General features: G+C 42.6%; 2 protein-coding genes across 6 annotated transcripts; one reads left to right on the top strand and one right to left on the bottom strand.

The window, feature by feature from the left end:
* Positions 1-18,311: 18,311 nt before the first annotated feature.
* Positions 18,312-317,827, top strand: LIMCH1 (LIM and calponin homology domains 1). 5 transcript variants are annotated; one of them, XM_087827676.1, is made up of 35 exons: positions 18,312-18,468; positions 134,004-134,074; positions 156,681-156,750; positions 218,146-218,252; positions 222,856-222,886; positions 225,283-225,393; positions 232,099-232,294; positions 237,373-237,625; positions 238,680-238,943; positions 246,385-246,687; positions 249,145-249,387; positions 249,930-250,259; positions 251,565-251,683; positions 251,793-251,904; positions 252,348-252,608; positions 256,776-256,811; positions 261,538-261,664; positions 262,992-263,149; positions 263,358-263,766; positions 267,547-267,765; positions 282,891-282,978; positions 283,984-284,147; positions 287,723-287,828; positions 291,560-291,634; positions 292,330-292,370; positions 296,410-296,493; positions 299,273-299,365; positions 300,276-300,380; positions 301,511-301,638; positions 303,168-303,289; positions 303,558-303,681; positions 305,439-305,525; positions 307,062-307,170; positions 309,971-310,073; positions 314,978-317,827. In XM_087827676.1, exons 1-35 carry the CDS (start codon positions 18,373-18,375, stop codon positions 315,001-315,003), a joined length of 4,971 nt encoding a protein of 1,656 aa, XP_087683802.1. In that variant the 5' UTR covers positions 18,312-18,372; the 3' UTR covers positions 315,004-317,827. The 5 variants fall into 5 exon arrangements, with proteins under 5 accessions (XP_087683802.1, XP_016062239.2, XP_087683799.1 ...); XM_016206753.2 differs by lacking the exons at positions 238,680-238,943; positions 246,385-246,687; positions 249,145-249,387; ... (4 more) ...; positions 291,560-291,634; positions 305,439-305,525 and having other exon boundaries at positions 18,320-18,468; positions 296,413-296,493; XM_087827673.1 differs by lacking the exons at positions 18,312-18,468; positions 134,004-134,074; positions 156,681-156,750; ... (7 more) ...; positions 291,560-291,634; positions 305,439-305,525 and adding an exon at positions 168,859-168,939 and having other exon boundaries at positions 296,413-296,493.
* A 37,191-nt stretch (positions 317,828-355,018) lies between these two features.
* Positions 355,019-357,782, bottom strand: PHOX2B (paired like homeobox 2B). The gene is made up of 3 exons (XM_016207645.2): positions 357,542-357,782; positions 356,507-356,694; positions 355,019-355,534 (listed from the first exon to the last, which is right to left on the bottom strand). The coding sequence occupies exons 1-3, from the start codon at positions 357,780-357,782 to the stop codon at positions 355,019-355,021; spliced, it is 945 nt and encodes a 314-aa protein (XP_016063131.2).
* Positions 357,783-484,604: the final 126,822 nt, after the last annotated feature.

The following is a 484,604-nucleotide window of genomic DNA, read 5'->3' as shown; positions in this document are numbered from 1 at the left end:
TGTGTTACTCATCAAAGAGTATGGAAGGTTAGGCTAAATTCAGTGTAACTTGCCTGGGTGAGGGGGCTATTCAAATGTAGAAAGTGGCTCCCAACATGCTGACTGAGATAGAGAACTCTCAGAGGGACATAGGAGTTTCCAAATCAAGAAATGGAACCTTGGGTTAGAATCCAGAAGAGGCTGCCATCAATGTATTAAAATGAAGAGGCCAAGCCAAAAAGATGTGTTGAAAGGATGGCCAAGGGGAACTGAAAGGAGGAAGTAAGAGAAGCAGAAGGTTTAGGACTTAAGTCCTTAACTACTATGGACAAAAAAGGGGCTCTACAGAAAGTAACTTCATAGGGTGATCTGATCATAAATTCCTAACTGGGCAGGACATGGTGGGTAGTCACGCCCCTGGCATACAACTTCCTTAGTAAAAGGTTTATCTTTGCCTTAAGCTAGCCCTGTTCATTGTTTCTGTGCATCTAGATTAACACACTTTTGAAATGCCTCTTTTCAGACCCCTGAAGAGAAACCACCCTCCAGAGAGCACATAATCTTGGTAACTCTCCTATAATCCACCTCCCTTCCCCAGCTTTCTTTCATTTTCATGTAATTACCCTACTGTTCCCTCCTTAATTCAAAATCATAAAAGAAGCTGAAAGCTGTCATTCTGGGGCGTATTTGAGACCTTGTTTCCCAGCAATGGTTGTCAGTTTTGGCTCAAATGAACTCTTATAAAAATTTTCGGTAGGTCTGGATGTTTTTTAAGTTGACAATACTGAGTAATGACTCTATGCATGACCCAGTCTATTTGGCTGGAAGTGTTATATGACAGAGTTAGGCTTAAGAGGACGTATAGGCCATAATTAAGGGGAATTAAGGATATTTGGGGCCCATCGATAGATTCTGGGCTTTATGTCATGAAGGGCAACCACACTGTTCCTTAAAACATCATTAGTCTCCACTCTCCAAAATAAAATATTGGGCTGAATGAGTTGCCTTCTGGTTTGGCTCAGTGGTCCCAGCATTCTAATGCCTTACATTTATTTTAATATGATTTTATTTTAGTATTAATTTGTCCAGAATGAGAACTATGACTGAAAATCTTTGTCTCATATGATACAAGCGGGGACAAGGAATTCTGTGTTTGCTCAATGCTCTATGCCAAACAGGATGCACTTTAGTCATCAGGGTTTTTTGCAAAGTGCTATTCCTTTAGTAGGAGTGGAATTAAGCACAGAATGTCAAATTCCATATGACTGCGGTCTTGGCATTGGAGTTATAGTCCTGGCATGAGGAGCCATTTCCTGGTACAGGAACCTAGAGGAACTGCTCTCCTGTTATATTGCAATGGTCCAGTTGGACTGTCTTCTCTTCCAGAGGGTCCATAGAAGCAGGTTAGCTCACGTGTGGGGAAACCCCACCCAAGCTTTTTGGACCAATAGGCAGAATTTCCCATGGCAGAAAGGGTGTCCTCAAAGGAGGAGCAGAGCATGCACTGGAAGTGTCCAAGAGAGGGTCAAACACAGTGCTATGAGCACCCTCACATACCGGGGGCAGCACCAAGGGCATGTGGTTTGGAATCAAGCCAGAATCTACTCAGGGTCTCTGAAATAAGCCTAAATTGCATACCTGAGGATGTCTTACTGGGGAGCCATTCGTGAATTCATTTCCTCCTTCAATTACATTTTTTAAAACACATTTTTACCCATGTTCCAATTGCTTATAGGATTTAGCCCTGGAACTTTGAAGAAGTCAGGGTATTTTAGATGTTAAACCCATGTGCTGAGAAAGATAAGGTGTTCTAGAATTATAGTTCTGCTAACACTGTCACAAGAGAAGATGGTTGTTTCTGCAAAAGAAAATGTTTTTATTTTATCTTGATTTTGATAGAATGGATTAATTATTGATATAAAAATTGGAGAAATGGGTGAGATTTTGATGTAAGAGACCTTGGACTTGTGTTATTTGTTCTAATATTTCTTTATTTGGCTACTGATCAAATCTTTGAGCTGGAAAAACAAAGTTGCTAAGGGTTGGAATTGTCGCAATTGCGTTTTTACTTTTATATGTTGACACTGTTTGATTAAAGCAGTTGCACATTCAGTTTATTTTCTTAAAGTTTGTTAGAGAAGCCACCAAAGCTCTGTAGATTTGTAAATAAATTCTATCTAACTGTACATAACCTGGGTTACATTCTTGGGTGAATCATATCAACACTGGCAGAACGTTTAAATAAACATTCTGGAGAAGGTCAGACAGAGGTTAAACAGTTTACTCTCCCCTTCATACCAAGTTCCTTAGGCACTTGAATTCCCCCTTAAAATTTCTATTTTACTCCACAAAAATTTCAAGAACAAAAAATTTCATGATCATTCTTAGTAAAAACTATTAATATTCCTTGATATAAAAACATGTCAATCTTTTACTCATCACTTAATATAAACAGATTCTTTGAAAAAAATCACTGCTCCCCAATGATAAATATAAAAAATGGTTGCTGAAGAGATTTTTCTCACTATAACACCAACAGTTTTAACTTTTAACACAGTTTATGGGTGGAGTGGGCATTGGAGTAAGAATGATAGAAATGAGTTAGAACATTGGAATTCCTTTCTGTTTCTAGTGAGGCCCAGCAGCCCTCACTTCTTTCTGTAATACACTTTATTTCTTTGAATACAAGGGTTGACACATGACTAAAGTTGGACCTTGTCTTCTTGGCCCCTGTGATTGGTCCGGGATAGGCACGTGGTCCAAGCTGGACTGATCGTAGTCCCTCTTTGGAATTTTTCAGCATGGAGTTGAAAGTAAATACTTTTTTTCCTCTCTGATCAGGGAGCTAATGGGATGTAGTCCATCATCATAGGCCACACGATTCCTCATTGCATGGGGAATGAACTTTGGGAGTATGAGAGAAGGAGAGCAACAGGCAAATTAAAAAGCAAAGAGAAACAGATATGGATACAGTCAGGAGAATTATGAAAAGTAGAGGACACTGGAGTTACTGAAGTCCAGATTGTTTCTTGGTAGTAGTGTTAGGAATGGCAGGACACTCTTGTGTTGATTACTTGGATGCTATTGAAGAAGCTCACCCATTAAATCACTCAGTGTATTCTTTGCAAGGGAATAGATTCTCTATTCTTCCTGTTTCCTTCTGGAGAGAGATCCCTACCTTCACATTCTTGGCCTCTCTTGACACATCTTACTCCTCCCCATGGCAAGAGAATTAATTGCCTGGAAGAGCTGGTAGTGTGGCAGAAGAAACTGGGCATGTTCAACTAACCCCCTGTCTCTTTCCTCTCTTTAGGGATCTGCCTGCCACCAAAGAGTCTGTGTTCTGGCTGGTTTAATGACAGGCATGTTGAAGTACTTGGGGGAAGGAAAAAATAAGAGGGCTTCATGGATAGATAGGAGATGGATGCATAATTATAGAATAAAACAGGGATAGTAAAATGTTAATATAGAATTTAGGCAGTGAGAATATGGGCGTTAGTTGTAAAATTCAATTCTAATGTATGTTTGAAATATTTTATAATAAAATGTTGGGAGAAAACAGTATGCATTGTGATGGTCTAACTTGACACAAGCATTTGATATAAGTTGGGAAGCAGACAGAGATACAGTCCTTAAAAGGGGCCCAGTATCAGATTTTGAGTTTAGCAGATCACATTGGAAGTACAACCAAGTGTAAGTCTAGCTGTACAGATTCAAAAAGTAACCAAACAGGTTGTACTAGTGATTGTCTAGGAGCGATTCTTCCTCACCTGTGAAAGCTGTTGCTCTGTTCACTGGCAGAAATTTTGAAATGCTACTCTCCTTACCAGAAGGCAAAGCAATGGAAACTGGATATTTCAGTAGTTGATGGGAGGTGGAGGGGTAGGGTAGGGGCAAGGCATTTTGTAACTTGATTGAGATAATGCTTGTGAAATGCTTAACCTGATGCCTCAATAAGTTCTCAATAAATGTTAGCTATGGTTATAATTAGCTCCTTATCTAAAAAGAAAATCAGATATAAATTGAATTGTGTCTCCCCCAAAAGATACTTCCAAATCTTAATCCCAGTCCCTGTGAATTTGGAAATAGGTGCTTTGCAGATGTAATTAAGTTAAAGATCTCTTGGTGGGAGCATGCAGAGTTTAAGGTGGGTCCTAAATACAATGACAGATGTCTATAAAAGAGAAAGAAGAGGGACGTCTGAAACAGGGAGATACAGGGGCGAGAAGGTCACGTGAAACTGGAGGCAGAGATTGGAGCTCTGCGGCCCGAACCAAGGAGCGCCGAGAGCCCCTGAAAGGAAGAGGCAAGAGAGCGCCCTGCCCTAGGCCCTCAGAGGGAGCGTGGCTCTCCTGACGCCTTGAGTTTGGACTTCTGGCTTCCAGAATTGTGAAAGAATAAATTTTTGTAGTTTTAAGGCCCCACATTCCTGGCGATTTGTTACAGCAGCCCTAGGACACCATTACAAGTAAAACCAAGAAAAAAGATGTGACAGCCTTATGTGGCTTGTTCCGACTGAATAGGGTAGGTCGGGCTGGGAGGTCTGCGGAGCCGAGGAGGATCGCCTGCAGGAGGCGTCGAGGCTCAAGTGCTTCTGTTCCCGGAGGAGGCTCCCGGATGGGGAGCGGGTTCTGCTTTACAAATGATTACCTTGTTTTGGGGAGTCCGTGGGGTTGGCGGTGGGATGGCTCGGAATAAAAGTAGGAGACCCAGTAGAATAGATAATAATTGTGGTATGTTGGATGGCGCAGGTAATTGTCACCTTCAAGACATGCTGCTCTATATTTTGTTCTCTAGGCAACATAGGCAAAGGAAAATAAATGATCTGTGTTTAAGCCATGTACATGAGATTGAAAGTGTTAAGATGTTGGCTCTCATATTAATTCTCAAGGTCTCTCCGTGCCTGCTGAGAGAAATGACTCAGTCACTTTTGCAGTTGTGTTGTTTACTGGAATGTTGAAAAATGCCTTTGTGATGTCTCAGGCAGAACAAATGCCGGTCTTTGAGCTTATGATCTGAACCCTAAGCACCTCTCCACTCCTCACCCGTCTCATTCATCCATGGTCATGCTACATTTCAGCCATCCTCAACTACTTTCTTCTTTTTCTTTTAACAAAGTTAAGAAAATAGCAACACAAGTAATCCATGTCCATGGCAATAGGTAGAAAATCCAGAGAATCAATGCAAACAAAATTTAAATTATTCATAATCATGTCAATCAAAGATTGTCATTGTTAGTACTTTGGTGAATTTCCTTACAGAATTTTTCTATGCAAGTATGTAGTTACAAGAATTTATTTATAATATGCACACTATTTGGAAACCTGCCTTTCTCCCCTTTAACTATGTATTACAAGCATTGGATATGCTAGTAAGCATTGAATTACTTCAATGATTTCTAATGACTATATATTATTCCATTTTAATAGTTTATCACAATTTCTTTAATGAACCCCTTGCTGTTGGATATGTTGTGGCAATTATTCACTATGGTAAACAACACCAAAATGAATGTGTTTATACATTTAGTGCATGTCCAGTGATTTCCTTAGAATTGGTACATGCCCTCAGGAATATTTATGTTGGTTTACTCTCCCACCAACAGGATCTGTGGAGGCCTATTTCCCACAATCTCAAAAACTGGTAATTATCAACCTATTTAATGATCGTCAATCTGTTAGGCAAAATAAATGGAGTTTTATTTTGCTCTCTTTTTTTTAATTCTCACCTGAGGATATTTTTTCCATTGCTTTTCAGAGAGAGTGGGGAAGGGGGGAAGAGACAGAGGGGGAGAGAGGAAGAAAAACATCAATGTGGGAGACACATAGATTGGTTGTCCCCCCACCACGTGCCCTGACCAGGGACAAGGATCGAGCCTGCAACCGAGGCACATGCCCTTGGCCGGAATCGAACCCAGGACCCTTCAGTCCATGGGCCAACACTCTAACCACTGAGCCAAACTGGCTAGGGCAATGGAATTTCGTTATAATTTATGATTATTATTATTTATTTCTAAAAGATGATATGACACTTGTTCCACAATTTGGGTGAACAAAAGACACTATTTCTTTATTTTTCTGTACTCAACCTGTTTTGTCAGTCTCTGAATCTCCATTCCACTGGGGAGATGCAAACTTAATCTCAGTTCCACACACTTTTCCCTGGGATCATAGCCAAATTCCAGGGGATCAAGGCACTGGGTGTGAGTATGGTGTGAATATTGCAGGGATCCCTCTGACTGGCGATATCAGTTTTTCCACACTTAGTACTACTCAAATGAGATGGCCACCTATCCATTTGGCCCTTGGTCCTCTCTCTCTGCAGGATAAGGGACAAAAAGACATCAAGATGTCCCTTGTTCCTATCCAGGTGGAGCTTTCAGTTATGACGGCAGATTCTGCCACTTCTGAGGCCCCCTTTGGGACCCGGGGGTCATTCTGCTGTCCTGTGACAGGCTGACACCTGAGAGAGACTGTGAGGCATCAGAGGCTCCATCTGCCTGGTCACCCACCACTTCCCCAAGGCAGTCAGTATGGACCACTGAGCTGTTGAAACACAAGGAAGGAAGGGCAATGGGAGAAAGGAAATATCCATTTAAAAACATCTGCTAATATTCCAGAGTATTATCCTACTGCATTACTGGCCAACTGCACAAAGCTTTCTGTGAAATGCCTGTTCTTATTCTTTGCTCATGCCAACTACTTTCAATTTTCCCAAAGCACTGTACTCTCTGCTTCCACAGGCCTGATGCATACGTTTCTCCTGGCTCACTCCTTCAGTTCCATGTATCATCACAGCTCTTTCTATTTCCCTCTCAAATAACTCACACTCTGCTATATGTCACTGCATATTTATTTGTTTGTGGTTGTTGTAGGCAATAAAGCTGCTAAAACAATTATCCTTCTCATTGAAATTCTATATTCCTTGAAGGCCAGCGCTGTCATAGACTCCTCCCACTCCATCCTGAATATACTATAGTACTGGTTTAGAAATATAGAAATAATTTAAACTCTTGGTGAATATCCTTAACTAAAATGATGATAAATAAGCAGTAGTAGTTTAATGTATAGGCTCTAGAATGAGAAATAATTGGATGAAGCTGAAGTTTATTATTTACTGACTATGACTTTGGGTGAGTTACTGATCCTTCTAAGTCTCAGTTTTCTCATCTATAAAATGGGAAGCACAGCATGATAGTGACTGGACATGGAGTTGCTTTAAATACTGTGCCTGCCACTTAGTAAGCAGACAAGAAATTCTGGTGGTTATTATTAACAAACATTCTTCGATGGGAAACAGAAAAGCTGACATGCTTACAGTCTTCTACTTTGCTGATACTTGATGGACAGTTTTGCAAATTACTTAAATCAAGTAACTTATGCTGGAGAATAAATGTTAAAGAAGCAAACAAGTGATTATACATTTTGCTCTCCTATGTGTAGGCTGGTAAAAATTCTGTATTCTGTGAGCTGATACATGACTGAGGTATCGAGTGTATGTTTTACTCTTTAGGAAGTTGGCAACCCCTGAATTGAAGGCAGGAATTGTGAATGTAAGTGTCCCAGAGGCCAAGCAGCTACTGCTAATGAATGAAGCAGGCCAATGGGACCGGGTCAGGAGTGGCAGGGATTGTGGTGCATGGGAGCCACTCCCCTCCCAGGGGGCCTCTGCTACCGAGCTTTCGCTTTGACAATGCAGGATTGGAGATCCAGCCATCTCTTCCAAGTTTTCAAGAGAAGCTGGAAATCTAGAAGGTTTTTTTTGTTTTGTTTTTTTCCCTCATGGAGCTTTCTAATTTGTAAACATTGGCAACTAATTCAACCATTGTTTTAAAACACTGCTCAGGCCCAAAACCGTGTCTACAGGTCAGGGCTGATTCACAGGTCACCAGCTTGTGACTTTCGATTCAAGATATCATTAGCAGTTTTAAGAAGCACGTAGAAATGTGGTCAATTTCAGACTTTAAAGGGATGAAGAAACGTCACACAAACTGTCCAGTGTAGTGTGGTTAATTTTTTTTAAAAAAAGCTTGCGGAGTATACTTTAACTCCTTTCATTCTTCAGTAAACACAGCATTGAGGTTCAGTTGGATCTGTTTTCCATCTTGGCCTCCTGTGGAAACAATCCAGGGAGTTCCTAAGTAAATCTCACTCTCCTAACAGGCCCCTGCATGGTATTCGCTGGAGAAAGCCCTGTAGCTCAACAGGCAGATGGCAGTAAGAAATGAACTTGCACTTCAGCAAGGCTGAGGTTTCCATGGGAACAGAGGAAGCAGCCATACCTCCTGGCATTCGAACTGAATAGGAAACAGGCTTCCTATAGGCATAGTTCTAGAAATGACCACACTGCTCCACCACTCTCCCCAGATATATTTCATTTTCCCTCCCAAAGTGCTTTAATTTTAGTTAGTAACAGGAAATAAATGACACTCAGGTACATGCTTAAATAGGTTAAAGTGTATGTATCAGAAACTAGAAGGGATTAGTATCTAATTGTTGAAATTTGAAAATCATTAATAAGCTTTAGTGGTCTCCATCACAAAAATTATTTTCTTTATTGAGTGAGCCCATGAAATGCAGAATTTATTGCTTTAATCTTCTTTTGTTATAAAGAATAGTCATTTGAGTAAATTTGTTTTTTTTCTGTCAATATGTACCTTTTCAAGGAATAAAATATATCATTATTACGGATTTTGTCTGAACTTCCAGGCACGCAACATGTGAGGGATGAGCAACTCTGGAGAGGACTATGCTTTTCTGAGTTAATGATTGAAGAGAATTCATCTCACTACTGTCTCTCATCCAGAGGCAGATTAACCAGGAAGCTAAGCTTCATGTCCTCTTACTCTCATTGGCCTCTTCCAAGGTCCTGGGCTAGCCTTCAGAATGTTTACATGGTCATATATTTTTGTAATGTTTGTAAAAGATATTTTAACTGCACTGCTTAAGACTGCTGTCTCTTTCCAATCAGATGTCCCCCATCACAATTCCCTCCTATTGAGTGGTGACAAATGGCTGCAGGTATCTTTGGGGTCTGGGTAGAGGGGATATGTTAAGTATAGATTTAATGGGATATATTTATATATTTCTGTGGGTCACAGTTTTGTGAATGTATGTTACTGCCAGTTGTCCTGTCATAGGAATAAGTTCTAGCAATATTCCTGCTGTCCGCTATGTCAGTTCACTCAGCACCATGGCATGGAGGTGCTGGGTCAGAGACTGGACTGAGACATGACCGTGGCCTCCGGCACCTGGCATCCTGGGGCATGGGTGTGCTGGAATAACAGGATTGAAGTGGAGCTAGGAGCTCGTCCGTGGAACATTCTTTCCATCACCAGACGTGTAAAATTATAAATGGAGAATTTGGTTCTCAATGAGTTCTAGTCAAATTGGAAGTTCTAGCCTATCAGAAATAGTCTTGATATTGCAGTGTATATAATTATAAATGCACTGTGTAATTTTTATGGGAATTCTGTGATGCAGAATTTCTCAAAATTCCTATGATTAATTTTCCAGCTGAGCTAACATGAAATACTGATGACAAACATAACATAAAACTCAATACATAATGACCACAGGAATGTCGATGACAAAATGGGTAATGAGAACTGTCAGTTCAAAGAGTATTTAAAAAGGTTATTATTATAGTAACTGAATTATAAGAAACTTGAAAGGTCTGAAATCTTTCAACTCATCTAAAAAAACTTAATAGAGGTTTTCTGAAATTTGATAACAATCCTAAAACTTGATATCACATTATCAGCAATGAACTGTGCAGCTGAAAGAAACTTTTGAACTATCAATAACAAAAATCAAGATTTTAATATTGTCATGTGCTAGCAACTCTTACCATTGCTAGTGATAAAATATTCCTCTCCCACAAAAACTTCTGTTGGTCAAAGTTCAAAACAATGACTAATGTTACTCTGAGTTTTGATGAACACGATATATGTATAAGGTTTAAATTAGTTCATTTGTATTACTTACCACTTAATAAGTGTTGAATTCCACCTGGGACTTATGTTTAATAAACTCGTTTTTTTGGGAGTAAGTTCATAAGGTTCAGAACCATTTTAGTTTCTGTCAAGCACAGGTGTGCCTTTAACCCCTGTGATAATATAGACTCTGCATTTAAATAGTAGCTTCTAAATAAACAATAGATAGCACAGTGACTGTAAAAATGAAGAAACAGAACTTGAATTACTTCAATGCTGTTACTCTTAGTGCAAATCAACCTCTGAACTTTGCAGAGTTTACTTTTTGGAAGCAATTTTTCATGTCCTTTCCCCCATTTTAAAGAATTCATTAATGTAACTAAAAATATTAATCCATTATTTGTGTCCTTTTATACTGTAATTGATATGGTGATTTTTATTATTTTATCTTTCCTGAGTACATACAGTCTAATTAAGGAACATTTTAGTGAAAAAAAAAGTCAATTTATCATGCTATAGACCATACTGAATAATCTCTTGCGTCTCTCAATAGAAAATGATACAAAATATTGTCATCTGAAGAGGTAATCAAAGAGAATGCAATCCCCAAAAAGGTAGGAAAAAGCATTATAAAGATGTATCAGGCACTTAATTAACAAAAATAATTTTGTTATTTTTCTGAATTTTGTAAAGGTTATGGTGTTTGACAACTTGTTAAAATTTGTAATTTGTTTTCTTTTATCATTCTAAGTAAATATTCATTTTCAAACCCAATTTTGTATTTGTAATTTGTAAAAGCTTCAGGCCTAGTAAAACCCAGATCTCCTCTTGTTCTCATTTCTCCTATAATGGCAGTCAGTTTTTTTAAAAGGTAGAATTTACAGACAGTAAAATGCGGAAATCTTTAATGTATAGCTCATTGAATATTTCTATAACTGTATAACCACCAGCCATGAAGATGCAAATTATTTCCATAACTCCATAAAAAAAATTAAAATTTCCAATATACTCATTTTTAAGAGATTAATATATCTTCAAAACAAGAATATTTTGTGAAGAAAAAGCAATACTCAAAAGAACACAAACTTTTAGTGATAAAAGCATAGTTGCTAAAATAAAAAATTCAATAGAAAGATTAGAAAATAAGGGAAAGGAAGTTACTCAGAACACTGAACAGAAAGACAGGTGGAAAATATGAGAGAAAAGATGAGACATTGAGGACTGCCAATAGGAACAAGTCCAACAAATAGGAGTCCTAGAAGAAAGAAAGTGGAAGGGAGGAAACTCTGAAAGGAATGAGAATTTTTAGAGTTGAAGAATGACATGACTCTTCAGATTGTAGGGAGCTACTCAGTACCCAGAAAATCAATAGTTTAGAAGTGTTATCTCAGTATAATTTTTACATGCATTTCTCTTAGGAAATCTCTTTAAAATTTTGTAAAACAAATGTGATTAAAAATAAATATGTTAGAAGTGAATTTGAGCTGCACAATAGATTGGCTCAAACTATTTGCTCTAGATTACATTTGGCCATTGCCATTCATTTATTCATCCATCCCACACTTACTTGGTGATAAGCCATGGCAGTGCCAGTCTCTAAGAAAAGGACTGATTTCTACTATACATCCAACCACAGTACAGTATTTTAGAGATATAAAGAAACAACTATCTCAGTATTTTTCATTGTCATTAAATAATGTATTTAAAAAATAAATATAATACTTTATCCGGAGTCATTATGCTTTCTGAATCCATTGATTTATATATTTTATTAATTCTAAACAATTCTAGCTATTATCCTTTGAAATATTGCTTCTCCTCATTTTCTCCATTCTTTTCTTTCATAATTCCTAGGAATTGGTTTTGTGGGACATTCATATTCTCTTAACCCCTCTTTAATATTTTTTCCCTATTACTTTATTTTATATTATTTCCAAAGATCTATCTTCCAGTTCACAAATTCTCTCTTCACATGTGTCTAACCTGTGCTGTAAACCATCCATTAAGTTTTAAATTTATGACGACACTTTTCAAGTTGTTCTTTGCATACTCTTTCATATCTATGTTCTTTATTGTATTTTGTTATTTTCTTCTGTTCTTATTCACTATCTGATGATGTCTTTAATCTTTTAAAAAATTATTTTATAACCCTTATCTGATAGCTCTGTTAAATGAATTTCTGGGGAGCCTAATATGGCTCTTTGTTGTGTCTCTTGGATTTTTTTAGTTTGTATGGTTTTTGCATGCATTTTGTACCTTTGAATTGTGAGGTACAATTGATTTTCTGGATCCTGAGTAATTTATCTTCAGCACGGTTTGTTTGCGGGAGTCCTGTGAGGCTTGGATAGAGGGATGTCTTCCAAAGGGATTTGGCATTTGCTTCTTCTAGGTGCCCTAGAGGTCTTAGGCCAAACTTTAAGTTAATTTCTTAGCCTACGGGGGCCCTGAGTCATGTGTATGTTGTCTATAAAGAAAATTGGGATTTTATTTACACATTCTCAAGGGAAGTTCACCTATACCTTCTGTCCCCCGACCTGTAGCTGAGGTCAAGGCAAGGAAGCTTCCTTCTTGTCCTTATTATCTTCTGTAGTGGTGGTGGGATAGTTTTTGCTTCATTCTTTCTCTGTGGGAGTAGCTTGTGTGTGTGTGTGTGTGTGTGTGTGGTGTGTGGTGTGGTGTGTGTGTGTGTGGTGTGTATGTGTGTGTGTATGTGTGTGGTGTGGTGTGTGTGTATGTGTGTGGTGTGGTGTGTGTGTGGTGTGGTGTGTATGTGTGTGTGTATGTGTGTGGTGTGGTGTGTGTGTGTGTGGGTGTGTGTGTGTGAGATGTGTGGCTGCTCAGTTTCAGTTCTCCACATGTCACAGGCTCAGGGCCATGACTTCTGGTACTAAAACCCTAGCTCTAAGTTTCTGAGTCTAGCAGCCACTGTCCATTACGTCTCTCCACAGCATAGTCAAGGGTCAATTCACAAGCTTACCGCTCTAGTTTTGTTTCCTCTCCATTTTGTCTCCTGAGGAATTTCAGTTAATTTCTTTTGAACTCAGCTATGCAAGTGAAAAATAGTTTTCATACGTTGGGTGGCATTTATAGTTTTGTAGCAGGAAAGTTATTCAGTCTGTCACACTCTGAGAAATTAAAATTGCTATTCACATTATTTTTAAATGGCTTTAAAAATCAAAGTAATGCTGAATTCAAAGAAATTTTCAAAACCCCTCTTAAACATTCTTATACCTACTTTGTTATGTTAAGAGTCACAATGTTATGGGAACAAAAAAGAGGTGACTAATTTTGACTTGGTTGCTAAGGAAGTCACCAGAAAGTGACATTTCAGTCAGACTTTGGAGGATGAGAGATTTAGTACATTTATCTACCACCAACCATAAGTCTTCAAAGTATTACACACAATAAAATTTAAAGTTAGTCTTTGTCCAATTGATTTACCTCATTTTATATATTAATAGAGATAGATATTTTAATGCACAATGTCATCAAAGTTATTTATAATGACTGATTTCTAAGTGTCAGGCACTTAGAAAAAACAGGCACTTTATCAATAAAATTGAGATGCAGAGAGGTTAAATAACATTTTCACTCATAAAACATAATGAGTGACAGGGCTGGATTCAAACTTAAGTATGGCAACCATGAAATGAGCTCATCAGGGAGCTTAACCGACCAAAGGCCCCAAAGTCCATTGCCATGTTTCCACTGAGTTGCACTTTCCTGGCACTCCCAGCCAGTTACTAAATATAGCAGGGATACTAAGGCAGGGCCCTTCTTGTCAGACCCAGGACTCCTCTGGTGGCCTATGCTCATGAACTTCCCAGTGGCCTTATTGAAACTTCCTTGGACTGAAGGGCAGCCTCCAAATGCTTCTACCTGACCTTTCTTCCCTCTCTTCACTACAGGTCAGACTTGCACCGTATTCTGACTGCTTTCGTAGCGTATTCTGGTTCCATCTGCATTTTCTCTTACAGTCATTTCCTAATGGAATCCCTGCATCTTTAAAATTCCATCTTTCTCAGAAGACCCAGACTATCACACTAAGTTTGCCTGGCCTCAAAACCCATGCTTTTACAAAAAAAATAACTAAAAATGGATTAAATATCTAAATGTAAGAGTGACCAACTATAGAACTGTTAGAAGAAAACACAGGCATAAATCTTCATGACATTGGATTAGGCAATACTGTCTTAGATATGACACCGAAAGCATAAGCAACAAAATGTATACATTAGACTTCATCAAAATTAAAAACTTTTGTGCTTCAGCCCTGGCCAAGTAGTTCAGTTGGTTGGAGCGCTGTCCCAATATGCCAAGGTTGAGGGTTCAATCTCCGGTCAGGGCACATACAAGAATCAACCAATGAATGCATAAATAAGTGGAACAACAAATCTCTCTCAATCAATAAATAAAATATTTTTAAAAGAAAAACTTTTGTGCTTTAAAGGATAGCATCAAGAAAGTGAAGAGTCAACACACAGAATGGGAGAAAATACTTGCAAATCATATATATCTGATAAGGGACTCCTATCTAGAGTACAAAAAGAAGTTTTATAATTCAATAAGAAGAAGAGAAATGACTCAATTAAAAATGGACAAAGGATCTGAATAGACATTTCTCCCAAGATGTACAAATAACCAATATGCACATGAAAAAATGCTCAATATCATTAGTCCTCAGGGAAATACAAACTGAAATCACAATGAGATGCCACTAGGGTAGCTTTAGTCAAAAAGTCAGACAATAACAAGTGTTAGCAAGGATGTGAAGGAATTGGAACACTTACATTACTGCCGTGGGAATGTAAAATCGTGTAGCCACTTTGAAAAACTTTCTGGTAGTTTATCAAACAGTTAAACACAGAATTATCATATGACCCAGCAATTTTATTTCTTGGCATACTCCCAAGAGAAATGAAAACATACGTCCACACAAAAACATGTACATGAGTGTTTATGGCAATGCTATTCACAATAACCAAAAAGTTGAAACAACCCGTGTCTATCAACTGGTGAATGAATATACAAAATGTGGTATATCCATACAATGGCATATTATTTGTCCATATAAAGGAATGAAGTACTGATACATGCTGCAACATGGGTGGAAACATTATGATACATGAGAATCCACACACAAAGGCCTAATATTGTCTGATTCCACCTATATGAAATGCTCAGAATAGGCAAATTTATGGAGATAGAAAGTAGATTAGTGGTTGCCAGGGCTCAGGGGAATGGGAGGTTTGGGGGATGACTACTAGAAGGTATGGGATTTCTTTTTGGAGAGATGAAAATATTCCAAATTAAATGTGTTGGCGGTGCATAATTCTGGAAATATACTAAAAACACTGAATTGTACACTTTAAATGAGTAGATTGCATGGTATGTGAATAATATCTCAATAAATCTATTACAAAAAAATCCATGCTCTTTGAATACACTGTATCTCCCAGTTGGCATTTATCATAGAGTACCTTGTTTTACAGTTAATTTTTCCAGTCAAAATGTTGCTCCCTAAATAGTGATCATCTTTGAATTGTGGGATTTCTTCTGGATGTTTTCTTCATTGTATCTTTCAGATTTTCTCCAATGGACATATATTACATTTGTATTTGAAAACTACATTGTATAGAAATGAAAATATCATTTCACAAACAAAATTATTACCTCCTAAAGGGAAAAGTCTGTGTCCCTTTCTGTATTCTTCTGATGGTAGTACATTCTCTTACACATAGTAGGTGCTTAACAATGATATGTAAAATATATTGATAATGGCATTAGGGTTGAATTCTCTTATGGTTGTAAGTTTTTGGGTCTTTGGTAACCTACATGAATTTGTTATTGGTAATAGAGTTCAGAAAAAGCAGAGGTTACTTTGTGATTATAAACCTTAAAAGACATAAGTATTTTCACTGAAAGAAAAAAAAAATGTTTTGGTTTGAATGCCAACTTCAATAGCACATATTTTAAAGATATTGTGGATTTAATTTTAATACTCATTTTCAAATGGATTCAGACATGTCATTTAGGTCACCTCGCTTCCCCTCCTTGTATTTGCTCCACACAATGGAGCCTGACCTGTGATAGTGTGGCATCTTGTGCTAGTATGCTGGAGTCGTTTTGTGAATTACTTTGCCATGTTTATCCTTGAAGGTGCGGTCATCTTCTGACTATATTTTATTAGCCCCTTTCTTCCACTTGCCTTCCTTAGCCTTCTTTCTAACTTCTCCCCCGTCCCATCTTTTTTGGAAGGCAGGGCAGAAGGGATGTTCATCTGGCCTATACTGGACACTATTTGCCAGGCCCACCTCTCACTCTTTCCAATTTAGAAATACTGTTTCCTCTTCACAATGATGCTGAAATGTTGCCATTTCAACCTCATCTGAGATGAAGAAACTGAGGCACAAACTGTAAGTGGCAGAGTCGGGACTGGGGCTGGCAAGGCAGCTTGATGTGAGGTTAAGAGCAGATCTGGCGCCAGGTTGTCTGGGCTTGAATCTGGACGTCACTGCTCACCAGCTGCATGACACCCCTCTTCGTCCCCCGGTTTCCTCACGGGGATGATAACAGCCTACCTTACAGGGTTGGAATACGGAATGAGTTAGTCAGTTATTTGTAATACACTTAGAACAGTGCCTGGCACTAGGCAAGTGCCATATAAGTGTTTTAAAAGTAAATAAATTGAAGGCTGTCTGACTCCAAAGCTGGTAATGGTGGAATTTCAGGTCTGCTTTTTGTTCCATCCCCCTATTAAAGCAGCAGAATTGGGCAAAGGCTAAACTTGGATTCTGAACGGGGAACAGAGACTTAGCTGCTGAGGCACCCCTGGACTTGCTGTCCCACCCATCTTGCCAGCAGCCATTCTAAAATGTGCATCCACTGGCTCTAAGTTAGCTCAGAGTACTGAGCTATTACATACCCAGCACTGAGCTCACGGGTGGATGCCCACGCAACAAATCCTCACTGTGGTCGGGCATAACCGCCCACCCCGCAGCCTTCCAGGGAGCCTGGCCTGCCTCTCCCATGCTGGTATTCCCACCTGTTCTTTCCTCTCCAAGCTCCAGTCTTTGGGGTCTTTGATCCCCACCAAGCTCGTTCCTACCCGAAGTCCTTTGCACCCATCTGGCAATGTTTCCCTAGATTGTAGTCTGGTTAACATCTCTCCCATTTATTTCACCTCATCATATCATCTTGTCAGAAAAACTTCCCTGGTCATCAGTTGGGCTCTCATGCAAAAGAGAAGGCAGCTGAGAAGAATTTATTAAGAGACCATTAGGAGAAGTGGGCAGGTGGGGAAACCAGAATGGGAGGGGGAAGCCTTTACCATCGCCAGGCCCGGGGACGTGGGGTGTGACAAGAGGAGACAGGAAACCTTCAGAGGCCCCAAACAGAGCTGTATGCAGCCTTCAGCTGAATGGCACCGTGAATCCCCTGACTTTTGCAGTAAGGGGGGGCATAAATGCCCCACTTCCCTCCCCTCCACCCCCTGCTCTCTCTCCTTCCTGCCTTCCTCCCATTGAAGGAACCGGGACACACTGGTGAGCCTCCCAGGTGGAGGTCATGAGGTTAGCCAACCCTCTCTTCCCAGGTCCCCCTCTGTCTTACTATGTATCACTCTCCACAGTGACCTTTTCTTTTACACGTTGTCTGCCCCCCACCCCCAATTCCCTCTATGATGTAATTATTTTGAAGGCTGGGACTTCCAGTTGTGTCCTTTCTTTTTTCATCTCTGGGTCCTCAGCAACTACACCAGGACACAAATACATATGGGAGGAATGAATGAACGGGCTGGGACGCAGGTAGCCCGCCTGGGCAGAAAAAGGCTGATCAGGGTCTTTCTCACAAAAGGTCAGGTGACCGAACGCTCCCGGGGCCGGGGCAGAGGGCTGCCCTCTGGTCCCCACTTCTGCAGAAGGAGCCACAGCAGGTGCGGCGCGCCCACTGCCCGCGCCCTCCCGCCCGGCTCCGCAGCGCGGGCTCCTGGGGAGCCGTGCGCCCCGCTCCCGCGTCTCCCAGGTGCGGCCCGTCCAGCTCCTCGCCCCTCGGGGCCCAGTGCCTCTCCCGGTCCCGCTGTGGGCAGGGAGGGAGACACCCGGCGCTCCCTCTCGGTTATTTTTAGTCGGTAGCTGACACCCCCTCCCCCCCAGCACCCCCGGCGGGGGCGGAGCGGCCGGGGAAGGTGGGGAGCGGAGGGGCCTCCAGGCGCCTCCGCGCTCGCTCCCGACTCGCGGCGCGGCCGAGCCGGGCGGCGCAGGGAGCAGCTGCCGCGGTGTCCTCCAGCCGCGAGGCCGCTCCCCGCGGGGACCTGCGCCGGGGCGGGGCGGGCAGGGGAGGGGAGAGCGCGCGGGGAGCGCGCCGGCGGGAAGGGGCGGGGAGCGCGCTCCTGCGGCGGCTACGGAGGCTGCCGACCTCGTCCCGGCGGCCGGCGCTCGAGCGGACGCGGGGCTTCGCAAATGGCTTGTCCCGCTCTCGGTCTGGAAGCTCTTCAGCCCTTGCAGCCCGAGCCGCCCCCCGAGCCTGCTTTCTCCGAGGCGCAGAAGTGGATCGAGGTAGGTGCTCGCGGCTGGTGGGTGGCCTCGCAGGGGCTCCGGGAGCCACGGACCCCCACTCGCAGGGACGGCAGGTCCAGCCTGCCCCCTCCACCCCCCCGCCCCGCGCGCTTTCTTTGCCAGCTGCTTCGGGCCGCCCGCCGGGGCCTCGGGCGAGCTGCGGTTCCCCTGGCGCTTTGGCACCGGAGTCTCGGGCGAGGGGGAGCTCGAATGGGGGACACTGCAGTCTAGCTGTGCGCGCGGGGGGCAGGAAGCGGTTCCTGCGCCTCCATCCCTCCTGCCCGCCAGCCGCGCAAATCTCGGCTCCTGCCGCTTCCAGGCGCCGCCAGTGGAAGCGCAATGAGAGCAGAAGCGCCGCAAAGGCGCAGAAAGCGCGAGCCCCCGAGTCCTCGCGGGAGCCGCGTTTCGGGGGTCCTTCCCCGGCCCGACCTTCCGCCTTTTTGCCCCCCTCCCTGCCTTTCCGGAGCGGAGTTGGCAGTGTCTGCACGGAAGCGCATACGCCGGAGCCTCTGGCTGGGTTGCTGGCACCGGGTCAGGTGTGAGCCTGGCACAGGGCAGTGGGCCGGGGAACCTGCAGGACCCGCCGGCGAGCGCGCCATCCGCATAGACGGTGCCCAGCCCTTGGCAGCCCGCACCCAGCCCCGAGGGGGCGGGCTCCCAGGCGCCGGTGCCCGGCCCCGTGGGCACATTTCGCGTCTTCAGTGACTCGGTGGCAGGCCAGGGAAATCACTGAAGCTCTCGGCTCGGTCCAGGAAGCGCTCGCTGGTTGATGCTGACTCTCGATGTCTATCTGTCGGTGCAGCTCGGTGGCCCTGCGCTCCCGGGACGGCGTGTCCGGTGGGGAGGGGGTAAAGGTGACCCCCAGGGATCCGTGCAATGAGCCTGTTTCTCTGGTCAGCCTTTCTCGAGGCTTAGCAGAAAGCGAATTTGACCCTCTTTTCCTCAGGGACAGGCAACCTTCCTTGGCTGGTAGTTCAAAGGAAGAAATGTACCGCTAAGTCATGACCCAGCCACGGTGAAGCCTGTTAGTGCTCAGACTGTTACTTAGCGACACCCCCCTGTGGCACCGCAGATCTCAAGATGCTGCTGGGGTAACAGAGCTGCCATGGTACAGATTTAAACCTGCTGACCTGCCTGCGGATACCACGCTCACTTAATGCTGCTCGAGTGCTCCACCTAAGGCCTGTGCCTTACAGGGTTAACCTGCTTCATGCAAGCAAGAGTGTTAGGCGGAGTTTAGAAACATCTATTTAAAAATAGGGTTAAATAAGCAGAAGAATAAATCCCGGGCTGTATTGCTAAAAGCCCCAATCACGTCCCTCATAATTTGATAGCTCATGACCAGATGAGAAAAAGACCTTGGCTTTTTATTTTTGATATGTGGCTGGAACAGCTTGGGGTGTGACAGGTGCTCTGTGTGTGCTACATACTTGGGCTCACAGAACACACAGGAGACATTTGTAGTCCCTGGCTTAGTTAAGAGTTGAACTGTATTTTTCATGTTCTTGAACTTCATTCTCAGGAGATATTTAGGATGTGGATGGTGGTGAGGGGAGGGTTTCAGAGCAGAGCAATCTTGCAATTCTTGAAGGCAGGTGGTTTATTCCCAGTTTTCTTAATTGTGAGTGACTGACCCAATCTGCTTTAAAAAATGTATAGTGGTCTAAGTTACATACAGGAAGGTGCACAAATCTTAAGTGCACACGTCTGTAAGTTCTGACATGTCTATATTACTCTAGCCCCCACCTAGATCAAGATCTAAAACATCTCCTTCAGCCCAGAAGATCACAGTCTATTTTTAAGTGGTGGTATATTTCAAGCTAAATATTATATTATGCAGTATAGAATATCAGCTTTTGTCCTGGTTCTGTGGTTAAAAAAAAAGAGAAGGGCTTCCTTAATAAAGTAGAGTCCCCTCAGGCCCTAGACACAGTTTGGCATTTTTCTTGATACTTTACGGTTGGAGAATGTGAAGACCGCATGGGGCGTGTGTGGCTTTAGGAAAGGGGCCGGGGCACTCTGCTCTGCGTGTGCATTATTGAAGCGGCCTATCTCCTTTCCATTGAGGAGTTCGGTTTCAGGGAAAGGAATAGCTTCCCCTCCCAGGGTGTATAAAAAGGTATTTGCTCATGGGAGAGATAGAGACCCCCCCCTCCCCGAGGTTCCTCTTGAAATGTAAATGCTGTGTCTGCAAACCAGGGGAACCCAGGAGCCGTAACAGATGGTTCTGCGGGCAGTTGCCGGGTGAACAAAGATTCCTGGGCTAATATAGCAATAATGTCGTACTTAGTGCGAGCTGCATTCCCGGGGGGATCGTTATCTCGAGACAATTGCATCTCCTTTAGGGGCCCCATTGTCTTCGGCAACATCCTCATTGGCAGGGCTTTGTTTTTCACTTCTGTTCAGTCGGTGATTAAATTTCCCACAGGCTTTTTTTCTCTTTTTCTTTTGAGTACTCAAGAATTTCACCATTTCAGAAAAATGTTCCCTTGGGTGCAGCAGGTTAATAAACAAACCTTGCCACTTGTCTCTCCTCCCCAGTCCTTAGTCTTCCTCGAGTAAAGGAACAAGGTCTGGGAGACAGCTTGTTAGTGAGGAATTTCTGGGCCTGCAGCCTTGGCTATTTGAGGACTGTGTTACTGGGCAGGAAATGGTGGCCTGGGAACCTTGCTTGCACCTCACTGCCGCCCCCCCCCCCCAGCTTCTGCCTTAGCCGGCAAAGGTGAAAGCCCTAATGGAGGTCACAGACCATGTGGGAACAGTTCAGTAACACTTCCACTGCCTTTTTAGAGCTGTAGGAGCAGGCTGCGTGTCTTAATGTGGGTTTGGGGAGACTCCTAAAGCAAACGGCAAACTTCAAGCATTAACTCTGACTACCAGCAGGCAGGGGCCTGACTTCCTTCCACATTCCTTTTCTAGAAGACCTTCCTGAGCACAGGGGCAGTGAGTACAGCACAGTGGTTAGGAGGTCAGACTTTGGGACTGGGCAGCCTGGGCTTGAATGCTGGGTCTATTGCCTTCTAGCTGTGTGACCTTGGGTAGGCTGTGTTTCCTCTCCTTTTAGTTCTAAATATTTTCCCGGAAAACTAGCTCTAGTTGTTAACAACAGAAATAACAAAGAGATAGTGTTGAAAGCACCTGTTAAAACAGGAGTACTAATAATAGCTTACCTACCTCATAGGAGTGACATGAGGAATAAATAAATTAATACTATATTTAAAATTCTTGAATAGTACCTAATACTCAGGGAGTCCTGTATAAGTAATGATTAGTATTATTATTATCAGTAATGTTACTACTGCTCTTAGTCTTTCTACGGCCATTTTTATTACTAGTACTACTAGCATCACCACTACTCGCATTGCTATGACTATTACTGCTATTGTTAATAATCAGAACTGATTTTGAAAGAAAAATTTCAGAACCCTAAGTTTCTAGTGTAAAAAACATAATTCAATTACCTACTGATTTCATTCTATTATCTTTACCGTGTTAACTCTGGATATGTGGACTAGAAGTTAATAGATGCTACATGTTACTCTAATGTGCATTAAAAGAAAATTAGGGATCAAAAGAAAACATGTGATATCTACTGATAAAATGGTCCTGGTAGTCCATTAAGGCTTAGAAAATGGTGCCTCCATAGTATGTTGAATATTTAAGTTTAATGCATCACCTTTGTTAACAAACTTCAAGCAGAATGCTCTCTGCCTCTTCTCTTGCAGATGATTCAGTATTAAATCATTAGCCACGGAGTGGCTGTCTGAATATTCATCTCAAATGTAGCAGTGTTTTGTTCACTGAAATCTCAACTCCTGCAGGGAAAAGAATAATTCTCCCATTTATTTTCCTTTCTCCTTCCTCCCTGCCTTTCATTCTTCCCTTTTTTCTTTTTCTTTTTCCCTGATGGTTTTTACTGAGTTACAGGGGTTTGTGAGCAGGTAGATGATTCTAATTTTCGTGCCCCCCCCAATATTCATTTCTAATCTGTAGTTCTCTGTGACGCCAAACACTTGGAAACAGATGTCCCTTCAACTTGGTCTCAGTTGTGATTGGGAACAGGTTGCCAAGTCTTTAGGGAGGGGTTGGAAATTTCAGCCCAACTCAGTCTTAGTTCTCAACTTGAGACGTTTCTGGACTCCTTTAACTTTAATCACAGCATTCTTGTGGGGCTTGGTGATGGATGTAATCTTATTTGTGACCTAATCCATATTTCACATGAGTGGGAATGAGTTGCAGGTCATCATTGCGGGTCAATTTCCCTGCCCACATAGAATTGTTTTCTTATTCAACTGGGACCTGATTTTGAAGATTAAAAACACCAACGGTACCTTAGCTCTCCAAGACGAAAAAACGTTGTGTGTTTGGCAGTAGGGAGAATTTATGAGATGCCTTTGGGAGAATCTAGTATTTAGTGGCCAGCAACATATGACATTTGCGATGTAATGATGAGTGAACATATGCCATAAGTTATGCAGTCATTCCAATTCTCCATCTCTGTAGGAACTTGATGACTCACATTTTATACAATAGAAATGTAGCTTTGCATATGGTTCTCCAGGTCTGCATGGAGAGCCGAGGGAGAGGAAGAAAAACTATTTTTCTGGCTTGATCAAGAAAGGAGTAGGGGTCTGAATAGATATGCAAAGTAGAGCAGGCAGCGTCTTTCTCACAATGACATTTAAATAGTCTGGCTTGTTTGTATACAAGAGCTGCTGTGACACAATGCTGTCACGTGGTGGGAGAACAGTGAGGTCCCACAGATTTGGGGAAAGGGGAAGTGGAAGGGGAGGTGGAGCTGGCACTTTCTGCTCCACCATCTCCCTGGAAACAGAGTTTGCATCAAGTGAGGTCCAAATGGCCAGACTGAGCTCTGGCCACCAGGAAGGGGTAGGGTGGGACATGTGTTCCCAGCAACTGTATCTCTCAGCCCCCTGCTCTTTGCTGATGGATGACAATGGAGCAATGATGCAGACATCTGGCTCTGACTCCATGGGTGGCAGTCAGTGTGGGGTGGGACCAGGCAGCTCCTGGAAACTGGCCTGGCAGCTACTCTTTTTGCTTTGGACCATTCTGAAACTTAAAAGTGTCATAGTTAGGGGTAACACGATAATGATAATGATGGTAATGAAGTGAATGATCATGGATAAAAGCTAATATGTATTTTTAAAAATTCAATTTATTGAGGTGACATTGGTTAGTAAGATTATATAGGTTTCAAGTGAAAAAGCTGATATACATCTATATCTATGAATACCTATATATCTATATCTATGAATATGTATGACATATATCTACGAATACATAGACTTTTTAGTCAGGCACTGGGCTAAAAAGTCTATGTGTTCATTAATCCTATATAAACAAGTACTAGTATTTATCCCTATCTACAGATGAGAAAATTGAGGTTCTGAGCAGTTGTCTTGCTCAAAGTCACACATAAGTGGCAGAGCTAGGACTTTAATTCAAAGCCTCCTTTCTTAACTTCTACAAATATATGTATCCAGATATTCAAAATTTATAGTTGAGGAAATTGGGCCTTTTAGGAGTTAGGAGACTGTCCAGTCTAGGGTCATCTAGTCAGACAGTACTTGTTAGAGTTGGGATTTGAACCCAGGCAGGCTTTGCAGTCCTGTTATATGATCCCTGAGATTGCTTCCCACCTTAAGGACTAAGCTGAGCTTTCAGATCCTGTCACTGTGCAGAGGCCTGCCCCCCCCCCCCCCAATATGTGGAGGCAGGATGTGGATTTCCCATAGTTTATCTCTTTCAGCTGCAGGACAGAGGGGCTCTCCTCACTTGGACAGACCACCTCAGTGTTGCATTGGGTGGGGAGCAGGAAACCAAGGAGGTGGTGCCACCCAGGCCCTCAGGGAAGAGGAATCAAGCCGCCCAGCTTTGGGTGCTGCCTTCCAACCTCACATTGCTCAGACAGAACTGGGCATTGGGTTGTCTGTAGCTCAGGGTTGCTAGAATCTGGTGTCTGTCTCCCGTTGTTATTGCCACAGCCCTCAATCACTCCACTGAAGTTTTATTAGGGCAAATGTCCAGTAGGTAAGTAATTTGTTTTTAATTTTTATTTAAGTTTGCAGATTCATTAGCGTATTATTTCTTTAGAGGACATATATTCCAGAATATCTTATGTTTATGGTATTAGGGACCATGGCTCTCTTGTATATAGAGTCTTATCTCCAAAGCCTGTTTCTCCTGGGCATGAATAAATGCGGAGTCCATGTGTGCTTTCCTAACGGAGGAGGTGCAATATTCTATATTTTACATTCCCCAGAGTGTCTGAGTAAAGACCTAGTACCTGTGTGGTCCCTTTTGTTCTGCAAACATGGGAGTGAAGGGATATCTCTTCTTGGTGCTGATGAGTTTAAGCGTTGTTGGCACATCTGTCGGAGGCCTTTACCACAGTTCTGTCACCTTTACCTGAGAGTTCTCCCATCTGGACAAGATCTCACCTGGGAACAGTTCTGTTGTTGAGTTCAGCCAAGAGGCAGGTTCTTTCAGGAGAGGAGATTGGCAGCGTCTCCCGCAGGTCTCCAGGTCCCATCCTGGAGAACCGAAGGGGCTGAACAAAGCAGCTCTGTGACTTCTGGGAATCTTGGCTTGTCGTCGGCATCCCTGTCACCTACATTCCAGCCTAACCCTAATCATTTTGGCCTTCACTCTCATGATTGAGGACTGACTCGCTTAACACTGGTTGATTTTTGGCTAAACTACTCTCATTGGAACTAGATTTTCTTTTTAAGCCCAGTTCACTGTTCTGTGACTTAGAAAACTGTACAATACAATTTTATAATATTTCCCCTCATTTGTTCCTCAGGATGTGTTTCTCTCTCTGTGTGTATGTGTGTGTGTGTGTGTTCACATTTAAAGCAAAAGAAAGGTATCAGATATAATCTTTTTTGGGCGGGAGTTTAGGGTGGGAAAAAGGATGACTTCAGTGTGACTACATGAGAGGAAAAGATAACAGTGTTGTTTTTGAGTGATTTGGAAATAGAAAAATAGCCTAAACTAGAAGGATACTAAATAAAGTGGGGGGGGGGGGGGGAAGTAGCTCTTTAAAAATAAAAAGAACAACAGAATGACAAAAGGACTTCTGCCTGGACACAAGGAGATGTTGCATCTCTCTCTGCAAGGAAGAATGATGTCCTGGAGTTCATTTCTGCGGTGGTAAAACTCCATGTTTCTCGTATTGAAAACGCTTCTAGAGAGACGTCCTTGTGCAGCCAGTGCTGATGGGATGGCCATCAGATCTCAGGGAATTATCTTTGGCATAAGGGGGAAAATTGAGGTGACATTGTCATATAACATGTACCTGAAGAATATCTTGGCAGACACCTTTTCCACTAAACTTACACTGTCAGCAAAACTGTATCCTTCTGTCTTTCCTGGGACCTTACGAGTTAAATATCGGTTAGGTTGGGAAAGCTCCATGTGTCCCGGGCTCTGCATTCTGCCTGGGATGTTTCTCTGGTGCAGCCACTGGACAATGCAGCTGGCCTCCTGGTCAACCTTAACAGTTAGGCCTCTACCCCACCCATCTGTCCCTAAATAGCCCATTAGGAGGCCATGTAAGAATAGACCTGCACTTTTTTTTTTTTTTTAGATAAAGGTCAAGGGCAGAAGGGCTTGTGGCTTTTTTATTTCCATTATTAAAAAAATTCTCAGCTTCATATTTTACCAAGTGGGTGCACCAAGTGAGGAATTAAAGTTACATTTATTGTGATGAGTACACAGTTCTCTTTTTCTCCCCAAGAGATATTAAAAAAAAAAGATATTCGAGCAAGTATTTTATTTTAATGGAGGCTAGGATAGCCTTAATCAAGTGGTTTAAAATATGAAAATTATTATGTGGAATGCTTGGCTATCACTCATTTGTTAGCTCAGGTCTGTGTAAACACTAAAAATAAGCATTAGTGGTGCAAATAAGCATCAATATGTGAAAGTGTTTTAAACAAATTTAAAAATTCATTTCCTGAAAAGTGTTTACTCTGCTCCAGCAGTGTGCCAGGCATGGTCCTAAGAACCAGGGTTAGATGGTGAACAAAATAAACATAGTGCCTGCCCACCTGAAACACACAATGTAGTGGGGGGGGGGCAGAGAGCTTAAATGATAAATGCATAGTTACAAATTGGGATTAAGTGCTGTGAAGACAAAAATGGGGGGCGGGGGTTAAGAGAAAATATTTTAGGCAGGCAGGGACTCAGAGTGAAAATAATATTTAAGCTAGGACCCTTGAAGGGTGCTGAGCAGGGGAATAAGTTTGATGTTCGTTTATTGAGGTAAGGGCTTTTGTGTGCTTGCAATACATACTTTTATTGTGATTATGTTTTGAAAAAAAGTAGAAACACTCTTGAAATTCTCCAGGTGTGTTGAAGGTGTATGTGTGGGAGGGCAGGGGGCAGGGAAGGGAGCTGAGTCAGAAGATTCTAGAATATTCTTGCAGGTCACTCAGAATAGGGTTTGTATGATGATCCACCGCACCTCTTAGGACCAAGGGCCAGATAAATAACAAACTCTTCTAGGAGAAATGGCAGAGAGGATTTGGGATTCATATTTGAGCCTGGAATACCTGGGGTTGGAATTCTTATACAAAATAAGGGCTGTAGTGGCTGTACTCCATTCGGAGGTAAGAAGGGGCTATGTGAAACCTGCCTGCTTTTTCAGTGAGGCAGTAGAGCAGTTTCACGTGAGACTTTGGGTGGGACCCAAAGATGTCCTTTGATTGGGGAATTTGCCCCCAGATTCCTCTAAAAGAAGGGGCTTTATAAATTAATAAAGTCACATGCCATTTGGAAGCCCCATAAGTTATAACTTCTGGAGATCTGTGATTTAGGTTTCTTTCAACACTCAGATCTATCATTTCTAGACTCCACCGCCTCATGGTGCAACGTGGCTGCTGAAGATTCAATGTTGTATCACCTTTTCAGGAAGCAGGATGGAGGAATGGAACATGAAGAGTGCATCCTTCCCTTATAAGATGCCTTCTAGAAAATTCTAACAACACTTCAGCTTCCGTTTTTTTGCTCAGAAATTCAGTAACATGGCCACTCCTGAATGCAGGGGAGGCTGCAATGTCCCCAGGTCATAGTCTGGGTTCTGTTCCTCAGGAGTCAGGATGTCAAGGTAGGGACACCCTGGAGTGCCCCTTCTCTACTTCTCCAGGGACAGATTTTTTTCAAGACAGAGTCTAAATACGCCTCTGAGGTGGGTTCCCTGCTTCCCAGCTAGGCCCATTAATCCTTCCTGCTATGTGCACACCTGCCATTTCATATTAACCTCAGAAAAGTTGTCATATTTCAGTGTGATGAATGTATGGTGTGTAGAATCTACCTGTTTTGATAAACCCCAGAGCTCCTGTGGCGAAGGACTGGGTCTTAGGCATCATCCCACCTCTCCTTGGTTTATGCCCTCTGCTGCCTGTTAGGGCCCCATACCACATCACCCACTGCCCGAGAGATGCCTCAGCGAGCCTGTGCCCAGCTATAATTGCCTGATTGGCACTTGGACTCTGCTGTGGCAGAGAAAATAGACTGTTGCTGCCCTCACAGGAAGCAAAGCAGTTTTGTTTTTTTTAAAGACTGATTAAAAAAGCAGTTTATCCTGTAGTTGCCTGGAGACAGTCAGTGATTGGACACTTGGAAAGTGATTCTACTGTTGGCTCTTAGTTAGGTGGTATCAGTTGAAGGAATTATTTAGGAGGCCAACCCTCCTCTCAGGTTGGCTTGGTGTAGGGATCACTGCACTTGGAGTTCCTGTTTGCAGGGCTGATTGGAGAGCAAACACCTCTGTGTTTTAAATAAACATGCCCCAGCATTTGCCCTGGGACTCTCACCTTCTCTTTCTCTCCTCAGAGCAGTCAGGAAGCCTCCGCTTTCTCACCTGCTGTAGGAGTTCAGTAATTCCATTTCTTAATATGAGCGAAAGGTCAGAGTACTTCTAATTACAGGATATCCAAAAAGAAAAAACACTGAAGAGTTTTTATTATAGTGGCTTCCTACGTGAGTTCTTAGTAGGTCTTTTTAAAAGGACAGTACCCCACCAAAACTAATGACTAGTAGCTGGTATTGATAAATGATCATGGCTATGACCATTAACTGTCATGGCCCAATGGAAACACTGAGAAACAGCATCCTCTCTGCCTTTCTCATGGAAAATTAAAAAAGGAGCTTCTGGAGCTGAATGTTGTCATCAACCAACAGATGTGGTTGCCCCCTGTTTCCTCAGGAACTTTGCAAGATGTCACAAAGGAGAGGTGGTGACAAGTGGAAGCCTGACTCATCATATTGCAAGAGTTGACAGAATGTGATAATGTAAAGCAATAAAGTGGCTAGTGCAGTGCCAAATAAAAATAATATTAGTTAACATACACTTTTAGAGTACTTTTCATGTGTCTTTGCTGATCTAGGTGCTTGTTTGAGTTAATGACATGATTATATATAAATATATATAATGTATATGTATATACACACACACATACATAATGAGATGACATGTATGTATATCATGCCATGATATATCTATATATCTATATCTATATATCTGTATTTATCTATCACCTGGTACAGTGCCTGGCACATAAGGTGCTTTTCAGATAAGCACTATTTTATGCCCATTTTACAGATGAGAAAACTGGAACACAGAAATGTCCACTGATTTGCCTGAAGTTACATAGCCAGTAAGTGGCAGGGCTGGGATTTGAACCCAGGCAGTTTCGTTCCAGCGTTTGAACTTGGGCTGGTGACTGCTATGCTCTAGAAAGAAAAAGCAAAACTTCTAGAAATATCATGATCCCAACCTAACTGTCTAACCAAGCAGATGCACTACCCCCTTTGTCTCCCTCCTCTTTCCCTTAACAGCTGTTTATTGAGCACCTTTTTTGTGCATGGTACTGTTGGTTGCTAGGAATCAGTTCACCTCTAGGGCTCCTGAACACATGCTCTGAAACTAGAGCCCTTTCAATGTTTTTAGAAAGATGAATTTTGGCAGCGTGGTTAGGACTGTGATGAAAAACCCTTATAGGAGGATGACCATTGCCAATGTGTGGGACTATTTTTACTCCCTTTCTCTTCACCAGGCTCTTTCCCCTTGCTTGAGACCTGGCTCCCCCTCTCTGTTCCAATAGTCCTGACACCGAGATTAAGAACGGAAATTATTAGTCACAGGAAGAAGGAAAGCGTATAGTTAGTGTGTCTCCCTGCCAGGCGTTGTGATAGGTGCTCTGTATTTGCCATCTATTTCGTCCTTGTGTAACAGTCATCTGCTGCCCACTGCTCCAGGTTAAGGTTTTCTTCTTTGCCTGTTCCAGTAAGTTCCACTCATGTTAAGACTGGCAGTCAGGCTGGTCAGGATTCCCATCTGATGTGGCTCCCAGGACCTCAAACGGTGCCCTTCACGCTGGTTCTTCTCTTGCCTTTCCCATGGGGTACCTCCTGGCTGCAGCTCCCCTCTCCCCTGGCATGGGCCCCTGGTATTCTGAGCAGATACAGTTGGCTGTGCTCTAATTTATTTTTTCTGTGGTGCGAATTACCACCTGTGCAATTAGAAAATAGGGAATGATGCTGTGTAAGGCACAAGTTGCAATGGTTCTGGTGGGATTTTTTTAGTACCTCACTTCATAAAGTATATAAAGTCTAATTACCATGTTGTACACCTCAAACTAATATACTATTGTTATGTGAACTATAATTGAAAATATATATTTTGCATCACCAAATAGCAGTAGTTGAAAGCAAAGTAGGCTGGTACAAGTGAACCAGGGAGGCAACCATTCCTTGTTCTTGCTCTGAGCTCCATTTGGCTTTGTGCTTACTGCCAGGTTTAATTATCCCAGATCTTCCTGTGTTTTTTCTTTTCTCCGTAATGCAGCAGCCTCAGGCTTTCCCTGCATGGTTTTCATCCTGCCCCCTTTCCGCTGTCCCACCTTTGTGGTGAAAGTCCCATATTTATTCTGTAATAGAAAAGAGAAAAGATATTTTTATCTGTGCTGGCAATTTTCAGTTTTCTTATTGTTTTTGTTAGTGCTCTGGTTACAACCTTCAATGGGATTTGAGCATTCTGTCCCTGCTCTGTATTTTCCATAAGCCCTGTTATTTTTTAGTGTGTGATTTTGCAAAATATGAGGTTTTTGGTTATTTGTTTTATTTCGGGACATTATTCATTCCTTTTCAGGAATGTGCATGTTGTTTTATAGTAAATATAGGTGGATATTCCTGTTTTCTGCAGTCTTACTATGTCTCACTCACTCGCTCATACACACAGATGCATCGTGATGCATAAAACAACAGCTTGAAGATCCCCGACCCTTGGAGTCTGGGTTATTGGATCATAAGGAAACCTTTGTAGTAACTTCACATTTCCTATCTCCTGTCAGAAGACCTTGGACAATATCTTCAGAAGAAGCTTCTCCTGCCTTAGGAGAGGTGGTGCAATGTTGTAGTTTTTTCCCTGGGGCATTTGTTTTGGGGGGGTTTTGTGCCTTGGTACTACTTAAAGCGGCAGTCTTCTCCCAAAGAAAGCTACAGTTATTTGTTGTGGGCGAGGGAACTGAGACCTGATGGTACGTGGTTTGCCCGAGGATCAGTGATTTCTAGCCTGTTGCTACGCGTGGCCTTCTTGTACCAGGCTGTCTCAGTTTGGGACTTCATTCATTCATTCATCGTGTACTTACTGAGCACGTGCTAGGAACTCCGTGGAACATGAGGCTAATGTGGCTCCCAGCCTGTTGGGGTTACATTCCACCAAAAAGCACAGGCCCTGGACACAGAATCCTGTGTCACGCCTGCTCAGAAAGGGAGGAGCAGCTCGTGTGGACAATGGAGGGGCTGCAGGCAGGCCTCTCTGAGAAAGCGCTGTTGCAGCGAGACCCAAAGGATGAGCAGGAACTGGCCAAACAAAAAGGGGCAGGAAATCATCCAGGCGGAGGCTGCTGGCTGTGTAAAGGCTCTAAAGAAAGAGTCAGAGGAGCCCAGGAAGGGGGGGCTTTGGGAGTCAGGGAGAGGGAGGCTGAGGGCTGCTCAGTCCTGATGCAGAAGGTAGGGTCCCCGTGCTTCCTGGCCCGAGTCCGGGGCCATGGCTGGCTCCCTCTCGGAGGACAGTGATAAGATTTCCTCTAAACTCCCTTAAATTACCGAAAAACGTGACAAAAATTTATGGGGGTTTATAGCTTGGCTGGCGCTGTTCTAAACGTTCAGCTTAACCATCCTGTGAGCTAGGTACAAACTCGTATTATTCCCATTTGCAGGGAGAGAAGTAAATGGCCAAAGTCGCATAGTCATTAGATGGAGGCAGCCTGGCTCCTTGGCGCTGTAACCACCGTGCTGTGGGCGTGGTGCAGGCTCTTCAGGGGCGTCCTTGAAGGGTATTGGTGAGGAGGAGCACTAGCGAAGAGCTGGAGGATGGGTTGGTGCTAACCTAAGGATGCTGGAAATCAATGTTGGTTTTTGACATGTTTTCAGTGTTTATAAGGAAACCCCCCAAATGAATCTCTTAACCCAATGTACTGCTTGATAGTTGCTCCCACCTGGAAAGGAGAGATCTTCTCCAAAGGAGGCTCCAGGCGTCTCTTCAACCCCACATTCTAATGCATGTGGGGACTTGGGTTCCCAGGGGGCCTCATGGACCCTTGGGTTGTTCTGACAAGATAAGCCACTGATTTCTAGCTTCCATTGATTTGTAAATTGTATGATGTGTTAAAATTTTTATTTATTTATTTGGTTTTAGGTGACACTGTGTTTAATAATTTTTTTATTCAAAAATATGTTTTGTTTTAGTAATTGATGATTTAAACCAATAGAAATCCAACTCAAACTGGCTTTAGGGAAAAAAAAGATGGCTTATTGGCTCAGTGATGGTCTGAAGGTAAATCCCCCTTCAGACAAGGCTGACTCAGCAGCTTAGTGATTTCAGTTAAGGACCTGGATTTTCTCAGCCTTTCAACATGTGCTGTGATTATGTGGCTTTTTGCCATCTTTATGTTGTGTATCCACACCTGCCCTATCCCACCCCACAAAGTCCAGGCTTTTCCCCTTGATGGCCGCCTGGGCAGGAGCAATTTTGGTCTTTATATTCTCTTTACATTCTTTGGGTGGAGAAAGGGGACTCGTCTCTCATTCGTCGTGATCCATGGGAGAATAGAGAAGTTGATTAGCTTAAGCCAGTTAGGGTCCGCCGTAGTCCATCCCTAACAAAGGTACTTGCTGCTATCCACCAGAGAATCGGATAATTCCCTAAAGGCAAATCTGGGGGAAGTGGATGCTGAGGAGGCCACCAACATATGTTACCAATTTTTAATTAAAATGAGATAATATAAGAACTATAGAGAGAAGTGAGGAAGTAATTAAAATAGAAACTCAGAACAGTGGGTAGTTCTTGGAGTTGATCATGGAATTATAATCTGATATTGGTCAAAAAGGCATTAATAGATTGTTTTATTTTTGTTATTATAAGACTAGAAAAGAGTCAGTTTTAGAGATATTATTGAATGTCAAGCATCCAACCCTGTACCTAATTGGTTCTACTGGTTTTGGTGGTTCTATTGATTTCTAGGTATGAAAATGTGATTGAATCAATCAGATTGACTTTGAAGTGTTAATTTTAAAATAGTGTAACTTACACAACTCAGTAGCAAAAAAAAATCAATCTGATTAAAGAATGGGCAGAGGAACTGAATAGACACTTTTCCAAAGAAGACAGAGATAGCCAACAGATACATGAAAAGGTGCACAGCACCACTGATCATCATGGAAATGCGAATCCAAAGCACAGTGAGACAATGACCTCACACTGTTAGAATGACCGTCATGAAAAAGACGAGACACGTGCTGGTGAGGGTGTGGAGAAAAGGGAACCCTTGTGCATTGTTGGTGGGAATGTAAATTGGTGCAGCCACTGTGAAAAACAGTATGGAAGTTCCTCAAAAAATTAAAATAGAGCTACCATATGATCCAGCAGTCTCACTTCTGGGTATTTATCCAAAGAAAGGAAGACAGGACTCAAAAAAATACCTGCACTCCCATGTTCATTGCAGCTATTCCCAATAGCCAAGGCGTGGAAACAGGCTAAGTGTCTGTCAGCGGATGAGTTGATAAAGAAGATGTGATATGTATGTATATACACACACACACACATGCACACAAACACATGTATGTATAATGGAATAATATTCAACCATGAGAAGGAAGGAAATTCTGCCATTTGCAACAACATGGACTCTGGGCATTATGCCAAATGAAATAAGCCAGACAAAGGAAGACAAATACTTCATGGTATCACTTATATGCTAAATCTAAAAAAAAAAGTCAAACTTATAGAAAAAGAGTAGAAAAGTGGCTGCCTGTTGCCGGGGTGGGGGGAAATAGGGAGAAGTTGGTAAGAGGATATAAACTTTCAGCCCTCTGCTTCACAATAAAAGAAAAAAAAATAAAAGAAGAGAGGTGATGGATGGATGTGTTAATGAACTAGGTGGAAGGAACCCTTTCACAGTGTATGCATATATCTAATTATCACAGTGTATACCTTAAATATCTTACATTTTGTCAGTTATACTCAAAAAAGCTGGAAAAATTATAAAAAGGTCCATCTGGGTATTTCAACTCTCTTCCCAATATATGGACCTTTTTACTGAATTATAAAATAGCAGCTCTTAAAAAATGTTAGAAATGAAAGTGTCCGGTACCAGCATCTGATTCGTTTTCCCCACTGAATTTCATTTTCCTCAGGTAAGGATGCATTTTTGGAGCCTGAAGCCTAGAAATAGGAAACCGAGCAGTTGGTGTTGGCTGGGCACTGGGGCCGGGGAATGCTGGGCCCCGCGCCTGCAGGCGCCCAGGCATGCGGCCCGTCTAAAAGGGGACGCGGCGGCTGTCGCCCGCTGATCCTCTGGTTGAGTGACCCAGATTGGCACAGCGCAGCTGGGTCCTGGGCAGAGCCTGTCCGGGAAAGAGGAAGGTAAAAATAAAATTGGTTGAGTAGCTTAGATGGAGTCAGGATACTTAAAAACTCCCTGATTGGTTACTTTTTTTTTTTTTAAGGGGATGGTGGTGGTTAGAATGATGGTTTCTTAGATTTGGTTAAATAGTTTCCTGTAGCAGAGCAAAACAAAGCTCTGGGATGCTTTTTCTATATGTAGAAATTATATTGTTTGAGTTTTTAGGATATTTTGCCCTTGATATGAGTTTCTTAGTTCTCTCATTATTCATAGGTTAAGTCTTTAATAAACATTTTCCCAAAGGCATCTCTTTTATGGATTTAATCTCTGAAATAAGACAGTTTCTTTCTCTCTTCAACCATTAATAGAATGAAATGAGCTTGTCATTATAGTTCTTTTGTAAAGTATACTTTGTTATCTCAAAACAAAACAAAACTAACAGTGTCTAAGTATGATGTCAATTTATCCAACAAGAATACTTTTTCAATCCTGCCATTTTGGAGGATTTTAACATTTATATTTTAAGAGTGTGGATTTGCCAATTTTGAAACTTTGGTCTGTATTAATGGGAGCTTTGAGATTTTATTTTTGGTACTTACCAAGAGTCAGTCAGTCTTCCTTCCTTCCTTTCTTTTTTTTTATTTTTTTATTGGCACAAATGCAGATTCTATGTCACATTTTCCTCACTGATAGCTTTGAACTATGTGAGATTCCCCCCCCCCCCGAATGCTTTGTGGCTTGTAATGTAAGCATCTTTCTGTGATCTGTAGACCGAAAATCAAATCCCCAAGTGGCCTTTGTCTTGCAATAGCAGTTAAAAAGAATAGTAAATATTTATATTTTAAATACATGCAATATGAGTATGACCTATTTGTAAAATAATCTTAAAATAGCTAGGGGAGACATATTTCTGAAAAACAAACATTTTTTTCTTCGGCAATGTTTATATCATCACACTAGTTCTGATAAGAATTCTAAGAATTTTCTTACATTTTTATTTATTAAGTTACTCATTTACAAAAATCTAAGAGACTGCTAATGACTGTGGGTTTCTTTTGAGGGTGATGGACATATTTTAGAATTAGGTAGTGACGATGATACTAGTGATGCTACTAAAAATCTGAATTATATATTTTAGAAGGATGAATTGTGGTATGTGAATTCTGTCTTAACAACAACAAAAATCTGTTAACAGCTCTTAATGTTCTGAGAACGGTGAGAATGTTACACTGTTCTTAGTCCTGAAGACATCTAAACAAACACATGACATTAAAACTTTTGGTATATATTAGTCAGGTCTTAGTACAATAGTTCAGTATAACAAACCACTCCCAAGAATGCAGTGGCAGATAACAGTAGTATTTTTTCCCCCTTGCTCATGGATTCAAGGGTTAACTAGAGTGGTTCTGCTTCAAGCTCTGGATTGGATGCAGTTGGCTCAAGGCTGTGGGTTGGGTTCAGGTCTACTTCATGTATCTTTGTTCTCCTTGGATTAGAAGCTACCTGGAGATGTTGCCTTCATGGCAAATGAATGACAGGTGCACCAGAGCCCAGCCAAATCATGCAACAGATTTCAAATCTCCACTTGCCTCACATCTATCACATTCCACTGCCAAAGCAAGTAATGTGGCCAAGTCCAAAGTCAGTGGGACAAGGAAAGACATTCTGCTTATAGTTTTCGAACAATACCCCAGTCTGTCACAAAGTGTTAGGAAACAAGTCTGTGCAGAGTTCCTGGGAGCCACAAAGGAAGACATGAACATTTCTCCTTGGGTAGGGATCAGCATCTTTGAGGAGGTGGACATTGGGTTGAGTCTTGAAAAGTGAGCAAGTATTGTCAGTTGAATGAGGAAGGTAAGTGTGAGGAGAGGTGTGAGCACGGGCTGGAGAAGGCCTTCTGTATGTTGAGAGCAGTTTGCGCAGAGGCATGGAAATTTGTAGGAACAGGGTCCATTTAGGAAGCAGCCTGGCTGGAGCATAGCATTTGGAGAGGGCTGCTGGGAGAAAAGACTCTGGGCCACATCAGTGAAGACCTTGTGCCTTAGGGTTTGGTGCCATACCTGAAAGGGCTGGGATCCAGAGTCAGACAGTTTGATTCAAACTTGACTCTGCCATTTAGTAACTCTGTGACCATGGGGAACTTACTTAGCCTCTCTGAGGCTTAGTTAAGTATCTATAAAATGGTAAGGGTATTTTCACTATCTCATGAATTGTGTTTAGGATTAAAAAGTTAATACCCATCACTTAGTATAGCCCACCCTCAAGCAGAGGAGAATTAGGCTTCATTTTTCAAAGGGAAGTTCATCAAAGAGTTTGTGAATATAATTTAAAACCACCATAAGTGGCTACAGAATCAACATGTGCTTTTAGGTATAACTGCTCTTATACCATGTTTATATATATAAGGGATTCAATAGTAGATATTCTGATATACAATCATTTGCCTTAATCCAGTCTATTTGTATAAATGGTATATTTAAGATGTTCTCTCTAATGTAGTTTCCAAAAGGGATCTACTTTTTTAACTTATAAGATTGTAAACAAAAATAAACAATATAGGATTAAAGAGCCTCCAAAAGCTCACTGGATACAGATAATCCCTGGTAATATGTACCATTTATATCTAAACCCATCTTGCTCAAAATTTTGCTCAATTCTGGAGCCTTTTGTTCAAGCAAAATCTTACAGAGATTTGGGATTTTTCTCAAATTTTATTTTTTAAACTAGGCATTCAGTAATAATTACTGCCTCCCTGCTAGTGGAGAGTCCCAGCCCTGCAGTTCTCAGCTCTGGCTGCACACTAGAATCACTGGGAGCTTTTGATTGAAAATGATCTGGATCAGGGCCTGGGCATTGTTATTGCATAAAAGTTTCCCCCAAGTGGTTCCAGTGTGAGGCCAGGGTGGAGAGCCCAGCAGATGACAAAACAAGTGAGTAAGTTGCACACAGCAATATTAGCAGATGTAAAATTCAAAACTTATTTTAATGATTATTTCCTGTGGGTGTGTGCGAAGGGATGTGCATCCAGGGAATATAGTTATATTTTCTGCCAAAAACATCATTCCTAGTTTAAATGATAGAATAAATGATCAGTATTTCGTGGTGGAGTCTGAAGACCAGTATGAAATTCCAGATACCTGAGCAAATTTGACAACAGTTTCTTTAGGAGAATCTTCCTATTTTCTGCATAGAAACACAGATATCCCAGGTATAAGCTCACATCATAGCTACTATCCTTTTCATGAATGCCTTCATTTATTCAATAAATAGTTCTTGAACACCTATGATGTGCCAGCTACTGTGCCAGGCACTGGATGCTCAAGGAAGACTCAAGCAGTGACTCTACATCCAGTGTGGGTGATCATCAGGCACACAAATAAGGGTGTAGGTACCAAAATGTTAAGAACTGTTATTAAAACTGCACAGAACCAACCAGCTCCTATAGCCCAGTTACAGGGGTGCCAGCCACAGTAGTCAGTTCAGTACATACTGGCTGGCTATCTACCCTGAGCATAGGGAACACAAAGTATAATATTATAAATGCCAAAAGAGAAAAGTCAAGGAGAGGGAGCAGAGAGGCAGGAGCACTTCTCTAATTACTAATTCATGTTTCCCTCACAGATGAAACAGAATTAGTATGTTCGATTGCACCAGTTCTCCATCCTGTCTTGTATATTCATCCTTTGTCTAGTGACCGCAGTTCTTACTAATGAGGTGGAGTCTGTTTCCCCAGTGCTTGGATTTGGGGAGGCCTTGCAACTGGCTTTGGCCAATAGAAAGTGGCAGAAGTGGTGGTGTGCCAGTTCGAAGCTCAAACTGTGAAATGTCTGCCATCACTATGACAAGGTGACCAAGACAGCCTGCTGGAGCATAAGAGGCCACGGACTGAGCCAAATTGTCCCAATTGTCCCTAACTAGGCCATCCTAGATCAACCAGCAGCCAGCCAACACCTATAGCAGAGTTTCTCAACAGTGGCACTGTTGACATTTGGAGCTAGATAATTCTTTCTTGTGGAGGGATGTACATTTTAGGATGTTTAGCATCATCCCTGGCTACTACTCAATGCCAATAGCACCCCCCACCCCCCTTTCAGCTGTGACAACCAAAAATGTCTGCAGACATTGCCAAATATCTCCTGGGGGACAAAACTGCCCCTGAATGAGAACTGCTGTTCTCAACTGATGATTGTATCCATCCAAGATCAGCAGAACTACCCAGCTGCTGACCCCAGGGGCATGAGCAATAAATGCCTATCGTTGTTTGCCACTGGCATTTGTGGTTGTTTGCTATGTAGCATTATTGTGGAACAGACAGGGAATGCAATGAGTAAAAACATGGAAACATGAAAATGAGAGGTGGAACTGGCGAGCAGTCCAGTGTGGTGGAAATGTGAAGAGCCGATTCGTGGGCAGAATGGGGGTTGGTGTGAGGTACAGACAAATTGGAAAGGTAGATTGGGGGCTGGGTCCATGGAAACTTGAGGTGCTTTGGTATGAACTGTGGCCATGGCTGTTCAATGGCAGAGGAGAGCCATAGGAGGTTTTACGTATGTGTTTACTATTTATTTATAGCAGTGGGAACAGTTATGTGTCTGCACTTTAGGCAGCAGTAGGGAAGGGGAATTGGAGGCAGAGGAAAGGGTTTTGCAGTAGTCAGCTGACTGGTGCAGAAGGCCTGAAGTAGAGTGACCGTAGGTTTGTAAAAGGGGGATGGCTGCTGGAGACATTGGGTGGGAAACTGATACAGCTCAGTAACCTGCACATCGCTGCCTTTGCGCATGTGGTTCCCTCTGTGTGGCGCCTCCCCTCTCCTCTGGGGATCCTCTGCTCAGCCTTCAGTATTCAGCTTCACACTCAGGGAAGTCTCCTGGGTGAAGTCTTCCACGTCACGTAAAGATAAAACTTATATCGCTCTTACCACTGGTTTCCCCCTATAGGACTGTGTTAATCTTTCACCACCAAATTTTCCATCTTGTGTATTTTAACTACTCAGTTGTAAGTCTGTCTCTTCTTTATTATCAACTGCTAGTTCACCTAGTAAGCTCTTGCTTTGTATTTGGCTTGGTGGTGGTGCTTGAGGTACAACTGTGAATTCGAGAGGTATGTTTTCTTAAGCTTTTGGTCTAGCGGAGTAGCATGTAGATAAACAGGCAGTGACAGGACGTGCTGTGCTGAGAGAGGTAAAGAAGGGTGTGGGGACATTGAGGAGGGACACAATCGGGAATGGAGGGTGCCTTCCCCTGGGAGGAAGAAACTGGCAAAGAGGTAAAATAGGATATGGGAGGAGTTAAAGCCAGGGAACTGTGGGGTGTGGGGTGCAGGGTTGAGAGGAAACACAGCGCATTTGCAAGACAGAAGGAAATTCAGCAAAGCTTGATCATGAAGGGCCTTGTAAATTATGATCAGAACTGTTTTGGGAAAAATCATTCTGATTGATTTTTAATCATGGCTGCACATTGGACTCACCTGTGGAGCTTTTAATAATGCAGATACCTGTGTCTTACTCCAGACCTACTGGATCACCATGACCAGACTGTGTGGCCCATATGTGAATATGTGTATGTGTATGTGTATGTGTATGTGTATGTGTATGTGTATGTGTATGTGTATGTGTATATATTTGAAGCTTCATGGGTAATTCCAGTGTATGGCCAGGGTTGAGAACTGTAGGCTTACAGTGGAGAGGAAGGGCTGGAGGGAAGGGGCAAGATTGGTGTCAGGGAAACCAGGGAGCAATCTGGTTTGTGAGCAATCTAGATGGGTGATAGTAGTGGTCTAAACTAGAGTAGTTCAACTGGGATTGGAGAAAACGTGTAGACTAAGATATTTACACTTAGAATCACTAGACTTTAAGGTTGATTGGTTGTAGGGGATGGATGAGTGTGATTCAGGGATGACTCCCAGGTTTTTGGCTTGACCACTGCGTGGTAGGTAGTGCCCTTCACGGATGGAGGAAATGCCAGAAGAGGAGAAGGTTTCGTGAGGAAGGTGAGGCTTTTCGTTTCGGTTTCAGATACTCAATGGACCTTTCACATAGAATCATCCACTAGGTAACTGGAGAGGACTGAGTTAAGGTTAATATAAAATGTTTAGCCTGGCTGCTTGGACACATAGTAATGGCATTTGCAGCAAAGCAGGAAGAACAGCTTGAGTTTGGGGTTGCGTTTTAGACGTAGAAGGGAGAGAAGGTACAGGCGGGGTTTGGATATGTTGAGTTTGATGCTCTTTTTTGGATCATTCTATAAGTAGAGTATTACCTTCAAAATCCATTCTAAATACAACCAAGGATTACTCACAGTAACCAAAACTAGAGTTTCCCCTCAACTTCATAAGCCTGAGAATGTGATGGAACTTTATTTAAGAAGAATCAGAAATCTAGGAACTTGAGAAAAAAGCAATAAAACCTTCTTTCTGGGTATAAGTGAACTAGAACTGATGGAAGGGGGAATACATCCTCTTTGGCTGAACAAGTTGGACAACCTTTGTTGTAGTATCTTCAAGTGGCACAGTTGATTTGTCAGTGTATTTAACTTCTCTTTCCTCCTGAATTTGGGAAACTTCAGTTGTGCTCTGCACCAGTGGTAATTGTGTCTGGCTCTGTTCCACTTGGGCGAGCTCTGCTTCCTTAATGAGTGCACTTCCTTCATCTGTTAGTGATAAGCAGGCAAGTGAAGAATTCTTATCTGCATATATGGGTTGAACATCTGTTTCTGTTCCACTGTGTTTCAGTTTAGACTTCTTTGCTAAGAAATTGATGCAAACAAGTAAGCCCCGTGTACCTAAAGCCATTTTGGATTGAGAGTGTTTGGTATCTTGAACCCCTTCTGTGGATGAAAATTGTAATTCAGGATTCTTTTCCTGATATTTTGAGTGATGAAGAAATTATTGTCATGGGGCAAACTTTCTAAAAATGTAATTTCGTGGATGATGACCACCAAGCTTATCCTGTGGGTGTTAGGAGTGCTGTAACACATTTTTGTTCTACACGTAAGAAATATTCCAGAAAAGAGAAGAAAAATTTACCCAAACTCGTTAGAACGCCCTTATTTGATTTTCGGGAAGGAAAATTCTAAAACTGAGGTATAAGAGAGCAATGCCGACGACTGTGGAGCTGGCTTCCAGGAAGAGAGCTCAGAATGTGTGGATCTCATTTCCCTGTCCTCATGAGTAAGACCTATAAAAAGGTCCAGCAAAGAGCCCGACGGTTTTTCTTTGTAATGCCACGTTTTGGAGCCACCTGCAAGCATCTGGGTCAGGGATGAATAGAGAGCTGCATAGGTTGGAGGGGGAAGGTCCTTAAGGTGCCATGGAACAATTTTTAGCATCTTGAACAACACTGAGATAGTGCTACTGGGGTGAGTTTGATCAGCGTGATTTTGAGAAGGGGAGATAAATGTCAAAAAAGAAATAATTGTAGTCGATGAATTGACGCATTGATCAGTAAGAACTAAAATACAGAATGATGCCGAAGCACCACTTTTGTAGAAAGACTGGTAGGGAAGCCAGTTGTCAATATAACATCTGGTTGCAACACCAAGTTGGTGATCCAGAGCTCAGTGTCTGGCCTCCAGTAAAGGCTGCTACACTGGAACTGTGTCGCCCCTCTGGAGAAGCTCCCCCAGCCCTGCAGGACATCAGCAGAGGAGGGATGAGGTGCTCAGGCGGGGAGCCGACTCACCAGGTCAGAGTTCCAGATTCACCATTAGTCGTGGGGAGAGCTTGGGAAGGGAAATGGATGTGATAATAGAACTTATCAGAGGGTTGTTTTGAGGAATAAATGAGTTGGTATATAAAAAGCATCATGAGAAATGTCTGAAACATAGTAAGCACCCATTATTAGCTCTGATTCTTCAAGAATCTCTGAGTAATGCTTTTCTGGCTGTGACTTTTTCTGAATTGGATATGTTTACAAAATGGCCAGCCAAGCAATTTCTTTTTGTTGTTGTTGTTTTTTAGCAATTGCTTTTTGAGGAATTAAAATGGGATTAATATAAATGGAGAAGGGAGATACTGAAATCCAGTTTTAATTGTGTGGCATCCTGTGGAACGCTGGGACATCATTGACACAGAACATTCTGGCCTTAAGCATTTGGGAAAAGTGTGGCTATTTGCAAAGATGTATCAAAGGGACAGCCTGGATCACCATCAGGCCAGGGTGGGGCCTCTGGTGTGCAGCACATTTAGGGTGAGTTTTTGGTGTGCACTGTAGGAAATGAATTGCGTACCTTTTTTTAAAAGCTAAAATGGTTATTATTGCTTTGTGCTGTTGTGGACGCTGCAGATTTTGGTCCAAAGGAAACTTTTGGATGATCTGGGCTCTTCTTTTCCTCTGATTCTGTTTAGTGATGAAGAATTGGTTCTCAGAAGGTGCAAAAAGAATAAAGCAGTATTTTACTTCTGAGACATAAATTGCTATCCATGATAATAAATACATAAATAAATACTCATGCATATTGTATTCTTTTAAAAAAGTTAAACAAAAGTTATTTTTATTTGTCTTATTACAAATAGATGGAGATGTAGAAAATCAGAAACTACAGATAAGTACAAAGAAGAAAAAATGTTGATAATTCTTTTCACATGGAAACCTACTTACCTAACCATTTTCTAGGTATACATACATACATATTTTTATTTAAAAGTGGTTCATATAATTTCTAATTTAAAGTGTATTGTAAACACATTTCCTTCACAACGTATATACATCTACAATATAATTGAGCAATTCATAAAAAAATAAAAAGAGACCAATAAAAATTTATTTAATTATTACTTTGTTATCAAAATGTGGATTGTTTCCAATATTTACAAACATCTTATTAAATAACCAGGACTGGCCACTTTGCCTGCCATGCACAACAGTGAAGCTCCTTCCACTTACAGGGTTATTTATTTAACAGCAAAAGAAGCAGCTGCCCTTTGCATGTGTACCTCCCCGGGACCGTTTCTTGAGGAAGGCGTGGTCCATTCTGCATTTGAGGGAAAATCCGTATCAGCCTTGTGAGGAGGTATATTAGTATTCAGTGAGGACCTGAGTGATGGACAAAGTGAAGATAATTACCTTGGAAATCTACTCTAGGCAACTATTTTACGACTTTTGCCAACTAAAACTTGATGCTGTTTCTTAAAAACTTAACTGTAGTCCCAGCACTTCTACTCCTAGGTATCTATAGAGTAGAATAGAAAACAGATATTCACACAGGAACTTGTCATACATGTTCATAGCAGCATTATTCCTAATAGCCCCAGAGGGGAAACAGCCCAAGTTCCTCTGAATTGGAAAGTGGATAAGCAAAGGTGAAGTATCTCTGGAATGGAGTCTGTACTATTTAGAAATAAAGAGTGAACTACAGGTACATGCTACAACATGGATGAACCTCAAAAACATGCTAAGTGAAAAAAACACACAGAAGCAAAAGACTATACATTGTATTATGCCTTTTATATGCAGTGTCCAGCAAGGCAGATCTATAGAGACAGAAAATACATCACTGGTTGTCTGGGCTGGAGTTGGGGGTGGAGATTAACTGCAGTTGGGCATGTGGCAGCTTTTTGGGGTGATGCACATGTTCTAAAACTGGCTTGTGGTGATGGTAGCACAACTCTATAAATGTCCTAAAAATTACTGAATTAGGTATTTATAATGGGTGAATTTTATAGTATGTAAATCATACATCCATAAAGATGTTAAAAAAAACCTGATGCTTAATACTTGATTATCAATACTTTAAAAAGGAAACTGATAAAACATTTCAGTGGAAGTTCCCAGCCTGTATGCTCATCAGGATCTTTGGGGAAATTTTCAAAAAGAGTCCTGGGTCCACTCCCCGACCTGGTTTCAAGGATTCTCCTAGGTGGTTGTCATGGCAGCTGGGCTGGAAGCCACTGCTCTGTGCCTTTCGGTCCTGAACTGTTAAAAAAATACAAGATATGCAGAGTCAGTAGGTACTGTTTTCACCTTCCCTTCTGATCTGTGTTACATAGATGTCCAACCCCATGCTTAGACTCGTTGCAGCCTTTCTTTTCAGACCTAGAGTAGATGTGGTGCATCTTTACTTTCACCGTAAGGAATTGACTCACCTCAGAAGTGTCAACATCATGGGGTTATTGATTGATTGATTGATTGATTGATTGATTTTATTTACACTGGAAAAAAAGAAAAGTAACAGCCACAGAGCAAACATTCCTGTTCCCCCTAAATCCTGGGTGTCGTCTTTCTGTGACCCTTCTAGCAACTTGTTACCCTGTGCCTCTCACTCCACTACTTTCCGGAGCTTGGGTGACCCCACGTATTCCTGCTCCCCCAGCCGCTTTCAGAGATGGAAGGCCCCTCAGGCCGGGAACCTCTCTGCCTCCTGGAATGCTGAGGAATACAGCTTTTCACTTTGTTGACAAATTGTTGCTTGTTCCTTATGTCTGTGTGTGTCCTACCTAGTTTGACTCAGGCCATCCAAGAGCCCCAGAGGGCCTGTGATGTGTAGGTGTCTTTCATGTCACGGTGTGTGATGTCACCATGCCATGGGGTATCAGATGGTATCAAGGTGCCCATACTTTGGAGTCTTGCTAGGGTTGCCAGATTTAGCAAACAAAAATACAAGGTGCCCAGTTATATCTGAATTTTGAATATAAGGAATTTTTTCAGTTTTCATATCCACATGTCCCTTTATCTGAAATTCAAATCTAACTCTGTGTCCTGTATTTTATGGGGCAACCCTAAAATTCCCATCAGACCTGGCTTCACTCGGCTTCTCCACTTGGCTAGTTAGGAATTCAGTGGGTTACTTGACATTTCTAAACCTTGGTTTCTTTGTCTGAAAATTAGGGAAAATATTAGCTTTAAAGGTGGGCTCCCCTCCTTTTCAATGGACTCTAAGCTCATGGGGGATAGTGTGGTTAGCCCTAGGTGCTGAGTTTAGAACTTCTGTTTATATTTTATTGCCTGGAACTTAATCAGATGGCCACAACTAGCTCCCAGGGTGGCTTGGATATGGTCTTTATTCTGGGCAACCCTGTGCCGAAGCTACAAATTAAGGATTCTGTCATGGGAAGAACTTGGAGACGATCAACAGTCTTGGCCACACACTATGTTTTCTCTCTGCAGTACTGTTAAATAAATGCTATCAATTACACACAATTAATAGGACACAGGGTATTACCCAGTTGCAACAATCAAGAAATTGTTTGGCTCATTGCCAAGGATACAGAATGGGGGATTATTCTAGGATTCAACTCACTGTTTTATCCCGCTGTATCGGGAAACTATTTTAATCCTTAAATGCTCTACTCTCTCCATTTGTGCGGCCACATTATGTCAAAAAGAAAAAAAAATCTATGTTGGTTTAGTCCACAGAAATAATCATATTATATGGCTGAATATTGACCTTGATTTTGGCATGTCACCCACATTTGGTAGAGCCCTCATTTTCTCCGGTGCCTGAGTGCATGCAGGTGGAGGTGCATTTTGCAGGCATTGGGTTCTAAAGTCAGCCCATGAAACAGCCACTATATGTAGCTAGAAGTACTCTTGCCCTGGCCAGCGTTTCTCAGTGGTTAGGGCATCGGCCCACGAAGCGAAGGGTCTCGGGTTCGATTCCCAGTCGAGGGCAGGTTGTAGGTTGGATCCCTGGCCCTGGTTGGGGCGTGTGGGGAAGGTGCGTGTGTCTCTCTCACATCCACGTTTCTCTCTCTCTCTCTTCCCTTCCTTGCATTCCACTTTCTCTAAAAAGCAATGGAAAAAATATCCTCAGGTGAGGTTAACAACAACAACAAAAAGAAGTGCTCCTGCGTGGGGGCTGACATAGTGGCTCATTTCCAACCCACAGGATATTGAAGGGGAAAAACAGCTTTGCAGTGGGGGAGCCCGGCAGCACCACCTTTACCAACTTTTCAAGGTTAATGTCACCAATGATGATAATAATAAATAATGAATAATTATCATCATTAGTAATAATAACAGCTGACCTTATATGCCCTCTGACACGATGCAATGAGAAGGCCGCTTCATCTCCATGTTATGTGTCTCCAAAATCCATACCCCAGATGAAGCATGAGACAGACCCACATTGAGGGGCATTCTACAAAATACCGGACCAAGTACTTTTCAAAAGTGTCAAGATCATCACTGTGACGAGAAGTCGTCACTGACTGAAGGAGACTGAGGAAATTGATGAATAAACACATTAAGGAAATTAGTGGAAAAACTAGCAAGTATTACCTCTTTAGTTAAAGTACTGTACCGATGTTAATTTCTTAGTTTTGATAAATGCACCACAGTTAGATAACATATTACCATTAGGGAAAACATATGGAACTCTTTTTTGTAACTCGTCTTAAATCTAAAGTCATTTCTTTAAATGTTTTTTTTTTTTAAAGTACATCTGAAGCTCTGTTGAGAATGTCTCGTGAATGAGAACCATGTGCTACCTTGAAAGAAGATTTGCATGTCTGTTTTTTTCCAGTATTAGAGCAGATTGCTGTCTTATCAATAGCTAGGTGACATGTTTTTGTGTGTGTTTTTCCTGGTACCGAAGACAAAGCAGTAAACAAAACAGTAAAACAATAACTCTGCCCTCATAGAGCTTACATTCTAGTAAGGGGAGATGACAAATAAGAGAAATAAGCAAAATGTATAGTGCTCTATGTTAAATAGTTTTAAGTGCTATGGGGGAAAATAAAGCAGAGAAGGAAGAAATAAAGTGTTGGAGGGTTGATAAAGTTTAGATCGAATGCTCAAAGGAGACCTCAGTGAGAAGGTGACTTTAATGTGAAGACATAAAATGAGGAAATGAGCCAGGTAGACCATATAGATATTTTGGGGAAAAGCCTCCCAGACAGAGCAAATAACGTGTGCAAAGGTCCTGAGGTATCATGTTTGGTGTATTTGAAGAACAGCAAGGAATGCTGTTTGCTTGTTTCAGCCTCAGAGCAATTACTTTTCGTTTGGGGTCATGTAGAAAAAAGTGCATATTTTTAACTCCTGGACTCACACTCAGCTTGGTGAGATGCTGTACTGTGAAATGCGTGTGGGAACTCCGCTTGATTGCGGGGCAGTCTTCTTCCAGTCTCATCCAGGGCCATGTGCTTATGCAGGAAAATGGCCATGCTATTCAGGATGTTCTTCTCTCTTGCATTTTTGGTCAGGCACATATGGTTTATGATGAATTTGTTCAAGGCAAGTTGGATGTGACGACATAGTACATTCATAATCGAGATGTCGAGTGCTGCCAGAAAAGGATGCCTTTCCCTTCGACGGCTGCTGGCCTGCTCTGGCTTTCCCTGCTCTGGCCCACCCCCCTGCCTGCTGTGACGGGGTGGCCCGCAGCAGTGAGCTCTGTCCCGATCCCCTTTGGTAGAGGATGGGAGTGTGGCAGCTGCTGCGGGTAGTGAGTTATGAGGATTCTGCTCTGCTTTCCATGACTGTCGCTCTCGCTGGCAATAAAGCGCACGTTAGTAGAGCCTGTGCGTCTGTTGCAAGTGGTTTCGGTGTGCACTTTGATAAAGGATTCCTTCTATTATAGGTCCTAGAAGGCAGCCTCTTTAAACATGCCTGGTGAGAAGGACTGGGCCGGCTACACAAACACGCTTTAGTTCCCTACTCATATCTGGCCAGTTACTCCTATGAGGAGGCTGAATGGCTGCGGACTCTGCTGGAAATGAAAATGAGAGTTTCTTCCATGGAAGAGAGAACCATTGTTTCATGTGGAGCTTTACTGCCTTATAATAAATACCGCGGTTCTAAAACCATATAATGGAAAGGAAAACCACTTTTATCTTGACCTTGTCAACCTATAAAAATGGGTCCCCTTTCTTAGTCATCTAGACTCGTATTGTGAATACCAGCTGTGAAACTGGAAAGACCTAAAGATGCTTGTACAAAAAGAAATAACTTCTTTTTTATTCAGAATGTGCTTTTATCATCTGGCTCAGACTTTTTCATTTTTAGGAGATGTATAAAATGGAACTCTATCAATTGGATTATCTCAGCCAGTATTTTTACTGTGTCATTAGGAAAAATAACAACGGCTGTGGAGTAACATAAAATGTCCTCGAGTCTGAAATATATGAGCTTAAATAGAAACTTTATATCTGAGGGCAGCTTTTCCTCTTTGCTTTTGGGACTGAATTCTTTGTCTATGTAAACTTAGTTCATGTCGCTTTAACACAACTACATAAAGAATTTTCCTCCTATTTCCGAAGTGCACTACGCCAAAGCGGTCCTGTTTTATGTATTATTGACAGGTCGTGATTGAGTCCTGTGAGCACAGCCAGGAGAGGATCGTTGGGTCCCTTGTTGTGGTACGTTAAGGAATGAACACTTTCAGTAGGACCCTGATTGTGGCATGTTGATAGGATCAGAAGTGAGATTCTTGGGTTACACTTAAACCCTCCCAGTGAAAAGGACTTTTTATAATGCTACGAAATGAGAGTGAAATATTCATTGGCTTGGAACCTGTTAAATTCTTAAATTTCATATAGGAGGTACAGAATAAAGACCTATTGTGGACTGAACCTAATCTGAAAATCTCTAGTATACTCCCTGCAAGCTGGAAAAGCTGTGCAGCTGTGCCCTGCGTCTTGGTATTTAAAATCTTTGAATTTCCTGTGATGGGTACTGGAAGCGAAAATGCCAAGGAAATTACTGCTCTTCTTGATCTGCAACTGTAGGGGCTTCTGTGACCTTTAATTCAAGATCTTCTATTATGAGTCACCTTCATGTTGCCCTGGAAATCACATGTGTCGGAGAGCTCCTAAATAGCATTCTCTTGGTTCTGTAATTGGGAGGTATTTTGGGTAGGGCAGAGGATTCAGAGAGCATCTTTGTGGGTGCAGGAATCTGAATGCTTGGAGACCAGGGAGCAGGTTAGGGCATTGAGAGGTAGTGTTCTGAGCAAGGCCACTGCCTGGATCCATGTCAGAAAAGAAACTGAGGACCCAGCATGAGTTCCGCTTAAAATCTGAGTAGACTGAGCCATGAAACCTGACTTAACAGCCTTGCTTCCTTCTCTGGACAAAAGGACAAGACATACGGCTGGATGTCTGAGAAACCGAATTGCAAATGCGTTTCAACACAGTGTTAGAGAGCTGTCAGTGTCAGACAAGGAGTAACAGGAATGCATTCTTTAATTTAGTACCTTTGCCTTTCTAAACTAGTTCCTCATAAAAAAAATAGAGAGAAGGGGAAGAGAAAAAGTTTGCCTATGTTATATGATTGTTGGGCATCAAGTTATTTAAGAAAATAATTTGATTTGACTCCTTGTAGCTTATCTTGGAGAATAATTTGATATACTAGTTTAGACTTGTAAAGTGGATTTTCTTTGTCAGCTGGATTAGTAGAAGTGAATATACACAGTGGCGGTATAATTATTCTTACTTTTCACTTCAAGAAAGAAAGGAAAATATGCTATTCTATTAAAGTGCTTCTTGGTGGCTAGTCTCAATTTCCCTGCTCCTAAGTCTGGGTATACTTTTCTAAAAATCTTGAGTATTCCCCCCCTCCCCCCGTCACAGTTCCATCTTATTCCCATCCATCCAGCAAGCATTTATTGAGCACCTATTATGTGTCAGGAACTTTTCCAGCTCCTGAGGATCCCTGTATTTAGGGAACTTATATTGTAGAGGGTGATGACAGAGTTTGGGGGGAGAGAGAAATGTGTCAGAGATAAGTGTTATGGAGAGAAAGAAAACAAGGCAGTCAGGATAGTGGATATTTAGGATGGGATTATGCTCTCTATTTAAGGTGGTCTCACTGGGAAGGTGACTTCTGAGACCTGAAAGGAACCAGGGAGGAAGCCATAGCTACACCTGGGAAAAGAGCTCCACTGGTAAAGGAAGCCAGAGCGGAGGGAGTGGAGGAAGCAGTAATAGGAGACCCTTCAGAGACATCATGGGCCCAGATCTGTAGGATCTCACAGGCCAAGGGAAGATTTGGGGTTTTTTTTCCTGTGAGAGGTGTATCTTAATTGGCACATCTTTTGCCCAATATCTCTCACCTCCTTTCTATACCATCCCTAGTTGTTTCGCCATCTAGATTTGTCAAGTTTTCAAAACAAAACAAAACAAAACAAAATCAACCTGAAGAACATGTGTTCAATGCAAACAGTTGAAATCTAGGTATCTATTTCTGTTCAAACACTCTTCTTTATATGTGTCCTTGGCTGGGGAAAGCAACACTTGCTACTGACCTATTTAAATACGCTGAGCTTGTGCCCTTGCCAGTTCGACAAAATGTACTTAGCCCTCTGCGGGGACAGAAGGTTGACGTATTGTTTGTTTCATGATTGAATTGTGTATTTTCTCGGTTGTGTGTCTGGCTTCAGTGTTCACCTACATCAGGACATTTTTAGAAAGCAAGCTCTGGGAAGACAGTATGTTTTTGGTAAAATGGTTATTGTGGTTAACTCCCTGACATCCAGTTCACCATCATGGTCACTGCGGTTGACTCCCTCATGTCCAGTGCCTGTGCTCCTTAGGGAATGGGCTGGAGACTCAGTCATGGTCATGGCCAAAATTGGAGGGACTTCTCTGAAGGGTTTCCTTGCCTCTAAGAAAGACAAAAAGGTTTCCCTTCTTACTCTGCTCATTGCAGTGCCTGTATGTGATGCCTGGAGCCACTGGAGCCATCTCGCTACCAGCCAGAGAAAGCAGTCAGTCCTTCCTGAGCCATGGAATCATCTGACTCTGGAGCCCACCCATTGTGGCCTTCTTATGATGAGAGGGATAATATATTCTTATTGTATGAAGCAGGATTGTTTACTTGTTTGTTTCATACCTGAAAGCATCCTAAGGGGTAAAGGTTTGTTAATTTCCTTCCTGGAGCCCTTCTTAGAACACGTTTATGTGGATTTACACTTAGTGGTTTCCAGTCATACTCAGCTTCCCGGACTGAGATAATCTTCAAGTTACTGAGATAATTTAGAAGGTTAAGATGGAAACACGGTTAATGGTATCTGGAGTTTTGTATACATGAAAGAGGTGTGATAACTTTGTGTGTTTCCAGAGCTGAAAGGACCCTTTAGGCAATACTAATTTATTCTAATGGTCATTACTTTGCTCTCCAACAACACCAGAACTGACAATAGTAAAAAAGAAGGGTAAATTTTAAGATACAGACCCATGCCCCTATGCCAGATTCACTGGGAACTCTTCTTGCATAAACCCAGATACTTTAAGAACTTAAAAAAAAAATCATCCAACAACTTAAGATTCATCCCTTTGTCCTATTCATTTACTAAGAGTAGTCATGAGCACAGGTGACACTGGCAGATGGAGACATCAATATACAAGGGCTTTAATGCGGCAGGAACTGAAGTCTCATTAATGTCTGTACTTTTCCATCGTCCAACCAAGTTTGGTGGATTAACAACATTGCTGCTTTACTTATTTTGAACCAGTATTTTTGGTGTTTTGTCCTAACTCACATATCTCTCTTAGTAGTTATAAAGGCTTGGACTGGAACCTGGCTTCTCAAAAGGGGAGCGAGCAGGTAAAATGAAAAAGTTTGGCCGAGACCCTGGGAAAATGCGAACAGAGTGTCTTTTCTGCATCAGAACTGAAATCTGAGAGGTTCAGAGGTTCTGCACAAGGTAGCTTTGTGCATATTTCTCGGATTGCTGAGTCTGGAGTGCGCTACCTGACAGGCCTCTGATAATCAATCCCAGAGGACACACTGTTCTTTTTCAGAATGTTCTAGGGAAGGGTGGACAGAAGTGTGAAGTAAGTATTCCCTTGCCAAGCGCCCCATCCCAAGTGTGGCCTTGCCGCGGGATCCTGACAGACTTAAATCACTCGCCCCTCTTGTCCCCTCACCCGAGGGTAACAGCAAGCAAACAGCACCAAATGTGTCGCAGGAAGATGGTTCCTTTCTTATTTTGGCAAAATCTAGGAACGGCTTGAGCTGTATGGTGTCCAGAACATAAAAGGAGAATTCTCTGGAAAGATTTCAGCTAATGAACATTCACAGGGTGCTCATTGCTCTGCTACCGTGTGATATTACTTAAGCTCTGCAGAGATAGATTAAAATTTGCCTTTTGTCTCCTCCCTCGCCTGCTGAAAGTTAAAGGGGAAAGCAGAAGCATGAGGTGTTGTTCTAAAGTAAGAAGGTGGATTTCCATGGGAGGCTTAGTACAACTCAGTCTCATTACTTTGTCTCATTGTTTGTTCCGCAAACCACGCTGTTTTACACATTGCAGACTTCTTTCTTTCTTTCTCTGCTTGTTTCTTGTATTAAAGACTGCTCAGTGGGACAAATAAGAGGAAAAAAACCTCATAAAATAGAGAGGATGAAAGGGGTAGGGGAAAATGGATGGATTCAGGAGGAGAAGAAGCACCGTGATTTACCTGAAGGACGCTGAGAAGTGTGGAGACGAAAGAAGAGGAGATGTGTTAGTTAAAATCAATAAATGATGGATAGAAGCAAGACTCCCTAAAACAAGATCTTCATGTAGTTGGTCAAATATGCCAAATCCTAGGCATACCTTTTAAGAAAAGAGGTAATTTTAATAAAAATGTTGGCTAATGGTAAATGAATGCTTATGATGTATGTGCCCACACTGGTGGGAAGCAAGACTTCATGTATATTAGTCAGCTAGTTTTACTCTTAATTATCCTATGAGGTAGGTCTGATTTTCATTTCCATTTTTTTGAGGAGAAAATGGAAGATCAGAGAGATTAACTTTCCTAAAGCCTCAGTTGATAAGTAATAAAACCAAGGTTTAGACCAAGGCTGAGCCACTAATGGCTACTCTATACTGCCTTCAAAAACTTGAGAAAGTAGAACAAAATATACAACTGAAGTCATTTGATGTGTTTTTTCTTTAATAAAAACAGTAGCGGTAGAAACTATAATAGCGCTTCAATGTTTAAAAGGTCTTTGGAAGTCAATTTATGGGAGAGAAAGCGCAAGTCCAGAGCGAGTGTCTGAAAGTTCTTTAACTGGTCATGTGATACATTGGAAGGATTTCTACCCTTGTAGTTCAACTTTCCAGAAAGGGTAAAATGCATATTGTACCCTATTTCCCCCCAGCTTGTTTATGATGGATGTCATGGTAGATACCTATTTTATTTATTTATTTTTTATTATTATTTTTCAAATATATATTGATTTCAGAGAGAGGAAAGGAGAGGGAGAGAGGGAGAGAGAGAGATAGAAACATCAATGATGAGAGAGTCATTGATCGAGCCCGCAACCCGGGCATGTGCCCTGACCGGGAATTGAAGCCCGATCGCCTGGATCCCAGGTCAACGCGCAACCGCTGAGCCACGCCCGGCTGGGTGATACCTGTTTTAAATTGGACCCTGTCATCAGTAATGTTTGAAAAATTACATGTTCTTGGCAATTTGTACTGAATGCAAAGCTGGGATGTAGGACGTTTTTTCTACCTTGTGCTATCTTTCTTATTATGTGCTGTGTGAGAAGAACAGAGTGCTAATATGGTTTATTTAGGAAGTGTAGAATACAGACAGTAATTAAAATTATTATTATGCTACGATGCCAAAGGCTCTAGAACATAGTTTCAACATTACTTGGTGTTTTGTAGCTAGATTGTAAAATAAGACACCAATATAAAACAAATTGTGGTACGGAAAATTGATCACAGAATGTCAATTCTGGGACATATTTTTGGTGAGAATGTGAGAAATTAGACACAAATCATACTTGACATCTTGAAATTTGCAACAGAAATCTCAAAGCGAAATATATTGAAGATGTTCTTTAAGTAAAAAATGGTTTTTGTTTTATTAAAAAAAGACATACCCAAATGTTGAAATGAAATGAGTAGGAATTAGAGAAGGGTGAAATATTTTACACTGATGATTTTACATATATATCATGACCTAAATATTTTCCAAGTCCAAAAAAGAAATAAACCTAGTGAATCAGATCTAGGAAAATGGACTGAATGCTGTAAAAATGCCTCAACTGCTTTTTAGACATTTTATTACTGAATTTTCTCCTGGAGTGAGGGTGGGAGATGGAATTTCCTACTTGATTTATAACATGAAATTTAAGATGTAAAGAACTGTGCTGCTTTTTCTATTTTAAAGGACCCACCAGAGTTTTCTGGTTGGATCCTCTCCAGTAGTAACCCTGTAATTACCACCTAGCTCCTGCATTGATTGTATATGTTTTTCAATCCAATACATTTCAGTTGACTTACTTGTATGATGAATTCCCATGGCACTCTTTGTTCGTGTCATTAATTCCATGCCTTGGCAGCTGAGAAGAAAAGTTAGACTTGTGATGAATTCTGTTGGATGAAATGATGGAATGGTGGGAAGCTCCTTTCCTTTCTTTCTCCTCCCCTCCCCTCCCCTCCCCTCCCCTCCCCTCCCCTCCCCTCCCCTCCCCTCCCCTCCCCTCCCCTCCCCTCCCCTCCCCTCCCCTCCCCTCCCCTCCCCTCCCCTCCCCTCCCCTCCCCTCCCCTCCCCTCCCCTCCCCTCCCCTCCCCTCCCCTCCCCTCCCCTCCCCTCCCCTCCCCTCCTGAACACTTTACTTTAAAGGAATATCATAAAAATAAATTGACTTCAAATATTTGGGATTTAATGTGTGAGATTTAAGGAATGTTTGATATGGGTATGGGTACAGGGGAAATGGGAATGGGCTTCAGGTATTGAAGAGTGTACGCCTGATCTGGGATGGGCTAGGTTGTGCTTCAGTAACAAATAGCCCCAAGATCTCAGTGGTTGGCGCAATGGAAGTTTCTTCTCACGCGTGCTCTATATCCAATGTGGTTGGTGTCCTGACTGCCAGAGGCGTCCTCTGTGATACCCCCTTCCACGGTCACCCTGACAGTGGGCAGGGAAAGCCACTTTCTGCCAGTACGTGATTCACTGCTGACGCCTCATTGCAGAGGGGCCAGGAAAGAGCCGCCTTACCACGTGTGTGAACAGGACAGCGAGACACCAGCGACAGGGAGCACTGCTCCCGCCTCCCCCGGGACGGAGCAGCATCAGTGACGGTCAGGATGGATGCGGTGGCCGCCACTCCAGGCTGCTGCTGCCCCTCTCAGAGAATCTTCTTTGTAAAGAACGGTGAAGAGAATCTGATAAACCAATATTGTGTACGGAGGCAGTGGTCGAGTGAGCGGGCCCCGGTTGTGTTTTCTGTTCATTCTTTTCTCCATCCCTTTGTTCTTTTGATCCCTTTGGTAAATATTTATTGAGCTATCATATATCGAGTCCCGAATGTCAGCCTTGATTTATTTATTTTCTTGATTTTCATTTTACTTGTATGATCTTTAGTGTTTGTTTCTTTAACACATTTTTTACTGTCCTGTCAATCTCGTGCATGTGTGTTTATTTGGAGCCTATTATTTTTTATCTTTCTTGGGGTATGAATCTGCTCTGTTCTCTTTACCAGGTTATCCAGATGTGCTCTTACTAAATATCTGAAAACCTGGAAGTCAGCACAGCGTGATGGTTGTATCTTTTCCTCAATATTTCTATGAAGCGGTTTCACTTTAAAAAAAACCCAACTATCCTAGCTCATTAACATTTGAATTAACCTCTTAAAATTTTACCCATGTACATTAGGCTACTCTTTCCCTTGCCGGTTTAGTTGTGAAGTCACATGACTCTCTCACACGGCATTCAGGTGCCTCCCAAAGCCTCTGAAACACGAGTCAAGCTGTTCTAAGGGAGGTTGTATCATTTAGACAGCGAAATGTGGCGTGGGCCTCGGGCGCAACTGAAAAGAATTCGTGGGCCGCAGTCGCTGTCCCCTCCATTTCACTGTGCGGCCGGCCTTGGGACTTGCCACGCGGTCCTCCAGTGTCATCTCAGCAGAGCCTGGTGAGCGCAGAAGTGTGTGACTCCCCTTTGCGGCCTCGCACCCCCAAGCCTCACGTGGCCCTGTGGGCATAGTAGCTGTTCAATAAAAGCTCGCGAAGTGGACTTGATGTCTGTCGTCTATAGTGGCTGAATGTTTGAAGTGATACAGTGCTCAGAGTCACCCCGCAATCATTTGACACAGAAAGCGGCTGTGGAGCTAAGCCTGAGGAGACCTGAAACGAGAGGCTGCGTGGAAGGTTCGAGGTGTGGGGTGTTCTGGCCTGTTCAGATGGTCTTGACTTCGTATCAAGGGAGCAATTTGTTTTACTTCGCCTATAAGTGAATGTTTCTGAAATTAAAAAAAGAAAGAAAGAGCTTTCTGACATAATGAAGCCTCCATCAATCACTTGTACTTTCTTAGTAACTTTAGCATCTTCCTTTCAGGAGGGTGGTTGAAGCGAAATCTTCTGGGACCAAATCCAGTGTCTCTGCCTTGAAGAAACATAATTAACTGACATTTTAAAAGCTGCTTTATAGCCTGTTCTGAGTCTGGGCAAAGAATATGACTTGATTTATAGTTTATGTAACGTCTACTTTCAGAATTTGGGTGTGTGCTATGGTAGCTTCTTTAGTTGATGACTTTCATTTTTATTGGGTAAATAATCTGGAACTGCTGTGTGATGCTCTCGGAAGCTTGACTTTTATTTCGCTGCACTTGCACTGAACACAAGATATGTCACAGTGAATGGAAAGGTTAAGCTTACGTGCACAAAGAGAAGGTACTGGGGATGGCAGCTACCAGTAACTGATCTCCCTTTTACTCAAGGGGTTGGCTGTTCCTGAGAAAAAATTATTGAAATGTCAAGGATTTTGTTTTGTGACTTAGATTCTCTGAAGCCTCGCCCTCACAGAGTCCAGCAGCGGATTACAGTGTAACACGCTAAAGACACAGACACGATTTTTGTCATAAAAACGTATTGCAACAATATACTAGATAATCATACCTTCCTTTGGTGTGTTTGGTGATAATCATTCAGGTGAACTGAGGCAGCATGTATATTTGTTATAAAAGATCCTGACAAGGTTATGATTTTGTTTCAATGAAAAGATTCTCCTGAAGTTTCCATGCTTCAGGAGATAGGATTAAGAGTTGCTGACATTTGTTCACAAGTCACGGGCGTTCGTCGCATGTGAGAGTGTGGGCATGCGTGCCGGTGCTGGTGGCTGCCTAAGGTGTCCTTAGGGTCTCGTTTATCAGTTCAAGTCAACGCGCCTTGTGGCTTTAGGATCCTTCAGCGGAGCCCAGCCCCACTTTCATAACAGGCCCCTCCGGCTTTCTAATAAAGAGGCTTTCTGTTGGTCCTTGTGTTGGCGCTTAGGACTTAAGTGACCGGAAGAAGTGCCTTGGTGAGTCGGGGTTCCACACTGGGTGCTTCCCGTGGTCCACACCAGGAGTCCTGGAGGGGGTGGCCAGTGTGCGTAGGTGAGTGTTGTCAGTGTTGTCCTTCGGCCTGTTGTGCCCTCTGAGGAAGGTGCCAGGCTAAGAAAAGCAAAACAAGACAAAACCCAGCAGCTCTGGTCTAACTTGAATATTTGAGTATTTAAACCCATTAGCCAATTGCAGCTACTTTCCCAGGTTCTTGTGATTCAAACTTCAGGCTACTAGTGTTTTTTTGTTGTTGTTGTTAATTGTCACCCGAGGGTATTTTTTCCATTGATTTCTAGAGGGAGTGGAAGGGAGGGCGGGAGGGGAGGAGAGACAGAGAGAGAGAGAGACATGGATGTGAGAGAGACACACTGTCGGTTGCCCTCCCGCACATGCACGTGCCCCGACCAGGGACAGGGATCGAACCTGCACCCCAGGTGCGTGCCCTTGACCAGGAACCGAACCCACAACCCTTAGGTGCACAGGCAGACGCTCTACCACTGAGTCACACTGGCCAGGGCCGGCTGCCAGTATTTTGAATATTTCACTTTGTCACTCAACAGACTGCTACGTGTGTGTTGCTGGGCTTAGTTTTTGTGGGTGTCATTAAGAAACGTTCCTGGAAACAGTGCAGACAGGGAGTGTTTATAAAGTTATTGGCCTGGCTTCATTTCACACCTTCCCTAGCTCAGCGTCTTCTCTGTACCTGGTGCTCAAAATGCCAGGTTGACTGGATGAGGAATGAGTCCCCAGCAGATTTATTAATAGAAGGCAATGAAGCGAACAAGGGGCAGGTGGCCGGGGTAGGGGGACGAGCCTGGGAGTGCTGGAAGGAGTTAAGGAAAGAAAAGGCTCTCTGGGCTCGTGAGGTCAGTGAAGGTTGAACAGAGATGGCCGGCTTGCAGAAAGAAGCGTATCTGATTTTCTTGAAGCTGTCGTTCTGTGAAATTGTCAGAACAGAAAAGCTGTGGAAAGGATAGGATTTTGCTGTGAGGCAGAATTGTCCACGCTCTGTCACTTATTGGTGATAATCTTGAGCTGGCCACGTGGTATCTTTGGGCCTTTGGAACAAGTTTAGTAATTGAGGTAAGATTATATTTTGCTCAGCGTTATCTTGAGAAGTAATAATGTATGTGAAAGTGGTCAACAACGTGTGTGTATTTATATGTATATGCGTGTGTGTGTGTGTGTATTTAAAATTTCATTTTATAATGTATCAAATGCTGCTTGGGGCTTGATACAGTGTCTCAGCACTTTTTAAGTATCAACTAATTTTATTCTCATAGCAACATATTAGGTTGGTCGTGTTTTTCTTGCTTTTCATAGGAGGAAACTCAGTCATTGGTCAGAAATAATAACATGCCCATAGTCCTCCAGCTAGTGAGCAGTGGAGCTGAGCTGTGAACCCGGGCAGTGTCAGAGGTGCTCCAGATGCTTACAGCACAAGACCTTTCATTTGCGGTCCCACCATGTACATCAGTGCTGGTGAGACACTGTAGTGAAAATGCTGTAGTCACTGAGTCACTTTTATGTTAGTCAAAGCTGCCGTTTATCCCCCTACCCCCCTTTCAGAAAATACTTAGAGCAATTTCATGGGTTAAATTGTTAGAATTTACTGGTTATATTACTATCTAGGTCACTTGGCTTGTTAGCCTCAGTTTCTTCAAAGTAAAATAGAAATATGTCACAGCAGATAGCAGAATGCATATGAAAACGGTAAAGTGGAAGACATCATGCAAGTGAAGGGCACTACCTCAGTATTTGATAGCCTGGCTGTGATCAAATGCACCATTATTTCCCTAGTGACGGCATACAAAGAATAATTACACTGGCTAATGCTTGTTAAACATCTATGATGTCCTTAAGCACCTGTGATAATTTAAATTTACTTCCGAGTCTCATCTTACACAGGGATTTGGTTTTAAACTTAAAGTCAGTATATATGGTGAAAAATGTATATAGTAAAAATTATCCTTAAAATACCTTAATATCCACCCTTCCTCAGTTGACTCCAGGGTCTCCTTTGCTTTTGTTCCCTGCTGCATCCCAGGTCCTAAAAGAGTGATCCGTACACATTTGTTGACTGAATTAACAGTCAATTTGCACTGAAGGGCTAATTGTATATGTATAAAAAAATGTGACTCCTTTTAATGGTGGCATCCTACTCAATGCAGGAAAGGCTCATCCTAAGAAACCCTCACCGGAACTCCCTTTATGGAATCTGTATTGTTGGATTTCTCTAATTTAATGTAAATATAGCACAACTCCACTGTGCATATTTTTGTGCTTACAACAAGCTTCACAACATTAATACAATTCCATTTCAGAAATAAGGAAACTGAGACACACAAGAGTCAAGAAATTTGTCCAAATTCTCACAGCCAGAGCCTCCCTGCTGGCCTTTAAAATATGCACATTCTCTTGATCAAAACGTTGGGTTTTCCAGTCTTCCTCCTGCAGCCAACTGCATTGTGTCTCTTTGCCCTGAGCAAAAGTAGGGAGTAACTGAGCAGTAGAACTGAGGCGGGGTTGTTTCTCGTTTGATTCTGTGGGATCAGAGGGAGTAGTCAAATCAGGTATTGCTTCTGCCTGAAATCACATCTTCATTTCATGTAGCCCTTCCTTAAACATCTGCGATGGTTTGAACTTTGGGGAGTTCAATTGGACTGTTACTGAGGGTAAGCTTCCAAGATGGGACAATTATTGGCCCCAACAACTATTGCCTTGGAATCTTCTAGTACTTAAATTAGTCCTGATGTTTTTGATAAATTCCAAGGGCGATCAACAATTTGGTTTTGGAATTAAGGCACTTTTGCTGCAGGAACCAACGACCCAGGATAATTTGTTGGCATCTGTATTCTGATTAAAAGTGTTTTATAACATTTCCTAGTCCTGGCTTGGTCAGCACATGGGTTGTGTGCAGGTCATCGTGGGAGAGTGTGCTCGCTTCATTTTGAGGACTTTTTATTACATAAGCTTGAAAACTCCCTTTCAAATGCTATGATATGACTTCTTACTCCCAAAGTGATGGCAGGACTTGGCTTGTTGTTTTCATGCCAAATTAAAAAATTTTTTGTTTGTAAGCAGTTGTATTTGACTCATTACTACACATAAGCACCTGATGTCAGTGGCTTGAATTTTGAGTCAGCTCGTTAGGAAATATTCAGCAAACAGCATTCCTTGGGGCTCCTCGGGGCGTGGAGTATCAAGAGGATTAATACAACCAGTAGACTATTTCCATTATGACATTTCAAATTTGAATGATAAACCATTTAGGTGAGTCAGAAAATGTATCCAGTGATAACTAGTGATAGCTTGATACTGGGTAAATATCAGCTGATTTGATTAATCTTTTAAAAATCTGGCCATATTTGCTCTCATTAAAAAGCTATCATTTATAACAAAATGGGGAAGGGTGATGATTTGACAGCTGTAAGCTGGTCAGATCCTTATTCAGAAATTGTGTTGAAATTAAGCCATGGGCGGTTTCTATAAATGATGTCACGATACAGTAACACTGTATTAATCTTTTAGAAGTCCATTCTTGGCTCTTTTACTCCAATAACGTTGCCAGATTTTGCAGCTGCAGTATAATTTGAAACAATGTGAAAACTGCCCTGTTTACCGAGCAGAAGGGCTAATGATAAATTAGTTTTCAGGTTACAAGTTGATTGAGTTGAGTAATAGCCAACTTCTTCACTCTTCTCTGATCCTTTTCATTAAAGCTTTTCCCCAATGCAGTCATTCTGATTTAAATTCTTTAAAAGTGAAAGAGAAAAAAAAAAATCCTAAAAGTTACTTCTTTATCCCTTATCTGATCAGAGTAGCTGAGAAGCAGTATTGTATTAGGAATTCCTGAAAATGGGGTCAGAAAAGGGCTTCATATCTTATGCTACCCAAATCCTTTCATGTAAACTGGGGGAAAAAACCATCAGATTCTGAATGAAATCACAGGGGAAAAAAAAAAGTCAAGGCTGATTTTAGCGGATTAGTTGAGATGAGTGCCTTTTCAGTGTATTGTCTTCCAGAAACAAGGGAGGCGGGGATTCAAGGCCCGGCTGGCACCTGCACCCCTTCCCGGGAGGCTTATGACTCCTGGGGCCTCAAGACTGCATCTCACACAGCACTTGGTCCTGCTCTCGGCTTGGTTAGTGCAGCCTTCACACCCTTCAGCGTAGTTTCCTTGGGCTCAGTGAAGATTTGCGCACATCTCAGTTTCCTTCTCTCCCCCTGGGGCCTTCCCCAGAAAAATCTGCCCCCAAACCACTTTACATCTGGACCTGGGTGTGATAGCGCTGCCTGGGTGCACTTCAGTAAAACCCGGTGGGAAACAGGACTCCTTGTAGTCCCTGCAAAGCAGCACCCCCCCCCCCCTCCAGTTGTCCCTGCAGCAGTCTCCTCCCTAGGGAGGGAGTAGGTAAGAAGCATTTGGGCCCCAGACATTTTGGGGTTGAGTCATGCGCTTCTATTTCTGCTATATAGTGGGTTCATTAGCCCGTCTTCTGGCATTAGTCAGCTCATGCCTGGGTTAGTGATTAGTTCTGATTTTTTTCTATACTTGCTGCAAAACTCAAAAGATTTACTATCACCTTTCTGTTGACTCAGAGACACTTAACACCCCCCCACACACAAAAACTGCTATTGATTTTTCTCTGCTCTGTAGGAACCTTCTTATAGCCAAGTCCCTTAACCTGTTTTGTGCTCCAGACTCCTTTGATTGTCTGGTGAAGTCTGTGGACCCTCTCTGAGAATAATGTTTTAAATGTATCACATAAGATATATAGTGTTACCAAGAAAGCCAATTATGTTGGAATAAGTTGTGAAAATATTAAATGTAGGATATAGTAATTATGTATTTCTTTTTTTAAAACACACTAATTAAATGACAAGATTTAGGGGTGGGTCTAAGAACTGCCATAATTTTAAAGCATTGGTGGCAGTAAAAGACGCTTTTGATATCTACAGTTGTAATGGGCCAAAAAAATCTCTGATTTCTTTTGGTGACAAAGTCAGTCTGCTAATACTACTGTGGTTTATTAACTGGAAAAAATGTTGGATTTCAGTTAGATTTAGTGAAATAAAATGTAATTTTTTTTTTCAAGTTATGGTCATCCTCAGTGTGATCCACAGACTCTTGCCTGTCTGTGTGTGATGCCCACCCGCCCTTTTGCTGTGACTGACTTCCCTGGACCGCAGCCCCTGGCTTGGGACGATGCTATCCCCTTGCCCTCCCATCTGTTTTCCAGGTCCTTGTTCCTCCCTGGCCTAACCCTGCCCTGGCCCTGGGGTCAGACAAATTAACCCCATTCTTTAGTCTTACCTATTGTGTTTGTAGATGTTTATACAGCCCAAGAAATTTTTTTTTTTTTTGCCACTTTTAGGTTATTTTCCCCCCTCTTCTGTTAGACTCTATTTAAGACTCCTAGTCTTCTCAAACTCAACCATTGAGTAATAGCCTACATTTGTAAAGCATTTTTACAGTGTGTACAGTGTGTATTTTCTCCTAGGTGTCTCACTTGGTCTTAAAAGGGAAGAAAGATATACGTTATTATCTCATCCATCATCCACCCATCCAGTACTTATTGAGAGTCAGCTATGTGCCGTGTATGGATATAGGCACCTGGACATGGTGGAGAATTGCTATGTGACTACAGCATAGAGACCTGGTCTAACCTTTGGGATCAAGGAGGGCCAGAGGCTGAGAGATTTAAAATAAGATCTGTGTGATCTGGTGAAGCAGGGTTGGGGGAGGAAATGGAGGGAATGTTCCAGATAGAATAAACAGCAGGTACTTTCCTACAAGTTAAATGACTTGTCAAAGCCATATAGTCTGGAACCTGGGGGTCCCATCTCTCCCATCCCAGCGTTATGAATGACATTATCCTCTCTATTGTTCCACTTCTGTTGCCGATTTCAGTTCATAGCTACATGGCATTAGCCAATCTGATATGTATGTTTCTTATCTTTTCCTTTCAAGTTGGATATTCATTGAGAAGATTTTTATGTATGTGCATTTAAAAAAAACCACTCAGTTAAAATTTTCTGAATTCAATTGGCACCCAGGGAAGATTTAACAATACATAATAATTATAATGATGATAATATAAAATGGTAATGGTTAACATTTACTGAGTCTTCCCTATGTACCAGGCCCTCTTCTATATATTTCATACATGTTCACTCACTTAATCCCCAGAACACTCCTCTGAGTACTGAAGTACACAAGGGTTGAGTCGCTTGAGCTTACAGATGTATCTAGGACATGGTCAGGCTGGGATTTGAACCCAGGTAGCCTGGTTTCAGAGCCAATTTTTTTTAATGACTAAGTTTTTATACTTGGGATCATAGGGAGATAAGAACTTGCATAGAGCCCAGCCGGGTATGGCTCAGCGGTTGAGCGTCGACCTAGGATCCAGGTGATCAGGGTTCGATTCCAGGTCAAGGCATATGCCCAGGTTGCGGGCTCGATCCCCAGCAGGGGACATGCAGGAGGCAGCCGATCATTGACTCTCTCATCATTGATGTTTCTGTCTCTCTCTCTCCCTCTCCTTTCCTCTCTCTGAAATCAATAAAAATATATATAAAAAAAAAGAAAAAAAAAAAGAACTTGCACAGAACCCTTTGCTTGCGTGGCACTCTAACTCATTATGGTCAAAATTGTCATCAAAACTTATAAGCCAGAAATTATGATGTTGCTGTTTTGCATTTGCTCAGTGAGTTGCCTTGAAAGTTTAAGAGACCTTCAAACCTCACTTCTTCCTGTCCCCGTGGTTTGGCCACAATGCGATGCGTTGCCAGGTTGACACGTTCCCCACCCCCCCCGCACCGCCTGCCGGTGAGCTCGGCTCCCAGAGAAAAGAGGGCAGCACTTGAAGATAAAATCAAACAAACAAACAAACAAACAAACTGAAAAACAGGTTGCAGGGAATATGTCTTTTCAAAAACCAACTCTATTAGCAGAGGCTATTAGCTATATCCAATTTAAATTCTTTTTTTAAAAAAAGTTTTCTTCTACCTTGAGGCTTTGGTGCACAGCCACCTCACAGTACACATGGGAGTCGGTGCAGTCGAGCAGCGATTTATTAGGTACGAACTGAAGATTTCATCTGGAGCCTAGTTTTCCTCCTGTCCCATGGAGCCAAATATTTTTAATTGTGTCCAAGAGAGGTCCAGCTGAAAATTAGAGGATGTTAATAAATGAAATATAATCACGTACTGAAGATACCCAACAGCTGCTGTTCTAGGTGCCGAAGTGCCTGTCTCAGCCTGTATTTTCCCTTCACTTTTCAGGTTTGAAGACTTTTAGATAATTCCAGGATTTATAGAGGTTACTTAAGGATACTAAGCGATTTGAGGTTTTATAGTCATAGGAGGAAATAGAGGTAAAATGGGAAAATCTACAGTATTAATATGTAGGGCAGTATTTAAAAAAAGAATGATAATTGGGTCAGTTCTATATGTATGCATGTGTATGAGAAAGACACACACGTTGGAAGAGGGAAGACTTTTTTGTGTAATAGTCTAATCCTGTCACGGACTAGAATAGTGCTCTGTGGATGGAGGAATGGGCCTTAGAGAGGTTAAATGAGTTGACCAAGGGGGTTGGGAGGAGTGAGGGCAGAGCCAGGATTGAAGCGCATCCTTCTGGCTTCAAGTGCACTTGGCCTTTGCCTTCTGGTCAGATGGCAAGAAGGTTCTACTGTGTCACAGAGAAAATGGAAAGAGAAGGTATTCATCTTGGGGGCCAATGTGGTGTAGTTGACTCTGGATTAGAAAGAAAAATTCAGTACGACACTGGGATTACCAGCTTTGTAACCTAAATTACTGGACCTGGGGCCTTAAGCTTGGAGCTCTTCATATCCAACTGGAAAAAGTCTTTTGAGGATGAGCTTACCTACCACCTCTGAGATGAACTAAGATCATGTACGTGATAGTTTGGGTGCTTGATCCATGTGAAATTCCCTTCTCCTTCCTTTACACACCGATCTATAAGTCGTCTAAATCTTTCCCGATGACACTTGTTTTCTGATGAGTCCTCCTTGTCTTACAAACCTTATAAAGAACCATTTTATTTTATGTAGCATCGGCACGTAGACTTAAGTAAAAACCAACCAAACAAAAAAACAACTCAGAGCGTCTGCATGTTATAAGGTGACTTCCAAGAGGATATTATTATCTGGCCAAGTGGTTGGCTGTCGTGTGGAGTCACAAAGATGCTCTCTGCAGTTTAACTTTTAAGAAAACATGAAGGATATAATGTAAACACCAGGAGAAATGACGAGAGTTAATGTCTTACACCACTTGTGCTTGTGGCTGTGAACATTTATGCAGCATGGTTGTGATTTGTGGTGTGAGTGGTTAATGTCCAGATCAGTTCCACACAGTGGAAAGCTGACCTCACATAGGATGAGGGAAAATGGGTTAAAAGAAAAAAAAGACTAGCAGAGGTTGCTGTGGTTTATGAAAAGGAAGTGTTTGGGGGAGGAGATTGATGACTGAGGATTAATAGACCAGCGAGAGCTGGTGCGGGGTTGTGATGAAGACCTTGAGGGCAAGGGGTAGGGGGCCATGCCCCCCTCCTTCTTGGTAGAGTGGGAAATATCATTAGAGGGCAATAAATACATTTAGTTTAAACTTCAGGTCTTTATGTTTATATGAGGCAAGATTAGATTACAGATTTATTATAACTCCTTCCCAAAATATCTGGGAGAAAATAAAAAACTGAACAATCCTCTATAATTCATATTAACAGGATTGGGGGGGGGGCAGGAAGAGGGTGTGTGTGGATAATATAGAACAATGAATAATATAAAAACCCCGATGGCTGACAGACTCCCACAGTATCTTCTCCTCTATCTCCTGCCTGACCTTGGCTGACAACCCTGGGCGCAGCTGGGTCCTCAGCGTGAGGAAAGGAGATGGGAGGAAGAGACAGCTCACATACTACTGACAGTGGATGATCCTAAATTTTCAGAAAACATTACTCCAACCCCCAGCATCCTCTTTTCCTATCAACTTCCCACACTCAGTGGAATAGACTTATAAGCCTCTAATGCCTGACTTGATCCTCACTGTAATGATTAGAGTCAGATGTTTAGACACACTAGGCTAATGTGCTTTGACTTGGCCGCAGCCGAGACTATAAATCCATATGACAGATACTGGTCGGTTGCCATTTTTGTTATGAACATAAATTATGTGGGACCTGGAACCCGATGCAAAATTATTCATTATGTTGCTGTGTCAACTAATCATCACGGAAGCCTTTGTCTGATGTTGGTCTTGATTGTCCAATTTCAGGAGTATGAAATGCAATAAAGGGTGCCAAGTTCAAATTCAGGTGTCACCCAGCCATGATGATAAGGTTTTTATAAATGTGGGCTTTGAAGGAACTTTAAGTTTATAAGTGGTTCTCAATATATAAAGAACAACCCTGTTCAATGCTTTTAAAGAGTGTTGTTTACTTATTGCACTCACAGTATTCAAAAAAAGAAAATGTCATTGATAAAATGGAACATGAACATAATAGAGTGATCAGGAACATGGGATTTGGAATGAAACCTTAGTCTGAGTCTTGGTCCTGCCACTTATTAGTTGTTTATCTCTCTCAACCTCATTTTCCCCATATATGTAGTTGAGATAGCATAATACCTGACTCAGAAATGTTGTGACAATTAATCGAAATGATGCATATAAAGGCTTTAGCCTAGCATATAGTGAGTGCTCAAGAAATGCTAGCTGCAGGTAATAATGCTGATAAACATAAATAATAAAGCTGCCACTGTTAACATCATGAATTTATAGTACCTTCCTGAAAATACAGAGGGATTAATGTCTTTTATTGTTATTGATGTTGTAGACCATATTTGTTTCTGTCCTTTCGTGCTCTTAAAGCAGTGTGGAGAACGTCAGTTTTGTGGCTTGAAGGTTTATTATTGGGAGGTGACCTGATACTGATTTTTTTTAAAAAACATCCAGTTAATGTGATATGTTCTTTAAGTTTTCCATCTTCTCCTTGTCCCATTCCCTCCTTGAAGAGAAATTTGGTGGCAATAATCTGCACATGATTTTTTATTTTTTCCTGGCATAAATGATCTAAATTCTTTGCGCTTATGAAATAGCATGCCGTAGGAGGAAAAAGAACAGGACTAGAAGTCAGAGGTCTGAAACCCACCCTTGCCCATGCATCTGTCTGCAGCTTTGGAGGACAGATTTTGGAAACATCACCCGCTCTCTGGTGCTTCTGTGACTCCCGTTAGTCCTCGGTCCCTTTGTCTCCACGTCCAGTATTGCCATTTGTGTACATGCCTGCTGTTATGCTTGGAGCACCATATGGTTACTTAAAAAAATTAGTAGCTGCCTGCCCACGAAACTGTGAGTTCTTGGAGGGTATTGGATGAATCTTTACATTCCCAGGGCCCAGCCTAGAGCCTGGCGCTGGACACTGGCCTAGTAAAGATTTGCTGAACGATTGCATAAGCAAATCAAGGCGTGACCTCAGGCTTACTTGCTGGGTGGTCTTGAGCAATTCGCTCCCTTTTTTTTAAACCCACAATTTCCTTGTCTCTCAAATGAGAGTTACACCTGATCTGTCTCCTACAAATCACTGATGTGAGCTCAAATGCACAAGTGTTTTCTGTGAATTTCAAAATGTTGGACAAGAGAAGATAATAAAAAATTCTAGTCATCATACTGAAACCTAGACTATAATCTTCGCTGTGGTGTGGTTTGTAATAGTGAGAACTGGGCACAACCGAAACTCCTATCACTGGGGCATTTCCTAAATACGATGCTACATGTACACACAACATAACGCTGGGCAGCTGATGGTGCTGTTCATTGAATTCTTTCTTGGGTGCCAGGCCCTGTTCTAAGGCTTTAACAAACACTGTCTCGTTGAATCCTTGCATTCCTATCAAATCTGGAGGCCATTATTTTCAATTTACAGATGAGTAGAACTATGTGACTAGCAGAGAAAGGGGTGCTGAACATTTTGGACATGAATAAAAAGCAAGTTGGAGAGCAGTGTGTAGAGTGTCGTATACATTTATTAAGCAGAGAAGAAACAGCCTCGATGGGTGATCCACCAAAGAACCATCAGTGCTTGTTGCTGGCGGCTACATTATGGAGGAGCTTCTGCTCTTTCTAGGTACTTTTCTATTCAGTTTGAAAAAACGTTTTTACATGCATATATATCTTTTTTTTTAAAAAAATATATCTTTATTGATTTCAGAGAGAGGAAGGGAGAGGGAGAGGGAGAGAGAAAGACAGAAACATCAATGATGAGAGAGTCATTGATTGAGCCCGCAACCCGGGCATGTGCCCTGACCGGGAATCGAACCCGGATCGCCTGGATCCTAGGTCGACGCTCAACTGCTGAGCCACGCCCGGCTGGGCCATGCATGTATATCTTATAGTTAATAAAACAAAGCAATAAATGATAGTTCTAAACAAAAAGAACTTCTGTTTTCTTATTCATAACCGAAGATACCCAAGATTTCTTCTCTTTTTCTCTTGCTCTTCCTACCATTTCCCTTGTTTCCTGGATCTCAGCAGTTCACGTGCTCTTGACTTTCATCTTCCTTATTTGTGAGGGAGAATGAAGTTTAAGCTAGTAAATAAGAGTGAGAAACCTCAGTGGCTGGGAAAGGATCACAGCTTTCGAGCCAGAAAATGCTTCTTTCCATTAGGGAGCAAACTAAAAAAATATTCAAAACTTTAATACACCAAACGGCGCGATCCTAGATTACATGGAAGTCGTAAAACTTAATTAAATCTGCCTTCCTCATTCAGCAGGTCTGAGAAGGCCCTCAGCCTGGGTGAGCCTCTTTGAGCAGCTGGCGAAGTCCTCTGGTCGCCCACATGCATGTGTAGACTGTAATAAAGTCCAGGTTTGCTTCGGGAGTTCGTCAGTACGTGTTTATGTGCCAGTGATGTCACTGGGCTTCCAAGAGCCACACCGAGGCAGTGGGGCTGGGGCTCCTGCTGTCTGGTGGGCGAGCCTTCTAGGCACAGCCCCTGCACCTCGTTGTCCATGGGATTCCAACTCTCATTGTTGCCTCTGTTACCCCAGAACTTTCTCACACTCACTGGCCCAGATGTTTGCTGGATTCCAGGGCCAGTGTGTGTGGTCAGGCAGCCAGATTCCAGTTTTAAATTGCTGCTTAGGACCATGAAACTCTGTAACTTAGGCTTTTAAAGGGCTGACAGAATATGCCTCTGTGTGTGTGTGTGTGTTGGGAAAGGGACAGTAATGAAGATCAGTCAACAAGCAATTTCCAACTAGAGAACAAACATGTATTTTGATTTATAGAGATTTTGAGTGTTAGCAGTGACAAAACAAAGGTATTCGAAATGCCGAAGGGCCCTGGAATTTTAAGTTATCCCCATTTACAAAGGATTGCACTAATAGTCTTTTCAGAAAGATATGGTGCTTATTTCACCGCTGAATTTCCAGTTACTTTACAACTCTCTTCAGTAATGTCTCAGAATTTGACATCGTTTCTAAGTCGCCAAGTTTTTTCTAATGCCTAGAATAAGCCTTTCTCCTAAAATTTATGGAGGCATCTGCATTCACTCCCTCGCTCCCTCTCACACTTAAGTGCCTATTCTTTGATTGGTATTGTCATTGGCATTGAGGCTACAGCCTTGAACCGATGGACAAGTTCTCTTGCTCTTAGAAGCTGACATTCTACTAGAGACAATAAATAAATTAATAAGCATTTAGAAATATTAAGTGCTATGAATAAAACTGAACAAGGTAATATGATAGAGGACGTCTGGAAAGTGGGATGGGGAGAGTATTTGCTGTTCATATTGGGTGGTCTGGGCAAGCTTCTCTGTGGAGCTGACCTTCCAGGAGACCTGAGGATGAGAAATTATGGGAGAGACTGTTGGTCAGACCTGGGGGCCTCCGCTTTCCCGGGTGTAAATGGTGGCATGTGGGCAGGATGGTGATACCTACCTCACAGGTTGGTTGGGATGAACTGAGGTTAACAAACAGGTATTACCAGCATAGTGCTTTGGCACATAATAGCCTTGAATTATAACAACAATTGGGCTTTAAAAAATACCCCCCACCCTACCACTTTGCATGTCTGTTAGCTGAAATAGTCACCATGTCATCTGTATAAAAATCTGTTGGCAGAAGGGCCAGAATAAAAGGCCTTCTAAAGCCATGCTTTGAATTTAGGGTGAGGGCCAAGCAAGGTGAAGCCAGAATCTGGCCTGGCCTCTAGGGGTTACCAGAGGGGTTAATTGTGTTCCATTACTTGACAACTTTATTTCAAAAGTTGGCTAGAATTTAGTTATTTGATAGATGAGTTGGACATAGGACTTCACTGTATGGACCACACCTTGGGTTTACTTCACTCGATTTCTCCTCCCCAAGGAGGTGAATTGCAGGAGGCCCTGAAGGCAGGGCCAGCACGCTAGCCTCAGGAGGCTCCTGAGCTGTGCTCAGACCCTGGCAGACCCTCCACTGCAATTCCGAGTTCTGCAGAGCAGAGCACAGGAGATGGCTTTGGCTTGGGAAGACTTGATGGCAGGTGTTACCTTGTGGCTGCCAAGTGCTAGATGATAGAGATTCCTCATTGCAAGAATGCTGGAGAGAGCACATTTCTTCAGCAATTGGTCATGGGCCAGTTTGAATTTATTTTTACTAGTTCATCATTTTTGTAGACTTTATTTCAAAAGCTGCATTCAAGTTTACTGAACTAATACAATAATAACTAGTTCTCACATTGTTTCAGCATGTCCACCTCGACCTGGATCTTTGAGCCTTACAGCAACCCTGGGAGTGGTATGCCCAGATGGTGTGGTGGATATCGGGAGGGCTGTTGATGCTGTGATGCTAGAATCCCGGGGACTGAATCTGGGTTCTGACACTGGCGGCGAGACCCTGGTTGACTTGTGTAACTGCCCTGGGACTTGGTTCCTCACTGTAGAGTGCGGATCATAGTGCTCACCTCTGTGGAGTGCTATGATGACCAAGTTAATGTCTTTAAGCCTCCCAGACATTGCTGGGGTGTGAACCAAGGCTTTATGTGGGGAGACGGAGAGTCCGGAGGCCCCTGGCTGGGTTGAGTGAGCAGATGTGCAGGGCTGGGACCCAGCGCGAATCTCTTGATTCTAAGCCTAGTATTCTTCTTATTTTTTTCTTGTGTCAAACAGTTATTGGTTATGCTTTTAAAACACAAACTCGGAAGGTAATATAGTAAGGTATTCAAGATTATAGTAATAAAATAGCACACTTAGCGGTAGTAGTGCTGTTACCTTCTCTTTACACACGGGGAGACTGAGGTACACAGTCGTCATTTTGAAGTGACTCCCAACGGTACTTTGGGATCCTTACTATGCACCCGCCTTTTCATATCTTGTTCCTAGTTTTATAATGAGTGTGAAAAACATAAGACTGAAAATGATATTTCCAAAATTACAATCAAAAGAACTTTTCTGTGAGGCAAAACTGTAAAAGAATACAATTTAAAAGACGAACTAGAAATATATACACCATATGCGCATTTTCCCTTCTAAAGCGAGGGTCCAGGCTTTCCTCAGGATGCTGTCGTTCCTCAAACATTTCTACAACTTCCCTTTGGAAAGGACCTGAACAAGCAGCGTTACCTTATTTTAAATAAAATTTTAAGGTTTGTATTAAATTTTTTAAATAAAAATTTACTTGAAGACACATTTAGTAAAAAAAAAAAAAAAAATACACAAAAAATGGAGAAAATCACTCGGTGGTGTGTTTTTTTTTTCAGAAGCAGAAAGTGGCTTCAAAAGTAAAACAAGATAATGGGTGTTAAATCAAGTTGGGGTAGAAAGCTGAAGGTGCGGGGAGGAGGGTTGGGACTGGTGGTGAGTCCCTCCTGCGCCCACTTGGATAGATGAGCCCCGCAGGCTGGCACCCATGGGGTGCTCGGTAAGCGCCGTCAGAAACGCCCTGTGATATGAAGAGGTGACGAAGGACCAGCGAATGATCAACTGGCCTGAAGCCATAACTTCTTTCCCAGGGCCGTCACCTAAGGGAAAGGCCTCAGCCATCAACAGATTGCCATTTGCATTCCAGGAAGTCTGGGGGAGAGAGTTTTGGTGGGATGTGCACCAGCATGATCAAGAGGCTGTTAAAATGAATTTTGCAAAAGAGCAAAGCGTGATTTGCTTTGCATCCAAGTCTCTTGTCTGGGGCTAAGAATGAATCCTCAAGAGAGCACTAGCGGAGTGGGGCAGAAGCGTCTGTTGGGGGAGAGAGAGAGGAATGGGTGAGTGGTGGCCTCTAGAGGATTTCCCAAAAGAGGGAGTAAGTTGAGTTAGCCAAGGGGGTTGTCCTGAGAGTGCCCTCAGTCCAACTTGATGTAATTACCAGATTAGCTTCAGGTGGACACAGAGAGACAGGAAGACGGGAAGTGTCTGGAGTTACAAATTGGGGACAAAGGTCAGGCACATCCCTGTTTCAATACAAACCTACACAAAGCCACCCACTTTCATTAGCCATTCAGGACTGAAAGCTGTCACTTAATTCACCTGAGCCAGGACACTGGACCTACCAGATGTCTTGGAATGTAATTGTACTGTCTCCTAGAACTTTTATATTAGACAAAAGTCAGATGTTTGTTTTATAGCTGACTTAACTTTGGATTTCCAGTTGTAGCTGACACTGATTAACTTTCACGACAACTTATTTTGTTTATATCTTTAAAATTGGGCCCAAGGCAGTAATTTTTTGCAAACATCAACTATGTGAATGCATGGTCGTGTGCAGGAAATTTCAGCATCAGGAGGTGATTTAACTTGGTCTGAGATGAGAGTAAGTTGCTGTTTCAAGGTTGACATCATCATGAAGAATACAAGCCAGGAAAATGTTACACAAACATCTAAATTGAAAAGCCCCTTCCAGTACCTGTTCTAGTTGAGGAAGAGAGTTCTCGCATCCAGAAAAAACATTATGAGCATCATTCTTTTTTGTTTAGACCGCAGCCTTAGCTGGGAAGTGGGCAGGAAAAAGAACTGCTCTGTGACCTTGATTTACTACTCCATCTCTCTAAGCTTGAATTTCCTCATATCTAAAACAAGGTTAATAATAATATCTATTTTATTGGATTTTTGTGAGAATTAAATAAAACCTGGACAGCACCCGGCATATGTGTACAGTGAATATATTTTTAAAAAGTTATGTGAAGTGCTGTACTCACAGTCCAGTGAGGTAAGTGACAGTCATCTGTTTTCCTCTGGGGAGGTGACAAATCAGAGTTCAAGTCCTGGTCTTGTGGCCACATGCTTATGTAACAGCAGGGCTGAGATTCACACCAAATGCCTTATGACTGCAGAAGTTTATATCTTCCCACTGCACTTATTTTTTCTGATTATTAACCTATGTGTGGTATCACTCAGCAAATAGTCATTTCAGTTTCCATTGGCTTTGATTGAATACCATGCTCTGGGGCCACTGTTAGCTTGTTAGCTGACGAAGCTTACACAAGACCTTTCACCTTTCTCTTTTTCAGTTTCCTCATCTGTAAAATGGGAGTGAGACTGGTATCTATACATGGGATTGTGTGAGCCTTAAATAGTAAGAATATGTAAAGTGCTTACCACCATGCCTGGCACATAGTATATGCTAAAGAAATGCTGGTTATTATCAGTTTTATTCTTAGCACTGTTGTCAGTATTGGTTTAGTGTTGGCTTGTGGACTCTGTTTTTGGTTTCAGCTTCTAGTAGTAAATTTATTTGATTTCTGCTTTGGTGGGGGAATCGATCCCCTCCTTTTCTGCTCTCAGCCACCAGAATTGCAAAGTGAGTGTTTGTTAAGAGCAGGCCAACATACTAGCTTATGTCATATAGGATATGTGCACTGTATTAACTTTTTAAAGTCTAGAACATCCTGAAAGACGAAACATATCTGGCCCCAAGGGTTTCAGACAAGGCTCTGTGGTCCCGTACCTAGTGAGATTACTTTAAATAACCAATAAGAATCTTTGAAGCAGGACTCAGAATATTTTTTGAGACACAATTGTTAGATTAAGTACAAAACAAAAATAATGGTTGAGCAATGAGTCATAAAGTTTACTAAGACACCATATTTCACTTTTACTCAAGTTCTTTAATTTATTCAGCCAACATTTTTTAAAGGCCCCATTATGTGCCAGACACAGTGTTGGATACACAGGTCCAGAGTTCCTGCTTTCTTCAAGCTACAGCCTGGGAATGAGTGAGTGAGTGTGTGTGTGTGTGTGTGTGCAAGTCTTATAAACAGATACATTTCAATATATACTGGTGGCTGCTGTAATCACCCCAAGCTAGAAGTCATAGTTGAAGGCTGAGACTTGAGAAGTTAAGTTTTAAGCTGAAATTAAGGTGTAGGGTGCAGAGGAGAGAAGATGCAGGTGGGTTGGGGACAAACTGTCAAGTAGCATAGTGACATTCCAGGGTGGCAGGACAAGTCAGTGGCTTATTCCTTCCCTATGAGTGATGTTGTGAGTCTCAGAATAATTAGGGTATATTCTGTCAACAGTCCTGTTCTCTTTCCTTCCCTCTCTCTCTCCCCTCTCCCTTTCCTTCATGCCTTTCCCTTCCTATGAACGTGGCACTCTGTTAATTTAGGCAACTGTAGTGATATTTATTCCTGATCTTGTTTTACACGTAAGGCAAACATAAAATTGAGGCCTTTTAGAAATAAACACACCAATACCTAGCCCAGTTTCAGGCGCATAGTGCTTTAAAAATGTTGGTTCAGTGAAAGAACCTAGTAAGAGTAAAAACTGTTTCATCCATTCTTATTGGCAGCTTAAAGTAAGCTCACCATGTATAGATCCATGGACACTTATCTGAAACTCGGAGTGAAGTATGTTTCATATTTCATAATTTTCCAGGTTTTAAGAAGTTAATCCAGTGCATATAACATATTATGTAACATCTCCAGTAGCTGCACCCTATATTCAACACATTAATATTTTTTTCTAATGAAACTTATGAATGTTTACATTGAATAAATGAAGACAATTACATGGCTTCAAAAAAGTTTAGGTCTAGTGTTGTTACTAATTGAGTTTTTGCCAAACTCCATACTTTTGGTTTTTAGAGCCTTGGGGGTTCTGGAATTGTGGGTAAGGGATTGGGGACCACAGTAGCTCTTTGCAGCTACTTCCTGCTTGTGCTGCTGCTAGCTGTTGCCCAGCTTGCCTTTAAAAAATTGGATTCCTCTGGGTCACACAGAGTGGCTATCGATATAATTTGTCTTCTGTTTCCTGCAGGAAATCTGTATTTCTTTTATGCTCCACCATCAAAGAGAAAACCAGAGGAAAATCTGTCTTTGGTCATCTCTGGGTGTCTGTGTTAGATCCTGATTAACTCTGTCTTGAATTATAAAAATAGTCTTCTTGGCCACCAAGTTTCTCAGTCACTCTCCTGGTTCCTCTCTTATCAGTGCTCGAAGAATATGACATTGTTCGTTGCTTTTAACAACCTGGCTTTGGCCTGGCATAAATGTTTTCTTAAATTGAGAAGAGCATATCTGTTTTTCTTCTGAATATTTAAAAAGATTTTGAACATGGAACAGATTGGAAAGAGTAATTTACTTGTTTTAATACAGCGAGATAAGGACTTCTAATGGCTCCATGTTTGTAAAGGGTTGTGATCTCATGAATGGTTCCAGCTTCATCTGTTTCTGCCTCATTTCTGCTCTCACTTTTCAATACTCTCAGGGGATCTCTTTCCTACTACCTCATCTCTATTTCTGTTACCTACTACTTTTTAACCAGTTATATTGACTTTCAGTTATTTTTTCGTACAGACCTGGTGTCTGAGGGCATTGGCTTGGACAGTCAGTTGCCAGTCTCTAAAAACAGTTGCCTAAGGCCCTGGTCAAGTAGCTCAGTTGGTTAAAGTGTCGTCCCAATACACCAAGGCTGCAGGTTCAACCCCCAGTAAGGGCGCATACAAGAATCAACCAATGAATGCATAACTAAGTAGAACAAGAAATCGATTAATCAATCTCTCTCTCTCTCTCTCTCTCTCTCTCTCTCTCTCTCTCTCTCTCTCTCTCTCCCTCTCTCTCCCCTCTCATTTCCTCTCTCTCTCAAATCAGTTAAGAAAACCAGTTGCCTAACAAACATATTGCCTCTTACTTGCTTTTCATCTCAGAGGCTTTTCTGGGATTCTGCACACATAGGCAGACACTTCTAATTTCATGGCTGTTTCAGAGAACTGCTCAGAGAGAAAGAGGCATCCAGTTCACATTGGGTGAATCAGTGAATGAGTGATCACTGGTACCTCCTGATTCCATTGGATCATCAGAGAAAGTGCCCAGACCAAAATTACTTACAGCCGAGCATTTCCTGGACAGCTGGGAGAGGGACATGCTTTGAAACTGATGGCTTGCGATAATTTGAATTTTTGGAGAGCTTCCATTGCTCCTCTTGCTCCTTTCCTCTTCCCACCATGAACTGTCCAGGGTCTTCCTGGACACACTATTCATTTCTTCTGACTCAAAGGAAGGCCATACCATGTGTGTTACAAGTACCACATGAAGTCTGTCTTCAAAGTAGAGCTTCCTTTGCCAAGCTCACAAATGATGGATTTTGTTTTCCTTCTGCCCGAGGGTCAAGAGAGTGGGCACTTTTGTATTTATCAGTCCACATGGTCATTTCCTCCTTCCTACCCCAGGGCCCTCTCCCTGTCTTATGCAAGAAATCAGTTGGTCTGGTGCAGTGACCTCCACTGGGTCAGACACAATTCTGGAAGCCTTTGTGCGCTCATTTCCTTAAATAAGTGGAAGGTAAAATGTTTGAAAGTAGGGCAGCTGTGGGGCTGTTCCAAAACATCAGTGTTGGTTGTTTGTTTTTCTGGATTTTAACAAAGCAGCTTTTGCCAGAAGACCTTTGCACTCCTGCTCACACAACGCCACCCCCTACCCCCACCAAATGACAAGAATACATAACAAAAATAAAACAGAAGCCAGACTTAAGGTTATCTTACCCAAGCAGGACTCCTTCCTTTAGACTGTACAAACAAATGAGTTCCCCCGTTAAGCTTCAATCAATCATTCTTGATGAATTCTGTGCACATTTCGCTTTATCTTTAACTCATACCACATTGTCCAGTCCTTGGGGCTTAGGTCTGTTTCCTCACCTCCTTTACCCACCAAATGGTGGGTCCACTTGGAAAAAAAGAATAGTGTACTAGGTTTTTTTTGTGTGTGCTCTCTCCATGTGTTCAGCAATTAGGAAAGAAAAAGTTCTCCAAAATTTGTGCTAGGGAATGCTATAGGCAGTTTTCCTTGGGTGGTCTTACATATGTTCTTTCTTTCCCCTTTCAAGCATTTGGATCTATTTCCTTTTTTGACCTCTCCTGAAAAAGCTGGGTGCACAGCCCATGCTTCTTGTCTGCTTTCTAAGCTGCACATGAAGGGGCCTTGTTGTTTGATATCTCTCTACTTGGGAAGGAAGAAATTGATGTGCTTATGACACTAGCAGCAATGTAAATAACAGGTGCAAATACTCCAGATGAGATCCAGCAAAGGGAGAGTGCTTAAGTGGCTGTGCTGAATTCTTTCTGCCTAACTTGATAGCATATTTTTGATATTATAATCCATCTGTGCTTTAAATGTTCCTATTCTACAAAGCAGCATTTTTTCTTCTAGTGCTCTGACTCCTGCGTTACTTGGATATAAATTACTGTGTTTAGTCAGTGGGTACTCATGTCTGAGGAATAAACCTGTTATTCTGTATGAAGATACACAGACTGTTCTGTACGGATTTTAGTGTCTTTGAGAGGTGTTGCTGATAACAGTGCCATTTGGAAGCAAATTCAAACAAATATTCAACTTGGTTGTATTAATGTTTGTTTCAGGCTGTGGTAAGCACAGTGTTCTCAGATTTGAACCTGTAAAGAATTAAAAAAGAAGGACAATGAATTCAATGGGAATGGTCATTCCACCTATAATCTTCAAGTTTTCCTTTCTTGGTATCTCTTCATTTAAGTTTCATTCCTTTTTTTTTTTTTTTTAATCAGTCAGGCTGTGCTAGACTATGGTGTTGTAACAAACAGCACTCAAATCTCAGTTGCATAAAAGAAGAAGTTTTCATTATTGTTTATGTTACATATCCATGTAGATCTCACTTGGGGATACAGGTTGATGGAGTCTTTTCCATCCAAATGTTGGCAGTTACCATGATGAAGGGAAGGATATACAATAAATTATGTATCACATTGTGTAGGATTTGGCTTAGAAGTAGTATTACTTCACTCACATATCGTTGGCTAGTAAACAAGGGAATGCCAGGGCAAGTCGAATGGCCATGCCTAACTTCAAGTGGGCAGGAAAGCGTAACCTTTTTATGCCCTTGGAGGGGGGAGAATCAGAAATTTTTGGTGAACAGCATTAAGCGCCTACCACACACTTTACATAAGCCAGATACTGTAATGAAAGCTAGGGACACAAACATGAATGGAATATGAACTAGTTCTAGAGAAATTACATTTTTTGAGAAACAACTTTATATAAAAATTTAAAAAACATAATGATGAAGCTAAAATGGCTTTAAAATGATTTCTGTGTTGAGATTCGGAATGTCTTCTTTACCATCCCATTTCTTCAGTTTTTTATATTTTCCAAATATTACAAATAGCTATGAAATAATCTTCAAAACTTATAATCTGGTTAAGAAAAATTGGTTTTATTTAATTTTATACCATTTGGGGTCCTCCTTTGAGTCATTATGAAACACACAGCTTTTGTATTTTCACCATGCTTCAGCAGTCTCAAAGTTAAATGTGCCCAAGTTGAATAACTTCTTTATTACATGCTGGCTGAAAACGCAGACAAAATTCCATTGAAAGCCAGTTGGTTTTTAATTTTTTTTCTATGTGTCCTTCAGTGCTGAAATTGGAAATAAACCAGCATTATGGCTTCAGAACTCAAAGTGTAGCAATTCTGCACAATACACAAGCAAATCTGTCATTTAAAATATCAGACATCTGTCTGAGGTTGGTGCTGACCTTCTAAACTGCAACTCAGTGTCCAGACCGTTATTGCTCCATCCTTGTCAGAGGCATTTTCAGCGCTGGGTTCACAGCCCCATGCTTCTTGTCTGCTTCCCAGTGGGTAATGGGTTGTTTCCTAGAGTCTAGACATGCCATGAAAAATGATTGTGTAATCCATTTCCTGTCCATCTCTGCAAAATTCAGAGGAAGGTCTCAAAGCTTGGAGACAGATCTCCTCCTCGCTGGTAGAAAGAGCAGACGTTCGGGCTCTATAGACACCAGTTGGAATCTTGGCCGGCCTCTCGCTACCTGTAGAACCTTGGGCAAGTGGCTTAATCTCCAAGTCTCAGTTTCCTTCTCAGTAAAATGGGCAATAAGAACTGTTTCAAAGCGTAGTTGTGAGAGTCAAGAATATGGTTTCTATAAAATGCCAACAATGTCTGACATGTAATAAGCACCCAGTAAATATTCCCTGTTGGCACAGGGTTTATTGGTTTTCAAAGGATTTCATCCCATTTTATCTCATGGGAATAAATGAAGGAGGTAAAAGGCATGTACCTGAATTGGTTTTCCATTAACTTGCCAAAAAAAAAGGCTTGGAATTCTCTTGGACTCACAGTCACAGTTGACTTAGCAAAGATCTTACTTAATTATGATGTGTGTCTGTTTTCTTTGTTCCCATTTCTCTTCACTCATCTTGTTAGATTCCATGTAGACTGAGCCCCTTTAACTACCTTTTTTTTTTAAAAGATTTTAAAATTGATTTTTAGGAAATATATTTATTTTTAGTGATTTCAGAGAGAAGAAGGGAGAGGGAGAGAGAGAGAGAAACATCAATGATGAGAGAGTCATTGATCGGCTGCCTCCTGCACGCCCCTGATTGGGGATCGAGCCTGCAACCCGGGCATGTGCCCTGACTGGGAATCAAACTGCGATCTCCTGGATCATAGGTTGATGCTCAACTGCTGAGCTATGCCTGCCGGGCTTAAAATTGATTTTTAGAGAGAGAGGAAGGAAGAGGGAGAGAGAGAAACATCGATCGGCTGTCTCCTGCACGCCCCTCATGGGGGATTAAACTGCAACCCAGGTATGTGCCCTGACTGGGAATCGAACCCACAGCCTTTCAGTGCACAGGATGATGCCCCACCAGCTGAGCCACACCGGCCAGGGCTAACTACCTTTCTTAAAGTACGAATCTTTTCCTCATGCTCTTTTGAGTTTTGAGTGATTAGTGAGCAATGATTGAGGGCTGAGGGAATTGGTGCAAATACTACAGGAAAAGAAAACAGAAACTTTAATAGTTTTAATAATAATAGCCAACACAAATTGAATCTGTGCCTGGCTTGTAATTAAAGTTTCCTTTTTTTTATATGAAATCATAGTTTTAATGCTCCCACAACCCTGTAAGGTAGCTGTGAGTATTCTTTGTATATTACAGATGAAGAAATTTTGTCTAGAAAGTTAAGCAATTCACCCTAGGCAACATACTTAGTAAGTGCTAACAAGCATTGTTTCTGGAATTTGAATCCAGGATGATTTAACTTCTAAACAGCTTGTTTTCCCTCACTGAGCTCTATTGTACAGAGAAGTGTGAGTTCAAAACAGGGCGGTTATATTTCTGGCTGACTGGAATGCGAGTGAACCCTTCTTGAGGAGATGGATTGTGGCAACTAAAGTAACAGGGTACACTGTTCCCTTTTTGTATAGTGGAAGCTTGCTTGTCTGGGGGACTTGGAAGTGCTGCTCTTGATCCCTGACTGGAGTTTTCAGACCTGGAAGCCTGTCCTCTCTGTACACAGCTTCAGATTTTGTGTACGTATGGGCCCCTCCTGTTCAGCATCCACTGGAAGGGTTGGTAAAGAGAAGACGGTAAAAATGGAAACTAGAAGAACAAACGGGCTGCACTGTCCTGTCTGGATGACACCCTCTTTGGTCTCACCCCTGACAACTCTCTAAGCAAGTTGGTCCAGTAACTTGCACAGTGTTTGTGCACAGAAGGCTTTGCTGTCAGTTTTCCATTGAAAACATTTTCTAAGGTAAATGTTAAGAACTAGGTGACGACTGTCAGTCAAAACTTTTACTTTGAATGATGAGGCTGACTTGGCTGGACATCATTCCTAAGTGACAGTGGTCTTTCATGACTTAAAACCTGGTTGCTAAACTGCAAGACATTTGGCAGATCTTAACAGGATTGAGGTCTTATTATAATTCTTGTTTTTTAAGTAGGCAGTGGAGGCTGGGGCATCGTTTTCTAATCTACTTTCATGGTCCTTTTGATCAACCCCAAATAAAACAGAACCAGACAGCATCTCTCAAAGGGTTAATGTCCTGGAATCTCACACTTAACAATTGGCATTATGTTTCTGCATTCCTGAGGAATTTTCTCACTGATGTCAAAAGACTGGTCTGTTATGCAAGACAGTGGTCCAGTGACTTTGCATATCACATTCTCTTAATCAGGAGGGAAAACCCTGCAATGCTAATTGGGGAAGGAAAAAAATAGTGTAAGTGGTTCTTTGGCTACAGATAAATTAAAGGAGTACATTTAGCTAAAAAATTAAAGCAATGAAGCTCTTGTAAATGAGCAAGCATTCTGTTGAAATGACTGCTTACCATGTTTTGTCATTTTGTGTGTCTCATTACTGTGTCACTGTTAATCACATTTTATAGGAAACACTTTAATATATTTATGTAGTTTGTTTTTCTATTTTTCTGACTGCTTTAGTTACCTATTACTGGGTAAGAAACCACTAAAAACTTCTTGGCTTAAAATAACAATTTATTCTTTGTTGAGATTCTCTGAGTTGATTCTGAGCTGGTTATTTCTGTCCCACGTGGTGTTGGCAGGTCACTGTATTCAGTTGGTGTGAAGGCTGGGCTGGGAGGTCCAAGAAGTCTTCTCCCACAGGCCTGGTGCCTCAGTGCTTCTTGTCATGGACTCTCTACCTGACTAGTTGAGGGCTCCCATATAGCATAGTCTCTCCAAGTAGCTGAATTTCCTCAGGTAGCTGGCTTCCAAGAGAGAGAAAGCCGAAGCTGCCAGTCCCCTTAAGGGTAAGCATGCAAATCCCAGAACATTATCCCCACCATATCCTGTTGGCCAAAGGAAGTTACAGAGTCAAGTCTGGATTCAAGGGGAGGGATGGAGAGGCACGTGCCTAGAGGGAAGGAAGGGATTGATGGCCCAATACAGACAGGTAGAGAGGAGTACCGAGGGTAGAATGCCTTGTCTTGGCGATGGAGATGCCAAAAGCAGAGGCATGTTTTGACCCACTTTCTGTTTAGGCTTCTGGGTGGCGAATGCTACATGGAGCCACTTCATGCCAATTGGGAAAGGGTGCCCAGCAACATCAGAAGACAGAATGGTAAGTTCAGGTGGAGAGAGGCCTCAGGTGCACTCACAGTTTTCTTTCAGCTCCTATATGGTGACAGAAGGAGCCAGAAGTTCTTGAATTCCTTCAAGGGAGGACTCAGAAGGTAGCTGAGTTGAGAGACAGTGGCTTTAGGCCAGGAACTGGGTGGAGCATGAGACCTAGAGCTTGCAGTTGCTGCTAGAGGCAGGCCAGGGGCAACCCAAGATCTTGGCCACCAGCTGTGGGTGTCGGCAGCAGGTGCCCGTGGAAATATCCAGGGCTGGAGATCTAGCCAGTCTCATTTCCATAGTCCCAGCCAGGCAGCAGCCCAGACCAGCCACTCTGCTGCAGAGGGCAGCCAGGACCTCGAGGACACCATTTGGTTTGTGTTCTCCATCTCCCATGTCACCATAACGATGGAGACATCACCCTTCTCTGTGTGCACCTAGTTATTATCTTGGAGACAAGCAGGCAGAGAATGAGAAATCCAAGCAACTGATCATGCAGCCTAAAAAGACTGCACCTAAAGGAAGCATTTATCTATTGTGTTGGACTAAATATTTGCCAGATTTACCTACAGTTAGGTCTCCCTCCTTCTGGTAGTCTGAATAGTGGGTCCCCAAATATGTTCATGTCCTAATCCTCGGAACCTTTGAGTATGTTATTTCATGTGGCCAGAGAGACTTTGCAGATGTGACTAAGTTAAGAATCTTGAGTTGGGGAGATTATCCTGGATCATCCGAGTGGGCCCAGTGTCATCCCAGGGTCCTTGTGAGAGAGAGAGAGAACACCAGAGGCAGAAAAAGGAGGAACGATGACAGAACTGGAGGCTGGAGGGGTACACTTTGGAGATGGAGAAAGGGGCACGAGCTAAGCAAGGCACGTGGCCTCTAAAAGCGGCAAAAGGCCAGGGAAGTTCCTGTGAAGCCTGGAGAAAGGATGCCTCCCTGCCGACCCCTGGATATTAAACTTCTGACCTTCAGACCAGCAAGAGAATAAATGTGTGTTGTTGTAAACCCATAAACTTAAAGGTGGTAACTTGTTCTAGCAGCAATAGGAAACTGATTCACCCCTCCCACCCTCAGACAGAATCACTTAGAAACATTGAAACTGCAATTTCTTTGTTCATGGGAGTGCCAAATAAAGCTAGAGTTAGCTTTACTCTTTCGCCCCATTTATTCTTCTAGTAAGATATTATTTCTGTTTGATAAATAGGAACATTGAGGGATAGGGAGTGAAGTTTAGTAAACTTGTCCAGACTGAGTGGTGAATGATTAAACCAGGATTATAATTAATTTCTTTTGGAGCCACAGAAAAGCTCTCTGATTGCGCAAGAGCATGGTCATGTATCAAAATAGATCAAGTAGAATATATTAAATAGAAATCTGTATACACAGTAAGCTTTCAGCGTCTCCAAATCCTGTCTTAAAAGTCCTATATTATAGCAACTTACTGACATGATGCCTCCTAGAAAGAATATGAAAACAGTTGCCACTGCCCGACTAAATGATCCATCCACTCATCCTTACGTTTGAAGACTGACTGACTCCTTAAGAAATAACCAGTTTACCATGTGTACTCTACTCTTAATGGTGTAGGCAGTCTTCAGTTCACTTACAGATTTGTATAAGTTCAGTTGTTCTAATTTCCCTTGGTGAGAAAGGTCATAGAGCCAAAAGAAAATTTCTTTAAACTTTGTTTTTCTAGTAAAAAATACATTCTGAGTTCTAAGTTAGAAATCCTTGCTTCATCTTTGGAGGTGACATTGGTGGCGGTGGTTCAAGCTCTTTGTTTCCTCACCTCAATCTGGGTACCTGGACACCAGGCTTTAGGATTTTCCAGCTGTGTGGCGCCATGGCACAGCTGCCTGAGTGAGGGCATCCCTCCCGTTCTTTTCTCGAGCTCTTCTGACTGAGGAAAGGTGGGCAGTTGCCCCCGCTGGTGGATTGAGACTGTGGGCTCACGCAGGGCCTGCTCGTGGGTCTGGGCCATACAGAAATCCATACGTTTGGGGATAGCTCATGTTAAGAATAATCTTTGTGAGCCAGTTAATACTGCAAGAGATTTTTTCCTAACATGGTCATTGTGCTATTTGCAGCACGAGTTCCAACAAAACAGCTTTTCCATTTTATCATCGGGATTATGGAGGCAGCATGTAAAGTAATTAAAACGATGGCGCCAGGGCAATCTGTGTGCGAGGTGCTGTCGGAGCTGGAAGTGGAATTCAGGCATTTCTGCAGTTCTGGGCATAAGCTTGGGTCATACTCGAGGCACTTTAATATGTGTCTCGGTGCTTTGCTTGGGAGGACGGGAAACAGATTTGGTCAGTGTCCAGGTAGATATTGGAAGTGTGGAGCTGGTAGGGAAAAAAATCCATTAAGGAGATATAAAGGGGAAAATTAGGGTCAAAACAACATGGTTTCTGTCTGGTCTTCGACATTTCCTACCTGAAAAGTGAATTCTTGAATCTGAAAATGAAATCCATGTGCAGGGTCCCCGAGGTAACCTGTCAAATACCGTCGTGGGGTTCGTAGCCCTTTATGCCCTTTGTTTTTTCTGAATGTGAGCCTGACTCAAAAAATCTTCTCTTAAGGAGGATTTCCAGAAGGGCTACGGTAGCTGTGAGCATGCTTTAAAATAAAAGCAAATCCATTTCTCATTTAAAAGCAAAAACCAAAAAATCCCTATTTTGTGTCCATGAAAAATATCTTTGCATGTCTAGACAGTAGTGCTGATCAGTTGCCTTTTGCACGGAAGCGATACAGAAAAAGTATTATTCTCCCCAGAAACCTGGTAAGGTCCTGTGTGACCCCAGCGACCTCTCGCTCAGTAGTGTAACAGGAGCCAGAAGTGTGCACAGAGCCTGGGCTTGATGACTGACGTTAGAAACCAATCCTGGCCTTAGGGAACTTTCCTAAGCCTCAATCTGTAGGACAATTAGCAAGAGTCCTTGAGAGGCGGCTTAATTGTCCTACTGATTGAGGGTGAAGAAATTTCAGAACCGGTGTGAGTAGTGTAAGGGATGTATTAGGTTTTCATCCTGATGACATAATAGAATGAAAACCCTGTAATGTCATTACCTTAAATAAAGGAAGGAAGAATTAAAGCTTAATTTTACAGGCAAAAATTGCATAGAAGGGTCAAAAGGGAACATTTATTTGCTATCTGCTTTCACCAGATACTGTGCTTGGGGTATTATTGGGCTTCACAATAATGAGGAAAGGTTTTTGTTTTGCAGTTGCAAAGTGGCCAGAATGGCCTTTTGCATGCGAGTTAGAAGTTATGTGTTTCCCTTTATTTTCCACATAAGTTATATTTTTTCCACTTGTTCTCCTGCACATTCTCTGCAATGTTTATGGCTCTCAGTCACTAAAGCCATCCCGGAAAGCTGTTTTTAGGTCTTCAGCTGTTGTTGGACGGAGTCGAGAGATTTTTGCTTTCACAACGGCCCAGAGTGAATTGTCACATGTGGTTAAGTCTGAACCGCGCAGTGCCCACAGGATTATCATACCCACATCCAGTTCGTTGTGTATGGAGCCTGTTGCCAAAATGTTTTCTACCTGGGGTATGAGAATGCTGGATGCTCACTGTATTATTGTAGGATGGGATAGCCAATGTGCAGAACAGCTATCGGTTTGTTCACACAGCTGTGGAACAACCCACATCTGAAGCATACTCAAGTGTGGGATTGACCCTTGTACTGGACATATTGAAACTATTGCCCATTTCAGGACATGGGGAGGAAGTGGCTCGGTTTACAGAGACACTGCCTCCTACATCCAGATCTGCTCAGACCCAAGGACCGAGGTTCTGATTGTTTAAGTAACTTGCTCAGGTCACATAATCAGGTGAGTGGGAGAGGGAGAGGACTCGTCTTTGGATCTGTTTGACTCCAGTGCCTGTGCTCTTTAGTGCAGGGCTTTTCAAACTTCTGTGATGAAGGATGAATTTTTTGTGTTGTTTTTAAAATTTCAATCCATTGTAATGCTCCACACGTTGCACTACACACTGTGATCCTGGCTGCCCACAATTAGTACACAGCTTGCATTACCCGCAACTCACCCAGCACCTAAACACACGGGTCCACCGATCGCGTGCTTGGATGCGGCAGCACCGCCACATTGCTGGGCGCGTTTCGACACGCTTACTCCCAGTTCCTGTGACTTAGATGGCGTGGGCTGGAAACGATCCATTCGCCGATCACACTCTCGGTAGCACTGCTTTGGTGTGAGGGCGAGGGGGGCATGGCAGGGAAAAGCCAGGCTGACTAAAGTGAAGCATCGGGAGGAGAGCCGAGGGTGGAAGAGGGACCCTTCCCTGGCAGGTGGCATGGGTTCCTCCCGCAGGTCAGGCCCGCTCAGCAGACACAGGTAACTGCTCTCAGGTCAGACAGGAACACGTGGCAGCCTCTGCAGGAGAAGCACCAAGTGACCTCTAATACCCAGGCCAGAATTTAAGAGTGGGGGAAGGTGGGGCCGTCCAGAAGGGGAAGGCGTCAAAACACTCTTTCTTGCAGCAGTTGCTCGCAGAGTCCCAGAGCAGTTGTTCAGCGCAAGTATGGAGCGTCTCCCGTACGGTAGGCACCGTGGTAGGTGCTTCAGGATTCAGGTAGCATTTCCATATGTGTAGTTCACTGCTGCTGGAAGGAGGGAGGAAGTAAGAAGACACAAAAGGGGACATCTGTAATACTTTCAACAATAAAGATCGATTTTAAAATATATAATTAAGTAAACTTCAGTATTAATTTTATTATTAACTGGTCCTCTATAAATAACAGTTTTAAGAGAATGTTTAATGCTTAATTATATCCTTCGTAGGCGATTGAAATGGTATTTGTAGTGGTGATTTTATTTTTTTAAGGGTATTAATCAGGAAACTAACATTTAATTAGAACAATGTTTCTATGGGGGGAAAAATCACATTTTGCTGAATTATTTTCAACTTCAACACTTTCCTTAAGAATAAAACCTGTCAGATAGATGTGTGAAAACTGCCTGTACTTTACAGAATAATTTATGTGTGCCAGTACTGGTTAATGACGCAGTATGGTGCTATTTGGATTTCTTTGGCCCAAGATGTTATAAGCAATCTTCTAATATTTAGCATCTACGAAATAAAAAATATCACTGTCTGTCTTTGGTAATATGGGCAGATCTAATTATGTGGTGACTAAGGCCAAAAAAAATTAATGAAGTTCTTAAAAGCCTTTATAGTGATTCTGAGTATGAAGTCGTAGAGTAGTCAGTTGGTCCTAAGTCTTTGACTCTCGCTGTTCAGTCCTGTCTCAAGGTTAGGAGGTCTGTTTTGCTCGATTGCTCCATGTGTATATGTTAATAACTTCACTCCCTCTTCCCACCATTCTTTGCCTTGGAAAGTCAAGGATGACCTGGATTGCTAGGGATTCTTGATTCCGACGATCTCTTGAATTGAAATTAATTTACTAGGAGAAAATATGGAAATGCATATCTGAATTATTATAGAAATCAATGAAAATGAAATTTGTTTCTGTTTTAATGAAAAATGAAACTCGAACTTCTTTATGAATCAAATCTATTAATAATATCTTAAGTAAAGACCTAATTAACGTATATATATTTTAAAATACTGGTATTTGTTTGGATTCCTTGGCTCAGTTCTCTCTCTTGCTCTCTCTGTTTTTGAGAGAGAACTCAAAAACTTCGGGTGTCTGTGTCTCCAATCTGTTACTTCTTTTCACTTTGATAAAGGCATCATTGTGCCTTGGTTTTCATACGAGGGAAAATGAAGGTGGGGGTGGAATTTGTATTAAATATTTGGAAATTTTCTTCCTCCCCACCTCCAACATCTAAAATATGCATGGGATTTGGAAAACAAATTAGAAATAGGATCTTTCACAGATATTTAAAAAATGCATTTCTAAATGTTAAGAATTCTTATTTTTGAATAGTGCTATTTTATTTAGGGGCTTTAGTTGCTAAGTTGTATGTAATAAACTCTAGTTTTCTTTTCCTTGGGTTTTATTTTGACTTCCCCCAAAACGAGCAACCTTTTATGAAAAAGTTAGTACTAAATATCCACTTTGCTAATGTAAACTCACTTGCTAGTATAAACTAATAAGACTATAAGCTAAAAATCCATTAATTTTACATTTTTTGAGGGACCTCTGGTAAGGAAGTAGAAAGTAATTGGAATCAGAAGTAGTTTTGCTTTGTTGTCTCTCTGTCCTTAAACTCTTGGATTAGTGGGAACGTAGAAACCGTACATGAAACAAGAGAGGCAATTCCTTCTCAAAGATACTAATTTCAAAATAAAAGAGGACAGGTAGGTCGGAAACAGAACCCCAGACGGCATTTTGCAAAAGACACGAGTTTGGCCATTTAAGGTCAGTGACTATTTTTGCTCACTCTAATGCGCATGCTTAGCCTGTTCCCCAGCACATACATGGCTCTCAATATATATTTGGGGAGTGAATGAGTAAAGGAAGAAACTGGGTAGATACCTGACCAATTAACTGACTTCAGTGATAGTTGGGAACTTCACTTGTGTGGGTCACCATTGTGGGTTGAACTCACCTTTATTTTCCAAACAGACTTTCTCTGTACTCATTTGGTTGACTGTGTTGATGAGGGACCAGACTCTCAAACACCCAGAAGTCCAAATATAGCTTCTCGAAGAAGCACTCATATTATAGTGATGCAGTATGGAAATAATAACGGATTGAGTTTTAATCATTTAAACGGCACATGTCTCCTGTCCCTCCTTCCTCTTATTATAGCACATGTAATTACGTTATTAGACATCAGTAGTTTCACCAGGATAAACAATAATTGCTGGAAAACTACGGTTTTGAATGTGAAGAAAGGAATTGTTAAATAAATGAAAGGGGAAAACACAAATGTGTGGCGTTTGGTGATCCTTTTTGTGTAACTGTTTGCTTAGCAATTCAGGAAGTGACTTAAATTTTGCCTGCCAATGTTTGATGCTAGATTTTTATCAAAGGAAGGGTCATATCGTTTTTCATGTGTGTTTAGTTAGAGATTTGTTTAAATGGAAACATAAGCTAGCAAGCAGCCGTCTCACTTTTGAGGGACGAGTTCTCATAAAAGCTTTGGATGTCTTTTTCTTTATGCTCTGGAGAGTACATCAAATGTGACCAACACCATGAGTTCAGACCACCTGTGAGACTCCAAATTGCATTTCCTGACTCTATGTCCAATTAAATAACAACATTTGATTATAGTATTTAAAGCAAATCAAGGAGTATGCGGATGAATTGGTGGATAAACACATTTAATAGTAGTATGGACCTTGCTCATGTTGCAAATGGATTATTACCCAGTGAAACCACGCTGCTTTCATGTTGTAAAGCTTTCCAGATTTCAGGAAGCCCAGGGCAGCTGGATTTTTCGAAACCTCATATGTGATCCAAAAGCATCATTTCCTAGGAGAAATGAAGATTTGTTAATATACAGAAAGTAATGTGCTTAAAGCATTTGTAAGCAATGGCTAAACTCTTTTCTGAAAACATCAGAAATACACCTGGTAGAGGAAAGCTCTCCTGCCAGATAAAATCAAATGTTTTTTATTAACCAAGGGAGTAGTTTGGATGAGAAAGACTCACGGAGCAGGTGCTGCTGGGCTTCTGATTCCAGTATGCAAAGGATGTGAGGAGATTTGTCTGACCTCAAGGGTTGAGAACTATTAATATAAGCAATTCAGCAATTTCCTTCTACGTTGCTTGCTTTGTCTTGAAGGATGGGCCTACGGAAGACTCATTGACTTAAGGAAATGCAAGCTGACTGGACCTACTAAAAGCGTGGCTAATAGAACAGGCTGTATCTGCCAGAGAAAACCCTGTAATCAGAGACCATGCAGATATTTCTATCTAGATAGCAATTGTCAGGGGGCCTGACAGGAGCTGAGATGTGTGCGGGAGATGGCTTAGACACTGAAGAGCTCTTTCAGTGTGTGCAAGCCTGAATTGTCCCCAAAATTTAGACATGACACTCATTTACTTTGACTTTAAGTTCTGACAGATTTTCTTTGTACAAAATTGTATTTGAGCTCTGGCTGCGTGGCTGAATTGGTTAGAGTGTCGTCCCGTACACGAAAAGGCTGTGGGTTCAGTTCTGGTCAGGGCACATACCTAGGTTGTAGTTTCGATCCCTGGTCAGGCTACATATAGGAGGCAACCAATTGATGTTTCTCTTTCCCTCTCTCTCTCCCCCTTCCTCTCTCTTTCGAATCAATAAAAAACCATATCCTCGGTGAGAATTAAAAAAAGAAAAGAAAATTGTATTCTATTCCTAAAGAGCCACTGGGTTACTTTTCAAAATCATGTATATATGATTTTGTTCTCTCTCTCTCTCTGTCCCTGTCTCTTGTTTAGGGCATAGAATTAGTTTATTTTTGGAGTTTCACCGAGAAGTGGTAAGGATGACATACAATTATAGTTTTGGGGGAAATCTATATTAATGCATGGGCTTGACGGTCAAGGTACGTCACTGGTCCTGGAAATATTTGGTTGGTGTCTGTGCAGTTCATAGCTTGTGCTTGTGCTCTCTTCATTGCCCAACACAATGTGTCTTTGCCTGGCAATCTCTGCCTCTCATTAGGGCAGTCAACATCTCCCAGCAGCCCTTCCCTCCTCAAGTAACCCTGGGAACAGAGGAGCTAACATAGCCATAAACCCTCGCCAAGTACAACATGAGGTTCCATCTGCCCTAGGGAGGGGCATCTCTAGAAACCTCACTGCCCTCAATCCGGCCATCAGAACAATGGGATTTTCAGTCTTGCTCAACATTGGGCATTTGAGTATCTCTTAGGATAATCTTCCCTTCCCGGGTGGTTAGGGATATCATCCTCATAAAAGAAATCTTCTTGTGGACTATATTTGCCTAAATCTGCCCATCCACAATCTCTGATGTGATGACCAGACCACCAGACTGAGGTTTAAGTGCTGGGTGGTTTATTGGTGATGTCGCCAACTTCTGGCTCAGAGGGCCTTGCTCAATAACCACTGTGTGTGTCTGTAAGTACAGATTAAGAGAATATTCTCCATTTTTCCATTCTATTAACTTGTAAGAAGCATAGTTGGACCTCAGGCGTCTGATTGATGATCAGTTGGTTGCCCGTCAAAGGTGGACTCATCCTGTTCTGTGTTCCCCAACACAGTTTAGGTAGAAAATGACAGCAATCTTTTGACATGAGAGCCCCTGCAAGGCAACCATAAAGCAGGAAAGATTGAAGGCACCTCTGGAATTTTTGTCCTTCAGTTTTTTGGCAACAAAAATTGCAATTGAAGTACTCTTAATATTTTTTAGAAAAACAGAAGTGGGTTGTTATGATTAGTTCCTTCGATTAGATATTCAAGGAAAGCATAAAAATATGTGAAGGTTTCCTTATCTGTTTGTCCTCTGAGCTGTATCTTTCCACAATACTTTTCAAGTGAAATTTATTTAGCTTAAAAATGGAAATTAATCTTGTACCAATGGCCCGAGATTCGAATCTCTGTGCTTTCTGGAGATGGGTAGTGGCTGACCTTTATATCTCGCTTTATTATCTGTTGGTCTTGGCAGTACCTTTCTCTTCCAGGACACATTCCCGGAATGGTTTGGTGAAACAAATGCAACCTTTGGAGGACTTTGGCTCTTTGTGGCTGAGATAAATATATATCAACTAAGAGTGGGTTTTATTTCCCTGAATGAATGAATTCCTAGAGAATTGCAATTGTGGAAAAGAATTAAAGGTTCAAGAATAACAGAATGAAGCTTCCCTAAAGTATTATGGTTTGAAGCCTCACGACGTTGAGTAATTGTTCTAAAATGGGTCTTTCTTTTCCAAGGGTTTGAGGATGGCTGCCATTACAAACTGAAGATGAGGGGAACGATTCTAAGCTGCCGGTTCAATTGGAACATAGCAGGCAACAATGTCTCCATTCTGTCCATCATTACTTGTTTGAAGCACAGATGGCACCTGTGAGATTTGGGCGGCATGGGGTGGGTGGTGCAGCCAGGGTATAGAGGATTTAGATCGGCATTCCTATTCCTGTTGCACTTTTGAAACTCGTGAGTCTGTCAATGCCCCATACAAGTGTATGTTCAAGTAGATGGAAGACTAGATCCTTAATCGATAGGGAAGGGAAGATTATATGAAGAGATTTACAAATACAGATACTTAGTGGAGCCGTATGTTTTAGGAGTCCCTATTTAGAGAACAGCATGGGAAGAGCTGGAAAGAAGTGAGTTTTGAATGCTGATTGCTTTATTTTCATACTAGCTAGTGAGTTAATGCGCCACACATTCTCTAACCTTTCCGGAATGGTGAACAAATGGAGAGATGTGCTGAGTAAGTACTGGAAGACAATGCGGGCCCTGAGGCAATTAGCTGGGATTTAAAGGCATAAACCATGCGTTTATGATTAAACCAGTAAAAGCCTGTATATAAATCTGATCGGTAACACTTTATATAAAGACAAGTGATAAAATCCCTAATGTTTTCCTTGATCTTTCATAGTTTCTATAAAAATGCAAAGTGACTTCAGAAATTGAATTAGCCTTAGAGGAAAAGGAAGAATGACTTTAGGATGTGTGTACGTGTGTCTGAGTTAAAGATTCTGATGCGGATCAGTGTAATGGAAACATCAGAGACCAATTTGAACGTTAAGTGAATTCACTGCATTACAAGAGGAGCAAGTATTGTGAGAGAAGGTAACAGGGTCTTTGTACCTTGGGCTTAGGTACTGATTTCTGCTTCTTTAACGGGATTACCATTCATGTCTGTGTCTGGAAATAAGTAAGATGATTCTTGGGCAGCAAAATCTGTTTTTATTATTATTGCAGTGATGTCAATCCAAACTAGATGGTTATGATTCATAGAATCTTCAAGGAAAACCAAATATTCTTTTTTAATAAAGTAATGGAGTTGGGATTTGCACATCTGTTCTTAAAAATCTGTTTTTCATAATATGGAACATATGTTAATCACTACAGCTTTTATTAAATGGAGGGAAAATTCTTGTCCAGTGGATTAATTCTAGATCCTGGGAATGTGGAAAAGTGGAGAGGAACCTATTGAGACAAATGCCTGTTTCTCTCACCTCTTATCCATAGAGCAGTGATTTTCAAACTGCTGGTGGTGACCCTTTTGTGATGATAAAATGAAGTAGGTTGTGACTAGCATTTAACAAAATGAAATGGAATAGAACATATCAGGGTATGCTAAATACAGTACAAGGCAAGTACTGTTCTGTGAACTCGGAATCAGTGCTGTGTGCGTGTGTACTCACAGGTGTATTCAGTCATGATGGAAGATGTATTTTCCCCTGTATTCTAGAGCTTCAGTTTGGGAGGCTGCTTTAGGTGTGGCTAGACCAGAAAATCCCACTCCTGCTTGGAGAGGCCAGGCTGACTGGTCCAGGCTTGGGTCATGTCTGATTCAGAGGACTTGCAGACTCATTCTGAAGCTACCTTCTACCTGCACACTCAGTTGCCGTGCTTGTCAGTTCCCCCGCAGATGAAGAAATTCTCCCATTTGTCACAATGCTCCTTGCTGTTCCCTGCTCTCTCCTTGGCCTGCACTCACCCAGGAACTAGATGCAATGTTTGAAATGTATAAAGAAGCAAGATTAATTAATTTTTAAAAGATGTTTTTATTACTAGCTTTACTGAGAAATGATTCATATACCATACCATGCAATTCACCCATTTAAAGTATGCCAATCATGTTTTATTAGTATATTCACTAAATTTTAGAGTTGTGTAAGCACCACCCCCTTCAATTTTAGAACATTTTCATCACTCTGAGAGGAAATCCCATCCCCATTAGCCATTGTCTCTATCCTATATTTCTTGGGTTGCTAGTGCTGCCTCCACAGAAACCTTCAGGGAAAACACTGATTTCTACATTTAGGCTAACACAGTCTCCAAACTTTTAAAATCACTTACCTATTCAGTAAAAATGTTTTCGAGTATGCACTCCCAATATATGTATAAAGAAGTACATTTATAAATCCTATATGTCACTATTGTAATATATTATCAAACACACACTAATGAGTTGGACATGAAATAGAGAAGCTGAGCCCCCCCCCCCCCCGGGTCATCTGGTATACCCCACCCCGTTTCAATGCCCTCTGTGTAGCATACAGTTTGGTTAGACTCAGCTGACGGCTTAGCCTCTTTTTCTGCCCCCTAGCATCCTCTAACCTCTTCTCATAAACTCCAGGCCGCTTCCCTAGATGCTGAGTTTCTTTGCATGATGCTAAAGTAATATCTTAGCTGTTCCCTGTACCTTGGGTGCTCTTTCTCCTTTTGCCCCTTTGGAGAACTCTTTCTAATTCATAAAAGAATTTGCCCAGTTTACCTCCTTTACTGGTCTAAAAAGTTAGATGTCTCTGCCTCTACCTTCCCTAACAGCCTGTGTATCTTTATTACTCAATACATTTATCTGTGTCCCATGCTAGACTACAAGATTATAATTGTAGATTGCTTACTTTCCCTACTATTCTAAACAGTGCTGTGAAGAATATCTTTCCTTGTACATCAATCTTATGATAGAGTCCTAGAATGTTGATGTCATTTTTTGTCATAGTTTAAAAAAATCCAGAAAAATAAGTTGGGATTAGATTGTGGGATGATTTGACTATGAGACTGGAACAACTCCAAGCATCAGAGCTTGCTTATTGGGATATTGATGATACTAGTTTTCTAGGGCTGCTGTTACAACATACGACAATGGAACAACAGGAATTGATTGTCTCACAGTTCTGAAGACGTCCAAAATCAGGGCATTGTCCTGGTTGGTTCCATCTGTTCTAGGCCTCTCTCTTTAGCTGTTTTCATGGCATTCTTCTGTATGAGTGTCTGTGTCCAAATTTCCCCCTTCCAAAAGGACACCAGTCACATTGGATTAGGATCCCACCCTCCTCCAGTTTACTTCAACTTAACTAATTACATTTGTAATAAACTTAGTTACAAAAATGGTCACATTTTGAGGTTCTAGGGATTAGGACTTCAGTGTATGACTTTTTGGGGTCACAATTCAATTCACACCATCAATGATGGATAAAAAATTGAATTTGTATTTTATTTAGGGAGATTTGATATGTTTATAATGTTGAATTTTTCTAATCAGAAATAAGATGTTTTTCTTCTTATTTAAGACCTATTTATACCTATTTTTTCAAATTTTATAGATTTATTAGATTTGGGCACTTAGAAAATTATAATATTTGGAAAATAACGTCAGAATAGGAATCTTGGATAAACTGTTTTAGAGAAATTAGGAAGGTATGAGAATGGAGTGGGGTACCTGGGATATAGTTGGCATTCCTTAAATGTCTGTGGGGTAAATTTGTTTAATGACTAGAGGCACAAAATGTACTTTTGCAGTGTAAAAGTTGTAACCGATATTGCTGTATGATTTGGGAGTACTTACATATTTAAATTAGTCTAAAATTGTTCTTTTTCGAGAAAAACTGAGTTTTAAATATGGCAGTTCACTTTGTGTATATACCTTATCATAGAGGAAGTATAGAAACTGAAATACTATTATAAGAAAAGAGTTTGCATAAAATAAACTCATTACTACAAAAGTGTCCTTTCCCTCTTATTATAGTCCTCAGGAATATAGATGATTGAAAATTATTTACATTAAATAGAAAAAAATAAGAAACACCCTCAAAGGGGTAATTCATTTAAAACATTTATTTTATGGTCTAAAGAAAACTTAGAGTCCATCCCCTGCATTTCCAACTCCTAGGCGATTTTCCTTCTCCTGGGTCCTCCCCTCCTTAGTTGAGTGCTGCTGGTTCAGGAATATTTGAGGATTGCCTGTGTGTCAACACTCAACATTTCATCTCAAATCCTATAGATGAAAGCTGGAATATTTTAAGTTTTGAAAGCATGAGAAGCCTTTGCAATTGACAGATCTGCGGTTCCTAGTTTCAAAGAGTTGCCTTGATGTTCAGTCTTATTACAGTGCTCAGTTAAAACGTCTCCCTTCAGGGTAGCACTCCATATCCAGTTATTGGAAGCCTCTGCTGGCTTAAGGCCTGTTTGTGAAGGGACCCCTCACTTGCCACTTGCTTCCTCATTAGCCATAGGACATGCTTCCTGGATGAACTTCTTTCTTCTCAGAATCAAACCACCCAGCCCCTCCTAACTTGGTGCTTCCTCTAGGCTCAAGCTCTAATCCTCAGAAGGTCCCCCACCCCACCCTCTGCCCCCCCCAAGAAAGAACTGAAGGAAAGGGAAAAGTGTGCTTTTGCTACTATGGCAACCACTGCCTGCCAGGTCTTAGGTCCCTTTTGAAGTTGTTCCCTAGTTGTGAGGGTGAATTTGTATAGTTAGCGAATAGCTGGGCTAAATGCATGTAGTTGTGCCAACCCTCATTTGAGGGCTAGGCCTTGCTTCTCTGTTCAGAACCCTTTGTCAGAGCTGTTTGGTGCATGGATTTCTCCACTGCAGATACCTCAACTGTTTCCCCTGCCAGTGGCTTCTAGAGCATTTCATTGTCTCTAGACCTACAAGTCCCTCTGTGTGAGGTGGTGCATCAACTTGCTATGTGCTCTCAGTTTGAAAATATCTTTTGGCAGACTTGGGGGATGACGAATTGGCTGTAAATCTAAAATAGGGTGGTATCTTCAAAAGTGCAGACTTAATACACGATAGCTCACTTTGGGCCATTGAGAAAGTGAAATTCTTTACTCCTCCTAACAGTGGCTGACCTCCAAACAGCTCTCAGGGACTGCTTTAATTTCTACCATTTGTATGGGTGAAGATGTCCAGAAGATCGTGGGAAAGTGAAGAACTGTGTGCAGACAATGGAGACGAGCACACGAATAGCTTCTAATGACATGACTAGGAATTTGAGGTCACTTCTTTGGGGGGATTATTGAAGCAAGAATACTGGAGACTTTGAGCTCACGTGATTTCTGAATCCTTTTCATAACTTTTATACCAAGTAGACGTCTCACTCCACTATAAATACCTTCAGGGTCTGGAAAGTCCCTCTTTCTTAGGACATCTCATTTCATCGTTAGCCGTCTTCTACTTAGACATCTCTTTCTCATTGAGGCTGCCTTTCTGAGGTCTGTCATTGTGTTTGTTTATTTCTGGGGTTTCCAATCATTAAATTCCCCGGGCAGTAGGCAAACATTCACATTTGTTCTTGTGCAGCTGGAAGAGACAGTAGAAAGGAATGATGTGGGCAAGCAGTGCCATGGAGGCAGGCATCTAAGCAATGCGCAGATGAAAGATTGACTTGTCAACTCACTTAACAGACTTTTGAGGACTTGATAATTTGTGGGGCATAGAGCTGGATGCTGGGGACTTAGAGGTAATTGGTATTGCCCTAGTTTCAGGAGCTTCCAGTCTGTCCAGGGAAGGAAGTACATACAATACAGGGTGGGGCAAAAGTAGGGTTATAGTTGTTCATATGGAAAATAATACAATAATTAATAAATAATTATACAAGAATAAACTCTGTTTCATGTACTCACAACTGTAAACCTACTTTTGTCCCACCCCGTGGATATTTGAAGCCCACTTTATACCCCTCCCTCAGTCTATCTTCTTTCCATATTTAGAAGCCACCACTAGCTTAATTTTGTTTTTTATCATTCCCGTGCATGCTTTTATATTTTTACCATATATATATCCATAAACTATGTATAATGTTGTTTTGTATTTTTTTTGAACTTTATGGGAATAGTAACACATTGATCATATCATTCTGTAACTTCTTTTGCCTTTGAGATTTATCCATGTAATTCTAATTCATACATTTTGCTGCTGAGTTTTATTGTATGAAAATTTCATTATTTATGCATGGCATCTGTTAAATACTGAGGATTTTTCAATTTTTTCCTGTAGCAAACCTTGATGGATTGAAGAGCTTTGCATGCATCCCTGTGCAAGAGTTTCTCTAGGTCTATTTATGTGCTTGCCGAGTCATATGATCTGTGTTATCTTCAGCCTTTCTAGATTTTGATCAGTTAGTTGCTCTTCAAAGTGCTTATGCCAACTTACTCTTCTACAGTGTTGCATTTGAGCTTCAGTTCCCTACATGCTCACTAACACTGGGTGATGTCGTCTTTTTTGGTACTTGTATGTTTCATGATTTTATCCGCCCTGCTGTGCAGACCTTGCCTTCAAGGGCTGGGTTAGAATCTCTGTATGGTAAACGGAGTGAACAAATTAAACAGCCAAGTGCTTCTCTTTGTTCACTATTTTATTTGATGAAACTAAAATTTAATTTCTATTTTATCAGTTGGTAAAGTAGTTGATTAAAGACTTCCATTCTGAAAAAAAATTATGTTTGCTAAATGGAAATTAATAAAGATGGAGCTTTTTCAAAGGGGTGGGTGGTCAAGAGAGAGAGAGAATGTGCATCTGGGAGCAAAACAGCCGCATATTTGGGAGTAGGTGTGGCCAGCTCTTCAGCCTGTGCCAAGGATGCCACATCCCTCCTGGTTTGTTTGCCCACGTAGGCTCTGGAGAAATCTATAGCATCCACACAGCCCTCTGAGCGTGTGTCTCAAGGTGGTGTCTCTAGTGGTGGTGAACATTTCACAGCTACTTCTCAAAGATAAGGCAGAGATGTGAGCTATGCAAGGCACGTCGACATTCACAGCAGGCTGTTGTCTAGAGAGCACTTGTGAACCTGATCTGATTATTAGGCTATTTTCACACATGGTAGGTGTGTTTTAAGGGCAGTTTCATGCTCATGTGTGAAAATGAGAGATGGAAATCCTGACCCTCTCTGGGTCTGCATCAGATGTTTTGCTAGCACGGAAATGTGTTCCTTAGGGTTTTACAGCTGTGTGTGTGCACGTGCATGAGTGTGTATGCATGCACACGTGTGTGGTCAAATTTAATGCAAACCTGCTTCTTTGACTGGTTAGTTGGGGTTATTGCCATGAATATTATAGATATAGCCCTAAAATGTATTGTACTTCTCTGTGGGTTTGACTGCTGTAAATATTTATGTGTAGTTTCCTTTTTAGAGTACAGTTTTCCCAGATTAGCAGGAAAACAATAGCTGACTATTCTGAAAGATGAAGAAAGGGGAGGCTGCTATCAATTATCGTGTTTAAGAGTATGGCTTTAGATAAAAGGATGACTTGTTATTTAATGGATCATACAATATTGTGAGCAAATTTGGGTTGACCACATCTGGGTGTGTTCCCTTTGACCCTATAAAAAGAGGGGTGAGCCAGGAGTGATGAGGTTGGAGCCGGTCCATGGGGTGGGTTGCACAGAGCAGAGAGGCGCTGCTGGGATTGGTCCTTACCGCTGAGCATGGGTATTTGGGGAGGACACTGCTTTAGTCCAGCTGTGTGCAAGGTCACAGCACATGATCTTTAGTTGTTTCTTCAAATCAGCTTCTAAGAATGTGGCTTATACTCTCAGCTATTTCCAGGTGGTCGGCATCATTTATTCAGTTGTTTGTTTAGATTTATTTTATACAATGCCCAGAGTGATTTTTTAAAAACAGCAATACTGTAAACATGCTGATGAGGACTTTTGCGTTTGGTTGCTGTGACTCAGCACACAGATACATTTAATGCTCTGAGCTTCATGAATTACTGCTATGGTTAGTCTCTGATGTCAAGAGTTTTGTTAATCATTTTGACTACATTTACCTGTTGCTAAGAATGAACTCTTTGGCTTCAGGCAGCAAATCCAATGGTAATACCATCTGATTTGACCCTAAAAATAGAAATTCCTTGTTCCTTTAGATTTACTAGTGTAATTATCCAGTTAGTGAGTTCATATTTTACTATTGCTTTATTTCTAATTTTATTTAGCTACTAGGTCAAAGACGCCGGCATGAGTTCTTATAATATCAGTGGAACAGCTAGACCAAGATCTTTTATTACAATAGCAATTTCGTCCATGAGAATATTTGGTCTATGGGAGCTTATAAAACTTATGACTCAATAGCAGCATGACCTTTATCAGCCATTATTTTGAAACATGGCTAGGTTTATATTTCTCACATAGCTTATTTTTAGCTTTTGTTTTAGGGTCCACATCATATGATTAAAATTTTTTTTTTCAATTACAGTTTACGTTCAATACTATTTTGTATTAGTTTCAGATGTACAATCATAGTAATTAGAAAGTAGTCCCCCTGATATTTCCAGTACCCACCTGGCACCATACACAATATTATTGACTATATTTCCTATGCTGTATTTTATATCCCCATGACTGTTTTGTAACTACCAATCTGTACTTCTCAATCTCTTTACCTTTTTCACTCAGTCCCCCAACACCCCTCCCCTCTGGCAACCATCAGTCTGTTCTCTGTATCTGTGAGTCTGTTTCTGTTTTGTTTGTTCATTTATACTGTTCTTTAGATGCCACATGTAAGTGAAATCATATGGTATTTGTCTTTCTCTGACTGACTTATTTCACTTAGCATAGTAACATCTAGGTCCATCCATGCTGTCACAAGATTTGTTCTTTTTATGGGCAAGTAATATTCCATTGTATATATGTATCACAGCTTTTTTATCCACTTGTCTGTTTATGGGCACCTGCGTTGTTTCCATAGCTTGGCTATTGCACACAATGCTGCAGTGAACATAAGGATGCATATATTCTTTTGAATTAGTGTTTTGGGTTTCTTTGTATATATACTCAGAAGTGGAATCGCTGGGTCACAAGGCAGTTCCATTTTTAATTAAAAAAAATTTTTCTTTTTTAATCCTCACCCGAGGATATTTTTTCCTATTGCTTTTCAGAGAGAGTGGAAGGGGGAGAGAGAGAGAGAGAGAGAAACATCGATGTGCAAGAGACTCATCGACTGGTTGCCTCCATCACGAGGTCCAGGGCCTGGAATCCAGTCTGCAACCCAGGTACGTGCCCTTACCTGGAATCAAACCCGAGATCCTTCCGTCTGTGGACAGATGCTCTAACCACTGAGCAAAGCCAGCTAGGGCCATTTTTAAATTTTTGAGGAACCTCTATACTGTTTTCCATAGTGGCTGCACCAACATATCATATCATTTTATTAACAGAGAAAACGAAGGATCCAATTGGATTCTCTGCTCTTGTAGTTTTCAGAAATCTGTACTACTTCTTAATGCATTTTCTTATTTCTCTTATGTTTATTTGATTTTTTTGGTGATGTTTTCTTCCCCAAAAGAACAACCCCAAATTCCCCAGGTACAGCAAGTAGTATGCCTTGTCTTAAGCAACTAATTAGACAAATAGCTTTAGTTAAAATTAGCTATTAGCTTTATTATCAGATTTTTGTAACTTTAAAACTATACTGAATGTCTTGGACCATTTTCTGTGACCAGTGTTGCGGTTTCAAGGGAGATAACCCGAGGTAGAAGCAGGTAGAAGATACTGCCTTTATCAGTTACCTATTGCTGCCTAACTCACCCTCTGCTCTAGTTACTATGACTGCTTAACAGATTACCCCAACACTTAGTGGCTGAAAACAATGACAGTTTCTTTCACTCACAAACCTGTGATTTGGTCAGAACTTGCAGAGACAGTTTGTGAGATAGCTTGTCTCTGTTCCATTCAGCATCCGCTGTATCAGCTGGGAGGCTGTGGGCTAGAATTGTCTGAAGTTCACTTGCTCACATGTCTCATAGTTGATGCTAGAGGTCAGCTGAGACCTTAGCTGGGGCTGTCACCATAGTACCTACATGTGGCTTCTCCATGTGGCCTGGGCTTCCTCACAGTATGGCGCTGGGTTTCAAGGGCAAGGGCAATATTCTTTACACTGTAAGAACGGGAGGCCAACCAGCACTCTATTACTGATGCTAAGACCATCAGAGCTAGAGCACACAAAGGTAAAGTACCACCTGGAAACTGGGCATAGCAAACCTGAAAGTCCAGGATTCATGCATTGGTTAGATATAAAGAAAATGCATGTGTGTTCTCTACAATAGGCATCATGCAACAAATCTGTTGCATTTATTGGACACATAGCTCTCAACTTATGGCCCAGGTAGTTAAGTAGCTCATGCCAAATTGTACAGATCTATTGAACACAGCCCTGAAATATTTCAACTTCTCAGTTGTCAATTAATTTTATCTTGCTTTCACAGTCTTACTGACATGATTCTTCTTATAATCAATTTGATTATCTTGTTTTATAAGTATAGATGATTTGTTTTCTGGAGGCTAGAATGAGACCTAGTGGGGGTTTATGGATCTGAAATATTTATTTCCATGACTTAGGGAAATTATGTGCATTTTAACCAGGTCCATCAGACCACTGGTTTGAGAGTTCATGTCGTATTAGTGAGAACTAACATTTATTGGGCACTTAGTATGTTCAGGCTCTGTTGTAAGCACTTGATATAAATATCTCATTTAATCCTCCCAGTAGTTCTATGAGGCAAATAGTTTTTTTTTTTTTTTCATTTTATTGGTGAGAAAACAGTGGCCCAGGTAGTTAAGTAGCTCATGCCAAATCATACAGATCCTAGGTGCCAGAGCTGGGTTAAAACATAGGCAGTGAGACAGTTTGACTTTAACATCCATGTCCCTAACATAGTGAAGGTCGAGAATTTGGACAAAGCCTAGGCTTTGACTTCCATTTCTTCCAAGAAACCACAGGATGCTGCGTCTTTGAAGAGTTATATCAATGAATTCAACAAATGTTTGTAAATCACCTAAGAGTGGTTTCTAAAAGTCACTCTTAGATGCTAATGGGAGATTTTAAAAAATCTTTAAAACACCATCTTTTCCCTTAAGGACTTTATAATTTAGTAAAGATATTAAAACAAGAACACAACTAGAATATAAGCCAAATAATGGATAAATGAATGAGAAATTATGCAACGGGAAATTCAGAGAAAGGCAAGAGGACTGTGTTTTGGAAACAGTGGGCAATTAACAAATATTTATGATGCTGAAATTAAATTAAGCTTCGAGAAGGTCTTGAGAAGCATCTGAGTGATAGAATAAGGGTGGGAAAACTAACCACAAATGTACTTATATAGTCAGTCTGGATATGGTCAGGAGAAAGTAAGGCCAAGACTGGAAATTATAGTAAAGCCAGATTGCTGAGAGTCCTTTTTGAAGATCAGGCTGAGGAAGTTGAACTTTCTCCTGAGACAATGGGCAGTAATCGACAGTTTCTGACTAGTGCACTAGAGTGGAAGGAGTTTTCATGAACTTGCATGAACTTTCAAGGCATGCTGAGTCACTTAGTTGCTGTTTAACTTGCATAAGTTGCTCTCTGAGCCTCATTATTCTCAGTTATAAAACAGGAATAAAAATACTGGCCTCATAATGTTTTATAAGGAACAATAAGCTATATGTAAAACTCCTAATGTAATGCTTAGCATGTGCAAGCGCTGAATAAATGATGCTTTTGATCATAAATGATGTACTTTTATATCACATACTATTTTGATGGGAAGATGATGATTATGGCTGGCGTCATGGTAGCAGTTTTCAGGATGAGTTAGAGTTATAGAGGAAACCCCAATTAGGGTGGAGTATCAGTTTTCAGTAAGGAAAACAAAAGCTGTATTAAGTATTTCAGTGGAGGGAATTTAATAGAGGGAATTGGTTACATGGATGCTTTAAGGGCTAAGAAGCCAAATGGGACAGTGAAGCCACCCAGAGATTAGCACTGGCAGGCAGCTGCCACTACTTTTAGAGCTGAAGGGGCATTGGGAGAAGATAGTGTAACCTGAGCCCAGAGATGAGGGCTGCCCTGTGGGGACTGACACTGTGGAGGGAGGGGCTGACCCGTGAGAGCTGGAGCTGTGGAAGGAGGTGGTCACTTCTGAAGGTGCCACCTGAGGTAAAGTTATGGAGGAAGGGATTCCCTGGCTTTTCCACTCCTTCTGCCCTGGTCTTCATCACAGCCTTTCACTGATTGAACTTACCTGGAAGGCAGTTATCAAGAAAGCCTGGGAGCTGGAAGTCCCCTGCAATATAAAGTCTATAGGGAGTGTGGGCAATAATAGGGAATGGATCTGAGAGCAAAAAAAAAGACTGGCACAAATGAAATTATAATTGGCTATCTCTGTGCTGTCCAATATGGTAGCCTCTGGCCATTTGTAGCTCTTTAAGTTAAAATTTAAAATCAGTTTCTCAGTTACACTGGCTGTATTTCAACTGCTCAGTAGTCACCAGAACAATTTCCATTGTCACAGGAAGTTCTGTGGGATGGGACTGGTCTATGTGCTATCGCAAAGGATGTATTAGGGTTGTGCAAATGGAAAGGTAGATTCAGACTTGAGAGACAACAAAGAACATGAACAGATTTTATAAAATTGGGAGTGGAGGGAGAATAAAGAGAAGACAGATACTGAAGTTTGTTTCTATGGCAAATGCACTGGGAGCAGTTTTAGAAACATAGGGAAACTGGGAGAAGAATCTGCTTTGGGAGGGGAGATGCTAAGCTTGTTTTGGGCCATGGTGATAACAGCAAAGCTAGATGTGTGAAGTGATCTAGGCACTTGTGTCTTTGGACCTGGTTTGAGATTGAGCTAGAAATATAAATTTGGAAGTTGCCCCCATAGAGGTGATAGTTGCACTTTTGGAAAGAGAGCCACCACTAAGGATTTGTGACTTTGTTTAAAGGTGCAGGTGCAGACAATACAGGTCATGTGGTCCATACCTTGGCAGATCAGAAGATGGTGATTCCACCTGGAATGTTTAATCGTGTAGCCCAGATGCATAGGAAGGTCATCGAAGCCAAAACAGAAGTGACATTAAGAAAATAGGGTGATTGGAGATCTTGATGGAAATGAAAAGTCAATCCAGTAGGTGTGAGGTAATGCCAAGTGTGAAAGGATAGCAGGGAGGCAGATGCTGCCATTAGAGACCTTCTGAGTTCAAGATCATACAGGAGATGCTGCAGGGTAGGGTGCAGATGAGGCTTGAGGTGAGGCAGATGTGGAATGGAGGAGCCTCTCACTTGCAAAAAAGAGATGTGAAGAATTAGGTCCCTTTAGAAGTTGAAATTGCTGTGGATTTGTCCATTAAAGAAATATTTTTGAGCATTTACTGTGTGTCCAGCACTGTGATAGGCTCTGGGCATAGCATATTAAAGATACAGCTCTACCACTTCAAGGGATGCATAGTCTAAACTAGATCAAGAATCTTCTGGGGGAGGGGAGGTCTTGTTTAAAATGTGGGTGCTCATCCCTAGAGAGCCTGAGAGATGTAGTGGTTGGAGGACAGAGGACATGGGGGGTGGGCTGAGACAGTAGACAGAGAGCCTAGGTGCAGCTGGTCCTGAGGGGAGGATTGTCACCAGCCTGTGCCTCTGCCACAAAGGCGCTTAAGAGGAGGTAGGAAAGAAACAGGAGGCAGGTTCTGGACACATGTGGAGGCAGGTTTTTGTTTCTGGAGGAGTTTATAGACTAGCCAGCCCTAAAATCCTGTGCATCATTTTTCTACCCATACCTTTGAGCTAATATGTAATAAAGTTAAATATTTCGGTCTACAGGATAGATGTAGGGAGACCTGATCATGGCATTCAAAAAATGAGATGGTTATCACTGTAGATTGATCGTGAGGTTGCAGCTGTGACTAGTGAGCTTCTTGCTGCTCGTGGAGTGGCTGCCGGCTTCAATGCCCTGGAAGCCCCGCATGGTCGGACCCCTCGCACCATCTACTCCAGCTCAACTGTCTTCAGAACCAGCGACCTGCTTCAGTCACCAGCGCTTCTGCCCAGCAGCCCTCATTTGTGTGCTGTTATAAGTGGCTGAGAAGGTGTGTCCTTTGGCTTTTCCTTTGTAGATAAGCCTTTTATTTCAGTATGTGTAGCTGACTGGTGTTTAGAGCCAAAGTGATAGGCATGGTGGCAAGGAAACGCCTGCTCACATGAACTTCTGCTGTCCTCAGTTCCCTTAGGACCTGTGTGGCAGGCACTGCACATTGGCCATTTGGAAATTGCTGGCTTTTTTGTTTGTTTTTCAAACAAACAAATCATGTCTGAGTGGCTCTCTTGTTCCTAATTCATTTCTGTTTGTTTAATGACCAAGATATAATAATCTGGTTTAACTTTAATTTTGTGGAAATAGTATTAGCAAACATTTATATGGTGGTTACCATATGCCAGGCTCTCTTCTAAACACTAGTACCTCCTGAGCACTGCGAATTCACTGAATCTTTACCAAAAAGAACCCATTATGAGCTAGACACTATAGTCACCTCCAATTTACAAATGAGGAAATGGAAACAAATATGAGTGTTAAAGTATAAAGCTAGAAAGTGGATGAGCAGGGTTTCAAACCCTGGCCGTCTGGCTCCAGAGAGATTTTTGCTTCATTTGATGTATAGTTCTGCTGTGAGTTGCACAATTTTTATTGCTTTTTGCTTAAGAAAAGATAAAAAGTGTAAAAGAAAGTTATAGATGGTTATTGGGAAGTCTAAAGTCTGTGGTCCCATTTCATTGCATTGGTCCCTAATCTCTGCCTCAAATCACAAGAGCAAGAAAGCACAGCCTGAGCCTACAGATATGCTCCCTTAGGCTGTGACAAACTTAGCACAAAATAATAGCAAGAGGAGGCAGACTTTACTGGGGTCGCTTTCGGGGCCGGTGCCTGATTTCTGTTAGATTCTTGAAAGCCTGGCAATGACTTAAGGCTGGGAGGCCCTGCACATAAGCTAGATTTTTTTTGAGGACTTAGAATTTTGAAAGCCACCAGCAAAACATGAGCCCAAGTGGCATTTCCCTCTCACATGCTGTCCCTTTGCTTTGCATGGAAATGATTACCTTAGTTTAAAACCATAAAGGAGAAAAGTCCTCAGACGTAAGGAAGATCCGAATGAAATGAACATGTGTGGACCATGGCTCTTCGGCGGGGCCTAGACCATGATTGATGGTTCTGCAGGACTGTCTAAATCAGTAGCATGTTTTTGGACTGCTTGCAGAAGACCAGCCTATTTAGCATTTTGGCCAGCATCGCTAAGGGGGTGCTGCTTCAGGTCCCTGCAATTCTCTTCGTATGATAAATAATTATAAAGGGAACTGTCAACTGGAGCATCTGGCTGATGGAAAGGCTGACTTGAAAGCATGCTGAACTTTGGGTGATGCAGCCCCAACATCTGGCGTGGGGACCCGATGGATTTGGGAGGGGGCAGTATGTTTGGCATCTGTGTAGTAGGTCCTAGAATGTTCTTTTCAAGTTGTTTGTGCTGGTCCCCATTGACTTGTATCCTGTAGGAACTAGAAAGGCAACTGTAAAAAGGATTAATTAGGTACCATTTCTCTAGGGGGAAAAATCTTTATTGGTAATTTACAGTTTGAGATGAGAGTTTTCATTGGTAACATAACTTCTAATGGCTTTGACTTCCTCCGTGAGTAGATTATAATCCAGGAGAGGGTTCAAAGAGAGAGAAAAGTTCTAACATCATAAAGGTAAAAAGATAGAAGAAGAGAGAAAAGGAATCCCACTGGAATCATGAGAGCATTTGGCATAGAAAAGCAGAAATAATTCAAACATAAACTGAAAAAATGCTTTGAATCACAGAAAAACATAAGTAAGTCATCAGTGTGTGCTGGATGCATCTTAAAATTTTGAACTTTTGTACATAACATAAACTAAAAAGAATACAAGTTTTATACCAGTGACCCAAAACCACAAAGTAATTTACTTTTATTAACATTAGAGTAAATACCAGTGTTTGCTGGCTTGTGGCTTGGATATGAAACATAACAGAGGAAAAAAGTGTGTTTGGCTTTTTCCCCTCAAAAAACTAATACAGCTGGCAAAGGCAACATTTTACCTCACTTGTAATTGCCCGGAAATTTAAAATAGGCCTTTTACTTTTTCAGAGTTTATATTGAAATTCCATCTTTATATGAAGTCAGTGAACATAGCACACACTGGTCTCTCCTGTGCAGTTGTGATTATGCGAGAGGCCAGCGTGGTTTTGAGCACCAACATGGCATAACTCAGTTCTCTTGGGAGGAGGCTGCTTGGAGGGGATCCAGGATCTTGAACCACCCGAAGACTGAACCAAATACTGAACCAGCTGAATGCCGTCTTCTGTGCTGCTGCAATCGTTTACCCCCTGGAAGGTCTCAAAGGGACTTATACGCACAGAGTACGAGTTGAGGAAAATTCATACTATTTTTTTTTTCCCCCTCTGAAGCTCTTTTCCAAAATCTCAGAGGCCCCCTGAAGAGCTTGGGCAGTTGACCCAATTGTCATCTGTTTAAGATGGAGACACAGTTGACTTCCTTCAGGCCACCTTTTTTATATAATAAAGCTGTATTTATGTTATCAGCTATAGCCTAGAGCAGAGACAGTATTACAGCTATCCCCACTGTTCGAAAGTTCTTGTTAGGCAGTTTTTATGAAGGACCTACATGCGTGCCCATTTTTGCTAACCAAAAAGAATTCCAAAGAGGATGTTTGCTTTTACCAAAAAAAAAAAAAAAAAAAAAGCAAAAATAGCATTCAGCATGTTTTGCGGTGAGCTGTTATAGAGCAGCAGTACCCTGAGCAGCAAGAGTGACCCCCCCCCCCCCCAAGCTCCTTCCCAGGAACTACACTCAGCATCTCCTCACCCTCAAGCCACCAGGCACTGTGTCTGTGCGCACCTGGGCTTTATCTTGGTTTATTTTGTGCACCCCTCAGCAGGATGTGTCCTAAGGTAATTGCTTCTTTGCTTTACACCATTTCAGTTATGAAAGGTTTCATTGGATCGCTCCACTTTTGGATAGTGAGAAGTAGAGTGGAATCTGTATCTGTTCTTAGGACTCAGACAGAGCAAGAGAAAACAAGAGAGGCTTCATTTTACCTTTGCCAGTAAGTGGTTGATAAATGTCTAGAATCTAGGTCCTGAGCATTTTGAATCGATAGAAATCTGCCATTATTGGTTAATTGTCGCATGGCTTCCAGTTAGGGATTTGCAACAGAAGCATCCCAGCGCTGTGACACACCCACTCCCCACGCCCGCTTCTCCCAGTCCTTTGTCTTCACAGTGGGACCTCCCTGAAGCACTAACCTGACCTGTTACCCTTTTCTCAACTCTGCCTAACGTGGGCCCGTGCTGCCCATGGGTCGCGGGCTCAGCCGATGTTCCTTCAGCTGCCCTGCAGGCCTTCGTGCTGGTCCTCGTTGGACCTGCGTCTCAGCCCAGGCGCTGGCTCTGCTCACCTTGCTCCCTGAGCTCCGGCAGGGTATTCTCCCCGACCTCACTCTTGCCGGGTCCCCCGCCGCCCCGGTGTGCACATGCCCTTTCCTCTTCTGGAAGGCCCGTCCCCCCCTCTTTCCGCCCTTGCCTCCTCATTTTTTCCATCTCGGCTCAGGAGCCGTTTTCTGGAGCAGACCAGGCCTCCTCGCCTGAGCTCTCTTAACGCCAGCGTTTTTCCTGCCCGGGCCTTGCAGCGCTGTCATTTCACATGCATGTAATGTAGCGGACTGCCTTCCCCCCGCACGCCCCTTCGCCGCATTTCCCACGTCCAGCGCCGCGTCTTTCTCACGGTGGGTGCGCACACAGACTCCTCGAACCCGTGGCCATGCTGCAGGGTAGCTGCCCTCCTGGGCACGGCGATCCGCCGCTTGCTCATGTCCACGCAGCCTTAGAGACCGACAGCGCCGGCGCCTCTCAGCTCTTCGTGTTTCCTGGGATCCCAGGCTACTGTTTGGTGCACATTTTGTATATTCAAACCCTCAAGCTTCCAGGCTTTTCTCTTGGACTGCTACCTTCGTGGCACCCAGGGCCAAGTAGGGCAGGCTGCTCCCACCTTAGAGGAGGGGATTCTCCAAGGGCGTTTCCCGCAGTCTTCCTCCTGCTCGGTCCCGTGCCTCCATTCTCCGCAGCCTCCCCAGCTCTCTTACCGGGCGCTGTCTCTTGTTTCTTCCCGGGACTTGGAACTGCAAGCCAGGCTCCTGGGGGTGCTTCCCGCCTGCCCCACCTTTGTCCCCATCTCAGGAATCGGCTTGATGGCTTTCTCAACTGGTGGTGCTCTTAGTAGCGGTTCCCAAGTTGCTGCCACCAGCACACCAGCAAGGTGCCAGATGTCCTTGGCCAAACGATCCTCTCGAAGGCTTGCCTTCCCTCAACGTCTGGACTCAAGGCCTTGAATTAGAAGCGCCTCCCGCCTGACGTGCCTTCCTCTTAAGGCTTCTGCATCCTGGGCGCTAACTCTGTTCTTCCCTGGCTCTGTGTCTGTGTTCCTCCATCGGCTCCCTCCCTTTTAAAGGAGGACACAGGTCACCACCCGGTTGTTAGGTCGCTTTGTTCTCACCTACACGCCACATGTGGTACTGGGTCAGCACGTTTTCCTCCCTTTTTATTTTCTTCCTCACAGTTTTTGCTATTGACCCTACCCCTCTCTGCATTTGAGACTCTCCTTCCAAAGCCCACGTGATAGTTTCCTCTCCATTTCCAGCATCTGAAGCTGTCTTTCCCTTTAGAGCAGAGATCAGCAAATTATGGCCCACTTCCTGGTTTTATAAATAAAGTTTTATTGGGACACAACCGTACCTATTCTTTTATGTTTGCCTAAGACTGAGTTGAGTAGTTGTGACAGAGATAGTATGGCTCACAAAATCTAAAAGATTTACTCTCCTGCCCCGTACATCAAACCTTTGCTAACCTGCTCTAAATCAGTGGTGTTCCACCCTGTTATACATCAGATTTACCTGGGAAGCTTAAAAAAAAAAAAAAAAAAGCACAAAGTCAAGGGCTAGGCCCTACCCTGGAACAATTACAGTCTCTGGCTGGGGTGGTATTTCCAGTGATTGTAGAGTGCAATCAGATTGAGAAGCACCGCTAATGGGCTTCCCTTTCTTCTCTCTTGATTACTTGATGAACTCTGCTTCCGGGGCCTCCCAAATTTATGATCCTTATCAAGGCTTAGAAACCGTTCAGTTGCTTAGCCTTAGCTAAGAGATAGAATGAACCCCATGCTGCACATCATATTGAAAGCCACCAACCAGCACACTGAAGGTCACTGCAATTCCCAGAGAGATAATTTATTCAGAGGCAAGCATTCAGTCTTCTTTTCTTTTTTGTCTTCTACATAGCTTAATGGTCTGTCACTATGCTCTTTTCCATGTAATTTTGGACTCTTTTGGCTGCTTCTTGTTTAGTTCTTGTGTCATTTTTTTTAGGTTGTTTGGTATATTTCTTCAGGATATGCCTTCTTTTACTATTAAATTCATCATCATCATTATTATTTTTAATTGTAGTAAAATACACAGCACAAAATTTACCATTTTATTTTCAATTTTATTTTATTTAAAAATATATCTTTATTGATTTCAGAGAGAGGAAAGGAGAGGGAGAGAGAGAAATAGAAACATCAATGATGAGAGAGTCATTGATCAAGCCCACAACCAGGGCATGTGCCCTGACCAGGAATCGAACCCTGATTGTCTGGATCCTAGGTTGACGCTCAACTGCTGAGCCATGCCTGGCCGGGCCAAAATTTACCATTTTAAGTGTACAGCTCTGTGGCATTAGGTACATTCACATTGATGTGCCAGCATCTCAGCCATCCATCTCCAGAACCCTTTTTATTTTGCAAGACTGAAACTCTGTCCCCATGAAACACTAACTCCCTATTGCCCTTTCCCTCAGCCCCTGGTAGCTACCATTCTACTTTCTGTCTCCATGAATTTGACTGTTCTAGGCATCTCACATGGGTGCAATCATACAACATTTATCCTTTTGTGACTGGCTTACTTCACTTAGCATTATGTCCTCAAAGTTCACCCATGTTGTAACACATGATAGGATTTCCTTCCTTTGTAAGGCTGAATAATATTCCACTGTATGTATATACCATGTTTTGTTTACCCACTTACATTTGGATGACACTTGGGTTGCTTCTGTCTTTTGGCTGCTGTGAATAATGCTGCTATGAACATGAATGTATAACTATCTCTTTAAGTCTATTAAATTCTTCTTTAACTTGATATAGCAGGCTCTGTCTATGGGGAATTTGGACCTGGCACATGGTCCTTATTCTCACACAGGAGTTGGAAGGGTCTGTAAGCATTTTACATCTTACAGCTCTACCAGAAAAACAGAATATCAACATCATGTTTATAGGTACCCCTGAACTCAGAGGCCAAATAACGTTTAGCAGTGTCCATCACCGGACAGTCAGAAGCATTGACACATGCTGGGCACCATTCCTACAAGGTCATAAGTCATTCTCCAAAGACAGTGCTTGCCTGGTGAGACCCAACATTTTGATAATCTCCATTCTTTTCATTTACTTTTCATGTGGTAAAAGTGTCAGCTTTTTAGGAGCCTGATAGTCCAAACTTAAAGGCCATAGCTTGCATGTTTGCTTTTATCTTTACAGGTCCACAATCATTTGGATACAATTACAAACCTTAAGAGCTAGGTGTAGTGGAAGTTGTTTTTAAAATTTTAGGTTTTTAAAATTTGGGGTGTTTTCCTTCCCCCTTCCTTCCTTCCTTCCTTCCTTCCTTCCTTCCTTCCTTCCTTCCTTCCTTCCTTCCTTCCTTCCTTCCTTCCTTCCTTCCTTCCTTCCTTCCTTCCTTCTCTCCCTCCTCCCTCCCTCCCTTCCTCCTTCCCTTCCTTTCTCCATTCCTTTCTTCGTTTGTAATTCATTTAGTAGCAAAACTCTGACCTGATTTGAAATGACTTCAGGCTATTAATTCTTTTTATTTGTCCCCTTTAATGTGACCTTTCAAATATTTTACCACAAAAATATTGTTTGATTACAGGGTACTTCCCTAGACCCCTTGGAGCTGTTACATAATAAACAGTTATACATACATTTTATTACCATTCTGAAGGCTAAGAAATTATAAATTCAAGAGTTTTGGGTAAGGCTTGTAGCCCTGCATTATAAGGTATCTGTTTTCCTCTCATTCAGATAAGATCAAAGTTGTCAACAACACTCCGCTAAGTTTTGGAGTTCTGTTTATGTTTATACACTGTCTGTTATTGGCCAGTGTAGCACGAAGGTAGCAGCTCAGATTTCTAACTCTGGGCTTTTGTCTGTTGGGAAAGTGCATGAAACTCATTTGTGAAGAGACTCTTTTTTTTAAGAAGCTACAAAGCTGTCACATTACCCTAGGAAACCCAGGCAGGGTGTTTATCTTAGTGATTTTCAAACCCTTCATCCCAAAACACTCAGCACAGCAGTTGTCATCATGGCTCCACGTAGATACAGTCAAATGGGCAGCTTTCACTATGACATTTGTAAGAATGTCACAGGGTCACCTTATGAATCCATTGGGCTGAAGACCATAAAACCTCTTAGGAGGTGGAAATTAGTAAGCTGTACCTCTTGGTAGTAGGACATTGATACTTTTAAATCCCCTTCCTCCCTGCAACAGCAATTGACATGAATCCAGCCTCATTTCACTGACTGACACCCATGCACTTCTGTTAATCTCACTTCTTCATCTGGGGAAATAGGATTCTTTATATGACTCTAGAATGGACAGGTGTGGTCACAACTCAAAAATGATACCATGCTGGTCTATTTTCTGCCTCCTCTAAGTCAGTATAGATTTCCCAAGTCTTTGAAGTGTTGTTTCTCTGGAATGTTCCACTCATCAATGACTCCCATGTACTTGTCAAAATGAGAGATGAAGGTGACTCTAAATGTGGGCTGCGGGCCATGCTTGCCGTTCTCGGCATATTTTCATAGTGTCCAAGGCATAGCTGGCTACCCATATTTCAGAAAAACTTTCCTTTTAGATTTAACAACCTTTTCCAGGATAATATCATTGCTAGTTTTGAAAAATTTGCAAAAATTCTCCTGGCTCTGAGTTTCTTTGGGCTTTCAGGTTTTGAGTTTCTGAAAGAAATTAGGCCCATCTTTACACACAAGTCCCGGGATTTTGTGCTCCCGGGTAACAACTGCAAAGCTGCAGAGGCTCTTGAAGGGGATGAGGGAGGAGTGGACCATCGAATGGCAGCCCACACTAGTCACCCCCCACTATCAGCCCCCTCCCCCTCGGCATCTTTTTCTTTCCTAAACCTCCAACATTCTCCTTTTCTGGTCCTCAATTGCTGACTTCCAAAATGCAACCTGAAGAGAACTGCTCATCTCCCTACCATGAAGCCTCGCATCTACCCTGCACCTGTACCCATTTTCTCTGCTGCCTTCCTTGACAGCAGATGATCTCTCTCTAAGGCCAGACCTCGCCCTTGTGATCTGCATCTCCTCATGTATTCAAAGATTTACTCTTTGTGCCCTCAGTGGCCATCCCTCTCTTTTCCACATCATTGACTTTGCTTTTTCCAGTCACTAGAATCTAGTGGGTCATTCTTTTAGCAAGTGTCCTTTTTAAACTACACATCCACCCCTTCCTACTGCTCTATATCTACTCATTCAAAGAGCTGACTATGCTTTCTTTCCTTTATCCACACCGGTGTGCTTGCAGCCTTACCATTCTATAGAAGTTACTCATGTCATGGTTACCTGCGTCCTTCATTGCCCAAGTCCAACAGGGGACAATTCACAGTTCTTATTTCATAGAACCTCTCAACATTCCTGGGCCATTAACCACTCCTTCCCTCTTCAGATATTTTTCTTCCTTGTTTCCTATCACATCATCGTATGACTGGCCTCCCAATTCATCAGCCTTTCCCTCTTATTCGTTGCTGGAGTCTCTTTTTCCTGACTTTGAATTGTTGGCTGGCCTGGGGTTCAGCCCTTAGACGTGTTATCCTGCACACTCCATAGGTGATTTTATCTTGTGGTCCACATCCAGATGTGTATCTTTAGCACTGTTCCTTGCTTTGAGCTCTAGTATATCTAACTGTTCCCCCAGGATATCACACAGTCGTCTCAGTCTAAGTAGCAACAAAATACAGCTCTTGATTTTTTTTCCCCCAAAAGTGCTTCTCTTCAAGTCTTCCCTGTCTTCATAGCTGTACTACCACGAGTCCTGTCGCTCAAGGTCGAAATGTACCCACATCCCCAACCCTTCTCACATTTGGTTAGTCTGTCAGCAAACCATTTAGCTTCTACCTCCAAAACAAACCTAGGATCTGACCCCTTCTTCCCCTCAGCTACCATCCTAGGCCAGGTTACCATCCACGTTATTGCCTTTCTCACTTAGACTTTGCAGTTGTGTCTTCAGTGGTCTTCCTGTCCCATCTTTCCCACCTGTTCCCCACCCCACCCCCCAGGTCAATTCTTTATACAATGGCCAGAATAATATTTTAAAATGTTAACCAAATCACATCCTTTCCGAGCTTGAAACTCTCTTTTCAGTGGCTTTGAACAGCACTGAGAGAATAAGTTCCAAAGTCCGGATTCTTGCCTGTAAAGCTATTAGCAGCTTCTCTGTTCTCATCTTGTCATCCTACCACTTTGTTGGCTCCATTTCAGCTATACTTGCCTTTTTCTTTACCAGACATTCCCTGCTGACGCCCACCTGTGGACCTTGAACTTGCATTTCTCTGTCTGAAATGCTTTCCCACAGAAATGAGCATCACTCACTGCCTTCTTCGTTCAGATCTGATTATGTGTCGCCTCCTTGGATAAGCCTTTTCAATCTAAAATATCTCAGGTAGCAATCTGTTCTTTCCCACTGTTTAACCCCTTGTTTTGCTCTATTTTCTTTATAATTCTCATTGCTATCTTATAGTACATGCTATATTGTTTATTATCTGTCTTGCCTACTAAATGGTGCCACAAATTCAGGGACCACATCTTTGGTGTCTAGAATTATCAGGCAGAGAATATGTGCTCTATAAATAATTGTTGAATGGATGAATCTACTTAGGGACACAGGAACAAAACATACAAATATTAATGATAATTCAAGGTAAATTACATTAACAATTTTCATGTGCCCTCATATACATAATCTCATTTAATCTCTACCTAAGATCAGTGCTATCATTTTCCCAATTTTACAGATAAGGAAAGAGCTACATAGCTAGTGGTGGACGTAGGATTTAAGTCCAGATCTTCTGTCTATTTCATGTATAAAAGACAGTAAGTGCTTTGGGAGTCAGAGAGAAATTTGGCTTACTAGGGGATATAGGAGCTAGTGGGTGCTTTGGGGAAACCTTAGAGTATTTGTATCTTGAGATTTGAACATGGGATTGGACATAAATGAAGAGTGAAGGCATTCCAGATATGGTAAGTGACATGAGCAATGCCAAGAGGCATGGATATATGTGGTGAATTCACACAAGGAGTAGACTAGCAGATTCCTTGATCAGCAGTCTGAGTTAGGGCTTGTGCTCAGCGCAGCAGGAAACATTTAAAATATTTGAATCAAGAGTGCCCTATGCAAAGGGGTATTCTGAAGATTGCCCAGCTTGGTCAGCAGTGCAAAGTGGAGCGAGGGGAGGAGATCAGAGGAAGCAGGAACAGGGCCTGGGCTGGAAGGATTTGCTCAGAAAGAAAGAGAGGCAGCTCTTGCTTAGAGGTAAAAAAAAAAAAAAAAAGGGTGCTGCGATTAGGGAAGATTCTGGTAGCTTCCAAGATTTTGGAGAGTGATCTTTTTTTGTATCTGAAAATGCCAAACTTTTCAAAGCAAGGTGTTCTTTCAAGAATATAGATAGAAGACTAATCAAGCCTGAGGGCTGGGGTTTTGAGTTGTTAGTACAAATCTTGCAAGGGTCATTATGTGAAAAATAATAGAAATTATAGAACAGCAACAGTTAGATCTTAACTCAGATTAAGAAACATGTTTTCAGCTCCTATCATAGTTAGATCTAACCTTTCAATAAGAAAATATTTTTTATTTATTTTTTGTTGTTTTTGAGGGTGTGCTATTCACATTGGGTGAGGTTAAACAACGAGGCATCGTGACTTCAGGCAAGGGGAAGCTTTATTTTAGAAGCTGACTCACTTTGAACTGGTTTTTAATAAATGTTCTAGGATGGTGGAAGTATCTGGGTGGAACAATGCTTAATATTTCAACGTGAGCACTTGAAAATCTATTTCTGCTTCTCAGTAATAGGATCTCTGAGGTTCCAGCATTATTTTCTAACTGGTTCCCTGCTTCTTGGAGGCTCCGCTATTGCAGGTCTATGGACTGGTGAGGATTTTGGTGTAATTGCTTTTGCACCTGGCATTTGATTGAAATTGTTTTGTGAATTACCTAGTCATATAGCTAAGAAATAGCTAGTGTTATCCTCTTAGAGGTTGCATATAATAGCCAAATGGCTTGATTCGACCCTGTCTATGGCTCAGAGCTTCTTAATTGTTAACATTCCTGACTGCTCTGTCCCTCAATTAAATTGCACATTTAAATCAAATGTGTGTATTGTGTCTATATTTCGAAGCAGCCTATGATCTATTATTATGACACTGACTGTGTCAATGTGTTCTTGGAGCTTCCTTTGGCTCTGTACACATCCCTCCTTTCTCACTGCTAATCAGAGCTCAACCTACTGGTTCTGAAGACCTCGTTAATATTCCACTCTCACTAGCCTTGTTTCACTGCTCTGAACATTACATACAAGTAAGTGCACTTGTAATGTTTCTTCCCTTAACTTTACTACAATGGGGTTTGTTTTTAAAATTTCTTTATAGTTTAAAATATTCTGCACAGAAAAGGCAAGTCTGTGGGCACAGTGAGCGCCATTGCTCCACTCTTTTTTCTCAAGAGACACAATAAAAAAGCTTTGTTGTTGTTTAAATATTAGCTCTTCTGATTTTTCAGTCGTGGCAGCTTATTAAAGTTATTGAAAGTACCAGGTGATCCAATATAGTAAAGGCCAAACAATATGTGTGAGGGCCTGTTAGTCCCCCCAGGCAGTGAGTTAAACAGCTCTGCAGAAAGCCAGTTTCCTGATGCATGTTCCACTCAACACTGACCCCACCCACCAGAGACTTTCTCAAAAAGAGGTCTTGCTTAGACACACTGGGAAACACTGGAGGACCTCAGTGCACAGGGGCATATTATTGACTCTGAGAAGCTCAAAGTTGGAAAAAAAAATACACCATATATTTTTAAAAACACATCATTCCCCAAACTTACTTGACCATGGAGCCTTTTCCCACATCACATCTCTTAGCCTCCTGTGGAACTAGGGTTCTATGGGACACTTTGGGAAGTGCTTCTGAATTTCCTTTCTTGGCTGGGCCAACGAGTAAATGTGAAGGGTAATCCCCATGAAATGGTAATTTAATCCCCTAAAGACATCATGGGAAGAACGAGTACTGTCTGCATTTTCACTCCTCCCAATGCCATCAAGTAGCTACTCAGTCAATTTTGGGTGCAAGTGACTCGCTGAAGGCCCCGCGGGACCGAGAGAGGGACCGAGAGAGGGAAGGGGAAGCGTGCGGCTATTTGCTCCCTGCTCTTTGAGAGGCTGGGCCCGCTCCTTTGTCTTTCCTCAGGTTTGTCATTGTGTGCAGGGGCATATCCCAGTCCCATCACCACCAACGTGTTGCATAATGGATGAGCCTGAAGAGGCTGAGGCGGCAGGTGTCCCAGCAGCTACAAAAAAGAAAGAACAGAGCTGTTGATTGTTGCCAACGGCGCTGGTGCTCCCCTCGCCCTTTGGCAAACAACAGCTCTCTGTGTCACTCGGCATAGTGGCAACTGGTTGGCTTTGCTGGTTCTGGGTGTTACCACCTCCTGGGCAGTGTGGTCGGCACTCTTGCTGGAGTGGTTTGTGTCCTTGTGCTGGAAGTGGGATGTGCTTTTCTCTTGTCCTTTAAAAGGTTGTTACAAGCCTGGTTAATTGCCTGCAAACTTATTTAGTTAAAAATCGTATCACCTCACATGAGAATGGACTGGGGACAATTATTAGCTCTGCAACATGTAATTCTTGGCTCTCCTGTAAGGGGAGGAGGAAGGAATATGTTTTCAAATTCAGGACTAGAGAGGGTACAAGCTTCCCAGAACCTGAGCATATCCCACAGCTAAGGAAATATTTACTTCGGGAGGGCAAAAGTAAAGTTCTTAGGTTTGGTTTTAAAAGCTTGAGAAAAGCCGATTCTTTAGATTATTGTTACTGCTCCAATTTTCAGGAATTTAGTAGAGACCTTTTGCTTCCCTAGCCAGGAAACTGGAAAAAGCTATCTGAAAGCATAACAGGTTTATATCATCATAGTAGCTCTGAGTAGCTCAAAGTTGGGAAAAAAAAGCCAAACCCACCATATTTTATTTTATTTTTTTAAACACAGCATTCCCCAAACTTACTTGACCATGGAGTATATTTCTGGAAGATGTTGACTGTTTTTGAATAAGAGTCTGTGAAAGTTTAGAAGCATTTAAATGTTTACATAGTTGTATGCTTTGTTTTCAGTGATTATTTGATAAATTCTCAGTGTCATGAATATGTAGAAATTGTAATACATTTGAAACACCACACTCAAGCTGTTAGCCTCATAATGTAAAAGTAAATCCTCTCTCAACATGGTCCAGAGGCTCTGCCATGCTAAGCAAAACAACATATAGTGAAATCCATGTTACCAGAGGCTAACTGATATACACAAGAGTTAAGGACCTAAAAGAGTTAAGTCATGAATGTTACAATGAAACGACATTGAATGACACGATGTTATTCGAGGACCTGATTTGTATGTGACATGGAATGAGTCCCCAGTGGTATTTTGGAGCCAACCCAGGTGGCTCAGGAGAGAAGCTCATCTCCTCCCGTCCTGTGTTTAGTGACATCAGGGTGAGCTTGAAATCGCCTGTGACAGGAGTTTTTACACCAGGGAGATTGGCAAGTGATACACGTCAGGGCTCCCCTCTCGCCTTCAGTGAGAACCAATGTTAAGCATTTAGCAGAGCCTTTGGTTCTAGGCAGCCTCTCAAGATGACTTGATTATAAGGGGTTTTAAAAATACAACCAAGGACCTATTAGAACATATTATGTGTTCTGTCAATAACACAGTTATCTTTTAAACATTTCCCCTTTTCTTCCTCTCCCCTATCTATTCATTAATAAAGTTTTTCAAGATGCTGTGTGGGCAGAAGGTCCGGTTGTTGGTTTTTTGTTTTTGGTTTAACATGGCTCTCACGTGTTAGGTTTATAAAGACCGGCCTTCCTGTTTTTTCTTTAATTTCTCTGTAGTCCAGGCTTACACTGTTCTTTGTAACACCCTGAAGACAGGACTCTTTCCTTGCCCATGTGCACCGTTTGTGCAGGAGGAGCTAAGGGGAGCAGAGTACAAGCCTGAGCAATGTTCACTCCAGTGGAAGCCCAGTGGAGCTGCTTCCTCAGTGGGGGTGCGGGGGGGCAGCCACCACGCTGCAGAGTCAGTGAGACCCCGCGTCCCAGTGCCCTGGGGTGACCACCCGCTGTCTTCATCACAAACCAGCCAAAGGAACAGATTTCCTGCCATAACACATTGCGTGTGAGTTTAAAGAACCAGAAGAAGACACGCAGGGAAATATTTTGTAGAAATGCCTGATGGCCTTAATGAGGCCTCTTGCCTTCCCTTCGTGCCCCTGTCACTCCCCGTTAGTGGATATTTGTTTTCCATTCCATGGAGGGTCACGTTGTGTGTGGGATTATTTTCATTTGGATCCTTTGGATATTTGTGATGATTTTTTCAGTACAGAGCTAAAAATCCAGTGACATCACAAAGACTGTTTTCCTCTCACCCCCATGGTATTGAGTGAACTGATCATAAATGTACAGACATTTTGACACATGTCTGGATTTGGGGGTTCATTTTTTATTCCACAGTTTAAGGAAAAGGCACGTTGAAGAGAGACAGCAGCCCAGCAGTAGGAAGTCAGATCTTTATTTACAATTCAACTGATACTGGGGGGGAAATCAGCAAGGGCATAGGCATATTGAGGCAACATAGCACACTGGCTAAGAACGTAGGTCAGGAGCCACACTGTCCAGCTTAGTCCTGGCTCTGCCACCTACTAACTGTATGAAATTGGGCAAATTACTTGATGGTCAGTATGTCAGTTTATGTGGCTAACAGGCATAATTGCAGTACTTACATCAGGGCCTCTGACAACACACTGAGCACCTCTGTGTAAAGGCCGAAAGACGCCCCAGGTGGGCTTCATGGGCACGGGCGCGGAGTGGCTCTGTGTGAGTTAGGAAAACAGGCCTCTTCCTGTCGGAGACTTTGCCTGGTTTCACACAGAGCTCCGGCTGGTGTTCAGCCACCGTTTGTCTCCTCAGCTGGGGGCCCTTGTCCACGGCACAATCTGTGTAACCAGCCACGGTAGCTGGACTGTCACACTGGGAGCTGAGAAGTATATGAGTCAATAAAGGTTCAATAAAAGGTGCTGTCCTCTTATCAGAGTTCAAGGTGAGAGGCAAGGGTGGGAGAGGGTCCAGAGTCTGTAGCTTTGTGCGGAGCTGTCCTAGACTTAGAGAGTGAAGCTCTTGGTTATTAGCAGAACTGTGACTAGAACCCAGTTATCTGGACTTTTGGCTTCTTACCAATCCTGACAAGGTGTCGCTAGACAATTCTGTGATTCAAACAAAAGAACCATTGAAGATGGGGGTGAGGGGCACTATGGCCATTCCCAATCCCAAGTGCCTGCCTAGAGCCATTTAAATGACAAACTCTCCAAAGACAATATGTCTTCTATGTTCCAAAGCCAAATAGTATATTGGTGCCCATGTCCAATATTCAAATGTTTGTTTTAAAATATACTAGGCAGTGGGTATGAATAGATCCCAGCCATTGTTTTAATAGTGGACCTTAGGAATATAATTATATGGAAGTGTATTTCTGTTATGTTGAATGAAAAAGTTTTTAAAGTGATGTTTTCTCACTACAAAGCGTTTTCTGAGTAAAACGAATGGAAATGGCTTTAGTTACTATTGAGAGGAAAAAAAGTGGGGTTGAGCCAATATGGAGGTTAACCTATATATTCCCAGCCTCCCCTTTAAAATCTTTTAAACTATAAAATATACCACAATTACAGAAAAACATATAAAACAAATATAGAGCTTAGTTTCTTATTTAAGGTGAACAATCTTGGAATCACTGTATCAAGAAGTAGATCCAACTCAAGAAGTCGAATTTGGCGACCTGGAAGCCCGTCCTGGGCCCCATCATGATTCCTTCCCTCCTTCTGAAAGGCACTCTCCTCATTTTATGTTGACCACTCCCCTTCATAATTGTGTTGCTGTTTAAAATGTGATCATCCTGTCTGTGTAATGACATTTCGCCATGATTTATTTTCTTTTGGTAATCTAATAACTTGTTTGGGTGAATTCTAGTAGTTTTCTAAGTTGACTTTGATGCCTTTTTAAATGCCAAGTACTGGCGAAATGACAACAGTTTTGTGGTTACTTTGGATTAACTCAGAATTATTCAGTTAAAAGAATATCAAATGGTGAAATCAATCAGTTCTTCCGACAGCTGTCACTGGACTCTGTGTACTTGGCAGAGCCTCTAGTTTTAGTTCTTTGCCCAAAATCAGGAAGCCAAGGGGCTTCACCCCTCCTTCCTTCCCATCCTCAGTGCTAACGTCATGCTGATCGATGGCTGGCAAGTGCCATTTCTGTGTAGTGGGGAGTTGAGAGAATGGGTTGAATATAAATGAAGTGGCCGATAGTGAACTGGTAAGTGACTGTCATCAATGAAAACACGTAGGAGCAAATGTTCCTAGAAATAAAAGAGGAGGAATTGGACAGGTGGACCTGAGTACTTTCCCTGGGCTGCTGAAAGACTTTCAGCCCTAACTCCAGATAACATTTTATTATGAATATTGTGAAACATTCAAAAGAAAGGAAGGAAGGAAAGAAGGAATTGAATATCCGTAAACCTACCACCTAGTTCCAATGAACATTTTCTATGTTTACTTCTTACACACACACACATTCACATACACCCCTAGTATTTTTCCAACCAGTTCAAAATAAATTACAGACATCAGACCCCTTTCCCTCTAAATACTTTGGTGTGCATCTCCAAGTTCAAGAACATTCTCCTGCATAACCATCAAGCCGTGCCATGGTCACTGCTTGTAATGTGGAGCCCTGATATTGTCAAATGACCAGTGTATGTATTCGGATTCTATAACTGTGCCCAAAGGGTCACCTGTAAAGGTTCTTTTAAGGAGATTTATAGGATTTTATTAAGGAGCACACAATGCAATTGGTTGTTATGTCTGTTATTTTAGAATAGCAGCCCTCCCCTTTTCATCACGACTTTGGCATTTTGAAGGCCAATTTTCTCATAAAATGTGTCCTATTCTGAATATGCACAATTACTTCCTCCTGGTCTCACTTCACCTGGACAATGTGTGGGAGGTTATCACGTCGGCTTCGCTGTGCAGTTTTGTACCCACCACTCCACAGCCCCAAGTCCATCAGTGCAGTGGCAAACCTGCCTCAACTATACTTTTTCTCTTGAGCAGTATTTCTTAGCAAAAATTGCAACCATGAAGCTTGGGGGAAAAGTAATCGACCTTCCAATCAGTGGTAAATGTTCTGGTAGATGTTTCCACTCATGATTTATAACCTTTAACAACCTCATAAAACAGGCTCCTACAACCATCTTTTAAACCAGGGAGCAGGCTCAGAGCAGTGAAGCCGTTTGTCCAGTATCACACAGCTCCTGAGGGTCAGACCCGAAATTTGGATCCAGATTTGCTTACCAAGGTTTTATATCTCACTGTGCTAAGGACTAGATGACAGTTACATACATAGATTTGCCCAATTTGGCCCAGAATGGAAGTGTTTATGGAGCTACATGATGCCCAGTAACAATAACACCATGGCTGATGCAGATCTCTGCTCCTTGAAGTGGAGAAAACACACACAGCCCAGAACTACTTCACTAGAGCTTTTTCTTTCTGGACTCTTCCTTCTCTTTGCTCTCAAATCAGTCGCTACCACTTTATGTTGTGTTACAGCTCACGCTGAGTCTTGTCTGACAGCCTTTGCAGCTTCTATTCGGTCCCTAAGTGAGGCAAGGAGAGTGCAGTTACTGCTAAACCCACTCACATGCTCCCACACTGACCCGTGTTCTGTGTCTAGAGCATACAATAGCTGGAGCAGAAGATTTAATGCTCCCAGAGTGCCTTTGAGCATTGCCTGTATTCTTAATTAGGTGTTTTTTTTTTAGCGGAGTCTGTCAATCTGTGGTTATAAACAGCGCCTTCTGGTTTTCTGATGAAACGATGAAAATATAAATGGATTCTGCAGATTGCTTTCTATTATCCTCGCTATTAAGCACTCAGAGCTAGTGCTGGAGAGGATCATGGTCTGATAATGTTGATTAAGTAATCTCAGGCCTGGACTTCTGTGCTGTTTCTTTGCCAAGCCAAACTGAATAGATAGATATAAGGAACTATTGTTGTTAAAGAGAACGTAGCAATATAAGTGCCACAAGAAGTGCCTTCCAAAGGCAGCATTGGGGGCAGTGAAGCCCTGGCGTAGGTGAAAGGGGACCTGGCTCTAGTCTTCCTTGCTGATAGCGAGCTGGATGATCTTGAGCAAGTCACTTAATTTGCAGGACATTATTTTTCTCATCTGTAAGATGAAGAGGCTGTGCATGTACTGGGACTTATTCTGGTGTCCTGAGAAGGACACGAGGTGGGCCTGTAGGAAGATTCCTGGTTGCTGTGTGAGAGACGGCTTGCGTGGGGCCAAGCGTGGAAGCAGGGAGACCACAAAGGTGACTGCTGCAGTTATCCAGCTGAGAAGTGACGGAGGCTTGCTTGGACCCGTGTGGTCACGTAGAGACAGAGGGAAAAAGGACAGATCTCAGATACATTTTTGAGGGAGGAGCTTTGTTCTTTTTGATGGTTTGAATGCATCTCTGTGTTATTGGGGATGGAGATGGTGGTGCCATTCATTGCTATGGAGAAGACCAGAGAGGTGGAACAGCTGGATGGATCAGGGGACAGACATCATGAATTTTGTTTTGATCTTAAGTGTGAAATATTTATTAGGTACCCAAGTGGAGATGTTGAATAAGAAATTGGATATTTGATTCTGGACTTCAGGGGAGAATGGTCAGATCCATATGGAAAAATGTGTGAGTTATCATATGCAAGATATTTAAAGGCAAGATATTTAGTTCATAAAAATGTATGAGTTATCATATAGGAGATATTGAAGGGTATGGGACCACCCAGGGAAGGGGAGTGTGTGGTTAGAAAGAGAACATAGGAAAGTGAAAAAAGGAACCATGTTTTACATTAGGAAATGAATGAGCCCTGAGTACCTGAGGCAGCAGAGAGAGGAGTATTTATTGAATGAGGTAGGAGGAAAGCCAGGAGTGTCTGGGGTGGGGAGGCCTGGGACAGGCAAGTGATTGAAAACAAGGGAGCGGTTGACTGTTCTGCTGCTGAGACCTTGATTCAGGTCAGAGGAGAAAATGTCTCTTCGGTCAGAGTGTATGGCGATTATTGGGAATTAGGAGAACCAGTAAAGCATGGTGTCATGAAATCAGGGAGGAAAGACATGCAGAGAGTATTGGAAAGAGGAATCCGGGATGAAATCTATGCCGACTCTAGCATTGTTGCCAGTATTGACAGTGCCAGTATTGAGCTCCTACTATGGGTCAGGTACTGTGGGAAGGGTTTGGCATATACTAGTTCATTTACTCTTCATGCAAACCTTTGGAGCAGATACAATTACCATTTTGTAAGTAGGGAAGCTGAGGGTTGGTAGAAATTCATTAATCTGTTCATGATTTAGCTTATCCTGGTAGGGCTGACAGTCAAAATCATGGGCCTCAACCTTAACCCTCTAAGAATTTTCAGTGAATTAAAAGAGGACAGCTTGTAGGTGGCTGAGCTAGGAGATAAGGGTAGTGGGTACAGGGTACTCACAGAGGGAGTTTGGGCTGTGAAAGGAAGGAGAAAACCAGTATGGTGGTTAAAGGGACTGGATTGAATTAGAGTTTTTAGGAAAAGGGACCTCGCTATGCTACCAGCAGAGAGATGAAGGATGCTGTGAACCGAGGGGTGAGGTTGAGATAAAGGCAGCACCTGGGGATGGGAAGGAATAGGGCCAGAACCTTGATAGAGGAAAGAGAAAGTATATTTTTCCTTTTGAGCTGGCATGAAAAGGTAGGTGTAGATATGGTATATAGAGCAGTGTGCGCAGTGCTGGGGGGCGGTCCTAATGGGAAGTTGGGCCAGATGGTCTCAATCCCACTGTGATCCCACCAGTGAAGTCATTGGCTATAATACATGGTGGGAAAGTCCAGGAGGAAATAATTTTGAGCACCAAGCAAAAGTCACTCTTTAGGAATAGGGAATTAGTGGAAAATGGGGAGAATGATTGGAAGAATTCCCCCTTCCCCCCATCTTCTAGGGGGTACCTCTTTTGTTTCGGGATCAAGTACAAGCCATAGTTCTGACATACAGGTTCTTTACCATCTGGGCCACGCCTATTTGGCACTTCATTTCCCACCCCCACCCCCTTCTCCCTCCCTGCCTGCCCCCTGTGCTCAGCTCTTAGAACTTTTCCTCTTTGCTCAAAGAAACCTTTGTCTAGGTCTTCGTGTCTGCCTGCAGTGCCCTACTTTATCTCTTTCCTTTGGGGAATCCCTTCTCATCCTTCAGAGCCAACTCAAATGTCAGCCCCTCAAAGGCTTTCCTTGACTGTTTTGGGCAGAGAGAGTTCGTTCCTTTGCTCAGATGCTGCGCAGAATCATGCTTAGGAGCATGCACTCTGCAGTCATACTACCTGGGCTCAAGTCCACGCTCTGCTATTTACTTGCTTTGTGTCCTTGCACAAGTTACTTAGCCTCTTCGTGTCTAGGTTTCCTTGACTTTAAAATGGAGATGATAATAATTGGACCACCTCATTGGGCTGTTATGAAGATTAAATGAATTAATATGTGGCAAGCATTTAGAACAGATAGGGCTATGGCAGTTGGTATATGAATGTGAACTATTATCATTCAACCATTTCTTTAGTCATGCAATTTGTGTTCATTGCTTCTTCCATGGTCCTGTAGATCTCTGTCCATATTTCTCTATTAACACCTACTGTATTGTAATGTTTTATCTTTCCCCCTGGATTTTGGATTCTTACTGAGTTGGCTCCAGATCTCCTTGTTATTTTGGTCTTACACCTACTACACTGCCTGGCATGAAATAGGATTCAATAGATGATTGATTGGTTGATTGCTCATTCTGACTCAGGCGAGTATGATTTATAATTGTTTACAAAGAGTTTCAATAGAATCTTGATTTGATATTTCTAGCAACCCCACGAAGGAGACAGAAATAGCAGTGAATTTATTCTCAATAAATGTGAAAAATAAGAGCAATTCTATTCTGCTTTATTTTACAATTCAGGTATAAAATATGTAAAAATGTTCTTCTTGGTAAGTAAATCAAATATGATCAGAAGATAAGTGGGCATAATGAACCCCAAACCTTTTCCAGTGACTTGAAGAAGTGTGATGTTCACTAAGTGTTTATAGGAGGACATCACGACCTTCTGAAAAGTGTACCTGTTTTTGTACAACAATTGAGAGAAAATATCCATGCCTTTCAAAAGTTAAGTAAAAAAGCTACAAACTTTGTTGTGTTTTTTAGTTGCTTGAATCCACAGTCCAGTATTTTGTCAGCCAATAGAATCTCTTCTTAACATCATTATAATAAAGTTTCCAAAATTTAGTTAAAATCTTCTCTAGTCATTCAGTTTATTAGTAGACCAGTGTATCCACCAGATTGCTTTAAAAAAAACAACAACTGAAGCTTAATGAAAACATTTCTGAAATAAAATTTGTTTAAATGGTAATGATCAGGCTGAGAGACTGATTGTTGGCAGTCTTTGCCTGTTTATGGCAATTACATAATAACAATGGTAATGAAGTAATTAAGGAAGCATAGCATTGTGCTATACAATGTGTTGCATTATAAACACATCATAAAAATGGTACCATAAGTTGTGTGGTTTTCCTTATTAGTCTCTGTTACTTCTTCATATTGCAGTTATTTGAATGGTTGAAAGCAGTGTCATTGACATGGACAAACTCAGAAACAATTGCCTTTTAGTTCTATGGGGAAGGAAATCAAATAGAGATGAGCTTCCTCAGTAATTACTTGCATAAAATACTGTGATGACACATCACAATGTCCTCTTGCTTCTGCTTTTGGTTTAATTGCTAAGGTACATGAGCTCTTTTATTTTCCTTCAAAGCATTAAGGTTTTGGTAAATCATCCATTCACTGAGTATTTTAATCAGACACTTACACATCCCTCCAACAATATTTTGATTAGTAATGGAAGTGAATTGACCCTAAACCATAAAGTGGGGGGGGGGGGGGGGGGCGGGATCTGATTTTGGGCTTTCCTGAAAGGCACACGGGGTATAGTTTGTAACATAATTGCCACCATAAGCACTTCTGAGGATCCTCTTGAGGGGAGATGTGTGCAGTTCATTATGCCCACCCTTAAAATCATGATGTTATCTCATAGTTGTCCATGTGCCCCAATCAGTTTTTTAGTGTTTTGTTGTTGTTTGGGTTTTGCTTGTTTGTTTTATGTTTAATACCTTTAGGGACTTTGGCTTTTGCTGTGAGTGAGATGGGAAGGCACTGGGGGTTTTGAGCGGAGTAGTGGCAAGATCTAGCTTTACAGGATCCCCCGCTGCCGTGTTGAGCATAGACAGAGGGAGGCGAGGGTGGAAGCAGGGAGGCTCTTATCTAGGTGTAAGGTGATGGAGCATGGTGCTAGAGTGGAGGCAGGGAGGAGGGGTTGGGTTCTGGCTAAATTCTGAAGGGCGAACCACAGTATTTGTTGGGTATGCTTGGGTGTGAAAGATCAGGGTCAAGTGTGACTAAGCTGAACAATTGCAAGGATGGAGTTGGAGGGATTAATTGATCAGATGGGTGAGGATCAGCCAGGTGTGGAGAGCAGAATCTAGGGGAATGTCAAAGTGCTCCTGGCATTTCATGCTGCTCTTCCTTGCTACCTCCGAGTGCTCCTGAACCTGGGCTCTCTCCCCACCCACCCCATGTCCCACGTCCCCATCTCAGGCTCTCTTTCAGAGCCCTACTAATCTTCCTATCCTGCTCTGTGTCCTTGGAGAGCGATCCCAAGGTGATGACTTGGCCAGGGTCTTATCTGAAAGGTTCCTGAGAGTCCTCAGTCAGTCAGGATCCAGGTGGGAAGGTTAGTGGGGAGTTTGGGTGGTCACTTTTCACTTCCCCTGCTCATGAACTTGGCTGATGGTGATTGATTCTTGGCAGCTATTTTGTTTTTTATAGTAATGGATTATACTGTCATGAAGGGAACAGTAATTAGCAGTCTTTATAGTTAAATGGACACTTGTGATATTGTAAACACATCATAAAGATGTTGCTGAGAGGGGTTGCTGAGAAAGGTCATCCAAAAATCCCAGTTCCAATGGAAGGCCCTCCCTTTCTAAATTGTGGCTGCTGCTTAGTTTAGTAAATTTAGTAAAATTTACTCCACATATGAATCACATGGGGATCTTTTTAAAATGCTGGTTCTGATTAAGTAGGTCTTGGAGAGGGTGGGAGGAATGAGAGTCTGTTTTTCAACATTAATTTTAGGTGAAGATGCTGCTGCCACTGGTCTTAGGACCAGACTTTTTAGTGGCATGGCCCTTGTTGAATGTCTGGAGTCTATTCAGCTATTTAACCTTCCTAACAAAGATCCAGAGGTGCCTCTATACTCAGTGACCTGGACTTGGAAGAATGGATGGCATTTGATCAGTGGAGAGCAGTGTGAATGTTGTTGGGACCTAATGGATGGACACAGGAAACGGGGAAGGAAGCAAAGGAGGGGGAACATAGGTGGGAATGAGCACCTTCCTCCAAATGTATGGTCCCTATTTCTGTCTCCAGAATTGGAAGTCTAGGAAATTGAGTTTAATCAAACTATATCTTGGAGGATTTTGATTAGCACGCTGACACTGGATTATTAAATCAACTGTACTTGAAATTTTTTAGTGGCTATGCATCACATGCAGGATGATTTTAAATAGTACACGGGCCTTTTAAGTGGTCTCTGGACCACCAATATTTTCTTATAATCTAAATAGTTATGTTACCTTGTATTTATGGTAAGAGTTTAGGCATCTGCTTTCTTTGCCTTTCTGCTTTCTCTCACAGTCTGTGAGCTTTCTGCATACAGTGGTCGTGTCTCTTTTGAGTTTCTATCTCTAAGCCCAGTTTATCATCATTGCTCAATAAATGGAGAGGGGCCTGGGTTACGTTAGCCAGAGATTCTGTAACAAATGTAGCTGAACTACCTTGGGTCGTCCATGTTAGCGCCATTTGCACTAAAACATAATACTTTTAACAAAAATATGAATACCTGGGGGAAAATGTTTTCAAAAGCTTCTAATCACTTCTCGGTGAATGGAGGTTAGTTTTATAGAAAATATGAGTGATGTTTTAAGAATACAATAGGACTAATAGATTCAGGAGAGAAAATGCTAAGGTGTTTCAAGTCTGTGTTTAAAATTTTAGCTTTTTAAAGGGCATCTTTCTTAGTTTCTTTGTTTTGGGGAAAAAAGCTAGATATTTGCAAACAGTAAAGAGCTACTTTTTAACCCCTTTTCTCACCTTCCCTCAAATAAGAATAAGAGGATATTAACAGAGGAATTTCCTTCCTTCTTTTTCCGGGCAGTGCGATGCATTGGCTTGGGACCTGTCTTCCTAGGCGGAGTGGTAAGGAGGGTGTTTTAGAATAGAACTGGAACTCTGGTTTACAGGAAGAGTTGGGGCCAGCTTAGTTTTCTTAGACTGCTCTTTAAAAAAGCAAACAAAACATCTGTTTCATTTTCCTGATGATTAAAGTAATATGTATTAATTGTAGAAAGTTTTAGGAAAATAGAGAAAATTCTTAAGAAGAAAATAAAAATGACATCTAACTCCCACCGTGAAGAGATAACGTGTGTGTGTGTGTGTGTGTGTGTGTGTGTGTGTGTGTGGCGCGGGGGGGGGGTAATGTCTTTGGTTTTGGAAGCAGGGTAATGTTGGCCAAATAGAATGAATTGTAGTCTTTCCTCTTCAGTTGTCTGGAGGAGTTTGTGTAGAATTGCATTATTTCTTCCTTAAATATTCGGTATAATTTGCCAGGCAAGCCTTCTGGGCCTGGCATTGTTGGAAGTGGGGTGGGAGAAAAGGTTATTTATTTCTTTGTTGAGTGAAATTTGATTGTTTGTATCAAGGAATTTTTCCCATTCATCTAAGTTGGTGAATTTATTGCCACAAATTTATTTATACTATTTCTCTGTTATCCTTTTAATGTCTGTAGATTCTTAAATGATGTCATCTCTGCCATTCGTGATGTGGATAATAGTTGTCTTTCTTTTTTGGTTAAAAAATCAAAGGTTATCAATTTTATTAGCCGAAGGTTTATCAACCTGGCTGAAGTTTATCATTTTATTGCTCTCAAAGAAATAGCTTTTGATACCATAGATTTTTCTCTATTGCTTTTTGATTTTCTATTTGATAGATTTCAACTCTGAAATAAAAGGATTTTTTTCCTTTTTCTGCTTAATTTGGGCTTAATTTGCTTAAGGCGGAAGCAGAATTCATAAATTCAAGATCTTCTTTTCTGACATAGATGTTTTGTGTTATACATTTCCCCAAATACTACTTTAGCATCTTTCCATACATTTTTATATTGCCATCTTCTTTCACTATAGAATGCATTCAAATTCCTTTTGATTCCTCTTTAATCAGTGGGTTGTTTAAAATTGTGTTATTTAGTTTAAAATGATTTGTGGATTATTCTACAGATATTCCCGTTGTTAATTTCTGACGTAATTCCATTGTGGTCAGTCAGAATACATACTTTCTTGTGAATTGAATTCTTTTAAGTTTGTGGAGACTTGTTTCCTAACCCAGAAATTGATTTATTTCAATAGATGTTCATTGTGAACTTAAGAAGAAAAATGTGTGTTCTGCTGTTGTAGATTGGAGCAGTCTGGAAATGTCAGTTAAGTCAACTTGGTTGATAGGGATGTTCAGCTCCTTTTTGTCCTTACTGATTTCTGTCTGCTTATTCTGTCCGTTTTCAAAGTGAGATATTAAATTTCTGACTCTAGTTGTGAATTTGTCTATTTCTCCTTGTAGGTCCATCTATTTTGACTTATGTATTTTGAAGTTTGTTGTTGTTTTTTTATTAGGTGCAAACATGTTTAGGATCGTTGTGTTTTCCTGATGAGCTATGAAATGAAATGACTTTCTCTGTCCCTGAATTATTCTTTGTTCTAAAAGTTCCTTTGGATGAAATTAATGTATGTACTCCAACTTTCTTTCGATTAATGCGAGCATGGTATGTCATATTCTATTCTTCTATTTTAACCTATTTCTATCTTTATATTTAAAGTTCATTTCTCATAAGCATCACATAATTGGAACCTGCTTTTTTCATCCAGTCTGACAGTATCTGTCTTCTAATTTGGGATATTTGGGCCGTTTATATTTAGTGCACTTATTGATATGGTTAAGTGTAAGTCTACAGTCCTGCAGTTTGCTTTCTACTTATTCCATCTGTTCCGTATTCCTTTTTCCTTTCCCCCCTTTTTTATTGTTAGAGTATTTTTATGATTTCTTTTGATCTCCTTTCTTGGCTTATTAACTATAACTTTTATTTTGCTCTTTTAGGGGTTGCTTCAGAGTTTATAGTATGCATATTTACATGGCATGTTGTAGATGATCCAAAAATACTGAGTGAACAAATGAACGCCCTAGTGCCTAAGCCAAAGGGCTGCTGAGAGCCAGAGGCATCAGGATTGGCCCCCAGTCCTGTGCTGTCACAGTTCATTTTTTCCCAGCTTTTATTTTCCTCTTTTACATCATATCATTATGGATATTAGCTTTAATCTTTCTGTCTTAATGTTAGTCTCTCAAGGTTAGGAGTCTGTGTCTTGCCCTCCTGCCCCCTTAACATTTTAACAAATAGATACTTTATTCTTAGGTGGTACTTTGTGGAGGCTTTTTTGAAAGTGTGTGGATTGGATCCTTGGGATGAAAGAAGCTGTGGCCTTGACTTACCTGGCCAAACCCCAAAAGTAACATCCTTATCAGGAAGAACAGATATTTTTAAAGGTGCAGTAGCTAGGAAAAAATATTTCAAAGAAATGGTCTAAATTTAAGATTAGCTGATCTAAGCAAAACTACACATGGCAAGGAAATTCAGACCTAACAGATTTTCCCCATTCTTAGAATGTCCCAGTTATTTCAAGGCTCATAAATATATATATATATAATCACTGTGCTTCCTGATTAAAAAAGAAAAACTTATGCGCTCTCTTTTTCTTTTTTTCTTTTACAGCAAGTAACTGGCAGGAGCTTCGGTGATAAAGACTTTCGGACAGGATTAGAAAACGGAATCCTTCTCTGCGAGTGAGTATAGCCTGTATCCAGGTGGTTTTTATTCAAGAAAAATTATTAGTGCTATTCAGTTGGTAGGTAAAACTTCCAGTGGCTTGTTTTGAATTTGATCAGTTTGAATCTAAAATTTAAAAAAAGTCACTGGGCTAAGCGGTAAATGTAAGTAGGTGAGGGAGCCAGTGTCAGTAGGTGGTGGTGGGCGCTGTGGCATTTTCAGACCAGATAAAGGAGTATCTGGTAGCTGCTTCTCAGCTCCCACCCACTTTCACAGTGAGAGAATTTGGGCCCAGGTAATTGGAAGGATGTGGACCGAATTGTGGTAAAAGTAGCAGCTTTTCTCCCCTTGATACAAAGGCAGCTGTGACCCGTGCAAACAGCGCTCCTGTTTACTCGCCACAGCTTGGAGCACACCGGGCAATGTTCCTCACTGGCCTGCTCCCCTGAACTGGTTTGAATATATTTGATTTGTGCTGTAGGCAAAATTCAAATATGCACAATAACTGCAGTGTTAATTTTCATTCTTTGGGACCTGGGCTTTGTCACAGGGTGCTGCTGTGAGGACGGATCCAAGAGCTTTCTGTGAAGTAGTTCTGGACACAAGAGAAGATAGAACCTTAGGATTTATAAGTGGATAGACATAGACTTCTAACCAAGATGTCAACATTTGAATTTACTGACTAGGTTCTGTCATTTCGGTACTGATTTTTGTTTTATTGAGATGAGATATATAGACATGCAGTGCACAGCTCCGAAATTCACAGCCCGATGAGTTTTGAAAGTGGTCTCCATGCATGTAACCTACACCCTGATCAAGAAAGAGAACAGAAAGTTCCCTCCTGTCCTATCCCAGTCAATCCCAACCACCTGTAGAAAAGCACTGTTCTGATTTCTATCAGCATAATATCTTCTTTATCTTATCTTGAACTTTATGTAAATGGAATCGCATAGAATGCACTGTAATATCAGCAACTTCAGAATATTGTTTGGGACCCACCCACCGTTGTAGCTAAAGAGCTTGGGTTTGGGAGTCTGAGAACTAGACACTCAGGTCCTTCCTTCACCCCTTAAGTGAGTTAACATCTTCTAGCCTCTTTTTCCCCCCGTATTAAAATTGTAATCAAAACTTTATTGCCTATGCCATAAACTTTTGTGTGAATTTCAACAGGATCGCGTGGATAGGGTGCCCTAAAAACTACATTTGTATACAAATGTTGATTACTATGCAGCACCTTTCAACACGTTTCATGTCAGCATCTTTTTTCCCCTGCTCCCCACTGCCCTTGTTCAAAGAGAAATTTCTATCCCCTGCTAGCTGTTTTCATGCCTTCTTTCCTGTGAAGTCTTCTCATACTTACGTCCCTCGCCAGATCTTTTTCTTCGATTAAATCTAAGTTGGAGCTCGTCTCACAGGTGCACTGTAATTGGTTTAGCATCTCACCAGGGACAAGCCCAGACCCCTTGTATTCTAGCACCTGCTTCTCCAATGATTCTGGGCTTAGCCTTCTCCTAGTGTTAATGCACTAGCCAGAATCTGATGTAATTTATGTCCATAGGGCTCCCTTAATCTGTTGAAGTGGGTCTTTGGTACCAATTTTTGTTTACCTAACATTTGCTCCAAAGATTCTTATAGGCATCCACCTCTCCACCCCATCCCCATGAATAAATCTTATCAGGGAGTAATATCCCCTGCCTGACTTTGGATTGAGCAGGCTCATCTGAAGGCAAGGCTCTGGACTTAAAGACATTGGCACACGCAGGATTTGTTTCTTACCTAGCTGCAGACATTGAGTTAGGGGATGGATTCTCTCACTTGTGCAGTGCCACTATCCATTGACCTTTTGCAAACACATTAATGAACATTAGGGCTGTATAGAGGTGGAGAGATAGGGTTTCAGTCCAGGCCATGGTTAGGAAATAGTATGGTTAGACAACACGGAGGCACAGATTATAGCGGGGGCCTCTTTAAATAAATAAAGGGCTTGGACTCTTGACAGCCTGGGGCTGAAACTGAGGGAACTGGCCATCTGACAGGATGTGGACAAGTACTGGCTAGGCAGGGTGAAACCCAAGATAAATGAGTTATTGTCTAAGTCCTCTAAGCATGGAGGATTTGAAGGAGCCTGAGGCCCACGGTCAAGTCCAGCAGACAGCCCTGGCACAGTTCGCTGAGGTGGGATGAACTGCGCTGGTAGCCCGAGGCAGGGAAGGCCAGTAGCGTGGTAGCATGTTGCCAGCCAGAGCCGTGGAGACAAAGCTGTCAGCAGCCAGAGAAACCAGATGAGAGCGAGTGCGAAAGTGCCCCGGAGCTGCAGGCACTGAGGCTGAGAACACTGGAAGATTCCTCTCTTCTTTTTGACCAGGGGCGGGGACATGGCTGGGTTTGCTCTGCATATTGGGCTGCTGCAGACTGTGATTAGCAGGTGTCTTTTCGAGACTTGTCTCCAGAGACCAATCTGGCCAGGAGGGGGACTTGCACTGTTCAGGTGTGGGCTTGGTTGATGGCAGGGGCCAAAAGGCAGGACGCTCAGCTTGGAGGGTCTCAGGAAAGTGAGAGTTTCCAGACAATGGATCCACACAGGTTTTAAACTCTCGTCTTTGGAGAATAGAATACACTTGAAACCTATGTAATTTTGTTAACCAATGTCATCCCAATAAATTCAATTAAAAAAAAAAAAGAATGCTTAAGGCCGTGCCACTTCCTAGAACCAGAGAGTTTCTTGGATGCTGGTGATTAAGGAACCACTACTCATGTAGCAACGTTTTAAAATACAGGACCCCAACTGAAATCTACGTGAATGGCGTCAATGAATTCTTCCTTTTGTTCAACAAGACTTTTCTCTTTATCTGAGTTGGATTGGCTCTAAATGTTGGTGGCAACTGTAGAGGGACACCGTGGTTTTTGTTCACTAAAAATTTTCTGAGCTTTTTATGAGTCTGGAAAAAATTCATAGTTCTCATAAAATTAAAGGGCATCTTCTGGGGCAGGGGCCTGGTTTTCTTCTTACCAGACTGGTTCTAAACTTAGCTGTGGCCTGTGAAGACTATTACCATACCCATTTTATAGAGGAAGTAGCTGAGGCACAGAAGATTACACAGTTGGCTAAGGTTATACAGATAAGAAAGATTTGAATGCAGAAGTCTGATTTCTTAGCTTTGCTGTTCCCCGCTGTCCTGTGTGTAGAGTTGGGTTTTAATGAGAGAATCAAACAAGAGGTTGGGGTGTGGGGGTGGAGCGGAGTTGGTGCCAGAAAAGCTAGAGTGTGGGGAGAAGGGCAGTACAGAGGATAACCACTGGGTCTCACTGGGTTGGTGGTCTTGGAAAATGGAAGCATCAAAGATCTGGTTGTCCTTCTTAAGATAAGAGGGCACGTCCTGTAAGAGTGAGGGCAGGAGAGGACAGGAGGCTGTGGTTAGTGCGGGGCATAGGTTTCAGTTTTCTTAGGTTGAACCGTCAAAACTAGATGGAGACGAATGAGAGTGATGGCCCCTCACTAAAAACGATGGCCACAGGAGAGAGAAAAGACTGGCACCTGCAGGCAGCACAGAAGATGGAAATTCACTAGCCTTCACATCACCCTGGGAGCTCTTACTTGGCCTGTGAAGGTCAATGCCCATGGCTTCACACATGCTCCCTCGTGTGTACAGTAATACTTATGCATAAATGTGTAGCTTACAGTAATAGCAAGTACAAAAGAGTGTATATGCCAAATGGAATTGTAGTGGATGTGTTTTTGCTGTAATCATCTCCCTCTTCCTCTGTTGCTTTTGCCAAGTGTGTGTAGTTGAAGTTAGGGAGGTTAATGCTCCAATGATGTGAGCCCTCCACTGAGCATTAAAGGTCTGGGGTCAAAATGTGACAAAGCTGCAAACCAGTGACGATTGTCAAGCTGTTAGAAATGTTAATTGGATAGTGATTATGTCCTCGGGGGCTTCAGGGTTCAAAAGGAAGGCTGCAGAACCATTTCCTAAGGAAGCCCTTCTCATAGAGTCGTACAGAGTCGCTGATGACGGTCCTCTAGGTCCTCTACTTCCTCGAACCCAGATCAGACTGTTTCAAAATAATTCCAGAAAGGGAAGTTTCTGACTTGTTTCCCTGGCTATGACTTTATTATTTAGATAGACCTCTATGGAGTTCCCATCTGGATCAGGTGTTGGCCGATCGTGACCCTTGGCCTGTTTTTGTACTGACCTTCCTTCTTGCAAAGAATGGCTTTTACGGTTTTAAAGGGTTGCAAATAAAACAAAACGAGTTTGTATGTGAATCATAGAACCTAAAATATTTACTATCAAACCCTTTATAGAAAATGTTTGTCAGCCCATAAGTACTATGGAATTAATTTTAGATGTAAATTGTTTATCCTCATAAAGTTAAGTAATTGAGTTTGGGCAGTACAAAAATGCTATTTGGGTAAATCAAATAACTTTTTACAAAAGGTTTCCTCAGGAGTTTATAATATTCCCCCCCTTCCACCCAGACTTTTGATTTTAGAATTTTCAAACATATAAAACATTGTAAGAGTAACGTAGGGATTACCATATGCCCTGCCACTAAATACAGTTATTGCACTTTTGCCATAATTGCTTTATATATGTTATATATATAACAAAAGCCAGTGCAAATCCTTTAATGGACAGCATAGTGAAAAGTGACTGAATTTAGGAACCTTAGGTTGAATCCTATGAAAATGTTATATTAGTAGACCAAATCAGTCAGAAAATGTGATTTCATATGGTTCAACCTAGTGGACAGTCCAAATCTTGGATTTGCCTCCTGTGTGTCCTTAGGCAAGTTACCTAATCTCCCTGAGCACCAGTTTCCTCATCTATAAAGATGGATGTAATTGTACCTAATTCATAGGGGTGTTCTGAGGATTAAATGAATTGGTAATGTGTATAAAACTCTGTTTAGTGCTTGGAACATAGCAGACACTTAAATGTTAACTTTTTCCCCTTTGTCTATGAAATGGGGAAATTACTGCCCCATCAGATCCCTGAGAGATTCCAGTGAGAGAAAACTATAAAGCGCTCAGCAGTGCCTGGCTCTTGGTTGACATTCTGGGTCACTAGCTGCTCTCATCATTCTTGTTGGAAATAGACCCAAAGTCAGTTATGAATATGACATAGTGATAGAACTCTATGTCACTGTGTGCCCATCAGCTCTCTCCCTAGGGCTGCCAACAAGCCACAGGATGAACGAACTGGGATTTTACTTTCTAGCTTCTCTTGCCTAGCCTGTGATCAAACACTGGGCAAGAAAGTTTGGGTCCCTTACAGACTCGTTCATCTGTATGTAATGAGCTTTGGCTGGCAGGGCTGGAGGCCTGGAGTGATTGTTTTGAAAACAGTAACCTTGACCTCTGTGGTGATGTCACTTCCTCCCGCTCCCTGCAGTCTGTTGTGGTTTCTTTCTTTGAGAAGCTGTTCCAGACCCTCCAGGCAGAGTTGCTGGGTTCCTGTCTGGCTTCTGAGCACCTCTACTGTCAGCACTTAACTTCACCTCTTTGTCTCACGTCTGCTTTCTGTACCAGATGGAAAACTTTCTGAAGACCCCTCTATTTCTCTTTGAATTTCCCTCGCTGGACACCGGTGGGACACATAATACATCCGTTACAAACACTTATTGCATGAGTCAAGAGCAATAGTGAGATTTCTCCCTAGGCTACCTAGTCATCAGTGACCTTAACTTTCTCCCAGTCTTAGCTGTCATCCTCAGTATTATCTTCCAACTCTGTCTCCTCTCCTCTCCTTCTTTCCTCCCTTCCCTCCCCTCTGTCACACACACACACACTTTTATGTAAAGAATGGGCCTGTCCCCGAAGGCACAGAGATTGAGGGCTGGAAGTATCTGCTTTCTTTATGTGTAAGATGCCCCGTGGCAGGGCCATCTTGGGAGCCCCAGAGGTGAACTGAGTGATTTGTTCTGCAGACACATTTTCATGGAGTGCAAAGTCTGAGTATGTTGGTCTGTAAATAAGTGACCAATAAAGAATGCCTTAGTGGATTTTTGTCTCGGTTCTTATGTTGCTGAAATGATTTTCTGAAGATTAGAAATTGGTTGGCAAACACTTGTTTACATCATCGCTGATGAATGAGCTTCTCAGAGGGAGGGCGCGTCTTGGACTCTTGTCCTGATTTCACATGAGACGTGGTGTGCCGCAGATACGGGCAAGTCTCAAGGATAGGCTGGCAGTTGATAGCGCAGCTTTGCAAGGAGACATTGTGTCATATGGAGGATTTGTTGGATATTGGCCATGTCCTGCACAGCCCCAGATTAGGCACCGAGGGGCGTAAAAAGGAAGTGCAAGCCTTGATCTCTGGTCTTCAAGAGTTTTGTAATGTGCTCAGGGATTGAACACACGCGTAAAGCAGTTGTTACGGTGTCAACCTGTGTATGAGTTAAAGCAGAAGTGACCGAGACTTAATAGCCAAGATTTAATAAGGTAAACAAGGGGAGATTTTTATAGTTTGGGAGGCAGTTATTGGGGAGATGTTACATCAAGTGAACTTTACATTAGAAGAGAATAGAATGAGGGAAAGAGAAGTGTTTCCTGCACAGGAACACAGGCAGGAGGGAAGGTCTGGGGCAAGTATGCTGTGTTTAGCATATGCATATACGATCTGCCTGACAGTGGGGAGGGTTTCTCTTCCTTCGATCAACAAACCCTTTTAAAAACCCACTTACAGGAGTGGTAGGTTGCTAAAATGACTAGTACACAGCAGCAAAATCATGCCACAGTGGTGCCCTGATCAGATCTGGAATCTAAAGCCTTACTCCATGTGGGCTGTAAACCTCAGACTCCTTTGTAGAAGTGACATTTAGGTGGAGACACGAATGAAGAGTAGAAATTACCCAGAGAAAGAGGGAAGAGAGATGGAAGCAGGGAGGAAGCACGTATGAGACTGAAAGAACAACACGTTTAAATCCCCAAGACAGAAAAAAGTGCTGTGTGTTGGAGGCACTGCAAGATTTGTTTGGTCAGAATGTAGAACATGGGAGACAGTGGTGTGAGATGAGGGTGGGCAGAGAGGAGGAACCAGCAGGGACAAGGCTGCTGCGGCACTGTAATCTGTTGCAGGGTTTGGGGGTTTGATCTCCAGAGCAGTGGGAATGAGAGGACTTTTGAAGAACTCAGAGGCACTTGGTAGGATATAGGGTAAAGATGAAAGAAAGACTAAAAACTGACCTCATCGTTTCAGTAGTTAATGACAAGCAAGGTGGGGCCCTTGATGAAAGCTGGAAAGGGTCCTCTATCTGTTGGGAAAGGTCATGGTTTCAGTTTGGGCAGGGTGACAGCCCACCCAGCTGTCACCTGTATTGAATAGCCCGGCAGAGGTCAGCTTGAGCAGGGCCTCAGAAAAGGCTGGCCTCACTGGCACGGGGGAGGCACTGGAGACCTTAATAGCCATCTCTGGGAGCTGCCAGTCAACTGATCATTGATTCAGCCTAATTGTTTTAGGTCTGGCTCTTGCTTAACAACAGGCTATTGTTAAGAGACCTTATCTAACATAAACTATACATGCAATATTTCCCTTCACTGTTGAAAAAGAAATGAGATTAGTCTGACCCAGTGGCTTATAGTTTGTCATTCAAATGAGACTCTTGAGAGTGAAAGGGAGTATTAACCAGCTGAGATGCTGGAACCCTGAATGAGATCTGGGACTGTCCTTGGCTAACTGGGATGTATGGGCACCACAGTTGTTGGCGACCCCTGGGGCGGGGGGGGAGGTGAGCAACCTGGATCCGGAAAGGAGATGAGTAGATGGAGACCCAAGGTGGTAGATCCCAGTGTGTCTAGAGCCCTTTGTTAAGAGCTCTCTCTCTAACCCAGATGCTCATTCAAATCTCAGCCAACTTGGGTCCTTTTGCCCTTACTGATTTTGGCCTTAGCAGCTGCTAAGAATTTGATAGGCCTTCTGTGTAGGATTCTCCCTTGTCTTTCTGCCAGATCACAATTGGCCTCCCTGACTTGGCCTGTCTCCAGCTCTTTGGCACCAAGACTCATTAAGCTTTTAAGTTCAAGCGAGGACATTTCAGCCCACTCTTTTTTTAGAGATCTCCAGTGAAAAGCTGCTTTTTGTTTGAAGATTGGCCTGGCTTAGGTGGGAACTTAGGCAAGCACTGACTATTCCTCGCAGCCTTCTGGTAGGAAAGATGAAAACAGATGTAGAAGATGGAAGGAGAATTGGTGGGACTCAGGATGAGCAGAATGGGCTCCCAGTGTTGCCTTTTTATTTTTTGAATTGTCACCAAATAAACAGCCCTTGGTTCCTATTCCAAAGAAGGACTCTTAGCACAGTGTATGTGGGGTTACTGTTTCCTTGAAACTGCTTTCGCATCAATTACAAGTGACTACACAAGACTCTTGTGTGCATTTGAGCATTGTGGATTTGAAACCGTCTCCAGCCCATCCATCTTTGCAAATACTTTATCTATTTAAAAGTATATACTTTTTGTTATAACTTCTTTCCTCTTAACACATAGTTTTACATGGCTTAGACCAAGCAGGGCAATTATAGAGTATGTTTTGATGCTTCCAAAAAATGTGTTTGAAATTTATGTTAGAATAATTATCATTCAGAAACCACTTCCCTCAACATGTGCAATAAAACCACTTCCTTCAAAATAGGTAATTTCCTTCCCCCATCAATCTGTGCCTTAATAAATATTAAACTTCTGCTCATTTAAATCACAGGCCTAATTTCTTTCCTCCTGCACAAATTTATTACACATCTGTTAGAATGACTGATTGACTTAAAAAAAATAAATAACGGGTTTAAATATGGACTGCCTGGGTGGTAGAGAAACGAGCCCATCCCATTGCTGGCCTGTGAAGTTAAAGGCAGGATTCGGACTCGAGTGCATTTAAGAGGGTTCGGTAGCTCCCTAATTGTATTTCCTTAATAAACCATTTTTTGATTGTGTCTACTGGGCTGTCAGGCTGGGTGGGCTGGCTTCCCACAATGAAGTGTGCAAAATTCCTGCCTCAGGTGTTCATTCTAAATTTTTCCTTTAGTTACCCACAGGACCTTTTCTTAAATATCCCATCAAGGACCCAGTTTATAAATGATTTCTTTTTCAGAAATAGACTTCCTTCTTTTTAAAAAAAAAAAAAATTATTATTTTTTAATCCTTTCCTGAGGGTTTTTTTCCATTGTTTTTTCAGAGAGAGTGAAAGGCGGGGGAGGGAGACAGACAGACAGACAGACATGGATGTGAGAGAGACACATCGATTGGTTGCCTCCTGCACGTGCCCCGCCCAGGGCAGGGGACGGAGCCTGCCACCGAGGTACATGCCCTTGGCCAGAATCAAACCTGGGACCCTTCAGTCCAAGGGCTGATGCTCTAACCACTGAGCCAGAGTGGCTAGGGTGAGACTTCCCTGTTTATATTAAGGGGAAGAAGAATGAGTGAATGAAAAGAAAAATAGAAAGTTGAGACTTTATGGCTGAGTGACTAGCTCTGTACATGCCTGTCCTTACTCTACTGGAGACTCTGCCACGAGGCTCACATTCCCAAACACGGCTTCATCATTCCCAGTGCCCCTTCCCACCAGGCAGGACCCGACTGAAGGCCCTTTGCCTAGAGCCTGGCATCGCTCAGTGTCTGGGAGCAGTGTTTCTGTCTGGCTTATCTGAGCCACCCCTTTGCACTAGCCACAGAGCATGATCACTGTTCCTGTGATTCTCTTGGTGTTGCCCCACTTTCGTGCTTTTGACTGCTTTTCATTCCAGCCATTTGGGTGCCCCCTTCCCTGCCCGTTCCCTCTTTCTGAATGCTAACCCCACGCATTGGGCACCTTTTCTTCCACTAAGGTGCCCTCTATCTGCAGCCTGAATTCAGTGCTTCCTTCCTCCTCTTAGTGCCTGTGGCAGTGACAACCTTAATTTCAATTACTCCCTCTTGTTTCTGATTTGAAAGTATTTTGGCTTTGTCTAGAGCAAGCGATTTGTCTCACACATGGCACTACTCACGAGGTTGTCTGTTTTAACTTTCTGTTAGATTATAAATTCCTTGACATAGTGACAGTGACTCATACATTTTTCCATGCCTAACGGTGCTTGCACATGGCAGGAATGTAGTAAATTGGGGAAGAATGGAAGAAGGAAGAACACTCCAAATTTAAAATTTTTGAAATTACTAACATGTTTATAACATGTGTATAATCAATCAATGTGTATTCAGACAATGCTATATTAATTCAAAATGGATCCTAGACCTAAAAATAAGAGCTAAAACTGTACAATTCTTAGACTAAAACACAGGAGTATATTTTTGTGACCTTGGATTGGACAATGGTTTCCCGCATATAACATCAGAAGTACAAACAACAGGAGAAAAAATAGATAAGTAGGACTATATAAAAGTTAAATGCTTGTGTCCTTATAACTCAATATTAAAAATGGAAACAATCCAATTGAAAATGGGAAAAGATATGTGAATAGGTGTTTCTGCAAAGAAGCCATAAAAATAGTCAATAAAAACAACATGAAAAGTTCTCAACTTCATTAGTCTTTAGAGAAATGCAAGTCAAAGCCACTGTGAGATACCACCTCACCCCCACTGGAAGGCCTGTCATGACAAAGGAAGACAGTATGTGTGGCCTGGATGTGGAGGGATCGGAACCTTCACACATCGCTGGTGGGCGTGTAAAGCGCTGTAACCACTTTGGTGAACAACTTGGCAATTCCTCAAAAGGTTAAACATTAAGTTACTGTGTGACGCAGCAGTTATGCTTCTAGGTACAGATTCAAGAGAAATGAAAACATTTGTCCAAACCAAAACTTGTACACAAATATTCACGACAGCATTATTCATTAACAGTCAGGTGATGGAAACAACCCGGCTGCCCATCCCTGGATGAATTGACAGATAAAATGTAGTATATTCAAACAATGCAATATTCTTTGGCCGCATAAAGAATTAACTACCAATACATGCTACAAAATGGATGAACCAAAGCTGTTATGCTAAGCGAAAGAGACCGGTCACAAAAGACCACATGTTATATGATCCCATTTATCTGAAATGCCCAGAATAGGCAAATCTATGGAGAGAGAAAGTAGATTTGGGTTGTTAATGGCTAGGGGTTGTGGAGGGGTAGGATGGGGAATTAAAGCTAATGGGTCTGGGGTTTCTTTCAGGGGGAAGAAAACGAAAATTAGTTTATAGCGAAGGCTGCATAATCCTGGGAGTGTACAAAGACAAATTGGATTCTAGTTTCAGTGGAGAACTCCATGTAAATTACTATATCTCAAGCTATTCATGCACACACACACACACACACACACGATATTTAAAATTTTGCTTCAAGATGTTTAATATGCCCCGTAGAAGACTCAATTCAAGTGTCATTTCGTGCATTTCTCGATGTGCTAGTATCACAGTGTACTCTGCTGCCAGATGTAAAGGAAATAACAAAACTAAAGCTAAAAATCAAAGGCACACTCATTAAAGTCAGGAAGCACGACATTAGATAAAGAAAGGCCACAGAATGGAGAAACGAGACTTTATTGCTTGAACACTGCAGCTCTCCTTTAGTTAAAACTCCTTTTCTACAAAAGATGAAAAGGCTCTGCCTTTAGTCTCATCCGTTCCCTGTCGGAGCTTCTGGCCTCAAGAACACGTTGCCCATGCCTCTGAATAAGACTGCATTTTGTATTTCAGCTGCACACCCGGTAAAGTAGAAGGATGTATGTCCCCCCAGCCCCCTTCTCTTTTGTGTGTCCTGTGGTACATCAAAGGGAAGAACCCAGAAACTTCACTGCCTCCTTTGGGGCCAACCAGTCCTTTAGAGAGGAACACAGTGACTCCATTAATTCCCACCCCCTCATCCTGCAGACCCTCAGGAACTTAATGAAATGACAGTAATTGGCAGGGAGGAACTGGAAACCTGTCAGGTGATCCTTCCCTGGTATGGTTACCTGAGCCCACCTTTGGTCTTGGTGCTGAGAAAATGGTTCAGATGTGACTCACAGTGACGACAATTACAAAATTGCCAGTGAACCAGAAGTCCATTGCAATTTCAAAACTGATGTTTTTGGCTTCCAAATACTTTGCAGTTGTTATTTGTTTCATTACCAATTTACTCACCAAAGACAGGCCCTTGCAGTAGAGCTGGGCTTACAGAGAAGACAGCCCCTTTGCCTGGTGGGGAACTTGGACAGTTTTGGTGATGTATGATAAACAGGGAAGCCAAAGAATGTTGGGACCTAGAGGTGGGAGATACACTCTCTACTAGGAAGTGGTTCAGAGAGAAGGTAATATTTAAGGTGGGTTTTGAAGGATGAGTAGAAGTTTGGTAGGCCACAAAGAGATGGGGAGAGGCTTGTGGGAAAGGCAAGTCACTCAGAGGGAGCAGCAAGCAAGTGAAAGTGCTCAGCAATCTGAAGGGGCTTTGCATGCTCAAGAAAGGAATTGTGGCCAGAGCCTAGGATGAAATGGGACAGACTGCAGGTGAAGGCTGGGTATCAGTTTGAGAAAGGTCAGCTTGAGAACGACCTTGAATAGCATGTTAAAAAGTTACAATAGCATCAAGCAAACAGTAGGCAGCTAGCATGGTCTTTATACACAAGAGCAATGGGATTAGGTTTACTTTTGAGGAAATGACATCTGTTGACAATGGAGACTTTTGATTACTTTCTGCTGTGCACCAAACACAAATATTTGAATAAAATGCCATGCCAAAGACAAGCAGAAATGCTTTTTACACTTGTCTTGCTATGCCCATCCTTAACTTACCACCTTACTGTGTATCCTTTGTTTCCAAAGTTCTTTTCCAAGTCACTCATTTAGATCTTGGAAGTTATTGCCCCATAGAACTCGTGTTCTTCACGAAGCCTTAGGTAATCCACACCACATCTGAGATCGCGTCAGTCCCACGGCAGAGCCCAGTCCCCTGAGGGGTGTGGGCTTAGCTCGGCACCTGGTGTGGGGTGTTTGATAACAATATGTGAAATTAATAGGAGATCAAGCCAGGCTTCTAACTAGCCACATTCAGTGCTGACCTCCCCTTTCTAGGATAGCAAAGGGCCTCTTAGCTCTTAGCCTTTCCCCATCGCCTGCAGGATGGCAAGTTAGGTAGGGAGACAGGAGCCTTGGCAAGAGGTAGAGGAAAACTAGACTTTGGCAGGGAAGCAGGACCAGAGGCAGCGTGGGCACAGCTGCAGTGCAGCCGAGATGTCCTTGGAGCTTCTTGCTCCCTTTGCTTTGTTGGCACCCTCCCTCCCTCCCTTCCTTCCTCCCCATCCCCAGTTTTAGGGACTACGCCCATGTGGCCCTGCCCTCCAACAGGCCTGACATCATCTCATACTCTCACTTCTGTCCTTTCATCTCTCCCAACTCCCAACCGAGCGTGAGCCACGGACAGGACACGTGGGAGGAGACGCGAGCCAATAGTTGACCCATCGACTCCCACCTGTGGGCAGAGCTGGGGTGAAACCTTCTGGGAGGGGAAGAGATGACAGTAATGTGCTCTATGCCAGGCCTGTGCCAAGCCTATTACATGCATATCTTGTACTCTTGTGCCATGATGCGTAGGTATTATTGTCCCCACTTTACAGAGGAGGACACTGAGGGGCATTGATGTTGAATACTTAAATAACTTGCCTAGCGAGTTGCCGAGTTGGATTTGAACCCAGGTCTTTCTGTGCCAGGAGGCTCTTATTACTCTTGGAATTTTATGGGTCCCAGTTCTGGAACGCTTAGCCCTGAGCACTTCTTGCTCAAGGAGTATCGGGGAGCAAGGGGCTGGCTGCTTACCCCACTCCAGTCTGGATACAGAAGCTCTCAGAGCCATGCCACAGCAATTTCTCTTTCCGAGTTATCTGTCCACCCTCCTGACAAGAAACGCAGCAATACCGTGCTTTAGCTGTGCAAAAGAAATACTAATTACAGTCATTTTTCCATAATTACCACATAGCACGACAATGATTACATGTATCATTGCCTGTGTCAGAGTAACTTTAGTCTTCGTTTTATTTGGTTATACTAAATTCTGTTCATGTATCGCCAGTTTTCACAGTTCGCTGATCATGTGTCATCTTAAACATGTAGCTTATAAAAGTGGGGAGGACCTTGAGTGGGAGGCAAAATGGGAAAGGCAGTTTGGGGGTGAAGGGGCTTGATTTCAGGTGGAGGCACTGGGAGGAGTCCTGTGGGAGTCACTGGAGGAGGGAGGCAGCCTGGCCAAAGCCACGGGTTAGGTGGGGTCGGTTTTCATGTGGTGGGCAAGTCCATTAAGATGACAGAGATGGGTGGCTGGAGATTAGTTATTGAACAGCAAAAAGTAAAACATGGGAAAGCCCTCTTCAAATGTAGAAGCCTCAGATATGTGCTGTGACAGGTTCCTTATCTAGATTATTTTATTGTTTTAGGTTTCTTCTAATCCAGAAACTCCATAATTTCCAGACAACAAGAATGGTCATGCAAAGATTGGCCTGTGAGACAGATTAGAAATGAACCAAAAAGGACTCCAAGATATCAGATAACTGCCATAGATTCTCTTCCATGCTTATAGATTATTTCATTAGTGTCAGGTTTTTTTTAGTATAAAGAACAGAAGTGATATGTAAGAAGGAAAATAGAAATGGGTCCATTTGCTTAGAATGTCCCAGATTTTCTCTCTTCTCCCTCCTGCTGCCTTCCCAGCCAGACCTAGGGAAAAAGCTGTGCCCAGGGGTTCAGTTTTGCATTTGGGGACAGGGATTTTCTGGACAAAGCCCTCCTGGAGAGCTATAATAATTAAGGTAATGCTGGGTGCCATGTCTCTCCTTATGCTCAGTGGTTTAATACAATGGAAATGTATTTCTCACTCTCGTGTAGCCCAACTTTGGCAGCAGGGAAGGGTGGAGATGACTCTGCTCCAGGCAGTAGTTCAGGGACCCCAGCTAATAGAGACTCCACCCTCAACACATGACTTCTAAGGTCTTCCTGGGCACCAGTGGGGAGGAGACTCAGAGAGCATGGAGAATTGCCTGGGAGAGACTTCAGGGGCAGGCCTGGGTGTGATATCTATTACTCTACCCACACTCCATTGACCAAAACTCAGTTGTACTCTACAGAAAAAATGCAAATAAGCCTGGGAAATGTAGCCTAGCTGTGTGCCCAGGAGGGAAAGGAGACAAGTTTGGTGAGCAGACTGCCGCAGAGCTGTACTGAATAATCTCAGCACTGCTGAGCCCTAGATAGGCCCAATTTCTCGGAATTTCTAGTCTGCAAAGGCCTTCTGAAGCTCTTCCGATCTTTTCTTTTGGTATGTTCAAGGCAAGTGGCTTAAACAGACCTATAATTCACACATTCTGGACAATGCAGAGCACCCCTCAAACATTTGGTGGATATTAAGATGGCAATTTGCGTTCCATCACTATTTTGTTCATATGAAACTCCCCTTTTGGTTCAGGTTTCACTTTTCCCCTTATTTTAGTCAATTTTTCTTGACTTCAGAAGGTTTATTAATGTTCCTGCTTTTGCCAAGGCAACTCTAAAAAGAAAACTTTAAAAATGACATCAGTAACAGGTTTATGGTCAAGGTTAAATTGATCTCATGCTTAGGTTAAAAAACAGTTGTCATGTGAGATTAAATGAAAGCATATAGACCCTTGTCTAGAACACCTAGTCAAACCCAGAAAGTGATCAAGGAAACCACATAGGAAAACAGGATTGAGCCAAATTAAAAGGGACACAAAGTAGGTAATTTTGTGATCGTAGTTGCCTGTTGCAGCTGTATAAACCAAGCTAAATGAGATGATGATGTAATCTTTTGTTGCAAAGAATAAAGTGATTTCCCGTGAGATTAAGCACGAATACCCCAACCTTGTGTTCAAGGTCCAGATAGTGTCTCTGCCCTCCCCTAAACTCTAGAATAATTATTAGACTTGAATTCCTGAATTGAGTGACTTGTAAAGTAAGCTAAATTTTGCAATCCTTTGAAAATTTTACCTTTAATGTTTATATTACACTCCAATAACAAATAAGCTGCTTATTGGTATAATGCTTAATGTCTGGATGGTCTCATAACCTGTCCTTTGTAGCAGTATTTGCAGTGTTGTGCCCCTTGAAAAGCTGGGAGAGTCCGTTTGAAACAGAACCACTTTGCTGGCCGGTGTGGCTCAGTGGTTGAGCACCGACCTAGGAACCAGGATGTCACTGTTCAATTCCACATGCCCGGGTTTCAGGCTGGATCCCCAGTAGGGGGCGTGCAGGAGGCAGCCCCTCAGTGACTCTCATCATTGATGTTTCTCTCTCTCCCCCTCCCTTTCTCTCTCTGAAATCAGTAAAAACATATTTTTTAAAAAAACAAACAAAACAGAACCACTTTTTCCCAAAGTAGGCATTTGAGATGGGGTTTTGTTAATTGCAAATAGAAACAAATTTCTTCAGTTTGTATTTTATAAGCATTAAAGAATGATTTCAAGGCTACCGCAATGTATTACACAGTTATCAAGTGCAGCCTGTGTTCTAATTAGAATATTGGCATCATTCTTGATGACTCAGCAGTTGTTTCAGGACTCTGATCGTTAATCTTTTGAGAACTGTATTCTGTGCTCTGTAGAATGTGTTCAGAGCACGTCTTTAGTTCACCTTCCTGACAACTCAAGATGGGTGTGCATTAGGTGCTATGACAGTGAGCCACACTGTGCACAGTTCTGGTCTTCCTGTGGGTTTTACCTATTGTGAGCATTTCCCAAGAGGGAGAGACCTGGGGTCTGCCCTGTCTTCCCTTGTGTCCCCCATGCCCAACTTTGGGCCAGAACATTATGCAAGCTCAATAAATATTTGTTGAGTACATGAAGGAAAATATGAGATAGCCTTCCTTGAAATAGGTGACCAGTATGTTTTAGACTTAGGATATAAGAGTTTAGTAGACACCATTTAATTTGTATCATATAAGAAACACATGTAGTTTTGCTTACCTTCAATGCCATTAACTTCTTTTGTAATCAGAGATTATCCAAGATCATAATTTTTTTTCCTGTTTTTAGATGTTTCTTACCAGACATATATTAGGCAAGCTACACTGTTTATTGACTTGATTCATTTATGTGAGATTTTTATCCAAAGGTGGCCAGAAAAAGAAAATAAATAAAACTTATTTTAGTCTTTGGCAGCTGGCCAATGGAAAAGTTGAAACTAAAATAACTTGCACTTACCTAGCAAAAAGGGACATACGCAGTATATTAAATGAGTGTGAATATGTAGTTTCCATTTACCGAGTGCCAGCAACACATTGTCCCGTTCGCTTCTCACCACAATCCTGGATGGAAGATGTGGTTTTTAAATTCCCATTTTATTAAAGGGAAAACTGTGACTCTGATCAAGCCACTTCCCAGTGTGGTAGCTCATAGTTAACATGTGTTGGATTTACCTGTAAACCTTGTCCACTTCCTCCAAATTCACTGCACCTTTCTCTTCATTAAGATGAGTATTAAAAGTTATTTGTGATGTTTTATTTATCTATACTTTCTGATACCCGTGATTTTTAATAAGCAAAAATTTCCTACACGAATACAGTTGTAAATTTATGTTTTACTTATTTTCATATTGTGGTGATTTAAAATTATAAATCAGAGTATCTCAGTCTCTGTCTTTAGAGTCTTAGGATGTACTTTTGAGTACAGCGTGTTTAGGAGATAATTAGACACCTTACCTGGGCCTGGATGTTGCTTGTACCTTGGCTCCCATGTCATCTGTCTCCTTCCACTCCAGTGCTCTGCGTGGCTACATTGGCCCTTGCATATTCCACGCCCACTCCTGCCTTCAGGCCTTTCTACTAACTGTTCAGATTGTCTGGAACTCTTATCTTCAGTCTCTCCTTGGCTAATACCTTTGTATCATTCCATTTTTTCCTCAAATGTCAGCTCCCAGAGTTGCCTTCTGACCACCCAATTAAAGTTCCACCCGCACGACCTGTTACAATGCTCGCCCTCCCAGTGCTTATGCGATCTGAAATTTCCTTCTCATTTATCTGCTCGTTGATTTTCTGTGTCTGCCACTGCTCTGCCTGTTTACCAAGATGAGAAGTTCCGAAGAGCAGGACCTTTGCATATCTTGCTCACTGTTGCTTCCCTGGGCCTAGAATCGTGTGTCACACACGGCAGGCACTTGATAAATAACTGCAGGATAAATACCAGAAAATAGTTCATCCTAACTAGCTCCCACATCAATTTTTTATTATCTTTATTTTTGTTTGTAGTTGTGGGTATATTTAATGCAAATGACATGTATTACTACAAATGTTTACTTTTTTGTTGTGTAGAATTATACTAATCTCCCAGAAATGTCTTTAGAGGAGTACAAAGATAATCTATTAATAGCTGGAGGGAGCAAACTACCTGTTCAGGCCTTCTAGCTATCGGTTTTGGGGAGCACAGACCACGGGTGGGAAGTTGGTGTGGGGTTCTGCTTAGTGGGGAGTGAATGACCATCCTCTGAAACACCTCATGTTGATGTTGTAGGTCAACTTGGATCTGATGTGTGTTACACTATCTTCCAGCAGACACCCTCTATTTTCTTTTCATTCCCACCTAGTGTTGATATTATCCCATTGTATTTAGACAGTTTTTGTTTGGGGTTTTGTTTTTTGTTGGGAGTGGTGGTGTATGTGTTGATTTGTGTTTTGATTACATACTAATGCTGGACTTTCTAAAGCTCCAAGTTATGGATTGAAATGACTGGCCTCAGACATGGAGACTGTCTCAGTGTGCTGCAGACTAGCTGGGCATGTCCCTGGGGAAGTCTTCACATCTGTTTGGGGCTTAGTCTTTTCTTTTACAAAAATGGTGAAATAAATACATGACCTGTCTCTATAGAAAAGACGGGGGACAACGCATCCCAGAAGATTCATAAATATAAAGTATCATCATTATCATTGCTTTAAAGCATGTCATCAATAAGTATTTATGGAAAATATTTATGTTTTAAGTTACACAGAGAAGCGATAGTGGTTTTTAATAAAATTGCAAATAAAGAGCCTTGGCTCTTACTCATAGCTATATTGTGAAACTTCTCATTTCACTCCTAATATACACAAAAAATGCCATCAGTTTAAGGAAAATACAAGATAAGCAGGTGCTTGGCATTTGTGCAGTGTGAATTCAGTTGTTGTGTACTGTAAACTGTGTATGAAACTGGGGCAATGTTTATATGAAAAACACACACCTGTCTTGATCTTGAACGTATTCCAGGTATTTAAGAGCACTTTGGCTCTTTATTTTTTAATTTGTAATTACAAATTTTGATAGATATCATAGATTTTTGTTGCTCTTTTAATTAAGGACTAGCATTATAGTTGTTGTTTTTTGTTTTTGTTTCTGTTTTTTTACAACTTCATGTCACAGGAAAGAATTCTCCCATATAAGTATAATTCTACAAAGAATGAATATAATGAAGTATTTAAGACTGTTTAAAATAAAAACATGTATAAAAGAGGACTTGGTGGAGCCATCATACTAACATTTTTAATACAGGTCTTAGACATAGATGATAAAAGAGTGCCTCTTTAAAAGGTGATTTTTAACTTACGATTTTTTTTTTTGGTAGGGTATTTGTTGTTTTTTCCTACTTTGGTTTAGCAAAAAGCTTGGGGATATCTGGTGGCAATGATATTTTATTTCATTAGAAAAATCTAAAATATTAGAGAAAGTGGTTGATCTCAAATGTTGTGAATTGAATTAGTATAAATGCACACACGTGTAGAGAAACATTTATAGAGAACTTAGTAACTACCAGGCTCTATGTTCACTTCTCACATCTTTTGTCACATTTAAGCCTCAGTGACATTCATGCAATTGGTACTATTATATTTTATGTTGCAGCTGAGGAAACTGAAGTTCATGGGCTTTCCTGAAGTAACAACCCTAATGAATGACCAGCAGGGTTTTGGATTCTGTTGGTTGGATTCCAGAGCCAATGCTTTCACCCTCCTGCCAGCTCCCTCAGTCTGTAGTCCACAGCTGTTAAGGTGGAGGGGGTCAGTGAGGGGATAAGAAGGGGGCATCTGTAATACTTTCAACAATAAAGATAAATTTTTAAAAAAGACATAAGTCCACATGTACTGATACAGCACAGTTTCCAAAACAGATTGTTCAACCTCCAAGACGTGTCATTAGGAGAAAGACAAGGTGTAGGACAGTGTGTATTACATTCTACATCTGTCTTTTTTTTTTTTTTTAAAGATTTTTAAATTGATTTTTAGAGAGAGAAGAAGGAAAACGGGGAAAGAGAAAGAAACACCAATGTGAGAGTAAAACATCTATTGGCTGCCTCTTGCAATTCCCCAACCCAGGATGGAGCCTGAAACCTGGGCATATGCCCCGACCGGGAATCGAACCGGTGACCTCTTAGTGCATGGGACAACGCTCAACCAACTGAGCCACACTGGCCAGGGCACTGCATTTGTCTTTTTTTAAAAAAATCATATGTATCTTTATACATTTTCTGTGGAAATTCTTTAAGGTTATCTTCTGGAGCCTTGTGGGACTAGGGTGACAGCAAGACTTAGGCTTTACCAAATACCCTTTTGATTCCTTTTAAATTACCAGTACTGGGCACAAATACTAGTTTAAAATCCAGTTTAAAATGACATTGTTAAGAACTAGTGAGAAAAATCATGTATCTTCACAATTCTCGCTATTTAAAAATTGCTTTGGAGACATCACATGTATGTGTGTATTTTAAACCCCAAGATGCGGGGCCTTACCCCTGTGTGGGAGCGTGCTGACCCACGAGGCTGGGTGCTGGCCTGACTGCACCGCTCCTCAGCTCTGGGGAGGCTGCTGTTTCATCCTCATCAGGCCCCAGGGTTCTTAGGCCTCAATTTTCTAAACTATAGAATGAGAGTGAGCAAGTTGCCTTCTAGCTTCTTATAAATATAAGTAAGTTATAACAATTCCAAAATAAGTTACAAAGAAGCACTTTTTAAAAAGATTAAATTCATGGTTAAAACTAAGTGAGTTCATGAAAAGACTTCCATTTTGGCTCTTGGTGGGCAAAAAGGCACGTGTCCCCTCTGGGTGTTCCTGTTGGTGGCAGCATGTTGGAATCACAGTGTGAAAGTTACCGAGAACAGGCAAAGCCCTTGGTGTAAAACAGAATGCCCTTCCTGTCCTAACCACTGTAGAGACATTTCTTAATAGAGTAATGCATAGTGGTGTCAAAGTCACATACAGGCTGCATTCAAGACTAACCATTGTAGTATTTCAAAGAATCTTTAATTATTGATTTGTAGAAATCTATCAAGCATAGGTTCTTCATAACTGACTGTAATCTTGGATTGCATGAATTATAGGCATACCTCATTTTATTGCGCTTCATTTTTATTCTGCACAGATGTTTAATATTTATAAATGTAAGGCAAGATCCTTTATCAGCAAAAAGATTTTGACTCACTTTGTTGCAGTACTCACTTTATGGCGCTGGTCTGGAACCAAACCTGCAATATCTCCAAGGTATGCCTGTATAATAGAGGTTGGCAAACTTTTTCTGTAAAGGGCCAAATAGTAAAAATCATATGCTTTGTGCACCATATGTTCTCTCTCGTAACGACTCAGCTTTGCACAAAAGCATCCGTAGACAATACGTAAATGAACAGGCATGGCTGTTTTCCAGTAAAGCTTTTTATCAAAATGGGCATTGGGCCAATTTGTCCCATGGGTTAAAGCTTGCTGACCCCTGAATTATAATAAATTCCTGCCCTGAGTTTCTCTTTGCACTGTTTCCTGAGATAAGTTGCCTGATTGCCTCTCCTTGATTCCTGAATGTGGGAATAAATGCTTCCATTCTACATCCCTTTACCTTCAGTATCCCTTTATGATAACCTGGCTTGCAAATGCTACATTCCACCACATCACCCTGATGCCAACACTATTTTAGTTTTACAAGTTGCCCTCCCTCCTTCCTTTCTTTTCACTCTGAATTGATATTTTCTGAAGACAAGTAGTTGTTTTTTTTCTCTTGCATTCCCCTTGTCGTATTACCATTTTTATGTGATTTCAAACTTTGCCCCAAAAATGTTTTGCTCACATATCTTTTGTACCTAGGGAATTGTGGTCAGCCTTGTTTAAGATCTTCAGGACATGATTGGTTAACCTCTTGCTAAACATATCTTCCCTTTCATAAAGGAAGCTCAACCACATTTAACAAGTGACTCCCCTCAAAGAGCAAGAGTGTCTGGAGATAGAATAAATTTTGGCAAATTATTTGGGAAGATAGATGTTGGTCTCTGAACTTGGCCTATCCCTGGAGAGATCCCTGCCTTAGCCAGGAGAATTGGGAACAAGCCTTGTCTATGTAGTAATGGCTGGCTTCAGTCCTAGGCAATTCCCTCCCAACCTCCATCCAGCTCCCATGTTTGTCCTTTCCCTTGAAGCATCTCCCAGCCTCCGTCCCTTCTTTTCTTGCAACATTTCCAAATTCCAGAACTTCACCTGCCACGGACAGCCTTGATGTTGGCAAAGCTCTTCACTCGTATGCACTGAGGCTCATAGATTATGAAGATTTACCACGTGCTTTAAATTCACTGCTTTTCCTATTCAGCAATTTAGCTGTAGCCCTGGATAAAGGTGATTTGTACGATCCATCTTGCTTTATGTCTCATTTGACATTCTGCCTTTTTCATGACAGGTTGCTGAATGCGATAAAGCCAGGACTTGTTAAAAAGATCAATAGATTGCCTACCCCCATTGCAGGATTGGTGAGTATCCAGAATTGAGATTTATTTTCCAATATTCCTTTGCTCTACCCTAAGGGTCATGACAGTGTCATTTATTACAGTTCTCTCCCGCAGTATATATTCTACTTGAATGAGAATGCATTGAAGCCATTAAACTAAGGGGTCACTTAAAACTGAAAGATTGCAGTTATGCCTAAATGTCATCTTAATCTTTGTTTGTATTTTTCCCATGAGTGATAAGGACCTTTATTTTTAAAGAGGTAAATTTGTTTTAGGTTGAGAGGTAGATAATTAGGTTGACCCCAGGGCAGGAAGGTGATTGCAATTATGGTTTCTTATTTCAGTTTTTCACTGCATGCCCCTGCAGTGGACAGGAGAAGAGGTAGAGAGGAGAATTTCATGATTAACAAGCAGGACTTTCATGATGAATTGCTGTTTTCAATCTTAAAAATCTACTTGTGTTTAAATGCCGCATTTGTGGCTCAAGTCTTCTAAAGATACAGTGGACACTAAGATGACCCTAACATCATCTGGAAGAATTGTTTAAGCAAAGCCCTTGCCCTTCTGAACCTACCCATCTAAAACAGATAAGTTCATGTGTTCACATATGGTCAGAAGCAGGATTTTTCCCCCTGCATTGACACGTTTCATAATTCCTGGCAACTAATTTTAATTATTTAATTGATGTTGCCTTTTGTGTAGAAAAGGTGGAAGATCAAGAAGACAAACACATCTTAGTTGTGGAAGGAACTTGGTACGTGTACATACACACACACGTGTGTGCACAAAAAGCTGAGAATGTATATGCCCTGGTAAATGACTCACTGACTGTTTCCATTGTGACCGCCTTCTGTGCGTGTGGTTTTGCAGAAAACAATTAGAAAAATGTCAAGAATTTAGGCAGGCTCCCACATAGACCTTACTGATTGTTATTGAAAAGTTTTATAGCCCTAGCGCAATGACTAATGAAAAAAAAAAAGGAACTCAATTGTGTTTGAGAACTGTAAGGGTCATGGTGGTAATAAGTACATGGTTTTAGCAAGTTGAATGAAATGGATTTTTTAATTGTATGAATTGCTATTTCTGTGAATGCATTTTATTTCCCATACTCGTTAGTAGTAAGTTAATAATTAGTCATTAAAAGTCCTGCCAATTTTGTTCATCAGAGTCATGTAACCAAGTAAGTTGATAGACAGATAGATAGATTAGATAGATAGCTAGATAGACAGATAGATGATAGATTTGGAAGGAATGAATCTGAAAATTTTATGAATAATCAATCTATATATGTATATTATATATTGCATATATTAATATATAATATGTAATTTTAAAACTTTTTATTAACTTCACATCTTACAAACATTAAGGCCATAGTCTTAATGATACTGACAAATTTCTGTTTGGCCCCAGGCATGTGGCATCTCCTGATGTTGGAGCTCCAGGATTTAAGGTCATAGGAGCAAAACTTGCAGGATGAAGTAAAAAAAAGGGGCCCTGGTAAAATCCATGTGAATAGAAGCAAGCTGCTCTGAGACCAGAAGCTAAGGAGAAAAGGGCTTTAAACCCTTAATTTAAAATGTGAATCAAAAATAATTCTAGTAAAACTTGAGGGTATGGGACATGTGCATTGACCTTTGTATCATTTCTTACTGTAGGTCAAATGTTGTTTTTTACATATGGCTTCTGTTTTGAAGCGGGCAGGCAATTTGATTCAAGATAACAAGGGGGCATCAGTTGCTTTCCTCCGTTTATAACCTTGACTTTTATTTCCCTTTCCTTCTTCATTTGAATTTCCTTCCCACTTTGTCCTTCCCGTCACTTTTCCTTTTCCTCGCCCTTTTCCAACTAACATGTCCCCACTTACTTTCATTTTCCATACCAATTTGTTATTGTGGTGTCGTGATTTATAATACGAGATATATATATTTGGCCTTTGTCCACTTCTGGCACAGAGCTCTTAAACCTCTTGAGTTTCCTAAGCAAGAAGAGCAATGGGAGCATCTTCGAATGATACTTGTTTTTTTGTCATTGGTTCCTGAAATTGCTTCAGTTTCATAAAGGTTGAAGGTGGGTCTTTTTATTCATAGCAAGCCCCATTCAGCCACACCTGAGTTTATGTTAATGTGGTGACTTTTGGAAATCCCACCTTCCCCCCAAGGATGAGGGCTGGTCGCCAGGGGAACCAGCCAGGTGATTAGAGAGTTGGAACTTTCGGCCCTACTCCACCCCCAACCTCCAGGAAGGAGAGAGATGATGGAGATTAAATTTAATCACCACTGGCCAATGATTTAATCAATCATGCTTATGTAATAAAGTCTCCATAAAAACCAGAAAGGATGGGGTCAGAGAGCTTGCAGGTTGCTGAGCCCATGGAGATTTAGGGAGAGTCGTGTGCCCAGAGAGCATGGAAGCTCCATGTCCTTTCCCACACATGTTGCTCTATATACTTTTTTATCTAGCTGTTCATCTGTGTCCTTTGTAATATCTTTTATAATAAACTGGTAAACATAAGTAAATGTTTCACTGTGAGCCACTCTAACAAATTAATTGAACCCAAGGAGGGGTTCATGGAAACCTCTGATTATAGTCAACTGCTCAGGAGCACAGGTGACAACCTGGACTTGTAGTTGGCATTTGGAGCAGGGGCAGTCTTGTGGGAATGAGCCCTTAACCTGTAGGATCTGATACTATCTCCAGGTAATTAGAGTAAAGAATCCTTACCTAGGTATAGTTAATTACTGCCCATTTACCGATACCCTGAATCTATAAATCTGGTCAAACTCTTTTCCTGTCTTCCAATTACCTTTAGGTCAACATTTCCAAAATCTAGTCCTGGCAAGAAACAGACTTACCACCCTTCTGCTCCCCATCTCTCATTCTGTTAATGTTCTTCTAGGGTTCTCTCTTCAAACCTGTTCCCTGTTCCCTTTCTACACTCATGTTCTTGTCTGTCTTCATGACTTCAACTCTTCAAAGCATTGACCCAAATCATTGTTTCTCACCAAGTTTTTTCTGAACTCCAGACCTCTTGTTCTGTTTATAGGGCAGCTCCATCTGAATGTCCTACCAGCATCTCACACTTAACATATTCAAATTAAATTTAAATGACACTCCTGCCCCCCTATTTCCCTATATCAGTAAAGGCATCATAGACATACAGTTGTCCTTGTTCCTCTATCAGAGATTTTTGACAACTTTTTCGAATCTGTCTACTGGTCCACTTTTCCTTGGCCACTAGACAAGGAGCAGGCCTTTCTCGTCTTTTGCCTGGTTTATTATAGTCAACTCACAGTCCCTCAAACATTCATTCTCATGTATGATGCCTTTTCTCACGATACTTCTTATGAATATAATACTGTCCCCCTGCTCTTCTTGACAAAATCTTACTTATTTATCAAGACCCAATGCAAAACCAACCACCTTCTTGATGAAACCTTTAGTGTTTAGCGTCTGTATATTCTGTTATTATACAATAGAGTTAGCATCTCCAGGTTTAGGAGAAAGTGACTTAATATAGGGTGTCGCCCAAAAATGTATACACATACTTTGAATAATTATAAAGGAAGTATTTATTAAAATACATTTTCAAAATTGAGCTATCAGCTGTTAAAGTGTGTATATCTTTTTTTGGGACACCCTGCGTATTAGAGAGATAAAAGATAGCCGTGCTGAATATGCTATCAGGGAGTAAGATTTTGAATAACTGTGGTTAACAGTTTGAAATAAAGGTGTGTACATGGTTTAGTATTCATGTTAAGACATTGTAGCTTTAAGCAGTAAATTTGCCATGAGCAAACTTGTCAGTGTCCTTAATGGGTACAGATGATGTCAGGTGTCCTAGTGATGCACAAGAGGTCACAGCATCACCTTGATAGAATATCTGCCAAAATATTTCCCCTAAATCCAACTTTGGTGGATCGGGACGACACGCTAACCAGCTGAGCTACCCGGCCAGAGTAGCTCTTATGGGACGTACCATAAACCAGCTGGCCTGCACTCCTGAACATGTCCATGTCATTAAAGATACCTCCCCATCCCCCAAAGTCTGGAAAATTGTGTCAGATGAAAGGTGACTACGGAGAGAAGGAGCTATGACAGCCAAATTCCATGTGTGATCCTTGATTGAGAAAGAGCAACTGTAATGGACATTATTGGGACAGTTGGGGAAATTTGAGTGTGGATCGAATATTAGATAATAGTATTCTCTCAGTGTTGAATTTTGTTCTTGTGATAAAGCATCTTGTCAAAAATAGTTGCATTCATAGGAGAATACTCTTGATGTTGGGAGGTACACAAGCTGGAGAATTTAGAGAGAAACTGTCACAGTATGTCCAACTAATCTTCAAATTGTTCAGCAAAAAGAAGTTTGTGCATATAGTGCATAATTTTATATACACATACACATGGACAGAGAGCGGGGGAGACAGGAGGAGAGAGAAAAGGAAGGAGGGAGAGAAAAGGGGAATGCAGTAAAATGTTGGATCTGAATAAAAAGTGTACAGTTGTCTTGACACTAATCTTGCAGCTTTTTGGTAGGCTTAAAAATTTATAATATAAAAAGTTGGGAGTTAAAAGATTAATTCTCTAAGCTCTGGCCGGGTAGCTCAGCTGGTTAGCGTGTCGTCCCGATCCACCAAAGTTGAATTGTTCTATACCCGGACAGGGCACATACAAGAAGCAACCAATGAAAGCGTAAATAAGTGGACAACAAATCTCTCAGTCTCTCTCTCTCTCCCTCTCCCTCCCCCTATCTCTTCATCTCTCTCAAATCAGTAATAAAAATTTTTAAAAGGTCATAAAAAACATTAATTCTCTTATTTTTCTGAGGGGGGGACTCAAACAAGCAGTACATTGGAAGGTAGCAGAGACCATCTTGGGTTAGAGAGATGCGGCCTCTTGTGTGAGTGTACTCTTCACAAGGCTTTCTCCTCCTGTATTTGGACTGTCAGGAAAGTGCAGACAGAGCTCCTCACAAGCACCTGCAGGCTCCCAGGTTGGTTTCTACTCTGTCAGGGGGTTGACAGGCCATTGCCCATCTATTGACCAAGAGTCCTCAGTAGCAGGGACCCTGGCAATCTAAGAAGCATCACCAGAGGGTTTTCCAGGCCCGGAACCCACGGCTGTGTGTCCTAATGGCCTGGTGTTGAGAAGAATCCATTAAGATGCCCCAGCTGCTTGACTTGAAGATAAATAGAAAAGTGTGTTTTCACATAGAAATCCCAAATTATAAACACGTGTAGATTTTACAAAGGCATGAATAGGTGTATTTTAGCCCCTGAGTTGAGCTGTGGTTACAAAGAATTCAGGGGTGAAGGTGTTAAAACAAAGTAGTTGAAAATCATTTCCTGGCAAGAATGCAGAGACCCTGGATCTGGGTCTGCATTTCTTCTGTAACGATTGCTGACATATGAAGCCGCGTGGTGACTGCCTGCAGATGCTTGCATTCTTTTTTAGGTGTTAGTGATACCGTTAGCTATTGCCAGAGAGAGGGACCTCAAATTTAGGTTTTGGCATACCAAAGGCTTTAAAAAATACTGCCCTTTAGTATTGCACAATCAAGCCACATCCTGAAACTCAATTTAATGGTCATCAGAGATCATGCTAAATTCTGTTTCATTCCAGAAACGTTAGACTTTGTGCAAGAAACACAAATGCCTGAAATCCTTGCTTACAATAGTTTTGAAATTAAGCCTTCTTTTGCCCACGTTTTAATTGTAATACCCATTGTATGTGTGCGTGTGTGTATGTTTGTATGCACACACGTGTAAAGTATAATTGGAAGTAGATGATGTTTGGGGATTCTGCCCTTGGGAGCTGAACCTTCCTAGAGCTGTCATTAAATATTTGCTTGATCTTGCATGTGAATCCATGAGCACGAAAGCAATCTGAGAAAAAGAGAATTTTACAGCTGAAAGGGCATCTTTGATATATTCATTTTACAGTTGAGGACATATGGGTTTGTAAGCAGGAATTATTTGCCCAAGATCACAGAAATTGTAAAAGCTGAGATGGCTCCAAAGCCCAGGCCACCCTTGTCCTTGGTTGTGTTACTGACGAGTGTTCCCAGTTAACAATGGAACACATGTAAATGACATTATTTTACCTCTTGTGAGAAAGTGGGGGAAACAGACTCACTTTTTTAGGTCATCACTTTTTTCTTCCTTTTGGCCAATCCCCTCAAAATACCTTTCCGAGCTCTACGGAGGCCTTTCCTCGCCTGGTGAATGCTGGAAATTTGACTCTAGCTGAGGTTCAGCGGGACAGAGCAGGAATGTATCTGGTAGAATTATCCTACTATTTAGTTATTCTATCCCACTCAAAAACTTCTTCTTTAGAAAAAGGGTATATTTTTCTTTAATCAAAAGATGAGATTTCAAATATTTGTGGAGATGAGCTTCCTGAAATGGATAAAAATGTAAGTTGTTATAAACTCTGCGGACTCGAGGAGGCTTTCAAAAGGCATCTGCTTTGTTTTATGAAACCAGTCCCAGCACAGCTGATGTCTCCCTGTCTGAGGCAGGTCGGAGGAGGGGAAGGGATGAAAAGGCAGAGATTTCCACATTATGAAAAGATAAAATATATTGTTTGGATAAAAGGTAAACTTAGGAAGCTGTTGAAAATGGAGTAGCAGGAGTGCAGCCTTTACACAAACTTTATCATTTTAGGATGGTGACAGCACAGTACATTTGAATCCCAGGTGTTTGGGGCGTCCCTGCTGAGAAGTGGCTTCATGCAGATCCCAACTGGAGATGAGCTCTCGTGTGTCTGCGCCCATCGTTACCAATGTCTTATGTTTTAGGTTTATGTTCTGCAACTTCCTTTAAAATTTCTAGAGCATTTACCTTCCCTTCAACGCTTTGTCTGGTAGGTTCTCTCAGAAAAAGCTGGTCCAAGGTTCTGTTCTCTGCTTCCGTTTCTCTTCTGGTTAAAGTTGCCGTTTTAGGCCAGGAGGGAGGCAGAGCAGGCGAAGTACAGACGGTCTCATGTCCGTTGTCTCCTCAGCTAACTCTATAGGGCTGCCCAGTGCATATGGGAAACAGTCCAAACACCTCAGGAATGCATTTCCTGCTCTCCCTGAGCTGAGGCTACGCTCTAGGTTTACCTCTCACTACATGTGTCACTCTCAGGAACTGGGACTGCAGTTCATTTAGGTCCTAAACTGTTCCGGTCATTATGACTTGGCCAGACAATGAACACACAGGTAAGAGTGTGTCGGTGGGTGAGGGCCCCTCTCCGCAGTGAGTCGGGCAGGGAGAAGGGGGATCCGATGGCCACTGTAGCGGGCGGCCGTCAGGTTGCTCCCTGAGGGGCTCACGCCAGACCAGTGCTGTTGGCCTGGGACACCATTCTGAGTGCTCGGGAAGACTCGGTAAGAGTTTTTTGTCCTTCCCACACATCCTGTGTTTATCATCTGCCTTCTGATTTTCTTATTTAGTGAGTGTATCAGTTATTGACTGCTGTGTAACAAATTACCCCAAAACTTAGTGGCTTAAACGAGCATTTATTATCTCATAGTTTCCATGGGTTGAAAATCTGGACATGACTTAGTTGTGTCCCTGATTCAGGGTCTCTCACAAGGCTGCAATCAAGGTATCAGCCAGCATCACTTCACGACTTGATTTGGGAAGGATCTGATTTTTAGTTCACTCATGTAAATATTGGCAGGATTCAGTTCCTTGTAGGATGCTGACCAAAGCTACCCTCAGGTCTTTGCCACGTGGGCCTGTTCACGTAGAACAGCTCCCAGTGTGGCAGCTTGCTTCATCGGAGTGCGTGAGAACAAAGAAGGTGGAAGTCACAGTCCTTTATAAGCTGATCTCAGAAGTGACATTTCATCACCTCTGCCATGTTCTATTAATTAGAAGCAAGTCACTAGGTCCAGCCCACACTTAACGGGTAGAGATCCCACAAAGACCTGAACAGGAGGAAGGAATCACTGAAAGCTATTCAGAAGCCGCCTACCACAGTGAATGAAATGGTTATGTTAATCTATTGAGAAATCAGGGTGTAGATTTCTTATTTTTCTGAAAATAAGTTCCTTATAGTTATAGGACTTTAAAGATAGCACAATTTTCTTTGGACCACCTCTCTTGCATGACACTAAGGTCTTGTTTCCCAGTTGTCTTCTGCACATATGCACTAAAATGAGATGGTATATGTTCTCTCTTGGTTTCCAAGTGAAAATCTACTTATGACTCAAGACACAGTTCCTGCCTGGGACACAATATACAAACAAGGTTTAGTAATGGTAGACTGTGAAATGTTAATGAAATATAATACGCAAAGAAGAAATTTCTATTTGAGATTCTAGCTTCAAGGGATATGATGAGAAAGGCTCTGAGCCACCAGAACCTGGGTCTTGTCTAGGAGTGCCTATTATTTGCATATGGTGGCAACTGGAGCCCCAGGGTCCCTGGGAGAAATCAATGCTATGGAAAGTGGAGCAGGAATAGTAAGTTGAGACCAGAAATGCCATCTGGGGGTGTTTGGACTCATTTTGTATGCAGTAAGAGCCACTGAAAACAAAGGCATCTTGTGTCCCAGATAACTCTGGTGGCCATATGGAAAGCAGATTGTGGGAAGGGACCAGCAAAAGTCAATTAGCAGACAAGTAGTCCAAATAAGAGATGATGAACACTTAAACCTTGGTATAAGCAGTGGAAATAGAGATGAAGAGACAGGATTTATGTTTCTCTTTTTTCACTGAATATAATATGCCATCAATTATAAGACAGCATTTTTAAAGTATAACTAATGAAACAATGTTGCCAATTAGGTCATGACACCAGCAATGTAAAGATGAATTTTTATTTCAGAGGTAAAAAAACCACAGTGCATTGTAGAATAATGAAATAGGATAAGTACTGTTAGGAAGATGACATCTACATTTTGGACTTGAGCAACTTAAAGGATAGTGATATCATTAATAGGAATCATGGGAGCAGGGGATGGGAAATGGGTTCCGAGAAAAGATGAATTCTCTTTTGGACATATTTAAGAGATATTCATGTACAGATGTCTGGCAGACAATTGAAATGTTGGTTTGGAACCTAAGAAAATGTTACAAAAAATGGGAGTAAATTAATGAATGGATTATTTTGAAGTTAAATCCTCATGCTTAAGTGTATATATGATGACAAATTATTTCTTTTTCTATAACCACAAGCTTTGAAGCTCCCCCACCCCAAATTATAGTCTTTATCTTTGGAGTATTTCATCTACATTGGCAGAGACATGGTGGTGGTGGGTAACCGGAATGGAAGGGGATTTTCTTGCAGTTCTGGAGGCTGGAAGTCTGAGATCAAGGTGCGGGCAAGTTTGGTTTCTTCTGAGGCAGCTTTCCTTGGCTTGCAGATGGCCGTTTTCTCTCTGTCTGCACGTGGCCTGCCCTCTGTGTGTGTGCCTGTGTCGTCGTAGTCTCTTCTTATAAGGATACTGATCAGTTGGATTAGGGCCCACTCTAATGACCCCATTTAACATAATTACCCCTTTAAATATCCTATCTCCAATTCTGAGTTACTGGGGGTTCTGACTTCAACATATTAGTTGTGGGGAGTGGGGGCGGGGGGAGGCACACAATTCAGTGGGTAAGCCAGCCAAGCACTTAAACTCCTATTCACATGTGTTATGAATGCCTAGACCTGCTAGCTGAGGTCTAATATCCTCTTCATGGACCACAAATTATTTTTCCAAGCTTGTTTCCATAATTATTGTGTGTCTCTGCAGAGGTGGGAGGTTATATATAGCAGTGCTGTAAATTTTTTTTCTAGCTTTTTCCCTTCCTGTCCCGTGGAGGGTGGGGGAGACATTCTTTGAAGAAAGAAATGACTTGTTCCCCCTTATCTTTCACTGAACAGCATTCAGCAGTTTGTGACATTACATCAGTTCCTCAGTTTTTTCCCCTCAGGAACAGGCCTTCAATTAGGAACTGGGAAGAGAAAAATATATAATAGCAGGAAATACATATTTCAGCCTAAGTCTTACGTCTTTCTTTTTCACAGTCATAGCTTACCTAAAGAAGAAATTTCTGGGAAATTAATTTTTAGTGTGTACTCCAACCCCAGAGTTGTAAGAAGTCTGTTGTTTGGCAACAGGAAAAAATTTCACCAAATGCCGGAAAGCATTTTGTGAAAGAGTAAGACCATGCTGGGAGGGACCAGCACCTCTCTTAAAACGTGCCATAATCGGAGCTGGTTTCTCTAGGAAATTTGTCTTGGCACGCATTTCAAAAGACTCGCCAAGCACCTCTCATAATTAGCTGCCTTCCTGCTCGGATCTTGGGGCTCCCCTCATCTCAGGGGATACAAAAGTGAGCTTTCCTCTCTGTCCTTCTCTCCATAATATAAAATTCTGTGTTTCTGAGTAACTTGTCTGGTATTTACTTTATCTTTTATAAAATTTAATTTTCTTCAGTTTAAAGTTTTGATTTGATTTAAATAATTTCCTTGTTAAAAAAAAAAAAAAGATTGATATAGTGTTATGAGACTAGTACTTCACCTCAGTGGTCTTCCTCCCCAAAACCCATCATGCTAGTCCAACCATGAGGAAAATATCAGGAAAACCCAAGTTATGTGGTACAAAGTACCTGACCAGTGCTCTTCAGAACTGTCAAGGTCATAAAAAAACGAGGAAAGTCTGAGAAACAAGGGAAGTCTGTATAACACCATATCTTGGATGGGGTTTCGGAACACAAAAAGCACATTAGGGAAAAACTGATGAAATCCCAATAAAACGTGGAGTTTGGTTAATAGTAGTATGCCAGTATTTGTTCATCAGTTGTGATAAATGTACCATGGTAATGTAAAATGCAGGGTGCAAGTTATACTAGAACTCCCTATACTATCTTTGCAATTTCCTCTAAATCTAAAAACTATTCTAAAATAAAAATTGTACTTAAAAAATAGAATGATTAAAGATAAAGACAAAATAGAGCTATCATGCCAGGAAACTATAAAATAGGTGAAGAAACAGAAGTTATTAATAAATATTAAATGTCAGCCTACCAGTTGATGTATTGGTATCAATAAATGGCAGGATACCAGTGAGTCTGTTGGCATATCAGTCTAATAAACTTTTATAAATGATGAATTGGTTGTAAACACTATGTTTTATAGCATTTGAAAATTCCAAATGGTAAATCCAGCCACCAGGTTTCTGCGCACATATTTCAGGATCCCTGTTTTTAGAATCTGCACAAAGAAATATTTCGTGTCCTTTAGGGAGGTTTAATAAAAAACAACAGGTGGGAAATGGGTTTTGCAGTAGCATGAACGGTCATAACCATAAATACTAGTACCTCAGAATTATACCGGCAGAGGATTGTAAACACATTAATCACCCACCGGCGCAGAGCTTCCATTCTCAGATGTCATCTCAATTTCAGGCACAAAGACTAACTGTCTCCACTTAAATTCAGAACACCGAAGGGGTACGATGATCTTCTGTTTTCATGAGGATTCATAGAGGGAGCTCACCAGTTTCCTCGTCCATAAAAAACGGTCGATAAACCTCATCTGAGTATCGTGGATTAAATGAGATAATGTATGTAAAATGCCTAATGTGGTGGATACTACCTCGTAGGTTTTTAACCAGTTGCGGATATTCTTGTTTATTTGTTCATGATTATTAGGGTGGTTTTAGAATTTCAGAACCAGAAACTATTTGGAGATCCATTTGTGAGACACCGTTGTTTTCCTAATGAGGAAACGGAGCCTCCGAAGGCAGTAACTTGCTCGGGGTCGTTTCGCTGCCCTGCGGCGCGTCGGGACTTGCGCTCCCCTCTCAGGCCCCACTGACCGTGCAGGGCGGTGCCCACCGTGCGCCCGCAGCTGTCCCGGGAACGGGAACTGCGCTCGCCCTCGGGGAGGCCTGTCGCCCTCCCTCCAGGATTCCCCGCCCCCGCCCCATAGGTGTGGCAGCCGCGCCGCGCCCCAGCGCCTTTCCTTCCCCGCAGCGGCCTCCGGGCAGCCGCCGGCTGGGGAGCGGGGCCAGCAGCGCCGCGGGGCTGGGCTGGGCAGGGCCGGGCTGGGCTGGGCCGGGTGGGCTGGGCCGGGCGGGCTGGGCCGGGCCGGGGCTGCTTCTGCTCCGACAGGAACGGGAACGTGAGGGACTGTCCCTCGCTGAGCCCGCGCCGCAGCCCGGGAGGTGCCCCGCCCACCTGCCGGTGCGGGACCGGGAGTGGAGCGCAGACGGTGCGGACGCGCGGCGGTGAGTAAATCCATCATGAGCAGGTCCACGTTCATAGGTGTCCATGAGGCAAGGAAGGAAGCTACTTAGATTTTTAACACTTGGTTTACAAAAATGTATACGCTCACGGCATGGCTCAAAGAAGCGCCACGTTACTTTCCTGCGGCTTCACCTGCCACCTGCTGCTTCTATTAGTCTCTTCTTTATTCCCTAAGGAAAGCATTGTTGGGGGGGGGGGCATGGAAGACACATAGACACATCAGTCAAAAGAAAGGATTTTCAAGAATTCTGAGAATTATTCCCGCAGCCCTCCGCTCCCCAGCAGTTCACGGCGTCATGGGGGGACCTGACTGCACACGTCCCGGGCACCGGTTCCCCTGAGCCCCTCGTCTGCTTCTGTTTCCACCGCCTCTGCTCCCTTAAAAAAAAATTTAAAAATCTCTATTTCTTAAAGTGAGGAGGGAAGGGATGGAGGAGGAAATTGGGGAGGGAGCGAGGAGGCGGGGGTCTGGGTTCAAGGGCTGCGCCTCCCAGCGAAGCCTGCTTGGCCTTGTCCTTGAGAGTCAGCGTTTGCCGCAGGCCCGGAGGGGATGGAGGTTACTTCTGGGCCATTCTGCAGGAGACGCCCGTCAGACCTGTCCACATGCTAAGGGCTTCACGGCGGTGGTTATCTAGGGGAAGGAAATTTTCCTCCCGTCAAATTTACGAGGCTGGGTTGCAAACCAAGTTGAAACGCAGCCTAGCGAATCCCCATGGCAAAGTGATTCATCTTCCTAGAGCTGGAAAATCTATTTTTATCACCTTTATGCAGCCAGCTCGCCAGCCTCATTCCCACTGAACGATTGCTATTTCCTTCACGGTGCTGCATAAACCCAGTGGCCCGGGAGCGTGAAACCTCCCTTCAGGTTGTCCCCGGCGTGGCTGATTCTGCGGCCCCCGGGGAAGGGGATTGTTCTGCACCCACCGGTGGCAGCTGCACAAAGTGAAGGTCAAGTCAAAGGAGGCTGCACCCTTCAGCAGCCTGCCTCTCACTGGGGGCTTCTGCCTGGGGGCACGTGCCACTCTGCCCTCCCGCCTTTTGTGTAAGGTGTAGAGGGCGACTGGGTGGCCGTAACTCCTGTAGCCTAGAAGACCTTCCCCAGGGCCAGAGGAAGGGGCAGGAACATACCAGTCTGTGTGGCTGGCCTTTAAACAGGGCACCTCCTCCATCTCCTAGAGCAGAGAGGGACTTGCAGACACCAGTGCATCCATTCCCTGGTCCCACTGGGGGCTCTGTCGGTGCCAGTTCAGGCCGCCCCTTGCTGGAGTCCGTGGACTGCTGAGAGGCGTGGCGACTGCCTCCTACAAGGAAACTGAAGGGATAACATAAGGAAGAGAGCCTGTTTTACTGACTTTCCCTGCCTGACAGATTCGGCATGCTTACTGTTTGGTAGATACGGCAGTGCCCACTAGGAAAGCAAAGGGAATGGTAAATATTTAGGAACAGTGTTCGCGACATCTCATGTGTAATAAGCACTGAATCAATACTTCGTTGAATGAGTGGCTAGGGTACCACTCCTCGTAGCCCCCAGTGAATCTGAACAGCTACCCTTCGGGAGGAAGTGTCCTGTGGGGGTTAGGAGCTGGCATTGTGGGTTCACATGGCCTCAGTTCAAGTCCTCTGTGTTCTTTGGGAAGTTACTCTATCATTTGAGGCTTCCGTCTCCTCATCTGTAAAATGGGACTAGTACAGTAACTACCTCACGTGGTTTTCATGGAGAGTAAGTTAGATAATACAGGTAAAGAGCCTGGAATTTTTCTTGTAATGTGGTTCAGGAGATGAAAAGGGGGGGAGGGGTTGGTTATTGGAATGAATTTGGGAACTTTTGAGATTTTTGACCCTGTCTTTCAGGCTTAATGATTCCAGTAATTTACAAACCTCCCTTTGTTCAGTGGAGAGAATAATTTGAGAATAAAAGAATAAGATGGCATTTAGGGGGGAAAGATTACTTCCAGTCTCTCAACAAATAGCCGTTGAGGCCCTCCTCCATGCCCGGCACTAAACTAAACATTGGGTATCTATGTTGAAACAAACAGTCATGGTCATAGCCTTAATGGACACCGCAGTCTAGACTGTTGAGCACTGTGAATTGTCTGGCTCAGTGAACCCAGCTGCTGGGTTCCTTTTTCTCTATTAAAAAGGTATGTTGAGTAGATCTAAAAGGATGGTGCTTTCAAACTCAGCTCCCAGCTGTGAATGAGGGGTGAGGAAGTAGGGAGGGAGTCGTGTGTGCCTAGAGTGGCGTACAAACTCTCCAGCAATACAAAGGCAGTGAAAGGTATGTAGACATGGGCATTGGGTTCACCCGTGAAACTGGGGGGGAATCTAAAACAGGAATGTATATAATCATCTCTGAAACATAAAGGAGCAGGGTCAGTACTAATGGAATGAGAGAACCAAAGCAGTTGTTATAAGAATATGATGTAAGAGCTATTAGACCCAAGAGCCCCCAAAGCCCAGCTTGGAGACTGTAGATTGAAGAAGGCTGGATTTTTTCTGATGTCCTGTTTTCAGCTCTGGGTACTGCTGTGGCAGGTGGACTTCTGTTGGGTCCTTTTCAGAGCCCACAGCTCACATGCCTTGGAGCTACACGGATGTATGTGAGCTTCTGATCTTCATCAGTTTTGCTGGTTTGTAGAACCTGCTGATGTTTTAATTCGGCGAATCCTTTTTGTCTTTGGAGAGTGACCTGTACCTGCCCTTTCCACCATTCCCTCACCTTTGCCAGATCTGTTTTTGAGGCGCAGTTCTGTCCTTCAGTGTCTTCTAGCCCAGGCCTTGTAAGTCCCCAGTGTGAATTTCAGAATGGAGTAATTAATAATTTTTATTCTACTCTTCATCCCAGTGGTTGGGTTGGTTCCTGGGGGCTCTGTTTTCTGTAAGCAGTCATTTCTTCCACAGCAGCCATCTGTGAAGAAACGGAGCTTACGAAATGACTGGGGCATGTTTTACATGGCTGCGCTCAGTTCCTTCTGTTTAATTCCCGTGTAAGCTTTGGCAGTGATTTGCACAAGCGTTTCTGTGGGTGGTGGTGGAGAATGACGTTGGTAAACAGCCCCATGGCTGTTGTTGGCCAGGCCCCTGCAAATACCATAAAGGATACAACTTGAAAAGTCACTGAGGTTTCCTTGCCCTGCCTAGAGCCGACCCCAGGACTGACATCTGAAAACCTGACCTCAGCCATATTGTGGTCCGAGCAGCGGCCTGGAGTTGGTCTGAGTCTGCTGGCTTCTGCTTGGCCACTCTCTGCCCAAGTGGTCTTCTGACTGCATCAGGTTTCCTCTCCTCTTATTACTTACGCATCCTGAGATTTTCACCCGAGCTCTGAATCTGCTGGAGTCTTATGATAGACTCTCATTTCATCTTCCTCATTTCTGTTTCAATTTTTTTCCACTCCCAGAATAACTAACCAGCCTTAGATGTTCTGAGTGTATTGATTTTTATCTGGGCTGCTGCTGCTGCATTTTGCTTTTAGGACTATGGACAAGCATAGGAAATTCTTGGAAAAGTGTATGTATAAAGTTGGCTTATTTTCCCTGTGTGTCTCTTCCTCCATTTCCATAAAACAAATATTTGTATCGCATGTCGATTGTCGCAGTTGTATCTGGAAATCCATCCCATTGCAGTACCTTGCGTTCTATTGTACTATGAGCAAACCTGCCCTAGATGTTGTCTTAAGTCAGAGGACTGTCTTAATCAGTCCAGGTATTAACAGTGAGAAAGAAAAACTTACTACAGTGTGCTTATATGAATGAACTCCAACTTATTAAAAATAAGCATTAAAAGGTTATACAATATTTATTCCTCACATTATTGCTAAAGAATCAATCTTTTTTTAAATGCTTTTTCAATTATTGCTTTTTCATGCTGGCAAAACTGATTACCAAATATAATGGTCAGGGAATCAGTTGGTTTTCAAGAAGTAATGAACTGGCCTATTTTTGGTACCATCAACATATTTTTTGATAAATAACATGTTGGTTCGATAAAAGGTAAAATTTGTGATTTTTGAGGGAGAAAATAACACCTGGAACTATGTCTAAGAACTGCAGCTGTTGGTTTTATTGGTGGATCCAGCATTGTCCCTAAGGCAACTAACTGTTGTTCTTCAAGGCACAGAATGTCTAACTCGGCTAAAGTTTTTACTATAAATATATATTTTATGTATTTTAATAGAAATATGTTAACCTATGTTTATAGGTTTAAATATAAAAACAAAATATATGGGATAGGTTTAAGTGTGGTATTTGGGACGTCTTTGAGTTACTGCATAAACAGTGTTTTGTCCTTAAAAGAACTTGTATTTAAGAAAGTTGGATTTTTCATGAAATTTACTTAAGACAGCAGGCCAGTTTTACTATATATGAAAATTATACTTCTGGTCCATTCTGTCCCAAATTGAAGCTTTCTTTTTTTTTTTTTGAGCACAGGCATCAAGGCTAGCATACTATCCACAGACTGAAATGCATCCTTGTGGTCATTCTGTGTGCATCGTGAGCACAGTTAATTGGGCAGCATATGAAGGAATATTGTCACAATTTTAATTTTCTGTCCAGGAATCAGTTCCTGGCAGGCCCCTGTGCCCCAGAGCAGTGCTCCACTCTGGGGTCCTGTCATCTCGGCTGGTTTTCTGATAAGAAAACAAAGGCATTTCTGTGTCATAATGTTTATTGAAAGCATGTGGTATGTATTTTGTGATAGGCTTTTATCACTTGCTGGAAAGATGTTGCTGTGTCGTAAGTGAATGATCACTCGCCTCATGGTTTCACAGACCCTAGTTAAATCTTTTTTTTTGCATGGGTGACAGAGTCAGGGGCCACCCCAACAGGACTGCTGTGGAAATACCCCCTCTCCAGATGTTTACTTCTATATTTTTATCTGAAATGCAACCTTTTCACCCATGGACATGTTTTCCTACAGCAAATAACACTGCGAACTCTTGGTCTTGTATCTTTGACTCCCCACCGGTGCCCCACCAGCCTCCTCAACTCAAACCCATGATTATGCTGGATGCTTTCTGTGTTATGTTTGGGCTTGGAATGGGCCAGCTGAAAGATAAACTGCTATTAAATAAATCTGTGACCCTTCTGAGAACAAATAGAGCTGTTGAAAGAGTTTAGGAACATAGTGACTCCTTCAAAGACTGTCAACATTCTTGAACCCTTTGACTAAAAGTTGAATTTTCTTCTCTGTGTGTGCGTGTATACTGAAACTTACAAAAAGGAACCTCAGTAGCAAGATATCTGAAGCCTTTTGTGTTCTTAACCTTGCAAAGTTTTCCTTGGCAGGACTTGAATAAAACTTAGCTGCTCCTGTTGAGGGGAGCAGTTGGGACCGAGAGACTGGGGTGGCAGGGGGAAGCCCACAGAGGAGAGAGGAGGCGCTGCTGGTTGCCAAGTGCTTACCTAGTTATTCCATTGCATTCACCCTGTTCCCCAAGGCCGAGCCTTTCTTTTCTTTTTGTCTTTTCTCATGTATCTCCACTGCTTTTGGCCTGGAACATTGGAGCCTACCCTGGACCACACACATCCCCTATGACCACCAGCTTCATCTCTGGACACTAGGTCAGTCCTACTGCCATTAGGATGGTTATGCTGTCTAGGGGACCTTGTTTACGTGTGCTGGGCCAGCTGGGTACGACTATGCCAGCTTTGCTGTTATGGGTTTAGTTAGCTTTGTGGGACTCTCCAACTTGCCTAAGTTGCCTCGTGGGTCCTTGACCAAACTCTAGTTCCCAGGTAGCAACTATGCAGTGATTTGAATTGGTTTCTTGTTTGCATCTTGAAAACAACTGCTCTGAACTAGCAAATGCCTACAGGGACTTTTATTATTACCACAGGACAGGTTATTTCACCCCTCCGTATACCCTCAGAGTTTCTGCCAATATAAGCCGACACAGATTGTGTTCACCATCCTGAATTGCAGTGTGATGCGAGTTGGAATGCTAAGACCAACTTAGAGATATTTTTAGCAAAATGGAATATTTTGATGCATATCTCTCACCTGAAATTTTTCCCAGATTTGCTATTTCTAGCTTCTTAGCAACTTCACAAAGGGGTATTGTATTTGAGTCGGAAGAGAAAAATATTTTTATTTCCTGCCCTTGATGTTTAGTGAAATTGATAAAAAGCATCAAGGCTCTTTGAGTTCTGGATCTCCCCCACACAAGAAATAAGACAAACATATTATGTAAGCAAGAATTCGAGTGGTTTCTTTTCTGTTTGTCAGTGTGAGGGGAGAATTACTATGGAAAGTGAGGGGCAATCATCAGCAGGAATGGAAGACAAAGAGCTTTGCTAAGAAAGTCCGAGCAGGAGTGATTGGGCAGCTCCCATGTCATCTGGTCTATGCTTAACATTGACCTTGACTAATGGCTTAGACTTTCCATCCCGAGACTAATTCAAAGGCTCCTTTACTCGTGTATATTCCTGAAAAGAAACTGTTGCGCCGTGAGTTGTAGGGCGTTGGGCTACACCGTGTTTTATGAGATGATGATAGTCTCTTATGGTTGATCAGAAAATAGTCATTTAGTGAGTCACAGGTTTGACTTGACAAAAAGTTAAGTAAGCACAGAGGTTATGTACTTAAGCAGTTGGAAGACAAAATAATACATTCAGTCAAGAATATCCATTTCATTTCATATTTATTTGGTATTTTAGTATTTCTGGCCATAGTTTAGATGGCTCAACTGCTGTGTTGGTAAAATTTGCCAACATGAAGTATTCACCATGAACTGAGTGCTTTACAAAAAATAAATGATTTTTTCCTGGCTCCCTATTTATTCATTCACCATGATTTCCCAGACTTTGTCAGCAGACTTCTGAGCAGACATTTGGTGACATATTGTTATCAGTGCATGGAAGACTGCCTTCTCTGTAGAGTAGAAAGAAGCCCTCGCCCAGCCCTGGGTTTTTTTTAAGTTAAAAAACAAAACCCTGGGAGATATTGTTTATGTTGTTCTATTACACTTGTCTGTCCATGAAATGAAATCAGTGTGTTGATTGTTTTTATTTCCCAGCTTTCTTCATTCTTAGTCTTCTTAACCCTCCTAATTCAGTGTGTGTGTTTTTAAACTCCCAAGTCTTTCACTGTCTTCTTGCCTGATTTACTGTTCCACTACCCTGGCATTCCAGGCCATGAAGGTATCGCTTTTCCTGTGACAGATTACGGCACTAAAATAGTAGTGAGCTTTAGTACAGTTGGAACAAAAATTGCTCTCCTGGGTCAGCCCCATTCTTCCTCTAGCTCAACTCCCTTTTCTGTTAGCTACAGAAATACCACGGGTTTCCTCTCCACCCATCTTAGGAATTCCTTAAGATCTCCCCTATATTTATATCTCACTGTCAGCTTGGGTCTTTACTACTGGAAGTGTCAAAAGATTAGCAAATGGCATTTTTCTTTGCACTTTCTCCTTCCTCTTATTCTCGGGGATATTAAGGACAGAGGCCCAGGTTCATCTCCTGCTTAGCCACTTCCCAGCTAGGTGACTTTGGGCCAGTTAATTAACCTTATGCTTTAGCTTTCTCATCTGTAGAATGAGAGTTAACTATCCTACTGACCTTATAAGATTGTTGTTATAAGGATTACCGAAGCTAATGCAGGTAAAGCAACTAGCATGTATACCTGGTTCGTGGTACGTGCTCAGAAAAAGGTAGTAGTGGTAATGGTGCTGATGCAGGTGGCAGTGTCACATCCTTCCTGAAACCTCTATTTCCTCATCTGTAAAATGGCATAATAATAGCGCCTGACTCATTGATTTGTGAGGAATAGAGATACATGGGTCAATTTAGTGTGTTATCTGGCATCTTATAAGCTCTCAGCAAATGGTGGAGACTCCTGCAATGACGTTGATTCAATGATGTTGATTCATTATACTTGTGTTTACTTTTACTCTTCTTTTTTTTAAGTATGTTTTTATTGATTTCAGAGAGAGGAAAGGAGAGGGAGAGAGAGAGATAGAAACATCAATGATGAGAGTCATTGATCGACTGCTTCTGCATGCCCCCGACTGGGGATCAAGCCCACAACCCAGGCTTGTGCCCTGACCGGGCATCGAACCGCGATCTCCTGGAGCCTAGGTCAATGCTCAGTCACTGAGCCACACCGGCCGGGCTGCATCTACTGTTTAAGGCTTCGGCTTTAAGTCATAACCCCATCCATGGGGCCCTGAACTAACCAAGTCACTGAGCAAGCCACGTGCTCTTTCTGTTTCTCTTCCTCATTGTAAGATATCCGTGTGGAGCTAAATGCTCTGAATAGTCTCTTCCTTTAAAGTATTTATAGCAGTGATCACCTCATCACTCAATTCAATTTTGAAAATGTACGTTAATGCAAAGTTCATCCAAAAGAATTTCTTTGCCCTCTACCGCTAAGGGCCTTACTAAATGAGTCTCTTAGCAAATGTTCCCTTATTTAAACAACCAGGTTGTTTTATTTATATGATTAATGATTCCATCACCTGGCCCTATTCAGAAGTGTAACTGATCAGTCTATAATTCCCCAAAGCCATTCTTATTTCTCGTAGTTATATTTTTTAATCTGTAAACCCTTGGCCGGTTTCACCAAACATTAAATCCTGATGCCTTCCAGATATATCCCATATCAAGGAAGAGCATTCAGTCTTGTCTCTTTGCCAGTGGCTGCTCTCACTTTGTTCTACCCCCCAAGTCCCCAACCAGTTGTTTCCCTTTGGAAAACAGAGATGAAAAACTGGTTTCCATTACAATCTCATCACCCTGAGGCAGGAAGGCTCAGAATGCAGCGTGGTTTCAGGCCAAGAACGGTGGACTAGGACTCCTAAGAGTTGCAGTTCCGGCTCTGTCCCTGAGCTTAGGGACTTTGGACAGGACACTTCCTGTTGCTTTGGTCCTCAGTTTTCCCCTCTGTCAAATGAAAGATAAGGCAGAATAAGTCCTAAGACCTTTCTACCTGTGAAGGTTTATGGTCCCTATTTCTTCCCATTTGCCCCATACCGTTAACATTAACTACCACTTATTTAGTCCCTACAATACGTCAGACATTATTCTAACAAGTTAACATTAGTGCTCATTGTATGCCAAGCATTTTACATCTGTTATTTACTCCCCACAGCAACCCAGTAGGTAGAAGCAACTAGTACCCTCCTTTTATAGATGGGGAAACAGAGACAGAGGTGTGTGCTCAAGGCTAATGATAGATCCAGCTGGAATTTGAAACCAGGAGTCTAAAGCCATCCCTTTTCTCTTAGTCATTTTATTATTCAGTATTCCCAAGCACTTAATTTTTTCTCTTTTTCTTCTTATAACAACACTAGGAAGGATATAATAGTACCCTAATTTTATAAATGAAGGAACTGAGCACAGGGAGATTAAACATTTGGCCAAAGTAACCCAGCTGGTGTGTGACAGCTGGAGTTTAAGCTCAAGCCTGGCTCTTCAGCCCACATTCCGTGGCCAGAGCAGATTTTGCGTTACTCTAATAGGCGTCTTTGTGATTAGTGAAAAGCTAAGTTGTGCTACATTTTTAAAAGAAGGATATTTTATTTTTTGGTTTTATTTTTTTTAAGCATGTAAGATAAAGGCTTTTAAGCATGTAAAAAAAAAATTTAGCATGTAATCTAGAAGCCAGATTTACTTGAAGATTCAGGTACAAATCACTTTGTAATCAACACATCTATTTACAAACAGATTCTTTTGGGTTAGTAAGATATTTCACTTTAATCTAGCTCCTGCCTGGTTTGTCTTAGATCCTGAACAATGCTATCTGAATTAATAAAGCTTCACCATGCATTCAAACTGCAAATGATGGTAGGCTTCACCTCCAACATCCTCAGTGCAGCTCTGATTACTTCTGTCCTCTATTCTTGACTCTGCTGTTTAAAATCGATTTCCTGTTTATAGAAAGATTAGAAAAAAATTTGATATAGAATCTAATTAGTTCATTTTTATTGTATGTCTGACATACATTAGGTGCTCAATTAATGCCTGTCGACTGAACCAATAAGGAAAAATAATTTAATATCTTTATCTCATTTTACTCTCCCAGGCAGTAAAAAAAATGAGTCTTCTGCTTTCTAAGTGACCTGGAGTAAATGGCTCAGGGCCATCCCATCTCACCACCTCTGGGTGCATCAGGTTGGAATCAGTCACACACCACTCGGCCTGAAATTCTAATTAAGAGTTGACAGGAAGTGGGCAAAAATTGTTACTTTGTTTTTTATTGTTTGTATAAATGTTAAGTGCCATGGCAACACAAAACTAATAACCAGATGAAGAACAGAAACACATGGGGAAGTGGAAGACAGTCTTGAAAGGAAAAAAAGGACATTTGAAAGAAATGCAGCATTTGGCTTATCTTGATATGAATGTATTGCCAACTTGGTTTTTCTGTTCCTGACGAAAATAAACATATCATTGGGGGGGGGGATTAGAGGGGACAAAAGCGTTAACCATGGAAAATATCAATATAACCAAAGGATAAATGTCTTATTTAATTTTCATAATTGGGGCACAGGCTTGACTCTGAGTTTCCTGGCAGCCACAGAAAAAAGAAAAACATGACTAATTATAAAGGTTTTTGCTTCCATGGGACATAGTTATATTCATATCTTTTGGGGAACAAGCCTATTTTTAACGTCTCCATTTAAAAGAAATTTCTTTTATAAGTCTCCATGTAGGAGGCTAATACACTGATTCCAAAAACTCCGAGTGTTCTATCATTCTACCTCCGTGATAGGAAGATGAATACAGTTCTGAAGTTATTGTCAGGTCAGTTGTATGGTTTCATAAGAATACAGATGGCCTGTGTGGGGCGTGGGGAGATACAGGAATATGTGTCTTTCATCCCTGTAGCGCTTTCTGCAGAGTTCATGAGTTCAATTGAGTTTTTATGAACATGGATATTTATAACAACGTTACCTTAATTGCCAAGCTCGTTGGAAGCTATGCAAAACTGCTTGATCCTTGAAATTTCCTGAAGGAGTTGCTTAGGACAAAGTAATCCTTTTAAGATCTGCTTTTCTTTATGCAGCCATATCATGAAATTAAAAGTTGCTCTTATCAAATCAAAATGCTCTCATGGAGCAATAGACGTGCTCGTTCATAAACAGCCGGGGTCAGCAAACTATGGCCTGTCAGCCAAAACCACCATATTGCCTTTTTGCATGGCCTGCAAGCTAAGAATGGTTTATACACCTTTAAATGGTTAAAAAAAAAATTAAAAGGTCAAGAGTATTTCATAATACATGAAATTGAGTGAAATTTTAATTTCAACCTCTATAGGTAAAGCTATAGTGGAATACTGCCATGTTCATTCATTTATATAATATCTCTGGCAACATATGGCCCGCAAAACCTTAACCTGGGTCCCCTTAAGAAAAAGTTTGCTGACTCCTGTTATAGTGGAGAGAGTCCTTTCTATGTGTTTGTGAGCTGTGTGAAGAGTGTGTAAATAAAAGAGCTGTTCTCTCTAAGGGGACTAATCTTTAAAACATGGCATCTGCTAAGCCTGCGTCAGGATCCACCCAAGAGGAAGAACGTTCCAGAAGGCTGGACTCATGAGCCCAAAACCCAATATATTTAAAAATCCCATCGCCTTGCTCTTGAAGCCTTTTTGTACCAGCCCTTGTTGTCTTGGAGTCAGTGCCTTTTCCTTGACCCTCGCTCCTAGGCTGCTTCTCACTAATCTTTAAAAATTATAACCATGAATATTTTAGAGTTTAGTACCACAAAATATTCTATTTACTTTATTCTACTTTCCCTAGACACTTAGCCTGTTCTTTATTACTTCCGTTCTTTTTCTCAGGAGCTTGGAAAATAGCTTTTCTAAATATTTTCTAAATATTTGGTTAGATTTATGTGGCTTTTAGACCCAGTTTCAACAATTTACCCTCTTGGGTTCAGGGACTGGGGTTCAGCCTTGCCATCTTCCATTCATTTTTGGTTTAACAAATATTTATTGAATGCCTACTGTATGCTAGATCCTGTACTATTACCTGAATGTGAAAACATGAAAAAAACAAGACAGATAAGGTCTCTGACCCAAGTGAGTTCTCAAGCTCTCTAATATAAACCAGGGCAGGCTCTATTCAGCAGCCTGGGCCTGGTAAAACTGTGATGGGGTGGTCAGCTTTGCTGGTTTCCAAGCTCAAATTCAGTCAAGCCTATTCATTAAATGGATGGCTCCAATCCTTATAAAGACCCAGTTTCCTAAGAGCCAAATTTTTCTTCTTGAGAGCCACTAAGAATTTAAGCAAACTCTCCTATTTTCATCTTCGAAGGAAACAGAACTATTTTGCTGCTGCTTATATGCAGTAAACCTTCCACAATTTCTCTGTATTAGTTATCTATTGTTGCAATTACACTATGCAGTAAACCATCACCGAACCTTAGGGGGAAAAGTAAGTTTTCATTGCTCATGCATCTGTGATCGTCAGCTTGGTGTGTCTGCTGAGGTTGACGGGGTCCTTTTGAATGTCAAGAGGGTGACCTGTCTGTCAGCCAAGGTGACCCTACTTCAGTGCTTCCTACTTGCCTTTCTTGCTCTAGCTGACTATCCCAGACATGTTCTCACTCCACCTGATTTCTTCCACTGTTACCTCTAAGACTTAGTTCCTTGGCTACTTAGTTCCTGAATTTTTCTTAAAATGTGTACCCAGACCTGAACAACTCTTTTCCAGATGTGGTGTGACCAGCTCAAAATGCAAGGAAACCATTATTTCTTAATCTCTGGACACATTGCATCTGTTAATTGTTAATTTCAGGCTCAGGTGGAATTAGCTTACTTAGCAAATTAATTGCACAGTGGCCCTGAACTCATGTCAGGCTTGAGAAAAACAAACTCCCTCAGATCTTTTTTCATATATATTGCTGCCAAGTCTCATTCATCCTGTTGATCATAATCTTTGTCTTTAATCTCTAGTCCTTGAACTGTGTCAGTTGGGTTTCGTAAAGGGTCTTTAAAATATGTATTGAATTAACTGACTTCATCCATTCATTCAAGACATATTTATTGTGTGCCTGGTAGGTGCCTGGCAATGTGTAGGGAACAAGGTATTGACATAGTCCTTGCTCTTGTGGAATCTGTGACTTAATTGCAACAGGGAAGGGTGGATGCTAAAGATTTAGCAGTCAGAATTAAAAGGCATCATCAGCTTTGTAACATCTTTTTTGCTAGGGATGCCTCTCCATTCTACTTGAGAACTGCTGTAGTTGATTAAAATTCCAGTCATTGCTACTTGATTGATATTTTGGTTAGATGTTGACACATCTGCTTGAACAAGGCATGAATAGTTAGCGGATGTGGAAACTGTTCACAAATTTCAAAAAAGCAGGTTTCTATTGAGCACTGTGGACTTGATGGACATCACACTGATGGCGATGTTGATTTAGCAAGAGTTTCCTACTGTTTCCATGGAAAGCTCAGACATCTTTCCCTGGTGCAGCTTGATGAGCGTAATGTGTGAAGGATTCCAGGCGAGGGTGCATGTTGTGAATACTTAAGCCTATCTCAGGAAAGCTTTCTGTTGTTGCTCGCATGGCCCAGCGGGCCTGTGCTAGAGTCAGTTAAATGCCCCCCTTGGGTCCTGGGTGCCCGGCCAGCAGTGCCCTCAGGCTTGCCTGACTCTAACCTGATAAGTGAGTACCATGCAGAACCATTACTCCTCTTTGACCCAACATTCAAATGCAAAACAAACCTAAGCAACATTCTTCTTTTGTTCATTTAACAAAAATTCTGAATCCACTAAGTGCTGGAAATGCATCAGTAGGCAAAACAGACAAAACTCCTGCCCACGAGGGGTTTATGTTCTAATGGGAAAACAGAAAACAACAGCAATAATAATAACAATAACAACAACTAATAAATAAGAAGATTATAGAGTATGTTAGGTGACCCTAAAATGTTGGGAGGAACGCTATTAGGTTGTCCTGTTAAATATATTGAGTGAATGGTCAGTGTAGGCCTCTTTGACAAAGTAATATTTGAACAAAGACGTGAAAGAAGTAAGAAGTTAATCATGTAATTATTGGGGAAAAAATCATAAGGTGCAGAGATAACAGCCAGTATTAAAATCCCTGGTTCCACTTTTTTTATAGTTAACTCTGCTCTCAGTAGCCAGTAATGTTAGCGACCACTTTTCCAGTGCCCATGATCTGCCCAGGCATTAGGTACTTTATATATATTGTTTGGAATCTACCCAGGAGGTAGCTTATATTATCAATCCCCATTTATATAGTTAAGGAAACTGAGACTCAGACAAATTAAGTCGAGTCCCGTATTTTAAGTATCAGCTGAGAGGGGATTAGAATCCATATGACTTTGAACTCTTAACTTCCTAAACCTGAGCTTTTCCCCTTTGCCATGTGATTTCCCTCATGTGTATAACCCTGGTGGGAACAGACTGGGGAATTACCCTTTGAGTCAAGCAATTTCGGGAGTTTCCTTGAAACCAAGAGATCAAGTTTCTAAGAGATAAAATTACATCACTCACATATTCTGCAAAATTCGCCTTAGGAGCCACTTTTTCCAGAAAACCGCCCTTGAATAAGGCAAAGTACTGCATTTGTTTTGATCACCAGCTAGGTTAATAGAGCTCTTTGTATAACCTATCTCCTATAAAGGCAGGCAGCCATCCTGTGGGGAATTCTGGTTAACGTTCATTAATGACTCTTGTTGGCATAGATCTCTGATTAGTGATTGCTTGACAGTCTGGACACGTAATAAACACAGAACTTCCTTGAGCTCCAAGGCTGCAGACTGTCTTGTCACGTGGGCTGTTGTAAAGTGGTTCTCATTTTTTCCGTAGCAACAACATGACGGAGGAGTTGCCTACATTTATAAGGACTAGGTGTTGAGTTGTCATCATGACCACCAATGTCATGAAAGCAAAGATAAATGTAAAATTATGTTCCAAGCCCTATAAAAAGGGGTGTACATGTGAATCCCATGGACTATTTAGTTTACTTTTAACACATTAAAAAAATACAGCTCCACTCTCTCATTCGTTTAGAATTTACAAGAGTCTGGGAGGGACGATTGGAAAACCCAGGTCTCTTTTTAAACGATATCCAAGGAAGTTTAAAGTGATGCCTTTCTTTCAATAAGTAGCCTTAAATCAAGCAAAGACAGTAAAATGTGTATATTTTTATAAAATTTACAGCTGCCCTGTGTGTATGTGCATGCAAAATGGTGTTGGAATCCTTAATAAGCTGTGATCTGCTGGGCAGAACCAGTACACTGCTAGTCACCAAGGTGCTAAAATACCGTTGGAAATTTCAAATAATGAGGAAGCCTTGATTTAGTGGAATTCTCTGCAGGCACTGCATGCTCGGAAGCGATGCTCAGCTAGGCCCCGCTGGGAGAAGGTGGAGTGGCAAATTGAAACCCCAAGAGGTACTTAACGACACTCTAGTGAAGGCGAGTGGGTCGGTGTGAGGCCCCTGTGGGGGCTCCAGTGGGGAGCTCAGGAGCTGGTAGGAATGCCGGAGAGCTGAACATGGCACAGCGCGGACCCGCTCCGGCTCCCCGCACGCCGAACTCAGCCTTCCCTCTTCCACTCAGCCTCTTCATTCCCACTCCCCCCTCCGCCCAGTGCCATCACCCATGGTGCCCACCCTGCTTGGAGGAGAGGCATCCCTGAGGGATCCTTGGGGGCCCCCCCTCCCCTCCACGCGGGCCGTGCCCTTGCCCCGCGCTCTGATTGCGCCCACTGTGCTTCATTTAGGGCAGATGTGTTTCGCTTCCCGTCCTTGACACCTTGCGCTCCGTGGAATTCAGGGGCTGTGTGCCCATCCCTTCAGCGTGGGCAGAGTCCTAGCTCGCCAGGGACTGAAGTGACGTTATACATGCTGCCAAGAGGCGGCTTCCTGCATGTAATCTCAGCTCAAGCCGCGCCCTTTCTTTCTTAAAATTACTGGCCTTTTGAATTTTAACACCCTTTTCAACAAATATGTCTTTACCATCTAAAATTATGATAAATATTTGACTTCCTAAATCAGAAATTTAAATTTGTCAGACACCCTTAGATTTTTTTTGGGTGGTGTTTCTGTACCACCCAAAAAAGCATCGTCTGTCTAGGTGAAGAAGAAATGTTTTGTCTAGTTTGCAGGCTAATTTTGCAGGGCAGGGGGAAGGTTATGACAGCATGTGCTGGAAAACAGGACTTTTAAATTATCTTTTGAATACAGTCCTCTAAGAATAGTAGATTTTTAAATAAAATACTTGCTATTATTGCCACTAAAACATAACAAAAATAAATTGTAAGTCCAACTTGAAGTCATCTTAGAGAAACACCTGCAGTTTCCTTCTTCTCTCAGATGTTCCTTGGAGGCTGTGCCTCTTCTTCCCCCAAACCTATCTTGATCCCACTTTCTTCCGGAATCTTCCTGAGCCAAGCTGCACTATGGTAGCCCATCCCGCCCACATTTCCCATCCCTCACGTCACCACCAGCTCCTTACCTCTAGTCTACAAACCTACTCAGCCCCTTCTTACTCTTTTTCTTTTTACCCTTACCCAAGGATTTTTTTTCCATTACTTTTTAAAGAGGGAGGGAGGGAGGGAGGGAGGGAGGGAGGCCTCCCGCATGAGCCTTGACGGGGGCAGGGATCGAACCTGCAACCCAGGTACATGCCCTTGACTGGGAATCGAACCCACAGCCCTTCGGTGCCTGGGCTGATGCCCTACCACTGAGCAACACGGGCCAGGATGGCCCCTTCTTGCTCTGAACCCCCTTTCCCTGAATCTGGCCGAGTCCTCCAGCTTCCATCTTCTCTATCTTCTTCAGAGACAATCTTGCTGCAAAAACATTCTCCGTTTACATCAGCGATTTCCCGGCGTGTCCTAAGGCCTTGATGCTTCACTGACTTCCACCCCACGTCTGCCTGCTCTCTGAGTCACTAGGGGTCACCAGCTAGCTACCTTCCACACGACTGATCCCACTGACCCGCCCCTGCTCGACCTTTCCCCGTGACGTGTACACTACAGCTCCTAGCTCTGCTTCTTTCCTTTATATGTGACCCCCCCCCAGGGCAGGCATTTCCTCAGGCCTATTCTTGGTTCCTGTTGCACCTCTCTCTGCCTCCTTTCCCTGGACAGCCCTGTTTCCTTCCTTCATTTCAGCCACTGTCTGCATGCTAGGACCCTAGGTCCACAAGCCGAGGACCCCCGAGTACGTGTGGGCAGTCACACCCTCTCTCCAGGGCTTGTCTCCATATTGCCTGTGCTCCTGACAGCACCTTGATTTCACTCTGTTGAAAATATAACTGCTCTCACAGCCGATCCTCCAACCACTTAGCTTGTCTCCCTCGATAACTTACTGCCCTTCAGGGCAGCACCGTCTTTCGGCCACTGCTGCTTGAAGGCCTTCCCAGCATCGCCCCCACATCCAGTCCCTCCACAGCCCTATAAAGCTGCCCAAGTCCTCTCTCCTCCGCCCCTTCCTCTCTGTTCCTCCTGGCCTTTGTCAAAGCTCTGTCACACAGTGGGCGTCCGGGGACTCTCCTGCCCCTTCAGCGCACCACTGAAAGACTTCAGATTCCTGTGCAAGGCGTTCAGGACCACAGGGGCCTGCGTGGAATTTACCTTCTGTGCTCCTCAGGCCACAGCCCTGTCGATGACACGAGCCCAGGCTCCTGAGGCATGGAGACGAGAGCAAACACCTTGCTCCTCTGCTCTCTCAGATCTAGTTGCCCTTCCCTGAGCTTCACCCCCATGGACTCTCTTCTCTCCTCTCTACTGTCTCTCCTGGGTCTGAGTTCAAAACCGTCCTGACTCTTCTCCACCCCAGGGTGTTTCAGGTTCCCGAGAAGACCACCGTGGCGAGCGGCATCTGTAGAAGTTGCCAGCCTTTCCCTGACCCTGTGTTGCTCAATCCAGCCAACGTAAGTGGGAAAGGAAAAGAACAGTCCTAACACATGTTTAAATCCTTCGTAAACTCTTCTCCCTCCCTGTCTCTCTGGTTTAGAAGCGCCCCCCTTCAGTTTGGTCCTGCTTCCTCGGCTATATTTTTCGCTTTCAGAACTGGATGGATTTCTCTGTAGGTGTTAGAAAAATCTAGATCCCAATTAGCTTTGCCACCGATTGCTTTGTAAATCTTGGGGAGTCAGGGTTTGCTTGTGAATGACAATGAAGAATTGTAAAGCTCCCTGAGCCTGGCAAGTCAGGGGCAGAATGCGGACGAGCTCATTAGGATGTATAGTCACTGCGCGTGTGCGTGTGGTTTCCAGAAGGCCGTAAGGAAATGCGGGCCTTTCAGATCTCGTTCGTGGATTTCCAGGGGAAGTGTGTGTGCTTTATGCTGTGCGGCAAACTAGACTGGAAAGTTCTCTAAATCTCTCTTAATCTGAAATTCATATTCTTGGGCATTAAAATAGGGAACAAGTGTCATGACAAAAGGGCAAGAAATGGATATTCTCCAAAAATTGCACTGACATTGACTAACTGAACTCCGACCAGGAATTTGATCGACGAGGGACCAAAGGCATAGCCGGATGGGAGAAGTACCCAGCAACTCTGTTCTCTTTGCCTCCTAATTACACAGTGAGGAAATGGAGGATGTCACAGGAGCATGCACATCAATACACATTTGCTTGCGAAGGTCTTTAAGAATCATCAGAAATTTCCCCAAAGGCCTCTAAAAAGCCTTCTCTCTGGAAATAATTTTGATTAGAAAACATTTTCTGTGTGTCTCATCTCTGATAGGCAGTGTCATTGCTGCTTGTGGGTTTGGGGTTTTCCTTTGCTCTGGCTTCTGTCGGGAGCCTCGGAGCAGCACTAACAAGCAGCCAGGGTGGTGTTTTCCAGGGGCTACGAGCAGAGGGCTGAGCCTGGGGCGCAGGAGAATTGCTCAGTCTCGCTTCCTGCGAATGAGAGGCCCTGAAACCTCCCCTGCACTTTGCATGGTAGTTAATCAAACACTTCCTCACTTTTTGGTCAGAACTTTCCAAAAACTCTTTGCTTCCCTTTAAAATATTTTTTTATCTTGCCACAGGTTGAATGATTGGGATTTATGGAAAGTTTTCTCCTTTTCGGTGCAGTGAGAGTGAGTCAGGCTTTCTGAGTTGTTATTTTAGCAGTTTTACTTTGTCCCCAGTTACATTCAAAGGAGTCAGAGAGAATGCCCATCAGCAAAGTTTTTATACAAAAAGGAAACAGAAGGGGGAAATGACAATAAATATGGCAGTAAGATAACAGTTTTGGTGAAATGCTTAAATAAAAAGGAAGTATTTTTTACCTATTATGAAATTAGCATGGGTCCAGTCATCCTGCCCTAAAAGAAATTTAGACTTCAAATAATTTTTGCAATCAAATATCAAAACCTCTAGCAAAATTTACTATGATTAGCCTAAGTATTGAGACTACTTAACTCCATTTCACTATAACCATGATTATTGGTGTGGAAGCATGTTAAATGGGAGAGTTCGGGCTAGAATCTGGAAATAAGTGTTGATCTCTTCTGTAGGGCTAAGCATTTGACAGGAATTACCTTCTTGTTAGATAGATATCTGAATCCTGTATCAGGGAGAAAATATCACTCTCTCTGGGCCACTGGGACTTTTTCTTGCTTTCCCTTTTACCAGGACTGATAGACGTTTGATAGAAAAGATCTGCACAATGACATGGCAGCGATATCACTGTACTAGTTTTATGAAAAAGTTTAATTTCTTGCCCTAAGCCAGTTTTGCTCAGTGGTTGGAGCATCAGCCCTCGGACTGAAGGGTCCCAGGTTTGATTGTAGCCAAGGGCATGTACCTTGGTTGGAGATACATGTGTCTCTCTCACATCGAGTTTTTCGCTCTCTCTTCTTTCACTCTCTCTGAAAGGCAATGGAAAAAATATCTTCTGGTGAGGATTTAAAAAAAAAAAAAAAATTAATTCCCTAATTGCCACATTTTTAACTAGATTAAATTGAACAACACCAGTTCTCATGAAGATGGATCTTTTTTCTCTCCAAATGGAAAACTGTAAAGGATTGTCTTGTAAACTTTGAACAGTGTGTTTAAGTTGGGAAGGTTCATCTCCCACCTTTGGTAGTTGAAGGTTCATAGCATGAACTATGGGCCATATAGACCTTGAATCAAATCTCAGTGCCATCACTGGTGACAGTGGGCGGGTCATGGAGCTCACCAACACTCCATGTCCTTGTCCTGTGAAGTTTAGTGGAAATCCATTCAAGGGATTCTTTTATGGATAAAAGATGATTTACATAAAGTGGCCAGTGCTGTGTGGGCCCACAGCAGGCGCTCAATGTCCTGACGTCTGGAGTATAGGTGGTCACAGCCCACAAATAGCTTGTAAAGTGAAGGGAGTACTTCCCAAATCAAGTCACCAGCCCAGATATTTGCAGATGGATTTTACTAGTTTTCCTACACAAAAGGGAAGAAGTCAATTACTCATAGTGATCGATGCCAAAAAGAGCGAATTTCTTTTCTCCGTTGCCCTGGATCGATATAGCGTACTGAGAAATTGTGGGAAACACAATAAGCCAGTGGCTTGAAAAGCAGCTATGCTTTGCAGAATAGAACCTCCCTCTCTCCCATCCTGCAAAAATGCATGAACATCGCACGGGAATGCCTTGCAGAGCAGCCCTCCACCTCCCTTCCCTACTAACCACCCACCTCCAAGTCAGGTTTAACACATAACAGCTTTCCTCATGCCATCCAGGTATCTTCAGATTTTATGACTTAAGTCCTAGGATATCTGTGTTAGAGGTGAAAACAAGAGACCATTACACTGTGCCTACTTCTTCATTCTTGTACCTACAATTGGAAACTTTTCTATGAGGGGCCTCCCGCCGATTCCCTCCAGATCCAGAGCGAACTGTGTTCATACTCTGCTTCACACACGATGGAATGGACTTGCCCCAGGCCCTTCGACCCTCAAACAATAGCTAACATAGTGAGTGCTCATTACAGAAAAAAAGCCCTTACACTTCATGTATTATTTCAGTTACTTCTCATGACAAGCCTATCAGGTATAGACTACATTATTATCCCCATTTTACACATGAGGACAGGAGCACAGAGAGCTGGGGTAACTTCCCCAGGATGGTAGAGCTAGACTGAGAACACAGGTGGCTGATTCCAGAGGCTTCTCTCAGCTGGTTGCTCTGTTGGCAGAACTGGGACTAGAACTCAGGTCAAAGCTATTTTCAACTTGCTGGTTCCCATGTAAGCCTTAGTGCCCAGGTTATTATAATGAAGAAAAAGGCCTGTATTTCTGCAATTCAGGAACACTTATTCAGAAAACATTGAGTACATATATGTTTAAGGACCTGTGCTAGGTTGGGGGGGGCAGGAGGGAGGAATCCAAAGAGAGTGAGGATCCCTGCTTTGTCCTCAAAGAAATTTCTCTCCCCCTGAAACGTCACAGTGACTTCAATGGAGTCAGCACGGCTGATGTCAGTTTTCATTCTAAGCCACTGAATGTTCAGGGAATCTGAATTATTACCCTTTGAGGCAGCATGGAGGAACCTGGAGAGCATTATGCTGAGTGAAATAAGCCAGTCAGAGAAAGACAAGTATCACATGATCTCACTCATATGTGGAATCTAATGAACAAAATAAACTGATGAACAAAATAGATCTAGAGACATAGAAGCATGGAACAGACTGACAAATCTCAGAGGGAAGGAGTGGGGTGGGGCCGGAAGAGATTAACAAAAAGACTTATATGCATATATGCATAACCCATGGACACAGACAATAGTGCCATGAAGGCCTGTGGGGGGACAGTGAGGGGTGGACAGGTCAATGGGGGGAAAGAGGGAATATCTACAATACTTTCAACAATAAAGATAAATTTAAAAAAACAAATATGAGAATACTATATAAAGAAAGAAATGTCCCCAGATAAGATCTTGAGTAGGTGGTGAAAGCGACTTGCCAGTGAGTGCCGAGTTGCCGGTGCCTAAAGCCTGTTGGCAACGATCTTGTTTTCGAGCCGCCACCATTCTGTCCAGAGCAAGGACCAGCCATCTGAGCCAAGATTTCCTGAGTTTCTGCAGTGCTGTTTGATGGCTCTTCATCACGGGTTGACATCTTGGGAAAGAAGGTTAGAAGTGACTTAACTCCCAGGAGGAACATAGTCATTCTGTAATTCCCCCCCCCCCCCCCCACGCTTGTATTTGTCTGGTGTCTTGTTTTAATTGTTCCAAACGGAGTCATGGTTTTCAGAATTTCACTTGCCTCATAGTAAAAAATATCACTTAGCTTTTATATTTTTTGCTAAAAAGGATTCCACGATGTTTTACAAGGCCCATATATCTGTTACCACTCGTGCGCTTGGAGTGGTAAACAGTTAGATCCGCAATCCCAGATACATGATGCTGAGAGGGGGAGAAGCGGGCGTCCTGGCGCTCACTCCTGGGGCGGGAGCTTGAGAGTCCGAGTGTCTCCACAGCTCTGCCTGTGCTGACTCTGCGCTAGAGTAGATGTGTCGCTGCTTTTCGTGTTCCCACACTCTCAGCACATCCCAGATGCAGATGACAGGAACAACAAGTGACCAGCATCTGGGGACATGTAAATTCTTGGGAATTTCTTACTTAATCCTATAGCTTATTATATACATACCCTTACCTCTGTTTCACAGATAAGTAACGCCACAAAATTAGTAAGACAGAGCAAGGGTTCAAACCAATATCTGTCTCACGCCATCCCTGAACTAACCGCTAAAGTAGGGATCCGTGGTGGAAAGGACACCAAGGGGGTGCCATTTAGATGTAAGCGATTGTGAGGCTTTGAGTGTAGGGAAAAGACTGAAGGGAGACATAAGGAAATAGCAAAATATTGAAGGACAGTTGTGTAGAAGAGCTGAGCTGAAGTAGGCGGTTTCATGGAGGTGGAATTGGGACCAATGGGGAGAAATCATCGGGAGTACCATGTTGATGCAATATAAGAAGTTTTCTGTCCAGCTAGGTGTGGCTCAGCGGCTGAGCATCGACCTAGGATCCTAGAGATTGAGGTTCGATTCCCGGTCAGGGCACATGCCCGGGTCACGGGCTCAGTCCCCAGTGGGGGGCTTGCAAGAGGCAGCCGATCAGTGACTCTCTCATCATTGATGCTCCTATCTCTCACTCTCCCTTCCTCTCCCTGAAGTCAATAAAGATATTAAAGGGGAAAAAAGAAAGAAAGAAACTATACTTCTAAAAAAAAAAAGAAGAGTTTCCTGTCGCAGAGTTATCCCACCTCGGGCTGCAGTGCATCCCAAATCCATCTCTTCCTCTTCACGGAAGCCTTTCAGCTTGGGCTGGACAGCTCCCTGGTGAGGCGCCAGCTGCTGTCAGTCCTGTACTTCTTTGGTTCTAGCCAGCAATGCTCATATAAGTGCCCCCAAAGTGTCATCAGAATAGCTGTACAACCTTCTACCTACTCAGAATTCTCTTTTTAAACCTGTTCTTTCTTTCACCAAGTTCAGGCAGCTACCAAAGTCCCTGCCAAATGGTCCATCATGGCCCAGGATAAGCCTGATGAGTGGGCAGGGAGGCAGGAGAGAGAATGCTGCGGGTAAAGGTGGGGCCTGCCTGGGCCTGGACCCTGGTTCAGCCACGTGCTGTGTGGTCATGGTGAAGTTACTGAACCTCTCTGTGCTTGGGTCTCCTCATATATTGTGCTGTAAATAAGATAATATTAAAATGGAGGTGTTCTCAAAAGTAATGAGTTAACACATTTAAAAGCTCTCAGAATAGTGCCTGGCAGGTTTTGGGTGCTCGGTGTTAATGTTCGCTTTATAAACGTGATGTGCTTTTGACTTGCTCTCAGTTGAGTAAGTAAAGCATCTGTTCAATAATAATCATGACAAGCTCAACAGTAGTTATAATAAGTTACAGTTATAAGCCAGAATTAAATTCCAGAGCCCACACTTTTAACTGTCTCCTCAGTGTTGGGTACTAAGTTTAGTGCTGTACCTAAATTATCTCACTGATTCTTCAGGAAAACCTGGTAGGTGTGTTTTATTGCATTTTACAGGAACCTGGGACTTGGAGAAGTTATGTAGTTTACCCAGTGTTACCAGTAAGTGGGAAAGACATGATTAGAACCCAGATCTTCCTATGTCTATCTTTGGGTGTATTTCTAAGCCTATGTAATAAGACTTAGCTCTGTTTAAAAACTTCATAATTAAATGGCACCAGAAATGATTACAAGTTTGTTTCACTTCATAGGTGATGTTCTTCAGATGTTGACATCTGACATCCACTTAATATAGGCAGTAAAATGGCATTTGAGAATAGTGGCCAACAGGATCTAGTATTTACAACTAAAAATGATAGTGAAATTACAGACTCAGCACAAAGCAAGCTTTCCTGTCGCTTGACAGTAAATCTTGAGATCTGAAAATAATGTTTAAAAAGATTATTAAGACCCAGCCTGGGGCCTGCTAAGGTTCCACACTGTTTGAGACACCAGAGTGACAAGACAAGAAGGATTTCACGGTGCCTTGGAATGGGGTGTCATGGAATTTGACCCATCCGAACACTGAGTTTGTGGATTCAAAACTGTGGTAACATAATGTTCTACTTTATTTTTGGATCTAAATTTCTTCAAACACCAAGGCTAGAAAAATACTCTAAAATGGATTATTTCTCCTGGCTTTCCTTCAGAAAGACTGAGTAAGGAAAATATGCTGCGAAAAAGGGCCAAAACGTTGATGAAATGTCTATGGATGTTATAAGACGTAACCAAATGTAAATTATCTTCTTGGTCAGAAAATAGAGCCAGGCTACAAGTCTAGGTGTTGGCCTTTCCTACGAATAGTAACAAATTGCTGAAAGAAGGTGCTTGACTTTGAAGCTGATTGCAAGGGTAAACATTTGAAAAGCATTTCCCCACATTCTAGGTCTCTGAGACATTTGTTTACTTCCCTACTCAGATTACCCTGCCTGTCTTTGCTCATTGGCAATCTCACTAAACTTCTCTTCTCTTTTTGTCTATTTGTGTTTTGTAGTTCCAGGTTTCCATCCTGGCTGCCTGTCCAGCTATGGGTGTAATGAAAATACACACTGAATGTAATAGAGTAATGTTCTGAGTAATTAAAAAAACAATTTTATGCTTCTTAACATTGAACGAGAAAAGGAATTATCCACCAGGGAAAAGAGAGAAGAACTGGCAATGTAAATGCCTGAGCCCAAACCAGCATAGGTATTGTTTCATCACTGGCGTTGTTCCTCATGACTCGCAAAGCCCTGTCACTTATTGGCCCACTTGAGAGATGCAGGAGTTAGGCCTATAAAGGTCAGAATGCTCACTTTCTTACTGATAAGAGCTAGGTCGGAGATCATGACTTTGGTCTGGCGAGTGTCGTTGCTACTGTTTTAGCCCTGATTGAGCAAGACTTACCCAGCCAGCCCCAGGGAGAACTTGCAATGCTGGCCTCCCCTGTAGGAGCTGTGCCTGTAAAACTCACGGTATGGAATAGGAGAGAAAGCACACTTCTCGCCAGCAGCTGCAGGAAGAAGCTTGGCTGAAAATACTCTTTTCTGTACTCGGCACTCAGATAACTTCTGAGCAGGGTGGCAGAAAAGTGCCTGGGAGCGTTACTCTAATGGAGCTCCCTCTGCCTGGAGATATGAAGCACAGGAATAAGAGTTCTGCCCTACAAGATAATTTATGAAATAAGATGCAGCTGAAATCTTAAGACTTTTTTAAAACCCTGGCTGAACACATTAACTACAGTACATTGTGCACGCTGAGGACTGTAATGAATATATCTCACATACCCAGGTTACTAGAGATGGGTTGTCAAGGTAGCAAAGTCCAGAGCCATATTCAACACTAGGGACAGTTTCAGAGAAAATGGTCCATAGCAAGGACTCCAGTAATGCCACTAAAAGCAGAGTCCCAGTTCTGGCTGTGCATCTAATTCACTATTGAAAAAGAACCTGTGGACTAGAGTGAAGTCTGTCCCTCCTCATCATCAGGAAAGGGTTTATACATACAAGTCCTACACTATTTAATCTGTTTGGCATGTCTCTCATTGTTATGACAGAATTTCTCTTTGATTAGGAGAGAAGGCTAAAGGCAGCCATCATCCCATCACGGTTGAGAGAGCAGTCGAGGGCCACACATTAGCAATACGTTTGCAGAATGGTGGCGTGGCGTCAGGCCCCGGGGTGCGATATCAGGCGTAGGTGTCACGGTGTGTCTCGGGAACACACAGCAGTACCTTGACAACACTCTCGGTGACCCAAGAAAGCAGTGGCAATGCTGCATCGTCTCGAACTCTGGACACTGGCGAGCCTGCTGGCGCTCACAGGCCTGTAGCCATTCATTCGATGACTTAACCAGTAGTCCTAAGGCGAAACTCTTACCTCGGCCATCCTGAGTGCAATTCTAGGAAATTGTACTCAAGCTCTTTGTCCCCCAAGAGCTTTACTAAATGATCTCAAAACCCATGGCCTCACCTCTGCTTAGTTGCTGTAGAGAGTCGACGGTTCCAACAGGAGCCGCTGAATCCGCAGTGTGAGGCTGCTTTGTTCCATCCGACCTCTTTCCTTAGGCGACAGGTTCTGCGTCGGTGCTGCAGTGGAGTAGCTACAGGCCCAGGTTTGCTTCCATTCGCGTGCTTACACTCGGGCAGAGGTGTTGATTCGGGAGACAGGCTGAATCATGATTTTGGACCTAAGTACCAAGGGGGGGGGGGTTGTCATTCGGCACCGTCAATCACAGCGGCCATTCTCCGGTCCTTTGGTGGCATAAAAATGTCCCGTAGGTAGTTCTGGACAGTCTAGGAGGATTCAAGAGTCATAAAGGTTTAAGCAGAGGTGAAAACTGAGGATGGGTGGCACGGCCCCTTAGAAGAATAGGCTGAGAGGGATAATCAGCCGTGGGGTGTGACTTGAGGAAACTGTCAATCAAGAATAGGGGAGAAAGTAACTGGGAGAAGATCGGGAGCAGGCAAAGAAATATTGGAAAGGGGAGCACTGGAGCATCAACTGTAAGGAAGCAGAATGTCTCATGGAGAAAAAGGAACGAACTGTCAAGTGAAGGTGGAGAGTTAGCCCGCCGTAAGAACTGGGAAGTCCCCCGGGATTGGCAAGTAGGGGAGGGCTGTCGATGAGGACACTTGTACCAGACGGTAGGGCTGGGGCCACGTTACGAAGGGGACCAAGGAGGGCGAGAGCGCAGGGAGCAAACGGGTGTTCACCCGAGGGAAGCACATGGTCCTTGGAGGACTTTTCTGTAAGGGGAGGGGAGGGGGCATTTTTTATCTTGTTTATAGGACAAGAAGAAGACAGGTGAGAAAAAGAAGATGAGATGGGGAGAGGGTGAAATCGGTCGAGCGAAGCCTCAGGGACAGGAACGGATGGCCTTGGCGAGGAGAGAGACCTACACTCTCGGGCCAGGGGAAAGGAGGTGAACACGGGTGCGTAAGCGAGGAGTGCAGTGTTGACCTGTTGCCCTTGAAGGCCTCAGCCTTCTCAGGGTGGCAGCAGGCAAAGACACCTGAAAGCAGGCGGCAGGAGCGCTGCAGAGAAGGCCCGGAGATGGACGGAAGTGGAGGTTGCATTAATTGCTCAGGGGGATGGCAAGGGACTGTGGACTCAGTGAGTCTCAGCTGTGTGGACCCCAGGAACTGCTATGGAGCCCACACGTTCCAGTGATCAGGGGGTTAGAAGTTTGTTGCGAGGTCCAAGAACTAGTGTATTTTGAGGGCAAGAGAGAGCTGGATGGACATGAGTCTTGACCATGGACTGTGGTGCCGGGCGTTCTGAGATCCAGTACAGATAACAACGGGGTTCACTGTGGGTCTCCAGAGTGGAGCAGGCCTTGCAGGAAGGAAGGCGAGTTAAATGGCTCTTATGTGGCTTGATGTCAAGGATGTTGAAAATCTGTATCACTTCAAAATTCAGCCCTACCCCAAGTAGGTATTTACAGGAGCCTGAATTTCTAGAGGGGCGCTTTACCCCTACCTTTATAGTGAACTAGAAGTAGAACTGAGACTGATAATATTTTAATCTATAATGATTTCTGCCTAAGCATGAATGAAGATGAAAGGAAGATGAAAGTTCTTAGAAATATTGACTGGTTGATGGAGGAGCGAGGAGGCTGTGACCGGGAGCTTGACTAGAGAGAAACTTCAGCTGCACAACTGAATTCAGTTCGTTGAACTTTTCCAATCGCAGCTCCATCCACAAATGTAACGTAATTAACAGCATGTTCACAGGTGCAAGGAAACAATCCTGCAAATGCCCACTCAAGTTATTATAAATTGTATAGAGATATAGAACAGTTTTGGGGTTTAGAATCACAAAGAAACAAATATTTGACAATTAACAATACATTGGATTTAAGTAGATTATCATTGGAGTTGGTTTTATAATACATCTCAATGCCCCAGACTGCATATTCCGTAACTTTTTATAACCCTGACATTTTACTTAAGGAAAGAAAAGATGAGACATCTTAATTCCTGTAGGAAAATTAAGAGTGGAGGTGAGTGATAGGATTTCTGGCAAAAGAAAGCAAGGTGTTAAGTAGCAAATTTTAAATGATCGTGGTTAGGAAAAATTACATGAAACAGATTCTTTGATAAGCAAGGAAGAGAAAACACAGACAGGAATCATGCAAGGTCAGACTGGAATTAGCATTTGTGAAGGTATAACCAGGATACGGCCACACGGATTTTGTGTTTTGATCTCAGTATCTTCATAGTTAGACAGGACTTGGGCTTAGAAGTGGAGAAGAATCCAGTTTGTGAATCTGTGGTTGGTTAAGGACTTTCCAGTTATGAGGCATCAGGACTGAGAAGACTGAAGAAGAGGCAGACAAGAAGGTCCACACAGCAGGAGGCAGGCGCCTCACAGGGGCTTTTGCCATTCAGTGACATCATGGAAATTCTTAGTTTAAAGGTTTTTATTCCCTCAGACCAAGATAAGGTTGTCTGTGGTAATGGAACAAATCCTACATCAGAGGCTATATAGATAAAGGAAATCTCTCAGTAACTTTAGCCAGTATGAGACTCTCAGATCTTCTCCAAACAAATGTATGACAGTCTGTCTCTCCTACCAAAAGGATGGCTTTGACTGTCACTATCACATTCTCTCTTCCTACACCAGAGGTGTTACCAGTAAGCAGTGAATTAGGCTGCAGAAGGCACGAGAGAAATAGTCCCTGGCTAATTGGCTTGGCTGTAACTGGAGAAGGCCCACGGCTAAGAAAGTCAACAATCAGTTTAAAAAATCATTTGGATAAAGATATACTATCTGTTATCTTTTTCTGGGTTTAACTGTACTATACCATCACTACATGAACATAGGTATCATAAATATATGAAGGGGAAAATAAAATCATGCCTAACCATCCGCTCAGAGACTCTTGGTATTCTGGGTTACAGTCTTCTGGTTTTTTCTTTGTACACATGTATGTTTATAAATGACATGGCTGAGGTTAACTCCACCTCAGTTTTTTACCTTCCGTTTACCCGTGTTCTTGATCGTGAGAATTTCCCTATGTGGTTAAGTATTCTTTGAAAACGCCATTTTGATGGCTGTATAATGTTTTCCTCTCATGGACATACAATAAATTATTTAAGTTCACTCCTTTCGTGGGCATTTGGGTTATCTCCAGTTTTTAAGCTATTAAAAATAAACTTTTGATGAACAGTAGTATACATAAATCTCTTTTTTCCTGGCCATTTTAAAAAATAAATTCCCATAGTAAAATTGCTGGATCAAAGAAAATTCACATTTTTAAAGTTTTTTGGAGACATATTTGCATGTCTCCCTCAAAAATATAATACACACTTTTCATGTATAAAATGTTATGAGTGCCAGAGGCAGGCTACTTAGTTATAAAGGCTAATAGCTATTAGGTCATTGGCTGTAGTAACTACTTAAAAATTTTGAGTGCTGGCCCTTTGCTATAAGCTCCCATCTAAAATATAATTAAGAAGATAAATCTCCCATATGCCATCTGTGAGAGAATTTGTGCCAAGTTATCTAAACAAATCCCTTTTTATAAAGCAAACCCAGGAGGCAGGGATTTCCAAGGATTTCACTGAACTAGTTTTATTCCTTAAGTACAGATCTTAAGTATAGTATCAGGTGGGAGCTGGCAGGGGTCATTGAGTTAAAATTTCAAAACAGCAAAATGTATTTAGGGTGTATGGGAGGATCCTCCTGGATTCACTAGTGCCTGCTAGGGTCTATCTTTAAATTGTAAATCCGAACCATCACTGGGAGACTAGTACAGGCCTCAAAGCTGCCTGCAGTCATCACTACTCTCGTTTTAATTGGTTGAATTTAAACTGTCAAGATTTCCGCTGTGGCTTGAGTTTTCTGTTTTGCTATTTGTTTGGGGCTTTATGGAAAGACGTCTGCGAGACTGTGAAAAGAGAGTGGAATGGGCAGGGCATCTGGGATTTGGTTTGAGCCCAGGTCTACTGCTTGCTGGCTGCATGACCATGCGGAAATCATTTCATCACTCTGAGCCTTAGATTTAATTTCCTTGTCTGAACCCACCTTGTAGGGGCTATTGGGAGAATGAAAAGAATGTCTTTGAAATACTTAGCTCAATGTTACTTCCAAGTTTCTTTATTCTACAGATGCACTCCCACTTGTGTGAAGTCACACACACACTACTTATTGTAGCATATTTTGAAGGAGCAAGATTGGAAACAGCCTAAATGTCCATTAGAAGACTAATATAATTATGTCAGGGCTAGTAGCTGTTGTTACTACTTTAGGTGTGAAGACACTGATTTTTAAAGGCATTGCAGCCGAGAAAGCGCAGTTTTGCCTGTTAGCTCTGTATTACGTCACCAGGTGTGGTTTTAATAGGTGCCTGTCTCACCCCGAATTCAACCATTCAGGAAGTATTTATTATGTGCTAGCATTATGCGGCAGTTTCACATACTCATTACAGGCTCAAAACATAAAAATTGTATTCATTTTGACATGTAGTCTTTTGGAAATAATTTTCAAATACCATTTCATCGTGTGGATGTGACATTCTTACAGAAGAACTCATAGAAATCCTCCCTCATAACATTTGAGAATACTCTGTCCTTGGTCTTGTAACTTCTTGGCATATGAATTTATATGATAAATATAAAGCTCGTATTAGGAATGTCTAGCGAGCAGTAGGAGACGTTTAAGGTGAAGGCCTGACTATATGAGATTATTAAAACATATTTTGGCAAGTGTGGGTCTCATTTTATAGGCGAATGAATCCATAGCTTTTCTCCTGGAGCTCGTATACATGAAGTGAAGAGAAATCTGTCTCAGGGGTAGTGGATATTAGCTTCTTGCAGCGTTGCAATGGCACAGACGCTCCAGCCTGCTGGCCTCACCAGAGATTCCCCTCCCGCTCGGGCTCCAGGTCCAGCAGCCGTAAGGGACGCTGTTGGTACAATAGCCGCCCTTAAGTAGTAAAACCGCCTTTTTGGAACTGTTCATTCTCTGCGAAGAAAAAAGGCAGGCTTCTGTCAGCCATTTGTTGTCACTTACGGACTTCAAATGAAAACTAACTTGCCCAGTTGGACAAAAAGAAGACTGTGTAAGATCCATCAAAGGAGGGCGAGAGACGCACAGTGACATTAATAAGCATTATATTTACAGAGAGCTTTTTAGTTCGCCCTCTGACTGCATAATCTACTCTCTTGCAATGTTTCTTGTGGGGTTGATGTTTGTTTTAGAAACTTCTCTATAGTCTAAATACGCTCAACTTTAATTATTTCCAGTCTCGGGTTTCTAGATGTGTTTATGATTAAGAATGTTTTAAACTTTCTAAATCTACATTTTTCACATTATTTTTAATTTTAAGAGTAACACTGTTTCATCTTATTATGAAATCAGTGCTTGCTTATTTCGGAAAAAAATGAAAATGCAACCTTTTTGGACGACAGTCTGGAAATATCTATCAAATAAAAACAACGTAGATATCCTTTGACTAAGCAATTTCACTTCTAAGTATTATATCCTACAGATGCACTCCCACTTTTGTGAAATGACACATACATACAGATTTTCATTGCAGCTATTTTTGCTCTAGCAAATGATTAGAAATAACCTAAGTTCCATCAAAGGGGAATAAGTTGTTAATAAGTTGTGGTCATTTATGGTTAGGGTGACTGTAAGTCCAGGTTTGTCTGAGACGGGCCTGGTTTATGCCTGGTGTTCCACTATAATTAGTAATATGATTCCCTTCCCTTTCAAAGTGCCTTGATTTAAACAGTAAATTAATTGTATGTCTATCCTAATTTTGGGCCACTCATCCCATGGAATATCATGTAGTCATAAATAAAGAAATGATGACATTCTTTATCTATTGATTAATAATAATTTTTTAAAAGCAAGGTGTACCTACTTTGGGTTAAAAAAAAAAAAAGTGGGAGAGGGTGTAGAATATGTCCGTAGATTTGTATACACACAAAATACTTCTGGAAAAATATACAGGACCCTGGAACTATTAGTTGCCTTGGAAATCTGGGTGACTGGCAGAAAGAAGTATGAGGGAAACTTCATGTAATAACTTTTTGTGTATTATTAAACCATGCAAATAAACCACCTATCCGAAACACCCAAAAGGATTTTAGAAAGGAAGGAAAATTTTATATCTACATAGAAAAAAATAATTTAAAAACTATACATCCTAATGCTAACAGTGCTTATTCTGAGTAGTTTAATTGCAAGTAATTTTTATAGTTATCTTTTAAAATATCTGTATAATTTGGACTTCAGGGTTAAACAGCATAGATCCTCGAAATCATTTTAATGCCTAACATAAGTGTATGCCAATAGGAGTACATGCCACAGTAGTTTTCAACATAAGTATATACACAGTTCTATTTAAGCAATCCTCTGTTGTTGAACATTTATGTTGTTTGTAGTTTTTCATGATAAATAATATTGCAATGGACATTCTTTCACAAAAATCTTTGTAATGATCATGTTTTTGTGTTTAGAACATACTTATAAAAGGTGAATTGCTGAATCCGAGAAATGCAAAATCCTAAGGCTTTTGTCTTTTGTTTCTAAATCACCCTACAAAAGGTACTATAGGACCGACTCACTCTCTCCAGCTGCATATGAGACCCCCAACTTCTTCATTCCTTCCCAACCCTGGCTCTTATTATTTGTATTCATCTCGACCTATCTGATGGTTCAACTGTATGCTGTTGTTTTCATTTGAATTTAAAATATTTTCGTAGGTTAAAATTTTCCCCACACATTCATTGGCCACTTGTATTTCTCGTGAATGAAAGTTAACAGAAGAAAAATAAACAGGTTTTTTTTAGTGGAACAAAGGCCTTAAAAGAATGCCCTGGGAGGGTGGACTTGTGCTCAATATTATTTTGTTTTTCCACTTGCCAAGGTAGTCAGATTAAAAGCTGCTTTTAGAAATAGCCAATCAAAATGGTCATGTGAGCCCACGGCCAGCTGCTGTGTGGCATCGCGCAGTGTCAGGCTGTGGACCACGTCCTGTGGACTGAAAGCCTTGCCCGGTCACAGAACTTGACCAGACATAATGACATCACCACTTCTGACTCTTACACAGTCGTATTGGCACAGGCAGGAGAGGTCTTGAAAGCTAATTGTAATTTGCTGAATTATTTCAGCTCACAATAGAATGCTGTGCCGTTAAACTTGGGGATCATTTGTGTTAGGATGGCTTTACCCTAATCTCCTTTCCCAGTGGCTCTGAGTCAGATGTCTCAACAGTCGCATGGTCCATCTGGTGTGCAGACGGTCACCCTTAATCCAGCAGTTATCTGCATCATGTATATAGGTCCAAACATCAAACAAATCAAACTCTTTTGATGTCCTTCTCAATCAGTCTTTAGTTTCAAAAATATTCTCTACAGTGCGAGTATAACAGCAAAATTGCTTTAAGACCCACTTCTCCTCCCCCCACCGCACACTCACCCCAGTGGTTTAAGGGAATTAAAACACTTGACTGCTTCAGAGGACATTTGGCCTGGAATGACTGCCTTTCTCCAGGATCCTCTCAGGCCTGTGTGACATACAAGAGTGTGTGTAACGTACATGCAGCGGTGTGTCCGTTTCTCCACGCTGTGTGGGCCAAGGTGCCCGGCAAGACCGCAGTCCCCACCTGAAGGCATTTCTGTTGGCGACCAGGGCTGCAGAGAGCTGCTGCTTAGGGGCAGCTCAGTATTCCAGCAGCTCCCTGGAACTTTCCCGAAGGCACTGTGTAGAAAGGGAGAGCACCTCAGGCTCAATTAATTTTCTCACTAGTAACACTGTGAGGCAGGTAAGAGCGATCTGCATTTTATAGGTCAGGTCACTGAGACCCAGGCCTATGAAGATTTTTAAATTCCAGATCTCATGCTTAATCTCACCATAGCATACGAGGTGTCCTGTAGAAAAATTGTTAAGTGAACGTATTTTGAGTCAGCTTTCAAAGATCATAATCAGTGGACACAAATAGACAGGTAAATGTCCATGGAACATGGAATGCCATTCCTCCTTCCCCCAGACCTCGAGCTTGACCACAAACAAAGCCTTCAAAGGCGCCGAGAGAGGGAGGGGATTGAACAGGGCACGCTGTAATTATGATACAATGGTGATGGAAAGAAAAAGCAGGAAAGCAATTTAAAAAACCTTACCCACTTGCAAATTATGAAACATGCTCATCGATAACCCTGGAATAAAAAAGGAAGCCAAAGAGGCAGTTAAAGTTATTGGGAAAGAAATAGTAAAAAGAACATTTTGTTACCAAAACTTCTAAGCACAGTAAAAGTTGTACTTAGAAGAATTGGCTTTTTTTCTTTATTAAAGAATAAAGAAAAATAGGGAGACGTATTATACAGTTTAAGAAATAAAGAGGAGCGAAATAAGCCTGAAAAATTAGTAAGAGGTAATTAATAAAGATAAAAGCTGAAATTAAAGGGATAGAAGAACGGATAAATAAATCCAAAAGCCCATTCTTTGGAAAGACCAATAAAACAAATAATGCCTCCTGCAAACCCAATTAAGTAAAAAAACAAGATTGCAAAAGAATACAAGACAAAGAAAAGGAAAAGAACTGACAAAACAAAAACTACAAAATAAATTAAAATCATTTTGAGATTTGTGTAAACAAACCTGTGGCAAGAGGCTTGAAAACCAATAGAAAAAGATAATTTCTTAGCAAAATATCAGTGATCAAAATTGACCCCTAAAGCATTGGAAACCCTGAAGATACCAGTTACCTTAATTACCTATAAAAAGGTAATTAACGAGTCACTGCTGGTTGCCAGAGGGAAGGGGGCAGGGGTAAAGGGGGTCCTAATGTATGGTGACGGGAGAAGATATGACCTTGGGCGGTGAGCACACAGTGAAATATACAGATCCTGTAACATATATAATATGAACATATAACAGAAATGGTTATATGTTCATATTAACCATTATCACCCCAATAAATTTAATTTAAAAAAATAATAAATAGTCACCACTGAAAAGGACTCCAGGACCAGATGGTTCAAGAGCAAACCTTAAAAGAACGGATAATAACAATGTTATTTGAACTCTTGCAAGTGAGTTAAGAAAAACTTACTGAAGACATGTGGTGCACTAGCTAGTCCCAAAGCTAATCCTGCATGAGAGCTCACGGTGTGAAGGGGAAGTTAAGTCGTAGGCTCTAAGCATAGTACAGAGCTGAGTGTGGATGTTGCTGCCACCAATTCGGGTGGCCCGGAGGCACGTGGGATTCATGGAAGGTAATATTAAGCTGTCTTTAGAATATCCTCAGAGGCTAGGTGAACTGGCATTTATTAACTCACCTAAATGTGATTCATAACCTATGGAGATTTTTGGTCTGAGCTAATGAGGTTTATGTCTTTATATGCTGTGTACATAAATTTATATACCAGGAGGCAAAGCTGTGAGATCGTAAAGCACAGGGTGCTCTGGGATCCAGCTGCCCAGATTTGATTTCTAGTCCGACAGTTTATTAGCTGTGTGCCCTTGAGGAAGCTACATTGCCCCCTGTACTTCACTTTCCCATCCAGAAAATAGGGGCAATAAAAGTGCCTCTCTAATAGGGCTTTTGCGAGGATTAAGCATATAAGTGCACATCAACTGCTGAGAAGAGAGTCTGGCACAAAGTAATACTGATGATGGTGAAGTTTATCATTTTCACCGTTGTCTTTATCATTATTTCTGAGAGATTCAGGAAAGACCATGGGCTCTGAGTCAGACCCGCATACCTCTTACCTTTGTCATGGACACACTGTGCAACCTTGGGGAGCTACTGAACTTATTTTTTTATTGTGGTAAAATACACATAACATAATATTTACCATTTGACCATATTTAAGTGTACAATTCAATAGCATTCAGTTAAATTTTCTTCAGATATTGTGCAAACAATACCACCATCCATGTCCAGAACTTCGTAGTCACCCCGAACCGAAACTCTATACCCATTAAACAATAATTTGATTGAACTTAGTTTAAACATCATTTTCCTTCACATCTGTTAAGGTAAGCACACTTAGAGCTAGGTTGCTAGAATTAAATGTGGTAGAGATTGCAAAGGCCCAAACACCTTATAGGGTCTCAGGACCTTTCATCCGTTGGTTCTACCCCCATGGATACACCTTCAAAACCCCGAGTGCTTTGCAGCCCCACTGGTGGCCCTGTACATTCCTGTGCTCACTCCCTTCTCTGGTGATTTTTTTCTCAGATATCTTGTTTTGAGAACATGAGCAGCATATGCAACGTGTTAACTCTTTTCAGATGCCAAGAATGTGCTAGGTGTTATTTGTGAGAGATAACTTGCCCATTAGATTTATTGTATAAATTAGGCAAAAACCCTAACTTGGAAAGAGGAAGCCAATATCCACGGAAAATTTATTATTTTGAATATACTTTTTTTTTAAAAAGTTCCTTGAAGATGAAATGTGGTTTCCACGTATACATGACCACGAAGTAGAGATTTCTAGAGTTATTGGAAGACAGTCTTTTCTCCACACCTTTTTTGAGTTACATAGAAAAAAATTGGAATAGTAAAGGCAGCCCCAACATGGGTTAAGAGCCTGATAAACTTGAAAGAATGAGACGAGTGGCGGTGATGTTTTTACCAGATTTCTCGTTTTTGCTCCGAATTCCTCCCCTGCATACCACTCCTTCCTTTTCACATACATTTTAATATCAGCAGAACATTTTCAGTGAACTTTTCTCCAGCCCCAAATTTTAAATACTAAAATTACTTCAGGCCCTGGTACATGTCGAGGAGGGCAAAGGTTGCTTTTGGTTTTCCCCTTTGTGGTATTTCCTTTCTTTCTGGCTTTTTCTCCCTCTCCGTGGAGAGGCTGTGACCTCTCCATATGATAGGGGTAATGGTGTTTAGATCTATCAATATGGCTCCTGCTTTGCACACTCATTTGCCCTCTAAAAGCCTGTTTCTTTTTCTAATGTCATCCACATGTCTGACCTGGACTGTGAAGCGCTTTGTTCCGGGGGTCACCCCTAACTAGTAAATCGGCGTCTTAACTTGCAGCCCCGTACAGCCACATGTGAGATGTATTCTTATTGCGAAGCCTGAGGGATGCAGAGATGAACCAGGCCCTGGCTGTGTGACTCTGGTCAGCCTCGTTTGCCCTGGGGGTTGGCGTTGCCAGCATAGGAACTGATCGGGGGTCTCGCCAGAGGTCGACAGCGTCGGGTTATGGGCACAACCTTCCGTGTGACAACTGTTTCACTCTTAACTTGTGCACGATGTGAAAGTACAAACCATGCTTTAGTAATTCATCTGCCTCAGCCTTTCTTAAACTATGTTTTGTGAGATGTTAGAAGGTGTGTGATGTAAAAAGGGCCTGAAGTCCAGATAGTTTAGGAAATGCTGAATTAAAATTAAAAGAGTTTCTTAGTAAGGAATCTCTCAGGACTGTTCGTCTCAGCATTATGAACGCCAAGTGGGGGGTATTTTATGCAGCATTTTCCAAATCGTATTTCATCCAGAACCCACTGGGATGTATACTCTGCAACAAGGATTACCAAACTAGTATAATGAAAAAGAGGTTTTATTATTGTGGTAAAATATACATGACATAAAAATTACTTTTTTAGCCACTTTCAGATGTACGATTCAGTGGCATTAAGTACATTAACGATGTTGTTGCAAGCATCACTGCTGTTCATTTTCAGAACTTTTTCATTATCCCAATTTAAGTTGACGATCTACTGGATATAAATGGTATCTCATTGTGGTTTGGGTTTGCACTTTGTTGTCGTTATTTGTTTAATTTCTAATTCCATTTGGACCGCTATGTGATCCTATCGTCATGAACTACACAGCTCAAACGTTCAGTATGGACAGCATCCAAAATGGTCTATACCCTGCTCAGCTGGATGATCACTGATCACACATTTGGGTGAGGTCAGAATGCCAAGTTGTTATAAAAGTTTCTAAATACTCATTTTCAATTCTGTATTTATCTCATCATGGACCAATACCAAGTCCACAGAGGTCCATGGACCACAGCATGACTACCACTGCTGGGAGGCCTGCTGAGGTCATACTTCGCATGTCAAATATATGGAGTTGTGTAATGAGGTATGAGAGATGGTGTAAGCAGTTTTATTCTAACATAACTGAAAGCTAGTTTTCATTCAATTCCCAAAATGCAATTAGTGAATTATGCTGGAAAACAATCTGGCAATATAACATAATAATGCTTATGTTGAGTTTTCGGGTTAGTCTGAGTAGTTTGGGGAATAGTTTGGTAATTTTTTGGAGGGATAGAGGCTTTGGAATCCAAACAGTTTTTCTGATAGGCTCGAATCCCAGTTCTTCTGGGATAGCATTGTGGTGCTGACCCTCAAGTGTGCTTGCATGTCAAGCCTTTGAGAGCAGAAGCAGCTGCTACATGGATGGTCATGAGTCTGGAATCCAGAAAGAGGTAAAAATCGAGATGCTGGAGCCTTTAGGTTTGGACACTCTACTTCCCTAAATGTCCCGATGGAAGACGAGCTCCAGCTGCTGTATTGGTGGGGGGCTGTGCTTGAAAAAGCTCCTCTAACAGTTAGTTGGGTAACATCTGCCTGCTTCATTCTGCGGTTGGTCCTCTTTGGCCTCAGTCCTGTTAACTGGGAAACTGAGGCAGCATTATTACAGCTTAGTGCACAGGCTCTTTCAGAAGAACTTCTCTAAAGGAAAACTAGATTTGACCAGTTGTAGGCAGAATGCTAACAATGGCGGTAGTAATTCTATATTCCACTCTCTAGGAACTTTCAGAGGAAAATCCACATCTGGTGCACTTTTGCGAGGATAGCCAGAGTTGTGCTTTTGCCTGCCCTGGGCCCCTTCCTAGGGAACCGCATTCTTACTCTTTTGGACACTGTCCCCCTCCCCCATTCCTCCCTCACATTGATTAGAATGATTCATGGTCTCTTTTACCCCATCCCATTAGTCACTGTGGGAGGGAACCTGACCCAAGGCAGGCCAGGGAGGGTCTTTCCTTTTCCTGGGATTTTTTTCGACCTGCAAGTGAAAAAGAGAATTAGTCCTCTCAGAGGTGACAGCCATGGGGCTGAACTGTGGGAAGCAGGGATCCATGTAGAGAAAACCTGTGTGCAGTGAAAGCAAAGAAGCCAAATGCAGAGTGAGCAGACAAGAGATGAAGCAGTTGCAGGTTCCAAATACACGAGGCCCTGGTTCTCAGTTCTTTCAAAGGGTCAGCTGCATCCCCACCCTCCGAGGCTAGGATGTGCTAAGCTCTGCAATCCAAAGTAGGCCTGTTTCCATCTGGGCTTCTCTCACTTGCAAATAAGAGTCCCAACTCTTACCATGACCCCTTCCTGTCCAAAGCACTTAGCACATTGCCTTTCATACAATAAGTATGCAATAAATATCCTTGAAAAAGTTAAGCCAGAGTTAATATAGCATAACCACTGGCTGTTTGATCTTCACTCTAATGCACAGTCACATTTTGCTCCCATTGCTGACAAAATGTTAACAGATTGTTTTCAAAGGCCTTAAAATATCCAACTTTAAATCTTGGGGGGAAAAAATTAGATACAGAATGTGGGATGGGGGAAGCGAAAGGATTTAACCCTTGGGGGCTAATGATATCTGTCTGTGGATGGGGAAGAAGGTGAAGGAATGGCGAGAGATTGGAGAAGGCAGAGGAGGCTTGTGAAAACCTGGGTGGGGACTAGGGAGGGACCAGGGATGCCCAGAAGGATTACCCAATGGATGCAAGGGTCCCACTGAGGTGGCAGCTCATAAATTTGTAGCAGCTCCAGACCTTATAACAGCACCATTATTTCCAGTAGCACCAGGAGCAGAGCATTGGGGATTTAGGGTTATCAGTAAATAATACTCTTCTCTTTCCCTCTCAGCTGAGACATAAACACAGGAGTCAGAGATCAAAATATCAGCTTTACTTCTCATGACACAAATAGGACAGCATGGGCTTAGAGCCGCAGCCAAGTGCATTTGCTAATCCTCGCTCCTGAATTAAACAAATTCATCCACCCATTCCTAGCACAGCTGGTCAACCACAGCCCCCGCCGCAGAGAGAAGCCTCTTACCACATGGCAGAGACGGGACACATGTGTCCTACAGACAGGCTGTCTTCCTCGAAGAGGAAACCCATAATGGCTGAGCCGAGCATGCCCACCCTTCTCCCCAAGCTGAAGCTACCTTGGGGAGGACCAGCGAGGGGCCAGGAGTGCTTCCCTCCCTAATAGAAAGACCGAGAAGCAGGGACGTTGAAGATGCGGGCAGTGACTAATTAAAGAGTCACGCTGGCCCGGACTTGATCATGAAGGAAATTAGGCAATGAGGGGAGAGGGTAGTGGTCTGCAGGAAAAAGGCAAAGGATGGGATGAAAGAGCAGGTGTTATGGGGGAGAAGTAATGGGCACCCTGAAGGAGAGGGACTAAGTCCAAAGAGTAGGGTGTTGGAGTTGAAGGCTCCACAGGGCAGGTCTGGGTGATGACTAGGGTTCTGAAATGGAGTGTGTAAGTAAAAACCGTTGGAACTGAGGGAGTCAGAGGACTAGAAGGCCAGCTATTGAACAGGTTGCCCACGGAGAATTTAAAGTCACCTAGAATGTTGTCTACATTAAGTGGTGACCCAGGTGCCAGAGTCCTCTGTGATTATGACATAAACAATGAGTAAGATGAAGGTTATTACAGTGAGCACCTGATGGCTCAAACCTCAAATGAAATGGGGATTGTTTGTGAGAGTGGTAAAGGGGCGAGGGAGCCTGGGGCAAGCAGGGCGCCTTACCTGCAGCTTTCCTGGAAGAAACAATCGATTGGCCAGCCTTCCTTGGGCCTGCCGTTCCTTATCATCTCTTTCCTGCTAAACATCCCCAAAGTGTCTCTCTGTGTTTTTTTCCCATCATTCTTAGTTTAACTGACTTTTTAGTTTACTGCAATCTGGTTTTTACCCTGTCATTCCACTGAAATTCTCCCAAAAGTCAGTAGCATCCTTCTAATCAGAAAGTCCATTCATTGATGTCCATTCCTAATAGGCATAAATATCACCATGGAGAACATGTGCCTCTTTCTATTCTGAGCACTTTACGTATAGTTCCATACTTAATTCCACACAACAGCCCTGTGACATTATCAGCATTCCCATTCTTAAAATCATTCATTCATTTATTCTATGCGTATTTATTGAATGTTTACTTATTGTACCAGAGAGCGTTCTAGATAATATCTAGGTTAAAAAAAAAAAAAAGGCAGTGCAGAGGCCCTGGCAGGTACCTACCTGGCTTGGTTAAGGACGCACGAGGAGTTGTGTGTGGCTGCAGGAGAGGGAGTGGTGGAGATGGGGTCAGAGAGGTAGTGGGCAGCGCACCCTAGAGAGCCTTGTAGGCCGTTCCAAGGACTTGCGCTTTTAGAAGAGAAATGAGGCAGAGACCAGGTGAGCAACTTGCCCCAGGTTTTTGAGCCAGTCAGTGGCAGAGCTGGAATCCTAGATGCGATGCTGTGTTTTCTGGCACTGGACACGCGGTGCTCCCCACACAGTGCTCTCACTTGGCCTCCCTGGCAGTCTTGCCTGGTTCTTCTCCTGCACTCGTTTGCTTCAGGCACAGGGGGCTCCCCATCCTCCAAGCGTCCTTACGTGTCAGTATTCTGGCTGGTCCTGTTTTAGTGTCTCTTGTTCTGCCTGAACTGTCCTGGCAATATGTTCCCCCCTCTGTCTGCTGTGTGCGCGTCCTGGTGCATTCCGAACTTACCATGCTGTTGGGGCTGCACCTCTGAGCTCCAGACCCAAATATAAGCTCCCAGTAAGCTATGGCTTTTGGATATGGAATGTTCCAAACTTATTATTTCCATTTCCCAAAAATCTCCCTTTCCTCCATTCCTGCGGATGGGTCCCCATGGCTCAAAACCCCAGCATCACCCCAAACGCCCCTTCTCATCCTCTGCTCCCAAATCCACTCCATGACCAGGCCCGCGAGGGTTGCGCACTCTCTGCTTTTGCTCTGGGTAAATGCCACATCTCCCCCTGAGCTCATGTGATAATCTCTCGGACAGACCCTCTCCTCCTCTTGGATCTCTCTGGCTAACACCCCACACACTCTCCTGAAATAACAGTCAGACCGGGGCTGCTCTTGTCCTCAGCTGGTCCTGATTCCCCACCGCCTGGAGAACAGTCCACATTCTTGGCAGGGTGCTCACAGCCCTCCTCAAGCTGGCCTTGGTCACTCTGTCCATCTCCCCAACCTTTCATTCCCCCTGTGCTCCGCCCCGCTTCTGCTCATTTCCCACCCATAAGAGTTTTTCTTCTCCTTCAAGCAGCCACCCCGCTGCCACCCTCTGGGCTAAACCTCCCCACAGCTCCTCCAGGGAGCCAGCCACTCCTGCCTCTCAGCCCAAGGCCTGGTATCCTCGTTAAGGGCCCCAAATGCACTGAGAGCCTGGCGAGTGCTGACTGTTACTGGGCGTCAGCCAAGCGTGGCTGGAACACATACAGGCTGGGAGAGCAACCGTGAACACTCGGCAGGTACAGGAAATCCCCAAATTCTATTAATTGTGGGGGAAGTTCCTGGAGATAGTTTGGTAATATATTCCTTCAGTTCTGAATTTCATAATTGCGTTTCTGTTAAAGGGAGTTTGTTTGCTTCAAATGTGGAAAACCTAACAAAAACCATGTTTAAAGAAAGCCTTATAGTTCAAACAGAAAAGTAACATGAAGGTTAGTTACTGATTTTCTAAAAAGATCTGGGTCTTCTCTGATATACTTGCAAATCTTTCTAAAGGATCCTAATTCTTATTAAGATTTTTTGAAGCAAATATTTATTATAGAAAATGAATTAAACTAATAAATTCACCAGATGTAATTAATCCCAGTTTACATTTTGATATTCCCACCTAGTCTTTACATTTATAGAAATTATATGGATGCTTTATATATATTGCATTTTAAATACCTGGTGGTATAGGCATCTGGATTCATTGGGAACTCAAATGAGTATTACCTTCATTTCCTGTGAAGTCCACATCCACCATCATGTTGACCTTTCCCTACTGGTTGTAAAGGAAATAAAACCAAAGAGGTCAGGCAGGAAGGGGGCCTCCTACTGTCTGTCTGGTTTCCCTAGAGAACCACTAAGTGCCAGTGCCTTCCTCAGAGCCAGAAAGCTATGTGCTCCACTGCAGTGGATCAGGAAAGAGAGAAACCCCTTGCCCGCTGGAAATGACAGCTGGGGAAAGGGAAAGCAGCAGGAGGTCCTTGCTTGCCTTCTGAAGACCAGAGGGAGAAAGGCCTGGGTGAGGCAGTGATGCGTCTTGGGTGGGGGGTTGCACTGGAATGAATTGCTAACCCACCCTTCTCCCCTCCCGCTCTTGTCCCTTCCTCCCTTGGTACTGCTATGGGCCAAGGAAGCCTTTCTTCTGGCCTCTGGAATCCTCCATCCAACTCCAGCCACAGCCAAAAGGGACGTGTGGTTGGCATTTCTGAATACAATTTCCCCGTGAAATGTTCGGCTCAGCGGTTAGGTTCCATAATGCAGTTATTACTCCCCTTCGGGGATGTTGTGGATTAAGTAGACTTTTCTGGCCTAAACTGGGAGCCACTATGTAAAGATGACTTCTCTGGGATAATTACAAATGATGACTTATAAGCAGCTACCTTACAAATGGACTTTTGGTACATAGCCTGTGCCTAAGTTTGAAGCTGCCTGTGGAAAGGCACCAAGTTGACAGCAGTTAGTAACAGTAACTAAACAACAACAGCAACTCTTTTTTTTCTTGCCATCTCACAGGTAACTGGCAAGGGCTTTAAATACACGCTGTGTCTGTTTGTCATGACTGGATAAACTATTCTTCATCACCTTCCATGGCCCTTTTTTGACCTGAGTGGACAAGAATATCATAATAATAACATCTCTATAATGAGAGTCCCAGACACTAGAACACTTTGTGTTCTTGCCATACATTTTCTGTAATTCTCATGTCCCTATTAAGTTGATGGCATCCCCCACCTTTCAGAGTAGAAATGTGAGGATCAGAAAGGTTAGGATCTATGACCAAGGTCACATAGCTAATAAATGGGTGAGGCTGGGATTCTAAATAGAGCGCTTCTGACCCCAAAGCTGTTATGCTGTGTCCCTCGATATATTTGTGGTTCTCTCTTTTCCATTGTCTAATTTGAAGTCAGACCTCTGTTTATATGTATCTTGAACAATTCCAGCTATTCGATGGATCATGAAAATTAATCTTGAAAATAAGATACTTTTTTAATAAGTCATTATTTTATCTATTAGACTGTCAGCTCCATGATGATAAGAATTTAGGATTTGTGTGTGTGTTTTTGTGTTTTTCTTTTCCATTCTTTGAGTACTTAGAACTTAGTGCTTACTTTGTTTTAAATATTTAATAAGTTCTTACTATCTGCTAAGGACACTGCTATGCTCTGGGGGTAAAGACCATCCTGGAGAGCAAAGTACAAGGACTTATTCAGAAAAGAGGTCCCGTGGAGGGTGGAAAGCACAGGCCTCAACCCTGGGCCCCTGGGGAATATTTTCATACACACAGCAGGCCCACAAATTAATGAAATGGGAAACCACAGGGCCAAGAACAAGAAGGAATTAGTGCATGGTAGTTACATAAACGGCAGTTTAAATCCATATATTCATATGAGTCTAGCACAAAATGGGCTCTGTTAGGAACTGTGTGTTACACATCTGTGTTGGACGGAGACTCACATTGCAGTCCTTTCCAGCTAGCCAGGAATGGTCACTTTCCATCAGTAGTTCTTGAACATTTACCTCAGTGACTTGGCAGTAGTTGTCTCTGAGGTGACCAAGTTTTCCCCCTGAATTGTATGAAATTGGTTTTGCCGGTGAAGTCATAATCCTGTGTGGTTGAATACATTTCTACAAATTTAAAAAACTTTTTTTCCAAAAAAATTTTTTGAAAATTTTCAAATATACAGAGAAGTCAAAAGAATGGCATGGTGAATGCCTGCATGCCCATTTACCTACGACGGGGCCTGTGGACTCCGGCTCCAGGCCCAGCGCAGCCTAATGCCCGTTTTTGTAAATAAAGTGTGGGACTACAAATCCTTCCACTTATTTATGTATTGTCTGCTACAAAACAGAGGTGAATCACAAAGCTGTATTTACTATCTGACCCTTACAAAAATGTTTGCCGATCTCTGACCTGGATTCACCAATTATGGATCTTTGGCCATGTTTGCTGTATCTCTTTCTCCATGACAGGCAGACATTCTCTCTTTCTCTCTCTCTCTCTCTTTCTCTCTCTCATATGAATACACACTAACACATTTTTGGCCCTGAAACATTTGAAATTATGTTATAGACATTATGATACTCATCCCTAGTAAGTTATATATTTGCTTAAAAATAAAGGCATTCTCCCTGGCTGGATAGTTCATTTGGTTAGAGTGTCATCCTGATACCACCAAGGTTGCTGGTTTGATCTATGGTCAGGGCACATACAAGAATCAAGCAATGAATGCACAGATAAGTGGAACCACAAATGATGTCTCTCTCTCTCCTCCCCCCTCTTTCTCTAAGATCAATCAATTAGTCAAGGCATTCTCTCCTATAACCACAATCTCATCATCATCACACCTAAGAAAATTAACATTCATTCAATAACATCATCCAACATATAGTCCATATTTAAATTGGACTTTCATAGCCTTATTTACATTTCCCTTTTGGATGAAGGCTCCAATCAAAGTTCATCAGTCATGTTTGGTCATCATGTGTATTTAATCTCCAGTTTTGCTTTTTCCTGACACTGACTTTTTTAAAGTCCTAAAGAACTTTTGAAGCTTACAAAATCATAATAGGTTTGTAATAATACTACATTAGTAAGAGCCAAATATAGTGCCTATTGTTGTAAATCAGTGTCTTCCACTTCTCCCCTGGAATGGAGATGCTCTTGTACTGCTTGGCTTCTGAATTTAAAACACTACTATGTGCATTTGACTTGGAATTTTAATGTGGAAAAATTGCAGTGTGAAGAGCAAGGCAGATGGGAATTTGCAAGTTGCATTTTATATAATTAACGGCACAGTGCTTCCTGCCTCTCTGGTGGCGGCCCCTGTTAGCTCTTGGCTGGAGGGTTCTTCCTTCTGGCTTTTCTCCTGACTGGGGTCTGGCTCCCCTCCAGCATCATTAGGTTGCAGCAAGAAGCTGGAAGGAGACCTGCAGCTATTTAAATCTCGCAGCCCAAATTGTTCAGCCTGGCTGGTAACACAATGCTTTTGTGTTTGCAGCCTGTGTGCTGAGTATACAGCATGGTGCTCAGACACCCATCTGGGCAGGTGGGTATCTGGGTGTGCATACAAAAGTGTGCCTCCTTGCCTTTCTTGAGAACCTGAGGTGCCCCAGTCATGTCCTTCCTATGGGACTACATGGTAGTTACAAGCCTGCTTCTCTTATTGTGGTCCCAGATGATTCCTAGAGAGTACCAGGACACATCCTTTGCTTTCCTCCAGGGAGGAAGTCCTTGGAGCTTACAGGCCAACCAGAAATATAGATGCATGCCCTGGAAAAAACTTACCTGAGCAGCTATAAATCTCTGGAAATGGGAGGGAACATAGAAAAACTCCAAGAAGAAATTCAATCAGTAACTGAAAGAGAGACTGGCCAGGCTATGGATGACTTCAGAATATGACCAGCTCATTGTCAGTCTACAAGAGGCCTTGTGAATGACACAGGTTTTGTGAATGGTGGCACATCTTGCCTGCTGAAAAAATCCAGGAACACAGGAAAGAGCACGTTCCCGGAAGGGCCATGGAGGGAAAGTGAGATTGTAGTATCTCCACATTGGTCTCCCTGTCTCCTTCTACCTCCCCATAGGCCTACCCCAACCATCTTCTTCTGCTGCAGATCTGGGCATTCAGACTATGGCCCCTCTGGGAATTCCACAGCCTGCCTTCCATGACCCTCAAGGCCCTCTGTGAGCAGCCCCTGACTCTAGCAGCATCTTCCTTTGGTGCTGACCTCAGATTTCATGCTTGAGTTCCTCATGTGTGCCGCATTATTTTGCATCTCCATCCTTTGCTAGTTGTATGACCTTGGGCAAGGTGCTTAATAAATAGTTCTGTGCCTCAGACTGCTCATTTGTCAATGAGGGTGAAAGTACCTACCTCCTAAAGTTGTGCAGGGGCTAAATGAGTTAATAGATGTAGAGCTCTTGAAAGAATGCTTAGCATATAAAAAGGGCTAAGTAATGTTAAATGCTAGCAGTTTATTGCTATTGCTCTTGTTGTTTTGAGCCTGAATGTATCATTTTTTTTATTGCCACATAGAAAATTACTATAAACTTAGCACCCATTTAAGTCAACACCCATTTATTATCTTAGTTTCTGCAGTCAGAAGTATGGACATGGCATGACTGAGTCCTTTGCTCAGGATCTCTCAGGGCTGAAATCACGGCATTGGCAGGGGCTGAGGTCCTGTCTGAGCTTCGTCCAAGCCTCTTCCAAATGCGATTGTTGACAGGATGCAGCTCCTTACAGCTTTAGAACTTACGGCCACCAGGACCTTCCTTTAAAAGCTCCCCTGATTAGGTCAGACTCAGTCGGATGGTCTTTCTTTTGATTAACTCAAAGCCAACTGGTTAATAACAGAATCACAGACCAGCTTTAAGAGGCAGAGACTTGGGCATGCCTGATAAAATGCCTCGCATTTGTGGTTCTGCTGGCACTCAAGGGGAGGGGGTCGTACAGGGCGTGTACACCGGGGGGTTCTTGGGGGTCATCTTAGAATCCTGCCCGCACACTGGATAACTGGGAAGGACGTTGCTTTCTGTTCACTTTGTTGAACTGCACCTGGGTGAATACATGATTGAGTAACCACTGCCATCATTTCAGACTGTTGTAGCCCCTTTCTTGGGGTGTTCCGATGGACCCACACTGATCTGGCTTCCTGCGCCAGCCTCTGTTTTTCCTCTCCTGTAATCCTCACCCCCTGATGGGGCCAGCCAGCTCCTCAGGAGTCTTTTAGGAAGAGACAGAGACTGGTAACTGTTGACCCTGCTGCAAATGCCCTGGAACACCAAAAGGATGGCCTGAAATTGCAGTCCCTTCCAAGGCCATTTGTTTATTTTTAATGGCTCCCCACAGATGAAGACTGGAACCCCCGGTTAATTGTCAATTGTGCCGCTACTCTGCCAGTTCAAAGTATATTTGTACCTGCTAGAGACAATTTTCACTTGGAGGGGATGGTCTTGGGCATGATTTCCAACAGCTTTCCTTGCTCACCTTTTTTTTTCCCTTCTCAATTAAGTCTAGATTTTTTCCCCATTTAATTCAGTTGATTGCTCACAAAAATGTGTTATCAGTGAAAACCCACTGATAAAGGATGTATTTTAGATGATCAATGAAGAAAAACTTGTTGAAGATGACACTTGGGTAGTAAAACCATTTTTTTTCTTCTTCACATATTTTGAACCAGATTCTAGGCAATAAGACACGGCCAAAACTTTATGATAGGGAATATCTGGTTTTGGAGTATAGTTCCTCCAGAAGATGCTAAGTTCCGTTTCTCAATGTCATTTTACTTGCAGTCTTACAAAAATGTGTTTAAGTAAAGGGAAAAAATGAATTGGCGTGGCTGTGGGTTTAGAAGTTTGAAGTGTCTGTTTACTCTAGCATATCCTAACAAAGCATACTTTTTTTTTACCCAACAATCCATGATTTAGGCCTGACTCTTGCTGCCTTAACGACTGACAACCCTCCAGTAATTTAGACTATTGAAGAGAAGGGGCTGGTTCATAAAGATAATATATAATAATACAGACTTGTATTTCTTTTCTTCCTCCCAGGACAATATCATCTTATTTTTGAGAGGGTGTAAAGAGCTCGGCCTTAAAGAATCTCAACTTTTTGACCCTAGTGACCTTCAGGATACATCCAACAGAGTAGCAGTCAAGTAAGTAACACAGGATTTATGTTTAAGGGAAATTCATTTATGGTTTGATTTGCAGTTTTGTGATGATGTCTTAAGGTTTAAGAGGCAGAGAATTGGGCATGCCTAATACAATAAAAATGCGAAAGTGAAAAATCAGGCTTTCAAAACAAGACACATTGACCTTCCCTCTGTGTATAGCTTTCATTCTGATTAGACAGAATTTTTTGAAATGTAAAAATTACTCCTGTAGAGTTAGGATGTTAAATAGAAGGAGAAAAATGTTAGGTGAAACTTAAAGGAGAGGGAGTCAAGGGAGAAATACACACAGAATCTGTGTGCATTAGACAAAAAGCTTTTATTGGCTCTATTTGGGCATTTGAATAGGGTCTTGGAAGACTGCAAACTTGGTAAACAGATCCGAACTCTGTTTATTATGCAAAGAGAGCAATAGATTATGGAGAAATCTCTCCTTCATTTACATTTGTAACTGTTTTCTCATCTGTGTCAGTGATCAAGTTCTTTGAAGATGGATCATTGGCCATTTGGTTATTGTTGACTGTATCTACTCAATGAGCCATGTTTGGGGCCAAGGAATTCTTGGGAAAGAATGTCAAAGTAAAAGAAAAGGCCATGTGCTTCTCTGTAAAGAAACAGATCATGACCAGAGTAATGAGAAAAAAGGTCCTTATGAGATGGTAGAGATAACTTTCCTATAGTTTAGAAGTCCTTTAGACTCTACAGATTTCATAAAAAACATTTTTCACTTTAGTCAAGGAATATTTGGCATGAATATATCTGAATAATAAGCTTAATTCCACGGGAAGAATCTGTGGATTGGCTAGACTTCCTTTGATTACTTTTGGGTTATTTTATTATAGAAGAAAAGAAGAGGAGAGAGAAGCCAAAATTCAGAGTTGTTAATTTTATACCATTTGACAGTATTGATTTTTTTTAAAGATGATGGGGGAAAATAATTGGGGAAAGAATGGAAACTACTGAATGAAATCCAGTTAGGAAATTATGTTGGATTTTATGATTTGTGACTGGAAATAAGGGGGAGTCAGCCATGATTGATTACATAAAAATCTCTTCTCTGTTGTTAATGTGTCATTCTTTAATATTTCTCATGGAAAAATATTGGTGAAGGGCAAAAATAACAGAATAAAAATTACGATATTTGAATATGGAAGCCACCGTAAACCTCATTTTAGTCATCATATGCTCCATTTGTTACTGTACCCAGCCTCTATAAATCATTGTTCATGGTAGGAAATTGTTTCAGGTTCTGCCTCATCTCACATTTGTAGCTTTACCTGGTGGCAAGTGACCAGAAATAATAGTAACTGTGTAACATCATAATAATTCATCACACACACATTGCTTGGAAGGTGGGAGAAAGTTCACTGTGACATATTTATTTTTTCTAGAGCTACTTTAAATTAATATGCTACTAAACCAGGAGAATTCTGAAATCGGTTTTGGAAATTCAGAATTTCTAGCACCTTTCTTGCTTATTTCAAAAACCTGGGCAACAGGAAGTTGGGGTCTCGGCCCTCCCTCTGCACCTTCCTAGGTCTGTAATCCTAGGCGAGCTCCCTCGTTTCAGTAGGGTTTTGTGTTTTCATCTATAAAGTGGAATTGGACAGAATGTTCTCTCGGGTATGAGTCCAGCTAAAATTCGCTCAGTGCAGATCTGAGAAGATGGTTCAACCAACTTCTGAAAAAAGAGACTTTCATTCAAAGGCACAGAAAGCCATTGAAGGGGAAGAAGTCACCTAGACCAGGGGCACCCAGACATGGTCACTGCTCAGTTACTGTCCCGTCTTGCCCTTCTCCTATTTTCTCTCTCCTTTTTCTTGAACTTTCTCTACACCTCTTTTCCCCATCTCCTTCCCTTCCCTACGCTTCCCTTTCCCTTATTCTTGGCTTTCTGTCTGCCTTCCCTTTTGCATTTCTGCGCTCATTTTCTCCCCTTTTTAGTTTTCCCTTCGCTTGACATTAATATTTTCTTTAGGCAACGCTTTTCCACCGTCTTCCCCCATGACACTATCATTTTTCATTCATTCATTCAACAAATATTTACTGAGCAGCTACTATGTGTCAGATACCTTCCAGTCATCAGACAGCTGGAATGGTCAGTGCCCCCTGTTTATGTGGAATTTACTCCCAGTGTCAACAAATGAGAAATAACTAAGTAAATAAATAGTAATTGCAGAAGGTGATGAGCGCCGAGAGGAAAAAAATAGATGATATGCTAGTCAAGAAAACCCTGTCTGAAGAGGCGGCGTTTCAGCTGAGGGCCCAGAAAAGCCCCGTAAGGCATGGAGTGCAGAGGAGCATGCAGAGAGGCCGGGGAAGGGAAGCCGCTGGTGTTTAAAAAGAAGGGCAGCCAGCCTGGGGAAGGGTGATGGGCGAGGATGAGTGTGGCGGGAGGGGCAGGCCACAAGCGGGTAGGATGCTGAACTTGGGATAATTATGGGGAAAACGTTCTAGCTCACTGTATGAATATTTAGAACATAAATATTTAGAACAATAATTTTATATTAAAATTATGCTATTAATTTATCAGCAGTACTTAGAAGATCGTTTCTAGTGTTAGTGAGGAACGGCTTTCTACTTAAAACTTTTCTGTACAGGGTGCTGGTTTAATTTGGCACTGTCCGGGAGGCGTTTGTACCAGACGTAGGTTTTATAGCTCTCGTAGATTCAAGTAAAACTGCTGTCTTTCTCTGCTTTTTGCTCTGAGAGCTGAGCAGGACGTTAGCAGAGAGGGAGAACACCCCCCTGACACCAATTAATAGCATCAGCAATAAGTTATAGGGGGTAAATCCCACAGAGGAAATTTTGATGCTTTTCTGAAATTGTTTTTTTAAAAACACTCTTTAGTTTAGTTTTCATTGTAGGTAATTTTTCTTACATTTTTTTTGAGAAGTAACTTGAGTAGACTAAAAAGAAAAGAAAAAAGGAAAAGCCTGCAAATGATTACTGCATGTGTAATTTAGTGAACTCTACCTGTAATGGATGCCAGACAACCTAGAGGGGGAATGAAGGCCCAGCCCAGAGGGCAGGCAGCGAGTATCGTTCCAGGGAATTGGAACAATTGGATGAAAACGAGGGGAGACTTTCCATTGCCCCTGAGGATTTCTCTGAAAAATTGGGGAAGCATTTTCACATAAACGATTGCTGTGGAAGTCATTCAACAGATATTTTGTGAGCTCCAACTATGTGCCAAGCATGATTTTTTTTTAGAACTGGGTCACAGTTTTAATCAATGAACTTTCATCGTCAATGCAGAAAAAGTCTTGTGTTCCCTGTTCTTGTCTTTCATAAAAATTTCAAAACTTTTATAGATTTTTTTTGTTTTCATCTGATTTTTTAGTGAAATTTTTAAAAATTCTGGCAAATATCTGACATATCATTTTTTCTGTTAAAAGGAGGAAACAGGAAAACATTCTCTTAATTGAATCCAAATTGGACCAATGCTTCTTTTAATCCAGGTCCCTATTGATGGGTTTAACTTAGTATATACTGCTCTTTTCTCTTTGCTCGAACTTCACCTGAGCTAAAATCGTGCACCTAGTCATGGATAGGTACTTTGGGTCAGAATATACGGCAATGAAGTATTTGGAGTCTAAACACTTGAAGGAGTTCTTGACTGGCTTACATGATAGTATTACATTCTCCCTCCCGTCCTGAAAAATGTAAGTGTTTCAACCTCACTTTCCCGACTTATGCCTTTGGACTTTGATGGTTCAAGTGTAAAATTTCGTTCGTACATTCACCGTCTCTCATATACCTTGCTAGAAAGAGTCCTAGGAAACTAGCATACGTGTCTCTGGTAGATTAATTAATGACTATAATAGAAATAAAAATGGTAGATTGGGGGGGAGGGGTCTCTTTAATTAAATAAGAGACCCTGGTGGGGGGAAACAAATAAACTGTATTTGTTTTCCCTACTCTTTATTGTTGACATGTTAAAGGAACTTTGGGATAATTTGGAGGAAATTGTTATATTTCACTGTATGAATACTAGAAAAAGTACCACCAACTAACTTATTTGTTTAGAGTTTGAGAATAAATATTTATGTATATTTAAGGATGCACGTGTGTATATTTAAACACAGTATGCATATTTTCTCCCTTGTAGCTAATTCCCAACACTAATGTATGTCCACAGCAGAAATGACAAATATTTGGGCATATCTTTTGCATATCTTTTCAGGCCTATTTAATGAAGGTTTTAGACCTTTGTTAGAAGTACTTGTATGAAAAAGATTTGAAAGTGCAGCCAGATTTCCATTTGACAGTGGTTTATAATCAAGGCAGAATTTTACTTGAACAGTTAAACTTTGAGAAATCAAATATAAACAGTCTTGGATTTCAATGGAATTCTTTATTTTCCAGATGTTAAATAGTATTCATCCTTTCATGATGCACTATGAAACTTCAAGCCTGCCTTATATTCTCTAAATAATTTCACCAAGTACCTGAAACAATAATCAGAGGACTTAAAAACATTGTTTTCCTGGTTTTATTGTATTCATTAATTTAAGAACGTCTTAGGAAAGATCACAGTGAAGAAACTGCTGTTCTGATCACATTTTCTTTTCTTTTCCTTAATCAGGAGCCTTGATTATAGTAGGAAGCTGAAAAATGTAAGTGTTTCAACCTCACTTTCCCGACTTATGCCTTTGGACTTTGATGGTTCAAGTGTAAAATTTCGTTCGTACATTCACCGTCTCTCATATACCTTGCTAGAAAGAGTCCTAGGAAACTAGCATACGTGTCTCTGGTAGATTAATTAATGACTATAATAGAAATAAAAATGGTAGATTGGGGGGGAGGGGTCTCTTTAATTAAATAAGTGCTCAGTCCAGACATAAACAAATGAAAGCCCTTGCTCTGTGATTCAGTTTCTTAAACACAAGACGATATCTCAGCACTGACGTTAGTTCCTTTCGTTGGTGGGCATATTTGGGATTATTAAATTAAGCAGTTGGACAAATGGTTTTAGGGAAAGATCAGCACAATATGAATAGGGTGACTGTAATGGGCCTGTACTTTTTTCCCCCCTATTAACCTTAGAGTTTTTATTAGTACTTCCCAAAATCAACGTTTTAGAGTTAGATCTTATTTTCAAAGTGTATTACTGCTCTTTTTTTTCTTCCATATTTTTTCTCTTTATCTTTTCCCATCACCATTTATGTCCCCATACCCCCCTCCACCGCCACACCCCCTACCCCACAATCACCACACTGTTGTCCACGTCCATGAGTTCTTTCTCTTTTTTCCCCATTTTTGCTCAATCCCTCCATCCACCCAGCCTTATTTTAAGGTTAAATCGAGGAATGTAAGAAATGGCCTTCTGCATATAAAATAGAAAAATTATCTGTGGCCCCCCCTTTTTATTTTCTAGGGTGCTATTATATTTGATTGCCAGTCTTATTCTTACCTTCTTTTTCTTCTTCTATAAAACTAGGGTGATATGCCATTTTCCATCAGACAATTTTAACCAAATCAGAGAACCTATCATCTAAAACCCAACACAGTTCTGTTTTCCATTCTCCTGTTACACCTCTCAGGGTAGCCTCATACTCTTAGCACATATTAGTTACTTTATGGTCCTAGTTGATGTTCTGATGTTTGGAATTGTCTGTTCTCTGGAAATTTGTTTGTAAGCAGTTAGTTAAGGAAAAAAAAAAAAAGACTTTCTGGAAGTTTTGAAGGATTCCTGAAGTAAATGTTTTCCACAGAGGTAGAAAACCAAGTAATATTGATGGTGCATAACTGTATTTTGGGCCTGTTGTCAGCTTAACCCATGCGCCCATAACATTGTCCAAAGCATTTTCTGGCCTAGCAAGTGGAGAGGGGTAGGTACGATAGGGACTTCCCAGCCTGGCTGAAGCAATAAGGCTGAAAGGGAAAATAAACCATAGTCTCAGCTTTTCCGTAAGCTTCAGATCCCAGTAACTCGGTGTTAAGGATTCATCTTCAGCCAACCCCTGCTGGGTTTTATGGGACCGTTGGTGTAAGAAGCATTTGTTCTTGTGGACAGTTTCTTTGAAAAGACAGAACAAAATAACTTAGGGCTGTAGCTGCAGACTACTGACTACTCAAACATTTTAAAACATTTGTAATCTCTATGACTGTTAAGATAGTTTAATTGGCAATAACCTTGTCCAGGCTAAATATTCTTCTTCTCAGATTAATAGGAGTCACCTGTACCCTAACACTAAGGGTCTGCACATTGTATTCTTCTTTACATTGTTATCTTCTGACTTTAGCTACACACGTTGTGTTGATCTTGTGCTGGAAACCACTAATGAACCTTTGTCACTTCTTTGGGATTTTTGCCATTGGTCTTAGCAGAACCTCTGTGCCCACAGGTAGAAAGTGTAGGCCTTTGAAAGCACCTCTCTCAAAAGGAATTGACAAGCTAGTCATTACTTGTCTAGGTAAAGACTCCAGAGTTTCTGAAAAAGTTTGCTTCTTAATTTTGAATATTTAAATATTTCATTATACAAAAATAATTTGAGAGGACTTATTTTTCCTTCTTGCTGTTGTATAGATGAGCTCTTCCTAAAACTGGAGTCTCATTTTAACTACTGAATCATGTTTGTGTTGACTGATACAGCATTAGGTTCTTATTAAAATGAGTTTACATTTGCCCGGCTCAGTGGTTGAGCATTGACCTATGATCCAAGAGATCGAGTTTCAATTCCCTGTTAGGGTGCATGCCTAGGTTTCGGGCTCAATCCCGGGTGGGGGGCTTGCAGATCCCCAGTGGGGGGAGGGGCATTGCAGGAGGCAGCCGATCAATGACTCTCTCATCATTGATGTTTCTCTCTCTCTCTCTCCCTCTCCCTTCCTCTCTCTGAAATCAATAAAGACATATTTTTTTAAAAATTAGTTTACATTTAATGGATACTTCATGGATGGTGGTTTTTGTAAATCAGTGGATTTCCTATTAGTGGAGCATTATTGATTCCTTAGTTTGAAAGTCATTCTTGAGAGAAAATTGTCCTGCTCTTTTGCATGGTTTTGTCCACAGGTATTAGTTACCATTTACTGGCTGGGAAAAGCGGCAAATAGCTGTGCATCCTATAGTGGAACGACGCTGAACTTGAAGGAGTTTGAAGGCTTGCTGGCTCAGATGAGAAAGGTAACTTGGCTTTTCTTCTTTATCCCCTGAGGTTTAGACAAGGTTTAGACAAAAGAAACCCATTTGTTTGTTTTTAAGATCATTACAGTTCTGCGTGGTGGAATTGAACAGGCCAACGATGTCATGCACTCAAGGAAACGATGGCTTGTCTCACCAATGATGTCCTTACCAGTGACATCTTTGCCTCGTGCATTCCACGCTCACCTGAACTTTCATACCCTTTGGAGAACGGGAGATCTGAGCTCATCCAACTTTAATTCCAAAAGAGCAAATTCAGTCTGTCAGTATATGGCTTTGTGTGCCAAAGAGCTCAGTGCTTGTTTTCTTGGGGGAATAATGCCTGAATTAAACAATACAACATTATACAAAAATGAAGACCTTTTTCTGCACTTTCGTCGTAAAGTTCATTTTGCTTACCCATCAGGGCCTTGGTGTGGGTGTGGTAGTGTCAGCCAGGTCCTTGCCTGGGCATCCATCCTGGACAGGCTCTGATAATTAGGCATGTTCTCTTCTAAGATGTGCCTTTTGTGGCCATTGTAGTTGAATGAGCTGGAAATTTGGAAAACATTTTTTACAACATTTAAAGCTTTATTTGTTTATTTGATTATGGGAAAGACCTGCGGTAAGAATTTGTCAAGGAAACAGTGGGACGATTTATGTGTGCCTGCCTCCGTGTTCCTTTTTTAGGTTCAGCAGTATAGATTAACTTATTCAGAGTGTTAGGATATAGTATTACCATGGAGAAGCCCCACCCAGCCAGCTTCAGGAATAGGTGAGGCTCATTTGTAATCAGGAGCATTCATGGGTTTGGGATAAGGCCTACATTGTGGCACAAGTCAATTAAGGCCTTGCCCTTCCTTTTTCTCCAAAATGTGAACTAACTGCACTAATGGGACCTCACTGAGAGACAGTCCATGCTGTAAAATTTTTTGTTTAATACTGAAAGCAAAAATTTGCTCCAACTTTCTAATAATTTAGTCTTCTTTCCTTGAATTAAAGCTAATAGCCCTCACAGTTCTTTTGCTTCACAGTTCATTTGCCTCAAGCCAGTCTGGCTCATGTATTTATAAATGGACAGTGCTTCAGATTGGTTGTAATACATATAAACAAAGTTTTAAAGCTAAATCCCTTTAAAAATAGGACAAACACACCTACTCCATTAAGTACAACGCATTGTTCTTAGTGTTTCTTAACTCTTATTTGTTCTTTAATTCTTTTATCTAACTCTGTGGTTAGAGAAAGTACAAATCCCATACAGACCCATTCTGGATTTGTGAAATCTGTACTTTTTTATATATTAAATTTGGATTTGAATAATGATAGATGGGTCATCTCTTTTAAACCACGTATTTAAATGCTGTGCCTCACAGGTCCCCTGCTGGATTCTCCTGGATTCTGATTTATTCTTGTTATTGGCATTTCTTACCACTAGTCCAGCTCCTCTTCAATCTGAGCAGCTATTGGTTTCTTCAACTTTCTTAGCTTGGCTTTCTGTTGAGACAGTTGGTTGTTTCAGCTACCTTGAAATGGTCCTTTACTGTGAACAGCTGTTGCCTTTTTCAATAAATATAGTAACGCCACAGGATGTAGGAAAGTAGTTAGCATCACTGGACAAAACATGACTTAACTAAAATGGCCAGCGGTGGTAGTCCCATATTTTTATAGTGAGAGTAACTGACCTGAACTTCACAGGTCTGTCCAATACCTGGAAATATTAGTTTATCTGGAATATATATTATTTCATTTTCTCAATTAGGATTGAGTTCAGCTGGGAAATGCAGAAAAGTCTAACAGTAGCTTCAATAAGGTAGAATTTTATTTCAAAGTCACATAAATGAGGTCTGGACACGAGCAGTCCAGGGCTGGCACGGGCCGGTGATCATTAGGGACTCAGGCTCCTTCAGTCTTTTTGCCCCGTCGCCCTCAACCCACGGCCCCGCACCTGCTGGTTAGACGTGGCTGTGCGAGCTTCAGCCGTCATGTCTAGATCTGAGTCCACGTCCGAAAGGAGGGAGGAGAAATGCCTGCTTCCTCCCTTTAAACACTCTTCTGGGAAGTCCCACACTACACCCCTGCCTACATTCTATTGACCTAATAAATTTGGTCACACATCCGTGCCAAGCTGTAAGGAAAGACTTGGAAAAAGTAGATTTTATTTTAGCTAAAAACTGCGGGTATTTTCATTGGAAAAGGAATGGAGAACAGATATTGAGGGACCACAGTCATCTCTTCTGCACATATACAGACTGAAATAAATTTGAATTTTTTTTCTTTCACAAAAAATACTAGCCAGAAATTTTTTATATTCTTCTTTTTATTGAGAGAAATGTGCATAAAAATTATTAACTATGGTGCAACTTGTTAAGTTCTGTAATACAAGTAGTATATATAGAGCCCTTAGCATAAGTGTCTGGCACATAGTAGGCACTCATAGTCAGTTGCTATTGATAGATATAAAAAAGGTCTCTGAAAGCATAGTGACAATGGCCTTTCACTGAGCCTGGGTATGTCAGAGAAAGTCTTCCAAAGGAGGGAGCACCTAAATTGAACAAAGGGGAGTTACTATGGGAACACTGAGATTGAAGGCAAGACCAGGGGGATGAGGTGACCTTTGGGATTTCAGAGACTGGAATTACAAAGTCAACAGTCTAGGTTCTTCTCTATGTCTTTCTCTCATCTCTTCCTCTCCTCACTCTCTCCTCCAATAGGCAGACATTTCCGCACTTCAGGGAACATGGCTACAGCATCCCCAGCATTACCTGTTTCTAGCTCCTTGTCCAGAAAGTCAGGGAATTCTTCCCCCTAGCCCCAGCTGTAAAATTCCTAGATGTGTACCCTGACCCAATGTGGGTTCTTTTTCTGAACTAGCCACTGTGACCAGGGGCAAGGGGTACCATGATTGGCCTAAGCCACCACTGTCCCAGGAGGTGGGGGGTGTTAACCAGATCAAGGGGATAAAGGGGGGGATGCAGTGCAGAAACCCAGACCTCTCTGCTCAACAGAGCAACCACCATCAACTTCTCTTCCCTTAACCTGCCTTATTTTCAGTGATACTTACCACCTGACTTTGTATTTACTTATCTCATTTCTGTTTATAGTTTGTCTTCCCAACTAGAACATCAGGCCCATGAGGATGGGGTATTTATCATTTTGCAGAATGTTGTGTCCCCAGCACTGGGACAGTGCCTGGACGTAGAAGATGCTCAGTAACTATCCATGGAATGAAAAGCTTCCCCAAACCAGAGTGTGTTGGGTGGAGATGGGTCATCAGGCTGGAAAAATAGAACCTGAAAATCCTCCAGAACAGGATTTTCCCACCTTATAAATCACAAAGGAAGCAGAAAATGTTGGGTGGTAAAACAGAGGCATTTGATGTTTCTCAGATACCATAAGCCAGCCATCTACCAACACTCGCTGGTTCTCATTATCTCTGACAAAAGGGACTAAGAAGAGGACAGATGAGTGGAATAATTCAAAAATGTCATGGAAGCTGGTTGTTCTCACCCCTTTGATTAACACACTTTTACTGGAACAACTAGCAATTAGCACAATGGACAGATTGGAGTCTTATCTTCCTTCCCTGGAGTGTTCACTGTAGAAGACAGAATGCTGCTGGGCTCCTAGGTGAAAAACTTAGAAGACATAACTAGACCCCAAGGAAGAATTTAAACAGTGCTAGTCTTTGTGTTGGTTTATGTCTTCTACTAGAGAGTAGCGTATCTCTAGGTGACTTGACGGAATCCAGTACAATTGACCATTCAGCTGATATCTGTACCTTTATTTCTGGCTGAAGAACCAGCTTTTTGCTTCACTCTAAGGTTCCATGGGACCAGCATGGCCAAGGATGGCCATAGTGGCCTGGTTTTCACCTTTCAAACTGGCCATGCCATTCAGCTCCCAGCTCTCAATTGATTGAGGGTTTATTCTTGGCTTTCTACGCAGTCATGAACAGAACATCCTTTCTGTTTTTCTTTCCCATAACTAGCTGTGAGAAAGAAGTTCCAAAAACCATGTTGACTTTTCCTTCCCTTCTCTGCTCCTATGGTTTGTAGAGTGGGGTGGGAAAAACATTTGGGCCTTTGGGAGAGCCTTTCTGATACTATTTTCTTGAAAATCCAATTTTGTGCCCCTACTCCAAGCAGTTTGTAAAATTTTGTCATTTTTAAGTGTAATGAGTGGCACAGCTTTCTGAGAATCTGCCCTCCCTATTGGGAAACCGGGCCAAAGCATCTAGATACAGGATATAAATGAAGGAGAGAGAGGAGTTTCAGTGTGTATGTAAGGTTGTGTTCTTAACTACATTTATAAATTTTGTGTGATTTATGTATTGCTATTTACATACACAGATGAATACATAGCAGTAATTATAACCAAAGCTAACCCTTCTGAGCACTTATCATAGGTCAGGCATTTTTCTGAATGCCTTGCATGTAGTAACACTTAACCTTCCCAGCAGTCTTATGAAATAGATGGTATTATTAGCTCCATTTTACAGATGAGAAAACTTGAGAGTGGGCAAGGTAGAATAACTTGGCTAAGATCATACAGCTAATAAGGTGTAGAGCTAGAATTTAAACCTAGTCAGTAGTCAAACTTCCAAGATATGCCGTTAACCTACTCTAAACTGCCCCAAACTGCCTGTCTCTTGCAGCGTTTATAGTTTGGGGACCTGGGCGTGAACAGCTTTAGTGAAGGGCATCGTCCAGGCTAGCGTCGTCCACAGAGTAAGGAGGCAGTGTCTAGTCATTGGAAGAGGTGATGATGCTGATGGCGGCAGCTGTAGCTACACCAGAGTTGATCAAGCGGTGTTAGGTTTTACCTTGGGATTTAAAGACAGAGGCCAGTGTTGGGGTCACAGCTTTGCTGCTTACTATGTGACCTCAGGTTATTCTCACTGATCTTACTTTTCTCTTCTGTAAAATGGGGGCAGTGCTAACCACATCACTGGAGGTGGGTGGGAAGAGTAAATAATATAATATATAAAAAGCATCAAGCATAGCCCCAGACATATAGTAAGTAGTCAATAAAAATTATATTCATTTTTAAGCATTTGTCTTATTCTCAGTGGGTAAATAATCCAAGATAATTGTTTGCCTTTCTGAAGAAATTAAATACAAAAACATATCCAATTTAGATTTATCCTGAAAAAGTTAGTCATGAGGTCTTCCTTTTCCAGGCCTGGCTTTTGTTCAAGTCCTGGTTCACTTCTGACCTACAAGTAAACTACCTTAATTTCCATAACTGGAATGTCTGCCTTCCCCGGAGAGCTGTGCGGGCTGTGCGCACCCAGGCCCCCGTGACCCCCTCTTCTTCAGGGGCGCTGGTCAGGCCCCGGTGTGGAGACTGTGCGATGCTCCTCTCATCCCTGCCCTCCTGTCTCCCATTGCCTTCTCTTCATGCAAAACCTGCGTGTGCCCTGTGAACTGCAGCCTCCGTCCCCTCCAAGGGCCTCCTGCTGGGGACTGTGTCAGGGTCTCTGATGGATAGAAGCAGCCGGAAAGGCACTTTCTACGAAGGCAACGCTGGCCCCGGCGGGCCTATGAGCCAGTACAGAGTTTCCAAAATCTCAGATATGGACAGTTCTTTTTTTCTTCCCATTGGGGATGTGGAGGGGACCTTCCCGAGCATCCCAGGAAACCCGGAGCGCGACATTCCAGTCTTTGCAGATGAGAATGTCATCCACAGCCCCGATCTGAAGCGACCGCCTGGGGGAAATGACATTGGGGTTTATCTTTGAGTGACCAGAGTTATTTTTGTTTTTGTCAGCCCGGACTATTGTAATTAATGCTGAGACACAGGCGGCAACAAGGCTTTTATTATAACGCGCGGGTGAGGATGGCTTTGCCTGACCTTCCTCCTGCTGGAGTTCCAGTGCCTTAGTATGTGCTGCTTGCGCTGAAAAGAATTTATAATCGCGGGCTGTCAAAGAGAGCCATTGTCCTCCCTGCTGCGAACACGTGGGGCAGCCCGAGTGCTCTCAGCTCCCCCCGCCAGGAGCTGGCCGCGAGCAGAGCGAGAGCAGGCCTGGATTCTTCTGAGGCATCAGGAAAAGCATTTTGCATATTTTTCATTGCCTTTTTTTTTTTTTTTTTAACTTTCTGCCTCAGAAAGACAGCTCCCTTTCAGAGCAGGAATTTCCCTTCAAGGTAGCAGGAGAGGGAAGCCCGCTGCTCCAGGATTTTACGGATCTGATTCTGTTGCAACAACAAATGCTGCGTGCATTTGCCAGATCGCATAAACAGGAGCAGTGACACCGCTAAACTCGGGGCTCCGTCCCAGGACAGACATGCGGTTATGGATTCGGAAAGGCGGGTCAAGGTTAAGGTTTTAGTTTTCTTTTTTGGTTTGCTTTCATCTCTCATTGTATTCTTGTGAATCCAAACTTGATGGTCTTTTATCCGTCCTTCCTTTGATTTTTTTTTTTGTAAACATTGTGGAGTAGGAGTTCCTGGGAATTTTTTTTTTTTGGGGGGGGGAGATTTTCTGACTAGGAAAGTTGCAGGAGGGAAGGGTTGAAATGAAATGTTAGCCTGTAGATGACAATCCATTTGATAACTGGTTGCCATAACCTATCCATACTGATGCTAGATGCAGGATTTTTTGGAGACCACCAGACTGGTTTTCTTGGGATTGAAGGCCCAACGTCTGTTGCTGTAATGTCTGTTGCTATAATGTCTGTCATTTTTAAATTTTATTTCTGGACAGGAGACTGATGATATTGAGAGTCCTAAGCGCAGCATCCGAGACAGCGGGTACATCGACTGCTGGGATTCCGAGCGCAGCGACTCCCTGTCTCCCCCTCGGCACGGCCGAGATGATTCCTTCGACAGCCTGGACTCCTTTGGCTCCCGTTCCCGGCAGACACCTTCGCCAGATGTAGTCCTCAGGGGAAGCAGCGATGGTAGGTTGGAGCCTTAATAAACTGCACGTCTTAGAATTAAACACAAACAAGGGCTGCCTTGTGGCCAGCAGAGGAACTGGCGCTGGGAAGGAGGAAGCTGGTAACTCGAAGCTGGGAGAAGAAAAGGCTGTTAATGCTGGTTTTTGTGGGCATTAGAATTTCGGTGGGCTCTGCCAGCAGCCTGTTTGAACATTGCCTCAGTGAGCATATCTTCTGTTGGAAAATGTGTGACATCATTCCTCCCTGGGTCGCAGTGAATCGAGACGCTGTGCAGACCATTAGCTCAGAAAGCGTGCCAAAGGCTTATGTCCTGCGGGCATGAGGAAGGGAAGTTGGAGTGAGTACCACACTGTGTCAGTGGAAACGGATCCCCTTCCAGCCCACTGCAAACACTGCCCACGCTGAAAAGAGCTCGGGCGCCTGGAATTCTGAAACTTTAATCGGCCCGGTGGGCAGTCTGTTTGAGGCGTATGATACCCAACCGTTGACGAGGCGATGCAGGTGGCCGTTAATGTAGAGGACACAACCCTGCCTGCCTGCCCTGAGGCTGGGTTTCATTTGAATCCTGTGGGTTTTATGTCACCTGTAAGGGATGATCATTTTTCTTTACAAAAATGGATGGTCATGCAACCTGATATCAACTTGATCCATACTTTCCAGAAGCTGTTTACCTTAGTATTTTGCACCTTTGAACTTTTTAGAAGGGGCGATGGGTTGGTTCTGCATGTGCAGACTTGCAGACAGACACTAAGGCTGGTGGGGAATTTTCTGTTTGTATTTTTTTTTAAATCTCTTGATGCTAATATTTTTAGGGACTTAAGCCTACTCTCCAAGATGAAAATTATCTTTTATAGCTAAAAGATTCCTTTCAGCTATAAAATTCTATGATACTAAAATATGTGGGTATTTAATGTGTCCAGGTTCTGAGTCAATTACCCAATGGCTGGTATCTCATTTAGTCCTAAGCACAGATTATGACATACATAGTATCTCACTCAGTCCCCCCACGGGGCTGTGAGATACTCCTTCTGATCCGTATTTTACAGATGAACCTTAGAGAGGTTAAGGAAGCCTCCTAACACTGGCGAGTGACAAAAATCACTGTCAGTAAGTAGTGGAACGTTAGCCTCAAGAACTGTGAGTCCAAATTTTATACTCTTAAGCTTAATTTACCCACACTTCTTTGTCCGCCTAGTAGATTTTTTAAATTCTAGAATGCCTGGACTAATGCTTTGTTCAGTACTTAAACTTCCCAACAAATAGATTAGCCTCGGGGCCACATAGTACGACTCCTAAAGAATTCTAAGGTGCATTGTGAGGTACTTGAAAAACATTTCTAAAATTTTATATGACCTCTTAAGTACCACCCACAGTTTTAGAAGTTATAGTACCAAGTGCATGATCCAGTTGAGCTTTCACATAACTAAAAGGTAGATGGACGTTTACAAAACCTATCTTAACCAAACTATTTTATCCATATTATTATGATTGTTTTAAGAAATTATTATTATTTTCCTCATCTTGGCTCTTTGTAACTGGTGATGTAGCCCCTTTATCCTGTCACCAGCTTCCAGGGGATCAGAGTGTATAACAAGCCACATCTTGAAGGGATTTGAGATGGTGGTTGCTCATATTGTAGTTGAGCAGAGGCACAATTTAGCCTGCGACGATTAAGATTGATAAGCTAGAGGTTCTTTATAAATGTTTTTTCCATCCAAAAACTAACATGAAATTGAGCTTCATAAGACGGCATCCATGAAAAAGCATCTTAAACACAGATTTCGCCAATCAGCCTGATACCTTCGGGCTTATGTTCTTGATTGTAAACTAATTAAGGCCTAACGAGGTTTTAAAAGAAAAGCAACACATTTTTATGTGCCTTTTAAAAAATTAGTATAATTTTATCCAAGTAGATGTTGTATTTCCTTAGAGTTTATGGCTTTTTTTTTTTTTTAATGATGCTAATCAAGAAGATTGCTTGTCCTAATAAACACTTTCAGATTTAGAAGAAAAAAATGTTTTTAAGTCTTGAAACTTTATTTCCTAGGATTCCTAATCAATTAGGGAAAGTCTAACTCTAAAATTCTCCAACTCCATATTGTGTCAGTATGAAGAGCTTTTGTTTTGTTATTATTGAGGCCCACTGACCCATTCAATAGGCACAATCAAGGCCACACTCCCTAGAGGTGCCATGATTCTATGGGTTGGACCAAGTAGAGTAGGGATGCTGTAGGTCCCCAGGGTCGGGTCAGCCAGCCTGTCTTGCTAGATAGGTGCCAGTTCCTCCCTCACCTTCACTGGCATTCCTTCTGAGGCCATTTAATGAGCTTCATTGAGGAGGAAATACAAAATTAAGAACATAATCTATAAATCTGATGCATTTTGTTGAATGATTCCTCTTATGGGAGAGAAATAAGGAATGAGAGAAATTACAGTGCTAAAAGAAGATTAAAAAGCAGAGGGTTAGGGGTGTGTATGGCAAAGATAAGCAGACAGAAAAAAGGGTCCAATTTGCTGTAAGGGAGAAAAATGTAGCCCCATAGAAAGGAAGGATCAGGCTTTGATTTAAACTTTTTTAATAAATAAAAAGGGTGATCTGTTAATGTGTTAAACAACCTATTTTAAGACTTTCACTCAGTATATTATAGATAATATGTACTTTCTAGATACTGTACATAAATGAGGTTTGTTGATTATAGGATTTTAGAATTGAGACAATTCTAATCCATTACTAAGCCTTTGTAGTTGATTGAAGAATCATTTTCTTTCATTCATTTATTTAACAAAGTGCAGGGCTCCCTCTAGTTAGATGCTTTAAGCAGAGGACATTTCCCAAGAGAAGTATGTCCCAAAGGAAGAAACTTTGGGCTGGGAGTCTGAAAAACAAAACTGAAGTCCCTACCTATTACTAACCAGCTATAGAGAGGGGGCTGTCTTGGCCTCTCTGAGCCTGTTTCCACCTTTATAAAATGGGGATAATATTAAATAGGAAAACAAATCTAAGAGTTTGGCAAGGTGTTTTTTTATAAAGCAACTCATAGGGCTCTACACATTTTATGATGACACTGAGACAGATATGCAGTACTTGATAAAGGACTCGGGGTCGGAGGGAGCTAAGTTACAAATGAAAAACTAGCAAGTAATGAAACGGTCAAAGCCTCAGAAGGAAGACTGAGAGCAAGTGCCATGAATAATTCATAAACCGAATATTTTATCTGCAACAATGAACAACTTGTTTATGGTCAATGCTTTTAACTTTACAGTCTTTTAAAAGCCATTAAATCACTTCATCTCCAGGGCAAATCATTTCATTCCTATTTTATAGAAAAGGACAGTCAAGTGTGTGAGAGGCAAGCCTAGGAGCCCACAGCTCACTATTGACAGATCCAGAACTGTTCGGATGTAAAGAGGAGCCAGCGTTTATTAAGCCCTCACTGTGGGCCAATAATTTTACATGTATCTGTTCCTCCTAACAGCCTTATGAAGTAGGTGGTGTTATTATCTTCAGTTTACAAATTGGGAAACTGAGGCTTAAAGTCATAAAGTAACAAATGCAGAGTCTCATAGCTACTGGGGGTCAGAGCTCAACATGAAGTGGAGCTGACTTAACTCCCTGTACATGGCCCTCTCTGCCCCTTCGTTTAAGGCTGTTTTCCCAAGTGTAAATAGGTTATCTTCTATTTGGAGTTGGATAGCCTCATAATGCTCTCATCGATTAAGAGTCTTCAACTAGCATTAAAATGGTGGTTATTTATAAAAAGTAGTGTTTGTTTTAATGACAGCTTCACTCTATGGATTTTAGAAATCCAGTGATCTGAGACTCAGGAAACAAGAATACAACATAATTAATTACCTGGGTCATTTTCCAACGAAAGACTCATGTTGGCAACATTGAATTCTTTTGGGTTGTCTGAAACACTCTTTAAGCCAAACCAGTTCATTTATTTATCAGACTATTTGAGGATGCCCACTGTGTACAAAGACACTATAATAAGTATTGTGAATGATATAAAGTCCTATTTGCAAAATGCAAGATAGAAAGTAAAATATACAAAAGAAAAGAGTAGGTTATCAGGCCCTAAGGTTCACAGAAAACATAAAAAGATTCCCTCCAGCAGTGGATACCAGGAAGGGCTCTGATATAGAGGAATGTGCATTTATTATAACTCAAACCATCTCCTGGAAGTCAAACCCTTGGTTATGATCCAAATCCACCACTTTTCTGAATTCCTGTTGTTCCTAAATATCTGTGCTCCTGGATTATAACTAATATTCTCCTGATGTTTCATGGGTTGGTTAAAGGAACCTCAAAGACAAAATGCTTGGTAATTTTTATTCGTCAGAATATCTAGTACAGTGTAAAGATGTGGAACAACAGGTGCTCAGTAAAGACTCCATTCGTTTATTTATTTTTTTCTTTTGAGAGCTGCAGAATCTGAGCAGACATATAGCACTATTGCAAACGTGTTGCTAATTGTAATTCTCAGATACAGTTAGGCTTACCTCTATTTTTTAAATTTGTATTGAATTTACTGGGGAGACATTGGTTAATAAAATTATATAGCTTTCAAGTGTACAGTTCTATAAAACATCATCTGTATATTGCATTGTGTGCCCACCACCCAAAGTCAAGTCTCCCTGCGTCACCGTTTATCCCTCCTGCACCCTCTTCTACCTCCCCCCACCCCCTTTCCCTCTGATAATCACCATACTGTTCTCTGTGTCTGTAAGTTTTGGGGGGGCGTTGCTTAATCCCTCCACCTTTTTCACCACCCCCTCGGCCCCGCCCCTCTGACAGCTGTCAGTCTGTTTTCTGTATCCGAGTTTGTTTCTTTACCTCCATTTTTTTTAATTTGAAGGGTATTTTTCCTGATGAAAGTTGAGAGCTTTGCCCAGAGTAGACTAATTTAGGCGGGTACTTTAGATTTGTCAAGTGAATGATTGAAGGAAGGAATCCTCGGATCCCGCAGAGGGAACCACATCCCTGACACCGCCCACCCGCCTGCCGTCGGGGGACGTGTCCCTAGCCCAGTGTCCCCTAGCCCAGCGCCCGTCTCAGCGCCCGTCTCTCTCCCCAGGGAGAGGGAGCGACTCCGAGTCCGACCTGCCGCATCGCAAGCTGCCGGACGTGAAGAAAGATGACATGTCTGCCCGGCGGACCTCTCACGGCGAGCCGAAATCAGCAGTGCCTTTCAACCAGTACCTCCCGAACAAGAGCAACCAGACGGCCTACGTCCCTGCCCCCCTGAGAAAGAAGAAGGCAGAGCGCGAGGAGTATCGGAAGAGCTGGAGCACCGCCACCTCCCCCCTGGGCGGGGACAGGCCCTTCAGGTAAGGCCGGGGCTGGACGTGAGCGCTGCGGGGCCTGCAGCTCCTGGGCACGCAGAAGCTCAAAGACCTGTTTCAGAACTTGAATGTCAGGTTACAGATGGAGGTGGGCAGGACAGATCTTTGGAGAGAGACTGTGATGATAAAGTATAAGTTTCATGAAAGTACCTAATTAGTGCCTGGCGCACAGTAGGTATTCAACAAGTACTGACCTGACAAGTAGATTTTTAAAAATTTATCCTGGTGACAATGTTGAGGACAGATCTGTCATCCATGTCCTTCTGTGGAGACTGCCTGACTCCTGCTCCGGTTAGATTAGGTACAGAAAGATTTATCTATATGCAAAAAGACATTTTTTCATTGAGATGCATGCTTATCTACATAAAAGCTAAGTGTGTAAGGGATGCATGGAACACACTTCAGAATCACATGTAGAAACTCCTATTTAATGGAAAAGACATTGGACTGCTCATCTCTTTAAAGAAACAAATGGTGTATTTCCTAATCTCTGATTATGTTTTTATTCTTTCATTTATTCAGCTAGTATTTATTGAGCATTTACTACATACTAGGTGCTGTCTTCTAGGCATTGGGAACCCAGTAGGACATAAGATAGAGCCCCTGCCTTCAAGAACCTTAGAGTCCACTAAAAGAAACTTGCAGCCCAGTCTAAAACTGTCAGCAAAGCCAACCTGATCATTGCATGGTTATTTCTAATAGTCTACCTTTATTATCTATGATTTTTTCATTGAGCGAGCATTTTATTAAAAGTTTTAATTATTGAACAAAGCATAAATTTTACCATTCGAGCAGAATGGATTTTTGCCTTTCAGTATCAATTTTGAAATAGCTCTTAATCAATGTTGAGATTATGATGCATTGGATTAATTAACAAATAACTACCTTTAATTTTTGTTACATTGCCAGGATCGTATTGCATGCTATGACTTTTCTTTTTTTTAAGTGTAAAGTAGCATCAGAGTGACCAGGAGGTGACATGTGGTCTGCTCCCAGACCAGTCTGTTAGTTTGGTAAACCCTGTTGTCCAACTCACTAGCTATCCTGAAACAATAGAGGAAGAGGGAAGCGAGTCGGGGTCCCCTTGTGAAGAGGACCCAGCTGGCCAAATGGATCCTGATGGGAAGCCTTCTGCTGGGGGGTTAGAATTACCCACTGGAGGCGGTAAGGAGCAGCCTCCTCCTGAGGGGGCTGCGGAGGCGCCAGCTCCCAAGTCTGAAGAAAGAGATGCTGAAATCCGAAAGCGCAGGAGGCTAGAGCAAGCTGGGATCAAGGTCCTGCCAGCAGCGCAGCGCTTCGCCAGGTTAGCTCGGCAGGCCGCGCTGGCCCGGCTGGCTCGGGGCGTGCCTGGGGTTGGAAGCCGGCTGGTGCGCTGCAGTTTCCACCTTGTTTTCCCACTTCTGCTGCTTAGTTGCATCGCTGTTCCCTAGTTGGAGCAGCTGTAAGTAGCTTATAGTTCTGCCCTCGGGCATGTCTCTGCTAACTAGTTGGCTCTTTCAAATGGAGGTGAAGAACGAGCTGCTTGCTGCCTGATTAAAACTTGTCCTATTGTGGTCAGTCCTGTGTGGGCTGCAGGACTTACCTGGCAATAGCATTTTATTTGTCAATGGTTTATGGCCTGTTGATTTTCACACTACTCCTAAATGGCTCTTATCTTACTTTACACATCACTAGAAAATAGTTCCTTTGAAACGGGGAGCACTCTCTTTAGAAAGGGTGGCTGGCTTACAAAAATCCACTTACTTCCTTTGTCCCAAGGGAGTAGTAAGAAAGACTGGGTTTATTTGATGCCTTTTCTAAAGCATGTTGATTCCGAAACAAAGAATGGAGTAATTACTTCTCTTAATTGTAACAAGGGCACTAGTATACAGTCCTCATGGCTTCATATTACATGTTAGATGGAGACTTTCGGCAGCCGAAGGCACAGAAAACTGTAGTTCTACAGTTTTACAAAGTGTTTTGAGAAGCTGGTGAATTTTTCTTATAAAATAACCACAAAGATCTAACAACTAATAGTGAGGCCAAAATTTATTTGACAAGTTGCAATTCGTAACAGTTTGACAATTGAAATTCCTCTGCCACTTGCCATTCCATTTATTTTTTATTTTATTTTATTTCTTTTTTGCCATTCCATTTAATCCTAAGAGACAGGTGACACCCATTTTCAGGAAGAGTAAACTGAGGATCAGTGATAACAAGTTACTTCCCAGTCTCAAAGCTGGTTACGGCTGACCTGGTGGGCAGATTCAGAGGTACTGACCACAGTATTCCGTCTGTGTCCCAAACATTTAATGCAACATTTTCCATTTCTCTATACAAGTCCCTGTGTGTCTACGTCTTAATTGCTGTGTCTACAACTTAATTGAAAGGTCCAGCAATGAATTGTATGGATTTCATTCTAGAGTAACTTTGTATTGATAAAAACCAAGGATATAGTCCTTCCCTGTCTATGATATTCCACAGGAAGTGTATCTACGCTAAACATGTATGTGCTTCTAGAAAACTCTAACATAAAATCATGCTTGTGTTAAAGGCAGCTCTCTGGGTTTCATTATAATGAAGAATAATGTCATAAAATCCTAAAAACAAAAACAAATTTTGGCTTAGAGACCTTGTCAGATACATGTTTTTTGAGCATCTACTTACTTGTATCAGAGAGCAGGCTAGATGCTGAGAATACAGAAATGAGCAGTATTCCCTTCCCATGCACCATTTTTCAGACTGTTCCTGTTTCTGTCTTCAAATCTTAATATCATTAACACATGCTTTCATTTTTGTAACATCTGTGAAGTCTTTAAGCTAAACTTTAGCCAAAGACACCATCATCTTAATTTTTTTCTGTTTTCTCATGTTTAAAAATTGCCATCCTCTTGGTTAAAAAAATCTCACCTTTAAAATTGGTTGTTCCATGATTACTGATATGGTTGACTATCATATTGTGTGTATTGGCCATTCAGGTTTCTTCTTCCATAAATTGTCCCGTATCCTTTGCCATTTTTTCCTTTTAAAAAATTTTTATTTTATTATGATAAGAACACTTAGCCTGAGATCTACCCTCTGAACAAATTTTTAACTGTACAATGCAGTACTGTTAACTATAAATACAATGCTGTACTCCAGATCTCTAGAATTTATTCTTCCCGCTTAACTAAAACTTTATGCCCATTAATTAGCAACTGCCCATCTCCCCCTCCACCAGCTCCTGGCACCCATCCTTCCATTGATTCTTTGCATTTGACTCTTAGGTACTTCTTATAAATGAAATTATGTAAAATTTTTTCTTCTGTGACTAGCTTGTTCATTTAGCATAATGTCCTCAGGGTTCATCCATGTTGTCACATGTTGCAGAATTTCCTTCTTTTTAAAGACTGAATAATATTTCATTATATGTGTACACCACATTTTCTTTATCCATTCATTCGTCAGTGGACCTTTAGATTGTTCCCACATCTTGGCTATTATGAATAGTGCTGCAATGAACACATGGGGATGCTAATATTTCTTTGGGATCCTCATTTCAATTCTTTCAGATAAATACCCAGAATTGGGATTGCTGGGTCATTGGTAGTTCTATTTTTATTTTTTATTTTTTGGAGAATCATCATATCATCTTTAGAGTATTCAAAAGAGCAAGGGGAGATAAGTGGGGAGCTACATTAAGCTCACTCAGCATGCCCAGGAGTCATTGTGATGCAGGGAAAGGAGAGTTTTGGCAAAAGCTGGAAATTCCATGAGTGTACTGGCCACTTCAGTAGTTGGGAGCTTTATTTTCTAATAAAACATTGAAATTTTTTATGACAACATGCATCTATGTGCAAACCTAGAATCATGGTTAATTTACAAATGTAATTCTTATTGGTGAATATTATATTTATGTGGTAATTTTTACTCCTGTCCACATTTCCTGTTATATGGCTTAATTTTTACATGTTTTGTCCAACTTAGCACTATTAAGTGGACATTTGCAGGTCAGTTAATATCATCACACCCTAAATCTTCTGCTTTAACACTTAGAATTGGGTTCAGGAAAATTATGCATATTCCCAGAGAATGTCCTCAATAGTAGTGTAACACAGCTGCTCCAAACACCCAGAATTCATTGCTTAGATAGATTTTCAGCTGCTAGCTCTCTCATAAAGGTTTTACACATACCATGCCACTAGCCTGACACGTCTGTGTCTTTGTCACTAGCTTTTTGCTACCCACAACAGAGCTAAAAGTCATTCTAAGTTTATCCACATTTGGGATCCTGCTTTTAATGTGGCAGAAAGTAGCTTAACTGGAATGAAATGTATATCATGTTAAAAAAAAAATGTGTATCATGAAGAAGAAAATAATTCTTGGTGTCTAGTAAATAAGAATATGAAATATTTAAATATGCTGATGTCTCTTAAAACATTTTGACCTTGGGTCTCCTGTCTTTGCCATCGGATGAATTCTGGCCACCACGTCTTCGAACCCAATAAGAGGCCCAGGATATTTCCTTCTCCCATTTCTTAGCTGGAGAGGCCTGTGCTTGTAGAGATGGGTGAGAGTGTGGAGGCTCGAGCAAGGGAAGGAGGCGTGGAGACGAAGAGCAGGCTCTGGTTTTCCTGGATGTCGTTCCTCCCAAGTATTCTCAAACACCTCCTTGTATTATGTTTAACACAATATATAGAAAGGAGGAAAGGTGGCTGGTATTCTGTTTTCATAGTTTAGAAGCCTAGGAGTCCCAAGCTTCCTGTCAAACAATATACGAGGAGGTATCTTAGCATCGAGGGACAGAAAGTAGGACTTCTCAGTAAATGTATGAAGTGAAATATTCATCTGAGTTGCTGTTGAAGTAAAAAGTATAGAAGTCAACTTTTCTTCTATTTTAGTTTATGATTCAGTTAGCTTAATTACCCCCCAAATATGAGACTCCGCCGAAGAAGCCAAGATTCCTGTTTTTAAGGGGGTAAAATAAGAACCAAGATTCACTTCCCCTGAATTAAAATACTGTGGAGATTTGAATTCTCCGACTTGGTGTTTCCCATTGGAGAAGTAAACTTTTTTTGAACTGAATTATAGGTTTCACGTGATGGTGCTTCGTTTCTAATTGTTTTCATATGTTTCAGCACTCAGTATTTTCTGCTAGTCTGTGGATCTTCTCAACCACATAGTAATTAATTACAGAGGGGGGGGAAACCTCTGAGGAACAATAGCCATTTTCGACGTTTTTAGAGGAAGAGCAGATGCAGCTGAGTGCCAGACATGCACTCCCCTACCCCCTCCCACCAGATGCCCGTGTCCTTGGCTTGCTAAGCAGACCCTGGGGTCAGGGGCCAGGCAGACACGTAATGCGCGTGAACTTTTGTGACTCTGGATGTTGCTGCCCTGCTTGGACTCTGGATGAAATAGGGATGTTTTTGGTGTTGCCCATGACATTCCCAGGAGGCCTAACAGGCTTTTCTGGAGAGCCCAGTTTCTTTGACTAGAACAACCCGACTGCCAATCTGAGCTGGTTGCTTGTGTGTTGCCAAGTAAAAGGGAGTGAAAGAAAATGCCAGCTCTTCCTTAGTTTAAAGCATTATCTCATTCACTTTGAAATATATAAGCCTTAGAAGCTTTGAGACAAGAGCTTTTTCTTCCCCATCACTGCTTCGAGCCCATAATCGCTGCTACAGTGATAGCCTTACTTGTTTTAGACGACGCTGGACAGGGTTGCCTGGCTGGAGGCAGGGCTTGGCATTTCTCGCTTCACCTTGGACAGTGTTCTTTCTAAGTGAAGCAGTGAGCTGTGCCCACAGGCCAACCCTTTCTCAAAGCAGCTCGTCTGTGAATGACTTAGAAAAAAATAAAAGTACCAAACCTCCCCATGAATACCAAGCCACACAGCTCTTTTAATGGGCTTCATTTACCAAAGTTCAGATACCTAGACAGAAATCTCAACATCCTTGTCTGCAAAGTGGGCATCAGGATCCCCATCTTGCGTTTTGTTGCCGTGACAGTTAGTGTATCTGGAAGGCACTAGCTGTTCAGAGCGTTGTCATTATTGAAAAATAAAGTAGATTGTACTGAAACTTCACAATAGACTGCCCCAAGGTCCTTCAGGGAAAAAGAAAAGCACTTTATAAAAAGTTATTTAAATATTTCGGTAACTGGACCAAATGAACATAGTCCTACACATATACCTGATACCTATGGCCAACGGTGCCAGCCCAGAGTTTGTGTTGTTATTTTTTTCTTTCTCTGAGCCTGCCTTGAAGCTCAGGATGTACAGGATTCAAGCAATTAGTGGAAAATCAGTCATTGTGACCAGTTTTTCAAGGGGGCAGGGAGTGGCTTTAATTGGCCAATGACACAGAAAACTTTCTTCACTGCCTTTTCTTAAGTCCACATATCTAAACTGAGATCACTTGGAGGGAGCCCTGCCATGCTGGGCATTTAGCCTAAAAAGAAACACCCCAGGGAATTTGTAGTCTGGCTGGGCTCACATGATGCAAAAGGCACCAGATTTTCTGGGCCTCAATTGGCATCACAAATTGGTGTGGCCATTTGCATAAATGCATAGGTTTTATTCCAAGCGATTCTGCCTGAGTTGGAGGAGATTGAAACCCAGGACCCCTGCTCAGAAAATAGAAAGAATGCTACTCTCGGTTTTCAGAGATTCAAGCTAGGGGCCTGCTCCCACACTGGAGCTGCAGTTGGATCAGCAGAGATGAGATAATGAGTGTCAAAGGGCTTTGTACACTGTAAAGTGCTGTGCAAGCATTGTGAGGTATGATTAGTTAGCATTCTGCTTTCATTCATCGTGGCTGAACATTGCTCTCTGTGACCAGCAGTGCAAATCCTAGCTCCATTCTAAGCGCAGCTCACAGGATCCTTTTATTTCATAACCAAAATACTTCCCCTTCTTCTATTCCCCTAGTAATGATAATGCCTTAATTTTTGCATGATGTTCTGCTTCGGCCCTGGTCCTTTGTTTAATGACTAGCACAGTGGTTGAGAACAGGACTTTTGGAGCCACGCTGCCTGGGTTTGCATTTTAACTTAAGCATTGATGCTTTGACCTGGGGCAAATTTCTTGACCTAATCTGAGTTTCACTCCATAAAATGGGGATGCTAATAACACTGATATTGCAGGGTTAGCATTAGGGTTTAATGAATTAACACTTAGAAAGAATTCTAGCACATAGTGTGCCCTCAATGCCTGTTAGCCGCCTTCTTGGTCTTCATCAACATGCTTTTTAAAGTAACGCCTTTCTGAAGAGATTAATTCCATAGCCTATCATTCCCCACTGGCCATCCTTTATGGCCATGGTCAACCAACACCTGTTGGTACTTGACAGACGCCTTGGCAAAGGAAGCAGGAAGGAGTGGCAGGCGCAACAGTGAGAGTCAGGTAAGCGACACAAAGGGCAGAGTTTCATATCTTACAAAATAAATTTATTCAAAGAGCAAAGCGCCACCAACCACCTCCAAACAATGATGGTCAGCAGTGAGAAGGAGTTTTCTGGGCACAACTAATGATGACTTGATTTTCTGCAAGTCGGGTGGAGTGAGAGCCTGCTGTGGTCTTAAGATGATGGCCTCCTTTGGAGCCGTGTGGGTGGAGCACCAGGCGGTGGGCCGGCCACCTGGTTGACCAGAGAACACAGCGTTTCGTTCCTCACTTTACTCTTAGCCAGGCTGAGTCCTCCTGTCTTTATTTCTGAGACAAGTTGTCCTTTTAGGATGAAGAATTTACTCCTAATCCTTTCTCAGAAATTGGATACAGAGTAGGTGAATTTCTTTAGAAGTCAAAATATTTTATTTATTTATAATCTTTATGAACATGGGATAATAAATGATTTTTAAAAAGTTTTAATGAGTATTAATACTTAGAAACAAGGCTGGTCTTATGAGTAGGGGGAGAGGAGTTTGTATGAATATCAGATAGACACAATCAACTGTATTCCTACCCCACCCACCTCCAACAAAAACAAAATAAAGTGAAAAAGTCCTTATATGCTATCATTAAACTACATTCCTCTAGGAATTTAAATTTTAGGGCCTTCAAGATCTTTTTGAAAGTGGAAATAGCCCAAAATAATAATGTTTAAGCCATTGTGTCAAAATGTCTTACTTGACGTCTAGCATTTGACCAGGAGCTGAGTGGTGGAGAGCATAGGGGTGGAAGTTGGAAGAAGGGGTTGCTGACGGGAGAGTGAAGGACAGAGAAGTTCTCTGTGCCTTGCGTCTGTCCTGTGCGTGGTCACAAACACTTCCAGATGTTTCAAGTTAGCTCAGCTCTGCAGAAAGACCTACCTTACACTTTGCAATCTGGTCCACATTCTAGGTGTGCTGTCACATCGCTGTATTCAATAGTTTTCCCCCAGACCCGTGTTTTGGTGGCTCAGGTTTTTCCATGTCACTCAAAAACAAATTGAATACCTATTGGGTCCATTACCAAGGTGCCAAAGAGAAATGAACAACAGCAAAAAGCTTCCTACTCTTTGGAACTTAAAAGAATTGAGCCATTTAGGATCCTGCTTTCTGATGCTGATGGGTCCCATAAATTAAATGAATTTTTAGTATTGCTAGTAGCTGGCTAGATTCAAGGTTTTAAAACCCACACTAACTGTGCTGCAACTCTGGGCTAAAACAGTAAACGGATGTCATCTGAACTAACGATATTGAGAAGACCTCTCACTAACAGCACAGCTGCCTGTCTGGAGACGCAGATTTTTTTAACATTTTTGGTCTGATCACATGTGGAGTTCTATTTAATTTTGCTCTATCAGTCAAAAGCAGTTAAGTGATGAGAAAGAAGCTGTTCCCGATATTATTCTTCGGAAAGAAAACCCTTTCCTGACCCACCGACATGGCAAAGATTCAGAGTCAAAACATGAAATTGCATGTCGACTGCCCGACCTTGAGAAAGATGACTTTGCTGCGAGAAGAGCCAGGAGGAACCAGACCAAGCCAGTGGTGCCACTGAACCAGCTCCTCTATGGGCCTTACCCCAAAAAAGAGACGGAGAAATCAGATAGCAGCAAACGACTCTCAAAGGGAGTCTCAGAAAAGAAAAGCCTAGAACATAAAAGGTGTGCACTCTGTGTGTGTGTGTGTGTCCACGCTCGTGTATACGTAAAAGTGATTTATATCATAGCCCCCGCCCTATTCCTCTCTTTCCTGCCCCAATTACATATAATTGGCAATGGTGGTTTATTCTGAAGTGGAACTCTAGATATCCAATCTGCCTGAATGCAGTGGCAGGGAGTGAAAAGACCACGCTCAAAATAGGGCTGAATTCACCAAATAAACTTTGATGTGCTGTATCTGGGCACATCACCGCCTGTAGGTGCTGGTGTCATAGATTAGCGTTATTGGCACAAATAGACATGTGCCATTGCTGTCAGGGAACAGCCACCTGTCAAGGCTGCTCCAGTCCATTCACAGGAGGCAGAAAACATAGATGTTCCTTAGCTATAATAAGCTCTTCTCCTATTAGCTCCTTTTGGATATTGGAAGGGAAAATAAATGAGGCTTGCTCTTTCTTTCCTCACACTAGCAAGATCACCTACAGATTTAATGACAGATATTTCTCATTAAAAGAAAAACTTCTCAAACATATACTTCTGTTGTTCATGGAAATTGTTTTTATTTTTTTTATTTTTTATTTTGAAATTGTTTTAAAATGAGTTTCATTTTCACAACTTTTTTCCCATCCGCTTAATTTGGGAAAGGAAACTTGTAGCAAAATTGGATTTGGCCAGTGATTTTTATCTTAAGAGGGATATGATTTCATTTAAGGAGTCAGGTTGCTAAACTTCATAGTGCAGAGTTGATTGATCTGTATTTTTTCCTTATATCAAATTCAGTTAGAGTTTTCATCGTTAGTATTTAACTGCCATATTTTTGCCTATCACTTAAGAGGTTTGTAAGTCTGTTGGACTAAGAATATAAATATCTCAACTATGTATTACACATAGTTGGACAGAGTCATTGAACTCAGTGGAGTGGTTAGTGTTTTTGGTTTTTTGGTTTGTTTTTGTTTTGTTTTAGGAAGTACCAGACACAAAACACCTGAAAGATCCCCGGATGTAGAACAGGTATTAGAGAACAGAAGGCCTGGCACGATTTTTTTATAGGACACAGTATAGCTTCAGGAGGCTCAGTCTTTGCGGTTCTTGTTGGCATGCCTTGTAACAAACCATTCTAGGAGGGCCTTGTGGGAGGGATCAGTTGTTGCCAGTGAAACAAAGACTTCTGGATAACCGACTAGCATCAAGGCTTATTGATGGGGATCAGCAACTTGAGTTAGGAAAAGGAGTAGCTTTTGTATCTCCCTTTTTTCCTTTCTCCTGCATGCAATTTTAATTCCTGATATTTCCAGCTTCATCTGTCTGTTGTCACCTGACTCTCTGTGTAGGGACACAGTTCTGGGTCTGGAACAGCCCATGATCTCTCTAGAGAGCATCAAAGAACTGATGGAAAAGAGAATGCTCCCTGGTGCCTCTTTGCTTTGCCCTTCCTTGATCCCCTTTTCCAAACAAAAAGTAAATAGAAAATTCTGTAGCCTTCCTATTTGCATAGGCTCTGCAAATGCACAGAGTCATCCAGGTGACAAAAGAATGCCTCTTGGTTTTCTGGCTTGGATGATGTATTTTGAAAATACAAATAACCCTACTTACGTATAATTTTTAGATTTCTGTCTCAATAAGCATATTTGGTTGGAAATTGACTTTTAATGTGATAGAATGTTTATGCAGATAGATGCTGCAGCTTTGGTTTAAATTACAACATAGTCAACGTTAGACATCTGATGTTCACTTCTTAGGAGAACAGTTGAAAATCTCAGTTTTAGCATCAGTGAAAGTAAACTGTTATTAACCCAAGAAAGAAATGGGTATTGACTCTAGATCGAGGAAAAGTGGATACACTCTATTTGTCCAAGTTTACGATAGCCAAACCTAACTAATGCCATCAGGAAGCAGAGACTGTGTTTGAACATGGAAACTTTCTGGTCGGGATTGACTTGAACGCACTTTCTGGTAGTTGTGGGTTTATGGTTGAGATGTTTTAGTATGTGAACAACATTCCAGCTATTTCCAAACTAATCCTAGAATTTGGATCATGCAGAGCTTATTACTAGCATTTTACTGGTGCAGTAAAAGACATTCCAAGAGGGCTCAGGGATTCAATCAGAAAACTTGAATTCATTACAGTAACTTGAATAGTGTGGGAATTGGGCATCGTTACTGACAAACCAAAATCTCATTACCAATCTTAATAGTCTTTTAGCAAGCCCTGGCTTCTCTTCCTAAACTTAACTAGAGACTGTCAGCTGGTGGAAAATTTTCCTTCTCGTTACAGTGTCAAAGGGTAACATGGGCAGAAGTAATCAAGGCCCCAGTTGACTCCATATTTACTGAGAAAGGGAGGGTGCTTCCATCATTTCATGCAGCCTCTGAATTTCCATGCTTGACAATCTGTTTGTCTGCTCCCCTTCTTTGAACTTTATTTTTCCGATGATGTGGGGGCCTGGATCAAACTGACAGAGACCAGGGCCAAACAGAAGAGGTGAAGTCAGTAGTGACCCCTGTGATGCGGGCTCAGGAGAGTGAACCTGTGGAAGAGGGACTCAGGAAGGTGCCGGATATTTACAAGGATGACCTGGCCCAGCGGAGAATTCAGGGCAGCCTGGCCCTTTACCGCGAGGCCCCGAGCTTTGTCAGCGTCTCCCACATAACAGAAGCCGACTTGGAGACGTGGGAGAGACTGAAAGTGTCAGGCAAGACGAGGTGTGTCGTGTTTACCTTGGTTTCCCTTGGCGGTGCTGTTATTTAACTTTGAAGGAATTGATTGCTTATCTTTTCATCATTTTTTTATTTTCATGGCTGAAAGTAATGAATGCCTTTCAAAACACAGTATACTCTGCATGAGTTGAAGTTTACTAATACAAAAAGTTATAAGCCACATGGATAGAAAACCTCTTTCATCCAACCAACTTATTCTGAGTGGTTATTTTGATAGGCTTGTTTGCTGTAAGGAATTTAAACTTAATTTTTAAATAATTTTAATATTTCATCATACCTAAGATTTTCTCATGTCATCATTTATGATGTTGGAAGTGATGTTTTGAAAGTGACAGATGCTTAAAACCCTATTTATGTAGACAAGACAGGAATCACTTCTTCATTTGATTGATGAATGGAAAAGCAATTCTGCTCTAGCCATAGAAGGATTTTTCATATATCTAGTACTTAAAAAAAAAACCCACACACCTCTTATTGACTTGTACTTGCTGTAGAAACCTTTGGAACTTGTTTCTGGTTCTGACTAGGGATGGAGATGTTGAGCACATCTGTGCCCCTGAGCCTTCACCAGAAATCAAAGCAGAAACTGCCCTGCGGGATGACTTTGCCAGCCGCAAAGCAAGGGCCTACGAGAAAGCTTCCGGCCCCAAGCAGAAGTTTGTGCACTTTGGACCAGTGACAGAGATAGATCAGCAGAAATGGAAGCGGCTCAGCATTGGCAGGGCTGGTCCAAGGGTGGATGTAAAAGAAGTCATCAGTCACAGCAGCAAGATTCAGTCGTGCTCTGTGCCCTCGGCCTCCGCGGCCACGTCCAGCCCAGAAGAGCACCAAATGCTCCATCCACAAAATGACTGCAGGTATTTTTCACCAAACACGTGCAAGGAGATCTGCATGGGAGTCACTGCTGCTTTTAAAGGCTTCGCTGAAGCACGTTCAAGAAACCTCCAGAGACGACATAGTTTCTACAGGCTTTTTTGCTGGTTAGCAGAAAAGTGATGTTAGTGTGTCACCCTGGGGGAAGCATGTGTGTGAAGTTAAATGGCAGGCGTTCATTTGGATTCTGTTGTCACCAGAATCATGGCCCAGGAATGTCAATAATCTTGGCAAAGGCCCCTTTTCCTTCAGCTGCATTAAGCACTATTTTATTAGTTAGAAATACTGAATGAACTAGATGGAATGTTTTAATGATATCCCTAGTGTTTCTTCTAAAGATGTATTGATAAAAATCAGGTTTACCTATAACCTCCTGCTTTGCTATCCCACAGAGGGAGGGAAAAATAGTTACCAGTCTCACAAATTCAAAATTTAGACATCTAAGTAGGCACAAAAAAGGTAAAGGTCTCCTCCCTCCCCTACTCAAAACCATTGTGTGATAAACCTTGAGTGAAAGACTCCTCTCTTGGGGGTTCCTAGGGGTCAGAAGCGTCCTTAGATGAGTTGCCATCCAGATTTGTGAGGATCCCCCGGGAAAAGTCCCTATAGGCCTGTTATCAGCTCTCGTCTTCACTGGAGGCCTTCCAGCTTTAGATTCCCAAGCCCTCTTGGGGGGATTCAGTTCTGTGAGCTAGTCTCTCTTCCATTAAGCAGGTAGAGGACATTGATAAGACTCTCATCTCTTGGGGAACCACATTCTACCTGCATAGGAAGGGCACAGTGAAGCTCTCCATGGCAGGAAGAAATGCTCAAGACATTCTCCTTGGTTCCTTGAAATCCAAAGGAATTAGTAGATGATCCATGACAGATAGGGGTTTCTTTGGTCCCATCCTGTGGGTGACACCATAGAGGAGAGCGGGCTTTAGGATGAAATAACCCTAGTACACCAGAAATACACAGTTGGGCATTCAGAAACTGATGGGGATCTGGGGTGGAAGAGTAGGAGTAAGGAATTAATAAGAAATGCATCTTTGAGTCCTTGACTACTGAGGGGGCCTTCACTCAGCCCCATGGTGGCAGTCATGCCAGCGTTCTTCGTCTTTTCTCAGCCCTTGCCGGGGTCCACCTTGCATTATCTCAGTTTGCATATGTCATCCTTACTAACTGGCTTCTGGAGTGAGAGCAGCTGAACGCTCGTAATCTTTCGGTCTCAACGACTTTCACTGTCTCCTCTCATAACCTCTTCCTCCTCTTCTCTCTTGACACCGATGCCACTTGATTGTCAGCAGAATAGTGAGTTCCGGCGTAGGTGACTGTTGCAAAAGGGTCTCGCAGCCAGCTCCCGTGCCCGAGTCCCAAGAGGAGCAGGTCAGCAGTTTGGGCGCGTGCCCAACGGGGACAGAGGAAGGTGAGGAGCAACATTGCCTCCCTCACTAGGAGGTGAGGGATGCCAGGTGGGGTCGAGGCCCCTGCTGTGAATTCTTTCCTAGTAGTAGAGCTGTCCTCTCTGGCTTTAGTTGCATCCAAACAGCTGTCACAGGATGGCAAACAAGAGAAAGAAGAAGCTGCTCAAAGAGATCCTGAGATGCCGCCAAGGGCCGAACGATGCGAGGACAGCGGCCAGCCACTGTGAGCGCCTTGCCTGCCTTCCGGGGTGTGCTGCCTCTGCTGCGTGTGGCTTTTGTGTTCCCAAAATGCAGCTTAGAGCCACGGGATGCACTTGGTGACTGATGTGATGTGGAGTGAAGTCGCTTAAAGGAATGTGCCCATCCCAGGGCCAGAGTTCCGCCTTCAGTGCCCCTCTGGGTAGGGGTTTTAGCCTTTGCATGTGGTTGGGCACTGGCCAGATTTCCTTCTCAGAAATTAAGAAAACCAGAAGGGAAAACCCCTTCCCCCGGGAGTCCCGGTTGCATGATGGACACCCATGGTATTAATACTCAGCTGCTGTACGTGCTGTGGCCTCTATGGACATTGGCTCCTTCTGTCTTGAGTTAACGCCAAGTGAGTGATGCTACTGAAAATATCTTTAGCAATAAGCAGACTTTGACTGGCTGGACTGAATGTTGTCCTAGTTCGTGGCCTCTAGCCTCTGAATGGGAGGCTTCGGGGAGAGAGGAGAGCCCAGAGAAGATGAGAGCTCCTGCCTGGAGCGGCAGTCAACTAAGAAACCAAAGAAAGTTGTATGATTCACAAAAAGACGACATGCTAGCCAGGAGAACTGGGATGTCTCTTAGGCACCCTGGATCCAACCCAAACCAGTTCCTTCCGGTTCCATTTGCAAAGCAACAGGATGTGGAAGAGTCTGCCAAGGGCCCACCAACAAAAGATAAGAGGTCAGAGGGTTATCCTGTGCCTTGTTTCTTGTGACTTTGTTTCTCCATTCTGAGCCTTGATACGTGCTTTGAATATGCTATTAATGCATCATGGTACATCAGTGCTACTCACCTGCTATTGCTTAAGGAAACAGAGTGATAAAAACTGGCCCAGCCTGCCAAGAATTTGTTTTCCTTTTTTTGCATGTAAGCAGGTATGGAAAGAATAGTTCAGTTGTGAATTTTTCTGTTAAGCTTTCTTTTTGACTCTCATCTATGGGCACCCTAAATGAAATGCTCTTTTGTTTCTTCCCAACTCACATAGGAGCCTTTGGGCAAAGGGGTTGAACTTCTTTCTAATCTACTTGATTTCACTCTGATTCTAGGAGGGTCTTCCAGTCCAAAGAAGATGTATACCACTTATAAAATTTGTGATTTAATTTAATTTCAATATTAGGAAACAGTGTTTTCTAGACGCGGGAGTTCTCTTCTGTGCCGAAACTTGATTTCAGATGAAGAGTAGGGAAATAATAGACCTGGCATTCATGGTCTGGTTTAAGATCATATATGTTGAAGCTTCTGTTGCTATTTAGCAGGAATACTATATCTGAGGACTGCCTGATCAATGTAAGGCAAAGGAGTGGGGGTGTTTAGCGTAATTGTAAGTTCCACTATGAAACAGGAAGTGATGATGTCCTGCTTCACAAAGGACCTTAATGGCAGTGGGACAGAGGGTGGCGTGGGGAGCAGGGAGAACCTTAAGTAATCCTAAAATTTTGAAATTAATATCTTAGCCATCTTTATCATCTGGATTTCATCTGGCTTACATTCTTCTGAATTGTAATGGTAATACTCTAGGACAGCCTTATTCTAACACTGGTTTCAGGGAGCAGGGGTAATGTCCATGCTGTACTTTATGGCTGTAGGGTGCTGTGTAGCCTTTTCAACGTGTGTCTGCTCCCTCTGGCTCACCTTCTGAGAATTCACAGGGAGGCTGAAGCGATGTTAGTTCCACGTCATAGACAGGATGCCTGGTGTAGAGAGAAGGTAAGTGAGTGGCGCTCACTTGGATGTTGAATAGTTAAGGCTGGTTAGGACTGGTCCACCACAGTCACTGGCTTTGTAGGTGCCCTGACATAGCTTGACCCTGGATCTGTGGACTACTGTAAAGCAAGTTAGAATGAAGAGAAGAAAGGGAAGGAGGCCTGCAGCTGCCTACATTCTGGATGCTTTCCCGTTTACTTACTACTCACACAACCTCTGCAAGTAAGAGCTTTCATGTGCATTCTGCAGTTAGGAACCTGAGGCCCAGGTCTGCACAGCTGGTAATTACAGACCCAAGATTTAACCCAGCTCTGTCTGAGTGGAAAGCCACTGTCCCACTGCAGCGCAGTGCCGACGCAGATTACTAGAGGAAACTGTGGATGTCTGATGAATTCCCTGTCACCTCTATCTGTCCCTCTATTTGTGACTCAGAAGGAGTCCTCTTTATGTTTGAACGGGACTGGATGGCTAGTGTGAATGTGAGGAGATACAGTTGGATTCACTGTGTGACACAATTATGTGTTTGAGCAACACAGACCTTGGGAATTCATTTTCCTTTTAACAGTATTTATTGAGTAATTATTGTCTGTAAGACACACTGTGCTGGGTGCTGGGGATAATCTTAGATGAGCAGCAAACCCATTTTTCCCTCACTGCAAATAAAGCTTGTGTTAGTTCACAATATGGAAATATATAGCCAGCTAATTATTAATTCTGGAGTGCATTATTAATTCTGAAAGTTACATAAATACAATCAAATAGGTGCACAGAATATTTCATTTATCTTTCTAAATATCCCAACCCTCACAATGAAACTTTATTAATTGCTTCTTTTTAGGACGCTTATGACCAACTATGATTTATCTGGCCAATTTTGTACCTCATAGCCTATTGATTCACCTGCTTTGCATTTTTTAAAATCTCTATTATTTTTTAACTTACCTTTACATTTTGATTGCCCATAGGACAGCTGGGAAAGCCATTTGAAGCCCAAGCTCTAATTATCTTCTGCTTAACAGCAAAGGCAGTTCTGTTTAAATCAATGCCCTCAAAAGCTGATAAATTAGCCTATGAGGAAATTCTTAAAATCTACAAGTGTATAGTAAAGGAAAAAAGTTAAGCTTATCTTCAGAGACTGTGCTACACTTTTCAATTTCCAGACCTATAGTCAGTAAATAATTATTGAGGGCCTAGTCTGGTCACTCTTCAGGGTACCCCAAAAGAAAAACCTGTGCCCTTATGGATCTTACATTTTAGTGCAAATGTACGTTTGTTGGCAGAGATGTTCGTGAAATGCTGTATTTTGTGTAGAAGCAATTTAAATTCAAATATATCCTACAGCGACCACATAGATTGAACCGCAGACAAAATATGCGAAAGAAGCCAACTCAAAAGAGTACATACTATGTGGGTCCATTCACATAGTACAAGACACTCAACAGTAATCTCCAGGTGGGCTCGGTTTGTAAAAAATCACTGAGGTGTATGTGTACGGTATGTGCACTTTTTGTATGTATGTTATACCCCCATCCAACATTAACAGAAACACTCAAGTAGAGACACAAAAATACATAACCAACTATTAATTGGTTATTTCTAGGTTAACCATCCATTAGGAATAAGTTCTTGGCGCTCCTTCGTAGATTATTTAGAAAACACTGTATTTGAATAATTCTATTCCAGTAGGCCTATTAATTAACTGGGAAGCATTTATCCAGTCTTCAGAATTAACGCTGCTTATTCATTCTCTCAGTGTTCAGAAACCCACTGGTCATCTGCTTCAATGTCACGGTGTTTTTGGGAAACTGAGTGTATTAGGTTAAATTTTAGCAACTTCTGACACTACCCCCTGGAGAAATGGAAAAAGAGTCTTACTGCCAGAAGAGAAACGTCCACAAGCCCTTTCCTTGTCTTGTTTTTGGCCGTGTCAACAGATACTTTGGGCTTTGCCCTGGTGTGGTTGCCTTCACTATGAATGAAAATAATTTTCAATGAATGGAGACTGTTCTGCATATGGGAGAGAGGGGTGTATGTGTGTGTGCACCCATGTCTTCTGGGGTGCTTTCTCTGAGATTAAAGGAAGAGATTTTAGAAATTACCCTTTTCCCTATAGTAAACTATTCTGAACTAAACACGGGATCAGGTAATTTTTGCTAAAAAACCCACAATTTAATTTATTGGGAACTGAAAAGCAGGATGTTTTTTCTTTACTCAATTCTTTATCCACCATCAGAATGCAGAAATGAACAGCCTTTTAGGGCATAAAAAAGAAGCTTCTCTTAAAATTCCCCTTTGCAGAGGGATTGGTGGGAGCCATTGGTGGGAGCTGCATTTTTTAAAATGTGCTTACAATATGCCCTTCTGAAGATCTAATTTTGCTTTCTAACTTGACCTTTTCCGTTGCTTTATCAGATACATTAAAACTTAAAGTGCCTATATCGCAGAGGGTACAGCTTTGTAGATCAAAATAATCAGAAGACTATCAAAGAGCATAAAAAACACTTTTGTGTTTCAAGTGATGGAATATCCAAGTCTGGTTTGTATTAAGGCTGCCCGTTTTCTAGGAATTGTGGTTTTTGTCAAATGCGCGCAGAAGGCACTGATTGGGGTTCTGCTTGGAGACCTGGTTTGCTTTCAGAAAACTGCAGAAACCTCTTTGATGTCATTTGTGCAAATGCATTAACACATTGGGGAAAGGGCCAGTAAGCGCGTGCTTCTATGTTGGGTGTCCATTACAGCCCATTCCGGCTGAGCACAAGGCATGAGCAGTTTAACTGTTTGTGAACAACCCTAATGCAGGTTTGGGTTTTTTAAAGCTGCCTCCTCTAAATGTCGTGGGTTGCACCTAAGCCTTTTCTGTGTTTATATTGAACAGATTCTTTTTGTGTGGGTAGCGTGAGGATCATTTTCATTTCTCCTCTGTATTTTAATACACATTTTGCATTCTTTAGACCTGTCCATATGCTCCTTTCATTTTCAGCAGTTAATGAACATTGTTAATTGTATAATGACACTTCTCTTCCAGTATGATCCGAAAAAAACAGGTTTGGCACACTTACATTTCATCGGCAGCTTTTCTTTCCAGCTTGGTTCCAGCGTTAACCTTATCTTGCCAACCCTCTAATTTTGTATTTGGTCTTATAGATACGGTCCGAGAACTGCTGTGTCTGATGACGCAGAGTAAGTTGTCTTGTAATCTTGGAATACATTAATTACTAGCCTAAACTGCATGCCTCCAGTACTTACCACTAATGGAAATGCAATTGGTGCAACAGTGAACTGAATAGCTAACTGACTCGCGCAGCCTCGAAAAGCACTTGAAGTTGGAATGCAGAACACATGTTCTGTGCAGGAGACATGAATGAAAAAGCAACTGAAGCATGATTCTAATATGCAGCTGCTGCTTGAAACTTAACATTTGCTTTTCATAGATGGGGCATGTTAAAGTTGTTCTTGTTACCGTTTGGATGTTGGTACCCCTTCTGAACCACGGAATTATTAAAGCAGGATTCTGCATTTCCATTTAAGTCTTGATGTGTTAGGATTTGGAGTTAGCGAGGAAGCAGTCGTTCTCATGGCCACATTTTTTTTTAACTAAGAAAATAAATTCTAAACCACTAATTATGGATTCAGGAGCCCAAGTTCCTCCCAGGTTGGAGTAATGTAAACTGTGGGATGCTTGACACCAACATGTTGGGATTTTGGTCAGGTTCCGTCACATAGCAAGGACTCAAAACTGAAAACAGGACTTGGGCTTCCCCTATTCTCAGAGATCTCAGAGATTCACTGGCCATCCCTTGCCTTGCCTCCAAATTTGAAAAGAATCCGCACTCTCCCACTTGTGACCGCATTAACTCTGTTTCACAAATGGATTCCCCATACACAGAGCATTCTGAAACCAATATCCAAGGCAAACGTTTTCTTAGTGAAGTACTAGCATCCTCAGATTGGAGTAACTTGGGTTCTAAGACACATGATTAATACCGAATTCCACCGTCAGTCGCCTGCTGAGCCTGATGTCGTTCCTCTGTGGGAGGCGTTTTGTGGGCTCGTGGAGTCTGGCTCCCACCACCATTCTTTCCCCCATCTTCCTGCTCTGAGCCATAGTTCCAGGTCCTACAGTGAGGAAACCAAATAATGGTGTAGGACACACACAACCATCATCTCCACCAGTGACAATGAGAGTCAGCCAAAATGCAGTTTTCAAATTGCGCTTTTTCCATGTTCCTGCTCAAGATGTCAGCTTACTTTGTTCTCTAAACCCTAAGCAGTCTGACTCCAGCACCAAGGATGTCAGTTCCCCACGTGCGATCTCTGATTGCTTTGCGGCCTGACATTCCCATCTCAGAACCAAAACCAAATCCACCCTGAGCTTGACTGACTGCATGGAGTTAAGTAGTCAATAAAACTAAGCCCTGGTTATAACTTTTTAAATCTGCAGTGGCAATATTTAACAGTCACTGAAAGGAGGATTACATAGGATTGATGGGCAAAACATGACTTTGATTGGGTTGAAAAATATTTTAATAGAATGGATTTATCCTTCATCAGTGCAAAGACAAGGTGCAATCTGCCTGAGATAGATCTCTGGGAAGTCCTAATCGGTGGAAGAAAAGAGGTCTATTACAGAGCTTTTGGATTTTTCCTGGACCTCAATATGAAAGCTCACCCACAGAAATTAATGATGTTTTAAAAGGGGTGGGGTTGGGCTTGGGGACTCCCTTTACTCCTCCACATTTACAAAAAGCAGCCTTATGGAATAAAGGTAAAAGGAGCTTCTTTTCCAGACATCTTATCTAGGAATATCAGAAGTACCAAATTTCTTTCTTGGAGTAGACACAATTGACACGAAACCGTGAGAGGAACAAAATGAAAAGCTGATATCGGGAGTTTATTTTTTAACTAGAAATTCGTACTATGTTTAGTTTGTTAACACACTATCTCCCTTTTTCAAAAATGTAAGGGCAATTATTGGCACAGGCTCTATTTATTCATAATTGACACATTCTTAAAATACAGCCCAATTAGAAAAAGATGTGCCCTAAGGAGAAGCAGGTCAGGGGCAGACCCACCACACAGGCAAACAGAAATTTCCGCTGCCAGGCCAGCCAGGAATGTTTCCGTGGGTTTAGTTTCACCTCCTTGCCCTTTTCCTCACTTCCCTGCCCCTCTTCCAACACCCTCCCCACCGGCAGAGCCTGTAGCTGCGAGAGCCACAGGCCATCTTACTCTGAATTCCCTTACCTTGGACTTGGCCCGCAAACCATTTCCAGGCTCCCCTTGAGGTCATTTAATCCTGGCCCTCAAAAATGCCAACCCACCACCAAGAGAGACTCCCAGGCTCCGCAGCCAGGGTCCCTTGTCCCAACAGCCCACGGGCATGGCTTATTGTGTTGAGAAGTACCAGTTTAGTGCAAGTTACATTAATATTCTGGAACCTGGGCTTCAGGATGCCCCACCCCATCCCTGGACATACACTTCTGCATTTTGGAGGCTGAGTCCAACCTCTGAACTAGGGAACATTTTCTGAATGGTGACTCAGCCTATTTTCTGTCTAGTATTTTCAATTCTCAACTTGCTTAGTTCCTTTTTTAAAAAAATGTTCCAAAGATATTGCTCAGAGTGTGTTGTTTCCTTTTTGGCCAGTTTGCTGGTATTTCTTTAAAAAAACCAACCAACTCTGGGAAAAATACTGCTTCCTGGTATATGAGAGGGCAAACAAAAGTTTCTCTTTTTATTTCACTAATCAGCTTTTGCCCACAGTTGGGCTGAGGCAGTTAGAACTTCATGATGGGACAGAGATAGAAACTCGGGGCAGAAGTCAGTTCTGAAGGCCCTGCTCTTGTCCTCTCTGAGTCTGTCAAGTGAGATAACCAAGTCCCAATCTTGGAGAAGGCTGCCATTTTTTTCCTGAGGTCCCAGAAGAGGACCTGGCTGTATGGCCACCCATTGTGGCCTAAACCAAAATTCTGCCCTTTAGAAATTATATAAATGACAAAGTCGAAGGACTTTGTTGGCCACAATCTGCCAACTACTGAGTAGATTATAAGAAAGTCCCAGCTCAGAGAGATTTTTATCTGCTAAGATCTTCACAAACCCTGAATTGCCTTAAAAGATGAACTGACTGAATTGATTATATTTAAAGGTAAGATTTTTTTATTTATTTTTTAACTCTGAGAGGAGGAATGGGATGAATTTCTGTCTCTTTCTGGAAAGCCTATTTTAGTGAACTTTGATCCATGAAGTTCAAAAAACCATGGATTAGACTTTTCTACCTAACTCTGCAAATTCCTAAATCTTTCCTAAACATTAATAAGTAGTATAAAATAAGGGGAAAATGGCAGTCCCTCCTACTTCTTGAGGACTACCATTTATCTGGAAGGCCTGGGTCCCACGATCAACACTACTGCCTGATACATGGAGGCAGCCCCACAGGGTGGTTTGTCATATCTGAGCTAAGAGAAGCCTCAGATAAAAGTTGTTCTCTGCAGTCAGATTATTAGAATACTCTTGGGGAAGACAGATTACAAGTACAGTCTTCAGCTTTAGCCCTCTTAGGTCAGACTTAAATTGTCCACCATCTATAGAGGAGAGGGGCACCTACACACCCTTGCAGATTCATTTTGAGTGGATTGAATGCAGGTGGGCAGCCACTGCCCTGGGGGTCCTGTTCCCTTCCAGAAGCTGCCTGCTGAGGAGCCCACCAGCATCCAGTGATGCTGCTGTTGTTGATTGGCCGTGGCAATAACTATTTTGGACATCACTGATGATGTCTGGAATTAGTTGGTGTCTGAATGCATGGCTTTCCTTTTTCTTTGTGTTAAGCTGGCTTCAAAAATGGACTATCATGGTCTTCTGTTCTTAGAGTGAACTTTAAGGCCCTCCCCTCATTTCTTGATTTTGGGACTACATAACCCACTTGGTCCCAGAGCTCATCATTTCTTTGAGAGAGAAAAAAAGGGGAGGATTTTGCTTTGGTTTTTATTTCTGTTTTCATCTCGCTGCTTAAGCTTTTGCTGGAACAAAGGTCTATGTAAGCATCATAGAAGAGACCTTAGGGTCTTGCCTGCCATTTAATAAGCTCCTATAGAATATATTAGGGTTTAAAATTGTTTTCCCTATATTTTTCTTTTGAAAAAGTAAATTCAGAGGTATCCTGATATAAAGAAAAATGATTGTGAGAATATTAGGATACAAAGTATATACTGATCCCTTAATTGTAGTATAAAACACCTTTTTTTCTTGATTCCAAGATGCCATCAACTGCACTCTTGATTGACAGTTTTATAGGAAGTGGAAATAACCACATCAAACACATGCATCACTAATGCATAGTTGTTGGATGCATCCAAAATTCAGGAAATAGTACAAATGAAAAGATGGGTGTTTTAGACTTAAGGCCATGTGAGATATATACATTTTTTTTAAATGGAGAGATTGCTTCAGCCAGCGTAGAAAGCATTTAAGCCAGGTCTTGACACAAAGAAGCATTTACTGTAATAAAGCTTCGCCCCATGGAGCGCCCCCCTCTTCCACAAACTCTCTCCAGGTTAAACCTTTTCGTTCTTTTCTTATCTTCTAATACGTTTCCAAACAGAGGAGCGCAGAGCTTCATATGCCTTTTCTAGCTCTTCTTTAAACATGCTTTGGCACCTACGTGTCTAATTACATTGACCACTGAGGACAAAGCGGGTCCCGTCTTGGCTGTTGCAGCAGCAGGGGGGGCGGTGCTGGCGCGCAGGCCGCGGGCCGGGGCGGGGAGCGGACGGGCCGCGCTGCCCGCTCCGCTGCCGAGGGCGGGCGGGTTCCCGAGCGCGGTGGCGCCCCCACGCGGCAGGGCGGCCCCAACGCGCGGAGCCAACGGGCGCTGAGCCCGGCCCGCCGTCTCTGCTCTCCCCACACGCAGGAGCACGAGTATGTTTGACATGCGGTGTGAGGAGGAGGCCGCGGTGCAGCCGCACAGCAGGGCCCGCCAGGAGCAGCTGCAACTGATAAACAGCCAGCTGCGGGAAGAAGACGACAAGTGGCAGGACGTGAGTGCCGGCCAGGGCCCTTGGGAGCAGAAAATCCGGGGGGGTGGGCAGAGCTAGATTGGAAAGGGAGCCCCGAGGGGACCTCAGGCGGTGGCATGGCACAAGTGGGAATTAAAGGAAGGTTCATAGCAACGTGAAGGGTGGGGGGTGAATGACAGGAGGTGGGGAGCCGCGGGAAGCAACTGGCAGGAGACTCAGAATTGAGGAGGCACCGTCTTTTGAGATGATGTATTTGAAATTAATAATGATGATCACTGCCCACATGGAAAGCACACCAGTAACGGGAACTATTCTAAGTGCCTTGCGTGTAATTCTTTGAGCCTCTCAGTCACTAAATGAGCTGGCACCTGTAACCGTCCTCAGTTCGGCAGATGAGTCCCAGAACAGCTAAGTGACTTGCCCAGAGTCACACGACTAGTGAGTGAGAGAGCTGGGGAAAGAAGGCTCCCGAGTCTGATGCGGGACTTGAGATTGTCTGAGCTGAGAGCCAAGAGCCCGCTCGGGGAAGAGCTTGAGGATGCGGGTGAGCGGAGGGAGAGTCGAGCATTTCGTTGAATCGCCGCAGAGCTCTCCTGTACAGCAGTTGCAAGCTTGACTCTACCATTAGTCAAAAAGTTAACTTACCCAAAGTCGATTACGTGTCACAGTAATTATGTCTACAGTGTACTGAGCATATACTATGTGCCCGGGACCTTATATCATCATCTCTGTTGTAGAGATGAAGAATCCGAGGTTCAGAGAGGCTGAGAAATGTGCCTGGGATTCCAGAGCACGGAAGAGAGAGAGCTGGGATCATTTCCCGAGCTGCCGTCCCACCCATCTGACTCCAGAACCCTAACTTCATCCTTACACTCTAACTGCCTGCAGGATTTATAAAGATCAGAGGCATTAATACATACAGAATCATCGGTTCTGTGAGACCCCAAAGCCAATTTTTTTTCCTGCCTTTTCTTCCTTCCCTGAGGGCATTGTGTAGGATTGTGGTTTACTTCTTACCATTGTATTGTCAACAAATCCACTCACAGGGCAGAAGTCATAAATAACAAGAAGTGACGTTTCATACAATCCCCTGCAAGGCAATGCTTTAAAATTTGGCAACCGACATGGACTGTGATTGCAGCTTTCACATTGCCATGTTTAAATAAATGTGCCGCCCTGCCCTGGTGGGCTGCCTGCCTTTGGGCCATTCCTGTTCCAACCAGACTGCCACTGGGTGGGGGCGATGCCCCAGCATGGTGCCTGGCCCGTCGTCAGGGCTCGCCAGCTCGGGAGAGTGGCAGTGCAATCATGTGAAAGCCTGACAAATATGTTCTGTCCGCCCCCACAGGACCTGGCTCGGTGGAAGAGCCGTAGAAGAAGTGCTTCTCAGGACTTAATCAAGAAAGAAGAAGAAAGGAAAAAAATGGAGAAATTAATGGCCGGAGAGGATGGGACAAGTGAACGAAGGAAAAGCATCAAAACCTACAGAGAAATTGTTCAAGAAAAGTGGGTGCTTTCTGTTGTTTAATGTACAATGTTTTCTAGATGTGCTTTTTCTAAAAATTCTTGGTTATCACAGAGGCTCTGACGCCAGTGTTATCCACTCCCTGTGCTGTCCCCTCAGCTCTGCCTTGGTTCCTCCCAGGGTCTTCTTTGCAGTGTTTGTGACGTGTTGACCTTGGTATTGCTTCTCTCCCCCATGCCTGTGCTGTAGAGAGCGGCGAGAGAGGGAGCTGCATGAGGCTTACAAGAACGCACGGTCCCAGGAGGAGGCGCAGGGGATCCTTCAGCAGTACATCGAGAGGTTCACCATCAGCGAGGCTGTCCTCGAACGCTTGGAGATGCCAAAAATCCTGGAAAGAAGCCATTCAACAGAGCCAAACTTATCCCCCTTCCTGAACGACCCCAACCCCATGAAATACCTGCGGCAGCAGTCACTGCCTCCACCCAAATTCACTGCCACTGTGGAAACCACCATCGCTCGTACCAGCATTCTGGATACCAGCATGTCAGCAGGCAGTGGGTCTCCGAGCAAAACTGTCACCCCCAAAGCAGTGCCTATGCTGACACCCAAGCCTTACTCCCAGCCCAAAAACTCTCAAGAGGTTCTGAAGACCTTTAAGGTAGGGTGAGTTCCTTAAGAGCAGAACCAAAACTGAACTCCAGGTAGTTGATGGAAAAAAGCATCTGCCCCAAGAAAATGCAGTTATTTTCTTTTGTCTGCAAAAGAAAATGCAAACAGTAGCAAAATGCATTAACATTTACAATTTCGAAGTTTATGTGTCTCCAAGACTTGGTTTGCAAATGGTTAGGAAGAGATGGTTCCCCTCAGTTCCTGCAGGTAATATTGATGGGCTCCAATGAGATTAATGGGTGAGTCATTTGCATGAGCAAAGTCTATTTTCTAATTTGATATAATAATGGCACAAACCCTAACTTAGTAACACCCTAGTTATCTCCAACTATCTGGAGGTGTTGCAAACTCTTTAAAACAAAACTTTAATTGCCTTAGTTAAATAGGAGTGTATACGGCTACCTCTCTTTTAGGAAATAATTGACATTATATCCAAAAAGATGGCAACAGGCGAAACAGAAAATATAGGGAGCAGGCCCCTGGCTGGGTAGCTCATTTAGTTAGAGCATCACCCCAATACACCAAGGTTGCAGGTTCGATCCCCAGTCAGGGCACATACAAGAAACAACCAATGAATGCAGAAATAAGTGAAATAACAAATCTCTCTCGCAAATCAATAAAAATACAGAGGCCCTGACCAGGGGGCTCAGTTGGTTGAGGCATTGTCCTGTACACCCAAAGGTTGCGTGTTCGATTCCTGGTCAGGGCACATACCTAGGTTGTAGGTTTGACCCTCAGTCAGGGTATGTACAGGAGGCAACCAGTTGATGTTTCTCTCTCACATCGATGTTTGTCTTTCTTGCTCTCGCTCTGTCTTTTCTTCCCTCTCTTCTCTCTCTCTCCCTCCCATCTTCTCTAAAATCAATTAAAAATTTTTAAAAGAAACACAGGGAACACATGGAACTATGAGATGTCCTTAGTCTTCGAATGAAACAGATTTTTGAAATATTTTAAGTGGGAAGAAACTAGATTGGTTTTTACCAATGAATATGTAAAATAATGTTCCATAACCAAAGAATCCCTGACAAGGAAACATCTTTTCAGTTTCTCAAATTCCAGTGTTTTCCCTCACATCAGGAGGAGGCACTCATCCTTTGTCTTAAGCTCTGTTGACTACAAAGAAAAATCAGTTCTCACTGTCCCTGCACACCACATGGGTTGGTAATAGAAGACAGAGGTGGAATTCATCACTAGCAGGCACGGACATGTGACTGTAAAGAAAGTTTGCTCAACCAAACTAATTGAGCAATGTGATGCCTGCTGTCTTCCTATTGAATTTCAGAGGGAACCAAACCACACTTCCTGAGTTTTGCTTAAATAACTCTTTAAAGAATGTGTCTTTAAAATTTGTGCCTTAGGCTTTGATAAAACAAAAGAAAAATGTGGAATCTGTCTCATCTGGGTTGAATTGAGATGTTTGTCCCTTGAGGGGCCGGGGCTGTGTCTTTGTTGTTCATAACTTTGTCCTGAGAGCCTGGCATAGGTGCCCAGCACACAGTAGGCACTTGGCAAGTGTTTATTGAATAAATACGTGAATTTTTCCTGAGAAGATGAGCTCTTCATCACACAGATTCGCACATGCACAGATATGCACATGCCCCTGCATGCTCGGCAGCTCACCAAGCTCTGCCCAGCTCTCCTGCACCTGGGACCCCCTGCGATGAACTGTCTGCAATATTTCATGAAGAAAGGTTTGATGTTGAAGTGACTCAGAACAAGAGTAGGGAATGCAGTTATTTAACTTGTTATCAAAGGCATCTGATCAGATAATCTAGATGTCCGCTTCCCCTCATTTATATAAACAGTGCAGTATAATCATTTAAACAGAAGAATCAGGGTAGATGACTTCATGGCAAGACGTTGGCCCTGAGAAAACCCAGTTCCTTCCCACTGTGGCAAGATGGCATAGGGGCCTGAGGAAGAGCATTCATGGAGAGGTGGACCGAGCGACTTGATTAGAGATCCTTCTAAAGCTGGGGCTCACTCTGGACCACCAGTGAGCCCTTGGCTCATCATAGGCCTTGGAAGCCTCCAGCCTTATCCACAGCCCCACTACTGAGTGGGTGGGCCCACTTGTGGTCAAGGGTAAATAAACAGCTGTTAACAGATAATCCCAGGACAGAAGCTAAGGGTTGCGTGTGTGGGGGCGGTGAAAGGGGGTGGGGGGTTCCGGAGGGAGTCAGGGAAAACAGGCTCAGTTTCCGAGTACAACAGAATTCAGAGTAAAGGAAGATCAAGTGAAATAGTTTAAGGCAGTGTTTTTCAATCTGAGAGGTCCCACCTGTTCCTAGGTTATGGAATCAATTTAATGGTTTGGAATCAACATTTTTAAAAAATGAAGTAGAATAGAATACAATAAAGAAAAATACCTACCATATCACGCACAATAAAGGTAAATATTGTTTTACAAAACTCTGGTTTCAGTTATATTTGTGTGTGCTTAGTTGTGATTTAAATTTCTTATGGATTACAAGTAATAGAGTATGCAAGCCACTGGCTTAGGTTAATTCAGAATAACTAACATCTGGCCTTCCACTGTTTCTTCTGAAATATTTTTGAAATATTTTAGAAGGCCTAGTAATATTAATAACTACTATTTACACACTTAAAATTGGCCAGGTACTGTTCTAAACTCTATATTAATCCATAAAATCACCATAATAGCACTGTCAAGGAGATACTATTATAAGTTCTGCAGCTGAGGGACTGAGGTTGAAGATGATATGGCTAATAGGTTGCAGAACTCAATCCGAGGCCCTCAAACTACAGAGCTTCCTCTTACGGTCATTTTGCACATTGCCTCAAGCTTCAAGACAGAGATTTCCAGAGGCCTTTCAACAAGCCAGACCAACCACACACTCTGCTCCTCCTTTCTTGCTTTCACTGCCTTCCCTAGACATGGGTGTAAAACAAAAATATTTTAATGTGCATGGCCTTTTTTCTTGAAAAAAACTGGGATTATAAAATTAACTAGAAGTAGGGATTTACTGTAACATAGCAAACGTCAGTTTCCCTGCCATCCATGATCATGTCAAAAGAGTACCCGTTTTCCCTCCTCCCGCAGGATAACCTGTAAAATAGTCCTGATCCAAGGTGGGTTCTACCTCATTCATATGCTAACCAGTAAAGAAAACCCTCAAAATTATGGCATAACAGTCAGAAATTAAATGAACCATTACTGAACCCAAATATGTGGCATGTATTTGTACATTTCCTTGATTTTCTTTAAAATAAAAGTATACCCTAAGTAAGGTGAACGTAAAATATAATTTAATGTGAAGTGGCCTGAGAAGACAGAGTGCCTTTTAAAGAGACCCTCAAAGCCCTGAATGCTTTGGCTCAGCAGTTAGAGCATCCCGAGGACCAAAGGGTAGCGGGTTCGATTGCCAGTCAAGGGCACATACCTCAGCTGCAGGCTCAATCCCAGGCCCCAATTGGGGCATAAGCCAGAGGCAACAAATCAATGTGTCTCTCTCAAATCAATGTTTCTCTCTGTCTCTCTTCCTCCCTCTCTCCCCCACCCCCACTCTCTCTAAAAAAATCAGTGGAAAAAATATCCTCAGGTGAGAATTGAAAAAAGAGAGACCCTCAAAGATAACAGTTATAGGAGCCCTAATTTCTAGAACCAATTGAAGCATATAAGAGATGTTATTCTTTGCTGGACTTTGATTCTCAAACGATAATGTTTTAAGGTGATTCTGAATGTGTTATTTTATTATAGTCTTTCTTTGAGTCATAGCATGTTTTTTGTTCATTCTGGTTTCTATAGGTAGACGGGAAAGTCAGCATGAATGGAGAAACAGCTCATGGTGATGAGGCAGAAAAGGAAAGCGAGTGTCCCACGGATGCACTTGCCCCCCCATTAACCAAATCCCAGATGTTCGAAGGTGTGGCCAGAGGGAATGGGTCCCTAGTGGAGCAGAAACAAGACAGCAATAGCATTGAGATCAGCATACAGAAGCCAAATTCTGTTCCCCAGGAACTGACGGTAAGAACCAAACTTCTTTTTCCTCTTTGGGATAATTCCATTGTGAATGAATCTGCTTTAAATAATGAGTAGGTCTTGATAACAACCATTTATTCCTATGTGGGTTTATTTGCTAGGGCTGCCCTAACAAAGTACCACAAACCGAGTGGCTTAACAGAAATTCATTGTCTTAGAGCCCTGCCGGCTAGAAGTCCAAAATCAAGGTGGCAGCAGAGTTGGTTCCTTCTGTTGGCTGCGAGGGAGAACCTGCTCCATGCCTCCCTGCTGGCTTCTGTGGTTGCTGGCAACCTCTGGCATCCCTTGGCTTGTAGACTCATCACTTGACCTCTGGCTTCATCTTCCCATGGTGCTCTCCCTGTGTGCATGGCTGTGTCCAAATCTCTTTTTTATAAGGACACCCATTGTACTAGATTAGGGGCCCACCCTATGGGCCTCATCCTAATGAATTACACCTGCAACAGCCCTATTTTCAAATAATATCACATTCTGAGGGGCTAGGTAGGGGTTTATGACTTCAACATATGAATTCGGAGTTGGGGGAGAAACACAATTCAGTTCTAACAGTGGGTATAATAGACGGTGTCATATAAATTATGAATAAGAAAAACTTTTTTTGTCTTCACATTATTGGTATCTAGTGTTGTAGAAAAATAAATAAGCCCCTCAAAAACCTTTTTTTTCTGTTTGTTCAGGACCTCATCAGACTTGTTAATACAATTTGAAAATAACTGCTGCCATCAGAACCTGGCTTCCCATCCTTGATAATATGTATAAAAGGGCAGCTTTTTACTAATTATAAAAACAAAAGCTCATTCAAAATCAAACTAAATTCAGAGTAAGTAGAAGCACCATTGAATGGCCAACCTGAGAAGTGTAGGATAACTCAAGAGCAGCAGAAAACAAAAAAGAACATTATATTTGCCGCTTTGGAGCATAAAACACCATCGGGAAGATTCCGAGTTCTTAGATATCACACCAGCAAGGCTCCTGCTGATCACACCCAAACTTTCACCACCACAGATGCAGCCTGGCTTTCAGGGTGCGAGCTGGACTCTGTTCAACCCCATTTGTTCTCACCAGAGGCTGATGTCTGCAGTTTTAATTTATAGCATTTGGGCTGGAATTCTAAAGGATGGGGAAAACTGTCATGATTTTTCCCGCAGCACCTAGAAAGGTTTGGTCCCGAGGAAAACTTGTCTCCTAGCTCCAGGGCTGAGTGAGATGACCCAGCTAACTAAACCCACCCCGTGGACTGGATGCTCTTTTTCTTATCTCTGGGATTTGTCTTCTGAAGAATAAAATATGTTTTCTTAGAGGAGCTGAAAGGATGTAATTCTTCCCCGTAGAGCTCAAGCCCTATGAGTTTCAGGTTGGAATGGACCAGATTAATTTCCTCACCATGGTAACATGGTCGCTGGTCTCCAGGAGCAGGGTTTTGGGATCCAGGCAAATGCTGAGTCTCTTGACCTGGAATTTCATTAGATTTTTCATGTGCATGTTACCCTGTCTGAAGAGTTCTTACAAATCATCATGAGATGAAATACTGAGTTCTCCTAGTAAGCATGGGAACTTTGCTGGTAGAGTCAACATTAACTTAGGCTCTTAATTTTTTTTTTTTTAATATGTTTTTATTGATTTTAGAAAGAGGCAGGGAGAGCGGGAGAGGGAGAAACATTTATGTAAGAGAGAAACACATCGGTTTTGCCTCTTGCATGGCCCCTACTGGGGATCAAGCCAAACCCAGACATGTGCCCTGACTGGGAATCAAACCTGCAACCTTTTTGGTGCACTGGACGACACCCAACCAACTGTGCTACACTGTCCGGGGTGACTTATGCTCTTAAATTTAAATTAGAAGTTCCTGAAATTAATTAGACATTACAGTGTTGGATTTGCTTTTCTGGGAAAGTTAGTAATTCTGTTCTTACTTCTCTCCTGCCACACTTCCTGATGAGTGTTTTCTAAGTCCCCCTCATAAACCTTTTTCCATTCCTCAATTTGGTTACTCTCTCAGGCCGCAGGCCCTTTGCACAAAGTGTTGAGCACAGCTCTTTCTCAGTGTACTTTGGGAAAGCAACAGTGTGGGTGCCATGCTTGTCCCGTGACATTTGCCACATCGTAGATACATGGGGCTTACTCAGGCCAGCAGATTACTTATGGGAGCACATCCTAAGGGCTCTGCTGACAGGCAGGTATTCTCTCCCTCTCACAGCTCTGCCCTCTGACCATTGTGTTGTTTGAGTTTGGAGAAAGCCTTGCCCCTGGTTGAATAGATTTTATTCCTGACAGAAGTTCAAGGAATAAGTGAACAGAGCAGATAGTATAAGGCCTAAACTTTCTATTTAATCTCTCTTGTTCTAAACTTTTAACCCTTTGCGGGGAAAGGCTTTACGGAGACTGATGGCATGAAGTGCAGGACTCTTAAAAGAGTAGAAAAGGGGGTATTTATTCTGTGTTTGTTTTTGGAGTAGTAAAGGCTCCCTTTAAAAATATGTTCATTCTCAATAATTACTGGTTTTCTTATTTTATGATGATCAAAATAAAAAGAACATTGTCTGTTCTCTTTTTAATGCAAGGTGTCCACTTCAACCATGGTTGTGCTGCTAAACTCCCTAAAGGTGAAGAGAGGATGGGTTGAAAGATTTCAGATTGACTGCATAGCCCCAAAACATCTTATTTTAAGAGAAGCAAACTTAGGTGATCTGAAGAAAATTAGATTATTTCAGAAGTTCATATAGTATAACAATGAAAACCCAAACAAAAAGGTGGCTTTGTGAACCTTCCCCCGGAAAGCAGCCTGATGCTGGCGGACTCGGACGCACGTCCAAATTAATGGACAGGCCAGCGAGTCTCTCCTCTGTGTGTTTCTTTGGGAAAACTGCCCAGTTTGGAGTAATTTCTAGTTTAATAAACTAGCAGTTCCAAAGGTCATTTTTTACCCTGTCTCTAGTATATTTTAGGCCCTTAACTATGACAGGGACTCTCGCCTTATTTTCCATGTAATAACTACCTCTATGTATCTATTAGACTATAAGGCAAGCTGCTAGCTGTGCTACGTGAAATTTGGCTCATTAGTAAAACACTCTTCATACTTGACACCAGTAGTTTCCCATCCAGAATGTGTTGTCCCAAGAGCCATTCTCAAAGAATCTCTTCTCCAGTCAGCCTACTGCTCATTGTATTTCTTTCTCCATACTGCAAGAAAAGCATTCTTGACTGCGTTACAGCCAGTGTATTCTTACTGAGACGGGAGAATTAATTGGTGATGGCAAAACACAGTGACCAACTTGCCCGGCCGGGCGTGGTTCAGCGGTTGAGCATCAACCTGGGATCCAGGCAATCGGGGTTCGATTCACGGTCAGGGCACATGCCCGGGTTGCGGGCTGCAGCCGATCAATGACTCTCTCATCATTGATGTTTCTATCTCTCTCTCTCCCCCTCCTTTCCTCTCTCTGAAATCAATAAAGATATATATTTAAAAAAAATTTTTTTTAAAAAACACAGTGACCAACTTAAAACGTGGGGCTGCACCTCAGAGCCTGCCTGGGCCTGATACCAGCTTGGTCCTGGTTTGCTGTTTCTAACTCATTTGCCCCATTCTGTGGGGCTGTCAAAGGAATAGTGTTCTTCTTTTTAAATAGTGTCTTTCTTCCAAAAACTGCATTCCTGACAGATACACTTTTTACACCCACCACTAAAATGTCACAGTTCCTTCAGGGTGAGCTGGAACTAGTCAGAGGGCACAGCAGCAGTAGGCAGGGGCGTGAATTGAGACAGTGCTGCAGGGAAGGGTGGCCCAAGACTCCAGGGGGACAGGAGGAGGCTGGAGTGTCAGCCTCTTGTGCCAACACAACCACTTCTGTGCAACGTTATGTCATCTCTTCAGTCTCCTTCTACCTCCTCTTTCTCATTGGAAACTCTTGGGACCACAGCTTTCTTACTTTAGAAATAGGTCCTAAATGAAGTTAAGCTTACTATCATTATTATTTTTGATGTTCTGCTATATCTGCTGACACCAGCAACTCCAGATCTTCCTCCATGGAATCATCTCTAAGTGATGAGGTGGTGATGGCAGTGACCTTGCCAATGGTTGCCTGTTCACTGATGAGCAGGAATTAAGGACCTATTCTGTGCCCCATTTTTGCAATAGAAAAAGAAATTCATAAACTTGCTAGGAAAGCAGTTTTCATAAAGCAATTAAGAAAGTATATAAAACTAGATCTAATTAAATGCAAGGTAATAGGGTCAAAAGTCTAGAAGGAATGTAAGATTGCAAAGAATGGGTAAGATCCTTATGGTTGGGGTTAGTCAGGAAGGTCTTGTGTGGGATGTGGATTTTGAAACTTGACCTTAAGTGCAGGATTTGCATTGAAATGGAGGAGGGAAGCAGGCCATTCCACATGCTGGGAATATTCCCCTATTCCCATATTCCACATGTTGGCATAGCAGAAACAAAGGCGTGGACAGTGGTGAGGAGCCCACAGGAAGGGTAACAGGGCTGAGAGGTCAGGAGGACGACTAGACCCTGTACACTCCAAGCAGAGGGACGGGTTTTCCGTCCCCTCCTGGTTTTCTCTGAGAGAGTTCCCAGTGGAAACCCAACACTTCCCCCCCCCCCCCATTTTAAAATATTGGCTTCTGTAAAGAAATCATGTCATAGCACAAATGCAGACACCTGGAATCCAGGATTGAAAGAGAACTTGGAAGGTCTTCTAACCTGAGAACTAATTAATCTTGTTCAGTGGCCTACAGAAAGACGTTTTGTGTCTCCCTCAGTGTCATCCCAGTGTGTTCTTGATCCACTGTACGTTCTGTTTGTGTTTTAACCCCTTCTCTCCTTGATGGTACCAAAAATGACCCTTTCCTAAAATAGTGCATGCACTAGGTTCAAGATCAGACCCCACCTGAGCAAGTTAAACTTCCTGAGCCTCAGTTTATATGTAAAATAAAGATAATAATGCATGCCTCCAATGATTATTGGGAGAATTCATATATATAGAGCACTTAACATGGTATTAAGGCAACTCAGAGACAGAGGTGCCCTTAAGTGATTTTTAATATCGCCATACAACAAATGAAAGAAAGTTACGCCCTATTTTTCAAAAGCCCCAAAAGGTGATAGGTGTAAAGTTTTTTGCATTAGAGTAAGATCGTCAAAATTACCATCCTGAACAGGTGTGAATTTCATACAGAGGAGATGAACTCCTGTCGTCTTCCAACTCTGCCTGTCAGTCGTTCCAGTTGTAATTCTCTGACACACATGCAGGTGTGAACAGCCTTTTCCAGAAGATGATCTTCCTTGTAGATGCTCCCATGACTCTTCCTGCAGCTCCTTTTGCTTCTCTTACTATTTACTTTCCCCTAATTCTGGCTTTCCTCTGCCACCGAGACCCCCAGGACCCTACCCCTCCATCCGTCTGTCCCTCCATTCCATGACCCTTGATCAGCTCTCTCTTGTAGACTCATCCCGATGGTGCTGCGCCCTCCCTGCTGGCCAGGCCTTCCCTCCCCTGCAGCAGTTCTCCCTCATTGACCAAGGGCCCAACTCAGTGACTAGATACCTAACCTATTGCCTCTGCTTTTCTCAAACTAACTAACCGGGTCTGTTTTTTCCACCTTGATAGAGACCCAGGCCTTTCCCCCTGAAAATTCAGTACTTTCCTAACGTCTCCTGATCCAGAAAAATAGACAAGCAAATCTTTTATGGAACATTTTGTTTTGCAGTGAGAGCAACGTGAAGGCATTTGAGTAGGTGCTGTTTTCCTTACAGCCGAGACCAACTGCACATTCCTTCTAGATGTCAAATGTCAACAGACATTTCTTTAGAAGCTGTTTTTCTCCTTCTAGGGGTAGTCATAAGAGTGTTAGATATAATGCTCTTTAAAAGTCATTAAAGATCTTTAGGCACAGGGGCGTTTACAGACTTCAAGAAATTATACATCAGGGACAAAAAATCGAACCCAGCCCATCTTACCTGGATCCGAGCCTCACGTTGTTGGTTTGAGAAGTAAAAGGCAAATAGAAAAGGCTTAGGGAATGGAGAGGCTGATTGCTCATGTAGATCCTCTTTAGTCCAGTGAAAATAGACCTGTTTTGGGGGGTGTAAAATGAGAGGAAACACAGGCATGGCATATGTGGCACCTGGGTCATGGTGCCAAGACCTAAGTAGACTGATTTTCCGGGCTTGTGTCCAGATTAGTTACTCAAGACTGGAGCCAGGAAACCCCTGAGAGTCACACAGTGGTAGCCCAGCAGAGGACCTGGGACATCACACCGTCTGACCTGTAGAGGTTAAATAATCAGTCCAAGTTCTCATAGTTCATCTGTCCTGGAAACGGGACCACCCGTGCCCTCGGTCTCAGAGCGGCTCTTGGTCTCCCGCTTCTTATTTCCAGTGCGTTCTTCAGGGTTGCTCCCTGGGCCAGCCCACCAGGCAGCGAGGTGCCTGGTAGATTTTGTGGGTAGACCTTGTCCCTCTCCAGCCAGGAAACTGCCTTCCCCAGCTCGTGGCCTCAAGGCTGAGCCTGGCATCAGAGCCAGTTTGGATCATGATCCCAGTCAAGGGGAAGCCAGCTCCTGGCTTAGGCCCCTGTAACTTTTCTGTGCTCTCATTCATTGGTGTCCAGGGATCTGTTTTATTTACTTGTTTTCATTCTCAAGAGGGGAAGGCCTTTCCTCTGTTTAGCAGGAACCAAAGGAAAGTATGGGTCAGAAAGTGAATTTTCCAGCCCGGCAGGTTTGTTTCAGGCAAATCCCGGAGTATAGCAGGACTGGTTAAAACTGCCAGTTTTGAGCTCATTGCCTTTGAAGTAATGATGTGAGTGCCTTCCAGATCGAGTATCCAAATACAAATTCATTCAGCTGGCTTTGGGAATTTCCCTTGATTATGTATAGTCTATAGATACTGTAGAATACAGGAAATTATAAAGAAAATATAAAGTATCTATTACTCCGGCCACTCAGGAATTAATACTAAGATTTTTTTAAATGCGTGCCCTCCTCTTTTTCTCAGCACATATTTTTTAATGGGCTCATGTTACTTAAATTGTATAGTGGCTTGCTTTCTCTCTTCATTTATCCTGAATATTTTGCTGGTAATAGGCTGATTTTGATGAGTAGTATGCATTTAAAGCAAGCTTGAGAGTACACATTCCATAAATAACGCGCATAACATTTGCTTACCCAACGTGGATTATGTATCTGCTCCGTGCCAGATACTATGCTGGGCCACTGCCCCAAGGCCCTCAGATGGAGTGATGGCTGGGGGCAATCTGGTCTCAAGCTTCCCTGGGACGTGGAGACTTAGTTAAATTGCCTCCTAAAAGATTCCAGAAAGTTCTCATATTTTGCAGAATAAACGGATGAGATGTAGAATGGAAAGAATGAGGTAGAGTGGATGGCAAGGAAAGGGAATGGAAAGGGCAGTTTGAATCATTTCGGCAGTGAACTTGGGACCCTCGGGCTCTAGATTGCTTCCAACCTATTAAAACCTTGACATCCCTGGGGACAGCTTGGAAGTGGGTGTGACCCCCAGCCCAGATGATGGCGCATTGAGGTCAGCAGCATCGGGGGGGGGGTTCCCCTCTCCCCTGCCTACTAGCAGTGTGACCCTGGAGAAGTCGTTTAGCCGCCTGGGCCTCAGTTTTCTCACCTGTTTAAAGAGAATCATATTGGTACTTACCTTATAAGCTTGCTCTGACAATTCATTGAGATCATCCAAATAGCCCAACGATGCGGACATATGGTAAGTGCAGGAAATACTGATCGTGGCTACAGTAACCACGGTATGTAACCTTGAAGGCATCATTTAAGAGAAGATAAATTGGGTCGTCTGGGAGCTCAGGATTGAGCGTTAAGCCATATAGAAATGCATCCAGAAATGTGAGAATTCCTGAAAGTGGAAGTTCTCCATTAGTCTCGCGTAAGTAAAATACGTATTGCTGGAATGTGGTCTGCTAGTAAACTAATTCCCAGTGAAGTAGCGCTTGGGGATTTTGGTCTCCTTTGCCTTTTAAGTGATGTCTAAAGGACTTGAGTTGTCTTACTTCATTGATTCCAAGCAGCACCCTTTCCTCATTTGAACATCTCTGAATCAGGATGTCTTATAATCAGTAGAATGTCGTATTTAACAGAAAGTGTATTTTCTTGCTTAGTAGTACCCAAAATAATACAACTTAAAATTGATGGTATCTGAGATTCAGTAAAATATGTCCATTTTTTGGTTCATTTTGGGGCTGGGGAGGCTTTGGTCTGGTTTTTTGTAGTTATTTTATTTCTAGTAATTGGAAACACCAGTACTCTCAAGAGCATCATTCATCAGTATTTAACTGCAAATTTGTTTCCCAACCTCAGATAGTTTTCTATAATCGAATCCATTTGGGGAGAAAACCTAAAAATCGGTGTTTCTGACAGTGTTTTTTATATTAACATCATAAAACAAAAAATACTATCAAATACTAACATTTCTGTGTGTGGGGAGCACTTTAACTTAGAAAACCCAACTTTTTTGTAATGCTCGACTGATTGATCTTCAAATGCTACTATCATATCAGTCATTAAAATAACAATGTAAACACACACACAACGTATATATAATATATAGCTTACATATAATAAGAGGGTCTTCGACTTATTTAACTATTTTCATTCATTAAATCTTTAAAAGGATTCAAGTCAGGCTTGCTGGTATATTAGAAAGTTACCAAATACATTAACTAATATAAATGCAGTGCTATTTCCTGCCTAGGGTTTTAAAAGTGCATTTTAATTTAATACTATGTTCTAACAGAAGTGATACATGGTTATCCATCATTAGAAAATGCCCATCTAATTATGAAGATTTTAAAACTACCTCAATTCTCCAAAAGAAAAGGCACTTTTTTGCCACTAGGTGCTATTGTAAAAATCTTTCAGAAGTTTGAGAAGCATGTTACTTAAAGTTGTGTGTGTTTTTTTAAACTTAAAAATTTGCAAATAATTTTTTAACAGTGTTTTTTTTGTAATTTTTTATTGTTGTAAAATACACATAACAACGTTTACTACCTTAACCATTTTAAATGTCCATTCAGTGGTACTAAGTGCCTTCATGCATAGTGTTGTGCAGCCATCCCCACCATCCATCCGCAGAACTCTGTTCATCTTGCAAACGGCAACTGTCCATTAAAAAAGAACCCCTATGACCCCTTCCCTCAGACCCTGACAATGACCATTCTGCTTTTTTTTCCTCCCCTTTCTTCCTATGCCCCAGCCTCTGGTAACTACTATTCTACTCTCTATTATTATGAGTTTGGTTTTTTAAAGTGTTTTATAGATTCTGCGTATAACTGAGATCAAGCAATATTTGTTTTTTGTGTGTCTGGCTATGTTCGTTAGCTTCATCCATGTTGTCACAAATGGCAGGATTTCCTTCTTTTTGAAGGCTTAATATTCCATTGTGTGTGTGCATAGTATAGAATATATTAGTATTTGTATATCTAGACAAATTATATATATAAATATTACATATGTATATAAAATGTATGTTACATGTGTATATACACATAATATATGTATATGCATAGTTACATCCATATATCCCACATTTTCTTTATCTACCCTTCAGCATTTAGGTTGTTTCCACACATTGGCTATTGTGAATAGTGCTGCAGTGAACATGGGGAATGCAGATGTCTCTTTGAGATACTTATTTTATTTCCTTTGTATATATACCCAGAAGTGGGATTGCTGGATCATATGATAGTTCTATTTTTTATTTTTTGAGGAGCCTCCATCCTGTTTTCTATAATGGCTACACCAACTTACATTCCCATCATGAGTGTACAAGTCTTTCTTTTCTCCATGTCCTCACCAACGCTTAGTATTTGTTGAGTTTTTGATAATAGCCATTTCTAACAGGTGTGAGGTGGTATCTCATGTGGTTTTGGTTTCTCTGATGATCAGTGATGCTGAGCATCTTTTCATATAATTTGGGCGTTTGTGTATCTTCTTTGGAAAAATGTCTATTTGGGTCCTTTGCCACTTTTTATTTGGGTTATTTTCTTTTTCTGCTATTGAATTATAAGGGTTCCTTATATTTTTTGGATATCAACCCCTTCTCAAATATTTGACTTGCAAATATTTTTATCCTATCCTGCAGATTGCCTTTTCATTTTAACTATTTTCTTTGCTATGCAGAAACTTTTTAATTTGATATAGTCCCATTTATTTATTTTTACTTTTAGTATCAAATCATAAAATCATTTCCAAGACCAATACTGAGGAGCTTTCCCCCTCTTTTCTTCCAGGAGTTTCACAGTTTCAGGTCTTACATTTAAGTCTTTACTCCATTTAAATACATTTTTTAAAATATATCTTTATTGACTTCAGAGAGAGGAAAGGAGAGGGAGAGAGAGAGAGAAACATCAATGATGAGAGAGTCATTGATCGGCTGCCTCCTGCATGCCCCCAACTGGGGATCCAGCCCACAACCCAGGCATGTGCCCTGACCAGGAATCGAACCGTGATGTCCTGGATCCTAGGTCGATGCTCAACCGCTGAGCCACGCCCGGCCGGGCTTTACTCCATTTAAACATTGATATATTTGTATGGTGCAACATAAGAGTATAGTTTTATTCCTTTGCCTGTGGATATCGAGTTTTCCCAACATCATTTATTTATCATTTTTATTTTTTTAAATATTTTTTTATTGATTTCAGAGAGAGGAAGGGAGAGGGAGAGAAAAATAGAAACAGCAGTGATCAGAGAGTCATTGATCGACTGCCTCCTGCAGGCCCCCTACTGAGGATCAAGCCCCAGCAACCCAGGCATGGGCCCTGACTGGGAATTGAACTGTGACCTCCTGGTTCCCAGCACCATTTACTGAAGAAACTATTCTTTACCATTTTGTATTCTTGTTACCTTTGTCAAAAATAGTTAACTATAAAAGTATAGGTTGATTTCTGGGCTCTCTGTTCTGTTCCATTGAGCTATGTGTCTGTTTTTATACTAGTACCATACTGTTTTGATTACTATTGCTTAGTAATATAACTTGAAGTCAGGAAGTGGGATGTCTCCAGCTTTGTTCTTCTTGCTCAAGATTGCTTTATCAGCCTGGCCGGGCGTGGCTCAGCGGTTGAGCATCAACCTGGGATCCAGGTGTTCTCGGTTCGATTCCTGGTCAGGGCATATGCCCGGGTTATGGGCTCAATCAATGACTCTTTCATCATTGATGTTTCTCTCTCTCTCTCTCCCTCTCCTTTCCTCTCTCTGAAATCAATAAAAATATATTTTTTTAAAAAAGATTGCTTTATCTATTTGGGAACTTTTATAGCTTTAGGGTTTTTTTTCTATTTCTGTGGAAAATACCATTGCAATTTTGATAGGGATTGGGATTGCACTGAATCTATAGATTGTTTTGAGTAGCTTGGATATTTTAACAGTATTATTATTTGTCCAATCCATGAACACAATATATCTTTCCATTTATTGGTACTTTCTTCAATTTCTTTCATCAATATTTTATAGTTTCAGGGTATGGATCTTCTACCTCCCTTGTTAAAATTTTTCCTAAGTATTTTATTATTTTATTTTATTTGTTTTATTTTATTATTTTGTTTTATTTTACTTCATCCTCACCTGAGGATATTTTTTCCATTGCTTTCAGAGAGAGTGGAAGGGGAAGAGAGAGAGAGAGAGAAACATCGATGTGAGAGAGACACATCGATTGGTTGCCTCCTGCATGTGCTCCCCACTGGGGTGGGGATTGAGCCTGTAGCTGAGGAACATGCTCTTGGTTGGAATCGACCCTAGGACCCTTCAGTCTGCACACTGATGCTCTAACCACTGAGAAAACCAGGTAGGGCTATTCTTTTTGATGCTATTGTAAATAGGATTGTTTTCTTAATTTCTTTTTCAGATATTTGTATATTGATTTTATATTCTGCAGCTTTACTTAATTCATTTACTTGTTTTAACGGTTTTTTTTTTGCGTGTGCAGTCTTTAGGGTTTTCTACACATAAGATCATGTCATTTGCAAACAGAAAACTTTTACTTTTTTCTTTCCAGTTTGGATTCCTTTTTTCTTTTTCTTGCCTAATAGCTCTTGTTAGGACTCCCCATACTATGTTGATTAGAAGTTATGAGAGTGGTCACCCTTGTCTTGTTACTGATTTTAGAGGAAAAGCTTTCAACTTTTCATCATGAAGTATGATGCTGGTTGTGGGCTTATAGTGTTTAGGTACATTCTTCTATTCCTAATTTGTTGAGGCACATTTATAATTTGTCGAGAGTTTTTACATGAAAGGATGTTGAATTTTGTCAAATGCCTTTTCTGTATCTATTGAGATGACCATGTGATTTTTACCCTTCATTCTGTTAATATAGTGTACCACATTTGTTGATTTGCGTATGTTGCCCATTCTTTCATCCTTGCATAAAGTTTTATTTTTTAAAAATAATTCAATGGCCATTTCCACCAATACATTAACTTTAAAGGGCTTCTATTACTTGAAAGGCAAATTTTGATTTGTGGGAAAAATGTATTTACTTATGAGAGATCAATAAATCCATAGCTTTTTGAGATCCCATTGGGATGTTTTATAAAGTACTTGATAATGCCTCTTTTGAAAGCATTTGTAGTCTTTTTCTTAAAATCTGTTAAAATTTATAAAATATTTCATACACACTTTAAAAATTCAACTTTAGCCCTTTACAATAAGACATAATTACTAACAAACACAATAGTCATTAACTTGTCCTCTTTGGTTGTTGAGGCATATTTTAGTGAGTATTTAATTCAATTTTCATTTACTTTTATCAAGCAGTAGTAGTGGGAGAATTTTGGAATTCACTCTGGAGTCAAGTGCCTCCCAACTAAAGATAAAGTAAAATTATATTAATTTTGTTTTTTGATTACAGAAGCCATACATAGTCACTGTAGAACATTTTGGAATATAGAAAATATATTTACAAAAGAAGAAAAAGTCATTCAAAATTTAAGCACATTAAAAATAATCACTATTAATACTGTCTTTTTATATACATTTTTATGTATGTAGTAACAGGAATATTTGTGCATTTACATAGCATATATAAAATCTTACATATGTAGGCATCATATGTATATACAGTTTACATTTTTTAACATTAGATAATAAATATTTTCACCTATCATTAACTATTGTTCAACACCCTTTTATGATTTCATGATATTTTTTGGACATAAAGTAGTAATTCATTCAACCTTATCTTAATTGTTGGACATTTAGGTGGTTATAAATTCTTTTAATGTTATAAATTCCATCAAGCATAAAACTGATACAACTGCCCAGCCGGACGTGGCTCAGCGGTTGAGCATCGACCTAGGATCCAGGCGATCGGGGTTCGATTCCCGGTCAGGGCACATGCCTGGGTTGCGGGCCTGATCCCCAGTTGGGGGCGTGCAGGAGGCAGCCAGTCAATGACTCTCTCATCATTGATGTTTCTACCTCTCTCTCCCCCTCTCCTTTCCTCTCTCTGAAATCAATAAAGATATATTTAAAAAAAGAAAAACACTGATACAACTGAGGTACTACTGAGAGAGATGCACATTATAGTGATGTGTTAAGCGAATTAGACAGCAAGACCCAAACCCGAGAGACCCAAACCAGAGATCTTAGGTAAAGATCAGGGGAGTAAAGGCAGAGTTCAGCCCTCGCTGTAAAAGCAGAAAGGAAGCGGTGGGTATGAAACTATTGTGCTAAAACCTTGGCAGACTTGGCAAACGATGGGCACTCATGACAGGAAACACTCCCGAGTTTAATTTATGTGATGGGGAAGATGAATGCCATAAACCGAAATCACCAGATTTGGAAGACAGGCTTGTTTGAGGGTAACGTTTAGCAGCCGAGTGTGAGCCGTTCACCGTGACGGTGATGGTAGGTCTGCTAAACTGGAGCTTTGATGGACTCCAGGGCTTAGAGATGCAGGTGCTGGTCGTAATGGGTAAAGAATGAGGAATGGGAGCTCGGGTGCAGGGTTGTTGAGAGCCCGGGAGAAGAGAGCAGCAAGAACAAATTCGGCCCTGGCCGGCCCTCAGTGGACGGAAGGGCTTGATGCCGGCCGAGGGCAGTGCCTCGTTCGCCGCTCCATCCTGGTCGGGGCCCCTGCTGGAGGCAGCCGGCCCGTGTGTCTCTCACATCGATGTTTCTCTCTCTCCCCCCCGCCCCCCTCCATCCACTCTATCTGAAAAGCAATGGAAAAAATATCCTCAGGTGAGGGTTAAAAAAGTAGTAATAATAAAATAAAATAGCGCCCCCAAAAAGAATAAATTCCATGACCAGCCGGTGTTTCTATCTTTTCTCTCTCCAAAACATCAATAAAAACCTATTTTTTTAATTAAAAAGAAGAGTAAGTTCCACAATGTTAAGAGCCATAGGCATCTATGCCGAAGACAAGCTGCTTGTAACCTTAACAAAATAATTTTTCCCCACCGGTGACAGGACCCTAAGCCAGCAGTGCGGGCGTTTGGGAGTGAGTGGGTGGCAGCTGCGATGTTGAAAACGTGGTGGTGAAAGGAAGGAAGAATGGGGTGCACATCTGCAGCAGTCGGGGGCGGGAGGCGGGCAGCGGGTGCGGGTGCGGGTGCGGGTGCGGGCATGGGTGCGAGTGGGGGTGCGGCTGGGGGTGCGGGTGCAAGTGTGGCTGGGGGTGTGGGTGCAGCTGGGGGTGCGGGTGCAGGTGTGGCTGGGGGTGTGGGTGCAGCTGGGGGTGTGGGTGCAGCTGGGGGTGTGGGTGCAGCTGGGGGTGCAGGTGTGGGTGCAGGTGCGGCTGGGGGTGTAGATGCGGGTGCGGTGCGGGTGCGGGTGCGGCTGGGTGCGGGTGCGGGCATGGGTGCGAGTGTGGGTGCGGTGCGGCTGCTGCTGGGGGTGTAGATGCGGGTGCGGTGCGGGTGCGGCCGTTGCCCTGCCGGCCGTCTCAGCAGCCCGCTCTCCTTCACCAGAGCCAGGCCTCCACCATGAAGCTAAGAAATAGAAAAGAATGAACTCAGATGGGCAATGCGCCCTGTTGGCCTAAATATTACTATTTGGAAAAAAAGAGAGATCCTCTACCTTTCAGAACCTTCAAAGGGATGGTTTATTCAAGGGGGGTTTTAAAATCTTTTTTTCAGGCAACCACTGAGGAAATTGAGCCGAACAGCCAAGATGAGAATGGTGGTGAAAAGCCAGAAAAAGGCAGTACAGAACTCGCCTCCTCAGGTTTGTTTCCTAACAGACTAGTTTAAGGTACATCATGATGGCTCTTAAGATAGACTGGAAATAGTCAAGAATTTCTCCTAAATGAGCTCCGGAAAGGCAAGGAGATGCTGAAAGTGGTAGGGCTGTGCTGCCACTTAGCGGCTTCTTGGGGAAATTCGGACTGTGATTTATCTGGCTCTAAAAACCTTGCTTTGTTTTGTTTTCTTGAAAGTGTATTTCCATCCTCATAAATAAGATTATATTGCCCCAAAGAAATAATAAAAAACTGAGGGTCATATTTTAACACACAGTAACAGCAATAGATAAGACACAGCTAAAGAAATGTATCCTAAAAATAGACGCTGAAATAATAAAGCTGGCGAAGAGTTTGAAAAAATAAAGTAATGCCATGAATAGGGACAGTGAGCATGAATTAATGTGTTTCAGTATTTGTAACACATTTCTTATTTTGATAAACATAAAAGCCTCTCACCTTCTTCTAATTCCAAATTATTTTTAAATGGCATGTTACAATAAATTAAATATCATCCCTAAAAATTTCAAACTAGATCAGACCCCCTCTCTTTGACAGGCCCCCTCAGGGGGTGGCTTTTCCACCCACTGCGGAGTGTACCTAAGTCTTCTCGGTATATCAAAGAATACTTTGTTTTCATCGCATTGTGTATGCCATGCAGTCCTCAATACATTCTGGTTATGAAAATGTGATGATAAAAAGGGAAATGATGATTGAAATGCAAAAGGGAGATGTTCACCCACCCAACCACCTGTCATAATATTTCATGTCAGCGTTTTGTCCCATGTAGTATTACTCCTATGTAAACTCTGGCTCTTATTAAGAACTTGAGTTTTTCAGAGTGGGATTCTTTGATGTGCTTTATGTTGCTTGATTTTTTTATAATAGCGTGGAAGAGCCTAGAGTATTCTGGCACCTTTGGCTCTTTCATACATCTCATCCCACGGTAATTCAGTTTTCTCTTTGTGTTTCCTAATGTAACTCCATCTCAGAGCCTCAGCATTTCACAACAACTGTGACTCGATCCAGCCCAACTGTGGCCTTGGTGGAGTTTTCCTCCGGCCCCACGCTGAAGAGCGACGCACCAGAAGAAAAAGACCAGAAGAAACCGGAAAATGAAATGAGTGGAAAGGTGGAGTTGGTGCTGTCCCAAAAGGTGAGTTACATAGTGAATAAAGCAGTTAGATTTCCATTAGTGTGGCTTCATAGGGCAGCTGGCTGCTGCTGTGATACTTGTTCATAATGGAGACTTATTTTCTCTTCTCATCTTTTTTCTATCTTTAATCTGTATTTTTTTCTAAATACAAATATACTACATGTGCATTGTAAATAATTTAAGTACATATAGAAAAATAGATGTATTAGCCCACTTGGGCTGCTATAACAGAATACCATAGACTGGGTGGCTTGTAAATGACAGAAGTTTATTTCTCACAGTTGTGGAACCTGGAAGATTTGATGTCTGGTGAGAACCCACATCCAAGTTCACAGATGGACATCTTCTCACTATGTCCTCACTTGACAGAAGAGGCGAGGGAGCTCTCTGGGGTCTCATTTATAAGGGCACTAATCCCATTCCTGAGGGTTATGCTCTCATGGCCTAATCACCTACCAAAGCCCCACACACACACTTATAATACCATTGCCTTGGAGGTTAGAATTTCAGCATATGAATTTGGGAGGCGCAAACATGCAGTCTGTAGCTATATATTTTTTAATTTATATTCATAGTGATGTACACAAATATGTAACATATCAAGTAAGATACATACATTTATTTTAAATGAAATATAAACAAACATAGACATAGAGCAAGAGTGAGAAAAGGTCACTGAAACCTACCTCTCTACTAGTAATTGGCATATATATATATGTATTCTTTCCACATCTCTTAAGTTATATTTTAAACAGTTTTTCATTTTGCATAATTAGATGTATTTTTTAACGTGAGAGTCACATGAATCAGAAAGCTTTGCAGTTAGGTTTTGGCTTGTGTATGAGTTTGTTTATTGTGAGCTTGCTAAAGATTCTCCTTCCCATGTTCAGCTGTTTTACAGCAGTGTGCTTCTGATGCCTCTGGATTTGAATAGGAAACTGGGGACTTCTTATTCTGATATAATGGGTTTTAACATCTTGTTTTTATTAAATTTCTTCCTTATTTGTAGTCTCATCCTATTCATAGTAATTTGGTTTATTTTCAGGCACAGAGTCTAAAAGTCTTCATCTTTTATACCAATTGTTCTCAACCTTGGCTACCCTTTAGAATTTAAAAATAGAACAAGCACACACCAGCTCAGATAAATCAGAATTTCTGGGGGCAGAGCCAAGGCATCTGTATTTTTAAAAGCTCCTCAGGTGATCCTGATGGGCCAACAAGATAGAGAACCACTGACCTGCCTATGGGCATACTACCTGTGGTGATATTTCAACTTTAAAAATTAACCCTAAGTTAGGATTTGACTTTAGAGTGAAAATTTTACCACTTATACATCTGCTGATCTTCCATCATTTAGTCAACCAATATTGACTGTGCACCTACTATGTACCAGGCACTGTATTAGACACTGAATATTCAACAGTGAACAAGACACAGCCCTTGGCCTTTGGGAGCTGAGAGTGCTGAGTCCTTGGTAGAGTCTCAAAAATGCCTATTGCCTTGATGCCTTTTGAAAATTTTAGACTCTGGCTATTCCCATTTTTATACATGGAGAATTAAAGAATGGTCTGGAGGTCTGAAAAGAGAAACTAAACTGTAGGAAAGGCGTTGAGGGCAGGCAAGATTTCCTATCTTTGCAGGTTTGGCCTTATCTATGTTACACTTCATTATTTATTATCCTTCCAAATTGATTTTTTGTTCCATTCCAATCTGAACTGAAAGGAAAACTCTGTTCATAACTAGAATTTTTTTAATCAAACAGAATGAGTACCATAACTAAAGAGTGTTCATCTGCATACCTCCCCTGTGAACCTCATCTGTGACCCTTCTTTGGACGACCAGTGTCGCGTGTACCGTATGGGAAAAATTGTTTGCAGGGGTTCTTCGTGTGTGTGTGTGTGCGCGTGCGCGCGCACATGTGTGTGCACGCACACAAGGGCCTTGGGCCCTTTGTCCACCTGGTATTCTCAGAATAATATTTTTTAAAGCATAAAATATATAAGAAGACCAAGTTTCTTTTATATCAAGTGGTGCCAAATGCATACAGCCCCTGAATTCTGTTCTGTGGACTCCAGGTTAAAAATTTCTACTAGTTCATTAGCAACTGGCATAATGGTCTTTGAACCCCCTGCTTTTCTTACCCCATGTGAATTTCTCCCTTTCTCCTTTCCCTACTATACAGTTAGTTCTTAGGAAAAGGGAGAGAGGTGATCACAGAGGTTGCAACAGCATTTATTTTCCGACTTCACTTGAGAGTGTTGCAAAGTGCCCAGGCACACAAACCAACCTTTTTATGTGGTGGTCATTTTGAGCATTTCTGCTGACTCTGAACTCTTCCATTTACAACTGGGCATTATCTGACACACGTTTTTGTCTAACTCCAGCATGGAGTAAATGGCATGAGGTCAGGATGCGAGGGCTGTCAACTCGTTGCATGTTTGATTAACACAAGTTCATTTGGATATCTGGCTGACCTCTGCAATGCAGAAGGCAGTGATTAACTGTATTTTCTTCAGGATTCTATTAGGGTTGGATATATTTATAAGGAAAGTGGAATCCTACCAAGAAGAAATTCTAGTCATGAAATCATCCTTAGGACCAAATCATAGATCCGCTTGTGATGAACCCAGTGCTCTCTCTATAGGCTCGCTCGCCTTACTGGCTATCAAATTAATCTGTTGGGAAGACAGCCTCCAGCCAGAGTGAATCGGAGGAAGTCTGTAAGCAGCTGAAAGACATGAGCTGGTACAGCCCTGCTCATTCAGATCTTTGCTCAGTCTTCTGATTTTGATTTTAGATGTTAGTTTGGTAATCTGGTGTCTCAGCAGTCAGCTGATGAGAAACAACAAATCCAGAAGGCCATTCAGATTGGGGAGAAACAAAATAAAATTAAATAGCAATAACAAGAAGATTCTATTTTTACAAAGTAAACATAAGCATTTGTAAAGCCTGTAATCTCGGGACTATTTGCCATAGGACAAGTAATCTGACATGCCTCAGACACCCCCTAAGGGCATCATTGCTGTGGCGCTGTTTGATAATGGCTGTTTATGATAATGCTCCTGTGTCACCAGGCAAAGTATATTATCTTTAATGTGCTTTGCATAAACTTGATGGGTTGTGTAGTGTCTCTAGAATAATGTCCTTTAGGAGGTAATATTACTTTAGTATTTAGCACTTACATAGTAAGATTTTTAAAAAATCTTATAAGGAACATCTTACATCCTGACATTATAAACTTAGTATGATGTTGTGCCAGGAAGAGAATATGTGATTGACTAATAAGAAAATGAGACAGAGTGATGTATAATCCCAAAAATGGAATACTGTCTTCTGAGTTTGGGGGAAAAAAAGGTCATCAAATATTTATACTCGCATTTGATTTCTCTGAAAAATTCGCATCTACATTAAAGTAGAAAAGCACGAAGGGAGATGAGAAAATGGGGCAAATTTTCCACTTAAAAGTTGAATGTTTGGGCAAACTGACTTATGTAATAGCCATGGGTTCTTCCACTTCATTTCACCTGTGTATTTATTAATACTTGCCGTGTTTGTGTCTGTTGCTTCTGATCCAGGCGGCAAAGCCAAAGTCTCCGGAGCCAGAAGCAACCCTGACTTTTCCATTTCTGGACAAAATGCCTGAAACCAACCAGTTACATTTGCCAAATCTCAATTCTCAAGGTAAAGAGAAGGAAATGCTTTATTCTAGTTCTACGTATTCTCCTGGGCTCATCTGTAGTAACATATTCTTTAAGTTGGAGGAAAATTACTTCCTTTATGTGGCTGTCCCTTTGGCCATGGTGTTTGTCAGAGTTCATGGTGGCTGAATTAATGACTTCAAAATAGAGTTCTGGGGCTGCATTCTCTCTTTGGCCCAGCCAAGAATCCCAGCTGCCAAGACCATTTTGGCAGCCCGGCATTATAGTCACGATAAGGCCTACACAACTGTTTTATACCGTAAAATAATTGAATTGTCTCCAAAATGTAAAAGAAAAAAAATCAATAACAAAAAGTTTATAATATCAATATTATATCAACTTCATTAATTGTTTATTATGTAGTCTTTATAAAATATCCACTTGACAATGATTTCAGTAGAAAGTCAGACTTTCTTCATAATAATTACTGATATGCACTGAGAAATCATTCACAATCATGAGTTAAATAAATTATTCATAACCAAGCACTTTAATCTTTCCAAAAATTGTTATAGCAAGAGTAGATGTGTGTATACATATATACATATAGATATATACATGTATATGCTGAGGATATATTTTAATATGTTTCTTATGTTTGATATATTGTGTGGAGGGGTGGCCTCTAAAAATATAGGAGTTTAGGGTCTATGGAGTTTGTAAAATGGCACCAACCACTGCAAATGCCCAGGTATCTTTTAGGCCATGTATAGGTTGTGAATTCACCCCTCTACTCTCTAGAGCCCAACTTGAATCCCTTTGTCCTGGTGGGCAAACCAGGTGTCCACAGCCACCCCAAAAAGGAGCCTTAGGGATACGAATAGTGGGAGGATGGGTCTGGAGAAGTCCGTGAGCTGTAGGAACTATTCTTCAGAACAGACCGCTGGGCTTTAGTGGTGTGAGCTCTCTCTCTAGATACGAAAACAGCTAGAGCTCAGGAGGCAAGAACTGAAAGGTTTTTCATTTGTCTTTTTCTTTTCTTTTTTCTTTTTTGGGGGGCTAAAGGTGTTCCTTTTTATTATTATTCTTTAAATTTATCTTTATTACTGAAAGTATTACAGATGTCCTCCTTTTCCCCCCACTGACCCCCTCCACCCTGCATCCACCCACCCCCAGGCCTTCCCCACACTATTGTCTGTGTCCGTGGGTTAAGCATTTATACATATAAGTTCTTAGGTTATCTCTCCCCACCCACTCTCAGTACATTTTATAGATTGAGCAGTCCAGGCAGAGAGAGGCTGGTACAGGTACATTGTGGCTGGGGATTTATTTTTACATTTTTTTACAAGGATGGTTGGCTTTTGGGGGCAGAATCTGAGCTGGCTTCCATTAACCTTTGCCGGCTGGGAGATAAGTTGGGCTCTCTCTCCACGTGACTAGAAGTACTTGGGAGGGAATTCATTGGTACATGCTCTGATGATCACTAGTTTCTTAAAGTGGAAACAGGCTCAATGCTATCTTCAAAACACTTGTTTAAAATTTTTCAGTCCTACTGAAGGGAATTGACGAAAATAGTCTTGTAACTAGGCCAGCAATTGGCCCTATTTAGACATTTAAATTCTGCCCTATTTCTAGCACTTTGTAATTGTGTAGATAAAGAATAGAGAGATGAAACGGATATTTTAAGCTGTATTAGTTAGTTTTGTTGTCTTATATAATTTTACATTCCATTATCTGTTGTAAGGTATTTTGATTGTAAAATGTGCTGTTGAATAAGGGACTTTACTTCATGTTATATCTAAATTGAGTGAAAAAATACAACTGAATAGCACTGGAGCCTTTCAAAAATTATTCTTCAGGAGACAAGTATGTTTGGCATACACCTGTTCTATCCTCTGTCTGGTTCGTGGAAGCTGTAATTACAGCTGCAGGCTCTGGAGACAGAGCACCTGGGTTCGAATTCTTACTCATCGCTGTGCGGCCTTACCCACCGAGTTCTCCCTAATCTCTAATCGTCACCCATAACCTGGAAATAATAATAGTACAATCTCCTAGGGGTAATGGAAGAATTAAATGAGGTAAACAAAAAAAAGTGTTTAGCTCAACACCTGGCTCAGAATAAGCACTGATAATACAATCTGGTAGTTATAGAATAGTACCAATAAAAGTATAGAGCAGGATGCCAGGCAGAAGTAAACTGTTTTTTTTAAATATGTTTTTATTGATTTCAGGGAGAGGAAGGGAGAGGGAGAGGGGGAGAGCAACATCAATGATGAGAGAGAATCATTGATCACCTGCCTCCTACACACCCCCTACTGCGGATAGAGCCCAAAATCCAGGCACGTGCCCTGACTGGGAATCAAACTGTGACCTTCTGGTTCATGGGTCGATGCTCAACCACTGACCCATGCTGGACTGGCAGAAGTAAACTATTCTTAAATGCTTTCCTTAAAATAAAAGTGTTTGTATCGCGGAGATAAGGCTTCAAGCAGTAATTTTCAAACACAAGTACATGCCAGGGACCTGGGTAAGATGGGTTAAAACACAGATCGCTGCCCTCCTTTCCCTTTGTCTCACTGAGTAGATCTGGGGCCACAGTATTTGAATTTCTAACATGATGCTGCAGATCCAGGGACCACACTCTGAAAACCAGTGACTTGAAATGTGTTCAAATTGTCCTCTAAAGACATCACCAATAGATACAAAAATAACAGTACTTGTTTGGAGTGTATAAATTCCCATCTTTAAAGAAGCAAAAGGCCTCTAATAAATGTAACCTTAAAAGATCTGATTTGTCTTTAAATGGAAGGACAGGGAAAGTATAGGACTTGGCCCAGATATAAAAAGTCACCCATAAGTGACTAGTCTGAAGTTGCACATCATGTCCGAAGGAGCTAGAGGGTTAGGATGGGGAGTCCTGGAGCCATACCTAATGGACCCTCTCCCAGTCAGTCTATCTCCCCCATTCCCATCAGGCTATCTGTTTGTAAACTGACCTTACAGGCCACTGAAGATCTGCTGGTGGGTCCTGGTGGTGTTCCACAGACTTCCCTTAAACATACACCATGCATAAATAGTCTTTAAATACTCTGAAAACCTTCATAAAATACATTTAAAGATGACAAATTTCCTTTTCTCAACTGCCTCCCAACAGTAGAAAGACATCTCAGATTGGTATTTCAGGAAAATAGGTGCACGTTTTTAAAACTGTCTGTATTTGCATTGAGAATGATGACAGATGGCGCAGCACTAGTTTCAGGATGCAAATGAGTTTCTGTGTCTGCGTGAAGCCGCCACATGACACGCAGACATACCCATGCTCTTGTTACACACATATATAACTCCTGCCACCGACTTCCATACAGAACCTTTATGAAGTGTATACAATAATAATTGAGCTCATCTCTTCTGCCTTTTATGTTTTTCTAGTGTTCTCCAAAAGCAATATATACTGTGCATTTTGCTTCCATAGCATATCATCTTATTATTTTAAGATTCGACATCTTAACATTATTACCATTAAGTATGAGCCTGTTAAGTTTCACCTAACACCAAAAAAGACAGACAATAGCATGACTGTCTCATTTTTGTTGACTTTTGTCCATGTCTTCAGGTGGGGTCTGAGTTTTATTGAGGTAGATTATAGTTTAGATTCTTTCACTCTCAGTTCTTGGATAGCCACACCTGGACTTGGGACTTGGGAACATGGTTCTGCGCACCTCTCACCCCCGTTCTCATGATTTTCTGTTTGTTCCATTCTGCCATCTGATCTAGAGTCGCCTGGCACTGCCAGCGTTCCGCTTAGAGTTCAGAACTCTTGGCGACGTTCCCAGTTTTTCTCCCAGTCAGGTAACTGCATACTGGCTAGCTGTATTTCTTTTGTGCAAAAATCCATGTTGCGGGCAACCAATAATATCTGGTATTTTTCTTTATTTCTGACTTCAGGGGGGAAAAAAATGCTTGTTTCTTGCACACAGTTAGCAAAGAGCTAATTCTTTTATATCAGTACCAGTTATACTAAAATTGGGGGGGGATTCAGAGAATTTTACTTTGCATTTGAAAATCCAAAGAAATAATAATATTCATCTCTTTATTGTCCTCCTCTTTTTTAAAATACAAAGATTAGAAGCATTTACCAGGAACATGGTTCTCTTGTTAACTGTGTCACTCTCTTTACTTCCTGGGTGACATCCGGCCTCTCTCTATGTGATGCTTCTCCGTGTCAGAGAGGGAGGGAACTGTCAATCAAGCCAGAATGCGAGGTGCATTAAAAACCAGCACTCGTAGGAATAGATTTTGCTTCCTATAGTCTAGTACTTGGTGCTAATTGCTGTGGTCAGCCATATTTCACTGGTGCTGACTACTTTTGGTGATGGGTACCAACTGCTTCAGGGGTCTGCTTTGTTCTGATCTTCTAATGCTCTTGGCTTACAAAAAAAATATGGTTTCAAGCTGACATAGGAGCCACACTCCACTGAGAGGACCAAAGAAATACAGCAAGAAGCTACTCACACTGTGATCTTTTTCCCTTTCTTTCTGTGCAGTGGATTCTCCAAGCAGTGAAAAGTCACCTGCAGCCACACCCGTAAGTAACTCATTTTAAGGACTAAGATCATGCATTTAGTGCAGTTTTAATTATAGGGTATTTGAATCACTTAAAGAAGATTCGATCAAAAATGGGCTTCAGACAATTGATTGTAAGAGAATAAGTGAAAGTCCTGTATATGCTGCCAGGTGAGTTATAGAGATAATGTGGGTTATCATTATGCGGAGTCGTGATCTGGAAACAAAAGGGTAAGTGAGTCAGAAAAGTAAAACCTAAAAGAAGCAATTAAAATGCATGTGACAATAGGAATTAGTATTAAAATATGCAACTTCTGTAAGCATTCAAAATCATTTTTTTAATGTTTTCATTGATTTTAGAGAGAGAGGAAGGGAGAGAGATAAAGAGATAGAAACATTGATGAGAGAGAAACATTGATCAGCTGCCTCCTGCGCACCCCCTACTGGGGTTCGAGCCCGCAATCCGGGCATGTGCCCTGACTGGGAATTGAACCGGGGACTTCTTGGTTCATGGGTTGATATTCAACTATTGAGCCACACCGGATGGGCCAAAATCCCAAAATCTTTTTTTTTAAATGAGGACATACTTCAACCTAGTGTATGTTGGCAACAGGGCCCAGCCTGGACTCTTTCTGGGAGACCCAAGCTGTCTTTGTTGCACCCCTTGTCACAATCAGTATCTGGAGTAATAGTAACCACACATTTAGTTTTCAATTTTTTATTTCAATGAAATAAAGCATTTAGTAATTAAAATGTCAAGACATGTGACTCTGTCAAATTCCATGCTTCTCAATTTTATCTGAACACTCTCTATAGACCTGACCCTTCTCTAAACTGGGTGTTTTCAATGCTGAGCCTGCCATGCTTGTTGACCCTCTGAAATTCCCACCAGGTTTGTAGAATCCCTCTGTGGCACAGTCAACTACCGCAGAGCCCCTTGGGTGCAGCCACAGAATCACTGTTGTAGCTTTGATTGCATATTTACTAACAATAGGACCCTGAAGGTGTTACATAACTTCTATGAACCGTGTCCTCCTTGACTGTACATGAGATGATAGACCTTCCTTTCAGGGCGTTGTGAGCCTCAATTGAAATAATTATTTAGAAGCCCCTAGCACAGTACCCAGTGCGTGAACCAGTCCTCCCCAGTGGCTAATCCAGGAGGCCCACCATCACCAATACCAGTTCTTACCTATAATTAAATTGTCTGACTTTGGAAATTTCTAAGGGCCTGTGCAGAATGGAGAAGGGACACATACGCCACATAATCCTCACTCTTTCCAGGCACATTCCAGAACTAGCAACTATTTGTGGAGGCTCCGTGTCAGCCAACACTGGGAACCCGAGTACACCCACAGGGGATGGGAGCCCCCAGAAGGACCCCATAGCTGGCATTCATGACACAGATCTGAAGAGGACAGCCTAACCCGTCCCATTGTTCCTGTACTGCCTGGGCGGGAGTGGAGAGGAAGGGCGCCCTAAAAAGATACATTCTTATTTCTGTTTGTGGAAAACAGAACAAGGAAGAGACAAATTGCTGGCCTATATAAATGAGTTCTCTGAAAATACCCACCCAAAGTTGAAATTCTTGTGATGATAAATAGCTCTTCATAGAATAGAAAAGTAAAGGAGATTTTTTTAAAAGAGCTTAGAGAGGAAGTAAGCATTGACTGTGTGGCCCTCGGTAGACGCAGGCCATTGTCATTCAGCCTCGGAGCGGCCTTAAGCTCTAGGGTCAGGGCCTAGGAAGGAGAGGAAAGAGGGAGATACATTAGCCAGCACAAAGCCCATTCATTTCTTCAGCAAACATCTATTGCAGGCCCAAAAATGCCAGGTCTTGGGATACTCAGGGGAATAAAGGGCCCTCCTTGCCCTTGAGGAAGCCCTAAGCGAAAGGAAGACACAGGTCTGTACAAAGGTAAATTATAGAACAAAGCCTATTCCAGCTTTCTCTAGTACCTTTTATATCTCTTTTATGATAGTTTCCCCACTGTCTTCTTGTGATCATTTATATATTTGGTCACTCTCCACCCCCGACACACACACACACACACACACACACACACACTCTCTCTCTCTCTCTCTCTCTCTCTCTCTCTCTCTCTCTCTCTCCCCCACCCCACCCCACCCCACCCCACCCCACCCCACCCCACCCCACCCCACCCCATTAGTTGTAAGCTCCACAGCTTTGCGACTCTTGGCCAGCTGATATCCCCACCTGGCCCATATTAGCTGCTCAGCAAATAATTGCCAAGGAACATGATCACTGTTCTTTCCTTCTCGTTTATTACATTGATATCTTCCTTTGAAAATGCTCATTTTTTTCTCTCTTGTTTTTTTAACAAATACTCTGTATGTTCTTCCAAGCTCAGTCCCCCTACCCCACACCTCCTTGCTTGACTTGTTCTTGTGATCACTACCTCGAGACATCTAAAAATTAAGTGATTCCTAATTGTTTCTCTTACTTTCCTACTAGTAAGCTTTTTCCCATTGGACTCCTCATGGCTTTGTTCACATAACCACACCCCTTTTTCCTCAAAACACAGAGCCATGTTCCTGAGGTTTGAGACTGCTTGAGAATCTTTGGAAAATGCTGGGTGGAGCCAACATCCAACATTATTAATCCAATAGAATTTCCCATCTGGGATTCACATTTGGATGATATTTTGTGGTCATGCAAGGAAATTTGGGAAACTTTGGATTATATCCAATCAATAGTTTTGCCCTGCGTAACTTATCAGAGCCTTTAGTATGCTGGTGTGCAGTGTGAATCCCCAGTGTGGCATATAGGAAGTACACACCTCTACCTCATCTGCCCTCCTTTCTTTGATTTTTTGTGGCCATCCCAACCATTTGCAGGAACCACAGCAAGAGTACCAATCGAGGCCCACATTTCATGTGTCTAAATATATTAAAGTTATAAATATTTATAAGGTCATAAATCAAGCAACACCCATGGCTTCACCTGCATTCTCAGCCTGTAAACACTGCACCTGGGTGGTCATGCTGGTCTGTGGGGGGTGGGGCAGGGCAGAAGGTGGGATCACCCAGTCATCTTGGGTGGTAACAAGACCCATTTAACTTTGGACAGGACTGACTCTATCCAGCTACGCAAGCAGCCGGGGGAGGTGGATTCTGCCTGCTCCCCAGCACACTCCAGACTCTCCCCTTTCTCCCTAACTCCCCAGCCCTCGCCTCACTTTTTCTTTCAAGATTCCCAAGCAGTTCTAAGTGTCTCCAAAAACGCCCCCATCAGGGGGAAGGGAGGAAGTACAGCTGCTGGGGAACCTGGTTTGCCTTGGCACCTACTCTAGGTGATAGGGAGGCCACTTTAAACATAGCAGCCCCCCTTTTGCTTGTTTCCCAGGAACCAGCTGTGATTTCTCTCTGCCTCCACCCCCAGGCCCTCTCAATCTTATACCCTGTGGCCTGGGTGCCCACTTTGACTCATGCATTTTTCTCCTATTATTTCTGTTCACTGACTCATAAAAACCTCTCTTAAAAGACAAAAAAACAAAAAAAGCCTTTGAGTTTGAATGTTTGTTATGTGGGTCCCAGACAGGGACTTCTTATTGCCTGGATCTCAGTGGTGAGCGAAACAGCCCACGGGTGGGAAAGCAGGAGCAATGGAAAAGGTGACTTGGTTCTCCAGCGTGGCAAACGCCACTTCTTACAACTGCAGTTCTGCTGAAATAAGCATCCCATTTGCCTGGACCCAGGATCAATATGCAGGATGAGCCTCTTATGCTCCGGAGCGTGAATACATTTAAGAAACCACTTCTCCAAGAAATGAAGCAAAAGCCTGCCCGTGCCAGGGGCTAATTACTGCATGTTTTCATTAGCTCCAGAAAGGTTCGCAGAATCCTATCAGCCTCTTGGAAGTGAACCAAAGAGGGACTGAGATTAAGAAGCGGTTGCTGCCAGCAAAGAGGACCTTTAGATAGAGGAAGGCCCTGCTCCTGCATGCCCACCCGGTGCCAGCCCGCAGGCCAGCTGTGTGCCTTGCCCTGGCCAGGCCTCGAGGACACGGCTCAATTCTGACCATGTTTTTATTTTCTGAGCAGTTCAAGTTCCGGGCATGGGACCCAGAAGAGGAGCGCAGGCGACAGGAAAAATGGCAACAGGAGCAGGAACGTCTGCTCCAGGTAAGATGTCTAGGTTTGCTGCCTTTTTTTCTTTTTCGGGGGGGGTAGTTGATGCTCTCTTAATTTCTGTTGTATTAAATAGATTTTTAACACAGGAAACGCACGGAATTGAATTCTTCTCAGAAGTCATGAGTCTGTTAGTTTATTTTGTGTCTATGAGACATAATGCCCTATGTCTAATTTCTCCTACCAGAGATTACACTGATGAACACAAGGAAAAAGCATTTCAGTTAAAAAAAATTTTTAAACCTCCCCATATTGATTAAGGGCCAACTCAGGCAGTCACCACCTCTTTCTTTGCCATCAAATTCCAGTCCCAGTAGCAGTACAATTGTATTGTCAAAAGCTTTTTGAAAGCATGCATGTGAAATAAAATTTGGCTTGGCTCTTGTTTCTTAGGTAGAAATGTTTGCTCCAGTTCTAGAAAAATTCTGGGAGTAAATGTGTCATGTTCCTACTTGATTCATGCCACGTTTGTGGAGTAATAGGGCTTCAAAAAGTAACCTGGTGATCTCAGAAAGTAACCTATGCTGAGTACTTGGGATGTGCCAGGAACTATGGTTGGTGTTTGACATATTTTATCTAATTTAATTCTCATTAAACTTTTCCAAGTATGTCTTATTAGCCTCAGTTTGCAATTGAAGAAACTAAGCCTCAAAGAAGTTAAATTAATTGCCCAAGGTCACACAGCTAAAAAGGGTTGAACTTGGTTTCAAATCGAAGTCTGGATGACTTTAAAACTCATCCCCCAATACACCCCCAATAGTACTGATTTTACCAAAAGATAATAAATAAAAAGAATTTTAAATCTCATTGATTTTGGTGGCTTTCTGCTGCTGTGTAGAAAGCAATGCTTAATGCAAGTTTATTTAACTTTAAAAAAAAATATTTTTGCTCTAATCCTTTTCGTTCCCAGGGACGGGAAGCAAGGATCTGTTTAGAGAACTAACCATTTGTAGTGTGGCTTTAGGTCTGCCAGTTAAATTTGACACTCTTCAACATTGTATAGAGATAAATCTTCAATATAAAAATGTTAGTAAGAACTGGATTCGGCAAAGTCCCAGAGCCCTTGAGCTGATTTCCGAGAGTTCAGCGCCTGCCTTCTGCTGTTCTCTGGAAATCACAGGCCCATCTTCCAGCTGAGTGGCGAAGAGCGGAGAGTCAGAAATTCCACAGAGTAGAGACGACAGGCAAGTGTGCTTGCCATGTGGCACTCTGTCTGCTGCACTCTGAAAGGTGACCACGGTTACAGATGCAGGCGTGTGTCTTGTTCCTGGCCCCCCGAACTGTCACCTAGCGTGGTGCACGGCGGGTGTGGGCTTTGGGGAAAGGTGTTTGTGGGGAAGGAGGGAGGGGGTGCACACGTACATCTTTCACTCCCCGCATTGCCATCATCAGTGCATCCTCTTGGGGAGGGGAGCACGTGATGTGAGCATCTAGAACCAATAAACCTAAAATGCTTTGCTTGTGTTTCAGCTTCTGTGAAGTTTTGAGGTCTCTTTTCTCTCTTTGAAAAGCCCCTGACATCCCTCTCTAAAACTTCACAATATTAGGTTTTGATAACAAAATGTTACCTGGAATGAAAAGCCTGCCGTGGGTTGACCAACCATGGTTTTCCCAGAGCATTCACAAGAACGCCAGGCTCTAGACAATCCCAATACAGCCCTTTCACTCCTAAGATAATCACTCGACAGGTAAGAGCTGAAGGAGATCCCAGTGCCTCCCCAGGAAGATAAAAGCCTCAGACTTATTTTAGCTTCAGAGAGGACTGACATTAATCAGCCTAAAGTATTTGATGGTATGTTGAACACTTGGGTGATTCCTTTGCCTCTGTCACGTCAGGATGCCATTCCCGAGGCATCCAGGGGCGTCAGCTCTCATGTCAGGCGTTAATTTTAATCTCCATTTATTCATTTCTTCTAGGCAGCTGTCAGGAACTCCGATCACATTTTTAATGCTGTTCTTTTCAGAATATTTTACTCTTTACCCCAAGAAGTGGTGACTGGTGTTGTATTATTTCTGGAAACAAGAATGGCAGCTCTGATACTGAAGCCTTCTGATGGGCTGTTTCAGAGCTACTCTTAGTTCAGAAGTTACTTAAAGCGAGGGAGACTGCGTTTGGGCAGATAGCTGCAAGCAGAGGGTAATTCAGCTACTCAACTAATTATCCTCATGCCCGCTGTGGACCTTTCTGCAAGGTTTTGGGTTTTTTACCGTTTATTAAACTCTCCCTGCAGCAAACATATTTCTATTAGAGGAATGGCAAAACTCATCTCTAAAAGGCCCAGTAAAAAGCAAGCTATTGGTTTAGCCAACCTCCTAAAACAAAACCCAGTGAAGGAAGATTTTAGAATCTTTCAATCTTTTCGTCTTCTCTCTTCCCGTAAGCAAATGTCTATTCACATATCCGAACGACAATTCTATAGAACAGTGGCAGAAAATACAGCGTGGGGCAAAAGTACATGTACAGTTGCGAGTACATGAAATGCAGAGTGTATTCTTGCATTGTTATTTATGAATTACTGTATTATTTTCCATATGAACAACTGTAAGCCTGCTTCTGCCCCAACCAGTACTGTACTCCTTGGACTTTTAGGTTCCTAACATATTCGAGTACCACGAAATAGTATTCCCCTTGTGTTGCACGAATGGGTTAGATTCAGGATGTCACAACAAGAAGATGATCTTTCAACATATGGGACACAGGGTTTTAGAGGGGACGGTCCCAATGACACGTGCCATGGTCGGTTCAGAGCAGTCTCTGGAAATTCTGTAACAGGAGAGATACCAGAAGGAGCAGGACAAGCTGAAAGAAGAGTGGGAAAAGGCCCAAAAGGAGGTGGAAGAAGAGGAACGGCGATACTATGAGGAGGTAGGGAATTCGCGAGGAGGAGTCCGGGCTTGTGGCCTGTTTCCTCAAAGGCTGTCAGTGCTTCTGTCTGCGGTGTGCGCACGTGGCTCTGTCTGATTCTCTTCACCCACAGCAGAGCCATCACCCTCTTCGAAAGAGTCATATCCTGTAGGCGCTAAAAGACCACAGTTCCCCCCAAATTAGTTTGTGATAGGCTGTGCTGAGTCATGGTCAAGGGAGACAACATAGTTATAGCTGATCTCTAGCCAGAGTCAGATACTTGATTTATCTTTGATGATATGAAAGTACCAATTCCTTTATTAGCGTGTTTGTTAGAGCTAGCATGTTTGGTGGTGAATTAATTTTATGAGGATGATTTTGATATCAAGTGATTCGTTACCCCTGCAGTCACTCTATGGTACTAAAGAGATTTAGTAAAGAGGTTAGTACGATAGAGTGAGTGCAGTGCTAAGGAATGGTGGGGAGGAATATTTGGTTTTGTAGGTTTCTTTCTTTTTTTTTTTACATGAATAAACCAGACCACATTAGAGAATTTGAAGGGAGCTACATTTTATGTATATTATCTAAAATTTGTTTATGATTAATATTATTGTGAATTTTATCTTCAATAAGAATTTTTGTGCATAATCCAATCCCTACAGCATTTCTAATAAGGCTTCTTGAATCTCACTAACTAATTAATTTGTGAAGACTTTGTTTTTTGATTAAATCAAATGCTAATTTCTACATCATTGCCCATAGAGTATTACCTGATTTACGTGGTTTTAGAAAATAAGACCTTTTTTAATGCCCTGCTTGTTTGCATATAATCCTGATGTCTTTTTTCTAAAGTTTCTTAATGAATTTTTTCTCTTAACAGATAAGATATTTGATTTTTTTCTCTTTCATTAACTCCCATCCTTCTTCTTAGGAGCGCAAAATAATTGAAGACACTGTGGTTCCATTTACTATTTCTTCAAGTTCTGCAGACCAGCTCTCTACAGCTTCCTCTGTGACTGAAGGCAGTGGAACAGTGGTGAGACCATAGATTAAAAGCAATTTGTGAAATAAATAAACCTAAACGGAAGTGCAAAACCACAAATTCATATCCAGGACTGGCTGTTTCCCTAGAATCATATCAGCTACTACATGGCCATTGTAGCCCATGGTATTGTCACTGCCATGGCCAAATCTTAGAGTCATTGCCTGAGGAGCAGAATAGTCATTACTGAGGCCAGATCTGCCCCCATAGGCTGGCAACCAAAGTCTCTCTGCACTGGCTGGCAGGGTCCTGATTCATGGGCCATGTGCTAGAAATACTTCTTACTGCCCATTATTCATTCATTCGACAGGCATGTATTCCTCTCTGCCGTAACACACGTCCCTTTGCACCGATGGTAGCAGCAGGATGCCAACAGTAGGCTTTTCTTAGCATCCATTAAAGTTGCTTTTCACCCACTCTTTTTTTTTTTTTTTTTTTAATATACCTTTATTGATTTCAGAGAGAGGAAGGGAGAGGGGGAGAGAGAGATAGAAACATCAGTGATGAGAGAGTCATTGATCGGCTGCCTCCTGCATGCCCACCGCTGGGTATCAAGCCCAAAACCCGGGCATGTGCCCTGACTGGGAATCGAACCAAGAGCTCCTGGATCCTAGGCCGATGCTCAACCGCTGAGCCACGCCTGGCCAGGCATTCTCACCCACTCTTAAAATTCCACGTGAAATTTACGTGTGGCTTCCAGGGCTGGAAAGAACCCAGAAAGGCTGGTCTACCTCCATTTCCCCAAATAAGGTCCTGGAGGTAGTAGACAGAAGTCATACCAAGCCCTGAAGAGTTGATAATCTGCATTAAAGAAAATAACTGGTGAGCCCTAAAAAGCCATTTGTCCTGATTTGAGCAGTCCTATGACTGTTTAATTTTGAAAGGTGGGTTTTCTAACCTATTCCCCTTTACGATTGCTTTTGAGAGAGATCCAGATTTCACATTTATTTTAAAGCATTAGAACTAATTACTATATTCAGTTCATTTGGACAACTGTTCTTTAAATTGTAGGTAATGTGATTGGGGGGGTGGGGAACAAACCTTCAAATATCCCATAGCCAGAGATGAATGTTGTCCAGTGGGTTTAAAAATTGTATTTAAGATTATCCTTGTTTCCCCATTAGAATAAGATGGACCTGGAAAACTGTCATGAAGAAGAACAGGAGACAAGGCCCAAGAAGCCATTCCAGGGGGACAACAGTGACTTGTTGCTTAAGACCAGGGAAGGTGGTGCACTGGAGGAAAAGGGCAGGTAGGAGCTGCACCAAACCATCCGCCTAAATGCGCAAAACCGGGCTCCGCCTGTTCGCTCCCAGGAGGAGTGCTCATTGCTGATGCAGATCATATCTGGCTTTGCCGCGATCATTCCAGCAGTACATTGCGTATTGCTCGAACACAGCCTGATAACTCTGAAGTCAGGATCCCTATGCTACTGAACATAAATAGCCTGATTTTTAAATCGGAGAAACCTTTCTTAAATAAGGGGAGACGGTCTAGATCAGAAAAGGAGCACGTGGTCAGTTCAAAGCCCCAGACTTAAACATCACTCACCTGAAATAGCATGTCTGGAGGGGTGGAGGTTGAGATGGTGCGCTGAGATCCTGCCCATGTGGTTTTACCGTGGACCTGAACTCTGCAACTAGTATCCTCTGAGCCGGGAGAAGCCACCTGCGCTCTGTGTGATAATAGAAGGAATAACCAGCGAGTCTGTTGGTGGTGGGTGATCACCCCACCCGTGGGCTCCAGTCGGTTATGGTCTGTTCCGTGGGAGCAGAATCCAATTACAGCTACGGGCTATGGAGGCTTTATTGCCGCCACCCCACACCTAATCTAATGGGACCCACAGAAAGCCAGGCGGCTCTGCCACCTGCAAGTTCTTTATGAGACAGATGTTTGCCTCTGGGCTCTGAGCTACCAGTAGATATTGATAAGTGTGTGTGCTGGATGGACCAGGTTGCACATACACATACACACACCATCCTCGGGAGGGATCCGAAGGCATGAAAGGCCATCTAAGTGTTACTTTCAAAGACTGGTCAATGTGAAAGGTTGGCTGAGAGCTGAGCTCTTCTGGTGGGATCTGCTCTGAGAATCCTCCTGTGCTCATTACCTACAAGTCTGGGTGAATTGTAGGGTATAGGGGCTTGGGGCCCATGTCCAGAATCTGCAGAGCCCTTCGAATAGCACATCTGTTTCTAGTTAACACTGTTTAAAGGGACTTCCCAGTTTTATGAAATGAAAATTCCCATCAGGAATTTCTGAACACCACACTGAGAAGCATTTTATGTGAATTTTTGCTAGTTTGCCAAACAGTCCCTATTGTCGCCAGAAACTGTTTAAAATTTCTTCCATCTCTCCTTTCTTTGCACACAGAAGCAACTAAAAGGCTGGTAGATTACCATGGGCTGCCAAAGTCCCATGTGGCCCAAATGATTTCTACAAGAAATCCTCTTGTGAAACTCTGGGAGAGTCCAGGATTTAGCTCTGGCATCCCTTGAAGTTATTAGAATGAATTGCTTTGTGGACGGAGAGGTGGGAAGGACATCAGAAATGATGGTTTCTCAAGCTTGTTAAGTTGACAGATATTAAAGATGAGTAGCAGTCAGTTCAGAGTATTTAAACCTAGTTTAAAATGAAAAGAATAAATAAGCGTTTAGTTAGCCCCATTTATTTTTTCATGTTGAAATTGGCTCTTCCATACCCTAAGGGATAAGCCCAATAATTTTAGTTCAGTTGTTTTTATCTGTTTTCTGAAATATATTTATTTACTTATTGTAACAGCCTTACCCAAGGGGCCTTGACTGATTCTGAGAACCTCGTATCCAAAGGAACCCATCAGGATGATCAGCTGGATACAGAAGCTGGGGCCCCACGCTGTGGGGTGAACCCACAGCTCGCTCAGGGTAAGGATGGAGAAGACCAACCCAATGTTTAAATTATTGTACGACATCCCCCCTTGTCATCCAGACGGATATGATTTCTATTGGCTGCAGGCTTCTCTTCTAGCTTATGCTAAATAGCACCGTGAACAAACTCCCACCGCCAAGTGCCCAGACCCTCCACGCAATCACCTTGAGACCTCAGCAGGCATTAGCACTTTAAAGAAAGGTGACTTTCTAAGCAAAGGTCACATTACTGAGCACTAAATGCATGTTCTTGATTTGGCCTCAGATCCATCCCGGAGTCAGCAGGTGTCAAACCCGCCAGTGAACACTGTAGAAGATGTGAAGCCAAAGACCCTCCCCTTGGATCAAAGCATTAACCATCAGATCGAGTCCCCGAGTGAAAGGCGGAAGTGAGTACCCAAAGAAGATGGGTGTGGAATTCCTTTTTCTTTAATGTATTGACTAAGAAAGGGGGAAATGAAAGAGTGTGAGATGGCAAGATGGTAGCAACATTTTTGTGCTTTCTCCCCACTGAATCTCATTGACAAGGTAACAAATATTTATGGAAACTGAGGACAGTCTTCCAGGCAATTATACACTGAACTTATCAATTTGAAAGAGGCAGAGTAATGTTTTCAACCTACAAATCTAAATATTGAAGAGAATTTGCAGGCACATTGTATTAACATTTATTTAAGTGAGTTAAATTGTCTCAATCTACTGACAAATATTCTTTCAAGGAAAAAATGTTTTTCTCTCATTGTTCTCTTCCTCTAAGTAGCTGCCCCAGGCTATAGTCTAATTTTGTAAGATTTGTTTTTTGTTTTCTTACAATAATAGTAGCTTCTAACATTTTTTAAACATTTCAATATAATAGGCACTGTGTTGAAGAATTTATATATCTCTTCTCTTCTTTTCATAAATTAACTCACTGAACTCTCCCAGTAACTTCAGTTGGGTTATTGTTCCCATTTTTCAGATGAGGCTATTGAGGCTGAGGGAAATTAAATAACTTATTCAAAGTACCTGACTGATGAAGTGATGGAGGAATTCAAACTGAACCCACAGTCTGATGATGATAAGGTCATATGTGAACCAGAGGTTCCTTGAAATCAGTTTTAAAAATATAACATTCATTAAAGTTTAACGAGTCACTCTACCTGGAGCCAGGCTACCTGGATTCAAATTTTGACTCCTTGCCTACATCACGCTTTGGGCAAGCTGATTAATCTTTCTCTGCTTCATCTTCCTCATGTGTAAAATGGAAATAATGACTATACCTACCTATGAGGTTTTGTACCTGGCGAGTAATAAGTACTGTGTAGTGTAGGTGGTGGTGGTAGCGACGATGATGGTGATGATTGTATGACGGCAACTTGTTGTAGAAGTTCATCTTTTTGCCTTATTTTTCTGTTACATTTTTTAAAATACAGGCTTGAACCATTTCCCCCTTTTCCCTTCCATCTACCCAGCCTCGTTTCTGTGTGTCTAGATGATGCTCAGAATCAATAGAAGCTAAAATAACTTTGAAGTAATCATTATTGTTATTGATTATTGCAGTGATTTTCAATCTTTTTTTAGGCAGTGATACGTCTACTCTAGGGTATGACATGAAAATGTGACATTTTGGAGAAAAGCTCTGTCTGGGGAGGAGGTTTGGGTGGGCAGGTGGCTCAGGGAGTTGTCCCAAAAGCAGTTAGAAGACAGACAGTGCCCTGTTCACCTCTGTGTTGGCACTTCTCTAACTCTCATTTTTTTCTGTGGTCTATTCTTTTCTTTGCAAATGAAATTAGCTTTTATAAGCAAGAGCCCTTTATCTCTGGGCTCCCTATGTCTCTGCTCACCTCCCCCTCCATGCAGTCTGTATTTTTATAGCTAACTCAGAGTGCAGTTGTAACTAAGCAAAGAGTCTGGTGAAAATAAAGATGAGACGACTTTCCGTTCAGGGTGCCAGCCTGGTCCGAGAGCTTGCAGCCGCTGCGTGTGTAATCTCTGCTGGACGGACGTACTATTTTTGTCCTTTATAAAAAATTGCTGTGAGGACACTTTGTGGTCTTTTACTTGGTTATCAAGGAAGTTTTTTATTTTCTCATCAAACATGTCTTTTCTTATAGGACTGGGCTTCTCTTTCCTTTTCATAACTTTTGGCTCCTTTACCATGTTACAGGAAAAGCCCTCGAGAGAACTTCCAGGCGGGACACTTGTCCCCCTGCCCTCCCACCCCTCCTGGCCAGTCGCCAAACAGGTACAAGAGGTCAGCAAGCCTTTCCAAGGTGGCTTTGTTTTGACTGGAGCCTGCCAAGCATAATTTTAACCGAATTAATGCTTGCCAAAAGATTGTGAGAAGTTTGTCCATCGAATCTCCTTCAACACACACACAGGCAGGAGGAAAGGACGCATTCATTCCCCTTCCGTCCGCAGCCCGAGAGAGAAAGAGCCAAGTGCGTGGCTTTGGCACGGCTGTGGCCCTAGGCCTTTAATTATATTCCGTGGAAACTGCAATCTAATAATAAAATCCACCAGACAGTGGCCGGGCTCCTCAGTCGGCGCCTTTCCCTGCAAGACGGCTCGGTGCTTCTAGGCTCATGGCTCTCCCAGAGAACCCCACGGGGGCCGAGCAATGAACCTGCACCCCCTTTCCCCCTGCTCCAGCTCTCTAAGGATCGCCGCTGGCCGCCGATTGGGCCCCATGATATTCTTAAAAGCTGCGAGTCCCCTGCCCCGGGGAGGCCAGTTACTGAGCTCTCCAGGGTGTCTTTGCCTTAGACGTTTCGTTTAACTACTGGGTCAGGGGGAACCCTAATGAATAGGGTTTGCTTAGGGCAACTCTTCCCCTTGTCCTTTGTCTTCCTTTCTGTTTCCGCTGTCCCTCTGTACCCCGCTGGCTTCTGAATGCCATCGCGGATTTTCAGACTTCCTGTGTAATTCCGAGAGCTTTCCAGAAGGTGGGCGTCATTGCAGTCTGACCTTAGCTGTGGCAAAGCTGCCTTAGGGGGCAGCCGTCAGTCCCCCACCCGGTGCTGGTCTGCTGGGTTTGGTGGTCGTCACTGGTGGGCGCTGTGCCGGGGGCTGCAGGGGTACAGAGATGGGGTCCATGGGCCGCAAGGGGCTAACAACTCCCAGAGGATGCCAAGTGCCCAGGTTATAGAATCACAGAGAGGCGGTAGGGATAATCTAGTCCACCCCTCTCATTTTGAAGGTGAAAGGGAAACCCGAAGTGAGTCCTTTACACCAGACCACAGAACTTGGTGACAAAGCAGGGATCCGATCCCATATCTGCCTGGGACCTGTTGGGCTGTATCGCGATTACCTCTCCATTTTTAAACAAAAAAGTTTTTTTTCTTAATAGGTTAAAGAAATGCCCTCGTGAGCCAAGGAATCAATTATAGAACATTTTAAAGCAACAGTGAAACCTTAGTAAAGCTAAACTTGGTGATCTTTTAGGATTTATATAAACATGTGATAAATACATGGAATTACTTCAAGGCATTTGATCACTGTGGTAGAATAAACTATAACACAGACTTCTCGTAACAAATTACCAAGACACACACACGCCAGATTCTCTGCCACAATGGAGGCCCATTGTATTTAGTCTAGCACGTGTTTGCCAATTATATCTAATGCTTCATTTCTGCTCCTTATCAGTTCAGTAATTGTCATTTTGCTTATGATATAAACATTTTTAATATCCATGTTTTTTCTTTTTTGCACGAGGCTACATATTTGTGTATTTAACCAACTATTCTGAGTGGAACGTTTTATTATTTCATATGGTTTTAAACCCTAGGTCTATAAGTGGGAAGAAATTGTGCTCTTCCTGTGGGCTGCCTTTGGGGAAAGGAGCTGCGATGATCATTGAGACCCTCAATCTCTATTTTCACATCCAGTGCTTCAGGGTATGTATCAGTCACTCTTCTCTCTAAGTGCAGTGTCATGGTGTCTTTGGGCATCGTGCTGGGCTAAGAAATACCTCCTGGAAACCCCGACGGCCTTTGCCTGTGAGGCGCCCCTTCTGTGTGTACAGAAGCGTGTGCGGATTCCAGCCTTCAGGATGAAGCCCTCTGCTATCCTGCATCCCTCTGGGGTGTCTGCTTAGAAGCAGCAAAACAGGTTTGTGCAGTGTGTCTTTATAAAACAGGTTTTGTCTACTCTGGCAGGAAGCTGAGAATGCTACCCCTGGAGGCCAGTGATGCGTCTGAATCTTTTAGGGCATGTGGATTTATTGGGAATGTAATATCTTTGCTGCTTCTCAAACTCTTGTGACTTAATGTTGAAGAGTTTCTGTCAGTTAAGTGTGGTTATAGCTAGTTGCAAAGTTGTAGGTCTCTGAATGAATATGTCTGTGATCACAAAATTGAATATCACGTCCTCTGAGAAGCTGCCTTGCACACCCAGACTAAGTCACTTGCCTTTGTTACAGGGCCTTATAGAGCCTTCCATGGTCCTTACCACTGACTGTTGAATTGTTTAATTATCATCTATCAACTCCATAAGGGCAGACACCATGTCTTTCTGGCTCACCACTATTTCTTCTGCACCTACCAGAGATAGTGTCTGTAAACATTTTTAGATGAATCAGTTAATGAATTAACTGAAAACGAGGAGCCCTAGATTCTAGTCCCAGACTTCCTGCTAATAAGTAGGTGAGCTAACCAGTTATGACTGATTTATTGTAAAATTTATAAGTTGGCCTCTTCCAGCATTTTCCATCTTTTTTTTTTTTTTCTCACTTTTTTAATATAATTTTTAAAACTAAACCCTCCAGCTCTGAATAAGAGTCATTTCTTTCTCTTTATAACTGTGACATGCTTCCTTTTTCCTTCTTGAATTTTGCTCTATTTCTTGTTGGTAGTTTCCTCAGCTGTAAAGTACACTTGCATGGGGTTAAAATAACTCCCACTTCACCTATAAGCTAAGGGAAAGTAAGTGAAGTTATCCCCAAATTATTAATTTAATAGCATCAGTAATTGCTGGGAAGCAAAACTTACCTTGGACAAAACACAATATGGAGACTTAACAAGACTCAATTTATCAATATTCTCATTGGAAAATTAACCACAATAATGCATGTCTTAAATAGTTCAGGAGTGTTTTGAGGCTCAAGGAAAGTATTTTTAAAATTTTGTGGTGAGCCCAGCCGGTGTTGCCCGGTGGTTGAGCGTGAACCCATGAACCAGGACGTCGCACATGCCCAGGTTTTGGGCTCGATCCCCAGCAGGGGGCGTGCAGGAGGCAGCCGAGCAATGACTCATCACTGATGTTTCTGTCTCTCTCTCTCCTTCACTCCCTTCCTCTCTCTGAAATCAATAAAAACACATTAAGTAAATAAAAATAAAAATTCATGGTGATGCCATGAAATGGTGTTCCAACACCATAGTTCGTTCTCCAGATTTTTACTAAAACTCAAAATAATCGAGGTGGCAAAGTGCCTTTGCAGATTCTCAAGGGACAGGAGACTCTCTTTCTAAGCTGGCAAGGCCTTTATTCTCTGTTACCATTCACCTCCCAGACTGACCTGATGCTCTAAGGTACATCGCCTCTTAGGTTGATGGACTTGTAGATGCGACTTGTAACGTAATTGGGATGAGGCCTCCCTCTGTCCCTGGCCACCTTCAAGCATGAGCATGAGCCTGGCCCTTTATCCCTGAGCTGAGTCCTGATCTGGAGGGAGGCTGGCCTCAGAACCAACCCCTACTGCCACTTCTGTGGCACACCCAGCGCAGCCCACAACCTCCGCCTGCACTCAAGCTGACTTGGCTGAAAGGAGATCCATGCTCCTTGGATTTGTTACTCTGCGTTTCCCTGCCTTTAATGTGAAAAAATAAGGTGAATAGCTGTTTCCTAGTAATTCCCATCTGGCAGAACTTACCAATAATACTGGAAAGCATTTAGTGATTTTTTTTTTAATCTTCACCCAATGATATATTTACTGATTTTAGAGAGAGGAAAGGAATGAGAGAGAGGCAGAGAGAGAGAGAGAGAAAAAAACATCAATCTGAGAGAGAAACATCTCATGCGCCCCAACTGGGGACCAAACGCACAGCCTAGGTATGTGCCCTGACGGGGAATCAAACCTGCTCCAACCAACTGAGCCACACCGGCCAGGGCAGCATTCAATGATTATTCACAAACAAGTTTTAATTGATCATCTGTTGGCTGTGTGTTTATTTAAAACCAGTAGCATTTAATCTGTTTAAAATTGTTCTTAGGTCAAATGTATGGTGATGGAAGGAGATTTAACTTTAGGTAGTAAACACACAATGCAATATATAGAAGATGTAGTATAGAATTGTACACTTGAAAACTGTATGATTTTATTAACCCATGTCACCCCAGTAGATTTAATTAAAAATAAAAGGTTTCTTCCGTCTTGATTGAGAAATGACCTGTGATAGAGAGTAACAGCATAGGCTTTGGGATTAACCCAACACCACTTACCAGTTTTACAACCTTGGACAAGTCAGCTAATCTCTCTGAACCATTGTCCTTCTCTGTAAAATGCAAGGAGTTACTATAAAATGCTAAAAGTATATTGTTGCTGCAGGTCAGTTCTTAGTGCAGCATCTAACACATAGCAGATGCTCAGCAAATGTGGAAACTGTGTGATTATTCTGCTATTCGTGTAAACAGTAACTAAGCATCATAAAGAAATTCCTCCTGCACCTTATAACTTCTGTTCTTTCTGCCCTGTTGTAGTGTGGAATTTGTAAAGGACAACTCGGAGATGCAGTGAGTGGGACGGATGTTAGGATTCGAAACGGTCTTCTGAACTGTAACGATTGCTACATGCGGTCCCGGAGTAAGTACTGGGGTGGAATACCTTGAGATGAGTGAGTGAAAGCGTGTGCCTTTCCTAGGGCCCATTTGAGGAATTCAATTCTTTCTACCCATCATTTGACACTCCTACCCTGACGGAAAGATTTATTAGCGTCTAGGGAAAGGAAGCGATAATGAAATAACCCCTATTTACCACTTGTTTCTTATTGGAAGTTCCTGCTTGGGTGTGGCCAAGTTTTTTCCATCCCAAAGCGCATTAATACACCAGCAGATAAAAACTGTGGGCCAAGCCTGAGACTTTGCCTGAGCTCACCATAGAGACTTTAGTGAGACAGAAGGCAGATGTGAGGCCTGTAAAGCACTACTCACTTGCTGAGGTGTACCGTTAGAAGACCAGCATCGTTTGGGGAGGTGGCTGAAGTCTGAAGAATGACCTTCCCTTGGTCATCAAATCCAGCACCAGCTCCTGGGTATCTTCATGCCCTACCTTCAGGAGCTTCATCACATAATATGTTGTTGCTCCCAACTAAACTGAAAGTTCCTCGAGAGACCAAATGATGGGTTCTGCTTCTTTTTATGGTTCTGCTTCTTTGTGAGTCCCTGCACCCGTCCAGAATACCTTAGTACATAATCCCAGTTTAACAAGTATGTGCTGCCTTGAAGCTCCCTTGAGCAGCCTGCCCTCGGATTTTGTGTCTGGGTTTCCTACCAGAGCAGATTCATGTTGGTTTGGGGGACACCAGGGGGTGCTGTTGCCCAGCTGCTGATTAGAAAATCTGAAAATAGCCAGTGGCTAAGCCTCCTCCGAATCCAGCCTCACTCTCCATCATAAATAAAGCCCTTCTGGGGCACGGCCTAGACAAGAGACTCTTCAGTGCAAATCCTTCAGTCAGAAACTCTTTCTTTAAAAGAAGGGGGGAGGGGAATAAAGACTTTAAGAGTAAAAAAATGAAATAAGCTCTTTTATAGCTATAGATTTAGTATATTCTGAGAAACATATACATTTTTAATAAAATTATGTGAAATGAAAATTTAATCAAACCCAGGTGATTTTGATCTATGATAAACATTTGACTTGACGTCAGAATAGTTCCACCTTAGAGCTGGTACCATCAAACTAGACTATTGATATTATGTATTATATTTTTATATTATATATTTATATATTGTATTTTATATCAGGTATTATATATAATATACATGCGTTACATATGTGTATTATATGTTATATATTTATACCATGTGTATAATATATACACATGGTATGAACATATAATATTGATATTGATTTTTGTACTATGTGTTAAATATATAAAATATGGTCTAAATAGTATACCATATATATGCCATGCATACACAAATGCCTGTATACATGAATAATATATAATAATTATGTTTATAACTGAATTTTTTGTCTTTATACATTAGAAATGAAAGGGAAACCCTTTTCCCCCTGGTTTTCAAAGTGATTTTTTTCTATCATCTTCTATAAATTATACTTTGCTCAGGCCAGCTGAGTGTGAAACATGAAACCAGAAGAGGGCACTGTTAGGTTGCAGGACTGTTGGGCTAGATTTGAAAAGCACTGTAAATCTGAATTTTTTTCATAATTTAAAGTGCTTGAAGGATGCCAGCAGAGAACAAACATGAACCCACCTCTGGGTGACAGTAACCTCTTTTCATCCAGATTTTAATTTTAATTGAGAAGTTGGATGATTCATTGTCATTTCTTTTAGAAATTCGTTTTTCAGATCTTGGCCAGTATTTTTTTCCCCTATGTATGCTACCATAGGGGCATTAACTGCTTTTAATTCCAAATCTAAAGACAAGAACTGTGGAGTTTCAGTAACAGTCTCATAAAATGAAAAATAAGAAAGTGATTTGGAGGTAGACTAAAGACAGGATTTTTATTTCTTTATTTTATATTTTAATGCAATATTTTACTAGGATTTTTTTGGTAGAATACTAAGATATTAAGAAGAAAGCAAAAAGTCTTACTCTCTGCTGAGATAACCTCGATAGGCATTCAAAAGACTAAATAAGTAAAAGTTATAAGTTGTATAAAGTTAGAAAAAATGCATGTTCAGAAAGCAGAAAGATACCAAATTAAAAGTAAAAAAAAAAAATCCCAATGTTAATCACTGTAATCACTTCCTAATAATTACTTGGGGAGAGGGGCAGAATGTATGTTTGTGTAGGTTTGTACACACACACACACACACACACACACACACACACACCCCACCCCCCGGGTGCATATGTGGTGTTTTTGTTTCACAAAGGCAATCACAGAGTCAGTGTCCTGTACTTAGTTTCCACTGCTGTTGTTCTTTTAACTTAATGATGTATCTTGGCAATTTCTCCATCTAACATGTTCTTCCTCAGCATCCTCTTAAATGTTTTTTAATAGCTGCATATAATCCCATTGTATGGAGTTACCAGAATTTAAAACTAAATCCCCATGAATGGGCACCCAGGCGTTTCCAGTTTTCTAGTATTAAAGTTTCAGTGCTGCGGCGAGCGCCCCGCACGCCGTCCCGGTGACACTGGGAAGCCCTCCTCGGGTGGCCTGAGCAGCGGGACGGAGCCCGGAGCCGGCGGGCGCCTCCTCCCCGCAGGCAGCGGGCCTGCGGCTCCTCCAGAGGCGCCCCCCTGCCCAGTGCAGCAGCGGCTTCCCCTCCACGCCCTGGCCAGCTCTGGATGTCATCAAACTTTTTAAATTCCCGCTCTGCTGGCTGCTTTCATCTGAATGTCTTTCATTATAAGTGAGCTCGAACATCTTTTCATATGTTTATTCACCATTTATATTTCTTTTTCTATTAAAAAAAATGTACTTCTCTGTCCTGTGCCCATTGTTGTATCGGTACTTGATTTATATGAGCTTTTGTAAATTAAAGAAATTTTTCTTTTTTCCTTTTATTTTATATTTGCTGTTTGTTGCAGTTATCATTTGTCTCTCTACTTTGTGATATTTTTTTTTTTCATAGAAAAGATTTTCATTTACGTAATTAAACATCTTTTTTTTTTTTTGATTCTGTGTTTTGCATCCTACTTAGAAAAACTCCCACTACTCCAAGGCCATAAATTTAGCTGAGGTTTATCCTAGAACTGCTTTTTGTGTCTTTTTCACATGTAAGTTTGTGACATCAGGAATATATTTTGGGGTAAGAATGAGATAGATATCTAGCTTTTCCCCCCATTTAGCCAATTGGGTGAATATAACTTAATGAATAATCCCTTTTTTCCTCACTAATCTGAAATGCCAGCTTTCTCATAAACCAAGTGCACATATATATTTGAGTTTATTTCTGGATATTTCATGTTTAATTAACCTATTTACTCTCTAATGTCAAACAGTTTTAATTATTATATTTCCATAATATGTTTTTAAATTGAGTCATAATGGCCATCTTGACTTCAATTATTTTTTCCATATTTTCCTAACTCTTCTCTTTAGTTTTCCAGATAAATGTTAATATCATTTTAGGCTGAATTTTAAGTCAACACATGACAGGGAGAATGACCAGCACATCTGAGAATACTGCTCATTTTTTTTCTTGGTGTCATAAGAAAAAAATGTAGGTTAGGAGTGAATAGGTGCAGGGAATAGTAATGAACGAGAGAAATAGAAATACACTTGAATTGGTTGAATATACCCCAGATGCAATAAGAGAGTCAGAATGGAAAGAAATAGCTAAAAATCATGTTTCTTTTTTCTTTATTTGATTTTGATCTGAGTTGAGAAGAGGGGAGATGGATAGATATGAGGGGTGGTTTACATCATAGGCATCCTAAGTGAAACAAAATAATTTCATTGTATGGAATAATAAAACCTGAATATATAATCCTATTTTCTTCAAGTAACTAGTCACATTTAAATGAAATTTTTCTCTTGGAGAGGGAAAATAGCATAACAGCATATTAAAATGCAATTCCTAAAAGCAATGTAAACAGTTTTTAAGTTGGTATGTAAATGGCAATGGAAGTGCAAAACAAATTACCTGTCACGACTCGAGCCGGCACACGTTTAACTTACGCCATTTGTGCCTGGGTGTTGGGTGACTGTGTCTCTGTGTCTGTTCCATCATTCACTCGCATGAAATGTATTTACCGCCAAATCCCTGGGGTCTTTCCCAATGTTGCAGTTGTCTCATCACAACTCTGGTGCCTTGAATGAAGGAGAAAGTTTGTGAATGTTTCAGCAGGAAATATGGAACCCAAACCTTTCTTCCCAGATAGAGTCGCCAGATAAAAAACAAGATGCCCAGTTAAACAGTTTTTTTGCCCTGTTAAGTTTGAAATTTCAGATGAACAATGAATCTCTTTTGTATGCATATGTTTCAAGTATTGCATGTTCAGGATTTAGCACTACCATATCCCAAATATCATATGGGATATATATACTTATGCTAAAAATTGTATTTGTTGTTTCTCTGAAATTCAAATTTTACCGGGCATTCTGTATTTTTAATTCCTAATCTAGCATTCCTGTTTCTAGATCATATGTCAGACTCCTCCCGTTGCAATGTATTTATTCATAGAGAAACCAAAACCTAAAGAAACAGAGAGAAGAGAGAATATTTTCTTGCTTATTTGCCAAGAAGACAAGGTAGAGAACTTGATGGAGATCATCTGATATAGGGTGAAATCCAGAGGATTTGAACCAAATTTTAAAGGGCATATGAATATTGGGCTTCTTGTTAAGTTCTGGGAAGGGGCTCAAAAGTCTGCATTTCTACAAGCTCCGGGTAACACTAGCACAGCTCCTCCTGGGGCCACACTTGGAGTAGTGGGTGGGACAACGTTCCCTCCTTAGAGGGAAGAGACTTTGGCAGAGGTCATAGCTAATTTGGGAAATTTTTAAACATCTGAAGCAAGAGACATTGACTTCTTCAACCAAATGTCCCTCTGATTTCTTTATCACAGGTGCTGGCCAACCCACAACATTGTGACATGGTTTTCAACATCCCAGATCACTCACCATTCTCTCTTGAGATTGTCCCCTGGAATCGTTAAACAGAATCCCAAGTTCAGGGCTTCTCGGCATTCATCTAACGTCTGAAAGGCTATTCTAAAAGATGGTATCTGTTCTTTCCTAGCACAGTGTTTGTGTTTTTCCTGGGTTCTTTTTCTTTTTTGCATTTGCACAGTATATACAAAAGAATATTGAATTTTAATGATTCGGGCTAGTTCAAAAGAAGGTGTTAGCATGGTCAAACAGGCTTACAGTTTAAAATGTGTTATTCTCTTCTCTGGGGAGTTAATGAGATAAATGATTCAATAAACCTGTTTTGTTTTAGTATTTCTAGGAATTAAATACTTTGTGTTTACAAAATTGAGCTGCAGAAAGTGCAAGTCATGCCAATTTGAGACGTGGTCTTTTGAGACAGGAGCTTACAATTAATGCATTTCAGAAACTAAAAACCACATCCTATAGCTCTGAGCTATAACTTGTTTTTAATGCAAAGACACTAGTCTGTTAATATATACTGTAATCCTGAAATATTTGTGTTACTTACCTTTTGAGGTAGAAGTCATACCAATAAATTATTGCACCGTTAGTGTTAGGTTTTGTGTGCTTTGAAGGTTATGTCATTGATAGAGTCTGGTCCAGCAAATAAAGAGAACCCTGGCAACCTCAGCTACACTTACACTCTGGACATCGCCCAAGGGTAGGAAAAAAAACAGAGGAAAATATTTTAGTCATTTCCAACGTTATCACCAAAACATGAGGAAGTTTGAGCTTCAAAAGAGTGCTGGGCCCGTGTTAGCCATGAGACTCTGTTGCTTCTGCTGTTCAGACTCTACATTCAGTAAAGACTCGGTATAAGGCCTGAGGAAGCCCTCGTCGAGATCGGTCCTTCATTAGTGAGACCCCTGCTCACCTTGCCTGCAAGTTCTCCTCGAGGGCCTGAAGCACAGGTGTCTAAAGAACAGCACTGAGTTCATCCTAATAGAATCCAAATGACACTGATGTGATAAGCCACTGGCGTGTGATCGGCAAGGACTGCAGGTCCCACATGCGGTGCCCACCCTGACGGACGCCTGGTCTTCCCCATTCTCCTGCATCACCCACTCTTCTCTATCAAGGACTCTGGGCCTTGCTCATGGAGGCGTCAGAGAGAAACTTGTGTGGACAGCTGGTTGTTTCTTTGCCCTGTGTGGTGAGTCCCAGCTGGCCAAGAAAGGAATCGAATGACTGAAAAGCATCATGTTTTAAATCTCCAGGCTGTTTTCTTTAAGACTGGGGAAAGGGGAACTATTTATTCTGCCTTAAAACGATGGCAAATAAGTGAAGATGACCTTTTGTGAATGTAGACTATGGATATCCTCCTAATAGTTTAATGTAGTCGAAAAAGGAGCTCGAGTAGATGTTATTCTGTTATGTAAGCAATAATACTTACTGTGTCTTACTGAGTATGGCTAGCAATTATTTATTTACATGCTAGACGGTCCTCTGCATGCGGGTTCCATGTAAGTGCAGAAATTCCCTCGGCCACTGGAGGTGTTTTGACCATTTTGTCATTTGGATGAGCTGTTGTTAGACTGAAATTTACACATCACTTCATTAAAAATTGTGCCTTAGAAAATGCAAAGCTGTTGCACACAGTGATGAATTATGGATGCAGTACATTGAAGAGAGATGAAGTCACTTCCAAGTTCCCAAGACTTCTCATGGAGGTGTTTGCTGTTTTACAGGAAAAAAATAAGAAAAACAGAAAACATTAAAATGAAAGAGTTTTGAAAATGTACAGATTAAGTTCAATATTTTGATTAACCACCTGCATGTTTTATTAAATATTTTGATAATGTGATGTTTACACTTTGCATGATATTAGCAGAGTACTTTACCAGAAATAATGCACAAACACATGTAAAATACGATCATTCATAGCCAATTTTTATAGAATACTTTTTACATGTGGAACGCCATCCGTTATGTAGGGGTTCTATGAATATCGCACATTCTCTTCTGGTTTCACAAACCCATTTATACATATTTCTTAGTGAGACTCATTGTCCATGTACTGAAGCTAGAATCGAGTCAAGAAAAATAAAGCCCATTCTCCGGCTGCGAGATGTGCTTTCCCATAATGAACAATAGTCACCAGCACAGAATAATCTCCAACATTTTCTAAATTCTAATTGCCAACTGTTTCTATTTCTATTTGATTTATGTTTCATTTGGAGTCTGTTACATGGCAGCTCGGGCAGACTCGATCTTGTTTCTTCCAATGCAGCATAATGAGTGTGATCTATTTCTTTTCAAATAATCTTTGAGATCCCAGGAAAAAAAAAGAAAAAAGAAAAAAAAGCTCTGCTCCGTTGAGCTGCGATGTACATGTGTTTTCTTAAAGATGATGCAAGTGAGTGATTTATTGCTCCCGAGTAAGTACATCTGATTTTTTTCTCATGCTCCGAAAGCTAGTCCCTTCTCTTTCTTGAGAAAAAATGGGTGACTGTTTTTCACTGCAGACTTTCATGGCATTTCCTCACTTTCTATGTAGTGGTATTAATGCAGTACGTATTCTAGTTATCTCTCCACAGTGTAAGACGTAACGAGCCCAAACGATCCACCTCACGTGCGAGTCCGTCCAAAAGATGTTCCTGGTCTGGGTGGGCCAATGTTCTATATCAGTTACACTAACCTTCATTTAAAATATTTATTCTAAAATGCCTCTGAGAAATAGTAAAAAAAAATAAAAATAAAAAGTTGTCTAAAACGCAACAGCTTTTATAGTAAATGTACATTTATAAATAAAATACTCAAATCAATTTTGCATTCCATTGGTTTTTTTTTTTTTTTTTTTGATTTTTTTTTTGGAAGGGGGCAGGTCGGCTTTCTGACTTGGGAAAGGTAGAATCGGGCTCTTTCTTCTGTAGGTTTTGGTCCAGGTTTGCAGAGTTAGGTGATGGCAATGATGCGTATTTGCATATGCATATTACACATTTTTTAGGTCAACTCAGAATTACCAGCTGATTGCAGGAGTCACTAAAGAATTGCCTTCCACTGAAGGATTGAAACACCTTGAGATGAGATACACAATAACAGGAGAGACCAGGCAAATGCCAGTGGAAATGGCCTGAAACAACCAAACGATGGTCACCTTCCCACACGGGCTAGAGGAAACCCGTCAAGCTCCTGGAAGGGGCCGTGTCCTACCCCTTCCCCCAGCAGCGCCCCAGGGCTCCCTCTCACTGTGCACACAGTCTGTTTCGCTGAGAGTCTTTTTTTCTGTTATTGAACCAGGGAATAAATGTTGTGAAACACATCCTGTGACACTGTTGGCTTTCCAAAATACACATAGCCCTGGCCAGGTAGCTCAGTTGGTTAGAGCCTTGACCCGATATCCCAAAATTGTGGATTTGATCCCTGGTCAGGGCACATACAAGAAGCAACCAGTGAATGCATAACTAAGTGGAACAGCAAATCGATGTTCCTCTCTCTCTCTAAAAAAAAATCAATAAATAAAAACTTTTAAAAAATATACTCGTATCTTTACTGGCACTCTGTCCCAAATTTGTAGGTGGTGGTAATAGCAAGCAAGTTCCTTAGAAGTTTTTGTTGCTTTATGATACAGTATTCCAATTGCCACCAAGAGTTGTAATCTTTTTTTTTTTTTTGCAAAGTTTGGTAGGCAGTTAGTAGCTGCTGCAATTTCCATAGAAAAGTGAATTCTTTGTCTTTCATAAAAGAGTTTTAGGAGCTATCAGAGTAGTTTAATTTATCCATTGTTATTTAAATGAAAGTCCATTGAATTACAGTGCATTTCAAAACAAAGTATAAGATTGTTATTCTACAAAGAATTCCTTTATTAAAAGAAGCACATTTTACCTGTTGTTGAACTAGCTGTCTTTCCATTGACTCTTCAAAACCTATGGGTCTTAATCTAGACCACAAAAGGATCCCTCCTCGTCTTTGGTGTTATCTGAGTCAGGGCTGCCTGGAGGGACCAGTTGGGCACAGTAAATGAGAGCCCGAGGAGATAATACAGAGCAGTGTGATCGTAGCAAACAAAAAAGAGCAGTTCTCCCTAAAGAAGGAAGCAGCAATCTGGCTCCACCAAAGGTCTTCATATGAAATCTCTAGCTTTTTAAATGTTGACAGCTCCAAACATTTTCCGACACAATGCCAGTCAAAACTGTGAGACTCCACAAAATATATCTGGAAGCCTGATTTCATTCTCAGGCCACCAGTTTGCAACCTATAGCTAAATCTTCTCTTTGATTTTCTATCAGCTGCTACTAACTTGCTCTGCTGTGAGTCCTTTCCTGGGACAAATATATCAAGAAGTGGTCATACAAAATATTCGCTTTACGAATGTCTTGGGTCATTAAGAGAAAGAAGCTAAAAGAGACAGTCAGCAGGTGTTGCTACAATTCATTAACACTTTCAGGTTAATCAAAGATGGCTAGTTTACAAGCACCATGTTCAGTGTTTTGCCCTCCCCCTTAATAGTTTGCTTCTTTCTTCTGAGTGACTCAGAAAGGACAGAAATTGTCCTGGCCATTTTTGGACCTTTATTCTTATGGTATTGTTAGTATACAAAAATACCATTTATCTTTGTATGTTTATCTTGGACCCAGAAACTTTGCTAGACTGTCTTATTAGTTCTAAGGCATTGCTTATTGTTTCTTTCAGATTTTCTATGTAGTCAATTGTCATCTACCAAAAAAAAAAAAAAGTTTCATCTCTTTCCAGTTATGTCTTCATATTTTCATGTCTTATTGTATTGTTAAGATGTCTAGTAAATGGTGCTAATGGGCATCTTTGTCTCACATTGTTATTTGATAGCCAAAAAGAAATGGAAAACATCCTAGATGTCTAGCTTCGTATGTACTGTATTATATGTCCAACTCAAGTGTCCCCAGTTTTCAAGACTTACAGGATTGAGCTTCCCATAATATCCAGTATTTTCTGTTTCAATGTCCTGCCCCACCCTACAGGACAATAGAAAGTCCAGCACTCTCCGCAGCATTTCTGATGACCTTCAGCATGTTCTGGCTTTTGTTTTCCACCTTCCACACTTGACCACTGACCCAGACCTCCTCAAGTTTACCTATTTCTAAGGCCCAAACATGGGTACAACCCAACACTTCTTTATTCTTCAGTGATCAGCCAATAGACAACTCTATGGTTTAATAAACTTAAATATAGTTGAGGATAGCATAGCCAAATTCTAAGAAAGAAAAACAAATTGGAATTCACGTATCATTGCTCTTAAAATCATTGGCCATGCCTACTGGCAGGGAGCCCCGCGCCCCCGTCCTCCTCAGCGCCCGCCTCTGGCCTGCTGCACCGAGGGACACGCTCCTCTCAACTAGAGTCTCTCTCTCCTCTCTCCCTGCCCCGCACTCCCCACCCCTGCTCCTTGGAGTGTACCCTTGTGTCTGAACATGCTAGAGGGGGCAGAATCAAGCCAGCTAACGTTCCAGTGATTCCTTAGGGCCACGCTCAGCCCACAGGGAAGGCAGACTTTGCCTTAGCGAACATCTTGCTTAATATCTAGGAGCACAGACTCTGGAGTTGAAATGTCCGGGTTCAAATCCCAGCCCCCCCCACTCACTCCTTAGGACCCTGGACAAGTTGCTTGCCCTCTCTTTGCCTTGTTTTCCTCACTTGCATGATGAGGCTACTAACAGAACAGAACATAGCATTGTAAGGACTAGGATAGTGCATTTAAAACGGTGTATTCTGGCATATAGAAAACAGCAGTTCTGTTAGCATTGCGACCGCCATGTGTTAGTAGTAACGCAGCACAAGTTGTAGTAGCAGAATTACTTTACCAATACTCAGGGCTACAATATGAAAAAAACTCTTGCTGAACTTGCATTTCTATGGCTAGATGGGCTAACCATCGTAGCTCTTCTGGGAAGAGAGAGTCCGCCCCCAAAATAAATTCTAGCCTACAGCATTAAGGCCGCAAAGAGTTCAGAAATATTCTCAAAGCATCCTGCAAAATAAGTATGTACCATCACGAAAAGAAAAAAAATATTTAAATGGATGAACCAACTATCAATAGCAGTTATTTCTAATTAGTGGGATTATGGATGATTTTTATTCTATCTGCATGCTTTTGTGTGTTTTGCCCACACCATTTATTGCTTTCAGAATATGAAAAAAATAAGGACATTATAAAATATGAAAAGCCTACTTCTGCATCTACACCAGATAAGACAGTTTATTAGAATTTATTCAATTACCAAAATTCTACAGTGAAATGTCGTCTAGGCCTGAATAAAGAAAGAATTCATCTGGGCATTCAGCTCTGGCAGAGCCTCGCCACACAGCCCTGCCGCCCTGTGGCCATGCTGCTGCTGGGGAGAGCCTGCGAGCTTTTCGGCTTAGCCCCTTAACGCAGATCATTCGAGTTCTGTTCCCACGGGGCAGACGCAGATCTTAACATGAACTTGTAGCTGACATCAGATTCTCATCTCCGTCTGCAGTTTACGTGTGCAGCATTCACCCTTGCCTTAAAAGTGGGTTGCAAAAAATACGTCCGTAAAACTTACGTCAGTTGTCTAAAATCATAGTGTTACCACTTCCCAAGTTTATTCTGACCTCGTATTTACATAGCAGAATGTGCTTTAAGGTGGGAAGAGGGATCTGGTTAGAGGGTATGGCACATGTCTTCTAGCCTCCGAAATACAACAATTACGATGAATCAGGCTCCTGAATCAGATGTGCTCTCCTTGAGAGAACCGCCTTTGGGTCTTTTTCCATCCTACTACTCCTTGGGAAAAATGACCAAGCTTTCCGTCCTGGATTTTGTCATGGAATAGAATACTAGGAACATTCTCTAAAGATCAACATAAGGTAAGCAGATAATAGACTCCCAGAAAACATGGTAATTTGACGTGGATGAGCATGTCCCAAAGTGTGTTCCTTAGATATGCTATATGCTCATCAACAAAGGGATTCCATGGTCAGATATGTGTGGAAAACACTGCATATCTTTTTTCATGGCAATATAGAATGCATATTACAGGCCTGAGCCATTTTTTAGTAGTTTCTTTAAATTTATTAAATCCACATTTTCCTAAATATATTTTATCAAGAAATTCTATTGCAGACTCTTCTCAACATCCTCTGTTACTTGGGTTCCACAGAACACACTCTGAGAAACATTGAACAATTAATACATTTGGGAAATCACACAAGTACCTTCATAATATGCAGACATGTTTTTTAAATTCTTAAACCATTTTTTCATTCTTGATGCTGAATCACAATAGAAACAACTAGAATTCTTACATCTAGAGCTATGAAAGTAGGAAGTGGAGGCGCATGTGAGGTAAAGACCAGGGCAGCTGTGGGAATGACTGGAATTCATTAGCACTCTTTATTCAAGAGCCAAATTCTAAGAATTTTCCAATGCAAAGTAGTGCTTTCATTAGGAACACCCCCACCCAAGAGTTTGGTTGAAGTACTCATTTCTCAGTGCAGAAGTAATAACCCAAATAAAATTTCTGTGGCCAGTCAAGAGAGTGAATATTAAAGGAAAGAGTAATTTGCATGTCTAACATCTTTCTCTCCTACCTTCGCCCAGCACTCAGGAGAGAAAGCTCTAACACTAGTGTCCAAAGATCTCAAGTATTGCACCACGGGCAAAGGATTCCAGAGAAGCAGTGGGCCTCGACCCATCTTAGAAAGTACATAACCACCTTAAGATGAATTTAGAACTGGCAACTGGCATGAGTTAGGATTGAGAAAGTGTTATAAGACTGTCTATTCTGATAGACAAGATAAAGAATACTCTGCTTTTCAGAAAGCTGATGAAATGACCCTTGGAAATTCTGATATTGGTTGTCAATTTGACTAGCTAAGCCAGATTCTATTCTGGACCCAAGGGTTATCTTGTTTGGTATTTCAGGAAGATTTAATATATGCCATCATTTCTTTTATTTGGGGAATATTTTGAATGAGATAACTTGCCCTTGTCAACCTTCTTAGCCTATCTTTGTAAAAAGCTAGAGAACAACGTACGGTAACATCTTTTGCTTTAAAATAAGTCACTTAATACGACATTTTGGTAATTTTGGGGAGATATCTGTGGTAGTTCCCATCTTCAGTGTCGTCGATCTCCATCCTACCCCCTGAAATAGAATTTAAGAATTACTTTTGACTCTAACTTGAACCAGTATGTGGATCAGTATACGTTTTTGTGATTCATAGAAGAAAAGTGCAACATGAATGAGGAGATCTGCTGAATAACCTCACAATCTCACTTTCTCTAAATCTCTGAGAAAGGAACTTCAATAGAAATGCTGAGATTTCCAACGGCTTTAAAGTTACTACTGCATCCTTTACTGCCTATTACGAAAGACAACCCTGGAATGGGGATCTTGAGCTCCCTGTCTCCCAGAGTATATGCAGTGGAAAATCTGTTGCCTCCTCAACATCGATTCTACAGTGGTCATATCATTTAGGTGGGATTAATCCTCCCATCAGCTCCAGGCTGGGGTCTGATTGCTATAAGCCATCAGGATACTCTCACTCTCTTGCCATAAATATTGTTTCAAGGGACCCAGGTTTAAGCCAGTGAATGGTCCCATCAGCAGGAATCTCAGACGTTGAAATATTTGAGGAAAGCACCTTATCTTTCTCTGGATAAGAGAGAGAAAGCCTTGGACCTAACTGTACTGACTGCCTGTAACCCCAAGGCGCCCAGCCTCAGGTAAAGCCCGCTTCGTAGATGCAGATGCAGACGCGTAGAATGGAAGAAACAGGGTCCACAGTGACATCACTGAGTGACAGACTAACCATTTCTGGAACTCACCACCGCAGTTTCATGAACCCTACAAATTAAATTAGTGCCTAATCCAACAGGAGTTTGTTTTTCCATTACTTAGAATGGGAAGTTCCCTGACTGAGGCAGAAATATTAGGTGATGGCAGAGCCGTGAAAATGAGCAGAGGTGCTACAATTCTTGGGATTCTTTAAATATTATGATGATGTTTATTTTAAGGTCACAGTCACAATTCAATAGACTCCATAGTTTCCCTTAGTAATACCTCCCCTACCTTTAATATTGGTCTACTTTTCTTACTATAACTATTCCTAAGTACCAACCTCCTCCTGACTGTCCTACTCAGGGGAAACAAAACAGAAGGAAAGAGTTTGATGTCTCTTTTTAAGTCAACACAGTTCTTCTACTTCATGGAAATCCTAGAAAGTCGACCTTACTCACAGGGCACAGCAGCTCTCCTGTTTCCAAGGGACCTGCATAAATAATGAAGTCCAGTTACTCCTCAGGCTGATCCAGTAACGGGAAACACAGGTGTCCCAGCACAATTTCATTTTTAAAAACCCACAAACAAAAAGATGGTCACATGCGGTCAAATCCAAATCCATGGTCCCCCCGCCTCCCCGCACAAATCTAACATCATATTTCTTTGATCTTCTAAAAACCGCACTGCTTCATCAGTTGACCTTTCCTGGAGATGGAGGGATAACTGATATGTGAAAAGATTATAATATTTAATAATCAGATATTGAAGCCTGGGGTTGAAGGGCCTCTATAGGCAGGTTTTCTTGGTCCTTCAGACAGCACACTGCAGTTTCCCTTCTTTAAGCCACAAGGCAAGCCCCCAATGGGCAATATTTGGGTCAAAGCCCCCGAAAAATGAATTGTGTGTGTGGAGGGCACAGAAGTACTCAGCCCAGAGAGTCATACTCTTTCTTTCAAAGCCAAGGTGATCGCCTTTAGCAACCTGTGCAGGAGCCAGTGGGCTGAAGGGCAGAGTTAGCGAGAGGTTAAAAGTTATTTCCACTTGGTGACTAACCCCATTTGATTGTCTTAAGTGTGTCCGGCTCCTAGAATGTGCTTTTATTTCGGATGATTATGAATGTTCCAAGTGGACTCCTTGCGGCCACCTGGCTTAAGGACTGTAAGGCACTTCGGAAATCAGATTTCAGGAGAGAAGATTGGTTTGAGAAACAATGAACAAGGAGAAATCTCCCCTTTGCAGAGCCGCTGCGTGTCAAAGTTTATCCTCATTATATTATGGGAGGAAGAAAAGAACAAATTAAGACATTTAACTGCTTAAAATTTGAGACCCAATTGCATTTAACACAGCAAATCTTGTTACTGGACCTGTGGGCTTACCTTTTGCCTGTGTGAAGCCTGGTATGTGTGAGCAAATAACTTTTTTTTTTAAATCATGGACTGGATCTGGGCTGAGTGGATAATCGCTGCTGTACAATCTCTGTCCTAGAAGAGAAGATTCTGCAGCATTCAGAGTCTTAGGATAATATCCAAAGTCCTTAAACACAAGAAGACATTAAAATAATCTTATCTGCCCACCATTGCTAGCGCCAGCATGCTTTAAATTAATCGCAATTATACAACTGCCCAAGTTCTAATTTTTAACATAAGGGGTAATTCAAACATTCAAACTACCCTTTAAAATTGGATCCCATAATTAAAGAACCATTAAGGGCTTGGTGATGTTCCAATAACTCTTTGAGAGAGAGAGAAAGAGAGAGAAAGAGAGAGAGAGGGAGAGGCTCCTTTTCTTTGGCCAGTACCCATGTTTTCATTGACTTTTGATGAGAAGATAGATGTTGTACTGTATTCCAAATCTATATGCTAAATTAACAAGGCTGTCTGCGATGGTTCCTCTTTGCAGGCACACTGAGATGGCTTTCTGCTAATTCCCTTACAGAGAGCATGATGTGATGTCTCAGCTTCCCGTTTGGTGCCTGGACTCACCATTTCCTCCAAGCTGGTGCTATGCTGGCGCACGAGCCCCTGGCCTGAGGAAGGGCTCCTGCTGCATAATGTTTAATCAGCCAGGAAGACTGTGTCTCAGTATTTCAAAGGCATCCTCTACAGCATTTAAAACTCCCTAACAGTATTTTTAAAGACTCATTTGTGCATCTATTTACAGGAAGAACATGTCTCCAATGCTGAGTGCAAGCAGTTCATAAAAAATAGGTAATTTCGGCAAATTCTAGAGCACAGTTATTCATTCTCTTTTCAAGCTTTGGGCTTTTAGAAAACTTGGGGGTTAAACTCTGTAACTCATTTTTCTCTTTATTCTGAATCGTTCCAAAGCCACAGTCTTGACAGCTGACCCCCTTCTCTACGAAAATGAGGGCTTAGGAAGGGGGAAGATGGTTGAATTTTGCTGTTTAAAGTTTTGAGGGTTTTTTTTCCTTTGGCCATATAGTCAATTTAGTTTTTAAATTTCTAGATACAATAGACCTGCCCAATTAGTAAAAATAAAAGTTCGTTCACTATTGTGGTACCAAATAACAGCATCCCTAACGGCAACTGTCCACCTTGTACAGGCCAGAGGGGTCAGATACACAGCTCTGCACTAGAGAAGCCCTCATAGTGTAGTCTGGACTTGAGGCACGGCAGCCACAAGCTTCCCAGGAGGCCATGAACATGGGCCCAGGGCTTGGGTGTGCTCTAGAAGAAACCAATCCTGGGCATCCTGAGAACCCGTCCAAATTTCAGGGAAACTCCTCATATCTGTCTAGGTCCAGACCCCATCCCTCAAAATAGAACAGCTAGTAAGAGTTTCTACAATCCATTTACCTCCTGATGTTCTCTTTTCTGAGATACTAACTATTATGGATTGAATTGTGTCTCCCCCAAAATTCACATGTTGAATTTCTAAAGCCCAGTACCTACGAATGTGACTTTGTTTAGAGTCAGGGTGATTGTAGATGTAGTTCATTAAGATGGGGTCATATTGTAGTAGGCTGGAGCTCTAATCCAATATGACTGTTCTTACAAAAAGGGAAAATTTAGACACAGACACATGCACCCAGGTAGAACACCTTTTGAAGATGAAGGCGGAGACTGGGTGATGCTTCTACAAACCATGAATGCCAAAGATTACCGGCAAACCACCAGAAGCTGGGGAAAAGCCTGAAACAGAAGTTCCTCTCACAGCCAAGACAAGTAGGCAATCCTGCCAATATCTAGCTCTCAAAACTATGAGACAATGAATTTCTGTTTTTTGAGCCACCCAGCTTGTGGTACTTTGCCATAGCAGGCTTATCAAACTAATATGGTAACACAAGCTCTTTTATTCAAATGCCCCAATAGAACCATGAAAGTCCAAGTTTAAATATAGATGTCAGACACATTTACCTTCAGTGATGAGCCAATTTTTTATGTTTGGGTTGGAGGGAAAGTATAAGACAATACGGCTAGAAAGCCAAAGTTTTCTCCTATTCTTGAGCTATCATTGACATTTAATTGAAAATATTGAACAAAACCTCACTTGAGCATTCCTCATCAGAGCACAAGTAAATAACATCTTCTCTGGGTCTTCTCCTCCTCAGGCATATGATGATAGGCTTAGACAAAGTAGTTATTAAAATCCCTTCTACCTCTCTATTCTATTGATCTTTATTTTGTTACTTCTTATTGTAAAGTAATATTCTCAATGCAAAGCATTTTTCAGAAACCATAAAAAAATGAAATTCACACATATTCCCAGCACCCAGAGAAACCACTCTTTGGAATATAGCCTACATTTTAATTTAATAAACAACTGTTGCATGAAATGTTTATTTACATCCAACATATTTTCAAAAAGAACTTGAGGTGACTTCCTGTAAATGCCTAATATTCAAAAGGACTATTGAAATTAGGCTAAAAGTACAAGGGCTTTGTAATGAATACAAGGACCTCTCTGACCAGAAATGGTGATGCCAACAAGAATGGCTGCAGACGACCACTAATATGTATTCCATGATGGCCGGGGCTTGGCTTGTTTGTCTGCCCCTATGACCTTTGGTGGCTAGTCCAGGTTTCTTGCAGAAATTTCCCTGAAATAGGGTCAACACCCAGATGCAGTTATCTGAAGACCTTTGAAGATGGTAAGCTCTGTAAGGAAACTGGTCTACCTAGCACTTTCCAGGCTGCCTAATGACAGTCAACCAGGGGCAGTCATTGCTGTGAATGACCAGATCTGAGCACCCTGGAAAACACTCATCTTTGAGGCATATTTGGTCTTCCAGAAGAGATGAAGATACTCCTAGCGCCACATCTCTTTATAGCAAATATATTCAAGGTGTTTTCAGAGTAGTTGGACACTACTAGGGCTCTCTGCGAAATAAATGGTGTAGCGACTTTGGAGGTTAGTTTCCTATCTAGAATGATTTTTGCAATAGTCCAGAATCAAAGTTGCTGGCTTAATGCTGAATGGCCTCTACCAGAGCCCTCCAATTCATGGAGAACTATGATTTCAGAAAATCAAATTGGACTTGAATTTTTATCTTAATTTGTCACTGAAAATTGTATTTTACCATCAATAAACCATGAACTTTTTTCTCTTGTCAAAAAGTTACTAAAATATTAAGTGATATCTTTATCAGAACTCAGTGCCTATTGAATAATAAATTCCTTCTACTAGTTATACCATCTATCGAGACTAATTTTAGTTTTGTGTATTTATTACTTATGTTTTGAGCATCTATTACATGTTAAAAACTGGGGGTAAAAAGTGGAATGAGATAAGCATGGCCCTTTTCCTCGAAGATCCTACCAGCTAGTGGCAGAACTAGACGAGCAAATAATTATAGGAGAGGATGATGAGTGTTATTATAGGGAAAGGGGATACAGTGTATGACTCAGAGTGCAAGCTCAATATAAATTTGACGAATGAAAGAACTAATAGATGACACAGGAGCACTTGGCAGGGATAACTAATCCAGGCCTGGAGGAACCGAGAAGGCTTCCAGGAAGAAATTATATTTACACCGAGATCTGCAGGATGAGTAGGAACTTGACAGAAAAGAAAGGGGAGGGATGGCCAGGAGAGAATATTTCAGGTAGAAAGAGCAACAGTAAAAGAGCAAGGAGTCAAGAGACAACATGACACCTGGGAAAATCGAAACAATTGGGAATGATTGGCATGCAGGGTTAAATAAGATAAGGCTGGAAGACAGGCAAGGACCAGGTTTGAAAGCAATGCTAAGAAGATTGTGTTTTATCCTAAAAACAACAGACATCTATAATAGGGTTTTAGGTGCTCTGCAAAAACCATAACTATATTTGCATTTCAGACCATCCCTCTTGCTATAGGAGGGATTCGATACTAGAGAAGGGAGATGATGGTAACCATCTGGACTAGGCAATGGCGTATGGAAAAAAATATTTAGGAGGTATAATCAAAGAAGCTGAGAACTAGATATGGAGAGCAAAGAAGAGAAATGGAAAGATGATATCCTGGTTTCTGGAGATATGGTGTTTAGTTATTTATATTTCTGTATAACAAACCACTCAATATTTAATGACTAAACAAACCATTGTTTTATGATTTCTCATGATTCTGTTAGGTGATGGTGCCTCTGCTGGTCTTGCTCATACTGTCCCGTGTGTCTGCATTCAGGTGGCGGCTGGGGCTAGAACATCCAAGACGACTTCCATCGTCTGTCTGGAACGTGGTGCAGGTGGGTGGGACACTGGCTCAGCTGGGGTGTTGGAGGAGTTGGGCTTCTCCCTTCTTTCCCTGTAGGCTCAGGGCCTCACTGTCCCCACAGGGACTCTCCAGAAGAGTAGCTAGACATCTTAGGTGGCAGCTCAAGGCTCCCACAAGTGCAAAGGTGGAAGCTGTGTCTCACTTCTGCCACATGCCACTGGTTAAAGTGGGTCGCCACGCCAGGCAGACCCAGTGTGGAAGGGTCTGAGCAGGAGTATGAATATGCAGACATATGGTTCATTGGGGCCCTTTTTGGAGAGTAGCTACAATGCGGTGATACCGTTTACTGAGGACAGAAAACTGGATGAGGAACAGGTTTGAGGAAAGGAGAGCTTTTAAGTTAAATTTTGAATAGATGGAGCTTGAGATGCATATGAGGCATCTAGTAGGTAGGTAGGCATGTATAGGGAACTATAATTTAGGACAGAAATGTGGGCTAAAGATAGATTTGAGAGTCCCCATCATATGGTAATTGATACTGGAAGGCCGAATAGAATGAGAGAAGAGAGCCCAGGTTAGAAAACGAAGAAACTCCAATATTTAAAGACTAGGACTGAGAGAAAGAACCTCGAGGACTGACTGAGAAGATGAAGTTAAAGCAAGTAGCTGGAAAATCAGGAGAGCCTTTGAGTCACATAATCCGAGGAAGGTTGGCAGAGTCCGATGCCTCCAAGGATAAGCTAGGTGATGCTAAAGCAGCAAAATAACCCCCAAGTCACAGTGGCTTCTACATGTTCATGTCCCCTCACACTCAGTCGGCTACGGGATTCTGAGGAACCTTTCCCTGAACAGTGGCCCGAGGGTCCTGGCTGGGTCCATCCTGCGTCTCTGCCCTCTTAACTGGGTGAGGGAGAGCATGGCGGGTCATACGTGTTTCTATGTTTCAGCATAGAAGTGACACACATCACTTTCCTGTAGAGGTTCTGGCCAGAAGTAGGTTTCAAACGAACTACAGGGGAGACTGGAAAATGCAGTCCTCCTGTGCATCCAAGAGAGGAAAATAAAATAGAACATAGTGAATTCATAATATTGTCTTTACCGCAAAGATCAAGTAGGGCGAGGACTGAAAAGTGTCTTTTGGATGGAGCAACAAAATTATCTTTGTATCCTAAGCATCTTACCATTATCAGTCCTCAAAAAAGATATTTGTTGAGATCCTTAAGCACCTACTGCATGTTTAAACGTGCCTGTCTCATTCTGAAATAATCCCTAATACCTCTTTCATACCTAAGGGCCTTGGCTTTTAATAACCAGCTCGCCAAGTCTATATAATAACACCCATCAAAAAGGAAACGTCTGCAAGGTGTCTTCCATCATGATAAAAGCCAATTTGGATGAGCACATGGTCAATCTGGCTGACTTTGCCTTTTCAGACAGTCAAAAATATGAATCAACGGAGACAGTGGCTGCGTGGAGGCTCTAGTCTAAGCCAGAAACTTTAATTACATTGTCTTCTCTTATGACAAGTAATTAGAAATGACTGTTTCCTACCAGTCTGAATTACAAGATGATTATTTCCCTTTAACATTCACTGGCTGCTTGGCATTGCAAGACTGTGGTATTATTAAAAATATACTAATTATGGGAGAAAGTGGCCAATGAGGAGCAATTTTCCAACTTTCACAAGGAATAGGCTAAATGGGAAGGACTAAAGGTTGCATGAAAACCCCACCTGATGGGGTTTTCAGAGGGCAGTCCTGGGAATATTGGAATGTCGTTGCCAAAAAAAAGTTCCCTTTCAAACCAGCTCTCCTCCTTATGCCTTAATCAACAAAAAATATAACACTAACAAAAGATGAGCTAGTGATGAACAAGCAAGAATATTCTGCTTCCAACAAGAAGAAGTCATCCATCAGAACCAATTAGAGGGCGAGACCACCCCCTTCACCAGGGAGGAAGAATTTCAATCTTCAGTAAATGAAAAGGAAAGAAGCCTGGAGAAAATCAGCTCAAGGAAGTATTTTAGGGTGGTGGGTAAACATCGTGTTCTCTTGTAGGCACCATTCCCCCTAATGACAGGAAAGAATCAATTCTTTTAAAAACATTAATGTGGAGAGTAAAAGATGCATCCGAATTACAGTTCTGCTCTCCCTCTGGCAAAAATCAATCTAAGTTAGAAACATAGTAATGCCCAAGTAATAGGAGCACGCAACACAAAGAAACTTTTCACAGGACGGATGCTTCATAGTTGCAACTTAGCATTACTGCCACCAATAATATAATGCCTTCTGCTTCCTTCGTGTCACATCTCAAAGGAAGAGAGCTGAGTTAAAAGCCTGCCGTTCCAACGTATTCAGGTTTCAAAAGACGGTGTGGCTCCACAGACATGCCAGTTTCTTTGGCATGGGTATCTGAGCAGGTGAGACCAGGAGAGGTGAGTTCACACAAAGGAGTTGATCTCACTGGGTCCCCAGAAGGACAGGCAGATGGTCCATGCAGACCATTTGCAAAGCCATATATATAAGGAGCAGCACCCAGAGAGAGGCAGACACATCTGGACCTTTTGTTAGCATATGGAGCAAGGGCTTTCGGATGGGCGTGCGGTGGTCATAAACCATCCTGTAGGCATATTATAAACTGTGATACCAGGACAATGAAAAAGTGAAGTTGGGAAAAACAGCCAGTGAAGGAAATGGGTTTTCTCTTGGGTAAGAAATGAACCAGCATCCAAGGAGTGACACTGGTGGCATAACAGCTGCCAAGGTGAGGTGACGGAGGAGGAAGCACGGTGCAGGCTTGAGTTGCTTCTGATTAACAAAATCACGCTTACGTTGCCGATTTCTGTGAAGAGGTGGATTGCCAGCAATATGAGAAAGAGGCAGCCTGCAGCTCAGCTCCGGCTGTCGCTCAGGGGAATCAACTCAGTCACGGCTGTGCAGCTTAACATTGCATCTGCTTGACTTTCAGTGAGGTCTAACGGAAAAAAGAAAACTGTATTTGTCTTTTGTCATTTGTGCATTAAAAAAAGACATGGCTACTTTTAGTTGTCTGCAGCCTCAATTGTTTCTAGACCCGATGAGTGAGATAGCATTTACTACAAAGAGGAGTTAAAATAAAATTCAGGGGCCTTTACCTGAGTATGTTATTGAGTAAGAAACAAACTGAACAAGGAGACTTCGAAACCAAAAGTGGTTAGAGGCACGCTCTGGGCAAGTCCAGCTCAGTTTCTAAAGCACGATGAGGAAATGTCTTCTTTTCATATTGCGTGGGCTACTAGACGCTTACATTGCTCTCGGGTTAGCAGCCCTGCATGAGCCGGCTTGTTTGCTGCTGATTCGATAGGAAGCTGCGAGTGATACATAAATGTATCAAACCAACACACTGAACACCTTGAACTTACTCAGTGTTGCATGTCAATTGCTCCAAATAAATAAATAAGATGAACTAATTTTTTAATACAAGATGTTTAACTTCCAGACTATTGTGACTAAAAAGTTAATTCTTTATAACTTACAGCACACAGAAATCATGCGAACCTTTAATTGAGCTCAATTGCCACATCTTTGGGACTAAGTAGGGAAGACGTTATTCACTTTAAAATTAATGATTCAACGGAAGAATATTAAATGTGAAATAAATATAACTTTAAATGCCTTAGTTAGAAGTAATAAGTGTAGGGGTTTTGGTAGAGATTCTGAAGAAAACTTCTGAGTACACTGGAGGGTTTGACAACACGGGCTCCTTGTTATGCTACTTATCTACCGTTCCAGTGTTTGACTTTTGTTTTTCTTATTACTACCAGCACTACTCATATATATTAGACAGGGTAAAGTAAGGGTTTTTTTTGTTTTTTACGTCATGGTGAAAAAAAGAGAGGGGAGGTGAAAGAAGTTATGAAAGAGGGGGACATTGCTCAGGAAAGAAAAAGATTTCTCAGGTAATTGGCAATAGTTTAAAAGAGAGACAACAAAGAGGAGTGTGCTTAAAGAATATGTGTATAGATATGAGGGGGGAAATTAGCTCAATAGAAGTAATTGAGCTACAGCTGTTTAAAAAGCAGGGTGAGGGAGCAGGGTAGACCCAGCATGTTCACTCTTCAAGAGGAGAAACACAGTTGGATGATACACGGGCTCAAAGAATTCCATTGTTTTGCCAGAAGGTGGGGCAACTATCTTAGTGTAGCTTGGCTGGTTGTTGTCCCTACTGACCTTTTGGTGGGTAGAAAAATAAAAACACACACACACATAAAAAAAACAGAGTGCAGCACTCTATTTGCATTATACAATTTTTAAGCAAGGATTTTGTAACTTACGGAGTCCTTGAAAATGATTCTTTAGTAGTGTCAACCATTTTGGATACCACTCTGGACAATCTCTATTAATTACCTCAAATTGAAAAGATGACAGAGAAGTTGGCATCTTAAATCAGAAAGAAAAGACTGTCAACCAACCCAAAATCTGTGACAGGGAAAAACATTTTGGCCAATAATTAAAGTAAGTTTGGCCAATGCTTGTCAGATCAAGAATCTTCAAATACTGAGGCTAGTTATTTATCAGGCCTTACATACCCGGTAGATATAGCTTCTACAAACCAGTCTTTAAAATTCGTTCTTATTGATTGATACTCAACAATATTGATTCTACTGTATTAGACTGAGTGGTTTATTTTAAACTACAGTGCAGAGAGCAGTAGTTTGCTTGAAAACAATAAAATAATAATGATAATCATTTTTCCTCTCCCCCTCTTTTAGGCTTTGACCAGAAGAAGATAACTACAAGAAACTACTAATTTACAAAATGTGCAGATGACCTAGTTTATTCATAACCATAGGAGTTTTAATTTATTAAACAACAATTTAATATAAGCAGTGCCTAGTAATTCGAGTTCGCTGTGTTTTGTAGACAATAATGTATTACTTAATGGGGAAGATAAATCTATTATTGGAAAATTTTAATAATAAACAAAATTATGTTTGGGTATTTTCGTGGGAAGTAATTAGTTGCAAACTGTCCTCCCCTAAAGTGTGGTAGTATTGGTGGCAATTGCTATTTAGTGGTGAGTTCTCTGCTAACCGACCTACCCACTCCTTGCAGCAGTGGACCAGTAAGAAGGCCAGGAATGGGAGGACCAGTGTGGGAGGTTCAAGGTCTGAAAAAGGGCTCATTAAAATAAATCTCTGACACCTGTTAGTTCCAACCCCTGTTCCCAGCTACCACGGAGGGAGTCTAGAGACAGAGGAGAAGTTGCAGGTGAAGGATTCAGCTTCATGGCCCCAAATGACTCAGGAGGTTGCAGAAAGTCCAGGCGCCCCAGCAAATCTCTCCCTCTTCAGCTTGCTAAACTGCCTAAAACTTGTTTTCCCTCTACTGCAAGACTCCTTTGCATCAGAGCAGGAGTTCTAGATGGACCTTGGTAAAATGCAAATGTTAAACCAGGTAAGGAACAGATAAGTTCATGTGAATCTGTGAGCACTTGGGCAGTAATTTGTAAGTATGTTATAGGTGAGCTTTGGAAACTGACCATGTATTATTTAAACCCTACAAGTGACAAAAGCCCAATTCAAATGAGTTTAAACAAATAAAGAACTCATTGGTTCGTAGAGCCATGGGATTAAGGGGAGAGCTTCAGGAATAAGGCCACGTGGTCTGAAATCAACAACTCAGACACCACCAGAATTCTCTCAACCCATCTCCCAGTTCTATTTCTCTCAGGGAGTTGATATAATATTCTATTACTGAAGATGAGCTTTCTCCATGCAGCCAAAGAAGATTAATACAGACAGATCTGTACTTGTCACCTCAGCTTAGCAACACCAGCAAAAGAGAGATTCCTTCTTTCATCTAGCACCTATATCAACCCCAAAGAAGACCATGAGTGGCCCAAAGGATTACTTACTCACCCATTAGACCAATCACCGTTGTCAATAGGAAGGGGCACTTTGATAGGTTCAGTGCCCATCCCTGTAGCCCTAGGAGAAAGAAAGTTAGTAATGAACACCCTCTCCAGGGCTCAGTATTTCATATAACTTATCAGAATCCCACACACACCTGACTTTCAGTGGCACAGACTATCTAAAACGTCACTCCCCCTCCCCTTTTTTTCTTGAATAATATCAACTGTTGTAATGATATTGTGAATCAAAGGATCTGATCGAGCCCTAGCTGGGTTGCTCAGTTTCGATTCGAGCATCATCTCATACACCAAAAGGTTGCTGGTTCAATCCCAGGATGGGGCACGTACGGGAGGCAGGCAATCAAAGTTTCTCTCTCTCTCTCAAATCAGTTTTCAAAAGTAATATAAAGAACAGAAATTGGATCATGTTACTCTCTTCCTCAAAACTCTTCAATGAGTCCTCCTGGACTCAGAATATTCACTGAACATAGCCACTAAGACTGGTCTCTGCAACCTCTTTTCTCCACAATTCCTCCATACAATCCATCCTTCATCCATATAGGATCCCTTCCAGTTCTCTTAAGGCACTTTGTATCTTTGCATTTTATTTTGTTTTCACCTCACAGCCTTTGTATATGCTGTGCCTTTTGTACAGACCCAATATCTCCTGTTTTCAAAAGTAGTAAGTTACAGAAACCCAACCAACTAATGACATCATCAATAAGCAGTATTTGTTAGGATAGAGTCTAAGCTGCTATAACGAAGATGCCCTAATATTGTGTGGCTTAAACAAGAAGGGCTTAACATTTCTCTCCTTTTTAATGGCACAGAGCTAAGGAGCCTAAGATAGCAAAATAGATCTTCAGCATGCAGCAAGCTTCTGGTCCAAGGTGACTATTTTATCTTTTGCATGCATCCCAGCCAGAAAGAATGAAGGGGCAAGGGAACCCACTCATTTCTTTTAAAGGTACAGTTTGAAAGTGGTATAATCCCGTTGGCTAGAAGAGATGAATGACCACCCTGAGGCTCAAGGAAGGGTAGGAAATGTAATGTCTAGCTGGGCAGCCGTGTGCCCAGCTGAATCTCCAGAGTTGGGTTATTATAGGAAAGGAAGAATGGATATTGGTGAATGGCAGCAGTCACTGCCATAGACCATTATTCCCAAAGCTTTCAGATGAGCAAGGAGGCCAAAGGAAGACTGAACAATTCCTCAAGTTCACCTGTAATCCCTCCCCAACTGTCCTTAGAATCAACACCAGCCCAGTATAGGGAAGTCGCCTGCTGAGGGAAGAGGGATCAGGAGTTCTAAGGTAAGAAAGAAGGCCAGAAGCAGGGCCAATACTCAATCAATAAGCACCAATGTGGCTGCAATGGTTATGTAAATAGTAAAATATAGCTGTTGCATGTGGTGGAGAATCATCCTCTAGGTCCTCCTGAATGTCTGCCTGAGACCCTGGCCAACCCAGCTCCTCTTCGGGGACCCTCAGGATTCTTCCAACCCAGCAGCTACAGGGTTAGTGTCTGGCACAGAGAGGGGCCCTAGAGATCAGAACCCCTCTTATGGGTAGTCCATTTGATTGGTCAGTGCTGATTGGTGATAGTTTGAATATCACCCCTGGCCAGGAGTCTAACATCCAGTGACCTTCCTCAGCTCCTGAATCAACTCCAAAATAAAGACAGAAGTGCAATAGACAGAGGTTACTGAACCTCATCCTTATGTTCCATTTGAAATCTTGCTTTAGATACAGAAAACATGAAATTGAATCAGATTTCCATGACCCATAACATCAGTAAATATGACCTCTGTGGGCGATATTTATTTTGCTAGAGTAGAAAAAAGCTCAGCTCATGAGTAAGAGATTCAGACTATGTGTCCAAAACAATGAAAACAAGACTTTAAGAATTCAAAATTTGGGAAAGACAACATTAATTTGATAGCCCACCCAAGGACATCCTCAGACCACAGAATCCTTCCTTCAGCTGGGTCAGAGAGGTGTGATGGAATAGAAAGAACACTGGATTGGGGGCCACAAGGCCTGGGTACTAGCTTAGAATAGTGGAAAGAACAGGTTTGTAGTTGGTTCCCTAATTCTAATATGTACACTAGTGTCTGTATCTGTAGAATAGGGGATAATAATATTTACCTCTAACTGCTGTGAAGCATGAATGAACTAAGGTATGCTGGGTGCCTGGCATGTGGTAGGCACTCAATAAAAGTAAGTCCATGCTTTTTTTGCTTTTACTCTCCTCTCTTGTCCTCTCTCCACCCACCCCTACTCCTAGCCAACACACACACACACACACACACACACACACACACACACATACACACACACACACTTGCACAGGAATTTGTAGTGGGACCACAATCAGGTCACCTAATATCTATGTCTCAGTTTTGCAACATGAAAGGTAGGGCTCCTGCAGGATGTCTTGCACGGTAGAGTCTACACTGCTAACAAAGATCCCTTAATATTGCGTGGCTTAAGCCATGTGAATCAGGATACCAGCGTAGAGGACTGCTAGTTGTCAAGAGGAGCAAAGGAGGTGACAGATTTATATAATTTCCCATGCATATCTCCATAGTTTCTATAGCATAACTTGCAAAACCATCTACACAGCTTGCCTGTGGATTAAAGCCAAGTTCTGTAGTATTGGATATGCCAATCATTTCATCAAGTGATCCCATCTTTCAGAATGTGTCTGGCCCAGAATAGATAGTCCCTAAGTACTTGTTGAGTAGAAGAATGGGTTTGTGATGCATCTACTGACTTTGTAAGGCCAAGGCAGCGTAAAGCAGGATGTGCTTAAGGTATGTGTGGGCTGGCTTCATACCAAACCCAGACTAATATGTGAAGAAAGAAAAATGAACCAGCCCATGATTATGCTGAAGTTTTCACTTCTCCTCCAACTGGTAGTTGCTTTAAGAAGAGCCTTCTACCTCAGTCATTGTCAGCTAACAGATGAAAATGTATGCTTTTCTAAGGTTATATATGAGTATCACGTCTTGTGTTTCACACCAAGAACCAAATTTCAGTCAACATTTCCACTTACTAAAAGGAAGTAATCAATGAATAAACTTTGGTTTTAAAGAATTACCTTTGGGAAGTAGAAATCTATGCATAATTCATGAATTGCAAATGATTTTTCCGTTTCTGAAGCATTGCTCATATAAAACACCTGGTCCGGAGGTGCGAAAATCCCTTCCTCTCTGCAGATCCATCAAGTATTGTCTTCTCTCAACAGACTGTAGAGAAGTTCAAGGTGATGACAAGAAACCATTAGAGAAAGGGGAGGAATGTTATCAAGAGTTAAGCTCTAATGTTATAAATAAAACACATCCCTTTAAATTAGATGCTTTGGGGAGGGTAAAATTTTGAAGGTTGAACAAAAGAGGGGTATTTGACAGTTACTTCATGAAAGGCCTTTGAGCCACATTAAAGAATTTAGACTTTCTCCTACAGCAACAAGGAGTCATTAAATGCATTCAGTCGCATGTGTAGGGTGATGGACATATGTGCTTTGGAAAGATGACTCCGGCAACTTGTGGAGATTAAACTGGAAAGGATTAGCCTGGAAGGAAGGAGCTGAAGAGGAGGCCATTATGATAGCCAAGTAATCAATGCAGGGGGCTGAGCTCAGACCATTTCAATGAGGATGCTGATTAAAGGAGGGCCCAGGGAATGTGAGGGGAGGGAGTCAGTATCTCAGCAGGCAGGGGAGAGCAGTAAGAGTCAGGACTGACAATAAGACTTAAATGGGTCTTAAACAAATTTAAATGGTGGATTAGCCTCAGGGATGAAGCTAGACATTTCTCTATTTAATCCTTGCTTCTCCTGGCATTTTAACTAAAAGGTTAGTTAATTTCTGTTTTGTATGCATGGAACACCAGTGTCTGATTTTTATTTGTTTAAATGACAGTATTGGGGAGAAGGGGTGGAGGGTAAAGGGAGTATAAATAGTGATGAACAGAGACTTGGGGTGGTGAACACACAATACAGTGTTCTGATGTGTTGTAGAATTGTGCACCTGAAACCTGTATAATTTTGTTAACCAGTGTCACCCCAATACTTCAATAAAAAAGAAAAAAAATAAATGACAGTATTAATTGGAATTTTTTATCTCTATTCTTCAGGTTTCAGGAACTCTGTTCACCCTTCCCAGTCACCTCCATTCACCCAGGGCTGTGGCCAAGAGAGGAGCCTCTGGAAGCAGAAGGTACAAAAAAAATCCCTTCTTTTTACCCTAAAACCTAAAATCCTTTATCATTGTAGAGATAAAAAATACCCCTTTTTAAATATATTTTGGCCAAAAAAAAATATAACACAGGTCACTTAAGCACAGTTTATGTTTTAGGATCTCAAAATTTAAAATTACTCCATTCTTATTTCCTCATAAAAGCCTACAGTAGAGTAGGGTGTTCACAAATTATGGTCTATGTACCACTGGTAAAAGTAATATAGACAGACGTGTGTTTTTCTTTTTAAAGAGTATGCAATTTTAAATTATTTTTTTCTATTTATAATAAGTCAGACTATTTATAATAGTGATAAGAGATTTCTTTTTATTTTGGGGGGGAATCAAAAGGATATAGGACAGCCCAGCCGGCATGGCTCAAGGGTTGAGCATCTACCTATGATCCAGAATATCAAGGTCGATTCCTGGTGAGGCCACATGCCCGGGTTGTGGGCTCGATCCCCAGTCGGGGGCGTGCAGGGGGCAGGTGATCAATGACTTTCATCACTGATGTTTCTAGCTTTCTCTCTCCCTCTCCCTTCCTCTCTCTGAAATCAATAAAGACTCAAATATATATATATATTTATATATATTTAATATACATATAAATATATAAAAATATATAAATATATAAAAATATATAAATATATATTTATATATAAATATATATTTATATTTATATATTTATATATATAGATGTATATTTATATATCTATATATAGATATATATAGATATATATATGGGACAGAATCATTATGGGGTTTCGTTGTTTCGTTGGTGTGTTTTTTTGTTTTTGGCAAGGGGAATCAAAGAAATGTCATATTCCCTTATTTAAATAAAATTAAACCAGGTTGGGAGCTTTACTTTCCCAATCTCAGCTAGGTTTTGGGGAACTTCTCCCCTTCCTGATGGTCAAGTGGGGGGAGGGAGTGGTTCTACAGTTAAGGACATTAGACAATAGGCATTTTTTATCGCAGCTAAGATCCTCTCTGTCCAAGTGGTGCAGGTGGGCAGCCACGGCCCTTCTAGGCTAAGTGGAGACATAAGAGGCCTTCAGAGCTGGCTCCTCCCTGGGGCCTGGTGTGCAGCCCTCATCGCCTCCTTGGTGGCCCCCGTTAGAGTTCAGCGTTTCCACTCAGCAAGGGACTCTGGGCCTTTACCACCCTCGGAAACCAACCCCTTCTCAATCGATCAGCCGCCTCTTGCCCTGTCTTACAGGTTTTCTCCAGAGTGTCTTCCAAGCAGGGCTGTCAAAAACAAGTTCTCCTGTTTCTCCCCTTGAGCAACAGAAGGCTCCAGCATGGAAGTGCTTGGATAAAAAGTGTAAGGGAGCCCGGCCGGGTGTGGCTCAGGGGTTGAGTGTCAACCTGGGATCCAGGCGATTGGGGTTCCATTCCCGGTCAGGGCACATGCCCGGGTGTGGGCTCGATCAATGACTCTCTCATCATTGATGTTTCTGTCTCTCTCTCCCTCTCCTTTCCTCTCTCTGAAATCAATAAAGATTTTTTTTTTTTAAGTGTAAGGGAAAGAGAAAAAGAATTCTCACTCTGACCTGAATCTTACACAATAGGAAGAATATGCTAGAACTTGGTTTCTCTATGATGTATTCTGCTATAAATTTCCTTAAAGTCCCTAGTCTCACTATTGCTTCTCTTTGAAGCCAGACTCAGAACTGTGGGCAGAAAGGCCTGTTCTGAGGAGACAATTGGGCAGCATGAGAGCATCTGCTGGACTTGTGCCCAGGGTGCAGCTGAGAGGAGGTGACAGAACCTGACTTTTGTGAGACAATGGAAACTTCCAAGGGACTAGATTGTGGCCAATATCTAGATTCTCCATGGGGAAGTATGTGCTTCTTCCGTGGGCTGCATCCTAATAACCCATGGAGCCTAGATTCTGGTCCTCTCAGGGTTGTTATGAAAATTGTACATTTTAGCCAACATTCAAGGTTTGTCTACTATTTATGTTTTTTTGTTTTGTTTTGTTTCAAATTTATCTTTATTGTTGAAAGTATTACAAATGCCCCCTTTTTCCCCCCCATTGATCCCCTGTACCCGTCCTCCTAGGCCTTCACCACACTATTGTCAGTGTCCATAAGTTATGCATATATGCATATAAGTTCTTAGGTTAATCTCTCCCCACCCACCCTCCCCCGACTTCCCTCTGTGATCTCTCAGTCTGTTCCATGCTTCTAGGTCTCTGGATCTATTTTGTTCATCAGTTTATTTTGTTCATTCAGTTCCACATATGAGTGAGATTATGTGATGCTTGTCTTTCTCTGACTGGCTTATTTCATTTAGCATAATACTCTCCAGGTCCCAACATTCTGTCTCATTGGGTAAAGCATCCTTCTTTTTTATAGCTGCATAGTATTCCATGGTGTAAATGTCCAAGAAGATGCTTGATTTCCATCTTCTTGCACTTGTAAAGACTTGTTTTGCATCCTAATGTGTGGTCTGTCTTTGAGAATATCCCATGTGCACTTGAGGAGAATGTATATTCTGCAGCTTTGGAGTGGAATGTTCTACAAATGTCAATTAAATCCACTGATCTAGTGTGTCATTTAGAATCACTGTTTCCTTGTTGATTTTTTGTCTGGAAGATCTATGCAGTAAAGTCAATGGATTGTTAAAGTCCCCTACTATGCCTGTATTGCTGTCAACCTCTCCTTTAAAGTTCTCCAGAAGTTTTTTGGTGTGTTTTTTTTCAGCTTATTCTGAGGTGGGTGTCTGGTAGACAGCATATATTTGGGTCTTGTTTTCTTACCCATTCAGCTACCCCATGTCCTTTGATTAGAGCATTTAATCCATTTATATTTAAGGTTATTATTGATAGGTACTTATCTATTGCCATTTTATTTCTTTATGCCTAGCTATCTCATTCTCTCTATTTCAACTTCTTATTACAGCAGTCCCTTTAACATTTCTTGCAATGCTGTTTTGGGGTGATTAATTCCTTCGGCCTTTTTTGTCTGGAAAGCTCTTGATTTCACCATCTATTTTGAATTATAGCCTTCCTGGATAGAGTAGTCTTGGCTTCAGTTTCTTGTTTTGCATTACCTTGAATACTTCATGTCATTCCTTTCTGGCCTGTAGAGTTTCTGTTGTGAAATCAGCTGACAGCCTTATAGGAGCTCTTTTATAGGTAACAGATTGCTTTTCTTTTGCTGCCTTTAAGATTCTCTCTTTGTCTTGAATTTTGGGCATTTTCATTATGATGTGTCTGGCATGGCCTCTTTGGGCTCTTCTTGCTTGGGTTTCTTTGTGTTTGGGGCTGGGTGTGTTTGGACAGAACCAAGATGCACACCAAGGTCTGCTTTTCTGATCCCTGGGTCCAGAAGCAAATCAGGTAAAAACTCAACGTACTCAGAGGCTGTTATTTAGTCTCTTAATGAGCCTCAGGCTGTAGAAACTCCACAGGGTAGGGCAAGAGGTTTTACAGCAGGGTGAGGCAATTGCTCCCCCCCCCCCCCCACCAGGTAAAAGCTGTTTGGATGGTAAATGTTTGCCTGAGAAAGATGTCCTCTGCAGTATGGGAGAATGACTCAGCACCTGGGTCCAGATGGGTGTCCTCTGAGCTCTATTCCCCCAGCCAGCTCCCCTAGATTCTCTTCACACAGCTCTAGTCCATTCTGCCCTCCCTCTGATGGAGTCCAAGGTGAGTGGCTGCACCCAAAACTTTGTGCGTTGGCTATTTAAGAGAGTGCCTGCTGTTCCAGCCGTCTCTCCCTGGCAGACAGAAACCCTGCTGCTTTTCACAGCCAGATGTTATGTGGGCACCCCTCTCAGTTCTGGTGCTCTGGGCTGGGGAGCCCAGCTTGGGGTTTAGGCCCCAGAGTCCTCAGTGGGAACCCCCCACAGCTGAGATCTCCCTCCAGGCCTTCAGCTGCTGCCTGTGGGAGCCTAAACAGCCCCCTCGTGCCTCTGCACTTCCTACCAGTCTCTGTGTGGTCTCCACTTTTCCTCCTTGGTTATGGGAGTGCTTTCCAGCTCGTCTTCAGTTGCAGCTGATTATTCAGGATGGTTTTTCCATATTTTCGTTGTAATTCCAGTTCGGTCCTGGGAGAGTGTCAGTGTAGCTTCCACTCAGTCCGTCACCATCTGGAAATCTGTGTCTACTTTTTATAAGGAGTAACAAAGCAGCTCTTGAGTAGACTACCGCCTTTTCAATCAAAGGAACAGTTTTATTTAATGGATTCATTTTGTTGATAATGTAGTTAGAGCAAAAATTTTAAGTCCTAGAGTCAAACTTTACCGATTTGGCTAATGCTCAGGAATGACTATGATTCTTTAAAAAGCAAACTAGAGATTATTTAAAGAGATGTAATTGTATTAGTTTCCATTTCAAGCATTAACAAATTGAAGTAATAAAGTAGTGCCAAGCTCAGGTTCTTAAATTTTCATCTTTAAAAAATTAAGCATATTTGTAATTAGAACCTGAAAATTTGCAAAGGTATTAAATCTGAGACTTAAGACCTAACTTGAATTTTGGGTCCATCAAGCTATGCTCAGGTATGTTCATTATTATTTTGTTTTAGTTTATTTTATTATTTTATTTTATTATCTTTTGGAGGTCACTGACTTTTTAATTTTAATTTATTTAAACTAAAAAAAAACAGTTCAGGGATGATGAATTTCTTTTTAATATATATTTATTTAGTTAAAGAAAACTAGGTTAGTAAGAAGAAAAATTATAAGTTACATAGGAGGGTCTCTGTGTCAAAAATTGTGCAGGTGGTAAGAGAATGAATGTAGTTTGGGGGACACTTGACAAATAGAACATGGGATTCCAAGTCAGGAGATTCAAGTCCCAGCTTGGTTATGTTTTGCTGAAATTTATCTGTTTAATGGGGATAGTAACATCCACCTTGTAGGATCTTAATCAAAAGAGGCCGAGCATGTGACGGAAGCTCGAAGCCTGCCAAGTGCATCGGGAACGTTAGCTTTTATTGCTGTGACAGGTGCCGCAAGCTCCAGCTCCGATGTTCAGGCGCTAACTTACAGTTGCTTTTCCAGAGAGAGCTGCAGTCCAGGGAGCTCACCTCCCCTACACGGTGTGCTGCGCCCTAAAATGCATCTGTTGCTCCCTGATGATGTTATCAATCTTTAGGGGAAGGAATGTATTGATTTGCTTCCCTTCGAAGTGCTTCTGCGAATTGATCTGGCCAGTTTGATGTTGCAGGCTCGCTAATGCCTCTGCCTCGCTGGCTGCGGTTGGAAATGATCCTGCTGCAGGGAAAAGGCCGGATCTTTCTGACACTCCCGGGTCTGGCCTGGCTCCTCCAGGTCTGAACAGCCTCCCAGCCGATGCTTAACTACTCCAGCAGGGTTCTATTTATTCAGCAACAACCAGTGATCTCAGAATGTGGTTCTGCTCCCAGCAGTTACTGGGGCTGGACGCCATGGGTATTTTCCTTATTTAAACTATCCAGAGGGGCAACAAATGTCAGATGCTCCCAGAATAATTAAGTCATTGCTATAATTTTTCCATTCCAATCATAGGTTCAATAGAGGCAGCAGAACCATTGAAGTGGGTGGGGTTTTGAATCCAAGTTTCAACCACTTACTTACTCCCTGAGCAATCTCATTCAAACTGCTCATCCCCCCCCACCCCCCCACCCAAGCCTGAATTTACACATCCATAAAATGGGAATGATCACACTTGTCCAGAAGGTTGCTGTGAGGACTAAATGAAATAGCTCCTACTCTGGCCCACGGGGGAGCACAGCAGGTTCTGGGCCTAGACATTAGTTTCCTGGAACATTTTTGGACTTGGTTAAGTACAATCCATTGATCACCTGCAACAGATGTCCCCAGGCTCAGACTGGAAAGTACTGGCCTCCCTGAATCACCCTACTGCAATACTTAACCCAAAAGGAATTGCAAGCTGGGCACCGAGCTGGGGAAGAAGCACAGATCCTCTGCTTTTAGGAGAAAGTCTTAGTTCACAAAGAAGGAGGACCTAATGAGGTAACCCCTGTCAGCTGGGGACAACCTCCTGCACTCAACCCCGTAGGGCTGCTTCTAGATATCCTGCGAATTGGGCTCTGAGGAAGGCTGCCTTAAACAGAAGTGAGGAGCACTGTGGAATCCTTTCTGCTCCATCTACTTGGGCCCGGTAGGCACCTGACACAGGTAAACACTCAGCAGCTTGTTGGAAAGATGCAATTTAGGATCTGTAGGCTCATGCATGCAACGACAAAAGGCTCTTGAATATTGCGTCACACACTAGACTGTGCACAAATGCTGCCTTGTGTGTAATCAAGACCCTTATGGTTTACCAGCTGTGGGAACTTAAGCAAGCAATTTAATCTCTAAGTCCTGGTTTCCTCATCTCTAAAATGTGGATAATCATAGAACCCATCTCATAAGGCTATTGCCAAGGTTAAATGAGATAATGCATGTAAAATGATTAGCACAGCTTCTAGCACACGATAAACCCTAAATAGAAGTTTATTATTATTATTATTATAGGCTGTTAGTCATAGGTTTCCTTTATCATGTTGGCAAAGCATGTTTGTAAACCTGTTGCAAGGAGGTTATTTACTGGGCACCTAATCTCCATAAGCCAGTCCTTGGGAAGGTCGCTTCAGGTTTCATTGAAAGGTATTTTGAGAAGTATAGATGATGCTGGCATATGAGTTTTTGCATAAAGACAAAGGATGCATTTTGAGGAATTGATTTTTTTCTTTTGGCCTTAAGACAATTATATCCTTTTGTCAACCCAGGATTCTTCTGCTCAGAAAGTCTCTACGTAGAAGGAGAGATGATAGCCCTGTGGTTACTTTCTCTCTGATGGGACTGTCCTAGGATTGGTTAGGGCTAGCTTTCACTCATTCTAGTGAAAAAAAAAAAAATCTGTTCTGGGGTTTCTCAGTGGATCACAAACAAATTAGGCAATTCACATGGGTGATATCCAAGTCCATCAACATTTTCCAGGGGAATAGAAACCTTAAATGAACATCATATTAATGGTGTGAAATGATTATCGACTTTGGTGACAATAGACCTGAATTATCTAATCCATCGGCCACTTACTGGCTCTTTCTAAAAATCATTTCAGTTTCTCCAGCCTCGTACACGCAGCCGCCTGGAATGTCATTCTCACACCCAGTCCACCTGGTGAGTCCAACCTGACATTCAGCACAAATAGCTCTTCAAGGACGCCTCTTACATTGGTTAAGAGAGTGGTTCGTTTGTTTAACACAGACCAAACGATTGCCAGCAGGATAAATCTATGAATTTCTCTGTAAAAATTGGTAATAGAGAGTAATAGGGTGGTTTGACTCCAAGGAGTGGTCCATGGGCCCAGACACCTTCTATCTCACCACGTGTCTTCATTCTATCCCACAGCGACAGGACCACAGCTTTCTTTAAAAAAACACGACCTAGAAGTGGCACAGATAACTTCTGCTCACATCCCATTAGCTAGAACTTAGGCATATGACCAAGTCCAGCTTCAAGGGCAGCTGGGAAATGTAGTCTCTATCTGCATGGCCATGCCCCGGCCAGTCAAAATGTCCAGGAGTTCTTTCACTCACCGGAGGAAGGGGAGAGTGCTTATTAGTGAGCAGTTAGCAGCCTCTCTTTCTCTCCCTTCGAGGAACTGTTAAGAATATAGGGACCATGCTGCATCCCTTTCTGAAAACCAAAAACTGTGCAGCCATTAAAAATAAGGGAGAGCTACAGGTTTTAATAAGGAATAACCTTTGGGATATATGTTAAGTAAAAAAAAAAAAAAAAAAAGCAAAGAAAGTACATTATTTTCTAACCACTTTGCTGTACATCTGAAACTAATGCAGAATAATATTGAATGTAAACTGTAATTGAAATTTTTTAATACAAAGTATAGAAATTGAATATAAAATAATGGCTTTTGTGCTCTTATATATATTATCTTAAAGATACAAAAGGAGCTACTGTGGGGGACAGAGGTAGGAGGCAGATATACTTTTCACTGAGTAACCTTTTAAATCATTTGAATTTTTACCCTGTGCATGTACACCCTATGCAATTTTTTAAAACTTTTAAATCACTGAATTATTCAGACATGTTTCTATTACTTTTTACAAACCTCCTTTTCTACAAGTAGGTGTGAATGACACAGAAACTACTCCCAAACAATCCTAAAACTAACAGTGCTGGATGATGTTCCACCAAAGAGACAGTAACAACTGGACTATTATCAAGATATGGTTCTCTCCCAAGCACAGTAGCACCCCTTTATCCATGGGGGATACATTCCAAGACCCCCCAGTGGATGCCTGAAACCTCAGATAGTACTGAACCCAACAGAGGCTATGTTTTTCCTGTACATACATACCTTTTCACTTAAAGAAAGCACTTTATGACTTCTCTTTGATATATCCAAATTGCCAACATCACTACTTGCACTTTGGGGCCATTGTTAGGTAAAATAAGGGTGACTTGAACACAAGCACTGCAATACCAACAATAATATTTACCTCAGGAGGTTTGACCGGCTCTATGTAACACATAACACATGCAAACCAGCTAGCAGAGTATCTACACGTAGTGAACACTCCAAAAGCACAATATCCTACGCCACAGACAGACCAGGATTTCATTCCACTTTTCCCTGAGGTGGCCAGTGACGCTGGAGCTTACAGAAATTAAGTTTTACACCCAGGCTCTTCCTGTTCTGGAAATCACCGCTTCAATCATTGGGTAGCAAGTAGCAAACAGTCATCCACTTGGCTTCCTAATGACATTATGTCCAGGTAAGAAGCCTTTATTTCCCCCTTGATGTCTGATTTTCCCCAGAGGAAGGTCTTTGACATCGAACACATGGCTGGAGTAACATCATTGCTCAATCACTTGGCCTTGGGGTATTTGAACAAACCAAATAGCTGCAGGTTAAGGCAAAATATAAATGAGTGACAGCCAGGCAAATGAAAAATTCTTTTCCTCTTTTTCTCTTTTTATCCAACCTTTTAAACCTACTGGTTAAGAAGCTGGGCTTTGGGTTGAGTCCTGGCTTGGCCGTTATTAGTGGTGTGACCTGGACAAGGGACCCAATAGCCTTGGATTTCAATAATGTGGAATAAGGAAAGCACCCCCTTTGTCACAGGGGGCTGCTCCATGGTGCACTCGGCACAGGGCCTGGCTCGTGTAAATACTCAGAAAATGGTATGAGGCCATTCAAGTCTTGGTGAAACCTTTGAATCACCTTTCACTCTCCCGTGCGGTCTCACTGTCTTTAAAATCCTGCAACTTTCTTTGTTCAGCTTTGGGAACTTGTTTTATTCTGCCTTGTCCTTTGAAGGCACATGTGGCAGGTTTAAAACTTCTCTAAGATTTCTTCCACCTGTAGAATAAAATAAAGACAGGCTCTGGTCCCAACGAGAGGTTCTTAAAGTCAGAGCTTCACAGATAGACGGACCACCCTGCTTTCATCAGTTAGCCAGGAGGTCTTCATTGTGCCATAGACCGCTTGGCCACTGGTGATGCCCATGAACTCTCTCAAGATAATGTTCTCAAATGCAAAAAATAAAATGCATAATATTGTAAAAGAAGTCAGTTAAAATAGAGTTGTCAAAAATGTTTTAAAACAAATTTGTAATGTAGTCATGTATGTGCTTCTCTATTCATGTATTAAATAGCAAGATCTAGTGGTTGGTCTGATAATTACTAATTTCAAATTAATGGTGAATGTAAATGATATATTGAGATAGCTGAAACACTATAATGTGAAATAAGAATATCTGTGATCTGTACACCTGAAACTAATATAATACTGAGTATCAACTGCAATTGAAAAAGGAAATATTTGTGATTTCCATTGGTGATGAAGTCACAGGTACTGATAATACCGTGGCTTTGTTGCCTACATTTATCATTGAAGAAAGTGCTAAATTTCAGGTAGGGGTTAGTAAAAATATATATGTATTTTTCCCTGCCTTCCTTGAATTATATCCGTAAACTCAAGATTAAGGACTCCTGAGCTAAGCCAAGACTAACACAATCCCAAATTCTACTGTGATGATGATAACATGGTCATAGACTGTTTTAGGATAATCCTGGCTATTGGCCTAAGGAGGCCATAGGTCTTTGCGTTATACTTTGCTCTCTGACATGAATACGCTATTGGGTGAAGGCATTCAGTCACTATGTATCCGTGCAGAATCCAAAGAACAGGGTTAAAGAGCATGGGCTCTGGAGACAAATGGGAGTTGGATTTGTGCTGTAACACTACTAGCTGTGTGGCTCTGGGCATGTTACTTAACCCCTCTATGCCTCAGTTTCCTCCTAAAAAATGGGAATAGTACTTTTCTCATAGGGTAGTTGTAAGAATTAAATGTTTTAAAGCTTGTAAGTGTAAAACTACCTAACATGTAATGAGCACTCAATAAGTTTAGTAGTCATTACTTATGAGCGCTTGGCTGATTCTAGGCTGTTACTGTCACCCTCAGCAAGGTTCTCCAGTTCCAGCCTTTGAATGTTTTCTCACATTCTGTGTTCCTAGGCCATTGACTTAAGTGACAAGTGAGAGCTTTTTTTTTTTTTTAATCCTCACTGGAGGATATGTTTTGCTGATTTTAGAGAGTAGGAAAGGGAAAGAGAGAAACATCAATGTGAGAAACATAGATTGGTTGCCTCCCATATGCACCCTGACAGGGATCAAACCCACCACCTAAGTATGTGCCCCAACCAGGAATCGAACCCAAGACTTTTTTGGCGTACGGGGCAATGTTCCAACCAACTGAGCCACCCAGCCAAAGCTGAGGGCTCTTTTTAATCTTCAGAGATTTGAGAAAGGGAGATAATCTAGAAGTTATATAATAATAATATTAATAATAATAGCTGACATTTGCTGAAAACTTCCTGCTATGTCAGATATTTATTGCATATCTCATTTAATGCCCCCAACAACCCCACAAGTCTGTGTTATTATTCATATTTATGGTTGATGAATCAAGCTTATCAAGAGGGATAAGTTATTTGCCACCCAAGGTCACATAGGTCCTCTCCCTGAATCGAGAGGCATCTCTATCTAGCTGTCTTCCTAAGAGAAGCATCGGGGAGAGTTACAGCTACTGTTTGTTGGGTTATCAGCTCCCCCTCTGAAACCACTCGGGCTCCTGAACTTGGCCATCTTGAAGGAGACTTGGCTTAGACGTGGCCATCTGGCATCAGCTCCTGTAGCTTTTGTGAAGTCACATGTGGTCCCGGAGTTGCCAGGAAAAGGGATGCCTTGATGAGCCAAAATGCAAATTCCCTAGGAGAGGAAAAGTGAAAGTGAGCTTGTTCACACCGTGCAGGACTCCAAGGAAATGACACAACCCGAGAGACACAGTGTCCTGCCACTAGGCTTCATCATATTACAGGGGCATTAGTTTGCATTTGATCATGAACTTGCCTCCCAAAGAACAGTTTTGCTTCTTTGACCAGTAAGAGAGGCAGGGGTGACCCAAATTAAAAAGATGATACTGAAATGCTAAAGTGGGGTGCCTGCAGGCATTTTAAATGCCATCCTCTGGAAAGCAGGGATAGATGGGGGTGGGGAGCATGTTTTCCTCACCAATCCCCAGAGGTTCACTTGTCCTGGAGAGAAATTGTTCAAAGCAGGTCAAGGCCAGAGGAAGGGAGTTTGGGGACCCTCATCTAGTTGGTTCACATCTCAAAGGCTTTCTAGGGCCTTCACTGGGGCTTTCAAACATGCTTCTTGGGCTACTTGATTTTCCTCTTTTTCCTCTGTCTTCCTTTTTCCTCTCTCTACTTTTGTTTTCTTTCTCTCTCCTGGTCTTGCCTTCTCTAGAATGCCTGTCCCGCTGGCCTGCCCATCAGCAATCAGAGGTTTACCTGGTGGCCCCCAATGCCTGAGGCTCATTTTCCTCTAGCCAAAGCCCAGGACTGGGTTACCTGGGCTTTGAATGCTCTTTTCATCAATAAATTCCTGCCTTTTTTTTTTTTTTTGCATCCCTCTCAGACTTTTCTAAGTTATATTTACAATGAAAGCCAGGGGTCTGCTGCGTCTGTGATTGCTGGCATCTTAGGCCAGCACAACTGATGCCACTGTTTATAGAATGTTGTCTTGGAGGGCTTATTGAGAGGCAATTCGAGACAGATTTTTTTAAAAAGACTACTTTAAAGCCCTTTAGAAAAACTATTAAATTTAGGTCCAAAGGTTTGAAATTTCTGGATGAAATCTTCATGAACTGCTGTAAACCATATTTGGATGCTTAATGTGAGAAGTCCTGATAAATTCAAGCTGCATCAGCTGCTGATCCTCAGACCAGAGGAGGCAGCATGTGGCTTCCCCTCAGATGTCAGATGAGGGGAACTGACTTATCTATTTAGAAGGCCCAACCACGGAGGCACCAAGTTAATTACCTGGAATCCACACAGGCTTCTACTGAAGAAGGTGGCCCAGCCAAACAGTCCCAGATAGAGGCAGAATTTCACCTTGGAGCTGTGCCAGTGCCTGCTTCCTTCCAAAAGGGGATGGTGGAAACTGCCAGAGGCCCCCTCACCACCACCACCCGACTCACACCCTCTCTCTCCCTCTCTCTCTCCTGCCCACTCTCTCTGAACGTAGTACCAGTTCTGGAACCTTCCCATCTGGGTTTCTTATAGTGTAGTTCAATGGTTCTCATATCCTCTGTAGGGCTTGTTAAAACACAGATTGCTGGGCCCCACTCTAAGAGTTTCTGATTCTGTAGGTTTAGCAGAAGGTCTAAGAATTCCTGCTCCTAACAAGGTCACACGTCAGCCGATGCTGCTGGTCCTAGGACCACACTTTGGGAACCACTGGTGCAGCTAATATGCAGGCTCTGGAATCAGATTTCCTGGGTTCAAGCCATATTTAGATGCTCATCACTCACGCTCAGGGCTCTTGAACAAGTTAACTTCCCTGTCGCCTCAGCTTCCTCATCTGTATAAAAGAACATGAGGATGGGAATTGTATCTGCTTCGTGAGGTTGTTTTGAGGGGCAGCTGGGATGATGCATGGGAAGCACTATTTGGTACATGCCAGTGCTCACTAACTTCAGTTGTCGATGTTATTTCTCAAAACACATCATGTTAGCCCTAGCAGGTTTGGCTCAGTGATTAGAGCTTCGGCCCTTGGACTGAAGGGACCCAGATTCTATTCTGGCCAAGGGCACATACCTCGGTTGCAGGTTTGAGAGGCAACCAATCTCTGTGTCTCTCTCACATCGATGCCTCTCTCTCTCTCTCTCTCCCTCTCTCTCTCTCCTGTCTACTCTCTCTGAAAAGCAATGGAAAAAATATCCTCCATTGAGGATTAAAAACAAACAAACAAACAAAACAAAACAAAAAAATCATGTTACAGTGCTGCCCTCCACCCAGTGCCTTTCTGATTCACCTGCCCAAGCAAAGACCCTCTGGTGTCCCAGGGTCTGGGGCCGTCTTCAAGCTTAAGAAGGCTGGACCACGGGGACCTATGGGTCCTGAAGGCACCTTCACTCAGAATCCACAGTTGAGTCCTTCTCAAAGCTGGGTGTTCAAATCCTGTCTTTGATGCTCGGAATCCAGGGGGCTTCAGCCCAGGCACTGATCTGAACATTTTTATCAGTGCTCTTCTATTCCTTTGTGCTCCGTCGTTGCAAAACCACTCAGCACAACCACAAGAATCCTGCCTGCTGTCCCAAGCACTACATTTTATACCAGCTGAATTTGGCTGCATGAATTTCGACTCTACACCCAGCCTAGGTTTCCAGAGCCACTGTGGCTTCTATTTTATGCAATTTCCTCTGTTCTCCCTTATCATTTTTTAAATTAAATTTAAAAAACAAACCAAAGCAAATCGAGGAAAATTCAGAGGAGTTCAATTGCTAGACTTGCTTTTTGTTTTTATTATCAACAATCAAGTTAATGGTACACTCTTCGAAAACTATATGCACATGTAGAAATATTTCCCTTTTAAATAGAAGCATTCATTATAACACATATAAATAAATTTGAAAATCTGAAACATAACTTATGACGCTTATGTTCACAAACAAGGTCCAACAAGAAGAAAAAAAGAAAAAAAAAAAAGAAATCAGACAGACATGCACCTGATAACAAAAATATATACCATTGTCTGAACTGTGGTCTCTCTAAACACAAAGGAATTGAACCCGTGAAAACCTTAGTACTCCGTAAAGACACGCCATAGAGACTACAAGAGGAAAAACATGATACAGTCACGAAGAGGAGACGGTCTGTACTGATATTAACACGATACAATTGAGTCACAGAACACAGTTGTAGAAAGACACCCAAAAAGTTAAAGCCTCAACATTCAACTAATACCTATAGTTTGTGCCTTTTAAAATAACAAACAAACAAACCAAAAACAAAAAATAAATCTCAACAGAGATGTCTAAACTGCGAGAAGAGTGGAATCAGCAATATACAGTCCATCCACCACACAGGATGCAGTCCCCCTCGGGCCAGGCAGGAGCGCAGACCCCGGCCCTTCTGCGAGCTCGCGTGCGCGCCTTTCCCGGCTCCGCGGGTCCCTCTGCGGCCGGACGCACGGGCTGCGACCGACTCGGACCCGGAGCCGCGCGGAGAAGCCCGGGAAGAGCTGGTGGCAGAAGAGCGCCGGCGGGGGTGCGGGAGAGCGCCAAGGGGAGCGTTTGGAGGGAGACGTGACACAGTTTGCAGTTCGTGGAGGAAAGGCATCTCATGTTAGGGCATCTTTCCGGGCCCAGTGGCTGCGAAGACTCGGGGTGTGGGAGGTGCAACTGCGTGGGGCGCGGAAGCACGGGCAGCGGACGGCACCTGGCCAGGTGGGACAGGCGGGGGCGCGGGCACGGGGGCGCGAGTCCTCGCCGAAAGCCGCCGGCCCCGAGGGCGCGGGCGGCGGGGCTGCGAGGCTCCCCGGCCCCCCTGAGGAGCCCCACGGAGTCCGTGCCGTCGGAGGGCGCCGGTTCAGGGGTTCACAAGACAGAGCCGCCGGACGGTGCCAGCTGCAGCCTCCCTTCCTCCTCTGCTTTCCCCCCCTTAGATTTTAAAACCTCTTTTTACAAAAATGATTGCTGCCTTCCTTTTTGTTTTTTTTTTTAATTTGGGGAGATTTTTCAGTTTGTTTATGTTTTCCTTTTTTAAGCAAGTCACTGAGTTGGTTGTGCCCCCACCCGTCTCTCTCTGTCCCCTGCTCGGGCCACAGATACACATTCGCGGAGACAGACGCACACGACACGCAGACAGCCCCCTGAGAGCGCCCCCGCCCAGTCCGCGGGCGCAGCCCTGGCCCCGGGCGGGTGCGGAGCCGGGGAACTAGTTAGTTTAGTTTGGGGGTTCGGGGTTGGGGTAGGAGTGGGGTTGAAATGGGGGCGACGCCGTCTTCTCTTTATTCTTAGGCGGTAACTGCAGGGCTCTCGCTGGACGAGCCACGGCGGCAGCGACCACAGCCGTGCGCCCCCCGCGCCCCCGCGCCCCCGGGGCCCCGGCTCGCCCGCCGCCGCCGCCGCGCCCCGATCAGAACATACTGCTCTTCACTAAGGCGGCTTTGGCCCCGTTGGGTCTTTGGAGCGAAGATAAGACGCTGGCGAAAGGCCCCCCGAGCGAATCCGGGATGGAGGTGATGGGGCCGGGGCCCGGGGCCCAGCCTTGTCCGGGGCCCCCGGCCGCAGCCAGGCCTCCGGCCGCCGCCGCCGCCGCCGCTGCCGCCGCCGCCGCCGCCGCAGCCGCCGCCGCCGCCGCGCCGCCCTTGCCGGGTTCGCCTCCCGGGCCCCCGGGCCCCGCCGCTCCCGGGGCCCCCGCCGGGCTGGGCCCGCCGCCGCCGCCGCCGCTCGCCCCGCAGCTGGGAGTGGGGTTGGGGTTGGGGCCCGGGCCCCCGGTGCTGTCCGGGTCGGTGCTCTTGGCCTCTTTGCTCTCGTCGTCCCGGGAGGAGTCCGACTTCTTTCCCGAGGAGCCGTTCTTGGCCGCCGCCGCCGCCGCCGCCGCCGCGCGCTCCTGCTTGCGGAACTTGGCGCGGCGGTTCTGGAACCACACCTGCCCGGGAGCGGAGGGGCGGCCGGGAGGAAGCAAGACACGGGAAGGAAAGCGCGGGTTAGGAGCCTGCACGCCCGCTTTACTTTGTTTTAAACCCCACGCGCCGCGGGCACCCCCGGGAGCTGTGCCATGCGCGCCCCGGGGCCGTGCGCGCCCGGCCCACCAAGTCGGCCCCCACCCCGCTGTCGCCGGTGCGTCTTCGGAGAAATTGTCGGAGGGTGACTTGAACATGCCAAGGAGATGGCGTCTTAGAGAAGTAAGAGGGCTGCAGGTCCCAGGAAAGCCCTAAAAAGGAAGCCCTGATTTTGTGGGACCTTCGCTCAGTCTGTTTCTTGGGCTACTCCGAACTCGCCATCGCCCCGAGGCCTCAAGTCCAAAGTTCAATAAACCCTGATTGGTAGAAGGAGGAGGGGTCTCTGGGTTTCGTGCTCGCTCCGCGCCCTGACCTCTGGGCCTAGAGAAGCTCGCGCTGGTGCGCACTGCCCTCCACTGGGGGGCTCACCTGGAGAGGCGCCCTGTCCCTAAAAGGTTAGCGTAAGCCTCGGTTCTTGACCTTCATGGGGCCACGGCCCCTTTGCAAACCTGATGCAAGTCACAGTTCCTATGCACCTATGCGCTATGGCTCCAAGTTAAAGGCGCTTGACTTAGGAAGCGTTTAGAAAAATATATATATCATATGGGGGCAAAGTCTGCGCTCTTCCCAAAGGGCACTTCCCGAATGCCTCTGCAGCGCTGGCTGGGGCGGAAAACACTTTACGGCTGTGAATATAGACAGCCAAGAGCACGCGCCCTAACCTTCCTCTCGCGCCCAGTCCTCCAAACTTGGCCTCTCGGTTCAGCCCTGAGCCACGGGCCCCTCTCAAGAGAGGCTCTGGGATGCAGAACCATCAGTAGTCCCCCCCGCTCCTCTCCCGCAGCACCCCTCCGGGGCCCCGAGGCGGCCGAGCCGAGTAATTTCCCGGGAACGCGTACCTGGACTCGCGCCTCGGTGAGGTCGATCTTCAGGGCCAGCTCCTCCCGGGTGTAGATGTCAGGGTAGTGCGTCTCGGCGAACACCCTCTCCAGCTCTTTGAGCTGCGCGCTGGTGAAGGTGGTGCGGATGCGCCTCTGCTTGCGCTTCTCGTTGAGGCCGCCGTGGTCCGTGAAGAGTTTGTACGGAACTGGGGACAACAGAGAGGACAGGGCGTGAGCAAAAGGGCCTGGAGCGCGCGCCGCGGAGCCCGAACGCGGGGACTTCAAGGTCAGGTGTCACTGGAGCCGCCGCCGACAACAGAGCGGGAGAGCGGCCAAGACGAGCTGCCGAGAAAAACGGAGCAAATCAGTTATGTACAGAAACTGGCGCAAACTTCGGGGCTTGGCGAGGTCCCTCCTGGCACGGGCGCCTCTGGGTGGGTTGAAATGGAGCGTTGGAGACCTCTGAGGGCCGGGACCCGGGATAACGCTTTGATGGGGAAAATAAAACGAGAGAGGGGAAAAAAGTCCGAAAACGTCAGTGGGGACATCAGGGAGCCAGGGAAGACGTTACCAAGCCCGCTCGCTGCTGGAACTTTCCGATTCTCAGAAGTTGACCCAGCCCCAAAGTTGGGGGGAAAGTGCTGCAAAATAATCGTCATAAATGAAAGAAATCATCCTAAAAATGACCAGCCGAAGAGGTGTGAGCCGCTGTCGGCTCTTTAAAAAAGAGACACTGCCAGTAATGAGCTTTACTCTTTGTTATTTAATTATTTTCTAAGCTTTACGTCTCATCGCAAAGTAAATAAATTATGCCTATCATTTTGGCAGCTTAAGATAATTTTGTTGGCGGTTCGGGTGTGACTAGGATAGTGTAACCCTGTAAGTGAATTACCCCTCCCTGCAATCGCTTCTAACGTGATAAATTCTTTCATTTGTGTAAGCAAATTTCGTTTGGTAAATACTAAACACATTTCCATTTTCAAATGCAATCAAGCCTTCCTATATACGAGCGGAAAGGCGGCTTCCTCCGCCGAGAAAGCCGGCGGTCCTTACCTGCGGCGTAGGGGCTGCTCTGGTGGTCCCTGAGGGTGCCGAGGCTGCAGGATCCCGGCGTGAGGGACGGGCAGCCGGACGTGGCCCCGAAAGTGGTCCTTATCGGGTTATACTGGAAGCCACTGGCCTGGCTGCAGGAACTGAAGTCAGCATAGGCTGAAGCCAGGCTCGAGGTGTCCATCCCAGCCATACAGGACTCGTAGGCAGAGGAATTGAGGTAAGAATATTCCATTTTATACATTGAAAAGGCTCTGGATGGCTCAGCCAAGCGGAAAAAGGAAATAAAAGATGGGTATGGAGAAGGTGGCTGGAGTGGGGAGATGTGCACAGCTCAACGCCTGCCTCCAAACTGGCCTCCTTACTACCAGCAGAGCCTAGTTTTATGAAAAAGCCTCCTATGAGATGCCTTGTCTGAGGTCTCTAGAGCATATAGTCCTCATAATAAACTTGGCTCTTTCCACTTGGACAATAGCAAAGCGGTTGGTCTTATTGCTGGCGCTTTTTACATGACAATAACTCATCCGTCTATTGGGCTGGCACTGGGGAACTGAGCTGTCCAACCTCCCTATCATTGATTCCTGCATCTCTAATTAGAATTTAATACCACACCATTACGCACTGAGCCCCTGATCCTCTCTTCTAACCAGCTCCCTGCCCTTTAATTCAATCACACGACTTGGAAATAATGAAAGTTGGGTGACGATTCTCCCTGATCCAATTTCCCCGAGCTTTTAAGCCTTTTTAACTGATCATATACCTTAGGCATAAATTGAGATAGTGTGTGTGTTTTCCCAGTTCTTCGTCCTGTTTTTCCACGCACACACCCCCCCTCAGTTAGGAAGAAGAAACCTTGATGTCATAGAAAACCTGTTTTGTAAGAGCGTTACACGCTCAATTTAACAACAAGCCTACCCCCCGAAGTGCATGAAATGTTATAAAGGACTGGGACATTGGCAAGACTCAGGCGCCCTGTAACATAGAGTAAGTGGGCCAAGGGGGTTTATGTGAACGATAAGCGGATTTCTTTAAAATACACCTGGTAGAGGGGGTTAAAAAAAAAAAAGCATTTTATAAATTGCATTTCTTGTTGCAGCGTGAGGTGCTTTTCTAGAGACTCAGCTTACCCAGCCGCTTTAAAACATCTGGATTCTCAAACGATGGCTTCTGTGCGCTCAGTTCTGTCTTTCTGCCTTAGCTCAAGGTTTGCGTTTTGTTGGGTGGAGGTTCCGCGCGGTTGTGCGTTTTAATTACGCCATAACTGGCAGAGTAGGCTTGCGGTACCCCCAAACGGGTCTCTCCCACCCCTCTCGGGAGCTCTCCCTCTCTTTTTCCGCCTCCACTTTTTCAGGTGCCCACAGCCCCCCATAGACCCTAGGCTTGGAACGGGATTGCTGTCTGCCTTTTAGGCTCACTGAGGGCAGTGAGCAAAATCCTTTCTCTTTAAAATGCCCAGGTTCCAGGTCGGGCACTTTTCTTGTCCAGTTCCTCAGGCTTTTGGGTGCTAGCGGCGAGGCACAGACAAAGAAGCAGGCGGTGATTTGTGGACCTCGGTGGCCCCATGATTTAAGCGGAGGGTAATTTTCATTTGGTTCGTTAGGCTCTAGCAGAATAAGGGAAACTATTTCATTAAAGCCTTCCTCTCGGTGGACAGGAGGGGGAATGCTTAGTTGAATCGCCGTGCGGTGTAAACAAACCCTGGATATTTTATATGAATTAAATGTGTAGATAATTAGTTTTATTGCATTCATTACCCCCTTTATGTGCTCTGTAACAAGTCAGTAATTAAAGTAACAAACTCATAAAGTCTTTATAGGGGCATTTAGGCGTTCAGTGTTTGCCAAACTAAGTGGTTTAATTCGATGCTAGTGCCGGGGAGTGGATGGGCGCGCGCTCTGCACTGCCACCGTGTTTTATTGCGCACGAAACTGCAGCCGACGCGGTAATGGATTAAACAGCGGCAGCGGCCCCCCAGCCCCGCGCTTCTCCGCTGGGTGAGTTTCAGGCCGGTTTCAGGTGCTGGCGCGTCCCCTGGACGTGAGGACGCGCCGCTGGCGCGCGTGCAGGCGGCGGGCCCGCCGAGGAGCCTGCTGATAGTTTTATGGGGAGGGCTGATAGTTTTATTGCAGTTGTATGTTGTACAATGCGTATTTGATAAAGAAGGGCCCTTGGTGACCAGTGTGCACTTTTTTGTGCGCGGGGGTGAAATGAAAATAAATGTATACAAGGTTTTACTGCGGCGGGAAACAAATTGCAACGCTCTAAATGGTTTTTCTTTATGGTCACCAGACAAGAGGAGAAAAGAGATGCAAACATCTGTCTTCAGTCCCCTAAACCTAAAGGCCAGCGAAGACGGATGCGAATCCAAGTGTTATTACAGTGGGGATTTGTCTTTATCTCTCTCGCTCTCATGAATATGAATCTGCGTTTGGGCCCCGAGGTGGCTGCGCCCCTTTGGACGCCGCACGTGGAATTTCCCCACCTTACTAATCTTGCCCCCGCCTTCAGGGAGGTGGGGGACAGGCTGTCAAGCACAAGGCTGAGACTGTCCAAGTTTCTGGAACCCCTCGGACTCTGGGGTGGGGCTGTGCTTCCCAGTTTTCCGAAGCCACCCCGCCGCCCCAGGCCTGCACCGGGAGGGGGGGCGGGCGTGTGGATGTGGGAACGGGCCTGAATGACACCCCCTCGGCTGCTCACCTTCCCCACCCCTGCTTCTGTGGAGTTTCAGCGCTTTTCTCTGCAGAACAGAATGACTTGGGTGTCCGGGATGAGACGCGTTTTTGCTTCGAGGCCCGCGCTTGGCAATAACGAGGCTCACCCCCCTCTTGGCGCCCCCTCCTCGCCGGGGTTGTGTCTCCGCCGACCCTACCCCCCGGCCAAGCGCGAGGCGGTGCCACCCGGGGTCCTAACTGGCACAGTCCTGGGGCCCTAAAGCCACTGAGGCGGAGGTCGCCCTGGATCTGGAGGGCGGGGGGAGCTGGGAAGAGCAAAGTTTATTTGGGCAGCTCTGGATGATGCTGAACTTTGGGATGTAGTCTGTGCAGGAGGCAGCTCCCGTTCGCCGGGGACTTTGGGGCGGGGAGCGCGGTGCGCAGCTCAGGGGAGCCGGTGTGGACCAGGCCTTGGAAGGTGGCACCGGGAGAAGCCTCGCGAGCAGGGCAGGGACTCCTCCACGGGGCGAGGACGAGGCCTGTGGGGGTGGAGGGCAGAGAGGAAGGGGGTTCGGTGGCGGGCGGGGGTGGGGGGAGTTGCCCGAATGCGCGCGCGAGGGACAGGCCGAGCCGAGGCCTGACTCGGGCACCACGTCGGGCCCCCGGCACCTCGCGCGCTCGGGGCTCCCCCTCCCCGCCCTGCCCCGGCTTGGGCTCCGCGCCCCCGCCTCTCCCGGGCGCCCGCCCGCCGGGCCCCTCTCCAGGCGCCCCCTGGTGCCCGGCCTCGCCCGCTCGAGCGCCCGCTTCCCTTTGTACCGGGCACCGCTCAGCGCCCGGAGCGCACGGTCGGGGGAGCAAACGCGCTCGACGTCATTTTCCCCTTGGCCGGCCTTGTGGGTTTATCCCGTCCGTGTCACCCGCCCTCTCCCCGCCCCGCCCCACCCCCGGCCCGCCGGCCCCTCGGCCCGCCTTTTGTGGCCCCGGGTCCTGCTTCTGCCCCGAAGATGAAAGGCCTGCGGGGCCAGGCCCCAGCCCAGCCCCAGCGCCCTGTGTTGTTCGCGTTGTGCTTTCTACACGCGAGCTCTCCCCTAAAAGTTGTACCAAATGGTTAATTTAATTATTCCAACTATAGACCAACTGCTTCAGCAGCCTCCACCACGCGTCTGGGAGGAAAAAAGAAACCATCTATAAGAAATAATCTAATAAAAGTGAAGTGTAGAAAAACCCCTCCTGATTTTCAACCGGCACAAATAGAATTAGAGCCTCAGCATCGTTTTCCCAAACAGACCTTTTGTCCAGATCACAACTTCAGCCAACCCGCCCTGTGGACGGTGCCTGCTATTTATTTAATAGAGGCGGGTGGGTAGCGAGATGGATTGATAGATAAATGGCCACATGGATGGATGGATGGTTGATCGGTCTTCCCCTGGCTTTTCTTTCTTAATATGTGTACACGGTTGATTTTTTGAATCAATAATGGAAAGGCAATGTTATGTGGTAAAAGAGAAAAAAGAAAAGAAAAAAGGTCATTTAAAGCACAAAAGGGGGAAGAGACTACCAGCACATACACCATGAGAAAAAAAATGTTTACATGCTGCCCAGGACCCAGTGAAAAAGGTTGAAAGTTTAAAAGAAACTTTTCTTTCCTTTTCTTTGCCATTCATAAGGTTTCTTTTTCTTCTTTTTTTTTTTTCCTTGAAAGTCAGAAAGAATGTTAGAAGGCAAGGAAACAAAACAGCAAACAAAATGCCTTTGTATTGTCGTGGCCATTCGTGGGAAAACGCTTGTCAGCCTCCTCATGCCTCGCTCCTAGGAGGCTATTTCGAGGCTGTTTTACCGCAGGCGGAGCACAATAACACGGGAATGAATAAAATATTAAATACCAGTGAGGGTTTCAGAGGAATTTTCTTTTTGATTGCTTTATCTGAGGCTGCACCCAAATTATTCCGGCACAGCGAGGCCACTGCCTGGCAAAGACTCAACTCAGAACCAACGGTTCTCTCGGCCACAGAATCAAAAGGCAGCATTTGTCCTCTGTGTTTCTCCAAAAGTTTCTGCAGACAGCCAACGTTTTCACTCACCTGCGCTCAGAAAATAACCCAGACTGGATTTACCGGGGCACCATTTCCCCAGAACATAAAGCAGACCGACCGCTGCATCCCCAAGCATGAAGAGCCACTGATAGAGACATTCTTCTAGCATTTTAGAATGTTTGCCACATTTGCCACTTGCCTAGCAACCATAATACACATGTTTCATAATAGAGACTCTTTGTATTTCTGGTAACTAACCTTCTGACACTGTGAGACTAGCAATTATTAACTGATGGACAATAGTGTATGCAAAGCAATGAACACAGGGCTTGGCACTTGGAAAGAATCCGGCGCATGTTAGACGCCGGTGTTATGATCGTGGCGAGGATGAGAGGAAGACGATGATGTCGATGGCGATGATGGTAGAGCCTCTTTGAGTTGCACATTAAGTACTTGACTTGGGAATGTAGACAGTGCATGAACACTCTTTCCTTGTGCATGTTTATAATGCCTGTGGAAGAAGGCAGGCAAATCTAAGAACAGGCTCTGAGATATCAAATGGGAGAAAATCAAGCAACCAGGCAGAAAACTTCTATCTTCCAGGAACTTCCTGGGGGGGCATATGTGTATATAAATTAATTCTCTGTTTTGCTTGACTTTATACACAGTATTTATGCAAGACGACTATGGTACTTTACTCCTGTGTGTAACTATTGTATGCTCAGGGTTGTGTCACTTTAAAAAGCATTTGCCCTGGGTTAGCTGTGTGGATTTGGGTTGGAGCTTTATGGCTAACTCATAGATGGTGTTTCTGTATTTGGATTAACTTCAGAGGTACCCCAGCATTCATCCTTTTAAGGCCATCATCATGGAAGAGCCCCACTCTCCTCCCTCATTCTGTCCCCTCACCGATGCTGTGATTAGCAGAAGGGCAGCCTGTTACCTTTTTTGCAGGAGTTTGGCTAATAGTAGTAACATCTGCTGGGCTGGTGGTGGGGGAGACATGGGGCATTTGATCAGAGGCACAGATGTAAAAGTGACATCTGCTTGTAACAAAGAAAGGAGAAACAAAATTAAATTAGCCAGGGAGGCCTCTCTGTCTGAACCAAAGCGGGGGGGGGGGGGGGGCACTATTTGAAAAAGAAGGAAAAAAAAATAACCACGAGCCCTGGCCAAGCTTGCAGGGTGCAGAAGAGCACTTGCAAAGAAGACGGTGATTTTCTGGGCCAGAGCTGCCAGGACAACTGAAGTAGCAACATCCTGGCATAGCAGTGTCCTGAGACCTTGAAGTCATATGTTTATGCTCCAAAGAAAAAGGTCAGGTGAGGTTGTCCTCAGCTGAGCGATGTCCCAAGCTATTCAAACATAGCATGGTTCGAGAAATCACTTTTGGGTTAAGACAGGAAGAGGGTAAGCCCCTAGAGTTAGTATCCCAGTATATTTTTTGGATGAATGTGGGCAGAAACACATTTTTATTTCATAACTATATTAAAACTCCTACTGCCAACTACTAAGAATGAGCCATTTTCTACTGGGCTCCTATGTGTGCTTAGAAGACTGTATCTGGCACTTAAAACCTACATGGTGCTTGAAATAGGGCTCAGTGAAAGAAGGGGGCATTGAGAGGCAATGTGCTCAACATCCTCCCAACCATTGTGCAGGAAACCACATGTCTTAAAGAGGGCCATTCCTTTTTCCCTCCTCTATAATGATCTCCTAAGTTTCTCCAAGTGGAACAGATTATGATAGTTCTGTAAATTAATTTCACAGACACCAGTGGACCAGATTCCCTCAGCTTCCTACTTCCCAGCCTGTAAACCAGTCAACATCAGTGTCCACTTGCTCTTCTATTTTCCTGCTTCGTGCAGGAAGGGGGCCTGTTCGAACTTAAAGCCAGTCCCTCCACTATGCTCTGAAGTCTGACCTCACCCACTGGCTCAGGAACCTCACGCAATTCTTCCTCCCAAGGATCTTTGAACTCTCAGGCTCATCTGGGCATATTCTCTTGTCATCTAAACATGCTCAAGCTATACTCACACTAAAAACCAACCAATGAACACTTTTTTCTTTCTTGGCTAAACTCCCCTCTCCCTTCTCCACTTTATAGTCACAGATCTTGAAGGAGTTGTCTCTTCTCATGGCCTTTATCTCTTTACTTCTCAAATACTCCATAGCTTCCAATATGACTTCCGCCACTTACACACCAATTTAACATTTCTCATTAAGATCACCAAATCCATTGAGGATTTTCTAGGCCCTGACTTACTTGAATGTGTAAGTCACTAGGGCTGTGTAACAAATATGTCCCGTTCTTCCCATTTCTAAGCACATAGTAGGATTTCACTTCCCTGCCCCCAGGAAGTTAGATGTGGCCATGTGACTTGCTTTGGCCAATGAAAATTGAATAGCAGTGTAAAGTGCAACTTCCAGGTGGAAGCCTTAAGAGTTAGTATTTAAGTCTCTACCTCCTATCTTTTGCCCTGTTTTATGGCAGCTGACAGAGCTCAGGTGGTGGCTGCTTTGTCGGTCTGAGTTTGGGAGTAAGGATGCCATGGAGAAGAAGTCCCAGCAAACCTATAAAGGATACGTAGTTTCTTGGATTGTCAGAGACGGATTCTGAAAGAGGTGCCATCGTCTGTGCTGGGTGATTAGGAATGAACAACTAAATTATGGTGAAGTGGAAGAAAGGAGGGAGTTACAGGCACAGGAATCAGGGATAGAATCCCAAGCAGAGAAAGCATGGCGTGGTTGGGAATCTATAAAGTTCAGTTCTGTTTTTTGTTAGAGCAGGAGAGATGGAAGGAAACAAGGAAAGTTTTGAGGAGATAGAAGATAGGAGAGAGAGGCTGGGATTGGACACCATACAGTATAATTGGGGGGGGGGGGGGAAGAGATGAGGGAGCAGGGAAGTCAAGAGATAAACTGTGGTCCTATTCTAGGCAAGAAATGATGGGTACCTAAGCCAAGAGAATAGCAATGTAAGATAAAGAGATGTGAAAAAGTAGTCTTTGGTCAAGCAGAGTACACAATTCTTCTGCCCAGTGCTGGGATTTCAGGGAGTCCAAGGAATACCTCAGAATACAAACTCTCCCACACCTGCTGGCAAGGTCTTCACTTCTGTAACTTGAGTCTAGAGATCTTCATTAACATGCTTTCTTCTCTGGGTGTGGCAGACCTTGGTGGTATGAACCATTCATTCATTCACTCATTCGACCCATAATTATTAAATACCTACTATGTCCTAGAAATCTGCACTTGAGAGTATAGTGGTTCAGATATTGTCTTGAAAGCTGACTTTTGGAACAAACCCGAGTACTGCAGGCTTCTGAGTAGGGTGAAAGTAGAGCCCCCACAGTGCAGCTTGGGGAAGTTTGGACACTGAATTTGCAGGGACTAGAGCTCCACACTGGATAGGCCTCTGGACCTCTTACTGCTCAATCTGGGGGAGACCTCAGTTGCCTCAGGTATTGGGATAAGATTTAAGTCCTAACATTCCGTTCAGTGATTTTTTTGGGCGGGGGGAGGAAGGGGTGCTGAGAAGCCTTCTACACATATTTCTATATGAAAGAAAGAACATAAGGGGCAGTGTGTTCGGTGGGAAATTGGGAGGCATTGGAGGTTCGTGAACAGAGTGCACCATGGAGAACAGAGAGAAGAGTGATTGTGCTCTGTTCCTCCATCCTTTATATTGAGGTCTTAGGACTCTGTGTTATTCCTCCTGGGAATATTTTCAAATGAAGACGCTGAAGGCCAGGTGTCACAGAGGAAAGAAGCAGCACTGATGGTGAAGTCATAGGCATTCTAGAAGTGGGGGCGGCAACCTATTTTAAGAGATGCTTCCCTATGTCATTCCTGTCACATCTACTACGTATCCGTTTCCTCCACCCACAGGGAACTGGTGCCCAGTTCCTGGCAGTCCGGGGCTTTAGCTATGTTGCCTTCGTCATACACAGAATTAATTCCAATAACATGGTCTTGCATGTGAGTCAGCCCCAGGAGCCAAATGAGAGACGTGGTGGGGACACTGGTGTCATTCACTATCTGAAACTGCTCAGCCTTGCGATATATATAAAAATGCACAAGAATTCTAAAAGTTCTAAAAATATTTTCCTTTCTGGGTTTCCGAAAGACCCTGTTGTTGCTTGTTGGTTTGTATCATTTTTGCTTTATTAGGAAGTTTGTGGGTTTTGCCGGTAATATGCTGCAGCATCATGCATTTTAATGTGAATTTCAGCTGATTCAGAATCTAGAAGCAAATGTAATCCAGTGCTCAGGGACAGGCACCACGTGTCCCAGACCTCAGGAGCCAGAAGACAATAAAGCGGTTACAATGATGCATGTTTGTAGTATTTCCCCAGTTAGAAGTAATGGAGAGTATTAATTTTCCTTTTAAACACACATTTCCTCTCTCTTTCTCTCTCTCTCACTCTCTCTCTCTCATTTGCTTACTGTCCTAAGTTACACAGCAGCCTAGAGAATTATGACATTGAAACAAATTCACTCCTAACTCTCTTGCCTATTCATAAGCCTTCACCATCCGAGACTGGGCTTGGGAAACAGGAGGAGGAAGAGAGGTTTTTTAAGAAGAGGCAGGGAGGCTGCTCGGAGGGAAGTGGGACATAATAACAGACAAAACAGCACACAAGAGACTGCAGAGCAAAGGCCAGCAGCGTTAGCCCACACCCCAGGGAAACCTCTCGAATGAACACTGCTAACCGCTGAGAGGCGAGCTGCAGAGCGCCAGACGACCCCAGTGTGGGGCCAGCCCATGCCCTTGCAGAGACTGGGCCTTTTGAGCTTGCCTTGGCCAGGCCCGAATTCCTGGGGTAAATTCCTTATGTAGCAACTTTTGGACAGTAATCTTCCCACCATCTGCTGAGGCTAGTACCTGAGGGAGTCACTGATGCTGGTCCCTCATCTCTGTGCATGGAGAGGGGGCAGCGAACACCCACCAAGGGAGGCTAATGACACTTGGGATGTGCTCAGACCAGAGCAGACAGCCCGCAGCAGGGAGAGAACCGGGAGGGAGGTGGCCAGAGCTGGACCTACGTGCCCTCTTCCTTTTTTTATTGTTAATTACTTTTTTTCTTCTTTCAAAGTAGTAAAAATCCATTACAGAAAATGTTATGACATGTATTCCTTAAAAGAGATAAGTGCTTTATCTTTCTTATATAACTTTTCAGACTTTTTTTCCATGGGTAAATATAATTCTTTTAAAAATGGGAAGCATTCTCTATGGAGTGCTTTGAAACCTCCTTTCCCCCCTCAGTGATGTATCATGAACATTGTCCCATATCATAAAGTATTCTCCTAACATTTTTTATGGTTATGTGGTGTTACACTGCATGATAAGCCACAGTTTATTTAGCCAACTCTGTTCCTTTGGATAGTTAGTTTGCTTCTGATTATTAAAGTATATTAAAAACTCCATTCTAGACTTCCCGTTAGCTAAATCTCCGTGTATATCCACAGGGCTCACTTAGAATTAATCACTAAAAGTGGAATTCCTTGATGAAACAGTACATATTTTTTTAAAAGCTTTGGACACATGTTGCAAATTTGTCTTCTAGGAAGGTGGTGCCAGTTTATATTTGCAGAGCAGAATATGACAGCATCTGCTTTCCAATGCTCACCAACATTGGGTGGTAGTAGTGAAAAGATTTTGCCCACTCTCTCCCTACTGTGCTATTATAAATGAGCAAGACTTCTGAAGAAAGAGGAGAGGTTGCCTAAGGAAACTAGTGATCCTAAGCAAAAGAAAGAAATCAGGAATGGATAACTTTTAAGCATAGCAGAGACCTGTAAGACCTGTAAGAACAGAGTCAATAAAAAGAGTGGATTAAAAAGATGTGCTATAGAGACATATACAATGAAATACTATGTAGCAATAAAAAAGGAATGAAATCTTGCCATTTGTGACAGCATGGAGAGATCTGGAGGGTATCATGCTAAGTGAAATAAGTCAGACAGAAAAAGACAAATACCACATGGTTTCATTTATGTGGAATCCAAAAACAAAACAGAACAAAAGTAAAAAATAGACTCATAGAAACAGAGACCAAAGGGATGGTTCTAAGAAGGGAGGGGTTAGGGGGATGGGGAATACAGTCAACAATATTGTGATGTTTACATGGTGACAGATGATTACTAGAATTAGTGGGGCAATCTCATTGTAAGGTATAAAAATGTTGAATCACTATATTGTACACCTGGAACTAATATAACCAATGTAAGATTATATACCAAGTATACTTAACAAAAAATAGTCAAAAAGCCAAAGTCTAGCTTTATTTAAAAAATAAAAATCTAATGATGGCAGGGAGGCCTTTTTCTTATGTATAGAACTAGATGATGAAAGGGATAAATTCACTACTTGGGATTGATTTTTTTTTGTTGAGAAATGATAAGTGTTTTCTCTTCTGGTAAACACTTAAATTTTCAGAAAGGGAAGGAAAATGGCTCTGAAAACAACAGATTGGTGATCTCAACAATTTCAGGTAAAATTCTAGATTGGATTAAAAAACAATTAAGGAGAATTTCTCACATATACAAAGGAAAGAGAATAATATAAAGAAAGCCTCATGAGCCTCTCATCCAAATACAACATTTATCGACTCATGGTCAACCTCGTTTCATCAATTTCACTCCACCCTCAACCCTGCCATTCTGACCCTCACTGCGTCCCATGACTACTTGATTTGTCTGAATCAGAACTGAAGCAAGGTTCACACACTGCCTTTGGTTTTTATGTCTGTTAAGTTGCCTGATCTATAGCCGCCCCCCCCCCCCTTTTTTCTCTTAGCAATTGATTTTAGAAGACAATAGGTCACGTGTACTCTAGAATTACCCACATTCTGGATTTGGCTGATTGCCTCCCCATGGTGTTGTTTAATTCTAACCCTTATTATTTTCTGTAAACTGGTATGTAGTTGAATTTCGAGGCTTCATCAGGTTCAGGTTTGATTTTTTAACAAGCATACTTCATATAGATGGTGCTGTGTGCTTCCTATTGCACCACATCCAGAGGCTGGTTGTGTCTCTTTTTATGATGCCAGACTTGATCTTTGGGGTTGGGGTGTTATCACCTGTAATTATGCACCATAAAGTTTCCCATCAGCTTTTTACCCAATGGTTTTAGGAGCCATTGGTTATCATTGCTTAGATTACATAATTTCATTCATTTAGTGGGTGCAAAATGATAATATCCTAATGATGTCATTTTTTGTTAATTCATTCACTAAAATACTTCTATAAGGGGAAAAAAACCACCTTCCTTTATCAAGTATCGGTACCTAAGGTTGGTATGGTAATCTATGGAAAGTTAGTATAAAAGCTGAATCCTTTCCCTTTATTTATCAGTTTTCAGAATAATGAATTTGTTCTCTGGTGTGTCCTTCAAAGATCATCAATGGGGTTCTTTTTTTTGGGGGGGGGTGAGCATTATGAACTCATGGATCTAAATATATTGTATTTTATTTCATTGCAGTAATTATTCTTATTTGTGCTCAAATTATCCAAACTTTGACCAGTGGAAGCCCCTTCAATTGGCTCCTCAGTTCTTTTGATGGGACCCTGGTGGTCTTTGATAGCTTTCTTGCTGGCTGGTACTACAAGATGCCCCAGGTTCATCTTTTACACTTTTTGCCTCGACTTGGTATCAGCCATTTCTGAAAATATCCCTGGTCATTTTTAGTGGGAATTGGTATTAGAGACCACATTGTGCATCCTGGGTTGGATTTTGGAATGAGTGAACTATGGGCATTTGGATCATCACTAGGCACTGGGGTCTAGTTGAATTAAAGTCATCATACATTTATTAAATAAGACACAGTTCATTCTAGATGAAGGAGAGAAAAATAGGCATAAACAAACAACTGGACACAATACTATGTATAAGGAGCTTTGGGGAAATAAGCCAGGCATGAAACTGTTATGCCTGGAGTTGAAGAATAAAGCTCAGCAAGGAGGTGGCGTCTGAACAATAGAAATAGGCAGGCAGGTGAGACAGTGGGAGAAGATTCTGGGCAGAAAAACAATGCAAGCAAAGCGTCAGAATCATCAAAGTGCTCGGCGTGTTTGAGGAGGAGTCCGATTTGCTTCATTTCCTCTGACAGAGACAGTGGATTTAGAGGGCAGCCAACGGCAGGAGACATAATGCATCTGGACTTCAGCAGGGCATTTGTCCAGGCCCATCATGATATCGCTGTGGACAAGATGGAGAAATATGCACTAAACAAGAGGGCTATTAGACGAATTAACAACAGTCAGGTGAATAAATGAACCCAAAAGATACTGATTAGTAAATTGACGTCAGCATAGAGGATGGTCTCGAGTGGAGTGACACAGGGCTCTGTCTAGACATTTTTATGTACAGTTTAGATAAAAGTGTAGAGCAGATACTTAACAAATCTTCAGAGCATGTGGAGCTAAGTGGGAGAATGAGTAGTCTTAGAGGCAGAGTCTGGATTCAAAAAGATATTGGCAAGTTGAACCTATTGAGATAAAAATGGAAATGGAAATGGAAATTTCCACAGCGGAGTAAAACACAAGCAAACCAACAAGCACATTCACACACCCGGGAGAAGCATGATTAGCAGGGCATCCCTGACAAAGGTTAGGGGTTAGGTCGGCGCACAGAATGTGGTAGGGTGCTTGTTGACCCTGGATGCTCAAATACCTCTTGGAGATTACTCTAAAAGAGCAATTGGGGACCAGGTTTCCATTCTGCAGAGGAAAAATGGTCAGTTTCCAAGAGGTGAAGTAGGCTGCCCCACAGATCAAGCCTGCCATCGCAAAAACGGACAATGAGTGGGGAGGTTCCTGAGGAGAGCTGAGCAGCGTAAGAAAGAATTAAGTTCTCTCGCCCGGCCGGGCGTGGCTCAGGGGTTGAGCGTCGACCTAGGATCCAGGCGATCGGGGTTCGATTCCCGGTCAGGGCACATGCCCGGGTTGCGGGCTCCATCCCCAGTCGGGGGCGTGCAGGAGGCAGCCGATCAATGACTCTCTCATCATTGATGTTTCTATCTCTCTCTCTCTCCATCTCCTTTCCTCTCTCTGAAATCAATAAAGATATATTTTAAAAAAAAGAATTAAGTTCTCTTCTGCATCAGAGAGTCTATGAACCCCTGTCCTCCTTAGCCGCCTCCCTTTCAGTATCCAAAACACTCACGCTACTCACATGTGCTTGGGGTTCACCCTGAAATGTTCTTCATTCACACAATGCCCCACACTTCGTGTTTTCATCCCCCTGTGCACGACGGTTAGAGTGTTCATACCGCACTAAGAGGAAAGATGGATTCTGGTTTCAGTTCTTCTCATGCTAGTTCTAGGACCTCAGATGTGCTAGATTCAAGATGACCGCAAATTCGTTGGTATCCCTCCCACTGAGAGATGGAGTCTAACTGCCCTCCCCTCTCATTTGGGCTGGTCTCAGTGACTTGCGGGACTAATAGAATGTGGCCGAAGCTGTGGGGCTCCCTAGGCCAGGTCATAGGAAGCCTTGCTGCTTTCACCCCAGCTCGCTCTGTGAGGAAGCCCCAGGATCCACTAGGGAAGACCAAGAGAGATGCCCAGAAAGTCCCAGCTGTCCCAGCCCTCAGATGTGTGAGTCACCCCAGTTGAAGCCCCAGATGTCATGTTTAGCCCAGTCCAAATGACAGATTGTTGTGTTTCAGCCACTAAGTTTTGGAGTGGTTTATAGCACAGCAATGGGTAACCAGAGCATCAGGTAAGTTGTCCCAAACATTAGGGATCAATGTTCAGCCTGTAAATGGAGTGAAAGGGCTTAATACTTTCTAAGGCCTCTTCTCATTCTGACATTCCCTGTAGCAAACATTTGTGGTCATAGGATTCCTTTATACTCTTAAAAATTATTCAGGACCCCAAAGAGCTTTTGTTTATGTAGATTATATCTATTGATATTTGTCATATTAGAAGTTAAAACTGAGAAAAAGTATAAAATATTTACTTATTACTTTATTTAAAAAATAAAAATCCATGAATTGTTAACACAAATATTTTGATGATAATAATATTTTTTAAAACAAAAAATTATTAAGAATGGCATTGTTTTACATTTTTACAAATTTCTTTAATATTTGGTTAATAGAACACAGCCAGATTCTCACACCTGCTTCTTCATTCAAACTGTTGCAATGTCATCTGTCATGTAACTTCTGGAAAACTTCACTGTACATGAGAAAGAATTAGAGTAAATACTGTAAACAATATATTAGTATTGTTATGAGAATAGGTTTGACCTCACAGACCCTCAAATGAGTGTTGTGTGTTTCTGGGGTCCCTAGATCATACTTTGAGAACCACTGCTCTAAAAAAATTGTGTGGAAAAGTAACCTATACTCATTCATTTGTAGCTGATAACACTTAACAGGGGCAAATTTTTAGAGTAATTTGCATTTTGACAAGGCATAAAGTCTATCTCAGATGGCTCTATGTCTAATGGAAGAATATAAAAAACAGAGACGGCCTTTTGTCTGGTTAAGGGTCCCCTCTTCTTGAGGCTGCCGCCCACTCAGCTTCCACTGGGTCTGGCCCAGACCAGAGAGAGGCTGTGGCCATAGCACTAGAGCCGTCAGAGAGTAGAAGACTACAAACAGGCAATCAAGTTCGGGTCGTCCGTGGCTCCTTCACTTTAAGACGATATATCTTTCTTGGTTTATGGACAGAGAAGGATTTCATGAGTATTAACATAGAACTTGAGATTGCAAACTCCCATTGTGCCCACTTTAAGCAATCAGACTACATTCTCCATCATGTTGGAAACTATGAGAAGAGACTTGTAACATGGAGGTAATATGCTTATTTATTTTAATTAAATTATTGAAAATCAGAAATGATATCATATCTAGCCTTTCCTAGCAATGTAGACATTTCCCAGAACTTTTAGCTGCAGATTTTTAGTAATTGCATTGTGCTAATCAACTAAAATGGCCCAGTGTAAATGTTAATAAATAAACATAATCATAATCATAATCCTAGACATATCCAGTTGCCAAGGGCTTCAAGAAGTCATTGAATCCATCCCTCTGCCTCCAGGCATGCTTTATCTTCCCATCAATTCTCAGCAGAAATAATGTCAGAAAAGATGTTCTATATTGGGTTACTTCTTCCCACTTTCTTTACACTTTTTCAGATATCCCAAACCAGAAAGAATTGACAATTAATTTAAATTACTTTAGAAAACATTTGAAAAGATTGAGACACTGAGAAATTTGTTAGACAGATTTATATTATTAAATGAGTCTTTTCAGCCAGAAATGAGACAATGAGTATGCTTTACAAAAATACATGCAAACCTACTAGTCTACACATATTGAATATGATTTAAATTTTTAAAGGTCTGGGTTAGAGGATTTCATTTTTTATTTTGGTAATAACCAAATTTAATAAATGATTAATTGAGTATTTCCCACCTAGTTCCACTAGGAGTTAAACGTATTTTGATGCATTTATAAGTTTTGGTATTTGAAAAGCTATATAGGCTGCATAAGCTAGCTAATACTTACCTGGACAATTACTGGAATTATCTGAGATTTACATAGGTATCTATTTTGTAGAATCTATTTTGTTACCTTTAGGACTAAATGATTTATGAAAGGCCAATGATAACATACCAGATCATGTCCTTTAATTCTGGCCCAATGGAATTTTCTCAAAAGGTAGTTCCTAAGTTATCAAGAACTCTAATAAAATCGTCTCTTGGTGAGCCCTCCACATGCTCTGAGACCTAAAGAACAATCCATTCTTTGCTGGTGTATAAACTAACTCTGACCCAAAAGCCACAATCATAAGCGAAATGCTGTTTCTAGAACTCTACCGTACTCAAAAAGGGAAATACTTTCCTCTCCTTTAGCATGACAAAGCCCTTTGTCTGGGCCCTGGATACTCAGGGGTTATCTTCTTTCTGGCCCTCATGGCCTTTCATTACAGTCAGTTTTGAATATAGCAGGTAAAATCTTTCACCTCAGCTGCCTGGAAGTTAGTCCTCAAACCCTGCCCAAGCTCTATCATGGTTAATACCAACATCACACTTGAGATACCTTACTCTTCAGTCTTGAGTACTGAGAGAATTCTATCATAGTGCCCAAATCAAAAAACATGGTGTGGAAAGTACCAACTTAAAGTCTGAATTTAAGCCTGTTTCACCACTAACTAGTTATGTAACCTTGGGCAAATAATTTACCCTCTGTAATTTAAGAATTTTCATGTGTAACTTGGGGTCATGTTAGTCTTTTGGTTGTAAGACACAAAACCAAAACCAAACTGGCTTCTTAAACACATACTCACACACACACACACACACTCACACTCACACACTGGGATTTACTAGCTACCATAACTGTATATGTGGGCAGTTCAAGGTTCTCAAACTCTGGCGTGGAAATGGTATCTCCTTGTCTGAGTTCTGCTTTCCTCCATGTTGGCCACATTCTCGGCCAAGATCTCCCCAGCATTGTTCAGGAAAGAGCAAGGTGGTCACAACAGCTAGCTCCCAGTTTCTATCAAAACAGCTTTAACAAACCCAGTGGAAGAAGTGCCTCTTTGTCAAGAGTCCCAGCAAAAGGCCTGGTGTGGCTCTCATTGCCTTTGATTGGTCCAGCTTCAGTCCCGACCCAACTTTAAGCCAATTGCTGTGGCCAGGAAGAAGCATGTTTGCATCGGCAAGGCTTGGGCCCTGTGCCTACTGCTGGAGTCAGGGGTGAAATCAATCTCACCTGACTACACAGACTGAGCTAGTTCTTGGAAGAAAAATTGAGTTTCTGCTTGCAGAAAAAGAGATGGTGGGTGCTGGGCAAGACCAAAAACACAACAAAATTAATCTGTAACTGTCTATTACAGTGGATAACAACATCTACCTTTACCTCTTAGGGTTTTTATGAGAATTAAATAGTAATGCAAGGAGAGCACTTGGCACTGTGCCTGCCACATGGCAAGCACTCCATGACATTAACTATTATATTAGCTATTATATTCCTCAATAAATCTTTGTGGAATGAATGGCGAATGTTAGTAAAACCTCAATAGTAACCATTCTCAGTGGACGGCATTTCACATATTTAGTGAAAAGCCTTAGAAGAGGGTGGCAACTCACAAGCCAAGTTCAATAATGACTACTTGGAATGCTGTGTGGAGAAGGATTCTGAGTCTTAGTCTCAACCCATCAAGAATTAGTGCCATGCTCAATTAGGAATGTCTATAGGCCCTCGAGTTCTCTCTTCTCTAATAATATCTATATTATAGGTAATTGTAATATAATAGGTTAATAATAATATATAGGTATATATTATAATACATAATATATGTAGTATACAATAATAATAGGTAACTAATAATACTAGTACATAAGGTTATTTAAAGAGTCCTTCTACTTAACTTAGAGTTTGGGTATTATTAAAATATAGAATTAAATGTAAATTTTCAATCCACTATAGAAATATTCCTGCCTGGCCAGGCATGGCTCAGCGGTTGAGCGTTGACCTGGGATCCAGGCGATCAGGGTTCGATTCGCGGTCAGGGCACATGCCTGGGTTTCGGGCTCGATCAGTGACTCTGTCATCATTGATGTTTCTATCTCTCTCTCCCTCTCCTTCCTTTCTCTGAAATCAATAAAGATATATTTTTAGAAATATTCCTAAGGACCGTACTATGTGTAGTTAGAGAAAAACAGGGACAGCATACATCCTATTCATTCATGTAGATTCAGTGCCTAGCACATACACAGTAGAAGCTCAGTCAATATTTTTTTTGCATTGAACTGAAAATAATTAGGTTATGCTGAAATTCTTCCCATGGAACCCAGGGGATATTGGTAAAATTAAACCATGTGGAACTTGAGTACTGTTATAATTTTTTTTTAGTACTGTTATAATTTTGTTCATAGGTTTCATGTATTTTTGCATATATTTCATGGCATTTATATTAAATTCATAAATAAAATATTCCCCTGTTTGTGTGAACTCAATAAAGCATTTTAAAATAACAATAAAAATGTCCTCCTGCCCTATTATATATTTACCAGTAGTTTCACTGATTTCCCAGCTCTTTAAAACTTAATGAAAGAACTGCTGGGTGGCGAAGGAGTGACAGCAAATGTGGTCTAGCTAGTCAGGCACAGAAAAGGCTTCAGGTAACATGTGTACCAGGCTCTCACTGGCTTCAAACAAAGCTCTTCTCCTGACGCTTGTCATCAACTACTTCACATGTGAAATGATCACCATTCTCATCGTCATGAGTGCAAGTTGCATTTTCACTACCCACTTTGGAGAAGGTATATTAGAAATGACTGCATTACTAAACATTAAATGGCTCAGGTATGGCTAACAGAGGGAGTGGAGAGCCCTGGATATAGGGGCACAGGACAATAAAGCCCTGAGTAGTGTCAAGAACATGGATTTTGAAGCCGGACTTGGGTTCAAACCCCAGTTCCACCAGGACTTTTGCTAAGTTATTTCATCTCTCTCAGCCTCAGTTTATTCACCTGTAAAATGGAGCTAAAATATATTAAAAATTTTTAAAAATCAGCCTCCTAGATTATTATGAGGGCAAATCAGATCATCATAAAGGTCTCAGCATATGGTAAATGCTTAATAAATGGTAACTAGTATTATTGTTATTGTTTTGATTTAAGCTGCAACTCATAGAATGTTAGTTGGTAAACCATACATTGGATTAACTCTTGTAGATTAAATTAAATGTATGCATAAGCATGTGTGCACATGTGTCCAATAGCATAATGTTGTGAATTACCTCTTGCTACACTTCATTGCTGTAATATTCTCCAAAATCTCATGCCAAGAATTTCTGAAGTTTTATCCCCATTAATACATGATACAAAACAAGTCCACTTCATTCTCTTTGGAATGCTTTTTGAAGATTTATTCCTTCTTGGATGTCCTTAAGAGTCTCCCTAATATGCACTGGGTCAGGATTGAGCAAAAATTCAACCACATAATAGTATTTTGTAAAAGGAGATTAAAAAAATATCTAATCACACTACACAGAATGCTTTGTACAATGTTACTAAACCCAAGAGATTTCAATATAATTAAACTACCTAAACTCTGCCTTGTTCTCAGTTTTCCTCTTTTATATATTAGATATATCATGATATAGTGTAAGAATTCAAGCTCCCATCACCTGACTGCTGAAGCCATAAGTGCATCTAGCCTATGGTCAGGAGCTGACAAAGAAAGGTGACACGTAAGAACAAAGCACCTCTAGAAGAGTAGAAAATGCTACATCCCTGGACAAGTCATTTCTAACAACTCACATTTGTAAGACATTAATTGGTTCAGGAAGCCAATGAATGGGTAACTTACAAAATAGACACACAAACTAATCCTCAAGACTTTGTATTGTAATATTTAGCAATCTGACTTTCAACTGGCCAATTATTTCATCTTCAGATGTATGCAGAAGTCAATTACAGAGCCCAGCATTGAACTGATGTCCACTTCGCTGTAAGACTTGAGACCATACTCAGGCCCCCTAAGGGTCTGAGGCTGAGACAATTCAAATAAAGAGGAAGCTGCACTTTACTCCTGAAAACTCCGCAGCCATCAGGAAAATTAAAACAGGGTCTGAGATTTAAACTCTGGAAGAAATTTGGTCAAACCGAGATAAAAAATGAGGTGAATATAGATACAAACTAAAATTATTCCTCAGGCAGCTGACATTTAATGTCTTCTAATACATCTTCATAATGACACTGGAAAAAAGGGAGAAAGATTGGGCCAGATTTTACTGGTACATATATTTTTGAAATTGATAAGAACTACCATTTGGAGAGCATTCCCTTTGTGCTAGGCTTCACACGCATTACTTAATCTTTATGACAACCCTATGACTATGGTTGTCCCCAGTTGACAAAAAAAGGAAACTGAGGCCTAAAAGGATTATGTAGCATGTCCAAAGCCATACAGGAAATGATGGCTTGTGGGGAGTGCTAACTTATTAGTCAGTTTTGAGATAAATCTAAAAGAGAAACTCTAAATATATTTTGAACCATGTATATATATTTTTTAATTTATCTTTACTGTCGAAAATATTACAAATGTCCCCTTTCTTCCCCCATTGATCCCCTCCACCCTGCACTGCCCCTTCACCCCAGGCCTTCACCACACTATTGTCTGTGTCCATAGGTTATGCATATACACATATACATTTTTAGGTTAATCTTTCCCCACCCACCCACCCACTCCCAACTTCCCTCTGAGATTCTTCAGTCTGTTCCATGCTTCTATGTCTCTGAATCTATTTTGTTCATCAGTTTATTTTGTTCATTAGATTCTACATATGAGTAAGATCATGTGATACTTGTCTTTCTCTGACTGGCTTATTTTGCTTAGCATACTCTCCAGGACCCACCATACTGTCTCAAAGGGCAAGGGATCCTTCCTTTTTCAGCTGTGCAGTATTCCATAGTGTAAATGTCCAAGAAAATGCTTGATATGATTTCAATCTTCTTGCAACTGTAGAGACTTGTTTTTGTCCAAACATGTGGTCTATCTTTGAGAATGGCCCATGTGCACTTGAGGAAAATGTATATTCTGCAACTTTTGGGAGGAATGTTAAATGTCAATTAAATCCATCTGATCTAGTGTGTCATTTAGAATCACTGTTTCCTTGCTGATTTTTTGTCTGGAAGATCTATCCAGTAAAGTCAGTGGGGTGTTAAAGTCCACTTCTGTGACTGTATTACTGTTGATCCCTCCATTAAAGTCTTCCAGAAGTTTTTTGGGTTTGTTTTTTTTTAGCCTGTGTGAGTCTTTTGTTCTGAGGTGGGTCTCTTGTAGACAGCATATATTTGGGTCTTGTTTTCTTATCCATTCAGCTACCCTATGTCCTTTGATTGGAGCATTTAATCCATTTATATTTAAGGTTGTTATTAATAGGTACTTACCTATTGCCATTTTATTTCTTTATGCCTATGTTTCTCATTCTCTCTGTTTCAACTTCTTATTACAGCAGTCCCTTTAACATTTCTTGCAATGCTTGTTTGGTGGTGATAAACTCCTTTAGCCTTGTTTTGTCTGGGAAGCTCTCTATTTCACCATCTATTTTGAATGATAGCCTTCCTGGATAGAGTATTCTTGGTTTCAGACCTTTGTTTTGCATTACCTTAAATACTTCATGCCATTCCCTTCTGGCCTGTAGAGTTTCTGATGAGGAATCAGCTGATAGCCTTATGGGAGCTCCTTTGTAGGTAACAGCTTGCTTTTCTCCTGCTGTCTTTAAGATTCTCTCCTGGTCTTGAGTTTTTGGCATTTTAAATATGATGTGTCCAGGCTTGGGCCTCTTTGGTTCTTGTTTGGGACTCTCTGTGCCTCCTGAACTTGTGTGACTTTTTCATTCACCAAGTTAAGGAAATTTTCTGCCATTATTTCTTTAAACAGGTTCTCTAAACCTTGCTTACTTTCTAAATCTTCTGATACTCCTATGATGTGAATATTGTTATATTTCATATTGTCCCACAGCTCCCTTAAACTATCCTCCTGTTTTAATTGTTTTTTCATTTTGGTTGTCTAATTGAGTGATTTTTTTCTACTCTGACTTCTAATTCACTGACCTGATCCTCAGCTTCCCCTGTTCTGCTGTTTATTCCTTCCAATGTTTTTCTCATTTCTATTATGTCATTCTTAATTTTCTTCATAGTTTCCATTTCTTTTCTCATGCTGTTGAGCATCCTTATGATCAGTATTCTGAACTCTATATTTGATAGATTGCTTATCTCCATTTCATTTAGTTCTTCTTCTGGAGAATTCTCTTGCTCTTTCATTTGGGGCTTGTTTTTTTGTCTCCTCATTTTGGTTGCCTGTTTGGATTTGTTTCTATGTATTAGAGCTGCTAGGACTCCCAGTCTTTTAGATGATCTCTGGTGCAGGCCAATGTCAGACACTGTTTGTGATTGGCCTTGAGTACCTTGTTTGAAGTTTTCTGCACTCCACAGCTTGTGGTTTCCTCTGCTGGGGCTGGGTGTTTTTGGACAGTACCAAGATGTGCACCAAGATCTGTGCACCAAGCCCTGGGTCCAGAAGCAAATCAGGCAAAGACTCAAAGCATCCAGAGGCTGTTATTCAGTCTCTTAATGAGCCTCAGGCTATAGAAACTCCACTGTGTGGGGCAGCTGATTGTTATCAGTCTCTTAATGAGCCTCAGGCTGTAGAAACTCCATGGGATGGGGTGAGAGGTTTTCCAGCTCAGTGGAGCAATTGCTTCCCCCTCAGGCAAAAGCTGTTTGGAAGGTAAATGTCTGCCTGGGAGAGACGTCCTCTGCAGTATGGGGAATGACTCAGCACAGGAATCCAGATGGCTGCTCTTTGAGTTCTGCTTTCCTGAGCCAGCAATCCTGGACTCTCCTCACAAAGCTCTAGTCTACTCTTCCCTCCCTTCGCTGGAGCCCAAGGTGAGTGGCTGCACCCAAAACTTTGCGTGTTTGCCCTGTGAGAGGGTGCCTGCGTTTCCAGCTGTCTCTCCCTGACAGAAACCCTGCTGCTTTTCAAAGCCAGGTGTTATGTGGGCACCTTTCATAGTTCTGGTGTTCTGGGCTGAGAAGCCCAGCTTGGGGTTTGGACCCCAGAGTTCTCAGTGGGAACCCCCCACAGCTGAGCTCTCCCTCTGGACCTTCAGTACTGCCTATGGGAGCCCAGCCAACCCTCTCATGCCTCCGCACTTCCTACCAGTCTCTATGTGGTCTTCACTTTTCGTCTTTGGTTATGACGGTGCTCTCCAGCTAGTCTTCAGTTGCAGCTGATTATTCAGGATGGTTTTTCTATATTTTAGTTGTAATTCCAATTTAGTCCTGGGTGAGTGCCAGTGTAGCTTGCACTCAATCTGCCACCATCTTGGAGTCTCCTGAACTATATTTTTAATATTGTGCCACTAGTATCTATTTTTACCAGATCCCTAATTCTGATTTTTAGAAATTGAGGATTCACTACTAATAATCATAATAATGGGCTACTTATTAAATACCAACTAGATATTGTGACTAGACTAGAATAATGTCCCCCAAAGATATCAGATCTATTTCCTGCAAACTGTAAATGTTAATTTTTATGGAAAAAGTATCTTTGCAGGTATGATTAACATAAAGATCTTGACATGGGGAATTTACACTGTACTATCCAGATGGGCTCTAAATGCAGTCATGTAGATCCTTATAAGAGAGAAGCAGGAGGAGACTGAAGAGGAGAAGGCAACATGTTCATGGAGGTAGAGATTAGAGTGATGTGGCCACAAGTTAGCAAGAATGCTGGCAGCCACTATAAGCTGAAAGAGGCAAGGAACTGACTCCCCTCTAGGGCCTGTAAATGGAGTTCATTGCTGAAGACACCTTGATCTTGACCTAGTGATAGTATTCAACTTTCTGGCCTCCAGAATTGTGAGAGAATAAATTTCTATTGATTTAAGCCACCAAGTTTGTGGGAATTTGGTAGAGCAGCCGTAAGAAACTAATCCATGTATCATGCCCTGGGCAAATCGTGTGTGTGGTTGTGTGCTTTCTTCACGCTAATTCTGTGAAATAAGCATTATATCTTTACAGGTGGAGGAAGTGAGACTGAGAGAGGTTACATAAGTAGACTAAAATCACACAGCAGTCATATAGCAGAGCTGGGATTTGAATCCTGGTCTGTATTCCTTCCACTCCACATACCACCTCTCATTAGTTATTAGCACACTTTAAGTGAGTTTGGATATGCAATGGGAATCAATATGACAGCACTGTTGGTGATTTCTTTGTAATAGAAATGTCAAAACACTTGGAAGTACATTCTTTAAGATCCCAAAGTATCTACCAAGTTGACCAAGACTACTTATTCTATGGTGTATGATACATATATTTGCTCCTAGATCAAAGGCCATGGTAAGAAATGCTCTAGAACTATTAGACCTCCTGGCCAAGAAAAACCCATCGCTGGTGGTGGAAAACTTCTGCAACCTCCTAAAGGAAGTGAATATAAAACTCAGCTAGATCCATCAGTAGTTTCATTGAACACAGAATTTTTTAAAATCCTTATTTGACGTGGCCTAAATTCTAAAACGGTCCCAACTGAAGAAAGGAAGGATAACGTTAACGCTGAGTAGTGCTGGTTTCAGGTGCATGTTAAAAGCTGTATGCTAGTGGCCTTTGTTAAATATTGTTTCAGCCTGACTCTTCCTTGCAGATAATTTCTTTCAGTTGGTAAGAAATTAGAGCACAGAAAAAAAGGTGCGAAATAAGGAATCTATGGCTCTATAATAATTGTCTCATCACTGGTGTTAAACATATCAATCTTCTGTTTCATCTATGACTAGATTCAATGCACGTTTTGAGGGCCTGTTATTTGCAAAGCAGTATGCAAATTTCTGCATTCATGCAAAGACAAACAATCCTAGAGGGATTTACAGGCTAGGTATGATCATCACAATAACTAACAGGTGCATAGCACTGGCTATGTACAGTATTGTTCTAAATGCTTTACACATATTCATGTTTAATCCTCACAACAACCCTATGGGGTGTGTTTCATTATTATAACTCCCGTTTTACAAATCAAGAAAACAATGTTTAGAGTAATTTAAACTTGTCCATTGTCTTTTAGCAAATAAGTGATTGGGCCAAGATTTAAACTGACAGTCTGGTTAAGAAACCCATGCTCTTAATTTTCTCCAATACTAGAACCAGACAAAAGTGTAGTTTACTGGAATGTCAAGTAGAGAGAGATAATGATCATAAGAAATATACATGAAAATTACCTCAATATTCAAAGAAAACTGCATCTTGCCATTCTCCCTTCAGCCTTCTTTCAGTTCTTCCAACACATTAAACACACAAAAAAAACAAGCTCTTGTGCCTCAGGGCCTTTGAATTACTGTTTCCTCTGCCTGGAATTTTTTAAATGACGTTAGAATTAATTTAACTATACTTAATTTTATAAAATATGGTCCTACTAATTTTGTTATAATTAATTAAAATTCTCTTATGTGTTTGTTTATTAGTTTATTTGTTCATTTTCATCATTAGATCCCCTTCCCTGAGGGTGGGGCTCACCTCTGTCATGTTCACCATGGAATCTCAAATGACTGCCACATAGTAGGCACTCAATTTGTATTTCCTGTTGTTGGGCAGTCATGGAGAATTTAGGAAAGGCTTTGTACAAGTGGTAGTTTTGAGGCTGGCTTTGAATGTTGGCTGAGATTTTAACTTATGGAGTTGAGGGGGAAGGAGATTCAGGCTGGAGGAAGCAGCAGCATCTCTCTCCTGCATGTTTATTATTGGGCTTAAATGAGAACATGGATGTGAAACACTCTCTAAAGAGCTGTGGCCATAGCTGGTTTGGCTCAGTGCTTAGAGTGTCGGCCCTCGGACTGAAGGGTTGCAGGTTCGATTCCAGTCAAGGGCAGGTACCTTGGTTGCAGGCTTGATCCCCGGCCCTGGTCAGGGTGGTTGCGGGAGGCAGCCAATGTTGTGCATTTCTGCAGCTGTAGACTGGTAAGACTGAAAAACTAGGATGATGTCCCCTGTAAATGGCATTTAATCCTCACTTAGATGAGGACACCGAGAGGCCAAAGGGTAAAGGCCCTTGTCCAAGCTTGCCACACCTGGTGAGCAGCAGAGCCAGGCTTTGTACTTAAGACCAGCCAGCTCAAAGCCGTGGAGCTAATCAGGAAACCATGCCACCTCCCATGTCAAAAATCCTGAAATGCCAGGGTGAGGAATTTCTACTTGATTTGATAAACCATTGGGCAAGGCTGACACTAGGGTAAGGCAGGGGGAGCACTCACCTTAGGTACAAAATTTAAGGAGACACCAAAATACTCAATAATCAAAATAAATATTATAATGCAATACTTAAAAAAATAAAATCAACAAACTACAGCTCCCCCTTATCCCTATTTTGCTGTTTTTGTAAATAAAGTTTGATTGACATCAAGAGTAGGATTGAGATGCAGGGTGTGCGCAGGCTCAGGGTTGAGTCCTAGTCTTCATTAAACTTTTTTATATTTTATTCATCATGTATTTCTTTGGCATTAATTTTGATTTTTTTAAAAAATTGTATTCAAGTAATATTCAGCCTGATTACAGAGTATTTTTGGCACCCCCTTAAAGTCTGCAGCAGGGTGAGCATGCCACTTGTTTCACCCTAGTCCCTGCCAGCCTGGGAGTTGGCTTTTAAAAAGTAATCTGGTGGTAACACGCGATGGTTCCGAGTGGGGAGCTGAGAAGAGTGGGCTAGTGCAAAAACAGATGAGAATGAATCAAAAGCTCTCAGATTAAAGTTTTAAAGTTTTTTGTTTTAAAGTTTTTTGAAACACCTCCCTTCTGTGTGGTTACGTCCATCAAGCCAATACACCCTTAGATCCACTTGGTTCATTTCCGTTTTAGAATCTTAGCTTTGTTTTTAAATGTATTTTGTTTTCCAGTTATGTAAAATACATGTTTCCAAAGTCAAATCTATAAGACGAGATATAAATGGAGAAATCTAGCTTCTAGTTCTGTACCTTCCACCCTGGCCTTTACCTGCTTCTAGAAGTAACCATGATGGATAAGTTTTCTCTGGCCCTTAAAAAAAAATCAAGATCCAAATGAAGGTATTGAGAGTAAACAAAGAAAATGTGGGAGAGGCGTTTCAGATTAGAGTGTGTATGACTTAGCAGCTGACTGCATGGTCAGAGGGGCAAGAACAAGGACCCCAAGACAACCCCGTGATTTGAGGAGTCGAAGATAACCAGAAGTTTCAGACCCGTGTCTCTGGTCAGAACTGGGAAGGATGCTGTTAGGCTCAGGTTAGGGGTACGCGACAGCCAATGTGCATTCGAGTTTTTTCCCTGTTGTTGGCTCTTGACGTTGTTATATAGCAACTTTAGAGTACAAAACATATGAAATAATTGGGCCAATGACTAGAACTGGGAAATAGTACCGTTTTAGATTTTTCGTGACATATTTTTGCTATTTTGGTGATAAGGATTTGGCTTTTTGAAGATAAAATGACGGTAATGTCAGTTCCTCCTCCCTTCCATTGGGGAGAATAAAGCCAGGATTTATTTATTTGCTTAATATCTGGGTTTTCCCCTTTTGATCTCACATCAAGCATATTAAATGCTAAACATCTTTATCTCTCTGGGGGGTTTTCTGCCTTCATAAAAACTCACCCAGCTACTATATTAACTAATTTTTCTTTCTTGAAATGCCCTCTTACCTGAATTATTTAAACTGATCTTTTCTGAATTTCCTCTAAATATCTTGCTATTTCATAAAGCAAAGCATTTTAGGATGTATCAGTTACTAGAAATGTCTTTGGGAGGCCTTTCAGCCCATCGTGGAATACAATATCCTATTGTGTACGGGTAACCCAAACTAGTTTCAGGCTATTTTTACTCACACTGGTTTGAGCATTTTAATTAAATCAGACAAACAACCAGTCGCTAACTTAGCGAGTAACCAGTCAGTCACTGAAAACAGTTGGGCAGCTTGTGTCTGTAGATATAGCCTCAATCTTTTTTGTTAACACAGCTATTTTGGTTTTCTCCACATAATCTCATTAAGGGTGGCCCCCCTCCCTCCACCTGACTTATGACTTTCTGGGTTTCCCTGGCCCAGTGAATGTTTAGGTTTCCAATTACATGTCCCCAGATGCATTTGTTCTGCCTTAATTCTTTTTGTTCTTTCCCTTAAATGCATTTACTATATTTGGGTCCTTTGTATTTTTCATTTGTCGTAGCTAGTTTTTATACCAGTTCCCAGTTCAGGGTCTTACCATTTTAGTATTAGGTCTGCACACCCTCTGTGTGTGTCCGGGCATTATAATATCCTTATCTTGGCTTCCTTTCATCTTTCTCGGTCCTGGGGATGGACGAAGGCCTTGTGTCTAATAAGTCATTTGCATCAGCATGTCCCAAATGACCCAAGAGATGAGGCTAGGAGAGATTAGCATGGTAATCTCATTCCGATGGATAAAATTAGCAAAGACATTCCCCACAAATGGAGAGCTGCCATTGGCCAACTGCTGCGCTTAGAATCAATTACTAAATTACTTTGAGCTCTAAGTTGACATTAACAGAAAAAAATTGCCATCGACCGAAGGGAAATAAGATAAAAAATATGCGATCATTAAATCTCTCGCTACTATTCACGAATGTGACTCACAAGAATGGTACACAAAATAGGGCAGAATTTAATTTCTAACAGTGCCCCCTGTCAACATTTCATCCCGAGCTCCTCCATGTGAGCTGGCAATGGCCTTTCCCATTCAGTCTTTGCAAAGGAATGAGAGGCAGGGAGGGGGTGGAGAACAGGTGAGCCGAGGTCTGGTTCAGTTCCTTCTCTTTCCTCTGTGGCTCAGCAGCTTAGCCGAGGAGACCCAGGGGTGATTTCTGATTCCTCAGCTACCCAATCATGTCAAGCAGGAATTGGCAGGCCACCCCTTTTTGTCCAAAGAACCACACCAGGGAAGGCCCGTAGCCATTCCGATCCACTTCAACAATAACAGTGTGAAGCTAGCTCTCTCCCAGCTGTGCCTAGCCCAGCCTACCAGGGAGACAGTGCCTATAAACATTTCCTCTGATCATTCCCAGTACTATCAGCTTTTCCAGAAGACATTTAATTCACAGAGCTTTGCTTACTAGCTCAAAACACCTACATTAAGGAAAGCCTTTTCCCATTAAGAAACTCATCTTTGTCTTAATGGGGAGAGGGTGCTGATGACAGGTATAAACAAGGAAATCAGTTCATATAAGGGAAGAAGCTTTAAAATCACTTTTTTTTTTTTTTTTAGCCAGAGCCTGGGGAATCCCAGTGGCATAGTAATTGTTAATATTATTAGCACAGTATACATATCAGCTGTCGAGATATTATGAGGACTTGAATTCAATCTCTGTTGGGGGAGTCAGGGTCAACATCATTAACTATACATCTTGTCTTGGTTTCCATATAGATGCCTCAGGGCAAGTGTCTGCCAGATACATCTCTATAGATGGGCATAACCATAGGACATACAAGGGGCCCATCACACACATCAGTAATAGACAACAAGCTTTTGTTTATCTGAAGGTTTACTGGAATTAACTGATTAGTGTCAACTTGACACAATAACTTTTGTCTACAATGCAGTAGATCATTTTGATGGTTTTATTGATGGAGTGTGGTGTCTAATGTAAATTGTAGGGGAAGTCGAATTTAGATAAAGTCTGGCACATTTTTCTTAAGAGGGAACGGAGAAAGCTGTTTGTAAATGCACCCTTGACAGGACACCTTCTGCAGTCTTATGGATATTGCAATAGTAATTGTGATATTAATAACAATAATTATGAGGGAGAGTTGTAATTGAAATGTATGCAATTCGGTGGTTGGCAAATGCATCTTTAAGGGGACACATTTTGTGCTCTTACAGATATTACAACAAAATTGTGATATTAATAACAATGATTAGAAGGGAGATTTGTAAGTGAATATAAGCAATCCATTCTTAAATTAAACTTGGAACACAAAACCATTAAAGGGAAATTAGAAAATGAGGCTAGGTTGTTAAGGGTGACACAATTTTCATGTAAAAATTGCCTCTGAAAATAGCAGAGAAAGTAAATGAGAGCAAGTTGGAGTTTATATATTTACATTGAATTTTAAGTAGTAACAGTGTTGAAATTTTATTCAAAAGCTAAATTCCAATTTTGTGGGGGTGGGATTCAAAATGAATCCTGTACTTTGAAGGATTATTTGTGGTAAACATCACCAACATATCAATCCAAGCAAAGTGTATGCACAGTTAATTTGGAGATGTGGGTAAACCCAATCGCTTCTAGAATAATTAACTGAGAATATTACTGGTGATTTAAAATTCCCTAAATCAAATAGTTCCTAGGAGCAATCTAGCACTTTGATTTTCTTTTAGTTTTGTCCACAGATTCTATACTAAAATTGTTTAACAACTGCAGCTTTCTGAACCCATGTTCTAGAAAGAGAAATGATGACTTGCTATAGTCACAGGAGAAATTACAGAATTTACCCTTGAAGGTAGAAATAGGGTAAGTGTCTAGAAATTAAGGAACTTAAAGGAATAAAAAGATGAAGTGACATTTAGCAAACAGGCACCATTTAATCCTAAAATCACTTCTTACTATTGGTACATAACTTTGTCTTCTTCCATGATAACATGCTTTATGAAATCAGGTCAATAGAAGACACACCGTGAAGTTCAAAACAGAGTAGTTATATTTTTAGTGTTTCATCTATGGTTAGTCCCCAACACCTGCAACCAGGCATCTCAATCGGGGCTTAAGAGAATTATTTTCTAGTCTTTATGAGAGAACATACTATCATCTTGCCCCTGAGTTATGCTTGTTCTTCCTTCCTTCCTTCCTTCCTTCCTTCCTTCCTTCCTTCCTTCCTTCCTTCCTTCCTTCCTTCCTTCCTTCCTTCCTTCCTTCCTTCCTTCCTTCCTTCCCTTTATCTCATTGTTTTAAACCCTCTGCAAACATGCTACTGTTACTGTATTGAAAATAACAACCACAGGGATCAGATAGTGGTATCCTGAATTATTGGTCACGCTTTCCTCCTAGGGTTCTCAAGACTAGAAGCAATGAGAATGCCAACAGAATTTCTTGTCCTGAGAAAGGAGTATTTCACTCTCTCACCTGCAAATGGTGGGATAGCTTCTCTAGACATCCTACAAACACTAGCACATGCCTTTAAATACTCATAAAGAAAAAAATCACAAATGATTCATGTGACTCCTGAACACTTCTCTCCAGCTAGATTCTAGGCCTAGAACAGAAGGTCACCTGGGGGTCACCTCAGGCCCTGGAGTCCTTTAAACAAAAACACCTACAATTCCTTTCTCCAAGCCATGAACCTAGAAGAACAAAAACTTTGGGGGAGGGGAAAGAGAAGAGAGAATTTGTAAATTAATCCATCCAGGCCTAAAGGAACCAATTAACTAAGTAGAAGAAGATTACACCAAAATCGGAGTGTTTTCAAAAAAGAAAATAGTTCCTCTGGATATTAGGACAGTATCAATGTCAGTGAACATGTATGAACTGGCAAGCACAGTCATTCAATTGTATCCATCCTTTCAGCAATTCTGTGAATTAGAGATTATCACCACCATTGTGTAGATGGCAAAACTGAGGTTCTGCCAGATGTAACACAAATCATGGCTACACAGATAAATGGCAGGGCTGGAATTTGAACCCAGAATTCAAAACACTCTAATTTTAATGATGCTCTTCTGCCTCCCTCTTCATGCCCCCCTGTGCTGGGGTTCACTTGACCCGTCCACCCCCACCCCACCAGGGGTGGCCCGAGACAGCTGGGGGGAGAAGCTGAAGGGTCTTCATTGTTTGGAGGCAGTTCTGAGCTGGAGGCCCAGCAATCTGCCCCTGGGCAGTGTCTGGAGCAGCAGCCCAACAGCCTCTCTAACAATCACTGACAGGGCCCAGGCTCCTGAAGGCAGAAAGACCCCGCCCTGGGAAGGGGAGGGGGGACAGGATGGGGAGCCTTTTACCCTTGGAGCCATCCTCCAGACTCCTCAGATGAGAGAGGGATCCCAGCAGCAGGTCAGAATTTGACAGTATCTCCCACCTGTGCCCCCAAAGCCTCTGCTGCTCAAACCCTCGTAATGCGCCATGTAACTTAGATAATACAAGCAGTTCAGCCCAGTGAAGTGTCTAGAAGGGCAAAACCCAGACACACAGAAATGTAAAAGTCTAGGACCTTCTCCTTCGCCCTTCCGCAGACCCCTTGTTCAGTGTTCCGTTATTTCCAAGCTGCAAAGCCCTTGGCATCCAGCTTGCACATGGTCCCTGTGCACTGACAGGCTTCTCCTTTGCCCGCATCTCATCGCAGCAGGATGCTCTTCCTGGCTCGGGTTTCAGACACCAGTGTCTCTGCCCTGACACTCTCTGCAGCCCAGGGGTTCAACAAGAAGAGGCCCAAAGGTTGAGTAACTGGCACATCCAGCTAGAGCATTACTGAGACATTTCGCACTCTGATGCTGAAGGTACAGTAACAGGTTGGGTGACTGCTTAGGGCAGGAAGCTAAATATAGAGAATAATATGCAGGTGCACATACGTTCTGATGACGGCATGTCCAGGGGGTGGAAGCACGGGGTCTGCAGTCAGAGCCACCTGGGCTAGAACCTGCTACTTACAAGCTGCGTGGCTTCGGGCAAATCGCTTCGCCTTCCTAAGCCTTCGTGTGATTTTCATCTTCAAAACAAGAAGAGTGATAGCACAGAGAGTTGTTAGGGGGACTAGATGAGATAATACCTGACTGAGGCTTAGCATAGGACCAGGCCTGTTGTTAAGTGTTTCTTTCTATTAGAATTAGAAGGAAAGTTGAATTGGGATAGGGGAGGAAATTCAGTAGCGTTTGCAAAACTCTTCAAATGATTGAGAGTAGAGTAAAAACATCTTCAGGAGGAGAGATTTCTGGGTGGGACCAGGCGGAGGGCCCCACTGGCCCTGAGAGCCTGGAGAAGAGAAGCCAGGGCAGGGTCCACCAGCTCAAGATCAGCCTGGTCAGCCTCAGGACCCATTCCTATGAGCCCTTCTTGGGCAATGGGCCACCAGATGGACATTACAGGAGCCTGTGATTATTGGCACATTTAGGAAATACTTATATTCACTGCCGGCTTTAAATTCAATATTTAGGGGGCCCAGTTGAAACAACCATGAAAAGAATTTTCTGCTGGTAATTATAATCCACAATGGGGAGAGAAATACATTAATACACAAGATTATATGTCATTCATCCAACCACCCTTTACTGAGCACTCTTCTGTAAGGCGCAGTATCCCCCGCTGGGGTCTTGGCAGTGGGCCAGACACAGCCTAGCCTTACACTGCTTTTCCACCTGGTGCACTGTGCAGAAAACCTTTTAAGGGGCAACTTCTGGGCAGTAGAAATAAGCATGTTTTACTTCTTCGTGTTATTCTATGCTTTCCTATGTTTCTGTAATAAAAATGTATTATTTTTGTTCTCGGGGGAAAATATTATTAAAAAATCTACCTGCTACCAACTAACCAGTTCAGGCAAGTTTTTAAATTTTCAGTTGATGGGTGGGTATCAGGTCAGCTGAGTCAGGGTTTCCCAAATTTCTTGTGCTCCTGAGATCAGCTCCAAGTGGTTCCATCATGAGCCTTCTGGACCACTGGGAGCCTGCACTTGGCAAGAAGGCAGGAGCAGCAAGCGCTGGTTTTCCTTTCTTCTGCTCCACCTAAAATACACTAGGTAGTCCATAGAATGTGGTCTAGTTACTTTGAACATGGTCATTTTTAAGAACTGACTTCACTTTAGAAATTCATTTCCGTAACAAAATTATCGCTAGCATTTCTTGCTGCATTGTGCTAAGCACTTTGTATACATTGTCTCATTTAAACTTCACAACAAACCTAAGGCATATGTAACAGTATTATCATCATCATTAAGTAAGTTGTCCATAATTATAGAATAATAAGTGCCAGAGTCGGATTCAAAGGCTGAAAATCAGACTCTAGAAGCTGAGTTTTCCACCACACTACTGCACTGCATCCTGAAATACTGCTCACCGGGTGACATAAGGCCTGGGAATCAATATTGGAGATGGAGTCAGCCTCTAAATGCCAGAGAGCCAACAGCAGGTTTCTTGCTGCTGGAGCTGGAAACCAGTAACAAACAATCCCCTTTCCTTGCTGCCCCCAAGGTGAATGCCAGGCCCTTTGCTTGTGTAAGGTTTCATTAATAGTTGCTACCAGGTATCTATTATGTGGGGCTCCAAAACTGAATGAAAATTGGCAAATAATATGAAAAGCACAACTTCATGAGATTTCAAATACGGACATGTTTTCACGTTCATTTTTTTGAGCACTTACTCTGTATAACCTTTTCTAAGTGCTTTAGACACACTACCTTGTTTATGAGGAAACTGAGGCACAGGAGGTTTAAGCAGCTTGCTGAAGATCACAAAGAACCTGGATTCTGATCTAGACCACCCAGAGCCCATGCTCTTAACCAATATATCTGTATGGCTCTGCTGGCCAGCACAGCTCCTGCGTTAGGAAGGGTGGAAGAGAAAAGGAATTCAGCCCAGCACAAGAAAAACCTTCCAGAAGCTTAGAGCTGTCAACTACACTACACTGTGAATCGCCTTAATGTAATGAGCACTCTGCCCTAAAAATGTAGTCAAGGCTGGGTTTCCACACTCTGGGATGCTGGGCAGAGTCCCTGTATGTGCGACAGGCTGGAACACACAGTCCCAGGAGAGGACTCGGTGAGACTGGGAGCCTTCAGGTTGGGGGCTGCCCCACTCCAGGCTCCGGTCTCCACCTTCAGGTCACTAGCGTGTCACCTCTGTGAGTCCAAGGGCTCCAATGTTTATTATGAGGCATCAATCTCACCCTTATCTGCCCTCATCAAAATTCAAGACCCCACAAACTTGAAGACCAGGATGAATACCTCTGTTCCCACTTCTCCATGAGATGCCTGCCTGTGTGGGCCCTTCCAACTCTGAGGTCCTCCCCGTCCTTCTACAGGATCTTAATTGGTGACCTGAACCTGGTATGCAAGAGAGGGGCTCTCATGACATTGCACAAGAGCCAGCAAGTCCTAGGAATCATATTAAAAAGTGTTTCTCTCAAAAACATACCCAGAATTAATAGTCCCTACCTTCCACTGTTACCACCGTGGGCCAAGCTGCCATCTTCTTTCCCCCAGAGAACTGCCATCGTCTCTTCATGGTTTTCGTGCACTATTGTCCCCTTCATCAAATATCTACATTTCAGTCAGAGTGATCCTTAAGATACAAACCCAATCCTGTAACTCCTCATTCAAAACTCTCCGCCCACTTTCTGTTGCCATTAAAATGAAAGACAAAGCCCTTACAAGAGTCCCCAGGACCTTTGTGATCCGCCCTCCCCCACCCCTGACCTCCCCTCCTACCATCCGCCCCCTCGCTCCCTCGGCTTCGCTCACCCGCCTGTTCCTGGGACACACCAGGAGCTGCTCCTGCTTCACGGCCTCACGCGGGCTCTTCCATCGCCCGGCTCTTTCCCTGACAGCTGTGGGACCCGCTGCCCCACCTCCCTCAGGTCTCTGCTAAATGTCACCCTTATCAAGACACACACACAAGTCCGTTGATTCCATCTGCAAGGAGTGTTCGGGGCTGCACAGGTGCGTAACAACCTGAGCGGAAGGCGCCCCCGGGGTCGTGTGCAGCCCAAGCCTCAGTGGCCACCCCGGAGGATCCACAGGGAAGAGCACCCGCACCCTGTGCCGGGCCCCCCTCTTCCGTACTCTGCGCCTCCTCTCTGTTACCTCGTACCGTGGAATATACGCTCATCCATTGGTTTGTTGGCTTGCTGACTGCCCTTCACCCCGCCACGAGAGTGAAAAAAGCCAAGGACTTCGCTTTGTTTAATGCTGTACCCCAGCACCTACAACAGTGCCTGCCACATAGAGGGCACTCAAAAAGTGTTTGTTCAGTGACTTAGTGGCCGCAAGACCCAACGCCCTCTGGAACCAAGAGGGTACCGAGTCTGACGTAACTGGGCAGTCATGAGAAACAGGCGGTCAGAGGTGGAGAGCAGGAAAAGGGGGGGCTGTAAGGTTAGCGCGCAAACCATATAGAAGTGGAATGATTGTATAGATCTGTGCAAGTGACCTAGCAAATTAAAGAAAAGCAGGGAGGGACACTTTAAATGATGTGGTTGCCTGCGAGCTACTCTCGCGAATGGCGAGAGCCCAGTTTGTGGGGACCTGAGATGTGATAACGCTCTGCAGGTGTGTGCGTGGCTCTGCGCTGAGGCTCAGAACCGTTACTGTGAACACGAAGGTGGCAGACGCAGAAGAGCACTGCCCTCCGTCACTGTCCCTCTTTTGTCCTTCCCTCCGTCAGCCCCCACAACCCGTAATAAGGAACAGGAGAGGAAATCAAGCCTGAGATGCAACAGAAATGTTTACCCATCTGGAGACAAAGCAGCAGCACCAGGGGTCTCCAGCAGAGCTGAAGAGACGTGTGCTGGGCTGAGAAACCACCTGCGCTGGTGACGAGCAGCAGACAGCTCCACTCACTCGGATCCTACAGTCGAAAAGGGTGTCTGAGGGCATCATATCAAAAGGAACATTTAGGAGCAGCTGGCTGTTCAAAACAAAAATAAGGGAGGCAACTGAACACAGGCAGGCTCCTAGGTAAGGGAACAATACTGAAATCTATTCATTCCGATTACATACCCCTCCCTTGTGGAAATGCAAGAAAACATGGAGCATAATCCCAGCTGCTTCTGCTTTGATAACCTGACCTGCAAGATAAAAAGGTTTTCTATTTTAGCCTGAAGCCCCTGAGAAAGCAGTAAGTACAAGTCATCCTGGATAGAACCCTGGCTACTACATGCTTTCCGTGGAACACAAACATACATTGGAGGGGTTTGGACGCGCAGTGGCAATGTAATCATTCACATTTGATGGGCCTCTTCAGGGGAAAGGATGTGAACTCTCCCAAGGTCACAGCAGACGCAGTTTGGAGAGCATCTCACCCATTTCTGGGGCACATGCATTCTGTTCTGAAATAATTAAGACACTGAATCCCAAAATCCCTTTTCTGCCCCTACGTGTGTCATCTCATTAACCAGGCCTGTGTGAGCAATAGAAACTCATTGAATTGCATTAACAATTTTTATTGTAAAACAATATCAGAACTGTGTGTGATTTAGTAGAATCCATTTTCTGTCAAGCATTTGACTTAATAATATTTCCTCTTCTACTTATGCATTTCATTATCTGTTTTTGTGTCTTCGGAAACACAATAAAGTATAAGCAACATGAAAAGATTGGTGCGTTCTTCAGAGCACGTTTCATTTTTCATCTTTAATGGATCTTTTTGCAGGGCTCTTGCAACCAATTGAAAGAGAATGAAACATTTCCTTGCCTTGTTAGCAAAGTACTGCTTCCACTTTAGGCAACCTTTGGAAGGGAAGTGTCTGGCTGCTAATGTCCAGGAGAGTGGAGAGAGAAAACCAAGTGCCAGTACTTTGAAGAAGCCCCCCCCCCCCCAGCCAGAGATGCTGTAATTGCCACACTCCTCCTTCCTCCTTTCCACTTCCTCCCATCTGCCTTCCTGCCTAGGCGCGCTGCTGTTTCAGTTCAATTCTAATTGCATTTGTGTTGCACGCTAAAGCACACAGTATTCTCTGGTTCAACAGGCATCATTTTTGAGGTTATAAAGCACAGTTTTCTCCCTTAGCTCCTTTTAAAATATTTTTTCTTCTCTCTTTTCAGAAATTTCCTAAGGGTAATGAAAACTTAGGCACAGTCGCCTAGGACCAGGCTACTCACTGTGTGGCCCTTGGGCCATGCGCATGACCTGGGCGCTTGCTGGAAATGCAGAACCTCAGTCCCCATCCCAGACCTACTGAGTCTGAATCTGCATTTTAGCAAGATCCCCAGGTGACTCCTTGGCACATTCAAGTTTAAAAAGCACCGACTTGGGGCAAATTGGGTGGTATAAATAAAGCTGGGTGTCAACTTTTAAATATGGATAGATAGTAACACAAAAAATGACTTTTATCTCCTAAGAATTCAGTATAAGAGAGGCTTACACACCTGAAATAGTTGTTCCTATCTTATCTCTTTTCACACATTTCTCAAGTGCCTAAAAGTGTTCAAATGGAAATATAAAATGCTGCCCTGGCTGGTGTAGCTCAGCGGTTAGAGCGTCGGCCTGCACACTGAAGGCTGCAGGTTCAACCCCGGGCCCCAGTTGAAGTGCGTGCCGGAGGCAACCAATCAGTGTGTCTCTCACATCGATGTTTCTCTCTCCCCCTTTTGTCTCTCCCCTCTCTCCCTCCCTTCCACTCTCTCTAAAAATCAATGAAAAAAATATATCCTATTAACAACAACAAAAGAAATATAAAATGCCTCAAGGAAACATTTATAAAAATTTGTCTTGCCTTTTTTTTTTTGCCTTATCAAAAATTGAGGCCAGAGCAGAAAGATTAAAACCCTAGATATTAAAAGTCCACGCATGGCAACTTGGTGTGCTATATGATGCTGAGCGCCCCCACCCTCCAGACCTCACAAAGATTCTCTTTACTCGTGGGCCTCCCTCACCACTTTCATAAGACCCCTTTTCAATGTGCACCCCACTAAGGTTTTAAACACAGAAACTCTGAGTTGATTATATTGCCACACTTGCAGCTTCGGTGGGACTTTCTGATTTGTTGGAAGGCAGAGAACTTGGTAGAGTGACAAACCATCCCCGTTTGTCTGGGAATGAAGGGTTTTCCAGGGTGCAGAATTTTTCGTCTTACAACTAGGACAGTCTCCGCATAACTGGAATGGTCACTCATCCTACTCTGACATCATGTATGAAAACCGGTTAATCTAATGAAATTGGCACATGAAAAACTAACTTGTCTAAGGCAAAGAACTTTCATAGAAATAATTTACTGCAACTGCAAGCTAATCCTTGAAGCCCTCACACTTGAAAGGTACAGAATCGAACAGATCATCCGAGGAGATTTCTTTAAATTGGCTGGAAGTGCACAGCTCCTATTCCGGCATCAATAGATGTGTTCAGTTTCGACTAAGCAGTTCACTAACTACATTGATTTTTCAGGCAAGGCTGCAGCTACTGAGAAAATACCCAGTGGACAGAGAAACTGGGTGTTTGGGGACCTACGGGCAAAGGAGAAATTTTGCTTCTGTAGCTCATTCCCAAGGTCACCTCTAGCTTGGTGCAGGTATCCCAGGGCTGTTAGGAGTTTTAACCTTTGGCCACTTGATGATTGAATGTTGTTAGTCCATCCCTGTGCCTAAGGGCTCTCAAAAGACTCCACGGGTACAAGTTCTTGCTCAAGGTCCAACAGCTGTCAGAGCAGATGGCTGGGGATTTGTTTATCATGGGCCTAAGTATCACCCTTTAGCTCTAAGGCACTGGGAACAATTTGACAAATTTGATTAACTGAGAACAATATGATGCTTGCCTGGGAAGCTCATTCTACACTTTCACAGAGTTCCTTATGTTCTTTTCATGGTCTAGGGATACAGGATAATATTAGCTACCACCTTAGTCCAATGAGACTATCAGGGAAAACAAAGCGAGTCACCCTTGGCTACCCCTTTCGTTTACAGGGGAGAGTTTAGGCCAGTGAGGTCTGCGATGCACACATGCAACCAGCTGTGCTATCAGAGAGATTGTTGGGAGCATCCCTAGGCCTGCCTCCAACAAATGGAAAGGTGGTTTTGTGTTCCAAGCCACTCTATGGCTAATTTATCATTTATTAAGGAAGCATATCTGCTTTGTGAAATTAAATATAAGTAGTCAGTCTGTTGTCTACCCTTCCAACTTGCCTCTGCTTTTCCTCTTCTCTCTCAGCTTATCAGTACTTTCCTTGGTGAACTCCCAGTGGAGGGTTTGCAAAGCACTGTGTGTTTTGAGATGGTGTGTGTGTCCTTGGGTCTGTGAAAGACCGCTGCTGCTGGGTGGAGAGACAATAGTCAGCTCTGGCAAGTCAGTCTGTGGGAATTCCTGAGGGAGCTGCAAGTTGCTATGAATAGCCTGGCATTTGGAGGAGAAGATTTGCAGAGGAGTCTCCCGCTGTGCCCTCTAGCTCTCGACTTGATGAAGGAGACAAGCCCAGGGCCCGGGAGGTTGGGAAGGGCTCAGGGAGGAGGCCCATTAGGGGACAGGCTTTCTTGTGTCCAGATTCCACTTGGGTGACCCTGGGGAGAGAGACTGCTGGCTCTTTTCTGGGGCCACAATGCTCCATTTACAAGCTGCAATTAGTTGCAAACAAAATTTGTGCATCCACCACTAACTGTCAGCTCAAGAGGTTGAAAGTTCAGTCCTAGGGAGGTCAGGATGCCTTCTAAGGGGCTGATGACTTTGCTCATAACCTCCCTTCCCCCACTGTGAGGCTTGGGGACCCTTGGGCGGGGGGCAGGGAAGGGGAGAACCACATTCCAGATCAGGATGCCTGCAAAGCTGAATGACCAATGTCAGAGGGGCTCTGGTTCTGGAACTGCTGGGAGAGTGGGCAGATGTCCCCGTTAGACGGTGACCTTTCTGCGGCAGAATGTGGATTTGGTTTATAATAAATGTAGCCATCTGAAAGGAGCAAGGCAAGAAATGTTCTAGTGATTATTAGGATTTAGCTGATGTTTGAAAGTTCAGCCAGTTTTGCTTGCATGTTCCATGTGGAATAAAAAAAAGCCAGAAGGGCCCAGAAAAATGAGCTGTTCTTTGCCAAATCAAAATGTGTAAATTGTTCTTCTGAGAGCGTAACAAAGAGCCTATTTTGCCTTTAAACTCCAGAGCCAGAAACCGGAAAAGGCTACAATTAACTAACTGAAGTACAATGTGAAGTTAATCAATACTGGAATGATTGTTATAAAGATGTCATGCATTAACTATACCTATTGTGTGAGTGCTCCTTTCAGTGGATGCACATTCTTTTAAAGTCCAGATGCATTTTTTTCTTGGTGATGATACATTTGCCTTTTCCATTGTCTCCTTAATTCTCATCTGTAGTCCTCTGAATCTCAGTTCAAACTGTGACTAATTCCTACCCCCACCCCCACCCCACCACCACAGCCACCAGTGCGGTGTGTGGTGTTGGAATCCCAGAATCACACTGCACTTCAGAGAAATGGAAGATCTTCTCATAGGAGATTGGGCTGGCAAGTACTTCAGCCTTTATTTCCTTAACAAGCACACTGCAGCCACTCATCACATGACGGTGACTCCCTCAGATGAAAATAAAATGAATGGCCACATGTTCATTGAGTAAATCACTTCCCGTCTTCCCAAGTTGCCACTGGGGATGCCCAAACACCAACATCAGGTCTACCCCAGAGAGACACTGGTGGTTCTGCAACCATCTGGGCAGTTCTAAAGCAGATCTGCCCAACAAGTCTACCCATCTAGCCCATCAGCAGAAGGTAGCACATGGCCCTGGATAGGAGGGAAGCTGGCTGGCCACCCCATCCCTGGCATCCATGCAGGGACCACATAGAGTGGAGGCAGGAGGCACATTTTTGGACCAAATTCAGATTTTCAACTCTAAGGCCATCAGTGATGGTGGACATAGTAGGGCAAAGCCAGACACACAGAAGGCCTCTCCCAGCCTCCAACAGAACCTTTGCTTCCTTCCTTCCTCTCTCTCCTTGAGATCACAACACCACACACTGATGGGCACTGCTCCCTCTCACAGTGAGCTGCAGTGGGTCCCTCTTCCACAGACAGTGCTCTGGGAAACAGTCTCTCTTTACTCCTTATATCAACTCCCACCCCCACCACATCCCTTGCAACACATCACCCCGAGTCAGCCATGGAGAGCACAAAAAGAACTGTTTCTCGGTGGGCAGAGATTTTGAAGCCAGACTAAGAAGTCTGATGATAAATTAATGAGAAACCTCCCATCACCTGGTAGGTAATTTTTTTCTAATTAAGTTAATCAGATTTTTTTTATTATAAAAGAAATTCATGCTCATTATTAAACACTTGTAAAATACAGAAAAGTAGAGAGTTGGAGGGAAAAAATAAAGCCTACAGGTGGGTAATTATAGTCCCCGAATTATTAGTCATTTTGACTGGGCACTGGTTAATCCATAAATGATGTTCTTAGAGTCAACTAAAGTTCCACCTTCTAGTTTAACTGTTTGTGTCTCCCCTAAGTCAACACCACAGTTCTTTATCACAGTTCCCTTGGAGAAGACAAAGTCCTTTCTGTCTGGATGTCAGGCCCACCAAAAATTGCCCTCCCCATAGTCACCTAAGACTCCCCTCTTGGAACTTTGCCACTGGGCCTCCGGGGTTCTCCCTGCTGACTGCCTTCCCAGGCCAGCTCCCTGGACACCACACAATGTACAGTGACTCAAACACGATATAGTTTATTATGGTCACGGGTGGGTGAACAGATCAGCCCTAATCCACCAGCTGCCCAGGGAGGGACACATGCTGATGGAGGCTCTGCCATCTTCAAGAAGGGGCTTTCAAGGTCATTCTGGGGGATTGTCTCCATTCCAACCCAATGAAAGAGGAAAAGGGTACATAATGCTTCTACTCTCATTTCATTGATTAGAGGGGTCTCGTGGCCATGCCCAACTGCAAGAGTCTGGAAAATGCAGTTCTGCTGTTTGTCCAGAAAGATGAGAAAATGGGCTTTAGAGAACACGTAGCAGTCTCTGCCGTAACTTTACTAGCTGAACTTAATAATTATCCTCCCTCAACTACCCAACAAATGTTATATACTTCCATTTGATCAGAAATTATGTAATCACAAGCAAACACAAGTTTATACAACAAATTTATGTGTGGAAGTCATGTCTTAAATTTATTACAGATATAGGCTAATTTCCTATAGTTTATATGAAACTATAAAATCATAGTGTCTTAGAGCTGGAAATAAAAATAGAAATCATATACCTCCATCCTTTTATTTTGTGGATGAGAAAAATGAATGCCAGGATCCTCTGTGATATTTCCCGAGATAATAAAACTAGTTAGTTTGTGACAGAGCTGGGATTAGAACCCAAACTTGATGATAATGGAAATGAAGAACAGTGACCCTGACTTTCTGAAAGACCTTTAATCATTGAGAAGACTATGTCCATTATAATCTACTTGAAGGACTAATAATTATTTTTAGAAACATTTTCTTCAATAAAGGTTGAAGTCCAAATTATTGCCTCTCTTAAGTGATCAAAGATGATGGGTTAAAGACCACAAATTCATTCCCAGTCTTCCATGTATCTCCTCCCCTTGATTCTGATGTGGCCCTGTGACCAACTTTGTCAACAGAATGCAGCAATAAGTGACAATGTATAACTTCCAAAGCAGGGTCTCAAGCAATCTGCAGCTTCTGAGTTCACAGACCTAGAAGACTCCCTCTTAGAACCCAGCCACTATGCTACAAAAAAAAACACACCTTAAACCACATGAAGAAGCTAGCGGAGGTAAACTCTCATGGAGCCCCCAGCTTATAGCTGTGCCCACTGTGGGCCATGTTGGTGAGCCTTCATAGATGTTCCTGCCCAGATTATAGAATTGTGAGAAAATAAATAGTTGTTTTAAGCCACTATGTTTTGGGTTTGTTTGTTATGGGGCAGTAAATGATTGAAACAACTTGCTCAAGCATTAATTTAAAAGAGGCTTCACAGTAATTACCAATTTCATCAATTTAGATGGAAAAAAATTTTAGTTAAAAAAAATTGCAATATTTTGGGCATAGAAGAAAACAGAGCTGAAATATTTCCCCAAATTCCTGGAAATACATGACAGAGGTATCTATTTGATTAAGAGTGGTCAGGGTAGACCTCTCTAATAAGGTGACAGTTGAGCAGACACCTGAGGGAAGGAGGGAGTTGAGTATACGAAGTCAGAAAATACAAAGGTCATTGGACAGGAGAAGGCTTGGTAAAACTGAGAAGGGTTACCTTTCCCTGTGTCCCTCTGAGTTGAGACAGGGATGGAAAAGTAGATTGGACTTTTTCTTTTCTGTCAGATCACTTATTTTTTCATGCATACATTCAAGAGTTATTTATGAAATACCTGCAACATGCCAAGTATTGTGATAGCAGCTGAGAATGTATATGGTAATGAGCCAGGGAGGTAAAAGTTAGGATTAAGATTAGAGTCCAGGTGTCTGGAGAAGGGAAGACTGAAAATGAACAAGTAAACAAATGTATGGACAAGATAAGTAAGTGAGGATAGAGCTTTCAGGTAGATAGTGCCGTGAAGAAAGAAAGGAAAAAAGAGAGAATAAAATGAAGAGAAGTGACTGGAAGGGGGCTACTTAGATTTAGAACTCAGAAAAGGCTCTCTGAGAAATCACATTTGTATGAAAACAAAATGACAAGAAGGTTATAGCCATGCAGATATCTGTAAAAGACTATTCCAGGCAGAGGGAACAACAAATGTCTTAATCCAGGAATGAATTTAGCATCGTCAAGAAGCAGAGAGAAGGTCAGAGTGACTGGAGAAAAGATAAAGGAGGTGAGTGGGATCAGATGAAGCCAGAGACAGGCAGGGGCCAGCTACTCGCAGGAACCTGTTGGCCACGGCGAGTCTGGGTTTGACTCTGAGGGCAATGAAGTCCCTGAAGGGCTTCGAGAGCTCGAGCGCCACCTCCACCGAGCTGCTGTGGGAGAGCAGGAGGCCGGGCTCAGACGAGGCCCCTGGCAGCTTCAAGCAACGCAGTTTCTGCAGCAACAGCAGCAAGCGGGACTATGCCCTGGACAAAGAACCATTGCAGACCTGCCAGCCGGCTGAAGGTGGGCGTGGGGAAAGGGGGAGTCAAGCATGACCCCCACGCTTTCGGCCTGAACCGCTGATATGATGGTGGCCCCACGAACCGAGATGGAGGCCACTGTGATAAGAGTAGGCCGACTGGTGGCAGGAAGTCACGAGTTCTGCCTGGGGCATGGTAAAATTAAGAACCTGTCAGATATAGACACGGGGATGTCAAGTAAACTGTGGGATTTTTGAGGCTGGGACTCAACGAAAAGGAAGCGACTGGAGGAATACGAATCATGGGTCATATGCATGGTATTTAAAACCTTGACAGAGGACGTGGGTTCTAGCGAGAGGCTGTAAACTGAAGAGAGAATGAAGCCCAGTTCCAGCCCTGGTTACTCCAACATTAAGAGCTTGAGCAGAGGATGCGCCAGTGAAGAAGAGGGAAAAGGAACAGTTGGTGATATAGACGGAAAACCGGGTTCAAAGTGTGGTGTCACGGAAGCCAGGAAAAATATCCTCCTACGGAGGGAATGGTTGAACGTGTTCAATAATTTTCAGTGCTCACGTAAGAGCTAATTTTGCTATAAATCTGATTATTTTTCACCACTTTCAAGTCACCTCCTCAAGTGGATCACTGAAAGAACCTCTTCTGGTTTTGCTCTTGCTCACTGATTAATGATCTATTGCCAAACAGCAAATGATCCCAAATGTTAGCGACTTAAAATAAGCATTTATTATCTCAGTTTCTGCTGGTCAGGAATCCAGGAGTGGCTTAGCTGGGTGGTTCTGGCTCAAGGTCGCTCATGACGTAAGCACCCAAATGTCATCTGAAGGCTTGACTGGAGGATCCACTTCCAAGATGCCTCATTGGTGTGGCTGTATCTCCAGGGCCCAGAACTGATCCTGACACATAGTCACTGCCCAGGAAATATTTGCCAAATAAATGACAAAAAATGTTTCTAAGCCAGATTACACCCATATTTCAAGTAACAGTGAATGTAATTATTTCCTCAAGTGTACAAAATGTATTGAAGTCTCTTGGGGTTCTAAATAATAGGATATGACCTTTGTCAGAAAGTAGCACAGGAAGATAGAGACAGAGACAGAGAGAGAATGGACCTGGATCTAAGACTTTCCGCCCCAGTTCTGGTTCTGTCACTATATTCACCCTATGAGTATGTGTGTATGAACACATGTAAAAGAGGGAGGGAGAGTTTAGAAAAATCCAGATTTTAGGCTTGCTTACATATTAACAGCAACAACTATGATAATAGCTACCATTCACTGAGCATTACTAGCTTACTGACACTGTGCTTTGAGTTTTAGCATACTCAATTATTTAATTCAATCCCTTTTACAGCCTCGTAAGGTAGGTACCATCACCCCATTGTACAGATGAGGTAGAGGCCTAATGAGGTAAAGCAACTTGCTGCAAGACACACAGCTAGCAAGTTGTGGGACAGGAGTGGGAACCAAAGCCTGTGACTCTAAAACCCATCTTGTTTAATCACAATGCAAACACCAGCTCCGGCATGCACCTGAATTGGGAGGAAATTTGCAAATGACAAAGAACCATTCCAAAAATGAGTTTTTCTTCCTTTTGTTCCCTCCTTTTTGTTTTGAAATACAAAATGTTCTCTTATAATGAATTCTGCTAACCATCCCAATTGTACAGAACCGTACAAAGAAGTTCAGACGATTTTATCAAAATTGCTTTTTAAATAGTACAATGTACTTTTAAAACTAATCATTTTACAGACTTCTTCCAATGTGGGAGAAACTCTGCCAAATAAATAGGATCTTCTCCCAGTTGGGAATTGCTCCCTGGAAGGAGAGACCTTGGGCTACCTTTGGGCTCCCACAGTAGCCCAGGGCCTGGAACCAGGAGCTCAGCCAGTGCCTGGCTCTTCTCCTGCTACTGCTCCTTCCCCTCCACCTCATTCGCCTGGTCTTGAAGGCCTCCTTCCAGGGCACGTGGTCCCTGAGGTAATTTTTTGCTAAGCACCCCATAAACCTTGGTCCTGGCCTCCATCCTTCTATCCACTCAGACACTGGGGCTGCTGGTTACCTGCCCCTTAGCTCCTTGGCCATCCCAAGGTTACCTGCGCCTTAGCTCCTTGGCCATCCCAAGGTTACCTGCGCCTTAGCTCCTTGGCCATCCCAAGGTTACCTGCCCCTTAGCTCCTTGGCCATCCCAAGGTTACCTGCCCCTTAGCTCCTTGGCCATCCCAAGGTTACCTGCCCCTTAGCTCCTTGGCCATCCCAAGGTTTCCTGCGCCTTAGCTCCTTGGCCATCCCAAGGTTACCTGCGCCTTAGCTCCTTGGCCATCCCAAGGTTACCTGCGCCTTAGCTCCTTGGCCATCCCAAGGTTACCTGCGCCTTAGCTCCTTGGCCATCCCAAGGTTACCTGCGCCTTAGCTCCTTGGCCATCCCAAGGTTACCTGCCCCTTAGCTCCTTGGCCATCCCAAGGTTACCTGCCCCTTAGCTCCTTGGCCATCCCAAGGTTACCTGCCCCTTAGCTCCTTGGCCATCCCAAGGTTACCTGCCCCTTAGCTCCTTGGCCATCCCAAGGTTACCTGCCCCTTAGCTCCTTGGCCATCCCAAGGTTTCCTGCGCCTTAGCTCCTTGGCCATCCCAAGGTTACCTGCGCCTTAGCTCCTTGGCCATCCCAAGGTTACCTGCGCCTTAGCTCCTTGGCCATCCCAAGGTTACCTGCGCCTTAGCTCCTTGGCCATCCCAAGGTTACCTGCGCCTTAGCTCCTTGGCCATCCCAAGGTTACCTGCCCCTTAGCTCCTTGGCCATCCCAAGGTTACCTGCGCCTTAGCTCCTTGGCCATCCCGAGGGCTCGGTTCAGAATGAGCTGCCCTTTAATGCATTGCTGCCTCTAGACGCGGCTGCTGCCTCTGGCATTTGCAGCCAGTTAGCTGTGATCTAAGCCTCCCTTGAGGCCTTGTTTGTTTCTCCCGCCCTACCTGTTCCTGCAGGGATCTGTCAATAGCGCTGGTGGAGAAAAAGTTGACTAAAAACCCAACCTTTTACTACCATGGCAAAGATATCTCAGTAGGCAAAACTCTCTCTGCCAAGCTCCTTTGGTTATGTACAGTTCAGGGATTCCCCACCTGAACTTATTTTACCAAAAGCTGCAATTTGTCTAGACCTCATAGTTCTCCTTTTGACCCTCTGGTATAACTTCAATGCTATTTCCAAGTCACTTAATTGGCCATAATTATTGGATTTACTGCATGGTTTCTACCCACACAGGGATTCCTGCTGTTTCTAATTCTCATCTGGAAATCAGAGCATGTCTTCTCTCTACCTGGAAATTATATTTATGTTATTTTTTGTATTGTTAAGGTGCTTCGTGCTTTTCAAAACCGCTTCTTTTACTGCTCTCAAAAATAAGGCAGAAAAAGACTGTAAACTTCCCAAGAGCAGGGGCCATCTCTATCTTATCCACCACAGAGTAGGTACTTCAAATCTTTTTGCCAAGCAAATGGCTCCTCCTGGATTAGAAGCCAGGAGTCCTGGTTTCTTGTGCTGCTTGTTTATAGTCTAAGCCAGCACCGCCCAATAGAAAGTGAATGCAGGCCGCATGCTACTTAAAATTTTCTAGTAGCCACCTTTTAAAAAGTAAACAAAATAAATACATTTTAATAATATGTTTAATTAGTATTCCCAAATATTGCCTTCCTATTATATAATCAACATAAAATTATTAATAAGGCATTTATAGCCTTTCTTCGTACAGGTCTTTGAAACGCAGAGTCTATTTTATAGTTACAGCACCCCTCTATTTGGACTAGCCACAGTTTTTAAAAATAGACTTGAATTTTTAGAGCAGTTTCAGGTTCACAGCAAAATCAAGCAGAAAGTACACAGATTTCCCATATGCCCCTCCCCCCCCACATGCACAGCCTCCCCTAGGTTCAACATCCCCCACCGCAGTGGCACATTTTTTTGATGACCCTACAATGACACATCATTATCACCCCAAGTCTGTAGTTTACATTAGGGTTTACTCTTGGTATTGTACCTTCTATGGATTTTGACAAATATATAAAGACATATCTCCACCATTATAGCATCATCAGAGCGGTGTGACTGCCCTGGAGATCCTCGATGCTCTGCCTTTCACCTTTCTCTCCCTGCTGATGCCTAGCGGCCACTGTTCCTCTTACTATCTCCACAGTTCCCCCTTGTGCAGAATGTCATACAGTTGGAATTATACATTATGGAGCCTTTTTGGATTGGCTTATATCACTCAGTACTATGTATTTAAGCTTTTTCTATATCATAACTTGATAGCTCATTTCTTTATAGTGCTAAATAATATTCCATTGTTTGAATATAGCACAATTTATTTATCTGTTCACCTACTGAAAAACGTCTTGGTTGCTTCTAAGTTTTGGCAATTATGAATAATGCTGCTATAAACATCTGTGTACAGTTTTTTGTATGAACTTAAGTTTTCAACTCATGTGAGTAAATACCAAGGAGTACAGTTGCTTGATCCTATGGTTTTGTTTTGTAGAAACTACCAAACTGTCTTCCTAAGTGGCCATAGCATTTTTCATTCCCATCAGCAATGAATGAAAGCTCCTGTTTCTCTACATCCTCACCAACATTTGGTGTTCTCGGTGTTTTGAATTTTAGCCGTTTTAATAGGTGTGTAGTGATAACTCATTGTTATTTTACTTTGCAATTCCCTCATGACATATGATGAGCAACTTTTTGTGTGTTTGTCATCTGTGTATCTCCTTTGGTGTTATGTCTGTTCATGTCTTTTACCCCTTTTTAATGAGTTGTTCATCTTCTCATTGTTGAGTTTTAAGAGATTTTTTTTATGTCTTAGATAATAGTACTTTATCCACATATGTCTTTTGCAAATATTTCCTCCCAGCCTGTGACTTGTATTCTCATTTCTTGATGGACTAGCCAGATTTCAAGTTCTCTGTAGTACTCAGTAATAACAATACTCAATAGTACTAGCAGCTACTGTACTGGACAGCACAGCTTTAGACAGATCCCCCTGGTAGTAGAATGTAGTCACTTAACCTCTAAGATGAGATTTCCAGGATACTACTCAAGGAGAGAACTGACTGGAAAGAGAGGAGGACCTGGATTTCCCAATACCCTGCCTACCAAACATCTCCACTTGGGCTGATGAAGAATTTCCTCAAACTCAAAATACCCTCAAAATGAACTCAGTTCATTATTTCCCCTCCCCCTCAAATCTTTGTCTTACTCATTTGCAAACATGTGCAAGCTGGAAATCTAGAAGTCATCCTCAAGTACTCCCTCAGCTTCCAGGGCTTGTCTGTGGCCAACTCCTCCTGCTAATCCTATATCCTAAATTGCTCTTGTATCTGTCCCCTATTGTCATCATCTCTCACCTGGATCACTGCCATAGTTCCTTAACCAGCCTCTCTGCTTCCAGTCAGGCCTTGCTCCAATATATTCTGCACACTGATGCCATGGTGATCATTTAAAAGGTAAATCTGATCATGTCACTGCTGACTTAAAATCCATCAATGACTCCCCATTACACTCATAATAAAGTCTAACCTCAGCACGGCATACAAGGCTTTCCTGCTCACCTCCCCAGCTGCGCACACAGCTACCTGGAGCTCCAGCACCAAGTGCTTACCAACTCCCCAGTTCTCTCCTCCTGTTCCCACGCTTTCCTGTCCTCACGCACATCCTTGCCTTTGCACGTGCTATAGACACTGAAGGTCTGTGTCCTCTACGGAGGTATCTGTTGAGGCCCAGTCCCAGTGTTGGTATTTGGAGGCAGGGCCTTTGGGAGGTAATTAATGTTAGATGAGGCCATGAGAGTACAGCCCCCATTATGGAATTAGTGTCCTTATAAGAAGAGGAAAAGACCAGACACTTCTCTCTCTCCACCACGTGTGGGTACAGCAAGAAATCAGCCATGTGCGAACCAGGAATAAATGTTTGTTGTTTAAGCCCCCCAACCTGTGGTGTTTAGTTACATCAGCAGGAACTGACTAACACATGCTTCCCTGCGCCTGTCTCCATTCCCCCTCTCCCCACCCTCCTTTTCCACCTGGGCAACTCCAGCTTTCCCCCTAAGACTCAGCAGTGTCTCCTGTTCCAAGTGCCTTTCTCTGAATTTCCCGTACTAAGCTGGGCGCACCCCTCTCTTCTCCTATACCACCCTGTGCACGCCTTTAGTATTACCAGGGAAGGGTTGTAGATTCACCCGTCTTTCCACCTGGACTGCAAACAGCCCGAGCCTGAGGATTGCATCTGTCATCTCCATGTCCCAGGACTTTGCCCAGTGTCTGGCAGAAGGTATTTGGTAGCTTTCATGGAATAAAAGCAGAAGCGTCACCCCAGTTCCCTGAGAAGAATCAGGGTTATCGGGTAACGTTATCCAAGGATTTCTTCGGGGTTAAACTGTTGTGTGATAGGAGGAGGGAACCCCAGAAGTATTTTAGAGTGAAACATTTCATGCTAAGCGGGAATGGTTACGATTTTTTATGGCTTTATAATGACCAAATTAGAGAGGTCATATTTAAGGAGTTAGCACAACCGTCAAATGAACACAGCAAGACTCCTGGCTTGTTCCTGCGCATGTTCCCGCCTCCTGTTGTCTCTTTATTTGCACTCTGGAGCTGAGTCCCACATGCTTCTAGTGGGGCCTCTGCCCATTGGGTGGACTCCGTATTTTGTCACAGGGATGCCTTCAGGAACCCTTAAGTCTCCAATAAATTCCTTCTCTGAGGCTGCAGAGACAGAATGTTTTGCTTTAGTGGGAACCTAGAGAATTCTCCAGAACTGAGGGAGGCCTTCCTACAGACAACTTATCTCAGTTCACCCTAGGCAACAGGCTGAGAGAATTAAATATTTTGGACTGACCTGGTACGGATCTGGCCTTCAGCCAGCATCAGAGGTTAAAGAAGGATATTAGTGGGTTAAAATTGATTGACCGGACTCTGGTGTGTCCCTCAGTGTAGTGGTCCAGCTCAGGCAAGGGGTTGCTGGTTGCCACTAAGTAATAGCCTCTCCTCCGGGAAGCCTTCCTCTCCCCTAACTTCTAGATACCCACCTCCTTCCATTATACCCCGTACCAACATCAGCTATGATTCCTTGTTTAGAGGTATGCCTACCCTCCAGGGCAGGAATCTTGCCCTCTCTACTTGAAGAGGAAGCAAAGCATTAAGAAATTGGGGATTGGAGTCAGAACCAAGTTCAAATCCTGGCTCTGCCAGTTACTAGTTATAGGACTTTAGGCAAATTATTTGAGCTCTGTGCGACTCAGTTTCTATTGGTTTTCTGTAACTGTTGCAACAAATTAACCACAAAATTGGTGGATTAAAGCAACAAATATATATTCCTTCACAATTCCGGCAGCCAGAAACTAGAAATCAGCATCGGAAGGCGGAAATCAAGCTATCAACAGTGCTGCACCGCCTCTTGAGGCTCGAGGGGAGGATTCTCTCCTTGCCTCTGCCAGCTTCTGGTGGCTGCAGACAGGCAGGCGTTCCTTGACTCATGGTCACATCGCTCCAATCCCTGCCACTGCTGTCACGTTGCCTCCTCCTGTTCTGTGCGTATCAGCTCTCCCTCTGCCTCATTACAAGAGTCATATCTGAGGATAAATACAATGATATTTGGGGCCCATCCAGATAATCCAGGATACTCTCCCATCTAGACATCCTTAACACAATGCAAAAACCTTTTTCCCAAATAAGGTAACATCTACAAATTCCAGGGATTAGGAACGAACATCAAGTGTTAAAAAATAATTGCTTTTGTTTGAGTTCCTTCCTGAAGAGCAGGCCTGAGATCAGACTCAGCAAGTAGTATTTGGGGAGAAGTGATCCCAGGGAGCACTAGGAAGAGTGAAGCCAGGAAGGAGGGAAAGTCACCATAAACACACACACTGAGCTGGTCACTGCGAGCAGCTGGCGCTCCATCTTGCTGGGACCTCTGAGGAACTGTGCAGAATGACCTCAAAATCATCTTTCTGGGGGATAGAAGAGGGAGCATTTATCTTCCATCGCCTATCTCCCATGCCCTGTGGGCAGCTCCCTCACACTTTCACATCTGAGCTCGCATCAGAATGGCTGAGCAGCTAGTCCCACAGGTGAAGTTCTTGGGGTGAAACACCAGGGCAGAATGCAAGAGATAAGTGGTGTAACTAAAACAAGGTACTGCCAGGTTATACCTGTAGGAAGGTTGTCATGGCAACAGCCGGACTGAAACAAGAAGATGTAAGGTGAGGCACACAGTGGCCTGTACATTGAGGGTTGTTGGAGGATTAAATGCAGCAATGTGTGTACCTATCACATGCTAAACACTCAAAAAACCAGTAGCCATTATTTTGGTTGTTGCTGTTACTAATAACTGTCCTTATGTCACATGCCTGGAATAGTGCCTAGCATATGGGTAACTCTCAATGTATCTTTGCTTGTTAGCTGAGTGAATGAAAGGGAGGAAGGAAAGAAGGAAGGAAAGACACACGGACAGATAGAAGCAAACAAACACACCAATCCATGTTTAGAAAAAAATATTTTGGTATTTGCTCAGAAAAGAAACCATAAGTAATAAATCGGTAGTCAGATGTGGGTGGCTTCGAGGTGCCAAGTGAACGCAACAACACACAAGGCTGGCACCCCAGATTAATGTTCTTTTAACCTAACTGGTTAAATTTTTTTCCTTCCACTACAGCCAGAGTTAAAAGAGACTTCCTTCATTCACTCAGTTTTCATTGCCCTGGGCAAATTTTGAGATTCAGATCTCAGCTATTTTACTCTGGCTGTGAGTACGTTAGAGCCCTCATGGTGCGTTGTGCTGGAAGGAACTTAACTTTCAATCCTGGAGTGAAATCTTTTTTTAAGATCCAAGTGCACTCTGTTCTTGCTCTAACTCTGGCATACAGGATTACAGGTTAGCAAGGTGCCATGCTTCCTGATGTCATCGTCACCATCATCACCCTCCTAAACAAACACCGTGCGCTTCACTGGATGCTCACGAGGCAGCACACACTGTGTTAGGTGCTAAGAATAAAAGATTCATATTCCTGCCCTCAAGGAATTTCTATTCTATTTGGGGAGATACTATAGTTACATAAAGATAAATAACATTGCTAGGCAATTTATCAGGAGGGCCTATTGAATGTTCCTGACAGAACTCCTGAAGTTTGGGGGAATGGGGAGATTACTCACAAATGTAGCTCACCGAGTCTTCCTGAAGGAGATAGAATAAGTTCAGGCCTTGTTCTGAATGTAGGACTTGGAAACTTTGGAAGGGGGGGGGGGGGGGAGTGATCCCAAGCACAAGGAATCATGTTGGATAAGAGCTTCTGACCCTTTGGGAGAGCTCAGACCAGGGGTATTTAGGCAGGAGGGCATGCAAACAGGAGAGGAAAGAATAAGTAAAAATTCTCTCCCACTCATCAGAGCTCGAGGAAGACACGCTGCTACCCAGAGCTGAGCCAGTCCACCTGCTTGTGATCTGATGGCCAGAGTGCCAAGAGCAACTTAATTTGGACTGAGGCTAGTGAGCTCACACTTGGCTAACTTTCCTCTAGCCAGATCACAATTGGCTCATGCTCACTGGCAAGACTGCTAAAAAATAAAATCCCTCTTATTGTCTTAACCATATGCTTTCCATCTTCTCTGCCTCTTTCTGACTCTGCAATGGAAGGGAAAGATTATCTGCTTGGTTTTACTTGCCTATTCACCTGTCCATGTAACAAATATTTACTGAGCACCTACTACATGGTCAACTCTATGCTGGGCACTGGGGAGTCAATGGTGAGTAAAAACAACCCCAGGCCTTGCTCTTGTGTAGCTAATGATCTAGTGATGTAGACAATTGCTAATTAGATAAGTATCCCAGTATATGCAAAATCATAACTATGGTGAATGCAGAGAGTTTCAAGATGTATAATATGGGGATTACCTCATCAGAAAGGTCAGGGGAGACCTGAAGAAGTGACAACCCAGCTGAAATCCAAAGGATGACAGAATGAGTTACAGTTAACCAGGTGAAAACCTGGGCAAGATTAGTCCAGAAAGAAGAAACAGCTCAGACAATGACCTTGTGGTAGAAGAGAGCAGGATAGTAAATATTCTACTTTACTTTCATAAAGCTTGATACTTGAGCCTGATAACACCAGCAAAACTTGTACTAACTCCCCTCAAGTCTGGCAGCCAACATGTTGATTCACAGGGACAACACTAACTTGTCCCCATCACTGGTAGGCTAAAATCGATAATATTGTCATAACTCTGTATGGTGTCAAATGGGTACTAGCTTTATCAGGGTGATCAGTTCATAAGTTATATAAATGTCTAATCACTATGCTCTACACCTGAAACTAATACAATATTGTATGTCAACTGTTATTGAAAAATTAAAAAATATTTTTTAAAAAATGCTATGACCATGCAGTTGCATATTAGCTTTAGGTTAGCCCCGGGCAAGGTGCCCTGTGGAGCACCAGATAGCCAGCTCTTACCCCAGTCTCATGCAGGATGCGTGATGTTGAGGGGCCTGAGGTCACCAATAAAGCTGAGATAAGGCAAAAGACGGGTGGCCAGATGGCACACCAAGCGGAGTCGGGGCAGGGACCCAGATGAAGGAATGCGGGGCCAGAGAAACAGCAGAAAGGAAGGCATCTCGGAAGAGAGGGGCCAAACCAGACGCCCACAAAATGCTATCAAAGCATCTGAAGATGACGTTCTGCAGCCTTTTCGGTCCTTTCCTGTCTTTGACCCAGGCTGAGGTTTTGCAAAATGACAAGAACCAGACTTCCGGCGAGTCTTCGAGCTCCGTCCCTGAATACCCGGGAGGGCAGAGCAGTGAAGGGGGAATGTGCCAAACGCGCCTGTCACCCATGAATGCTCACAGCTGGCCCAGGAGAGGAAGGTCCAGGAAGGAGCTACTTATGTCAGGCTTGGCTTTGGCCCCTCATCCAAAATGAGACGTGGACAATAGCAGGCCATTGTGCATCCAATCAACTCTCAATTATCCAAGGGCAGAGTCTCCACTCTGTGGGTCCCCCACGCTCCCTTTGAGTTCCCTCCAGCTGTCTGCCCTTTGACCGCCCCCTGCCCATCAGAGCCAGTCAGAGAGGGTGGGCAGGTGGAGGAAGGGCGCCCATGGAAATTCAGATCAGTCATTTTAGGGCTGTTCCATAGGGGCTTGCAAGCGGGGAAGGATCATTGGTTAAACCAACATTCCGTTTATTTGGGGTTTTAATTCATCAGGGCTCTGCCTCATCCTTCATTAGCATGGATAATTGCTAATTGGTTAAGTGATATTTATTCAATCGGTGGCGCCTCTGCTATTGTATCTGCCTTGTTTCATTTAAAAAATCGTCTGCATTAGTAAAAGCTATATTGAAATGATGTTCTTAATGCACTTAGAGCTCTGCTATTTTAGCATAATATCTACATCTGCATCCCCTATTTGGGGAAGGGGGGAGTAACCACAGTTATGAGGGGTTCATCTCCGTTGACATGTTTAAGTAAATGCTTTGAGGTTGCATTTATCTCGCTTTTAAATATAAGCATTCCAGATTTGTTGGGTGATTTTAAACATCTCCCTTGAGGTTTTGCATGGTCGAGGTGAAGGCAGGTTTCTGATTCCTCTCCTATCACTGCCCCCTTCCTGTGGATATCTTAGTTTACTCACCTGCACAAAACAAAGGTAATTCTTTTCCTTACTGGAATTTTTGAAAGTTGAACTAACTTATGTCTGTACAGAAAAAAATTTTTATTAAGTTTGGAGGCACATTTAGGTTTACAGTAGCATTTAAAATGAAATTTTATAACAAGGCAAACTAGGGCAGGATAGGTTTTATTACCAGGCTACAGTATGAAAAGAGCAGAATTTCCATTCCAGAATTAAAAATAAAATTTGCATCATAGTTTTTTGTACTTTTTATTATGGATGTTCCATAGTGTTGAATTGCATATATATTTATTTTTTATTTTTTTAAAGAGTAGGACCAGCCACAAGTTAACCTAACTCTGTCCAACCAGAGTTAGGTTAGATGTGGACAGGTTAAGTGCTACCCCTTGAAATTCAGAGTAGAGCAGTGTGGGTGTGAACACAGCTCATGAGTTGCCTATGAGCACAAATCTGCTCTCGGGCCGGGGGGGGGGGTGGTTTACAGGGACCCTGATCTGCTCCAAGAAGTTCTGGGTTTCACCCTGAACTTTGACACTTAGTTGTCAACTATTAATACCTATCTCTAAGCTTCAGTTTCATCATCTAAAAAATAATAATTTTTAAAAATGGGAGTGATAATGGCTTCCACCTTACCTCCTAATGTTTGGGGAAGGATTAAATGCATCTGAGTGCTTGGCATAATGCCTGGCACATAGTAAGTGCTCAATAAAAGTTCTAGACTATACAAAACTTGCCTTAATAGCAGAGTCTTGGTGCCCTGAATATTATCAGTAGTTGTGAAAAGAATGTATGTGAGAATTCGAGAAGAAAGTCATAAGATGAAAGGATTTCAATTGCATAAAACAATCTCCTCCAAGACAATGTACTTGAACATGCATCCATTATTTTAAAAACAGTTATAGAATGAGCTGCCAGGTAAAGCACGTAACTTTATTTTTCCTTCAAGCAGAGACATGTCCTTAGTTAAGTCAGCTTGGAAAAGTACTTGCACTTTACAGACAGATTCTGATGAGTCCTGAAATAGTTTGTTGAAACCATAGATATTCCCAATTCTCTGACAGAGGCAAAAATGCAAACCGTCCGGGTAAGCGGTCTGAGCAGACACGTGCCTGGTCTCGGACAATGTATGGAACTGCCTCCTCCTGTTTGGGCATTTCAGAAAACATTTGGATTGCTTTAGATGTCTTACCATGCTAATTAAATAAAATATGACTAATTAAATGTCATAAAGCATGATGTAAACTTGTTAATGTCAGGGGAGATCTTTAAAAACAACTATCAAGATGGGCAAATTTGTCACATGTCAACATTTTTAGTTAATTTTCGGTGGTAAATAAGCAAATTTTATTTAAGAAATGGGAAAACTGTCTGGAGATGTGATTAGGGCATCCTATATTTTGTGCCTGATTAGACTGTGGCTCATATGGGGGGCTGGAGAGTCTCTCCTGAATAGTTACCCACCCATTTTTTCAATTAAACATAATGTTATGTTAACATCCTTAAAGAGGTAAATGATGGCACAGTAAATCCAATTAGAATACATACTTACAACTGGATTCTCTTGCAATTTTCAAAAAGCTGATTGCATTTTACATCTTCCCTGCTATTGTCAGAGCGGCTCTAGCACAAGTTGCTGCACCCCCGCCTGGTGTCTGTGTCTCTTCGTGGTGACCTTTGCTGGGAGAGCTGCTGCAGACATCACAAACTCTCACATCAATTTGCCACAATTGGATGTGGCATCTTGCAGCTAATTTGATTTGGGAAGAAATGCACCTGGCTCTGTTTTTTCCCTATAGAATGTGGAGAGAGTTCTGAGTCCTCACAGATGCCATCTACCCGAGGAGCCCATGTGTTTTTCAAGGTCTAAGCAGTTTGTCTTCATCTCCCCAAATACAACCCTTTACAAAGGGAAAGGAGCTGAATTACTTAATGCAAAAATAAATTAGATTGGAGTCAGAGAGAGAGAGAGAGAGAAACAAAGTGAGCTGAAAAATACAACTGTTGATGTAACTTCTAGTCTTCTTACTTAAAAGAGAAGAAAATCCTTTTTATTTGGCTGTCTGACTCTAGGTTACTTCCCTTTGTTTATCACATCCATTAAACACAATTTCCCTCATTTCAGAATTCTAAGGAAGTGCCAACCTGCCAAATTCATATTATTTGAAAGACATACAAATATAGCTATCTGTTTTTTAGGTTTCAAATTGATTTGGGGTTGTGGAAAATAGGTAAAATGGTAATGTGCTTAATCTATTATTGATGAATTTGAATAGATCAAAGGCTGCTTGTTGAAGGAAAAATACAAGTCTCAGGCCTTTTATTCAGTGACCCACATTTTATCTCAATTATACTTAAGATATTGAAAAACAAAATAATCAACAACAACAACAACATCTGCTTTGTAAATATGGTTTACATTGAATAGGTGAAGATGCTCTGAAGGCAAGGGGGGAGAGAGGATTCCTGAGTACAGTTGACCCATGAACAACACGGGTCTGAACAGCGCAAGTCCCCTTATACACAGATTTTTTTTTCTATAAATACATATAGTACTATGAATACATTTTTTCTTCCTTATGATTTTATCTGTTTAAATTATTTTGGTGATATTGGTCAATAATATTATATGAATTCAAGTGTACAATTCTGTAATATGTCATCTGTATATTTTCATTGAGTGTTTGTCATCCAAAGTCTAGTCCCCTGTCACCATATACTTGACCCCCTTTACTCCCTTCCTCCTCAACCCCCTCCTCTGGTAACCACTGTACTGTTATTTGTGTCTATGAGTGCCTTTATTTTGTTTGTTCATCTGCTGCTTTCTGTTTTATATTCTACATATGAGTGAAATCATAGGGTTCTTGTCTTTTTTCTTCTACTTATTTTGTTTAGCATGATGCTTTCAAGGCCCATCCATGTTGTTGCCAATGGCAGTGTGTCATCCTTTCTCATGGCTGAGTGGTGTTCCGTTGTGTGCACGCACCACACCTTCTGTATCCAGCCCTCTGTCGCAGGACACTTAGGTTGTTTCCATGCTTGGCCACCGTGAACAGTGCTGCAATGAACATAGGGGTGCATAGAGCTTTACAAAGAAATGTTTTCAAAGTTTTCAAGTTGATACTCAGAAGAAGGATTCCTGGGTCATATGGTAGCTCTCTTTTTTAATTTTTTGCAGAAGTTCCATACTGTTTTCCATAGTGTCTACACCAGTTTGCATTCCCACCAGGAGTGTATGAGGGTTCCTTTTTCTCCACATCTGCTCCAATACTTATTATTTCTTGTCTTATTGATAATAGTCATTCTAACAGGTGTGAAGTGGTATCTCACGGTGGTTTTGATTTGCATTTTCCTTATAGATATCCTTATGATAATTTTCTTAATAATATTTTATTTTCTCTAGCTTACTTTATTGTAAGAAAACAGTTATGGTGCATATAACATACAAAATGTGTGTTAATTGACTGTGTGTGTTATTGGTAAGGCTGCCAGTGAACAGTAGGCTATTCGCAGTTAAGTTTGGGGGAAGTCAAAAGTTACGTGCAGATTTTCAACTGTGTGGGGAATCAGTGCCACTAAACCCTGCATAGTCCAAAGGTCAACTGTATTTGCCCCAATGACATTGTACATTAGGTTTAATTTGAATGGGAGGGGTGGTTTCCTGGAGAGGTAAACAAATGTTAATTGTGTAGAATTCTCTAAGGGCTGCGCACATCTAATCTGTCATATTGCCATAAGAATACATAGAGCATGACTTATGTAAGGTAAAGTGGGGAAAAATACTTTGGAAAAATAAATCTGTTATTTTTTAAAATGAGTCAACACTAGGGCAAAGGTGGAATTGAGGCAGTTTTACACATAAGTCCAGTTTTAAGTGTCTAATTCCACATGATAGACACGCCTGCTTGAAGTAAAGATGAGTGGAAATGTGAATGATTTTTATCAAGGAAAGGAAGGGAGCTGTGGCTAATTCTCACCAACATGAGAGCAAGGACCATTCTGATTTTCCTGCCCCCACCCCATCCCTGGTGCCAAGTCTGTAACTGATGCTCAATAAATATTTATTGAATGAGTGCCCGAAGCTTTCTAACTTCAACACTCAGTTTCCTTGTGCATAGACAGACCTAACCTAAGTATGTCTGTTAATAGCAGCCTGGCCTCTAGACATAGAGAAGGATTTATGCTTATGCGCCTGTTGGATTATTTGGCCATTTTCACTTTAAACATGGAGAGTATGATTCCTGTCATCACAATTCACTTGTAGGCTTTTGCACCTGCTTCCCCTGATCTTAAAACATAGACGGCTTTACAGGAACGTTCATAGTGTAACGATAAAGAGCGACTCATTTGGGGCTGGTGAGGGTGAGAGGTGATGTCATTTCCAACGAAAGGTGGAACACAGGGAAGAATTTGGAGCCAAGGGCAGGAAGGAAAATTAAGTTTCCAGATCTCTCCACATCCCACAATTACCATCCCCAGTGGTCCTTCCAATGCAGCTCCCTTCTTTTCTCTGAGCTTGTGTGAATTTGCAGGTCATTAGACAGCTCCATTTTCAAAAGCAGAAAGACACTGTAACACAAAAGTAATCATTTTGTATAATTTTCCATGTGGGCTTATTGGAACCACAACTCATCTCCATGAGACCCAGGGACCTGGAGAAGGAAATATTCCAAGGGGTGGCTTTAACTCTTCAAGGCCTACCACAGAGCAAGACTCAAAAAACATGTGAAGGAATGAAGAATTAATTAACTAATGAGTACAGAAACTAGCAGTTTCGAATCAGGAGAGATTGGCTGCGTAAGGCAGATATCAAAGAAGTGAAAGAACAGTGGCCTAACCAAGAAAAAGTTGGCTTCACTCTCACGTAAAAGAATTCTGGAGCCAAACCATACGAAGCCGATATAGATAGAAGTTCCTTGCTGCCTTTAGACGCAGGTTCTGTCTCTCTGCAGCTATTCTCAGAGTGTGGCCTGTACCTTCGAGCTTTAGGGTGGCTGCTGGAACTGCCACCGTCACCTCCGAGTTGAAAGCTGAGGACAGAAGGACAAAAAAGCCCTTATAAGCCGAGGCAGCAACTATTCAGAAGCTTGGAAGCCCCCACTATTCCGCTTATCCTACCGCGTAAAGTGTAGTCCTACCCGGCTGCAGGAGAGATTTGGAAATGCCGGCCTGTGTCTGAGCCTGGAATTCAAGCTCTTGTGCTGAGAAAGAGAGGGCTGGATATCGGGCTAGGCGGCAGCAGTTTCCACTACATGACACCCACCCTGCGACAGAGGCTTGTAAAGGAAAGCGAGCTGATTCCTCCACTGCCTATCGGGGTAGAGGATGAAGAGCTAAATGGCTTCCTTAAGCATGAATGTCAAAGGCACCGAATAATAACATAGTGTTGCTATGTGCCAGGCACTGTTCTAAATACTTTACCTATATTAATTCATTTAACCCTCACCTCAGCTCTGTGAGGAAGAGGAAGATGTTATTATTATCACCATGTTACAGATAAGACTTTAAGACTCAGCCACTTGCCCAGAGTCACACAGCAAACATGTGACAGAGGAAAGGTCAAACCCAAGCAGATTAAACCCAGACAGTCTGACTCTTATAATCAACAGTTCAAAAGGTGGCAAGTAAAGATATGGAAGCAACCCAAGTGCCTATCAATAGAAGAGTGGATAAAAAAGTTGTGGTATGTTATACAATGGAATATTACTCTGCCTTAAAAAAGAATGAAATCTTTACATTTGTGACAGCACGGATGGGCCTAGAGGATATTATGCTAAGTGAAATAAATCAGTCAGAGAAAGAAAAATACCATATGACTTCACTTATATGTGGAATTTAAAGAACAAAGTAAACAAACAAAACAGAAACAGACTCATAGATACAGAGAACAGACTGGTCCTTGCCAGAGGGGAGGGAGATTGGGGGACTGGGTGAAAAAGGTAAAGGCATTAATAAGTACGGATTGGTAGTTACCAAATAGTCCCTGGGATGTAAAGCACAGCATAGAGTATATAGTCAATAATATTGTAATAGCTACGTATGGTGCCGGTTGGTATTGGAAATATTGGGGGGATCACTTTGTAAAGTATAAGACTGTCTAACCACTATGCTGTACACCTGAAGCTAATACAAAATAATATTGAATGTAAACTGTAATTGAAATTTGTAAAAGCAAATATATACTGAATAGCTTAATATAAAGTTAGAGTCCAAGTTCTTAGAGTTTCACAAAAAGCAACATCTTCATCAAAGTATGAGATAAATACAGACTCCCATCCTCTCCTCTTACAGTGATTAACATTTTCTTTACTTAAAGCTTCTACAATGCTATTTTTTGTGTTATGTTTTCATGTTAAATGATTCGAAGGAACAGACATTAGGAAAACTTAAAGAAAATGCACTTTTTGGATGAAATAACTCAAAATATAATTTTATTCCCCTCCTGGTTTTAGCCATACACTTATGAGACTCAAAGCTAAGTATTTAGAACCTTGAAAACATTATACTATGTGAAAGAAGCCAGACAGAAATGATCACATCTTGTATGATTCCGTCTATATGAATTGTCCAGAATGGATAAATCTATAGAAGCAGAGAGTAGGGCTGGGAGTGGGAGGAAGGAATGGGGATTGGCTGCTAATAGAAGTGGGGTTTCTTTTTGGGGTGAGGAATATATTCTGAAATTAAATTGTGAATGGTTAGACAACTCTGTGAACGTACTAAAAACCATTGAATTGTGTTCAATGTCAAAGTAATTTACATCACTTAAATGGGTGAATTTTATACAAGTGAACAATAAAACTTTTTAAAGAAAAAAGGCTAAATGATTAAAGGTGAATTCCAAGCCCTAAGGTCCACTGTGCTGGTGGCTCTGCAGCTGGGTGGGCTGCAAGGTCTGGTAGTTACATTCTAGCTTCTCCCTCCTTTTCTGTCCACACGCTCTCTCCAGGCAAACGGTGGACCCACTGTCCCCTGAACACAATTGTAGGGTGTTGTGGGTGTGTTTTCTGCAATGTGCTCTTTTGTTGACTTTCCTGTTTTACTTTCATGTGTCCTTTTATTTACTTTTCCCCACCCTGGAATGTCCTTCCCCACTGCTCTGCCTGCCCTTCAAGGCAGCTCAAACCCTACCACTAACCTCTTCACCCACACACCCGCCTTTCCTTCAGTGTCACTGATGTCAGTAGGTGCCACCATCGTCCAGTTAGTTAGAGCCCTGTTCTCTCCCCTCCTCTTACCCTCTGCACAAAGCCCTATTAGTTGAAGCTTCAAATTGTGCCTTGAGCCTGTTCCCCTCTGTTCATCTCTACTGCTCCCACCTATGCTAGGCTACCGCAATCAGCTTTCTAAATGAGCTCCCCACATGCATTCTTGTTTTTTGAGTTCTTTATCCGTGTGTTGTTTACTTTCTAAACTCTTCTCTGGGTCGCTGCAAACCTCATTCCTACAAACTAAACCCTACAGTTGATCCTGTTGGGAGACTCAAAGGCAAAAGATGGGAGAAGTGAATCAAAGGCTCAGAGAAGAAGACATACCTGCAAGAAAGATGAAAGCTCAGGCCCTTCACAGTTCTTGACACTGTGATGGGAACAGACGCTGTGTGCAGTTTATGGAAAATCCCAATGGAAGAGGGATAACGTAGATCCCTGGGGCCCTGGGCTGACGGCCAGAGAGATTTCTTTTAAGGACTTGACACATGATTGTGAGAGCTGTCCAGTCTGAAATCTGTAGGGCAGGCTGGAAATCCAGGCGAGAGTTGATATTGCAGTCTTGAGGCTGGATTCCAGCGGGCTGGAAGCTCAGGCAGGGTCTTTATGTTGGAGTTTTAGGAATTCCTTCTTCTTCAAGAAACCCCAATCATTGCTTTTAAGGTCTTCACCTGATTGTATAAGGCCCACTCAGGTTTTGGAGGGTTACCTGTTTCACGGAAAGTCTACTGATTTAAATGGTAATCACATCTGAAAAATACCTCCATAGCAACATCTAGCCTGGCGTTTCACCAAACAACTGGGCACCACAACCTGGCCAAGCTGACGCATAAATTTAATTATCACACCGTCCAAGCTCTAACGCTCCCTGTAGGAATGGCTGAGGACTCTGTTGTCTCTGCCTCTCAGTCCAACTCCTCCCTCTGCCCAGTCCTGCTTCCCTTAGTCTCTCACTCATGTTGCTCCTGAGAGGTTCCCCCAAGAACCCCCCTGTACATACAGCTCCTCAGAATCCTGCTGTAAGACAGTGATGCCATAACAGATGAAACGCACCACTAAGAATTATTACCAAACCTAAGTTAGCAACTAATTCCCAAAGGTTTTGCTGTTACTTTTTAAAGTATTTGAAATTACATAGTTCATTGTCTTTGAGAGAAATGAGTCTGTTTTTCTATTATGTGTTGGGAAAGCCATTTGACTTCTAGAACAATTCAACAGAAAGCAAGTAATGGTTAAAAAAGAACTCTCAAAAAAAACACACCAAAAAAAAACCCTCTCTTACTTGTTTTTTCTTTGTCTGCTTTTTTTTGCCTAAGCAGGGACTGCTCAGCGTTTTAGAGCTCCAAGCTGTCGGTCTGTTCCTCTTACCCATGCACAGGTTTTGGGAATGTGTGCCCACAGACATTCAGCAGATGGTCTCGGGCTGGACATCTGGAAGTCTCATCAGATTATGGGGCACAAATTTGTGATAATAGATTTAATTTAGCTTTTGCTTAACATTTTTTTGGCTGGTTTAAAGACCCTGGGGTCAGTATGTAACTTGGCAAGAGTTTTACAAAAATTGTTCTGAATTTACCATCAATGGGCTGATCTTATACAATATTTTGTTTGTGCAACTCAGACCAGCTGGATAAAAGCTAATGAAAGGAATGCAATTATAGGGGGGTGGGAGGTACAAGTAAGCCTTATTAATGCATTAGTCATTCCCTGTGTACCCCTGACCATCCCAAGTGTGCTGCTGTGTAATGAGTGCAAGATAACCTTGGGGGAGCATGGCTATCTCCCTTTATTTTCTGATTCTAGAATCTAGAATGTATGCTTTATTTGAACAACTAAGGAGCAATGCAGCAATAATTGTAACCATATAATTTTGTATTGTTATTATGAACAGTCTGATAAAACCCCAAGAACAAAAACATAAATGAAGTAAAGGTTCATCCTAATATGTCATATAATGTTAAAAAAGCTTTCTCTTCCTAGCATCAAAAATAGTATATTTTGAGCATTTGTATATTTTGAGACTATGCTTTTTTCATACTCTTTTCATAGCAACTAACACCCAATTTTCACTCAAAAAAATATATTGAATGGATGGCTGGATTTCTTTTTTTTACTTTTTTAAAAGATAAGATGAAAATAAACCAAGAAGAAAAAGACGAACAATCCACTGAGAAAGTGATCAAGGGATAGGTGATCAAAAAGTCACTAATAGGAAAGGAAACATGAATGGCCAATAAAAATATGGGAAAATGGTCAGCCTCAGTATTAATTAGGGAATCAAATTAAACAACGATGAGAACTCATTTTACACCCTTCAGATTGACAAAAATTTATAGAATGACGATGCCAAAGATTGACAAGAACCCTCATGCCTGTAGGGTGGGACTGTAAGCTGGTTCGACCACCTGGAAGAGCCACTGTCTGTAGCTAGTTAGCAGGTGACGCACTGAGCCTGTGACCCAGCAATCCCACTTTAGGTACACACCCTAGACAAGGGTACAAGTTCATAAATGGTCATCGCAGCACTGTCGGAAATGGCAAAAACAAAAACAAATTACAAACAGCCTAAGTGTCCATCACTTGAAGAACAACTAAATACATTGTGCCATATTTATACAACGGAATACTATACAACAGTCAAAATGAATAAATCTCAGCAACATCTATGAATCTCAGAAACAACAACAGCAAAAAAAAAAAAAAAAAAAGGAAATTGCAGGAGTCTAAAAAAATACCAAAAAAAGTTAGCAAAAGTTTAGATGTTTATTGATGCAAAATATGTAGAGAAATTCCTAAAATATGCATGGAAATGATGGACACTGAAATAATTGGTGTTACCTCTAAGGAGGAAAGTGGGAAAGTGGGATTGGGGAGGGAGTTCACAGATGGCTTCAGTTGTATCTATAAAATTTATATTGGGGGGGAGGAAAAAATCTGAAGAAAATAAGGCAATTTATAAAATTGGTGTTTGTTCTATAATTTTCTATTTTTGAAGTATGTTTAAAATATATAATGCCCAGCCGGGCGTGGCTCAGCGGTTGAGCATTGACCTAGGATCCAGGCGATCGGGGTTCGATTCCCGGTCAGGGCACATGCCCAGGTTGTGGACTCTATCCCCAGTTGGGGGCGTGCAGGAGGCAGCCAATCAATGATTCTCTCATCATTGATGTTTCCCTCTCTCTCTCTCTCCCTCTCCCTTCCTCTCTCTGAAATCAATAAAGACATATTTAAATAAATTAATTAATTAAATTAAATTAAATATATAATGATTTTTTTAAAGCACAGTATGTAAAAATAAAGGAATCAACTTTTATTTAGAAATTTGAAATTAAAGATCAACTCTCTTTTTTAATTTTCCCATTGATTTTTTTTCTTTTAGAGAGTGGAAAGAAGGGAGAGAAGGGGAGAGAGAGAAACATTGATGTAAGAGACACATCAATTTTTTGCCTCCAGGCCTGGGATGGAGCTTGCAACCCAGATAAGTGCCTTTAACCAGGAATCAAACCCTTGAGCCTTCGGTGCACTGGCCGACGCTCTAATCACTGGGCCACACTGGCCAGGGTTAGACCAGCACTCTTGATCTCCGTAAATTCAGCCTAAAAGAGAGGAGACATGAGCTAACTTCAACACATCCCTACTAGGCCTAACTCTGGATCGCGTTCCTGAAAGCAGTTCTCCCAGCTCCCTGTTTTCCATATTGCTAATGAAAAATCGCCAATGACAAAATTTATCTAAGAGAGGTGAGCTCATCTTCTCCCTGTGAGTGTGCTAAATTTACATTAATTTTTATTCTGTGTACAAATTAAAAATTGAAGCTGCCTCTTCAATAGGCCTAGTTGGAAAATTCTATATCAGTTAGAAACCCCACCAGCTCCCCAATCTTCTCTTTTTAAGTTTGCCACATAATGTAAATGTTTTTACTTGGACTCATTTTTTCCCCCTTTGGGTTGAGATTACCTGATCCAGACATTTTTCGTTTCTTAAAAAACAAAACAAACAAAAGTCACAAACCCTTCCCCACAACCTCAGATTATCGCAATAATGCACATTCTTTGTAGAAAATTCAAAAAATGCTGAAAAGCATTCCCCAAGTTACACACACACACAGCTAGGATCATACTGTGTCTACTGTTTGGTATTTTTCTCACTCAACAGCATATTCCAGTTCATTCTTTACCTAGGGTATCATTTTTATGGTATTCATAGTATTCCCTTGTATGGCTGTTCCATAATTTATTTAAAAAATCTCCCACTGTAGGGCATTAACGTATTGCCAGATTGCCATTCCTGAAAGCCTGAGCCCACTTAGGGCCATACCGGCAGAGCATGAGAATGTCCCCTTAACAACACTGCTGACCAAGTGTCTTTTCTTCCTCCACAGAAAGATTATAGGAGACACTCATCATGACTCATGAGTTTGGAGAGAGGGATTTACTTAGTTAACAACACTTTTAAAATGTATATCTAAAGTACTGTTTAATTACCAGAGAATTTTTATGCAGTTTTTTTCTATTCGGTGTAAAATATTAGAGGAGTGGCCGTTAACATTGTGAAATTTCAGAATAAGGTTTCCTTTCGTTAAACTCTGTTCCCACTCTCTAAGCTCCTTGAGACCAGACACTGCCTTATTTATTGTTGTATCTCCGGCATCTCACGCATAAAGGCTCTTTCAGTAAGTGTCTGTTGAAGTGATCGGTAAGAGGAGGCTCAATCTCAAGCAAACTCATGCTTATGCTTTGGAAAGCACTTTATATGTGTTAAAGCCGAGTTTCTGAAATAACATGAATATAGGATCCAACTTTTCTCAACTGCCCTATTGGTTTTAGGACACTAGACCCTGACTACACCTGTGCTGGGTAGTGGGGAAAGTAAGAGTAAAATAATAGAAACACACATCTCTGTGAACAAGGAAGACTTGCTTTGTCTAGCAGTGCAACCAGCCTGGGAACTAGCAACATTTTCAAATGACTTAAGCTGTTGCCCTAGGTTTCTGGTCTACACTGAGAACACTCATCTCTACAGGAATAAGAGGAGATTATTTCAGCAGCCAGGATAGATCCCGATTGAGAGAGATCGGAGGGGTAGCTTCGTGCTCCCAGCCTGTGCCCAGGCAGTGAGAAGCTGCAACTTCAGAGCACTGCCAGTCAGCCGTGATCACACGCCAGCCCAAGAATGGTGCTGTGTCTTCCCGGCACTCACAGACAAGCACAATTCCAGGAATTTCTTTCGGGGTAGATTTGTAATAAGCTCCGGAATGACTATAGAAACGGCCACAATTGGAGTTCTATAGCAAGACATATTTTTAGATTCAACTTTCAACTCTGGTCACACAGAGCATGGGCTCTGGACATTGTCTTCCACATCTTCTTTCCCAGGATTTCTCAGATTGCTGGGGCGGGGGCAGGGGGGAGGCGCAGGTCATGACTCCTGCAGGGTCACAGGGAGCAAAACCAGCAAAGTATCAAGAAGAGTTTTCTTGAAGCTGCTGTGGGGGAAATTCTCCTTTGTTAGTGATTCCCTCTGATAACCCTCATTGCCTTCAAAACTGCGTCCCCAGGCCCCTCTCCTTCTATCAGCAAAGGCAACTGCTTCTGGTGTTAAAACTTACCAAGGGTGCCCTGGCTGGGTGGCTCAGTTGGGTGGAGCATTGTCCTGTTCACCAAAAGGTTGCAGATTCAGCTCCCGGTCAGGGCACAGACCTAGGTTGTGGGTTCGATACCTGATTGAGGCACCTTTGGGAGGCAACCAATTGATGTCTCTCTCGCACATAAATGTTTCTCTCTCCCTTCCTCTCTCTCTAAAATCAGTAAACATATCCTTGGATGAGGGTTTAAAATTAAAAAAAAAAAAACACAACCTACCAAGGTCCTGGCACCCTCTAGGTGCTTTATTTTCCATTGCTTCCTAACATTTTCACATCATGATGCACAGAAAATGGTACTGTTTGTGCAGCCAGCACACATGCAAGGCTGCTTGTGGCAGGAGACCACTGGCTGAGGATCTGAAAACCCCAAGCTCACCCAGCTGGTCTCAGGGTGGGCTAGAAAACAGAGACAATATCACGTCATGATGCACGTAATCCGTTTGTGGCACGCCATTGGGAGACTCTGCTTTATAGGGATTGTCTAATTTAATACATGCAATCTTATGGGCTATGTGTCTTATCCCTATTTATAAATAGGTGCAGGAAGCCTAAGTGCCTTGTCCTTTATCACAGAGCTAGTTCAGAATTCAAACCCAGGTGTTGTAGACTCTGTTATTTGTTCACAGCTGTTCACAAGTATTCCTTTCCTGCCTTTGTGATGCTTGCATGTGAGATGGAAAATGCCGCCTCATGCCATTGCTTTGGGGCTGAGCCATATGACTTGGTCAATGGGATGTGAGTGGATATGCCACCGAGACTCTAATCTCACTGAGCTAGCAGCACTCCCAGGTTCACAGGTTCACTGCAGCATTACTCACGATAGCCAAGATATGGGAATAATCTAAGTGTTTGTTAATGGATGAATGAATAAAGAAGATGTGAGGTGTAGATCTTAAATGTCTTCACCGTACAAAAAAGAAAAGAAAAGAAAAGAAAAGAAAAGAAAAGAAAAGAAAAGAAAAGAAAAGAAAAGAAAAGAAAAGAAAAGAAAAGAAAAGAAAAGAAAAGAGAAAAGAAAAGAAAGAAATGGCAATTGTGTGATAGGTTGGAGGTGGTAGCTAATGCTGTGGTGGTAATTATTTTGCAATATATATAAATGTATCATATCAGCACATTGTACACCTTTAACTTACATGGTGTTTTTAGGTGTCATTTACATCTCCATAAAGCTGGGGGGGGGGGGTGGTAAACAGTGTTCAAATGCACTTGCACGACATGACTTGAATTCATGAGCTACCGCCACCTGCCACAAGAACATGGCCTGGAGAGAGGTACCAGAATGTAGAGTTATATGGAGCAAAGATGAGAAGAACCTGGTAGAACCAAGCAAAGCCATTGCTAACCTACATATCTGGGAGCAAGAAATACTGTCGTAAAACAACACTAACTTGGAGAGTTGCTATAGCATAAGTTGACTAATATACTAGGTCTGTCTGGATCCATGGTCCAGAGCTTTTCCAGTTTTCTCTATTGCTTCTCATGCCCAGTCCCTCAAGAAGCTCTCCCCAGCAGCCTATTTTTCCTGGTATTTTATTTTTCATATTCTCAGTAAAAATAGAATTTTTTCCTTTTGTCTTTTTTTTATTGTGACACAAGGCCCTCAGAATATCCCAACACAAAAGTAAAAGACTGATTCCTTGTAAGTAAATAATATATATATATATAATATATATTAAATATATATATTGTTTCCATACTGACTACCTGATGAGATAGAAAGGACACTTGCCACAAAATAAGTACTCAATGCCTGTTTACAGAATGGAAGTCAATCAATATTGCTGAAGAGATAATAAAAGACCCAAAGATTAATCATCATCATCATAATGATAATAATAATAACAGTGATCTTGGGTTTGTTGTTTAGCCATGGGCCCAGTTCTGTGCTAAATGATGTCATCGAATCCCAACAACTAATCTAAGAAGCTGGTGTTCCAGAGATGACTAGTTGTACCCCATAACCATTTCCCCTGTCTTCCTTGACAAATAGGAACCTGGAGCCAGTGCCGGGCTACCAGCAAATACTACATTTTCTGTGCTCCTTTGCAGTTAGTTGTGCACGTGAACTTTTACATGAAAAAGAAATAAAATTGTATGTTTTTGAGCCACTGTATTTTGAGCTCTCTCTCTCTTTCTCTCCCCTTCACTTTCTTATTTTGTAATCCTCATCTGAGGATATTATTTCCATTGCTTTTCACAGAGAGTGGAAGGGGTGGGGAGAGAGAGAGAAACATCGATGTGAGAGAGACACATTGATTGGTTGCCTCTTGCACACGCCCTGATGGGGCAGGGAGCCCGCAGCCGAGGTACTTGCCCCTGGGCAGAATCGAACCCGAGACCCTTCAGTCCACGGCTAGTGCTCCAACCACTGAGCCAAACTGGTGGGGGCCCCACTTTCTTTTTTTAAAACCACACTCTAACATACATCCTAACTAATGTATTAGGTACCATCACTTTTTTCAGATAACAAAACTGAGGTTCTTACATAAACCAAGCATGATGCCCGAGGGCAGGCTCTTCGCTGCCACAGTTACCAGCCTCCCAGGGTCAAGGGTCAGGCTTTTAACCTCCTGCTCAGTTTTCTCTTCTCCTGTTGCTATGGTCTCAATTTAAAAATATTACTATTAGAGAATGTAAAATTCTCTTTCCCACTAGGAAAAAAACTTTCTTCAGATCTGCCAGAGATGGAAAAATACTATTCTCTGGTATGAAAGAAAACTATTAGACTATTTCCTTGGCCAGAAAGTTGCAGGGGAATGAAACAGGCCTTCCACACCACGTGCCGATGAAAGTGAGGCGAGGGCCCCACCGGATCCTTTGCATGCACGGGAAGGGAGTGGTAGAGCTCCTGCCTCTGTTCCTAATTTTGATGGCTTCCATCCTACCATCAGCCAATACCTCCAGTCTCAGTACATACTTGGGCTGAGAGGTTCATTGTTAATGTGCATGTTAATCATATTTTAAATAGGATAATTTCAAAACTACTTAGCTGACTTATGTCAGATCTCATTAGATTGTCTTTTCTTTCTTCGCACTCAAACTTCAGCGGATGAAAAACCTTTATAGGAGCGGAGTACGAATTCTACCACTTGCAAGTTGTTTGTGCTTTGTTGTCATCATCTTCAGTTCACGGTTTCTCCTTTTAAGCTACATTTCTACTCCGCTTGCTTAGTTAGTACTAGAAAATAGAATTTTTGTTAAACTGGGCACAGTCTAAATTGCAGTGTGCTTCAGCATGGCACCTGCAGACAGTTACGTGAAGCGCCCCATGGGTATGGCCCCGCCCCTGCCGGGGGAGAGGCCTGTGGGGCACATGATTCTCTGACACAGGGACAGGATCAGGCAGCAACGTCACTCCATGCTTCACATGTTCCTTCTGTTAAGTTTCTGACTTTTAAGCTAAAAATGTAAATAGAGGCAGAAGTTCTACTACTTCCTTCCCGTGCATGCAGAGGACCGGGTGGGGCCCTCGCCTCACTTCATCGGCACCTGGTGTGGAAGGCCTGTTTCATTCCCCTGCAACTTTCTGGCTGAGGAAATAGTTGAATTTCTTTTTTTTCAGGCCAGAGAATAGTATTCTTCCATCTCTGGCAGATCTGTAGGTTTCTTTCCTAGTGGGAAAGAGAATTTTGCATTCTCTAATAGCAATAGCAGGAGGGCAATGCTTGATCTTGTTAGCAAACCTGTTCTTAATAGAAAGAGGATAAGTAGGAGAAATGTCAGCTCTGCTATTTTCTTATTATTTGCCTTGCTTGCAAAAGTCAGAAATTTAACTTAAAGCATTTACACTTTTTAGGAAAAGTATAATATACATTCAGAAAAATACAGATATTTTAAGTGTATAGCTCAAGGCAGTTTCACAAACTAATATTTAGCTTTCTCTTCAGTCTGCAGTTTCTCTTTGTCAGACACATTTTGTGAGGGTTTTAGTTAAATGTGTACTAATCATTGCAAACTCAAACCATGTAATTGACCAGATTCGACATACTTTTTTTCTGCTCATGGGAAAACCAAAACAGATATTCCTGTTGGATCAGCAGGATAACTGATCAATAAGTGAGAGCTCCGGGCCAGAATCCCTTCACCTTGTGGCCTTGCTGTCTTCCACATGCAGCTTCTCAGGTGATGGTGCCGCAGCCGAAGGGAAAGCCTGGGTGGTCCCGGGCGAGAGGTGCTCGTGGCCAGGCCTGGCACTGGCATCGCGTCTGCTGGTGCGCCATCAGCCCTCCGTATCTGGCCACACTCACCGTACAGGAGAGGGAACAGAGTCCAGCCGTGTGCCCAGGATGAAGGGAAACAAGCTGTCTCTGCTAGTCAGCCTCTGCCACATGGTACCTACCAAAATGCAGAGGAAATTTAAACATTAAATATTTTAATGTCAAATCCTCTTTAATCCTTAACCGAGCCCCTTTAAAGGACCTCTAATGAGCAACATGAAATTTATTATAAGTCATATTGTAGTTTGCTACTTTAAAGTAAACAAAACTACCTTTCCTTTTGAATGATTTATACTTCATATATTTAAAGTAACTTAAGCCCTGGCCTATGTGACTCAGTTGGTTGAGAGTCGTCCCATGCATGTTGCGGTCACCAGTTCCATTTCCAGGCAGGGCACATGCCAGGTTGCCTGCTCGATCCCTAGTGGGGGGTGCAGGAGGCAGCCAATCAATGCTTCTCTCTCTCTTTCTCTCTCTCTAAAATCAATAAAAACATATTTAAAAAATAAAGTAACTCAAGCCAATTTTTCCTACAATTAGATAAAATTGTACAATTATAGAATTTTAGTTTTGAAAGAAACCTCGTACTTGTTTCTTGTTTTGCAAATGAGAAAACTTTAAACAGAGGATAGGAAGCTTGGTCAAGTGACTTAGTGAGGTTTCCCTGCAGAGCTATAGCATTTTTCTGGTATAAGCTTTAACTTCCTCAAGGAAAATGTCCTTCATGTCTAAATATAATTTGAATTTCTGTAAAGGTTCTTTTTTTCCGTTTCTTCCCATTAGGGAAATTACTTTTACTCTTTGTTCAAGGAATTGACATCTCAAAGGGCAAAACATCCAAAATAAAAAGAACTTAAGAATCCCTTTCACCCATACCAGTATCCAAGAAGCACTCTGTTCTCTCTCTCTCTTTCTTTAAAATATATCTTTATTGACTTCAGAGAGAGGAAGGGAGAGGGAGAGAGAGAGAGAAGCATCAATGATGAGAGAGTCATTGATCAGCTGCCTCCTGCACACTCCTGACTGGGGATCGAGCCCGCAACCCGGGCATGTGCCCTCACTGGGAATCAAACCCTGATCACCTGGATCCTAGGTCGATGCTCAACCACTGAGCCACGCCCTGCCAGGTACTCTGTTCTCCTTTAAATTGAGAAACGATTTGAGCCGCCCTCACTTATCTCATAACTCTCGGAGAGTAAATACAGTAGTATAATCTGTTTAGCCCACATTTTTTTAGCGTAAGGCAATTGTATTTCTAAAGTACATTCCAGTTATTTTCTGTTCTTTTCTCTTTTTTAATAAGAAAACCTGGTGACCTAGTAATTGTGTGTTTAAAAAATTAAATTCCAATGTATGGCCTCTACAAATATTTATTGAGCACTTACTATGGGCCAGGTACTGTGCTAGATGTTGAAGATAGAATGGCAGGCCAAACAAACAGGGAGTTCTGCCGTTACCTGCAACATGGCAAACCACTTCCTCTGACCCTGTTTTCACTAGACAGAATTCAGAATGATGTATAAAGTATTTTTCCTTCTTAGAAAAGTGCAAATATATATATATATATATATATATATATATATGTATATATATATATATATATTCACAACAATGCAGATATCTTAGGTGCACGGCTTAATGAATTTTTTCAGAAACTGAACAGACCTGTGTAGCTAGTACCCAGAATAAGAAATAAATTCTCAGCATCACAGATGCCTCTCTTGTGCTTCCTTCCTGTCATTTATCTTCCAAGAGCAATCTCCACCCTCACTCCTAACAGCATAGATTAGTTCGCTGATTTTGAATTTTATATAAATGAAATCACATGGGATGTTCTCTTTTGCGTCTGGATTCTTTGGTTATGTCTGTGAGATATGTTCATACAATTGCCTGCAATTGTAGTTTACTCATTCCCAACCTCTGTATAGTAGCGTAAATGCACCACAATTTATTTTGCCATTCTCCTGGTGCTGGAGATTTGTGTAGTTACTAGTTTTAAGGTCATTGTGAACAGGTTGCTATGAACATTCCTATAAGTGTACTTTCTTTGGTTATATAGCTATGAATACAGTTATTAGGTCATACATGAGATGTGCATAGTGTTAGCCTTAGTACATACTGCCAATAGTTTTCCAAAGTGGCTGTACCAATTTACATACCCCAACCATCTATGAAAGTCCTTTTATAAAGAATTTTTTAAATTTTTTAAATGTATCAATAAGTAAGTAAAATAAGTATGAGATATTCAGAGGCCAAAAATTAATTATAAAGCAGGAATCCAGAAAAGTACTTAAGGCCCTGAAGTCAGCCTGTACCATGGACATTTACTGAGCTCACATGATTCGGAGCTTGGAAATTTTATGGCAGTAAGGAACATGGGGGATGAGAGACAACGTGCTTAAATGAGGGTGAAACAAACAAACGTATTCTCTAAAAGGACATCAAGAAAAATGCCTTTCTTGGACCTTGGCATTGAGTGGAGGAGGGTAGAAAGAAATCCCTCCTGATAATTCATGATCCAAAGCTGGCCCTCACAAAGGTTTGTAGCCCAAATCCAGCATACCTTAGAGGTATGAGAAACCTTAGGCCTAGAGTTTAGTTTAAAGTCATTCTTCATGTGCCAAGTAGGTTCTAAAATTATTGGAGGAATCACTTTGTAAATTATATAAATATCTAACCACTATGCTATATATACATGAAACAAATATAAAATAATATTGAATGTCAGCTGTAACTGCAAAAAAATTTTTTTTAACTTCCTGTTCTTCCAAACATCTGCTCAATACCCTAAATTATGTTTTAAAAAGAAAAGAAAAGGAAAGGGAAAGGGAAAGGGAAAGGGAAAGGGAAAGGGAAAGGGAAAGGGAAAGGGAAAGGGAAAGGGAAAGGGAAAGGGAAAGGGAAAGGGAAAGGGGAAAGGGAAAGGGAAAGGGGAAAGAGAGAGAGGAGAGGAGAGGAGAGGAGAGGAGAGGAGGGGAGGGGAGGGGAGGGGAGGGGAGGGGAGGGGAGGGGAGGGGAGGGGAGGGGAGGGGAGGGGAGGAGAGGAGAGGAGAGGAGAGGAGAGGAGAGGAGAGGAGAGGAGAGGAGAGGAGAGGAGAGGAGAGGAGAGGAGAGGAGAGGAGAGGAGAGGAGAGGAGAGGAGAGGAGAGGAGAGGAGAGGAGAGGAGAGGAGAGGAGAGGAGAGAAAAGAAAAGAAAAGAAAAGAAAAGAAAAGAAAAGAAAAGAAAAGAAAAGAAAAGAAAAGAAAAGAAGAAAAGAAAAGAGTAGTTATTACTGGGCAGTTTATCCAAGGAACCTAGAAAAAAAGGGAGGGGAATAAAAATCATCCTTCAAACCAGACCTCAAAGAAATTCCCATAGAATTATGTAAAGAGTAAAGACCTCATGGTTAGAAGAAAAAAAAAATCACAAGAAACCAAGGTACCAAGACACCATGAGCAAGAACTAGCAAAAGCTCTAGAGAGCAATGTTGGAATTATCACACAAAGATAAACAGACTATCCATAATGTAATTGGAGTTTCCATAGCAAATAGTTTCCAGTTCTGTCACTATTATTTCATGATTTTCTGTTACTAGCTCACTAAATGATTTTCTATTTCTTTAACAAAAATTAATCTATCCAAAGTTCCCCAATTCAGTCCTTGATGTACCACCTTCAAAATTTCTTCCATATTGTGGTATCATTATACTATGATATACTCAATATTTTATTTAAATTGACTTATTTTGAGAAAATGCATTCCTACCTTAGCCCTAAGAAGTAATATCCCAGAATCACAATTGTGTTGTACAAATTGTGTTTCCAGTACAATTTAAAATAAACAGTTAACTATTACATTTCAAATATTCATGCCAGTACCATCCAAAATACTCTTGATCCCTCCCAGGGTTACAGGAACTACACCTTATAAAACTGGGCTGGAGTAAAGCACATGGAATTGGCCAATTTCATTTTGAGGAAAGAAAGAGGCAAGGGCAAGGCGAGGGCTGAGGAGGGAAACAGAACACGTACCATACATACATGTGGAGAGGGCAAATGAAATGCCAAAAAGGCAAAGAGCTAGGAAATGCCAAGATGCACGTCCCTACTTTACGGCGTATGGGAGCTGGCCCGCGCACTGCACTGCCGGCTGGAAGCTGCCTTGCAGGCCTCCTGGCTGCGCAGCCGTCAGCTCCGGACGCAGGGCCACGTTCTTGGTGGATGACACTCTCATGGCTGATACGCTTCCATTCCCCGGGCAGTGACTGTAACTCACCCTCTCTCTCCCCCACTCAAGAAAGCGTGACTGGGAGTACATGACTGCCAAATCGTTCCAATTTACTTTCCAGGTACAATTAAAATTCACAAACTTCCACGTTTTGACTATGATTAATTTCCATCTAATTTCAACACACGTCATAACTCAAGACATAACCTGATCCGGTCACCCCCTTTCACAGATGAGGAGCGTGAAAGCCAGAAGGTCGCTGCTTCTGATCGCTGCCTGTATACTCTCTGCCCTAGGTCTTCTTTTCTCAGCCAGAAGTTTACACATAATGGACCTGGGTTTTCAGCCAGTTGTCACATTTCCTTAGGTAACTAAGGAACTAATTCTACCAGTAATCCAAACCCCCATGATCGGAATAGGATTTTTCTGGACTGACTATGTCTGTCTGAGGATAAAGCGGCCTCTGTTTGACTCACAAAGAGCCACCTCGAAAGGCTGCCCTAGGTCCCGCCTGGCTCCTGGGCCTCCTCACGGCCACGGCGCTGCCATCGGACGTGAAGAGATGCCCACCTGACTTAGCAGCCTTGGGCTGCTGACTGCAGAAAGGCGTCAGAATGAGAGGGAACCTCAAAATGCAGCTCCCATTCTCCGACTCCCTCATTTCAGCAGGCCCAGACCGGTAATAAGCACTTCTCAGCGGTGGTTAGGAAAAAGCCACACGGAAGGGAAAGAAAGTTAGGGGTACAGCACTTGAGGGAGAAAAAACGGAACCCAACGGTTCTCTTCTCTCTTCCCATTTCAGTCTTCTCTTCTTGGCACACAACAGAGACCACTCAACAATGGCTTTCACAGTGCCCCCAACAGCAGGGGGCACTATTCCCACTGCATTTTATGAAAATGACCCCCAAGAGCACAGCTGCATAGCATATGATACGCACTGTAGTTACGCAATGCAGGCAATGTAGGAGCCTCAACATTATGGGGGCGGGAGATTAAAGTTTTTAATCTGAAGTCTAGAACGCTCCCCTCTTAGAAAAATGGTCCATCCCAGCAAGCTTTAGTTTTCCTTCTTAACAGCAGCAAAATTCTTACTCTATTAAAAAGATGTTAGTCCTTCTACAGTGTAGACATATAATTAATTGCATTTCTTCCACAGCTCAGCTTACAAAGTTTGAAGCGATTAGGCTACTCCCCAGCATCAGAAGCCAAGCTCGACTGCCAAAGGCACCCAGCCATGTGAACACTCCCGCAAGTCTCCATCCTTGTTTAAAACTACCTTTATGATAGCCCACAGGAGCCTCCTGCTTTAATCATAAATTATACATTTCTAGGAATGCTGCTTTTCACTTCATTGACTGCCATTTCCAGGAAAGAAGGGTTGTGTTTTTTTCTTTTTTTACTGCACTCAATGGAAGTCTTTCTGCTGACATTGTCCATAATTAAAAATCAAAGTAATAAAGTGACATTCTCAAATTTGAATACTGGGTACATAAAGCTTAATTGCCAGTCCTCCTTGCCAAATGGCACAGTGGCTCCAACATTAAGTCACAAAGGTTTTCAAGAGAGTGATTAGGTAAAACTTTAAAAGTACAAACATTTAATTTTATTAGAACAAGTTTTAGAACCTTAAGACAAGCTGCAAATACTGAATTACGAAATTCTTTTTCTCTTCGTAGTTTACCTATTAGAAAGTTATTTAACAATTGTCACTAATATCCAAGTGGCTATATAACTGTTCAGAGGTCAAAACTAATGGGGAATGTCATTAAATTTTCTGGGTTTAAGGCGCTTGTTTCTATGATAACGTAAAAGTGAAGACACCATGGAAGCTTCTAGCACCCCAAGTGACTAACGTCCAGGGTCTGACTTCATATAAGAGAGCAAGGAAAAGGGGTGACTAAGCAAATTATGACTTCGCAAAATAAGGTTGCCTCGAGTCAGTTTCGTTTACAATGTTGTTCCTTTCCCACAGAATTAATTCAGTTAAACAAGTGGGAGAAAAAATAATATTCAATGTGTTTAATTTTTCTCTCTTGACCCTTAACATGTCCAAAATCAGAGGGAATAAGCCCCATCTATTGCATCAAAAGATGTATCCGTAATAAGTTAGGTTTGTTAAATCCTTGTGCCTTTTTTCCTAGAATATTACTGATCGAATATAAATGGAGCTCTGAATATAGACGATTTGGTCACAGATGGTATTGAAGTTGGTTTTAAGAAAGAACTGAGACTATTATATACCCTCCTTTAGAATATGGACAGCAAAAAGTTCAGAATTTTTATAACCTGGGAAGTCAAACGATTTCTCAAGCATGATGTGTTTTTATTAAGAACCTTGTTGGGAAAAAAAAGATTTAGGTTTGTTCCTAATATATTTTTTTTAACTGCAATGCTGGGAAAATGAATTTATTGAACCATGTGATATAGTGGTTAGAATGTCTTTATTTCAAGCACAGAATCTGTATTAAAAATAACACCATTTCATGTCCCTCTTTCTGTATTTTCTCCTAGCACAAGGGAAAAACACATTCCCTAATATATTTTCTGAGTGCACTGTCTTTGTAATATTTCCTTTGCAAAGGTCCTGTTCATATTTGTATCTTATTACTTTTCTTATACTGGATTTATTGATAGTTTCTAACAAAAATATGATTTCGGTATATTTACTGAACAAAATTCAATATAACAGACCCCAATTCAATTTTTTTTCATCAAAATGGAGGACAATAAAGAAACTAAAGTCCTCAGTTCAGACACATAGCATCAAAAAAACTTATATTGTTTAAAGAAATAACCCAATAAGGAGGAAGTGATAGATATTACTTAAAGAACAACATTAGCTTTGTTTATTTACCTGTGTTTCTAATAATCCTGCCTCTAACTTAGTAAGCGACAAACATCTCTGGTGTTCCCCAGTTATCGAATCTCACACAAATACAGTCACGTTCTAAAAATAGGGGGAAATTGTGATTATGCATTTCGAGGTACCCAGGATCCATATTTACTGTTAATCGTCATTTCATGCATTCAAATTTAATTTGAGAATTTTTAAAACCTTACTGAGACTGTTTCTCAGATTATTTTGCTATCCTGCCAGTATTTTTCATAAGTTAATCATGTTTATGCTTTTGCATGTTTACAAGAGCCTGCATTGTGAATCTCTAATGTCCTGCCTTGGAAGACCGATTACAGAGGGTTTTCTTCATTGACCGTTAGGTAAAGGGCTGAAAAATAACTTTGGTTTACAATAGATTTTTAGTTTAATGGATGGGCGTATTCATTATTTACCTGTTTTCCGTCTCTTGTGTATCGCCTAGTGATGATTATAGTTGTTTTAAAGATGATCCTCATTTAAGGTCTATTGCATCATCCCGAGATTTAGTAATGATTTTAGATTTTCCACCTAAATTACAGGGCACTTTCCACTGAAAATGGTAAACAATATTACAAACTAAAAAAAAGAAGTAATCCGATTTCTGGGAAGAGGGAGCCCAGTGAAAGATGTGTGCTTTTATAAGGATGGACAATGGAAAGCAAAATAATAACTCCTAACTTTGATTGTTCAAATATATTCTGCAATCCGGAGAGCTGCATGCAGGCTGGAGCAGGCATGGGGCAGGAAGGTTAAGTAGAAGAGAAGGCACAATACTTCAGATTGGCAGTAGACTGCAGCAAGAATAATCTAATCAAAACGAAATTAAATTATCCAGTCCCAGGGCAGGCTCCTGGGACTGCTGCATTGAATGCTAGCAGAGCTCCTCCTAGATATTTTTCCCCAGTCAAACTCACATGATGAATGCAGATGAAATTTGAAATATGAAAATCTGAAATAATTTATGGAAGTTGTCAGAAATTTGGCCTGCTTGTGGTGTAATTTCCTCTGAGACGAGGCAGGCCGGCTCACTGCGGCAAGACTTGGAGCGGCTGCTGGCCTTCCAGTGGATGGCTCAACCCCTTTAAAATGCTCTTCCAGACAAATTACAGCTCATTACACACAGCCTTGCACCATGCCATTATGTCAGAGGAAATCTTTTTTCATTTGCACAAATTTGCTTGGAATTCTCATATTTATTTGAGCATCCATTATCGAATCTGAACATTGAATTATCCACAATTATTTTCTGGGTACGCGGATGTTTGTGTATATGGAATAGATGGTGACTGCGGGGCTATAAAAATATTATAGTGTGGCTGAAAACCCCACGTACTTTGCAGCTCTGTTACAGAGAGCATTGTTTGACTGTTGAAAGAGAATTGACTTTTGCGGAGATATTTACAAGATTCATTTTCTTTTTGGACATGCTCCGAAGGAGACAAACTCTGTTTTTAGTGACTCTTTCTCTGCTCTGTGATGTATAAAAATTACAAATTATTTGTTACACCTGGGTTAAGATCTTCTCCTCCCTCCCCATGCAATTTGTTTTTTGATGCCCGTTTTCATATTAATCATAAACTGGCATATATTCTTGAACAAAGCATGTCTCCTGATTGCTGAAAAGAGCACCGCTCTCCTGAAATTCTTTGTCATTTTTCTCATCCCGTCGCCATGGCAAAAGTGGTTTCTAGTGCTCAGAAACACTGCAATATAATTGCAAAATTAAATAATTGACTAAAATAATTAACTAACTTCATACAAGTCCTAATCACAAGAGTATTTGTATTGCGTCTTTTAAACTGTTACTATTGTTTAGCTACAAAATCTCTGCTTTGTGTAGTATTTCTAAATTGAGTTCAGTACTTCTCAACATTATTTTATCCAGTCGTTTAGGCTTGGATCTAAATGCCTCGTCAACCTTTGCAGTGACTAAATAATTAAACGTTCTCTATTGACTTGACATTTCACTCCTCCTGGCAGATATAGATTCAAAGAAAAATGCAATCATTCTTCAGAGCCAACTTTTATTTCTTAAAGGTTTTTATATATGGGTAAAATACAACAAAATACAATGTACTTTTGCAGCTAGGCTTCATTTTGGCCAAAGAATCGGTAACCCTTAAAAATCAAGGTGAGGAAATGGCTGTTCATCTAACCAACTATTTTTCTAGCCATATTACATAAAAATTATAACATAATATACTTTTTAAGTAAAAAAAGAAAATAGATTCTACATAATAGAAATAGTTTTACATTTAGAAAATAAGTAAGAATTTAGGAAAACAAAGTTGCTTATTGAAGTAATGGAAAAGCTGGGTTCTTGCCTAACAGCCAAGGAATAGGACTCGCACGCTGTACTTCAGCCCTCCAGAGCTTTGACTCCTCTGAGATCCACTGCGGGGCCCGAGCATGTCACAGCCTCCCCAGCCTCTCCTTACTGCAGGAAACTTTGTAATAGCACTCAAATAAATAAAGCAACTGGGTTGGAGATTATTGCTTTCATTGTGCTATTGTGTATGTGTATTATATAGTCACTCCATAGTTTGACACAATCAGCTGAATGTAGGACAAGACAAATGTTGTATATGACAGTGGGGTAGTATTGAAAGATGACCCCATATCTAGGGGGCTAAGAGTTATGGATGCATTGATAGCTGCTACTAACGTTTTGAAGCGTGGCTGTTAAATTTTGCCTGCTGGCTTCTGGCTGGAGGCCGGCCTGCCTGGGCAACGGAGCAATTGAAAGGAACTGCAGGCAGCTTTTTTTTTTTCCAGTTCCCATCAAGGAACTTTGTTCTTCCTTTATTATAACTGACCACTGACAGGAGTGGCTTCCGAAGAAAGCAAGGCAAACAAGGCGCATTGAACACGTCCCAGCTCATCCCTGTTGTGTGTTTTGTTCACTTCCAGGGGGCACTTTTTCCCCTTAAATAACTGTTTCAATTTTTTAAAGACACGTTCCTAAACCCGAGTAGATAATGAAAATCACAGAAAAGGGTGAGAATATATAAGGAAGGCATTTTTCATTGATAGGGTAGGATATACAGAGAACGTAGTTTATGGAGAAAATGAGGTAAGTAATTTTTATTATAAAGACCTGTGGGAAAATAATATAATAATAAAAAAAAAAGAGTCTCACAAAATCGTATCTGGAATATTTGGAGGACAGATTGTGAGTGACATTTATTTTCAAAAGCAATAAATAGATGAATGATCTTTGAAAATACGGGTCATGTTTTATATGTGCAAAGGAAAATGAATCGTATAAACCTTAAGCTTCTAAGTTTGAATGAATGATATATTTGAACAATTGCATAGCTAAGGTCTTTGTACATTACTAGTGACCAACCTCTTTTATAAATGAATTTGAGAGTCCATTTTTAAAGCTGGGAAGAAATCTTGTTATTCGCAATACGGATAAACATATTGGACTCTAAGAGCCAAACTTTTATGTCTTGCTGGTGTGTTTAACTTAGTGACCCGAAAGCTTTACCAAGAGGCCCAAAGAATTTGGGTTTGAGTTAAGGTCATGAGGTTTCTCTGTTTTGACTTGCTTTTTACCACAGAAGAGAGGAGAAACAAAAATAAAAAGAATATGAATGCAGCTATCTACAGCCTCATTTAAATATACGAACACAACCCACCTGCACCACTATCAAACAAATGTACTAAAACTATAGCCCTGTAAATATCAAGCATCGATACTTCCTGCTTATGAAACTCTATAGTCATATAAATAGTTATGTAAATCCCAATGTTTATGAAATCCATCCTACACTTGAACAAATGCGATTTTTCAGTCACTATAGCTAGTTACTTTGTCATTTCCTTCCAGATTTCCCTAGAGATTAGATGAAGAATAAACACATAAGAAGTTTCATTGTTTTTATTTCACAGCCAGCCAGTTTTCAGAGGAAGAGCAAAATTTTTCACTGTGCACTTTTAAGCAAGTAAAATATTCCTGGAAAATGCAAAGCATAAAGAAATAGCTATGCAAATATGTGCATAATCTTAGTCATGATGCTTGGATGGCCTAATAAAATAATATTTATCATGAAAACAAAATTAAGTAAAAATTCAGCCCCTGCAAAATTTAAATGCAATTTTAGACTCATTCCCTTGACCTTCCTTAAAACAAAGTAAATGAAGGCGTAATAATCAACTATTTTCCTTTTTAATGAAAAAACAAAATTTGAATTAAAGTAGGAGAAGAAAGGGAATAGAGACATATTTTACAATGTCTAGTGGAAGTTTTTTTAAAACTCACTTGCAGGAAATTCTCATCATTAGCATCTCTATTATGATTACAACAAACATCCTCTGATGCAAATTACCCTATATACTTAAGTTAGTGCTGGGATATTTTCCTATATCTTCTCCCTATTTAAAATTATTTCACTTTTTAATGTTTAGGGTACAAAAGTGCTGATTCCCTCATCTGCACAAACCTACTTTGTAATTTTCTTGAAGTCCAGTTAAACAGTAGGAACTTGAAACTGTAAAAAAGACAATAGGAGTTTTTCCCTTATAGCAGCTAATTAAAGTCCACCTTGCAGGTGCATCTATTTCCAACATGAATTAGAAAATAATTGCATAAAAAGTTAACTGTGTTTCATCCTGAGTAATTTCTGTAATCACATTGCTCTCAGGGGTCCCATTACAGCTGTGGGAGTTCCTAGGACTCTCAATCAGAAGTTTAGGGAGGCAGGGGGAAGTGGAAGAAGGTCTAGTGAGCATAGATGGTGATGGAAGGAGACTGGGCTAGGGGTGGTGAACACACAATATAATACAGAGATAATGTATTATAGCATCGTGCACCTGCAACCTATATAATTTTATTAACCAATGTCACCCCAATAAGTTCAATTTTTAATAAAAGAAATTTAGGCCAACTTTCGGCAAACTTGATTTGTTCTAGCCTTACAGGAACAGTACTGGACACTTCTACTTGGTCTTAGGGACCCCAAGACACACAATAGGCTTTTTATTCCAAAAAGCTCACAATTTATTTTGTTTATAGACAAAGAGAACTAAGCAATTATTTAATAAACAAAAGCAAGTTGGTTGAATTAGAGAGTTGAGGCTCTCAATCTCTCTTTTTTCCTCTCAATAACATGCAGAGATACATACTTTACAATATCACTGGGAAAATACTTTTAGGGAATTTTTTTACATTCACCACATATCTATTCAACTGAGTTATATGGATAATTATCTCAGTTCAGTAGCCTGATTTGACAAGTGATATGGCCAAAAATACTTTATATAGATGATTCTGACTGTGGTTAATTGTTGTTTTTAAAAGATTAGGGTTCCCCTCTAATCTCAAACAAGCCCTAATTGTGTTCAAGATTAAATTTTTTCAGGTTTGGTCTCATCTTCTTCCCCTGAAAATTTCTGTGAGCATGTAATATTTAGGAGCTCAAGAAAGAAAGAAAAGGATTCTCTTTAATACAATAAATTGAGCCCGGCCGGGCATGGCTCAGCGGTTGAGCATCAACCTGGGATCCAGGTGATCGGGGTTCGATTCCCGCCAGGGCACATGCCCGGGTTGCGGGCTCAATCAGTGACTCTCTCATCATTGATGTTTCTATCTCTCTCTCTCCCTCTTCTTTCCTCTCCCTGAAATCAATAAAGATATATTTAAAATAATAATAATAATAATACAATAAATTGAGGAAGGTTATCAAGAGAATAGTCAAGGGAATATTAAGAAATTTGATCACAGAATTTTCTTTTCTAAAGAATCCTAAAACAACGTATTCAAAAACCTTTTAAAATAATATCTATTGCTTTACAGTCAGATAAAAGGTTTTTAAATATAAGTCTCCATCTAAAGGTACTAAACCAAAAAAACCCACAACAAAACAAAAACAAACAAACAAAAAATAATAAAGAAAAATAAGAGGAAAAAAAATGTGCTAAACCACAATTTTCCATCTTTTCTCTTTTAAACGATAAACTCATGTGATTTATTTATTAAGTTCTCCTTGCTTGGAGTGCAGTACACAATCATCCAATAGACGGGATACCTATATTCCAGGAGCTTGCCTTCTAAGTTCAAACAAGAGGTAGGAATGGCCTGCAGTAAATAGGCATAAATAGTAAAAATGGGACGGAATAAGTTATTTTGTTATACAAATGCTCTTTGATGTAGTAGAAAGCTAATGCCCAGGCAAGTTTCTTTTAAAAGCCAAAGCGTGGGGCAGGGGCTGTCCTTACCACCTCGTCTTCATGGGCACCAGCACCATTGTCATACTTGGCCTTTGAAACATAGAATATAATAAAATATAACTCTGCCCACAAAAGAGAACTTGAAGTCAAGTTCTAATAAGTGACTAAAACTTACAGGTAGAACTTATATATGAACAACTGTGTCAAAATTATGCTCCTACTAAAACCCAAGACTTTCATTCCACGAATGGAAATATCCCTTAACCCTTTCATACCTACATGTAAGTGCTTATGAATTGACATTGGATTGTGGAAAAGAAGAGGCTATGTTTCCCCACTAGCCCCTGAGGCCCAGGAGGGAAAAAAGGTCACATTTCTTCCTACTCTCATTCTATTTCTTAGTTAGCCTAAGCAGCTTAACTGGAGAGTGTCACCTGCTGTCAGAATATTTACATTCATTTTGCAACTACTGCTTCTCAAAGTCACTGTGCACTCTAATTCCAGAAGTATTTCTGGCCAAATGACTGTTATCCTCTTAATTTATTTATTTGTTGTAAGAGCTATAGCACATCATCCTTTCAAAAGTAGTAAGTATAGAAAATTAATTCATTTGGTTTTCACCCTAAGCCAATGAGTCTTCTTTTATTTTAGTTGTTTATAACAGAAAAATAGAAGAGTTTGTGTTTTTTTTTTCATTGAAATCCCTCAGTGGATTTGGGGCTCCCCACCCCTCTTTTGCTCGCTTTCTATGACTAGAACCTGTTGTTTTAATAATTACATCTGATAGCTAAGAAGCAGATGCCCTAACACCATGGCCTGCCAAGCAGTGGAACAGTTACTTTTGCTCTTCCTGTTGCGTTTGCGCTCTCTATGCCCGATGGACGCGGATGCCCTGGTCCTGGTCCCACGTTGAGTACACAGACATCTGTGCTGGCTGACACTGATCTAGCCTTTGCTAATCCAGAAGAGAGAATTGGAGGCAGCCGTGTGTGTGTGTGTGTGTGTGTGTGTGTGTGTGTGTGTGTGTGTGTGTGAAAGAGAGAGAGAGACTCGCCTTTCACCCTCCCCGCTTCCTCGGCAGCCCTCCTCTGCTCTCTGTGGCTGGTGGCTCAGTGCATGAACTGATTAGGTAACAACAGAGCACCTTCCCTCCCTGTTTCCTCTCAATGCATTTGGGCCACAGCTTTTGAAGGAGCCCAGCCCTGCCACTATCCTGCCTTTATCACAGGCTGTATGGGGCTTTATCTGGAAACGCCTGGGCTTTGCCCCTGGCATCATCAATCATTTGGACCAGTTCACATCCCCTTCACGGTGTTCCGCCTCATTAAACCCATCAAGGGAGCTGCAGAGAGGCAGTGGGGCCAGGGAATGCCTCAGCACTCCTTCCCACTGCCTCAGATCTCAGGGGAAGATAAAGGCCCCACACTCTTTGGGGACGGGGTGGACAGGACGACTTACATGGCCACCGGACACTCGGGCTTCAGCTTTTTTGCTGCTCCAGGAGGTTTCTTAGAGCTGCACTTGGGAAGCATGCATTTCTCAGTCTTTCTTCTTAAGGGATTAATTTATTTGCTGGTAGAATTGGAGCCCAGAGCTTCACAGACAGTGACATGCAAATGCTGGTTATAAGAAAAGTCTGGGGACCCAAAGTCAGGAAAGAAGCCTGACACTGAATTTAGGGCCCTCAGAGGCAAAATGAATCATGAAGTGCCTTCCAGGCAACCTAGACAAAACCCAGTTCTATATTTGGGGGGGGGAAGGAGGCTGCTACAATTTTCCAAAGTTCTAATGACTCTAGATTTCTACTTTTAGGTTTGCATAATGATAATTTTAATATATAAACACATTATGGGGGGTGTACACATTACTTCAAAACAACCGTTGGAGGTAGCCACAACCCATATTTTATTTTCAATGTCATTTTAACAGTGAAAAGGCCAAGGCTAAAAGATTGAATTTAACCAAGATCACACAGCTGGTAGTGGGTGGGCTTGAGCCCCATCATTTCTCTTACAAGACTTTGTTGGCATGGTGAAGAGAAGTTCAGGGAGGTGCTATTTGTGTATATTTTTGTAACAACATCTATGATATGACATCAGATCTCTACATACAAATGTACTTCCACGAAGGTCTTTCCCAGCCTATTAAGGAGAAAGAAGAGGGAATAACCAAAAAAACATAGACATTATTTCTCGGGTAAGAATCAGTCTCTTAGAGCCAACCAGGAGTAGGGAAGGAGAGGCACTTGGCTTACAGGAGAGGAGTGGGTTTGGGGAGCAGGGGCAGAGGCAGGGTGGAATGGAGGAAGAAAGCCCGAACTTTGCAACGGCCTCTTACCGCCCAGTTTGTGTCAAGAGCCAAGGTGCCAAGTTTCATCTCCTTCCAGCACCACCCGAGCCCCCGAGTAGTAGCCTCTGGACCACCTCATGCAGACAAACAACTATTTCATGGGCCAGGCACCCACATGTCCTGTGCTATTACTTTTAAACCCTGTAGGGAATCTAAGGTGGGAGGGTGAAGCCCTCGGGTCAGCCCGGGCCCCTCCCAGCAGCGTGGCACCGCCGGGCCCCGGGCAGCGCCAGCTCGGACCGCCGTCCCCGGGCGACCTCTGCGGGAATCCTGGGTCAGGGACGGGACTGGAAACCCTAAACCACCCGGCCTCGGGCAGGTCCCAAGGCTGGCCGCTCCAGCCCGCAACCCCAGCAGCCCCCCGGATCTTTGCGTCCCCATCCCGCGCTAGTTTGCATCTGCAACAAACACGCACAGGGCTGTGTTTTATTAATAATCATAAAACAACCGGGTGATTACAAAAAACAGAAAGTGCTAAATGTCAGGAACTGGGGCGAGATTTTTTTAAAGACAACGCACCGAATCCAAGTCTGTACTTTAACTTTTTTAATAACGATTTTTTTTTTTTCTGGGCTGGAAGCTCGCACCGAATCCTGGAGGAATTGCTAAATCAGATTAAGGTTATATTTTGCAACAGACTGGATGGAGCAATAAAGGAGAGCGCTCGGAAATGGGACTTCGCCCATCAATTAGGTCTCTATTAGCAGCCTGTGCGGGTTCACCGCAGGAAGTGGCGCGTCCCCGCCCGAGCCGACCCCTGGGCCCCTGCCCCCCTCTCGCCTCCGGCTCCCCTGGAGTTAAACTCTTCGGGCGCACGCACTGGAGCCCGGCAACTCCCTTTGTTTGGACGAGCGTTTCTGTTTTGTTCTGTTTTTTATTTCCTTCCCGGCCTGGTTTGGGAGCCCGGCGCCACCTGCCTCCGCCACCGGCCGCGCCGCGCGCTCGCCCCGGGTCGCTCGCGCCCTGGCTGGCGAACAGGTTGCGGGGCGACACCTGCGCCGCGGGCCGCGCCGCTCTGGACCGCGGGGCGGGGGCGGGGGCGGGGGCGCTGGGCCTTATTAATATTAAAAGCTTTATGACGGTCCTGAGCAGTCCATAATGAAAAGTGATTAACAAGACAATGGACAGGGATCTGAATGGGGGGACAACTCATCTGCGGTAATAGATCATACCAGCCCCGGGGGCCCGGCGCGCGCGTCCCCGCCCCCGCCGGGATCCTAAGGAGTCGGAGGGGACCCGGGGGGCGGCCGGCGCGTGCAGCCCGACGGCGTCCGCCCCGAGCGGTGCGCCCGGGAGGCTGCAAGGAGACCCTCTTGCGGGTCCCTCTGAGCTCGGCGTTGTCCCCGATGAGACTGCAGGTGTTCGCTCCCTCGTTGGAATCCAAGATGTGCGCGGCCCCTGCCCAGACGCGAGGGGCCCGCACCCGGATTCCTGAGCCCACGGCTGCTCCCCCTGGCCCCCCCTTCCCATAACTCCAGATGCTGGAAGCCGAGCTGGGGGGGGGGGGAATACCCCGATAATGGCTACTCCGGCTTGGCACACAGGCACCGGGGCAGGGCGCGACCCCCGAACCCACTCCCTTCCACCCTCCGGCAAATGCGCCCAGCCCTTGACCCCCAATCCTCCGGTCCCCAGCAGAACAAATTTCCCGGGGCCCCAGAAAGCCTCACTTATCGTGCTCATGGGGACCCGAATGACAACGCTCCTTGTCCTAGCCGGGCGTGAATCCGGACCCCCACTTCTGCTGCCCTGTCCCCCCGGCACCCCTCCCGCTCCACACCCTCGCGCGTTGGGAGACAAGGTGCGAACAGCCCGGGAATGCGCGAGCGGGGGAGGCGGCCGATTGGATAAAGGAGGCACTGTTGTCGCCGCCGCCGCTGCCCCCCTTCAGGGCCCGAATTCAAATGGATATTTCCCCCCTCCGCCCCGCTGAACGGGGCTCAATGCCTCAAAGGTGCAGAGCTGCCTCGGTGGACATGCTCTGTGGCTGATATTATAATTTTCATAATGCGCTTTTATGTCGCTCCAGACTCCTCCGGTGAGTAGCCCGCAGAGCTGCTGAAAAGGGCTTTGAGAGGCCCGGGAGCGCGGCTGCTGCGAGCCGCGCGCCCCCCGCGGGCCTGAGTGGCACCGCGTGCCCCGGCCGGGCGCGGCTCCCGGTGCCCGCGCTCATCAGCATGCACCCCGAGTGCGCCATCAGCATGCACCCCGGGTGCGCCGCCAGCATGCACCCCGGGTGCGCCGCCAGCATGCACCCCGGGTGCGCCATCAGCATGCACCCCGGGTGCGCCGCCAGCGCCCGCCGCCCCCGGCCCTCCCCGCGCCCTCGGGGTCTCTGCCACCCTCCTGGGTGCGACGCCCCAGCCTCGCCCCTGCTCGGACCCCAGCCCCAGCTCCGCGGCCGGCGGGCAGCCAGGCCCGGGGGAGGTCACGGCGCTCAGGGGCGGGCAGGCGTCAGGCTGCCTTCGGAGGTCAGGGGAGCGGGGGTACTGGTGCGAGGGGCTCGCGGTGAAGGCAGGGGTTGGGTGGGGGTCTCCTCGCTGTAACGGGTGAGACGTGCTGTTTTATTCTAAGCATGTAGCAAGAATTCATCGTTGAACCCTCGTCAACAACCCGACGAGGAAACCCAACAGTTGTTGGTCCGAGGTCGCCCGGCGGGTCAGTGGGCGGGCCAGATGCGAAGCGGTTGGTCTCCGAGTCCTTGCTGTTAACGGAGTTCATTCACGCTACTTTCCCGATGCCTGCTGTGTGTTGGGCTGCAGCAGTCAGTCCACATGCAAACCCATTTTCCAGATCCGTAACAGGCAACACAGAAAAATTACAGATGAAGCAGAACTCCTGGTTCTCACCTGTACTCAATCATTAGAAATCGCTGCTATTGGAGAATAGCTCCTTACCTCCTGTTTGTCTTTTCAGACTCACACCAGAAATGTTCATTAATACTTAGGGCCTCTGAGAGTCTAAATCAAATACTTTACCTTAGTTACCAATAAACACATTAAAAATTAATAAATACATACTATGGCAAAACTGTAAAGATGGAAAAAGAAGAAATGAAGACCAAAAAAACCTGCATTCTAAAAGAAATTCCCAATAAATTTGCCATTGGTATTGGCCCTGGGAGGAGAATTTTAAAATATAACAGTAACTTAACCTTAAAGTAGATTCAGGGCTACCATTCTTACCTCCATCAAATTTGGGAACTGTTCACAAGAAATATCAGGGAAAAGTTGTGAGGCTGTAGTTAACTCTATCCCCAAGGCCAGAGTTATAAAAAGGTTCCTAATTGCTCTTTAAAGTAGGGAGTCTACTATTAAGGTCACCAAATAGCAACTTAATTCATTTTAATTCATTATCAACATATCCAAACTATATGTTGATAATGACAGAGCAATCAGTATATGCCCCCCACTCATATTTGTTCAAAAGGCAGACATGACTAAAGAAATAAATATATTTACAAGCCCCAAATCCCTAAGAGAACTTGCTTTAAATACATGCAAAATGAACAAAGCATTCACCCCTAGATATATATACCTGCTATAAGAATGTCTGTCCAAAAACAATCGCCCCATAAACTCTCTGGGTCATATCATAGCCCAATTGCCCACCACTTTTTTTCTTGGCATGGTGAGAGGGATATTATGGTATTGTCAATGCCCACCATGTACTGGGCAACAAAAATCAGCCCCATGTGTCCATCTGCAATAATACCACAAGGTCAGTCAAGAATCAATGTCAGATTGGATTTTTATTTATCTACACAAAGGCCTTTCGGGCTCAATCTAAACTTGAAAAAAATTTTATGACCTAGAAACTAAGCAGCAGATCTAAAAACACAACCCCCAGATTCCATCCCCAGAGTTGTTATATTTGATTTTCTTCCTTAAACTAGCGCCATTGTTCTTATTTATGAATCTATTGGTGTAGCCCTGCCTATCTAATGGCATGATCCCAAATTACAGCTAAAAATCTGTTCTTCTTCCTGATTTGTTGCAATGCAATGAGAGATAACTACATCTGAAATTGGGAGACAGCAGCTGCTCATACATTTCTTCATTAAATAAACATTGGGATACCTGCTGATTGAAACCATTTTGGGGTTTTGATGTGAATGGCTCTTTAAAACCCTCCCCATATGTTAGCCTCTATTAAATTCGACAACTTTGCTCTAGCTGCCTCTAAATCAGGTTATTAAATCCTTATTAAAACTCAAAAATGTTCTAAAGTAAAATTGTATTGCATGCTTGCAAAGAAGTGATAAAGTGCCATTTTAACAAACAATTTTTCTAAATGATATATATGGTAGATGGGATCAGCAGGTCAAATCACTCAGAAAATGCATGATACCCACCTAGATGGCTTTTGTTTAAATTACCCAACTAAGTGAGAAGAGGAAATAGATTTGGTTTAAGTTGTTTACTTTGTATTGCCTTTTTAAATCCCCCCAAATTCTTAGTAAACCATATCACTTTCAGATATTGTAAGATTTGACAATAACTACCAGAATGATCACCCTCATAGAGGAGGTGATGATAGTAAGTTAATGAATGTCATTATTGGAAATAAGAAGAATGTTATCCCTCCTTATTGTGCATGTTAACATAAGCTTTAAAAGAATTTTGAAAAGCATAATTGATAATTGTCAAATTATAGATTTCTGTCAAATGGTGAATTTAAAATATAGTATTGGGAAAAGAAATAAATTTGACATGAATTGCTGAGGTTGTGGTGATAGTTATCTAGAGAAGTGAAGGGCTCAATGAATTATACAATACATTCAAGACTTATCTGCATGCAAACTGGACAATTGTGGTTTCAAATACCTTCTTTTTCACTCACCTGGAAGTATTTTTCTTCTTTGTATGTACAGGCACAGCCCTTTTCTCTTTTCTTTATTTTTTTCCCCCTATGTGAAGAATTTTCATTTCTTCATTTTATTGCAAGTAGACAAATAGAAATGGGACTGCTGAGGGAACTATCCAGGTAATTCTTGAGAACAAAAAATCTTCAATGAAAGGAGAGCTCCTGTAGGCCAGCTCTCCAAGTGGGCTGTTGGTATGGATTTAACTGACTTTGTGCTCCCTTTGGCCTGTGTAGACATTAGCTTATTAAAGGTGCAAATGGAGGGTGGATCTTGAAAAAAACACACCAAAAAACCTGGATATAAATGCCTCTGGGTTTCTTCTCTATCTCTCTCTTTCTTTTCTTTCTGTCTGTCTGTCTTTCTTTTCTGTGGACCTGGGGAAGAACATTGGAGCAATGTGTCCCAGGCTTAGTAAGGGACAAGACAGCAGGTGGGGAGAAAGCTCAGATGCACTAGTAGCCCTACCACAAGTAAACAGGTGACCACCATTTTTTCTGCACAGGCCTAGTTTTCTAAAAATAGGAAGTGAAATTGATCCAGACATTCCCTGTCTGGTCTACAGTTCCGATGCTTAGGAAAACCAGTATCTGACAAAGCCCAAATGACTTTATACCTGGTCATAAACTCAAATACATGTTTCCAGGTGTAACTTCTAAAGTTTTAAGTCTGTGCTTCACCATTTCTCCTTTGCTCTGTAGCTTATTTCTACAACACAGTGCACTACATATAACTGCTTGACATTTTTCTGTTAATCAATAGGGCCTCCACCTTCATCAACAATGACAATATTCAAATGGCTTTCACTGTATGCACAGAAAACATTAAAATTAAAATTAAAATTTTACAAATGACTCTTTGAGGTGGTAGATGGATTCCTGAAAGAAGTTGTGTAAAACAGACTTCAATAGTGAACAAAATTCTATTATTCTATTTATTTATATAATAATTTTAGATATACACTTTTATGATATTTTGATTGAAAGTGACTAACAAAATTTCAACATTTATTTTTTATACTGTACTTCTCTCCTTACCCTGCTTTACTAAATAGATTTCATGGATACCACAAATATTCTAAAATATTAAGAGCAAAAGAGAATGACGGCATTTAAAAAAATATTAAACAAGACAAATAATTATAGGGGTTTTTCCTTTACAAGTTTGCTATTTACAGTGGTCCTTATGAATACCAGAGAATATGTTTAATACTAAAATATCACTTAGTAGATATGTTTCCCCCCCACACACACACACACAAAAGTAAAAATAGTAATAATGTGGCATGGGAAGAGTGAGATAAAGGGTCATTCAGATAACTATACATTAAGCTAAAATGTTTACTACTTGACAGCAATATTTATTAAAAACAAATGAGAGGTGGGAATTTTTTCTGAATCTCCAATTGCTATTTTAAATTTCACATGGTGAGAGTGTGTCCAAAAATTGCAAATTATCTCAGCTAATAAAGAGTGCTTAAATAACTGTAGCCACAGCTATGTGCTTCATTCAAAACTAATAAAGCCAGTAAGTTAATAACAGTAATTAACTCCCACTGTACCACACTCCCTTCCATAGATGCTTTGTAACATACATTGGAGATTTAGTTAGCAAGTATAGGAAAGCAAAGCACAATAGGGAGATGATGCTCATGTGATGGATATGGGGGGAAATTCTTATATCAAGAAATAGAAATGTATTTGCTACATAATTATGGATGCCCCACAGGATCTATGAGCTCATGAGAACACATCAGATAATGAATTCATAAATAGCCAAGCGTGGCAAACACGGCTTCTCCATGAAGAACCAGTACTAATCTTTAAGAACCTTTTTAAGTAGCTGATTAACTAAAAATGTTAAGTGAAGAGATTATCAAAATGAAAACATTTTGAGGGGAAGGGTCAAGAAGATTTAAAAGAAGGGGGAATTAAACTGAGATGATCAGTAAATAGGAAGTGGCATGTAATTATGCTGAACAAACAGATTATTCTTTTAATAATGAAGAGGGGAAATATAAAATGTTATTCACTTAGAAATTATATCGACTCTCATCTCGAAAGGTCTCTGGAGGTAATGAGTTAAATACCTTTTGCGGGGGTCCTTTTTGCTGTTTCTTTTAGGGTTTCCTTTCATTACTTGATACAAAGGGCCATTTGTCAAATTCAACAATAGGAAGGACACAGTGCCAGTGGATGTTGTTGCTGTTGCTGCTGTTGTTGTTAGGAAAATGAGTTTACATCCCAGCAAGGTGTCCAAATCGTGTCTAACGTGCCTCAGGAGCAACCATTGAGCCAGTGGAATTTTCACACCAACTCACAGGCTTCTGTAACCGGTCTATTGGGGAAGAATCCTCTGGAAGGGACCCATAGTCTATTGATTTGAGCAATAAAAGAAAAAAAAACTTTTGTGTGTTTTGGGGAAACACACACACACAACAAGTGTGGGGGGGGGCACCCAAGGCAACACACTTGGCAACTCGGTAGGGAAAAGGTCAGGCTGCTCTTGCGCATGTGGACAGCTCCTGAACCATGGGAAAACATGTAGAAAGCGCCTCGACGCGCTGCATTCAAACCCCATGCAAGGGAATCACAAAACTGCACTTTGGCATTGTTGGCCTGAAAGGATATCTATTTATCATCTTATAAGACAGCTCGAATGATCTTTATCTACTTTGGCCACTTTCTGACCCAAATTCAGGGTTTTTATGGAAAATTGCAGTCAGTTTGATTGATGAAATCCAAAGATGTCTAAAATGGCACCAAAGATCTCCAACTGTGCAGACTCCAACCGAGGGCTTCAATGTTGGCATTGTTCCTGAAGGAATAAATAAAATAAAAAAGAAAGAAAGAAAGAAAAAGTTGAGAAAAACAGGCAAAAAGTTCGGGAATTTCTGCTTTAAAAACTTCAAATTTCAATGAAGATCCCCAAAGCCATTATCCCTGTTCACACGTGCGAACGGGACGGACATCAAAGGGTTTCCCACACATCGCAACAAAGCGGGGTCCCTCGTGAACCCGTAAACCTCTGTCGCCGGCTGAATGGCTGTGTCTACGGCGAGGGCAGGTTTCAGAAAAGCGCTCGGAAGGCGCGGGGCGCGGGGCGCGGGGCGCGGGGCGCGGGGCGCGGGGCAGGAAGCGGCCCGGCTCCTGCGGGCGCGGAAGGAGAAGCCGCTCCGCGCCGCCGCATCCGGGCCGCGTGGGGCCGTGAAGCCCCCCAGCGAGGAGCCGGGCGCCCAGCGGCAGCGCCCCTCCGCGTCCGGGCAGCAGCCGGGCGCGCTCCCCTCTCCCTTCCCCGCGGCGCCGCCGGGAACCCCGCGCCGGCCCGGGCGCCACGGCCGCAGGAGCCCCCGCAGCCGGCGCGGCCGCCAGCCTGCAGACCCTCGTCGGGCTCCGGCCGGTGCACTCCAGCGGAATATTGTCACCTGCCTACTTGCTCTCAGCCGGCCGCCTCCCCTCCCCCATCAGTAATAATAGCTGGGGCTCGCCTCCTACCCGGTTACCAGGCCCGAGAGCTGATGAATGAACCCCCTCGTAGGGGAAAATCTTGGGAGCTGTCTTCTGTCGTATTACCCAAGGGGGCCGGCTATAAATCTTCCTTCATTTTAACCACATTTACCCCCATCCTCCTCGGGGCTAGGGATGCTGCGTTAAGATTGCACTGATGTGCCAACGCTCTGGACCAGCTGCTCCTAAATACAGACAGGTCCTTGTCAATTAAGGCTTTGAGAAGCAGGTCCTCCGGGCCCTGGGGGCACTGGAGCAGCCAGCAGCGTGCAGCCCCCACAATTAGTATCCATTTGGAAGGGACCTTCAGGGCACAAATGCACAGGCAAAGCAAGAATCAAAACACCAGGCAACTTCAATTCTGGAAATTGGTCGTGTAAGTGTTGTGAAACTGAACAGACGGCCCCCAAGAAGGGAGCTAAGATTTCTGGTGCAAGATGGGCCTCTCCTGCCCCCCTTCCCAATATTTCTCCTTTGTCTCATTTCAAGCCAGGCAGTGGATTGAGTTTGTGGATAGGCTTGGGGGGAAAAGGAAAGATAAATGAATACATTCATTTGCCTGTTCCAAGCTGAAGTTGTCTTTTGGTGTCTTTTGTGGTCACCTCAAGCAGCTGGTCAATCCTGCCCGGACCCTGGCCTTTGGCCCAGGGGACGCTGGACAAGACAGACGCTCCGAGGAGAAGAGCTGCGATGTATCAGGTCAGGGAGGCCAAGCCGCCGGTGGGCCAGGCAGAACATTAGCAGCTCAGCTAAACAAAACCCAAAAGGCTCAGGGGGCCTGGGGCACCATGAGGGAAGGTGTTTGTTTAAGAGATTAGGGGCAGTTGGTAGTTAGGGGCGGAGAAAAGGGCAGAGCTTGTGACACAGGGCAACTTAGCTGGACAGCAAGGGTGGACATTCAGAGGACATCACTGTTTAAGACTGTGTGACCCCACCAAGTTCAAGAACAGAGCAAATAACGCAGGCCATTAGGGACAGCCGTCAAATGGACGGCAACCAAACTGAGAGGGGCACTGAGAAAAATGTTTCAATATTAAATATGGAAAAGTATTGGGGACCAGGGCAGGGGGTCAATGAAAGTCAACAAGGGCCTAGGCTTAATGAGAGAAAGAATTTAATATCAAAAATGCATAAATCTGCAAAAGGGCCAGCCCCATAATAGAGATAAAAGAACCAGTTCAGTCAACATTCTGTGATAATGGCACCATAATAGATAGCATCAAGTTGTTAACATTTAACACAAAAGTTAAGAGAATGAAAGGAAAGACAGCTCCCTTAATTGAGAACCTGCTGGAAGATTTCCACATGCCACAGGGGATGAATGTGTTGCTAACTAGCTGCTTTATCAACATTCTGACCATCAGGGGAAGGTGGGCCTGCTCCTTCTGGGGGTTACTCCCCCACCCCACTTCTCCCCTTCCCAAGGTTTTCTTCTCAGAACCACACTCTTTCCCTAAAAAGTCAAAGTCCTCTCTCTCAGAACCCCTAGTGGTTTCCACTTCCCACTTCAGCAAAGAGATGAAGCTTCTTTTGAAATTCACTTCACCTCTTTGAGTGAGCTAACAAAGTTCTTAGCAAGGAGCATATTATGAAAACAACAACAACAACATTGTTTGGTTTTTGTTTATTTTTCCCTGCTAGGAATAACAGCATGTATTCCTTCAGAAGAGAGGGTGTCAAAAAGCTTCAAAAGAATTTCTCACTTCCTCACTTTTTTTCAATCAATAATAAAGCTTATTTTCAAGGAAACTTCCAGCAGCAGAGTCCTTCAAATTCAGCGAAGCTTACTGAAGCAAATATTTCTGCTTTATGCACTAGATCTCTGGGACTTTGCCTCTCTATGAAAAAGACCTTCTCTTTACTATCCATGGGTTGATGTTGAAAATCAAGGAGAGACTGTCCTGTCCTAACAGCAACACAGCAAGTGGTAAGTCATTCCAGTTACTGTAGACAACTGCTGCCCAAGACTCAGCCTCCTCCCATTCCTGCAGAGCCAGAGGACAGAGCCCACCCTCCAGGCAGTCATCATGGATGGGGCACCTTCTACCGAGGGGAGTGGAGACATGGCTCCCTGGTCTTTCAATTCCACGATGCTTGTTAGTTTTCAAAACACAAGTACATGCATTATCACTGTTGATCCTTCCAACTACTTTGTCTAGTGAATAGAGCAGATATTATCTTTCCCAGTGTATAGGTGAGGAAACATATTTAGAAAGATTAAATAAGCCAACTCATTTTACAGTCAATGACAGCCAGATTCCTAATCTAGCATGTGTTCTGCCCCTTCCCTCTACCTGGTCCTCCACAATTTGGAATGCAAACTTCAGAGGCATGGTCAGAAACAAATGTCTTCCTCCAGCCTGTACAGGCACATTGGCGCTTATTCAAATCTGGGCTGTGAATATTAATTACATGTTTTAGAGCATCTGGAGAAGTTAGGGGGCCTTTCAGGACATGTGTCCAAACACGTTCATTTCACACATGAGAAAACTGAGGCCCAGAGACATATCCAGTACCCAACATAGTTCCCAGAGTCAGAAAGTGGCAAATCTTGTGTCAATCTGAGTCCTGTAGCTCCACATCCAGGTTATATCAGAAACCCTTCAGCATCCGCTACACCTGATCTTTCTTCCAAGGAAACTGCAAGTTCCTTGAGTGTAGCATTTTTTGTTTCTCTTCAGAAAGCATTCGTGGAAGTAATTAAAGAATGACTAATGGCTAGTAAGTGAATGGATAGGATAGGATCCCTAATCAAAGAGATACCAGTTTGCGCCTCCAATGACATTGACAGGGACAATATAAAAACCATACTCTGGATATTTGGACATTTAAACAATCCTTTTTAGTGGAAAGAAAACATAAGAAAAATCGGCCCTAAAGTTTTGGAATCCAGAGATTACTGTGTGTTTGTTTTGTCTTAAAGCAACTGCTAAGTCAATGTCTTTTTCCTGCAATTGCCACTTATCAGTCTTGAGTACGGAGAGCCAAGGCCATAGGGCCTAAGCTCAACAGAGCTTACTCTGGCAAGGTCCAGTCTCAGCCGCTCAGGTCCTCCTCTGCAGGCGGGGTAATCAAAAAAGGCCAGGAGGCCACATGCGGATGGGAGTGGATGAGACCTGCTACACCTTCACACCTGGAGGTCACTCTTGACCACTTGACCTCTAAGAGCCCTTCCTTCTGTAAAGTTCTAAGATGCTGCCCTGATCAGGCTGCTGGGCCTAATTAGGCCAGAGATGACTGACAGGAAGTCAGTGGCACCCACCCCTCCCCCCGACCCATGGGAAGTCTCTGAGAGCAAGGTTGGCTCTGGCATCTCCAGGCCAGCTCCTGTTGGGGATCCACACTGGACAGAGGCCTGGTCAGGCGATTCCCTGGAATCTCCGGAATCATTCTCCTCCCCTCCCCACCATCGGCTCCCTGCTGTCTTGGCGCCTGCAACCTCAGGCGGTGGCGCCAGCATGGGCACTTCCAGGTCCTGCCCCCCACCCTTGCTAGATCAGGTCAATGGCCAGCACAGGCTGGGCGCCTGGCTGCTCTGGCTCCATGGCCTGGCCCCTCAGCTGTGTCCTCAGACAGCTCCAGACCAAGCAGGGAGTCTGCACCCTTGAGGGCTGCTCTTCCCTCTGCCCCCTCCAAGGAGCAGCGGGGAGATTTCGGAGGTGGGGCCACTGCCTGGAGTTCCAGGTGCATTTAAGTCATCTTGGAAAGCTGGGAATACCTGGAACTACACAACTATGCTCCAGACATAAGCAGGAGGGAACCAGCCTTCGCAGAATGTTTTCTCTTGCAAGAATGTTAATTCCAAGATACACTAGAACGGGAGCTAGCGGTAGACTGGGCAGGGAGCTAGAAGTTGCAGTTTTAACACATTTTTCTAAAGAAAAATGTAATTTGGCTAAATGCAGCAAAGGTTTTTCGAGGGTTCAGGAGGTCAAGCAGATGTAGACAAGAGGGAGGGAGTTATTTATGTCAAGTCGGGTTATTGTGAAGGGGAGAGAGCGAATGGCCAAGGCGGCCCGGGCAGCCAGTGGATCCGAAGGCCGGGGTCAGGGTGGCGGGCAGCGTGTCCATCCTGGCGGCACAGTAATTGCCCCGGGTCTGACAAGACGCCGAGGGGGGGGGGGCTCGCCTCCATCCATCTCTATCCAGTTAGCAAAGCACCCCCCATCCGGGTGGGAGGCCGGGCTTGGTTGAGCCTTAGCTCTGGATAATGGGAACAATTGTCTCCGAGCCTGGCACTGCCCCTAACCGCTCTGGGTTCGCTGCCCCTCTCCTTTCTCTGCCCCAATAGTCTCCCAGCCCTGGGGATGGGGCTGGGGTTGGGAGGTCAGCTCGAGTCAGGTGCACCCTGAGCACAGAGCTAGGTGCGCGCAGGGCGCCTGGGAGAGGACTCCCACTCCCTCCGTTCTGCCTCCTTCGGCCCCTATCTGCTTCCCCCACCAGCCTGTCCCGCTCACCCGGCTGCCCGGCCGTCTCTTCCCACCCGAGACCCTGCGGATGCGGCCTCCAGAATTTTCCATCAGCGCTGGGGGCTGGTGAAGAGCCTTCCCCCTCTGACAATTTAATAGTCCGGAGCCATCATCTGCGTGACACTGGCCATCCATCTTCCCCAGGGGAAGACAAAGCCGGGCCTCCCGGACTGCAGGCCTCTCGCTCCCCAGCGCCTTCTATTTTGGGACGGCCTCCCCACAATGGCATCCTTATGAACCATAATGGTGATGTTTATGAAGCCCGCGATGCCAGTGTATGAAGACAATTTTATGCCTAATTAGAAAGTGATGTAACCAGAGAGAAGACAAAGAGGAGCTGTCCCCCCTCCCGTTTCTCTCTCTTCAATCACACCCCAAATTTCCTCGGGCCGGTCCCTTCGCGAGCGCGCCAGGTTCCCGGCCTGTGTTTTGACAGCAGCGGGCTCCCCGCGCTCCGCCCGCCCCGCAGCCCCGCGGGCTCGGCGTGCGGGTCCCCGCGGCGGGGCAGAGGCTGGCGGGCGGGACGCCGCGGGGCGGCGCGGGGCCAGGCGCAGAAGCTCGGAGAGATCTGGGCGCCCGTCTCGCACTTTCTCTTTTCCCCACGCGCCCCCATCCGAGGGGACGTCACCCCTGGGAAGACTCCAATAAATGCAGCCCGGCGCCACTCGACTCCGGGATAATTTTTAATATATATGCAATAAATGTTCACTTTGTTAGATTGAATGACAGACAATAATATCGGCAAATCTTCATATCCATCCATTACCAGCAAATGAGCCGCACAAAGGACAGATTTGCTTTTGATTAATTTATTTGCAGACTCGGGTTGATAAAGCAATAACTATTTGGTTAAACTTGACATTTGGTCTTCGGGGGGTTATCAGACAAATCCCTGTCGTTCGGGAGAGATAATAAAGCTGTTTAAAGGGGATTAATTATTAATTGGCTGCAATTAATTTCCCCCCTTTGCTGGGCTGCTGCCACAATGCGCATCCCTCACCCACAAACAAAAGGCAGGGGTTTGCCCCCCCACACCGACTTGGGGGCGAGGAGAGGCTCCCCAAAGCCCCGAGCAGAGAGGTGGCCTTTTGCACCCCGGTTACTCGTGCGCAGACTATTTTAATGACCCGCCGTGCCGAGCGAAATCTGTGCGTGCTCTGCCTCGAACAGCTTTTCCCGAATCCGGGGTCCCACTGAACATCCTTCCGAGGACCATGGCTTCTAAACTGATTCCTACGTCTAGATCTTTTGGGGGATAGCAACATCAGCTCATGACCGTTGCTCTATCTAAGCCCACGTCCCCCAGTTTGTGTCCCAGGGGCGGCGGCTTGAGGGTTGAGCCCTACGCGGGGCTTGGGAGAACCTGGAGAGCGACCTGCTCACTGAGCGCGGAGGATTCCCTCTCCCCCGGCGCCCCTGGGGCTGAACCCTCCCCTCCCCGGTTGCCTCCTGAGCCCGCAACTCCTCTCTGGCGGCTACCGGGTGCGGGGAGGCTCAGGCCAGACCCCACTCGCGCGAACAGGCACAGGCGCGAGGCTGCGCCCCGGCGGATGCGCCCGGTGGGCCTGGCTGAGCCGTGGAGTCGCAGGCCGGCTGAGTAGGCTGGGCCCGCAGAGCGTGCAGCCCCTCCTTGACCCTGCGTGCCCCTTCCTTCCTAATAACCTGTCACACTTTTACAGAACGCATACTGAGACGAAAGCCGGCAGAGCCAAGCTGGCCAAGCCCGGGCTGCCACGACCTCCCGACACCTAACCTCTCCCAGGGCCCAGTACCCTTCTCCAGAGCGCGCGCGCGCTCAGGGCACCGGCAGGCGGGTTCCCTCGGTCGCAGAAGTCCCCTGAGTCTGCACCGCGAACCCCTAAGTCCGCGGCTCAGAGGACAACCAGTCTTTGACCCTAAAGAGGGGCAGCGGCGGAAGCGCCGGACTTTCCCTCCCTCCGGGCTCTGAGCAAAGAACAAACTTGGCCATGCAAGGAAGGGATTCCCGTGCGCGAGGGACCCGGAGCCGCCGGGGCGGCCGGGCGCCAGCCTCCTGCTTTGGTTGGCCAGCCCTGCTGGTTCTTGGCGGGCTGAAAGGCCAACGCACAGAACTGCCCAGGGACCTGGCTGGAGAAAAGACCACCTTGGGTGTGGGGGGAAGAGCCCGGCCGGCTCGCGGGGTCGGGGAGCCCGGGCACGGCGTCGGTTAACATGACCCGCCTGCCGAAAAGCTGTGATACAGAACCTCGGCCTCGCGCTCGCCCTACTTGCCCTTTCCTTCCCTTCCTGGGCATTTTAAATTAAAAAACGGGATTACACATAAAAAGGTAACCTTTCCGGGGGCGCGCCGGCGAGCGCAGGGCGCGGGCACTGGGGCTGTCACGGCCCGGCCCCCGACGGCGCTTAGCGAGTCGTCGCTCCTCTCTTTTAAAGCCCAAGAAATGCATTCATGAGACCGTTTCTTTATTTTTCGCTCCTGCGCCCTCCGCATTCTTTGCTTATTTGCTTTATGGCTTTTCAGCTGTGTTGCGGCCGAGAAAAGAAACCAGGTTCTTTTCTCTGGCGATTGGATGCGTGTTCCTAGTTGGGGCGCCTTTTGATGTCCCCATTTAGCGCCTTTGACTGGTCAGCTGAATGGGGCCGCTCGCTTTTGTCCCTTTACCACAAGTCCCTTCAGAAAAAACCCTTTTAACGCCCGGTACCCGCTGATGGATCCGTTTTCAAACGGCGCGGGGACTGCAGCGCGGAGGCCGCGTCTCCTTAGTAATCGCGCGGGCTGGGCTCGGCGAGGGGTCGGGGCAGGGGTCGCGCTCACCAGCCCGGGGTGTGGGCGCCGGGGGTGGGGCGGGGGAGAGGGTTCCGACACTTTTGTCTCCCCCGCGCGCCCGCGCCCCGCCGCTGCGCCCCCGCGGCTCCGAGGCGCCTCCCGGGGCGCCCGCCGCGCGTTTCTCCCCGGGAGCCTCCCTCCTTCCCGAGGCGCAGCGGCCCGGCTGCCCTTGCAGTCGGCGCGCTCGCACCCTTGCGGTGTCCCGGTTCCCAACCGTCCTTCCACGCGTCCTCCAAGGCGGGCGGGGTGCAGGGAAGCAGGAGCTGCGGTCTCCCTGGAGACCCTCCCCCCCCGGAGCCCGGCGCCACCGTCCCACAGCCGCGGGTGCCCTGCTCGGTTTTCCTGCTCTCCAACCACCATAGACCCCGGCGCGGCCAGAATTTTCCAGAACTGCCCCCCCCCCGGCGGCGCCCGGGGCAGGATGCAGGGCGACCGCAGGGCACCCCGGGCGGCCTCCAACGGCCCTCCCTCCTCTGCCGTCTCTTCCCCAGGTTTCCTCCGCTGGGGTCGCCTGGAGACCCCGTCCGCGGCGGGTACCCCTCCCCCACCCCCAGCAGCAACAGATTTCCTTTATTGGCGTGCAGGGCGGGGTGCAGGGTGAACCCCGAGCCGACTTGGCCCGAGGCCCCGCACTCGCCTGGGCCCGAGCGAGCCTGCAACCCTGCAATCCCCCTGCAAGGCGGGAGCCTCCAAACCCAGCCGACGCCGAAAGCGACCCGGCCTGAAACACAGCGTGGGTCCCAGACCAAAAAAAGCCCAAGGCCTTTTCGTAGGGAACCGGGGAGGTGCCCGGCCAAGACGCCCCCTGCCCGGTCGGGGCTCGAACCCGCAGCGCCCGCTCTGGCTACTTACGTTGGAGGTGCGCGCGTTCCAGGCGGCTCCGACCTGCCTCCGCCGCTCTCGATTATTTTATACATTTCTCGGAGATACACTTATAAACAAGTGGAAATTTTGCATCCTACTGCACCATTTTATACATGATGAGCCGTCAGTAATAGGATTATTAAACAAAAACCGTCTCAGGCGCTGGCGTTAACCTTTTTTAAAACGGCTAATTAGGTTTTGCACAGAAAAATTAGATTTAACATTGCTTACATTGCCTACATTTTCAGTTGATGCTCCGGTAATTTCGGATAGGCCGGGCTGCCGCCATGCAAAGAGATAATAAAAAATTAACTATTTTAACATATATTACAGATCCCTATACCGAAGTAAGGCACAGGATATTTTCATGATCAAATATTATATACATAAAACTAATTATCTTTTTTCGGCTGCCTCCATCAATTACTCGGGAGGAAGGGCGTGCCGAGCGCCCTCTGCTGGGAGGAACCGGGAGCGGGCTCGGCGCTCGCCCCGCGCGGCTGAGTCGCGGAGGGCGTCTCGCGCCCTCCCCCTCGCTCCCTGCCGACTTCCCGGGAGTTTCCATCGCTCAGCTTGACTTCCCGCTCCTGGCTGACGGAGCGTGGCAGCTCCTGACCGCCTCGCGCGTCCCGATAGAATTAGAACGAAACGCTTCCCTCTGGGCGATCTGAGGGGTGACACGAAAAGTCCGGCGCGGGGTCCGAGGAGAAGGGCCCGCCCTGGGTTTACCGGGGCTTTCGTTCTAGGCACAGACTTGCGTGCGGCGCCGAATATTAAAAACTACGTCTCCGGCGGGCTCGGTAACGCACGTCGTGAACTTCCCGGCTGCCTCCGGATTAAGGGAAAGGAAACCCTAGTAGGGCGTCGGGGCGTTCACTGGACGCGGGAGAGTGGAGGCGCGTTTTCCAACGAGGGCAGCTTAGAGCAAAATTCAGTAGTTCGCTCCCGCCCTTGGCCTAGGGGGAGCTGACGGGCCGAGGCCGGGTGTGCCCGAGGCCCCCGCCCGCCGCCCGCAGTCCCGGGGCTGGGCTGCGACCCGCGCGCCGCGCGCAGGGCCGAGCCGGAGCCGAGCCCGCCCCCAGCGGCGCTCGTGCGCCCCCGCGCGCGGCTGTGCCTCCGGGGAACAGCCCTCGCAGAGGACGTTCACACCTAACTTTTTGAAGGGACAGAAGAGCATAAGAGACCCCAAAGAGACTGGGACGCAACAGCTTTTCTGAAAGGAGGCGAGCAAAGCTGCCTGTATTGGAAGTCAGGGTAACGGCGCCCGCGCCTGGCCGGGTCTGCGCCTCACTCTCCTGTTGCAAAGCCCGGCGGTCTCCGTGGGATGAGGGACGAGCTCGGGCGAAGGGCCTGGTATTTCAGTTTACCCAGTTTCGTTATTGTGGCTTATTGGTCTTGAAGTCCGTCAAGCCTTGCAAATAAGCACTCAAAACAAGCCAACAAATAAACTAAACCGAACAAAACCCTGCCCTGAAATGCCCTATTAGTTTGCCCCTTCCCGAGGCTGCATAGCACATGCAAAGCGAGAGGCCATGGCATTGATGAAATATTCTAGTTTTCCTCCTGGCGGGTGCAAATGGTTACTGAATGCAGCACAGAGGTTCACAAGGACTGGTGTGGCGGCCTTGGTGCTCTTTTGGTTTGCATGAGCTTAACTTTAAACCTCAACAGGAAGCAGTAGTTAGTAGCAGATAGCAGGTCCTTCAGGGGTTTGGGTTGGTTGGTTTGTCTTATTTTTTTTTTTTTTTCAGGAAGACCGGCCTCAGTGACAGCCACACTCTACAAAACAGATTTGACTGGCCCACTCTTTTTTAATAAATAAATGACATTAAAGAGGCTGGCAGTTCTGGGAGGCAGGGTTTTATGAGCTAATCACACCCCTGGGGGGAATTTGGTTGTGTGTAGTGTAGTCTCACCCTAGGGGTGTGATTACGACGTGGTAACCACACCCACCCGTCATGCTTTATTTCTTAACTAATAAATCACTACAAATGATGTGATCTGCACAGCTATATACCTCAGAGCTCTCCTGGCACACACACAGCCCCCTCCGGTGACACCAGCAGGGGAAGGCCATGTTCTCCAAGGCGAAATGTCCCATCTTGCCCTTTTAAAACAAGGGTGTGTTTTAGGCATGCTTATTTCCCCTTTCTTTTATTATTTGGGCTTTTTGTGTGTGTGTTTTTTAAGGTGGCTAATAAAGTGAGATTTTTTTATTATTATTAATTTATTTTATTCCCACCCACCCTCTCCCACCTCCCCCCTCACCCCGCAATCACCACACTGTTGTCAGAGCCCGTGAGTTCTTTTTTTTTTTTTTCTGTTTTGTTCAATCCCTCCACCCCTCAATCCTGCCCCCCACCAGAGCTGTCTGCCCGCTCTCTAGGAGTCTGTCTCTGTTTTGCTTGTTAGTTCATTAAATCCCACCTATGAGTGAGATCACGTGGTGCTTGTCTTCCTCCGACTGGCTTATTCACCTGGCACACTGCTCCCCAGGTCCATCCCTGCCTTTGAAAGGGTAGGATTTCCTCCCTTTTTACAGCCGAGTAGTACTCCATGGTGTAAGTGTCCCAGAGCTGTTTCATCCACTCTGCTGACGGACCCTGGGCCGCTTCCAAGTCCCAGCTCTCGTAAATACCGCTGCATGATCCCGGCACTGACTCCTTTTTTTGCCACTTGAGATGCTATCAGATAAAGAAATCCCTTTGATTACACAGGAAGAGTGCCCGACCTGGTGTTGGAGGATTCCTACTAGTTTCGAATAAGAGTTTCCCCCAGAAGTCTGGTTATTTGCGACCCTGGGGCGGGCGGGAGCAGGCTTTGTGCCCTTGCTCTTACTCAAGGCCCTGCTCAGACTGGCCCGTGCTTTTAGGGGCCTCCCGGCACAATCAGTGTCACTCTCATTGTACGCCACTCCTCCCGCCTCGCTCCTCTCCCGCACCATTTCCAGCTTCCTCGGCAGAGCATTCTTTGGCTTTAGCTTCACCTAGCCTAATTGACAGCATCCATTGTCGTCTGCCTAAAACTTTTGTGCTTCCTCTCTTTATCCCCCCAAAGTGGGAAAGCCGTGCCCATCTTTTTTTTTTTTTTTTAAAGATTTCTGGGCTGATTCTATACAGGGCAGCATTCTACATAAAAGGCAACGGTTAACCCAGGACAGAGAAACTTACAGATCCCAGAAGCCATGCTGGAGCTGGACACCAACAAGAGAAAAGGGCCTACCCCTCCGAGGTCTGGCTAGGGTCAAGAAACACATCCACGAGCTTACAGAGTGACATTTTCTGGTTGGGGTTTTTGCAAAGAGAAGAAAGAAAGTGGGCAAAGTACAAGTTCCACTCCTGGTTAACCAGGAGTGGAACTTGTACTTTGCCCACTTGAGACAAACTTTGAGAACTTGCTACCAAATCTGGAGGAATTACATTGTGGAAGGAGAGTCTACCTCGCATGTAAGCCCCGAGGGGAGGCACTAATCATGCCAGCATCGGTGGCCAGGATACCTGGAAGATTTGCCTCTTAATGGCCACAGTTGCCTTGGCAGTTGACCGGGGCTTCCGGGTAATCTCTGGGCAATGGTTCTGATCCCACTGCCCGTGAGCCACAAGGCCTGTTGTATTTGGGCGTGAGGGATAGGGTGACAGCTTGGTGAATTGTCAGTGGAAGGTAATGAAAAGGGACCTCCATATTTTACGATTATCTAGAGAATCTGCTCTCCACTTCTCAGGATTACTTGACATTAGGGACATGTCATTTTCTTGTAGGTGAATTTGGAGCTAAGAGGATATCCATTAACTTGACTAGTAAAATGTTTGGTTAATGGATTCTACCAGACATTCCACTTTAGATTTATACTCTGGTCCATATTACAGTCTTACTAAGTACAAAAGAATGTACAAACCATTCTCAGCCTCAGAGGCCCACATCTCTGTCCAACCGTAACTACCTTCAAGGAAGTTTTATCTGAGAGCTGTCTGCCAGGCAGGTTAATTCTGTTATCAGCTTCCGTGGAGATACGATGCAGCCGAGCAGTGCTCTATGGACCAGTTCTTTTTCAGTGTCGAGTTTAGGGGATGCTTCCTGCTGGCATATTTCCCCCACGTCTGGAAAAGTGAGCCATTACATACACATTTATTCATTCTCTCTAGCTTGACCACTCCTCAAGTAATTTGTCTCCTAAAATTCACATTTTTCTGTCAGTCTACCTCTTTGAGTATCTTTCATCTTTTCTCTCTTTTTTTTTTTTTTGGTAATTGGTGCATAGTTGTAATCATGGCCTCACTTCCATAGACTGCTAGTGTCTACACATGACAGCAGAGAGCACTGCATTTGGAGTCAGAGGAACCTTCACATATTCTCACTGTGGATAGAGTTGAAGAGGAATATATCTCTCACAGAACATTCTGATTTAATTAGACTCATTTGGAATCTGAGCCTCAGTACTTTTTACAACTCACCAGAGCATTCTCATGTAAAGCAAAGGTTATGAACCTCTGCTCACACCTCAAACTTACACAACCTTGTATGTTAATGATATCTCAGTAAAGCTGGAGAAGTGAAGAAAAACCTCTGCACTGTTGGATGGAGATGCCTCTGAGGCTGAGAATGGTTTGGTAATTTTTTTTGTACTTAATAAGAGTGCAATATGGAACAGAATAAATCTAAATTAGAACATCTAGTAGAATCCATTAACCAAAACATTTTACTAGTCAAGTTAATGGATATCCCTTTAGCTCAAATGCTTTGACACAGCACTTGGAGCCCATGAATTACAAAGCCAGAAGGACGGGAAAGCCAGTGGTGGGGCGTCTGACTTGGACTCTCACTTTGTTATATTTTTAATGGGAGGGGAACCCTCAACAATATGGTTTGTGTTTATTGTGAATAGTGTCTAGGAACATGCACTAAAAGAGGAGAAGACATGCACGAGCTCAGGGTCAGGCTCTGTGACCTTGGACAAGTCACTTGTTTCTCTTGGACCCCAGTTTTTCAAAATCTGGCCATGTGGATATGGCAACCTCTGGTGCACAGGATCGTTAGATCAAATTGTAACAACAGCCGCCACTCGTTGCTCACTTGCGCTGCTGGTCAGCAGCCTCCACGGGCTTCGTGTGAATTATCTCATTGCACTCTTGCAAAATCCCATCTGAGGAAGGTGTTATGGGGAGATAGTGCATTGAAAGTGCTTTGTTATTGGGAAAGCTTCATGAACATATGACATGATCATGTCCCACATGGTGGAAAAGCATACAGATCTGACTTGACTTTATTTCTTTTTTTATGCCTTCAATTATTAGCCCTTTATAGTTTTCCAAAACTCTATCTATGCCTAAGTCTAACTGAAATATAAAGACACTAGGATTTACATTTGGCTCTTTTAACAGTGAGGTCATTGCTATTTCCACTGTACTTCACTGGTTCTTAGTTCATTGTGAATTGTAGCATCTTTGAACTCAACTGTCCCTTAGTTCCTTGCTGTGCAAAGTGTGATCCTTGGAGTTGCAGCATTGGCTTCACCAAAATCCAGAGAAGTTTTGGGGTTCAAAACGTTTAGTTTCATTCTGGCATTAAGTATGTCTTCTATATTCTGGCAATGGGGCACATCTATTCCAGGCCTAGATGTCAATTCTGGGCAAATAGAATATGGTCATTTCTTTGGATGTGAAGCCCTTCAGATCTGCCAAAATGTGTACCAGTAATCTTGAACTTAAGGATGGGTTTCTTAACTGAGACACTCATCATTGTTCTGCTTTTACAGATATTCTTTCTCTCACCACATTTTGGAGGAGGTAGGAGACATAAAACACCCCTTGATGAACAAGTATGTACTATGTACTTGAAGCCTTCATTGTCCCAATCATTGTCACTAGTTCTGTTGTGTTTAAATCCTGTTCCTTACAGTGAATTTAGCCTTGGTCCATTTCACTTTCTAGGGTACACCTTGGCCCCTCATTTATCTGCTCAGCTTTGAGATAGGGTTGTAGATCAGTACTACCTCTCGCTTTCTCCTGACTCTTGAGCATCTACCTACCAGGGAATAGAAACAGAGACCAGTTCTGCTATGTGGTTGTAGCTCTAGTAAAAGGTTTATTGAAATAGACAGTAATTTAAAATGTGATTTTAAAAAAAAAATTATAGATTGTATTTATTGTCATTTCTGTCCTTGGTTTTAATGAATGGACTGCCCCCTGGTGGACAAGAACTGTCAGCTCGCATGAAAACTAGCGCTTTTGCTGCTTGAGGTAACAGTCTGAATTCCTTTCCTTCAGTTAATATGGATTATATTCACCTGAACAGTAAGAATTGAATCCATAATATCTCAAATTCATTAAATACAGAACTCTAAGATTCCTTCAGCCCGGCCGGGCGTGGCTCAGTGGTTGAGCATCCACCTAGGATCCAGGCGACCGGGGTTCGATTCCCGGTCAGGGCACGTGCCCGGGTTGCGGGCTGCAGCCGATCAATGACTCTGTCATCATTGATGTTTCTATCTCTCTCTCTCCCCCTCTCCTTTCCTCTCTCTGAAATCAATAAAAATATACTTTAAAAAAATTTAAAAACATTCCTTCAGATAGTCTTGTAATGTCTTCAAGCACAAGGACAGGGTCTTTCTTAACCTTTGCAAGTAAACTTCTAGTTTCTGGAGTGGTTGGGGAGTTGTGAGTTCCAATTAGTAGGTTATCCCACAGTCACTAATATAGCTTACATAAAATAATAATTTGGAAAAAAATTAGGACACAGTTCGTAATGGAATACATAGACTATTAAATATCAATTTCAATACTACTTGATAATAGCTAATACTTATATAACTCACAATGTTTGAGATATTTAATTCCTTTAATTTCCACTTTCCTATGAGATATGTGTGGCTGCCCTCCTTATGCAGGTGAGGAAACTGAGACCTGCCACACAGCTAGGAAGTGACAGACTGGAATTTAAAACCCCGGTAACTGGGCTCCAGAGAGCTTCTTCTTCTCCTTTAAATAACAATATCTGATGTTTATTAGTGAGTTATCTTGTGCCAGGCATTGTGCTATTGATTCCTGGCTGCCTTGTGTTACAGACGAGGAAACTGAAGCACAGAGAGGTGAACTTCCTTGCCAAGGTCACACAGCCATCTCAGGCGAAGCAGGGCTTAGGTGGAGTCTGATTCCAGAACCAGCCCTTCGTCCCACCCTCTGATGCCTCTGTCCTAGTTCCTCTGCAGCCAGGAGAGAATCTCACTGGAACCTGCAGAGATCAGAACTGTAGAAAGCGAATGTGCTAATAACTCCGAGTATTAAAAGAGGCAAGGAAAGCTGCTGCTGCTGGCTCCATACTCCTGGCCATGCCCCAGGCATTTGCTGGGGAAAGACTGTGCCGTAGGGGCCCGGGAGCATCTTCTTAACCCTCTTGTCGCCACAGCACACTGCAGGGTGCCGCAGGCCTCTCCCCCAGCATTGCTGCTCCTCACGCTGTGCTGTCAAGGTCCACGTTGTAGGAGGTTAGAATGAACCTATGGCAGACCCATCCCCTTCCCTTCCTGCACCTTCCACTAGGCTCACCACTGCGTCACCGATCAGAGGTACATAGCAGAGGTGCAATCGATATCTCTTTCAATGAGCTTAGATTATTCGGTCTTTTTTCAAAAATCTCAGCTCTCAGTTTGTCATTCATTTCTACTTCACAAGGCCATGGTGGGTCCTATAGAACCCAAACCTGGTCATTTGACTGTTTCATTCAAGATAACAGTCAGGTTCTTCGTACATGCTGGAATCCCATGCAGCACAGCCAGACCAAAACAGGCCTCACCCAATTTGGCAAGGGAGGTTTCATCCTTCCGAGGCAATTTTTCTCGTTCGAGTCAAATAAGCCAGGTCTGCATCTCTACACACAACAACTTAAAGGGGATCTTTGACATCACACTTTATAAAGGTCATAAAAGGATTTATTGAGAATCACTGAAGCCCAGAATGAGATCTATACAGCAAACTCTAATATTCTGTGGTTCACTCCCCCAAGGGAGGCTGGGGAGCATGCCCAGTCCTGAATGTTATTCCGGGTGACCCATGTTATTTTTGTTGGAATATTTGCTTCTGGTTTCGGGCTTCTGGGGACTTGCTCACCCACCCAGAGCATGGCAGGCCAGGGCTGCAGCTCTCTCTTTCCCACCCGACTGCCTTGTGGCCTTGATCTTCGAAGGGGTTCGATCTCCCTTTTGGTAGCAAGAGCCACGTCCTATTCAGAAAACCCAAGGCATCTCCCATGACACAGAAATGTGGACTCTTGGTATTTCCCAGGCCACACTGTTTAATCACTTCATGTCCAGCACTGTGTGGGTGCCCCTGCACACTGCTCGGTGTGCTGTAGCATTCGTAAATGACGTGGGCTGCCGTGCATATCTGGGAACACTCCACAGACCAGTTCTGTTTCAATACAACTCTTTTCCTAGGCATCAATGAGGCTCTTGGAAACTGGTTCAGGACTCTATATACAATCAGATACTAAGCGGAGGGTGCTCCCTCAGTGGCCTAAGAAGACTAGCATGGTTTCAGAATACAATCTAGTATTTCTAGTAACACAAGCATATTATTTTGTCTTTAAATTAAATATGAAGGGACTCAGAAATCCTCCTGTTTATCCCAGCTTCTCATAAAGCTTATTTTATATGGTATTTTGTTGAGTTTCAGTAAATCTAGAAAGAAAAAACGCTTTGGTTGACAATGCAGCTTTAAAACATTACATTTTCACACAAACAAAAATGGAATTCTAGTACTTCTCAAGTCTGAAGTATCGACATAATTGATATGGGTTTTAATTAAGTTTCTTTTTTTCTCCCTTAAAAAAAAAACACAACTTAGCATCTGCATTCACCCAGAAGCACATTCATGGTTGAAATCAGACAGTCTGGGTGTTTTGGACACAAAAGAAACCTTTGAAAACTCTGATTTGAGCATATGAGTGTCAAGAACCCCCACAACAGAGCCAATCCCAAACGTGCTACACTGTTTCCATTCAGACAGCATCAATGTGCCTCTTTAATGGTTTTTCAGAATCCCAGGAAATTGTGATTACATGGCATTAGCTTTTCATTTTCTAAAGAATGGATGAAAAGCATGAAGGTCCTCTAAACAATGTGAAGAAAAGTATTTTTGGTTCTGGTAAACTTCTGCTGTTCTCTGATAAAACTACACAGAAAATGCCTTTATGATATCACACAATTACACATACAATTATAGCTTGGCAGTGTGGGTGCTGGGGAGACTACAACCTTCTCCAGCCTGGAAAAAGACCCCCAAATGGCTGGTGTTCTCCCTGAACCGCCACTCAGTCAAGGATGGTATTCATTCTAGTGATGCCACGGGATTTAACTTTCCTTTTTCGGTTAGATGCACTTAACTTTCCATGGATTTGGAGGAGGAAACATTTCCAAGTAAATCACTCTAGGTTTTGGTGGAACTTTACTTCGACTAGTGGCCTCAACATTTGCTATAGAGAGGAGAGTACACAACACTCCATTATGTGTACAGATTGTGAAAATAACATTGGCCTGGCTATATTATATATGTACCAGTAATATTCAATGTTTGGTTAATATTCAGTAATATTCAGTGTTTGGTTAATATTCACCAAGACTAGGACCAGATCATCAGTGGCTTCTAAGGACATTTACATGAACCCAAAGATTTCTGCAAGGTGTAGCCCTGGCCGGTGTGGCTCAGTTGGTTGGGCGTAGTCCTGTGCGCGGAAAGGTTGTTGGTTCAATTCCGGGTCAGGGCACATGCCCAGGTTGCAGGCTTGATCCCCAGTAGGGGGCCTGCAGGAGGCAGTCAAGGTGTTACACTCTCCCATCGATGTTTCTCTCCCTCCCTCTCCCTTCTTCTCTCTCTAAAAATCAATAAACTATTCTTAAAAAAAAAAAAAAGATTTCTTCAAGGTTTAGGTGAGAACCAAGGTCTAAATCACAGAATATTTTAGGGCAAGATAAAGGTTGAGGCCACCACCACTCACACTACTGTCAATTCAATGTATTGTGAGCATCAAATGATGCAAAGTCTGATTGGAGACCTCAAAGGCTCTAAATTCATGTCCCGTGAATTTTAATGCACATAATGGATAGGTGTTTCCTTACTACAGATGCAGATTCTCAGGCCCCCCGCAAAGATTCTGACTCATTATATCTGGGGTCGAACCCAGGAGCCAGATCTGAACAAACAGACCAGGCGATTCTGACTCAGTGTGAGTAGTTCCCGTCTAAAACGGCAACTCATTTGTGAATCTGATGTCCTCCTTCTATTTCGCATAGTCACTATTGTAAGCAATATTAAGAATGTCCTTTGATATTGGAGTTGGGAATGAAAATTTCCTCTTCAACGTATTCCACAAATAATTTGATAGTTGATTCTGTAAATGTCATTTTTAATGTGCTTACAACTGTTTCCCCAACAACTGCTCTGGCAAGAAGCCACACTGCGCAGTGAATGCTCTTTCTTTTCTTGGGTTAAATAATTCGCATAGTTACCTTTACCTTTGTTTGATTTTTACTTGCCGGGACTCATTTTGCCACCTCCGAACATTAAAAATAAAGAGTAAACTCTGATCACCTTTTCCCCACTGGATTTGAAAAAACAGGATATGTACAAACTCAAACTAAGGATATGAAACGCCTCTAACTGTTCTATTGCCATCCAATTGCAGAAGACAGACAACTATATTCATTTTGTAGGGCTTCCAGAACAAAGTACTGCACACCAGGTGGCTAAAAACAACGTAAATGTGCTGCCTCCTAGTCCAGGCGGCTGGTGGTCTGATGCCAGCACCCGGCCGCCCTCCCTCTGGGCCTGGGGTGCGGCCTGCTTTGCTCTCCCGAGCGCCTGGTGGTTGGGCAGCACGTAGGGCGTTCCGTGGCGTGTAGACGTGTCCCTCACGCCTTCTGTGTCCAGGCTCTCTTCCCGTGTTCCTGTCTTCATGTGGCCACTCCTTAGAAGGACACCAGTCAGATTAGATTAGCCTTACCCCCACCCAGGTTGACTTTACTTAAGTACATCTGCACCAACCCTGCTTCCCAAGAAGGTCACATTCTGAAATACTGGGGGCAAGGAATTCAACGTTTCTTTTTTATTTGGGAGAGGGGGACACAATTCAGCCTATAACAACAATTACTTTGCTATTATGAATGAAATATTTGTATAGTTCTGTTAGCACCAGTTATGTTATTAAAAGTATTTCTGCCCAGCCAGTTTGGCTCAGCAGTTGAGGGTCGACCTAGGATCCAGGCGATCGGGGTTCGATTCCCAGTCAGGGCACATGCCCGGCTTGCGGGCTCCATCCCCAGCAGGGGGCGTGCAGGGGGCAGCCGGTCAATGACTCTCTCATCATTGATGTTTCTCTCTCTCTCCCCCTCTCTTCCTCTCTCTGAAATCAATGAAGATTTATTTTTTTAAAAAAAGTGCTTCTGAGTCAGGAGAAAATTTTGGTCTAGCAATTTGAGAGGAAAGCTTACGTGTGGTTGAGCAAAATGCCAAGAAGAGGCGGTATCATGTTAGTCAAGACAAAGCAAGAAAAGCTGGGGTTTAGGGAGCAGGTGAATACATTTCTCTCCTCTCTGCTCATGACCATGTCACCATCTACAGATATTTGGGAGAAAGTAAAATCTGGTACATGTGGGTTTACTGGTTGCTGTGGTCTGAACTGTGTTCCTCCAAATTCATGTTGAAGCCCCAACCTCCATGTGACAGTATTTGGAGGTGGGGCCTTTGGGAGGTGGTTAGGTTCAGATGAGGTCCTGAGACCTCTTAATCACTCCCCTATGCTGCCACATGGGAAAGTTCCATGTTCAAGAATCAAGCCACTAATCTCTAAGCAATAATAAGAATGCATTTCCTCAGTACCACGTTTCTTTTGGGTAATAATACAAATGCACACAATCTTTTACCTAATATATATCAGAATATTTCTATTACTGCCCAAGAGAACCATGCTACTGAGAAAAAGAAAAAACAAAACAAAAAACCAACATATCACCAGAAATCATCATAATTCAAACAAATATTCAGAAGCCCATCCAACTTATTTCAAATTAATTTCCTAAAAGTTTCCTTACATTATTGTCTGAGTTTTGATGTATTGCACAAGGTAATGAATATACCCATTTTTCTTTAAAAAAAAAAGGGGGGGGGAGGAGGTAGAGTTAGAAGAATAGTTAAGTTAGAGTATGTCGCTAACACTGGACAAAATATGACTGCTGCAAAATTGATATTCTTTTACAGTCTTGGATTATTCACATTAAACATACATCTCAGGTTGGACCACTCTTCATTAGAATAATTGCCCTAAGGCTTAGTACTAGATGGTATAAAGTTTAAGAATTCACAACTGAACCTAACAGAGCACAGAGTGATATATTTTTTACAAACACCTTGAAATACAGATTAGGAGCCAGTTTGCCTGTATTTCTTTTCCAATACACTGAACAGGGGTTATATTGTTGTACAAAGGTATGTTATTAATGCTATTTAACTATTGATGATGTTTCTTTACATAGTAGCTGATATATTAACATGTTATACCTGTGAAGAGGTGTATCTAACGATATACATATATACGTGTGTGTGTGTGCACACAGATTTGTATACACACATATTCATGGCCATTTGTGTACCTCTTAAAGAACTTGAGTTGTGCACACAAGTTTCTGAACTCTTTGGGCTGTGATAAGATGAATAGAATGCTAAATAACTAGTGAGTGAAGAATAAAAGTAGATAGAGGGCCCTTGGTAATTACTTGATGTTCCACTTGTGTTTTAAGAATGTGTCTGCCTTGACCGCATGGATGGACCTAGAGGGCAGCATGTAAGTGAAATAAGTCAATTGGAGAAAGACAAATACCACATGATTTCACTTACATGTGGCATCTAAAGAACAGTAAAAATGAACAAACAAAACAAAAACAGACTCACAGATACAGAGAACAGACTGATGGTTCCAGAGGGGAGGGGTGTTGGGGGACTGGGTGAAAAAGGTGAAAGGACTGAGAAGTACAGATCAGTAGTTTACAAAAAAAAAAAAAAAGAATGTGTCCCCCTCACGGAGACAGGGGGCACTGTTGTTGAAAGGACTTGCCTGACCGTGAGCTATGACTCTCACTCAGGTCACATCCGGAGACTGAAGTCTTGACTCCTTACTTCTCTGGGCTGCAGTTGTCCCATTTGTAAAAGGTGATATTTGAGGACTCTTTTATCTCTAATATGCTATGAATTTTCAACATTATTAACTATTGATACTTTTCATGACAGCAAAGAGTTGAATCCTAACTGCATTTTCTTTCCTGTGTTAGTGTGTTTCAACCTTCTGAGATTTTGTATTAGACAAGAAATATATTGGACTCTCTTTTTCCTGACATGAGGGAATGCAGCTGGCGGAGTAATTTGTGTCCCTTTTGGGGACTTACATAAACTATTTCATGTTATTGGGCTGCTTCTGAAGACATTAGGCATCTGGAAGGGACAGGACTAAAATCACTGCTGGGTAAAGACCAGACTGAGAGAAACTTCCTTTGAATGTGCAAAAGGCACACAGTGTTTTAATATTTAAGATGTTGGAGAGCCAGCCACTATCGGGAAAGCCAGCCCCTATCATAAGAGCCAGATACTATCGCAAGAGGCAGCTAATACAGCAAGAGGCAGGTACTATCCTGAGCGGCTGGACTAGGCTGTGACAGGCACCTACATGGCCATTTCCATGATAGGAGCAGCTTCTGAAAAAGGAGAGTCTCCTGGGCTCCCTGGGCCCTTCCAGAGGAAGGAGGGACTGGTGAGGAGAGGAGAGAACCATCAGCTCCTAAATCCTCCCCTGTGCCAAGTGTGGAGAAATTCTGTCCCGACACAGTTGGCCGAGTCCTGGATGTGGGCCCTGGGGACAGCAGGAGAAATAGTCTTCAAAGGCCCCAGCCTTGGGGGGTGTCACAGTGGCCATCTCAGATGTGGGAGGCTGCAGCAGGGCTCCAAGTGTGTGACAGGTTTCCTAGATGGAGACTCAGAGCTGGCGCTGTGGGAACGCACACGCCAGGCTGAGGACTGGGGGCGGTTAAGTGCGACTCCTCTTCCAGGGAGCTCCCCAGCCTGGGAGGGAAATCAGCAAACCAGGCGGTTGGTCCTCAGGCCTGTGCGGGCACACACTGATGACAGCACAAACCATCCTCGGTGACAGGACCCTGCATTCTGTCTCAGTGCTGGCATTCCTCTCTTTCCATAAACTCCCCACACATTCCTTCTCTCCCAGACCCTTTGGGAAACTCCAGATTCCAGGCCTAACTCAACTCTCCAGGCCTCACTCTGTCCTTCCTGACCAGGCCCTGCGGTGCGGCCTCGATTTCACCGGGTTTTTCCCTCTCTCCCTGAAGGCAGCTCCAGATAGGCCGGCTTCCCACAGGTTCCACTTTCCGCTCTGCCAGGTGGCTCAGCTGGCTTCCAAAGGTGGCTGCGCAGGTACTGCAAGTGGTACCTGGGGTGCCTGGGGAACACGGAAAGTGCTTAGAGGTCACGGGCCAACATCCTGCGTTCTCGCTCCGGGAACCAGGTCTGCAGAAACACTGGCAGAAACACACGAACACACATGTGCAGTGGCACTGAGCACGGCTGGTGACAAACTCTGGAAATGCCGTAATTGCCTGGCAATGAGGGGGTGAGTACAATAAGCAACGAGAGTCGATGGCCGACAAGAAGGCAGACGTGTCTATAGACACGGGCGTGGAAATGTGTCCACAACACTGCGAAGTGGAAAAGTTGCAAAAGAGGATCTCTCTCTACTTTTTGTAAAGAAGGGAGAAAGTGTGCATATATGTGTGCATGTGTGTGTGTTTGTCGATATAGGAAACTATCAGAAAGGACAAACCTTAGATTGTTAATAGCATTCATCTTAGAGGATGGGTGTCTAGGCGTGCGGGTAACATTCCCTTTTAATGTCATGTATCGGTATTGTTTGAATTTCTTACTATGTGTATTGTTTATATAATTTTAAAAAACAATAAGTTTTGGAAATGAAAAAAAAAAAAGAACGATGTAGGCATTTAGAAAAGTTTATCACTCCCCAGGAAATTTCAAATAGTTTATTGATTTAAAAATTTGAAGGTCACTATTGCTTTCTTCCTCCTACTCTTCACACGGGCAAATTGAAATAGTAGATGTGACATCTATAATGTGATTTTAACCCATTCCAAATAAATCAGATAATTATTTTACCTTAAAAAAAAATTTAAGATGTTTAAACTCACTATATTGGCTATGGATGGTTTTCTTATTTTGTGGTGTCTATTTTGAAGCTTAGGATTCCTGGGAGACCTTTCAAGGCATCTCGGCATTCAGTGTGAATGTCTTCAGGATTCTTGCCATTCTGTTAAGAGTTCTCTGCCCAACCTCAGCTCCCCTGGCTTCTCCACTCTGTGCTCTCCCTGACACACACACCACAGGCTTCCAGGTGGCTGACTTTAATTCAATTCAGTAGGCATTTTTGGACTGCGCACTATGTGCCCAGCGCTGTGGTAGGTGTCAGGGACATAAGTGTATCTAAACAGGGACCTACCAGCATGAGTTAACCACAAAGTCTGCCTCTGGGGTAAGTGAACACATTGAACTCCTGTGTAGCTTCATTTAACATCGAACACTTAACAAGGAAAGAACCACTAACTTAGATTTTGTTTTTTATGTATTCATTATTATTATTATTAGCTTTCTCTTTTTTCACAGGTAACGATGACCCCTGCATCTTGCTGATACTGGAAACTGTCCTGCAGTGCTATGGCTCATTCATGACAATAGAGTAACTCCATCAGCGTCTACAAGGACATTCCTATCTACTGTTTCAAGAGAGAAGGTAAATGTTTCTATCCTTTTATCCAAAAGTGATACCAAACTATTAACCTACATTTAAAGGAAGTGGTGCTCAAGACACATGGTTTAGAATCACACTTAAAAGAATGTGGTCTGTCAGGAGACCATTCCTGACCAACCTACTTCTGTGGATGATACTAGAAGGCAGAGTTGGCAGAAATGTTAACTAGAAATCCAAGTAAAGTTCATACACTCTTGGCTCAGCTGGCCCCAGTTCACCAAATCAAAGGCTGATGAAAGGTGAATAAAAGTTCGAAAAAAGTTTTAATTTGCTTTGCCGTATTTCTTTACGAGGTGAAAGAGGTCATAGCTAAGTACTCATAGTAAAATAATTAAACCTGAAAACTGCTTGCTTCTCCTGAAAAGTACTGACCCTGCATTTTACAAAGAAGAATGTTGACCTCTAGTTTTAAGGGTCTGTCTAGCAACTAATGGGTCTGTTTCCATGAGAATATTCAGAGGTTGGATTGTCTAGACATGCACAGTCTCATACAGTAGTCAGTAGTTACATGCGGTTAATGAGCACTTAGTTTGGACTACTCAGTCCAAACCAAGAGGTACTCTAAGTGTGCTCTAACAGACACCGGCTTTTGAAGACGTATGTGAAGGAAAGAATTTAAAATATCTCATTAATATTTTGTTATATAGATTACATGATAAAATATTTTGGAAGATGTTGGTTAAATAAATATATTAAAATTAATTTCATGTGTTACTTTTTACTTTAGCAGAATATTCTAAATTACATACCTGGCTTGCATTGTATTTCTGTTGACAGCTCTGATGGATAACCTACTTTAAAGCACTTCAGTAAGTAACACAATGTTATTACATGTGTGTAATATGTAATATGCTAGTTTGAATTACACCCTAAAAATGGACATTTGAAAGCCAACATTCTAGAAATGTATCTTACAAACATTTCAAATATCTTTATCTCTAATCAACCCCAGAGGACTTATGAGGTAGACTACATTATTGTTCTAAATGTGTACAGCCACATTTGGAGTCCTTCCTGTTCTAAAACTATAGTTCTGGCTTCAGGCTTGGTCATGTGACTTGCCTTGGCGAATGAAATGTGAGTGGCAATGACACATACCACCCTCAGCAGAGGCTTTACGAACCATCCTCACATGATCTGCCAACTCTCTTTCCTGCAACAAGGGACAGCTCCTGCAGCCTGAATGAAGAGAACACAGAGCAGAGCCAGCGCTGACCCTTGAGGAATGTGTTACCTGAGTGAGAAGAAAAATTTCTCCCAGATGGCCAAATTTTTTTCCCAGATGATGATCAAAAACATCTGTTTTCTCTTCTGCACCAGAACCAAGTTTAAGCTTTTCCAGTTTAGCAGGTGAGGGCCAGCAGTTGATGCAAATCTTCAGGGGAGACTGAGAAACTCTAGGTAGCAGTTCAGTGAGGCAGTCTGTATCTGATTGCTCACTGCTTGCATTTTCAGCATCGAACAGTGCCTGGCACATAGCAGGTGCTGGATCAATATTTGTTAAATACATGAATGAAGGTTTTAAGGGGCTTGAAGATCATACATATTTGGGGACATTCTTTAAGGAAAAAAACTCCCACATTACTAATACAAAGTTAGGTTACAAAAATGAAAATGTATTTAGACTGGGAAAAAGAATCTCAAAATAGTAAATGATCTTAGGACTAAAATACTACAAATATTATAAAAATCTAGGAAAATAACGTGGTATGTTTATTAATTAATTGATTGACTCACCTCTATAATACACTTTCCCATATGTGTTTTGGCTGCAAACTCTTTGATCTTCTCTTCAGAAGGCAACCACTTTGCAAAGTTATTTTCTACAGAAAGATCATTCAGTCTTTCCTTTAGCATCATTGATTGAAAAAAAATATTACCAGTAATTTAGAACATTTTTTTTCAGCCTCACACAACATTATTGGTAATTTAACGTTTAGAATTATTGGGAAATGTGAGAAAATCTCAACCAAGTTTCTTTCACGTATGAACTATAAGAATATATAAGGGCCTTTAAAATAAGTGTTCTTATATGGTGAATGCATAACCTTAGAACTGGTGAGACTCATGGTAGTGGGACATTATGAGTTTTATGTTATTTTCATTGATGACAGTATTACATGTCAAGCAGGAAGACATTTTAAATATTTTCCCAAAGCATGTATATGATTTATTCCTCCTCATTAATTAGTTTATCAAGCAGTCCATGGTGGCACATTTTTAATTGCATATGCTGCATTATTGAGTGTATTGCTGACAGAGGAGAAATTCCATTTTGACTAAGCCTTAAGGAAAACCCAATCCTTCACTTACAGTTTTACATGTGAGATGATGATAAGAATTTTCCAAAGAGCACTCACCAGTTCATACATTTTAGATGTTCTTTTGCTGCCAGATGCTGTAGGTTATGTTCAAATTATCTCTGGTCCTGCACCTTCGTATTATGAAACTGTTAAGTCCACACACAGTAGGTGGTAAGAATATTCTTGGGGGCTATTTCTACACCTGGATATCTTAATATTATTAAGTTAACTGTACATCAAAGTGACTAGGGACTACTTAGCCACATCCTACTAAACCTAAACAAAGTGTATTTGCAAACTGACTTTCCTTTTGCTGGATTGCCAAAATTCCTACAGCCACTATGATCCCTTGACATGAGGGGAAGCGTGGCGGAGAAAAAGCTGGAGTAGAAAGAGATAGCAGTCTTCATTGTGAACACAACCATGCAAGTAAAAGAAACTGAGGATTAAAAAAAAAAAAAAAAAGCCTAGTAGTAAAAAACAAAGGTACATGCACGCACACACACACACACATAATTAAGACCTCATACTCATACTGTATCAGCAGAGCTTATGGAGCTTACTTTTCAGGCAGCAAATAAAGGTTGGAATATATTCCTAATGAGATGAATGACTCAGCACTTAGCAATTACAGAGATGTCCAATCCAACCACAGGATCATTAATCACTGATGGAAGCAGAAATGAGCAAATTGATGACTTGATGGTTCAGTAGAATCTCCCTTGGAAACTGGGGAGAGCCAAATCATCAATAACTCTGGAATCAATTCTTGCTCCATCAGCCAATTTCTAGCCAAAAAGAGTAATGGCCTCTTGGTATCCAACTGCTTCAGCTTCAGGGTTTGTGTTACAGCAGAATTTTCTTTCCTTCAATTAAAATAAGCTGGGTAACACTTAGGACTGGACTCTCATCCTATGGAAACTCTTATGAAGTAAAATTGATTGACAGGCATAGAAAAAAACACAAACAAAACCAAAATATAAAATGTATCAGATAAAAAATGAAGATTAAAGTGAAATGATATTGTTTTTGCTCTCCTGGCATCTCTGCCTCACTGTTTTTCATAGCAACACTTAGAGTTTCAGAGGAAGCTGATCTCTTACCACTCCATTCAGACAAGAGTGGGTGAATAACCCACGCCTGGCCCATCGGTCTCAATGACAGGTTTAAGAACTTATGGGACCAGACCTGACCCACTAAGAATCAAGCCTGGATCATTGTTTGAAAGTATCAGGCAAGAGGCACTTTCTATCGGCTACTCTTGCTAACGTGGTGGAATACGGACTGGAGTTGAGGGAGAATCAGCTTGACAATGAAGTCAACTCAGAGGGAAGCAGAAAGGAGAACACAGAGTCCTTTAATATCATTTGCATTCAAGTCCAGTCATGTCTGTTATAAGATCATCTACCTCTGGTCTTTTCAAAGTAGTCAATTATTTTGCTCTCTTTCTCTCATAAGTCTCTTTGGGCTTAATTTCTTGCCACTATGAGAGTCCCGACTAAGATAACCATGCATACTTGATAAGTTATCTCACTAGTATTGAAAGATAACCTAAAGCATATTAAAATTTTTAAGTTTATTTGAACAAAAATCAATTCAAATCAGGCAGTGCCAAACCGGAAGTGGTTAGAAGCACTCCATTAATAGGAGCTAGAGGAAAGACTTTTATAGGGAAAAGGCAGAAGCAAAGCAACAAAATTATTTGATAAGCTATACCTTAAACATTTGCCTTATTTGGGAAAGTCTAGTTGGCTGTTTGTGATTGGTTGTCCTTGGGTTTTGCGCATCTTAACCTTGAGGCGCTTAAAGGCTTCAGTTTGGGATGGCTTACGTAGGCTAAGGTATTAGAACCACTCAGTCTAATAGCTTTCGTGTTTAATTAATTTAACACTACCAAACAGACTGATCAAGGAAGAAAGTAAATAGATATACTTGGGGGGCGGGGGAGACAAATTCCAACTGTTAAAAATAAAAAGAGGGATTAAACATCACCTATACATTTAACACAATACAAAATTAAAAAACTATTCATGATACTTCTTGATAATCGCTGCATTCAATAGTTAACACCAACCACCAAAAGCTCTTACAGAAACCATTATCTTGGCAAAGTGGCTTTGACTTCTACTACAATCATGGTATATTTTATACTGCCCCTAAATTGCCTGAAACACTGTCTTGGAATCCATATCAGCATCTAAAGCCTGGGGGAATGATACAGAAATGGAGAAAATATAGTCTGCCTCTTAGATGCTTACGCTCCAGGGAGAGACAATGAAGAAGAAAATCTAGCTGTTACTAAAAATGAGCTCCATTTGTAAGGATAACTATAGAACAATCTGATCAATTGTTATCCCTTCTTTTCATCCATTAAAAACAACTTATTTCTCCTTTGAAACCCTTCTAGAACCTCCATTGTAGGCCTAATCTGTGGTCCTTTTTAGTCTATCTTCAGCACATCTGAGAATGCAGAAGCAAAGAGAATAAAATCAAAATAACTCAATTATTAGAATAACATGATTAAGGTGATTCAGTCAGCAAAAATGAAGTCAAACTATTGAAAAGAGTTTTAATGGGGAGTATCATCTTTCATAAATCAGAAAAGCAAACCATGAACCATTTGGAAAGCAACCTGGTTTGTGTCCCCTTTTCATTTATCTTAATTTAGCAGCTTCACGGAGCAGGGCCTGGCAGTTTCTAGTTCAAGTGCAGGGTCTAAGGTTGTGGAACAAATTGTTCCTCCATCTTTCCTTCACATATTCACTTTCCTTCACAACAACAACTGTTGTTGTTTTCAGTGAAAGGGAAAGGAAATTTTTCAACTTGTAAAAAAAGACTAGCATCAAAACATAATTTTAACATTTAAGTATAAATTTTTTACACTCCAACAAACCAATAATGAAGGAGAATAATTAAAGGCAAACAACACAATAGAAAAAGAGGCTACAGCCCTAGCGGGTTTGGCTCAGTGGGTAGAGCATCGGCCAGCGGACTGAAGGGTCCCAGGTTCGATTCTGCCCAAGGGCACACACCTCAGTTGCAGGCTCAATCCCCGGCCCCAGTCTGTGCTCATTCGGGAGGCAATCAATTGATGTGTCTCTCTCACATTGATGTTTCTGTCTCTCTCTCTCCCCCTCCCACTCTCTCTGAAAA

This window comes from Miniopterus natalensis, chromosome 1, assembly GCF_054644295.1.
Source record: "Miniopterus natalensis isolate mMinNat1 chromosome 1, mMinNat1.hap1, whole genome shotgun sequence".
Lineage (NCBI taxonomy): Eukaryota > Metazoa > Chordata > Mammalia > Chiroptera > Miniopteridae > Miniopterus > Miniopterus natalensis.
This window is presented reverse-complemented; position numbering and strand designations above follow the sequence as displayed.

Bases quoted from the DNA above. Each gene is read 5' to 3' on its own strand.
- LIMCH1 (XM_087827676.1), top strand. From the start codon at position 18,373: ATGGCTTGTCCCGCTCTCGGTCTGGAAGCTCTTCAGCCCTTGCAGCCC. The intron at 225,394-232,098 runs GTAACTTGGCTT...ATTTCTGGACAG, and splicing joins TGCTGGCTCAGATGAGAAAG to GAGACTGATGATATTGAGAG. The intron at 299,366-300,275 runs GTAGGGAATTCG...CCTTCTTCTTAG, and splicing joins AACGGCGATACTATGAGGAG to GAGCGCAAAATAATTGAAGA.
- PHOX2B (XM_016207645.2), bottom strand. From the start codon at position 357,782: ATGTATAAAATGGAATATTCTTACCTCAATTCCTCTGCCTACGAGTCC. The intron at 356,695-357,541 runs GTAAGGACCGCC...TGTTGTCCCCAG, and splicing joins GAGCAGCCCCTACGCCGCAG to TTCCGTACAAACTCTTCACG. The intron at 355,535-356,506 runs GTACGCGTTCCC...GCTCCCGGGCAG, and splicing joins TCACCGAGGCGCGAGTCCAG to GTGTGGTTCCAGAACCGCCG.